The 576,716-nt window shown below is 44.5% G+C and overlaps 1 protein-coding gene across 3 annotated transcripts; it reads left to right on the top strand.

Annotated features, from left to right (window-relative positions):
- The first annotated feature begins 103,781 nt into the window (after positions 1-103,781).
- DTD1 (D-aminoacyl-tRNA deacylase 1) lies at positions 103,782-362,294 on the top strand. 3 transcript variants are annotated; one of them, XM_077282813.1, is made up of 6 exons: positions 103,782-103,975; positions 130,643-130,733; positions 133,157-133,392; positions 170,061-170,158; positions 255,150-255,325; positions 269,285-269,437. In XM_077282813.1, the coding sequence occupies exons 1-5, from the start codon at positions 103,933-103,935 to the stop codon at positions 255,303-255,305; spliced, it is 624 nt and encodes a 207-aa protein (XP_077138928.1). In that variant the 5' UTR covers positions 103,782-103,932; the 3' UTR covers positions 255,306-255,325; positions 269,285-269,437. The 3 variants fall into 3 exon arrangements, with proteins under 3 accessions (XP_077138928.1, XP_077138929.1, XP_077138927.1); XM_077282814.1 differs by lacking the exon at positions 269,285-269,437 and adding an exon at positions 362,241-362,294 and having other exon boundaries at positions 103,819-103,975; XM_077282812.1 differs by lacking the exon at positions 269,285-269,437 and adding an exon at positions 262,761-266,809 and having other exon boundaries at positions 103,819-103,975.
- Positions 362,295-576,716: the final 214,422 nt, after the last annotated feature.

The following is a 576,716-nucleotide window of genomic DNA, read 5'->3' as shown; positions in this document are numbered from 1 at the left end:
ACTATCTGTCCATACTATGCCCTAAATAAGCATCCTATGGTATATGACCTCCGCACTGTCTGCTTTAATGAGCTACACCCACCACACATTTCATGCTGCCCCGCCAATATACATTTTGTGCGCCATCTTCACACTATGCGCTCATACTGCCTACCACATTGTCCTCTCCAAACTGTACCCCTCTCCTCATACTGTCCCCCTACAAGGTATGATGCACACCACAGCCGCCCATACAGTATATCCATAATAGGCCCCAATAAACATTATGATGTCCACCCCCGGGGTGCAACGTTAGTCCGCCTCCACGTGGTGCACCCTGGGTAATGCTAAAGGACTAACAATTTTGACAACCAAACAATCAAATTACATCTAGATCTCTTGGTCAATATATTTTACATCATTTCGACTCTGATTTCTGTTCCTTTGTCCCCTTTCAATCACTGTTTATTGTTTGTTATTTATTCTTATATGATGATAAAATATATGTTCATACGATTAAATAAATAAATAAATGTCCACCCCCTATTCAGTTTATTATATAGTATGGTCACCACTACAGCCCCTCATATATAATCGGATGTCCCCCTCAGCACCTTTTGTAATGTCCCCACTGTCAGCCGCTTTTATAATGTTCCCCACAGCCAGCCCCTCTCAGAATCAAAGAATCATAGAATGTTAAAGTTGGAAGGGACCTCCCGGGTCATCACGTCCATCCCCCTGCTCAATGCAGGATTTAATAAACCATCTCAGACAGATGTTTGAACGAGAACTCACAACCTCTCGTGGCATCCTGTTCCAGTCATTGACCACCCTCACTGTCAAAAAGTTTTTTCTAATATCTAATCTGTATCTTGTCCCTTTCGATTCCATTCTATTGCTTCTCGTGTTTCTATGTGCAAATAAAAATAAGGATGATTCCTCTACACTGTGAGAGTCCTTCAGATATTTGTAGAAAGCTATTAAGTCTGCTCTTAGCCTTTTTTTTTTGCAAGCTAAACATTTCCAGATCCTTTAAACATTTCTTGTAGGACCTAGTTTGCAGTCCATTCATCATCCCAGCTTTTCTCTGAACTTAGAGGGATATAGTTACTTTGTGTAATCTAAATTCTAATATATCCCAGGACTGTGTTTGCCTTTTCTGCTGCTGCATCACACTCTTGACTCATGTGCAGTCTGTGATCTATTAATGTACCCAAGTCTTTTTCACATGTGCTGTTGCTCAGTTATATTCCTCCCAAGTAGATGTCATTTTTGTTTTGTTCAGATGTAGAATCACTGAGCCAGTTATGAATCCACCGAACCATAGCCTTGTCAAAACCATACTTGCTCAATTTTTCAATAAGGATAGTAAGAGATACTTTATAAAATGGTTTGCTGAAGTCAACATATACTATATGTACTGCATTTCGCTGATCCACTTATTCATTGATTCTATCATAGAAGGAAATTACATTAGTCTGGCATGACTTGTTTGCTGCAAACCCATTCTGGTTCTGGTTAATTATTGTATTCTTATCTAAGTACTTACATACATGTTGTTTAATAATTTGTTCAACGGTCTTTCCTGGTATAGAAGTAAGGCTCACTAGACTGTAATTTCCAGGCTCCATTGTCTTTTTTTGAAGATAGAGACAACATTTACACTTCTCCAATCTTCTGGGACTTCTCCTGTGTTCCAGGAATTTTCAAAGATTCTGGCTAGTGGCTCTGTAATTTCCTCTGTTATCTCTTTCAGTATCCTAGGATATAATTCATCTGGACTAGCAGATTTAAATTAATTCAGATTAGCTAAGTGTTCCCTTACCATATCTCTGCTCAGGCACCTCCATGCAAGAGAAGATGCCATAAATAGTAAGTGTCCCCCAGCCATTGGCTAGGGACACTTTAGGATGGTGCATGTCCCCTTTAAGAGGGAGATGGCCCATGCACCAGCAGAACAGAGTACAAGTCTGACAGGTTGTGAACGAAAAGCTCAATATCAATGCCATCAGGGGGGTTTGGACCCTTCTGCATTTTGATCTTCAAAAATGAAAGAGTGGCCTCAGCTTGTGTTTAACGCCTTGAAGGTTTTTTCATGCCCGACAGCCAGCCTTCTCTCAGAACGTGTCTTCAGCGCTGCTAGTGGTGTCCTGATGGATAAGCACATCCAGCTGTCGCCTAAAAGTGTAGACTGCCTAACTTTCATCAATATGAACAAGTCATGGATCTCCAATAACTTTTGCACCCCAGTCGTTTTTTAGTGTCATGCATTGATCTCACATTATTGCAGTCTGTGACACATTTGTCATGGCTTCTGTGCCTGCTGTGGCTACTGCTGCTTATGTAACAAACAATTTTTTGAAATGTGGAGACGGCAGGTTGGGTCTCTATCTGGTGGGTTGCCTGTAGTGAAAGGTGTGTATTAGGCCTTTTATAATATTTCTACTCTGTGGAAATTGATGCCACTTTAGTGGTGTGTTACAAGATTTTTTTGAAATGTGGAGACTCCAGGTTGCGTCTCCATCTGATGGGATGCCTGTAGTGTAAGGTTTGTCAGAGGCCTAGTACACTATTTCTACTCTGTGGAAATTGATGCCACTTTAGTGGTGTGTGACAATAATTTTTCGAAATGCGGAGATTCCAAGTTGGGTCTTCATCTGGTTCTTGACTGTGTAAGTAGGGCTTCCTGACAGGCAGACCTGCACTTACTTTCAGTCAACTACCTGTGTCACTTTCCTTACAATTTTGTACCAATAGTACTGTTTGAAACTAATGTTTGAGTGTGGCTGTAAGCAAAAAAAAAAATTGGAGATGTTGCATGAGGTATCAGGGCTCCGTGGTAAGAAGGCTTACACCGCTCCCTTAACCACCACTCCTCACTTGAAACTTCAATTCAAAGCTGTAAATGCTGGCCCAGATCCTGACACCTCATGTATGGTCCATGGCTGACTGCTTCTGCGCCATTAAAATAGGTTCTACTGTAGGTCAATTGATCAGTCAATTACCTGTGTTACTTCACTTACATTTTTCTACCAATGGTACTGTATGAAACTGATGTTTGTGCCATATCTGTGTGGCTCTAAAATAAATAAAAAAATTGGAGGTGTGTCATAAGGTATCAGGGTTCCCAGCTAAGAAGGCTTACACCGCTCTCTTTACCACCAAGTCCTCATTGAAACTTCAATTCAAAGCTGTAAATGCTGGGCCACACCCTGATACCTCATGCATGGCCCATGGCTGATTGCTGCAGTGCCATTTGCAAATTTCTACTGTGGATCAATTGATGTGACTTTTCATGGTGTCTGTCCCTAATTTTAGCTGTTTGGGAAGCTTTTTGTCACTCCTTAAGCTTGGTTTGGCTTCCCATTGAATTTAATGGGGTTCGGGTACTTTCGTCGAACTGTTCGTTGAACGTCTAAACGTTCGGTGAATAGAACCAAACCGAACATTGAAAGGTTTGCTCATCCCTAATCCTAACTAGAAATGAGCATGGCGCACAGATGACATCTCGCCAGCCCTGGCTAATCAAAAGCTGTGTCGGACACACCAGAAGGTAAGAGAGTCGCAATCTCCTGCTCATCTCTAGCCCCAAACGTCTTAGATACAACAAGACAGTTCAGGATTTGGGTCTACACCCTGTAGTCTCAGGCATCTGCTGAATGTCCCTCACCTCCACCAGTGGTAAATGAGTGTGGCTTGAGGTGTGGCTAGGGACCCTATCAAAGTTATCAGCAGCGCAATACCAGCTCCTCGTGATTTATCCCTCTTTCTGTACTTTAAAAGTTTAGAGATATGAGTCAGATGCATATGCAAAAGTAATAGGAAACATAAAAGGGGCAACAGTAAAGGTGTAAATGAATGGAAATCTCTGCTTTTGATGCCAAACTCCACTTTTTCAGTTATGTTGGTACAACATCATTTCATTCACTTTTTTTTTACTGCGGTGAGATTCATGCTATTTTATATCAATTTATTTTTATATTACACAATTATTAAAGTTCTTGTCTTTTACATTATTGATTCCATGTGCACATTTTTCTGTTATGTTACTACAGTTGATTGACAGATCTCTCCCTTGTGTGTTCATTGGGTCAGACACAGACCTGTCAATCACCTGCAGCAGGGTTGGGAAGAGATGGAAAAGGGTAGAACTGGACTAGACTGATTCCCTAACAGATCTTCACAGCTTATTTTCATCAGTGTTTCAGAAAAAAAAAATACTTGGCATGTAACCAGGATCTGATTTGTGCTGCCCGTCGCTTGAACCACATCAATCAGATCACTGGTTCCCTTTAATATTAGTTTAAAAACTGTTTGAAATGTTGTAAAGTAATTAAAGTAGTCATTTTGCTCATCCACAATTGTCACTATATTGATGCATCATAGGTTCCTCACTGGTTACTTCACTTCCTACATTGTTTAGAGAAAAGGAAAACCACAAAATAATCCCTGATCCCTATAAAGGTGAGGGGTGACTTCCTGTTAATTGTACTTGTATCACGAGTCTGTCATGTCCTCCTGAAACATCTGGGGCTAGGCGATCACTTTGTATTGTGAATTGCAGATCCAGTGGCGTATCTAGGGGGGGTAGCCGGGGCATGTGCCCCGGGCGTAGCCGGCAGGGGGGCGCAGTCGGGCCACCTAATGTGGCGGTCCGCAGTGTCTCCCCCGGCAGCTGCATTCTGCCGCCCCCGGTCTGGGAGTCAGCTGTTCTCTGTGCCGACTGTCAAGCTGACAGCCGGCACAGAGAAGCTGCAGCGCGCCGGCTCCCAACATGTGCGGACATAACGCTCCGGGGCCCGGCGGTGGAGGGGGCCCCTGCAGGGTGGCTGCGGTGGGCAGGGAGGAATCCCTGCAGCTCCGCTGCCTACAAGGGAAAATAGCAGCAGAGCTGCAGCGATCTGTCATCCTGCCCGCGCTTCCTCTCACACAGACGCGCCGCTGGATGACATCATCATTCAGCGGCCGGCTATGTCAGAGGAAGGCGATGGAGATGCTGCAGCAGAGCGTGCGGAGAGGTGAGAGGGGTGTGTGTGTGTGTGTGTATATATAGAGGTTCTATGTGTGTGTGGCGCGCTGCAGGGGAATGTGCAGAGAGGTAAATGGTATGTGTGTGTGTAGGGGGAGGAGAGGACAATGATGGGGTTGATGGGGAGAGGGCAATGATGGGGCTGACGGGGAGACAGCAATGATGGGGATGGTGGGGGAGGAGAGGGCAATGATGGGGATGGTGGGGGAGGAGAGGGCTATGATGGGGCTGACGGGGAGAAGGCAATGATGGGGATGGAGGAGAGGGCAATGATGGGGCTGACAGGGAGAGAGCAACGATGGGGATGGTTGGGGAGGAGGAAATGATGGAAGTGGTGGAATGGGCAAGGATGGGGATGGTGGGGGAGGAGGAAATGATGGAAGTGGTGGAATGGGCAATGATGGGCGTGATGGAGAAGGCAATGATGGAGGTGGTGAAGAGAGCAATGATCAGGTGGGGTAGAGGACAATAATATGTGTGTGGACAATTTGAGTGGGGATAGGGAGATTTATTATGTGTGGGGAGAATTTGGGGATGGGGGAATTTATTATGTGTGGGGTGTGATTTGGAGTGGGGATTGGGGATTTAATGTGTGGGGGAGATTTGAGGACACAGTACAGGGGAATGGGGGGCATGTATGAGGAAACAATATGGGGGAATTGGGGCATGTATGAGGAAACTGTAGTGGGCACGGAATAGAAACTGAATAGTGGGGGTGTAGCATGGACAGTGTAAGGGCACAGCCAGGAGGGGACAGTATATCAAGGAGCAAGGAGTGGGAGTGTGATGATACAGTACAGTATAAATACTGAGCCCTATAGGGGGGACACAGTATGAGAGGACAGTGTGAAGAGGGGGCCGGTATGGAAAGGAGAGGTCAGTGTGAAGAGCAAGTACCATAAGAGGGACAGTGTGGGGGTCATATTTTGTGCAGACAATATAGTGAGGGGCAATTTTTTATTCAGGAGCATTTTAATGACACTTGTATCTTTAAGGGCATCATGTGGAAATTTTCTGCAAAAGAGCGGAGAATATGGAAGTCTGCAGAGACGGCTGTGGATGAGAAAACTCATCATGGGGTCTGGACAAGGTGAAGAAAAGAAGGAGAATGACTCCAGAGACTACGTCATCTATAAGGTACCTGGATGTAAATGTTATGTGTGAGACTAACTAACTCTCATGTTTTTACTTAGGAGCTTTAAAGGGAATGTCCAGGTTTGTAATGAGTCTGCAGTCATTCTTTGTGACTGCAGACTTCTGAGTTCTCACAGTGCGCACTGCACGCTGTCAGGATTCTCTCTTGCTGGCGATTTAGATACATGCGGTCACATGCTGACTAGACATGTGTGGCCTCACTCAATGAAAATGAACTGAGCGAGGCCAGGCATGTCTAGTCGGAACGTGGCCAGAGGTATACAAATCACATGCTTGTGCTGACATGACTGTCCACCGGCAAGGGAGAATCCTAAAAGTGTGCAGAACATTAGTTGTGAGAATTCAGAAGACTGCGATGTCAGAATTCAGCTCTGCAGGTTCCAGTAGTCATCACATGGACACTTCACTCATATGCGACTTCCATACTTATGGTCCTGTGACAACGAGCTTCTCTTCTGCTTCTCTCGGTTTTTCATTGATCATTGAGAGCATTAGGGAGAGCAGCTCGTCGGTACATGACTAAGTGTGAAATTCCCATATCTCCTTGGTGGGGGGCGCCAAAATGAATTCTTGCCCCAGGTGTCAGAAACCCTAGTTACACCTCTGTGCAGATCTTCCATTTAGCCTGTGTGTTTGTATTCCATGTTAAATGAATTTAGTTTCCTTTGGTGCTGCAGAGGTGAACAACCCTTTCTATGCTGGTCAGAGACTTGCAGCTCCATTTTCATCTGCTTCTGTCTGATCTGGTCAATACTTCTCCCTATAAAATCTGGCCACACCTTCTCTGTCTTGCCAATGAATCCTTTGCTTCCTAGGTCCTTGGAGATGCTGTGCTGAATAGGAGTTAGTTGTTGCTACTGAAGATTGTTTGTGCTGTTTTTGGGAATATGCTTTCCTCATTGTCCTATTCCCATTTGGTTGGTACATTCCTATCCTTCCCTGTATACCTCTTTACCTTTGGTGAGTGTTTGTATGTTTGTTGCTTTTTATTGCCTTTGTGACTTGTTTATCTTATATTTCTGTCCCAGGCCTCATGGTGTGGGGGAGGGGACAGTTCAGGGGTTAACAGGATCACAGTAAGGCCGGAGACTTGGGCCTCTCTACCTTCAAGAGTATCTCAGGGACAGGGATAGTTAGGGTCCCAGTTCCAGAGACAGTTTGAGGCTTCCCTTCCTTACCAAAGATGGTCACAGTGTGACATTTTCACTGGCCCCACATTTTGTAACTTGGTATGGATCCCGTTGCAGTCCTTGCCAAATAATTGCAGAGTCTGTGGTTTGAAATTTTAGACGTGCAATCTAGGGTATCACATAAACAGACTGTTGGTCCGGTGGGCAGTCAGGCTGAACAAGAACCTAAGGTGGCTCTAACAGATTTCGGAGGGATGGGATAAATTTATTGTGTTCCACGAAGCCTGTAAGCTTTATTTTAGGCTTTGTCGTGTATCTGGGAGTGAGAAGCCATGGGTTGGGATTGCTATTTTTCTCCTTTGAGGATATCGTCAATCCTGGGCCTTTTCATTTCCGTCAGACTCACTGTCTCTCCGTCAAGTGATGTTTTTTTTGAGGCTCTAGACCTCGTGTATGATGATCCGGACCATGCCTCCGTTGCTGAGACTAAGCTATATAAGCTCCAGCAGGTAGAGCGGCTGGCAGAAGAATTTTGCTCAGAGTTCCATAGGTGGACTGCTGACACCCAGAGGAACGATCCGGCTCTTAGGAGTCAGTTTTGTCAGGCCTTGATGCAGTTAGCAGGGGCTCCCCTCGGTCTGAGTCTCTTACGGTTCACCGCAAAATGGGGTTGTGTGTTTTCTGTGATCAAAGGGGACATTTCATTGGGGTCTGTCCTTCTTTACCAAAAGCGCAAAAAGCCCTTAAAAGACTTCTGACCCCAGTGTCACGCTGCTGCAATGCAGATAGGTGCAGGCTCCACTAGATGGCAGTAGAGTGGAAGCAGGACTGCACCTAAACAGAGCTGACCTGCAGTGCAGCCGTGAGGCCACCACAGGTGGCAGCAGGATAGACAAACAAGCCGGGTAAAATCCTCAACTGTAGCGCTGTACCAAAGGAATAAGCAAACTCACGGTCAGAGACTAGCCAGGGAGTCAGTAATGGTCAGGAGCAGACAAGCCAAAAGACAGAAGCAGGTCAGGATACAAGCCAAGTCAAAACCAGGGTGTCAGCACACTGAAGGGAAACACAGGAATAGGGGAAAACAGAGACACAGGTTCAGACAGCAAACGCAGCAGGACAAATCAGAGCAATCAGAGTCAGCTACATCAGCACTAGGCAAAAACTATAACTGGCATCGTCTGCAGGAAGCAGCGGTGATAAATAGCCAACCTGAACCCAGACAGAGGTTGAGAAAGGTTAACTCTTGATATGACTAGAATGGGAAAAAAGGAAAACAGGACTCAAAACTCGGTCTGAATCATGAGAGTACCCTCCTCTCAAGGGGGCCACCGGACCCCACCCCCAGGTTTCCAAGGATACCACGCATGAAACGCCGGAATCAATCAATCGGCATGAACCAATCGCACCGGGACCCAGGATCGATCCTCAGGACCATAACCCCTCCAATGGACCAAATACTGCAGCGAACTGCAGACCATGCGTGAATCCACAATCCGTTCCAACTCACTCCATCAGCCCATCCACAGAAACCGGAGGCGGAGGGGATGGAGTCCCATCAGAGGAAGGTACAAATGGCTTCAGGAGAGACTTATGGAATGCATTGGGGATCCGAAGCGATGGAGGTAGACATAAGCGAAATACAACTGGATTGACAACCTTATTTACCTCATAAGGACCTATAAACATGACATGAGACCTAGCTTAGCGGAAGGAACTTTCAGCCGAATGTTCTTGGTAGATGTTCTTGGTAGACAACCATACTTTATCTGCCACCAGGAATATGGGTCCTGTAGATCATCGCTTATTCGCAAACTGTTTATGTTTGCCTTTAGATTCCCCAATGTTCCTCTGGATCTCGTTCCATACCTACATCAGCCACTGAATGGCCAAATCAGCCCCTGGACACCCCAAGTTCATCCTGGAAAACTCACCAAAATGGGGGTGAAAGCCATAATTACAAAAGAATGGAGAGGTGCCCGTGGACTGATTAATATGACTATTAAAGGCAAACTCAGCCACTGGCAACAAAGAACACCAATCATCCTGCTGGGACATGGCAAGACACTGCAAAATTCGTCGACGAGACTGATTGATCCTCTTCATCTGACCATTGGTTTCAGGATGATAGGCCGAGGAGAAGGCCAAAGTAAAACCTAACCTTTTACAAAAAGCCCTCCAAAATTTGGACACAAATTGTACCCCCTTATCTGAAACCACATTCAAAGGCACACCATGAAATCGCACCACGTGCTCAGCAAACAACCTAAAAAGTGTTTCAGCATTAGGCAGTCCCGCCAAAGGTACAAAATGTGCCTGTTTACTGAATCTATCCACTCTTACCCAGACCACAGTTTTGCCATTGGAAGGAGGGAGATCAGTGATAAAGTCCATGGACAAATGAGTCCAAGGTCTATCCGGAATTGGCAATGGCACCAATTCCTCGGCCGGCCGATCATGAGAGCTTTTAGCATGGGCACAAGTATCACAGGAAGACATGAACACGGTGACATCAGAAGCCATAGAGGGCCACCAAAACAGCCTAGCAATAGCTCTTCGAATGGCTGAGATTCCAGGATGCCCACTAAGAGCAGAATTGTGGGACTGCTGGAGCCCCCTCAACCGGTACTGACCCGAGACAAAGAGCTTGTTGACAGGCAAAGACAGAGGAGCAAGAGACTGAGCCTCACGAATCTCCCGCTCCATTTCTGAGGACACTGCTGCCACAACCACCCCGTGCTGAAGAATGGAGGAAGGAGGTTCGGGAGGTGATATCGGATCCAAGCTGCGAGATAAGGCATTCGCCGTGACATTCTTGGAACCAGGTCGAAAAGTGATAGAAAAATTAAAGCGTTAAAAAAAAGTGACCACCTCGCCTGTCTGGGAGTGAAACATTTGGCTGACTGAATATAAGAAAGATTCTTGTGGTCCGTAATCACCGTGATCCGATGAACAGCCCCCTCCAAAACGTGCCTCCATTCTTCAAAAGGCCAACTTGATAGCTAAAAGCTCCAGATTCCCAACATCGTAATTTCAGCAGGAGAATGCACAGGGCCTCATGTTAGTCAAAGTGGCGGGTCCTTGGGATAACACTGCCCCCACCCCGACCTCCAACGCGTCCACCATAACAATGAACGATTCAGCCGGATCAGGCTGGACCAAAACAGGGGCAGACATAAAGCATTTATTTAATAAAGCAAACGCCTCCACAGCCAGAGCTGACCAGTTTTTGAGATCAGCCCCCTTATGAGTCAGATCAATGAGGGGCTTGACCACCTGTGAATACCCCTTAATGAATTTCCTATAATAGTTTGCAAACCCCAGAAAATGTTGAAGACCCTTTAAGTCTCTGGTTTGCTGTTGTGAATTAGACTTTTTGGCTCCCTCTTGTGGTCACTAGTGATATGACACTTTGATATTCCTTCCCTTGCTTGGTACCCACCTGGCCTCGTTAGTCCAGGGGTGTCGCTATTTGAACTTCCTGGATTTTCAGTCTGGTGCCTGGCATCGTTGTAATCAGATCCTTCTGTTTGCTCCTCTCTGCTGGTCCTGGTTCTTTGCAAAATTAAGCTAAGTCTTGCTTTCTTGTTTTTGGTTATTTTCTGTGCTCTTATTTTTGTCCAGCTTGTACTAAATGTGATTCCTTATATTGCTGGAAGCTCTAGGGGGCAGATGTTCTCCCCTCGTGCCGTTAGACGGTTCGGGGGTTCTTGAATATTTCGCGTGGAGTTTTTGTGAGGGTTTTTGCTGACCATATAAGTCATCTTCCTATATTCTGCTATTAGTTAGCGGGCCTCTCTTTGCTAAAACCTAGTTCATTTCTTGCGTTTGTCTTTTCTTCTTACCTCACCATTATTATTTGTTGGGGGCTTGTATCCAACTTTTTGGGGTATTTCCTCTGGAGGCAAGAAAGGTCTTTCTTTTCCCTGCTAGGGTTAGTTAGTTCTCCGGCTGGCGCGAGACGTCTAGAATCAACGTAGGTACGTTCCCCGGCTGCTGTTATTTGTGTGCTAGGTTCAGGTATATGGTCAGTCCAGTTACCACTGCCCTATGAGCTGGGTTTTATGTTTGCAGACTTCGCTATTGTCTCTGAGACCCCCTGCCATTGGGGTCATAACAGTATGCCAGGCCATAAGTGAATATTTAATGCATTGCAGAAGTGGGATTATAAGAAAGGAAATTCTGAGTTGTTTTTTTTTTTTTTTTTCTTTCTTTCCTCCCCTTTATCTCAGAGTGGCTGGAGCCTTGCTGCAGACATGAATGTCCAGACCTTGATTACTAGTGTGGATCAGCTTGCTGCTCGTGTGCAGAGTATTCAAGATTTTGTTACTAGCAGTCCTATGTCAGAACCTAAAATACCTATTCCGGAACTGTTTTCTGGAGACCGATTTAAATTTAGAAATTTCAGGAATAATTGTAAATTGTTTCTATCTCTGAGACCTCGTTCGTCTGGAGACTCAGCTCAGCAAGTAAAAATTGTTATCTCTTTCTTATGGGGCGACCCTCAGGATTGGGCCTTCTCGTTAGCGTCAGGCGATCCGGCTTTGGCAGATGTTGATGCGTTTTTTCTGGCGCTTGGGTTGCTATACGAGGAGCCCAATCTTGAAATTCAGGCAGAAAAAGCTTTGCTGGCTATCTCTCAGGGCCAGGATGAAGCTGAAGTTTATTGCCAAAAATTTTGGAAATGGTCCGTGCTTACTCAGTGGAATGAGTGTGCTCTGGCCGCAAATTTCAGAAATGGCCTTTCTGAAGCCATTAAGAATGTGATGGTGGGTTTCTCCGTTCCTACAAGTCTGAATGATTCCATGGCGTTGGCTATTCAAATTGACCGGCGTTTACGGGAGCGCAAAGTCGCTAATCCTCTGGTGGTGTTGTCTGAACAGACACCTGAGTTAATGCAATGTGATAGAGTTCAGACTAGAATTGAACGGAAAAATCATAGACGTCAGAATGGGTTGTGTTTCTACTGTGGTGATTCTACACATGTTATATCAGCATGCTCTAAACGCTTAACAAAGGTGGTTAGTCCGGTCGCCATTGGTAATTTGCAACCTAAATTTATTTTGTCTGTGACTTTAATTTGCTCATTGTCTTCCTATCCTGTTATGGCGTTTGTGGATTCAGGTGCTGCCCTGAGTCTTATGGATCTGTTGTTTGCCAAGCGCTGTGGTTTTGTTCTGGAGCCTTTGGTTAATCCTATTCCTCTGAGAGGTATTGATGCTACGCCATTGGCGGAGAATAAGCCGCAGTTTTGGACACAGGTGATTCGTTTTCTTGTTTTGCATAAAATGCATGATTTGGTTGTTTTGGGTCTGCCATGGTTACAAACTCACAATCCAGTTTTGGATTGGAAGGCTATGTCTGTGTCAAGTTGGGGCTGTCAGGGAATTCATTGCGATTCCCCGCCGGTGTCTATTGCTTCCTCTACTCCTTCGGATGTTCCTGAGTATTTGTCTGATTATCAGGATGTATTCAGCGAGTCCAGGTCCAGTGCTCTTCCTCCTCATAGGGACTGTGACTGCGCTATAGATTTGATTCCAGGTAGTAAGTTTCCTAAGGGAAGATTATTTAATCTGTCTGTACCTGAGCATACCGCAATGCGTTCGTATATTAAGGAGTCTCTGGAGAAGGGACATATTCGTCCATCCTCTTCCCCTCTTGGTGCGGGATTTTTCTTTGTGGCCAAGAAGGACGGATCTTTGAGACCTTGTATAGACTATCGACTTCTGAATAAAATCACTGTTAAATTTCAGTATCCTTTGCCTCTGTTGTCGGACTTGTTTGCCCGGATTAAGGGTGCCAAGTGGTTCACCAAGATAGACCTTCGTGGTGCGTACAACCTTGTGCGCATTAAGCAGGGAGATGAATGGAAAACTGCATTTAATACGCCCGAAGGTCATTTTGAGTACTTGGTGATGCCTTTTGGGCTCTCTAATGCTCCTTCAGTGTTTCAGTCCTTTATGCATGACATCTTCCGGAAGTATCTGGATAAATTTATGATTGTTTATCTGGATGATATTCTGTTTTTTTCTGATGATTGGGACTCCCATGTAAGGCAGGTCAGGATGGTGTTTCAGGTTTTGCGTGAGAATGCTTTGTTTATTAAGGGCTCAAAGTGTCTCTTTGGTGTGCAGAAGGTTCCCTTTTTGGGTTTTATCTTCTCCCCTTCTGCTGTGGAGATGGACCCAGTCAAGGTCCAAGCTATTCATGATTGGACTCAGCCCACGTCGGTTAAGAGTCTTCAGAAGTTCTTGGGTTTTGCTAACTTCTACCGTCGTTTTATCGCTAATTTTTCTAGCGTTGTTAAACCTTTGACGGATATGACCAAGAAAGGTTCTGATGTTGCTAACTGGGCTCCTGCAGCCGTGGAGGCTTTTCAGGAGCTGAAGCGCCGGTTTACTTCGGCGCCTGTTTTGTGTCAGCCTGATGTCTCGCTTCCCTTTCAGGTTGAAGTGGATGCTTCTGAGATCGGTGCAGGGGCCGTTTTGTCGCAGAGAAGCCCTGGTTCCTCAGTAATAAGACCATGTGCTTTTTTTTCTAGGAAATTTTCGCCTGCTGAGCGGAATTATGATGTTGGCAATCGGGAGTTGTTGGCCATGAAGTGGGCATTTGAGGAGTGGCGTCATTGGCTCGAGGGTGCTAAGCATCGTGTGCTGGTTTTGACTGATCACAAAAATCTGATGTATCTCGAGTCTGCTAAACGCCTGAATCCTAGACAGGCCCGTTGGTCATTATTTTTCTCCCGTTTTGACTTCGTGGTCTCGTACCTGCCTGGTTCAAAGAATGTTAAGGCTGATGCTCTTTCTAGGAGCTTTGTGCCTGACTCTCCTGGAGCCTCAGAGCCAGTTGGTATTCTTAAAGAGGGTGTAATCTTGTCGGCCATTTCTCCGGATTTGCGACGTGTGTTACAGAGATTTCAGGCTGATAGACCTGACTTTTGTCCACCTGACAGACTGTTTGTTCCTGATAAATGGACCAGTAGAGTCATTTCCGAGGTTCACTCCTCGGTGTTGTCAGGGCATCCGGGTATTTTTGGCACCAGAGATTTGGTGGCTAGGTCCTTTTGGTGGCCTTCCTTGTCACGGGATGTGCGGTCATTTGTGCAGTCCTGTGGGACTTGTGCTCGGGCTAAGCCTTGCTGTTCTCGTGCCAGCGGGTTGCTTTTGCCCTTGCCTGTCCCGAAGAGGCCTTGGACACACATTTCCATGGATTTCATTTCGGATCTTCCAGTGTCTCGGGGCATGTCTGTCATCTGGGTGGTATGTGATCGCTTTTCCAAGATGGTCCATTTGGTGCCCTTGCCTAAGCTGCCTTCCTCTTCTGATCTGGTTCCGTTATTCTTTCAGAATGTGGTTCGTTTGCACGGCATTCCTGAGAATATCGTGTCTGACAGAGGATCCCAGTTTGTTTCCAGGTTCTGGCGATCCTTTTATGCTAAGATGGGCATTGATTTGTCGTTTTCATCTGCCTTTCATCCTCAGACTAATGGCCAAACTGAGCGAACAAATCAGACTCTAGAGGCTTATTTGAGATGTTTTGTTTCTGCAGATCAGGATGATTGGGTGACCTTCTTGCCGTTGGCTGAGTTTGCCCTTAATAATCGGGCTAGTTCCGCTACCTTGGTTTCGCCATTTTTCTGCAACTCTGGTTTCCATCCTCGTTTTTCCTCGGGACATGTGGAGCCGTCTGACTGTCCTGGGGTGGATTCTGTGGTGGATAGGTTGCAGCGGATTTGGGATCATGTGGTGGACAACTTGAAGTTGTCACAGGAGAAGGCTCAGCGTTTTGCCAACCGCCGCCGCGGTGTGGGTCCCCGACTTCGCGTTGGGGATTTGGTGTGGCTGTCTTCTCGCTTTGTTCCTATGAAGGTCTCCTCTCCTAAATTTAAGCCTCGCTTCATTGGTCCTTATAAGATTTTGGAAATTCTTAATCCAGTGTCCTTTCGCTTGGAACTTCCTGTGTCATTTGCCATTCACAACGTGTTCCATAGGTCTTTGTTGCGGCGGTACGTTGTGCCTGTGGTTCCTTCTGTTGAGCCTCCTGCTCCGGTGTTGGTTGGGGTCGAGTTGGAGTACGTGGTGGAAAAGATCTTGGATTCTCGTCTCTCCAGGCGGAGGCTTCAGTATCTGGTCAAGTGGAAGGGCTATGGTCAGGAGGATAATTCCTGGGTGGTCGCCTCTGATGTGCATGCGGCCGATTTGGTTCGTGCCTTTCACGCTGCTCATCCTGATCGCCCTGGTGGTCTTGGTGAGGGTTCGGTGACCCCTCCTAAAGGGGGGGTACTGTTGTGAATTAGACTTTTTGGCTCCCTCTTGTGGTCACTAGTGATATGACACTTTGATATTCCTTCCCTTGCTTGGTACCCACCTGGCCTCGTTAGTCCAGGGGTGTCGCTATTTGAACTTCCTGGATTTTCAGTCTGGTGCCTGGCATCGTTGTAATCAGATCCTTCTGTTTGCTCCTCTCTGCTGGTCCTGGTTCTTTGCAAAATTAAGCTAAGTTTTGCTTTCTTGTTTTTGGTTATTTTCTGTGCTCTTATTTTTGTCCAGCTTGTACTAAATGTGATTCCTTATATTGCTGGAAGCTCTAGGGGGCGGATGTTCTCCCCCCATGCCGTTAGACGGTTCGGGGGTTCTTGAATATTTCGCGTGGAGTTTTTGTGAGGGTTTTTGCTGACCATATAAGTCATCTTCCTATATTCTGCTATTAGTTAGCGGGCCTCTCTTTGCTAAAACGTAGTTCATTTCTTGTGTTTGTCTTTTCTTCTTACCTCACCGTTATTATTTGTTGGGGGCTTGTATCCAACTTTTTGGGGTATTTCCTCTGGAGGCAAGAAAGGTCTTTCTTTTCCCTGCTAGGGTTAGTTAGTTCTCCGGCTGGCGCGAGACGTCTAGAATCAACGTAGGTACGTTTCCCGGCTGCTGTTATTTGTGTGCTAGGTTCAGGTATATGGTCAGTCCAGTTACCACTGCCCTATGAGCTGGGTTTTATGTTTGCAGACTTCGCTATTGTCTCTGAGACCCCCTGCCATTGGGGTCATAACAGTTTGCACCCAATCCACAATGGCCCGTACCTTCCCAGGGTCCATACAAAACCCCTTGTCAGACAGAATGAACCCCAAAAAGGACAATTCTAGGACAAAAAAATGTGCATTTTTCAAGTTTCGCAAAGAGTGAGTTCTCCCATAACCTCTGGATAACCGCACAAAGATGATCCATGAGAACTTGTTTGTTAGATGAAAACACAAGAATGTCATCTAAATATATCACCATAAAGTGCCCAATAAAATCAGAAAATACATAGATAAAATTCTGAAAAACAGCTGGCGCATTAGTGACACCAAAGGACATGACCAAATTCTCAAATAACCCTTCAGAAGTGAGAAATGCCATTTTCCACTCATCCCCCTCAAGAATACGGATTAGATTATATGCTCCCCTGAAGTCCAATTTAGAAAATCATTTGGCCCCTGACAACTGATTGTACAAATCAGGGATAAGCCGGAGGGGATAGGTATTTCTGTGACCTTATTTAATTCCCAAAAATCGAGGCACAGGCGCAAACCACCATCTTTCTTTTTTACAAAAAAGAATCCAGCCACCAAAGGAGAGACAGAGGGACGGATGTGGCCTTTACGTAGGCTTTCAGAAATATACTCCTTCCAGAAAGGTTGTGCAAACGGGCCTTGGGCAATTTAGCACCCAGAACCAGACTAACAGTACAGTCAAAAGGGCGGTGTGGTGGTAAGACCTCAGCCTCCTTTTTGGAAAAACATCCTCAAAATTCTTCCGGTACTCTAGAATACCTTCCAGATTAACCCCTTTCTGACATTGGACGTACTATCCCGTCGAGGTGTGGTGGGCCCGTATGACCACCGACGGGATAGTACGTCCAGCGTGATCGCCGGCGCTCACGGGGGAAGCGCAGCCGATCGCGGCCGGGTGTCAGCTATCGCAGCTGACATCCGGCACTATGTGCCAGGTGCGGTCACGGACCGCCCCCGGCACATTAACCCCCGGCACACCGCGATCAAACATGATTGCGGTGTGCCGGTGGTACAGGGAAGCATCGCGCAGGGAGGGGTGTTGTGGATTCTGTTTGCGGGCTCCCTCTGGTGGTTACTGCTGGTACTGGGTGACTTTGGTGGGTTGCGGCCTTTGGTTTCCACCTGTCCATCAGAGGCTGGGTGTTTCCTATTTTACCTGGCCTTTCTGTCATTTCCCTTGCCGGCTATCAATGTGTTCAGATGTGCTCTGTTTGGTTCCTGCCTACCTGCTCCCAGATCTTTCAGGATAAGCTAAGTGCTGATTTTCAGTTGTTTGGTTTTTGGTCCAGCTTGCTTAGAATGTCTCTATGCTAGCTGGTTGCTCTAGTGGACTGAGGTTCTCCCCATGTGCCATGAGTTGGCACATGGGTTCTTGTAATCTCAGGATGGTTTTTTTGATTAGGGTTTTTTGCTGACCACTGTCCCCTTTTGTATCATTCTGCTTTCTAGTTTTCAGCGGGCCTCTATTTGCTAAAGCTATATACATCATCTCTATGTGTGTGCCTTCCTCTCATTTCACCGTCAATACATGTGGGGGGCAACTATACCTTTGGGGTTAATTCCTCTGGAGGCAAGTGAGGTCTTGTTTTCTCTGCAGTACTAGTTAGCTCTTAGGCTGGTGCGTGGCGTCTAGAATCAATGTAGGCACGCTCCCTGGCTATCTCTAGTTGCGTTTGTCAGGCGTAGGGCAGCGGTCAGCCCAGTTTCCATCACCCTAGAGCTCGTCCGATATTTTGTTATACTTTGCTTGTCCTGTGCTATCCCTAGCCATTGGGGATTCATGACAGTATAGCCGGCCCACAAAGTGTTAATTGTTTGGGCTGAAGCAGGAGGATAAGAAGTGTTCAAGGAAAATTTTTTTTTTTTTTCTTCAGAGTTTTGCTGCCTAGCCCTTAATTGCTGTCTAGCTGCTTCTTACCTCCTCTTAACCCTTGAATGGCTCTGATCTTAGCCGTTTATCATGGATGTCCAGAGTTTGGCTTCCAGCCTGAGTAATCTCGCGGCAAAGGTTCAAAACGTACAGGATTTCGTTGTTCACACTCCCATGTCTGAACCTAGAATTCCTATTCCAGAGTTTTTTTCTGGAGATAGATCTACCTTCCTGAATTTCAGGAACAATTGTAAATTGTTTCTCTCTTTGAAATCTCGCTCCTCTGGAGACCCTGCTCAACAGGTCAAGATTGTTATATCGTTCCTACGGGGCGACCCTCAGAATTGGGCATTTGCATTGGCACCAGGGGATCCTGCGTTGCTCAGTGTGGATGCGTTTTTTCTGGCATTGGGATTGCTCTATGAGGAACCTAACCTAGAGATTCAGGCTGAAAAGGCTTTATTAGCCCTCTCTCAGGGGCATGATGAAGCGGAAATATATTGTCAGAAATTTCGGAAATGGTCGGTGCTTACTCAGTGGAATGAGTGCGCCCTGGCTGTAAACTTCAGAAATGGTCTTTCTGAGGCCATTAAGGATATTATGGTGGGGTTCCCTGCGCCTACAGGTCTGAATGAGTCTATGGCTATGGCCATTCAGATTGATCGGCGTTTACGGGAGCGCAAACCCGTGCACCAGTTGGCGGTGTCTTCTGAACAGGCACCTGAGACTATGCAATGTGATAGAATTCAGTCCAGAAGTGAACGGCAAAATTATAGGCGGAAAAATGGTTTGTGTTTTTATTGTGGTGATTCAGCTCATGTTATATCAGCATGCTCTAAACGCACAAAAAGGGTTGATAAATCTTTTGCCATTGATACTCTGCAGTCTAAGTTCATTTTGTCTGTGACTCTGATTTTTTCACTGTCTTCCATTTCCGTCGATGCCTATGTGGATTCAGGCGCTGCCCTGAGTCTTATGGATTGGTCATTTGCTAAACGCTGCGGTTTTAGTCTAGAGCCTCTGGAAGTTCCTATTCCTCTGAAGGGAATTGATTCTACACCATTGGCTATGAATAAACCGCAGTATTGGACACAAGTGACCATGCGCATGACTCCCGTTCATCAGGAGGTGATTCGCTTCCTTGTACTGTATAATTTACATGATGTACTAGTGCTTGGTCTGCCATGGTTACAAACTCATAATCCTGTCCTGGACTGGAAAACAATGTCTGTGCTAAGCTGGGGATGTCAGGGGGTTCATGATGATGCACCTCCGATTTCAATCGCTTCATCGACTCCTTCGGAGATCCCTGCGTTTTTGTCAGATTATAAGGATGTTTTTGAGGAGCCTAAGCTCAATTCGCTCCCTCCTCATAGAGAGTGTGACTGTGCTATAGAATTGATTCCTGGCAGTAAGTTCCCTAAGGGTCGTTTATTTAATCTGTCACTGCCAGAGCATACTGCTATGCGGAATTATATTAAGGAGTCCTTGGAAAAGGGACATATTCGTCCATCTTCGTCCCCTCTGGGAGCAGGTTTTTTTTTCATGGCAAAAAAGGATGGTTCCCTGAGGCCTTGTATAGATTATCGCCTTCTGAATAAGATTACAGTCAAATACCAGTATCCATTGCCATTATTTACTGATTTGTTTGCTCGCATTAAGGGGGCTAGGTGGTTCACTAAAATAGATCTTCGTGGTGCGTATAATCTGGTGCGGATAAAACAGGGTGATGAGTGGAAAACCGCATTTAATACGCCTGAGGGCCATTTTGAGTATTTGGTAATGCCTTTTGGACTCTCCAATGCTCCGTCAGTCTTTCAGTCCTTTATGCACAATATTTTCCGTGAATATCTGGATAAGTTTATGATTGTGTATTTGGATGATATTTTGGTGTTTTCTGATGACTGGGAGTCTCATGTTCTACAGGTCAGGAAGGTGTTTCAGGTTCTGCGGGCCAATTCTCTGTTTGTGAAGGGCTCAAAGTGTCTCTTCGGAGTCCAGAAGATTTCTTTTTTGGGGTACATTTTTTCTCCTTCTACTATTGAGATGGATCCCGTTAAGGTTCAGGCTATTTGTGACTGGACACAACCTACATCTGTTAAGAGCCTTCAGAAGTTCTTGGGGTTTGCTAATTTTTATCGTCGGTTCATTGCTAATTTTTCCAGTATTGTTAAACCTTTGACTGATTTGACTAAAAAGGGTGCTGATGTTGCTGATTGGTCTCCTGCGGCCGTGGAGGCCTTTCGGGAACTTAAGCGCCAGTTTTCTTCTGCTCCTGTGTTGTGTCAACCAGATGTTTCACTTCCTTTCCAGGTGGAGGTTGATGCTTCCGAGATTGGAGCGGGGGCGGTTTTGTCACAGAGAAGTTCTAATGGCTCGGTGACGAAGCCATGTGTTTTCTTCTCTAGAAAATTCTCGCCCGCCGAGCGCAATTATGATGTGGGTAATCGGGAGCTTTTGGCCTTGAAGTGGGCATTTGAGGAGTGGCGTCATTGGCTTGAGGGTGCTAAACATCGCGTGGTGGTCTTGACTAGGGTTGAGCGACTTTCATTTTTTTAAGATCGAGTAGGGTTTTGGGAAACCCGATTTTGTCCAGAGTCGAGTCGAGTGCAGTCGGCCGATTATCGCTAAAAGTCGGGGATCGACCGAAACACGAAACCCAATGCAAGTCAATGGGGAAGCATAGTCGGCAGTGAGTGGAGGCCAGGAAAACACCTACAGTGCCCATTTTAATGCCAAAAACATCCATTCTTGTTTCTGAAGCTTGCCAATCTTAATTAACTGTATAATAATAGTTGGGCATAGGGAATTGGGGGAAAGTTGTGGGGGGAGTAGGGCTGGCTCAAGTTTTTCGTGGGCCCAGGAAATGCGGACTACGTCACGGCGGTGTTGCAGGGAAAGGTAAGTATTTAAAAGTTGCAAGTGCTGTGATCCTGAGCAAGCAGGGGGGGGGCCCACTCGTTCGCATTGCCACTGGCACAGGGCCCCTCAAAGTACGGCGGTGTGTTTGCATGGCGGGGGCGCCTCCCACCAGCAGCGACACTTTTGCGTACTCTGAGGGGCCCTGTGCCAGTGACGTCGCCAACGAGTATGCCCCCCCACCTGATGAAGGAACCTGCACTTTCATCTGCACCTTCCTCTTTGTCCCTGTGTAAGGTGGTATAACATGCGGGAAGGGGAACCTTACTTTCAGCAGGGACAGATTCTGGCTGTGTAGAGTACAAGGGGAATGTAGTGGTCTAGGTCAATGTACCAGCAGACTCATTTAGCAGTGGCTGGGCAATGGGCAGGATGAGGAGGAAACAGATATAGGGCCAAAGAATAAAGTAGGCTACATGCAGTTCAAAATTGGTAACAGGACTAAACAGGCGGCATTGCTTTGTTCAGTGGAGTAGCAAACCCAAGAGCAGCAGACACTGTTTCAAGGGCCTAACCACACTAGTAGGCCAAATGCAGTTTAATATCTGATAGTATAGGACGAAAGCCAGAATGTGGAAGCTCAGCTTTGTTCAGTTGAGGACAACACCAGGGAGGGGCAGACACCTTTAGTAGGCCGGAAAAGCCTATTGCATTTTTTAAAATGGTAATTTGGAGCAGAAGGTTGAAGCTCAGCTTTATTTAGTTGAGGGCAACACCAGGCAGGGGCACACAGACAGACACCTTTAGTAGGCCGGAAAAGCCTATTGCATTTTTCAAAATGGTAATTTGGAGCAGAAGGTTGAAGCTCAGCTTTATTTAGTTGAGGGCAACACCAGGGAGGGGCAGAAGCCGTTAGTAGGCCCTAACCACCATTTTTTTTTTAAAACCACTTAATGAGAGCCGGAAGGTTGAAGCTCAGCTTTATTTAGTTGAGGACAACACCAGGGAGGGGCAGAAGCCGTTAGTAGGCCCTAACCACCATTTTTTTTTTTAAAACCACATAATGAGAGCCGGAAGGTTGAAGCTCAGCTTTATTTAGTTGAGGACAACACCAGGGAGGGGCAGAAGCCGTTAGTAGGCCCTAACCACCATTTTTTTTTTAAAACCACTTAATGAGAGCCGGAAGGTTGAAGCTCAGCTTTATTTAGTTGAGGACAACACCAGGGAGGGGCAGAAGCCGTTAGTAGGCCCTAACCACCATTTTTTTTTTTTAAAACCACTTAATGAGAGCCGGAAGGTTGAAGCTCAGCTTTATTTAGTTGAGGACAACACCAGGGAGGGGCACACAGACAGACACCTTTTGTAGGCCTGAAAAGCCTATTGCATTTTTCAAAATGGTAATTTGGAGCAGAAGGTTGAAGCTCAGCTTTATTTAGTTGAGGGCAACACCAGGGAGGGGCAGAAGCCGTTAGTAGGCCCTAACCACCATTTTTTTTTTTAAAACCACATAATGAGAGCCGGAAGGTTGAAGCTCAGCTTTATTTAGTTGAGGACAACACCAGGGAGGGGCAGAAGCCGTTAGTAGGCCCTAACCACCATTTTTTTTTTTAAAACCACATAATGAGAGCCGGAAGGTTGAAGCTCAGCTTTATTTAGTTGAGGACAACACCAGGGAGGGGCAGAAGCCGTTAGTAGGCCCTAACCACCATTTTTTTTTTAAAACCACTTAATGAGAGCCGGAAGGTTGAAGCTCAGCTTTATTTAGTTGAGGACAACACCAGGGAGGGGCAGAAGCCGTTAGTAGGCCCTAACCACCATTTTTTTTTTTTTAAAACCACTTAATGAGAGCCGGAAGGTTGAAGCTCAGCTTTATTTAGTTGAGGACAACACCAGGGAGGGGCAGAAGCCGTTAGTAGGCCCTAACCACCATTTTTTTTTTTAAAACCACATAATGAGAGCCGGAAGGTTGAAGCTCAGCTTTATTTAGTTGAGGACAACACCAGGGAGGGGCAGAAGCCGTTAGTAGGCCCTAACCACCATTTTTTTTTTAAAACCACTTAATGAGAGCCGGAAGGTTGAAGCTCAGCTTTATTTAGTTGAGGACAACACCAGGGAGGGGCAGAAGCCGTTAGTAGGCCCTAACCACCATTTTTTTTTTTTTAAAACCACTTAATGAGAGCCGGAAGGTTGAAGCTCAGCTTTATTTAGTTGAGGACAACACCAGGGAGGGGCAGAAGCCGTTAGTAGGCCCTAACCACCATTTTTTTTTTTAAAACCACATAATGAGAGCCGGAAGGTTGAAGCTCAGCTTTATTTAGTTGAGGACAACACCAGGGAGGGGCAGAAGCCGTTAGTAGGCCCTAACCACCATTTTTTTTTTTAAAACCACATAATGAGAGCCGGAAGGTTGAAGCTCAGCTTTATTTAGTTGAGGACAACACCAGGGAGGGGCACACAGACAGACACCTTTTGTAGGCCTGAAAAGCCTATTGCATTTTTCAAAATGGTAATTTGGAGCAGAAGGTTGAAGCTCAGCTTTATTTAGTTGAGGGCAACACCAGGGAGGGGCAGAAGCCGTTAGTAGGCCCTAACCACCATTTTTTTTTTAAAAACCACATAATGAGAGCCGGAAGGTTGAAGCTCAGCTTTATTTAGTTGAGGACAACACCAGGGAGGGGCAGAAGCCGTTAGTAGGCCCTAACCACCATTTTTTTTTTTAAAACCACATAATGAGAGCCGGAAGGTTGAAGCTCAGCTTTATTTAGTTGAGGACAACACCAGGGAGGGGCAGAAGCCGTTAGTAGGCCCTAACCACCATTTTTTTTTTTTTAAAACCACTTAATGAGAGCCGGAAGGTTGAAGCTCAGCTTTATTTAGTTGAGGACAACACCAGGGAGGGGCAGAAGCCGTTAGTAGGCCCTAACCACCATTTTTTTTTTTAAAACCACATAATGAGAGCCGGAAGGTTGAAGCTCAGCTTTATTTAGTTGAGGACAACACCAGGGAGGGGCAGAAGCCGTTAGTAGGCCCTAACCACCATTTTTTTTTTTAAAACCACATAATGAGAGCCGGAAGGTTGAAGCTCAGCTTTATTTAGTTGAGGACAACACCAGGGAGGGGCACACAGACAGACACCTTTTGTAGGCCTGAAAAGCCTATTGCATTTTTCAAAATGGTAATTTGGAGCAGAAGGTTGAAGCTCAGCTTTATTTAGTTGAGGGCAACACCAGGGAGGGGCAGAAGCCGTTAGTAGGCCCTAACCAAAGTTGAAGGCCAAATGCAGTTTAATTTCTGATACTATAGGCCGAAAGCCAGAAGGTGGAAGTTCCGATTTAGACAGTGGAGGACAATTTGAATTAGGGACTGCAGACAGACTTAGTAGGCTGTCCCCTGTGGACCATGCATCCACCACATTAACCCATTGCGCCGTAATGGACACGTAATCTTCCGTTGCCATGCCTACAGGTCCATGCGTCTGTTGTCAGGTGCACCTTTGTACTCACAGATTGCCAGAGTGCATGGACAATGCGGTCTTCTACATGCTGGTGGAGGGTTGGGATGGCTTTTCTCGCAAAAGAAGTGTCGACTGGTTAGCTTGTAGCGTGGTACAGCGTAGTCCATCATGGCCTTATTAATAGTAAATAAAATATATAACTAGGCTCTATGAACTTTTAAATAGGTTCCAGGGGTACACGGGCAGCATTGGTGTGGTCAGTGGAGGAGTATTGCAAGTAGGGGCTGCAGACAGGCTATCAAAGGCCTAAAATAACAAACAGTAGGCAGTCATGGCAGTTTTACATCGGTTACATGGATACACAGGCAGGCACTCCAGGCAGCATTGTGGTCAGTGGAGGAGTATTGCAAGTAGGGGCCGCAGACAGGCTATCAAAGGCCTAAAATAACAAACAATAGGCTCATGGCAGTTTCACAGCGGTTACATGGATACACGGGCAGGCAGCTTGGTGGTGGTGAGTGGAGGAGTATTTAAAGTAGGGACCGCAGACAGGCTTCAAAGGCCTAACATAAGAAAATGGGCTGGCTGTAGGCACTTTATAATTGGTTCCAGGGGTACACGGGCAGCAGTGGTCTGGTCAGTGGAGGAGTATTTAAAGTAGGGACCGCAGACAGGCTATCAAAGGCCTAACATAACAAACAATAGGCTCATGGCAGTTTCACAGCGGTTACATGGATACACGGGCAGGCAGCTTGGTGGTGGTGAGTGGAGGAGTATTTAAAGTAGGGACCGCAGACAGGCTTCAAAGGCCTAACATAAGAAAATGGGCTGGCTGTAGGCACTTTATAATTGGTTCCAGGGGTACACGGGCAGCAGTGGTCTGGTCAGTGGAGGAGTATTTAAAGTAGGGACCGCAGACAGGCTTCAAAGGCCTAACATAAGAAAATGGGCTGGCTGTAGGCACTTTATAATTGGTTCCAGGGGTACACGGGCAGCAGTGGTCTGGTCAGTGGAGGAGTATTTAAAGTAGGGACCGCAGACAGGCTATCAAAGGCCTAACATAACAAACAATAGGCTCATGGCAGTTTCACAGCGGTTACATGGATACACGGGCAGGCAGCTTGGTGGTCAGTGGAGGAGTATTTAAAGTAGGGACCGCAGACAGGCTATCAAAGGCCTAAAATAACAAACAATAGGCTCATGGCAGTTTCACAGCGGTTACATGGATACACGGGCAGGCAGCTTGGTGGTGGTGAGTGGAGGAGTATTTAAAGTAGGGACCGCAGACAGGCTTCAAAGGCCTAACATAAGAAAATGGGCTGGCTGTAGGCACTTTATAATTGGTTCCAGGGGTACACGGGCAGCAGTGGTCTGGTCAGTGGAGGAGTATTTAAAGTAGGGACCGCAGACAGGCTTCAAAGGCCTAACATAAGAAAATGGGCTGGCTGTAGGCACTTTATAATTGGTTCCAGGGGTACACGGGCAGCAGTGGTCTGGTCAGTGGAGGAGTATTTAAAGTAGGGACCGCAGACAGGCTATCAAAGGCCTAACATAACAAACAATAGGCTCATGGCAGTTTCACAGCGGTTACATGGATACACGGGCAGGCAGCTTGGTGGTCAGTGGAGGAGTATTTAAAGTAGGGACCGCAGACAGGCTATCAAAGGCCTAAAATAACAAACAATAGGCTCATGGCAGTTTTACAGCGGTTACATGGATACACAGGCAGCTTGGTGGTGAGTGGAGGAGTAGTGCAAGGAGTGTCTGTCCCAGTACTCCCAAAATATAAATAGATGTTAATGTCTCGCAAAACAACCAAAACAAAAAAAAAAGGTGGCATACTTAGTTACAGGGGTGGGCTCATCTACTGAGTTTCTGACATAGTAATTTGGCAGTAACTATTTAATGGTGCCAATATAGGACACAGACACAGACTACTTTAAGTTGCATCATAGATGTCTACAAATTTGTATTGTCAGTGCCAGACATTGAATGATGTCAGCGAATAGACTAAAGATTGGTGGAGCTGTGCGACATAATTTTGCACGTGGTAGAGCACATTTTGAGCTGGGGTAGGGGGGAACTCTCTTGAGGCCGGCGGGACCGCCCCAGGGCCCCTCATGTTACAACGGTGTGTCTGACGTTGGGTGCGCACCACCACCGCCAGAGACACTACATTGTACTATGAGGGACCCAGTAGCAATGCCGTCAACCAAAAGCGAGCACACCCACCTCTTCAGACAAACAGCAGTCTCACGGGTGCTTGCGCCAAGTCGCGATACCACGGCCCCGTGTGGGGAGTTTTGCCATTTAGGGAGGTGTAAACATGTCGTATGCTGTACAATCAGCTGCAGCAAATTAGACATTAGAAAAGTAATTCACAGGCAAGAGCTTTTCATAGGAAAGCTAGGTGTCGGCCGGGCAAGGTGGGGCAAAAGATTTCGAAATCCAGTTGTGGTTCATTTTAATGAATGTTAGATCGTCAACATTTTGGGTAGCCAGACGAGTCCTTTTTTCGGTTAATATTGAACCTGCAGCACTGAATACTCTTTCTGATAGGACACTTGCTGCCGGGCAAGCAAGCTCCTGCAATGCATATTCTGCCAATTCTGGCCAGGTGTCTAATTTGGAGGCCCAGTAATCAAATGGGAATGACGGTTGAGGGAGAACATCGATAAGGGATGAAAAATAGTTAGTAACCATACTGGACAAATGTTGTCTCCTGTCACTTTCAATTGATGCAGCAGTACCTGTCCTGTCTGCGGTCATAGCAAAATCACTCCACAACCTGGTCAGAAAACCCCTCTGTCCAACGCCACTTCTGATGTGTGCACCCCTAACACTCCTAGTCTGCTGCCCCCTGGAGCTCGTGTGAGAACGATCACGTGCGCTGTGTGCTGGGAATGCCTGAAGCAAACGGTCAACAAGAGTTGATTGTTTGGTTGCTAATATTAGTTCCAAGTTCTCATGTGGCATAATATTTTGCAATTTGCCTTTATAGCGTGGATCAAGGAGGCAGGCCAACCAGTAATCGTCATCGTTCATCATTTTCGTAATGCGTGTGTCCCTTTGTAGGATACGTAAGGCATAATCCGCCATGTGGGCCAAAGTTCCACTTGTCAAATCTCCGGTTGTGATTGGTTGAGGGGCAGTTGCAGGCAAATCTACGTCACTTGTGTCCCTCAAAAAACCAGAACCCGGCCGTGACACGCAACCAATTTCCTGTGCCCCCGTGAAAGTTTCCGCATTAAAAATATACTCATCCCCATCATCCTCCTCATCCTCCACCTCCTCTTCGCCCGCTACCTCGTCCTGTACACTGCCCTGACCAGACAATGGCTGACTGTCATCAAGGCTTCCCTCTTCCTCTGGTGCAGACGCCTGCTCCTTTATGTGCGTCAAACTTTGCATCAGCAGACGCATTAGGGGGATGCTCATGCTTATTACGGCGTTGTCTGCACTAACCAGCCGTGTGCATTCCTCAAAACACTGAAGGACTTGACACATGTCTTGTATCTTCGACCACTGCACACCTGACAACTCCATGTCTGCCATCCTACTGCCTGCCCGTGTATCCTCCCACAAATAAATAACAGCACGCCTCTGTTCGCACAGTCTCTGAAGCATGTGCAGTGTTGAGTTCCACCTTGTTGCAACGTCTATGATTAGGCGATGCTGGGGAAGGTTCAAAGACCGCTGATAGGTCTGCATACGGCTGGCGTGTACAGGCGAACGTCGGATATGTGAGCAAAGTGCACGCACTTTGAGGAGCAGGTCGGAGAACCCAGGATAAGTTTTCAATAAGCACTGCACCACCAGGTTTAAGGTGTGAGCCAGGCAAGGAATGTGTTTCAGTTGGGAAAGGGAGATGGCAGCCATGAAATTCCTTCCGTTATCACTCACTACCTTGCCTGCCTCAAGATCTACTGTGCCCAGCCACGACTGCGTTTCTTGTTGCAAGAACTCGGACAGAACTTCCGCGGTGTGTCTGTTGTCGCCCAAACACTTCATAGCCAATACAGCCTGCTGACGCTTGGCAGTAGCTGGCCCATAATGGGACAACTGGTGTGCAACAGTGTCATCTGCCGATGGAGTGGTTGGCCGACTGCGTTCTGTGGAAGAGCTGTAGCTTCTGCAGGAGGACGAGGAGGAGGAGGAGGGGGTGCGAACGCCTACAGCCAACTGTTTCCTAGACCGTGGGCTAGGCACAACTGTCCCTAAATTGATGTCGCCTGTGGACCCTGCATCCACCACATTCACCCAGTGTGCCGTGATGGACACATAACGTCCCTGGCCATGCCTACTGGTCCATGCATCTGTAGTCAGGTGCACCTTTGTACTCACAGATTGCCTGAGTGCATGGACGATGCGCTGTTTAACATGCTGGTGCAGGGCTGGGATGGCTTTTCTGGAAAAAAAGTGTCGACTGGGTAGCTCGTATCGTGGTTCAGCGTACTCCATCAGGGCTTTGAAAGCTTCGCTTTCAACTAACCGGTAGGGCATCATCTCTAACGAGATTAGTCTAGCTATGTGGGCGTTAAAACCCTGTGTACGCGGATGCGAGGATAAGTACTTCCTTTTTCTAACCAGAGTCTCATGTAGGGTGAGCTGGACTGGAGAGCTGTAGATCGTGGAACTTTCGGGTGTGCCGGTGTACATGGCAGACTGAGAGACGGTTGGAGACGGTATTGTTTCCGCCGGTGCCCTAGATGCAATATTTCCTCCTACAAAACTGGTGATTCCCTGACCCTGACTGCTTTTGGCTGGCAAAGAAACCTGCACAGATACTGCCGGTGGTGCGGAAAATGGTGGCCTTACAGTGACGGAAGGGATGTTGCGTTGCTGACTAGCTTCATTGGCCGAGGGTGCTACAACCTTGAGGGACGTTTGGTAGTTAGTCCAGGCTTGAAAATGCATGGTGGTTAAGTGTCTATGCATGCAACTAGTATTTAGACTTTTCAGATTCTGACCTCTGCTTAAGCTAGTTGAACATTTTTGACAGATGACTTTGCGCTGATCAGTTGGATGTTGTTTAAAAAAATGCCAGACTGCACTCTTCCTAGACTCGGATCCCTTTTCAGGGATTGCAGACTGAGCTTTAACCGGATGGCAACGCTGTGCTCCAACAGGTTTTGGCTTTGACACGCGTTTTGGTCCAGATACGGGCCCGGCAGATGGAACCTGTTGCGATGTTGATGCCTGCTGCGGCCCCTCCTCCACCTCCGCTTCTGAACTACTGCCGCCTGCACCCTGTTCCCCCAATGGCTGCCAATCGGGGTCAATAACTGGGTCATCTATTACCTCCTCTTCGAGCTCGTGTGCAACTTCGTCTGTGTCACTGTGTCGGTCGGTGGTATAGCGTTCGTGGCGGGGCAACATAGTCTCATCAGGGTCTGATTGTGGATCTGTACCCTGAGAGGGCAATGTGGTGGTCTGAGTCAAAGGAGCAGCATAGTACTCTGGCTGTGGCTGTGCATCAGTGCACTCCATGTCAGAATATACTTGTAATGGGCATGGCCTGTTAAATGTTTCACTTTCTAAGCCAGGGACGGTATGTGTAAAGAGCTCCATGGAGTGACCCGTTGTGTCGCCTGCTGCATCCTTCTCTCTTGTTGTAGTTTTTGCTGAGGAGGACAAGGAAGCGACTTGTCCCTGACCGTGAACATCCACAAGCGACGCGCTGCTTTTACATTTACCAGTTTCGGAAGAGGAGGCAAAAGAGCTAGAGGCTGAGTCTGCAATGTAAGCCAAAACTTGCTGTTGCTGCTCCGCCTTTAAAAGCGGTTTTCCTACTCCCAGAAAAGAGAGCGTTCGAGGCCTTGTGTAGCCTGACGACGAAACTGGCTCCACAGCTCCAGACTTAGGTGGAATATTTTTATCCCCACGACCACCTGATGCTCCACTACCACTACCATCATTACCAGCTGACAATGAACGCCCACGACGACCTCTTGCACCAGACTTCCTCATTGTTTTAAAATCTTAACCAAAGTAACTTTATTTGTTGCTGTCAAACAACTTACACGGTGAGCTATAACTTCAGTATGATTTCAATATCCCTTAACAGGTTGGTGAGACCACAAGGAAAATCAGGCACAATGTTACACACTCTGTTTTCTGTGGCACAAAATCACAGAGATGACACACACGCAGGACTGTCACTCAAGCACTAATGTCAATATTAATCTCCCACCTAATTTATTTATTTTTTTTTCTCAGGGAGACTTTAGAAACCAAATAATATTTAAAAAAAAAAAAAAAAAAGGCTTTCTATGGCCCACAATTAGAGAGAGAGAGGTGGCACAACCAGGAGTCAAGACTGGCGCACAAGCTGAAAGGGCAATATTACTCTCCCACTGTTTTTTATGTTTTTTTTGTTTTTTTCAGGGAGACTTTAGAAACCAAATAATATTAAAAAAACCAAAAAAAAAAAAGGCTTTCTATGGCCCACTGAATGAGAGGGAGAGAGGTGGCACACCCAGGAGTCAAGACTGGCACACAAGCTGAAAGGGCAATATTACTCTCCCACTGTTTTTTTAGGTTTTTTTTTTTTTTCAGGGAGACTTTAGAAACCAAATAATATTAAAAAAAAAAAAAAAAATAGGCTTGCTATAGCCCACTGAATGAGAGATAGCACACACAGCAGTGGCACACAAGCCCTGACTGAGGCCAATATTTTTCTCCCACTGATTGATGTAGTGTTTTTGTGTTGAGGTAGAATTTAGAACACAAATCACGGAAAAAATAAATAGGCTTTCTATGGCCCACTGAATGAAAGGGAGAGAGGTGGCACACCCAGGAGTCAAGACTGGCACACAAGCTGAAAGGGCAATATTACTCTCCCACTGTTTTTTTAGGTTTTTTTTTTTTTTTCAGGGAGACTTTAGAAACCAAATAATATTAAAAAAAAAATAAAAAAAAAAAAATAGGCTTGCTATAGCCCACTGAATGAGAGATAGGACACACAGCAGTGGCACACAAGCCCTGACTGAGGCCAATATTTTTCTCCCACTGATTGATGTAGTGTTTTTGTGTTGAGGTAGAATTTAGAACACAAATCACGGAAAAAATAAATAGGCTTTCTATGGCCCACTGAATGAAAGGGAGAGAGGTGGCACACCCAGGAGTCAAGACTGGCACACAAGCTGAAAGGGCAATATTACTCTCCCACTGTTTTTTTATGTATTTTTTGTTTTTTCAGGGAGACTTTAGAAACCCAATAATATTAAAAAAAAAAAATTAATAGGCTTTCTATGGCCCACTGAATGAGAGGGAGAGAGGTGGCACACCCAGGAGTCAAGACTGGCACACAAGCTGAAAGGGCAATATTATTCTCCCACTGTTTTTTTAGGTTTTTTTTTTTTTTTCAGGGAGAATTAGAAACCAAATAATATTAAAAAAAATAAATAAATAGGCTTTCTATGGCCCACTGAATGAGAGGGAGAGAGGTGGCACACCCAGGAGTCAAGACTGGCACACAAGCTGAAAGGGCAATATTACTCTCCCACTGTTTTTTTAGGTTTTTTTTTTTTTTCAGGGAGACTTTAGAAACCAAATAATATTAAAAAAAAAAAAAAAATAGGCTTGCTATAGCCCACTGAATGAGAGATAGCACACACAGCAGTGGCACACAAGCCCTGACTGAGGCCAATATTTTTCTCCCACTGATTGATGTAGTGTTTTTGTGTTGAGGTAGAATTTAGAACACAAATCACGGAAAAAATAAATAGGCTTTCTATGGCCCACTGAATGAAAGGGAGAGAGGTGGCACACCCAGGAGTCAAGACTGGCACACAAGCTGAAAGGGCAATATTACTCTCCCACTGTTTTTTTATGTATTTTTTGTTTTTTCAGGGAGACTTTAGAAACCCAATAATATTTAAAAAAAAAAATAAATAGGCTTTCTATGGCCCACTGAATGAGAGGGAGAGAGGTGGCACACCCAGGAGTCAAGACTGGCACACAAGCTGAAAGGGCAATATTATTCTCCCACTGTTTTTTTAGGTTTTTTTTTTTTTTTTCAGGGAGAATTAGAAACCAAATAATATTAAAAAAAAAAATAAATAGGCTTTCTATGGCCCACTGAATGAGAGGGAGAGAGGTGGCACACCCAGGAGTCAAGACTGGCACACAAGCTGAAAGGGCAATATTACTCTCCCACTGTTTTTTTAGGTTTTTTTTTTTTTTCAGGGAGACTTTAGAAACCAAATAATATTAAAAAAAAAATAAAAAAAAAATAGGCTTGCTATAGCCCACTGAATGAAAGGGAGAGAGGTGGCACACCCAGGAGTCAAGACTGGCACACAAGCTGAAAGGGCAATATTACTCTCCCACTGTTTTTTTATGTATTTTTTGTTTTTTCAGGGAGACTTTAGAAACCCAATAATATTAAAAAAAAAAAATTAATAGGCTTTCTATGGCCCACTGAATGAGAGGGAGAGAGGTGGCACACCCAGGAGTCAAGACTGGCACACAAGCTGAAAGGGCAATATTATTCTCCCACTGTTTTTTTAGGTTTTTTTTTTTTTTTCAGGGAGAATTAGAAACCAAATAATATTAAAAAAAATAAATAAATAGGCTTTCTATGGCCCACTGAATGAAAGGGAGAGAGGTGGCACACCCAGGAGTCAAGACTGGCACACAAGCTGAAAGGGCAATATTACTCTCCCACTGTTTTTTTATGTATTTTTTGTTTTTTCAGGGAGACTTTAGAAACCCAATAATATTTAAAAAAAAAAATAAATAGGCTTTCTATGGCCCACTGAATGAGAGGGAGAGAGGTGGCACACCCAGGAGTCAAGACTGGCACACAAGCTGAAAGGGCAATATTATTCTCCCACTGTTTTTTTAGGTTTTTTTTTTTTTTTTCAGGGAGAATTAGAAACCAAATAATATTAAAAAAAAAAATAAATAGGCTTTCTATGGCCCACTGAATGAGAGGGAGAGAGGTGGCACACCCAGGAGTCAAGACTGGCACACAAGCTGAAAGGGCAATATTACTCTCCCACTGTTTTTTTAGGTTTTTTTTTTTTTTCAGGGAGACTTTAGAAACCAAATAATATTAAAAAAAAAAATAAAAAAAAAATAGGCTTGCTATAGCCCACTGAATGAAAGGGAGAGAGGTGGCACACCCAGGAGTCAAGACTGGCACACAAGCTGAAAGGGCAATATTACTCTCCCACTGTTTTTTTATGTATTTTTTGTTTTTTCAGGGAGACTTTAGAAACCCAATAATATTAAAAAAAAAAAATTAATAGGCTTTCTATGGCCCACTGAATGAGAGGGAGAGAGGTGGCACACCCAGGAGTCAAGACTGGCACACAAGCTGAAAGGGCAATATTATTCTCCCACTGTTTTTTTAGGTTTTTTTTTTTTTTTCAGGGAGAATTAGAAACCAAATAATATTAAAAAAAAAAAATAAATAGGCTTTCTATGGCCCACTGAATGAAAGGGAGAGAGGTGGCACACCCAGGAGTCAAGACTGGCACACAAGCTGAAAGGGCAATATTACTCTCCCACTGTTTTTTTATGTATTTTTTGTTTTTTCAGGGAGACTTTAGAAACCCAATAATATTTAAAAAAAAAAATAAATAGGCTTTCTATGGCCCACTGAATGAGAGGGAGAGAGGTGGCACACCCAGGAGTCAAGACTGGCACACAAGCTGAAAGGGCAATATTATTCTCCCACTGTTTTTTTAGGTTTTTTTTTTTTTTTTTCAGGGAGAATTAGAAACCAAATAATATTAAAAAAATAAAATAAATAGGCTTTCTATGGCCCACTGAATGAGAGGGAGAGAGGTGGCACACCCAGGAGTCAAGACTGGCACACAAGCTGAAAGGGCAATATTACTCTCCCACTGTTTTTTTAGGTTTTTTTTTTTTTTCAGGGAGACTTTAGAAACCAAATAATATTAAAAAAAAAAAAAAAAAAAAAAAATAGGCTTGCTATAGCCCACTGAATGAGAGATAGCACACACAGCAGTGGCACACAAGCCCTGACTGAGGCCAATATTTTTCTCCCACTGATTGATGTAGTGTTTTTGTGTTGAGGTAGATTTTAGAACACAAATCACGGAAAAAATAAATAGGCTTTCTATGGCCCACTCAGTGAGAGATGGCACACACAGGGATGGCACTGTAGCAGAAATGCCAATCTTAATCTCCCACAAAAAAAAAACAAAAAAAAAAAAAAAACTGTCCTACAATTACTATCTCCCTGCAGTAATGTAAGCCAGGTATGGCAGGCAGCAATAGGAGTGGACTGATGCACAAATTAAATAAAAAGTGTGGACAAACAAAAAAGATAGCTGTGCAGAAAGGAAGGAACAAGAGGATATGTGCTTTGAAAAAAGCAGTTGGTTTCCACAGTGGCGTACACACAGCAATACAGCTATCACGGAGCCTTCTAGGGCAGCCCAATGAGCTACAGCGCTGAGGGGAAAAAAAAAAAAAAATAGCTTCCACAGTCCCTGCACACCGAAGGTGGTGTTGGACAGTGGAAATCGCTGCAGCACAAGCGGTTTGGTGGTTAGTGGACCCTGCCTAACGCTCTCCCTGCTTCTGACGAAGCGGCAGCAACCTGTCCCTAAGCTCAGATCAGCAGCAGTAAGATGGCGGTCGGCGGGAACGCCCCTTTATAGCCCCTGTGACGCCGCAGACAGCAAGCCAATCACTGCAATGCCCTTCTCTAAGATGGTGGGGACCAGGATCTATGTCATCACGCTGCCCACACTCTGCGTTCACCTTCATTGGCTGAGAAATGGCGCTTTTCGCGTCATTGAAACGCGACTTTGGCGCGAAAGTCGCGTACCGCATGGCCGACAAGCACAGGGGTCGGATCGGGTTTCATGAGACGCCGACTTAGCCAAAAGTCGGCGACTTTTGAAAATGATCGACCCGTTTCGCTCAACCCTAGTCTTGACTGATCACAAGAATCTCATTTACCTTGAGTCTGCCAGGCGTTTGAATCCTAGACAGGCTCGTTGGTCATTATTTTTTTCTCGTTTCAATTTCGTGGTTTCATACCTGCCAGGTTCAAAGAATGTGAAGGCAGATGCTCTTTCCAGGAGTTTTGTGCCTGATTCTCCTGGAGACACTGGGCCTGCTGGTATCCTTAGGGATGGGGTAATATTGTCCGCCGTATCCCCAGACTTGCGACGCGCATTACAGGAGTTTCAGGTGGATAAACCGGATCGATGTCCACCAGAAAGACTGTTTGTTCCGGATGATTGGACCAGTAGAGTCATCTCCGAGGTCCATTCTTCTGTGTTGGCTGGTCATCCTGGAATATTTGGTACAAGAGATTTGGTGGCCAAGTCTTTTTGGTGGCCTTCTTTGTCTAGGGATGTGCGTACCTTTGTGCAGTCTTGTGAAGTGTGTGCTCGAGCTAAGCCTTGTTGTTCACGGGCTAGTGGGTTGTTGTTATCTTTGCCCATCCCGAAGAGGCCTTGGACGCACATTTCCATGGATTTTATTTCTGATCTCCCGGTTTCACAGAAAATGTCCGTTATCTGGGTTGTGTGTGACCGCTTTTCTAAGATGGTTCATTTGGTGCACTTGCCTAAGTTACCCTCCTCCTCTGAGTTGGTTCCTTTGTTTTTTCAGAACGTGGTTCGTTTGCATGGGATTCCGGAGAATATCGTTTCTGACAGGGGATCCCAGTTTGTGTCTAGATTTTGGCGGACGTTTTGTGCCAAGATGGGCATTGATTTGTCTTTCTCGTCTGCATTCCATCCTCAGACGAATGGCCAGACTGAGCGAACTAATCAGACCTTGGAAACTTATTTGAGGTGTTTTGTTTCTGCTGATCAGGATGACTGGGTTGCTTTTTTGCCACTGGCCGAATTTGCTCTTAATAATCGGGCTAGTTCTGCCACGTTGGTCTCTCCTTTTTTTTGTAATTCGGGGTTTCATCCTCGTTTTTCCTCTGGTCAGGGGGAATCTTCGGATTGTCCTGGAGTAGACGTGGTGGTGGACAGGCTACATCAGATTTGGAATCAGGTGGTGGACAATTTGAAGTTATCTCAGGAGAAGACTCAGCAGTTTGCTAATCGCCGTCGCCGCGTGGGTCCCCGACTTCTTGTTGGGGACTTGGTGTGGTTGTCTTCTCGTTTTGTCCCTATGAAGGTCTCTTCTCCTAAGTTCAAGCCTCGGTTCATCGGTCCTTATAGGATCTCGGAGATTCTTAACCCTGTATCTTTTCGTTTGGATCTCCCAGCATCGTTTGCTATTCATAATGTGTTCCATCGGTCGTTGTTGCGGAGGTATGAGGTGCCCGTTGTTCCTTCGGTCGAGCCTCCTGCTCCGGTGCTGGTGGAGGGAGAATTGGAGTATGTTGTTGAAAAGATCTTGGATTCTCGTGTTTCCAGACGCAAACTCCAGTATTTGGTTAAGTGGAAGGGTTATGGTCAGGAGGATAATTCCTGGGTGGTCGCCTCCGATGTTCACGCGACTGATTTGGTCCGCGCCTTCCATAGAGTTCACCCTGATCGCCCTGGGGGTTCTCGTGAGGGTTCGGTGACCCCTCCTCAAGGGGGGGGTACTGTTGTGGATTCTGTTGGTGGGCTCCCTCTGGTGGTTGCTGCTGGTACTGGGTGACTTTGGTGGGTTGCGGCCTTTGGTTTCCACCTGTCCATCAGAGGCTGGGTGTTTCCTATTTTACCTGGCCTTTCTGTCATTTCCCTTGCCGGCTATCAATGTGTTCAGATGTGCTCTGTTTGGTTCCTGCCTACCTGCTCCCAGATCTTTCAGGATAAGCTAAGTGCTGATTTTCAGTTGTTTGGTTTTTGGTCCAGCTTGCTTAGAATGTCTCTATGCTAGCTGGTTGCTCTAGTGGACTGAGGTTCTCCCCATGTGCCATGAGTTGGCACATGGGTTCTTGTAATCTCAGGATGGTTTTTTTGATTAGGGTTTTTTGCTGACCGCTCAGTCCCCTTTTGTATCATTCTGCTTTCTAGTTTTCAGCGGGCCTCTATTTGCTAAAGCTATATACATCATCTCTATGTGTGTGCCTTCCTCTCATTTCACCGTCAATACATGTGGGGGGCAACTATACCTTTGGGGTTAATTCCTCTGGAGGCAAGTGAGGTCTTGTTTTCTCTGCAGTACTAGTTAGCTCTTAGGCTGGTGCGTGGCGTCTAGAATCAACGTAGGCACGCTCCCTGGCTATCTCTAGTTGCGTTTGTCAGGCGTAGGGCAGCGGTCAGCCCAGTTTCCATCACCCTAGAGCTCGTCCGATATTTTCTTATACTTTGCTTGTCCTGTGCTATCCCTAGCCATTGGGGATTCATGACAGTACCCGGTACCGGGCCTCTGAGTCTCTGTTCTGGGGTTGTCACGGTGGCTAGACCCGGTCCGTGACCCTGCTGAGGGGCGTACAATAAAGGTGGAGGTATGGGATGATGTTATGGTGCGGTGAAGGTCGCGGTAAATAACAAGGACACCAGTTTGCAGTCTCTTTACCTCTTTACTGAAGGCTTCAAGGTGCTCAATCTGGAGCACTGTTAACAGGGCTGTCTGAGACCGGCCGGTCCAAAGGCACATCAGGTGTTCCCTTTCCAGGTGGGGATCAGTGTCTACCTTCCAGCGCCTGTATGTTGTAGTCCTTCCCTGCTGAGCACCCCGGGATAGTCCTCACAACTGCTGTGTCTGTCTCTGATGTTCGTTCTCTCCGTCCCCCAGATAATATGGCTAGGACGCACCCGTATGACGGGGTAGGCCTGGAGTTCTTCCGGGACCCTAGAGTCGCCCCTCTCCCACAGCTGCCTCCGTTGTCTGCTTAGGTGTTTTAGTGAGACAGCCAACCTATAACTGGCTGTCCGGCCGTGGTTTGAAGTAATGCTTGTAGTTTCTTACTTGCTCGGCATTCCGGCCACCGACTGTTTGCGCCTCAGAAGGATGTTCCCTCGATCTTACAGCACGACTCCTTCTGGTCCTATTGCCTCTTTGCTGTATCCCCGTTGCTCACTGGTTTGTGCTATTCTTAGGAGTCTACAGGTCCTCTCTCTAGCTCTTCCCAGTTACTTCTCCCTGTCTTCCTGTCCAACCCCCAGTTTTACCAGAGTGTGAGGAGTGGCCTATTAGATAGAACCACCCCCCTGGTGGCCGGAGTGTGAAGTGTAGTGTGAGTGTTACCTGGTCAGGTGAACTCCTTTAGCGCAGTCAGACGTACCATAGCCCCCCTTAGTGGCGGAGCAACAGTACTGCAACGACCAGGACTCTGGGGCGCTGCACTCCCCCCCGGTTAAATCCAGTACTCCCGGACTGGGAAAACAAGAACAACAATACATGTTAACAAGAAACACACAACAATTTGGAAATATCATAAACAGTTAAATATAACAGTGCTTCCCTTTATGGGAGGTGAGGACTTCTTGAACGTTGCGAAAGTTAGGTCATGCACAGTTTATGACTCTCTGTTCAGTGGTTGAAACAGCGGGGACCCCGGGTAAACAAAGGGGTCCCCTTTTAGAAGTTTTTGGAGCAATTCACTGTCCATTACTCCGTTGTCCATTTTTAAAATCTGTAACAGAAGATATGCACACAAACATTTTCAACTAAATAACAGCCCTCATTAATACCTCTAAGTTTTGTAGCGGAGGGGAGTTTGATTCGGAGTGCTGCGTGTGGACCTTCGCAGCGCAGGGGTGGCTTCCGGCCTAACAGGGCCCACTATACTTGCTACCCCTGGTGTAGTGTACTGCGTTCTAGCTACACTTCCAGTCAGTCTGGGTAGCCCTGGCAGGCTGAAGCTTTCAGGGCTGCTGCTAGCAACAGTAGGTACGGCAGGCTCGCCGATAGCAGAGGGAGGATTTGTCAGATCAACAGTCGGCGCGGCATCCTCAGGTAGGGCTTGTTGAGGTGGCGGGGCCGGATGATCTGGTATCACCATTGTTTCTGGTGGACTCGGCTGATGTAACGTTAGAACAGGTACCACGATGGCCTGATTTATCTGAGTCCAAGACTGGGGAAAGTCACCAAGGACGTTGTGGATCATCTTCTCCTTTTCCACCGGCGGGGAGATTGTTGTGAATTAGACTTTTTTGGCTCCCTCTTGTGGTCACTAGTGATATGACTCTGGGATTGTCTTTCCTCAGTTTGGCACCCACCTGGGTCGTTAGTCCAGGGGTGTTGCTATATAAACTTCCTGGATTCTCAGTCCAGTGCCTGGCATCGTTGTAATTAGTTCCTTTCTGTTTGCTCCTGTCTGCTGGTCCTGGTTCTTGAAAAATTAAGCTAAGTCCTGCTTCTTTGTTTTTTGGTTATTTGCATTGCTCTTATTTTTGTCCAGCTTGTACTAAATGTGATTCCTGATTTTGCTGGAAGCTCTAGGGGGCTGGTGTTCTCCCCCCGGGCCGTTAGACGGTTCGGGGGTTCTTGAATATCCAGCGTGGAAATTTTGATAGGGTTTTTGCTGACCGTATAAGTCATCTTACTATATTCTGCTATTAGTCAGTGGGCCTCTCTTTGCTAAATATCTAGTTCATTCTTACGTTTGTCTTTTCTCCTTACCTCACCGTTATTATTTGTTGGGGGCTTGTATCCAACTTTTGGGGTCTTTTCTCTGGAGGCAAGAAAGGTCTATCTTTTCCCTTCTAGGGTTAGTTAGTTCTCCGGCTGGCGCGAGACGTCTAGAACCAACGTAGGCACGTTCCCCGGCTGCTGCTATTTGTGGTGCTAGGATTAGATATATGGTCAGCCCAGTTACCACTGCCCTATGAGCTGTTTTTTTGTGTTTGCAGACTTGGTATGTACTTTTGAGACCCTCTGCCATTGGGGTCATAACAGGAGATTCCTGGGGCAGTGTCCCTTCCTCTCAACTTATCGGGGCAGACCTTAAGGTGATCCCTGGATACCGCTGTCGAGGTCTCCCCTCTGTCCTTGCTGATAAGACAGACCTTCGTGTTGTCGAAATCGGATGGCAGGATGGTATACGGTTCCGCTTCCCACTGGTCATCGAGCTTGTGTAGTCTCCTCTTTCGTTTGAGTACTTGCTCACCAGGTGACAGGGGAATCGCAGGAGCGTGCTGGTTGTAGTCCCTTTCTTGTTTTTGCCTAGCCTGGGCGAGACTTCTTTCCACGCACTCCTGTACTTCGCGGTACCTTCGCTGCCTTTCTGCATCCCAATCTGCATCCGGCGAGGTATCTTCGGGGACTAGGACCCCCATGTCCAGATCAACGGGTAACTGACTAGACCTTCCTCGCATCAGGTACGCTGGAGTACAGTTGGTGGAATTTACTGGGATGTGATTGTATATATCCACCAAGTCAGGCAACTTTGTCGGCCACAGGTTCCGTTCCTCTACGGGCAAGGTCTTCAATGTCGATTACCACTGGGTTCATCTTTTCGCACATCCCGTTGGTTTGAGGATGGTACGGTGTGGTTCTGATCTTCTTACACCCGTACAGTTGGCAGAACTCTTGGAACACTTCTGCTTCGAATGCTGGCCCCTGATTGGTCAGTACCTTCTCCGGGTAGCCATGGGGCCTACAAAAGTACTGCTGGAAGGCCTTGGCGGCAGTCCTGGCCGTTAGATCCTTGACAGGTACAACCACCAAAAATCTGGAGTAGTGGTCCACGATGGTAAGAGCGTAGATATAGCCTGACCGGCTAGGTGTCAGCTTCACATGATCCAGCGCGACCAATTCGAGCGGCCGTTTGGTGATGATAGGCCGCAGGGGAGCCCGTTGGCTGCCACGGTCCTTCCTGCGTAGGCTACATGGACCGCACTCCCGACACCACTTCTCAATGGCTCTCTTCATGCCAATCCAATAGAACCTCCCTCGGAGTAGCCTCTCTAGCTTCCTCCATCCGAAGTGTCCGGCTCCATCGTGGTAGGCTCCCAGAACCATGTGCACATCTCGCCTTGGCACCACTATCTGCCACACCAATTCATGAGTACGTGGGTCGATGCTTCTCCTGCACAGCTTGCCTTCATGGATAAACAGTTTGTTCTCCCCTTCCACAGCTGTTGGGTTTCCTGTGGATCATCTGGGCCGGGATGCAACCCTGCCTGCGTCAAGAGCTCTTTCACCCGACGGACCGCGGGGTCATCATCCTGGGTTTCCGCCCACCCGTGATGGGGCAGGGGGTTCAACGTGGCATCCGGTTGGTTCTTATGCCTGTTCCTCACATGATGGGAGTTCTGAGTGGCTTTAGGGCGATGGAATGCAGGCAGCTCCACCTCTTCAAGTGCCTCCGGGTCTTCCCCTGCTTCTGGCAAATTGGGCATTCGAGACAAGGCATCGGCATTTGCATTCTTGTGTCCTGCCCGGTACTTGATGGTGAAGTTGTAGTTGGACAGCCGAGCCATCCACCGCTGTTCCAGGGCCCCGAGCTTGGCGGTATCCAGATGCGTTAGCGGATTGTTATCCGTGAAGACGGTGAATTTCGCTGAGGCCAGGTAGTGTTTGAACCTCTCTGTCACTGCCCAGACGATGGCAAGGAACTCCAGTTTAAAGGAACTATAGTTGTCAGTGTTCCTTTCCGTGGGACGAAGCTTCCTGCTGGCGTAAGCGATCACCCTCTCTTTGCCTTTCTGGACCTAGGACACCACGGCTCCCAATCCCACATTGCTGGCATCCGTGTACAGCACAAACGGTTGGTCGTATTCGGGGTAGGCCAGTACCTCTTCTCCCATCAGTGCCGACTTCAAACAAGTGAAGGATCCTTCCAGCCCCTCATTCCAGTCAAATGGGGCGTTCTTCCCCTTGGCCTTCTTTGATTGGCCCACCAACAGGTCTTGCAAGGGTGCGGCCTTCTTGGTGAAGTCCTTGATGAACCTTCGGTAATAGCCTACCAGTCCGAGGAACTGCCGGACTTTGTGGAGGTTGCTGGGCTTCGGCCAGTCTTGGATCACCGTGACCTTGTCGGGGTCTGGGGCCACTCCTTCAGCGCTCACCACATGGCCCAGGTACTGCACTTTGGGTTTCAGCAGATGACATTTGGACGGTTTCACCTTTAAGCCAAAGATGGACAGGGCTTCAAACACCTCAGCCAGGTGCTTCAGATGGTCTTCGTAGGTCTTAGAGAAGACAATGACATCATCCAAATACAGCAGTACGGTCTCAAAGTTCTTGTGCCCCAGACAGCACTCCATCATCCTCTGGAACGTCCCCGGGGCTTTGCACAATCCGAAAGGCATGTAGTTGAATTCGCAGAGCCCCATCGGCGTCGTGAAGGCCGTCTTTTCTTTGACCGCCTCCGCCACGGGAACCTGCCAGTACCCACTGGTGAGATCTAAGGTAGAGAAGTAGTTAGCGGATTTTAAAGCAGCCAGAGACTCCTCTATCCTGGGCAGTGGGTATGCATCCTTAAGTGTAAGGCGATTCAACTGCCTGTAATCAACGCACATCCTCATGGTGACATCTTTCTTTTTAACAAGGACTAATGGAGCTGCCCAGGGGCTACAACTGTCTCTCACCACCCCGGCCTCCTTCATTTCTCGCAACATGTCCTTGGCACACTGGTAATGAGCTGGGGGTACAGGGCGGTATCTCTCTTTTATGGGCCGGTGATCTCCCGTGGGGATGTGATGTTGGATCCCTTTCACTTGTCCAAAATCTAAGGGGTGTTTGCTAAATACCCGCTCGTACTCGTGAACCACTCTGTAGGCCCCCTGTTTCTGATGGGTTGGGGTGGAGTCAGTGCCCACATGCAATTCTCGACACCAATCTTTCGAGTGCCCTGCAGAACCGTTGTCCTCCACCACGTCTGACGGGACCAAGGGTTCAGGTGTCTGTATCACACTATTATTGACAGTGAACAGTTTGGCGAGCGTGGCATACTTGGTGAGATGAACCTCTTCCTCCCCGCAATTGAGGACACGTACGGGCACCCTCCCCTAATGGACGTCGACCACCCCCCGGGCTGTCAGAATAGTAGGCCTACTGTCTGAATATACGGGTTCTACCAAGGCCTGGTAGTCCTTTCCCCTGAGGCCTATGGCTGCCCGACACCATATTAACATTTCACTCCTGGGGGGGTATCGCGATGGGGTTTGAATCACTCACAGTGACACGGCCAATCTCACCACCAGTCAGCTCTACCTGCTGTCTCTGCATCAGAGCTCTAATTTCTTTTTGCAGGGCACGTTGTTCACTGTGGCCAGCGGTTTCTGCTACCTGTTGCAACAAAACAATAACTTCTGCAAGACAATTTTCTATAACGTTGGTACCGATAGTCATCATGGGATTACATTCTCGGCGATCAATATCAACAATCACAATCCCCTGGGCTTTCAATTCCACCCGCCCCACCTTGAGGGTGACTTCTTTATACCCCACTTGTGGCAACGGCTGACCATTACTGGCTATTATGGTGAAATCATCATCGGGGCCACGAGTAATGTCGGTGTCCTCCCAATACAGTTTATAAAGCACATAAGGCATAGTCGTCACCTGAGAACCGGTGTCCAGCAGAGCGTTCAGGGGGATACCATCGATCACAACAGGACGAACTGGTGGCCCTCCAATGTATTTGGCTCTCCAATGCTGTGGGCCTGATCGTCCTACTCCCGGGGGTTGGCCCTTTGCCCCAGGGGTTGCCATTTAAAGAACAGTACCTTGCAAGGTGGCCCACCTGATGGCAGCGGTGGCAGATGGGTCGTCCGTCCTGATGGAAGCGATCGCTGTCCCGGCCTCTGGTCGGCAGAGTCCTCCTCTGTCGCATCCAGGGGACATCTTCTGGCCTGGAGGCAAGCTGGATCTTTTCCTTGGGGGCCTCCTGTAGGGACTGCACCGTTCGGGCTAGGGAAGCATCGCTCTTGGTCAGCTCCTGCATCTGGAGGCAGAGTCCTGCAGGGGAGTCGTCCTCTAGGCTCTGGGCATCGGCCTCGGCGTCGACTGGAGCATCCGACGCCACCTCCTGGTGGTATGTGAGAGCGGGACGCCTGGGAGGCGCTGCACGGCTGGGCTGTCGCTCCTGCAATGCCTGGATAGCTTTATCCTTGAATTGCGCAAAAGTCAAGTCTGGATTCTGCATGGCCAGGAAGTGTAATTGACCCCTTTGGTGACTGCACAGGAGCCCCTCAATGAACCGCTCTTTCAGTTTATCTTCATCTTACATGCTGTCGGGGTCACTCTGCTTAATGGCCCGCAGCGCCTCCTGGAGATTAAGGGCATAGTCCCGTAAGCTGTCCTGCGGTCTCTGTTTGCATCCATAGAAAGTCAATTTAATCTCTGTAGCAGTATGGGTATCGAAGGTGGCTTTAAGCTTTGTAAAAACCTGCTGTGCCGTTCCCTTATCCGCGGCGGGCCAGGACTTCACTTCTCTCAGAGCCGCCCCAAAGAGTTGGACGATTATCATATGAACCTTCTGAGGCTCTGTCAGGGGATAGAACTCAAGCAGGCTGCAGATTCCTTCTTTAAAGTCAGTGAATGTATGCGATTCCCCGGAGTATCGTGGGAGCCAGGCCGCTCCGGGCAGGTATGGCATAGAGAAGGGCATTATGGCCTTTGTGGTAGCGGCAGCGTCCGATTGGCTGAGGGGGGCAGCGGGTTCTGCGGCAACCGGTGGTGGTATTCGGACCGCGGCTTCGCCCGCTGTGGGGACCGGAGGTGCCCCTCCGTCCACGTCTGCGACCGCCACCTCCTCTCCTCCCGACTCGGACATGGCTGTCCCTTCCTCCCACTAACCTGCTGAAGGTCGGAGTTCTTCTTCCGGGATTGGCACTTGTAGAATGGCTAAAGGGTGTGTAGTCGATGGGAGGTATGTGCCACATAAGTGCCTTGTTGCTGTAATGTAGCCCGGAGTATTTCTTGATTGTATATTACCATGTATATATGTGTGTTCAGGACCTGTGGTGATGTCAGACCACATGGCTAATCATGTGATGGGTTACTGGGTGTGGTTAGCTTTATAAAACAGGCTAATCCTTAACACAGGGGGATATGTGTGGAGCTGCTAGCCTCCAGTGTGTTAAGGCTTCAGTGCTGAGCCTGAAGGAATGGACAGTTGTTTTTTCCCTTTTGCCTGAGTTAAAGGCTATTTGTTTTCCTGTTTATGCTAAACTGGTTTATGAAGCAATAAACCTTTGAACTTTTGTTGGAACCAGCCTCCTGAGTGTCAGCCGTCGCACCTGAGTGAGTGAAATCCCTACAATTGGTGGAGAATGCGGGCAGCGTTCCCAGCGGTGTCGAAGAGTCTGTTATTGGATGTCCTGGGTCAAGTCTGTTGTAAGCCAGCAAGCATTGCCGGGGAAAATGGAGGATCTGCTGAAACACGTGCTCCAGTCGCAGCATGAGACCAACAGGCTGTTGAAGCAGCAGATACAACAGAGCCAGCAGGAGCAACGGCAGAGCCAGCAGGAGCAACGGCAGCAGATTCAACAGAACCAGCAGGAGCAACGGCAGCAGATGCAGCTTCTGGCAACCGCCATTCAGGGCAAGACGGGCGCCCCAACCCCAGGTTTGGCTGATGACACCCACGTCCGGAAGACGGTAAGACGCGCATTACAGAAAATGACTCCCGGGGATGATGTTGAGGCCTTCCTGACGGTGTTTCAGAGGGTCGCTGAGAGGGAAAAACTCCCGCCAGAGCAGTGGGCAGAGGTACTGGCGCCATACCTGACGGGAGAACCCCAGAAGGCGTACTATGATTTGACCTTGCAGGATGCCAAAGAGTATCACAAGTTGAAAGTCGAGATTCTCGCACGTTTGGGGGTGACACTGACTGTCAGGGCACAGTGAGTTCACAGCTGGGCCTATCACCGGGACAAACCGCCTCGCTCTCAAATGTTTGATCTGTTGCACCTGGTCCAGAAATGGCTGCAGCCAGAGTCATGTACACCTGCACAGATGGTGGAACGGGTAATGATGGATCGGTTTGTGCATTCCCTCCCGAGGTCCATACAGACTTGGGTTGCCCAGGGTGATCCCCAGAATGCCGACGAACTGATCGGACTGGTCGAGAGATACCAAGGGTTGGAAGGCTCCTTTGGGAGGCAGCCCATGCCGTACTGGGGGTCCCAGAAAGCTGCTGAGTCCCAAAAAGGGGTGGCGCGTCCAAGGTCACAAAGGGCGGGGGAGGTGGTGCCCAAGGTCCCTACGGGTGATATTATTTGTTGGAGGTGCCACGGGCCAGGACATATAACTGCCCGTTGTTCCCAGACCACTGAGCAGATGGACTGCAGCATGGGACGCCGTTGTTCATACTATGCGTATCCTGCCTGCAGTGTGAACTCTCCGCCCAACGAGGGACCTCAAGCGTGTCCCGTAAAGGTGAACGGTCGAGCAGCAACGGCGCTGTTAGACTCAGGGAGCTTAGTGACCCTGGTAAGGGCCACTTTCCCTCTCCACCTGCTCCCGGGAAAGAAGGTTGGCGTGCGGTGCATACATGGTGATGCCAAGGACTACCCTTTGGCCAGGGTGGACATTGAAACGGCATGTGGCACTGAGTCCCACATAGTCGGCGTCGTGCAGGACTTGTTGCACCCTATAATTATTGGCCGGGATTTCTGTCTGTTTTGGGATTTGTGGGGAAAAGGTTCTGAGCTCCCTAGCAAGAGTAGGGAACCAGTGAACCCTGGAAGGGTGTCACCTCACCCAGAGACAGACAGGTTTCCTTTTTGTGTGCTGGTTGGGGATGAGGAAGAAGTGTCCCCTGCATCTGACACTATGGAGTTAGAGGTAACCGGTGAAAATTTTGGGACTGCCCAACATAGGGACCCCACTCTGAGGGAAGCCTTTAATAATGTCACAGTTATTGACGGGGTGGTACAGGAGCCGGGGGCAGACACAAGGTTTCCCCATTTTCTGATGAGTGGGGAGTTGTTGTACCGGGTCACGAAAATAAGGGAGGAGTTGGTAGAGCAGTTGGTAGTGCCGGGTCCATATAGACGGAAGGTGTTGGACATGGCCCATTCACACATCTTGGGTGGACACCTAGGGGTGAAAAAAAACGCAGGAACGGGTTGTGCAGAGATTCTATTGGCCTGGGTGTCACCGAGAAATAGTGAACTATTGCAGGTCCTGCCCTACATGTCAGCTAACTGCTCCCACTCCTCATTTCCGGAACCCCCTTGTGCCACTGCCCATTATTGAGGTACCATTCGAGAGAATTGCCATGGACTTGGTTGGTCCCTTAGTTAAATCAGCCCGGGGCCATCAGTATATATTAGTCATCCTGGACTATGCCACACGCTATCCTGAGGCAATTCCCTTGAGAAATTCTTCCTCGAAGAGTATAGCCCGCGAGTTGGTCCATGTCTTTTCCCGGACTGGTCTGCCGAAGGAGATCCTGACTGACCAGGGGACACCTTACATGAGCAAGGTGATGAGGGAGTTATGCAAAGCCCTGAAAATCTCCCAGTTGAGGACCTCGGTGTACCATCCCCAGTCAGATGGTCTTGTTGAGAGATTTAACAAGACACTGAAGAGCATGCTGAGAAAAGCTATAGAGAAAGACGGTAGAGACTGGGATTGTCTCTTACCCTATCTGATGTTTTCCATTCGTGAAGTTCCACAGGCCTCCACAGGATTCTCACCGTTTGAGCTTCTATATGGCCGACATCCGCGAGGACTCCTGGATGTAGCCAAGGAAGCCGAAGCCACGCCCCACAGAAACATCATTGAGCATGTGGCCCTGATGCAGCAGAGGATTGCAAAGGTGATGCCTATCGTGAAAGAACACCTCCTCCAGGCACAAGAAGCTCAGGCCAGAATCTACAACCGGTCTGCAAGAGTGAGGCAGTTCAATCCGGGAGACCGAGTTCTTGTGTTAGTTCCGTCGGTGGAAAGCAAGTTCTTGGCCAAATGGCAAGGGCCATATGAGGTTGTCGAGAAACTTGGTGAAGTAAATTATAAAATTCACCAACCAGGAAGACGGAAACCATTCCAAGTGTACCATGTCAACCTCATCAAGCCGTGGCAAGATAGAGAGCCGACAGTAACTCCATCGTTGTTAAGCAACCCAGAAGGTGAGGTTGGAGCGGTTACTATAGCGGAGACGCTATCGAAGACCCAGAAACAACAGTGCCGGGAGTTACTCCAGAAAAACAGGGACCTGTTTTCAGAGTTGCCAGGACAGACGAAGGTCATAGCGCACGAGGTCCTAACAGAGCCACATGTGCGGGTGAACGTGAAGCCCTATCGTATTCCTGAGGCTCGTCGAGAGGTTATCTCCAAGGAAGTGGGGCGTATGTTGAAGCTCGGAGTCATTGAGGAATCCAAGAGCGGTTGGTCGAGCCCAATTGTCCTGGTCCCAAAACCTGATGGAGAGTGGAGGTTTTGCAACGACTATCGGAAGTTGAATGAGGTCTCCAAGTTTGACGCTTATCCCATGCCCCGCGTTGATGAGCTCATCGAAAGGCTTGGGCCCGCCAGGTACATAACCACCTTGGATTTGACGAAGGGGTATTGGCAGATCCCCATGGCACAGGAAGCCAAGGAAAAGACGGCGTTTTCTACACCAGATGGATGTTTCCAGTATTTCCGGATGCCGTTTGGCCTACAGGGAGCTCCGGCGACCTTCCAGAGGGCTAGGGATAGAATCCTTGCCCCCCATAAGGCATACGCTGCTGCGTACCTGGATGATATCGTCATCTTTAGCCCGGACTGGGAGAGTCATCTGGAAAAGGTCCAAGCGGTGTTTGATGCTATAAGAGAGGCCGGATTTACAATAAACCCGAGGAAGTGTGCCTTCGGTAAAGAAGAAGCTAAGTACCTTGGATACATAGTGGGTCCTGGAGAAATAAAACCCCAAATCAGTAAAGTGGAGGCAATTCAAACATGGCCAAAACCAGTTTCCAAGAAGCAAGTTAAAGCCTTCCTGGGAATCGTGGGATATTACAGGAGGTTCATCCCAAACTTCGCCACGATGGCTGCGCCTCTGACTGACCTGCTAAAAGGGACAAAATCAGTAATGGTTAAGTGGTCCGAAGAAACAGTCAGCCTTCCAAGAAATGAAAGAGGCTTTGTGTAAGCAACCCGTTCTGATGGCCCCAAACTTCAAAAAAGAGTTTATTCTTCAGACAGATGCCTCAGAGGTCGGGGTGGTAGCAGTCCTTTCCCAAGAGCTACATGGGGAGGAGCATCCTGTCCTCTATCTGAGTAGGAAGTTGTTCTCGTCTGAAAATAACTACTCGGTCGTTGAGAAAGAGTGTTTGGCCATAAAGTGGGCGGTGGACACGTTACGGTACTATCTGCTGGGTTGTAAATTCAGACTGATATCTGACCATGCCTCACTAAAATGGATGAGGGAAACAAGGGGTAGAAATGCTAGGGTCACCCGTTGGTTCTTAGCCCTGCAGGACTTCAGTTTCCATGTGGAAAATAGGGCAGGAAAGCTGCATGGTAATGCGGATGCCCTATCAAGAATCCCTTGTTTAGTGGGAAAAAGTGCCAAGCCCCACGGCTTTAGGCAGAGGGGGGAGGTATGTAGCATGGCTAAAGGGTATGTAGTCGATGGGAGGTATGTGCCACATAAGTGCCTTGTTGCTGTAATGTAGCCCGGAGTATTTCTTGATTGTATATTACCATGTATATATGTGTGTTCAGGACCTGTGGTGATGTCAGACCACATGGCTAATCATGTGATGGGTTACTGGGTGTGGTTAGCTTTATAAGACAGGCTAATCCTTAACACAGGGGGATATGTGTGGAGCTGCTAGCCTCCAGTGTGTTAAGGCTTCAGCACTGAGCCTGAAGGAATGGATAGTTGTTTTTTCCCTTTTGCCTGAGTTAAAGGCTATTTGTTTTCCTGTTTATGCTAAACTGGTTTATGAAGCAAAAAACCTTTGAACTTTTGTTGGAACCTGCCTCCTGAGTGTCAGCCGTCGCACCTGAGTGAGTGAAATCCCTACACACTTTACCGCGCTTTCTCGTTCCGCGCTTCTTTGGGCCGGTTCCGCCCACGAAGCTAAGGCTCCTCCCTCCGTGCGCGGCGATGGCGAGCCATGGCGGGAACTCTTGGCGGCAATTGGCAACACACAGTCTTTGCGAGAAGTCACAGTCCAATCACAATAAATCACAGTTCCAAGGCACACATGACCTGATTCCTCAGGCTTAAGTAGATCCTGTTCGTGACGCCAAGTTTGTAGCGCCCCCACCACCGCAGGGCCGAGGGGTACCCGGTACCGGGCCTTTGAGTCTCTGTTCTGGGGTTGTCACGGTGGCTAGACCCGGTCCGTGACCCTGCTGAGGGGCGTACAATAAAGGTGGAGGTATGGGATGATGTTATGGTGCGGTGAAGGTCGCGGTAAATAACAAGGACACCAGTTTGCAGTCTCTTTACCTCTTTACTGAAGGCTTCAAGGTGCTCAATCCGGAGCACTGTTAACAGGGCTGTCTGAGACCGGCCGGTCCAAAGGCACATCAGGAGTTCCCTTTCCAGGTGGGGATCAGTGTCTACATTCCAGCGCCTGTATGTTGTAGTCCTTCCCTGCTGAGCACCCCGGGATAGTCCTCACAACTGCTGTGTCTGTCTCTGATGTTCGTTCTCTCCGTCCCCCAGATAATATGGCTAGGACGCACCCGTATGACGGGGTAGGCCTGGAGTTCTTCCGGGACCCTAGAGTCGCCCCTCTCCCACAGCTGCCTCCGTTGTCTGCTTAGGTGTTTTAGTGAGACAGCCAACCTATAACTGGCTGTCCGGCCGTGGTTTGAAGTAATGCTTGTAGTTTCTTACTTGCTCGGCGTTCCGGCCACCGACTGTTTGCGCCTCAGAAGGATGTTGCCTCGATCTTACAGCACGACTCCTTCTGGTCCTATTGCCTCTTTGCTGTATCCCCGTTGCTCACTGGTTTGTGCTATTCTTAGGAGTCTGCCAGGATCCCATCCCTGACAGGTCCTCTCTCTAGCTCTTCCCAGTTACTTCTCCCCATCTTCCTGTCCAACCCCCAGTTTTACCAGAGTGTGAGGAGTGGCCTATTAGATAGAACCACCCCCCCTGGTGGCCGGAGTGTGAAGTGTAGTGTGAGTGTTACCTGGTCAGGTGAACTCCTTTAGTGCAGTCAGACATACCATAGCCCCCCTTAGTGGCGGAGCAACAGTACTGCAACGACCAGGACTCTGGGGCGCTGCACATACAGTAAATACACATAGAATAGATATATAGATGTCAGTGACATATACAGTTAGTGCAATGTGTGTGCAGCTTACTGTTCATGTATTTACAGTGGGGAAAAAAAGTATTTAGTCAGCCACTAACTGTGCAATTTCTCCCACTTAAAAAGATGAGAGAGGCCTGTAATTGACATCACAGGTAGACCACAACTATGAGAGTCAAAGTTGAGAAAACAAATCCAGAAAATCATCTTGTCTGATTTGGCAAGATTTATTTTGCAAATTATGGAGGAAAATAAGTATTTGGTCACCTAAAAACATGCAAGATTTCGGGCGCAGGCGCCGGGAAAGGTCAGAGAGGCCCGGCGCCTGCACACTGCAGTATTTTGCTCTGCCCTCAACAGGGCAGATAAAGTACGCCTGCGCAGGAGCTGCGACAGGAAGTAAAGAAGAGGACGACATAGTATGAAGATGGGAGGCGCCGGACCCGGACCTGCAACGCCCATCGGACCGGACAGCAGCGGGACCGCCCCTGGGTGAGTATAATCTAACTTGTTTTTCTTATCTTTCAGGTTACATCGGGGGCTTATCTACAGCATTACAGAATGCTGTAGAAAAGCCCCTGATGGCGGTGGCTGCAGTTTATAGGCCCAAAATTAGGTGACAGATTCCTTTTAAAAGTATTTTTTGAACACATATGGGGCATTGCTGTACTCTGGAGACATTGTGTAACAAATGTGGTCCATTTTCTCCTAATATCTCTTTTGAAAATTTAAAACTTGGGGATAAAACTACATTTTAGTGGAAAAAATGTAACTTTATATTTTTACAAACCAATGTTATGTTATACAATATCTGTGAAATACCTGTGGGTTTCAAATGCTCACTACACCCCTAGCGGAATTCTTTAAAAGGTGTAGTTTCCAAAATGGGGTAACTGCTGTTCTGGAACCTTGGCGGCTCTCCAAATGCAACATGACTGGCGTCCACAATTTATTCCAGACAATTTTGCACTCCAAAAATCTAATTGTGCTCTTTCCCTTCCAAGCCCTGTCATTTGCCCAAACAAGAGCTTCTGAGCAAATGTGGTGTATACTCTACCCTATACTCAGAAGAAATTGCACAACAAACTACATGGTCCATTTTATCCTGCTATCTGTGTGAAAATTAAAAATTTTAGGACATTCCTGGGGAAGAAGTGCTACGCCTGCCAGGGCTGTGCAGTACTCGGAACCGGGTCGGACAGTTCTTAAAGGGGTGGTCACAGCAGCAGTGACGCGGTACGTGGCCCTGGGCACGCAATAGTAGTGATGATGAAAAGGGAAAAGGGGAATAAAGTTTATGGGGAATATGTTCGTGACGCTACCTGTAGTATTGGGCTAGGGATAGCCAACGCTGCTTAAAGAGACCGCTGGGGCTGATGGTGATGCAGCATAGTTGGTACAGCTCTCCACAGGTAGAGCTAAGTCCCAGGGCACTTAATGATGTTAAAGATGGTGATGATGGATGTAGTGCAGGGCGAATGGCGCAGTAAAGAGAGAGGACACAGTCTTCACGTTTTACTCACAGTTCAAATCCAGTACCCAGCTGGATGCTGTGTCCTCCAGGTCAGTGGTTCAGCCAACTCTCCAGTAGCTTGGGGCACTTGTCCAGAACCCTCTTCTTATGTGCCTTTTCCTGGCTGACTCACTGCGCTGGCTTCCACCTCTCCTGCCCTGCACTCCACACACAGTCTCCTAAGCCAGTAGCCGTGGGTCCTGTCAGGCGACGTCCTCACTGTCCCTTTGACCCTCTTTGGCCCCTTTCACACATCAGTTTTTTGCAATCAGTCGCAATCCGTCGAATTTTGAAAAAAAACAGATCCAGAGACTGATGCCGCCGGATCCGTTTTTATTCATAGACTTGAATTAGCAATGGATTGTGACAGATGGCCTCTCGTTTCATCCGTCGTTCTCCGGATCCATCGAAAATCGTCCGGCGGCCAGAGACAAGGGACAAAGTAACGTTTTTTGTGTATGTCAAAAAAACGGACAGTGATGGATCCGACGCCATCCGTCATTTGCTAGAATGGGAGCCTATGGCGCCGGATCAGTCAAATGACAGAATCCGGCGACGGATTCCGTTTTTTTTAAATGAGCCTGCTCCGATCCAATTAGCCAGATCCGCTAGTCAGATCCGTCCAAAAAACAGATCAGTCGCATCAGTTTTTCAGAATCTGCGACGGATCCGTCGATCTGTTTAGCCAACAGATTGTGACTGACGGCAAAAAACTGATGTGTGAAAGGAGCCTTTGGCTTCCTTTTTAGTGAAATATGTGGGAATGTGGCTGTCGCACTTGCAGATACGACTGCCTCTGGGTTTTTAGCTGGGACTTGTAGCTCCTCCACTATTTCGGGGCCAGTCCCCTACTGCGACCTGGTCCCTCCACCTGACTACAGTCAGTGTGGATGCGGGCCCCACGGGTGGTTTCCACACTTCCCATACCCGTAGGACCTCTTTGTTCCTTCTGGGAGCTTCTCTCCCCTCTCTTTCTTGTTCTCTCTCTCTCATACTGGGACGAGCGCCTCACAGCTCCAGTCTCCAGCTCCAACTCTGTCTGCTTTTTCTCACTGACTCACTAACTCCTCCTGCTCCACCCACACCTTGTACCTAATTCCTCCCTAGCCTTGAGAGGTCTAGTGATGGGTGCTAGTGTCAGGGTTCTGTATAGTGTCCCCTCCTTACCAAAGAGTTGGGGCACCACACCTCTTCCTGAGGTGCAGTACCTCTGTGGCGACTGGACCCTCAGGGGCGCCACAGAAGTGTTATTTTTATTGATAAAGATAATAAAACCCTCTATCTTTCTTTCTTTCTTTCTTTCATTAAAAGACTTTATTCTTAATGTGTGTGTGTATTTTAAACCCTTTACTACCATTGGATTAATAATGGATAGGTGTCTTGACACCTCTCCATTATTAACCAGGCTTAATGTCACCTTACAATAGCAAGGTGACATTAACCCCTTATTACCCCATATCCCACGGCTACTCAGGAGTGGGAAGAGAGAGGTTAAGTGCCAGAATAGGTGCATCTTACATATGTGCCTTTTCTGGGGTGGCTGGGGGCAAATGTTTTTAGCTGGGGGGCAATAACCATAGTCCCTCTCTAGGCTATTAATATCTGCCCTCAGTCACTGGCTTTCCCTCTCTGGCGGAGAAAATTGCACGGGAGCCCATGCCAGTTTTTTCCTTGATTTAACCCTTTATTTTAACACCTAGAGCTCCCAAATTTTGCACACACAAACCACTAACATTATTAGTGAGGGATATGTAAAAATCTAAAGGATATGGAATGGTTTACTGTATGTAAGCCATGTCTCATATACTCTCGGGTTTGGTAAGGACTTAGCAAAAGCCGGCAATTGAATTACCCGCTTTTCTGCTATCTAGCTCTGTATGAAATATGAATATATATATATGTGTCTTACTGATATATATATGTATATATATAAATATATAGACTGTATATATGTGTTCGCGAATATTTGAGCCCATGGATCCATTATATGTCCATTTTGCAAGTCGGTGAGAAATCTGGCCGTACGGATGCCATTCGGATGACACACGGATGCTTTTTGGAGAAAAAAAATCACATCCTCGTATTGAATATAGATCACTGTTCAAGAACTTTTCTGCGTATCTCGGCCATAAAAAACGGACCTTATTTTTATATGTTAGGTGTGACCCCGGCAGGACTATATATATTATATATATATATATATATATATATATATATATAATGATCAGAAGTACAGTCATAGCTCCCAACTATCCCAGATTCAGCGGAACTGCCCCAATTTGAGGGTGCAGTCCCACTGTCCAGCACGTCTGCGCTTTGTCCGACTTTCACTCACTCTCTTTCCTATTTCTTCCCTACCCACTTCATCATTCAGTAGCTCCTCCCACCTCGGGGGAGGGACCTGCTCCTCTCTATACACACACACACATAAATTAAATAAACAATTCTCTTCTTTTCTTGTGAGTTGGTCTCCCTGGAATCGCTATGCAATGAGCCACAGCCTGCACTGATCAGCATGGGAGAATTTGCACTGATCAGCATGGGAGAATTCAGCTCTGACCAGTTTCCCTGTCACTGCTGAAGAAAAGCTTCCCCACAGCATCATGCTGCTACCACGTTTGACAGTAGGGATGGTTTTTCAGGATAATGTGCAGTGTTAGTTTTCCTCCACATATAGTCGTTTGCTTTTAGCCCTAAAAGTTCTACCTTGGTCTCATCTGACTAGAGCACCTCCTTCCACATGCCTTGTCATCTATATGGCTTTTGCAAACTGCAAGCGGGACTTATTATGGCTTACTTTAAAATAAATGGCTTTCTTTCTGCCACTTTTCATAATGGCCAGATTTGTGGAATATACGACTAATAGTTGTCCTGTGGACAGATTCTCCCACCTTAGCTGTGTCTCTCTGCAGCTCCTATAGTCCTTTGGGCTGTTTCTCTAAGTAGTGCTCTCCTTGCTTGGGATGTCAGTTTAGGTCAGTGATGGCGAACCTATGACACGCGTGTCAGTGCTGACACGCGTAGTCATTTTCAGTGACACGCCGGCCGCCGGCCGCGGCCCCATAAAAATTGCTTCTTTCCCAGGGTCTGAAGGAGAGGAAACTCTCCTTCAGGCCCTGGGAACCATATTAATATGTAAAATAAAGAATTAAAATAAAAAATATTGCTATACTCACCTCTCCGACGCAGCCTGGACGTCCGCGAGGGAACCGGCAGCGTTGTTTGCTTAAAAATCGCGGTTTTCCTTCCTTACTTGAAGTCCCGGCTTGTGATTGGTTGCGTGCCGCCCATGTGACCGAGACGCGACCAATCACAGCAAGCCGTGACGTAATTTTAGGTCCTTCAGGATTTTAAAATTACGTTCCGGCGTTGTGATTGGTTGCGTCGCCCATGTGACCGCACGCAACCAATCACAACGCCGGAACGTAATTTTAAAATCCTGAAGGACCTAAAATTACATCACGGCTTGCTGTGATTGGTCGCGTCTCGGTCACATGGGCGGCACGCAACCAATCACAAGCCGGGACTTCAAGTAAGGAAGGAAAACCGCGATTTTTAAGCAAACAACGCTGCCGGTTCCCTCGCGGACGTCCAGGCTGCGTCGGAGAGGTGAGTATAGCAATATTTTTTATTTTAATTCTTTATTTTACACACATTAATGTTGTTTCGATACCGATACCCGATACCACAAAAGTATCGGATCTCGGTATCGGAATTCCGATACAGCAAATATCGGCCGATACCCGATACTTGCGGTATCGGAATGCTAAACAATGGCATCCGATCCGATTTTTTATCGGATCGGATGCCATGCAGGAGGTCTGTGGGTCCAAACAACAGAGCTCCGGTGCAGAGCGTCTAGGCCTGGGACTTCCGGTAGGCCAGGCGCAGCTCCCGGAAGTCCCAGGCCTCTGCGTCGGATCTGTGTTGTTTGGGCGACATTGCGCTGCTCCCTGCTGCGCCGACCAGAAGTCCCAGGCTGCACCGACCAGAAGTCCCAGGCTGCACTTCTGAGGCCTGAGGAGATAGCTGTCTGGAGGCCCTGTGATAGCTGTCTGGAGGCCCTGTGATAGCTGTCTGGACTCAGGCCCTGTGATAGCTGTCTGGACTCAGGCCCTGTGATTGCTGTCTGGACTCAGGCCCTGTGATTGCTGTCTGGACTCAGGCCCTGTGATTGCTGTCTGGACTCAGGCCCTGTGATAGCTGTCTGGACTCAGGCCCTGTGATAGCTGTCTGGACTCAGGCCCTGTGATAGCTGTCTGGACTCAGGCCCTGTGATAGCTGTCTGGACTCAGGCCCTGTGATTGCTGTCTGGACTCAGGCCCTGTGATTGCTGTCTGGACTCAGGCCCTGTGATTGCTGTCTGGACTCAGGCCCTGTGATTGCTGTCTGGACTCAGGCCCTGTGATTGCTGTCTGGACTCAGGCCCTGTGATTGCTGTCTGGACTCAGGCCCTGTGATTGCTGTCTGGACTCAGGCCCTGTGATTGCTGTCTGGACTCAGGCCCTGTGATTGCTGTCTGGACTCAGGCCCTGTGATTGCTGTCTGGACTCAGGCCCTGTGATTGCTGTCTGGACTCAGGCCCTGTGATTGCTGTCTGGACTCAGGCCCTGTGATTGCTGTCTGGACTCAGGCCCTGTGATTGCTGTCTGGACTCAGGCCCTGTGATTGCTGTCTGGACTCAGGCCCTGTGATTGCTGTCTGGACTCAGGCCCTGTGATTGCTGTCTGGACTCAGGCCCTGTGATTGCTGTCTGGACTCAGGCCCTGTGATTGCTGTCTGGACTCAGGCCCTGTGATTGCTGTCTGGAGGCCCTGTGACTACTACAGCAACCATCATCCAGTGAACTGTGGGGTGTCATTGGCCATTACTGAGATAAGTGAGAGGGAGGCATCAGTGATGGCGAACCTGTGGCAGTCCAGCTGTTGCAAAACTACAATTCCCATCATGGCTGGCCATTCAAAGCAAAGGCTTTGGCTGTGAAGACATGATGGGAATTGTGGTTTTGCAACAGCTGGAGTGCCACAGGTTCGCCATCACTGGAAGAATCCCCCCTCCCCCTCACTTATCTTAGTTCACGGCACCCCACACAAGTTAAATAATAGCAAGACCAACAAAAGAAACCAACTGACAGATGAACAAAGAAGTCACTAAGCAGGTAAGTTAATTCTAATTATACATATTTGTTATTTAAACTATACATGTCGCAAAATTATGTTTTTTTTATCAAGGTGACACACCACCCAAGTTATGCTCGGTTTTTTGGCGAATTTTGACACACCGAGCTCAAAAGGTTGCCCATCACTGGTTTAGGTGGATGGCCATGTCTTGGTAGGTTTGCAGTTGTACTATTTGCTTTAATAATGCCCCTCGATCAGTATTATGGCCCCCACCAGGCCCCCCTTATTATTATGCTTTACACAAACCCCCATTCAGTATGATGGCCCAGACAAGCTCTTCATTCAGTATAAATGCTGCCACCAGCCCTCTATTCAGTATGAATGGCTGCTATCAGCCCACCATTCAGTATGATTAGCCCCCACCAATCCCCTAATCAGGTTCAGGGCTCACATCAGCCCCCTACTCAGTATGAAGGCCCCAACAGTCCCATAGTCAGTGTGGGGGTCCCCTGCAGCCTCCTAATCAATATGAGGCACTCAAATTCTCTCACACAGTTTGAGGACCTCCACAGCACCCCACACAGTTTGAGTGCCTCCATAGCACCCCACACAGAATTACGGTCCCTGCTGTCCCCAACTTAATATTGAGGCTCTTACAGTCCCCCACATCCCTTCACTCAGCCCCAAGAGCCCCTCACTCAGTATAATGCCCCCAGCAGCTTCCCACTCAGTATTATGACCCCAACCAGCAATCCACTTAGTATAATGCCCCTCACAGCCCTCACTCAGCATAATAGCCACAACAGCCCCCAATCAGTATTATGACCTCCACCAGCCACCCACTCAGTATTATGGTCCCCACAAGTCCCACACACAGTATTATGGCCCCCACAATAACCCCCATTCAGTATGATGGCCCCACCATTTTTTCCACCATGCCCATATTCAGTATGATGGCCCCCATTTAGTATGATTGGCCACCACAAGCCCCCCATTTATTATGATGGCCCCCACAATTGCTGACAATAAAAACAAATAACATTACTCACATCACCCCATTCCCCCAAAGCGCTGCTCTGATCTGTGCAATGTGTGTACTGAGGCTTCAGCACAGTAAATATGATGTAGTGACATCACCGGCACAGGTATCCATCTCCTGAGGATGCGGATGCCGCTGAAATTGTGATGACTAGGTAGGAGAGGGGGCCCCTGCCAATGGCATGCCTCTGCCTGGCTATTTATGTTATTTATCTGCAGATTACCCCTTTATCTGCAGGAAAATGATGTTTTTCAAGGTGAAAGGTTCCCTTAAACAGTAACTCTTTACAACAGCTACTGCGGCCCATGGGATAGAAGACCTTTGGCAATGACATAAAAACACATAACATTGTTTCGGATGAAATCTTGACCTTTTGGACAAGGCAAGATATAATGACACATTTCTGTTTGAGGCCTTTTGACATTTAAGCTTATGAATAATCAGTATTGTACACAAAGGATAAGACGGTGTATTGTTTAACCTGAATAGCTGACTTCTCAGAGAACGTGTAGTTAACATATAAAGTTTTATTTTTTTTTGCCATTATAATATTGTTTTTTGGAAGATTCTCAGAATAAGGTGATGCAATCAAAAAAAGAAAGGTTGTGTTCCGTGATATTTACTCCATATAAAAGGAAGGCGATTCATACGTCCCAGCCGTACCTTCTGCCAGACAATATGATGTTCTTTAGCTGTTTCTTACTGCTGAACTTCATAGCAGCACATGGGACTGCAGAATCTGTTCCAGTCAATGAGAACCTCGGAAAGAACCAGCACACTCCTCTGAACTTTCAATCTCAATATACACAAGATGGGATGGAATGTCCCAAATATCGTGTGCTGAAAAAGTATCCCGTAAGCCATAGTTCACTTTATTAATATTCGGGGGGCTTGTATTATTTTATCATGTGTTGTAGAAGAATCCTTACTCAAAAAGTATTCACAGCATTGTAGCTTGTCCTACATGTGATAATATTGATATTTGTTTAAAATCAAACTCAATAATATGCTAAACAAATATGTCATTTTGTACTGATCAGTGTTTTGGTGGTACCTTATGTTGTAGAGATGACCTCTTCACTGAATGTCAGACCCAATTCACATGTCAGGTTTTTTTTCCTCATACTCAAAAAATGTAATCAGTTTGCTGAATGTAATCTTCATCTGCTTTTGGTTCATTTCCGTATCTACTCTCTGTCTGTCATCTTTTTTTTTTTTTATTGTATGCCAGGCATTAAAAAAAGGAGCCAATCAGCGAAAATCAATAACTTAGTGAAGCAATTCCAATGATATCCACATGCTGTTTTTTTTTTTTTTTTATTTAAATATGGTCAGAACAGCAGGAGAAAGACTTGGGTATTCTGGTTACATGTAAGCTGAACAGCAGTACTCTATGTCAAGCAGCAGCCGCAAAAGCAAACAATATTTTAGGGTGTATAACAGAAGAGATACAATCACATGATCCCAATGTATTAATACCCCTCTATAAATCACTTAGTTGTAAGGCCACATCTAGGATATGGGATCTAGTTTTGGGCACCATAGTTTAAAAAAGAAACTGGAAACTTAGAGTTAGTTCAAAAGTGGGCAACTAGATTATTACATGGAAAGGAAGGTTTCTCTTACAATGAGAGGTTAGAATTGTTGGAAGTTTGGTTTTAAAAAAATGTATGAGTACATGTGTTGTCAATATAAAATACTGGAAGATGATTTATTCCTTGCAAGAATCTTGCAATGGATATTCATTAGGTGTAGCAAAAAAAAAGCGATTTCGGCAGCTAAAGGGGGAAGAGTAAGGGTATGTTTCCATGGTCAGTAAACGCTGCGTGTTTGACGCTGCGCAGAACTGCAGCGTCAAACACGCAGCGTCGAGATGTTCCAGCATAGTGGAGGGGATTTTATGAAATCCCGTCTCCACTATGCGTGGAAACACGCATCCGACTTCCCTGCGACTCCGGACATGCTGCGCGTCTTTTCAGATCGCAGCATGTCCGTGCACCTCCGTGCGTCCCCGCAAGGCATATCACAGGGCCCTATGGGAGAGAGCGATGATCCCGGATGTGAAGAGTTAACACATCCGGCATCATCGCGTCCCAGAAAGGGGGCGGGGCTTAGCGCCGAGCGGCTTCGCCGCTCCGGCGATACCGCCGGCCATCCTGACCGTGGACACGCACCCTAAGCCTTCAGTATAAATGGCACTAAGGCCAAGTGATCCCACATTCTGCACTCCTGCAGAGAAGCATTCCTGCCAATCCCAACACAAGATTCATCATTACCTTTTTCTTGTTCCACAGGGCTTTGAATACAGAGAATATGAAGAATCCAAATGGATAACATCTCCAGTGGAACTAACTGATGAGGGTTTAAAGACCAGTTACAATAATTTATGTCAATATTATAAAGGATTCAATTCTGCAGGTACGTGTGATTTGCACAACCTTCTTTAATATTTCTAGTAAATACAGATTAGAATTCAGATAAGTACATTCTGTAATATGGCAGACAGAGATTTTTTAAAATTTTACATGTAGCATGTATAGGACCACGAGATAATATGTATTGTGTCAGTCACAAGGATTATAATGCGGTGACACCAATGTACATGGGCCTATCACGTGGTCACTGTAAATTAATTGATCCTGTATGTATTATGCATCATATTCACATAATCTGCTACATTCATCACCAATATCAAGATCCTCTGTGGGACTGCCAGACATAGTCAGATACAGCACACGGATATATCTAAAAGTCCCATTGAGAATGAATGGAAAAATGGCACACATGATTCTTAATGTTTACTGGACATTTCTGAGTCAGTTCTGTTCAGTTCAATGTTGGCCCCAGCACTCGGACTCTGAATGATCCACAAGTTATCATTTATCTCGTTGACAGCTGATAACTTTAACTTTTGGGAATGTTGTGGGAGAATAAACTGTTATACTTGGGACATACAGCAACCATTTCCTTCTTTATCATAATATGGAGTATTAGAAGAGAGAACTGATGCAAATAAACCAAAAAAGTCGCACTGTATAATATTATAAAACTCTAAAATTCAACACAGAGACATCTACTGTTTGCTCAATATAGTCCTTCAGGGATAAGCCTGCAGGTGTTTTATATTGTAACAGGGGCAACTGTTCAAAGGAGAAGTTTATCTGAAATGGGTTGTTCACTACTCCGACAACCCCTTCTCAATCAATATGTTTCCTCAATATATAATATCATAACAGCTTTGCTCACCTCCGGTGAGGGCGAAATGCCAGCACTGGCTCTCTCGGGATTGCGTGATATCGTTATGTCACACAAGCCCTGCAGTCAATCAGCAGCCATTTCACTCTCTCCCTTAAGGCCGGTTTCACACGTCCTGATATTTCCGGTACTGGAAAAAACGGTACCGGAGATATCCGTGTCCGTATGTCCGTGTGCTCAAGTGGCACATACGTGCGGTATCCGTGTGCCGCCCGTGTGCCACCTGAGGACCACACGGACCGTGCAGGAGAGACAGCGCTACACTAAGCGCTGTCCCTCCCGCATGTGGTGCTAAAGGCAGAATTCATCTCTTCTCCCCCAGCGTTCGTTGGAGAGAAGAGATGGGGGGGGTGAAAAATAAAGTTTGCATGTGCCCCCGCCTCCCCCCCCCAGTGCGCCGCCTGGCCCCTTGCCGCAGAAATACTTACCTAGCTCCCGCGATGTCTCCTCAGTCCTCTCCGCGCCGGCAGCTTCTCCTGTGTGAGCGGTCACGTGGGAGCGCTCATTACAGTCAGTGAATATTCCCTGACTGTAATGAGCGGTACCAGGTGACCGCTCACACAGGAGAAGCTGCCAGCGCGGAGAGGACAGAGGAGACATCGCGGGAGCTAGGTAAGTATTTCTGCGGCAAGGGGCCAGGCAGCGCACTGAGAGGGGAGGTGGGGGCACATGCAAACTTTATTTTTCACCCCCCCCCAAAAAAAAAAAAGATCTTTCATCTCTGCTCTCCAACGATTGCTGGGGGAGAAGAGATGAATTCTGCCTTCAGCACCACACACGGGGGGGACAGCGCTTACTGTAGCGCTGTCTCTCCTGCGGGCGGTACGTGCACACGGAGGAGAGTGCACACTGTTCTCCGTGTGCACGTGTGCTGTCCGTATTGTGGACCGTGCTGCCGGTAGAAAACAGACATACGGTCCGTGTGAAAACATGCACATGTGCATAGACCCATTCATTTAAATAGGTCTACGTGTGTCAGTGTCTCCGGTACGTGAGAAAACTGTCACTACACGTACCGGAGACACTGACGTGTGAAAGAGGCCTAAGACAAATCAGACATCCGGAAAAAGTGAAAAAGCAGCAACAGCTCACTTCTTCCAGATGTCTGATTTGTCTGGAAGAGGGTAGACTGAGGGTATGTGTACACGTTGTGGATTTGGCTGCGGATCCGCAGCTGTTTTCCATGCAGCATGTCAATTCTTCCACAGTGTTTTACACCTATTCCTTAATAGGAATCCGCAGGTGTAAAAACGCAGGTGAAATCCGCAGAAAAACCGTGGTAAATCCGCGGTAAATCCAAAGGTAATTTGGAAATTACATTTCCAAAAATTACTGGCAGACCCCACAGTAGTGGCATCAATTTCACCTCAGTAGAAATAGTATAATAGGGACCGACAGGTCTTCCACTACGCCAAGTCCAGCAGATGGACACCCAACCTGGAGTTTTCACATTTTAAAAAATGAGGGCCTGACATCAATGAAGTGGAATAACCGTCACAAGAATAGAAATAATATAATTAGGACCGACACGTCTTCCAATTCAGCTAACCCAGCAGATGTAGACCAACCATAACTGTTTACATTTCCACAAATTTGTGTTAACATCATCAGCAGCAGCCACAGCAGGCACAGAAGCCACACTAAAGATATCATAGAGTGCAGTTACTTGACATTAATGCATCACACTAAAAAATACAATATCACATAGTCTGTACAGTCTGCGATTGGGGTGCAAAAGTGCTTGAAGATCAATGACTTATTCATCTTGATGAAAGTTATGCGGTCTACACTTTCAGGGGACAGCCGGCTGTGCTTATCCATCAGGACACCACCAGCAGCGCTGAAGAAACATTCTGAGAGAACGCTGGCTGCTGGGCTTAATAAAACCTCCAAGGCATGTGACATGAGCTCAGGCTACTCATCTATTTTGGAAGACCAAAATGTGAAAGGGTCCAAACCCTCCATGATGGTATTGATATTAAGTTCAAGATACCCCTGCACCATTCTCTACATTCATTCACCAGATGTAAGACTTGGACTCTGTCGTGCTGGTGCACGAGCTGGTCTAAAAAAAGTGTCAAAGGACTCACAGAAATTGCTTCTTCCACTTACACCACTGCTACTGCTTCTAATGTTTTGGCGTTGACGTGATGGAGGTTGGAAGTCTAGAACTGTGATGCGAACTGTGTGCTTCGATCCCGACTTAGGGAAAAGCTCTCTTAAGGTTGCGTAAAAGAGTGTTTTGATACGCCAGAAATATGGCGTGCTTTATAGTGTTAGTCACAGAAAAAAGAATTGTTTGAGTGTGGATGAGGCCTGTATGACAAAAAAGATATGCTACAAACAATTTAAAAGTGAGATGTCCACTACTCTATGACGTTAGGAACAGAAGAATGTTTGTGGCCTCTGGGTCAGGCCTTTATAATACACTAGATGCTACACCTATTTTAAAGTCAGGTCCCATACTGTATGACACTAGGAACAGAAGAATTATTTTTGTGGCCTTTGGATCAGGCCTCTATAACACACTAGATGCTACAAACTATTTTAAAGTGAGGTCCCCTACTGTATGACATTAGGAACACAATAATTTTTGGGTGGCCTCTTGATCAGGCCTCCACAGCTTAATTTCAACTCAACAAAATGACAAAGTGTGATACAGTGGGCAGTCTAACTTTTTGCAACTGAAAAATTATAATTTTTTTTAAAGGTGCCTTAGGTCTGCGGACAGTTTCATATCACCACAGCACTAAATGACAAGGTGGGATACAGCAGGCTGTTTCACATTTAGCTAGTGAAAAAATATTAATTAGAATGCTATACTCGTGCATGGAGCACAATAGAAGCAGTGAACAACACAACACACTTGTAAGACATGTGCCCTGCTGGCTTTGTCTGTGGACCTCAGTAATGGCAAAAAAAAAAAATGCTGCAAGGTAAATGTAACAACCACACTGGACACTAGCTAACTACACTATCTGACTGATTTACAACCGCCTAGCTAGCTAGCTAAAATCTTGCTGCTAACATTGCCAGTGTCAGGAGCAGCCTCTCTGCACTGTTACAGTGTCAAAATGGCGCTTGAACAAGATGTCTGCTCTTTATATGGAGAGGGACATGTGATTTTAGCAGCCGATGACACAAGCCATTGTGTCAGGACATTGTGGGTGTTTCCCTGTGCCCTGATTGGCCAGCTGCAATGTGCACACAAAGTTCGGGAAAAAAATTACTGTTTGCAAGAATGCTGTGACTCTGAGCTCTGCAAACCCCTTCCCCTCATCAAACACATACCAAATGCTCCTCATACACTACCATTATCGTTGCTAAAGTGCTGAAAATACTTTTGTGGCAAAGCAAACATTTTCCCGCACGTTTTACCGAATGTTACTGATTCTTTCCAATTTTATAAAATTTTGCTTGTGTTTCCAATCACAAATTCGAATGTGCCCATATTCGTGCCGAATTTATGTTTGGTAATTTTTTTCCGAACAAATTTGCTCATCACTATTAGTAAGCACTTTTTCATATGGTTTCGGACAGGACCAACCTGAAAAAAAATGATGTAAATCAAAATTTTATAATAGGGTACATGTTTTATTGTCATGTGAACATCCCCATTGAGAAAAGATGTAGTATAGTTGGGTTCTACTTATCAATCTTCTTATCAATCCTTTTCACAAAGAAAATCCATTCTGTCACAAAAAAGGAATCTATATATTCTTGCATGGAATTAATAAAAGAAAATTAAGGCTTTACTTGATTGATAAACATATTTTAATTGAAGATTCATTATACATTTCTTGTCTTTAAGGTGTGCACATGAGTTTTACTGCTCCTGTACAACTATTATTTTCATTTGGCAATGGAGACTCTATATCAGCTACTATGGGTATGTTCCTGTCGGCAAAACTGAAAAGTCTACCAGCTCCTTTAAAGTCTGACAAATACCCTTTAAAACTTAAGAAGTTTATTAAAATTGTAACTTACGTAAGGTAAGTATGTACTGTAACAAAGCTACTCACTTGGGAGAGAGACGAGGTATCACAGGAACCGTTTCTATTTAAAAGTCTGGCTAGTTTTATTCAGTCTTCATAAACTACATCACAGGAAACTCAAATACAGCCCTTGTCCAGCACAAAGTGGAACATAAAGTACAGTCCATACAATAGTGCAGGCTCACCCTCTTCATCTAGAGTTCAGCTTCCTAGTCCTTTAGCAAAGGCACACAATCATGGTGATTTGCACACCTCAATATACAGACATGTGTGAGAGAAACAGTCCTCATTTTACAATATGATAGGAATAAAGGGCAATAGGTTGGCACTCCATGCTGTAGCGTGGTGCTCGAGAAGGGAAAATGTGAGTAGTGAAAAACGGTCCAGGCACTCACGTGTTGAATAATTGCTATTTAATTCAGTGCAAATCCAATTAAATGTTTTAGCCAATCCCAGGCTTTTTTTTATTAATAATAATAATAATAATAATAATAATAATAATTTTACAGTGTAAACCACAGCTAGGGGTGAATATATATTGGGCAGCTGTCCTGCTCAATTCTGCAGCTGCTCATATTAAAACCCAGCCCTGGGCAAAGTGTGCATGTATTTCTATGCAGCCGCACACGCCGGTCCGAGTACTGACGGCAATGCTGGGTGTTGATGTGAGAGACTCGCGCAAGTTTCTCACATCACACTCGCAAGTGTGACACTGGCCTCTCACGTACTTCCGGATGTGACACAATATTCAACATATGTAAATTAGTACACATCCGTAGTAAGCTGCGTTCCCATAGTTATTACGCATGTGACTAATAATTACATGCGGTTTTACCTAATGATAGTCTATGGGAAATTTACACTGCGGGGACAGAGCGTCATAAATAGACATGCTGCGGTCTGAAAAGACACGCCACATGTCCACTTATGTAGGGAGCCGCGGGTGTCTTTGAACACGTAGGGGAGATGGGATTTCATGAAATGCCATCCACTATGCTGTAACATCTGACTGCTGCGGGTTGGACGCTGCAGATGTACGCAGCGTCCAACCTGCAGCGTTTACTGACTGTGTGCACATACCCTAATATATCTGCAAACAGGCAGACCTGTGTATCCGGACATGTGGCGTGTCTTTATAGACCGCAGCATGTCTATTTACGATGTGGGGACGCTCCGTCCCAGCAGTGTAAATTTCCCATAGACTAACATTAGATGCGGTAAAACCGCATTTAATTATTAGTCACATGCGTAATAACTGTGTAAACGCAGCTTACTACGCATGCAAACTAATTTAAATAATCTCTTACCTTGTGACCACCGGAAATCTGCGTCCACTGGAGTTCTCGTGATGACTGAGCTCACCGTGGGAACTGCCGTGCACGTGACCACCGTGGTTACCTCCGGTCACTAGGCTGGTTCTCACGATCAGCTGATCGTGAGAACACTGCAGTGCAGGTGACCGCCGGAGAGTTATCTCCGGTGGTCATCTACAAGCTCTGCTACATCTGGTGGTCAGGCATCCAGATGTAGCAGAGCTGAACTCGTCGTGGGACACTCGTTATTAAAGACTATGTTGGAATAGGGAGTATTTGTGTTGGTTTATTATTTTTTTTTTTTTTGCAGGAGAATGAGGGATATGGGGAATTAGCAGAACAATAAAGATGGGAAACTGTGTGGTGTTTTATTTCATTAAAATACTTTATTCTGGCTGTGTTTTTATTTAACCTGTACCAACTAAAAGATTAGTAATGGATAGGTGTCTTATTGATGCCTCTCCATTACTAATAGACTTGATGTCACCTTACAGTATAGGTGACATTAACCCCCAAACTATTACCCCACTTGCCATCGCTACAGGGCAAGTGGAAAAAGCGAGGCTAAGTGCTGGAATTGGCGCATCTTATAGATGCTCCATTTCTGGGGCGGCTGAGTGCTGGTGTTTGTAGCTGGGGGGGGGGGGGGGGGCAATATCCATGGTCCCTTCCTGGGCTACTAATTTCAGTCCACAGCTGTTTGCATAGCATTTGCCGGTTATTAATTATAGGGGGACCCCATGTCATTTTTTTTGGGTCCCCCTATTTTAATAGCTAGTAAAGGCTAAGTATACAGCTGTGAGCTGATATTAATAGCCTGTGAAGTTCCATGGGTATTATCGTATTTTTCAGACTATAAGTAGCACTTTATTCCTCCCAAAATGTGGAGGAAAATGGGAGATGCATCTTATAGTCCTGATGCATGGGCTCTGGCTGTGGTGGGAAGGTTGGGGAGCGGTTTCGGTGAAGCATCGGGTCACAGGAGGCTGGAGCCAGTGGCTCCGGCTAACTCCTGTGCCCGCTGCTAAAGAGAAATGAATATGGACTGCACTCCACACCCATGGGCATGGAGGGCAATGCATATTCATTTTTCTGGCATCCTGGTATAAATGGCCCCATCCTGTTCTTGGTACGTATTCTTGATCCCATCGTTTTTCTTTTATACTTGGCCCCATCCCGTTACTTGTATGCATGGCCCCATCAGGAAAGATTAAAAAAAAACCCAAACCATTACACTCACAAGCAGAGCACAACTCCCAGAATACTCACCAGGACCGTTCATCGCAGAGAGCAGTGAGTATTCATTCCTCTTTAGTAGTGCGCAGTGTCAGCCAGCGGCTTCCTGCTGCGGCCGGTGGTCACGTGTGCCGATACTTAAAGGGAAGGTACCGCGTTTGTAGATAATTAATAAATCAATGTAATGTGGCATAACATACTGTTATAACCAAGTTTTAATTGCATTTGAAACATATTTCGTGTGTTATAGGAGTTTAAAGAAGGCACTGGGGGCTGACATCTTGTTTTCACAGCAGCAGCACAAAACTATCTGTGTCATAATACGGCACCCCATGGTCATAGGATATAACAGACTGCCGCTTACCCTATTTATGGTAATGGAGAACTCACTGCTGTGAACTGGGCACGCCTCTGTGGGCTGCACAATTCACAGTAGTGGGAGTGTTCTGCTGCCATATTCATGGAGCCCTCCGATCTGCTTCTAACATAAGCAGTACTGCTTCCAGCATAACAGATCCTATATTGAGGACTGAGGGGAGTAACATGCAGGAGAAAAGTAGCAGCAGAATAGCAGAGTCACCAAGGATTAAGGGTATGTGCACACGTTGCGGATTTCTTGCAGAAATTTCCTGAAGAAAACCAGAAATTTTCTGCAAGAAATCCGCTTTTTTTTTTTTGCGTTTTTTTTCCGTTTTTTCGCGTTTTTTTAGCATTCTGCAAGCGTAATTAGCTTGCAGAATGCTAAAGTTTTCCAAGCGATCTGTAGCATCGCTTGGAAAACTGACTGACAGGTTGGTCACACTTGTCAAACATAGCGTTTGACAGGTGTGACCAACTTTTTACTATAGATGCAGCCTATGCAGCATCTATAGTAAAAGATAGAATGTTTAAAAATAATAAAAAAAATAAAAAAATGCTTATACTCACCCAGACATCTCCTCAGCGGCGTCCGTTCCTCTTCCTACAGCTGGTCTGTGCGCACAGGACCTTCCGTGACGTCACGGTCACGTGAGCGGTCACATGACCGCTCACGACCAATCACAGGACAGTGACGTCATCGGCAGGTCTTTCACCGCACACCAGCTACAGGAACCGAAGCGACAGCATGCAGTGGAGGCGGGAAGACATCGAAGGTGCGTATAGGACTATTTTTTATTTTAATTCTTTTTTTTTTACCACTTATATGGTGCCCAGTCCGTGGAGGAGAGTCTCCTCTCCTCCACCCTGGGTACCAACCGCACATAATCTGCTTACTTCCCGCATGGTGTGCACAGCCCCGTGCGGGAAGTAAGCAGATCAATGGACTCCTAGGTGTGCGGAATCCCCTGCAATTCCGCATTTTAATGAACATGTTGCTTTTTTTTCCACGATGCGATTTTTTCGCGGAAAAAAAGGCTACATTTGCACAAAAAATGCGGAATACACTTAAAATAATAGGAGGCATATGTAAGCGTTTTTTTCGCGTTTTTATCACGTTTTTATAGCGAAAAACCGCGAAAAAAACGCGAAAAATACTTAACGTGTGCACATGGCCTAACAGTGTACCATTACCATTATCAGAGCAGGAGATGTGACTAAGGGCCCCTTCACACTGTGCAATCAAAGTCTGAACGAGCGTTCGATTTGTGACGTTTATCCGTCCTCGTTCCGAGGTTGCAAAGTGTGACATGGCGTTACGATTTGCGACGCAGCCCAGCATCGTACGATGTGAAAGAAAGAGCAGAACTTTCTTTCGTCGTAAATGTCCCGCTGTGGCGGTCGAAATCGTAGTATGTGACGGCGGTCATACGAGCTCGTAATGCGACTACGTGGGTTGGGCTTCCGCATACCTGTCTCCTGATTGGGCGTGACGTTTTAGCACGCCCATGCTGGTAATACGTCACGCTCGGAGTCGTAGGACTATGGCGGTGTGAAGGGTAGCGTACGATTGCGACGCGTGACGTTCACATCGCAACTACGTCAGAAAAAGCGTTAACATCGTAGAGTGTGACCGCTGGCTACGAGCTCGTACTGCGATGTCGAATATGACGCAAATGCGTCGTAATCGTAGCAGAATCGACCAGTGTGAAGGGGCCTTAATCCCTTCCTAAGATAAGATAACTAGCTGCAGGTCTGCAGTGAATAGCCAGACATTGTGGAGGGGGGTGAGAGGATCATGTAATCTGGGTGAAAGAGACTGATGGGAGAGAGACAGTAACTGCTGGTGATAGCAGATCACAGGGCAGTCACCCACAAAATGGCGCTGACCTGTGATGCTACTCTTCATTCTGCCCCAGGAATACTAGACCAACCAAAAGGGGAGGGAAATGGTGATGTCAGCAGTTACTGCCCCAATTTTGCTGCTAACAGTAAAGCTGGTAAGTCTTACTATAGCTGCTTGAGGTCTAAAACGGAAAATGCTCCCCCTAGTGGTAAATATATATATATTTGTAAGAAAATATATAATATTTTTCATATAGAAATGTTTGCAAACAGTGCAAACATTGCATTAATACATTTTAATTACTATTTTAAGCTTAATTTCACAAAAAAACAAACTATAAGAAAACTGGTGGCACCTTCCCTTTAAGAGAAATGAATATTAAGAATATTAATTTCTCTTAAGTATCAGCACACATGACCTCAGGCCTCAGCAGGAAGTCTCCGGCTGACACCGCGCAACTGAAGAGGAATGGATACTCACTGCTCTCTGCGATGAATGGTCCTGGTGAGTATTCTCACAGCTGTGCTCTGCTTGTGAGCAGCGCATGACGTCCCTGCCATGCACTGATTACAAGCATTAAGCAGCTGCTGGCACCGGAGCAGGACGCTGCGAGGGAGCTCCCTGTAGGTGTAATGTTTTGTTTTTTTTAAATTTTTCCTGATGGGGCCATGCATACCAGTAACGGGATGGGGCCAATTATAAAAGAAAAAGGATGGGACCAATCGTACCAGGAACGGGATGGGGCCATTTATACCAGAAAAAGGATGGGGCCAATCATACCAGGAATGGCATGGGAACTATTATACCAGAATAAGGACGGAGCCAATCAAACCAGAACCATGATGGGGCCAATCATACCAGGAACAGGATGGGGCCATTTATACCACAAAAAGGATGGGACCAATCATACCAGGAACGGGATGGGGCCAATTATAAAAATGTATGGGACCAATCATACCAGGAACGGGATGGGGCCATTTATACCAAAAAAAGAATGGGGCCAATCATACCAGGAATGGGATGGGGACCATTATACCAAAATAAGGATGGGACCAATCAAACCAGGACTTTGATGGGGCCATGCACACCAGGATAGGGATGAGGGAACCATGCATACTAGGATAGGAATGAGGGGCCATGTGTATCAGAATGGGGATGAGGGACCATATATACCAGGAAAGGGGATATTACAGTACTGAATTGACCATTTTTTTGCTTCAATTTTTTATCACTAATTTCCTCCTCTAAAACCTAGGTGCGTCTTATGGTCCGGTGCGTCTTAAAATCTGAAAATCCCAGGCTATAAACAACGGCCACCAGTCGCTGGCTTTCCCTTTGCTTGTTTGGAAAATTGCGTGGGAACCAACGCCATTTTAAAAAAATATATATTTATTTAGTAAAAAAAAAAAAAAGGAAAGGACATTACATATTCCTGTGTGGCCGGTGTCACACTTGCGAGTGTGATGTGAGAAACTCGAGCTAGTCTCTCGCATCAACACCCGACATTTGGGACCGGAGTGTGCGGCTGCATGTATTTCTATTTAGCCACACACGTTGTTCCAAGTGCCGGCGGCAGTGCCAGGTGTTGATGCGAGAGACTCACGTGCCTGTCACGTACTTCTGGATGTGACACAAGATTCAAAATATGTAAATTAGTACACATGCATAGTAAATGTTTCAGCAGTTATTACGCATGTGACTAATAATTAAATGTGGTTTTACCGCATGTAATGATAGTCTATGGGAAATTTACGCTGTGGGGACTGAGCGTCTCCGTATCGTAAATAGACATGCTGCAGTCCGTTTACGCAGAGCGAGGTCACACACGCTGCATCTTGCTGTATGCATCGGAAACTCTGCAAAATGTGATGCCCCATGGCTGTACGATATTGATACCAAATCATGTGGCTATTAGGCAATAGTCAGGTTCTTGAACACATGCAGCAAGACAAATAGTAGGGCATTTTGAGTTAATAAAGGTCCTGTACAGGACCCTCATCTCTCGGACAGAGTGGAGATTGATTACAATGAGTATAGTATATCTTTCTCTGAAGAACCTGTTCTGTCCTGCATGACACAGACCGCTGAGATAAATGGGCACTGTGTAATGCTTTATTTCACTTGTGGTGGCTCTGCAGAGATATTGATCACTTATTGCCAGATTTTCTAACAGATTGCAGCTAATTGCTGGGGGTCTCAGGAGGTGGACAATTTGTGATTAGCTTATTGTCAAAAGATCCCTTATTAAAGTCGGGATTGTCCAAAACAAAGAAACCCTTGGAAGCGATTGCCCCTTCTTTCTTCTTTAAAGGTTAATAATTATGTTTTAAGTTGATAGTATAATTTTCACATTCAGAGCTTGTTCAGATGAGCATATTATGTAAGTATAGATCGTGGAGAGAATGAGAGAAAAATATTTGGGATAGAAGTTAAGAATTTAGAAAAAAAAATATTTCTATGGATTTGGCATATACTTTACTTAAATAGAACCTGTCAAGTCCAAAAACACTCTTTACCTGCAGATATAGTGTCAATCTCTAGGCAAATAGCATTAACATCCTTCTTGGCGGCCTTACTAGAAAAGTGGCCACAGGGAGAAAATGAACTTATTTTCTCCCAGTAGCCACTTGCTTCCAGTCATCAGGAATGTGTGTTGGTGCTTACAGTCACCAATCACTACAGAGTGTGTGTGCACCGTGTGTGCTGTCAATCAAAGTGTCGGGGAGCAATTACAGCGAGCTCACTGTAACTTCTCCCTGCACCTCTCTGGTTACTGGAAACTAGTGACTAAAGGGAGGATTTAAATAATTATTTCCATCTCCAAGATCCTCTCCCAAAATGTAGTAAGTGTAATAATATTAGCAAATGCCTCCAATTAGAAATGTAGTATAGTTCTTCTTATTTACTATGTCGCTTACCCCATGTGCAGAGCATTGCAGTAGCTTAGGGATCTGTGCAGTGGCGTAACTACAAAGTTATGGGCCCCGGTGCGAACTTCCAAATGGGGCCCCCCCCTGCAGCCCTGCCATGCAACTCAATGTAACCCCCATAGAATACAACGCAGCCCCCTCATAGTATAATGTAGCCCCTCCATACAGGGGCAGTGAGAAAGACACAAGCAAATGGTGACGAGGGGGCAGGGGAGAGGGCACAAGGGGGCTAGGGGAGACAGGCACAAGGGTAACATAGGGGGGCTAGGGAGCAAGGAAGACAGGCACAAGGGGACACATGGGGGCTAGGAGGCAGGGGAGAAGGTTACAAGGGGACTAGTGGGCAAGGGAGACTGACACAAGGGGACAAGGGAGACTGACACAAGGGGACTAGTGGGCAAGGGAGCCTGACACAAGGGGCACACGGGGACAAGTGGGCAAGGGAGACTGACACAAGGGGCACACGGGGACTAGTGGACAAGGGATACAAGCACAAGGGGACACGGACAAGTGGGAAAGGGAGACTGACACAAGCACAAGGGGACAAAGGAGACAGGCACATGGGGACACACAGGGACTAATGGGCAAGGGAGACTGGCATACGGGGACAAGGGACACAAGCATAAGGGGACAAGGGAGACAGGCTCAAGGGGACACACGGGCCCCTGACCTGCCAGAGCCGCTTGCAGCAGCGACCGCTGCGACTGTGGTAATTACGCCCCTGCCTCACACACACTACAGATATCACACACACACACTACAGATATCACACACACACTACAGATATCACACACACACACACACACACACTACAGATATCACACACACACACACACACACACACACACTACAGATATCACACACACACACACACACTACAGATATCACACACACACACTACAGATATCACACACACTACAGATATAACACACACACACACTACAGATATCACACACACACTACAGATATCACACACACACACACACACACACTACAGATATCACACACACACACACTACAGATATCACACACACACACTAGATATCACACACACACTACAGATATCACACACAACAGATATAACACACACACACTACAGATATCACACACACACACACACACACACATCACACACACTACAGATATCACACACACACACATCACACACACTACAGATATCACACATACACACACTACAGATATCACACAAACACTACAGATATCACACACACACACTACAGATATCACACCCACACTACAGATATCACACACACACACACTACAGATATCACACACACTACAGATATCACACACACACTACAGATATCACGCACGCACGCACGCACACACACACACACACACACACACACACACACACACACACACACACACACACACACACACACCGGATACCAGCTCACATACACAACTCACAATCTCCTCTCTGTTACAGGGGTGGCTGATGTAAATCGGCTGCAGCTTCTACTGACTGCGGCTCTGTCCCGCACCTCCCCCCTGCTCTCACCTTCTGTCCCGGGGCTGCAGAGCAGAAGCTGACAGTCTCACCATGACTGGAGCTGCTTCCTGTCTCTCACGTGCCCCGGCTGCCCCCTCCCCCTAGATACTGTTGCCGTGGTGTTGGGTGCCTCTGACCTGCCGGGTCCGGTCGCACTGGCGACCCCTGCGACCGCGGTAGTTACGCCCCTGGATCTGTGGTTATGACCACTAGCAACTAGCTGTCACTATATTAGTGGTCGATACCTAAGTTACTGCAATACCCTGCACGTGGGATAAGATCCATAGTGAATCTGAAGAACTATACTAGATTTCTAATTGGTGGTATTCTCTGATATTAGTATTATTACACCTACTACATATCGGGACAGGATCTAGGAGATGGGAATAGCCTTTTATGTTAGTTTTCTACCACTGCTCCAGGAAGGCCGCCAGGCAGGATTTTAAAGCTATCTACATGCAGAGCAACCCAACATCTGCAGGTGAATAACATTTTTAGACATGACGGGTTCCTATTAAGACATTGTCTTTTCCTATAACAAACCTGTGGCTGCCATTGTTTTGCAGATTTTTCACTGGGGATATTTCAGGAGACAACATTCAAGAAAACATGGATGCTTTGACAACAGATCTAAAGGGGCAGGGTCTTGATTTTGATACGTCATTCATTGTCTGTAACGTCTTTGATTTCAATTCTGGATTTAGTAAAACTAATAATAAAATCTGGGTCCTTGCAATATAGGATTAACAAACTTTGGTCACCTCAGAATGGTTCATCACATGGTTGAAAATGGTCATTATTTGAAAAATGCGACATGAACGCGTGTGAATAAGGCCCAATGCTAAGTGCATATGCTGTGAATAATTGATGAAGTTCTGGATCAGATATGACTCTTTTACATATAACAGCAACAACCAAGAAAATTAAAAAAAATGTGTAGGGACCAAAGTAATTGCAAAAAGGGCAAAAATTAGCTTTTATTAAAATGTAGGTTACAAAAATTTAAATATATCAAACACAACAAACACAAAGACATATTGATGGGTGAACCAACGTGGAAACCCCCATAATAAAATGGCACCAGTCACCACAAAAAAAGACATTAAATGAAAGATGTACATATTCTCTCAAAAGTGTCATAGTGGTTAGTGAAAATGGTCAATATCGAGAATATATAGTACATAGACTAGTTTAGATTTTAGTGCCAAATATTGATTCCCAGAGTACAAGTAATAGTACAGAGGAGTGCTCATAGGCTCACCCATCAAACACCGATACTCGTTTCACAAATGCTTCATCAGGCATCCCCACTTTGGTCCATGCGTATTTTTTCATTTTGTTGGTTCCTGTTTCATGGTCGTGGGACTTTCTACTTTGCCTAGAGTTACACTTTCTATTTTCATATAATAATAATCATAATCATATAATAATAAAATTTTGTTTGCATTGTACCATTATTTATATGTGTGTATTGCTACCTTGTTGCCTGTGAACATTTTTATATCAAGCTCATTTTCCTATTTCACCCTGTTCGTCTTATCCACCATACTATAGTACTGTAATAAGTAACTTCCTCCAAAAAAAGTAATGCAGAGTATTAGCAGATTATGATATTAATATCACATTAACATACTGCTTCAATTACTTGCACACAGGCTCCTTATTAGTGGCAGTGATGGGTATTTCAGCGTCGTTCCGTTAAAGGGGTGGTCTGAAGTCTAAAGTAATTTTCCTCAGAAATCCCTATCTGTTTAGTGCCATAATCTAAACTATTTCCTAATATACCTGAATTGAAAATTACCTATCCTTCCCTAACTACACTGTCTAACTGCTTTTTTTTCACTTCCTTTTTGATGACAGTCCATTTGAGAATCCCAGTGCATGCTGGGATACTCAAATAAAGTGTCATCAGGGGGCAATGGCTGCGATCACTGCTGCAACCTCTGCCCCCTACCAGAAACGAAATATCATCAGTTATGCTCATTTCAGGGACTGGGCTAGTTCCTGTGCACTGAGCGATGTGCACAGTGATCGCGTGCTCTCTGTTGTCAGCTCAGATCAAGAGTAACGAGCCGGCAACAGAGCGCATTGTAAGAGTAATTAGCATGCAGAGACCAGTGACGCCACTTGTAAGGTTCAATATATGACAGCTTTTGGCACCTGAGCCTGCTCCATTGGTCATTAAGGCCTTAAGAAGCCTAGTCATTAAGAGGTTCAAGCAAGGAATACCCCTTTAATTGCCAACAATTAGGAGCTAAAGTTGAGATGTAATTGACATTGATCTTTGCAGCTTCCTGCACTTAAACAAAAACAAGTGGCATTTTGCAGTGGGTCCACAAATAATTGCTGAAAATGGCGCAACAATTTGACTACAATATAAGAATATATTCTTAGCTTTAATTTTCCACTGGAGCATTTAGAAATTGTTCCCCACACACTGATAAATATGGCTGTGGATAGTGCTGTGTACAATGCATTACATTGCAATAGGTGAATAGAAAGTAACATCTGCAGTGCCGATCATTTAGCTTACTCTGCAAGTATATTCTCTGCAGGGTGTGCATGAGATTTCTAAAAGTCTCATGCGCAATGGCAGTAGTTAGTGATGAGCAAATACATTGGGAACTATTCGTTACTCGAACGAATAGTACGCTATTCGGGTTATTCGTTACTCAGCGAGTAATTTGGTATTTGCCTCGGTATATTTGGGTGATCCGCCCAGCATGTTTGGTGTTTTATTTGCTTGCTAATCAGAGTAATGCTGGCGTTATCCTTGGTGTGGCATTACTGTGATTGGCCACCCAAACACCGGGTGTTTGTTGCACTGTCTTGTGCAAGGCAGCGCGGCAAATATTGCTTCTGAACAGCGGTGAAATCATTCCCGCCGGTCAGAGAGCCATGGTTCCCTCACTGCCAAAAGACAGAGTGAGCGCGCAGCTGTGATCGGAGGTATAAAGTTTACCTCCGGTCCCTGGTGTCAGCTGATGGGACTACAGCTCCCATCAAACGATGCCTACTGCTGCTAATAACAGTGAGAGCAGGAGCAGCTGATGGGTGTATTCATCAGCCGGCTCCTGTGCTGTAAATAAATAATTAAAAAGAAAAAACGGTGTTTGCTCCCCTGTATTTTTGATAACCAGCCAGGCAAAATGCACAGCTGTGGGTTAAAACCCTATGTTGTCAACTTCAGCAAGGGCGGTTATCAAGAAAAGAGGAGTCCCCATGCCATATTTATTAATTATTTTAATAATTTAAAAAAAAAAACGCTGTGGGGTCCCCCCCATTTTTGACAACCAGCCTTGCTAAAGCAGACAACTGGGGGCTGGTATTCTCAGGCTGGTAAGGGGCCATGGATATGGCCCCCCAGCCTAAAAATAGCAGGTGTGCCAAATCTGGTGCTTTGCCTGGCTCTTCCCATGTGCCCTGTAGTGCCAAGTGGGGCTGATGTCACCTTTGTATTGTCAGGTGACATCAAGCCCATGGCTTAGTAATGGAGAGGTGTCTATAAGACACCCATCCATTACTAATCCTATAGTTATATGGTAAATACAAACACTGCAAGAATAAAGTCCTTTATTAGAAATAAAACAAAACACACTTTTTGATTTTATTTAAAATAACAAACACATTTATTTTCTTACAGGAGACGAGGGATTCAGTGAATTTAGGCATTAGGTGAGTATAACTGTGTTTGTTATTTTTAAATAAAAATGGAAAAGTATGTTTTGTTTTATCTCTTAAAAAGGATTTTATTCTGGCTGTGTCTTTATTTACCATGTAACTATACGATTAGTAATGGAGAGGTATCTTATAGACACTTCTCTATTACTAAGCCGTGAGTTTGATGTCACCCGACAATACAAATACAAAGGTGACATCAACCCCACAAATATGAACCCCACTTGCCACCACTATAGGGCAAATGGGAAGAGCCAGGCAAAAATCCAGAATTGGCCCATCTATTAGATGTGCATTTATTGTGCTGCAGCGGGCTGCTATTTTTAAGCTGGGGGGTCAATATCCATGGCCCCTTACCAACCTGAGAATACCAGCCCCCAGCTGTCTGCTTTAGCAAGGCTGGTTGTCAAAAAAAAAGGGAACGCATGCCGTTTTTAAAAATTATTTATTTAAATAATTAAAAAATACGGCATGGGGACCCCTCTTTTCTTGATAATCATCCTTGCTAAGGCTGACATCTGAGGGTTGCAGCCCCCAGTTGTCAGTTTTTCCTGGCTGGTTTTTGAAAATACAGGGGAACCCACGCCATTTTTTTCATTTTATTTATAGCGCAGGAGCCGGCTGATGAATACTCCCATCAGCCGCTCCTGCTGTCACAGTTATTAGCGGCAGCAGGTGTAGGCTGATGGGAGTAATAGTCCCAGCAGCCAAAGCCTGCTGTCATTGTTCTCACTTGAATATAACTCTCATCATTCTCCCCTGCTCGTGCTGATCACTGGCAGAGCAGGTGAGAATGATGAGAATCGTCTTCAGCACCCGGAGCCGGGGAACAGCGCTTACTCTACCACTGCTTCCCTGGCACTCGCCATGTGGTACTGATGCGGCACACGGTTGCCACACATATTACACACATGGACACTGACATCTCCGGTACCAATTTGATGTTAGCGCGAGTGCCGTGGGAAAAATTGTAATTGTAAATTGAGTTAATTGGCTGTAAACTCCCAGGACCTTTCTGATGGCATCAGGAACATGCGAACATGAGAACTTTCTCATGCTCTTGGTGACGTCAGATAGGTCCTACCAGATCACTGTGAAACACTGGGCAGCGGTAGTAGATGCTGCTCGGTGTCGCTGTTGGGTGGCAGGCTGTATGGTCGCATCATGCAACCATGCAGCATGCCATCTAGATGTAGCAGAGCCAGACCCGTCATGGGACAAATGGATAATCTACTCTGCGGAAAGCTGAGGAATATTGCTGTTTTTTATTTTAACATTTTTGCAGAAGACAATGGTGTTGGTGGAATGGGCGATGTTGTAAGTATGGTTTAATTAAGATTTACTAAAGGAGTCTGTGTCATTCTTTCAATTAAAGGACTTCTTTCTTGGTGTATGCGTTTTTATACAATATGACTATGGGGTTAGTAATGTGGGTGTTTTATTAATGCCTCTCCATTAATAACCTCTGGGCTTGATGTCACCTGACAATACAAAGGTGACATCAACCCCCCAACTATCACCACACTTGCCACCGCTACAGGGCAAGTGGGAAGAGTGAGGCTCGGTACCAGAATTGGCACATCTTAGAAATGCGCCTTTTCTGGGGTGGCTGAGAGCTGATGTTTTTAGCCTGGGGGGCCAGTATCCCAGGCCCCTTCTTAGGCTATTAATATCAGCCCACAGCTGTCTGCATAGCCTTTGCTGGTTATTAATTATAGGGGGACCCTACGTCGTTTTAATAGCCAGCAAAGGCTATGTATACAGCTGTGAGCTGATCTTAATTGCCTGGGAAGCTCCATGGGTTACCCACTTCCCAGGCTATAAACATCTGCCCCTAGCCATCGGCTTTCCCTCTGCTGGTTAAGAAAATTACTAGGAAGCCCAGGCCATTTTTTTCTGAAAAATAATCTTTTAATAATTAAATACATGTACAGTAAGTTGCACACGCATTGCACTAACTGTATATTTCACAGACATCTGAGTATATATATATATCTATGTGCATATACTGTGTAATCCATCTATTCTACTATCCTGTCGGTTCCCGCTGTGATTTTACAGTACATGGCTGTATTGCTGGCTTTTCTTAGATGTAATATATATATATATATATATATATATATATATATATATATATATATATATATATATATATATATAGAACCAAAAAAAAAAAAAAGGAAAACAGCACAAAAAATAACTGAGGAAAAAGTGGACTTTAATGCCTGAATGGCATGGCGACGTTTCGGATATGCAATCCTTTCTCAAGCCAAGGCTTGAGAAAGGATTGTATATCCGAAACGTCGCCACGCCGTTCAGGCATTAAAGTCCACTTTTTCTTCAGTTATTTTTTGTGCTGTTTTCCTTTTTTTTTGGTTCTATGTTTGGAGGTCACTGGATCGGTGGTTAGGAAAGCTTTGCATATTATTGGAGGTAACACTGGATGCTGTTCCAATTTTTTCTGTGTGTGTGTGTGTGTATCACTGACATCTATATATCTATCTATTCTATGTGTATATATCTATTCTATTCTATTCGGTCATGCTATGATTTTACAGTATGCGGCAGATTAATTGCCGGCTTTTCATCTATAGCTATCTATCTATGTGTTACGCTCCTGCTTGCCTCGCCACATGTGCCTCATACTCACCTCGCTGCAGCGTCCCGGCGCGTCCCTGCTTGCTTCCGGTCTTCTCTCCCTGTGCGCTCGGCTCCCGCTCCTCCTCGGGTGCGCGCGCTCTGGGTTCCTCGGCACACGCGCACACGTCTTTCATTGAAGCCTGGCCGTGTCTTCTGCGCCGCCCTGTGCACTCCGACCCAGAAGGTATGCTCCCACTCTCTTTATCAGGCCGCCTCTTCCTATCGTGGTGCCTGATTGTCATTTGTCTCCGTCAAGTGAATCTGGCTCCACGTGCTCCCGGCGTTCTTTCCTGTCTGGTTGTTCTCCGCTCACTTCCGTTGTAACTAATCTTGGTCTTCTCCTTGCTCCCTCCTAGTGCCTGTCCTCCAGTGTCTCCCTTCCAGTCTGTTTTCCAATGTCCCTGCCTGCCTTCCTGCCTGTCCTCCGGTGTCTTCCTTCCTATCCGTGTTCCAGTGTCCCAGCCTGCCTGCCTGCCTCCGTCTTCCTCCTAGTCCATGTTCCAGTCTCCAGCTTGTCTTCCGTGTCCTTCCTCCGGTCCCTGCTCTCGTGGTTAGTCCTTCTGTTTGTCTTCTCCTTCCAGTCCGCACTCCCACGCTCTCCCTGTTTCTGTCTCCTCATTAGTCTTTATTTTACCCTATTAGTTGCCATCTTGCCCGTCCTTCTTTACCAGCTGCCGTGGCGATAGTCTCCCTCGGGCCTGCCCCTAACGCTCCCTTTCTATCCCATCCATTTCAGCTTTTTTCCCCATGCCCCCAGACCTGTTTGTTGGGTCCAGCATAAAAATATTTAAAAAAAAAACCAGGCTTGGAAATGCTTCATCTCACAAAAAGAATCAGCTGCAACCCCCTGCTGTCCTGTCTGTATACTCTCTCTTGCTTCCTCCCTCCCCAGGAGCTGCGGTATGATCAGACCATGTTCCTGTACGGTCAGACACAGACCTTACACCGTATACAGCAGGACATTTATAAGATTATCTCAGCACAGGGATTTTTTTGCAAAACGTTGCCAAAACAGCTAAAATTAGGGCAGACACCAGGAAAAGTGACCCATCAATTGTGCTATAAATAATTTAAAAAACATTGACGTGGGTTCCCCTGTATTTTTGATAACCCGCCTATGCAATAAATAATTATTTTTTAAAAATGATGTGAGGTTCGCCTGTATTTTTGATAGCATGCCAGGCAAAATTGATAGCTGCGGGCTGCAACCCTCAGCTGTCAAGTTAATGAGGCTGGTTATCAAGAATAGAGGGGTCCCCATGTTGTTTTTTTTTTAAATTAATTAAATTAATAATTTTAAAAAATGGTATGAGCTTCCCCCCATTTTTGACAACCAGCCAAACTAAAGCTGACATCTGGGGGCTGGTATTCTCAGGCTGGTAAGGGGCCATGGATATTTATTTAAATAATTAAAAAATATGGCGTGGGGATCCCTCTATTCTTGATAACTAGCCTTGCTGAAGCTGACAGCTGAGGGTTGCAGCACGCAGCTTTCAATTTTGCCTGGCATGCTATCAAAAATACAGGCGAACCTCACATCATTTTTTAAAAAATAATTATCTATTGCATAGGCGGCGGATGATGAATACTCATATCAGCCGCCACCTGCTCTCGCTGTTAAGAGTTGAATACAACTATCAACATTGTCCCCTGCTATCGTTGATCACAGCCCGAGCAGAGGACAGTGATATAAGCGGTCTTCATTTCAGCCCCTGGCACCGGGGAACAGTACCGCTGATTACCAAGCGCCAGTACCTGTTTCACTGATGGCACAGGGATGTCATTTGTGTGTCATCAGTGTGCACGCGTGCGGGATGTTTTGCGGCCCGTGCTGCTACCAGAAACACTGACGTCTGAAAGAGCCCTTAGTGAACTCGATCATTTGCTGGACTTTGGCTGACATTTGCTGATTTTTAGGAAAAAAGCTCAGGAAACCAAACATAAATTCGAATATGCAACATTTGTGCCAAATTTGAGATTGGCGAACGTTTTCCAAACAAGTTCACTCATCTCTATTTGGGACATTTGGAAGAATGATTCTTCAGAGAAGAAAATGTCCTGTGTTATGGCAACAGTAAGGCTATCTGCACACGTAGAAAGGTCCTCTGCGGATTTTTCCACAGCAGATTTGATAAATCTGCAGGGCAAAAACGCTGCCTTTTTGCTGCAGATTTATCGCGGATTTTCTGCGGATTCCACTGCGGTTTTACACCTGCGGTTTTCTATTGGAGCAGGTGTGAAACCGCTGCGGAATCCGCAGAGAGAATTGACATGCTGCGGAATGTACACCTCTGCGTTTCCACGCGTTTTTTTCCGCAGCATAGGCACAGCGTTTTCTGTTTCCCATAGGTTTACATTGTAATGTAAACTCATGGGAAACTGCTGCGGAAACACTGCGGATCCACAGCATAATCCGCAGCCTGTGAACATACCCTAAAGCGTCCTGATTCGATTCATGTTTGGGGTTGCTGTTCATCCAAGCATGGGCTCACTCACAATTTTGCCTAAGAACACTGCCATGAATAAAGATCGTTCTCCCAATGATTCTTGTATGATACTATATTTTGCGGATTCTAAGACACACCGGATTATAAAACGCACCCCAAATTATCAATAGAAAAATAGGAATAAAACCTTTTTTTTAATAAAATGGTGGTGCTTCTTATAATCCATGCGTCTTATTGCTTACCAGGGGTTGTGGCTGCGGTGAAGCGGGGTCCCAGGGTCGATGCTGGAGGAGGCAAGAGTGGAGAGTTGCGGGCCGCAGACTGGGATGAAAGGGTGTTCGGATGTGTGCTGCTGCGGGTGTTCAGTGGCGCGGGGGCTCTGCCGACATTTTGTTAAAGCCCAGAGCCCACGCACTTACATGGTTTACTATGCGGTGGACTCTGGGAAAATGGCTGTCGAGGGGGGGCGTATGCGCAGATGGTGACCTCGGCACCGAGATCTCTGGTCCAATGGGTGTCGCAGGTCCGGGTCCGGCACCTCCCATCTTCATCTTCTTGCGATGCCGCCCTCCTGTTGCTTCATGGCTCCCCGGCATCGCGCTCTTGTGCAGGCATACTTATCTGTCCTGTTGAGGGGAGAGTAAAGTACTGCAGTGCGCACGTGCTGGGCCTCTCTGACCTTTCCCAGCACCTGCGCTCTGCAGTACTTTTGCATTATAGAGTGCTGTAGATAAGCCCTGAAAGGCAGTGGTCGTATCTTATATTGGCCAAAACTGCTGACAGGTTCCCTTTAAATCATAATGAAAACCCAAAACATCCAAATGACCCTGAGCCATTCAAACCCATTTGTGTCAACTTCTGTGCATGTTATCAGGCCAAAATCATCAGGGTATGTAAACTGTTGATCAGGGTAATTTGTTTTTGGTTGTCATTACGATTTTAAAAGAGAAAACACAGTAGTTTGACAATAAATGGCTTCACCCAACTACTAACCATGAGTGGAGAGAAAGGTTTGGTGTTATCATTCATATTCTCTGAAAAAAAAGCCAAGAAAGCAAAAACTCTGCCGGGGTATTTAAACTTTTGAGCACAACTGTACTTTTTCAAGGCACGGTGATATAAGTATTGAACACATCAACAGATAAACACATCAGTAGTTTCGCAATTCTTCTGTAACCAATGCCATCAATATGTTTATACACACATCATACACACAAATACAGTGGGGAAAATAAGTATTTGATACACTGTCAATTTTGCAGTTTTCCCACCTACAAATAATGTAGGTACACTTCAACTGTGAGAGACAGAATCTTAAAAAAAAAATCCAGAAAATCACATTGTATGATTTTTACATAATTACTTTGCATTTTATTGCATTAAATAAGTATTTGATCACCAACCAGCAATAATTCTGGCTCTCACAGACCTGCTGCTTTTTCTTTAAGAAGCCCTCCCACTCTGTGCTCACTACCTGTATTAATCACACCTGTTTGAACTCATAACCTGTATAAAAGATACCTTTCCACACATTCAATGAATCACACTCCAACCTCTCCACCATGGTCAAGCCCAAAAAGCTGTCTAAGGACACCAGGGACAAAAATGGAGACCTGCACAAGGCTGGGATGGATTACAGGACAATACGCCAGCAGCTTGGTGAGAAGGCAACAACTGTTGGCACAATTATTCGAAAATTGAAAAAACACATGACTGTCAATCTTCCTCAATCTTGGACCCAATGGAAGATCTCACCTCATGGGGTAAGTAGGATTCTGAGAAAGGTCAGAATGATTCTAAGAAAGGTCAGAAATCAGCCCAGGATTACACAGGGGGGGGGGGCACACCTGGTCAATGACCTGAAGAGAGCTGGGACCAAAGTGTCAAACATTACCACTTACCATTACCATTAGCACGCAAGGAAGCAAGGAAACATGGGATTTCAAGGTCCTGGAGTGGTCTAGCCAGACTCCAGACCTGAACCCAATAGAAAATCTTTGGAGGAAGCTGAAATTCAACCCAGCGACAGCCCCGAAACCTGAAAGATCTGGAGAAGATCTGTATCGAAGAGTGGGCCAAAATCCTTGACCTCTGTAATTGTAAACAAAGGTTTCTGCACCAAAAATTAAGTTCTGTTTTTCTATTGTATCAAATACTTATTTCATGCAATAGAATGAAAATGAATTATGTAAAAATCACACAAACTGATTTTCTGGATTTTTTTGAAAGATTTTGTCTCTGACAGTTGAAGTGAACTTGCGACAAGAATTACAGACCTCTCCATTTTTTGTAGGTGGGAAAACTTGACAGTGCATCAAATACCTATTTTCCCCACTGTGTGTAATATATACATATATATTTGCAAAGCAGCAAGGGGGATCATATGCGAGGATCGATATGTATACCGAAGGAAGCCCATAAAAGAGTATTAAACCCGCTGGAGTTCATTGGAGTCACAGGCATAGCTGTGGCTGCAGTGCAAATTAAACTTAAGTGTGGACCTGGTCGAGTTGCTTGACCAAGGCAATGTTCAGGAAAACCCGTTGAGGGCTTTTATTTTTGGAGTGAAACACAGGATTGTAGTGGGGCAGTTCACTCCCTCTGGACCGGGTCTTACAAGTGGCCCATGGCCACAGATTCCATTTCAAAACCCTGCAGCAAAGGGTTGGGTATGTCAGTCTTGGTTTGCAAACTGCAGAGCAGGCGGGTCTACAAGATTCATGAAAACCTACAAAATTGTCCTCATGGCCAAAAGAGGACAACATGCCCCTAAGTCAAACGCATAAAAGCCGACTTACAAATAGGATAACTGAATTAATTATGTCAAAATGATTAGTCACTCACAACATAGCTGTTAACACAGAATCCATACAAATATACGGGTTTAGTACCAATCAATTCAAAATTTTACTAAACAATAATAAACAAAGACAAGGTATTAAGGTGAGCAAATAACAGCTAAAAAAGCCAGTTCGAGAAGCCTGTGTGAAGTAACATGGAGCTGAGCGAAACCAACCTGGCACCTCTCAGCGTGACACAGTGGTGCAGTCGCCCACGGTAACCGGTCTTGGATAAGGACTGTCTTGACGCCCCGGCTGAGATCTGGAGGATACCGTTTGCTTTCCAGTTGTAAGCTACTTTGGACATTAACAGACATTTGCTTTGAACTTTTCTGTGGTCCCTGCCTATCTGTTGCACTGCACCAACCCCGCTGCACTACAATATATATATGTATATATATATATATACACACATATACACATATATACACACACACAGCGCATACAGACACATATATACAAACTATACCACACAAACACAAATACAGGTGCTTCTCACAGAATTAGAATATCATCAAAAAGTTACTTTATTTCAGTTCTTCAATACAAAAAGTGAAACTCATTGTATAAAGTCATTACAAACAGAGTGATCTATTTCAAGTATTTATTTCTGTTAATGTTGGTGATTATGGCTTACAGCCAATGAAAACCCAAACGTCATTACCTCCTCAGGAAGCAAACTTGTGTGTTTGTGAAATGTACATCGTACCTTTTAGTAGAGGACTGTCTCTCCTCCTTTTTTTTCTCATCTCAGTAAATTAGAATACTTTATAACACCACTTGAAAAATGATTTTAAAATCAGAAATGTTGGCCTACTGAAATGTATGTTCAGTTAATGCACTCAATACTTGGTCGGGGCTCCTTTTGCGTCAATTACTGCATCAATGTGGCGTGGCATGGAGGCAATCAGCCTGTGGCACCGCTGAGATGTTATGGAAGCTCAGGTTGCTTTGATAGCAGCCTTCAGCTCATCTACATTGTTGGGTCTGGTGTCCCTCATCTTCCTCTTGACAATACCACATACATTCTCTATGGGGTTAATGTCAGACGTGTTTGCTGACCAATCAAGCACAGTGATACTGTTGTTTTTAAACCAGATATTGGTACTTTTGGCAGTGTGGACAGGTGCCAAGTCCTGCTGGAGAATGAAATTTCCATCTTCATAAAGCTTGTCGGCAGAGGGAAGCATGAAGTGCTCTAAAATGTCCTGGTAGATGTCTGCGCTGACTTTGGTCTTGGTAGAACACAGTGGGCCTACACCAGCAGATGACATGGCTCCTCAAACCATCACTGATTGTGGAAACTTCACACTAGACCTCAAGCAGCTTGGATTGTGTCCCTCTCCACTCTTCCTCCAGACTCTGGGATCTTGATTTCCAAATGAAATCCAAAATTTACGTTATTCTGAAATCAACACATTGGACCACTGAGCAACAGTCCAGTTCTTTTTCTCCTTGGCACAGGTAAGATGCTTCTGGTGTTGTCTATTGGTAATGAGTGGCTTGACACAAGGAATGTGACACTTGTAGCCCATGTCCTGGATACGTCTGTGTGTGGTGGCTCTTGAAGCAATGACTCCAGCAGCAGTCCACTCCTTGTGAATCTCCCTCAAATTTTTGAATGGACTTTTCTTAACAATCCTTTCAAAGATGCTGTTATTTCGGTTGCTTGTGCATCTTTTTCTACCACACTTTTTCCTTCCACTCAACTTTCCATTAATATGCTTGAATGCAGCACTTTGAACAGCCAGCTTCTTTAGCAGTGAAGTTTTGTGGCTTAACCTCCTTGTGGAGTGTGTCAATGACTGCCTTCTGGACATCTGTCAAGTCTGCAGTCTTCCCCATGATTGTGGAGCCTTCTGAAACAGACTATGGGACCTTTTTAAATGCTAAGAAGCCTTTACAGGTGTTTTTTGTTAATTACTTGTTTGTTAATGACTTTTGAGTTGTCATTGGCTGTAAGCCATAATCATTGACATTAAACAGATATATACACTTGAAAAGGATGGGAAAACTTACAAAATCAGCAAGGGACCAAATACTTATTTCCCCCACTGTACATATAGCACACAGATACAGTTGTGAGAAAAAGTGTTTGCACCCTTCCTGATTTCCTATTCTTTTGCATGTTTATTACACTTAAATGTTTCACATCACCAAACAAATGTAATATAACACAATGTAATGTAATATAATAATAATAATAATAATAATAATAATAATAAGATAATAATATAATAAGATAATACAAGTAAACACAATGCAGTTTTTAAATGAAGGTCTTTATTATTAAAGGAAAAAGTAACTCACACCTACAAGATCCCGTGTGAAAAAGTGATTGTGGTTTATCACAGCTTCGGGAACCTAAGTTTAAATTCTCAAGCCATACCCAGGCCTGATTACTGCGACACTTGTTTTCAATCAAGAAATCACTTAAATAGGATCTGCCTGACACAGTGAAGTAGACCAAAAGATCCACAAAAGCTAGGCATCATGCCGCAATCCAGATAAATTCTGGAACGAATGAGAAACCAAGTATAGAAGAGCTATCAGTCTGGAAAATGTTATAAAGCCATTTCTAAAGCTTTGGGACTACAGCAAACCACAGTGAGAGCCATTATCCACAAATGATGAAAACATGGAACAATGGTGAACCTTCCCAGGAGTGGTCAGCCAACCAAAATTACCCCAAGACCGCAGCGACGACTCATACAAGAGGTCACAAAAGACCCCAAACCAACATCCAAAGAACTGTAGGCCTCACTTGCCTCAGTTAAAGTCAGCATTTAGGACTCCACCATAAGAAAGAGACTGGGCAAAAATGGCCTGCATGGCAGAGTTCCAAGACAAAAATCACTGCTGAGCAATAAGAACATAAAGGCTCATCTCCATTTTGCCAAAAACCATTGTGATAGTCCCACAGACTTTTGGGAGAATACTCTGTGAAGTGGTGAGACAAAAGTTGAACTTTTTGGAAGGTGTATGTCCCATTACATCTGGCGTAGAAGTAACACAGCATTTTAGAAAAGGAACATCATACAAACAGTAAAATATGGCGGTGGTAGTATGATTGTCTGGGTCTGTTTTGCTGCTTCATGACCTGGAAGACTTGATGTGGTAAATAAAACCATGGAACCATGAATTGTGCTGTCTAACAAGAAATCCTGAAGAAGAATGTGTGACCATCTGTTTGTGACCTCTGGCTGAAGCGGACTTCGGTTATGCAGGACAATTATTCAAAACACACCAAGTCCACCTCTGAATGGCTTAAGAATAACAAAATTAAGACTTTGGAAAAATATTTAGAATTGAGAGTCCTCAGTGGTTGATACCTTTTACTGGCTAACACGGTACCAAGATATATATCTTCCCTGTATCAAAATTAAGACTTTGGAGTGACCTAGTCAAAGTCCTGACTTTCATCCTATTGACATGTTGTGGCATGACCTTAAAAAGGCAGTTCATGCTGAGAAACCCTCCAATGTGGCTGAATCACAACAATTCTGCAATGATGAGTGGGCCAAAATTCCTCTAGAGCATTGTAAAAGACTCACTGACAGTTATCGCAAATGCTGGATTGCAGCTGTTGCTGCTAAGGGTGGCCCAACCAGTTATTAGGTTTAAAGGGCAATCACTTTTCACACAGGGCCCTGTAGGTTTCGATTTATTTTTGCCATAATAATAAAGACCATCATTTAAAAACTGCATTTTTAAATCTGAGCATGCGCTGCCCCCGACGGCCATTTTCCCGGAGGACACCGCATCACAGTAGATTGAGATCTCGGCAACGAGAGCTTATCCTGAGATCTCGGGACGAGATTTTGTTGCCAACATCTCAATTTTAGCATGCGTCGCCCCCTGCGGCCATTTTCCCGGATGCCACCGCATAGCAGCAATGGATCTGCGGGGGCCTTCGGGCTTTCACAAAATGCTGGTGGAGCCCCGTAGCACCACAGAGCATCATCGCCGCACCTATCGCAAAATGCAGGAGGAGCCCCGCAGCCGAACCTGTCGCAAAATACCGGTGGAACCACCGGGAACCCCAGAGCACCACCGCCGCCAGCCTGAGATGGGATTTACCGAAGGCCACCGCAACAGCCTGGACCACCGAAAAATCCCTGTGACCACGCTCCCCTGTGAGATAATATTCATTACGTAAACTAGGGGGCAGGTCAGTGAGAGATCAGTGATCTGTCAGCAGTCTTCATTATGAATACCTAATCAGAGCACCACATGAAGACCCCCCACAGGCCGCCCCGGAGCACGGACATTAACTCAAAACTGAAAATAAAGATTAACCCCTTAAGCTCCAAGGGTGGTTTGCACGTTAATGACCGGGCCAATTTTTACAATTCTGACCACTGTCCCTTTATGAGGTTATAACTCGAACGCTTCAACGGATCTTGGCGATTCTGACATTGTTTTTTCGTGACATATTGTACTTCAAGATAGTGGTAAAATTTCTTCAATATAACTTGGGTTTATTTGTGAAAAAACGGAAATTTGGCGAAAATTTTGCAATTTTCCAACTTTGAATTTTTATGCCCTTAAATCACAGAGATATGTCACACAAAATAATTAATAAGTAACATTTCCCACATGTCTACTTTACATCAGCACAATTTTGGAACCAAAATTTTTGTTTTGTTAGGGAGTTATAAGGGTTACAAGTTGACCAGCAATTTCTCATTTTTACAACACCAATATTTTGTAGGGACCACATCACATTTGAAGTCATTTTGGAGGAGTCTATATGATAGAAAATAACCAAGTGTGACACCATTCTAAAAACTGCACCCCTCAAAGTGCTCAAAACCACATTCAAGAAGTTTATTAACCCTTCAGGTGTTTTACAGGAATTTTTGGAATGTTTAAAAAAAAATGAACATTTCACTTTTTTTCACAAAAAATTTCCTTCAGCTCCATTTTGTTTTATTTTACCAAGGGTAATGGGAAAATGGACCACAAAAGTTGTTGTACAATTTATCCTGAGCCATGTTGCGTTTGGAGAGCGCCTGATGTGCCTAAACATTGAAACCCCCCACAAGTGACACCATTTTGGAAAGTAGACCCCCTAAGGAACTTATCTAGATGTGTGGTGCGTACTTTAACGCACCAAGTGCTTCACAGAAGTTTATAATGCAGCCCGTAAAAATAAAAATCATATTTTTTCACAAATATGATCTTTTCGCCCCCAATTTTTTATTTTCCCAAGGGTAAGAAAAGAAATTGGATGCCAAAAGTTGTTGTGCCATTTGTTCTGAGTACGCTGATACCCCATATGTGGGGGTAAACCACTGTTTGGGCGCATGGCAGAGCTCGGAATGGAAGGAGCGCCGTTTGACTTTTCAATGCAAAATTGACTGGAATTGAGATGGGATGCCATGTTGCGTTTGGAGAGCCCCTGATGTGCCTAAATGTTATGATCCGGTGACCTTGGAGCCGCATGAAAACTTTCTCTGGAGTCGGTGGAACCTGTACTGACCGCAAATCCTGAACTAACACCGCAACTAGAAGTAGCCGTGGGGTGTGCCTAACAAACCCTAGACACCTCGACACAGCCGGAGGACTAAATACCCCTATAGATGGAAATAGGAATGCTATCTTGCCTCAGAGCAGACCCCCAAAGGATAGGCAGCCCCCCATGAATAATGACTGTGAGTAGGAGAAGAATAGACACACGCAGGTAGAAAACAGGATTTAGCAAAAGAGGCAACTCTAGCTAAATAGGAAAGCATAGGACAGATTACTAGGCGGTCAGTATTAAAACCCTTCCAAAAATATCCACAACAGCTAATACAAAAAGTTCCACAATCTAACTAAAGACATGGAATGTATATCTGCCACTCCAGAGAATCCAGCAAGACTGAGAAAATACTGACACAATCTAAGCTGGACAAGAAAACACAAAGAATAGCACTGAATTGTGAAGCACACAGCATGTGTGCCACAGGAAAAAAAACCCAGACACTTATCTTTGCTGATTTGGCAGAATGACAGGAGGAACCAGGCAGAGGTCCAACACCTCCCAACAACAATTGACAACTGGCAAGGACTAATGAATCCTGCACACCTAAATACCCCAGTCAGAACTGCAATCAGCAGACACACCTGCCCAGGACTGCAACCCAGGGACAACTGCATTACCACCTACTACCACCGGAGGGAACCCAAAAGCAGAATTCACAACACCTAAACATTGAAACCCCCCACAAGTTACACCATTTTGGAAAGTAGACCCCCTAAGGAACTTATCTAGATGTGTGCTGAGCACTTTAACCCACCAAGTGCTTCACAGAAGTTTATAATGCAAAGCAGTCAAAATAAAAAATCATATTTTTTCACAAATATGATTTTTTCGCCCCCAATTTTTTATTTTCCCAATGGTAAGAGAAGAAATTGGACCCCAAAAGTTGTTGTGCCATTTGTTCTGAGTACACCGATACCCCATATGTGGGGGTAAACCACTGTTTGGGCGCACAGCAGAGCTCGGAAGGGAAGGAGCGCCATTTGACTTTTCAATGCAAAATTGACTGGAATTGAGATGGGACACCATGTCACGTTTGGAGTGCCCCTGATGTGCCTAAACATTGAAACCCCGACAAGTGACACCATTTTGGAAAGTAGACCCCCTAAGGAACTTATCTAGATGTGTTTTGACAGCTTTGAACCCCCAAGTGTTTCACTACAGTTTATAACGCAGAGCCGTGAAAATAAAAATTCTTTTTTTTTTTTCACAAAAATTATTTTTTAGCCCCCAGTTTTGTATTTTCCCAAGGGTAACAGGAGAAATTCGACACCAAAAGTTGTTATCCAATTTGTCCTGAGTACGCTGATACCCCATATGTGGGGGGGGAACCACCGTTTGGGCGCATGGCAGAGCTCGGAAGGGAAGGAGCGCCATTTGGAATGGAGGCTTAGATAGATTGGTCTGCAAAAGTCACGTTGCATTTGCAGAGCCCCTGATGCACCTAAAGAGTAGAAATCCCCCACAAGTGACCCCATATTGGAAACTGGACCCCCCAAGGAACTTATCTAGATGTGTTGTGAGTAGTCTTGAGCATTCTGATACCGCAAGTATCGGGTATCGGCCGATACTTGCGGGTATCGGAATTCCGATACCGAGATCCGATACTTTTGTGGTATCGGGATCGAAACAACATTAATGTGTAAAATAAAGAATTAAAATAAAAAATATTGCTATACTCACCTCTCCGACGCAGCCTGGACCTCACCGAAGGAACCGGCAGCGTTCTTTGCTTAAAATGCGCGCGTTTACTTCCTTCCGTGACGTCACGGCTTGTGATTGGTCGCGTGCCGCCCATGTGGCCGCGACGCGACCAATCACAGCAAGCCGTGACGTAATTTTCAGGTCCTGAATGCCTAATTCTAGGCATTCAGGATTTTAAAATTACGTTCCGGCTTGTGATTGGTCGCGTCGCGGTCACATGGGCGACGCGACCAATCACAAGCCGTGACGTCACGGGAGGAAGGAAACGCGCGCATTTTAAAATTACGTCATGGCTTGTGATTGGTTGCGTGCCGCCCATGTGACCGCGACGCGACCAATCACAGCAAGCCGTGACGTAATTTCAGGTCCTGAATGCAGAATTAGGCATACAGGACCTGAAATTACGTCACGGCTTGCTGTGATTGGTCGCGTCGCGGTCACATGGGCGGCACGCAACCAATCACAAGCCGTGACGTAATTTTAAAATGCGTGCGTTTCCTGCCTCCCGTGACGTCACGGCTTGTGATTGGTCGCGTCGCCCATGTGACCGCGACGTGACCAATCACAAGCCGGAACGTAATTTTAAAATCCTGAATGCCTAGAATTAGGCATTCAGGACCTGAAAATTACGTCACGGCTTGCTGTGATTGGTCGCGTCGCGGCCACATGGGCGGCACGCGACCAATCACAAGCCGTGACGTCACGGAAGGAAGTAAACGCGCGCATTTTAAGCAAAGAACGCTGCCGGTTCCCTCGGTAAGGTGCAGGCTGCGTCGGAGAGGTGAGTATAGCAATATTTTTTATTTTAATTCTTTCTTTTACACATTAATATGGATCCCAGGGCCTGAAGGAGAGTTTCCTCTCCTTCAGACCCTGGGAACCATCAGGGATACCGTCTGATACTTGAGTCCCATTGACTTGTATTGGTATCGGGTATCGGTATCGGATTAGATCCGATACTTTGCCGGTATCGGCCGATACTTTCCGATACCGATACTTTCAAGTATCGGACGGTATCGCTCAACACTAGTTGTGAGAACTTTGAACCCCCAAGTGTTTCACTACAGTTTATAACGCAGAGTCGTGAAAATAAAATTATTTTTTTTTCCCTCAAAAATGTTTTTTTAGCCCCCCAAATTTTTATTTTCCCAAGGGTAACAAGAGAAATTGGACCCCAATAGTTGTTGTCCAATTTGTCCTGAGTATGCTGATACCCCATATGTTGGGATAAACCCCTGTTTTGGCACACAGGAGAGCTCGAAAGGGAAGGAGCACTGTTTTACTATTTCAATGCAGAATTGGCTGGAATTGAGATAGGACGCCATGTCGCGTTTGGAGTCCTGATGTGCCTAAATAGTGGAAACCCCCAATTCTAACTGAAACCCTATCCCAAACACACCCCTAACCCTAATCCCAACCATAACCCTAACCACACACCTAACCCTGACACACCCCTAACCCTAATCCCAACCGTAAATGTAATCCAAATTTTAACCCTAACTTTAGCCCCAACCCTAACTTTAGCCCGAACCCTAACCCTAACTTTATGTCACGGGAGACCTAGGTAGGAAAGAGCTAATAATCCGGGCCCCTGCGATTTCCCTCAGACTAGGGAAACCCTGACTGACCCTCTCCCAGAGTTTACACTGATGGTGTGCATGTCTGGGCCTCCACCCTCGCCCTATCTCCTGTTTCAACCATAGGCTGAAGCCACCACCCCCCCCACCAGTGAAGAGACCACACTCCAATACCCACAGTTAGCACAGACAAGGATAACGGAAAAATAAGCACCACACCGCAGTCACTCAGGAATACACTATAAATGCAAAGGGCAAAACAAATACAAATATGGGAAGGAGAAAATAAGACAAAGGGAAATACACCACCAGCAACGATACTCCAACTACTTAGCTCACCACTCCAGACCGAGATAACCACGCACAAGACAGAAGCTATAATCGGCGACGCCCAATGTTCAGGAGAACTATTTAAAGGCAGTGGGCATGGCCCAGCTTCCAATCCGAGCACCAGGTAAATTAACCCCGGACCAGCTAGATAAAATCTAGCCGACGCCAATGAGCGCATAGTGGACAAAAGCGGAATTACCGCTGTCTGTCGGACGACCTGGTCTGAACAGCGTCCGACATGACAGTACCCCGCCTTCTACGAGGGACCCCAGGGCCCTCACGACTTATAGGACCCGGCTTGTCCGGATGGCGGCGGTGAAACAACCTGACCAGCCGATCCGCATGATCGTCCGAGGCTGGTACCCAGGACCTCTCCTCAGGCCCATAACCACGCCAGTGTACCAAGTACTGTAAAGTGCGGCGCACTACACGAGAGTCAACCACCTTGGAGATTTCAAATTCCACATTACCATCCACCAAGACTGGAGAAGGCATTGGTGTCGCGTCCACAAGACCCACAACCTTCTTTAACAATGATCTGTGGAACACGTTGTGTATTTTATACACCGTAGGAAGTTCCAACCGGTATGCTACTGGGTTAATGACAGCGGAGACCCTAAATGGACCAATAAACCGTGGACCCAATTTAAGGGATGGTATTTTGAGTCTTATGTTTTTTGTGGACAACCACACCCAGTCATCCACACTCAGGTCCGGACCTGGCACACACCTACTGTCAGCCACACGTTTGTACCTAGCACCCACACTCAACAGGCGCTGTTTAACTCTCCTCCAGACTGATGATAATTGTGCTCCTAACTGGTCTTCCTCCGGGATGCCGGAAGAGCCCCCCTGACTCAAAGTACAAAATTGAGGATGAAGCCCGTAAACACAAAAAAACGGAGACTCCCCGGACGACTCGTGGTGATTATTGATGGCAAACTCAGCCAAAGGAAGGAACTTTGACCACTCCTCCTGGTTATCCAAAACAAAGCAGTGTAAGTATTGTTCCAAATTTTGGTTCATACGCTCGGTCTGACCATTTGACTGAGGATGAAACGCCGAAGAATGAGACAACTTGATCCCCAGCCGTGAACAAAATGCTTTCCAAAATTTTGCCACAAACTGAGACCCCCTATCAGAAACGATGTCAGACGGAACCCCATGAAGTCTGACCACCTCCTGCACAAATACCTGAGCCAGAGTCTTAGCGTTAGGCAACGAAGGCAAAGACACAAAGTGCGACATTTTTGAGAACCGATCAACAATCACCAAGATGACCGTGTTCCCAGCTGAGGAGGGCAAGTCAGTGATAAAATCCATGGAGATTTCCGTCCATGGCTTACTAGGTACCTCGAGAGGAAGTAGAGTGCCAACAGGACGGGAGCAGGGCGTCTTAGTCCTAGCGCACGTGGTGCAAGCTGACACGTATGAGACCATGTCCACTCGCAACACTTGGGCCACCAAAACCAACGTGACACCAACTCCAAGGTACCCCTAACCCCTGGATGGCCAGCCAGGACAGCATCATGATGCTCCGCCAAAACCTTTAAGCGGAGATGAAGCGGTACAAACGTTTTGTTGATGGGAAGCTCAGATGGTACCTCCTTCTGGGCCTCGGCAATCTCAGCCTCAACCTCGGTAGTGAGAGCCGAAACCACAACACCCTTTTGGAGGATGGGTACTGGATCTTCCCGAGGCTCTCCCCCCGGAAAACACCTGGACAAATCATCCGCCTTAGTGTTTTTAGAACCAGGTCTGTAAGTGACAACAAAGTTGAACCGCGTGAAAAACAATGCCCAGCGAGCCTGCCTGGGAGACAGACGCTTGGCAGACTCCAAATAAAGCAAATTCTTATGGTCGGTAATAACAGTAACCTGATGAACCGACCCCTCCAAGAAGTGTCGCCATTCCTCAAAGGCCAATTTGATTGCCAACAACTCTCTGTTGCCGATATCGTAGTTACGTTCGGCGGGCGACAGTTTCTTGGAAAAATAGGCGCATGGACGCAAACCGCTCAAGGATGAGCCTTGTGACAGCACCGCCCCCACACCAACCTCAGACACATCGACTTCTACAACAAAAGGTTTTGATACATCTGGCTGCACAAGAATGGGAGCTGAAACAAACCTGTTCTTAAGAGATTCAAATGCGCACACAGCGGCCTCAGGACAAACGGAGAAATTGGTACCCTTTTTAGTCATGTCAGTTAGCGGTTTAGCAATGATAGAAAAATCCTTGATAAACTTCCTATAGTAGTTAGAAAACCCAAGGAACCGCTGAAGTGCTTTTAGATTATCAAAACGTTCCCAACGCAGCACAGCCTGCACCTTAGCGGCGTCCGTTTTAAAACCAGAAGCAGACACAATATAACCCAAGAAAGGCAACTCCTGTACCGAAAATACACATTTCTCCAGTTTTGCATATAGCTCATTCTCTCTGAGAAGCTGTAACACCTGCCTGACATGATCTAAATGAGTAACACGGTCGCAAGAATATATGAGGATGTCATCTAGGTACACAATAACGAATTTCCCCAAAACATGCGTGAACACATCATTTATGAAATTTTGAAACATTGCAGGTGCGTTTGTCAACCCAAATGGCATCACCAAATTTTCAAAATGACCCTCAGGGGTATTAAAAGCCGTCTTCCACTCATCACCTTGACGGACTCTTATGAGGTTGTACGCCCCCCTGTGGTCAAGCTTGGTAAACCACTTAGCACCTGCCACCTGGTTGAACAAATCCGGTATCAATGGCATAGGGTATGGATCACGAACCGTAATCTGGTTTAACTCCCTGAAATCCAGACACGGCCGTAGTCCTCCATCTTTCTTCTTAATGAAGAAGAACCCTGCTGCCACTGGTGAGGATGAAGGCCTGATGTGCCCTTTGCTCAAACTTTCAGCAATGTAATCCTTTAGCGCTTGTCTCTCCGGACCGGAGATGTTAAACATCCTTGCTTTACGCAATTTGGCCCCTGGTTTAAACCTGATAGTACAGTCATAGGAGCGATGTGGTGGCAACTCTGAACAACCCTTCTCAGAGAACACATCCACAAAATCCAGAAGTGACTCAGGAACGTTTGAAGTCACAGCAGAAACACATGTGGCCAAGCAATTCTCCTGACAGAAATCACTCCACTGAATTATGTCCTGAGTTTTCCAGTCAATAACCGGGTTGTGTGTAGACAACCATGGAAAACCCAGAACCAATTGTGGCGGAAGACTCTTGAGCACCTTACATGTAACCTGCTCGAAATGAAGAACCCCAATGTGGAGTTTAACCTCAGCCACAAACTCAGTAATCTCCCCCTGTGGGAGAGGAGCAGAATTGATGGTGACCACGCGGATAGGATGAGGCAGTTTTTCGATCCTAAAACCAGCAGTGCGCGCAAACTCCTCATCAATGAGACAGTGTGGCAGAACCACTATCCACAAAAACAGTGATTGGCAGCTCTCTGCCAGCGACAACAACTTTGGCAGGGATCATTCACTGAGAAACCATCATGGAGGATATACATAAGCTCAGATTGGACTCCTCCACACCCTCTGAGCTTAGAAGTTTTCCGCCGTTGCGTTTTTCTTTGACAGCAGAAGACAGATATTAATAAAATGACCAGTTTTACCGCAGTAAAAACAGGCTCCCTGCTTCCTGAGTACAGGGGCTCAATGCTTAACATGTGATACCCCTGCGATTTGCATAGGTTCCGTGGGCTCCCCTGCAGCAACCTCACGTGAACCTAAACCTTCTCCCACAGGTGGCGTCTCATGATCCCCCTGACGCAAACGGCGATCAATGCGGACAACAAGACTAATAGCGGAATCTAGTGAAGCAGGAGTCTCGTACATCAGGAGGGCTTTTTTAACCCTATCCGAAACTCCATGAATAAAGTGACTCCGCAGCGCGGGATCATTCCACTGTGTGTCGACCGCCCAGCGGCGAAATTCAGAACAGTAATCCTCTGCAACACGCTCCCCCTGGCGACTTGTGCGTATCTTAGATTCTGCTAGAGCCATTCTGTCCGGATCGTCGTAAATGTGTCCTAGAGCAGAAAAAAAACTCTCCACTGAGTTAAATGTAGCAGAATCAGACGGCAAAGAAAACGCCCATGCTTGGGGATCCCCGCTTAATAATGACAACACCAGGCCCACACGCTGAGCCTCATTACCGGAGGAGATCGGGCGCATACGGAAATACAGTTTGCAAGCTTCACGAAAAGAAACAAATTTACTGTGTTCCCCAGCAAACTTTTCAGGCAAAGGAAACTTAGGCTCAGCAATTTTACCTGTAACTCCGGCTTGCACATTAGATACTGCTAGTCCCTGTTGCTGCACTGCCCCCCTCAACTCAGTGACCTGTAGGGACAGCGCCTCCAACTGGTGGGTTATGAAAATCATGGGATCCATGGAAATAATGTTGGCCGATTATAATGTCACGGGAGACCTAGGTAGGAAAGAGCTAATAACCCGGGCCCCTGCGATTTCCCTCAGACTAGGGAAACCCTGACTGACCCTCTCCCAGAGTTTACACTGATGGTGTGCATGTCTGGGCCTCCACCCTCGCCCTATCTCCTGTTTCAACCCTAGGCTGAAGCCACCACCACCCCCACCAGTGAAGAGACCACACTCCAATACCCACAGTTAGCACAGACAAGGATAACGGAAAAATAAGCACCACACCGCAGTCACTCAGGAATACACTATAAATGCAAAGGGCAAAACAAATACAAATATGGGAAGGAGAAAATAAGACAAAGGGAAATACACCACCAGCAACGATACTCCAACTACTTAGCTCACCACTCCAGACCGAGATAACCACGCACAAGACAGAAGTTATAATCGGCGACGCCTAATGTTCAGGAGAACTATTTAAAGGCAGTGGGCATGGCCCAGCTTCCAATCCGAGCACCAGGTAAATTAACCCCGGACCAGCTAGATAAAATCTAGCCGACGCCAATGAGCGCATAGTGGACAAAAGCGGAATTACCGCTGTCTGTCGGACGACCTGGTCTGAACAGCGTCCGACATGACACTTTAGCCCCAACCCTAACTCTAACTTTAGCCCCAACCCTAACTTTAGCCCCAACTCTAACTGTAGCCCTAACCTTAACTTTAGCCCCAACCCTAACTTTAGCCCCAGCCTTAACCCTAAATTTAGCCCCAGCCCTAACTGTAGCCCTAACCCTAACTGTAGCCCTAACCCCAACCCTAGCCCCACCCCTAACCCCAACCCTAGTCACAACCCTAGCCCTAATCCTAGCCCTAACCCTAGCCTTAACGCTAACTTTAGCCCTAACCCTAGCCCTAACTCTAACCCTAAGCCTAGCCCTAACCCTAGCCCTAACCCTAATGGGAAAATGGAAATAAATCCATTTTTTTTATTTTTTTATTTTTCCCTAATTAAGGGGGTGATGAAGGGGGGTTTGATTACTTTTTATAGCGGGTTTTTTAGCGGATTCTTATGATTGACCGCTGTCACACACTAAAAGACGCTTTTTATTGCAAAAAATATTTTTTGCGTTACCACATTTTGAGACCTATAATTTTTCCATATTTTGGTCCACAAAGTCATGTGAGTTCTTGTTTTTTGTTTTATTGGTACAATTTTTGGGCAGGTGACATTATTTGATCGCTTTTTATTCCGATTTTTGTGAGGCAGGATGACCAAAAACCAGCTATTCATGAATTTCTTTTGGGGGGGCATTTATACTGTTCCATGTTTGGTAAAACAGATAAAGCAGTTTTATTCTTCGGGTCAGTACGATTACAGTGATACCTCATTTATATCATTTTTTTAATATTTTGTCGCTTTTATACGATAAAAACTATTTTATAGAAAAAATAATTATTTTTGCATCTCTTTATTCTGAGGACTATAACTTTTTTATTTTTTTGCTGATGATGCTGTATGGTGGCCCTGCTCCTGGCTTACCAGCGTCTGCTCTGAGCAGGCACTTGGTAAGCCACCTCCCTGCAGGACCTGAAAGTAGCCCCGCGGCCATTTTGGATCCGGGGCCTGCAGGGACCAGACACTCGGTACAAGGTGAGCACATCGCCTTGTACTGATCGTCTCCGGGAAGCAAGCAGGGAGCCCTCTCCCTGCGCGATGCTTCCCTGTACCGCCGGAACACTGCGATCATGTTTGATCGCAGTGTGCCGGGGGTTAATGTGCCGGCAGCGGTCCGTGACCGCTCCTGGCACATAGTGCTGGATGTCAGCTGTGATAGTCAGCTGGCACCCGGCCGTGGTCCCCCCGTGAGTGCGGCCGATCGCATATGACGTACTATCCCGTCACTGGGAATTAAGTCCCAGATCACCTTGACGGGATAGTACATCATATGGGATTAAGGGGTTAAACAACCACAAGATGGATTTCAACAGCCAAGGTGTCATTGTAATTAGTATAACGGCGCCGACCTTACACTGTCTGTAGGTTACTGTGCACAATCCTACTGACAGATTCCCTTTAAAAATAAATTATAATAAATATACATATTTGGTATCTCTGTGTCCATAAAAGTCCGGTCTATCAGAATCTAAAATTAATTAACAAGATTGATAAACAACATGAATAGATAATTGAAAAGCCAGAATAAGTCATTTTCAGGAGGCATGCCTCCTTGGAAGAACACAATAAAAAGCTATTAAATCGTTGTATGTACGCCAAATCGATAACAATGAAACCATCCGCTCGGCCCACCAAAAACAAGCTCTCATTTAGTTTGTCTCGGGAAATGGCGGCACAAACTGGATTTTTTTTTTTTTTTAAATACAAACTTACTTTGTTTTCACTATTTAAATAGTAAAAAAGCAAGAACTATACAAGTTTGGTATTCCCATGAATGTACTGGCCTGGAGAATCATGCTCCCAGCCTATTATTACCATACAATGAATGCCATATGAACAAAATCCCCAAAAAATGGCAGAACTGAGGTTATTTTTTCACCATTTGATTGCACGATTGTAATTTCTTTAGTACATTTTGTGGTGAAATGAATGGTGTCATTCAAAACTACAACTAATCCTGTAAAAAAAAGATAATTAAGAAGTCCTTGTATGCCTTCAAGACCGGAAAAATTAAAAATCTATGGCTCTTGAAAAAAGGGAAGAAAAAACTAACGAGGAAAAAAACAAACAAAAATCACCCGAATTGAAGTTGGTAAAAACTGGTATTATTGAAGCAAAATTTATCTTTAGGGTGCGATATTTGTTAAATAAGGAGAGGCGGAGATGACGTTGGCACAATAAAGATTTTGAGTAAATTACGGTATTTTCCATATGTCACTCACAGTAATGTCCCATTTTTAGTATAATTTCTCCCATGATGCGTTTTACTCCCTGACTGCTTCTCCCTGTACAAACTATGCATGCAGCCTGTAATTATCAGTTGTACACACAAGAGGGCGTCAGAACACCAAGCTACTTGTAGGAAACGGAGGTGCTGCGAGGTGATAGCTCTACCGACTGCTCCTTTCTACTCCCCAGCAAAGCACAATGAGAGCGGTAATCCAAAGGGTGACTAAGGCCAGTGTAACTGGTAAGTGCTGGCCACTAGCCTGCTGCTCAGGCACGCGGATGTGCTGTGCACGGGGATGAGTCCTGTCACTCGTGTCTGATCATAGAGTCTCCTCCCAATGCAGTGCGGCAGGGAACTTCCTTCCTGTGAGCCGGCACAGACATGGAGGCAGTGTCATGTGTCAGCTGGGGCAGATCTGTACATGGAGGCAGTGTCATGTGTCAGCTGGGGCAGATCTGTACATGGAGGCAGTGTCATGTGTCAGCTGGGGCAGATCTGTACAGACATGGAGGCAGTGTCATGTGTCAGCTGGGGCAGATCTGTACATGGAGGCAGTGTCATGTGTCAGCTGGGGCAGATCTGTACATGGAGGCAGTGTCATGTGTCAGCTGGGGCAGATCTGTACAGACATGGAGGCAGTGTCATGTGTCAGCTGGGGCAGATCTGTACAGACATGGAGGCAGTGTCATGTGTCAGCTGGGGCAGATCTGTACAGACATGGAGGCAGTGTCATGTGTCAGCTGGGGCAGATCTGTACATGGAGGCAGTGTCATGTGTTAGCTGGGGCAGATCTGTACTGACATGGAGGCAGTGTCATGTGTCAGCTGGGGCATATCTGTACATGGAGGCAGTGTCATGTGTCAGCTGGGGCAGATCTGTACATGGAGGCAGTGTCATGTGTCAGCTGGGGCAGATCTGTACATGGAGGCAGTGTCATGTGTCAGCTGGGGCAGATCTGTACATGGAGGCAGTGTCATGTGTCAGCTGGGGCAGATCTGTACATGGAGGCAGTGTCATGTGTCAGCTGGGGCAGATCTGTACATGGAGGCAGTGTCATGTGTCAGCTGGGGCAGATCTGTACATGGAGGCAGTGTCATGTGTCAGCTGGGGCAGATCTGTACATGGAGGCAGTGTCATGTGTCAGCTGGGGCAGATCTGTACAGACATGGAGCCAGTGTCATGTGTCAGCTGGGGCAGATCTGCACAGACATGGAGGCAGTGTCATGTGTCAGCTGGGGCAGATCTGTACTGACATGGAGGCAGTGTCATGTGTCGGCTGGGGCAGATCTGTACATGGAGGCAGTGTCATGTGTCAGCTGGGGCAGATCTGTATGGACATGGAGGCAGTGTCATGTGTCAGCTGGGGCAGATCTGTACTGATATGGAGGCAGTGTCATGTGTCAGCTGGGGCAGATCTGTACATGGAGGCAGTTGTTGTGAATTCCGTTCTTGAACTCCCTCCTGTGGTCATGAATGATACTTCGGCGAGTTCTGTCTGTGGACTCCCTCTGGTGGCTGTGAGTGGAACTGCTGGTTCTGAGGTTGCTTCCTCAGCTGCCCTCGTTTGCGGCTGGGTTGGCTTCTCTATTTAACTCCACTCAGATCGTTACTCCATGCCAGCTGTCAATGTATTAGCACTGGTTCAGATCTCTCTCGGATCTTTCTGATGACCTGTCTACTCCAGCAGAAGCTAAGTCCCTGCTAGTTCATTTGTTGTTCATTGTGTACTGAATATATTTCTTAGTACTTGCTAAGTTCTTGTCCAGCTTGCTAACATGATATTGCCTTGCTAGTTGGAAGCTCTGGGTTGCAGAGTGGCACCTCCGCACCGTGAGTCGGTGCAGGGGTCTTTTTGCACACTCTGCGTGGCTTTTTGTAGTTTTTTGTGCTGACCACATAGATCCCTTTCCTATCCTCAGTCTATCTAGTAAGTCTGGCATCCTTTGCTGAAACCTGTTTCATCCCTGTGTTTGTGACTTTCCTCTTAACTCACAGCTAATATATGTGGGGGGCTGCCTTTACCTTTGGGGAATTTTCTCTGAGGCAAGGTAAGGCTTATTTTCCTATCTTTAGGGGTAGTTAGCTCTTAGGCTGTGAAGAGGCGTCTAGGGAGAGTTAGGTACGCTCCACAGCTATTTCTAGTGTGTGTGTTATAGGATTAGGATTTGCGGTCAGCAGAGTTCCCTCTTCCCAGAGCTCGTCCTGTCTTCTAGTTTAACTATCAGGTCATTCCAGGTGCACCTAACCACCAGGTCCATAACAGTACAGCTGGCCCACAAAGTGTTAATGCATCTCAATAGAGGGATAAGAGAAGTTCTGAGACCATTTTTTTTTCTCTGCAGTGTGTTTTGTCTTTCTTTTCCCCTTAACCTCTGGGTGGTTCAGGACTCAGGTGTAGATATGGACATTCAAGGTCTGTCCTCTTGTGTTGATCACCTCACTGCGAGGGTACAAAGCATTCAAGATTATGTAGTTCAGAATCCTATGTTACAGCCTAGAATTCCAATTCCTGATTTGTTTTTTGGAGATAGATCTAAATTTCTGAATTTCAAAAATAATTGTAAACTGTTTCTTGCTTTGAAACCCCGCTCCTCTGGTGACCCCATTCAGCAAGTAAAAATCATTATTTCTTTGTTACGTGGCGACCCATAAGACTGGGCATTCTCCCTTGCGCCAGGAGATCCTGCATTGCTTAATGTAGATGCGTTTTTTCTGGCGCTTGGATTGCTTTATGACGAACCTAACTCTGTGGATCAGGCAGAGAAAATCTTGCTAGCTTTGTGTCAAGGTCAGGATGAAGCGGAGGTATATTGCCAGAAGTTTAGAAAGTGGTCTGTGCTTACTCAATGGAATGAGTGTGCCCTTGCAGCAATTTTCAGAAAAGGTCTTTCTGAAGCCCTTAAGGATGTTATGGTGGGGTTTCCCACGCCTGCTGGTCTGAATGAATCAATGTCCTTGGCCGTTCAGATCGATCGGCGCTTGCGTGAACGCAAGGTTGTGCGCCATTTGGCGGTGTCCTCTGAGCAGAGGCCTGAGCCTATGCAATGTGATAGGACTTTGACCAGAGCTGAACGGCAAGAACACAGACATCAGAATGGGATGTGTTTTTACTGTGGTGACCCCACTCATGCTATCTCTGATTGTCCTAAGCGCACTAAGCGGTTCGCTAGGTCCGTCACCATTGGTACTGTACAGCCTAAATTTCTTTTGTCCGTTACTTTGATTTGCTCTTTGTCGTCCTACTCTGTTATGGCATTTGTGGACTCAGGCGCTGCCCTGAATTTGATGGACTTAGAGTTTGCCAGGCGCTGTGGTTTTTTCTTGGAGCCCTTGCAGTATCCTATTCCATTAAGGGGAATTGATGCTACGCCTTTGGCCAAGAATAAGCCTCAGTACTGGACTCAGTTGACCATGTGCATGGCTCCTGCACATCAGGAAGATGTTCGCTTTTTGGTGTTGCATAAATTGCATGATGTGGTCGTGTTGGGTTTGCCATGGCTACAGGTCCATAATCCAGTATTGGATTGGAAATCAATGTCTGTGTCCAGTTGGGGTTGTCAAGGGGTACATGGTGACGTTCCATTGTTGTCAATTTCTCCTTCTACTCCTTCTGAAGTCCCTGAGTTTTTGTCGGATTACCGAGATGTATTTGATGAGCCCAAATCCAGTGCCCTACCTCCTCATAGGGATTGTGATTGTGCTATTAATTTGATTCCTGGTAGTAAATTTCCTAAGGGACGACTTTTCAATTTATCTGTGCCGGAACACCCCGCTATGCGGAGTTATATAAAGGAGTCCTTGGAGAAAGGGCATATTCGCCCGTTGTCGTCACCGTTGGGAGCAGGGTTCTTTTTTGTTGCCAAGAAGGATGCTTCTCTGAGACCTTGTATAGATTACCGCCTTCTCAATAAAATCACGGTCAAATTTCAGTACCCTTTGCCTCTACTGTCTGATTTGTTTGCTCGGATTAAGGGGGCTAGTTGGTTCACCAAGATAGATCTTCGAGGGGCGTATAATCTGGTGCGTATTAAACAGGGCGATGAATGGAAAACAGCATTTAATACGCCCGAGGGCCATTTTGAGTACCTGGTGATGCCATTCGGGCTTTCTAATGCTCCATCTGTGTTTCAGTCCTTTATGCATGACATCTTCCGAAAGTATTTGGATAGATTCATTATTGTATATTTGGATGATATTTTGGTCTTTTCGGATGATTGGGAGTCTCATGTGAAGCAGGTCAGAATGGTGTTCCAGGTTCTTCGTGCTAATTCTTTGTTTGTGAAGGGGTCTAAATGTCTCTTCGGAGTTCAGAAGGTTTCCTTTTTGGGTTTCATTTTTTCCCCTTCTACTATCGAGATGGATCCTGTTAAAGTTCAGGCCATTTATGATTGGACTCAGCCTACATCTGTGAAGAGCCTTCAGAAATTCTTGGGCTTTGCTAATTTTTACCGTCGCTTCATCGCTAATTTTTCTAGTGTTGTTAAACCGGTGACTGATTTGACCAAGAAAGGTGCTGATGTGGTGAATTGGTCCTCTGCGGCCGTTGAGGCTTTTCGGGAGTTGAAACGTCGTTTCTCTTCGGCCCCTGTGTTGTGTCAGCCAGATGTTTCGCTCCCTTTTCAGGTCGAGGTTGATGCTTCTGAGATTGGAGCAGGGGCTGTTTTGTCTCAAAGATCTTCTGATGGCTCTGTGATGAAGCCATGTGCTTTCTTTTCTAGAAAGTTTTCGCCTGCTGAGCGTAATTATGATGTTGGCAATCGGGAGTTGTTGACTATGAAGTGGGCGTTCGAGGAGTGGCGACATTGGCTTGAGGGAGCCAAGCATCGCATAGTGGTCTTAACGGATCACAAAAATCTGACTTATCTCGTGTCTGCTAAGCGGTTGAATCCTAGACAGGCTCGATGGTCGCTGTTTTTCTCCCGTTTCAATTTTGTGGTTTCATACCTTCCGGGTTCTAAGAATGTGAAGGCCGATGCCCTTTCAAGGAGTTTTGTGCCTGATTCCCAGGGAGTTCCTGAGCTGGCTGGTATTCTCCAAGAGGGGGTAATTCTGTCTGCCATCTCACCTGATTTGCGGCGGGCGCTGCAGGAGTTTCAGGCTGATAGACCTGACCGTTGTCCAGCAGAAAAACTGTTTGTCCCTGATAGATGGACTAGTAGAGTTATCTCTGAGGTTCATTGTTCGGTGTTGGCTGGTCATCCTGGGATTTTTGGTACCAGAGATTTGGTGGCTAGGTCCTTTTGGTGGCCTTCCTTGTCACGGGATGTGCGTTCTTTTGTGCAGTCTTGTGGGATTTGTGCTCGGGCCAAGCCCTGCTGTTCTCCTGCCAGTGGGTTACTTTTGCCCTTGCCAGTCCCGAAAAGGCCTTGGACGCATGTTTCCATGGATTTTATTTCAGATCTCCCTGTCTCTCAAAGGATGTCGGTCATCTGGGTGGTTTGTGATCGCTTCTCTAAGATGGTCCACTTGGTACCCTTGCCTAAATTACCTTCCTCCTCTGATTTGGTTCCACTATTTTTCCAGCATGTGGTTCGTTTGCATGGCATTCCGGAGAACATCATGTCGGACAGAGGTTCCCAGTTTGTTTCAAGGTTTTGGCGGTCCTTTTGTGCTAAAATGGGCATTGATTTGTCTTTCTCTTCGGCTTTCCATCCTCAGACAAATGGCCAAACCGAACGAACTAATCAGACTTTGGAGACCTTTCTGAGATGCTTTGTTTCTGCTGATCAGGATGATTGAGTGACCTTCTTGCCATTGGCTGAGTTCGCCCTTAATAATCAGGCCAGTTCAGCTACCTTGGTTTCGCCTTTTTTTTGGAATTCTGGTTTTCATCCTCGTTTTTCTTCAGGGCAGGTTGAGCCTTCGGACTGTCCTGGTGTGGATTCTGTGGTGGACAGGTTGCAGCAAATTTGGACTCATGTAGTGGACAATTTGACATTGTCCCAGGAGAAGGCTCAACGTTTCGCCAACCGCCGTCGCTGTGTTGGTCCCCGACTTCGTGTTGGGGATTAGGTTTGGTTGTCGTCTCGTCATGTCCCTATGAAGGTTTCTTCTCCTAAGTTTAAGCCTCGTTTCATTGGTCCTTATAAGATTTCTGAAATTCTCAATCCTGTGTCATTTCGTTTGGCCCTTCCAGCTTCTTTTGCCATCCATAATGTGTTCCATAGGTCGTTGCGGAGATATGTGGCGCCTATGGTTCCCTCCGTTGACCCTCCTGCTCCGGTGTTGGTCGAGGGGGAGTTGGAGTATGTGGTGGAGAAGATTTTGGATTCTCGTATTTCGAGACGGAAACTTCAGTACCTGGTCAAATGGAAGGGCTATGGTCAGGAGGATAATTCCTGGGTTTTTGCCTCCGATGTCCATGCGGCCGAGTTGGTTCGTGCCTTTCATTTGGCTCGTCCTGATCGGCCTGGTGGCTCTGGTGAGGGTTCGGTGACCCCTCCTCAAGGGGGGGGTACTGTTGTGAATTCCGTTCTTGAACTCCCTCCTGTGGTCATGAATGATACTTCGGCGAGTTCTGTCCGTGGACTCCCTCTGGTGGCTGTGAGTGGAACTGCTGGTTCTGAGGTTGCTTCCTCAGCTGCCCTCGTTTGCGGCAGGGTTGGCTTCTCTATTTAACTCCACTCAGATCATTACTCTATGCCAGCTGTCAATGTATTAGCACTGGTTCAGATCTCTCTCGGATCTTTCTGATGACCTGTCTACTCCAGCAGAAGCTAAGTCCCTGCTAGTTCATTTGTTGTTCATTGTGTACTGAATATATTTCTTAGTACTTGCTAAGTTCTTGTCCAGCTTGCTAACATGATATTGCCTTGCTAGCTGGAAGCTCTGGGTTGCAGAGTGGCACCTCCGCACCGTGAGTCGGTGCGGGGGTCTTTTTGCACACTCTGTGTGGCTTTTTGTAGTTTTTTGTGCTGACCTCATAGATCCCTTTCCTATCCTCAGTCTATCTAGTAAGTCTGGCATCCTTTGCTGAAACCTGTTTCATCCCTGTGTTTGTGACTTTCCTCTTAACTCACAGTTAATATATGTGGGGGGCTGCCTTTACCTTTGGGGAATTTTCTCTGAGGCAAGGTAAGGCTTATTTTCCTATCTTTAGGGGTAGTTAGCTCTTAGGCTGTGAAGAGGCGTCTAGGGAGAGTTAGGTACGCTCCACAGCTATTTCTAGTGTGTGTGTTATAGGATTAGGATTTGCGGTCAGCAGAGTTCCCACTTCCCAGAGCTCGTCCTGTTTTCTAGTTTAACTATCAGGTCATTCCAGGTGCACCTAACCACCAGGTCCATAACAGGCAGTGTCATGTGTCAGCTGGGGCAGATCTGTACATGGAGGCAGTGTCATGTGTCAGCTGGGGCAGATCTGTACATGGAGGCAGTGTCGTGTCAGCTGGGGCAGATGTGTACAGACATGGAGGCAGTGTCATGTGTCAGCTGGGGCAGATCTGTACAGACATGGAGGCAGTGTCATGTGTCAGCTGGGGCAGATCTGTACAGACATGGAGGCAGTGTCATGTGTCAGCTGGGGCAGATCTGTACAGACATGGAGGCAGTGTCATGTGTCAGCTGGGGAAGATCTGTGCATGGAGGCAGTGTCATGTGTCAGCTGGGGCAGATCTGTACAGACATGGAGGCAGTGTCATGTGTCAGCTGGGGCAGATCTGTACAGACATGGAGGCAGTGTCATGTGTCAGCTGGGGCAGATCTGTACAGACATGGAGGCAGTGTCATGTGTCAGCTGGGGCAGATCTGTACAGACATGGAGGCAGTGTCATGTGTCAGCTGGGGCAGATCTGTACATGGAGGCAGTGTCATGTGTCAGCTGGGGCAGATCTGTACATGGAGGCAGTGTCATGTGTCAGCTGGGGCAGATCTGTACATGGAGGCAGTGTCATGTGTCAGCTGGGGCAGATCTGCACAGACATGGAGGAGGTTTGTCCTGTGATTATAGTCATTAGGAGCTGACAGTTTCTTATAGGAAATCACTTTCTCTGTTCATCTTACTGGGCAAGCTGGGTGATAACCAGCATAGAGACCATTACAGGACCCCCTGAAGGTGACACCCAGCTTTTCTTTTAACATACCTAATTGTGGAGTGGCACTTGGACTCATGAGGCTTAATCTAGACTGGGAGCTGAGTGACAACTCTTGAGGCAGCTGTAATAGCAATATCTTGGTTGTCACCAGCTTAGGTGCAGTTTTTAGCCAAATTAACACAAGCATATGATGATTGTCCCAGTCACATTTGAATGAAGCAGACGTGACTGCAGTCCATGTGGAGACCCATTTGTCTTTCCACATTGCAGATAGACACGTAGTCTGGGTGTCATATGGTACAAATTCAGCTTGTCCATAATCTGTCTGCAGGATGCAGTCCAGTGCTGTGATTTATTTTTTTTACATGTGGAAGTTCTCGCTTGTGAATTGTACTAATTGCTATTATGGGGAGTGTGCTGTCCATTGCTAACTAGGCAACCACTGGGAGCCCAAACTTGTCAGATTTTGTAAATTGTCTTTAGGAAGATTTTGAGAAAATTACAATTTTCTTTAGGAGGGATGAACCACTTCAAGTGGAGCAAAAATACACCGGAAGCAGTTAGGGAAAGATGACACTGGCAGTTGTGGTACAAAGGGGTGGTACTGTTAGTAGAGGCAGTAAATGGAGGGACTGTGTGACACTTCAAGCTGTAGAAAAAGGAAACCTGGTGTCCTTGTAAAGGAAGATATACACCAAAATGCCACACTAGGAAAAAAGATTGGTACCTGGCTAATTGAGCAGTGAACCAAGAAACCTTTAAAACACCCCCCGAAAGTCCTTATGTAATACACTCCCTATTGTCCTCCATATGGCATAATACACTCCCCATAGTCTTCCATATGGTATACACTCTCCATAGTCCTCCAAATGGTATAATACACTTCCCATAGTTCTCTGTATGGCATAATAGGCTCCCCACAGTCCCCATATGGTATAATAGACTCCCCACAGTCCTACGTATGGTATAATAGATTCCGCATGGTATAATAGACTCCCCACAGTCCTCCGTATGGTATAATAGACTCCCCACAGTCCTCTGTATGGTATAATAGTCTCCCCATAGTCCTCCGTATGGTACAATACACCCCCCCCCCCCCACAGTCCTCCATATCGTACAATACACTCCCCACAGTCCCCCGTATGGTATACAACCCCTGGCAAAAATTATGGAATCACCAGCCTTGGTGGATGTTCATTCAGTTGTTTAATTTTGTAGAATAAAAGCAGATCACAGACATGGCACAAAAGTGAAGTCATTTCAAATGGCAACTTTCTGGCTTTAAGAAACACTAAAAGAAATCAAGAACAAAAAATGTGGTAGTCAGTAATGGTTACTTTTTTTTAACCAAGGATAGGGGAAAAATTACGGAATCACTTAATTCTGAGGAAAAATTATGGAATCTTGAAAAACAAACAAACAAACAAAAAAAACACTCCAAAACATCACTAGTATTTTGTTGCACCACTTCTGGCTTTTATAACAACTTGCAGTCTCTGAGGCATGGACTTAATGAGTGTCAAACAGTACTCTTCATCAATCTGGCTCCAACTTTCTCTGATTGCTGTTGCCAGATCCGCTTTGCAGGTTGGAGCCTTGTCATGGACCATTTTCTTCAACTTCAACGAAAGTTTTTTAATTGGATTGAGATCCAGACTATTTGCAGCCATGACATTGACCTTATGTGTCTTTTTTCAAGGAATGTTTTCAGTTTTTACTCTATGGCAGGATGCATTTTCATCTTGAAAAATTATTTCATCACCCCCAAACATCCTTTCAATTGATGGGATAAGAAAAGTGTCCAAAATAACATAAACTTGTGCATTTATTGAAGATGTAATGACAGCCATCTCCCCAGTGCCTTTACCTGACATGCAGCCCCATATCATCAATGACTGTGGAAATTTGCATGTTCTCTTCAGGCAGTCATCTTTATAAATCTCATTGGAACGGCACCAAACAAAAGTTCCAGCATCATCACCTTGACAATGCAGATTCGTGATTCATCACTGAATATGACTTTCTTCCAGTCATCCACAGTCCACAATTGCTTTTCCTTAGCCCATTGTAACCTTGTTTTTTTCTGTTTAGGTGTTAATGATCACTTTCGTTTAGCTTTTCTGTATGTAAATCCCATTTCCTTTAGGTGGTGTTATGGTTCTCAATGGCAAGAGAACATAGCCCAGCAAACATACGAACTAGCTCTTGGAAGGATGGAAACTAAACTGACCATGAACTAAACCTGCCGCACAACTAACAGTAGCCGGGTAGCGTAGCCTGCGTTTTATCCCTAGACGCCCAGCGCCGGCCGGAGGACTAACTAATCCTGGCAGAGGAAAATATAGTCCTGGCTCACCTCTAGAGAAATTTCCCCGAAAGGCAGACAGAGGCCCCCACAAATATTGGCGGTGATTTAAGATGAAATGACAAACGTAGTATGAAAATAGGTTTAGCAAAATTGAGGTCCGCTTACTAGATAGCAGGAAGACAGAAAGGGCACTTTCATGGTCAGCTGAAAACCCTATCAAAATACCATCCTGAAATTACTTTAAGACTCTAGTATTAACTCATAACATCAGAGTGGCAATTTCAGATCACAAGAGCTTTCCAGACACAGAAACGAAACTACAGCTGTGAACTGGAACAAAATGCAAAAACAAACAAGGACTAAAGTCCAACTTAGCTGGGAGTTGTCTAGCAGCAGGAACATGCACAGAAAGGCTTCTGATTACAATGTTGACCGGCATGGAAGTGACAGAGGAGCAAGGTTAAATAGCGACTCCCACATCCTGATGGAAACAGGTGAACAGAGAGGATGATGCACACCAGTTCAATTCCACCAGTGGCCACCGGGGGAGCCCAAAATCCAATTTCACAACAGTACCCCCCCCTCAAGGAGGGGGCACCGAACCCTCACCAGAACCACCAGGGCGATCAGGATGAGCCCTATGAAAGGCACGGACCAAATCGGAGGCATGAACATCAGAGGCAGTCACCCAAGAATTATCCTCCTGACCGTATCCCTTCCATTTGACCAGATACTGGAGTTTCCGTCTGGAAACACGGGAGTCCAAGATTTTTTCCACAACGTACTCCAACTCGCCCTCAACCAACACCGGAGCAGGAGGCTCAACGGAAGGCACAACCGGTACCTCATACCTGCGCAATAATGACCGATGAAAAACATTATGAATAGAAAAAGATGCAGGGAGGTCCAAACGGAAGGACACAGGGTTAAGAATCTCCAATATCTTGTACGGGCCGATGAACCGAGGCTTAAACTTGGGAGAAGAAACCCTCATAGGGACAAAACGAGAAGACAACCACACCAAGTCCCCAACACAAAGCCGAGGACCAACCCGACGCCGGCGGTTGGCAAAAAGCTGAGTCTTCTCCTGGGACAACTTCAAATTGTCCACTACCTGCCCCCAAATCTGATGCAACCTCTCCACCACAGCATCCACTCCAGGACAATCCGAAGATTCCACCTGACCAGAAGAAAATCGAGGATGAAACCCCGAATTACAGAAAAAAGGAGACACCAAGGTGGCAGAACTGGCCCGATTATTGAGGGCAAACTCCGCTAAAGGCAAAAAAGCAACCCAATCATCCTGATCTGCAGACACAAAACACCTCAAATATGTCTCCAAGGTCTGATTCGTCCGCTCGGTCTGGCCATTAGTCTGAGGATGGAAAGCAGACGAGAAAGACAAATCTATGCCCATCCTAGCACAGAATGCTCGCCAAAATCTAGACACGAATTGGGTACCTCTGTCAGAAACGATATTCTCCGGAATACCATGCAAACGGACCACATTTTGAAAAAACAGAGGAACCAACTCGGAAGAAGAAGGCAACTTAGGCAGGGGAACCAAATGGACCATCTTAGAGAAACGATCACACACCACCCAGATGACAGACATCTTCTGAGAAACAGGAAGATCCGAAATAAAATCCATCGAGATGTGCGTCCAGGGCCTCTTCGGGATAGGCAAGGGCAACAACAATCCACTAGCCCGAGAACAACAAGGCTTGGCCCGAGCACAAACGTCACAAGACTGCACGAAGCCTCGCACATCTCGAGACAGGGAAGGCCACCAGAAGGACCTTGCCACCAAATCCCTGGTACCAAAGATTCCAGGATGACCTGCCAACGCAGAAGAATGAACCTCAGAAATGACTTTACTGGTCCAATCATCAGGAACAAACAGTCTACCAGGTGGGCAACGATCAGGTCTATCCGCCTGAAACTCCTGCAAGGCCCGCCGCAGGTCTGGAGAAACGGCAGACAATATCACTCCATCCTTAAGGATACCTGTAGGTTCAGAATTACCAGGGGAGTCAGGCTCAAAACTCCTAGAAAGGGCATCCGCCTTAACATTCTTAGAACCCGGCAGGTAGGACACCACAAAATTAAACCGAGAGAAAAACAACGACCAGCGCGCCTGTCTAGGATTCAGGCGTCTGGCGGACTCAAGATAAATTAGATTTTTGTGGTCAGTCAATACCACCACCTGATGTCTAGCCCCCTCAAGCCAATGACGCCACTCCTCAAAAGCCCACTTCATGGCCAAAAGCTCCCGATTCCCAACATCATAATTCCGCTCGGCGGGCGAAAATTTACGCGAGAAAAAAGCACAAGGTCTCATCACGGAGCAATCGGAACTTCTCTGCGACAAAACCGCCCCAGCTCCGATTTCAGAAGCGTCGACCTCAACCTGAAAAGGAAGAGCAACATCAGGCTGACGCAACACAGGGGCGGAAGAAAAGCGGCGCTTAAGCTCCCGAAAGGCCTCCACAGCATCAGGGGACCAATCAGCAACATCAGCACCCTTCTTAGTCAAATCAGTCAATGGTTTAACAACATCAGAAAAACCAGCAATAAATCGACGATAAAAGTTAGCAAAGCCCAAAAATTTCTGAAGACTCTTAAGAGAAGAGGGTTGCGTCCAATCACAAATAGCCTGAACCTTGACAGGATCCATCTCGATGGAAGAGGGGGAAAAAATATATCCCAAAAAGGAAATCTTTTGAACCCCAAAAACGCACTTAGAACCCTTCACACACAAGGAATTAGACCGCAAAACCTGAAAAACCCTCCTGACCTGCTGGACATGAGAGTCCCAGTCATCCGAAAAAATAAAAATATCATCCAGATACACAATCATAAATTTATCCAAATAATCACGGAAAATGTCATGCATAAAGGACTGAAAGACTGAAGGGGCATTTGAAAGACCAAAAGGCATCACCAAATACTCAAAGTGGCCCTCGGGCGTATTAAATGCGGTTTTCCACTCATCCCCCTGCTTAATTCTCACCAAATTATACGCCCCACGAAGATCTATCTTAGAGAACCACTTGGCCCCCTTTATGCGAGCAAACAAATCAGTCAGCAGTGGCAACGGATATTGATATTTAACCGTGATTTTATTCAAAAGCCGATAATCAATGCACGGCCTCAAAGAGCCATCTTTCTTAGCCACAAAGAAAAAACCGGCTCCTAAGGGAGATGACGAAGGACGAATATGTCCCTTTTCCAAGGACTCCTTTATATATTCTCGCATAGCAGCATGTTCAGGCACAGACAGATTAAATAAACGACCCTTAGAGTATTTACTACCCGGAATCAAATCTATGGCACAATCGCACTCCCGGTGCGGAGGTAATGAACCAAGCTTAGGTTCTTCAAAAACGTCACGATATTCAGTCAAGAATTCAGGAATCTCAGAGGGAATAGATGATGAAATGGAAACCACAGGTACGTCCCCATGCGTCCCCTTACATCCCCAGCTTAACACAGACATAGCTTTCCAGTCAAGGACTGGGTTATGAGATTGCAGCCATGGCAATCCAAGCACCAACACATCATGTAGGTTATACAGCACAAGAAAGCGAATAATCTCCTGGTGATCCGGATTAATCCGCATAGTTACTTGTGTCCAGTATTGTGGTTTATTGCTAGCCAATGGGGTGGAGTCAATCCCCTTCAGGGGTATAGGAGTTTCAAGAGGCTCCAAATCATACCCACAGCGTTTGGCAAAAGACCAATCCATAAGACTCAAAGCGGCGCCAGAGTCGACATAGGCATCCGCGGTAATAGATGATAAAGAACAAATCACCAAAATTAGTTTTTTATTGGGTATATAACAAAAATGAACAGAAGGGAAAAAAAAATAAACAATGACATAAACAATGTCTAAGTGACTGTAGTGAAAATGTCTACAACAGGTATAATTGTACATCTTGAAAAAGAAGAATCGTCAAATAGCTCCTTGACTGTATCTAAAGAATATATACAACAGTACAAACAATCTGGATAACTGTAAGGGATACATGTCCACAGTAAGTATAAATGATCATTTAGTAAAAGAAAACATCAAGTTTTTCCTTCAGCTGTAGCCATTTACCCCACCTGATCCGAAAGCAATCCTCAGAGAGAAGGTTTGTATAGTAAATTTTTTCGTATACAAAATGTTTGTCAATTAACAATATTAAATGTTTCACATTAGGGGGACGAACACTGTTCCACTCCCTGGCAATCAAATAACTTGCGGACATTAAAATGTGACTGGTTAAAAATTTGTCTGATTTGAGGTGGTTTAGATTAATGAGTAGTAGGGCTATATCAGGACGTGGAGAGATGGTTTTTTTAATCAAAAAAGAAATTATCACAAAAACTTCAGACCAAAAATTTGCAAGAAGGGGACAAGACCAGAAAGTATGTAATAGATTTGCTGACTGTCCACATTTCCTCCAACACATTCCATCATGGCCTTTAACAAAATGTTTCAGTCTATTAGGAGTCAAATAATATCTCTGGGTCAATTTGTAATGAGTTTCAAGAGTATTTGAGCATCTGGAGGCCTTCGTCGCTAATTTAAAGGACTGTGACCATTGAAGTGGCGAAATTTTTACATTTAAACTTTGTTCCCATTTTTCAAAAGGACCCGAGCTACTAAAAGTATGTTTGTCAGTTAAGACATTGTAAAAGGCACTCAAACAGCTCTTAGTTTTTGGAGGTGGATTTGTAAGGAAGTTAATAGCAGTTTGGTTGAAAAAAATTTTCTTGGGTATGCCTATCTGTTTTTTATATTCCTCTTTAAGAAAATAATAATCCATGAATTCACTACTATTAATTTTGAATTTGTCTTTTAGTATATGAAAGGGAATAAAAAGATTATTTTCTACCAAGTCATAAATGGATTTAATCCCCTGTCTCGACCAAAGCTCATAGCGGAATCTAAGTGAGGGCCTAATTGGAAGTAAAAATGAGATGGGAAGTGGTTTAATAGAATAAGGAAGTTTGTTAGATTTTTGGGATTGAAAGTATAGCCAGCTTTCAACCGATGCCCTGATGATGGGATTACGGACATCTTTGATCTTTTGTTGTTTTATGAAAAAATTATATAGATATAAAAGAGGTTCCTGATTGGGCATGGAGGCCAATTCCATTTTTGGCCATTCCAGGCCATCAGTATTTTTGAACCATGACTTAGTTTGGTCAAGTATGATGGAATGGTAATATGCATTTATGTCAGGTAAAGCTATTCCACCACTTTCCCTAGAGCGAATCAAAATTTGTTTTTTTATTCTGGTTTTCCCCCCAGACCATATATATTTATTCATTTGGTTTGTTAATTTTTGTAGAGTAGATTTGGGAAGTGGTAGGGGGACATTTCTAAAGAAATATAGGATTTTAGGAAGGACAAACATTTTATATAAGGTGACTTTCCCGAGCCACGAGGAAGGGGATTTTGAGATGGTTTTAATAACTTTCTCCACCTCACTATGGACATGTTCAGCATTGATCCTATATAGTTTATTTATATTGTCAGTCAACAAAATGCCAAGATATGGGGTCTGAGTGCGGTCCCAGATGAAAGGATAGGAACCGCGCAGAAGTCGCCTCGTCTGAAGTGACAGGTAGAGAGACAACACTATAGTTTTTGAATAATTCAATTTATAAAAGGACACTTTACCAAAATCATTTATGATTTCCCAGACATGTTTGATTGAGTTAACTGGATCCGACAATGTAAGGATAATGTCGTCTGCGTATAGTCCGATTTTGTGATCAGTGTTATCTGAGCGTATACCTCTAACTTCCTCAGAGTTCCTGATGTATTGTGCTAATGGTTCCAGACTAAGGATAAAAATCAGAGGGGAAAGTGGGCACCCCTGTCTGGTTCCATTAGAAATTGGGAACTGGTCTGATAGCGTATTGTTGACCAACACAGCAGCTGACGGAGCAGAATATAGTGTTTGGATGCTTTTAATTAAACCTGGACTAAAATTTAATTTTTTTAGTACCGCAAATGCAAACTCCCAGCTTAGACGATCAAACGCCTTTTCTGCTTCCAAAGTGATGAACACGCTGGGAGTCTGCCTGCGATTACAGAGAGAAAGAAGATTTAGCACCCGTCTAGTACTATCGTAAGTTTGTCTCTGTTTCACAAAACCTACTTGGTCAGGGTGAATGATATCTGGGATAATGTGTTGTAACCTGTTTGCTATAATTTTGGCGTATGCTTTGATATCAGTATTTAACAATGATATTGGTCTAAAATTTTCAACTTTGGTTGCATCCTTATCAGCTTTGGGGATAACTACTATTGTGGCTCTGAGCATCTCCCTGCTACATGTTCCCTTCACTCTAATAAAGTTGAGTGTTTGGGTTAAATGGGGAATAAGCAATTGCTTAAACTGTTTGTAGTATTCACCAGTAAAACCGTCTGGGCCCGGCGCCTTATTAAGTTTAAAAGCATTAATAACGTTTATGACCTCTTTCTCGCTAAAGGGCATGTCTAGTATTTCCCTCTGATCTAACGTGAGGCTTCCAAGTTTCATTTTCTCCAAAAAAGAATCAATTTGGTCTTGGGAGGGAGGTGATACACTTTTACTATCTTTCAAATTGTATAAATTAAAGTAATAATCCCTAAAAGCTCCTGCAATATCCTTTGGTTTTAAGACATCCCTCGTAGCCAAAGAGATTCTATCCACCACTTTTTTCATCTTGATAGGTTTAAATTTATTGGCCATCAATCTGGTTGGCCTATTATTATCTGTATAGTACCCAGCCCCAAAAAAAGTGGCTTTTTTCTCATATTGGGCAATTAATAGGTTCCTAAGCTCTAACCTAGTGGTATGTAACTCTTTATGTCTATCGAAACTTGTATCATTTTGGGCGGCAGCCTCTAGAGCTTTTATTTTGTCTAACAATTCTTTCTGTTTAGATTCTCTAATTTTTTTCTGTTTAGCTCCAAGCTGAATCAAGATTCCCCTAATTACACACTTGTGAGCCTGCCATAATGTTTCCGGATTAATATCTTGTGTAGAATTTTCAACAAAGTAATGGGAGATGGCTTTTTCTATTAATTTGGAATTATCCTGTGTGACAGTTATGAATTTATTGTATTTCCAATTATATGACTTATTTTCTCTATCTGTGTTTTTTAGTTTTAGAAGGATAGGTGCGTGATCTGACCAAGTGATTGAGCCCGTGACAAATTCTTCATATAGATCCAAAACTGAAAGACTTGTAAAAATATGGTCAATCCTAGTGAAAGACCTGTTGTATGGGCAGTATCTCGTGAATTCTTTTGAATTAGTATTCAACACTCTACAGCTGTCTTGTAGTCCAGATTGTCTTAGCCAGTTAGATAAATTTTGTTGTTTATAATAGGTCAGCGGGTGGGAGCAATCCAAATGGGGATCAACAATATGATTAAAATCCCCGCCCCATACAACATGACCCTCACTGAAGTCCTCCAGTTTTTTTTTTAATCTATTAAGAAAGTGAATTTGACTTGAATTGGGGGCATGTATGTTAGCAATGGTGAAATTAACATCTCCCAGTTTCCCCTTAATACTAATTTGTCTACCTTCCTCGTCCTTCATTGTATCTATTATTTTAAAAGGTAAATCCTTGTGTATGGCTATCGCAACCCCCGCTTTTTTCTTCTTACTGTTTGAGAAGAGTATTTGCGGAAAATATTTATTACGAAGTCTATGATTATCGGATTCTAATAAATGAGTTTCTTGAAGCAGTACTATATCAGCTTTAAGGGTCCGCATATCTTTCCAAAGAGTAAATCTTTTGTAGGGGTTGTTTAGGCCATTCACGTTATAGGAGACAATATTCAAAGACATAGTAGTGGAGTTTGTGAGTTATGTAATGACAGTTATAATTACATTTGGAGTTGCCCACAGGGGGGGAGATCAATGAGACCAGCATATCTTGTAAAAACAAAGGAGGCAACCTGCACAGAGCCTGTATCCCCACCATGATGGTGATGCTGAAACCTTCCAGATCAGATGAAAGCGAAGGCAAATGACGATTTCTGTTTAGTAAAAGCGCACACAAACCTGTATATAGACATAAAACAAAAATAACATATTTGTTAACAGCAAGAAAGTGGGTTAGCAACCCAACAGTTAATGCACACCGAGGTGTGTGAGTGAATGAGTAAATATTCATTCAAAGTTCAGGGGGTGAAATTAAGGGCCAAGTGAGTGGGGCCAGCCTAACATAGTTCAAAAGCTTTATCTGTTTTTCTTCGTGATCCACGAGGGCTTGACATGTCCTGGAAGATGATCAGAAACTCCGCTGTCTTTGTGTCCAGAACTTGATCTCTCCATGGGCGGCAGGCCTAGATCATGAATAAATTTGTCAGAGTTATTTAAGTCAGTTAGCGCAAAAATGACATCATCCTTAATCACGATCAATTTGGTTGGAAATCCCCATTTATACAGTATCTTGTTATTCCTAAGATGGTCAGTGACAGGAATGTATTCTCTCCGTTTTTGTAATGTAGCTCTTGAAAAATCTGCGAAAATTTTAATCTTGTTGTAGGGGGTCGGTAAATTTGTCAATTGCCTGCTTTTCCTGAGAATTTCCTCTTTAATTTGAAAATAGTGGAAACAGGCTATGACGTCCCTGGGAGCTGTAGTTGGTGCGTATTTGGATTTAGGTAGTCTGTGAATGCGCTCCAGTGTTAAATCACCCCTAGAAGCTTTAGGAAGAACTGAGTGAAGCATTTTTTGGGTGTATTCTGTAAGATCACGATCTTTGATTGACTCAGGTATCCCTCTAAATTTTAAGTTACTACGCCTGCTTCTATCTTCTTGTTCAATCTGTTTTGATTTTATTTGGGCCACCTCGTCTTCTAGGTTATAATGTGCGTCTATCAATTTATTATGGGACTCCACCAGCTCCCCCATTTTTCGTTCAAGGTGGTCCACACGCTGTCCAAGACCATCTATATCTTTGCGAAGGGATAGATTATGAGATTCTAATTGTGACTGGAAAGATTGAGCCAAAAGAAGAATAATGTTCTTAATGAATAATTCTGATGCATTTTTATTAGAAGCGTCCACATCAGATAATGACTGTATAAGAGTGTCAGCAAGTGTTGGGTTGCCGAGATCCTTGGGAGAATGAATAAAAATTGAATCTTTATTCTGGAGGCTCTCCTGAGCTGCAGCAACCAAGATATTCCCTTTAGAATAGGGAGTACCATGGGTGCCAATCGGCACCTTAATGGGGCTGGCATTAATATTAGATCCGGTACTATGTTCAGCATAAGCAGCCTTTCCAGGGGCTGGTGGGGTAAAGGGAGCATCAGATATAAATGAAACATCCTGGCAAGATGTGGCCCCTTTAACCGGCGTTATAAATTGATCTCCGGCTGTTAAAATATCCGGCGCACACTTATCAGCCTTTCCGGCGCTTTGTTTCTGTGAGCGCTGCTGAGAGCGCTCATTCTCCTTTTCAAGATGGCCGCTCTCGCGGGAAGACGAGCGAGAGCGGGAGCTCCGTGCAGGGCTATTTTCAAGCGGTCCCCTCCGCTTACTCATGGTTACCGCTGACTTCCTCTGTGTGAGCCGCGGGTTCATTCTTGTTTTGAAAGCGGCGTGCTTCTGCCGCTGTGGCGTCGCTCTTAAGTGCTGGCGTCCCCGGCCATAGATACGGGACTTGCCTGCACTTCCTGGATTTTTACATGCAGGATGCGGGGAGCCGCCGCCGCCATCTTGGATCATCTCTTCAGCGCTGCAGCGCTCTGTATCAGCGTCTTTTTCCCTGCGGCTGCTGCGGTCAGCCATGGCAGCTTAGTAGCGAACTGTGCAGGAGATATTCCGGTGCCGGAGGCTGTAGCTTTTAGGTGGAATCTCGAAGAAAAGCTTTATAAAATCGCTTAATTAGGTGGCCCCAGTGTGGAGCTCACAGCTGAGACGTCCTCTCAGAATCAGCGCTGGCCACGCCCCGATAAAGAACAAATCAGGGTCACAGATAGAATAAACTTAGACTGTAAAGTGCCAATTGAAACAGACTTATCAAGCTTCTTAGTACGCTTAGAGCATGCTGATATAACATGAGTTGAATCACCGCAATAGAAGCACAACCCATTTTTTCGTCTTAAATTCTGCCGTTCACTTCTGGACAGAATTCTATCACATTGCATATTCTCTGGCGTCTTCTCAGTAGACACCGCCAAATGGTGCACAGGTTTGCGCTCCCGCAGACGTCTATCGATCTGGATAGCCATTGTCATGGACTCATTCAGACCCGCAGGCACAGGGAACCCCACCATAACATCCTTAATGGCATCAGAGAGACCCTCTCTGAAATTCGCCGCCAGGGCGCACTCATTCCACTGAGTAAGCACAGCCCATTTACGGAATTTCTGGCAGTATATTTCAGCTTCGTCTTGCCCCTGAGATAGGGACATCAAGGCCTTTTCCGCCTGAAGTTCTAACTGAGGTTCCTCATAAAGCAACCCCAAGGCCAGAAAAAACGCATCCACATTGAGCAACGCAGGATCCCCTGGAGCCAATGCAAAAGCCCAATCCTGAGGGTCGCCCCGGAGCAAAGAAATCACAATCCTGACCTGCTGAGCAGGATCTCCAGCAGAGCGAGATTTCAGGGACAAAAACAACTTGCAATTATTTTTGAAATTTTGAAAGCAAGATCTATTCCCCGAGAAAAATTCAGGCAAAGGAATTCTAGGTTCAGAGATAGGAACATGAACAACAAAATCTTGTAAGTTTTGAACTTTCGTGGTGAGATTATTCAAACCTGCAGCTAAACTCTGAATATCCATTTTAAACAGGTGAACACAGAGCCATTCCAGGATTAGAAGGAGAGAGAGAGAGAAAGGCTGCAATATAGGCAGACTTGCAAGAGATTCAATTACAAGCACACTCAGAACTGAGAAAAAAAAAATAAAAAATCTTCAGCAGACTTCTCTTTTCTCTCCTTTCTCTGTCAATTAATTTAACCCTTTAGGGCCGGTCAAACTGTTATGGTTCTCAATGGCAAGAGAACATAGCCCAGCAAACATACGAACTAGCTCTTGGAAGGATGGAAACTAAACTGACCATGAACTAAACCTGCCGCACAACTAACAGTAGCCGGGTAGCGTAGCCTGCGTTTTATCCCTAGACGCCCAGCGCCGGCCGGAGGACTAACTAATCCTGGCAGAGGAAAATATAGTCCTGGCTCACCTCTAGAGAAATTTCCCCGAAAGGCAGACAGAGGCCCCCACAAATATTGGCAGTGATTTAAGATGAAATGACAAACGTAGTATGAAAATAGGTTTAGCAAAATTGAGGTCCGCTTACTAGATAGCAGGAAGACAGAAAGGGCACTTTCATGGTCAGCTGAAAACCCTATCAAAATACCATCCTGAAATTACTTTAAGACTCTAGTATTAACTCATAACATCAGAGTGGCAATTTCAGATCACAAGAGCTTTCCAGACACAGAAACGAAACTACAGCTGTGAACTGGAACAAAATGCAAAAACAAACAAGGACTAAAGTCCAACTTAGCTGGGAGTTGTCTAGCAGCAGGAACATGCACAGAAAGGCTTCTGATTACAATGTTGACCGGCATGGAAGTGACAGAGGAGCAAGGCTAAATAGCGACTCCCACATCCTGATGGAAACAGGTGAACAGAGAGGATGATGCACACCAGTTCAATTCCACCAGTGGCCACCGGGGGAGCCCAAAATCCAATTTCACAACAAGGTGGTTTCTTAAAGTTCGGTCACAGACGTTGACTCCAGTTTCCATACATTCATTCCTCATTTGTTTTGTTGTGCATTTCCTGTTTTGGAGACATATTGCTTTATGTTTCCGGTCTTGACGCTTTGATGTCTTCCATGGTCTACCAGTATGTTTGCCTTTAACAACCTTCCCATGTTGTTTGTATTTGGTCCAGATTTTAGACACAGCTGAATGTGAACAACCAACATCTTTTGCAACATTGCGTGATGATTTACCCTCGTTTAAGAGTTTGATAATCCTCTCCTTTGTTTCAATTGACATCTCTCCTGTTGGAGCCATGATTCATGTCAGTCCACTTGGTGCAACAGCTCTCCAAGGTGTGATCACTCCTTTTTAGATGCAGACTAACGAGCAGATCTAATTTGATGCAGGTGTTATTTTTGGGTATAAAAATTTACAGGGTGATTCCATAATTTTTTCCTCAGAATTGAGTGATTCCATAATTTTTCCCCTATGCTTGGTTAAAAAAAGTAACCATTACTGACTACCACGTTTTTTGTTCTTGATTTCTTTTAGTGTTTCTTAAAGCCAGAAAGTTGCCATTTGAAATTACTTTAGTTTTGTGCCATATTTGTGATCTGCTTTTTTCTACAAAATTAAACAACTGAATGAACATCCTCCAAGGCCGGTGATTCCATAATTTTTTCCAGGGGTTGTAATACACTCCCCATCGTTCTCCATATGGTATAATACACTCTCCATAGTCATCCATATAGTATAATACACCCTCATACCCTCATAGTCCTCCATGTAGTACAATGCACACCCCATAATACTCCATACATTGAAATACACTCCTCCATATAGTATACCGTATATACTCGAGTATAAGCCGACCCGAGTATAAGCCGACCCCCCTAATTTTGCAACAAAAAACTGGGAAAACTTATTGACTCGAGTATAAGCCTAGGGTGGAAAATGCAGCAGCTACCGGTAAATGTCAAAAATAAAAATAGATACCAATAAAAGTAAAATTAATTGAGACATCAGTAGGTTAAGTGTTTTTGAATATCCATATTGAATCAGGAGCCCCATATAATGCTCCATGCAGTTCTTTATGGCCCCATAGATGCCCCATATAATGCTCCATGCAGTTATGGCCCCATAGATGCCCCATATAATGCTCCATGCAGTTATGGCCCCATAGATGCCCAATATAATGCTCCATGCAGTTATGGCCCCATAGATGCCCCATATAATGCTCCATACAGTTATGGCCCCATATAATGCTCCATGCAGTTATGGCCCCATATAATGCTCCATGCAGTTATGGCCTCATAGATGCCCGATATAATGCTCCATGCAGTTATGGCCCCATATAATGCCCCATATAATGCTCCTTGCAGTTATGGCCCCATATAATGCTCCTTGCAGTTATGGCTCCATATAATGCTCCATACAGTTATGGCCCCATAGATGCCCCATATAATGCTCCTTACAGTTATGGCCCCATATAATGCTCCATGCAGATCTTTATGGCCCCATAGACGCTCCATATAAAATTGTGCCACATATAATGCTGCTGCTGCAATTAAAAAAAAAAAATTACATACTCGCCTCTCGTCGCTGCCCGCTGCTCCTCAGCGTCCCATCTCTCCGCACTGACTGTTCAGGCAGAGGGCGGCGCGCACACTAATACATCATCACGCCCTCTGACCTAAACAGTCACTGCAAGAGGACGGGAAGATGGAGCGGCGCCCGGCAAATCCAACGCGGACAGGTGAATATGAAATACTCACCTGGTCCCGGCGTTCCTGACGCTGTCCCTGCCTGTCCCATGGTACCGCAGCTTCTTCCTGTAATGAGCAGTCACCGGTACCGCTTATTACAGTAATGAATATGCGGCTCCGCTCCTATGGGAGTGGAGTCCATATTCATTACTTTAATGAGCGGTACCACGTGACCGCTGAATAGAGGAAGAGCTGCAGCGAGGGAGACCATGGGACAGCGTTAGGAGCGCCGGGACCAGGTGAGTATGCGACACTGCTCTCTCCCCCTCACCCGCCGACCCCACTGCCGACCATGACTCGAGTATAAGCCGAGAGGGGCACTTTCAGCCCAAAAATTTGGGCTGAAAATCTCGGCTTATACTCGAGTATATACGGTAATACACTACTCACAGTCCTCCATGTAGTACAATGCACTACCCATAGTATAATGCACCCCATAGTTCTTCATATAGTATCATGCATTCCCCATAGTCCTCAATACAGTATAATGCAGGTTCCATATATAACTTATAGTACAATGCACTGCCCATAGTCTTTGATGAGAGTATAATGCAAGAGGTGGAATATGATGAGACACAATTGCCAACTACCGATGTTAAATCAGAAAGTCAGGAGGAGGACCAGGGTTCGGTAGTGGAAGACGAGGTGGTGGACGATGGTGTTACTGACCCAACCTGGGAAGGTGACATCCAGAGCGCGGACAGCAGCACAACTGAGGAGGGATTCACAGCACCACAACAGGCAGGAGGAGCCAGTGGGGTGGCCAGAGACACAAGCCGGGCAACTGTTTCCGTGAGCACCAACACGGGTGAAGTTGCCAGGCCAAGGGTTAGGTATTCACGAGTCTGGTGCTTTTTTAGACTATCCAGTTAACCCCAAAAAAGGCCTGAGCTACTTGTGAAACTATGCTACGTGGTTACCCATTTCCACAAGTCAGCCACAGCTGCTGCACGCCCTGGCATTGCTGCAGCAGCATTTGCAACTACCAGCTCACCGACTGTTGTACGATGTCACCACGCTTTGGAACTCAATGTTGCATATGTTGGCAAGGCTTTGTGAGAAGCAGAGGGCAATAGTTGAATACTAGCTATAACGTGCCCATCAGTATCCCGGTCAGCCTCTCATATAAGAGCTGATGAGTGGGCATGAATGTCTGACATTACATATTGTGAATCGCAGGTCTTCCATTTAGCCTGTGTTTTGTTCCTCATATTAAATGGACTTTGTTTCCTTTGCTGCTGAAGAGGTTAACAACTCTTTATATGGTGGTGAGAGACATGCAGGTCCATCTCACAGCTGCTCCTGCTCATTTTCCCTCTCTAAAAAATCCTGGCCAAACCTTCTCATCCCTGCCTGTGAAAGTTTACTTTTTAGCTTCCTTACTGAAGACCATCATGGCATGACAAATCCTTGCTGCTGCAACCTAAAAAGAAAATATATCATGGTAATGTCACGGGTTTATCACAGCAGAGAGGAGCCAGAAGACCGCAGCATTTCTCCTACTCCTGCACTGATTTGAAGCACTTCATCTTCTTATTAAATGGTGTAAATTTCTTTTGGCAGTGCAGGGATTAATCTGCTCAGTTGAGAGCTCCTGGAAGCTTTCCTGCCTTAAGGCTCTCAGCTGTTCACTGTTAGTCATTCCCATCTCCTATATAAACGTGGTCCTTTCTAGCACTCATTGTCAGAGCAGGCTTATGCTGCATGGCCGGAGGTTGTTGTTGGTTATTATTGGAGAAGGTGGTTGGTGGATTTATCTGTGACTGTTGCTAGGTTTTGAGTGTGTGATAATTCTCTTTCGTTTCCTACTTTGGTTTAACCCCATCCTCCACTCCTCGGTGCATTCCAATGTTGTATGTGTGAGTATATTTGTATGTTTGGTATTTTTCGTTACCCCTCTTTGTATTACCTTGTTAGTCTGGTTGGTATATTACGGCACAGTACTACTCTGTTCTTCCTTGGGTGGAGGAAGGGTACAGAATGAGGGCGGATTCAGGAGGTAAAGCAAGTATGTGGCACCGGCGTCTTCATCATCATCATAAGTAATCCGGGGAGCAGGGCAAGCTAGGGCACTCTCTACCTTTAGGGACAGGGAAGGAGACTCTGTTCCCGAACACCCGACAACAGGTAATATCTATTCTATTCCCTATTAAAACCACTGATAGCTGCATTTAGTATAGGGATTGGTGCTAGATATTATCTGCTGTAAAGGAATGTTCATTCTAGTCACATACATCTCTTCCACCGTCCATAACTTGATTGCTTTTTTCCATACACTCACTGACAGATTTGTGTTTTTTTATGATGATCTGTACTGTAAATTTATCAAATCGGCCACAATTAACTGATTTAATGTGTCCATTCACAGTTTCTCTGTAGCATCTGTATGTAAGAGGTAGTGGTGGGACACTTTACATTGCCGGAGCTGGAATTACCACTTCTGAACTCTCCAGTGCTTTGATTCCATCTATTTCTGGGTGCTTCGTGAAGAATGTTTGGGGTCATTGTCTTGCTAGAAGACCCATGACCTAGGATGCAAACTCAGCTTTATGACACATGGCACTACATTGCAACCCAAAATCCTCTGTGAAACTTCACATTTCATGATGCTTTGCACACAGTCAAGAAACCCAGGTCCAGAGGCAGCAAAACATCCCCCAAATATCTTTAAACCTCCACCATACTTGACTGTAACTATTGTGTTCTTTTATTTGTAGGCTTCATTCCATTTACAGTAAACAGTAGAATGATGTGCTTTACCAAAAAGCTCTATCTTTTTTGAATTTACCAAATGGCTGCAATGAAACAAAGAGTGAAGAATTTAACATGGTCTGAATACTTTCCTTACCCACTGTTTATACTCTAGTTTATCATTTTTTCTCTTTCTGTTATGATGATATTTCACACACTTCCATGGTCTGCCAATTCTTTGTAGCAGCTGATGGGGAGGCCCTTCGCAGATGCTAATTCTGCCATTTAACAGATCTGAGTAATATATCAATAGATGGGTGAAATAGTTCACTTTAATTCTTGTAACCCCAGACCATATGTATATATTATATCTTTTTTTATTTAGTTGGAGAAGAACAGATAAGCGTCATTGGACGTGGTATCTGTGTATTGCTGGGAATTTCTGTGGAAGACACACAGAAGGATATTGATTACATGTAAGTATATTTTATTATTGTATCTCTGCTCATTGTTTTTTTCTTATAGATATCAGGAGAGATTTTATGAGAGATTTAGCAGCACAATGGAAAAGTGGAGCCACTGGCCATAGTATCTAATTAAATTCTGGATCTAATTACTCAGAGACCCTTTTTAAAATGAACAAAAGTTTCCCAATTGGTTGCAAGCAGGGACTTCTCTACATTTGCCTTAAATTTTCTACTTTTCCCCTAGTTTGAGTTACTATTAGATAAATGTGCAGAGTACTGATGTTCCCAATGAGTGTACACATTTCATGAGTTTCAAGTGTTATAATGGCTTTTATGTACGATTAAATTATAAATATGGATCATATAATTTTTTTTAAATTTAGTTGGAGAAGATCAGATCAGTTCCATTGGACGTGGTATTTGTTTATTTCTGGGAATTATTTTTTATTTTACACTACGGTTCCAAAGTTTAGGGTCACCCAGACAATTTTGTGTTTTCCATGAAAACTCATACTTTTATTAATCAAGTAAGTTGCCAAATGAATTGAAAATCTAGTCCACACATTGACAAGGTTCAAAAAAAAGATTTTTATTTGAAATAATAATTTTCTCCTTCAAACTTTGCTTTCGTCAAAGAATGCTCTCTTTGCAGCAATTAGAGCATTGCAGTCCTTTGGCATTCCAGCAGTTAGTTTGCTGAGGTAATCTGGAGAAATTTCACCCCATGCTTCCAGAAGTCCCTCCCACAAGTTGGTTTGGCTTGATGGGCACTTTTTGCACCATACGGTCAATCTGCTCCCACAACAGCTCAATGGGGTTGAGATCTGGTGGCTGCGATGGCCACTGCATTACAGATAGAATACCAGCTGCCTGCTTCTTCCCTAAATAGTTCTTGCAGAATTTGGAGGTGTGCTTTAGGTCATTGTCCTGTTGTAGGATGAAATAGGCTCTAATCAAGCGCTGTCCACAGGGTATGGCATGGCGTTGCAAAATGGAGTGATAGCCTTCCTTATTCAAAATCCCTTTTACCTTGTACAAATCTCCCACTTTACCTGCACCAAAGTAACCCCAGACCATCACATTACCTCCACCATGCTTGACAGATGGCGTCAGGCACTCTTCCAGCATCTTTTCATTTGTTCTGCATCTCACAAATGTTCTTCTGTATGATCCTAACACCTCAAACTTGGATTCGTCCGTCCATAACACTTTTTTTTCCAATCTTCCTCTGTCCAATGTCTGTGTTCTTTTGCCCATATTAATATTTTCCTTCTGTTAGCCAGTCTCAGATATGGCTTTTTCTTTGCCACTCTGTCCTGAAGGCCAGCATCCCGGAGTCGACTCTTCACTGTAGACGTTGACACTGGCATTTTGCGTGTAATATTTAATGAAGCTGCCAGTTGAGGACCTGTGAGGCGTCGATTTCTCAAACTACAGACTCTAATGTACTTTATGTCTTGTTGCTCAGTTGTGCAGCGGGGCCTCCCACTTCTCTTTCTACTCTGGCTAGAGCCTGTTTGTGCTCTCCTCTGAAGGGAGTAATACACACCGTTGTAGGAAATCTTCAGTTTCTTGGCAATTTCTTCCATGGAATAGCCTTCATTTCTAAGAACAAGAATAGACTGTCGAGTTTCACATGAAAGTTCTTTTTTTCTGGCCATTTTGAGAGTTTAATGGAACCAACAAACGCAATGCTCCAGATTCTCAACTAGCTCAAAGGAAGGACAGGTTTATAGGTTCTCTAATCAGCCAAACTGTTTTCAGCTGTGCTAACATACTTGCACAAGGGTTTTCTTTAAGGGTATTCTAACCATCCATTAGCCTTCTTACACAGTTAGCAAACACAAAGTACCATAAGAACACTAGAGTAATGGTTGTTGGAAATCGGCCTCTATACACCTATGAAGATGTTGCATTACAAACCAGACGTTTGCAGCTAGAATAGTCATTTACCACATTAGCAATGTATAGAGTGTATTTCTGAATCATTTAATGTTAGCTTCATTGGAAAAAAACCTGTGCTTTTCTTTAAAAAATAAAGAAATTTGTAAGTGACCCTAAACTGTGGAACGGTAGTGTACGTTTTGCTGATAGTTTTTTTTTTTTTTGTATTTTGGACAGTCTATAGATAAGTCTATAGTGAAAGTGTCATTGTTAAACCACCCTACTTTTGTAAATGCACCACTGACCCCTGAAACAGTAAAATACCAAAACACTTTGTTTGTAGTCTTTTCAGTACTTTAGTACAGACTTCAAAGTAACATTTAGCTGTCAAAAAACCATTGTGAGATGCTTCTTCATAAATCGGTGCTCTTTTCAAATGCTGATTAATAATTGCATATTTATACAGGTGCATTGTGATGCAATAAAAATTTAGTTCTGTTAGTAATATAGCTTTTGTTTTTAAATAAAATGTTATTTTTTCCATCCAGGATCAGAAAGATTCTGAACCTCCGAATATTCGAGGATGACAGCGGTAAACAGTGGTCTAAAAGTGTCATGGACAAGCAGTATGAAGTGCTGTGTGTCAGCCAGTTTACCCTACAGTGCATCTTAAAGGGGAACAAGCCTGACTATCACATGGCCATGCCTTCTGAACAAGCCGAACCCTTTTATAACGACTTCTTGCAGCAAATGAGGAAGGCCTACAAACCAGAGCTCATCAAAGGTAAAAATTCATGACTAGTGATTTACATCATTTTGAGCTTAGTTGTGGGGATTTGGAAAACCTGTGCAAGTAAAATTAATGGAGACCTATCCGATTACCTATTATGACTGACTTTTCCCTCTTGGGTCCCTAAGAATATGTGGGCATGGGGGGAGTAAGTACCAAAACTGAATGATAACAGACTTAGTTGAAATAAAAATTATTCTACCCCGTTTTACAAACTATTGTTTGCAATAAAGCAATCAAAGAAGAATAATGTAAATGCCTCAACACAACTAATGTAGCAAGGGGTTTCTCACCACAAAATGCCAATTTGAATTATTCCGAAGTCTCAGAATAATTGAAACCCTTTGTTACAAGCATGTTTAGTATTTATTAGATCACCTTGGATGTTGTGACGTACTCCAAACACGATATATAGTCATACACCAGTGTCTTACAATGTTCCTGGGGAATCTTATCATATTCCTCGTGGGCAATAGCCTCCAGTTAACTAATATTCTTGGATTGTCAAGAGAGCAGTCCAAATAGGCCAGAGAAGGGATCATTCTTTTGCAAAAGGAAAAGGATACAAAATTCAGAGGAATGGTAAGTTGCTAGAGATATATTGGGAATTTGGTTTCATAATTTAAAAGTTATAGAAACAACAGCTATGCTACCGGGATGTGGCAGAAAGAGGAAGCCATCACTGGATGTCACCAGATTCCTGAGTAGACAAGTGGTCAAAAACCATTGCTTACTTGCAAAAGACTTGCAGCAAGATTTGGTGGCAGCATGCTCTGAGGCATTAGTTTGCAAAGTAAACTGCATACTAAACTCTGAAGGTCTCTCTCTATGCTCGATCTCCAAGATGTACTCCTCTACTGACCCAAAAGCACAAGAAATGTCCACTTCAATATACTGAAATCCATATAGTTAAGCCAAATAACTTTTGGGATTTTGTTCAGGTCTATGGATTACCAATATGTCTGACAGAAGAAGAATGAAGCATGTGCTGAAACGAACAACTTGCCCACAGTAATTCATGATGGTGGCTTGGTGATGCCTACAGTCAAGCATCATGGTGGCTCAGACATGCCTACAGTGAAGCATGGTGGGGGCTCGATGGTGCTCTAGGGCTGTTTTGCTTCTTCTAGCACTGGAAACTTCCAGTGTTTGAAGTACAAGATGGATTTGATTAAGGATCAGTAACTCCGAGGCTCAAATGTCATGACTTATGTAAGGAAGCTGAAGCTTGGCCATCATTGGACCTTCCATCAGGACAATGATAACAAGCATGCTTAACAGTCCACTATGGCTTGGTTTCAGAAGACGTTCTGAAAGGTTCTGGTGTGGCCATAGGTTGAATAGTTTGAACCTCAGTAGATACTCTTTGATTTTTTTAATGTGATTTGAAAAAGATTGTTGCAGCACACAAACCAAAGATGGAGTAAGATTCCTGAGGAATGATGCCAGAAGCTGGTGTCTGACTATGCATATTATGTACAGTAGATTATAACAGCCAAAGATGTTTTACTAAATACTAGAAACATTTGTGATGAAAGTGAATAATTCTGAGACTGCTGTAGTCGTTAACTCTCTTCCCAACATGTGATATTTGATGTCACACATCGAGTGCCAACTGCCGGCATCTGCTTCTAGTAGCAGCAAAAGGAACTTGTTCCGATTTCTGCTGTTAATCCTTTAAATGCCTCTGTCAGTCTCTATGACCGGGTTCACATTTCCGTTTGGGGGCTTTGCGGAGGGCTGCGTACGTCCTCAGTTAAGCCCCGCATACTTCTGCATGCATTCTGCATACCTATCTTTAACATTGGGTATCCAGGACATGTGGATGTATGCGGATGCGCCTTTTTGACACGCCCGCCGTCCGCACAAAACGCAACTTGTTGCATTTCCATGCTGTCGGCAGGCACATCAAAACAACTCATCCGCATACATCCACATGTCCTGCATACCCACTGTTAAAGATAGGTACGCAGAATGCATGCAGATGTATGCGGAAGTAGGCGGGGCTTAACTGAGGACGTACGCAGCCCTCCGCAAAGCCCTCAAATGCTAATGTGAACTTAGCATAAAAGCAGCAGTGAAAGGGTGAAACCCAAGTGGTGGGTGGTGTGTCATTGTTGTCATTGTGGGCAAACATCGGCCCATAGAATGCGATAGCAGGGTACAAGTGGGTTGCCCTGGAATCGGAGGGCCTGCTGAAGGTCCCCAATGCTGCGCTCTCTGTACTGCTCTGAAGCTCAGCCACAGACGTACTTCATATAAGGCCTTCATTTTACATTTATACTTCAATACTGTGTAATTGCAGTATATAGAAAAAGCGGTCAAAAGATTACAGCTTCAAGGGGATTTAAAAAAATATTATTGTTTTTAAAAATCTGAATAAAAATATAAAAGCTGAGTCACTCATCCCCTTATATTCCCACTTTAAAAATAGTCATTCAAAACTACAACTCCTGTAATAAAAAAGAAGTCCTCTTATGGCTTTATCAGAGGAAAAATAGAAAGTCACGGCTCTTGAAAGAGAGGGATGAGTAAATGAAAAAGCAATTAAGTGGCATATTTTGTTGTATTTGGATAAAGCACGCACTTGTAAATCTGGTTAATGAACCTAATTTACAGCAATGCTGAGTAATTTTGATTGCAACTATACATTCTCCCAATAACCCAAAGGATACTTTCACAAGCTGAAATCCGAAAAAAATCTGCAACAACTGGGGTTTGTTCGACACTATATTCCAAATTATTATGCAAATGACATTTTTCTCTGATTTTCCTAAATGGTTGGTGCAAATGACAGTCAGTCTAATAAACGTAATCACCTGTTAGATTATACATCGAATTTTATTGAAGAAACCTCCCAATGATAACAGTATAATCTCCAAAATGAATAAAAACTTAAAATGCACTGTTCCAAATTATTAGGCACAGTAGAATTTCTAAACATTTGATATGTTTTAAAGAACTGAAAATGCTCATTTGTGGAATTTCCAGCATTAGGAGGTCACATTCACTGAACAAAAAGCTATTTAACTCAAAAACATCCTAACAGGCCAAGTTACATGTTAACATAGGAACCCTTCTTTGATATCACCTTCACAATTCCTGCATCCATTGAGTTTCTGCTTGTATTTCTTTGCATGAAGTCAGAATCGCCTCCCAGATCTGCTGTTTTGGTGTGAACTGCCTCCCACCCTCATAGATCTTTTGCTTGATGATCCTCGAAAGGTTCTCTATTGGGTTGAGGTCAGGGGAAGATGGTGGCCACACCATGAGTTTATCTCCTTTTATGCCCATAGCAACCAATGACTCGGAGGTATTCTTCGCCGCATGAGATGGGGCATTGTCAGCATGAAGATGATTTTGCTCCTGAATGCACATTTCTGCTTTTTATACCATGGAGGAAAGTTGTCAGTCAGAAACTCTATATACTTTGCAGAGGTCATTTTCACACCTTCAGGAACCTTAAAGGGCCCTACCAGCTGTTTCTCCATGATTCCGGCCCAAAACATGACTCCTCCACCTCCTTGCTGTTGTTGCAGCCTTGTTGGGACATGGTGGCCATACACCAACCATCCACTACTTCTATTTGGACCATCCAGGGTTGCTCAACACTTATCAGTAAACAAGAATGTTTGGAAATTAGTTTTCATGTATGTGTGGACCCAATGCAACCATTTCTGCTTGTGAACACTGTTTAAGGGTGGCCGAATAGTAGGTTTTTGCACCACAGCAAGCCTTTGAAGGATCCTAAACCTTGAGGTTCGAGGGACACCAGAGGCACCAGCAACTTCAAATATCTATTTGCTGCTTTGTAATGGTTTTTTAGCAGCTGCTCTCTTAATCCAATGAACTTGCCTGGCAGAAATCTTCCTCATTATGCCTTTATCAGCACAAACACATCTGTGCTCAGATACAGCCACAAATCTCTTAACAGTACAATGATCACGCTTAAGTTTTCGGGAAATTTCTAATGTTTTCATCCCTTCACCAAGGCATGGCACTATTTGATGCTTTTCAGCAGCAGAGAGATCCTTTTTCTTTCCCATGTTACTTGAAAACTCTGACCTGCTTAATAATGTGGAACATCATTTTTAAGTAGTTTTCCTTTAATTAGAATCACCTGGAAAACTAATTATCCCATGTGTTTAAGATTGATTTCAGTGATCCATTGAGCCCTGAGACACAATACCATCCACAAGTTTATTTGAAAAACAAAACAATTAAATCTTTATCACACTTAAATCCAATTTGCATAATAATTTGGAACACAGTGTAGATATTGACTTTATATCGGAACTCAATTGGAATTTCCTGCAGCATATTTTCCATACCACATCCGTATTTATGCTGCATGGAAAATTAGTTTAAGTAAAGCCATTCTGGTAAGTTTTTGTTTAACCCCCTCATGACATATGTTGTATACATACGTCATATGTCGGGTCCCTGACCTCGATGTAGGCTCTGACCATGAGCCCGTACATGACAGCTAATTAAATCAGCTTATCTTGTACCTTTTTTTTTTTTTTAATTGTAATATTAAAGGGAACCTGTCACACCCAAATACGATGGTGAGGTAAGCTCACCTTCATCAGGGGCTTATTTACAGCATTCTGTAATGCTGTAGATAAGCCCCCAATGTTGCCCTCAACAGGGCAGACAAAGTACGCCTGCGCAGGAGCCGCGGCGTGAAGACCAGAAGAGGACGTCATGGAATGAAGATGGGAGGCGCCGGACCCGGACCTGAGACACCCATTGGACGGGACCGCCCCTGGGTGAGTATAAGCTAATGTCTTTTTCCCATCTTTCAGGTAACATCGGCGGCTTATCTACAGCATTACAGAATGCTGTAGATAAGCCCCTGATGACGGTGAGCTTACTTCACCATCGATTTTGGGGGTGACAGGTTCCCTTTAATTAAAAGATTTTTATGTTTATCAAAATATAGACTTGAAAAGAAAAATAAAAAGACTTCTACACTATCAGATTACAATGAAAACAGAATAAACTGGATACATAATAGATGTGCAGTAATTTATGATAAAGTTCAAATTTCTTATACATTTAACATTCTGAAAGGGAGTGAAGATGTACGAGACTGACAATAGACATGAGGGGAAAGGATAAGTATAGGTATTGGGGAATGAAGTGGAAGGGAAAATGACTGACCTAGTTAACACGTCTTGTGTCTTTAACAGCCGCGGGTGTATCGGCGCTCCACCCACAGACGGTCATTTTTGCTATACATTTCTTCTGCCACCAGGAGAGCTCACTGCCTGTTAATCTGTAGCCAAGTCTTTTAACATGTCTGGCTACATTCCAGATTTATGGAGGCACTTCTGTGACCTTCCGTAATAGCCCTTTGGGGGACAACTTGAACATGCCAAGGGTTGCTGGAGCAAATTTGTATCTGTGGAGTCCTCCATGTCTGACGTTGACATTTATTATACTTTTTTTTTGTCACAAATCCCAAAAGTCTGATAAAACTAGCAAAACTGCTCAATGTACTCCACAGTTTTTGTCCAACATTTCAACAATAGTTTAGATGGCCTCATTTCCCAGTGATGCCCTGGGCCTATTCTAATACCAAAAACCTGCAAGCTTAATAGTTTACCAGAACAGAATATGTCTTCAGCATTGAGGAAATTCTTCCCCGGTTCTTTAGCATGTAAACCTGTGAGGTCAGTAAAATAAGGCCTGACTTCGATCACCAGATGGACAACATAGCCATGTGCCGATGCTGCCGCCGTAATGTGCTATTCATACGCTCATTATTTTCTAGGGTATTTTTATGGTATAGGTTTCCATGTGCTGTTAAAATAGACACCCAATTTATATCTGTGAGTGGTGACCACTGGGATATCCAGGTCTATTATTTGCTCTCTAAATGTAAAATGCCTCAGGAAATGTCCTAAATACCAGTAATGTCTGAGATCGTGATAGTCTAAGTGGCTGAATACAGAAAATATAATAGGATGAAATCTACTTTCTGTCTATAAAAAAGCAGATATTGTATTCATTAGGGCAGTGATTTAATTTATAAATGTGGCCATTTTACAGTATAATTACAGTGAATATGATTTATTTACTGAAGCCAGAGTATCCCATCAAGGGACGGAAGCCAGGGTAGCTAAAAGTAACCAGACTTTATCCTTTAAATTTGTAGAACGCTTCCACTTAGGGCAGAATGCATAAGGGAGTGTCATAAACACAGGCGTGCCGAGCTAGATTTTTCGGCTTCATGCTCCATCAATTAAAAGGGTTTTCTTATCTTAATAAATAAGCGATATGTCAAAGTTCTGGTAAATGCAAAGAATTTTGAAACGTTTACCTGTTAATAAAAATTCTCTCTTTCTCAAAAATGAAGGGATTTTTAATTCTGTAGTGTAGAGTTTATTGCCAAAGGTACTGGCCACCTCAGAGGTGGCCGATGTGCTAGGCAAGGAGCACGGGCTTGTTAGCTGTTTGCTATACAGTGTGCAGGCACTGCTCGGAGGCTGGATTCTCACAGCCTCAATGTCTCTGTGCTGCCCCTGCTAGGAGCCTGGCAGAAAGCACCGTTGGGACCAGCAAACTGTCAGTCTTCAAGAGTGCACCACCCCCTTATCCTGAATATTAGACCACCCCTTTAATAAAGGACATGCCATCAGCACAAGAATTTGAACCACTAATATCTATGTGAATTATTTTAGCAAAATGAATATAGATCACACACTAAACCCCTAGTCAGACAGGACCCCCTAAATATAGACATAAACAGATTATTTGTGCTTTGCTAAGTTGACCAGACCCCTAAAGAATAGCCCCCAGACCAGGCCCCCGAAAAGGTACATTTACCAGACAACTCTACCACCCCCCGCATCACTGTGCACAAACTCCACACCTGATCCCCCACCCCCTTTAAAAGCCTCCAGACCACCCCCCATGTTGTTACAGACTCTAGACCAGATTCCAGAAAATATAGATTTTTAACTAGACACCACATTTCAAATCACCCTAATTTCCACATCTCAGATCAGATTCCCCTCTTTTACAGACCCCTGAATAGATCCCCTGTTTACAGAACCTGGACCACTAGAATCCTTTGTTTACCGAACCTAAATCCGACTTTCCCTCCACCATCTAAAAACCCAGGATAGCTCTAATATATACTCTCCAAAACATACTGTACCTTCGCAGACCTCAGTTCAGACATTCAGAGGTGGGTGGCAGGGGAGGTTTAAAAAACAACTGACAGGGAAACCATCAGTATAAAAGAATAGAAGCTTTGCTAACCATGAAATTCTGCTCCGGTGCTGCCACTTTGACAATCTTCGCTAGTGCGGACGGGATGACATTCTGGGAACCAGTCTCTAGATCCTGCAGCCAATCGGTGGCTCCAGTGGTCAGGTGACTGGTGGTTGGGACATCAAAGATTCCGGGCTTTCGGAGACTGTTGACTTTCTTTGTTAAATTTTAAAAAAACAAAACCTTTAAGCCTTGAAGATGGGACCCAGTCCATCAGTCAGCACCAGTAACTAGGTTAGACCTCTAAGGTCTTTTCGTGGGTGGAAATCTCGGCAGTGAGTGAATATGCCGAAGCTGCAACAGCACAGGAGGGGGCTTAAGGGCTTTCTGATCCATTGTCCACCATTGCATCCTTGACCTGCTCAGTCTGGGCCAGAACTTTCGGCTGATACCAGGCCTTGGAGGTCACTGTGTGTCACCTGTCCATGATATCAGGATGTGCAACGCACAGTAATCTTCAGGGGGTGGTCTGTTGTGAATTCCGCTCTTGGGCTCCCTCCGGTGGTTGTAAGTGGCATTTTTGTGAATTCTGTTCTTGGGCTCCCTCCTGTGGTTTTGAGTGGTATGGCTGCTTCTGGGATTTAGCATCAGCAGCTGTTTTCACTGATTGTCTTTCTGGCTCATCTATATTAGTCTGGCCTGTTCCCTCATTCAATGCCAGTTGTCAATTGTTCCAGCCTGGAGTCACGGCTCTTTGGATTTCCCTGACACTCTGACCAGTTCAGCAAAGCTAAGTCCTTGCTTGTCCTTTTGCAGTTCACTTGTTGTGGACTTTGTTGTTCAGCACTTTCTATGTTTTGCTCATTTGTCCAGCTTATCAGTATGAACCTATTCAGCTAAGCTGGAAGCTCTGGGCAGCAGAGTTTGCCCTCCACACCTTTAGTCAGGTGTGGAGATTTTTGCATTTCTCTGCGGTAGTCTTTTTCTAGTTTTTATTACTGACCGCACAGTGTTCTGTCCTGTACTAATTCTATCTAGCTAGAAGTGGCCTCCTTTGCTAAATCTTGTTTCATACTACGTATGTCATTTCCTTCTCCTCTCACAGTCATTATTTGTGGGGGGCTGTCCTATCCTTTGGGGATTTTCTCTGAGGCAAGATAGCTTTCCTGTTTCTACCTTTAGGGGTAGCACTCCCTGGGTGTCCAGGGAGTGACAGGAACATCCCACGGCTACTGCTAGTGTCTGTGTTAAGATCAGGAACTGCGGTCTGTATAGTTACCACCTGCTCAGAGCTAGTCGCATGTCGCGCCTACATCACCAGACCATAACAGTGGTCGTAGTTGGAAGTCCCAGGCTAGAGTGAATGGGCGGGAAGGAGCAGCGCACGACGGGGGAAAGAAGAAGCAGCTGAACTGTTCTAGAATAATTCAATTCTGCTACTCATTAGGCCGTCATATCTGGCATCAACACCATGAAATATTGCTACATTTTTGTGCAACTCAAAGTTGTGCAAAATTTTTCCCGCTTTTGGCGTGTTTTCTCCAGATCAGGGCTTTGCGAAGTCCACCCATCAAATTACTGAAAATGATCTCACTTTAGTAAATTGCAAGTAAAAAGTTGCATTGGTAAAGCCACAAATGTACTCCAGTCCCAGACTAGAGTATCATTACTGGCCGAGGCGAGCAACAGTTGTAAGATGCACTTAATTAATTTATTAATGAATTAAGCACATCTCAGTCCAGTAGTCCCTTCCTTAAGACTGGTGTGCAAAAATGGCCGCAAAAGTTGAAACATGGCCCCCATGCAAAAACAAGGGTGGAACAAAAGTTGTGTGCCAATGTAGACTACTATGTTGGAATGACAGTACATTGACCTCACAGGTTTCCAGCATTTAAAGTGTGTTAATATATGCAAACCTTCTCCCCGATTTAGTTTTGATTTCCGGAATCAGAACTTGGAGGATGAATTTTAACAGGTTGTAATGTAGTTAGAACATAGAGATCCTTCAGAGTAGACGTGTTTAGTTATATAGATGTATAAAAATACAAAATATACATGTAAAGTTGGATCGGCCCTGTAGGGCGGTGGGGTACTCGGTACCGGGCCGTTCGGTTCTCAAGGGGGATGTCACGGTGGCTGACCCGGTTTGTGGCCCTAGGGACATCCGTGTAAAAGGGATAAAAGGTCTTTAAAGGGATAATGTTTGTGACGCCACCTGTGGTATTCGGTCAGGGTGACCGACGCTGCTTAGGGGTCCGCTGGGGTGGTGTTATGGCAGCTAGAGAGTATACCTTTCCACAGGTGAAGTGTATCCCCAGGGCTTCCCAGTGTGTAGATGGTGGATGGTGAATGGTGTAAGGCGCAGTGAAGAACGAGGACACAAGGTTGCAGTCTCTTTACCTTTACTGAAGGCTTCAGCATCCACAGTCCAGAGCACCAGATCACAGGGTAGGCAGAGTCCGGCCGGTCTGAAGGCAAATCCAGAGTCCCCTTATCCAGGTGGAAATCAGTAGCCTTCCTCTAGCGCCTGTGTGTTGTAGTACCTTACTGCTGAGCTTCTCATAAGGTCCTCACAACTGTTGTAGATGTTTTAGATGTTGTGTCTCTCTCTGTCCCCTGGATGGATAGGACCAACCCATATGACTGGTGGCCTGAGGCTTTTTACAGGGACTCTAGCATGCCCCAGCCTCCACAAGTTGCCACCGTGCCTCCTGGGTATAGGGCGGGCAGGTAACGTGAAATTAGCTGTCTTGCCGGTCTCTGGAGCAAGGCATAAAGGACTGTTGCTCCCTCGGTGTTCCAGCTACCGGGATCCTGTGCCTCAGAAGGAGGCAGCCTATGCAGGGCAGAACTCCTTCTGGTTTCTTCTCCTTTTGCTATGACTTTTCCTCATGCTTTACAATACAGTTCTCCTTCAGTGTCTCTTTCTGGAAGCTGCCGCACGTCGGGCAGGCGCAGCTTCGTGGCCTTCTGTCTAGGCCTCTGACAGGATCCCACGCCTGTTAGGGACCCACTACCTGAGCGTAGCTCAGATAGCAACTGTCCTGAGCCAAGCTCAGTCAGCTTCTGTCTGTCTAACTTTCTATCCACACCACCAGTTTTACCTAATTGTGAAGAGTGCCCTAATAAATAGAAGCATAGTTCCCCCTGGTGGACTGGAGTATGAAATGTGTTGTGTGTTGGTGTTACTGGTTAAGAGATCTCCTTTATTGCCTTCAAACGTAACATCACTCCCCCTGGTGGAAGAATGGCATTACTGCAACGACCAGGACCCTGGGGCGCTGCACTGTAACTTTCCAACATGTGGTGTGCAGATGTAGAGAGCGGGCTCAGGAGTTTAGGTGGTTCCATGTACGGTGGGTGCCGGCTGTGCTATGAGCTGGCACCTGCCTCTTGCTGCTGTATAGTTAAATGCCGCTGGAATTTTCTGATGGCATTTCAGTGAATGAATTGCAAAACATGACCATTCTAGCTCACATCACCGCACCCTACCATGGAGAGCGTGATGCCGATGGATTGTCATTGAAGCCAGGTGCCTATTGGAGGCCCACAACCCCGCCATCTTTATGCTGGCCTTCATAGAGGATTGTTATTTCTCTTATATACTACTATACTGCATTATATAGAAAAATTCACACCGCCAACTCAGACTGGGTATACAGAATACTGAGTACTGAAGAGATCTGAAGTATTAAAACATAAGAAATGAATAAAAAACAATAAAAAAGCAGAATGCCCTACACGGTACGCCAGTATGGCCAAAATATAAATGCTATGTACAATCCAAACAATAGAGGATATGCAAATATATAGAAGGATTTCTATATGGATTTCTATATGGATTTAATATGTGCCATTGAAGGGAAAAAAAAACTAAAGTAACAGCTTGTGCTTAAATTAAAACTATATGTAGGCATGGGGACACATAGGTGCAGGAGGAAATATAGAAATCCACCGTATATACATGTAAAGCCTCCCATGCCAATGCTTATATCAAAAAGTCCCTTAAGCTAATAAGACTACTTGTGTGCAAAGATGGTGATTAATAACCCAGGAATCATGGATGGCTCTGGCATCCTCTCACTCCAACACGCATTTCGCCACCAACTTCTTCCGGTGTCACAGCACTTGAATCATTTCAGTACCTCTTCTATATATTTGCATATCCTCTATTGTTTGGATTGTACATGCCATTTGTATTTTGGCCCTATTGGCGTCCCCTGTAGGATATTCAGCTTTTTTTTTTATTATTCATTTATTGTGTTTCAATAAAAGTAATTTTAATACTATGGATCTCTTCAGTACTAAGCCTTCTGTATACCCAGTCTGAGTTGGCAGTTTGAATTGTATTATATGGAAAGTTCCATTAAATATTATATGTGGATACTTGTGTAAATTATAAAATTTTAAACTTTTACTAAAAATGCTATTTATTTGCTGATATAAGTTTATTCTGCAGGTAAATAACATTTAAACCTTGTATATTTGGCTTACTGGAGCAGCGGCTACAGGAGAAAATGAAGTTTTATTCTCCCTGTAACCGCTTGCTTCCACTTATCGTGCAGTAGTGGAAGTCATTATTTTAATGCAGAAACACATCTCTAAATATTTATTGTGGCATTTTAAAATCGTTAGGGGACCAGAAAGGTTCCTTATAAAGTTCTAACTGTGGTTATAGACGGAAAAGGAATGGGGGCATTGGACTGATGATCCACTGGGGGATCCACTGGATCCTGATTTGTCAGTATCAGGCTGCTAATGCAGGTGACCACATTGTAGCCTAATCTAATGACCGCTTATGACCAATTTCTATCCAATATTTAGCAATGAAGCTCACAGTGTAAGAGATATTTCAGTTGATGTATGTGATAACCTGCTCCATCATTTAGATTTAGGTTGCTAGAGAAACACTGTATTATTTGATATGGGAACATCTTGTCTTTTGGATTTATCTAGTGTCTCACTGATTGCAATTTTCCTCGGGATTACTGTATTTCTGCTCTTGACGCACTTGAGTTTAATTTTTGTAACCGGAGTTTCTATTCCTACAGCCAATTCCTGTTGATTGCTGATGAGAAGGTTTTGTGATGGCTGGATGGCGGCATTTGATTAGTAATGAACATTTTTATGCTGAAAATAAAATACCGCATTAAACTAGGTGCTGCTCAGAAACTTAAAATGAACCAACAATAGGAACATTTAATAATCATTTTTGTTATGTAATTGCAGAATAGAGATGAAAGTAAATGGTCAGTGCACTATCAGACAGTTAGATGTTATTTGATTAAAGAGGTTGTCTGGGACAAAGTAATTTTTAGATTGTCTATCACTTAAAGGGTTTATGTGGTACTTTAACATTATGGCCTATCTTGAAGCTAGGTCATCAATGTCTGATCGGTTTAGGTGAGACACCCACCACCCCCATCCTGTTCCTGGTGTTGATCGGATCTGCTCAGTTACAGAGCACAGCTCCTGTCAACTGTGAAGTGGTCGCTGCTGGATATTGTATATTTGCCCCCTATTCAAAGCAATAGAGGGCAGACGTGCAGCAAGTGTATGGAGCGAGGTTGCGCCCACTAGACAGGTTCTGCCCGAGAGTATGTATAAGGCATACATCACCGCTGTTCTCGATATAGAAACTGGCGAATCCTCGCAGTGCACAGTGTGTTGGGGGAATTCATAAGTCTGCAGTCACACAGTGTGATTGCAGACTTATCAATTTGGACCAAAAAACCTCTTTAAGATGGACCTTGCATGACTTTTTACCTTTTAAACTGGCTGTATCATTAGATAGGGGCTGAATAGCTGATTAAGTTCTTTTTTTCACATCGGAATAGATCTTGATTTTCTCGAGATATGAGCGTTTAAAGGTTTTATCTAAATTTTCCCTTTAGCCACTTTGTGACTGTGGCCATTCATAAAACATTAAGTGTCACAAAGGTGAAACACAGAGCACACCTCCAGATGTCATACCAGGGATTCTCAGTGTGAGTTCTCCTTATTGCCAGTACGATACGTGAGGGCAGGAGGAGAGCAGCAGGAGCTGCCGGGTGTCAAGTGAGCTAGTGATAGGCAATCGGGTTCATTTGGTGAGAAGGATCATTTTGTCTTTGCTCACCAAAAAAGCCTGCTCCTTGGTTCCCAAAGGCATCCTTATTACACATGTGTTGATCACAGGTGAGTCTTCGGTATCCCTTGCCTCGCTCCCCTCTCTTGAGTCTGCTGCCCTTTGTTGTGTTCCATGTCGTTTTTTGCAGTTTTCAAAGCGTGGATCAATGTCATCATCTTCCTAGGACTATTTAAGACCCATTGGGATTCAATCTACTGTGCTTTACTTGCTGCTATCCCTGCTGGGTTCCACCTCCTCCATCCTGCTTCTCTGGAGATACCAGAGGTGCCAAGCCTTTGCCATCCATGTGTCTTCTAACTTGCTGCATCAATTCCCGGGATCCGTGTGCCCACCCGAACCTGGAGCTTAGATGATCCACCTCACCTGGTGAGCCTTGACAAGCACATATTTAACATAAAATCAAGGCTTGCCAAAACCCCACCCATTTACAGCCAGCCAATTACATTGCTAAGCTGGAAGGGTGTTATGATTTTCCCAATGGCAGGGAAATCAAAATAACCACGGACTAGCTCTCGGGTGATGGGAACTAAAGTGACCGTGACCTGAACCTGACACGACACTGGAAGTAGCCGGGGAGTGTTTCCTACGAAGCCCTAGACACCACGCGCCAGCCGGAGATCTAACTACCCCTATCAGAGGAATATACAGGCCTGCCTTACCTCCAGAGATGAACCCCAAAAGGAGATAGCAGCCCCCCACAGATATTGACGGTGAGTCAAGAGGAAAAGACATACGTAGGATGAACAGCAGATTTAGCACAGTGAGGTCCGCTTACTAGATAGCAGAAGTACAGGAAAGAGTCACTTCATGGTCAACTTCAAAACACTACTCAAAAACACCATCCTGAAATTACTTTAAAACTCCAGTGACAACTCATGCCACTGGAGTGGCAATTTCAGTCCTCGAGAGCTTCCAGCTACAGAGAATCACATTGCAAATAGCTGGACAAAAATAGCATAAACTAGAAACAAAATTCAACTTAGCTGAACAGGATCTTGAGGCAGGAGAATGCAACAGAATGCTACTGATACATTGTTGGCCGGCATCAGACCAGCAGCCAAGCAGCCTTAAATAGGAAACTCCCCTAATGGGTGTCAACAGGTGATCAAGGATAGAAGAAGGCAAATAAGTGACACTACCATAAAACACCACCGGGGGAGCCCACAAACAGAATTCACAACAGTACCCCCCCCTTAAGGAGGGGGCACCGAACCCTCACCAGAACCACCAGGGCGATCTGGATGAGCACTATGAAATGCACGAACCAAATCAGGAGCATGAACATCAGATGCTGTCACCCAAGAATTATCCTCCTGACCATAGCCTTTCCACTTAACCAGATACTGAAGTTTCCGTCTGGAAACACGGGAGTCCAAGATCTTTTCCACCACATACTCCAACTCACCCTCAACCAGCACAGGAGCAGGAGGATCAGCAGACGGAACAACCGGCACCTCATACCTCCGCAACAATGACCGATGAAAAACATTATGAATAGCAAAAGATGCTGGGAGGTCCAAACGAAAGGACACAGGATTGAGAACCTCCAGAATCCTATAAGGGCCGATAAACCGAGGCTTAAACTTAGGAGACGAGACCTTCATAGGAACAAATCGAGAAGACAACCAAACCAGGTCCCCAACACAAAGACGAGGACCGACACGCCGATGACGATTAGTGAACTGTTGAGTCTTCTCCTGGGACAACTTCAGATTGTCCACAACCTGTCCCCAAATCTGATGCATTCTATCAACCACAGCATCTACTCCAGGACAATCCGAAGACTCCAATTGACCGGACGAAAAGCGAGGGTGAAACCCTGAATTACAAAAAAATGGAGAAACCAAAGTGGCAGAACTGGCCCGATTGTTAAGGGCAAACTCTGCCAATGGCAAAAAATCAAGCCAATCGTCCTCAGCGGACACAAAACACCTCAAGTAAGTCTCCAAGGTCTGATTAGTACGCTCAGTCTGGCCATTAGTCTGAGGATGGAATGCAGACGAAAAAGACAAGTCGATGCCCATCCTGGCACAGAACGCCCGCCAAAATCTAGACACAAACTGAGTACCCCTGTCAGACACTATATTCTCAGGAATACCATGCAAACGCACAACATTCTGAAAAAATAGAGGGACCAGCTCAGAGGAGGAGGGCAATTTGGGCAAAGGTACCAAGTGAACCATCTTGGAAAAACGGTCACACACCACCCAGATGACGGACATCCTACGAGAAACAGGAAGGTCAGAAATAAAGTCCATAGAGATGTGCGTCCAAGGCCTCTTAGGAATAGGCAAGGGCAACAACAACCCGCTGGCCCGGGAACAGCAGGGCTTAGCCCGAGCACAAACATCACAAGACTGCACAAAAATACGTACATCTCGAGACAAGGAAGGCCACCAGAAGGACCTAGACACCAGATCCCTGGTGCCAAAAATTCCAGGATGACCTGCCAACGCGGAAGAGTGAACCTCCGAAATAACTCTACTGGTCCAGTCATCAGGGACAAACAGTCTACCAGGCGGACAGCGATCAGGCCTATCCACCTGAAACTCCTGCAAAGAGCGCCGCAGGTCTGGGGAGACAGCTGACAATATCACCCCATCCTTCAGGATGCCAGTAGGTTCGGAATCACCAGGCGAGTCAGGCTCAAAACTCCTAGAGAGGGCATCCGCCCTCACATTCTTAGACCCAGGCAGATATGAAACCACAAAGTTAAATCGAGAGAAAAACAACGACCAGCGCGCCTGTCTAGGATTCAGACGCCTGGCTGACTCAAGATAAATTAGATTTTTGTGGTCAGTCAAGACCACCACCTGGTGTCTAGCCCCCTCAAGCCAATGACGCCACTCCTCAAATGCCCACTTCATGGCCAAGAGCTCCCGATTTCCAACATCATAATTTCGCTCAGCGGGCGAAAACTTTCGAGAGAAAAACGCACATGGTCTCATCACTGAGCAGTCAGGACCTTTCTGCGACAAAACTGCACCTGCTCCGATCTCGGAAGCATCTACTTCAACCTGGAACGGGAGCGAAACATCAGGCTGGCGCAACACAGGAGCAGAAGAAAAGCGGCGCTTAAGCTCCCAAAAGGCCTCCACAGCCGCAGAGGACCAATTAGCAACATCAGCACCCTTCTTGGTCAAATCAGTCAAAGGTTTAGCAATGGCAGAAAAACCCGCTATGAATCGGCGATAGAAATTAGCAAATCCCAAGAATTTCTGAAGACTCTTTAGAGAAGTAGGTTGTACCCAATCACAAATAGCCTGAACCTTAACAGGGTCCATCTCCATAGATGAAGGGGAAAAAATATATCCCAAAAAGGAAATTCTCTGAACCCCAAAAATACACTTTGAGCCCTTCACAAATAGAGAATTAGCTCGTAAAACCTGAAAAACTCTCCTGACCTGTTGAACATGAGATTCCCAGTCCTCCGAAAAAATCAAAATATCATCCAAATACACAATCATAAATTTATCCAGATATTCACGGAAAATATCGTGCATAAAGGACTGAAAAACGGAAGGGGCATTCGCGAGACCGAAAGGCATTACCAAATACTCAAAATGGCCTTCAGGCGTATTAAATGCGGTCTTCCACTCATCCCCCTGCTTAATCCGCACCAAATTATACGCACCACGTAGATCGATCTTAGTGAACCACTTCGCCCCCTTTATGCGAGCAAAAAGATCAGTCAGTAAAGGTAACGGGTACTGGTATTTAACTGTAATCTTATTCAGAAGTCGATAGTCGATACAAGGTCTCAATGAACCATCCTTTTTACCCACAAAGAAAAACCCTGCCCCCAGTGGAGACAAAGAGGGGCGAATATGACCCTTTTCCAAAGATTCTCTGATATACTCCCGCATAGCAGTATGTTCAGGTACAGACAAATTAAACAAGCGACCCTTAGGAAATTTACTACCGGGAATCAACTCAATAGCGCAGTCACACTCTCTGTGAGGGGGGAGAGAATCAGTTTTAGGCTCCTGAAAGACATCATAAAAATCTGACAGAAATGCTGGGATCTCAGAGGGAGTAGATGAAGAAATGGGAACCAAAGGTGCATCCCCATGAATCCCCTGACATCCCCAGCTCAGCACAGACATTGATCTCCAGTCCAAGACTGGATTATGAATTTGTAACCATGGTAATCCAAGTACTAATACGTCATGTAGATTATATAACACAAGGAAACGAATAATCTCCTGATGGTCTGGGGAAAGATGCATAGTCACTTGTGTCCAATATTGTGGTTTATTGCTAGCCAAAGGTGTAGAATCAATACCCTTTAAGGGAATAGAAACCTCCAGAGGCTCTAAATCAAACCCACAACGCTTGGCAAAGGACCAATCCATGAGACTCAGAGCGGCGCCAGAATCCACATAAGCATCCACAGTAACAGATGATAAAGTACAAATCAATGTCACGGACAAAAGAAATTTAGACTGCAAGGTACCCATAGAAAAAGATTTATCAACCTTTTTATCAACCTTCTTTATGCGTTTAGAGCATGCTGATATAACATGAGCTGGATCTCCACAATAGAAGCACAACCCATTTTTGCGCCTGTAATTCTGTCGTTCGCCTCTAGACAATACACTATCGCATTGCATATGCTCTGGTGCCTTTTCAGAGGTCACCGCCAAATGATGCACAGGTTTTTGCTCAGAAGATACCGCCATATGGTGCACAGGTTTTTGCTCAAAAGATACCGCCATATGGTGCACAGATTTTTGCTCAGAAGATACCGCCATATGGTGCACAGATTTGCGCTCCCGTAAACGCCGATCAATCTGGATAGCCAATTTCATGGCATCATTCAGACCTGTAGGCACAGGGAACCCCACCATGACATCCTTCACGGCATCAGAGAGACCTTCTCTGAAATTAGCTGCTAGAGCGCACTCATTCCATTTAGTAAGCACCGACCATTTATGAAATTTCTGGCAGTATATCTCAGCTTCATCTTGCCCTTGGGAAAGAGCTATAAAGGCTTTCTCAGCCAAAATCTCTAAATTAGGTTCTTCATAAAGCAACCCCAAAGCCAGAAAAAACGCATCTACATTTAATAACGCAGGATCCCCTGGCGACAATGCAAATGCCCAACTTTGTGGGTCACCCCGCAATAGAGAAATAACAATTTTAACCTGTTGCGCAGGATCACCAGCAGAGTGAGATTTCAGAGACAAAAACAATTTACAATTCTCTCTGAAATTCAAAAAACGGGATCTGTCTCCGGTAAAAAATTCAGGCATAGGGATCTTAGGTTCAGACATTGGGGCACGAATAACAAAATCTTGTAAGTTCTGGACCTTTGTAGCCAGGTTATTCAGACCTGCAACCAAACTCTGTGGATCCATGATTCAAACAGGTGTAACCAAAGCCATTCAGAGATTAAGAGGAGAGGAAAAAAAAAAAAAAGGCTGAAGACTGCAGTTTAAGCAAGGAGTACAAATAAGCACTAAGGTGCACTTTCCAAACACAGAAGGAAAAAAAAACCTTTTCATATCCTTTCCTGCTTTAGTGCATAGTTTTAACACATGTTGGCCGGCCAAACTGTTATGATTTTCCCAATGGCAGGGAAATCAAAATAACCACGGACTAGCTCTCGGGTGATGGGAACTAAAGTGACCGTGACCTGAACCTGACACGACACTGGAAGTAGCCGGGGAGTGTTTCCTACGAAGCCCTAGACACCACGCGCCAGCCGGAGATCTAACTACCCCTATCAGAGGAATATACAGGCCTGCCTTACCTCCAGAGATGAACCCCAAAAGGAGATAGCAGCCCCCCACAGATATTGACGGTGAGTCAAGAGGAAAAGACATACGTAGGATGAACAGCAGATTTAGCACAGTGAGGTCCGCTTACTAGATAGCAGAAGTACAGGAAAGAGTCACTTCACGGTCAACTTCAAAACACTACTCAAAAACACCATCCTGAAATTACTTTAAAACTCCAGTGACAACTCATGCCACTGGAGTGGCAATTTCAGTCCTCGAGAGCTTCCAGCTACAGAGAGTCACATTGCAAATAGCTGGACAAAAATAGCATAAACTAGAAACAAAATTCAACTTAGCTGAACAGGATCTTGAGGCAGGAGAATGCAACAGAATGCTACTGATACATTGTTGGCCGGCATCAGACCAGCAGCCAAGCAGCCTTAAATAGGAAACTCCCCTAATGGGTGTCAACAGGTGATCAAGGATAGAAGAAGGCAAATAAGTGACACTACCATAAAACACCACCGGGGGAGCCCACAAACAGAATTCACAACAGAAGGGATTCAGAGACTACTCACGCTGAGTATCCTTGGTCTGACCTATGGGGTTTGTTCTGTATGTTCCACCTCTATAACACCTCATGATTTGATGGCCAGAGTCACAGAGGTTAAAAGAGTACATGCTACCTAAGAAGAATCTGTTACGAAACAGGGTAGATTGAAGGCCTACTGAAGTGTCAGATTATAGCTTCCTGTTAAAACATTAAGAGGAAAGGAACACCGTGAGAACCAGGGCGTATGTAAGAGCCTCAGGCAGACACACAGACTCATGCTGCATGTTTTTTAATAAGAGTTTATCCCCCCCAGTGCTGAATTCACAGCTACACTGCTAAGTACTGCTGTATAGTGTTTTTCTTGCTGCTACTGCTTCTGAATATGAGGTAATCAGATACAGGAGAGTAAGATTCCCTTATGTGTCGGTGGATTGTATGGTAGACATCATAGCTAGTGTGCACCCTCTAGCTCCAAGACAGCTAAAAGTTGGAGTCTTCAGAGTTTAAGATGAGTGAAAAATCTGCATTTCAAAAGCTAGAAATATTTTTTCCTCATGTATACATACAAAAGTCAATTGAAACATCAGATATGCTTTAATACTACCTGTGGGTTAGATCCTGTTGGATGAGTCTTTTCCTATTAGCACAATTCTTCTTCCTATTTCCTAAATTTTGTGGTTGATAGCAATCTAAGTTCTACAGTGGCTTGCGAAAGTATTCACCCCCTTGGCATTTTTTTGTGTTTTGCTACCTCACGTCGTGGAATTTTTCTGTTTTTTGAGGGTATGCATCAGTTCTTGTAATGGATATGCCTACAACTGTGAACATTTGGTTTTCTTTTTTAAAGGGACTCTGTCACCTGAATTTGGAGGGAACAATTTTCAGTCATATGGGCGGGGTTTTCGGGTGTTTGATTCACCCTTTCCTTACCCACTGGCTGCATGCTGGCTGCAATATTGGATTGAAGTTCATTCTCTGTCCTCCATAGTACACGCCTGCGCAAGGTGACAGAGTCCCTTTAAGTGTGAAGCAAACAACAAATAGGACATAATAACTGAAAACTTCAGTGTGCATAACTATTCATCTCCCTAAAGTCAGTACTTTGTAGAGCCTCCTTTTGCGGCAATTACAGCTGCAAGTCACTTTGGATAAATGTTATGACTGTTACCGGATGTCCTGGGACCAGGGGCTCCTTCCCTGTCCTAACACTAGGGGCACCCTGTTCCCCGGATTACTTCTGATGGTGAAGATGCCGGGGCCTCGTACCTTGCCTTAGGTCCTGAATCCGCACTCAGTCTGTACCCTTTCCCCACCCAGGGAAGGGGGAGAGTAGTAGTATACACCAACCAGACTAGCAAGGTAATATGAACAGGGGTAACGAACATACAAATATACACACACAAATAAAAGAGGAATGCATCAACAGAGCAGATTAACCTCTGCACTGCCAAAAAAAGCCTGCTGTTACATAGTAACATAGTAACATAGTTAGTACAATATTGTTCTGCTCCAGGAAGACATCCAGGCCTCTCTTGAACCCCTCGACTGAGTTCGCCATCACCACCTCCTCAGGCAAGCAATTCCAGATTCTCACTGCCCTAACAGTAAAGAATCCTCTTCTATGTTGGTGGAAAAACCTTCTCTCCTCCAGACGCAAAGAATGCCCCCTTGTGCCCGTCACCTTCCTTGGTATAAACAGATCCTCAGCAAGATATTTGTATTGTCCCCTTATATACTTATACATGGTTATTAGATCGCCCCTCAGCCGTCTTTTTTCTAGACTAAATAATCCTAATTTCGCTAATCTATCTGGGTATTGTAGTTCTCCCATCCCCTTTATTAATTTTGTTGCCCTCCTTTATACTCTCTCTAGTTCCATTATATCCTTCCTGAGCACCGGTGCCCAAAACTGGACACAGTACTCCATGTGCGGTCTAACTAGGGATTTGTACAGAGGCAGTATAATGCTCTCATCATGTGTATCCAGACCTCTTTTAATGCACCCCATGATCCTGTTTGCCTTGGCAGCTGCTGCCTGGCACTGGCTGCTCCAGGTAAGTTTATCATTAACTAAGATCCCCAAGTCCTTCTCCATGTCAGATTTACCCAGTGGTTTCCCATTCAGTGTGTAATGGTGATATTGATTCCTTCTTCCCATGTGCATAACCTTACATTTATCATTGTTAAACCTCATCTGCCACCTTTCAGCCCAAGTTTCCAACTTATCCAGATCCATCTGTAGCAGAATACTATCTTCTCTTGTATTAACTGCTTTACATAGTTTTGTATCATCTGCAAATATCAATATTTTACTGTGTAAACCTTCTACCAGATCATTAATGAATATGTTGAAGAGAACAGGTCCCAATACCGACCCCTGTGGTACCCCACTGGTCACAGCGACCCAGTTAGAGACTATACCATTTATAGCCACCCTCTGCTTTCTATCACTAAGCCAGTTACTAACCCATTTACACACATTTTCTCCCAGACCAAGCATTCTCATTTTGTGTACCAACCTCTTGTGCGGCACGGTATCAAACGCTTTGGAAAAATCGAGATATACCACGTCCAATGACTCACCGTGGTCCAGCCTATAGCTTACCTCTTCATAAAAACTGATTAGATTGGTTTGACATGAGCGATTTCTCATAAACCCATGCTGATATGGAGTTAAACAGTTAAATAAGAATGTGAAGTGCTTCTAATCAGTACAGGAGTAGGAGAAATCAGACATTGCAGTCTTCTGGCTCCCCTCTGTCATGGTAAACCCGTGACAATAAGGGTACTGTCACACAGTGCAATTTTGATCGCTACGACGGTACGATTCGTGACGTTCTAGCGATATCGTTACGATATCGCTGTGTCTGACACGCAGCAGCGATCAGGGACCCTGCTGAGAATCGTACGTCGTAGCAGATCGTTTGGAACTTTCTTTCGTCGCTTGATCACCCGCTGACATCGCTGGATCGTTGTGTGTGACACCGATCCAGCGATGTGTTCGCTTGTAACCAGGGTAAACATCGGGTAACTAAGCGCAGGGCCGCGCTTAGTAACCCGATGTTTACCCTGGTTACCAGCGTAAACGTAAAAAAACCAAACAGTACATACTCACATTCCGGTGTCTGTCCTCCGGCGTCTCAGCTTCTCTGCACTGTGAGCGCCTGCCGGCCGGAAAGCGAGCACAGCGGTGAAGCGATGACGTCACCGCTCTGCTTTCCGGCTATGGTGCTTACACAGTGCAGAGAAGCAGAACGCCGGGGGACAGACACCGGAATGTAAGTATGTACTGTTTGTTTTTTTTACGTTTATGCTGGTAACCAGGGTAAACATTGGGTTACTAAGCGCGGCCCTGCGCTTAGTAACCCGATGTTTACCCTGGTTACCCGGGGACTTCGGCATCGCTCCAGTGCCGTGATTGCAACGTGTGACCGCAGTCTACGACGCTGGAGCGATAATCATACGACGCTGCGACGTCACGGATCGTGCCGTCGTAGCGATCAAAATTGCACTGTGTGACAGTACCCTAAGTCTTTATGAGCTGTCCCACATCTTGCCACTGGAATTTTTGTCAATTCCTCAAGACAAAACTGCTCCAGCTCCTTCAGGTTAGATGGTTTCTTCTACTGAACAACAATCTTCAAGTCTATCCGCAGGTTCTCAGTTGGATTAAGGTCTGGGCTTTGACTGGGCCTCTCCAAAACATTTACACATTTCCACTTAAACCACTCAAGTGTTGCCTTAGCAGTATGCTTTGGGTCATTGTCTTGATGGAAGGTGAACCTCCGTCCCAATCTCAAATCACTAACAGACTGAAACAGATTTTGCGCAAGAATATCCCTGTATTTCGTGCCATCCATCTTCCCCTTGACTCGGACCATTTCCCCTATTTCTGATGCCATAAAATCTCCCCAAAGCATGATGCTGCCACCACCATGTTTCACTGTGGGGATGATGTACTTGGGGTGATCTGCTGTGTTGGTTTGGTCCCAGGCATAGCGTTAAACTTGGTAACCAAAAAGTTCAATTTTGGTCTCATCTGACCACAGCATTTTCCTCCATAAATTTGTGGAGTCTCCCACATGTCTTTTCACAAACTCAAAAAGAGCCTTACAATTTTTGTGTGTAAGTAAAGGCTTTTTTTGCCCAGTCTTACATAAAGGCCACCTCTATGAAGTATGTGGCTTATTGTGGTCTTATGGATCGATACCACAGTCTCTGCTTGGGAACACTGCAGCTCATTTAGGGTTACCTTTGGTCTCTGTGCTGCCTATCTGATTAATGCCCTCCTTGCTTGGACTGACAGTTTTGGTGGATGGCTCTCTCTTGGCAGGTTTATTGTAGTACCATGTTCTTTCCTTTTGACGGTGATTCAGGGGATCATCAGAGATTGGGATCTATATTTTTATAACACCACCCTGACTTGTACTTTTTAACAATTTTCTCCCTGACTTGTTTGGAGATCTCCTTGGTCTTCATGATATTACTTGGTTAGTGTGCCTCTTGCTTAATGGTGTTGTTGCATGTGTGTGCCCAGATAACTTTGACCAAGGTTTCATACCTTAATTAGCAAGTTAGGGTTATGGCTTGTTCACCATCATCGTTAAGAAAAGCCAGGTGATTCAAATTTCCCAGCTTTATAAAAACTCGGCGTCCTCTTATCTTGTGCCAAAAAACAGCAGCCCTGAGTTTATTTAAGCAGCTGCCTAGCACTTTGAAAAATAGAACATCTAAAGAAGCCTGATGCATTTTGGAAACAAGTCCTGTGAACTGATGGGAGTAAAGTAGAACTCTTTGGCCACAATGATCAAAGTTGTGTGGAGAAAAAAGGGCACAGAATTTCAGGAAAAGAACATCTCACCATTCGTTAAGCATGGGGATGGATCAATCATGCTTTCTGGGGTTGTGTTGCAGCCAATGGTACAGGGAACATTTGATAGGTAGAGGGAAGAATGGATTCAACGAACTTTCAACAAATTCTTGATGCAAATGTAACACCAGCTGTAAAAAAGCCGAAGTTGAAAAGAGGAGACTTGAACAAATGGATAATGAACCTAAACACACTTCAAAATGCACAATAGACTACCTCAAAAGGCGCAAGCTAAAGGATTTACAAAAGGCCCTCACAGTCTCCTGATCTGAACATCATTGAAAACCTGTGGCTAGACCTCAAAATAGCAGTGCATGCAAGACGACACAGGAATCTCACAAAACTGGAAATATTTTCTAAGGAAGAATGGATGAGAATCCCTCAAACAAGAATTGAAAGACTCTTGGCTGGCCACAGAAATTTTTTACAAGCTGTGATACTTTCAAAAGGGGGTGCTACTAGGTAATAACCATATAATGTGCCCAAACTTTTGCACTGTCCCATTTTCCTTTCTTTAATTTTTAAAATGTAAAAGATGAATTTATATATATATATATATATATATATATATATATATATATATATATATATATATATATATATATATATATATATATATACACTACCGTTCAAAAGTTTAGGGTCACTTAGAAATTTCCTTATTTTTGAAAGAAATGCACAGTTTTTGTCCAATGAAGCTAACATTAAATGATTCAGAAATACACTCTATACATTGTTAATGTGATAAATGACTATTCTATCTGCAAACGTCTGGTTTGTAATGCAATATCTTCATAGGTGTATAGAGGCCCATTTTCAACAACCATCACTCCAGTGTTCTTATGGTACTTTGTGTTTGCTAACTGTGTAAGAAGGCTAATGGATGGTTAGAATACCCTTGAAAACCCTTGTGCAAATATGTTAGCACAGCTGAAAACAGTTTGGCTGATTAGAGAACCTATAAACCTGACCTTCCTTTGAGCTAGTTGAGAATCTGGAGCACTACATTTGTTGGTTCCATTAAACACTTAAAATGGCCAGAAAAAAAGAACTTTCATGTGAAACTTGACTGTCTATTCTTGTTCTTAGAAATGTAGGCTATTCCATGCGAGAAATTGCCAAGAAACTGAAGATTTCCTACAACGGTGTGTACTACTCCCTTCAGAGGAGAGCACAAACAGGCTGTAACCAGAGTAGAAAGAGAAGTGGAAGGCCCCGCTGCACAACTGAGCAACAAGACAAGTACATTAGAGTCCGCAGTTTCCTCAACTGGCAGATTCATTGAATAGTACACGCAAAACGCCAGTGTCAACATCTACAGTGAAGAGGTGACTCCGGAATGCTGGCCTTCAGGGCAGAGTGGCAAAAAAAATGCCATATCTGAGACTGGCTAATAAAAGGAAAAGATTAATATGAACACAGACATTGGACAGAGGAAGATTGGAAGAAAGTGTTATGGACAGACGAATCCAAGTTTGAGGTGATTGGATCACACAGAAGAACATTTGTGAGACGCAGAACAACTGAAAAGATGCTGGAAGAGTGTCTGACGCCATCTGTCAAGCATGGTGGAGGTAATATGATGGTCTGGGGTTGCTTTGGTGCTGGTAAAGTGGAAGATTTGTACAAGGTAAAAGGGATATTGAATAAAGAAGGCTATCACTCCATGTTGCAACACCATGCCGTACCCTGTGGACAGCGCTTGATTGGAGCCAATTTAATCCTACAACAGGACAATGACCCAAAGCACACCCAAATTATGCAATAACTATTTAGTGAAGAAGCAGGCAGCTGGTATTCTATCTGTAATGGAGTGGTCAGCTTAGTCACCAGATCTCAACCCCATTGAGCGGTTGTGGGAGCAGCTTGACCGTATGGTAATCAAAAAGTGCCCATCAAGCCAAACCAACTTGGAGCATTCCTTGACGAAAGCAAATTTGGCAACTCATTAGATTAATAAAAGTATGAGTCTTCATGGCAAACACAAAATTTGGTGACCCTAAACTTTTGAACGTTAGTGTGTGTATATATCTATACAGTACAGACCAAAAGTTTGGACACACCTTCTCATTTAAAGATTTTTCTGTATTTTCGTGACTATGAAAATTGTAAATTCACACTGAAGGCACCAAAACTATGAATTAACATATGTGGAATTATATACTTAACAAAAAAGTGTGAAACAACTGAAAATATGTCTTATAGGCTAGGTTCTTCAAAGTAGCCACCTTTTGCTTTGATGACTGCTTTGCACACTCTTGGCATTCTCTTGATGAGCTTCAAGAGGTAGTCACCGGAAATGGTTTTCACTTCACAGGTGTGCCCTGTCAGGTTTAATAAGTGGGATTTCTTGCCTTATAAATGAGGTTGGGACCATCAGTTGTGTTGAGCAGAAGTCTGGTGGATAAACAGCTGATAGTCCTACTGAATAGACTGTTAGAATTTGTATTATGTCAAGAAAAAAAGCAGCTAAGTAAAGAAAAACGAGTGACCATCATACTTTAAGAAATGAAGGTCAGTCAGTCCGAAAAATTGGGAAAACTTTGAAAGTGTCCCCAAGTGCAGTTGCAAAAACCATCAAGCTCTACAAAGAAACTGGCTCACATGAGGACCGCCCCAGGAAAGGAAGACCAAGAGTCACCTCTGCTTCTGAGGATAAGTTTATCCGAGTCACCAGCCTCAGAAATCGCAGGTTAACAGCAGCTCAGATTAGAGACCAGGTCAATGCCACACAGAGTTCTAGCAGCAGACACATCTCTACAACAACTGTTAAGAAAAGACTTTGTGCAGCAGGCCTTCATGGTAAAATAGCTGCTAGGACACCACTGCTAAGGACAGGCAGCAAGCAGAAGAGACTTGTTTGGGCTAAAGAACACAAGGAATGGACATTAGACCAGTGGAAATCTGTGCTTTGGTCTGATGAGTCCAAATTTGAGATCTTTGGTTCCAACCACTGTGTCTTTGTGCGACACAGAAAAGGTGAACGGATGGGGATTTATTCAAAACTGAAGGCATACTGAACCAGCATGGCTACCACAGCATCTTGCAGCGGCATGCTATTCCATCCGGTTTGCGTTTAGTTGGACCATGATTTATTTTTCAACAGCACAATGACCCCAAACACACCTCCAGGCTGTGTTAGGCTATTTGACCAAGAAGGAGAGTGATGGGGTGCTACGCCAGATGACCTGGCCTCCACAGTCACCAGACCTGAACCCAATTGAGATGGTTTGGGGTGAGCTGGACCGCAGAGTGAAGGCGAAAGGGCCAACAAGTGCTAAGCATCTCTGGGAACTCCTTCAAGATTGTTGGAAGACCATTTCCGGTGACTACCTCTTGAAGCTCATCAAGAGAATGCCAAGAGTGTGCAAAACAGTCATCAAAGCAAAAGGTGGCTACTTTGAAGAACCTAGAATATAAGACATATTTTCAGATGTTTCACACTTTTTTGTTAAATATATAATTCCACATGTGTTAATTCATAGTTTTGATGCCTTCAATGTGAATTTACAATTTTCATCGTCATGAAAATATAGAAAAATCTTTAAATGAGAAGGTGTGTCCAAACTTTTGGTCTGTACTGTGTGTGTGTGTGTGTGTGTGTGTGTGTGTGTGTGTATATATATATATATATATATATATATATATATATATATATATATATATATATTTGTGAGGCAGTGACCGGTGTCATATGCAAGTGTAGCTGTGTGTCCCCCTGGGTGCGCCTAGAAGCCTCTTGAGGCTGCTGGAGTGCATTGCAGTCACAGCCAATAACTGTGATTGCAGTGCACAATAAAGGTAAGTTTGCACTTGGGCAAGCTATTTGCCCAAGGCGGATTTAAGAAAGCCCGTCATGGGCTTTAATTTTTGGAGTGAACTACAGTATGGTAGTGGGGCAGTTTGGTCCCTCCAGGCTAGGTATTATAAGTGGCCCATGGCCACAGATTTCATTTAAAAATTCAGCATCAAAGGGTTGGGTGTGTCAGTCTTATTTTGCAAACTTGCAGAGCAGGTGGCTCTGCAAGGCTCAGCCTGTGTGAAGTAACACAAACCCAAAAGTCCTGGCACCCCTTAATGGAGCACAGTGGTGCAGTCGCCCATGGCAACCGGTCTTGGATACGGACTATCTTGATTCCCAGCTGCGATCCGGAGGATATCATTTGTTTTCTGTTTGTGAGTATGTCACACTGCACCAACCCCGCTGCACTACAAAATATATATATATATATATATATATATATATATATATATATATATATATACACATATATATTAGATGGTGGCCCGATTCTAACGCATCGGGTACTCTAGAATATGTATGTATATAGCACAGGCCACATAGTATATAGGAGCCGTGTAGTATATAGCAGACAAATACTACGTGGCCTGTGCTATGTACTATGTGGCTGCTATATACATACATACTGAACCAGCAAGGCTACCACAGCATCTTGCAGCGGCATGCTATTCCATCCGGTTTGCGTTTAGTTGGACCATCATTTATTTTTCAACAGGACCCCAAACATACCTCCAGGCTGTGTTAGGGCTTTTTGACCAAGGAGGAGAGTGATGGGGTGCTACGCCAGATGACCTGGCCTCCACAGTCACCAGACCTGATCACAATCGAGATGGTTTATATATATATATATATATATATATATATATATATATATATATATATATATATATATATATATATATAAGATTCACTAGGAGTGGACTCCTGCTGGAGTCATTGCTTCAAGAGCCACCACGCACAGACGTATTCAGGGCTGCATGGGTTGCATTCCTTGTGTCCAGCCACTCATGACCAATAGACAACGCCAGAAGCGTCTTACCAGGGCCAGGGAGATAAAGAACTGGATTGTTGCTCTGTGGTCCAAGGTGTTGTTTTCAGGTGAAAGTAAATTTTGCATTTAATTTGGAAATCAAGGTCCCAAAATCTGGAGGAAGAGTGGAGAGGGACCCAATCCAAGCTGCTTGAGGTCTTGTGTGAAGTTTCCACAATCCGTTACTATCAAAGCAACCTGGGCTTCCATAACAGCAGTGCCACAGGCTGATCGCCTCCATGCCACGCTGCATTGATGCAGTAATTGATGCAAAAGGAGCCTCGATCAAGTATTAAGTGCTTTTCCTGAATATACATTTCCGTAGGCCAACATTTTGGATTTTAAAATATTTTTTCAAGCTGGTATTATAAAGTTTTCTAAATTACTGAGATAATGACTTTTGAGTTTTCATTGGCTGTAAGCCATAATCATCAACATTAACAGAAATAAACACTTGAAATAGATCACTCTGCTTGTAATGTCTCTATATATAATATATGAGTTTCACTTTTTGTATTGAAGAGCTGAAATAAATTAACTATTTGATGATACTCTAATTTTGTGAGTATCACCTGTATATTGCCTAAAATACAAAGGAAATGTGTCATCTTTGCTCTTTTATAGATCATTTCATCTTGAACTTGCTGAACTGTTCAAAATAACAGTTATGTTGACCAGGGGTGCCCAAACTTTTACATACCACTGTATGCACATGCCAATTTTTAGTTATTTCATCCCATAAATTTAATTTATGTGTATATTTTTCTCACCTTGCCAACTTAGACTATTTAGTGCTGATGTATCTCACACACATCGAATTACAAAAATATTTAAACACGGGGGTGGCGAGTACTTTTGTAAGCCACTGTATATAATAAATTACAGGTAATGTTTTCTTAATGATCTCAAGATCTACAACACGTTGTATTGTAACAAAATAGGTAAAAAGCCAAGGGGGGGGGGGGTGTTGAATACTTTTCCAAACCACTTTATATTTATGACAACTTTGTTATCCCTTAGGTAGACATAGATTTAAAATATATCATTGCAAGAGGGAGCGTAATATCTACTGTTATTTTGACCCCTCATTGCTGCCACCTCCTGCTCTGTAGCCTGTGGCTGGGCTTCATAGTAGATCATTTAATTCATTACATACTCCTCTTTCCTAATGCAAAAGTAAAGAAAATAAAAACTCAAAATTAAGTATATTTGGTATTGTCAAGCCAGCAAAAGTGTGATCTATCAAAATGTAAAAATATTCAACGCCGTAAAGTGAAAATTCCCAGTAGTCTGAGGAGGTGTTCTGGAGTGAAAGGCGCTTGATTTATTAAGAGGCTTACATTAGGAGGTATATCAGGCTTGTTTTTAAAGAGCCGTGTGTCTCGCCAAAAATCTTACTACAGTTAATACTGGAGTAAGATTTGCGTCATAAGGTATGTCATGTCTGGTTATGAATTAGACGAGTGTGTCATCATATTGGGTCTTGTCCGTACCCCATTTCGACTCATCTAGTTGAAACTGGCATGAAAATGCCACAAGTCTCAAAATGTTTGTGCTGCCTCTTCAAACTGTTTTATGGCAGTGGTTTTTTTTTATTTAAACACTATGATAAATCACTACCATTGTATTTGTTACATACCTATCTATACCTGTTCCAGTGATGTCTGCTTGTCTCTCTTGGTGGTGCTTTGATGGAAAAGGCATTATGGCCAATAACATTGGATAGCACTGCCATTGTCTAGTCAGGGATACTGGTGTGGCTAGGACTTTTGGTGCCACCCAAGAAGACAGAATGGGTGCAGCAGCCCAGCAGGTATATTCAGCTCCATTCTGTGGTCAGTAGGACCGCACCACACCCTACTTAAACTCCCAGCATACTGCTGTGAATTACCAGTTATTGTACTTAGTCACTCCCTATACTCTACTGCTATTCTTCTGTTGTACTCACCCTTCTCTTGACTGGGCTTGTAACCCTGACTCTGTCTAATTCAATGATTCCCACTGATCTGATTGTTCTGAGTATGTTTTTGATTGACCTCCTTGTATCTGACTTCTTCAAGTCTACTGACTATGGTATTACCTTCTGATTCTGTCCCTAGTTCTGTCCATTCTGTTACTAACCCAGATAGTTTCACTGACATTTCAATGGGACCCATTGTAAATCCAGAGCTTTGACTAGGGGTGGAAGAGTGAAGGTCAGGGGTTTCTCTCAGCTCTGCAAGACCAAGTGGCTAGTGCAAAGTATGTCTGAGGTAGCCCTTTTATTGACAACCTCAGACTTTACAATATGTATCCTCTGAGACGAATGAAAACTACAGTTCTCTCCACAAAATACAAGCCCTGACAAAACAAGCTTAATCAATGGAAAAGCATAAAATATATGGGTATTAGAAAATGGCAAAACAAAATTATGAATTTTATTTTAAACACTAAAATATAAACACAACTATACAAGATTGTCATCACAGTAATTGTACTGACCTGGAGATTCATGCTTCTAGCTCATATGGAAAACAAAGCCCAATTTCCACCATTTGACCTCACTTTCTGTTTTTTTTTCAGTACATTTTATGGTAAAATGAGTGGTGCCATTCAAAACTGCAGCTCATCCTACAAAACAAAAAATCACTCACTCATATGGCTATGTCGATGAAAAAATAAAAAATGTATGACCCTTGGAAGATGGGGCGGTAAAAACTAAAGGTACCTTCACACTAAACGATTTACCAACGATCACGACCAGCGATATGACCTGGCCGTGATCGTTGGTAAGTCGTTGTGTGGTCGCTGGGGAGCTGTCACACAGACAGCTCTCCAGCGACCAACGATGCCGAAGTCCCCTGGTAACCAGGGTAAACATCGGGTTACTAAGCGCAGGGCCGCGCTTAGTAACCCAATGTTTACCCTGGTTACCAGCGTAAACGTAAAAAAAACCAAACAGTACATACTCACATTCCGGTGTCCATCAGGTCCCTCGCCGTCCGCTTCCCGCACTGACTGTCAGTGCCGGCCGTAAGGCACAGCACAGCGGTGACGTCACTGCTGTGCTCTGGTTTTACTTTATGGCCGGCGCTCACAGTCAGTGCGGGAAGCGGACGGCGAGGGACCTGACGGACACCGGAATGTGAGTATGTACGGTTTGTTTGTTTTTACGTTTACGCTGGTAACCAGGGTAAACATCGGGTTACTAAGCGCGGCCCTGCGCTTAGTAACCCGATGTTTACCCTGGTTACCAGTGAAGACATCGCTGGATCGGTGTCACACACACCGATCCAGCGATGTCTACGGGAGATCCAGCGTCGAAATAAAGTTCTGGCCTTTCTTCTCCGACCAACGATATCACAGCAGGATCCTGATCGCTGCTGCCTGTCAAACACAACGATATCGCTAGCCAGGACGCTGCAACGTCACGGATCGCTAGCGATATCGTTTAGTGTGAAGGTACCTTAACATGCAAAAATGAAAATTGGCTTTGGTAGGAAGAAGTTAGGGAGTTGTTAAACTCATTAACATTGTGAGTGCATAAGGTGTCAAACTTCATCCCTTGCACCACCAGCATTGCAGTACAGTAACATCATTTGACACTAGATGGTGATATAGAATGATGCAAAAAGACAACGGAAAAATATCTGTTCAGCGTTTGTCATGACCTTAAATGAAAGAAATCGTGAATTTGTGTTACTATATTGAAAATGAACACTTTAATCATCTGTTGATAAGTAATTGTGCATCACTGTTAAAGGGAATCTGTCACATGAAAACGCAATTAACCTGCGGATACGGTGTTAAGCTGCCAGATAATAGCATTCTGAACCTGCCTGGTGCCAGCACTTAGACCCCCAGTGCTGGGAGGAAATTAGCTTTATTTCTCCGGCAGCGTTCAGCGTTCAGTCATAGCGCTGTTATACTGTGTGTCAGGGCCGGACTGGGACTAAAATTCAGCCCTGGCATTTGAAGTCACACAGGCCCATTTGTCACATGGTGACTGTATAATATCTTTGTACACTTGTAGGTTACAAGAAGTGAGGGGAGTGTAACACGACTATATAACATATAATCACAGCTGTATACAGCATTACAGCTCAGTCCCCATAGAATGTAATACAGCGCAGCCCCCATAGAATGTAATGCAGCACAACCCCCATAGACTATAATACAGCACAGCCCCCATAGATCCAACTGTCATGTGAGGAGTAAGCTACAAGCCATGTATCTTGCAGCACAGCCCCCATAGAATGTAATGCTGCACAGCCCCCATAGAATGTAATGCTGCACAGGCCCCATAGAATGTAATACAGCACAGCCCCCATAGAATGTAATGCAGCCAGCACAGCCCCCATAGAATGTAATGCAGCCAGCACAGCCCCCATAGAATGTAATGCAGCCAGCACAGCCCCCATAGAATGTAATGCAGCCAGCACAGCCCCCATAGAATGTAATGCAGCCAGCACAGCCCCCATAGAATGTAATGCAGCCAGCACAGCCCCCATAGAATGTAATGCAGCCAGCACAGCCCCCATAGAATGTAATGCAGCCAGCACAGCCCCCATAGAATGTAATGCAGCCAGCACAGCCCCCATAGAATGTAATGCAGCCAGCACAGCCCCCATAGAATGTAATGCAGCCAGCACAGCCCCCATAGAATGTAATGCAGCCAGCACAGCCCCCATAGAATGTAATGCAGCCAGCACAGCCTCCATAAAATGTAATGCAGCCAGCACAGCCCCCATAGAATGTAATGCAGCCAGCACAGCCCCCATAGAATGGAATGCAGCCAGCACAGCCCCCATAGAATGGAATGCAGCCAGCACAGCCCCCATAGAATGTAATGAGGCCAGCACAGCCCCCATAGAATGGAATACAGCCAGCACAGCCCCCATAAAATGTAATGCAGCCAGCACAGCCCCCATAGAATGGAATACAGCCAGCACAGCCCCCATAAAATGTAATGCAGCCAGCACAGCCCCCATAGAATGTAATGCAGCCAGCACAGCCCCCATAGAATGGAATGCAGCCAGCACAGCCCCCATAGAATGGAATGCAGCCAGCACAGCCCCCATAGAATGTAATGAGGCCAGCACAGCCCCCATAGAATGGAATGCAGCCAGCACAGCCCCCATAGAATGGAATACAGCCAGCACAGCCCCCATAAAATGGAATACAGACAGCACAGCCCCCATAGAATGGAATACAGCCAGCACAGCCCCCATAGAATGGAATGCAGCCAGCACAGCCCCCATAGAATGGAATACAGCCAGCACAGCCCCCATAGCCCCACAGCCCCCCAATCCAGTCATCACTCATTGATAAAAAAAAAACAAAACACTCTACTCACCTCTCTCCTCGTGCCCCGCGCTGCTCCTGGCTCCGGTCTCAGCAGCCGCAGTCTGCCCGCCCGGTCACACAGCAGGTGCGCGATGATATGACGTCATCGCGCACCCGCAGTGTCAGCGGCAGGCAGAGCGGGGAATGATGGGAGAGGGGGCGTCAGCGGACGCACTCTCCTCCATCATTGCATTCAACTGTACTGGCGTCTATGATGCCGGTATAGTTGAATGCGGGGTCGGGAGTGTGCCGCGAGAGCGGGGGGAGTGTGCCGCGAGAGCGGGGGGAGTGTGCCGCGACAGCGGGGGGAGTGTGCCGCGACAGCGGGGGGAGTGTGCCGACAGCGGCACACTCGAGCGGCCCACTACTGCCATCGGCCCTTCTGGCATTTGCCAGAACTGCCCGATGGCCAGTCCGGCCCTGCTGTGTGTATAGAGAGCAGCAGCTATAAGAGTGCTCCCAGCACTGACTACCAGCCGACCCTCATGCTGAGCCTGCAGTCAGTCAGTGCTGGGGACGTGATTACAGCCACCGCAGTTTTCTATACACAGATAAAATGCTTGTAAATTCCGGTAATTGTGGTATGTCCCGTGGTGCACTTACAATGAATAGCAATCCCGAAAAAGAAATGTGTAAGGACCAAAAATTTTTTATAAAAGTACACATAGAAGTTTTAATAAATACCAAATGCACACAAAAGAATAACAACTTCCAAAAAATTACAGGCACGTGAAAGAAAACGCAGCAGGCTAGACCGTCCAATATAATTGTGGGTACCCTGATAGTTACCAGATTCATAGTTGTTGGGTGACACAAATACAGCTCTGGCAAAAATTAAGAGACCACCACATCAAAACCCTGTCATGGGCCGCCCAATCTTCAGACGTGAACCCCACTGAAAACCTCTGGAATGTAATCAAGAGGATGATGGATAGTCACAAGCCATCAAACAAAGAACTGCTTACATTTTTGCGCCAGAAGCAGTGTGAAAGACTGGTGGAAAGCATGCCAAGACGTATGAAAGCTGTGATTAAAAATCATAGTTATTCCACAAAATATTGATTTCTGAACTCTTCCCGAGTTAAAACATTAGTATTGTTGTTTCTAAATGATTTTGAATTTGTTTTCTTTGCATAATTTGAGGTCTGAAAGCTCTGTTTTTTGTTTTTTTTTAATTTTGACAATTTCTCCTTTTCAGACAAAAAATACAAAATTTATTGCTTGGAAATTCAGAAACGTCAGAAGTTTTATGGAATGAATGAACAATTTACATTTTACTCACAAATATACCTATAAAGAGAAAAATCAGACAAACTGAACATCTTGCAGTGGTCGCTTAATTTTTTGTCAGCGCTGTATATTAATTATAGAGAAAGTCTCCAAAAGAAATAGTTTGTGGGCCACCATCCAAATGGAATAAAAAAAGCATCAAGAAAGAAAAACCCACAATAATACAAATAGTAAGGAGGTCTGTCACATTACGGAGTACATGTAGTAAACCTAAATCATTATTTGAAAGGGTATGAAAATCCCTGTATAAAAAGTAAAAAGGTACATCAGTTATGATATAGACATTATGGAGGTACTCACCCGCCAGGCACCCGACGCGCGTTTCACAGTTGCTTTGTCGGGTGCAACTGATGGGTGATGAAGCAACTGTGAAACGCACGTCGGGGTGCATCAACCCCAAGACTGAACTCCGAACACTACAAGGAGGAATAAACTCAATTTCCTCCTGGCAGCGGGGTCTAGTGCTGGCGCCGGGCTGGTTCACAATGCTATTAATCTGCAGATTAGCCCTATATCTGCTGGTTAATAAAAAATTTTTTGTGATAGGTTCCCTTTAACTTCCTCATGACACCATTGGCCATTACTATATATCTGCCACAACTTATTATATTTTTGGAATCCTGGTTAAAATATGAATAACTTACTAACTTACAGTAGTGGTTGATGACCAGGACAGGACACTTTACATATAACCGACTATTTTGCTTTTTTCTAGATGGCAAATTTGGAGCTTATATGCAAGTACACATACAAAATGATGGCCCGGTTACAATAGAGTTGGAGCCTCCAGCCTCAGCAGCTGACACAAAACATGTGAGTAATCGGCTAGGATTGAAGATAAAGACAATGATGTATGGAAAGCACGGACCCTTGTCTGCTGTATATACAGACGGTATCCTGTCAATCACCACCTTTAATGTTATGGGAAGGAAATACTCTAGAGTTAAACTGTGTTTAGTATATTCTGTGATAGGGCTATACCTTAAAGTGAACCTGACCGGTTTGCCATGCCCTCCAAACCACCATCACTAAATACCCTGCCTAACAGTCCTTTTATTCCGGATGAAACTTTAACAGATGTTTAAATAAATATTTTTATAGTCCGTTTTTAATATACAAATAATTTTTTGACTATTCTTTCCAGACTAGTCATCCCACTCAACATGTAATCATGCCTCTTTAGGCATGGTAACATGATTTGCAAGAGCTGCCATGACTTTCTTTCCTGTACATGATTGTGGCTCTGAAGCTGGGTGTACCTTCTCGGCTTCATAGGTGCACTGCTCATGTCCAGAAGCAAAGAAGAAGCCTGATGTCAGGAGAACAGAGCTTATAGCGAATCGGCAACTGATCTTCTGTGGATGTCAGCTGTCTTCTCTTCTGGACAAAAACCTGGCAATTTAACAGGATGTCCAGATTTTTTTATATCCACTGTATGTATATAGTATGTCACAAGTTTGGATATACCTGTTCATGCAGTGTTTTTTTTCCTATTGGAATGTGCGCATTGTAGATTTATTCAAAACATTATTGACACTCACTTAATCAATTTAATCAGAATACTGTTCCAGAAGTCTCGTGCTTTCTTCAGATGAAAGTTTGCAAAATTTAGCCAAGCAGCTACGGTATGTTCTTTTTAGAAAGAAGCAGCTTCCTCCTGACAACACTTTTAAATAAACCACACCTGTTCAGTCTTTTTCTAAATGTATTTTCATGAACTTGAACATTTAATCTGCTTAGGCCTTTAGAGTCTGAGCTGCAGCTCTTAGGATTTCTGCAATTTCTCTGAGCATCGCACATTTTGACACAGAGGTGAATATGCTTGGACGTCCATTACTTGTCAGAGCTCTTGAATGTTTTTCACTACTAAATAATCTTTCTCACTGTAGATTGATAGACTCCAAATATTTTGGAAATGGCCTTAAAACTTTTCCCAGATTGATGGGCAGCAACAATTGCTTCTCTAAGATCATTGGGATCATTTCTTTTGTAGAGGTGGTCACATTTGATGAACAGATAGTCAAGGGTATTTGATCTGCAGCAGCTGCCTGATACTTACCCTCTTAATTCCTATGGAAGCAGTAAGGGTGTACTTATTTTTTTGGCACAATTACATACTTATATAATTAAATAGGTTTAAAAAAGACCTAGGTCCATCAAGTTCAGCCTTTCTCCACCAATTGTTCATTTTGCCACTAAATTAACTATAACCCACAATGTTATGTGTATTGAGGAAATCATCCAGCCCTTGTATAAAAGCTGTTTACAGTGTCGGCCATTACTACCTCTTGTGGTTGGCATTCCACAGTCTGACGGCTTTAACTGTAAAGAACCCTTTCCTATTTAGCTGTCGGAATCGCCTTTCTTCCCCTCGTAATGAGTGCCCCCTGAACCTTAGTATGGGCCTTGGAAGGAATAAGTCATGCGCCAGTTCTTTGTACTGACCACAGTATACATGGTGTGCAATATTAATGTATCTGCATTTTGTTTTAGTTTTTGTTAAATAATACATTATAATTTACATGTGTATACAATTAACGGGTTATCATTCGGTTATTATTCTCAATAATATAAGGAGTATTAGACATAATGACATAAATGGACTGGAAACTCCAGAGACAGACTAGCAGTTACTCCTATAATTACATTACATGGAATAGTCAATGGCTCAGTTGGCAGGAGCAGACTTGTCCTTATTTTACATTTATGTCTTTCATCTTGATTATCTCATTGAGATTTTAATGCTAATAAATATGACGGTGTTTATGTCCTACCCTCATCTTCTAAATGTATTTATTTTGGTACACAGATGTCTAGGACTCCGAGGTGGTCAGTCTACATTTATTTGGGTCTGTGGGTATATTAAATCTTAACCTGATAATCTCATTTCCGTATTATGGTCTATTTTAGATTCAGTTTTTCCAAATATGTAGTTTCTAAAACAAGACTGCAGTTGGTTTTGCCTCTTAAGCCTTTGTTGGTTTAATTAAGAATTTTTCCATATTTATTTTAGCTGCATGATCTGTGTATTTATATATTGCTTTTGTATAGCTTGAATGTACGGAAAATTGTACTTTTAGAAGTATTCTGTCTTGTGTATGTTTAAACAGTTTATGTTGCTTTCAGGAAGTACTTACTCCTTTTTTTCATGTATTTCATATGATAAATGAATTAAATGATAACGTATTGTCAATACAGTATGGTTAACAGCAGAGGGCAGCAGTGGTGCGCTTTGGTTTTTATTCTGTTATTCTTCAGACTACAGGGAAATCCAACGAACCATTGGTACTCTGACTGTTAGATTCGACTTTTGCAAAAATTGTCAGGTCATGCTACTTAGAAGTTCTGAGCACCTTCAGAGGTTTTTTTTTTTTTTATAAAGAAATATCCACTACTTGGCCAACTCCTTCTTAAATACTATCTTGCCCCTTGTAAAATAAAAACATCCTATATTTACTTTTGGTGCCAGTGACCTGCTAGCGACGTCCACATCTGATCTCCCAGGGCTCACTTGAATGATGACGTTATGTCACGTGGGCCCTGCAGCAAATTAGCTGCCACTAAAGGGTGACTTCAATATCCACTCCCTTCAGATCAAACTGACAACCTGAAGGAGTGAGAACTGCCGCTGGTTGTCAGTTTTGTCCAAAGGAAGTGAGCGTGAAGTGGCCGCTAATTGGCAACAGGACGTGGTATAACGTGCGAGCCATCGGAGACCCAGAGCTGGAACGGCACCAGAAGCCAGTATAGCCTGTTTTTAGTCTACATGGCTGAATATTGTTATTGAGAAGGGGTTGTCTGAGTAGTGGACAACACCTTTAACTCAAGTCCTTATATTATTGACTAAACATTACACTGCAGTTTGAGTTATAGGGGTTGTCCACAGAATATTATCATATATTAAAATGGGCTGATGGAGGTCAAAAAAGATGCTTGCACGCCCGCTGCTTCTTCACACTACTGCTTTTGTTCCCAGCTGGTCGTCTTACTTTTTTTTCTGGTGGAAGACGTCATGTCCTTTTTTTGCAGTTTCGTTTTTTCCTTATTCCAAGAGCCAAAACTTAATTTTTTTTCCATCCCCATAGCCATATCATAAAATCACACAATGTTAGAGTTGAAAGGGACCTCAAGGGTCTTTGTGTCCTACTCCCTGCTAGATCATTTATAAAAATATAAAAATGATGAACAACACTGGGGCCAGGACAAAGCCTTGTGGTACCCCACTTGAAACACTCTTCCAATTGGATGTGCAACCATTTATTACCACTCTTTGAATACGATAACTGAGCCAGTTATGAATCCACCTAACCATAGCCTTGTCAATCCCATACTTGGTCATTTTTTCAATAAGCATAGTGCGAGATACTTTATCAAATGCTTTGCTGAAGTTGAGATATAGTATATCTACCGCATTTCCCTGATCCACCCAGTCAGTGATTACATCATAGCAGAAAATTAGAGTAGTCTGGCATGACTTGTTTACTGCAATCACATGCTAGCTCTGGTTAATTACTGTATTCTTATCCAAGTACTTGCATACAGTGATGGAAATAAGTATTTGATCCCTTGTTGATTTTGTAAGCTTGCCCACTGACAAAGACATGAACAGTCTATAATTTTAAGGGTAGGTTAATTTCAACATATAGAATATAGATAGAATATAAAAAATAAAATCCAGAAAATCACATTCTATAAATTCTATAAATTTATTTGCATTTTGCAGTGCGAAATAAGTATTTGATCCCCTACCAACCATTAAAGGTACCGTCACACTCAGCGACGCTGCAGCGATATAGACAACCAGCCGATCGCTGGAGCGTCGCTGTTTAGGTCGCTGTAGAGATGTAAAACACAGCAGCTCCACAACGATGCAGGAGCGATCCTGTGACGTAAGGGCTACTCACTTATCGTTCTCACAGGTCGTCACAGGTCGTTAGCTCCATGTAAATCATTGCTGACATCGTTGCTTTTGCTGTCAAACACGACGATTCACGCCGATCTAACGACCAAATAAAGTTCTGAAGTTTCAGCTACGACCAACGATATCGCAGCGGGATCCGGATCGCTGCTGCGTGTCAAACACAACGAGATCGCTATCCAGGACGCTGCAACGTCACAGATCGTTGTCGTTCTCGTTGTTAAGTCGCTCAGTGTGAAGGTACCTTAAGACTTCTGGCTCCTACAGACCAGTTAATTGTTCCAGCCACTTGTGCATTCAAAAAGTCACTTCCGAGCTTAGCTGTGCGCCCAAACATTGGTTTTCCCCAACATATGGGGTATCTGTTTGCTCAGGAAAAATTGCACAACAAATTTTAGGATTTATTTTTTCCTGTTACACTTGTGAAAATGAAATAATTTTTTTATTAAAGTAAATTTTTTGTGAAAAAAAAATAAATGTTAATTTTTTCCCTCCACGTTCCAAAAATTCATATAAAGCACCTGAAGGGTTAATAGACTTCTTGAATTTGGTTTTGAGCAGCTTGGGGGGTTCAGTTTTTAGAATGATGTAAATTTTGAGTGTTTTCTGTCATTTAGACCCCTCAAAGTGACTTCAAATATGAGTTGGTCCCTCAAAAAAAAAAAGGTTTTTGTAAAAAAAGGAGAACTCGTCAAATTTTAACCCTTATAACTTCCTAACAAAAATAAATTGTTTCAAGAATTGTACTGATGTAATCTAGATAAGTGGGAAATGTTATTTATTAACTATTTTGTGTGACACCTCTCTCTGATTTAAGGGCATAAGAATTCAAAGTTTGAAAATTGCCACATTTTTAACCCCTTCATGACCTTGTGATTTTCCGTTTTTCCGTGTTCGTTTTTTGCTCCCCTCCTTCCCAGAGCTGTAACTTTTTTATTTTTCCGTCAATTTGGCCATGTGAGGGCTTATTTTTTGCGGGACGAGTTGTACTTTTGAACAACATCATTGGTTTTACCATGTCGTGTACTAGAAAAGGGGAAAAAAATTCCAAGTGCGGTGAAATTGCAAAAAAAGTGCAATCCCACACTTGTTTTTTGCTTGGCTTTTTTGCTAGATATTCACTAAATGCTAAAACTGACCTGCCATTATGATTCTCCAGGTCAGTATGAGTTCATAGACACCTAACATGACTAGGTTATTTTTTTATCTAAGTGGTGAAAAAAAAATCCAAACTTTGCTATAAAAAAAAAAAAAAAAAAAAAAAAAATTGCGCCATTTTACGATACTCGTAGCGTCCCCATTTTTCATGATCTGGGGTCGGTTGATGGCTTATTTTTTGCGTGACGAGCTGGCATTTTTTAATGATAGCATTTTGGTGCAGATATGTTCTTTTGATCGCCCGTTATTGCATTTTAATGCAATGACCAAAAAAACATAATTCTGGCGTTTCAAATTTTTTTTCTCGCTACGCTGTTTAGCGATCAGGTTAATGCTTTTTTTTTCTTGATAGATTGGGCGATTCTGAACGCGGCGATACCAAATATGTGTAGGTTTGATTTTTTTTCTTATTGATTTATTTTGATTGGGGCGAAAGGGGGGTGATTTAAACTTTAATATTTTTTTATTTTTTTTCACATTTTTTTTTTACTTTTTTTTTTTTACTTTTGCCATGCTTCAATAGCCTCCATAGGAGGCTAGAAGCTGGCACAACGCGATCGCTTCTGCTACATAGCAGCGATCTGATGTTCGCTGCTATGTAGCAAAAATGCAGGTGTGCTGTGAGCGCCGACCACAGGGTGGCGCTCACAGCTGCCGGGGATCAGTAACCATAAAGGTCTCAAGGACCTCTATGGTTACCATTCAGAAGCATCGCCGCCCTCCGATCATGTGACGGGGGTCGGTGATGCGATCATTTCCGGCCGCCTGGCCGGAAGAACTGGTTAAATGCCGCTGTCTGCGTTTGACAGCGGCATTTAACTAGTTAATAGGCGCGGGCAGATCGCGATCCTGCCCGCGCCTATTACGGGCACATGTCAGCTGTTCAAAACAGCTGACATGTCCCGGCTTTGATGCGGGCTCACCGCCGGAGCCCGCATCAAAGCGGGGCTTCTGACCTCAGACGTACTATCCCGTCCGAGGTCAGAAAGGGGTTAAAATTTTTACCAAATTTCTGATTTTTTTCACAAATAAGCGCAAGTTATATAGAAGTTTTACCCCCATCATGAAGTACAATATGTCACGAAAAAGCACTCTCAGAGTCAGTGGGATCCATTGAAGGGTTCCAGAGTTATTACCTCGTAAAGTGACAGTGGTCAGAATTGTTAAAATTGGGCTGGTGAGGAACATGCAAACCACGTTGGGGTAGAAGGGTTAAGTCTCCTGTAGGCCTTCTTTATGCAAGCTAAACATTCAGGAATCCTTTAACCATTCCTTGTAGAACATAATTTGCAGTCCGCTCACCATCCTAATATGATGACTGCAATATATTAAGAGGATAAAAACTTTGATGGGAGGAGTACTTCATTAATTATTGACAATTCCAGTCCACAGCGGCTTACTATGTTGCATTCATTCATTTGGACACAACTGGAAACATTGGAAAATCTCTTTAAAAAGTCTGATTAGCTTCAGCCTTAAATGTCCACTTTCTGTATGCCCCATTAGGACTTACAGATGTCATAAAATGGGTGTGAAGAAACAGCAAGCTTGCTTGTGAAAGAAGTAAATGTGTCTCACGTAATTGCGCTATTAAAATATATTCATAAAGCTGGAGGTGCCACATAAGGTTATAGCTAGCGTGTCATTCTAATAAATTGTGGCTGCAATTAGGATTGTGCCCAGACTGCACCATTATAATTGAGGACTGGATGAAAAAGTAATGAAATTGTCCCCGTCCTCCTCACTGTTTTGTTGCTCATTGAGTCTGTTCAGCTTTACATAATCCCCTTATTAATGTGCTTTGGTATATGACCCATCTGCTTCTTTTAAGAGTACCTTGATCAAATGTCAGCTGTTAATGCTCCTCATTACGACCACATGTATTTCAGAATCTTTGACCATTATAAATTAATGACTTTGGATTTTTTGAAACCTTGATCTGTTCCGATGTAACTCATGGACGCTATATGTATATTCTAGACCTAGTTAAAAAAACAACAGCGTGTGTCTATTGTAAAAGTCATGACATTTTTTACAATTTGTTTTTTAATCCTTCGTCTGGAGCACCTCCTGTAACAGCAGTCTAGATGTGTAATCTGGAGCCTTTCTTATAATAGCCATTTGGCTGTGTAGTTTGGAGCACCGCCTATAGCAGTAATCTGGATGTGTAGTCTGGAGCACCGCCTATAACAGTAATCTGGATGTGTAGTCTGGAGCACCGCCTATAACATTAATCTGCATGTGTAGTCTGGAGCATCACCTATAACAGTAATCTGGATGTGTAGTCTGGAGCACCGCCTATAACAGTAATCTGGATGTGTAGTCTGGAGCACCGCCTATAAGAGTAATCTGGATGTGTAGTCTGGAGAACCACGTATAACAGTAATCTGGATGTGTAGTCTGGAGCACCGCCTATAACAGTAATCTGGATGTGTAGTCTGGAGAACCTCCTATAACAGTAATCTGGATGTGTATTCTGGAGCACCGCCTATAAGGGTAATCTGGATGTGTAGTCTGGAGAACCACGTATAACAGTAATCTGGATGTGTAGTCTGGAGAACCACCTATAACAGTAATCTAGATGTGTAGTCTGGAGCACCGCCTATAACAGTAATCTGGATGTGTAGTCTGGAGCACCGCCTATAACAGTAATCTGGATGTGTAGTCTGGAGCACCGCCTATAACAGTAATCTGGATGTGTAGTTTGGAGCACCGCCTATAACAGTAATCTGGATGTGTAGTCTGGAGCACCGCCTATAACAGTAATCTGGATGTGTAGTCTGGAGCACCGCCTATAACAGTAATCTGGATGTGTAGTCTGGAGAACCACGTATAACAGTAATCTGGATGTGTAGTCTGGAGAACCACCTATAACAGTAATCTAGATGTGTAGTCTGGAGCACCGCCTATAACAGTAATCTGGATGTGTAGTCTGGAGCACCGCCTATAACAGTAATCTGGATGTGTAGTCTGGAGCACCGCCTATAACAGTAATCTGGATGTGTAGTTTGGAGCACCGCCTATAACAGTAATCTGGATGTGTAGTCTGGAGCACCGCCTATAACAGTAATCTGGATGTGTAGTCTGGAGCACCGCCTATAACAGTAATCTGGATGTGTAGTCTGGAGAACCACGTATAACAGTAATCTGGATGTGTAGTCTGGAGAACCACGTATAACAGTAATCTGGATGTGTATTCTGGAGCACCACCTATAACAGTAATCTGGATGTGTAGTCTGGAGAACCACCTATAACAGTAATCTGGATGTGAAGTCTGGAGAACCACCTATAACAGTAATCTGGATGTGTAGTCTGGAGCACCGCCTATAACAGTAATCTGGATGTGTAGTCTGGAGCACCGCCTATAACAGTAATCTGGATGTGTAGTCTGGAGAACCACCTATAACAGTAATCTGGATGTGTAGTCTGGAGCACCGCCTATAACAGTAATCTGGATGTGTAGTCTGGAGCATCGCCTATAACAGTAATCTGGATGTGTAGTCTGGAGCACCGCCTATAACAGTAATCTGGATGTGTAGTCTGGAGCACCGCCTATAAGAGTAATCTGGATGTGTAGTCTGGAGAACCACGTATAACAGTAATCTGGATGTGTAGTCTGGAGCACCGCCTATAACAGTAATCTGGATGTGTAGTCTGGAGCACCGCCTATAACAGTAATCTGGATGTGTAGTCTGGAGAACCTCCTATAACAGTAATCTGGATGTGTATTCTGGAGCACCGCCTATAAGAGTAATCTGGATGTGTAGTCTGGAGAACCACGTATAACAGTAATCTGGATGTGTAGTCTGGAGAACCACCTATAACAGTAATCTAGATGTGTAGTCTGGAGCACCGCCTATAACAGTAATCTGGATGTGTAGTCTGGAGCACCGCCTATAACAGTAATCTGGATGTGTAGTCTGGAGAACCACCTATAACAGTAATCTGGATGTGTAGTCTGGAGCACCACCTATAACATTAATCTGGATGTGTAGTCTGGAGATCTTATAACAGCCGTTTGAACATGTAGTTTGGATCCCTCCTTGAATTAGCAATCTGGCCTGTGTGTTGTGGACCACCCCATATTTCTGCCATTTTATAATAATGATAATCTTTATTTTTATATAGCGCTAACATATTCCGCAGCGCTTTACAGTTTGCACACATTATCATTTTGTTGTGTAGTTTGGACCAACCTCTATAATACCAACCTAGCTGTTAGTGTACATTAGTCTGGTTGTGTAGTCTGTACCCCCTATGATAGAAGTCTGGCTGTAAAGTCTTTAGTGTTCATTATCACCGCAGTCTGTCTTCTGTATTGTGGCTCACCCCTCTGAAGTGGCCTTTCAGTGTGCAACATTTTGTATAGCTGCAATCAGGCTGCTTAGTTTAAAGGGGTTGTCTGGTACTTTAATATTGATGGCCTGTTCTTAGGGTAGGTTATCAATGATTGATCCGTGGGGGTACAACACCTGGTCGGAACTGCTCAGATGCAATACTGCTCAGCACAGCTGCAGGTACGGAATAGTGGCTGCAGCCTGGTACTACACATTTGTCTCCTGTTGATTTGAATAGGGGGTGGATATGCTGTACCCAGCTGATCAGCAGGGTTCTCGGTATCGCACTGCCACTATCCTAAGGATAGCCCGTAAGTGTTATTGTCCCGGACAGCCTCTTTAAGCTCCCCAGTTATCAACTTGTGTAGTCATCTCCAATAACATAAGTCTAGCCTAGGTAGTCTCATTTGCCCATTATTATAGCAGTCTGGCCATTTATTCTAAACCATCCCATGTAACTCCCTGTGGTTTACTGTAGCAACAAATATTACTTTATTGTAATTGTCTCTCTTTTTCTGAACCAGTGCTGTGAGCCGTGCAGTCCAGTATAAAATTCACCGATGTCTCATTCCATTGTCTTAAAGACACGCTTCTCTCTCTCTCTCTCTCTCTCTCTCTCTCTCTCTCTATATATATGTAAGTACTAGAGATAGAAATGCAGAACTGCTAAGAGAGATGCACCGTATGGATGTAGGAGGAGAAAAATATTTGTATTTGGGAGGTACGTCCAAATGACAACTCTAGTTGTGTTCAACAAAAGTCATTATCAAGGGAAAATTAATTACCTGTAGAGTAAAATTAAAGGACACCTGCCGAAGATGGCACACACGGAGTGGTAGACTTGGCATATCATGGTGTAAGCTGGACTCAGAATACCTCCTTACTCCAGCTGTTGTTTGGCTTATTTTAGTCCAATATCGGTATATTTATTTGGAAATATTATTTTTTGCTTCTTTAAGATTTTCAGCTATTTCTGAGAGTAACAACCAACTGTGCTGTTACAGATAAAATTTCTATCAAACCCGTACTGGATAAACAGCTAAATATATGAATAAACAAACCTCCAGCCTTCAATAGCCTCCCTTGAATCCACGGATGATATACTGCACGTTCACATGCTGATTATAAATGGCTGAGACTGAAGAAGAAGGTTTCTACATAACGCTGTGATAGTACAAACAAGGTAGTGGAGGTGAAGGTGGCCTCAAATTACTGCGAGAGAAGCACTAGGCCAGCATACTAATAAACCTGATTCAGACTGGGAGAGAATAGAAAGCAAGGGAATGTTTATATGAAACTACACGACCATACATTTATACACTGTCCTTTGTATACCTGCAATGTAATATATACATGCGCATATAACCAAAATGTGTATTTCACATTCTTAAAAATAGCCACTTATTCCCAAAAACACTGACGCACTCTTTGCATTCTTTCTTGCCGTTCCTGACGTAGTCACCTTGGATTGTAAAGCAATATTATTGAAGGAGTTATCATATGTGCTAAACACTTTGCAACCTTGATGATTTCTATCAGGTTTAGGGTTCATTCAGACGTCCGAGAAAGAGCATGGACCGCAATCCGTGAACTGGCTGCGGGTCTGTTGATCCGAACTCAGCAGCCTCTTTAGCGTATATATGCCTAAATGAGCCCTTATTGTGGACGCCAGTTCATCTGATACCTTGCCCCATTCCTTTCCTTTTTTTCATTAAGTTCTTACACAGATTATAGGTGAATGTTGGATCACTGTGTTGTTAAAAACAAAATACCATATATACTCGAGTATAAGGTGAGGGTCCCAGGAGATGGAGGGGGAGCAGCAGCGGCGGAGCAACAGGTCACAGGAGGAAGGAGCCATCTGCTGCGGCTAAAGCCTGTGGCCGCTGCTAAAGAAAAAAGTAATATTCAGTGCGCTGGCAGTGAATATTCATTTCTTTTTAATAGTGGGAGCAGTAGTCGCAACCGTCGGCTTCCTGCAGCTGCTGGGCGTGTGCCCGCCATTTAAGGGAATGAATATTCACTGCCCTCCACGCCCATATGCATGAAATTTCATGCCCTTAGGTAGCGGGCACACGTGATCGCCTGACTGCTGCAGCTGCTGGCATCGGAACAAGACGCTGCGAGGGAGCACAGGAATGGTAATTAGGATTTTTTTTTTATGTTTTTCTCATGGGGGGTCATGCCTACAAGGATAGGGATGAAGAGCCATGCACCATGATAGGGATGAAGAGCCTTGCATACCAGGATAGGGATGAGGAGCCATGCGTACCAGGATAAGGATTAGGAGCCAATCATACCAGGAGAGGGATGAGGAGCCACATGCATACCAGGATAGGGATGAGGAGGCCATGCATACCAGAATAGGGATGAGGAGCCATGCACGCCAGGATAGGGATGAGGGGGCAATGCATACCAGCATGCGGATGAGAGGACAATGTATACCCGGCTCATATTCAAGTCAATAAGTTTTCACAGTTTTTGTGGTAAAATTACGGTAAGTTCCTCGGCTTATACTCGGGTCGGCTTATAAGAAATAATTTATGAATTTCTTTTGGCTAGGGTCAGACAGCTGTTTTCCTCTCATCTAAGAGAAAATTTCTCTGATGAAGAAAATGTTTTTTCTTCTACATTCAGTCTGTCCGTGAAAATAGACATGAATGGCCGAGTGTGATCCAGTCCATTTATGCAACTCCTGCATGCTGCAATTTTTTTTGGGACTGACTTGGTGCAAAGAAAATAATCAGACATATGCAAAGCCTTATCAAATAACAAGTGGACAAATGTTATTTGTCAAAATGACAGATAGCACTCGTCCAATTTTTACGATCATGTGCATGAGTCCTAGGATTGCTTGACTTCTCTTTGTATGGACCTTATGATCATTCCAGATGGAATTGCCTTGGTTTTGAAGAATAACTGGGTTTTGGGTCTCCGAAAATGTCATGACCAACTTAATTATTATTTTTTTTATTTATTTAATGTATTTTTTTATTATTACAAAAATCATCACAACAAGTGATTTTTATCTCTCGATAAATGACATGAAAATGAAACCCAGAAAACAGACGAAATTGCATTTTTTCACAATTTCTCCGAAATTGGATTAATTTGTATCTTGTTTTTCAGTATGGGATAAAATAAATAATGTGATTCAAAACTATAGCTCATCCTGAAAGGCACAAAACCTGTTGACCGAAAAATGAATAGTAGTGACTTTTGGCAGAAGGGTAGAAAAAACACAAAAGTGGAAATATTAAAAATTGCCCACTCATGGAGGGGATGAAATGCTTAGCATTCAGTTGCCTGTGTAAGCCGCTATGTCGGCACATGCCTCTTGCCATACATTTGGAAAAATGAGTGTTTCGTTTGGCATATTGACAGAATATGCCATAATTGTCTGATAGACGAACAGTGAAGTTTATCTCAAGGGGTTATCCAGAGAAGATAGGTTATGTGATAACTTATAGATCGCTGGGGGTGTCACTGCTGGGACCCTCAGCTTTCAGCAAAACAGGTCACTTTTATCCCTGTTAGAATGAAGTGGCAGTGCACATGACGGATTGTCACTTCATTTATTCTCTATGGGTTGCCAAGTGCTGCGCTCGGCTTTTTATAGCAGCTCCATGGAGGGGAAAAAAAGGAGCTGCGGTAGAACCTATGCTCCTCCGCTCAGTGCTCCATTCTACTGATCATTGTGGGTTTAAGCAGTTGGACCCCCACCATTGTATTACTTTGGTGGGGATCCGACCCGGTCATAACAAACCTTCACTGGACAGCTCCTTCTAGCCTTTTCCAGAGTCTGCTGCAGTTTGACACCACGATATATAGTAGGTATCTGAGCTGCAAATTTAATCTAACCCAATTATACCCAGAAACACCCAGATTTCCATGGAGGTTATACCTCTTTTTTTTTTTTACAAGATTACAAGATCATTGATGAACTGATATAATTAGGTTGTAAAAAATTAAGTTGCATTTTGGAAGGTTTGATAAAAAGATTTCTTACACACTTTTTTTATTTTCCTATTTTCATTTTTGCCAAATTTGACGGTGACTGCTCAACTTTATAGATTTAATGCATGACGTGACATGAAGCTGAGCAAATATGCTGATTTTCATTTAATCTATAGAATTACATTTGCAGTTGACTCAAGCAGGCATATAATCAATTATAACACTCAATTACTGAAGGCAAAATCTCAAACCTAAGAAATCCTCGATTAGTAAATCTGAGCATAGACTGCGGAAGATAGACATGTCAGGCATCAAAGCAAGGATCAAGAAACTTAAGGGGAATTGTCGGCAGAAAATGTATTGTTCTATATTGTTGAATCACATTTTTATATTAAATGTCTTTCTAAAACATTTTTATAAGGATTTATTTTTTAATTTTTTTAACATATAATGCTGAAGTCTTGCATTTCTTACTCTGCCCATTAAGGCATAGTTCAAATTAGTTTTCGTCTTTTTTTATTTGTTTTTGGGCCGTGTGCTGTTCTTGTGCAAAATGGATAGCAAACGATGTAAGTGAACAGGCTAGTTTAGATGAGTTTTCTTATAGATTGAGTGTGAAAAGAAACGCAGCAGTATTCTCTTCCGTTTTTTGGTTAACTCACCCATAAAACTCAGTGGAGCCTTAAAAAACTAATTCCTTAGTGACATCATCCATATGACATGGATTTTAATGGATCCATTGTAAATATTGTATTGGAATTTGAACGAAATCTTTGTTTTTCCATCCACAATAAAAAATAGAGAGAGAAAATGGATGACATATGGATGTGAAACATAAACATGCAAAACACCATATGGATGAAAAATCATGTTTTTTCTAGGCAAAAAACTGTCAATTTTTTTTACTCACCTGATCCTGTCTAAGTGTAACGTTAGGCTTATATTTCCTGTTCTGTACAAATCACTTCAGCAGTGATCTTATTATCAGTACAGGCTGTATTACAATGAAAGATAACACCTATATATAGATAACCTTTCTAAGCATCTAAATATAGACGCTTATGATGCTCTCCTATAGGAAAACCTGTCTAATGCTGGTTATGGTTGACATGGCTGCTGTAAAATACATCTCTAAATGCTGTTAACATCAGCTCAGGCAAGATTTCCCCGGCCACCACAGCCTTAATCATCTAAAGAAAAAAAATTGAAATAGAAATCTACAATTATGAGCTAAAAACACATCAGAAAAATAAGTTTAATCATTAAAAATACCATATGCGACACATTATTTTTATGTATTATTATTAATGAGTTACTAATAATGTGTTATCCAAGCATGGTGTGATGTTATTCTAGTATCTAGGGCGTGCTCGGATAATATGTTCTAGTCCCTGCGGCTGCATGTGTTGCAGCTTAGACAGACTGAACACGTGCGGGGATTGTCTAACAAACAGGAAATCCCCACATGTGTTGCTGCTGTCTAACAGCCGCAAAACATGCAGCCGCAGGGACTAGAACATATTATCCGAGCACGCCCTAGATCAGGGGTCCCCAACCTTTCTTACCTTGAGAGCCACATTCCGCTACGAAAGTTAGTCGAGAGCCACAATGCAGATAGTCATAGAAAAACCTAGAGAAGGCACAAATAATAATATGCAGATTTTCGCTTTCACTCTATCCTTATGTATTTTACATTATTGTTATGCAAATTGAACTCTAGTGCCACCGATTGGAAGTAGCAATCTTAAAAGTCAATACCGTTTAACAGTTCCATAAGATGCTTCATATATTATTGGCCTCATATACTGCTCCATATGTAATTGGCCACATATACTGCTCCATATGGAATTGGCCCCATATACTGCGCCATATGGAATTGGCCCCATATACTGCTCCATATGGAATTGGCCCCATATACTGCTCCATATGGAATTGGCCCCATATACTGATCCATATGGAATTGGCCACATATACTGCTCCATATGGAATTGGCCACATATACTGCTCCATATGGAATTGGCCACATATACTGCTCCATATGGAATTGGCCCCATATACTGCTCCATATGGAATTGGCCCCATATACTGCTCCATATGGAATTGGCCCCATATACTGCTCCATATGGAATTGGCCACATATACTGCTCCATATGGAATTGGCCCCATATACTGATCCATATGGAATTGGCCCCATATACTGCTCCATATGGAATTGGCCCCATATACTGATCCATATGGAATTGGCCACATATACTGATCCATATGGAATTGGCCCCATATACTGCTCCATATGGAATTGGCCCCATATACTGATCCATATGGAATTGGCCACATATACTGATCCATATGGAATTGGCCACATATACTGATCCATATGGAATTGGCCCCATAAGATGCTCCCTATTAAATTGGCCCCAAAAGATGCTCCCTATACAATTGGCCCCATAAGATGCTCCCTATACAATTGGCCCCATAAGATGCTCCCTATTAAATTTGCCCCATAAGATGCTCCCTATAGAATTGGCCCCATAAGATGCTCCATATTAAATTGGCCCCATAAGATTCTCGCTATTAAATTGGCCCCATAAGATGTTCCCTATGTCACTGGCCCCATAAGATGCTCCCTATATTACTGACCCCATAGGATCCTCCCTATATTACTGGCCCCATATAATGCTCCATATTTGGGCCCCGACTAATGATTAGGCAACCAGTACAGAGCAGTATGGACATGTGTAAGTGGTCCACAGCGTTCCAGATCCAGCACAGCTCCGTGTACCAGGGTGCTGCAGATCAGCCCCATCCATTTCATTAGGAGCGGAGCTGCAGAGCCAAAGAATGGCCTATACACTGTATTGAGAGCTGGTCCCTGATGTGGAGCCCCCACTAATATCCTATCCTAAGGATATGGCACCACTGAGCAATAAGTAGACCTGTGGCCGTGTAATAACAGTATAATATATAATCGCAGGTAGCTGTGGAAAGACAGAAGCCGGCACCACACACACCATTGGTAGCTCTGTTGTAGCTGACATATGCCGTCACGTTGTGAGAGGTGTGAGACAGCGGCCAGTGCGGATCCTTGTGAGTTACCTCCTTTAAGAACTGTTCAAACTGCTCATCCAACTCCTTCTTAGACAGCCGGTGAGACATGGCTCCTCTATGCAGATATTACACTGCGGTCAGGAACAGCCCCACCATAAGACCAACCGTGAAGAAGTAGAGCGGGAAGCCTCACAGAAGGCCCGCGTCACTTCACGTCAGGAACACCGGGCGAAACAACATAACCGGCGCGGGACAGGTAACCGGGACAACGCATCCCTGCCGCTCGCGTTCCTGCCCACTGTAGTTGAGGAACATCCAATCGCTCGTCTCCGCGCAACCACCAATAGCAACACGGAAGTCACGGGCTTCCTGTAAGCAAGAAGAAGAGTGGGGAGAGGTGATTGGCTGGAAGCTGTAGGCCTTGTGGGTGACAGTTGGGTTAATGTCAAATGGAGCTTCTCCTGAGAGGCGTGACGTCACGGGAAGAGGCGGGGGCTCACAAATAGTCCCTAGGGACTTTTTTTTCTGTGATCGTCGGCGAGCCACATGTCAGGGGCAGGCGAGCCACAAGTGGCTCGCAAGCTACGGGTTGGGGACCCCTGCCCTAGATACTCGAATATCACCAGAGCATGCTTGGATAACACGGTATCCGATTACGTTTGCTCATCACTAGGGTTGAGCGAAACGGGTCGTTCATTTTCATAAGTCGCCGACTTTTGGCAAAGTCGGCGTCTCATGAAACCCGACCCGATCCCTGTGCGGGGTCGGCCATGCGGTACGCGATCTTGGCGCCAAAGTCGCGTTTCGTATGATGCGTTTAGCGCCATTTTTTCAGCCAATGAATGAGCGTGGGCAGAGTGATGACATAGGTCTTAGGGGAGTGAACGCCTTTCGTCATGTTATCGCTTGTGTGCAGTAGGGATTTGGAATGTGCAATCCGAAATTCTCTGTGCAGAGAGAGAGAGAGAGAGAGAGAGAGAGAGAGAGAGAAAAAAAAATTAATTAATTAATTAATAATAATTTTCCTTCATTGGGTTTCGTGTTTTGGCCGACACCCGACTTTTCACGGTGGTCGGCCGATTTCACTCGACTCGACTTTTAAGACAGTCGGGTTTCACAAAACCCGACTCGACCCTAAAAAACTAAAGGTCGCTCAACCCTACTCATCACTAATTGTTATTAAAAAAAAGTTGTTCAAGATTGGAAAAAAACATGGCTTCTGTCTTTCAAAAACAGCGCCAGGTCTGTCCACAGGATCTGTTTGGTCTTTCTCTTCAGTGAAGTTGCAATACAAGACACGGACCATGAACAGCTGCGTTTTTTAAGAGAACTCAACCATGCTTTTCTAACTTTGGGGAACCCCTCGAATTAACTAGCAGATAATTGAATTAACTTGAAGATAACTAGAGATGTACTAAAAAGGTTTGCAGAATCACCGGAATCCATTGAAACGTTCCAGAGTTATTACCTCATAAAGGGACAGTGGTCAGAATTGTAAAAATTGGCCCGGTAGTTAACGTGCAAAGCCCCCTCAGGGGTAATGGGGTTAATGTTTTTGTGTGGTAGGACTATCTGAACTAAAGGAATAATCATTCAAAGTTTGAAAATTGCTAGTTTCTTAACATTTTTGTAAAATTTCTGATGTTTTCATAAATAAACGCAAAACAAATCGACTTAACTATGCCGTTATCATAAAGTACAATGTGTCACGAGAAAGTAATCAAAAAATCACTAGGATACATAAAGTGACACTAGTCAGATATAAAAAATTTGGCTCGGTCACTAAGGGGTTAAAATGTTGCTTTATCAATTCTTTGCGTAAAAATCTTGTGCCATGTATCGCAAAAAAGAAGGAAAAATTATTTGAATATCTCAATGAGAAAATATTTTTAGAGCCATTAAAAGTTCTTATGTGAAAAATCCCTCCAAAATTTCCTGGTCAGGAATGGGGTAAAAAGGTTTGGTCATGAATTGGTTAATGTGAGTTTTGCTATGTGTTGTATTACGTGAATTGATAAAATCCCTAGGAATAGTCATATATCATGTGTAGTTCTCCAGAAAGCATCATTTTAATATTGGCGTTCTTTACTCGTATGAAGATCCTATTGTTTCCAATTTTGGAACATGCACTTACGAGCTGCTCTCTCTTCATATGTCCAAATGATTGTTCTTGTTCAGTCTTGCCTGCCTTTCAGCTTGCCTTTAGTTTTTATGGAAATGCACGAGTGTGAGGTCATAACATGGGATCTATCTAGGCCAGAATCATTCCCTCAGATGGTGCTAGTGCAGGCTGCTAAGCACTGCTGCCATGATATACAGTAGATATAAAAAGTATGCACACCCCTGCTGAAATGCCAGGTTTTTGTCATGCAAAAAAATTAATAATCAAAAAGACGATATGCAGAGTTTTTTCCATTTTTAGGCTGTGTGCCCACGTTGTGTGTTTTATGCGTTTCTGCCGTGTTTTTTACCGCAGCGGAAATCCATAAAAATGCTTAAAAACCGCATTCCCATGCAATCCTATGGGATTCTGCAGTTGCTGTGCCCATGCTGCGGATTTTCCTGCTGCGGAATCGCATAGCGGTGAAATCCACAGCATGTTCATTATTTCTGCGGAATTGCGGCGATTCCGCAGCCATAGGATTGCATTGAAACGCTCACTTTACGCATGTGGCTATGCCCACTATGCGTAAACTGAGCGCTTCATGTGCGGATGGTACCTAGGGTCTGGAAGAGACTCTGCTCAAGGCCCTCGGGAACCATATTTCTGTAAAAAAAAAAAAAGAATTAAAATAAAAAATAGGGATATACTTACCTTCTGATGGCCCCCGGAGTCCTCCCGACTCTCAGCGGTGCACGCGGCGGCTTCCGTTCCCAGGGATGCATTGCGCGAAGGACCTTTGTGACCGTGATGTCACAAAGGTCCTTCGCGCAAAGCATCCCTTAGAACGGAACGTACTGGGAGCACCGCTGAGGAGATCAGGGGCCGTCAGAAGGTGAGAATAACCATATCTTTTATTTTTTTTTATTATTTTTAACATTCTATCTTTTACTATTGATGCTGCACCAGCACATTTCTCAAGGTAAAAAAATCAAGTGTAAACTGCTATTCATATTGTTTTAACCCCCTTGAGAAGTTCTTGTAATCTTATGACCGTCTTGATGTCGCAATATTATCACAACAGCTGTGGAGCCACATACAGCAGGCCTGAGGCCCAGAAGTTTTGTAGCCACTGGTTGGACAGCATTGTCTGTTTTTTATTTTATAGTGATCTTGAATGTAGGACTGTTAAGGCATTGACCTGTACGCATCCTAATCAGTAAGGACCCAACATCCCATGAATTCTAAGCCAATACCTACCATTTGTTAGTTCCCTGCTTTGTCTTCTAGGCTCCTTTTTTGCCAATTGGAGACATCTTTGTTAGAATCACATTACATTCTCCATCACTGGTTCCCCTTCTAGATACAGGAACTTAAGGAACACGTAGGACATTTGGTCTTCTAGTGAATATTTATGGGCAGCCTGAGCGTGAACCATGGCTGGTCTGTGCTGCTATATAGAGACATGATCTTCTATGTCATTTATTTAGAAAAATGCTAATTGTGCATACTTCTGCACTATAATTGTTTTGTTTTCATATAATTATAAGTACACTTTAATATTTTACTAAATGTACAATCTTACAATTATGTGATCAGGTCAGATTAATGTGGTGTGTCATGTTTTTTTCCGTATTTTAGGATTGCTCATCCTTGGAACATTTGTTCTTTGTGTGGATAAACACAGAAGACAATAGAATGTAGATATTTCATTTCTTGTAGCTAATAGTAAATCCCTTGATGGTGGCTCTGCCAAAATTGGATTGTTATAGTAATAATCTCCCTCTGGCCATCAAGAGAGGCTGAATGTGCCAGGAGATCATCTGAGGATTCTTTTTTATTTTTAAATATCATTTATTATTGATTTATAGTATGCTCTACATGCTTCATAGTGAGGGCTGTAGACGTATCTTGGGTTCCCATGATGCTATTAGTCATCCATCTTGAATCAATTATTGAGTAACTATGCAGAAAATCAGTAATAACAGGGAATGTAGAAATGATTCATTTCTCACCAACACACATTTGATCCACAATCTGTATGATATGCATCAACATGATACGGTCTAGAGTCAGAAGAACACTTTTCATGGCACCGATGCTTGATACGTTCACCTCTTCCCATTGCAGACAACAAAAATATTGGTGTAATAGTTAGGTATGCCCTGACGATCAACACCAGGTCCTTTTTTTATTTCTTTCCGTGGACATTTTAAGCCATTTCAGTACTGGGACTGAGACATTTTTCCCTATTCATGAACAGGCGCTTTTTTTTTGTGGTTTTAAGGGCGCTAAAGATTTTTTACCTTTTGGATATGCAAGGAATTTCTGCTTTTTTCATGATACTAATGGTCTATTTTTATGTAATTTTTAAGTTCTTTTTTCTAGCTATGATTTTGCTAATATCAAGGGAAAATAATGAAAAAGACAATGTCTAGTTTTACCTTTTTTCATGACCACAAATGTCCTTTTAAAATACATTTTGAATTTCCTGTTCTGTAACAATTTTTTTTATGTATGTTTTTATGTTTTTTTCTCATAAAGGCTTGGCCAGAAACGGTGATTTGTTTGTTTGTGAATGGCTTTATTGTTTGCTCTTTTTTTTTTTCTTGATTTTTTTTTTATTTATTCAATTTGTAATTTATTTTTCATATTGTGCTGCCCCGCCAAAACTTGGGGGCATTTTACATAACTAAACCGTTATGTTTTTTTTTGTTTTTATTTTCAATATTTGAGTGCCATTATAATTACAGCCAGATCAATGGAGATCTGGGTTTTGAGGCCCCCAGCAACTGCTCAAACACACCCCACCCAAGAGCTGCGTAGCTCAACAGAAGTGTATAGCTCCTGCCTGAAGGCACACACATCGAAGGGTATGGATTTAATGGAAAGCAAAGGCTTTGTAGCTTAAAGGAAAACAACAATAATTGTTATTAGTGCTGTGTTCCCCAGTAACCACAACTGGTATTTGAGTTATTGCTCCCTCCTGGCTGCCAGCAAATCACATGATCGCCGGAAGCGGTAGGAACGCTTCCTATGTTGTATACACAGCACTAGTTCCACCTAGTGTATCAGCAAGTCAGAGATGATGATAAACCATCTCTGCCCTCTCTGTGAGGCTGCCGTCACACTATCAGGATTTGGTCAGGATTTTACCTCAGTATTTGTAAGCCAAAACCAGGAGTGGGTGATAAATGCAGAAGTGGTGACGTGTTTCTATTATACTTTCCTCTAATTGTTCTACTCCTGGTTTTGGCTTACAAATACTGATGTAAGATACTGACCAAATACTGCTAGTGTGATGGCAGCCTGAGGAGTCAACACGTCTTTCACAGCCGGTTACTTCTTTCTGTAGCTGCCGGATCTCCATGTGGTTACTGACTGTGCAGTGACATTGAGGTTGGCGATACCAGGCAAGGGCGCTCCAACAATAGCAGATGTAGTCAAATGCAAAAGTTACCAAAAAAGTACCAGATGAATTAAATTAATGAAAAACGTATGTAAAAACAACGCGTTTTGGCTCTGTCCAGTCTTCTATTTTTTTATTTTATTTTAATAAATCTTTCTTTACTTTTATTTTATCCCTGTGGTTCTTTTTTGGTAAATTTTTTTTATATTTAATTACATCTGCTATCATGGGAGCGCTCTTCAACTGGTATCTCCACCCTTATTTCGCACTGCTGGGACTCCTTGAGGTAATTTCCATCAGTACAGCTGCACCTATTGGGCTTACTTCATGCATTTTTAGGAGTTGTGCCCCCCCAAAATGCACAACTCCTTCCGATGAGCATATTCCCTGATTTTGATTTTGGCCTCTCTTTTTTTTTTTAAACTTGCTATGCTGAGAAAGCGCCATATTCTCTCCTTTTTCCCTTAAAGGGATTGTCCAGTCTAAAATGGAAAGTCTACAGTTACTGTGTGAGACTGTAGATTTATAAATGCCCCCAGTGCACTGTACGCTGTGAGGATTCGCCGGTGTCTGAGCCAGGAACAGCGGTGATGTATGCGATATGCATACTCCTGGGCAGAAGCCATCTAATAGGCGCAGCCTCACTCTATACAAATGTATGGAATGAAGGTGTGGCAGTCTAGTCTCCTTGAGAATCTGCCTCCAGAGCTCGTACAATAAGCTCCCTACACCCTCCCTCATGTGACCGGAGACCAAAATGCACATCACATCTTGTTTAAGGGGTTAAATGGAACCTGTCAGGTCAGATAATGCTATTAATTGGCAGATATAGGGTTAATCTGCAGGTTAATAGTGTTATAAATGTACCCATGTGCTGTACCCAAAAAAATTGTACTGAAAATGTGGCATGATCAGAGCAATTATAGTCATTGCTCCCAAGATTGCTCTCTGCAAGGATGCGCTGCAGAGTCGGCTGTCAGTCAGTGCCGGGACGTACTTGCAGCCTCCAGTCTCAGTGCTGTGAGCGGTGACTGTATTTGCTCGGGCACGCCTGTATGACTGGAAGCAGCTCCCTGGAAAAATAGTCATTTTCTTTCTTACAGGTGTGCTGACGTGGCTTTAGTCATTGCTCAGTCTACTATATACTATGGCCCCGGGGATCTTGACTGACTTCCGGATCTGCACTGATGCACTTCAGAGTCGGCTGTCAATCAGAGCGCTTACTGTGTTCTGAGAGGTGACAGTAGCCACACCAACTTGACTGGAAGCTGGCGGCTCCTGGAAAAAATAAAATAATTTTTTTCTTGGATGCTGAACCTTCAGAATAGTGACCGGGCACCTTCGTAATGCTAGTAACTTGCAGATTAACCCTATCTTAGCAGGTTAATAGCGTTATTCAACCTGACAGGTTCCTTTTACAGCTGATCTGTTACTCGATTTTAGAATACAAATTATATAGATAGCTTCTCAAGATTTCATAAAAGCACTGTATTTTAATTGAAAACTAGATCAGATGGCTAAATATTTGCAATATTTAGATGAACATTTTGGATCCAACTATAGAATTAATTAGCTCTTGTTTACAAGCAGGGCTGTGGAGTCGGAGTCGGTGTCCTATTTGGTGGAGTTAGAGTCGGTAAAAAATGGATTGACTCCTAAAATATATAATAAATTGGGTATATTAGTTCAGTGCAGGATGTGCTGTAAATGTTTCCATAATAATTTGGGAAAGTTATGAAATGTCCTATAAATGTCTGTTCTGTTCCTGATCTAAGGAGCTCGCCTTTTAGTGGAGATGAATCTGTTCTGCACTTTATGTACATGCTCAGTAGTTACTAGTGCAGTGGAGTCGGAGTTGTGTTAGCTGTCTGCATGTCTAGCCTGACTTAAAGCTGCAGCTTGTCCTGATCATTGTGAGATCTCAGCAAGGAGGAGGGACACTGAGGTGCTGTCATTCAGTGTAAGTGGCTGTAGATTGAAGTTAACTTTCATAAAATGATTGTATTGCTATTCTGATACGCATTTTTAAAGTAAATGCAACACCTTTTTCTCATGCCTAAGAGATTTATGTAGTATTGTATGCTGATTGTGTTGGGAAATCTGCTGTCGATTCCGCTTAGATGATATTTTTGATTCCTGGAAAATCTAAACTACATTATTACAACAAACTCTAGTTAAGCAAAAAAGATTTACAGGATCCTGGTCTTGTGGCCCTGTCAGTAGTCTCTTGTGCCATTGTTGTGCATGACGTCTTTTCTCTTTAGTAAGTCCCGCACGACATCAGGGATGCCGGCAAGTAGGAGGAAGTTCTTAGGGTAATGTTCCTGCAGCAGTGGACTACCGACATTAGCCACTTGACCAGGGTCCTGCAAATCTTTTTGATCAACTCTGTTAAAAACCCATGTTATTCCTGTCTCTGCACAAGTAACACAAATCCAGTGTCAGTGCTTCCCAAATCTCTCTTGCTTTACTTTGCTGTCCTTCACCTAATTCCTCTTTCTCAGCATATTATTAATTTGGACGTTGTTGATGTGTTGAGTGCATAGAACAGATTAAGTGTTCCTCCGAGAAGGTAAATAAATAAAAGCGTTGGTTAATCAGGCAGATGGAAAGACAAAGTGTGATTAATGAATTAGTCATCTGTGTTTATGTAAGTCATTAATTGCTACACAGCCTTTTTATGACAGGATAAAACTGATCTGTGTTCTTATTTGTGATTTAAGAAAAAAAAGAATTCCTCTTACATCTACTTCTAAAGAAAAAAAACTTTTTTATTCGCTACATATAGTACAAGTGTGTGTTAAGCACTTGATTACACATATAACTACCTGCTGTCTCTTTCGCTCTTCTGCTATAGATGGAAGCCCTCATGGGTGGAGTCCTGCTTTCTCTCTACCAGTCTGTCACATTTACTCATGATGTTCTTCTGCAAATTTTTAAGGGATTGTCTTAGGATAGATATTGGAGGCGTGTTGCTACATCTACTGATAACTCCATGATAATGCTATAATAATACTTTCTGTCCTGTGGTCTGATGGCTGTGTTATCAACCCTAGGACACTGGCCTCGATTCATTAGGACTGACGTTTTCATGCCAGTCTTGATGAGAGGTATGCTGGCTATCAGATGTAAATCATTCAGCTGTGGCGAGAAAAACTAAATCTCCGAGCACTAAAAAAATACTCAGAGGACACCCGAGCATGCTCGGGAAATCTCGAGTAATGAGTATATTCGCTCATCACTAGCATACACCTCTTGACAACTATGACCGGTTGGAAAAGTGGCATGTCCCTCCGTGTGCACCTCATGACAAATCTTACTCCATTCATGGAGTGCAGTAAGGTTTGTGACTTATGGAATGCCACCACTCATCATGAATTTCATGAGCTGGTGTTGCCATGCCCCATCTTGTTCCAGTTCCTCTCACTTTGTGGCCGCTGGGAGAAAATGGCACAAGACAATCAAAAGTTGCAAAATTTTACCGCAGCCTCGCATTGTGCCGAATCATTGTGGCATTTCAAAGTTTAATCTTTGCTTAAAATCTTTGATTAATTTGGCCCGATGTGTTGATCCAAGTAATTTCCATGAATGTGTACTTATGTACAACTACCACTTACGACGTAGACTGTGATGAGCATGGCGATTTGGATACTCATATGGACCTTGTGACATGGTTCAACAATCAGAAAAAGTGTTCCACAAGCTCAAACATGAAAACACCGATACAAAGAAAGTTGCCAACAAGTTTTCACATTTTTCATTGACACTTATGGATTTATGTACTACTTTTCAGCTTATCATCATATCTTGTGAATTTGCCGTGAGAATATGTAAGAAAACAGATAATGAAGATATTGAAGTGTGTTTTTATCATTATTTACCTGATTTACTGCTTTGAGCAGAGTTTCTGTTCCATTCTGGACTTGTCATGAAGTCTTCAAACACTCAGACATGAAATATTACTCTCATCATATCATTTTTTGTTCAAGCCGAAACCTAAAATAATCTTCAGACTGTTAAAAAAAAAAAAAAAAAAAAAAAAAAAGGGTTGAATTGTGCTGAAATGACCGTACTATCCATTACACAGCCAAAAAGTATTATTATAATTGGGCATAAAGGCTTATGTTCATCATCTTCCTGATAACATAGGTCAACAACCTTAGCAAGAACATGTAATAAAAGACCGGTATCCATTGTATATTACTTTATTTTTAACCCATTTACCCCTTAAGCCTGTTTTCACCTTCATGTCCGATGTTGTTCTTTAAAAGTCGGACGAGTGTCATGCAAGTGTCATGCGATTTTCATGCGAGTACAATCCGATTTTTATAACCTAGCATCCGAATGACATCCGAATGCAATCGATATGCAATGCGATTTTGTGAGCTTTTACATAGAGTAATTCTCTGTCATTTAAACATAGTTTTCTAAGGAAATATTCTTTAATATATATAGATGATTAGATAGATACAGATAGATGGGTAGATACAAATATGTGAGTGAGATATATATGGTAATCAGTGCTTTGCGTGTGTAGCTCACTGTACATGTATTTATTACTAAATAAATTATTTTCTGAAAAAAATGGTGTGGGATCCCCCAAAATGTTATTAGCCAGTAGAGAGAATCAGACAGCTGGGAGCTCATGTTTATAGCCAGGGAAGGAGGTAATACACATGGAACTTCCCATTATTTCATTGCTGTCTGCTAAGCCTTTGCTGGTTATTAAAATGGGGGACCCCCCAAAAAAGATGAAGGGTCCCCCAAAAATTAATAACCAGCAAAGGCTAGACAGACCATTGTGGGCTGATATTAATAGGCTAGGAAGAGGTCGTGGATATTGGCCCCCTCCCAAACTAAAAACACCAACTTTCAGCGACCCCAGAAATGGCACATCCAAAAGATGTGCCAAATCTGGCACTTAGCCTCGCTCTTCTCACTTGCCCTGTGGCGTTGGCAAGTGGGGTGAATGGGTTGAGGTTGATATCAGCTTTGTATTGGCAGATTATATCAAGCCCAGGGTTAACAATGGAGACACGTCTATAAGGTACCCCCATTACTAACCCCATAGTCGTATAGTAAAAAAGACCCTCAATAAGGTCCTTTATTTGAAATAATGACACAGACTTCTTTATTGAATTAAAAATAAAAAAGCACTTAGACTCACCATTACGCCCAATCTATTGAAGCTCATGTCCCCTGTAAAAATAAAATAATAAAGCAACATAATCCTCACCTGTCCCCGATGTGAAGATAATCCTCTGATGCTCATGTCCCCTGAAAAAGGGTTTAAAAAATAAACAACCAGATTCCTCCTCTCCAACGGTAAGATAATTCATTTGTCCATAGCTTACTCTAGCCCTGCTGCATCTTCTTCGTATGCTAAACACCTGCATGATACAAGCGTTCAGCATGTCAGGAAGTAAAGGCACTGAGCTGCGCATGCTTGCGGAACTCAATGACTCGAGGTGATGGGGAAAAAGGTGAGAGGAGTTCATATTCAATTAACTCTGTTGACCTCAGTGACGTTAGCGCGAGCGCCTTTGGAAAGTTCTCATGGCGCTCACGCTGATGTCATTGATGTGAAAGGAGTTAATTGGATATGAACCCCGCTTACCTTTTTGCCATCAACACAAGGCTCAGTGTCTCTTCCTCCTGACATACTGAACACTCACATCATTCCAGCATACTAAGAAGATATAGCAGAGCTAGAGTCGGATATGGACAAATAGATTATTATCTTCATGTCGGGGACAGATGAGGATTATGTTGCTTTATTTTTTTTTTTTTTTTACAGGGAATATGGGCTTCAATGGATTGGGCTAAAGGTGAGTATACGTGTTTGTTTAATTTTAATTCAATAAAGGAGCCTGTGCCATTATTTCAAGTAAAGGACTTTATTCTTTTTTTTTTGTTTCGTTTTTAATAATTTGACTATAGTTTTAGTGATGGGGGTGTCTTATAGATGTCACTCCATTACTAACCCTTGGGCTTCATGCCACCTGACAATACAAAGGTGAAATCAACCCCAACCCTATCACCCCACCTGCCACCGTCACCCCCAAAATCGAAGGTGAGCTAAGACTAGCAGCATCAGGGGCTTATCTACAGCATTCTGTAATGCTGTAGATAAGCCCTCGATGTATCCTGAAAGATGAGAAAATGAGGTTAGATTATACTCACCCAGGGGCGGTCGCGGTCCGGTTCTGGTCCGATGGGTGTCACGATCCGGCCGGGGCCTCCCATCTTCTTACGGTGACGTCCTCTGCTTGTATTCACGCTGCAGCTCTGGCTCAGGCGTACTTTGCCCTGTTGAGGGCAGAGCAAAGTACTGCAGTGCGCAGGCGCCGGGCCTCTCTGACCTTTCCCGGCGCCTGCGCACTGCAGTACTTTGCTCTGCCCTCAACAGGGCAGACAAAGTACGCCAGCTCCGGAGCCACAGTGTGAAGACAAGAAGAGGACGTCATAGTAAGAAGATGGGAGGGACCGGACCACGACGCCCATCGGATCGGACCGCCCGCCCAGGTGAGTATAATCTAACCTCTTTTTCTCATCTTTCAGGATACATTGGGGGCTTATCTACAGAATTCCAGAATGCTGTAGATAAGCCCTGATGGCGGTGGGCTTAGCTCATCTTCCATTTTGGGGGTGACAGGTTCCCTTTAATATGAGGAACAAAGCACACAGACTAAAAGATTGTCTAACCCCAGTTCATCCAGGAGGACATGACACACTCGTGACCATTTCTTAATATATTCTTAGTATCTACTAGATGGAGTTTCTCTTTAAATGTCTCCAAATGCCTCATTTTTGAATACCTATGTATTAGCATTTCCTCTTTGACTTTTCAGATTAATTTTACATGCAAATTCAATATGTAAACAAGCAGATGTCAAAAATTATATATTCAAATTTTATTCTGAATCGGCAGTGTGACTGCCACTCTAACATATTTTTGTCACCTTATTTTAGGCAGGTGAAATAATTTAGAATCAAGATGAATTATTAAGGTTTTAAAATACAATTATGTATGTGAATGTTGTAAAAGTGACTTTAAAGTGATGAACGGCGTGAAGACATTAGACCAGCAACTTACCTAATGGCATAGACATTGGGGTGGTTTTACAAAAAAAAAATTAGAACTTTTCTATGTATTTTTGTTAGAAATATTATTGTCCGTTCCAAATATTATTAATTTGTGTCATGTAAAGTGAAAACGGAACAGTGAATCCTAATTTTCCACCACTGCTCTATACCACAGGCATTGTTCAGCAGCATAGGCCATATTGCCCAACAGGCTGTGATGGATCCCAATTGTTTAGGTGGGACGCAAACTGATGAAAGTCCTGCAGGCAGGTTGCCCAAATGTTTGTTCAGCAGTTGGGTAAGCCAAATCCTGTGGTTTGAGCAACCTAAATCAACTCGCAGGATCATTTTTAAGAGTCCCAAAGGATAAAATTCTTGCAAAACAAATGTTATAGTAGGCTGTAAAGAATACAACCTCACTAAGAAATTGAAGGAAACCCACACCAACACAGACAGGACCCACATAGATCAAGGACCCCATAGCGCAAATTAGCAGAGAGATCAGAGGACACCACTTGATCACACTACCTACCTCAGGAATGAGCAGGCTCCTAAGGTGCTAATCCCTCCATAGACACAATCTGTACATAGAAGCGGATTGCTGATCTCGAATAGGAATAAAAACGGCTTGGAGGACACTTTGGGGCTGTTTTTGACCTAGAAGAAAGCCAAATCAGTTAATGAATTTCTAAGTGAATTAAAACATTTCCTAAAGGGTTGTCTGAAAATATTCCATATATACTTTTCATAGGCAGTGATAGTTTTAAAATAAGAAACAGACGTATACTCGTCTTTCAGCTGTCCCATGGATCCAGAGCAGGCCACTTCCGAGGTCTGGGCCTGCTCTAGAAGGGATGTCATTAGGCCACCTTCGTTAAGTCACAAGGCTGCTTCAGTAGTTGGTTGACTGGAAGGCACGTCATCAGATGTGTATCTGGTGATGCTATCTTCTGTTCATCTGACCTCTGCAGCCCAGCCACAGGCATCACTGGTCATGTAACTTCTGAATGGAGCAGACATCGCTTTCGGAGTCAGTGGCTATTTCCCAAGAAGCCTTCACTGGATCCATGAAGTTGAATGAATTTGAGTCTACCTCTGATTATTGTTTTGAATTCATTATTGCCTTAAAAATATATATAGTTTAGTTACTCTTTAATAAAACATGGCTCTACACTTGGCTAGTGTAGTATTTACTGTAACATTTCTATTTTTTACTTGGTCTAGGATATTTGCCAGTTGACTAGCCTCTGCTACTGAGTATGTTGTGCTATGACAGTGTGCATGCGTACCAATGTAGCATTTGTTAAAGGGAATCTGTCAGCAAATATTTGCTATATATTTTGAGCTCACCATGATGTAGGAACAGAGACCTGATTCCGGGGATGTGTCACTTACTGGGATGTCTTATGTTGTTTCAATGCAATTAGTATTTTATCAGAAGGAGATTAAAACCACAGGACAAGCTGTCTTGTGCCTCCTAGTCCAGCCATACCCCCATCATTGATTAGCAGCTTTGTGTCACTATACAGTGTAAGCAGAGAGCGGCCAATCACTGGTGTAGGCATTATAGAATGTTAGCGTTGGAAGGGACCTCCATGGTCATCGTGTCCATCCCCCTGCTCAATGCAGCATTCACTAAACCATCTCATTATTTTAATGGGGCGAAAGGGGTGTGATTTGAACTTTTTATATATTTTTTTAAAACTTTTTTTTTTTACTTTTTGCATGGTTCATTAGTCACGGGAGACTTGAAGCTGCAGTACATTGATCTCCTCTGCTACACACAGGCGATGATCAGATCGGCTTTGTGTAGTAGAAATGCTCACTTGCTATGAGTGCCGACCACGGGGTGGTGCTCATAGCAATCATAGCAGTCTGGCAATGACAACCATATAGATCTGCTGCAAACCTCTGGTTGTTGTTGTTGACAACAACTTTTAAGTAGTTAACAGCTGTGGGTGGATCGCGATTCCACCCGCGGCTGTTGAAGGCACATGTCAGCTGTATAATCATCTGTCATGTGCCCGGAAAGGTGCTAGCTCAGCGCCGGAGTCTGCAACAAACAGCCGTGGGTGGATCGCGATTCCACCCGCGTCTGTTGCAGGCACACGTCAGCTGTATAATCATCTATCATGTGCCCGGAAAGGTGCTAGCTCAGCGCCGGAGTCCGCAACAAACAGGGGGAGTCCGACATGTGCGTACAATTACGCCACATGTCTTAAAGGGGTTAAATTAGTTCGATATAAACCACTATACATTTCTTTGCCACAATTGTTTTAATTATTGGTATTAGTAACTTTGACATTAGTGGTTAGCCCTTTTACTAGATCTCCATACAAGAATACAGAAAATTTTGTTTGCCTGGAGTAACGTCGGTTTATAGATGATTGTAATCAATGTTTAGTTCTCGATGCCAAAGATTCGGGTCTGTCATTGAAACATAGGACTCTGTTGAGTGACATTGCTATAGAGACATCACTCCACATACAGCAAGCAACATTGATCTGATATAATGAAGTATTGGTAGCGTATAATATCTATGCCAAGGTGTTTGCATAAAAAACTGGCAGGATTATCTTTGTTTTTTTTTTATCCAGACATCCCAGCTGTTGAGCTTTATCCTTCGCGATGATTGCACCAGCAGCTTGAATACTCCCCCCTTTTATTTTCTGTGAAGCCTAGATCTAAATTACAGGCTCGCAACGACCTACTTTTATTTTTAATGTGCTACGTAAGTGCAAGAAAAAAAAACTAACAAAATGAAATGACCTCTTTTACAACTATTGCCTTGGTATTAATTATCTTGTTAGAATAATTACACGCAACACAAGAGAAATTACAAGCTTGGAATAGACCCTTTATCTAACATATGTTGTAATAACTACAGAGCAAAATGTGATAATCTAAAAATGCCTGGTGTTAAAGGTCACAACTTACTGGTGAGATTTATTAATAGAGATGATGCTGCGTCACACGTCTCAGAAGAATGTGCCGTTTAGCCAAAATGCAGTACTTCTTACCCTAAACTGTGGCGTGGATACTTTTATAAATTGTGTTTTAAATGTGCCAAGGTTAGAAGAAGATCATTTGTATTATTGCTACAAATCATTAAATGCATTAGAAACTGCATACAGTATTAAATAGATGTCTTAGACCTGATGAGGCTGGTTTACTTATTTTGAAAATTCATGCAAGATCAGCTGTATTCACATTTCTGTAAGTTTAAAGCCGTCATCCGGTCATAATATATTGATGAGATATCCAAAAGAATATCAGACGGGTGGGGGGCCCACACCCACTGGTCAGTTGTTACAAGCTCCAGCTGTGTACAGATGTAAACACATGAATTGGAACGGCACTGCACAGCTCCATTCAATGTGTAGTGTTTACTGCTGTGCAATTCAGGTCATCAGTACATTATGATCGGACAACCCCTGTAAGCTTCCAGAAACGATTATATAGCCATTCTGTCATGGGATTTAAGGCAAATACACCACCCCCCACCATCCTGTAGAATGTAAGCCCGCAAGGGCAGGGTGCTCGCCCCTCTGTCTCAGTCTGTAATTTTTAGTTTGCATACTGTAAGTGATATCTGTAATTTGTATGTAACCCCTTCTCATGTACAGCACCATGGAATCAATGGTGCTATATAAATAAATAATAATAATAATAATAAATACAGCAGCCCCATCAGGTCTACGAGATTGAGATAAGAATGTGATAACAGATCTTCTTTAATATATCTAGAATTTAGAATCTATCTAGGGGGTCTGTAATCTTCTGAATAGTGATATAAAGTAAATTGTTTATTACTGGAAACTCCACTTCTAGTGCAATAGCACAGGGTGTAACATACCAAATAAAAATGGGGTCCTTGCGGCTTTCATTCTAGGCAATTTCACACTAGTTGCCTTCACTGCTCCCTTAAAATGGAAGTGTACCTTCAGCAAACTTTGCTTAAATCAATAGTACAGGAAAATATAAGAATCTTTGTATTATCAGAGAAATCTACCGTATTTTTCGGACTATAAGAGGCACCGAACTATAAGGCGCACCCAGGTTTTAGAGGTGGAAAATAGGGGAAAAAATATTTGAAGCAAAAAAAATGTGGTAAAATATTTAATAACATAAATAACATACTATTATATGTGGTGTTATTATATATAATAGTATGTTATTATGTTGGAAGCTGCGGGACCAGTGTGGTGTCTGTGAAGTACGATATGAAGACGCTGGAGGGTGAGTATAAGGGCTCATTTCCACTTGCGAGGCACACGTCCGTATCTCGCATGTGGAAACCAAGCTCTGGCGCCAGCACTTTGGAGCGGAGCTGTACAGCTCCATGTGTTCCTATGCGGCCGCACGCTCCGCTCTGGAGTGCCGGCGCCACAGCTTGGTTTCCACATGCGAGATACGGACGTGTGCCTCGCATGTGGAAATGAGCCCTAAGAATGGGTGCACAGGGCTTATAGTGAAAGCACCACTCCAGCACTGCAAAATAACACTGGAGTGCTGCTTTAAAATCCCATGGGAGAACTATAACTCCCAGCATGTCCTGCAGATCCTATGACATGCTGGGAGTTATAGTTCACCAAAGGAGTGGCAGAGTGCTTTATAGTGTTTTGTAAAGACTGACCTCTTAATTGTGGCAGCCAGCCTGTGGTGAGGTAAAAGCTGGAGCATCCCATGGCTGCACACACACAGAGCCCTCCCTGTTGTTGTTGCCTTTCCACAGCGCAGGACATAAGAGGAAGCCAGCAGATTCTAGGTGGGAGTCTGAAGGACCTGTGATGATGTCAGAAGAGGGAGGGCTCTGAGCTGCCATGTGATGCTCCAGCCCGCCCACTTCTGACATCACACAGGTCCTCCCTGTGCACCAGACAGCTCAGAGTCCAGCACAGGCAGGTATGCAGCGATCTCCTGGCCCCAGCTGCTGCTGCCTCCTCCCCCGGACACACAGATTCTCCCGGGAATTAGTGCTGGGGAAACTGTGTGTCGCTGCTTAAGTGCAGTATTCATTTGCTGCTCCGGCTCACCGCTCAGCTGATCGGTGGGCGGGGAGCAGCTAATAAATATTCACTGCACTTAATCAGCGGGGCCATGTGCTTTCCCCAGCAGCTGATTCCGGCAGCGGGGACATCCTGAAGTGGGATATCATTGCGATCCCACTCGCTGCTGCCCCCCTCCCCACATGCTATATCCGTACTATAAGACGCACCCACACTTTCCTCCCAAATTTGGAGGAAAAAAAGTGCGTCTTATAGTCCGAAAAATACAGTACTTCTTTCTCCACTTTTCAGCCACTTCTTCTTCTACCCACTGCCTCCTAAACTTGTCATCCGCTCTCGACAACCAGCTCAAATCCTCCTTGCTCAGACAAGGACTGCAGATGTCATTCGACACAGCCCTTTATCTTCTATAAAGAGGGGAGGGGGGCGATTTGAGAAGGATAGAGTCTCCTTCCCTAATACCCTTTAGATTGTAGGCCTGCGAGGGCAGGATCCTTTCCCCCTCCGTACCTGCCTGACAATCTTTACATATACGGTATATTCATATATACAGTGTCTGTGTGTGTATGTGTGTGTATATATATATAATAAAACTTCTCGTCCTCAATGGAGGTGGTCTTCGTTGTTCTTTCTCATTCTCGGGTCCTCTACCAGAGGTCTGGGAGTTTGAGGGTTCTGCGCAGGATCTTAGTTGTTCCCAGCATTGCGCTTTTTTGGACAGAGAGCTCAGATATTGCTCCTGGGATCTGTTGTAGCCATTCTTCCAACTTAGGGGTCACTGCTCCAAGTGCTCCTAACACCGCTAGAATCACTGTTGCCTTCACCTTCCACATCTTCTCCAGTTCTCCTTTGAGGCTCTGGTATTTCTCTAGCTTCCCATATTCCTTCTTTCTGCCCTGCCAGTTATCACATACCCTGCTGGCGTAGTGTGCAGGCCAAAAGAAGAGATGGAAGCTGCAGATGTGAAGACACAAAAGCTCCTCACAATGCATGGAGGTCTCCACCCTAAGATTAACACCCAAAGATTGTATACCAACAGAAAGGAGAGTGGTTGAGGCTTAGTAAGCATCCAAGCCACCGTCACAGATGAAACAAGAAGTATCCAGGAATACATCAGAAAAATGGCACCAAAAGATGAGATGCAGAGAGAAAGGCTAAGGCATCAACAACAGATCTGGAAGGAAGAACAGGAACATGAAGCGTCGTGGCAAGACAAGCCGCTGCATGGGATGCACCATGGACAGGTAATGGAGGTGGCTGACATGGAGAAATCCTACCAATGGCTGGAGAAAGCATGACTCTGAGACAGCACAGAGGCCCAAATCATTGCGGCACAAGAACAGGCACTAAGTGTCAGATCCATAGAAGCAGGAATCTACCACACAAGACAAGACCCAAGGTGCAGACTATGCAAAGAAACCTCAGAAACCGTCCAACACATAGTGGCAGGATGCAAAATGCAAGCAGGAACAGCGTATACCCAACGCCACAACCAAGTGGCGCAGATTGTATACAGGAACATCTGCACAGCATATGGACTAAATCCCCCTAAGTCCAGGTGGGAGACCCCAGAGAAAGTGGTGGAGAATGAAAGGGCTAAAATCCAGTGGCAGGTGTTGGCTAACCAACCAGACATTGTGATAATAGACAAGGATCAGAAGACAGCAATGATAACAGATGTGGCAGTGCCAAGTGACAGCAACATCAGAAAGAGGGAATACACACAGACACACACACACACACATACACACACACACACACACACAGTAAATGTTATGTATGTAACCCCTTTTTCATATGTATTACACCCTGGAATTAAGGGTGCTATAAAATTTAATAGTAATAATAATAGTAGTAGTAATAGGGAATAAGTGGAGGAAGAAATAGAAACATCATGCAGAGCTCTCCAATAAGTGTTTTACCTCATACCTGAACTTAAGTCAGATCAAGACAGCTCAGCTCTGCTGTACAGTTTCTCCATTCTGCTGCTTCTCTCTGTATGCTAATAAATGAAGAGCATGAATCACTCTGTGTGCTGTGCTGTGATTATTGCAGCTAATCTCCCCTTCCAGTTTCCATTACAGGGGAAAACTAGTGAAAAGTGGGTGGAGCTAGGTCTGGGTGAGGCATTGTGAAGCCCATCCCATAGATGCTTCAAAATTTCTTCCACTTACATGGTTTAAATTATTCCAGAAATGTACTCCTATCCTTAACTGGAGTAAAATTTCTGGTGGAGGCAACCACTAGTTGTAAAGTGCAACAAATTCATTAAGCGGCGTGTGCCTCTAGTGTTCGAAGGTGGCCTTACCGTCACAAAAATTACATAATTGCTTTCATGCCTTTTGCTCCCTTTTTGTTGTAAATCTAATATGCAAATTGCCTCTGAAAGGGAACCTGTCACCCCCAAAATCGAAGGTGAGCTAAGCCCACCAGCATCAGGGGCTTATCTACAGCATTCTGTAATGCTGTAGATAAGCCCCCGATGTATCCTGAAAGATGAGAAAAAGAGGTTAGATTATACTCACCCAGGGGCAGTCCCGGTACGAAGGGCATTGCAGTCCGGTCCAGGGCCTCCCATCTTCTTACGATGACATTCTCTTCTTGTATTCACGCTGCGTCTCCAGCGCAGGCGTACTTTGTCTGCCCTGTTGAGGGCAGAGCAAAGTACTGCAGTGCACAGGCATCGGGCCTCTCTGACCTTTCCCGGCGCCTGCGCACTGCAGTACTTTGCTCTGCCCTCAACAGGGCAGACAAAGTACACCTGCACTGGAGCCGCAGCGTGAAGACCAGAAGAGGACGTCATCGTAAGAAAATGGGAGTCCCCGGACCGCGACGCCCATCGTACCGGGACCGCCCCTGGGTGAGTATAATCTAATCTCTTTTTCTCATCTTTCAGGATACATCAGGGGCTTATCTACAGCATTACAGAATGCTGTAGATAAGCCCCTGATGCTGGTGGGCTTAGCTCAACTTCGATTTTGGGGGTGACAGGTCCCCTTTAAGAAAGGAAGAGCACTTGAACTCTATAGCGCCACCTGTTGGAAGCCACAATCCTACAGGAACAAGTCAAGATAAGATTGCTCCTTCCAACAGGTGGCGCTATAGAGTTCAAGTCCTCTTCCTCTCTGAAGAGGCAATTTACATATTAAGTTTCCCAGAGGTGCATTGCATGGTGAATAAGGCTCCTTACCTTGGCATGCCAGAGTTTGTATGTCACTCTCTGCAAGGAGAAATGTTACCCTTAAGACCTATTGTAAATCTAGAAACATTTTACTTTGGCCATATTTTAGGTACTGTAAAAATTTTTTCGTGTGCCAAAAATGTCTGCATTGGATGTAGTTTTACAAAATCTCTTAAACTCTGCGTTTACAGGGAATATCTTACTAAGTTTTTGCCACTAAATGTCACAACAGCACAATTCAGAGAAACTGATTCTATCTTTGTTTTAGCAGCAAGAAATTCTAACTAGATAACTAGTAAACTTGCTGCAATGTAGTCTAGCTACACATCCGTCACTGATTGGCTGCTTTCTACCTATGCACAGTGTATACAGAGAATACAGTGATTTTATCAAAATTGCAGCAAGCAGCCCAGTAAGTGACACATCGCTGGATCAGGGTCTCTCCCCTTACATTAAATTGCTCTCAGGGTAGCAAAAATCTAGTGCCAGATTCCCTTTAAAAATGCTGATAAACTGTCTATTTTTTTTCCCCTTTCAGATTTTTTTAGGAGCCTGAAAAATGCATGTTAAAAACACAATTACATTTTTACAGGCAGAATCCCAGCATTTTTGCACTAAAGTCACATTTAAAAAAAAAACAAATTTATAACAAAAAATGTAAAAAAAGAGGGAAAATGCATATAAAAAATGCAGCAAATGTGCAGTACTAACAGCTAGGCCACGTCCACACGTTCAGTATCTGGTCAGTATTTTACCTCAGAATTTGTAAGCTAAAACCAGGAGTGGAACAATCAGAGGAAAAGTATAATAGAAACATATGCACCACTTCTGTATTTTTCTCCCACTCGTGGTTTTGGCTTGTAAATACTGAGGTAAAAAACTCACCAAATACTGATCGTGTGAATGTGATCTAATGCACATTTTGGTGTAAATTGTTGAAATCCACCATGTTTAGATGTGGAAACAATTAGCATTATCTCACCAACCTACCTCGGGTAGTTGCACGACTCGCACCGCTGAGCTGCTGCTCTATACGTTGCATCTCTTATCCACTTTGTATATGTGCTGTACAGAACAGATAGCTAGAAATATCTCTCTGGTCTAGAATTTGTGTGATAAATGCTCAGTTTTGTCATTGTATCTCTCATTAGCTAATGTGATAAGGAATGCGGCAGGATTCATTCCAGCTGTGCACAGACTCTTAAGCAATGAAATTAACGTGATTAAATAGTTATACATGAAAAGATTCTGGAAGCATATTAGATGCATGCTAACCCAAGTGTTGTAAAAATTGTAAATAAAAAATTTTCAGTTTGTAGCAAAATATGCATATTTTAGTATGCTGTTTAAAGGGGGTGTTTGGTCTAAATCGGTAAGTCTGCAGTCACTCTGTGTGATTACAGAGTTATGAATACCTCCAGCGCATGCACTGTACGCTGCAGGGATTCGCCATTTTCCGACCCTGGACTGGAGGGTATGTTTGCGTTATACAGACTTCCGGCCAGTGGGCACAGCCTCGCTCCACACACTTGTATTGAGCTGAGGCTGCACCCTGACTAGAGACGCAGCTGGCCAAGAATATGTCTAACTCATATATACCCTCCTGTCCCTTTTGGAAACTGGCGAATCCCTGCAACGCACAGTGTGTGCGGGATTTATAAGTCTGCAGTCACAGAGAGTATTGATTTGGACAGGACAACCCCTTTAATAAAAAACAGTCCCCACCTGTTTCCAACTTCTCAACCGTCCCAGTGAAAGCTTCCAGGCAAATATGAGATCAAGATGAATTCGGACTACCCATACAAAACCCCATGTAGATATTGCCCCTGGTGTGATTTGAACTCAGGTGTCATGCGTCTGGGTGCGAACCCTTGAGCCTGAGCTTTGTGGTCGGCTTCTTATCCACTGGGCAACAGCAGTTACATCTTTTCTCTAGGTGTTTATTGTCTGTTATCCTTGCTTTAGTCTTTTAGGTTAACATGTATCATAGTAACATAGTTAGTAAGGCCGAAAAAAGACATTTTTCCATCCATTTCAGCCTATATTCTGTCAGAATAAATCCCCAGATCTACGTCCTTCTAAAGAACCTAATAACTGTAAGATACAATACTGTTACGCTCCAGAAAGACATCCAGGCCTCTCTTGAACACCTCGACTGAGTTCGCCATCACCACCTCCTCAGGCAAGGAATTCCAGATTCTCACTGCCCTAACAGTAAAGAATCCTCTTCTATGTTGGTGGAAAAACCTTCTCTCCTCCAGACGCAGAGAATGCCCCCTTGTGCCCGTCACCTTCCTTGGTATAAACAGATCCTTGGAGAGATATTTGTATTGTCCCCTTATATACTTATACATGGTTATTAGATCGCCCCTCAGTTGTCTTTTTTTCTAGACTAAATAATCCTAATTTTGCTAATCTCTCTGGGTATTGTAGTTCCCCCGTCCCCTTTATTAATTTTGTTGCCCTTCTTTGTACTCGCTCTACTTATAGTATATCCTTTCTGAGCACCGGTGCTCAAAACTGTACACAGTACTCCATGTGCGGTCTAACCAGGGATTTGTACAGAGGCAGTATAATGCTCTCATCATGTGTATCCAGACCTCTTTTAATGCATCCCATGATCCTGTTTGCCTTGCCAGCTGCTGCCTGACACTGGCTGCCCCAGGTAAGTTTATCATTAACTAGGATCCCCAAGTCCTTCTCCCTGTCAGATTTACTCAGTGGTTTCCCATTCAGTGTGTAATGGTGATATTGATTCCTTCTTCCCATGTGTATAACCTTACATTATCATTGTTAAACTGCATCTGCCACCTCTCGGGCCATGTTTCCAACTTATCCAGATCCATCTGTAGCAGAATACTATCTTCTCTTGTATTGAATGCTTTACATAGTTTTGTATCATCTGCAAATATCGATATTTTACTGTGTAAACCTTCTACCGGATCATTAATAAATATGTTGAAGTCCAACACGGACCCCTGCGGTACCCCACTGGTCACAGCGACCCAGTTAGAGAATATACCGTTTATAACCACCCTCTGCTTTCTATCACTAAGCCAGTTACTTACCCATTTACACACATTTTTCCCCAGACCCAGCATTCTCATTTTGTGCACCAACCTCTTGTGTGGCACGGTATCAAACGCTTTGGAAAAATCAAGATCTACCACGTCCAATGACTCACCTTGGTCCAGCCTATAGCTTACCTCTTCATAAAAACTGATTTAAATTGGTTTAACAGGAGCGATTCCTCATAAACCCATGCTGATATGTAGTTAAACAGTTATTGCCATTGAGATAATCCAGAATAGCATCCCTCAGAAACCCTTCAAATATTTTACCAACAATAGTTAGAATTACTGGCCTATAATTTCCAGGTTCACTTTTAGAGCCTTTTTTGAATATTGGTACCACCTTTGCTATGTGCCAGTACTGTGGAACAGACCCCGTCGCTATAGAGTCCCTAAAAATAAGAAATAATGGTTTGTCTATTACATTACTTAGTTCTCTTAGTACTCGTGGATGTATGCCATCCGGACCCGGAGATTGATCTATTTTAATCTTATTTAGCAGGTTTCGCATATTGGTGACCCTTAGGCTAAGTGCACACGTTGCAGAATTGCCGCGGAAATTTCCGCGGAAATTCTGCAACTCCTGCCGTGGGTATATCGCATGCGGAATTGGCATGCATATTCCCGCTAAAAACTAGCGTTTTGCAAGCATAATTAGCTTGCAGAATGCTAGCGTTTTCCAAGCGATCTGTAGCATCGCTTGGAAAACTGATTGACAGGTTGGTCACACTCGTCAAACATAGTGTTTGACAAGTGTGACCAACTTTTTACTATTGATGCAGCCTATGCTGCATCAATAGTAAAAGATAGAATGTTAAAAAATAATTTAAAAAATGGTTATACTCACCTTCCGCAGACAGCCGATCTCCTCAGCGGCTTCCGTTCCTATAGATGGTGTGTGTGCAGGACCTTCGATGACGTCGCGGTCACGTGCCCGCGACGGCATCGCGGTCATGTGACCACGACGTCATCGCAGGTCCTTTACACACACCATCTATAGGAACGGAAGCGGCCACGTTCACCGCTGAGAGGCGGGAAGACTCCGGGGCCATCAGAGGGTGAGTATATCACGATTTTTTATTTTAATTCTTTTTTTTTTTAGCAATTATATGGTGCCCAGTCCGTGGAGGAGAGTCTCCTCTCCTCCACCCTGGGTACCAACCGCACATGATCTGCTTAAGTAAGCAGATCAATGCTTTCCTAGGTGTGCGGAATCCCAGCGATTCCGCAAATTTAATGAACATGCTTCGCTTTTTTCTGGAATGCTATTCCGCTCAAGAAAACAACGCAGCATGTGCACAAAAAATGCGGATTGCATTCTATTAAATAGGGTGCTTAATGTGAGCATTTTTTTCGCGGTTTTTATAGCGAAAAAACGTGAAAAAAATGCGAAAAATCTGCTACGTGTACACACAGCCTTAATATAGGGTTTTCTTTGTCTGTGTAGGGTGTTTTTATTTATTCATTTGTCTGCCCAATCACCTTTCGAGTGCGGCTATATATTCTTTCCACCTGCTGGTATTTCCTGCTGGTGATATTTTCATTTGGATGTCCAGCCATACTGCCGTTTGTGACAATCAGTGAAAGACCAGCTAGGGTTTATCTCTCTTCTGGTTATGCTTTTCACCCTGCACCAACCTTCTGTTTCTTGATTAGGAAGTAGGCGGCAGACTCTCTAGCAGTACGTACCTTATCTTCTAACTTTGTATCTCTTGGTTTGTTTTAACTCACTCTGAGATCTCCTTCTATCTCAGCACTCCTTCCCTTCTGTAGGTATTTTGCATTTCACTCTGCCGCATGGTTACTTAGGAGGAACGTGAAGGGCTGGATGTCAGCATAGGTCCGAACTGCCATCATTTAGTCTGTTGTTAGGACTTTTCCAGCCCATAGGGGAACCACTAGGAACTGTAGGCTCAGAATCTGTAATCTATACAGGAAACTGCTGAGTCAACTGCAGATAGGAGTGAGGCGTTAGGCAGGGCTCCTCCTTCCTCTTGCCATTGAGTCTACATAGAATGTGACAGTTGGTGCTGATAAGATTCTATCTCAGTAATTTAAAAATCTTTCTTCACTGGTTTTACCCCTGAATTGAAAATTTCAAAATTGAAAGATCTGTCCTGGAGGAGAATGAAGCCGATCTCGCTGATATATTGCAAAGTTACTTCTTTTCACATGTGCTATTGGTTTATGTGAAAAATAAAATCTAATCACGGTTATGCTTTAAGCCATAAGATAAAGCGCGCGAGGGAAGATAAATCGAAAAAACAGATTTGCCTTTTTTCGGCCAACAAATGTACACCAAAATATGTAATGCATTTCGACTTAAAAATGGTATATACTGGAAAATGGTACCAATAAAAATTACAGCCCGTCGTACAGAAAGCAGGCTCTCACACAGCATCATCAGTGGAAAAGTAAAAAAGTTATGACTCTCGGAAAATGGCAACAGAAATCACATTTTTATTTACAAAGTTTAGAATTTTTTAAGCAACAAAAAATAATTAAAAAACCCTATGTATGGGTTTCGCCAAAATGTACTGACTTTTAGAATCATGTTGCCAGGTCACCTTTACTGCAAAAAGAAAGCTGAAATAATGACAGCCAATAAAGAATATCAAAGTTGCGTGTTTTTCACTGTTTCATCGTACTGATGGGAAGTTTTTCCTATTTTTAGCACTATATATGGTGAAAGGAATTGGGTTATTCAAAATTACATCTTATCCCACAAAAAATAAGTCCTCATACGGCTATCAAAATGAAAAAAAAAAGTTACAGCTCTTTGAAGTAGAGAAGAAAAATGCAAAAGAGCCAAAATGAAAACTGGCCGCATCATTGAAGGATTATATATGGACGCACATTGTCCTTTTGAATAAACTAGAAAAGTTCAATCCGTCTACTCGGAAGCGTTTCCTATTCTACCTGACTTAATCTGTACAGTAAAGCCAGGGATGGTAAAAAATAGCAGTGCTTATCTTTCGCGTGTTTATGTTACATATGAAATGAATGCCTACAGGAATAGTCTGAGGATGATGTTTATCCGCTGATTAATTATATTCCTTTCTGACTAAAGCGTATATATTTATGTATTCTCATATTAACTGCATTTTGCTGGCAGCGTTATTCGGCCACTTTACATCTGCGGTATCATTAGCATGATGTCTCATTGTCATTCTTGTACTAGTCATTTGTCAGTGTTGGCGCTTTACATGGAATTCTTCCAGTTGTATTGGAACACTTAGGTAATATACAGAGGTAAATTAATGGACTGCCGGGAAAGCTAAGACACCTAATCAGTACATCTAACACAATGAGGGATAGCTGGTTATATTTATATTAAGGAAAATGTTCTGTATTATAAAGGTACGGAGCTCATAGCGTGGTCTTTTTCTTAGGCATTGCTATATTTGTTCCTTTTACTATTGAATGTCCACTTTTTATATTATAGATTTTTTTTTAGGTTCAGCATCCTATGCTAATTAATTTTAGGGTCGAAAGTGTTTTTCATTTTTTGTTAACACTCCATTCAGCTTAGGTATTTAGCTAAAGGGGTTATCTGAGACTATTATTATTTTTATAAACTTTAAGAACTGACAGCCAGGTAGTTGCTTGGTACCTACTTGGTACGTACCTGATCTGCCCAGCGCCAATCTCTTCTGGCTCAGAGTGATTTCCCCTTCCGCTGACATCAAGTCGCCAGAGCAGCATCTTCTCTTCTACTGTCCTCTATCGTCATGCTGATTGACAGCTGGCTTTGTCAATCATGTGGCCCGCAGGGGGACATCACATGGCTCCTTATCCCTTATGTGGCATATTTATATATGATACATTATATTAAATATGGATATAGTATGATTTTGAACTGGCAGAACGTCATTCCTATTCTTTATTGCCACTTATGGGATTGTATTGTCTTGTTTAGCATTTATCAATGTTTTCCATATTTAGATATTTTTCATTAGGTATAATATATTAACATGTATACCTCTTTCCTCAGTGCCGGATTTCATTACGCAAAGAGCTTCATGTAACTTGGTCCACTTGTTTATTCTGTGGACTCCACATACTCTTGATTCCTCATCCATTCACTCTGGGCACATGCCTGCATACACTTATTTTTCATTCACTCCCTCCCTCCCTCTGGCTGGTACCAGCGCTTGCCATCTTTCCCTCCCCTATGCCTTGTTTTTCCCTTGTTTCTTTCTCCGTCCATATCAGCGCATGCGCAACGCGACTTTGGATTGAATCGCGGTGTGCGCACGCACAGTCTTCATCATGCCCGTCATGGACACCTCCGCTCTAGTATTGAATCATGTGGACGATATACCCTCCTCCCTTCCTGGTGCATTCGATCCCTGACATAGCGGTATGTAATTTAGATTATTTCTTGGGATATTTAATCCTGATGTATCTACCTCCAGGCCACTTCCCCTGATGAAGCTGCTGCGGCAGCGATACGCGTGAGGCCTGTCCTTCACACCCCCCTCTCTTTAGGGCTATCATACCCGGGTTTCCCATTTGGGAACTTTATCCTCTTGAGCCTTGTTTTGGATTATTTTGTTGTGCACACCTATGGGCTGTTTGGCTCATTCAGTAGCCGCAAGCACATGGGTCTCTGGACTAGGACTTTACTATTCAGTAACACCCAGGTTGTATTCCGCTGGACCATATTGTGTGTTTTTATGGCTATCTATTTCACAATATATACTATTAGGGGTATTTAATCCCCATGGGCCACCGATATATAAACCTCTGTTAGAGCTGAATATTTATATTGATGTGTTGATGCACATGGGGTGTGGCATGTAACTGTATATACAATATTGTTCATGTGGTTGTTATAATCGTTCTAGGGCTCAAGGGTTGACTTTAACCCATGAGTGGGGGTGTGATCTTTTGCTTTTTTCATGTATTTTAAATGTTTTTACGGTATTTTGTGAGGTGATAATAAAGGATTTTTTGATATTCATATATTTGTGGTTGTGCCTACCCCAATTAGTCTATCTTTTTTCTCTTGCTCATGAGCTGGCTTTGTCAATCAGCATGATGTCTGCAGTGACGGCCCTCCGACAGAGCAGACTGGAAGAGCTGCTCTTTTGATTATAGGTGAAATGAAGCAGTGGAAGCATCGGCTGAACAGGCAGAGATCGTCCCCGTACAGAACAGGTAGATAGATAGAAATCATGGGTAATCCATTTAAGAGGTTATCCAGCATTAAAAAACATGTTTAAAAACAGCCTCAAATGTTATAAAGTCTTTCTCTAAACTATCCAGCATGCATGATCCACTAGTACGTCCGGCATTGTAGCTGCAGAGATCAGCAGTGATGTCAGTAGTATGTCTCATGATCACTGTGGCCATGTACTGTTATGGTAATACTAGGTTGTCTTATAGTCATCGCTCGATAGCCCCCAAAAGGGCTCACAATCTTAGTTCCCTAATAGTATGACTTTTGAATGTGTGACGTACGTACCAACATGGAAAGAAGACACAAATCCCGGCACTCACCATGATTGAGAGAGTCGGCCCCAAGCAGGAGGTGCATGATCTTGCATGATTTAGTGGTCCTCCTGGTATTGTGGCTGCAGCAGTCATGTTCTGTATTACTGCCATTGTGGCTCCCATTGGTAAGCCGAGATGCTAGTATTACGTCAAGTGATCACTGTGGCCAGTATGGGAACTCCCGGGTTGTCATGTAGTCATCGCTCTCTACCCCCGAAAAGTTTAACAATCTAAATTCCTCATTAGTATGTCTTTTAAATGTGAGGCTCAAACATGGCAAGAATATACAAGCTCCCCTGTAGTGGTTTTAAATTGTCATCTTCTTTCTAACCATGAAGGAGAGAGTCAGACGGATAAAACAGAAAGGTTAATCTTGAAAGATGATGGTTCTTTATTGATGAAAGATAGCAACACAGTAAAAATCAGGGTTGAAAAAAAATGTTTTTGAGAAAATCCCACCCATTTGTAAAAGGCATGTAAGGGCATCGGAGCAGAAATTAATCAGTGTTACTAGAGGAGGACCGCACAAGTTCTAGCTGTGAACTGTGTCGGGTGGGAGATTCTAATGGGGAATAAAAAATTAAAAACCTTTGAAAGCATTAGAGATAATTATGGGAATTTTAAATTGGATCTGCTTATTATTTCTGCAAGGGGATAGAATAGAGAGGCTTTAATGTTTAATGTCCCTTCTGTAATAGAAGACTGAATTGATCTCTTTGGTCCCTTTTTATTTCATTACTGTCCAATCGGAAATAAATTAGATTCTATTTTAAAGTCATCTTTTTGAACAAAACAAAGCTGAGTAAGAGACGCGTGGGGATAGCTTTCCTGAGTTTTTGAACTTTCCATTCTTAATACAGATGTATATATCATTTTTTTTCTGTTCAATTGTAAAATATCAGATAAAAAGCCATTAGAAATACCGTACTGATTCCATTTATTGGGTTTTATTCAAGTCCAAACAATTTCTATATTGATGCACTGTTTTATTTAAACCAACAATCTATCCCCACCCCAATTTTTTTATTATACATGTCTACCCCCAAATAGTGTGTTGTCATAGATTTACAACACAGTCGTACACAGCAGCAGCGGCCAGAGGCTTCTTCCCTTTTGATATAGCCCTCAAACTGCCTTGTTATAGTAATTTACTCGCAGTAAGTGTCACTTGTGGGTGATTTTTGCATTTTTTTTCACCTTTTGGTGCATTGAAATGGCAGAAATTCCTTTTTAATGAAAACAAATGTATTCATTAAATTTCAGCCAAGCATTTTTTTTCTTGTGCGTTCTAAAAGATGAATACATAAACATCTTCGAATAAAATATCAGTCGAATAGGAGATGCAAAGTAATTTCTATATATTCACTAAATTATGTGGAAAGCAAAATAAATTCAAACTTACGAAAGTTGAATTTGTAAAATAAGTCTTTCAATGGGTTTGCACAGGAAGCATAAATTCTACCCCATTTCCCTACTAAAAAACAAGACAAATGCTAACAACTTAAACTGGTTATAGACATTTAAAGGGCTTGTCCACTACTCGGACAACCCCTTCTCAATCCCTATGTTTCCCACTTGTAAAATACCGTAATAACGCCTATACACACCTCCAGTTTCGGTGCTATTCCAGTGGTGACTCCACTGGCTCTCCTAAGGATCGCATGACATTGTTATCCTTACGTGATCCCTGTGGCGAATCAGCTCTGCCTTCACTCTCCCCGCCTTTTGGCGAATCACATACATATAACATCCAATTGTAAAACTTATTAATATTTCAAGATCTATTGATTAAAATGAACTTTTGTTCGTGGGAAAACCCCTTTAAGCAGTAACCAGATATGTACAGTGGGGCAAAAAAGTATTTAGTCATTCAGCAATAGTGCAAGTTCCACCACTTAAAAAGATGAGAGGCGTCTGTAATTTACATCATAGGTAGACCTCAACTATGGGAGACAAACTGAGAAAAAAAAAACTAGAAAATCACATTGTCTGTTTTTTTATCATTTTATTTGCATATTATGGTGGAAAATAAGTATTTGGTCAGAAACAAACAATCAAGATTTCTGGCTCTCACAGACCTGTAACTTCTTCTTTAAGAGTCTCCTCTTTCCTCCACTCATTACCTGTAGTAATGGCACCTGTTTAAACTTGTTATCAGTATAAAAAGACACCTGTGCACACCCTCAAACAGTCTGACTCCAAACTCCACTATGGTGAAGACCAAAGAGCTGTCAAAGGACACCAGAAACAAAATTGTAGCCCTGCACCAGGCTGGGAAGACTGAATCTGCAATAGCCAACCAGCTTGGAGTGAAGAAATCAACAGTGAATGCAATAATTAGAAAATGGAAGACATTCAAGACCACTGATAATCTCCCTCGATCTGGGGCTCCACGCAAAATCCCACCCTGTGGGGTCAGAATGATCACAAGAATGGTGAGCAAAAATCCCAGAACCACTCGGGGGGACCTAGTGAATGAACTGCAGAGAGCTGGGACCAATGTAACAAGGCCTACCATAAGTAACACACTACGCCACCATGGACTCAGATCCTGCAGTGCCAGACGTGTCCCACTGCTTAAGCCAGTACATGTCCGGGCTCGTCTGAAGTTTGCTAGAGAGCATTTGGATGATCCAGAGGAGTTTTGGGAGAATGTCCTATGGTCTGATGAAACCAAACTGGAACTGTTTGGTAGAAACACAACTTGTCGTGTTTGGAGGAAAAAGAATACTGAGTTGCATCCATCAAACACCATACCTACTGTAAAGCATGGTGGTGGAAACATCATGCTTTGGGGCTGTTTCTCTGCAAAGGGGCCAGGACGACTGATCCGGGTACATGAAAGAATGAATGGGGCCATGTATCGTGAGATTTTGAGTGCAAACCTCCTTCCATCAGCAAGGGCATTGAAGATGAAACGTGGCTGGGTCTTTCAACATGACAATGATCCAAAGCACACCGCCAGGGCAACGAAGGAGTGGCTTCGTAAGAAGCATTTCAAGGTCCTGGAGTGGCCTAGCCAGTCTCCAGATCTCAACCCTATAGAAAACCTTTGGAGGGAGTTGAAAGTCCGTGTTGCCAAGCGAAAAGCCAAAAACATCACTGCTCTAGAGGAGATCTGCACGGAGGAATGGGCCAACATACCAACAACAGTGTGTGGCAACCTTGTGAAGACTTACAGAAAACGTATGACCTCTGTCATTGCCAACAAAGGATATATTACAAAGTATTGAGATGAAATTTTGTTTCTGACCAAATACTTATTTTCCACCATAATATGCAAATAAAATGATAAAAAAACAGACAATGTGATTTTCTGGATTTTTTTCTCAGTTTGTCTCCCATAGTTGAGGTCTACCTATGATGTAAATTACAGACGCCTCTCATCTTTTTAAGTGGTGGAACTTGCACTATTGCTGAATGACTAAATACTTTTTTGCCCCACTGTATATGTTTGCTTTTAATCGTTACTAAACCATCAATAGTCTTTATGATGCAAACTGTAATAGGAACTTTAAAATTCATAGGACAACATGTAATAGGAAATACATTTTATATTATTAAATCTCCAATTTTTTTTCAAAGCCTATTCTGTCAGCGTGTATTCTTATAAAAACTAAATTCAGTCTGGAATTGCTCCATTTCTGATTTCTTCCTCTCATTGAATCAAAAAATTGAACGAAGTAGCATAATTATTTTTTTTGTTTGCAGTATGGCTTCCTGCCTGTGATGACTGGGGATTGGATGAAGGCATGCTAGCTGTCTAAAACTTCATTTTTCAGGGTGGTTTGCAAAGCCAAAATGCCTTAAACACAAAGCTATTATGGGGAAATAAATGCTTTGTTTCCATGATTCGTGATGATAGATAGGTTAATCCAAGGAGCACCAGTCCATTCACCATAGGGTGTAAGCCTCCAAGATTCAACCCAGCAACATCCTGTTAAATATATCCTGAAAGGAAGAAGCCCCCAATGAGCAGATTACTTTAGTGGAAAAAAGGCCTTTATGTAAGCAGTTAGACATACAGCTCTGGCAAAAATTATGAGACCACTTCAAAATGTTCAGTTTGTCTGATTTTTCTCTTTAGGGCTCAGACCCATTTGTAAGAAAAAAAAATGGATGAGTGCTATGTGAGTGTAATGCGACTTCTGTGCGATTTTTCCACGGAACATCCGTATGCAATGCGATTTTAACATGAGGTTTTACATACAGCAGTTATCTGTATGTAAAAGCTCATGTTAAATTCGCATTGTAAAATACAACTGTACACATCATTTTACAACCAAATAATCTTCAATATATATAGTCACAAAATTAGAGTTTAATCAAAAAGTTAATTTATTTCAGTTTTTCAATTCAAAAAGTGAAACTCATATATTATATAGAATCATTACAAGCAGAGTGATCTATTTCAAGCGTTTATTTCTGTAAATGTTGATGATTATGGCTTACAGCCAATGAAAACCCAAATGTCATTATCTCAGTAAATTAGAATACTTTATAACATCAGCTTGAAAAAATGATTTTAACATCCGAAATGTTGATCTACTGAAATGCTCCTTTTGCATCAATTACTGCATCAATGTGGCGTGGCATGGAGGCAATCAGTCTGTTGCACTGCTGAGGTGTTATGGAAGCTCAGGTTGCTTTGATAGCAGCTTTCAGCTCGTCTGCATTGTTGGGTCTGGTGTCTCATCTTCCTCTTGACAATACCCCATAGATTCTCATGGGGTTAAGATCAGACAAGTTTGCTTGGCAATCATGCACAGCGATGCTGTTGTTTTTATACCAGGTATTGGTACTTTTGGCAGTGTGGACAGGTGCCAAGTCCTGCTGGAGAATTAGATTTCCATCTCCAAAAAGCTTGTCGGCAGATGGAAGCATGAAGTGCTCTAAAATAGACCTCAAGCAGCTTTGATTGTCTGTCTCTCCATTCTTCCTCCAGACTCTGGGACCTTGATGTCCAAGGTTTAGTGTAAAGTACTCATCCTTCTAGACCTGTCCTCTGCTTTCGACACAGTAGACCAATGCCTCCAACTACAGATCCTCTCCTCTGTTGACATCAAAGACCTCGCCCTATCCTGGTTCTCCTCATACCTTTCCAACCGTACATTCAGTGTTGTCTACTCCCACACTACCTCCTCATCCCACCTTCTCTCTGTTGGAGTCCCCCAAGGCTCTGTTCTAGGACCCCTACTCTTCTAAATCTGTACACTTGGCGTGGGACAAATCATAAAGTCCCATGGATTCCAGTACCACCTTTATGCTGATGACACTCAGATCTACCTTTCTGGCCCAGACGTCACCTCTCTGCTGTCCAGAATCCCGGAGTGTCTGTCAGCCATATCCTCCTTCTCTCGCTTCCTCAAACTCAATGTGGACAAATCTGAACTTATCATCTTTCCTCCATCTGATAGATCTTGCTTACCTGACCTATCTATCGCAATTAATGACATCACGCTTTCCCCCGTACCGGAAGTCCGATGCCTTGGAGTAACCCTTGACTCTGCCCTGTCCTTCAAACCGCACATCCAAGCTTTTTCCACCTCCTGTCGCCTCCAGCTCAAAAAAATCTCCAGAATCCATCCTTTCCTCAACCGTCAATCTACTAAAATGCTTGTGCATGCCCTCATCATCTCCCGCCTTGACTACTGCTTAAAAATCAGACAGCACTCGCATGGTGCGAGTCCTGTGCGATTTTTTTTCTTGCACCCGTTGACTTGCATTGGCGAGTCTCGTCCGATACACGCAGGAAATAGCAGCATTCTGTTCTTTTTTTCTCAGTCCGATTTCGGCTGAGAAAAAAATCGCAAATGAGATGTCACCCATTGAATAACATTGGTCCGAGTGCAATCCAATTTTTTTATCGGATTGCAGTCGTCTGTTGTTCTTGCAAGTGAGTATGAGCCCTTATAGGTATATTTTTGAGTAAAATGTAAATTGTTCATTTATTCTAAAAACTTCTGACAACATGTCTCTGAATTTCCAAGCAATAAATTTTGTATTTTCTGAAAAGGAGAAATGGTCAAAAAAAACAAAAAACCCAGAGCTTTCAGACCTCAAATAATGCAAAGAAAACAAGTTCAAAATAATTTAGAAACAACTATACTAATGTTTTAATTCAGGAAGAGTTCCGGAATCAATATTTTGTGGAATAACCATGATTTTTAATCACCGCTTTCATGCATCTTGGCATGCTTTCCACCAGTCTTTCACACTGCTTCTGGCGCAAAAATTTTTAAGCAGTTATTCTTAGTTTGATGGCTTGTGACTATCCATCGCCCTCTTGATTACATTGCAGAGGTTTTCAATGGGGTTCAGGTCTGGAGATTGGGCGGCCCATGACAGGGTTTTCATGTGGTGGTCTCTTAATTTTTGCCAGAGCTGTATATTGATGATGGATAGGTGACAGATACATTGATAGGTAATAGAAATCTAACTCTGGAGAAGTGGTTGGCCAGCCATTGTTGAGTAATTTCACCAGTATCCACGCAAATCATAAGAAGACATTTGTATGATCATTATGCTATAAAACAGACGTCCAGCTACAGGCGTTACATCGACCTCACACCATCACTCTTGAAGGCTATCAGGTCTATTCTCTTTGAATCCCGCTCTTGTCTTGGACACTAATATTTGAAGGTTGGTCTGATCATGTGGGCAATGCCTTCGTGAGGGAAAGTCGCATCAGTCCTACTTCTGGGATTATGGGGTGGGGTGTCATGTACTCTAGTCAGACCCCTCCAATCTTTATTCCAGGTACACAAACAACTCGGTATTACATTGATTTGGTCAGGCACCTTGTTGTAGTGACCATTTCTCCAAAGTGTTCCAAGCGCCATTTTTTCAACATGACAACACCAGGCCTCACTCATGCTACTGTGAGCAGGCTGTGTGCCCTAAGCATACTAGCATGGTCTGCAGCGTCTCCAGACTTGTCCTCCATTGAGCACATCTGGGATGTCACTGGGCCGCAATTGCAAAGGGAGCTGCCAGCATTGGATCTTGAAGACTTTCTTACCTGAGTGCATTCAGCATGGCAGAAAATTCCTTAGAAAACCACTGTTAGCCTCATTAATAGCAGCCAAGGCGTGTATGTGTGGAGATTTCTGTGCATGGCACGAATACTGGATGATACGTTTTGAGAAGTTGTTTACATTTTTTAATAATTTACATTTCATTAACATGTCTATCAATCCTGTGGTTTTAATGTTTGCATGACCTTTACTTCTTGGTATTGCAATTTTAATGTTAAGGAAGTGTATAACTGTGTATTTGTGTGCATACTTATTTGGTTGCATAATTGTGTTATTTTTATGTAATCCCATTATCCCTATTATTTGCATCATTGGTAAATGTAAGCTGATATTTCAATAAACATAGAATAAACTTTTTCAGCCAAGCATTTTGCACATTTGGGTTTTGGCTTGCTGTATAATATATATTCAATAAAGAGCCTCTAGGGGCAGGAAGGATGCTCATTCAGCTCAATTGCTATTTTTGCAAGGTATCACATTAAAATTCAGATGTGGCAGATTTTCCATAAACAGAATATTTTGAGAATGATGCCACACCGAGAAAGGATAATTTGGGATTCCCTTAGACCAAAATAGTTCTGTTTTATAGGCCTAATATAAACCAAGCTGATGTACTCTTAAATAACATTGTGTACCTGCCCAAAGTTTTTTTGTTTTTTTTGAGTAATTTATTATCAGAATTATATGTTATGTAACAAAATGACTCAAAGCAAGAAATGCATCTAGCCTGGAATATTTAATAAAAATTAAAAGGTATAAATTAATAAATAGTTGATTCAGGTGACAGTTTTGCCCTACAGTAGATTACATACATTAGTTGTTACTTATCACATACAGTATATTAGTATTATATTTGATGTATACAACATTTTTAACCTTTTTTAAAGGTAATCTAGCAGAATTTCAGTCCCAAGGTATTTATATGGCCATGTAGCTCTTTCAAAGACAAGTCCAGCAATACCCTTAAATGGCTGGTTTGTTCCTGCGAAATCAGCGTTTAATTCATATGCAAATGAGCCTTTGTCATTCCAGGTCTGTTCCCCACCCAGCGCAATCTCCTCCTGCTAGTCTGACCCTCCTTTAACTGCAGCTGGACAAAATAGAATGTATCTTTCAAGCAGGAGGAGGAGGCGTTTCTGGGTGGGGGAATAGAGCTGGAGTGACAGAGGCTTCAGATCTACAATCTACTTTACATATCAATTCAAGTCCTGAATTCTCAGTAACCGAGAAACAGCCTGACCATTTAAAAGAAATGCTGGACTTGTCTTTGAAAGAGCTACATGCACATATAACTAGTTTGGGGTGTGAAATCCTGCTGAAATTTTCCCTTTAATATATCCTCTAGTTGGAAGCAGATATTACTTATCTATAAGTCCCTCTGTTTATTGGGTGTGTAAGAATTTAGCAGTCCCTAAACTTTGGTGAAGAGAGGCCATTGATGATCTTTACACCATCCGGTCCATAAGGTTGGATACTAGGTTAACAGAGGAGAGGACTTACAAAGGACCACATCCTAGTGAGCACTTTTTCTTCTTTTCTGTGCCACGCTGCAAATTATTTTGGCACTTGAAGGAAGGAAATGCTCTCATGGTTTCGAATAAAAAATAAATAAATAGAAAGCCATTTTTTTTAGACTTTAAAGCTAGGCCACCAAAGTAAATGCATATATTGTTTTGGCAGATAACTATTTGGTATGTTGATTCTATCCATTCACCATGGTGTTGCTGTTGCATGCTTCAGTGCAATCACACCTTTTTGGGCTTCCCCCACTGAGGTATATAGAGCACGGCACTTTGCATTGTCCGAATCCTAATGTATAACTTTGATGGCCGGTGTCCTGTTGTAGTCTGCGTAATACTGGCTGTCTGAGCACATCTCATCTGTTAATCAAATGATATCAACAGATGACAAATCAGCAATTTATTGGGTCAGACGCTGCATTAAAAGCCCATTCTGTTGCCGGTCTGTGATGGTGAAGGAACACCATCTGTAGCCTACAGGTTACGCAAATATGTAAAATGTCCCCTGTGTTTGAAGAAGCATTGTGAATCCATTGTGTCATAGCAAATAGAGATTAATATGAAGCAGTGGCAGCTGCGTGGAATATATTTATGGATCCTGCTCATAAGAGGAATATATGTTCCAGATGAGTCAAACAAACTGCTGGGCATGGACCGGAATTTAAGTATGTCAGACTCTAATAGCTATAGAGCTGTGCTGATTCTAATCTGTTTTTTAAGTTTATAAACCTAGATGTTTTTTATTAAAAATATCTATGTGGACAGAATATTGGAACATCTAAACATTAAACTAACTGGAGTTTTGATGACATTTCAATTTAAATTCATAGACATTATTATGAAGTTTTTCACTCTTGTGTAGCTCTAACAACTTCCACTCTTCTGGGAAGGTTTTCTACAAAATTTTAGACTTTGCATGTGAATTTTTACTCATTCATCCAAAAGAACGTTTGTGAAGTCAGAAATTATCAGTGAGAAAGCCTGACTTAGTCTTCCTTTTAGCTCATCCCAAAGACGTATGACAGGGTTGAGGTTAGAGCCCTGTGCTGATTGTCTCAACTGTCAGAGGACACAAACTCTAAAAGGCTGCTTTGGACAGACTTGGCGCAAGCCATTCCAACTGCCAGATGAGCCCCAGGAAAGTGAGTTCTGACAAAGCTGGACAGTCGCCGGCACGGGAGAGGAAAAGTCCTATAAACACCTCCATATTTCAGTATTGCAACTCAGTTGATTGAGGAATATTTAGGAGGGAAAACATTTCACAGTCTGCCTGCTTACAATGGTGATGCCCAGTTACAGGATATTGATGACCTGTCCTTTAGAAGAGGTGATCAATATCAGAGGTCCCATTTCAACTAATTGAAGATGACGTGTCACCCATACAAGTGAATTGAATTGAGCTTGGTGTACTATATATGGACACTACACTGTGTTCGATCTGTGCCACTACCGATGTGCCGTGGCGCCTTAATCAGTTGATTGGTGGGTGTATCAGGGTTGGAACTCCAAATGATTTGGTAAGGATAGGTCATCAATATTAAATTCATGTAAAACCTTAAATATTTTTATTAAACAGACATATTTGAAAAGTGGCAACAGTGTTATGCCTTGTGCACACAGCCATATGGCCTGTGTTGTATTAGATTGGGAAAGAGATCTTTACAAATATTGGTTCAACCCGTGTTAGATGATGGATGTAATGACTTGAACCAAAAACGGCAATGAATCTCAGGGGCGGACATATCATTGGTGCTACCTGTGCAGCCGCACAGGGGGACAAGAGGTGAGGAGGCCCATTAATACCTCCAAAGCAGCTGCAATTTAGCATTTTTAGGAGATCTTGGGCTGCAGAGGGCTCTTGTATTGTTCTTACACAGGGGACCTTTTCTATTTGTGTCCTCCAGTGATGAACCTGATGATCCACATAAAAAAATGTGACTCAGACGTAGTATATCCGTTGTCCTGCATTTCTAGCCTTCTGCAGTGCTCAGTTGCCCAAGAGAATTGGTAATGGTGACGCTCCCTGACCTGCTTTCCTCACTCATCTACCTTAGTAAATAATTGCAGGAACAATTCTGGAGCATTTGAAAAAAAAACAAAAAAAAAAAACTTTTGTTTTGTCGTATTTCTGTTAAGGTGCAATGGGTCATCTAGGTCCATTTACCGGTGCTCATTTACCGTTCAAGCCAGCAAATAATGTTGGGAACAAATGGTAATGGAACGATTGTTCTGTCCCCATACAACATCATGATATCGATAGGTCAATGTAAACAGAGAATGTACTATGTGCTGCTGATAGCAATGATTTTTATTCCTAGTTTGTAAAAGTGATTAATCCCTATGAAAAGGAACTGTCGGCAGGTCAGACGTGGCCATTGTTTGTCCTTATTTTATTTCTGATGCTCCCCTTAAGTATATTGCTGTTTTTTTATGTGTGTGTTTTAAATCTGTCATACAGTTCAAGAGATGTGGGCCTACTGGAATAGTGCTAACTTTTATGGTCTTTTCTAAGAAGGAGGTGCTCACTGGATTTTCTGGATCCTTGTCTATAATCTTCTCTGCCTAGTACTCTTTGAGCAGCACCTCTATGGAAAAGACCATAAAATGATCATATTAGGTACCCTAAATAAAAAGAAACACAACTATTGAACTGTATGTTGGATTTGTATAACAAAAATAAAAGGTGGAGCAGCAGGTGTAAAATAAGAGCAAAAAAGAGCAAAACTTAGCCATGTTTGACCTGGTGACGCTTCCTCTTTAGGATTCGTTCACACTTGCATAGAAATCAGAGAGTGCAATGCAAGATGGTAGTTTGTTGTTGTTGTTTGAGAAGGCGTTTGGTGAATTTATCTGTAAATATTGCTAGGTTTTGGGTGTGTGATAAATTCCCCTCCTTCTCCTACTTTAGTTTTACCCTATCCCCCAGTCCCTGGTGTTTACCAGGTTTGTGGGAGTATATTTGAGTGTTATTTTCCTTTATCCCTGTTTGTTTTACCTTGTTAGTCTGGTTGGTGTATTACAGTACACTACTACTCCCCTCTTCCTTGGGTGGGGGAAGGGTACAGACCGAGAGCAGATTCAGGAGTTAAGGCAAGGTAAGTGGCCCTTTTGTCTTCTCCATCAGACGTAATACGGGGAATAGGGTGAGCTAGGGCGCCCCTCGCGTTAGGGACAGGGAGGGAGCCCCTGGTCCCAGTACACACGACAACAGAGTTGTGACAATCAGTATGTCATTCAATTTTTATGGATACATTACAATTCTGTAGCACAGGGAACTGTAAATGGTCCTGTAAAAGATCAATAACTGTAAAAGCAGATTGCATACAGACAGCACACGTAGGACAAGTGAGGAAACAATCGTACCACTTTTCTGAATGGGAGTGGGACTGATTTTTCTATATTCCAGTGTGAGCGAACCTTTAATTGTTATCCAGTCTGCTAACTTGTTGTAAATATGTAATGAAAGAAATAGTACTCCTAGTCTTACAGCAATGTAATAGTCCGTAAGGAATGAAAGCGGCTGCTGAGATCGGTGTGTTATAGTTCATACTTAGGAGCAGTAGGCGACAAATCATTGCTCTTGACAAATAGTTAATAAACTCTATTGATCACTATCCCTGCAAATCAGTCAGATGAAAAGGTGTCTACAGTAACAGCAAGTGTGGCGCTTATTTATAGCAGCCAGCTGTATATACGCTAAGACAGGTCCGCCCCTGAAAATGTGTACGTTATAATTAGTGCCATGAAAGAAAGCTGCTGGGACTTCGAGTACTGAGGTAATGCAGACATCATTTCCATTCATTAATGCTGAGGGAAATCTAATCACTGCGGTGTATATCATAAGGACCTATAAATACAAAACTGCCTGTCAAGATTTTTCCATTAATTTTCCACTGAAAAGCTTGAAAGAAAAAAAAAAAAAAAGAACTCCTACTCACTCAATGCATTTCTTCTTTTACCATTAGTGATGAGTGAACATGCTCCGATCCATTAAAGGGAACCTGTCACCCCCAAAATCAAAGGTGAGTTAAGCCCACCAGCTTCAGGGGCTTATCTACAGCATTCTGGAACGCTGTAGATAAGCCCCCGATGTATCCTGAGAGATGAGAAAAAGAGGTTAGATTATACTCCCCCAGGGGCGGTCCGGGTCCGATAGGTTTGGCGGTCCGGGGCCTCCCATCTTCTTACGATGACGCCCTCTTCTTGTCTTCATGCTGCAGCTCCGGGAAAGGTCAGGCGCCGAGAAAGGTCAGACAGGCCCGGCGCCTGCGCACTGCAGTACTTTGCTCTGCCCTCAACAGGGCAGACAAAGTACGCCTGCGCCGGAGCTGCAGCATGAATACAAGAAGAGGACGTCATCGTAAGAAGATGTGAGGCCCCGGACCGGACCGCGACGGCCATCGTACCGGGACCGCCCCTGGGTGAGTATAATCTAACCTCTTTTTCTCATCTTTCAGGATACATATCCAGAATGCTATAGATAAGCCCCTGATGCTGGTGGGCTTAGCTCACCTTCGATTTTGGGGGTGACAGGTTCCCTTTAAGATCGTTAAGATAATAATACTACATTTATTCCTATCACTGCATGTGTAGCGGCTGTCTAACAGGGACTCTAACATATTATTTGAGCACGCCGAAGACACTCGGTTAGCACCCGAGCATGCTCAGATTACACCTTATCCAAGCTTGTTCACTCATCACTAGTTAACATCATACATACGATTTTTTAAACCAAAATAATTGGAAAATTTTGTGCAAATATTTCTCACTATATTTCCTGAAACAGTTCCAAATCTCCTGCAAAAACTAAAATAACATTTTGCCTATATACAGTAAACTCTACTGCAACCACGAATATGAACATATTGTATACTGTACTATTACTGAGTTCAAAGGTTATAAACACTTTTTGGGAGATTTTTTTTATATTAAATTGATGGGTTTGGGCTTAAAATATATATTTTTAATTGGGTTGCATGTACATGTTTGTCTTCTATAGCCTCTGTGTTGCATTGTCCAATGATGGCTCCCGAATGGGTTAATTGAGAATCCTTCAGTGAGCTCACTCTGACAATAAAGTTTATAAGGCTCTGTTCACATGTGAAGTTTAACTATTCCATTTGTTCCACATAGAAGCCACAAATGAAATTAGGATCCTGTGTACTCCTATTTCAACTGGAAGCAAAGGTGGCACATTTATTATCTGGAGTCAGTTTTTGTAGAACATGAAAAAAAGTCCTCCATGCTGAACTTATTCTTCAGTTCTAAAATTAACAAACGAAAAGCGGACGTACATGATATGGGTCCCCCACTTCATTTGTTTGAAACAGAAATGTATGACACCCTAATTCCATTTGTCTGTTCCTTTCTTCCTGTTCTAAATGGACATCAAACAGAAACATTGAACCTACATGTGAACGTAGCCTAACTCTTACCTTCATCTTATGTGGTCATAAATAAGCTGAGAAGAGCTCAGAAGAAAACTTAATAATTTGCCTTTCAGAATGACCTCACTGCAGGATTCTCAGTTAACTTAATCTGCAGACCACATTATATAAATACCAAAAATAAAAAAAATCTAATATATTGGTTGCTGCACATCTGCTGTATACGAAAAAAAAGTTATCGAAATGTTGTTTATACCCCAAAATGATACCAATAATTCTACAGCTCTGCGCACACAAAAAAACAAGCCTTCATATAGCTCCATCATCCTCAAATTTTTTTTTACAAAGTTATGGGTCTCGGAAAATGGAGATAAACCTATTTTTTTTTTTGCAAAGTTAAGAATTTTTAAGCTACTAAAAAGCGAAAAACCCCAGATAATCTTACTTACGCTGGGGTCACAGTTGTGAGTGTGATGCGAGAAACTCACGTGAGTCTCTCCCATCAATACCCGGCCTGTATTTCTATGCAGCCACACACTCTGGTCCCGAGTGCTGGGTATTGATGCGAGAGACTCGCACGAGTTTCTCGCATCACACTCACAAGTGTGACCCTTTACCCAGAGCAACTACAGTACAGACCAAAAGTTTGGACACACCTTCTCATTTAAAGATTTTTCTGTAGTTTCATGACTATGAAAATTGTAAATTCACACTGAAGGAATCAAAACTATGAATTAACACATGCGGAATTATATACTTAACAAAAAAGTGTGAAACAACTGAAATTATGTCTTATATTCTAGGTTCTTCAAAGTAGCCACCTTTTGCTTTGATGACTGCTTTGCACACTCTTGGCATTTTCTTGATGAGCTTCAAGAGGTGATCACCGGGAATGGTCTTCCATTAATCTTCAAGGAGTTCCCAGAGATGCTTAGCACTTGTTGGCCCTTTCGCCTTCACTCTGCGGTCCAGCTCACCCCAAACCATCTCAATTGGGTTCAGGTCTGGTGACTGTGGAGGCCAGGTCATCTGGCGTAGCACCCCATCACTCTACTTCTTGGGAAAATAGCCCTTACACAGCCTGGAGGTGTGTTTGGGATCATTGTCCTGTTGAAAAATAAATGATGGTCCAAATAAACGCAAACCGGATGGAATAGCATGCCGCTGCAAGATGCTGTGGTAGCCATGCTCGTTCAGTATGCCTTCAATTTGGAATAAATCCCCAACAGTGTCCCCAGCAAAGCACCCCCACACCATCACACCTCCTCCTCCATGCTTCACGGTGGGAACCAGGCATGTAGAGTCCATCCGTTCAGCTTTTCTGCGTCGCACAAAGACACGGTGGTTGGAACCAAAGATCTCAAATTTGGACTCATCAGACCAAAGCATAGATTTCCACTGGTCTAATGTCCATACCTTGTGCTCTTTAGCCCAAACAAGTCTCTTCTGCTTGTTTCCTGTCCTTAGCAGTGGTTTCCTAGAAGCTATTTTACCATGAAGGCCTGCTGCACAAAGTCTTCTCTTAACAGTTGTTGTAGAGATGTGTCTGCTGCTAGAACTCTGTGTGGCATTGACCTGGTCTCTAATCTGAGCTGCTGTTAACCTGAGATTTCTGAGGCTGGTGACTCGGATAAACTTATCCTCAGAAGCAGAGGTGACTCTTGGTCTTCCTTTCCTGGGGCGGTCCTCATGTGAGCCAGTTTCTTTGTAGCGCTTGATGGCTTTTGCCACTGCACTTGGGGACACTTTCAGAGTTTTCCCAATTTTTCAGACTGACTGACCTTCATTTCTTAAAGTAATGATGGCCACTCGTTGTTCTTTACTTAGCTGCTTTTTTCTTGCCATAACACAAATTCTAACAGTCTATTCAGTAGGACTATTAGCTGTGTATCCACCAGACTTCTGCACACCTGTGAAGTGAAAACCATTCTCGGTGACTACCTCTTGACGTTGATCAAGAGAATGCCAAGAGTGTGCAAAGCAGTCATCAAAGCAAAAGGTGGCTACTATGAAGAACCTAGAATGTAAGACATAATTTCAGTTGTTTCACACTTTTTTGTTAAGTATATAATTCCACATGTGTTAATTCATAGTTTTGATGCCTTCAGTGTGAATGTACAATTTTCATAGTCATGAAAATGCAGAAATATCTTTAAATGAGAAGGTGTGTCCAAACTTTTGGTCTGTACTGTATATTTTCCCAGTTCACTCCATTTTGTGGCCAAGTCAATGGTGTGGCCCATGTTGACGATTCCCATTTACACCTTCAATTAAGGTTTTGTTGTGTCAATGTTGGGTTTTGTAAGCAACAGAGCAGGAGGCTCAGTGCAGGTCTGTCCTGTGTGAAACGAAACCGAGACCAGAGATTTGAGCAAGCCATTAGCGCACTCACAGATTACACAGTGGTGCAGGATTTGGACCGACACGGACGTTACGGCTGCAAACTGGGGGATAAAGTTTTGGATTTGTTTGTAAGTTGGAAAATAAAGATGTTTAAGTTGAACTTTCTTTGGTTATTGTCTCATTGCTGAATGGACACTAAAACCACTGTCATACAATATTTTAAAAGTAAAATAATGCGCAAGTGAAAATAAGACAAAGGCTCAAATGCAATAATTAATCGGTCTTTGTTCTACTGTACTAACTTTGGAACTTTGGAAACTTTGAGAAACCTCATCATGATATATGTTTTAATAGTTTCATGTTCAGCAGCAGCAAATATGCAACCTCCTATGGCTTCCAGTGATGCAAATGCTGGCAGGAGTTTTACCTAGTTCTAAGCTAGACAGATAACGTATTTGCAATAGAGTATTTGTAAGTTTTCAAGCCGGCTCAGGGGCAGTTAGGTCTTGTAGAAATGTAATGCATATGTTTGCATTTATGTTGTTTGCAGACTAACTAATAAAGCCTGAATTGGGAAGAATCATTAGATAAAAATATGGTTTTACCTTGTCAGGATTAGGACTCTATTCACATTATTGTTGTGGCTTCCGTCCTGCCACAGTTTCCCTAACTCTCAATAGGAGGTAATTGGATAAACAGAATACCCCTTTAATTGTGTAAAGAATACTGGCTATATGGTGATGCTGCAAGATTAGAAGGGTATTACCAGCTTGACAAATGATTGTAAACTGCTAGATGCAGGTACGACATCTATGACCTCAGTCCACTTTGAAACTCAGGGGTCCTCAACATTGATGCAGCGCTGTAGTCCTTGTTTTTTCTCTGCACAGTCCTGCTCCTAGCCTCTCGACTGTGCAGGGAAATATATCCAGCTGCATTCATCTAAATGGAGCAGTTGGCTGCAGTTTTCGGCAGCGGGTTAATGGGGCGCCATTTATAGAGGAAACTATGAGGGTCGCAGAGACCTGATCCCTGTAGATCAGTGTTTCTCAACTCCAGTCCTCAAGACCCGCCAACAGGTCATGTTTTCAAGATTTCCTTAGTATTGCATGGGTGATGGAATTAAAGGGAACCTGTCACCCCCAAAATCGATGGTGAGGTAAGCTCACCGACATCATGGGCTTATCTACAGCATACTGTAATGCTGTAGATAAGCCCCCGATGTTACCTGAAAGATGAGAAAAAGACGTTCGATTATACTCACCCAGGGGCGTTCCCGCTGTGGTCCGGTCAAATGGGTGTCTCAGGTCCGCTCCGGCGCCTCCTATCTTCATTCCATGACGTCCTCTTCTGGTCTTCACGCCGTGGCTCCGGCGCAGGCATACTTTGTCTACCCTGTTGAGGGCAGGGCAAAGTACTGCAGTGCGCAGGCGCCGGGCCTCTCTGACCTTTCCGGCACCTGCGCACTGCAGTACTTTGCGCTGCCCTCAACAGGGCAGACAGAGTACACCTGCACCGGAGCCACGGCGTAAAGACCAGAAGAAGACGTCATGGAATGAAGATGGGAGGCGCTGTACCGGACTGGAGACGCCCATCGGAGCGGGACCCCCCCTGGGTGAATATAATCTAACGTCTTTTTCTCCTCTTTCAGGATACTTCGGCGGCTTATCTACAGCATTACAGAATGCTGTAGATAAGCCCCTGATGACGGTGAGCTTACCTCACCATTGATTTTGGGGGTGACAGGTTCCCTTTAATGCTTGAGCAGGTGATGAAATTATCACCTGTGCAATACTAAGGATATCTTGAAAACTTGACCTGTTGGTGGGTCTTGAGGACTGGAGTTGAGAAACACTGCTATAGATGATAACTTAAGGACATATTCTAGTGATTCCTCATCACTTTACAAGATGAAAGTATGCCTTCAATTTGTCCTAGTCTTTGTTATCCATGTTGGGAAAAGCTGGCTTAATAAAAAAAAAAATTGATTAATGTAAATCTTGACCCATCATTACTGGCATCATTATCAGTCAATGTAAATATTAATAATTTAGTATAGGTTTCGCTAATGAACTTGCGCATTATTGGTGAGGATGGATCAACTGGAAATGTAGTTGTGATTTTTCAGACCACTAATCATTTTTTTTTAAATTGTGTTCTCTAAAGGGATATTTATTCTCAGCTAATCCCATTCCCCATAATGCCCCCTTCTCCCTTTCATAACCTTGGAATCCTTTGATTACATTTGGATTCATTTGTGTCTGCCCAGGGAGATTACAAAACAATGTGGTATCCTATAACATGTCCCTGAAAAAAAGCAAAGTAATAACCCCCCCCTAAATTACATATCAGCAAGAAACAACAAGTTTCGCGTAGTATTTTCAGTAGCCGGTAGATTTTTCCAGAAATGAAGTACATACCAGCATCACTTTGTTAAACGACCGAGGGATTGAGCTACGAAAATGATTTCATGTCCTTGGATAGAAACAACATAGCTGCCTTGAGGAAACTGTCTGCTTTACATTATATCATTAGCAGTGGAGATATATATGTAAGCAAACATAGTCTTACATATACATTATGGATGAGGTTTACATTAGTAATATGTTTGTCATGTACAAAATGGTCATATTATAAACACTTGTAAAACAGCGACATAAACCAGACCCCAAAAACATTAGTCTGAGCCTTTGAATAGTAGGCCAGCACCATTCCAATTGCCTTGTAAAGTGGCCAGTACTAATTTCACCTAGACAATGTAATAGATACAATGGAAAATTATTTTGAACCAAGAATAAAGGATTTTACTCAAAACTTAATTTCTTGGCAAGAAAGTATAACAGATACATAACAGATTACATAAGCAGACTGATGATTGGATGGTTCACGACCAAGCCTTTCAATCAATCTAAACTCATAAGATCTGGTTTCCTGTGATCAAATTAAATTTTCCATCACCTAGCCCACGGACTTATAAGCTCTTCTTTCTATGGTTACTGAAGTACAATTATAAGCATTTCATAAATTTGTAAACTTTTATTGACAACTATATCAAGTTTATGCAAAGACTCTAAATTTACAGTTCAGTCCCTTATTTTTCAAGAATTCTGCAATTTGCCCTGGCAGCTGTTTTTCAGCTTGTGGGCCAAATCCTCATCGATGGTGACCATGCTTGTCTAATCAGTGCTTGTCTTCTGTTTTTTTGTTGGTTTGACCACAAATTCTCAATGGCATTGAGATATGGGAAGTTTCCTGGCCAGGGACCTAAAATTTCAATGTTTTGTTCACCAAGCTACTTAGTTATCACTGTTGCCTTTTGACATGGTCTTTATCATGCTGGAAAAAAGCATCATTCATCACCAGATTTTTCCTGTATTGTTGGGAGAAGTTTCTCTTGGAGGATATTCAGATATTCTTTGTTCATGATAGCGTTTATAGGCAAAATTGTGTTTGAGTGCTCACTCTTTCTTCTCTGGACAATCATTCTTACAAATGTCTCAAACATCAGAGACAATAACTTTGCAGGAAATATAGGAATTGGACTTCGGAAGACTAGGATAAAGGTGTTTTCTGTGATGAATCCCCCTTAGACTTTTTGGGACATCAAGAAGAATGATTTTAGACTGAAGAAAGAAAGGTGGGCGCTGCCATGAATCCTGTGTCCTGCCAACAGTAAAGCATCCTGAGACCATTCATGCGTGGGAGCCTTTCATCCATGGAAGTGGGCTCACTCACAATTTTGCCTAAGAACACTGCCATGAATAATGACTGATATCTAAACAGCCTTCAAGAGCAGCTTCTAACAACAATCTAGAAGCAATGTGATGAGCCATGATTTTTTCAGCATGAAGGAGCACCATGTCGTGAAGAAAAAGTGATAACGAAGTGGCTCCGTGAACAAAACATTGAAATATTGAGTCCATGGATAGGAAACTCCCAGATCTAAATCCCTTTGAGAACCTATTGTTAATAATCAAAAATCGGGTGAATAAACAAAAACACTGAAATTGTGATATATTCCCGAGTACTGATTTAGACAAAAATCTTGAAAAATAAGAGTCAACACTGTAAAATTTGAGTCTTTACATAAACTTGATGTATTTGTCAATTCAAGATTACCCCTTCACTTCACAACCTTGTGAACTTCTGTTTTTGCTTTTTCGTTTTTTGCTCCCCTTCCCAGAGTCATAACTTTTTCCATCAATATGGCCGTGTGAGAGCTTGTTATTTGTGGGATGAGTTGTACCATTGATTTTACCATGTAGCAAACTGGAAAACGCGGAAAAACATTCCAAGTGCGGTGAAATTGCAAAAAAGTCAATTCCATAATTGTTTTTTGGGGTTTTTATTTACGATGATCACGAAATGCTGAAACTGACCTGCCATTATGATTCTCCAGGTCAGTACGAGTATCAGATGCCAAACATGTCTAGGTTGTTTTTCATTTAAGTGGTGAAAAAAAATGTATGATTTAAGAAAAAAAAATGTCGCCATTTTGCGATACCCTTAATGTCTCCATTTTTTTGATCTGGGGTTGGGTGAGGGCTTATTTTTTGTTCGCCGAGATGACATTTTTGTTGATACCATTTTGTGTTAGATATGATGTTTTGATCTCCTGTTATTGCATTTTATTGCAATGTTGCGGCAACAAAAAACCCCCATAATTCTGGCGTTTTTTTTTTTTTTTTGTCACTCCATTAAAATAAATTTACTTTATATTTTGATTGGATATTTCTGAATGCAGTGATACCAAATAAGTGTATTTTATTTTTTTTAATTGTTTTATCTTGAATATGGCAAAACGTGGGTGATTTGTACTTTTATCATTTTTAAATATTCTTTAAAACTTTCTTTTTTGCTTGGTTCAATAGTCCCCTTAGGAGGCTTGCAACTGTAATCTTCCGATCGCCTGTGCTACACATAGCAGGACTTCAGCCCTGCTATGTTTAGCATAAATCTTATAGGAGGTTCACAATGACAGGCTTCAGGGTCTTCTACAGACCCCCAGCTGTCATGACACCCATCGGCGCCCCACGATCACTAGATGGGCGTGTCTTATGACACACTTTAAGCTCGCTCGAGTTAAATGCCGCTGTCGGAGATGTCGGGTTTACCGCAACAGAGAGGAGCCAGAAGACCTTAGCATCTGATTTCTCTGACTCCTGCACTGATTAGAAGCACTGGTTGGTGTACTACGGTATATTACTACTCCCCTCTTCCCTGGGTGGGGTAGGGTACAAACTGATGGCGGATTCAGGAGCTAAAGCAAGGTATGTGGCTCCAGCATCTTCACCATCAGAAGTAATCCAGGGAACTAGGGTGAGCTATAGCGCCCCTAGCGTTAGGGACAGGGTAGGAGCCCCTTGTCCCAGGACACTTAGCAGAGTCGTGACATGGGCAGCAGCATTTAACATGTTAAAAGCCACTGGTGATCTCTCGCTATGGTCCCCAGCTGGCTCTTTAAAGTAGATGTTCTATGAAACACTGGAGCATTTCAGAGAAAACATTTTTTTTGCAATCATGCAGCCAGACTTAGATTCATGCTGCCTGACTTAGATTCATGCTGCCTGTGGCTTTGAAAGCATGCATCAGATGACTGGTTCCCCTTAAATAAATAAGGATTAGTGATGAGCGAATATACTCGTTACTCGAGATTTCCCGAGCATGCTCGGGTGTCCTCCGAGTATTTTTTAGTGCTCGGAAATTTTGTTTTTATTGCCGCAGCTGAATGATTTAGATCTGTTAGCCAGCATAAGTACATGTGGGGGTTGCCTGGTTGCTAGGGAATGCCCACATGTTCTTATGCTGGCTAACAGATGTAAAACATTCAGCTGTGGCAAGAAAAACTAAATCTCCGAGCACTAAAAAATACTCGGAGGACACCCGAGCTCAGGAAATCTCGAGTAACGAGTATATTCGCTCATCATCACTATTAATGATTCATCTTATCTGTGCTATGTGTACTTGCTATGTGTACTATGCTTTACATATTTGAAAAAAATCTGAAATTAATGTCCATGTGAACCTTAAGATTCTTCCTAAGAACCTTAAGAAGATTTGCAATCACAATTTCAAGTTTGCATACGTTATGACATCTCTTTTGGAGGATACGTAAATGTGCCAAGAACTGCACTGCATTGTAAAGTGTGTAACAAATTACCAGAAAGAATCGGCTTGTGTAATGATACGTTAAGGCAGCCTAACATCTTTTATGCAGTACAACATGTATTTCCGCATATAATTGATTGAGCCATTTTAGTGTTACATTGTTTCCAGGCTGCCTCTGTTATTTTTGTCGTTCAGGCACACAGATTTGTATTGTAGTGCCCTAGTTACAGGGATAAGACAGGCATTTTTTTCTGTTTGGATCGAAGAAAGCAGCACATGTATTGTTCTTTACATTTCCCATTGAGTGTATTTTAGATGTATTATTGATGGAGGATGCTTATTTTTAGTAAGTGCTAAAGTGTTAGAAAGCATTTATTGGATTTATTGCTTTATCTGCAATGAGCTCTTAGGAGTAAAATAATGCCAGATTCATGAAAGACTGAAGGGAAGAATAACTTGGAGTTTTTGAGGGTGATCCACAATCCCTGAAAGGCTCCTTGTCTGCAGTCCCTTGGCATAGGGTTTCTTAGCAGAGACCTATCACTTGCCATAGATATGTATTTTTTTACCTGGTGTAAATACTTCTGTTTCCTAAATGTTTTTCTTTTGTTCCTACGTCTCACTATACCTGAGAAATGGTCCTCTTTTCCCTATAAGTAAATCTAGTCAAGTGGTGCTCAAGTGGTCCTCAACCTTCTTGATGACCACACCGTTGACTTAAAGGTCTAGATTTGTATACAGGGAAAAGGGGGGCCATATCTCAGAAGCAGTGAGAGGCAAGGAAAAACGTAACCTGGGATAAAAACAATGACTAGAAACCCTTGCAGTAACTAAATAATAGTAAGGTATTTAACCCCTTAATGACCGGGGCTTTTTTCGGTTTTGCGTTTTCTTCACTTCACTCCTTCCCATAGCCATAACTTTTTTTTCTTTTTCTGTCAATATGGCCATGTGAGGGCTTATTTTTTGCAGGACAAGTTGTTCTTTTGAACGACACCATTGATTTTACCATGTCGGGTACTAGAAAACGGGAAAAAATTCCAAGTGCAGTGAAATTGCAAAAAAAGTGCAGTCCCAAACTTGTTTTTTGTTTGGCTTTTTAGCTAGGTTCACTAAATGCTAAAACTGACCTGCCCCTATGATTCTCCAGGTCATTACGAGTTCATAGACACCAAACATGTCTAGGTTTTTTTTTATCTAAGTGGTGAAATAAATTCCAAACTTTGCTAAAAAAAAAATAAATAAATTGCGCAATTTTCCATTACCCTTAGCGTCTCCATTTTTCGTGATTTGATGCAGATATGATCTTTTGATCGCCCGTTACTGCATTTTAATGCAATATCGCGGCGACCAAGAAAACGTAATTCTGGCGTTTTGACTTTTTTGTCGCTACGCTGTTTAGCAATCAGGTTAATCCTTTTTTTTTATTGACAAATTGGGCGATTCTGAACTCGGCGATACCAAATATGTGTAGATTTGATTTTATTTTTATTGTTTTATTTTCTATGAGGCAAAAGGGGGTGATTTGAACTTTTATTTTATTTTTTTTTTTCATATTTTTAAACACATTTTTTTTACTTGTGGCATTTTTCGATAGCCTCCATGGGAGGCTAGAAGCTGCCACAACTCAATCGCCTCTGCTACATAGAGGCAATGTTCAGATCGGCCCTATGTAGTAGAATTAGAGCATTGCTATGAGCGTCAAGGAGACCTTTGGTTGTCATGCCGACACACCGCTGACCCCCGATCGTGTGACGGGTGTCAGCGGTTTGCGTATTTCCGGCCCGTTGGACGGAAGCACTTGTTAAATGCTGCTGTCAGAGTTTGACAGCTGCATTTAACTAGTTAATAGGCGCGGGCGGATCACGATTCCACCCACACCTATTGCAGGCACATGTCAGCTGTTTTGAACAGCTGACATGTCCCGGCTTTGATGCGGGCTCACCGCCGGATCCCGCATCAAAGCAGGGGTTCTGTCATCGGACGTACTATTCCGTCCGATGGCAGAAAGGGGTTAAAACCATAGGGTACTTAGTTGACATTTATTTGATTAAAAAAAAACGTAAACGCCATGACACCACAGCAAGGTTTACCCTATCAGAATGGTCCCTACCTTTAGTAAATCATCTCTCTACGTACCAGCAGTCCTCGAAATAGATAAGGGCAGAGAATGACCCAGACCCAAATGTTTTACACCTAAACAAGTGAGCACACTGCTAAATGTATAAAGAACTAAAGTATAACCGAAAACCTGGACCAGCACACCTGTTCATATACATGTAATGTGTGCCTGGCGTTTAACAGACATATATAACCTAGAGTAAAAACACTAAACACCATGCAGTAAGTAAATTAATAGTAGTAGTCCATGTAAAAAAAAAAGCCATCGCACTTCAACAGGATGGTCCCTAGCTATAGTATCTTACCTCGCTATGTGCCAGCATAAACCATCCTGATTGGGTACACCTTGTCATGGTGGGATGGCCTTTATGCTTTTTGGTACCCAATGGGTTTTTTTTTTTTACATGTATTACTACTATTTATTTACTTACTGCAGGGTAGCTATTCTTTTATTCCAGACTATATTTGTCTGTTAAAGGCCACAATGTGAATGTGCACCTACAAAATACACTTATACCAACAGTTGTGCTGGCCCATGTATTCGGTTTTGGAAAAACATTACAGTATGTTAGATTCAGGAGAATGGCATCTACACCAGATTAGAAAAATTACAAATTTACGAAATGTGATTAGTCTTCATTAAGTTGTCCTGGCTTGCATCGTCAAGACTATGGCAACTTCACTGCCTTGATTATCAAGGAATACAGCAACGTAAGGACTGATTTTAAGACAAAATCATTAGGGTCATGATCCAGGGAAGGTGGCCCCCAATGGATCACAAAGATCTGTATGTTGATGAACCCTAGATAATAAGGATGTGGGGTGGGAGGTAACATTTTAGTTTTAAATTTAATCTGCATATTTCTATTGTTGGTGAGTTGCAAAACCATTGACTATAGAGGTACAAAAATACCAATATAAAAGTAACGTGTAGAAAATGTGTACATATAAATGGCCCACACTTGATGATACAAGGTCTACTTCTCATTAGCCAAACCATTTTTAATCTCATACACTAATCCGTTCCCAAGCTGCTCACAAGGCTGCACTCAAAGTTTTTGCTAATTTAACCATCAAAGTGTTAGGACGTTTAATTGAAGAAATATGAATCGAAATATGGAAGACATTTACCCAAGGCCAGTTAAATATTTAGATTGTCCTATTTCTATACTTCTGTAGTGTCTGCTGTATATCACATTGCTTTCTAGGTGACTAGTTAATGGAATATAAATTAAGGCCCTGCTCATTAATTATTTGCTCTCTTCATCTCATGATGAATGCCATGCTCTCATTTTATTTTTGTTCTGTTTGGAAAAGTGTTGACCATTGCTTCACTTTTGTAGCTGACATTTGCTGCTTAGGTTGGCTTACGGTATATAGTGCAAATGAGTTTTATTAACAAAATGAACTATGCAAGATAAATATCCTGTCAGCTGGATATTCGACCCTTAACTAATAATATGAGTGTAAAGTCACTTTAATGCTTTTTACGTTCATACGTAGCTTGTACAATTTTGTTTGGATATTTTTAAGAAATCTGTTTTTGAAGCTTTATGCTCAAGTGCAGTGAGGTGGGCACTTCACTCCTTAGCTTTGCTATAATTTGCCACCTACTGGTCATTGAATAACAGGTCACTTTTCCCTCCCTGATCTGTCTCCTCTGTGCAGGCACCTTTATTGCCCAGGTTTGTTTTATCATAAGGGGTGGCACCTGTACAGTAAGCTCCTGATGACGTTGCGAGATTAGTAATTACGGGCACACTGCACAGGTAATGTCTTTGCAATGAACCCGGGCAATGACTGTGTCTTCACAGTGATGTTGCGGGAGCCAGTACATTTATATTGCAACGTAAGTAGGAGCTCACTGCACTGCCCTTTATGATGAAACAAACCAGGACAATGATGGCACCCACTCTGGGAAGACAGGTCACTTAGCGAAGAATGACTTGTTAGTCAACTACCAGTGGGCCATGAAGTGCCGGTCCTGCCACACTTGAGTGTAAAACTTCAAGAATATATTTCTTAAAAATGCCCCAACCAAATTCTACTAGCAAGGTGTGAATGTAATAAGCATTAAAGGGGCTTTACACTTATACCTTTGGGGGCAAATTGTCTGCTGATAGGTCCTCCTTAAGGATTTAATATATTCATTTCTCTACAATTTTATAAATTCTATTCACTATTTGTTCATAATTGTGAACATTTCTTGGCAAGTAATATACACTGCTCAAAAAACAAAGGGAACACTTAAACAACAGAATATAACTCCAAGTAAATCAAACTTCTGTTAAATCAAACTGCCCACTTAGGAAGCAACACTGTTTGACAATCAATTTCACATGCTGTTGTGCAAATGGAATAGACAACAGATGGAAATTATTGGCAATTATCAAGACACACTCAATTTAGGAGTGGTTCTGCAGGTGGGGATCACAGACCACATCTCAGTACCAATGCTTTCTGGCTGATGTTTTGGTCACTTTTGAATGTTGGTTGTGCTTTCACACTCGTGGTACAATGAGATGGACTCTACAACCCACACAAGTGGCTCAGGTAGTGCAGCTCATCCAGGATGGCACATCAATGCAAACTGTGGCAAGAAGGTTTGCTGTGTCTGTCAGCATAGTGTCCAGAGGCTGGAGGCGCTACCAGGAGACAGGCCAGTACATCAGGAGATGTGGAGGGGGCCATAGGAGGGCAACAGCCCAGCAGCAGGGCCGCTACCTCAGCCTTTGTGCAAGGAGGAACAGAAGGAGCCCTGCCAGAGCCCTGCAAAATGACCTCCAGCAGGCCACAAATATGCATGTGTCTGCACAAATGGTTAGAAACCAACTCCATGAGGATGGTCTGAGTGCCCAACATCCACAGAAGGGGGTTGTGCTCACAGCCCAACACCATGCAGGGCGCTTGGCATTTGCCACAGAACACCAGGATTGGCAAATTTGCCACTGGCGCCCTATGCCCTTCACAGATGAAAGCAGTTTCACGCTGAGCACATGTGACAGACGTGACAGAGTCTGGAGACGCCGTGAAGAGCGATCTGCTGCCTGCAACATCCTTCAGCATGACCGGTTTGACAGTGGGTCAGTAATGGTGTGGGGTGGCATTTCTTTGGAGGGCCGCACAGCCCTCCATGTGCTTGCCAGAGGTAGCCTGACTGCCATTAGGTACTGAGATGAGATCCTTAGACCCCTTGTGAGACCATATGCTGTTGGCCCTGGGTTCCTCCTAATGCAGGACAATGCCAGACCTCATGTGGCTGGAGTGTGTCAGCAGTTCCTGCAAGATGAAGGCATTGAACCTATGGACTGGCCCGCCCATTCCCCAGGCTTGAATCCGATTGAACACATCTGGGACATCATGTCTCGCACCATCCACCAACATCACGTTGCACCACAGACTGTCCAGGATTTGGCGGATGCTTTAGTCCAGGTCTGGGAGGAGATCCCTCAGGAGACCTTCCGCCGCCTCATCAGGAGCATGCCCAGGCATTGTAGGGAGGTCATACAGGCACAGGAAGGCAACACACACACAACTGAACATCATTTCCTTGTCTTGAGGCATTTCCAGTGAAGTTGGATCAGCCTGTAATTTGATTTTCCACTTTGATTTTGAGTATCAGTCCAAATCCAGACCTCCATGGGATATTAATTTTGATTTACATTGATCATTTTTATGTTTCACTCTTCTCAACACATTCCACTATGTAATGAAGAAAGATTTACAACTGGAATATTTCATTCAGTGATATCTAGGATGTGGGATTTTAGTGTTCCCTTTATTTTTTTTGAGCAGTGTGTTTTTGGTGACAAAGTGGCCTTTCAAAAAGCACAAATAGACCATCATGTTGCATTGAGAAAATTATACACTGAGTTGTGTAGCTGTGAATCCAGCACTGAAGAAATTGTATCAATATCTGCCTGGTCTCTAAAGCCCCCGTCTCACTAAGCGAGATCGCTAGCGAGATCGCTGCTGAGTCACAAGTTTTGTGACGCAACAGCGACCTCAGTAGCGATCTCGCTATGTGTGACACGTAGCAGCGACCAGGCCCCTGCTGTGAGATCGCTGGTCGTGTCTGAATGGCCTGGACCTTTTTTTGATCGTTGAGGTCCCGCTGGGTAGCACACATCGCTGTGTTTGACACCTTACCAACGACCTCGTTGACGACTCAGACACTGAATCGTCATAATAGCTCCCATGTGACATCGTTGTACAGGTCGCTACAGGTCGCTGGTGAGATGTCAAACAGTGAAATCGCAGCAGCGATCGTTGGAGATCTCACTGTTTGACATCTCACCAGCGACCACATAGCGACGCAGCAACGATCCCTGACAGGTCGTATCGTTGTCGGGATCGCTTTAGCGTCGCTAAGTGAGACGGGGCCTTAACTGTGCTGACTTCTCCTATTCCCTTGCCCCTCTCTCCATAGAATTTACTATGATTTCTAATCTTGACGTCTCGACACCGCATTTTGCTGCTAGTGCTTCTTGCTTTAATTGGAACAGATTTCAGTAGTTTTTGAGAATGAATGATGAGTTCAGGTGAGATAGGAGGAAAAGAATGAGCTCATAAATGGAAAAGAAGCCGATTTTTCCGATTAAGGTATATTTAAAAGTTTCTTCTACCTACTATTGATATATGGAAAGTTTGTTGAAATTGCAGAAACTGTTTCCCATACTAATAGTTGGGATTCCTTTTTCTATAATAAATTTGCCGTATATATTTCTTTAGGTTCTCACTGTTGGCAGAGTGAAGAGATTAAAGGGAACCTGTCACCAGGTTTGGCTGATACGAGTTACGGCCATCACCTTTCAGGGCTGATATACAGAATTTTATAATGCTGTAGATAAGCCCCAACCCAACCTGTGAGAGAAAAAAAATAACTTTTATTATACTCACCTGTGGGGCGGTCCGGTCCGATGGATGTCACTCTTCTTGGTCCGGCACCTCCCTCCTGCTTGCTTCGTGTGGATGATGCATCTCCTTGGCACCGCCCTCCTGTGCAGGTGTACTTATCTGTCCTGTTGAGGGCAGAGCAAAGTACTGCAGTGCGCAGGTGCCAGGAAAGGTCAGAGAGGCCCAGCGTCTGCCACACTGCAGTACTTTGCTCTTCCCTCAACAGGACAGATAAGTACACCTGCACAGGAGAGCGATGCCGGGGAGACTGTGTGGGTGACGAAGGGATGCGTCATCCACACGAAGCAAGCAGGAGGACGGGAATCAAAAGAAGATGAGAGGCGCTGGACCAAGACCAGCAACGCCCATCGGACCGGACCGCCCCGCAGATGAGTATAATAAAAATTATTTTTCTTCTTTTACAGGTGGTGTTAGGGCACATACACAGCATTATAGAATGCTGTATATTAGCCCTGAACAGTGATGGCCATATCTCTTATGGGCCAAACTTGGTGACAGGTTCACTTTAAAGACTTTTCACATTGAGAAGCACAATTACTGTACTTGCAATAAATTCTCATTTGTATTGGAGTTTCCGATGGCATCTGTACGTTTATTTCCAGCTTGATTATCTAGAAGAGAAGCGGAAATGCTCATTAAAAATTGATTAAAGTACAAGAGTATATGAAAGAAAGAACAGGGGTAGGAGCTAAACTACAAAAGACACATAATGTATACTTGACGCTAGATCCCTGACATTAGTTATTGCATATCATTCTGTCACTTCTAACTTGTACTTTGCGCATTAATATAAAATTGTAATAAATATATGGTACAGTTTGGTATTAGTGTTTTGGGAGACTGACATAATTATATGTAAAGAAAATTAGAACAACTGGGAAAGTAGCCTTGACACCAGATTACATGACACAAGATAAAAGTAAAGTAAAAAAGTAAAAGTTGACTTTTAGCCCTAAGAAATTAAGCCACACATGTAAAAATATGTTTTTGAACATTGCTATTGAAGTTATGTAACTTCATTATATAAACCTGAGACAAAATGTGTTTTTCCATTGTGACCAATAAGAGTCGATTAAGTGTATTACGGTATGTAGCATTTCACCCACTACGGGTCTTGGGGACATTCGCTTGGCAGCAGAATAATCGTAGACAGGCACGGTTCCTCACACAAATCTGTCCACATGGTTTATTTAAACTCCACATAACCACATAGGGTACAGTCCATTTCAATACAGCCACGAAACATTAAAGGACATCAGTCAGTACACGTAGCAGATAGGCTTCTCTGCCATACATTATAATCCCCTTGTCCGGGGTTACCTTTCAGGAGTTCCACTTCTCACGCTGACTTCACGTCAGTCCCAGTTCCTCAACACAGACCGTCCAGGTCTACGGTCTCTAGGTGCTTCCAGGACGACTCCACTCCCAGGAGCCTCCAACACTGACCGTCGAGGTCTACGGTCTCTAGGTGTTTCCAGGACGACTCCACTCCCAGGAGCCTCCAACACAGACCGTCCAGGACCTTGCACAGGAACAAACGGATCCATACACAGGAACCTCCCAGGAACATGTGACCCACACCCTGGTCACGTTATATACCTTTTAACTACTCCCCTGGGTGGGAGTGTGGATGTGTGGCTAGTTTGTCCCACCCCCTCTCACACAATTAGCCTAGTAAGTCTCCCTTGACTATTATACAACATTACACAAACCTCTTGAGGGACTACAGGTCCCAGAACAACCACGTTACATCAGACTTACCACGCAGACTCCCTCTGCGACACATATCGGCCATTCACAACACTGCCAGTCACTTTCATCACAACTATGCCTCCAAGTGCATCTTGAAGTGCACACACAGCGCCGCCTGGCTCTAACATTAGTCACTGCACCACATACCTCCCCCTTTGTTCAACCCTATCGGGGTGGACACATGACATAAACCTGGGGTTCTGATACCGGGAACCCACATCACCTTTGATAGGCCTCCCCCGCCCCCAGCGGTCAGTTTGTCGGCCCTGGGCTTCAACCCTTGAGTCACCATCCGTCTATGTCAGCAGACCCTTTTTGGTCAACCCACTTACAGTCGAGATGACTGTCTGGTCTGAGTCTGACCCTTCCCTACTACGTCTGCTACCAGGTCTCCCACCTCGGTCACTCAGCCCTGAGCTAACAGAGGAGTCACTTCTTTGGACTCTTCTAATCTTTAGGGTATCTTTTCGTATCTCCATACCCTGGGTTGGAAGTGGTCGCCATCTTATATTCTGCAGCTGTTTATTAATCTTCAGACGTTCCAGTCTTAGCTGCTCTATCTCCTTTAGATACGTCACCCGGTATTCAAGAAGCACTCGAATGCTCCTAAGGCTATCTACTGAGCCAATTACAACAAATGGAACCATCTCATCTTCACCAGTTACCTGGACTTCACCATCATCCAGAATCCTCAGTCTTACCACACCGGATCTATTCACCAGGTCCTGCATCACTTTTCCAAATCTTCCAATGACTTTTCCCACCAGACTTCTGGGTACTTGAACAATGTCTTCCACAAAGCCCAGCTGACTTTGAGCTTTCCTGGTATGCTCCAAACGTCGAGCGGCTTCCTTATTTCTTAACAAGATCATCTGTTTCGTACAAAGACATTGTAGGTGCATATCCTTCAGGATAGCCACCCACTTCACTGTGAGTTCCATAGTCGACAGTACCACCAACTGTTTCGGCTCTGGTGCCTAGTGCACACTACATGCTTCTACTGCCTTTTTAAAGGCCTGATGCACACCCTCACTGGTACATGCATCTTGCGCCTCTTCGGGTACATCTATCACGCACTTGAAGAGCGGAGTCTCACTCTCTTCATAGACGGACGGCTCCCTTTTTGCCATGGACCTTTCCAATAAGATATTTGCCACGACCGGGTGACTGTCTTGTTCTGTTTTTAGTGCCAATTCTTCCTCCGCTTTACACTCCTCCAGATCCCTGGCCAGGATGGGCACATGTAGCTTCACCTCGTTACCACTCTGGTACCGCCGCTGTGAGTCTTCGACCAGCATCTTCTTCTCTTGCAGAAGACCACTTAATGCTTCTTTGAGCCCTTCCACATCTTCCCTTAAGGCTTTATTCACACTTTGCCAGGTTGACAGGTGATGTTTGAGCTCAGAGACTTCCTTCTCTAGTTCATCTACCCGGTGCTCAGCTGCTTGTCTCAGATGCCTTAACTCGGCCTGTAAATCTGTTACCTTTTGCTTCTCATGAGACAACTCATTAGCAAGATCCTGGACCTCTTCTTTATCAACCTTCACACCAGGTGCAATTTGTTCAGACCCATTTCCTCTTTTACGTCTCCGGGAGGAAGACTTGCCACTTGTACTTGAGTCAGCTATACTGCACTCTTTCCCGCTGGCGTCCTTGTCTAAATGGGAGTCACCACCACCCGGTTGGTTATCCTGGAACCAGCAGTCGCCACTTACACAGGTCATATTTTCTGGTATGGCTGCCCCTGCCATCCTGACTTTACCTTGTGGAGCATTGTCACACCCCACAGTAAGGTGAACCCTCAAGTTCCTTTCTAACAGGGTGTCAGCTTCACAGGTTTTATTTACCAGATCACTGTCAGTCATTTTGAGGTACACGTCAGGTGACATGTCGGTAAGTTGGGCAGACGAACCCTTCACACTGGTCACCCCGATGTCTGACCCGTCAATTTTGGGATCCATTACTGACTTAACGTATGCCCCTGCAACAACAGAGAGACTTCCATCCTCCTGCTGTAGAGGAACACCCTCCTCCCACAAGTCTGAGAATAACTTACAGTCCCGGCCTACTATCACCGGACAAGGTAGGTTAGGAATTATAGCGGCCTCAAGATTTGTATAGCCCCTGACCATCTCAAGGTACACCCGGGTCACTGAATAGACCTTAGTGTCCCGATGGATGCAGGTGACCTCGATCTTTTCAGACCTTACAAATTGGTCTTCCGCAGACTCTACCAAGGTCACCGAGCTCCCCGAATCGACCAGACCAAATACTTCTTCTACCTCTGCGTTTAACTCCAGAACACACCCACGTAGCCTTCCACCAGGAGGGTAGTTCTTATGGCAGATTGGACATGCATAGTACCATTGTCCCTGGCTACAGTCCAATGATGCATTCACCGCCACCTCTTTTTCCCCGCCACCCCTATTTGGGTTACCGCCCCTTTTTGGGACTCTGCCCCCTTTAGGGTCACTACCCCCTTTTGGGACTCCACCCCCTTTTGGGCAACTACGCTCTTTTGGGATACCACCCCCTTTTGGGCAACTACGCTCTTTTGGGATACCGCCCCCTTTTGGGACTCCGCCCCTTTTTAACAACCATCCCTGTTTGGGTTACCGCCCCTTTTTTTTTTTGAGACACCACCCTATTAGGGACACCACCCCTTCTCTGGGTACACTCAACGGTACTCTCAGACCCCAGTTCGCAGCGTGCACCAGAATGTCTCTGGGCTTGCACTGGCCCTTTAAGAGTCTGCACAACCTGGAGCACAATTTTTTTTTTCCCAATACTTCACCAGCTCTTGCTGGCACTGCTACAGCTCCTGCTGCAGTCCCAAGTCACTGGCACCTCCAGGTGCTGATCACAAGCTGCTGCTACCGCCACTGCAGCTCCTGCTGCTGCAGAACCTCTTGCTGCAAGCGCGCTGCATGGCTCAACCGCAGACTTCGTGGACCCGCCGATCCTCTGCAAGCCGCTTGTCACCTTCGTGGACCTGCCGATCCACAGCAAGCTGCTTGTCACCTTCGTGGACCCGCCGATCCACTGCAAGTTGATTTTAAGAAAAAAAAACAGTCTCTCACTGACCCCGGTCAGCATAGCACAGACTCCAATCTGTTACACACTCGGCTTTAACACAGCCAAAACATAGTTTCTCACTGATCCCGATCAGCATAATACACGGTTTTCAGACCGTTACCCGTTGGCAACCTTCACAGGTTCCTGGACACCCCTTGGCCTCAGAGGTGCTCAGACACAATGTGTCTCTTTTCCTTTCACTTTGACCCCGGTCAGTACACCACGGATCTCCATCCGTTACCTGTCATTGCCGCACAGGTTCCTGGGACCCTCTTCTCCTCGAAGGTATCCCACCAACAACAATTCTCACTGACCCCGGTCAGTTTTACACACGGTTGTCAGACCGTTTACTCCTCTGGCTCAGACCAGCCAGTGCTGCAACATGTGCTCCTTCGATCTTTGCCCACATTCGAAACACCAATTGTAGCATTTCACCCACTACGGGTCTTGGGGACACTCTCTTGGCAGCAGAATAATCGTAGACAGGCACGGTTCCTCACACAAATCTGTCCACATGGTTTATTTTAACTCCACATAAATCACATAGGGTACAGTCCGTTTCAATACAGCCACGAAACATTAAAGGACATCAGTCAGTACACGTAGCAGATAGGCTTCTCTGCCATACATTATAATCCCCTTGTCCGGGGATACCTTTCAGGAGTTCCACTCCTCACGCTGACTTCACGTCAGTCCCAGGTCCTCAACACAGACCGTCCAGGTCTACGGACTCTAGGTGCTTCCAGGACGACTCCACTCCCAGGAGCCTCCAACACCGACCGTCCAGGTCTACGGTCTCTAGGTGTTTCCAGGACGACTCCACTCCCAGGAGCCTCCAACACAGACCGTCCAGGACCTTGCACAGGAACAAACGGATCCATACACAGGAACCTCCCAGGAACATGTGACCCACACCCTGGTCACGTTATATACCTTTTAACCACTCCCTTGGGTGGGAGTGTGGATGTGTGGCTAGTTTGTCCCGCCCCCTCTCACACAACTAGCCTAGTAAGTCTCCCTTGACTATTATACAACATTACACAAACTCTTGAGGGACTACAGGTCCCAGAACAACCACGTTACATCAGACTTGCCACGCAAACTCCCTCTGCGACACATATCGGCCATTCACAACACTGCCAGTCACTGTTTCATCACAACTATGCCTCCAAGTGCATCTTGAAGTGCACACACAGCCCCCCCTGGCTCTAACATTAGTCACTGCACCACAGGTATTACAAATGCATTGCTTTACCTTGTTTTGATCCTGTTCATTCAACTGAGTAAAGGGGAGATGAGGCTCCAATGAGTGCCCCTACCCAAGCACATTAAACCAACTGTCTGTCAAGATAACAAAGGGGAGTGAAATAACACTACCAAATGCAAAAACTACCCCTATAACATGACTCTTTATTGATTAAGTACAGATAATACCAACAATGATAAAAAATTTTTTAAAAACGTCCCAAAACAAAGAGGGATTGTTAGCCCAGGAATCTGGGCAATGGCCCATGACGGGAAAAAGTATGAAAAAGAGAAGAAAATATTATACCTTATTATACTGTCCCAAGCAGTGGGAGCTAGTGCATTTTCACAGCTGACTGAAGCGACTGGCCGTGAAGCTATGAGCTAAGTGTATAAACTTATTAACTATGATTCAGCACTTTATGATATTGGGTATCTGAACTGCACATTATACACATGAGAATATTGTTACCTGTGGTAAATAGGAGCATATGTGAATTTACCTTGCTCATTGACAGTCCGGAATTTTAGGCTTTCCTATAGATATTAAGTACTCCGTGCATATATATAAATATTAAAAATGTTTTTATTTTTCTCTTGTGATATCTATAATGGCAGCCTAGAACCAGCATAGTTCTCTATACCTCTGCTCCAGTGTTTGTCGATACATCATATTTATTCAAGCTCTAATTGATATTAATGCTAGAGATAATCCTATAGCGGAGCAGGGAGCTTTAACTATAAGATAGAGATTTATATCTATTATATCTATTTAGTAGTGCTGTTTATGGTAGCTAATAGTATTTAACATAGATATAGATCAATTTGATCTATAATCAATTGTTTTCTGTGGTCTGTGATTCTGATAGATTAAGGCTTCTTTCACACTTCAGCGTTCTGCTGTGCCTCGTTGTGCAGTAAAATGACGTATCGCTGGACGTTATGAAAATAGTGAAAAACGTGTGTGACGCATCCAGTGTAATGATGGATGCGTCGTTTGTGTTGTTGGCACAATTTCAATGGAGAAATTTCAGGGAATCAAATGTCCGGGGGGGGTTAGAGACTTTTTCCCTGATTTGAAAATCCTTTCGGGCATGCTCAGAGGGGAAAAACGTGATCCGTCGCTGGATTCCTGTGTGTGACGGTCAGCGACGGATCCTGCATCCATAGGCTTCCATTATAGCCAATGACGGGCAGCGCAGGATGCATCGCTGACCGATTTTCCGACGTGCAGAAAAAATGTTTCTCTGAACGTTTTCTCCGCACGACGGACCGCTATTTTCTGATGGATTAAGTGCGTGACGGATGAAACGGATGGCCATCTGTCACAATCCGTCGCTAATACAACTCGGGAAAATGCAGGATCCTGCATTCTCAAAAATCGAAGGATTGTGACAGGAGCTGAAAGACAGAAGTGTGAAAGAGGCCTAAGGGATTGCCTAGGGATTGAAGGGACAGCCGCCGTGGAGCGGGGGCACCACATCGCAAATTAGGGTGCCAACCTCCGCAGATAGGAAGGCCATCAGACCTTAGGGCCTATTAGGGATAGGGAAGGTATATTATTTTCTTTTTCATACTTTATCCCGTCATGGGCTGTTGCTCAGATTCCCAGGCTAACAGTCCCTCTTTGTTTTGGGATGTTTTTAAATAATTTTTATTACTGTTGGTTTTATCCGTACTTAATCAATAAAGAGTAATGTTATAGGGGTAGTTTTTGTGTTTGGTAGTGTTGTCCCTTCCCAAGCACATAAACATTTTGTATTGGGATTTTGCTAATCATTCCTATACAGTTGCCTTATGGTGTTATTCGTATTTATGGAAAGTTTATGCATGATTGTGGCTTACTATTCTATGCTGTGTCATAGTTTCAATTGGTGGTAATATCTTGGTGGTCCTAAAAGTGTTTGGATATAATTACTAGAAATCAAAAGGTGTCCAGGATGCAAACGTTTACTAAAGTGATCTTCTTGACATTATCTTAAGTGAAACATGGATTTCTTCCTTAAAGGGGTGGTCCCACAAACAAGTACATTTTAATCAATAGATCTTGTAATAATTATAATTTACACAATTGGATGGGTTTAAAAAAAAAGTTCCTGTGCTGAGATAATCTTATAAATGTGCCCATGCTGTGTACTGTGTAATGGCAATGTCTGACCATGCAGATCTGCTCCAGTGCATGGTTGGTACACACCACAGCTCCTAGCTAGAAGGGAAGCATAAATTACCATATTTTTCAGATTATAAGACGCACCTTTTTCCCAAAAATGTTTTGGGGAAAATGGTGGTGCGTCTTATAATGCGGATATACCTTACCGATACCGTTGCTGCAGGCCGCAGGCTGGGATGAGGGGGTGCTGCGGGGGCCCGGCTTCCTTTCTCAAAATGTCGGCAGAGCCTCCCACAGCATCGGAGGCACCGGCAGCCGCACTGGACACCCCTGCAGCACCGCCAGACACCCCTGCAGCAGCACCGGACACCCACAGTGGTGCGCCGCACATCAGAACACTCCCTCATCCCATACTGCGGCCTGCAGCATCACCCCACTCCTGCCTCTTCCAGCAGTGACCCTGGGACTCCGTTTCACCACAGCCACCACCCCTGGTAAATCAGTAAGACACATGGATTGTAAGAAGCACCCCCATTTTATTAAAAAAAAAAAATATTCCTATTTTTCTCCTCAAAATTTGGGTGCGTTTTATAATCTGAAAAATACGGTAATTATGATAAGTGAGTATACAGACTAAACAGCTGCGGCTTGCAGCTGCTGCTTTCTGAGGAAGCATGTTTCGCTGACTGAGGTAACACAGGAGTGATCGTTTTCATAAATCAAGTCAGAGGCATAGGAGCTCCTGCCACTACTGAGTTTGTATTTGACTGACTCGGAGCTCAGAGGGCTGGAGAAGCATCTGAAAAACTCACTCCTGTCATACAACTGACAGAGAAACATGGTAATTCTGAAATTAGCATCTGCAAGCCTCTGCTGTTTAGTCTGCATACTCACTTATCATAAATGACTTGTGTCCCACTCCCCACACCCACCTTGCCAGAAGCTGTGGTATGTGACAACAGCGAACTGGAGCAGCTCTGCCCAGCCACAATCATTACACATATAGTAGGGACACATTTATAAGATTATGTCATTGAGTATAATTCATTCCATCAAGTTTCTATTGTGTGACCACAATATTATCAGACGAAAAAGCGCTTCGTGCTACAAGTTTTTGAAAAGTTTTTTTTTTTTCAGCCAGATCTGTGACTGAGGTTCTGAATGCAGACACAAGCATACAGTAGACTTTTCTATTTATGCTATTCAATTTGAAATGGTGGTAAAAGGTTATCAAAGTAGAAATAACATCTGTTTAATGAGGGTTTTCACCCAAAATTGCAAAGTTGGCATATACTAGTAAGGGTAGCCGTTAAACTTTACTAATTGTCATTTCTAGTCACTGGCTCTTTTTGTTGTGCAAACATGTGGCCTCGTTATGTAAAAAGTGTTCATTTAGTGTATTCATCATTTCCAAACAGCTTGCAAAGCTTGAAAAACAGCAACAAAGAAAAGAGAAGTCAAGAGCCAAAGGACCCTCAGATTCCAGCCGAGAAAAGAGTGTCCCCCGAAGTAAGGATGATCCCAGTGCAAGCAGTGGAGCAGAGGGTGATGTGTCCTCCGAACGAGAGCCGTAAGATTCATGGGGAACCATCAGGTAAAACTCCTCAGATTTTTACTAGCTCTTAAGTGTATACTGCATCGTATTTCATAATTAAACCAATGATTTGGTGCATGGTTAGATCATTTGCTTACACAGCCTTTAGGGCCCCATACACCGACTAAAGTTGTCCAAATTCACCAATTTCAGCACGATCGGACAACATTGTAATGTGTTGGGGGCCTCCTGACGTCTCCCCAACCAATAATGTCATGGAAGAGAAGAAGTCAACGTTCTAAATTTGCCATCACATGAGTCTAGTAGTGACTCTCTCACCAAGAACACCGGGACACTCGACTAAGGCTACTTTCACACTAGCGTCATGCACTGCACGTCGCTATGCGTCGTTTTGTAGAAAAAACGCATCCTGCAAAAGTGCTTGCATGATGCGTTTTTTCTCCATTGACTTGCATTAGTGACGCAGTGCGACGCATTGCCACACGTCGCAACCGTCGTGTGACGGTTGCGTCGTGTTGCATCGGACCGTCGCCACCAAAAAACGTTGCTTGTAACGTTTTTTGGTGCATCGTCTGCAGCATTTCCGACCGCGCATGCGCGGCCGGAACTCCGCCCCCGCCTCCCCGCACCTCACAATGGGGCAGCGGATGCGTTGGAAAACAGCATCCGCTGCCCCCATTGTGCGGCGCATTCACAGCTAGCGTCGGTGCGCCGCAACGTCGCATAGCAACGTGCAGTGCACGACGCTAGTGTGAAAGTAGCCTTAGCCGAGCATTGCTGTATATGGGGGAGTTGGGAGTTATAGCTGTCGGCCAAACGATCGTTCATTTGATGTTATATGATATTTAAGGGGTCCATAACAATGCAATAATCCTGAAAAAATAATGAGGGCACACAAAAATATTAGATCAAGAATTGTTTTGTGTCAGACAATGATAAGAAAAGTCAGAAATAGAGGTCACAGGAAGTGAGTAGTAGAAGAAAGACAATCTTCTGTATCATTTCAAATACATTTTACTTATGGGAGGTTGTAACGCTTTTGTTCCAAGGCTTGTTACCCATGGAAATAAATGAGGAGAATGAGGAGGGATAAGGCATTTTTCAGTTAAAAAAACAAACAAAAAAAAACCACGGGCATGATAGATTAGTGCTGTGGCAAGCTTGAGTTAAAGGGGTAGTTCCATCTCCAAGATCCTATTCCAATATGTAGTCTGAGTAATAATAACCATACTAGCAATTACTTCCAATTAGAAATGTAGTATAGTTCTTCTGATTTGCTATGCTGCTTACCCCATGTGCAGTATAGTGAGTTAGCTAATCTGAGCATGCTCGTGTGCTAACAATGTCTTCGGTGTTCTCGAAAAATATGTTTGAGTCCCCACGCCTGCATGTCTCCCAGCTGTTCAACAGCCGCAACACGTGCATTGATTTACTGTTTTTAGGCAATGCCTGCATATGTTGTGGCTGTCGAACAGCAGCGAAACATGCAGGGCCGTGGACTTATATGAGCACGTCAAAGACACTCGGCTAGCACATGAGCATACTCGGATAACACCTTATAAGTGCATGTTTGTTTATCACTATTCTTGTTTTGTTATTGGTCGTAATCATGGATACCTAAGCTACTGCAATGGCCTACATAGAGTAACATAGCGAAGCAGAAGAACTATACTACATTTCTATTTGGAGGTATTTCCTAATATTATTATTACACCTACTACATATTGGGATAGGATCTTGGAGGTAAGAATACCCCTTTTAGGAAATAATGAAAATGGTATTATTATTATTATTATTATTATTATTTATTGTTATAGCGCCATTTATTCCATGGCGCTTTACAAGTGAGGAGGGGTATACATAATAAAAACAAGTACAATAATCTTGAACAATACAAGTCATAACTGGTACAGTAGGAGAGAGGACCCTGCCCGCGAAGGCTCACAATCTACAAGGGATGGGTGAGAATACAGTAGGTGAGGGTAGAGCTGGTCATGCAGCGGTTTGGTCGATCGGTGGTTACTGCAGGTTGTAGGCTTATCGGAAGAGGTGGGTCTTCAGATTCTTTTTGAAGGTTTCGATGGTGGGCGAGAGTCTGATGTGTTGTGGTAGAGGGTTCCAGAGTAGGGGTGATACGCGAGAGAAATCTTGTATACGATTGTGGGAAGAGGAAATAAGAGGAGAGTAGAGAAGGAGATCTTGTGAGGATCGGAGGTTGCGTGTAGGAAAGTACCGGGAGATGAGGTCACAGATGTAAGGAGGAGACAGGTTGTGGATGGCTTTGTACGTCATGGTTAGGGTTTTGTACTGGAGTCTCTGGGCAATGGGGAGCCAGTGAAGGGATTGACAGAGGGGAGAGGCTGGAGAATAGCGGGGGGACAGGTGGATTAGTCGGGCAGCAGAGTTTAGAATAGATTGGAGGGGTGCGAGAGTGTTTGAGGGGAGGCCACAGAGCAGGAGGTTGCAGTAGTCGAGGCGAGAGATGATGAGGGCATGGACTAGGGTTTTTGCAGATTCTTGGTGGAGGAATGAACGGATTCGTGCAATATTTTTGAGTTGAAGTCGGCAGGAAGTGGAAAGGGCTTGGATATGTGGTTTGAAGGAGAGATCAGCGTCAAGGATAACCCCGAGGCAGCGAGCTTGTGGGACTGGGGAGAGTGGGCAGCCATTTACTGTAATGGATAGGTTCGTTGGGGGGGTCACGTGAGATGGGGGAAAGATGATGAATTCTGTTTTGTCCATGTTAAGTTTCAGAAATCTAGCGGAGAAGAAGGATGAAATAGTGGACAGACATTGAGGGATTCTGGTTAGTAGGGAGGTGATATCTGGTCCAGAGATGTAGATCTGTGTGTCATCAGCATAGAGGTGATACTGAAAGCCATGAGATTCTATGAGCTGTCCCAGGCCAAAGGTGTAAATGGAGAAGAGCAGGGGCCCAAGGACTGAACCTTGTGGGACTCCGACAGATAGGGGGCGAGGTGAGGAGGCGGTGTGTGAGTGGGAGACGCTGAATGTCTGGTCTGTTAGGTATGATGAGATCCAGGATAGGGCCAAGTCTGTGATGCCAAGGGATGAGAGGGTCTGTAATAATAGGGAATGGTCCACTGTGTCAAAGGCAGCCGACAGGTCGAGGAGGAGGAGAACAGAGTAGTGTCGCTTGCTCTTGGCGGTTAAGAGGTCATTGGTGACCTTAGTTAGGGCAGTTTCAGTGGAATGGTGTGACCGAAAGCCAGATTGTAAGCGGTCAAAGAGGGAGCAAGAAGAGAGATGGGAGGACAGTTCAAGGTAGATGTGTTGTTCCAGTAGTTTTGAGGCATAGGGGAGAAGTGATATAGGACGATAGCTAGATACAGAGGATGGGTCAAGAGAGGGCTTTTTGAGGATAGGTGTGATGGAGGCATGTTTAAAGCTTGAGGGGAAAACACCAGTTGTTAGTGATAGGTTGAAGAGATGGGTTAGGGTTGGGATGAAGATTGTGGTGAGGTTTGGGATGAGGTGGGATGGGAGCGGGTCAAGTGCACAGGTGGTGAGATGCGATCTTGAGAGTAGAGTGGCGAGTTGATCTTCTGTAATGGTGGAGTAGTTGGTTTTGGAGGTGGAGGGTAGAGAAGTTGGGAGGAAGGGCTCTGGGGCTTGTTGACCAAAACTGTCTCTGATGTTATCAATCTTCTGCTTGAAGAATGAGGCAAAGTCTTCAGCAGAGATAAGTGGGGAGGGAGGAGGTGCTGGGGGACGGAGGAGAGAATTGAAGGTGTTGAATAACTGTTTAGGGTTGTGAGACAGGGAGGATATGAGAGATGAGCAGTAGGTTTGTTTAGCTGTGGCGAGTGCGGTCTTGAAAGTATTGAGGGACTGTTTGAATGCGATTAAGTGGTCGTTGGAGTGGGATCTTTTCCATCTGCGCTCAGCAGCCCTGGAAGCTCGCCTCAGTTCTTTGGTCAGGCTGGTGTGCCAGGGCTGTCTGTTGATTTTGCGAGCTTTGGTATGTGTATGTGGGGCCGCAGATTCCAAAGCTACAGCTATTGTGGTGTTATATAGAGCGGCAGCGTCATCCGCATTGTGTATGGAACTTATGTCTGTGAGAGGGAGGAGGGATTCAGAGAATGAATGTAGGTCAAGATGTTTGAGATTTCTGCGAGGGTGTGAAAGTTTGTGGGGTGGGGACTCTAGACATGGAGTGGAGAGGGATGAGAATGTGAGAAGGTTGTGGTCAGAAAGAGGAAGAGGTGAGTTAGAGAGGTTAGATAGGGAGCAGAGGCGGGTGAAGATGAGGTCCAGTGTGTGACCATCTGTGTGAGTGGCTGCAAAAGACCATTGAGTGAGGCCGAAGGAGGAAGAGAGAGATAGAAGTTTAGTGGCAGCTGAGAGGGAAGTGTCAATGGGGATGTTGAAATCGCCCATGATGATAGTGGGGATGTCTGCAGAAAGGAAATGAAGTAGCCAGGTGGTGAAGTGGTCAAAGAAGATGGTGGCTGGCCCTGGGGGGCGGTAAATGACAGCCAGTTGGAGGTTGGAGGGGGAGTAGATGCGCACAGAGTGCACCTCAAAGGAAGGGAGGGTAACAGAGGGTGGCAGTGGGATTGGGGTGAAGGAGCAGTTATCTGACAGGAGAAAACCAACTCCTCCGCCATGCTTGCTGCTGGGGCGGGGTGTGTGAGAAAGGTGGAAGCCACCGTAAGAGAGTGCAGCAGGGGAGGCTGTGTCAGAAGGGGTGAGCCAGGTTTCGGTGATGGCGAGGAAGGAAAGTTTGGTAGTAACAAAAAGATCATGGATGTAGGGAAGCTTGTTACAGACAGAGCGAGCGTTCCACAGAGCTCCTGTTAGTGGGACTGGGGAAGCGGGGGCTGGGTGAATGGGTATAAGGTTAGAGAGGTTACGGAAGTTTGTGATGGAGCGTGGGTGGGAGGTAGAAATGACTGGGAATATGGTGAGGAGGACCAGGATTTGGAGAGATATCACCAGCAGTGAGAAGGAGCAGAGATAGTGTTAGCAGGTGGGAGCAGGAGAGGGCGTGAGGGGGCTGCCTGTGCTTTGAGACAGAGGATTGTATGTTAAGGAACAGTTCTGAGGAGGAGGTGAGATGGATGGGGAGGATTGAAGAGGAGATGAACAGTTCCTTACTTGGTGTGGGGATTGGGGGAGGTAGCAGAAAGTGAAAGATTATAGGGGTAAAAGTGACAACAAACAGAAACATTGTTTGCAGTGACTGGCCAGTTACCTTCAGTTCCCTTCAGGTTCAATTCAGGTTTTAATTCTAATGTAATCCACACTTTTAGAACACACTTCGACTAATTTAACAAAGTCAACCATGTGGTACATAACCGCTCATGTTGGGCTCTTTTCTTCATTCTTATATCACTTCATTGCTGGTGTATGTTTACAGCAATTAAAAAAATATATATGCAGATCTTAATAAATGTAGATTGTCCTAGCCAAGCCCATTTTTCTTGCTTTATTAATAGAGATGAGTAGATTGATTCGCAGGACTTCGGTCTAACATCCAGGTCAGTGGAACCTGGCGGCTAGACAGGTGGTCTGCAAATCTGTTCTTCCATCATCCCTGGCATGTCTTTTCATTAGCTAGGACTGATATGATATGACAAGCAGGTGATGTCACGCCGGCCCTAACAAATCGAATGTAGCACCGGGGATGCCAGAAGCTAAGATATTTGCCGGACTCCGGTCTAGCTGCCGGGTACCACTGCCCAGAACGCTGGACCAAAGTCACCGGAATCGATCTGTTCATCTCTATTAGCTGTTAATTTTCAGAGAAATCCTAGAGTGAAACATTGTGTAGCAAAAAAAAATAAATCTCCAATTGGCTCTAACTAGTTTAAAGAAGTGATTCCCACCCTTACTAATTGCTCACAGGTCCCGTTGTGATGATTACCCGATTCCCTCTGGTCTTTGCTTCCTTGACCCATCTCAACAAATGGGAATTGGCAGGGAATACCCCTCACTGAAAGAGTCTTTACATACAAAAGAGAAGGGAAATGTGATCCAGATGGGTAGTGGTCTTTTACAGAGGTTATTCTGTAGATATTACCGTATTTTTCGGACTATAAGACGCACCGGACTATAAGGCGCACCCAGGTTTTAGAGGTGGAAAATAGGGAAAAAAATATTTGAAGCAAAAAAATGTGGTAAAATATTTAATAACATACTATTATATGTGGTGTTATTATATATAATAGTATGTTATTATGTTGGAAGCTGCGGGACCAATGTGGTGTCTGTGAAGTACTATATGAAGATGCTGGAGGGTGAGTATAAGAATGGGGGCACAGAGCTTATATTGAAAGCACCACTCCAGCACTGCAAAATAACACTGGAGTGCTGCTTTAAAATCCCATGGGAGAACTATAACTCCCAGCATGTCCTGCAGATCCTATGACATGCTGGGAGTTATAGTTCACTAAAGGAGTGGCAGAGCGCTTTATTGTGTTTTGGAAAGACTAACCTCTTAATTGTGGCAGCCAGCCACTGTGGTGAGGTGAAAGCATCCCATGGCTGCACACACAGAGCCCTCCCTCTTGTTACCTTTCAACAGCACAGGTAATGGAAGCCAGCAGATTCTAGTGTTGGAGTCTGAAGGACCTGTGATGATGTCAAGAAGAGGGAGGGCTCTGTGCTGCCATGTGATGATCCAGCCCGCCCATTTCTGACATCATCACAGGTCCTCCTTGTGCACACTGCACAGCACTCAGCTCCAGCCCAGGCAGGTACACAGCGATCTCCTCTCCCCCGGACCCTGCCGCTGCTGCCTCCTTCTCCCCCAGACACATGGATCTCCCCAGCTGCTGCTGGAATCAGCCCTGGGGAAACCATGTGTGTTGCTGCTTAAGTGCAGTATTCATTTGCTGCTCCCGGCTCACTGCTCAGCTGATAGGTGGGCAGGGAGTAGCTAATGAATATTCACTGCACTTAATCATCAGGACCACATGGTTTCCCCAGCGCTGATTCCCGGCAGTGGGGACATTTTTCTGCCTCCTGAAGTGGGATAACAGTGCGATCCCACTTGCTGCTGCCCCCCTCCCCACATGCTACATCCCTACCATAAGACGCACCCACACTTTCCTCCCAAATGTGGGGGAAAAAAAGTGCGTCTTATGGTCAGAAAAATACGGTAGTCATCTTGCATTCTGTTTCTCACTATGTGCTTTGATAATCTGCTTAGTGTCCTGTCATTTGTACTCACCTTCCTATCTCAATACCGGTATCCATAGAGAAAAATGAATTTTTGTGACAGCCATAAAAAAGTCAAATAAATAAGGTAAACATCCAATGAAGCATACCAAGTCAATATATTCCATATTGGAAAGCATAAAAATAACGCTTTAGTAGACCTGCTTTACTTCCTTTTTATTGACTTTAGATAAATTATCATCAAATCTGAATATGTCTCCTTACTTTTTACAATGTTTTGGCTAATCTTCTTTGTCCTGTCAATATAATATGTGTGTTTCTCTTCCAGGATTCCAAAAACCTGGAGAAAATTTCCTTAGGGACCAAAGCATTGGTGTTCTTATGGAATACAGCACAGTATATGCAATATCTGTTGTTTGTGCTTGCTGTTTTGGTAGAGTTGTACTTCTAGAAATGTGTTATGTCCATTGCTGTGGTTTAGGTTTATCTGCATAATTAGCCATGCTCTAAAATAAGAAGTGGAGTTTCCTTGATCCACTCATAGTTGCTTTTAAAGGGATTGTCCAGGCAAAGTAAAACTTTGCCAAAAGATGTACCAAAAATAACAAAAAAAAACTTAGATAGACTTGCCTACCGGCATCCGTGTTGATCCAATGCAGTTACACCAGCCACTGAACCGCTGCAGCATATGATTGACTACAGCAATCAGGTGACTTTGAGCAGTACATTATTATAAAACATCACATGACTGCTCATGTCACCTTACCGATGCAGCCAATCACTGGCTGCAGTAGTAGTAGTAATCACTGCTTCCTGTGTCTATGCAGAACATGGACCAGCCTGTGCTGGGTCCTAGTGGATGCCAGTATTATAAGTGAGTAATACAGAGTTTTGTTTTTTATATACCCCATCTCTTGAGCAAAGTTTTATTTTGCCCGGACAACCCCTTTAGGCTTTTCAGTCTGATCAGGACAATCCCCTTTCATGAGACAGCTCTAAGGACAGAATGTTCCAACATCGAGAGAATGACTACTGAAAACCTTGGTGATAGCCGACAATCACTGATGTCCCTCCATAGCTGTAACAGTTGATTCCTGGAATTCTTAAGTACTTATAACTAGGGTTGAGCGAAATGGATCGGATATTTTCAAAAATCGATGACTTTCAGCAAAGTCGGGTTTCATGAAACCCGACCCGATCCCACTGTGGGATCGGCCATGCGGTCGGCGATCTTCGCGCCAAAGTCGCGTTTCATATGACGCTTTCCCCGCCATTTTTCAGCCAATGAAGGAGTGTGGGCAGCGTGATGACATAGGTTCCGGCTTGCTTTCTGCGGCGTCACAGGCGGAAAACCGCCATATTACCGTTTGGGATGTAGCAATTTCCACAGCCCAAAACAAACTTTGCTTTGTAGGGACGAGAAAGAGAGAGAGAGAGACTGACTGACTTTGCTCCCCCACTGACTTTCATTGGGTTTCGTGTTTCGGTCGATCCCCGACTTTGCGCGATAATCGGACGATTTGACTCGACTTTTGACAAAGTCGGGTTTCGCAAAACCCGACTCGATCCTAAAAAAGTTAAAGTCGCTCAACCCTGCTTATAACTGTAATCGACCCGGAAATTTACCAGTGTCTTCATATTTTCTACTGAGGAAGTGTAGCACTGCTTCCATTGCAGTCAATAGACTACCATGTATAATAAATGTAGCAAACTTTAAATTTGGCACTTCATTTGTTACATACCTTAATATAGCAAACTTTAAGGGGTTTTATCCAGCCTTAAAAAAATTACAGCAAATGTAATAAGAAAAGGGTAAAATACGCTCACTTCTCTCTTCCACTGACAAAGCGCAGAAGCATCACGAGTGTGTCATATTGCTAAAGAAGATCATATACGGCACTACGGTATTCAGGATGCACAAGTAGGGGTCCACTCCATATCCCAGCATGGATTAAAGAACTCAGCACTCCATTATGTAGAGCAGTTTAGATAATTTATTCATATGCAACCCAAAATACAAATAGGATCTAAGGGGTAAATGCTTCTGAGATTACTCCATGTCTGGAGTTTTTATCGATTTGCAAAGAATGTAATTTGCAAACACAGGAATTGTTTCTATTTAAAGTTTGGCTGGTTTACTGCAGTCCTCAAATACAGCTTTGGTCTGGCATAAGGTAAAACAAAAGGTAACAGATTCATACAATAGTGCTAGTTAGGCAACCTGGATTAGAGTCCAGCTTCTTAGTCCTTTTAGCAAAGGCGTTCTAATCCAGGAGATCTGCATCCTCCACACACAGCTCTGGAGTTCACAGCTCTGGAGTTCACAACTCCAGGCACACCCACCACCGAATTACTCAGAAGGCTGACTATTTACCTTCTAAACCCCACTTTGGGGAGGAGATATGCTGAACAGCCTCCCACCTACTCTTCAGCTGTTCACTTAAAAAGCTAGCCCTTAAAATAACCGATTAACCCCTCTCAGCACTTAGTGTGATGGAGCAATTTCCCTAGATTGATATGATTGAAGCTAACAACCTCAGTGATACATATCTCCCATCCAGTGCTTTACAAATGACTTTGTCACAATATATATTTTCTTATTTTACATTTTAAAAATTACAAAAGGAACATGAGTTGATGCAAAAGTTTGGGTACCCTGCACGGTTAATAACCAATAGCGCCGCATTTTGAAAGTATCACAGCTTGTAAACACTTTTTGTAGCCAGCCAAGAGATTTTCAGTTCTTGTTTGAGGTGTTTTCATCTATTCTTTCTTGGAAAATTCTTCCTGTTCTGTGAGATTCCTGGGTCGTCTTGCATGCACTGCTTTGAAAATCTGTGGCTAGACCTCAAAATAGATGTTAATTTCAGGGGACTGTGAGGGCCATAGTAAAACCTTCAACTTGTACCTTTTTTAAATTGTAATTTTTATTGAAAATTTTTCAAATTTTACAGGAAAATAAAAAGAATTAGGCATTTTAGATTTTTCATTATCATTTTATAGGTTAACAACCAGTCTTATACTATAGTAATAGTTAAACATTTTCAAGTACTGTAGATAAAGAGTAAAATTTTACAAACAAACACACAGACTCAGACAAAAGGAAAGGGGTGAGGGAAATTATATGAAATGTTACGACCTAGTTACCAACTCATAGAGGTCATATATTTAACATGGACCAAAAAGAATCTCAAGGAGACCAAACTAGGTTAAATCTCTCTACAGTATTGTCATTAAGTGTTCCAGGTATTCAAAGTTCCTGATATCTTTGCTGCAAGAATATGGATCTAGTTGGGAAGGTGGAGAGGTTTGCTTCCAATGTTAGGCAATCAAACAGCGTGCTGCTGTTAACATGTGTAAGAGCAATCTAATGGAAAATTTGAAATATAGAACCTCTAGACAGGATGCAATGCCAGCTAAGGGAAGGAATAGATGGATTCATTTTATATAAAAATGTATGCGTATGGTACCAGAGATGAAGGATTTTGTACTGATTTTCTTTGTATGAAATACATGATGCAGTCTTGGCTGCTCTGGTCCAAACATTTCTCCATTCTACTACGGTCAGTGTTTTACCCAGATATTCCTCCCATTTGAGCATATGAGAGTGTCTAGTTAGGGAATCTGTGTCTGGAGCCTGTAGAATATTGTAAATACTAGATAATAAACCTTTTGTTGTTGAACTATTTTTGCACAGTCTCTCGAAGGAGGTAAGAATGGAGGTTTGTAGACCGTGGAATAATGATGAGGCAAAGTGCCTAATTTTAATATATTTAAATAATGTAAGAGAATGGAGAGAGAACTTTGTTTTCAGCTCATCATAGGAATGTAGAATTTGTGTTTTATAGTTAATTATTTCAGCAAAGTTAAACAAGCCAGATTGAGTCCATACTCCGGTAAATGACTGGGTTAAACTTTCAGGGAAATTCGGATGAAAAAGGAAGGAAGTAAGGGCAGAATTCATTGATGTCAGATTGAATCTTTTAGAGCAAACTCTCCATATATTTCTGGTGTGCATCATTGGACCCAATAGGTCTATTGACCCGGGGAAAGTATACCCAATCCAGATCAGGGAGTTGGGGTGAGCTGGGGCAATCCATTTTGTATAGGCAGGTTTAGAAGACCACGATGGGATCATGCCTAGGTGCGGTGTCTAATAATAATGAACAAAATTAGGTTCTGCTAGACCTCCCATTTTTTATCAGCTTGCACTTTTTTTTTTTTTGTATCAATTAGTGTTTATTGAAGATTTCCAAAACAATACAGTGCAGTCAAACAGTAATAACAGTAACAGAGGTCAACTAAAAATGACCAGAAATAAGTAAGTAGAAAACAAAACCAATCAGAAAGAAGTAGGAAGTAGTGGAGAGAAGCGGGGGGAAGGGTAGGTACGGTAGGGGGAGTAGGGGGAATAGGGGGGGAGGGGGAGGAAAGGAGTATAGGCATTCACAAGACATTATCTAGCAGTTCAGTTATAGACAAGGGGTCCTGGCAAACTGTGTCAGAATAAGAATATTACAAACACAAAAACCGACATATCAATTATGCTTACTTATTTATTCCCACTCAAGTAAACGGTCAAACAAGGTGGTGCGGGTCAATAGAGGAATGACCACTATGTAACCAAGGGTGCCAAATATTTTGTCTTTTGGTTTTGGCAGTCATGGAGTGAGCCAAGGCGAGTTCATATTGGCAGTGGACATTAAAGGGACTCTGTCACCCCCTCCAGCCATTAGAAAGTAAAAGAGCCACCTTGTGCAGCAGTAATGCTGCATTCTGACAAGGTGGCTCTTTAAGTTATTGGTGCAGTCAAAGCAGAAATAAAGCGTTTTATAATTTCGCAAAAATACCTGTGTTTAGCCCTGGAGGCAGGTCTTAACCCCCCTGCTGCACACGCCACACTGCCGTCACTCAAGGCTTCTTTGGCGCCGAGCGCCACCCCCTCCGCGCTGTTTTCAAATCAAATCCGGCGCCTGCGCTGTTTTGTTCTGCTTGGGGCAGGCGCAGTGAACGCTGCCCGTCTGACCGCAGATGCAGTCTCGCAAGACCGCCTGTGCGGCCACCCAGCTTGTGAATCCCAGCCCCGCACTGTGCATAATGCATAACACAGTGCGGGGCTGGGATTCACAAGCCCCAGGCAGAACAAAACAGCGCAGGCGCCGGATTTGATTTGAAAACAGCGTGGAGGGGGCGGCGCCCGGCGCCGAAGAAGCCTCGAGTGACGGCAGTGTGGCGCGTGCAGCAGGGGGGTAAAGACCTGCCTCCAGGGCTAAAGACAGGTATTTTTGCGAAATTATAAAATGCTTTATTTCTGCTTTGACTGCACCAATAACTAAAAGAGCCACCTTGTCAGAATGCAGCATTACTGCTGCACAAGTGGCTCTTTTAGTTTCTAATGGCTGGAAGGGGTGACAGAGTCCCTTTAAGTTTATTAATTCACTAATATTGGGAGAATTAGTGTAGCTTGCACTTTTTGAAGTAGTCTGTTGTGTATTTTGATGTGTGCTTAGGATCGTTATCCATTTGTAGAAGCCATCCTCTTTTCAACTTCAGCTTTTTTACAGATGGCGTTATGTTTGCATCAAGAATTTCTTGAAATTTTCATTGAATCCATTCTTCACTCTACCTGTGAAATGTTCCCTGTGCCATTTGCTGCAACACAACCTCAAAACTTGATTGCTCCCCCCTCCATGCTTACTGATTGGTGAGATTCTATTTTAATCTCATAGGTCCACAGGACTTGTTTCCAAAATGCATCAGGCTTGTTTAGATATGCTTTTGCATACTTCTGACTGTGAATTTGACAGTGAGGATGCAGGAGAGGTTTTCTTCTGATGACTCGTTCATTATGGCCATAATTGTGCAGATGTCTCTGAACGCTAGAACAATCCCACTTCTCCAGAGTCTGCTAAATCTTTCTGTCATGCTCTCTCCTGCTTTGTGGGCCTCTACCATTTTCATTTTCAGAGTGCTATGCAGCTGCTTAGAGGAACACATGGCTGCTGTTTTTGGCACAAGATTAGAGGCTAGGTTTTTATAAAGCTGGGAAATTTAATCACCTGGCCTTTCCCAATAATAATTAAGTTTAATTAAGGCCTGAAACCTTGGTCAAAGTTATATGAGCACACAAATCTCCAAGGGTGTCCAAACTTTTGCATTGGTCAATTTTCCTTTTTGTAATTTTTAAAATGTAAAAAATTACAGTGTTTTTTTTGCATACAATACGAAGGAAATCTGCCAACTTTAGCTTTACGCCTTTTAGGGATCATTTCATCTTCAACTTGATTAACTGTTCTCAATAACAGTAATTTTGACCAGGGGGGCCCAAACATTTGCATACCACCATATGCCTCAGTAGGGCATATAGCCAGGTAAGTTCCTAAAGTGGGCAATTCCTTAAAATAGATCTCCATGTAAAAGAGAACATGGATACCCCAAGTGTTCAATGAAGGGTAACAGTTCCAAACCACGAGATACAATTAGTACTAACTGTCAAGTTCCTACTACCCATGCTATCAATTGGAGTAATCAAAAGTTTCTAAAATGTGTAGCCCTTTACAAGTTGAGAATTTAGTTTCTGGATCAGGGTTATATTTCCAAAGATAATACCTGGACTCCTACAATATTGGATGAGGTCCATCTTGCTTTATTTCTACTTCAAACCTTTACTGCCTGCATGTTAGGGTTGTGATTCATCTCAATCTCTTATGGTATCCAGTAGGCCTTCTGACGAATCTAGAAAAATATCAACTAAGGAGTAAATATTATTAATAAACATATGATCATAATGCTGGGTGCTCTAAGTGCTGAAATAAGGTTAACCTACATAGACATTTGATTTTTTTTTTCCAGGGAGGTGTAGACAGCAAGACCACAAGGACAAGAGGGTTTTTGTAATTAATTTCATGATGGATGGAGGTCACTTTCCTTACATTGTGCTTGTCTTGTTGTGAAGCTAAAGCTTGTATGATGCGGGCTGTGTAATAAAATGTGTTATATTTTGAATGACGACTTTACTTTGATTTTGTGGGGTGATGAAAGGCCTATTAGAGTGAGAAGAAAAACGTACGCATTAATGAGTGCACTGAGACAGTTCTCATTTGTCGTTAACTAAAGTAACGGAAAAAATAAAGCAGTTAGATAGAGAGGGAATGGTAGTGAATTTTTAATTAAAGTATATTAGAAAAGAGGTTAGATTATTACATTAAATAAAGCTGATATCAGATGATGTGACATTTAGACTGTGTGCACACGTTGCATTTTTTATGCATTTCTGCCGCGTTTTATTTGCCATAGCAGAAACGCTTAAAAACCGCATTCCCATGCAATCCTATGGATTCCGTAGTTGCTGTGCCCATGCTGTGGATTTTCCTGCTGCGGAATCGCATAGCTGTAAAATCCGCAGCATGTTCATTATTTCTGTGGAATCGCAGCGATTCTGCCGCCATAGGATTACATTGAACGCTCACGTTACGCATGTGGCTATGCCCACCATGCGTAAAGTGAGCGCTTCATGTGCGGATGGTACCACCCAGGGTTTGGAGGAGAGGAGACTCTCCTTCAGGCCCTGGGATCCGTAGTCATGTAAAAAAAAGAATTAAAATAATAAATAGGGATATACTTACCTTCTGATGGCCCGCGGCGGCTTCCGTTCCCAGGGATGCATTGCGTGAATCACGCGACCATGACGTCACAAAGGTCCTTCGCGCAAAGCATCCCTGGGAACGGCACGTACCGGGAGCGCCGCTGAGGAGATCGAAGGCCGTCGGAAGGTGAGAATAACCATATTTTTTATTTTTTAAATTATTTTTAACATTCTATCTTTTACTATTGATGCTGCATAGGCAGCATCAATAGTAAAAAGTTGGTCACATTTGTCAAGAGCTATGCTTGACAAGTGTGACCAACCTGTCAATCACTTTTCCAAGCCTTGGGAAACGCAAGCATTCTGCAAGCTAAAAACGCTTGTGTTTTGTGGGAAAACGCATGTGAATTCCGCATGCGTTTTGCCCACAGCAGGGAGTTGCGGAAATGCTGTGGACATTTTCGCAGCATGTCTGCAACGTGGGCACATAGCCTTAAGATCACACAGGTTATAAATCCTTAAAGCTGACACTGACCCAACAGTTGTGGATGAACCCCATAAATGTTTGCTGTTTTGGTATGCTTAAAGGAATTGTCTTCCTTGATCTCCCTCTAGTCTTGTACTTCCTGATCCTTCCGGACAGACATATGACCACTGCAGCTTTGCAGAAACTACAGAGACCTGTGATTGCTGCAGTAAATTACTGTCCTAGGACCTGCTGTGACCAACGATTGCCTGCAGTGCACTCATACCTGTCCAGTGTAGGACTGGGAAATATCAGAATGGGGCATATGGAGGATCAGTAGTGTGAACTGAATATTATTTATTCAATTATTTTAAATAATTATGATTTACACCACTTCATTTAAAATGTGGCTGAGCAAACCCTTTAACATGGTGTAGAGATTAGACTGAAAGAATCCATTGTATCTTTCTCTTGAGACGTCTGGCTTATCAGCAAGAAACTTGAGCAAGTTGACATTTCCTTTTTATGCACGCATTCCTTCTGTTATTATAGCCTTTTACCTACATACTAGAGGTTGTAAATTTCACAGTATAGATAAGCTTTGTAAGAGAATGTGAAATAATGAGCGCTTGTGCGCATGTCTGCAAATGCATAACTCTTTTTCTTTATAAAGGAGGGGTAAAGCCCAGAGAGTCAGACGCGCTCCTGAGCTTCCCCTGTATATGATCACACAATACTTTGTTTGCGTGTCATTTACCTGGAAGCTTACCTCCAGTAAGCCAGGGACTGAGAAGGACTTAACATTTCTTTGGCGCATCGAACAGGGACCTGAGATAAGAGTATTTGCTCGAGATTTACCTGCGGATACGGACAACGGAGATCTGGGATAATGGACGGCAAATGAACTGAAAAACCTGGCCAGGTAAGAGACATTATTAGTTCTCTTTTATCTGCCCTGTATTATCCGAAAGATCTCTATGAGCCGTGTCACGCTGGGTTAGTCTAGTAGTGAGTAGATACCTATAAAACTCGGGTTACCATATTGTATAGACTTATGAGTCCTGTCCCTGGCAGTGTGTGAACAGTGTGAAGGTTGTGGTATGTTGTGAAAGAAGAGCAAAAGTGCGTAGAAAAATAAGCCGAAATAGTTGGGGTATAAGCCTTATACACGGAGGTCAGCCTAACTGGGTCATGTGGTTGCGTCCTTCTGGGAGACCTCCGCCCATGCTTGACTATTCATTAAGTGCTTAACCTCCTTCATTTCTGGATAAGGTTTGATAGAATGAGCCCAGGACGCGGGTTTTCATGAGCCTGGGACAAGTATGCTAACTGACACAGAAAGTTTTGTGATCTGTATGGTGTTGCTGGGTCTGTCTGTGTGCATAATAGCACTTAAGTACGTCCTGCATATTAGAAGAAACGGAGCAGACGAGCCCTTCAATATTTTAGCTCCCTAGGAGAGAAGGCAACGAGACATCACCATAGAGTAAGTGATTGTCCAAACGTCACCTAGGGTAGTCATAGCTAATATTGAAAAGAAAAATGGGAAATAAACAGACCAAAACTGTCTTAGGACAAGTGGAAGCAGCAGATATCATACAGGAAAGATGTGGAAAGACAGTCAGAAGGCAGATTAGAAGGGTAAGAGGAAAATTGGGAATTTCAGAAGCACTTATGTTCAGTACAGAATGGGAAAGACTGAGTAAAGAACGAGGTGGAATTATCAAAGACAATGGGTGGGAAGAAATCATACATTGTATGATAGAGGTCTCATTAGGACCTAAATGTTTTGCATCCAGATTTTTGTATGCCAGAGGTGCCCCAACATGTCTGTTAGGAACTGATGTACTAAAGAAATTAGAAGCTAACATCAATTTTAGGGAAGATGGCACAGTTATGTTGACTATCCCTGATGATGCAGAATCATTAGAACAATATGTCAGAATTCAGGCTTTTGAGGATTATACTGAAGAAAAAGAGTACAACACAGATCTAGACCTCTCAACGGTCCCAGAAACACTGTGGGCACAGGGTGACACTGATGTGGGATTATTGCATATTTCTCCTGTAAAATTATCTGTGCAACCAGGAGCTGTTCTCCCACAGCTCAGACAATACCCTGTGAGTGCCCAGCAGGAATTAGCGATTACAAAACAGATAGAGGGATATAGAGAGAAAGGAGTTCTGGTAGAGATACAATCACCTGCTAACACTCCTCTGTATCCAGTCAAGAAGAGAACTCTTGATAAGGGTTCCATGCCCAAATATCGTATGGTACATGATCTAAGAGAAATAAACAAAGTTCTAGATCCAATCACCCCAGTTGTACCCAATCCTCATACGTTACTATCACAGATACCAGCCAGTTCTCAAGTGTTTACTGTAATAGATCTTTCAAATGCATTTTTCTCGGTTCCTTTACACCAAGATAGTTGGCATTTGTTTGCATTTACATTTAAGGGCAAACAGTTGGCGTGGACACGCCTTCCACAGGGAATGATACACTCCCCTACTCTTTATTCAAATGCCCTACAAACAGTTCTTCAAAGGTTTGAACCTGAATCACAGGTAGTAATTTTGCAGTATGTGGATGACCTACTACTTTGCTGCCCAGATCTAGAAACTGCAGAAAGGTCCACTGTGAGTTTACTATGTTTTCTAGAAAAAGAAGGGTGTAAAGTGAATAGACAAAAGCTACAAGTTTGTCAGACCAAAGTGGTCTTTCTAGGTCATTGCATTTCTCAAGGTAAAAAGCATCTTACACCTCAAAGAACTGAAGCAATAAGACAGATGAATGAGCCTAGAAATCATAAACAGCTACGAGCATTTTTAGGAATAGTGTCTCATTGTAGACAATGGATTATACATGCCAGTCAACTAATGCAACCACTGTATGACTGTGTAAAAAGTGAACCTTATTTGTTGACAAAAGAAGGTCAGATTTCGTTCCAACAATTAAAAGATGCCCTTGTTTCAGCTCCAGCGTTAGGGCTACCAGACTACACCAAACCATTTCAGCTTATGGCTGCAGAAGTTGATTCCCATGCTACAGGAGTTCTTACCCAGAAGCATGCAGGGAAACAAAGACCAGTTGCATATCTTTCAGCAAGGTTAGATCCAGTAGCCAGGGCAGCGCCAACCTGTGTACGTGTGGTTGTTGCTGTCTCACTATTGTTGGACAAAGCATCAGAAATTGTCCTAGAGCATCCACTCACAGTTCAAACTACACATGATGTTTATGGGATATTAAACCAGGTCCAACCAAAACACATTTCCATGGCCAGACATTTGCGGCTACAGTGTTCTTTGCTGCTCCCCTCTACTATCACATTTGCAAGGCTTCAGACTCTCAATTTAGCAACACTGCTACCTCTCGAGTCTGAAGGGGGGAATAAGGACACTGATCCACACGCAAATTTTTTCCCTACAGACACACATGATTGTACAGAGCTCATTTTACAAGAAACAGCAGGCTTACCCAATGTATCCGAAACACCACTTCAAAATCCAGATTTAGAGCTGTTTATAGATGGTAGTAGGTTTGCAGATGACACAGGTAACTTCCATACAGGGTATGCAGTTGTGTCAGAATCTGAAACTCTCAAAGCAGAACCTCTTCCACTGAAACAGTCTGCACAAGAAGCAGAACTAACAGCATTGATTGAAGCGCTAAAAATAGCTGAGAATCAGACAGCTAATATATACACTGATTCTAGGTATGCACATGGTATTGTGTTTGACTTTGGAGTAATCTGGAGAGCTAGAGGTTACATGACAGCGTCAGGCCAACCTGTAAAACATGCTTCTCTGATCAAACAGATCTTAGAGGCTGCACAAGAAACAAAAGAAGTAGCAGTAATTAAGGTAGCTGCACATGTGAGACTCGACACTAGGGAATCTAGGGGAAATGATAGGGCTGATAAAGCAGCCAAGGCAGCAGCGGTCAAACCCTTACAGCAGGTTCATACTGTAAACCCCACAGAAAATACTGAAGATAGACTGAGACAAGCACAGGAAGATGCAGGAGAAGAGGAGAGGGACAGGTGGAAAAAGGAAGGGGCAGAAGAACAAGCAGGAATTTGGAAGAAAGATGGACTAATATGTCTACCTAGAGCCTGGTACCCGATTGTAGTTGGTGGATTGCACCACCCTACGCATGTGTCTGCAAATGCAATGACACTACTGGCAAAGCAAGTCTGGTTGGCTCCAGGTTTTGGCAATTACGCAAGAGACTATTGTGCTGCATGCGCTATATGCCTGGCACATAATCCCGGACAGACGACAAAGACCCCTATGAAGCACCACGTCCGACCTCTCTATCCGTTTCAGCGATTACAAATAGACTTTATCCAGCTGCCAAAAAGTAATGGGTATGAGTATGTGTTGGTGTGTGTGGACATGTTCTCAGGGTGGCCAGAGGCCTATCCAGTTCGGAAGGCTTCAGCTAAAAACACTGCTGTAAAGCTAGTTGCCGAACTGATACCCCGTTACGGTCTCCCTGAAGTGATCGAGTCAGATAGGGGTACTCATTTCACTGGAGAAATATTTCAAAATGTACTGAAAATGTTGGGTGTTGAAAGTCAGTTACACACTCCATACCATCCTTAAAGTTCCGGTAAGGTGGAACGCATGAATGGAACTTTAAAATTAAAAATACAGAAAGCCATGGCTGAAACAGGAAAGCCTTGGACAGAATGCCTTCCACTGGCCCTTTACTCAATACGCAATACCCCAAGGGGTAAGACTAAACTGTCTCCATATGAAATTTTGTTTGGCAGGACTGCCAATTTAGGATGTTATTTTCCACAACAACTTGTGTTAAATATTGAGTCATTGACTTCTTATGTGCAAAATCTTCAGAAACAATTAACTAAGGTGCATGCACAAGTTTTTGCTTCCCTTCCAGATCCTGACAACATTGAAGGAAGTCACAAGTTGGAACCAGGTGATCAAGTCTATGTAAAAAGACACACCAGAAAGGCTCTTGAACCAAGATTTGACGGACCCTTCCAAGTCCTGTTGACAACACCTACATCAGTCAAGCTTGAAGGAAAGGCATCATGGATACATGCAAGCCACTGCAAAAAAGCAGTACAAAACTCATGATATTGATGTTAATAATGTTAACACAGATGTGGGATAAATTAGTTAGAGCCACGGATTATCTAGATGATCAGATTTGGGATATATTGGATATACTAAACACTAGTATAGCTGTACAGAATCAGCTTATAATAGTCATATACGTACTATTCCAGATTGTGCTCAAGGGTATCTCAGTATGCACAGATAAACTTTGTGTAATAGATGCAAGAGTATAAAGTTTTTTTTTCTTTCTCCTTTATTCTTATGTTATCCTCTAAGTGATTCTGATTAATATTACTGTACTAATTTTTGTTTTTATATTTTAGTATACTGCTAAAGAAGAAAATAATTTGCGATAGAAGAATTAATACTAGATTTGATTCTCTTATTAATAATATAAGTGTGTGCATGTGTAATACCAAAAATAAAGGCTTTGTCTTTGGCCCTATGGTAATAAATAAAAGGAATATGTCAAAGGGGGGAATTGTAGAGATTAGACTGAAAGAATCCATTGTATCTTTCTCTTGAGACGTCTGGCTTATCAGCAAGAAACTTGAGCAAGTTGACATTTCCTTTTTATGCACGCATTCCTTCTGTTATTATAGCCTTTTACCTACATACTAAAGGTTGTAAATTTCACAGTATAGATAAGCTTTGTAAGAGAATGTGAAATAATGAGCGCTTGTGCGCATGTCTGCAAATGCATAACTCTTTTTCTTTATAAAGGAGGGGTAAAGCCCAGAGAGTCAGACGCGCTCCTGAGCTTCCCCTGTATATGATCACACAATACTTTGTTTGCGTGTCATTTACCTGGAAGCTTACCTCCAGTAAGCCAGGGACTGAGAAGGACTTAACAATGGGAGAAAGCTAAAAGCAAATTTCATATGAACTTGGACTTTTAACCCTACTTTCTAGGAGAGACAAGCTAGAGAATAGTAAAAGGATAGAAACTCCAGAATGCTAATAAAGTGTGATTAATAAAAAAAATGTTTTATTCAATCATATTCCCACATTTCACGTTTCAGCCAATCACCTTGGGCCTTTTGCAAAAATTTACAAATAGGCGATAAGACCTTTAAACTAATTAAAGTACACGTGGAGTTGATGGAATTATCATCATAAGTTATAAAATGAATACAAACAGAATACAAAACATATTTGTACATATTGATGGGCAAATAATTATATTCTTAGATATTTGATTAAAGTCACTTTATAGCAACAAATATCTGAATTTGATGTAAAAGTAAATCTATTTTGCAGATGAAACAAGGCTATATTGGGTTTTTAATAGCTCTGGAAAAGCACATTTACTGTGCAGATTTCGTGACCGCTACCCTCCGGATTGGGGCTCCGCATCCCCTTCCATTGACAGCTGTAGGCATTAGTGGAGGTCTCATTGTGTCAGCAGCATGACAGATAGAGGAAAAGCTCTCTCAAGCTGCAAAGCAATTGACCTCTCTTACTAATACATGAAAGTACCAGTGCAATATGGTGCGACAACATTTATCTGCATTTAAAACTATGTAGAAAGCAGTCAAGCAGATTAGTAATATTTCCTGTTGTTATATTTTACACATTTAGATAGTTTATCAACTTCTGTAATTCTGTGCTCCTTTTAAAATTTACATTAATTTAAAAAGCCTCATATCTAATCTCACTTTAACATCCTGAAATGTTCTTTTTTAAATAGTCAAAAGCTAGAGCTGGGACACAAATAGGGAAACCAAATTCCCAGTGGCCCTAATGAGGATTTTATTGCGTACACTTGCTGTATTTTAAAACTTTACATTTGCTCCTCCAAAAATAGAGACATCCTAACAAGGCATTCTTTAATGATACCTTTGTTGTCAACCTTTTTGACAACAAACAGTAGTTTGACAATAAATGGCTTCATCCAACCACTAACCATGCCACACTTCTCCCTGTTCTCTAGTTCCTGGCCCTATCCTTCTTCCCTGCCCCTTTGGGGCTCAGCTGCCACAGCTCTGGGGTCTGTCCTGAAGCACCACCTGGCATCCACCTTGGTTCAAGTCTAAACACATCATCAGGTACTCTAGTGAAGAACCAGGTGGTCTCTTAGTTATGCCCCTCCAGGCTCTCCCCAGACCATGACACAGTGGTTCCACAACCACATGTGTAACACCAAGCTTCAAAGAATACTGTGATTTTTACCATGTGCAGCACTACTGTGGTGTGGCTGTGTATAGTTCAAGCGATCAGACAGTCGCAGGTTCAAGTCCCCTAAGGGGACTAAGAAATACAGTAAAAGGGGAAAAAAGTAAAACAAAATGTGAAAAATATAAATAAAAAAAACAAAATGTATTACCCACATGTTCTTTATTAAAAATAAAAATAAAATACATGTGGTATTGCTGCATCCATAAAAGTTCCATCTATTAGAATATAGAAATAATTAACCTATTTTAAATTTATAATTAAAAAAAATGCCAAACCTTTTTTTTTTTTTTAAGTTGCCTTAACACCGCAAAAATTTTTTTGTAGGAAGTGATCAAAATGTCATTTCTATCACAAACCGTTATTAATAAAATCACCGTCTAACAAATTTCTAATTTTTTTTCACCACTAAAATAATAAAGTTGTACGTTTGTTATCACCATAATCGTTCCTAGGAGGAGAATCATACTACCAGGTCACTTTGTACTACACAATGTGCACCATAAAAACAATTCCCAATAAACAATTACAGAATTACATTTTCACTTGCAATTTCATCACATATGGATTTTTTTCCTATTTTTCAGTAGACTATGTGGTAAAATTAATTCTTTAACCCCTTATTGACCACCAATATGCCTTATTATGCCAGCAGTTAAGTGTATTGCACCCTCCAGCATTGAAAACCATGATTTGGGTCATTTTTACATCCCCAGTCACGTGATCGCCGTGTAACGAATAACGGCGATCACAAAAAAACTCAGAATTTGAATTCATTTCTCTCTCCTCTGATAAGATCTAGCATATCCGAGGAGAGAGATATGGGGTCCCCCAAGCCACCCCGGTACCTCTGCCATCCCCCGGGCCCTCCTGCTCCATCCCCCGGCCCTCCACATTATATTCCTGGAAGAAAATGGCGGGCACAGTGTGCCCGCCAAGATCTGCTGGCCATTACCCAGCAACAATAGATTTTTCCTATTGTTTCATTTTCATCGCTGTGATAGATCATAGTGATCAAAATAAAAAAAAATTGTAAATCAAACCCCCTTTGTCATCCCTTTAGTTAGATAACAATAATAAAATTAAATAATTGTAATTTTTTTCCATTCTTTGCAGTTGGGGTTAGGGTTGTGTTGGGAATAGGGTTGGGTGGGGGTTTGGGTTGTTTTGAGCAATGCTAGAGGGATATAAATAATAAGTGACAACTAGTGTGAACATACAACCCTTAAAATATACGTTTAATAGAAACTGTATTCATAAAATAGCACCTAAAGAAAAACCTAAGTGCACAAAATAAATGAGAGACATAATTAAATAATATACTTCTTAAATAACTATTTCAATAAATCCTTTCTTTATGTTAGTGGAGTATAATTCAGTAAAGAGCCACTACAGGTAGGGGTTAGGGTTGTGTTGGGGTTAGTGTTCTGTTGGGGTTGGGGTTAGAGTTGTGTTGGGATTAGGGTTGCATTGGGATTAAGGTTGGGTTTAGGGTTGTTTTGGTCAATGCTGGAAGGGTATAAATAATAAGGGACAACTAGTGTGAACATACAACCCTTAAAATATACGTTTAACAGAAACTGTATTCAAAAAATAACAGCTAAAGAAGAACCTAAGTGCACAAAATAAATGATGGACAAGCAATAATTTAATAATTAAATAATATATTTAATAAATTACTGTTTCAATAAATCCTTTCTTTATATCAGTCAAGTATAAGCCAGTAAATAACCACTACAGATATGGGATAGGCTTGTGTTGGGGTTAGGGTTGTGTTAGGGCTGTGTTGAGGTTGGGGTTGTGTTGGGGTTAGGGCTGTGTTGGGGTTAGCGTTGTTTTGGGGCTATGGTTGGGTTAGGGGTTGGGGTTAGGGTTGTGTTGAAGTTATGGTTGTGTTAGGCTTGGTGTTAGGGTTGTGTTGGGGTTAGCGTTGTTGAGGTTAGCATTTGAGTTAGGGCTGTGTTAGGATTGGAGTTAGAATTGGGAGGTTTCCACTGTTTAGCCCCATAAGAGGGTCTCCAAATGCGATATAGTGCCTGCCTTCAATTGTAGCCAATTTTGCATTCAAAAAGTCAAACGGTTTATCCTCCCTTCAGAGCCCTGCCATGTGCCCAAACAGTGGATTTCCCCTACATATGGGGTATTGGTGTACTCAGGAGACATTTCACAACATATTTTGGGGTTCATTTTCTCCGGTTATTCTTGTGAAAATGAAAAAGTTTGGGTTTAAATTAAATTTTTTGTGAAAAAATTACTTTATTCCTTCCACATTGCTTTAGTTATCGTGAAGCACCTGAAGGGTTAAACTTTTTAAATGTGGTTTTAAGCACCTTGAAGGATGCAGTTTTTAGAATGATGTCACTTTTGGGTATTTTCTGCCATATTGACCCCTCAAAGTCACTTCAAATGTGATGTGGCCCTAAAAAAATGGTTTTGTAAATTTTGTTGGAAAAATGAGAAATCGCTGGTCAGCATTTAACCCTTATAAATTCCTAACAGAAAAATTTGTTTTTAAATTTGTGCTGATGTAAATTTGACATGTAGGAAATGTTATTTATTAACTATTTTGTGTGACATAACTCACTGATTTAAGGGCACAAAAATTAAAAGTTTGAAAATTGCAAAATGTTCAAACTTTTTGCCAAATTTCCATTTTTTTCATGTCATGTTGAAGAAATTTTACCACTAACCTGAAGATCAAGATACCAGGAAAAACATTCTTAGAATCACTGGGATCCGTTGAAGCGTTCCAGAATTACAACCTCATAAAGTGACAGTGGACAGAGTTGTTAAAATTGGCTTGGTCACTAAGGGGTTAATTTAAAAGTGTAACTTATCCTGCAAAAAACAAGGCCTTTTTCTTTTATGTTGATAGAAAAATAAAAAAAAGTGATGACTCTTGGAAGAAGTAGAGGAAAGAAAGAAACGTAAAAACAGAAATGGGCATGTCCGGGAGTGGTTAAAAGATAGTTGAGGAGAAATAAGATAAGTCTAAAGAAAAAACTCATTTCTAGTTTTGACTATGGGTTATTCCAGACCTGCACCACATGCGGCCCACCAAAGGCTGTTGTGTGGCTCGCGGAACTCTCTGGGAGACACTGCTTCCTTCTTATATCTATAATATAACGCTGGGAGCGTCACTCTGTCCGAAGCCTTTATAGACTGCGCAATCGCAAGCGCCGGCGCAGTCTGGACCCCACAGTGACGCAGCCCAGGAGATCGCGGTATGCGTAAGCACTGAACGCACACCGCGATCTCCAACGAAGAAGCAGGAACGTGCCAGGAGAGTGAGTATGCTATATTCACCTGTCCCGTTCCAGTGATGCGCGCTGCTCCGTCCTCCACATCCTCGGCCTGTGATGTTCAGTTCAGAGGGCGCGATGACGCGCTTAATGCTCGCCGCCCTCTGACTGAACTGTCACAGCCAGAGGACCCGGGAGACGGAGCGGCACGCAGCACTGGATCAGGGCCAGGTGACTATAGCAAGTGTCGGGGGCCTGAGCTAGCGGCGACTCCGGCACCTGACCCTCACAGCGCACCGGTGTCCCCGCCTGCTCAGGCCCCCCAGCACTCGGTGCCCAACGACGATAGGTGAGTATGTTATTTTTTTTATTATTGCAGCAGCATACAGGGCATATAATACTATGGAGCATCTTATGGGGGCCATCAACCTTTATGGATCAGCATACAGGGCATATACTATGGAGCATCTTATGGGGGCCATCAACCATAAATGGAGCAGCATATGAGGCATATACTATGGAGCATCTTATGGGGGCCATCAACCATAATGGAGCAGCATATGAGGCATATACTATGGAGCATCTTATGGGGGCCATCAACCTTTATGGAGCAGCGTATGGGGCATATGGATGGGAGAAGCAAATTACAGAATGGTGGCGCAGGATGGGAGCAGCACATTACAGAACTGTGGCGCAGGATGGGAGCAGCACATGACAGAATAGAGCAGCACATGACAGAATAGGGCAGCACATGACAGAACGGGGGTGCAGGATGGCAGCAGCACATGACAGAACTGGGGCGTAGGATGGGAGCAGTACATGACAGAATGGGGGCTCAAAATGGGAGCAGCGCATGACAGCATGGGGGCACAGGATGGGAGCAGCACATGACAGAACGGGGGGGTAGGATGGGAGCAGCACATGACAGAATGGGGGTGCAGGATGGCAGCAGCACATGACAGAATCAGGGCTCAGGATGGGAGCAGCACATGACAGAACGGGGGCGCTGGATGGGAGCAGCACATGACAGAACGGGGGGAAGGATGCAAGCACTACATGACAGGATGAGGGCGGAGGATGGGAGCAGCACATGACAGCATGGGGGTGCAGGATGGGAGCACAACATGACAGCATGGGGGCGCAGGATGGGAGCACATGACAAGATGAGGGCTCAGGAAGAGAGTAGCACATGACAGGATGGGGGCGCATGATGGTAGCAGCACATGACAGGATTGGGGTGGAGTATGGGAGCACCACATGACAGGATTGGGGTACAGGACGGGACCACCACATGACAGGATTGGGGTAAAGGATGGGAGCACGTGACAGGATGAGTGCTCAGGAAGACAGTAGCACATCACAAGATGGAGGCACACAAAACAGGATGGGGCTGCACATGACAGGATGGGGGCGCAAGATGGTAGCAGCACATGACAAGATTAGGACGCAGGATGGAAGCAACACATACCAGGATGGAGACCATATACCAATATAAATGCTCACCACCCAGGCGTAGAATGGGTTCAATAGCTAGTTTAAGTATATTTGTATCTTTAAAACGAGGATACATTTGAACAATGTGGTGCCGAGACTGGGGTAGAGGGGCTCATCAGTCCCCGGACGCTGCTGACATCATCACACTTCTGCCGGTACCTCAGTCCTGAAGCAGCATAGAGGAGAAGACACGGCTCACCCAATAGTAAGTGTGGATGAGGGTAGGAAGGGGGTTATATTACAGTGAGGGCACATAATGGGGGTGACAATTGTGAAAGTGGAAACAGTTTTGTGAGAGGCAGTGGCGTTGGTGGGGTATCTTATTGTGGCAGTGTGAGTAATTTGCAGAAGAATAAGAAATCCAGCAAACGTTTTTCGTAAGTAGTCCTTATTCATTGCTTATCAAGTGTGGGAATATTTTACAGAGGGGAAGTGTGTGTGTGTGTGTGTGTAGGGATATTTTGCAGAAGGGCAGTGTGGGAGGAGGTATTTTGCAGAGGGGCAATGGGGGATATTTTGCAGAGGTTCAGTGTGGTGAGTATTTTTCAGATGGGCAGTGTGGGGGGGGGGGATATTTTGTAAAGGGGCAGAGTGCAGGGGGGATATTTTGCAAAGGGGCAATGTGCAGGGATATTTTGCAAAGAGGTAGTGTGGGGGGATATTTTTCCGGAAGGCAGAGTGGAGAGTATTTTATGGATGGGCAGTGTGGGGGATATTTTGCAGAGGGGTAATATGCAGGGGACATTTTGCATAAGAGCAGTGTGCAGGGGGGATATTTTGTGCAGAAAGCACAGACAAATATGTATTCAGAGATGCAGCACACAAGATATTTTAAATTATTGGGCAGTGTAATGATAATTTTATTTTTAAATGCAATGTGTCGGGAAGTGCTGCTGAAGATGGAGAAGAGGGAAATCTGCAGACATAAGTGCTGGACATAAAATCTCATCATGGCATCTGTACTATATGGAGACAAAAGGAATTGTAACAACTTTAATCAGAGAAGATGTCAATTATAAGGTATGTGGGTGTAAATGTCTATTTGTGATACTGCCTGCATCTCATCAATAATGTGGTTCCTGTATGGTCAGCAGTCTGATGATGACTTTTAACAACTCCCAGTATCTCCTTACCATTGTTAAAGACATATTGAGAGTTGTAAGTTCATGCAATACAAGTAAAGGGTTTGCCATTTATATGGATATACCTAAATAAAATGGGAATGGTTGGTTATATCAACTTCCTGTTTGTGGCACATTAGTATATAGGAGAGGGAAAACTTTTCAAGATGGGTGGTGACCATGGCGGCCATTTTGAAGTTGGCCATTTTGGATCCAACTTTATTTTTTTCAATAGGAAGAGGGTCATGTGACACATTAAAGTTATTGAGAATTTCACAAGTAAAACAATGATGTGCTTGGTTTTAACTAAACTTTATTCTTTCAGGAGTTATTTACAAGTTTATGACCACTTATAAAATGTGTTCAAAGTGCTGCCCATTGTGTTGGATTGTCAATGCAACCCTCTTCTCCCACTCTTGACACACGGATTTCAATACTGCAGAAGAAATGCTAGCACAGGTTTCCACTATCTGTTGTTTTAGATGCTGCACATCTCGTGTCTTCACAGCATAGACAATTGACCTTGGTGGCCATTCAACTGGCCTACGATGACCAATCCACTTTCCAGGAAACTGTTCATGTAGGAATGCTCGGACCTGACTCCCAAGATGGTGCACCTCTGCTACACACAGGTGATGATCAGATCGCCTGTGTGTAGCAGAAATGCTCACTTGCTATGAGCGCCGACCACCGGACGGTGCTCATTGCAATTGTGAGGCACCGGTAGTAGTGAAGAGGCAGTGACCCACAAAGTTCAAACATAAAAGTCTCTTTAATGCGTTATCTTCACACAGAAAAGGTTCCAAGCATATAGCTTAAATGCACATAACTTCAGTGTTCACTTCACACCAGTTCATAACAGCATCCTTTATATTGCAGTCATTACACATGCTAGTCCTCCTCTGACTAGTTCCATGGGTGTCCTGCAGTGCTTTATCACAGTCTCTACTCACAGCTGTACACAGACCTTGACATCCTCCTGTCTGCAGCTGTGACACACGCCAGTCCTTCTTTCGGGCACAGGACTGTCTACCTCCGGTTCACCTTCGGGCACAAGACCTGTCCACATCCGTGACCGGTCATCACGGACAGCAGCACCACTGTTTATGCTGTGGGTTGTCAGGCATCCCTCTGGCCCTTACACACCTGAGACCACTCAGACTAAATTCTAAAACCCCTCTACTACAGGGCTTTTAACAATTGTAATCACATCCACACCTGCAACTACAACGCCCCCCTCATCACCTCACGATGCCTCCATGCGCATTCTGGAGAGCACAAACAGCACCCCCTACCTGTAACAAGAGTCACTGCCTCACACAATACAGCTATGATAACCATAGAGGTCTGCTGTAGAGCACTGGTTGTCATGCCAACCCATGGGTGACCCGCGATCACGTGACGGGGTCACCAATGAGCGAGATTTCCGGTGCGCTTCCTTTAAGCGCAAGTTAAATGCCTCTGTCAGAGATTGACAAAGGCATTTAACAGGTTAACAACTGCTGGTGTAATTGCTGTATGAGCTGTACAGATCTGCTGTCATGTGCTCAGAAAGGTGCAGCTCTGCGCTGGAGCCTGCACCAAACAGGGGGAGTCCAACATGGGCATACTATTACGCCACATATTGGAAAGGGTTTAAATAACTTTTATTGTAAGCATAAAGTTAATTTGATATGCTAAAACCATATCCCACTCATGGCTGTCAGAGGCACATGTCAGCTGTTAAAAACAGCTGACATATGCCGTGAAAGAAGTGTGTTCAGAGCCGGAGTCCACATCAATGTGAGTCATTCCGACGAGGGCCTACTATTAAGTCAGAAAGGGGTTAAAAAGGATTAAAAAAAATTAAATCAAAAATGATTTTTTAATTAAAAAATTGGAATTGTCATTGTAATTTATGAATGAAGCAAGAAGTGCCAAAAATTAGGGACTCAGATACACCCTGTATTGGACATAAAGGAGGGCCTCATACACATTCTGTTCAAATTGTAATGTAGTGGTACTCCTATACTCATAAAGGCTATGCACTAAGTGCAAAGCCTGGCAAAAATTACAAACAGAGTCATCCATACATCCTTGAAGACACCAACTGTAGTACCACATTCAAATATTGTGAACAAAGTGTAGTTGTGGTACTTCTACACTCATAAAAGCTCTGTACACAGTGTAAAGCCTGCCAAAAATTACAAGTGGGGTCTTCCATGTACCCTTGAAGGCAGCAACTGAAGTAACTCGGTCAAATATTGCGAACAAAGTGTAGTTATGGTACTTCTACACTCATAAAAGCTCTGCACACAGTGCAAAGTTTGACAAAAATTGAAAGCAGGGTCATCCATACACCCTTTAAAGCAACAAATGTAATGCCTCATTCAAATATTAAGAAACTGTAGTTGTCGTACTCCTACTGTCATAAAGGCTCTGCACACAGTGTGAAGTCTGCCAAAAATTACAAGCAGGGTCATCCATACACCCTTCAAAGCACTAAATGTAGTGCCTCATAAAAAAGGAGTGTAGTTGGGGCACCTCTACACTCATAAAGGATTTCCACCCAATGCAAAGCCAAGAAAAATGATAAGGAGGGCAATACATTCATCCACAGACCCTTGAAGGAAACTTGTGGGCCTCATTAAAATATTTTGAAAGTCTAATTGATGTACTCCTACACTCCTAAAAACTTTTATGAAAGTCTAAGGGCAGGAAAAAATTATAAGGATGGTCATCCAGTCATACATAGACCCCTGAAAGGCAGCAACTGGAGCGCTTCATTTAAATATTGAAGAGTAAAAACACTTTATGTGCTGCTGTCATCTGGTGGTGTGGAAAAGTGTGGCTAATCTAGTCTATGTTCTTTTTTATCAAAGTGTGCCTGTCACAATTCTCTGACAGGTGAAAGGGCCTGTCTGTTATGACCCTCCCCCGGTGGCATCAAAAACCCGCTCAGACAAGAAGCTAGTGGCAGGGTAGCCCAATACCTCCAAGGTATAGAGGGACATATTATATCAGATGTCCTGCTTTGAGACCCAGTAGTTGAAGGTAGAAGAGGAATCAGAGCATGGATGCTGGGAGGGTGTCCTGAAATTTACCCAGGGCTTTGAGGGTGTACCCCTGCATCTGCTGTGGGCCTTCTTGCCTCTCCTTGCTTGGACAAGGAAGTAGCTTGCCCCCTCCAGCTAGCGTTGTCTGATGGGAATTTTTCCAACATATTTTCAACGATGGCCTTTTGGTATAGCACCACCTCAGGAAGGAGAGATGCAAAGTTCTCCTTGTAGTGTGGGTCTAGCAAGGTGAACATCCAGTACTCTTTTTTTGGGGCGGCCAAGATAAACATAACGTGATGGTCATGGGAAAGGCAATGGTACATAAAGTCTGCCATATGTGCCAAGGTCCCTACAGTCAACACCTCCCTGTCTCTATCATGATGATGACTCTCAATCTCCTCCTCCTCCTGTTCATCCTCCGCAGCCCATCCATGTAGGAGAGATGGGATAAACGGCACCTTGATAAAGAGGCGAAATGCACGACAGTGTCGGCGTGGACACATGGTCCTGACTTAGCAACACTATGGGTAAGCACATATGCATGTGTATAACCCTGTCCTAATTTTGGTATAGCGTGCAGTTTGCTATAATCACTGTGATACTTGTATCTTTTAGTCCAGTCAAAATACAGTTTGACCCGGAACAAATTCCAAGAAAGCTTTTTATGATTTTTTTTATTACTGTTATATGTGGGGAACAACATATTAAAAGTTTTCCAAAAATTGATCAGCACAAAGGTCCTAACTATGACGTCATAATACGATGACAGCCATTGCACTAAAAATAACGAATATTTCCCTATTTCAAAGCTGTAGCTTTAGGTTACAGAAGAGTTTGCATTTTGTATAATATATTTTCATATAACAATTTTTATACAAAGTTTTATACTAACTACATGGACAGGCGAGGTCATGACGTCATCAATGGCGTCATGACATATACGGTATGTACATTTCTAGAAATTATAGAATTAATACACAGTGCATTTTAAGACCTACTTCATCACTGAATAAGGGTGTCAGGTCAATAGTCACTATTTTCATCATCAGACACTGCTTCCTCATTGTCACAATGCCCTTCTTGACATGGTCCGCATACCCATGTACAGGTATGTCCGTGTCTTTTGCAAGTGCACCGAAGTGTACTACAACCACGAGAACAAATGCAGTGAATTATTTTCAGAAGTGTTTCTGGCACGGGTGAAGTATCCGGGGGGTCTATAGCGGGGTCTATTGTTTTGTCATTAGCAACGTCAATAGCCTCACTGGATGCCAGGGTCTTGGCTTTCATTGACCGCTTGTACTTAACTGAAAACAGTGATTGACCCTCCATTGTTGCCACTATTTCTCTGCCGATGGTGAACAGGTTATGGACATTCACATCCTTAATTGCACTGACACCGGTGATAATGTTGCGAAGAGACACTTCATCAGAGAAAGGTGAAAAGGTCTTGAGTTTATCTGCAATTTTCTCCAGGTCTTCACGATCTCTTCTCGTTCTTGACGTTCTTGCCTCCTTGTGTTGTTCACTGGTGACAAAGCTCTGGCGAGTGAAACCCAGCATTGCATCACTGTCGGAAGAGGACACTGGCACAGACAGAGTCCACAAGGCCCTCCGATGTTCGAACATTCCACTTCCTCTGGTGAGTCCTCCTGCAGTTTTTAGGGAGCGCATCAGAGCTTGCTCGATGACTAGGTCGCAACCCAGGCCTTCCCAGTACTGATCAGTCCGCCTTACAACATGCAAGTCATTCATAAATCTATGGAAGACTGATGGCATATCATCTTCCAGAGTGGTCATAGACTGGAGGTAAAGGTAGGCGGCCTTCACATAGTTCCCATGCCCAGCAGCTGCAAGAATGGGCAAATGTTCGGCTACATCATGAAGGTGCATCAGCCAGGATCTTGTACTATCGGCCTCGATAAGCTCCCTTTCAATTCCAACCATCTGTTGGTAATTCAGCCATAGTTTACTGGTGCGAGAGTGAGCAGATAATCCATTTCTTTTGGTGGACAAGAGGTGGAAAATTTCACTAAGGTAGAAGTGATGACCGAATTCAAGTCACTCTCCCCTGTCAGTGTCCGAGCATACAACTGCTCAAGTTCTTGCAACAGGCCTGCAAAACCGGGATGGTCGCAAAGTACTTTATCTGCAACTTGCTGAGTAAGACACTGATCAAGGAGGAGATGGCCACGAACTGCACGCTGAACTGCCTTTCCAGTCATGATGTGTTGCACAGCATTGTCACCGTAAATTGTTCCCAAGATCTCTTTGATTCCACTCCCATCCATCAACGTTCCTATGGCACCCATAAGATTCATCAATGTGTGGAAGCTCCCGAGCATCAGGACAACATCTTGAAAGGGCTGTCTTCAGGCACCTTGTGTTTGATTTCTGACGCTTTCCAGTAGAGTGGCTGATTGAATGTAACAACTGCAGCGGATCGGTGTTTATCAGCAAGGTTGCACAGATACTCAAGAGTAGAGAAGATGCATGACTTGTCTCAGGAATACATGTCAATGATGAGCAGGAAGATTACCGAAGACGACCCCGGATGATCACAGTCTTTATGCAGCATGTTCATCATTCCATTCTAGCTCAGTGCAGGCTGTTTGAAGCGTAAAGACTTCTCCCACAATACATCAACACGATGGTCAATTGCGTCCAGAAATGGCAAGGGCTTGAATTTTATGTTTTGGCGAGTGTGTTTTGCGAAACGGTATTCCCTTACATCAACTCTGCTTTGTTCATCTCCAAGTCTGCAGTCTTCCGTCTGAGAACAGTGCGACTGACCTTCCTTCCTGGAGTCACAGTAGCTACCATCCCCATGCCGTGGAAAGTCCCCTTCCCATCTAACATGATGATATTATGATCGACGTCCGCAGCGAACAGCAGTGCTGTATCCAGTCTGTCTATGGTACCACCGAGTACATCCTGGCCAACAGAAGCGGCAGCGTTTTCCTCGAATCGCTGAACTTCCGAATATGATGAACAATATCCCATGGCTGAGAGACTGTCTACAAGAAATCGAGACCTGAAATGATGATGATGGAGCTGGACTGCTAACCAAAGCTGCAATGGAGCTACTACAGCCCTGGGATGTACAGCCTGAACAACTGATTGTCCAATGCTTGTGACTTTCCTGTGAATGTCCTTTCCAATGAAGAGGGTTTCAAGCAAGCAAAGCAAACTCAGGGGGAGATAATCTAAGGCAGACTGACATTCAAGCGAAGAAGTCTTCGGATATTCATCGGTTGAAGATGGGATCTTAGACTTGATATCGCTCTTGATTAGTTGGCCGCAGTCTCTGATGTCTCTCTTCTGGGCTTCTTCATCCATTTCCTGACTACAGAAATAGTCCCTCAGGATTGTTCTGGTCTTTTCAAGGAACGTTACAATGTTAGGCAACCCTTCACACTCTGCTATGAATAGCGAATCGCCATACCTCTCCTCCAGCCTATACCTCAGCCATTTATTACTATAGGCAGCACTGTCACCTTCGACAAGATATTCCATCATTTTCTTTGCAAGATCTGTGACAGTCAGTTGCTCTTCATTGTTGTCCTCGAGAAATGCACACATTCTCAAGAATGCTTGCTCTTGGTCCATGTTCATCAGCCTCCCTACCTTCCGCGGTTTCTTTGTAGTAGATCCACAACCATGAGGCATAGGAATTCTGTAATTTGTCTGAAAGTTAATGTCACATGAACGATTAAACAGACAGTCTGCAGCATGTAAGTCCTTCCCAAAGTACGCGATTCTCCCTTGAATGGTGATTGCCCAGTCATCATTATGCTGTTTGCAATGTGACATGATGGACCTTACAAATCCATCCGTTTTAACAAAGCTATAGTCATCGAAATCACTGCTAGATCTTGTCTTCACCACTTCATGTCCACAGAACAAACACTGCGTTGTGCTATCATAGGATCCAGTAGACACCCGTGTACCTCTCTTGGCAGGTGAACGATGAACGGAAGTAGCTTTCTTATGCAAGTCTATTTGCTTCTTGTTTATGTAGTTCATGCGACATCTCTTGTGCACCACTGCTCCAGCAGCTACCACAGTGCTAACGCCCCTCTCAATACTGGCTTTATTGATCCCTTCAGCTCCTTTCGCACCAATCACCACTCTTTCTCCGTCATCTTCTACTTCATGGCTGCATAAGGGGCAAGTTTCTTGACTTTCCATCATTCTCAGCTCTGTAAAAGAAGATAAATAAATCGTTAAATAATAAATATAATAATAGTAGTAATTGTAAAAGAAATATGATAGACACTGAAAGGCGAGTCGCATTTAACATTTTACAGCTTTGGCGGCCATATTCTTTGACGTCACAATTGGACCCTTTGTGGTAACCCTATATTGGTAAACTTTTAGTATGTTTTTCCCTACATGTAATACTACAAAAAAAAACTATAAAACGCTTTCTTGGAATTTGTTCAGGGTTAAGTATTTTTATTTCGTATTGTGACTGGACTATTTATTATACATCATTGTTTGGACTAAAAGGGGTTGTTTCCGCGGCGCTTAAGTACCTTTTTACCCAGAAAAAAAGCAAGATCATTTGTAGTCAGGACACACTGTCCACATCTTTTTACCTGATCCTAGTCTGTGTACTTTTATCTATTTATATGACATATGTAATATTCTAATAAATTTACAATTTCTGATTACATTGGACTATATTCCCATTTTTTCTCATGTTCTACAGAGATGGGATAAAGATTGTGTGAATACTAGCCTTTGTGGTACTAGCCAACAGCTTCTGTTCCTCCTCAGCCTCCACCTCCTCATTGTTACTCAATCCACATAGTATCTCCCTGTCTCATGTTTTCCTCCATCTCCACCTTATATGCATTCATTGCTTCATGTTTATTTATGAGCAGTGACTGTTTAATTAGGCACAGAAGCGGGATAGTTGGCTGACTATGGCGTCATCGCTGCTCAACATCTTTGTGGAGTCTTCAAAGTCTGGACAAATTGCAGGCATCCATGCCAACTCTTCAGTTGTTATGTGCGGAGGCTGACCAGAACACCGACGGTCGTGTTGAAACTTGTACTCAACAACTGTCCCTTGCTGCTCAGAAAGCCTTACCAGCATGTGCAGTGTTGAGTTTCAGCATGTGGGCATGTTAAACACCAGTTGATGAGCTGGCACTTACATAAGCTGCTGCAGCACTGCTAGTGCTTGTCACGCCCTACAGATGGGTCTATCGGGTGGACCCTCTGGACCGCAAATACAGCGGTTGCTGATACCAGGAAGGGAGAGCCAGACCAAGAAAGCAGGTTAAAAAGCTTTATTGTAAAGTAATACAAATACTAGGGGAGACACCCCAAAGGAGGGCCACAGGACCACAACACCAGGGTGCCTCTAAGGAGTCCAAGGCTTGGAGTGACCCCTATACAGGGATTTCCCCTTGACCACCAATAGAGGGTCCGATGAAGCAGACACCTGTGTTAAACCGACCTGGGAGGCTGGGGAGAAATAAACTGAAAAGACAGGGCAGAGCGTGGAACTAGGAAGCAGGCTGAAGACTGCAGGGAACCGTCCAGGATCCAGGACTCAGGATGCCGAGAAGGCCAGACACGATCCTAGGGGAAAAAGGAACACAGAGTAAGGCAGGCAAACTGGATTGGTAAGCATAGCAGGACAAGACCTGGAGCAGCAACTTCAGGATAATAGAAGTTGCCCAGGCGGAGTCCAGGAGTGACTGAGATCCTTTTATCCCTCCAGCCTGCAGGTGATAGGCCGGGAGGAGGGGCAGTGAGTAGGAACGGGCTGGCCCTTTAAGAAGCCAGAGAGCTGGCCTGCCCGCCCCCTATGCACTCCCTAGGAGAGGGAGAGGAACGAGGAAGTGCAGCAGACATGGGAGCAAGGACCCGGGCAGCATGTCTGCAGGGATGGACCCCGGAGCGCCGGCGGATGACCGGAGCGTGACCCTGCTGGCTCAGGACAGAACCGGAGGAGGTAAGAACAGGCGGGGAAGAGAAAGTAGGTGTCCCGGACCGCGAGGTGGTGACAGTACCCCCCCCTCCAGGCCCCCCCGGGCGACGACTGGCAAGGAACCGACGTAGGAGACGAGGAGCATGGATGTTGCCCTCCGGTTCCCAGGACCTCTCTTCAGGACCAAACCCCTTCCAGTCGACTAGGTACCATGTGGCACGCCCTCTCTTCTTCACGTCCAGAATGGCACTGACCTCATACTCGTCATTGGCCGAGATAGGAGGAGGACGCTCTCCCGGATCCTGGGAGAAGCGGTTGAGGATCACAGGCTTGAGGAGGGAACGGTGGAAAGAATTATGTATTCGCAGAGAAGGAGGCAGTCGTAGCCGATAGCACACATCGTTGAGTCTCCGGGACACCTCGAACGGTCCGATGTACCGAGGTCCAAGCTTGAAGGAGGGCACCTTAAGGCGGACGTACTTGGCTGATAACCATACCTTGTCACCCGGTTGAAACATCAGGGCATCAAGTCTTCTTTTGTCGGCATGGTCCTTCATACGCTGGGATGCTTTCTCAAGAGCTACACGAGTCTTGTTCCAGATGTCGGCGAAGTCACGAGCCATGGCCTCTGCTGCAGGATTGGTAGTTGCGATGTCCAAGGGGGTCGGGATCTTCGGGTGCTGCCCATATACAATAAAAAATGGAGTGTTACGTGAAGACTCACCAACATGATTATTGTACTGCCCAAGGCAGTAGGGACGTCCAGTTGTCGTGGTGTGCATTGACAAAGTGCCGTAGATAACCTGCCAACACCTGGTTTACCCGTTCCACCTGTCCGTTAGTCTGTGGATGATAAGCCGAAGAGAAGTCCAAGGTAATATCGAGTTTCCTGCAGAGAGACCGCCAGAATCGGGACACGAATTGAACTCCCCTATCGGAAACAATGTTGGAGGGTAACCCATGCAACCGGAGGATATGTAGAACAAACAACTCGGCCAGCTTGGGTGCCGAAGGAAGACCAGGCAGAGAAACGAAGTGACCCATCTTGGAAAATCTGTCCACCACGACCCAGATGACAGTATTCCCGGAGGATGCAGGAAGATCCGTGATGAAGTCCATCGCAATGTGTTGCCATGGTTTTGATGGTATTGGCAAGGGCAAGAGTTGACCGGCGGGAAGCCGTTTGGGGGTCTTGTTGCAGGCACAGGAAGAACAGGCAGAGACGTAGTCTGTCACCTCTTGACGCATCCCAGGCCACCAGTAGTACCGGCCGATCAACTGTAGGGTCTTAGTCAGACCCGCGTGCCCAGCTAGTAAGGAGGAATGTCCCCAGCGGAGGATGCGTTCTCGATTAGGTTCAGGCACCAGCGTCTTCCCTGGGGGTACCTGCGACAGTCGGAGCGGTGCAACCATGATCACCTTGGATGGATCGATGATGGGACGAGGTTCCTCCTCATGATCGTCGGTAAGAAAAGACCGGGAGAGGGCGTCAGCCTTGACATTCTTATCTGCGGGACGAAAATGAAGACGGTAGTCAAACCGAGCAAAGAATAAAGACCAACGGGCCTGGCGAGGATTGAGCCTCTGGGCAGAGTGGAGATAGGCCAAGTTCTTGTGGTCAGTGTAGATCACCACCGGGTGCACTGCTCCCTCTAGGAGGTAACGCCACTCCTCCAAGGCCATTTTGATGGCAAGCAACTCACGGTCACCAATGGAGTAATTCCGGTCACAGGGGGAAAAGGCCTTCGAAAAGAAGCCGCAAGAGACCTTACGTCCGGAGGCGGCTCTCTGCGTGAGGACGGCCCCGGCACCTGTGGAGGATGCGTCCACCTCCAGAAAGAACTGCTTCTCAGCGACGGGCCTGTGCAGGGCTGGTGCGGAGGAGAAGGCCCGTTTGAGTGCCTGGAAGGAGCACTCAGCCTCTGGAGCCCATCCATTAGCAGGTGTTCCCTTGCGTGTGAGTGCAGTGAGGGGCTTGACCAGATCCGAGAAGTGCGGGATAAACTGCCGGTAGTAGTTGGCGAATCCCAAGAAGCGCTGGATGGCTTTGATCCCGACCGGCCGAGGCCAGTTCATGATGGCCGACACTTTATCAGGATCCATCTCCAGCCCGGAGTCAGAGACAATGTATCCAAGGAACGGCAGAGAAGACCGCTCGAAGAGGCATTTCTCATACTTGGCGTACAAGCGGTTCTCCCGTAATCGAAGGAGAACTCGTCGGACGTCTCTTCTGTGTGTGGGTAGGTCTGGGGAGAAAACCAAGATGTCATCTAGGTATACCACAACACATACGTACAGCAAGTCACGGAAGACGTCGTTCACGAACTCCTGGAAAACGGCTGGTGCATTGCACAGTCCGAAGGGCATCACCCGGTATTCGAAGTGACCATCACGGGTGTTGAAGGCGGTTTTCCACTCGTCACCGGCCCGGATGCGGACAAGGTTGTAAGCCCCTCGCAGGTCCAGCTTGGTGAACATCCGGGCTCCCCGGAGCCGATCGAAGAGTTCTGGAATAAGAGGCAGAGGGTACTTATTCTTTACCGTGATGGCGTTTAATCCACGGTAGTCAATGCAAGGACGCAAAGACCCGTCCTTCTTTTTCACGTAGAAGAACCCGGCTCCGACAGGGGATGTGGACCTCTGGATGAATCCCCGGGCCAAGCTGTCTGTGACGTATTCTGACATCGCCTGAGTCTCAGCAGGGGACAGTGGGTAGATTCGTCCTGTAGGAAAAGAAGCACCTGGAACCAAGTCGATGGGACAATCATAAGGCCTGTGCGGGGGCAAGACCTCTGCTTCTCGTTTATCGAAGACGTCCGCATATGCCCAGTAGGCCTCCGGAAGTCCAGGCAAGGACGTAGGTGAGGGAGGCAAACGGATAGGCCGGACGGACAGCAGGCAATGGCTATGGCAGGCCGAACCCCAACGCTGGATCTCCCCACTTCGCCAGTCTATGACTGGCTCATGCATACGCAGCCATGGCAGACCGAGCAAGAAAGGTGGGGAGAGAGTGGGTAGCACGAGAAAGGCAATCCTCTCAGTATGGAGAGCTCCGATCTGAATCTCCACCTCACTGGTAATGCCCTCAACGGAGTCTTGTAGGGGTCTCCCATCAACGGAGGTGATGGTGCGGGGATGCTGCAGGGGGTGTATAGAGATGCCGAGGCGGAGAGCCATGTCTCGCTGAATAAAGTTACCTGCAGATCCCGAGTCCAAATACGCCAACTCTGAGAACCGCCTGTCACCGATTTTCACCTGTATGGAAACAGTTAATGGTAGAGAGGTATCACTCTCACCTAGGATGGCCTCTCTTACCTGTCCTAGGTGGAGGAGTTTTCCGGCCTTCTGGGACATTGCCGGCGGAAGTGGTTGGAGCCACCACAATAGAGACACAACCTCCGGGCGACTCTCTCCTCACGCTCCCGGGGACTCAGCCGGAGACGATCCACCTCCATGGGTTCGGGTGCCTCGGCAGACGAGGCGTTACCTGGTAACAGGGGCCTCTGAAAAGAGGGTGCCAATCGAGGTGGTCTTCTCTCCTGGGCTCTCTCCTTGGTGCGTTCTTGTAGGCGGCGGTCCATCCGGACGGCAAGGGAGATGTATTCGTCCAGGGTATCGGGGAGGTCTCGTACGGCAAGCTCGTCCTTCAGGCGACTGGATAACCCTCTCCGGAAGACACCGATCAGGGGCTCGTCAGACCAGCGAAGCCCCGAAGCCAACGTGCGAAACTGTATGGCGTATTGGCCAACCGACAGAGTACCTTGCAGTAAGCTGAACAACTCCTCCGTGGCCGAAGCCACTCGACCTGGCTCATCAAAGATCTTCCGGAAGGTGTCCAAGAAGGACCGCAGATCAGATACAATGGGGTCCTCTCTCTCCAGTAGTGGGTTGAACCAGGCCAAGGCCTCGCCCTCCAGGTGTGATGCCAGAAAGGCCACTTTCGCCACATCCGTAGGGTATTGATGAGGGAGAAGCCTGAAATGCAGCTGGCATTGGTTGATGAAACCCCTGCACATTTTTGGATCCCCAGAGTACCTGGTGGGTTTGCAGAGACGAGGGGAAGAGAAGACGCCTCCTACGGCACCGGGATCCAACACGGGTGCAGCAACCGGGGCAGGAGGAGACCGCTGTAGATTCGAGAGCCGCTCGTCCACAGACGTCATGTACTCCAGCATCTGGGTCTGTATCCGTCCTTGTTGATCCAGCTCTTGATGTAGATCTGCAAGATGAGAGGAGTAAGGTGCATCCACCCCCTGAGGGGAACCTAGACGGGCCTCAAGGGTCCGCATGAACACAACAACCTGTTCCTGGCTCTGGCGGAGACTAGCAAGCTCCCTCTGAGCATCGAACCTGGCATCAGCGGGGTCCATGGCCTGGGCAAAATCTGTCACGCCCTACAGATGGGTCTATCGGGTGGACCCTCTGGACCGCAAATACAGCGGTTGCTGATACCAGGAAGGGAGAGCCAGACCAAGAAAGCAGGTTAAAAAGCTTTATTGTAAAGTAATACAAATACTAGGGGAGACACCCCAAAGGAGGGCCACAGGACCACAACACCAGGGTGCCTCTAAGGAGTCCAAGGCTTGGAGTGACCCCTATACAGGGATTTCCCCTTGACCACCAATAGAGGGTCCGATGAAGCAGACACCTGTGTTAAACCGACCTGGGAGGCTGGGGAGAAATAAACTGAAAAGACAGGGCAGAGCGTGGAACTAGGAAGCAGGCTGAAGACTGCAGGGAACCGTCCAGGATCCAGGACTCAGGATGCCGAGAAGGCCAGACACGATCCTAGGGGAAAAAGGAACACAGAGTAAGGCAGGCAAACTGGATTGGTAAGCATAGCAGGACAAGACCTGGAGCAGCAACTTCAGGATAATAGAAGTTGCCCAGGCGGAGTCCAGGAGTGACTGAGATCCTTTTATCCCTCCAGCCTGCAGGTGATAGGCCGGGAGGAGGGGCAGTGAGTAGGAACGGGCTGGCCCTTTAAGAAGCCAGAGAGCTGGCCTGCCCGCCCCCTATGCACTCCCTAGGAGAGGGAGAGGAACGAGGAAGTGCAGCAGACATGGGAGCAAGGACCCGGGCAGCATGTCTGCAGGGATGGACCCCGGAGCGCCGGCGGATGACCGGAGCGTGACCCTGCTGGCTCAGGACAGAACCGGAGGAGGTAAGAACAGGCGGGGAAGAGAAAGTAGGTGTCCCGGACCGCGAGGTGGTGACAGTGCTGTGGCAGCTGAAGCTCACTTGTAGAAATGGGCGCTGATGTGACGTACCTTGACGAGAAGCTCTGGCAAATTTGGTATGTTTTCAGAACCCGCTGAACTGCCAGGTTGAGTACGTATGTGAGCTTGCCAGTCTTCAAAGCTGCCACTTGGTTGTGCCCATTATCACATGTGACCATGCCTGATTGGAGGTTCAACAGCAAAAGCGACAGATATGTCTGGTCTGTTATTCCTTTAAGTAACTCTGCTGTGGTGTGCGGTTTGTCTCCTAGACAAATTAGCTTCAGCAGAGTCTTGTTCCTGCTTGCTTCGCTGAGGCAGTGCTGTAGAGCTTTGAGCTTTTAGCTGATGTGGGCAACGTGTTCTGAGATAACACATTGGAGATGTTCACCCAATGTGCCATCAGTGAAATATAGCGCTCATCATGTCCATGTGTCGGTTGTTAAGTGGACAATCCTAGAAACTGCGTTGATACTGGCACAGGTGATGTTCCTGGACACATGCCTGGGGTAGGGACAGCTGAATGATGTACTGGGACAAGAATTTGGAAGTTCCTGAAGCTAGCGCATCATAATCTGCAAGGACAAGTGCAGGGCAGGAGGCATCTGCGTCATAGATAGGGGATTGGGAAGCAGCTAGCACAGGAGAAGAGGCAGTGGTGTCACCCAGTGGCACCAGTCATGGACCCAGGCATTTGGCTCACCAAGTCAGGTGCTTAGATGACATGTGCCTGATCATGCTGGTGATGGTTAGGCTCTTAGTGGACAGGCCCCTGCTGATGTTGGTGTTGCACAGGTTGAAAATTACCTTTTTTGTCTGAAACGCTCTTTTAAAAAAGTCCCAGATTGGGGAACACCTAACTCTTTGTTGGAGATATTCAGAAGTGTCGGTGCTCTTTGGAACAGTTGCCTGCCTTCTCCTTTTGGTCACCCTACTGCCTCTTCCTGCCTGTTTTGATTCTGCTGATCCCTTCCCCTCAGCGCTGCTGACCTCACTCTGCATGCCAGCTTCCCAGGTTGGGTCAGTGACTTAGTCATTCACCACCTCATCTTCCGCCATCACACTCTGGTCCTCCTGCCTTGTTGACTTAACAATCTGACTTATTGGCAACTGTGTCTCATCATCATCTTCCTCCCTTGACAAGATGTACCGTTCCTCGCCATTATTTTCCTGTGGCTGTGGCTGCTCTAAGTTTTGTGCATCACTAAACAGCATTTCCTCCTGTACCTCTTGGGAACATGCAGGTTGAAAGGCCAAAATCAAGAAGTGATGTTGTAAATAGCTCCTTGGAGTGTCCTAGTGTGGGATCACTAGTCTCCTAGGACTCAAAATGGTGGGAGGAAATAGGATCATGGTGAGGATTAAGAGAACCAGAGTGTGTGTGCTGGTGAGGCTGGACCATGTGGGAGACTGGGTGGTGCTGCCAAGGATGCAGGAAGCATCTGCTATACAACCAACCACCTGTTCATGCTGCTCTGGCTTCAGAAGTGGTGTACCGTGCCTCCCTGCAAAAAGGGTCAGGAAGCTATGTGTCATGGATTGGCATGTTTCTTGTGTTCCAGCAACTGGCGTAGTCACACCTGCCCTATGTCTTCAACGTCTGCGTGTAGGCAATCCCTGCCTATATTGCAGTTGTCGAACAGCCACGAGACTTGCCGCCATGGGAACATATTATTTGAGCACGCCGAAGACACTCTGTTAGCATGACTGCTCAGAATCCGCACCAGTATCAACGCTAGAGGACTCCGATAAGTTCAGCTGTGCACACAGAGCCCTGGACAAACACTCTCTCCCACTAATGCAAACTGTCCTTGAGCTGTGCAATAGCGTCAGTGTGCCGAGCACTGTGGCGCCTGTCCTTTTGCAACCTCTGGTTGTAGTGGTTAATGCCACTACCAAGATGGCTACAGCATTATAGTTACAGGCAGGTAATTCCCGCATGCTTATTGGCTGTGTAACAGGTGCCAAACATGTGGGGTGGTGATTCGAGCATTAAATGCCAAGCACCCAGATACTCAAGTGATATCCGAGCATCACCAGGCACGCTCGCTCATCCCTATTAATATCCTTTCAATCTGTGTCGCTGCTGACAGCATGATTCTAGCCCCGTTCTAATAATCACTGGGCGTCTTGATTTCCTATACAATAAAGTCATCGGGCACATCATGAGACGTTTAAAGGTGCATATAGCAATTCAGATAATAGTATAGTGCTATTTAAACAAGCAGTCCAATGTTTTTTTTCCCCCATTGCTGCATGCTTCGTAATTGTCCATCACATTCTGTACTTTTCTTATACTGTATTTAGTGCACACACTTACCTGCAGTTCTGCCTCCTCTTTGCTTCTCTTCCATCTTGAGTCACATATTTCATCTTCCCAGGAGCTGTGCAGTCATTATTAGTAGAGGAGATACTGATGTGATAGGAATTTCTGTAACAAAACCCCTCAGTCTCCCTCCTACCTTTGCAGAAAGTGCGAGTTACAACTTATACAGTTTTATCACACAGGAACTAATGATGACTGAAATGGTGACCTCCCCATGCTATTCTGCCTTCAGAGAACATAAAGCCTTGTAATTCCCAAGTCTTACAAGAGGATTTCATGTATTTACAGAAAGAAATGAACAACTCAATAAGGTAATACGGAATTAATTATACGGGGTCGGAATTAATGAAAAAAAAAAAATCACCAGATTGCTTCCTTGGTGGTGTCAACAGGCTATATTACTACAGTTTTATCACTTTGGAATTAGATTATCAGAACCCAAACTTGAGACAAATATTATACTGCTGTAGAATATTTTATTCTTGAGCAAATAAATGTAATTCTGTCATTTGAAAATAATGTAGGTATGAAATCTTTATTTCCTGCCATCTTCCTACACATTTATATCTCACTCGTGTCAGTCTCTGAGTGTTCTGCTAGTGCTAAGTGTCCATGCTAATGAAAAACATACTATATAAGCTACTTTAATTGATTTCAGTACATTCAGTACATTCCAAAGCAAATGCCAACCTTTTAATGAACACTCTAATGTATGGTAAATGTGGTTTTCAGCTGAATGAATCAGTGGAATGCTATTAGCAAAATGACTGATGTGATGAGGAAGTACTTCACGTGGTTGAATGTTTGAATCACCTTTAATATAAAAACGCATTTTTATATTGTGTTCCATTGCTTTTAATTACCATTTGATTTTTTTTTAACATTATGTATATGTCTACAGGGTTTTTGAAGGATTGTCCCACTGTAGATCTGATTTTGTTAAATGGATAGTCACAAATGTAAGGCATTGATGGGCTGGGTCCAAGAACTTATATTGTGCCTTTCTTTCTCTGCCTGAAGCAGGGATACCTCTCTTTGACAAACATATTTATTCAGATTAAGGACAGTGGTTACCTTAATGAAACAATCCCTTTAAGCACCTCTTCATCAACCAGTCGCACAAGGGAATCAGCGCATATAGTCGCGTGAACAACATTAGACCTAAAACAGATTCCAATAAAAGGTCTGTGAACGATTTTTGTCTTTACCAAGTGTACACATCAACATAGAAAAGTCCAACAAAATCTTCCAACCAAAAGTGGGTTATTTCCAAGAAGGCCTTCTAAAACCTTCAAAATCAGAGAAAGTCTTATAACTTTCTTATTTCTAAGCGTACAACAATTATTCATTCATCAAACTTATGTTTTTTTTTATTGTCAATTAACTCATTTAAACCAACACATTTTGCCTATGGGATCAAACTGGTGAACCGTAACTAATATAGGTACAATACCTGTTTTTAGGTCTAAATATATATGTAGCATTTCATAGTATTTTATTATCACAACAAATTTTAACTATATTGTAAACAGGACTAAATACTTTTAATACAAAATACCTTTTTTTTTTTTTTTAACAAACTATACATTAAAGTAGGTTATGAAAGTGTGAAGTAATGTTAAAGTATAAAAGTCAAAACTTCACGGTTAGTCAGTCCTCATCATCATCACTGTCCTCTACTGTATCTGACTCCTGGTTCTCATAATGCGTAACTTGGCATAATCCACATACAGAACTGCAGGGAAATATGAACAGTTACATCTAGGACTATAAGGAAGAAAGGGAGATGGGTGATTGCAAGAAAAGATTGACTGCAGTTCTGTTGGCACCACTGGAAAAATGATTTTTCAGAACGCAGTAGAACAGTGACTTTGTAAGGCAGCATTTTTCAGACTATACTTTGTGCACAAATTTTAAGCAGTGAGTATTTTGACCATATTATTTGTATGCAGATTTATGAACTACAAGTTGTATAAATGTGAATGCTTATTGGATGAAGCAGATCAGGTGATGTGCATTTGTGTAGTGAGGGTGGTGAGGCTAAGGATAGAACAACACCCTTTATCAAGGTGTGCAGAATTATTTTGCAGCTTGTTTTGATCAGGCAAAATGGCCCAAAAAAGAGATTTAACAGACTTTCAAAAGTCAAAAATTGTTAAGTCTTAAAGAGGGATGCAGCACTTTCTAAATTGCTAAGATATTGGGGCATATTATCACATCAAATGTTTTGTGCCAAACAGTCAACAGGGTCGTAAAAATGCATTGATAAAAAAGGTACAATAACCAGGAACCCATTATCCTCCAGTGCTCTCTACAAGTGCAGCCTCCCTGGAGTACCCAGAAGTACAAGATGTTCAGTACTCAGAGACATGGCCAAGGTAAGGAAGGCTGAAACTCAACCACCACTGAACAGGACAAAGGTGGTGAAATGTCAAGATGGAGCCAAGAAATATCTGAAGACAGATGTTTCAAAGGTTTTATGGACTGATGAGATGATCATGACTCTTGATGTGCAAGATGGCTGGGCCCATGGCTGGGGCAGTAATGGACACAGACCACTTTAACTCAGGCACCAGCAAGGTAGAAGTGAAGTGCTGCTATCGGCTGGTATTAATAAATATGGGGTACTTGGACCTTTTTGGGTTGACCATGGACTCACAATCAATTCCTAAACCTACTGCCATGAAAAAGTTTTTTATCTTAAAAAAAAAACCCCATGCTTTTTCTGCAGAACAATGAGATATGTAGATCAGGAGAGCAGACTGTCAGTCAGTACATGTATCATGTTGGTAATACCCCCTTTCATTTGAAATAAGCTCTGAAGACAGACTCTCAAGATCTGTTTCCTGGTCACAGCTCTTAATAGCTCATTTACATATTAAGAAAAACGGGAATTTCTCTGGAATAAGACATTGGATCCCAGATATCAAAGTGTCACTTTATTCAGTTTCCCATGACCTACATGCTCATATAGACGGCTTAGAGTAGTTGATCCTACTGACAGATTCCCTTTAAAGAAGCAAATGCTTTTTAATATGTTTAGCACATCATATTCCAGTGCTCCCTTCATTTAGATAAAACTCCAATTAAAAAGTTTTTTTCATTTACATGCAGATATTTCGGGCTAAAATAATTTTTGTGATTGGGTTTCAAAAAAATCATTTGCACTGTTTGACATTTACAGTTCTTTGATTTCCCATACATTGAACTTTAATGTGATCTGTGGTCATAAATCAGTTGAGAGGAGTTCAGTAAAAGTCAGATAAAATAGTTCCAAAAATCTTGCTAGACTGTCATAGCGGGCTGGCTGATGGACTATCAATTGTCTCATTCTGTAGCCAGTAGAGATGAGCGAATGTGCTCTGGTGTTCTCCGAGCATGCTCGGGTGCTATCAGAGTATTTTGGGCATGCTCAGGTAATATGTTCAAGTCCCCGCGGCTTCATGTCTCAAGGCAATCCCCACATGTGTGGCGTTTGTCTAACAGCCACGAGACGTGCAGCCATGGGGACTCAAACATATTACTCCAGCACGCTGAAGATACTCGTATAGCACCCAAGCATGCTCGGATAACACCTAATCCGAGCACTTTCACTCATCACTAGTAGCCAGCAATAAAAAGTACAACATGGAGATACTACCGTAAATGGTGAAAAATTTGAATGCACCCCAATTTCAAAAATGATTTTCAGCCCCAAATACATGCCTTAAAACAGACAAAATTGTTGATAAAGGAGGATTACCTTAATGAACTTTAATTTTTCTAGAGTATTAAAGAATATTTTCAGCATCAAGATCATTCTTTGAGGAGGCAGAAATTATTTGTTATGTACCTGCACAGCACATGCCAGGGAGACTGTACTGAAAGAGATATAAAAAGAAATGTAGACATGCCTCAGGCCCTGGACATTAAGAAGAAATCCTTTCAAGGGATGAATTTTGTTTTTCTGTGTTGCATGTAGCTTTTCCGTGAGCTCTCACTTCTGACTCTGGCTTCATTTTCAATTTGCATATAAATACATTATGAATTTTTCTTTTTTTTATATTAGTAATATATTTTCCTCCTTTGAAAGGAGTGTGCACTGCCTAAATTGCAAAGCCTTTTATTCCTTAGGGTACCGTCACATTAAGCGACGCTGCAGCGATAGCGACAGCAATGCCGATCGCTGCAGCGTCGCTGTGTGGTCGCTGGAGAGCTGTCACACAGACCGCTCTCCAGCGACCAGCGATGCCGAGGTCCCCGGGTAACCAGGGTAAACATCGGGTTGCTAAGCGCAGGGCCGCGCTTAGTAACCCGATGTTTACCCTGGTTACCAGCGTAAAAGTTAAAAAAACAAACAGTACATGCTCACCTGCGCGTCCCCCAGCCTCTGCATCCTGACACTGACTGAGCTCCGGCCCTAACAGCAGAGCGGTGACGTCACCGCTGTGCTTTCACTTTCAGTTTAGGGCCGGCGCTTTAGTGTCAGGAAGCAGAGGCTGGGGGACGCGCAGGTGAGTATGTGCTGTTTGTTTTTTTACATTTACGCTGGTAACCAGGGTAAACATCGGGTTACTAAGCGCGGCCCTGCGCTTAGTAACCCGATGTTTACCCTGGTTACCAGTGTAAAATATCGCTGGTATCGTCGCTTTTGCTGTCAAACACGGCGATACACGGCGACCTAGCGACCAAATAATGTGCAGACCTTCTAGCAGCGACCAGCAATTTCACAGCGGGATCCAGATCGCTGCTGCGTGTCAAATACAGCGATATCGCCATCCAGGTCGCTGCAACGTCACGGATTGCTGGCGATATCGCCTAGTGTGACGGTACCTTTAGCCTATTAGCCTGACCTTATCACAGGTCCCTCTGGCATTGTGACTGCTCTGACATTGTTACTATGCTAGCAGAAGTGTTTGAGTGTTTGTATGGCTTCCTCTATTGTTGTGCCATTCTTTTGTGACCAATGTGCCCTCTACAGTTCTTGTTACTATTTTTACTTTTTTTCTTGCTTTGACTTTCACAGAAATTATCACATTTTCTAAATATTTCCGTAGTTTTGTTTTTCCTGCATTAACTGTTCTCTATATAAACGTATAACCATTCAATAACGGAAAACGTAAATCACACATTGGATCTTGAGGAAATAAAGAATCAAGTTGAAAATATACACTGATATAAATTGTGTAATTCATTGAGAACGAAAGAAAGTTCCAGCCATCAATGGAAACTAAAATCAACCAAATCATTCCCTTGTAAATCATAGTAAAAAAAATTAAGTCCCAGTGGTCTCAATTTACATGAATTTCATCTTGGTAAGTCACAATCAGTGATGAGCGAGCACTGAAATGCTCGGGTACTGTTTACGTGAGGTTAGCAAATCGTAATGCTCAGCTGCTCGACTCGAGTAATGAGTATAATGGAAGTCAATGGGAAACGCAAGCATTTTTCCGGCGCCCCTTGCCCCCGGTAGCGCTGCTGGGAACAATGTTGTCAGAGTATTATGCCACTTTTACAGACTGACAATGAAACATACAAAACCGCAGATAAAATTGATTTGACTGGAAAAAATGTTATGAAACATTCTTTCCAGGAAAATAACTTGTGTATCAGACAAAATAAATAATAATAAAAAAAACACTTGTCCACGTCTTGGGCTATGTTCACACGTAGTGTTTTTGCTGCGTTTTTACACATTTGCATTGCTTTGAATGGTAGAAAAAATATAATGTAATTTTATCATGTTAACACCTTATCTGTCCATGTAGTGTGTGAGACATCGTCAGACGCATTAAGTTTACTTTATGAAGGAGGTACTCTAAAAGTCACAACTTTTTTTTTCAGCACCATTAGGCTGCCATTACTACTTGTAGAATGCCATCAGGCGGCCCTTACTATTGTTAGAGGGCCAGCAGGTGGGCCACACTATTGTCAGAGGACCATCAGGTGGCCCTCACTCTAATTTTAGAACGCCAGCAGCCCGCCCTCACTAAGCATTTTTGGAGGTCCGACAGACAGCTATATAATATAATTTATCCACCTGAGGTGGGCAACTTTTCTTTTTCATATTAATACTGTAAAGTTTGAAACTTGGAGGGCCAACAGGCAGCCCTCACAAATTTTAGAGGGACAGCAGGTGGCCCCCACTATTGTTAGAGGGCCTGCAGGCGTCTTATGGACAGATGAGACCAAGATAGTTTTTTTGGTAAAGTACATCTTTCTACTGTTTACTGTAGATGGAATGAGGCCTACAAATAAAAAGAACACAGTAGTTACAGTGAATTATGGTGGCAGATCAAATATATTTTGGGGATGTTTTGCTGCCTTTGGCCCTGGGTGCCTTGACTGTGATCAAGGCATCTTGATTTGTGAAGATTCCTAAAGGATTTTGGGTCACAATGTGCCACCTGGGGTCCGAAAGCTGGGTTTGCATCCTAGATCATGGGTCTTTCAGCAGGACAATGACCAGAAACATACTTAAAGAAGAACCCAGAAATAGATAAAAACAAAGCACTCGAGAGTTCAGAAGTGGTAATTCCACACCTCTTACACACAGATGTGTGATGCAGCAATCACTACCGGGTTGGGGAATACTCGCTTGGCAGCAATATAATACACAGCAAGACCGTATTTTCTTTAAAAGTTCAATTGGGTTTAATGCTCCTTAAACTCAAGTGGCAATATTCAAACAACCGCAGCCATTTCTCATTTGCAAAAGTCTGTGCCTGGTTTATTATACCTCCATAAACCACGTAAATACAGAATCATAAAATGCAATCCAAAATACCATGGCCGAGTAGAACCAAAGTCTCGCTCCCAAAATAAATGCATTAATGCAAAATTCACATGAACAGATGGAATTATCCCATAGAATTGAGAAACACCAAAGAGGTTGGAGTACATTAACCATAACAAGGTAGAAAATATTCAAAAAGTTTATTAAATTGGTACAAACAATAATAGCCATATGTATTGGCAACAGGAAAAGGAATAGGTGTGGAGACACTGGTACAGCAAAGGAGACAAACACAGGACTTAAAAGTATCCATGGATAGACCAGATCAGAGCCCATATAGAAAATCCATAACATCAACCAAATCAATAAATAGATCACCCAAATCATTTATATATAATTAGATTAATCCTGCTCACACATAGTGACTGGCACAATCCTTGTGTCTTCTTGCTGGCCCCCTGATGCACGTTTCGCATAGATGCTTTCTCAAAAGGGGAGTGTCCTGTGCCATATAGCCTCAGATGGATGATAGCTCCCCCAAACGTAGTGCCACCACTGACTCTGCAAACACGGCCTCTGTGTGCTGTTCAGGATGTCGGTCCCCACTTGGAACCATCCAACACACAGGCCACCAGGTCCAAAGCCTCACCATGTACTCTTCAGGAAGTTAACACCTCCAACACATAGGCCTTCCAGAACCTTACACATGGGCCAATAAGGTCCATACACTCGCCCCCTGTGACCACACCTCAGTCACATTATATACTTGTAACCACTCCCATAGGTGGGAGGTGTGTGTGCAGCACCCCAGGTTACCGGTTGCTGCAGTGATGTTGCTTTTCCTTTGGGGAAGGTAATGTCATGCACAGAGGCAAAGGAGTTCTCTTCACCAGGAAAGGCACACACATGCAACACATTCTGAATCCAGGCCAGGAGGGGGAGCTCAATACCCAGAATCAGGGGAACTTCCCTATGCTTTATGTATCCTTACCTGGAGGAGGAGCTAGACAATTTGTCCTAGGAGACCAAGGGAGTTGTTCAGAGACGCTGAAGGAGAAGGAAGTCTGGAACTGAGTGCAGACAGAGAGGCCTGGCAGCCACAAGGGAGCTGCAGCCTCTGCAAGGAGGAAGACCTGAGGGATTGAATGTGGAGTAGCCAGAAGGGAAGGAGCACAGGAGAGGAACAGAGCTCAGAGGGGAACTGTGGCAGGGCACCCTCAGAGCTGAAGCGCAGTAGCCAGGAACCGGGAGCCCGAGGCTTTTGTGGGACTCTAGGACATAGAGCAGAACCGGAGGGCACGACACTACACGTTACCTGCCCGCACCATGCCTGAGATGCAGCAGCACCTGAGGGGCATGTTAGAGTACCAGGACAGTGGGAAACTGGAGGACCCTGTAGGAAGCTTCAGGCAGCAGGAACCTCACCTTGAAAGGCACTAGTTGGAAAGGCTCATTGACCTCTACTGGTACAGGAGAACTCTCACTTGCCTCTGAGCCGGCCGGACCACCATCCTCCGTGCCTGGTACCCTGGACTGTAGCTAGCAACCTACAGTAAACCAGGTAAAGACTTACAACTTGTCTCCTCCATTTATTCACCGGCTTTACCATCTACACGTCATGTGTAATTAGTCAGACCCGCCCATCTCTACAACTAACCCTGTAAGCCTCCCTTTAAATTAAACCAATACTTGTGGGACTACAGGTCCCAGAACCACATTTTCAGCTTACAGCGCAGAGGATCTCCTCTGCGACACATACTGGCCATTTACAATAATGCTGGACGTTGTCTCACATCATAGTTATGCCTACGCCTGCCATGTATTCCCATGGCCCCTAAATGCTGCTGTGCGCATTCTGAGGAGAACATGCAGTGCCCCCAAGCTGTAACAGGGGTCACTGCATCACAGATGCTACAGAGAAATTGTGAATGGACACATTTAATCAGTTAATTTTGCCTGCTTTGAGGAATTTCTGAGTACAAAACACTGTAAAAAACATGAAACGGTCTATGAGTGTATGGAAAAATGCAGCAGCAAGGCTTAGAATTTACAAGGCAATAATTCCAGACTAGATGCTTCTCATATGCTATACCTACCGTCACACCTCACCCTACACAAATTGGAGATATGAGCGGTATTATTATAGAATATAGAGAGGATTTTAACTGGCTCTGAAAATAAATTTACTTGTACGTGGCAGCAACAAACTCTGGAGGAAATGATGGACATATAAGATTGCAGTATTAATATAGCATTGCTACTTGTAACCAAATAATTTTCTTTTTGTTTTGTGAGGCACATCTCTAGCACAACAGATGACGTATAAAATTTCACTGCTGAAAAAAATTGCAGTATTACAATGCCAGCAACATTTTCTCACTCCAGACAGATTATAAGACTGCAGTATCAATATAGCAATGCTATTTATAACCCAACTATTTTTTGGGTTTATTGAAGGGCAACTCTAGCATGATAAAGTATAAAATTAGTATTGCAGTAAAATTTACACACCTTAGATGGACTGGAAACACTGCAGGAGCAATATAGCAATGCTTTTGAGATCCATCACATCTGGCTGTATGCCGCAGTAAAAATGGTGTATAACATTTCCCGGCTCAGAGCAATTTGCAGGATTAAGAGCAAAAAGAATATTATTAGGCCTGAGAAGGGGTTTTGGTATGAGTTGCAGGCTGCAGCCTAAAGAACATGCAATTCACCTTATCCTGTCCTACATGATCCCTTCAGCACAATCTCTCCCTAAGTATTACTATTGATTATAATTAGCCCTAAGAAGGGCTGGTGTTGTACTTATAAGAAATGTTAATGTGGTTGAATTCCTGGCTAATACGTAGTTACAATTCTGTCCCTCTTTCACCAGCACCTCTCCTACTCTACTTGTTTACATGGTACAGTGTGCCGAATATAGTGTCATGGGTCTTATTTAGACCCAATGACGCTATGCGTCCAGCCAATGGCGGTATTGCCACAACCAAGATGGCTACAGCATTACAGTGACTGGCAGTCAATTCCCACGTGTTTATTGGATGTCTAAAAAGCACTCTAGCTCCCGCTCAAACATTAAAAAAATACTCGCTGGAGTAACGAGCATCCCGAGCACACTGATGCTTGAGCAAGTAATGAGTAGTGAATAGCATGCTCACTCATCACTACTCATAACTGACTCATAAGTGACTGAGTAGTGTGCATGCATAAAGGAAAGCCGCTGACAGCACTTCACTAGGGGCTGCACGTTCTCAGTCCATGGGACCCACTTGAAAAATGCAGCACTGAAGAGGAATGTGAACAGCGTCTAATCTAGGTGAAAAAATGAAAAAACTTTATTCCGCCATGTTACAACGTTTCGACCAGTAAAGGTCTTTATAACTTATACACAGTCTTGGAGATGGCAGCCTTATGTAGTGTGGAGGTACATACACCACCAATCACCCACAAGGTATTACATAATATACAAAAATCACATATATAATATACAATTTGTGTAGATAAATCTTTAGTGCATAATCCTCATACCTAATTAAAGAAATAATCCACATATTAAACAAAGTTGGTATTATACATTACTTGTCCATCAACATTGTTGATCCAATAGGTGCTGATCATCACTGAGGTCATAGAAACCACAGACCAATCCATCCATGCGACCAATAAATATCTTGGAGAGCACTGGCCCAGACCAATAAAATCAATCACTATTCATGGCGCCAAAATAGGGCCAATCCCATGTGTTCACGCAAGTAAACAGAGTAAAATGCAGCGTCAGACACTGACCTCCTTTGAGCTACATGCCACTACACTTACGGAGTATTATAGGGTACGCAGGATCCCACGTGGTTTGCGGCCACATCTGTGACCCACATTACTATCTGATAATGTACAATTTTGCACCAAATTTGAAGCTATAGCTAAGTTTTCATTTGATCTTCTGCTTCTCAACATTGAGTTCCTGCGCATGGAGATGGAGACAATCAGGAAGAATATTGTGGACTTAGAGAACCAACTGACAAACACAGCTGACAGCACAGTAAATTAACTCTTGTAAGACTCAATTAGATGAGAACCTTTTGAAGTTCTGAGGTGATATTGAAACAATGAAAAGGACTAAATGGTTAAGAGATGTCGAAGACTATAAGGCAGGTCGTATTTATTCGTAGCATACTGGCTCTCACTTTTTTCTAATAACAGGAGGTTTTACTGCAGCCAAATCGGATTCCACAGATGAATTCAGTATTGGCGGCACTACAGCCGTGCATTCTTTGACAAAAGGCAAGATAGACAAGACAACACCAAAAGGAGGGTCTGTAGAGGGGGCCGGAAGCATAGGAGGAAAAGGTACAGCACAAGACCAGAGAGTGATACATGGTAGTAGTGTGTATGGTCTCCACGTGCCTGTATATAAACTCCCAACAACTACGCATGTTCCTGATAATATGGCAGATGTCCACAGGCATTTCCTTCCAAACATTTGTTAGTACATCAGTGGGCTACTGAACAGTCTTTGGTGCAATAAAGTCTGATGCACTTAACTATTAATGATACACAATGTAGCCAGGCATTACCCTTCACTAAAAGGAACCCATAGTCCACTGCACCAGTGTAAGTTCTCACATTGACTTGGAGGATTTCATACAGCACTTAACAGTCAGGGCACTGTAGGCCATCAGTGATCACAAGAAGCTTTATGCGACATTCCAATGATATACCCCCCAGCAATCACTGGCCCACCACCAAACAAAATCATGCTAGATAATGTTGCAAACAGCAGTATGTGACATCTTCAGGTTCTTTCATGTCTGTCATATGTGTTCTGTGCGAACCTGCTGTGAAGAGAACATGGTGCCAGTGGTAGAATTGCCAATTTGGTATTCTAGGACTAAGGATTAAGGACCAAGGGGCACTCATTATGGGGGAAGAAAGGCGATTCTGGCAGCTGAGTAGGAAAGGGCTCTTTAGAGCTAGAGCCGTCAGACTGTGGAATGCCCGACCACAAGAGGTAGTAATGGCAGACATTATGCCGCTGTCATGTGCTGGATGATTTCCCCAATACATATAAGATTATGGGTTATAGTTAAATAAATGACAAAATGTACAGTTGGTGAAAGGTTGAACTTGATGGACCTAGGTCTTAATTAACCTACAGTATGTAACTATGTAATGTCTATTGAGATCGTGGTGCTGCTGAGGCTCCATTACAGGACATCGACTCTCATGGCACCTCAGGGAGTCTGGTCCTGACAATTTGGTTAAGAAACATGCACAGCAAGCAGTCCACTGAAGATCTTTTTGCTCTGGAAGTGCCACTCCTGTTCCTACATGTGCAAAAGAGACAAATACACGTCCTGCTGATTGGCAAGTTACCATCTATAGCCCTAATTGGAATTCTTCATCTAATGGCCCATTGTCATGATCTCCATGGCCAGAGAACTAGCATAAGCCTCTATAGGAACAAGCTCTTGGAAGATGTAACTATACTGACCATGAACTAAACCTACCGCATCATCTAGAAGTAGCCAGGTAGCATGTCCTACTTTTTATCCCTATATGCCCAGCGCCGGCCGGAGAACTAAATAATGCTAGCAGAGGGAAATATAAGACCTGACTCACCTCTAGAGAAATGCCCAAAAAAAAAGGAGACAGAAGCCCCCCACAAATATTGGCGGTGATATGAGATGAAACAACAAACGCAGCAGGAAAATAGTTTTAGCAAATTTGAGGTCCGCTTTCTAGATAGCAGAAGACAGAAAGCATACTTTCATGGTCAGTAGAAAACCCTAACAAAACACATCCAGAAATTACTTTAGGACTCTGGCATTAACTCATAATACCAGAGTGGCAATTCCTGATCAACAAGAGCTTTCCAGACACAGTAACGAAACTGCAGCTGTGAACTGGAACCAAAATACAAAAACAAAACATGGACGAATGTCCAACTTATCTAGTAGATGTCTGGGAGCAGGAACAAGCACAGAGAGGCTTCTGATAACATTGTTGACCGGCAAGCATCTAACAGAGAAGCCAGGTTATATAGCGACACCCAGATCTAATCAGAACAGGTGAACAGGGAAGATGATGTCACAAGTTCAATTCCACCAGTAGCCACCGGGGGAGCCCAGAATCCAAATTCACAACAGTACCCCCCCTCAAGGAGGGGGCACCGAACCCTCACCAGAACCACCAGGGCGATCAGGATGGGCCCTATGAAAGGCACGAACCAGATCAGAGGCATGAACATCAGATGCAGTGACCCAAGAATTATCCTCCTGGCCATATCCCTTCCACTTGACCAGATACTGGAGTCTCCGTCTGGAAACACGGGAGTCTAGGATTTTTTCCACAACGTACTCCAACTCACCCTCAACCAACACCGGAGCAGGAGGCTCAACGGAAGGCACAACCGGTGCCTCATACCTGCGCAATAACGACCGATGAAAAACGTTATGAATAGAAAAGGATGCAGGGAGGTCCAAACGGAAGGAAACAGGGTTAAGAATCTCCAATATTTTATACGGACCGATGAACCGAGGCTTAAACTTAGGAGATGAGACCCTCATAGGGACAAAACGAGAAGACAACCACACCAAATCTCCAACACAAAGCCGAGGACCAACACGACGGTGACGGTTGGCAAAAAGCTGAGTCTTCTCCTGGGACAACTTTAAATTGTCCATCACCTGCCCCCAGATATGATGCAATCTCTCCACCACCGCATCCACTCCAGGACAATCCGAGGATTCCATCTGACCGGAGGAAAATCGAGGATGGAACCCCGAATTACAGAAAAACGGGGAAACCAAGGTGGCAGAGCTGGCCCGATTATTGAGGGCGAACTCCGCCAATGGCAAAAAAGCAACCCAATCATCCTGGTCAGCAGACACAAAACACCTCAGATATGTCTCCAGGGTCTGATTAGTCCGCTCGGTCTGGCCATTAGTCTGAGGGTGAAAAGCAGACGAAAAAGACAAATCTATGCCCATCCTAGCACAAAATGCCCGCCAAAATCTAGACACAAATTGGGTTCCTCTGTCAGAAACGATATTCTCAGGAATACCATGCAAACGAACAACATTTTGAAAAAACAGGGGCACCAACTCGGAAGAAGAAGGCAATTTGGGCAGGGGAACCAAATGAACCATCTTAGAAAAACGGTCACACACCACCCAGATGACAGACATCTTCTGAGAAACAGGCAGATCTGAAATAAAATCCATCGAGATGTGTGTCCAAGGCCTCTTAGGAATAGGCAAGGGCAACAATAATCCACTAGCCCGAGAACAACAAGGCTTGGCCCGAGCACAAACGTCACAAGACTGCACAAAGCCTCGCACATCTCGTGACAGGGAAGGCCACCAGAAGGATCTTGCCACCAAATCCCTGGTACCAAAAATTCCAGGATGACCTGCCAACGCAGAAGAATGCACCTCAGAGATGACTTTACTGGTCCAATCATCAGGAACAAACAGCCTATCAGGCGGACAACGATCCGGTCTATCCGCCTGAAACTCCTGCAAGGCCCGCCGCAGGTCTGGAGAAACGGCTGACAAGATAACTCCCTCCTTAAGAATACCTGTGGGGTCAGAGTTGCCAGGTGAATCAGGCTCAAAACTCCTAGAAAGGGCATCCGCCTTAACATTCTTAGAACCTGGTAGGTACGATACCACAAAATTAAACCGAGAAAAAAATAATGACCAGCGCGCCTGTCTAGGATTCAGGCGCCTGGCGGTCTCAAGATAAATCAAATTTTTGTGGTCAGTCAATACCACCACCTGATGTCTGGCCCCCTCGAGCCAATGGCGCCACTCCTCAAACGCCCACTTCATGGCCAAAAGCTCCCGATTCCCAACATCATAATTCCGCTCAGCGGGCGAAAATTTACGGGAAAAGAAGGCACAAGGCCTCATCACGGCGCAGTCAGAACTTTTCTGCGACAACACTGCCCCAGCTCCGATCTCAGAAGCGTCGACCTCAACCTGAAAAGGAAGAGTCACATCAGGCTGACGCAACACAGGGGCAGAAGAAAAACAGCGCTTAAGCTCCTGAAAGGCCTCCACAGCATCAGGGGACCAATTAGCAACATCAGCACCCTGTCTAGTCAAATCGGTCAATGGCTTAACGACATCCGAAAAACCAGAAATAAATCGACGATAAAAGTTGGCAAAGCCCAAAAATTTCTGAAGACTTTTAAGAGAAGAGGGCTGCGTCCAATCACAAATAGCTTGAACCTTGACAGGATCCATCTCAATGGAAGAGGGAGAAAAAATATATCCCAAAAAGGAAATTCTCTGAACCCCAAAAACGCACTTAGAACCCTTGACACACAGAGAATTAGACCGCAAAACCTGAAAAACCCTCTTAACTTGCCGGACATGAGAGTCCCAGTCATCCGAAAAAATCAGAATATCATCCAGATACACTATCATAAATTTATCCAAAAAATCGCGGAAAATATCATGCATAAAGGACTGGAAGACTGAAGGGGCATTAGAAAGACCAAAAGGCATCACCAAATACTCAAAGTGGCCCTCGGGCGTATTAAATGCGGTTTTCCACTCATCCCCCTGCCTGATCCGCACCAAATTATACGCCCCACGGAGATCAATCTTAGAGAACCACTTGGCCCCCTTTACGCGAGCAAACAAATCAGTCAGCAACGGCAATGGGTATTGATATTTAACCGTGATTTTATTCAAAAGCCGATAATCAATACATGGTCTCAAAGAGCCGTCTTTTTTTGACACAAAGAAAAAACCGGCTCCTAAGGGAGATGACGATGGACGAATATGTCCCTTTTCCAAGGACTCCTTTATATATTCTCGCATAGCAGTATGTTCAGGCACAGACAGATTAAATAAACGACCCTTTGGGTATTTACTACCCGGAATTAAATCTATAGCACAATCGCACTCACGGTGCGGAGGTAGTGAACCAAGCTTGGGTTCTTCAAAGACGTCACGATAGTCAGACAGGAACTCAGGGATTTCAGAGGGGATAGATGATGAAATGGACACCAAAGGTACGTCCCCATGAGTCCCCTTACATCCCCAGCTCAACACAGACATAGCTCTCCAGTCAAGGACTGGGTTGTGAGACTGCAGCCATGGCAATCCCAGCACCAAATCCTCATGTAGATTATACAGCACTAGAAAACGAATAGTCTCCTGGTGATCCGGATTAATACACATAGTCACTTGTGTCCAGTATTGTGGTTTATTATTAGCCAATGGGGTGGAGTCAATCCCCTTCAGAGGAATAAGAGTTTCCAAAGGCTCTAAATCATACCCACAACGATTGGCAAAGGACCAATCCATAAGACTCAAAGCGGCGCCAGAGTCGATATAGGCGTCAGTAGTAATAGATGACAAAGAGCAAATCAGGGTCACAGACAAAATAAATTTAGACTGTAAAGTGCCAATGGAAACAGATTTATCAAGCTTTTTAGTACGTTTAGAGCATGCTGATATAACATGAGTAGAATCCCCACAATAGAAACACAACCCATTTTTCCGTCTAAAATTCTGCCGCTCGCTTCTGGACAGAATTCTATCACACTGCATGCTTTCTGGCGTCTTCTCAGTGGACACCGCCAGATGGTGCACTGGTTTGCGCTCCCGCAGACGCCTATCGATCTGAATGGCCATTGTCATGGACTCATTCAGACCCGCAGGCACAGGGAACCCCACCATAACATCCTTAATGGCATCAGAGAGACCCTCTCTGAAAGTAGCCGCCAAGGCACACTCATTCCACTGAGTAAGCACAGACCATTTACGGAATCTTTGGCAGTAAATTTCAGCTTCATCTTGCCCCTGCGATAGGGACATCAAAGTTTTTTCTGCCTGAAGTTCCAAATGAGGTTCCTCATACAGCAAGCCCAAGGCCAAAAAAAACGCATCCACATTGCGCAACGCAGGATCCCCTGGTGCCAATGCAAAAGCCCAGTCTTGAGGGTCGCCGCGGAGCAAGGAAATCACAATCCCAACCTGCTGTGCAGGGTCTCCAGCAGAACGAGATTTCAGGGACAAAAATAGCTTACAATTATTTCTAAAATTCTGAAAGCTAGATCTATTCCCTGAGAAGAATTCCGGCAAAGGAATTCTCGGCTCAGATACCGGAGCATGAATAATAAAATCTTGCAAATTTTGTACTTTCGTGGTGAGATTATTCAAACCTGCAGTTACACTCTGAAGATCCATTATTAACAGGTGAACACAAAGCCATTCAAAGATTATAAGGAGAGAGAAAAAAAAGAAAGACTGCAGCATAGACAGACTGGCAAGTGATCCAATTAAGAGCACAGAAAAAAAAAAAAAAAAAAAAAAAAAAACTCTCAGCAGACTTCTTATTTCTCTCCTTTCTCAGCCAAGGATTTTAACCCTTTAGTGGGCCGGTCAAACTGTCATGATCTCCATGGCCAGAGAACTAGCATAAGCCTCTATAGGAACAAGCTCTTGGAAGATGTAACTATACTGACCATGAACTAAACCTACCGCATCATCTAGAAGTAGCCAGGTAGCATGTCCTACTTTTTATCCCTATATGCCCAGCGCCGGCCGGAGAACTAAATAATGCTAGCAGAGGGAAATATAAGACCTGACTCACCTCTAGAGAAATGCCCAAAAAAAAAGGAGACAGAAGCCCCCCACAAATATTGGCGGTGATATGAGATGAAACAACAAACGCAGCAGGAAAATAGTTTTAGCAAATTTGAGGTCCGCTTTCTAGATAGCAGAAGACAGAAAGCATACTTTCATGGTCAGTAGAAAACCCTAACAAAACACATCCAGAAATTACTTTAGGACTCTGGCATTAACTCATAATACCAGAGTGGCAATTCCTGATCAACAAGAGCTTTCCAGACACAGTAACGAAACTGCAGCTGTGAACTGGAACCAAAATACAAAAACAAAACATGGACGAATGTCCAACTTATCTAGTAGATGTCTGGGAGCAGGAACAAGCACAGAGAGGCTTCTGATAACATTGTTGACCGGCAAGCATCTAACAGAGAAGCCAGGTTATATAGCGACACCCAGATCTAATCAGAACAGGTGAACAGGGAAGATGATGTCACAAGTTCAATTCCACCAGTAGCCACCGGGGGAGCCCAGAATCCAAATTCACAACAGCCCATATTTTGGTATTTTGTCCATGCTTATGAAACCGTCTTGGGAGTCTCGGTATCAGTCTTGCGATAGTACGTATGGATAATCCTGGAGTAGATGGATTACTTGTACAACCTGAATAGGATACAGGTACCATCACATGCTAGTAACAGTGGCAATAACACTAGCAAAACGAGAGTAGAATAATTTAGGAAGTGATAATGAGAAAGTAAATGTTTGTGGCCACTATCTGCAAACAGGGCTGGTTTAGACAAAGTGGGGCCTTGGGCAAAAGTTTAAAGTAGGGCCCCAAATGGTCACATATTGCACCATCACACAGAAACATTTCTGTTGTATATACAAGCGCTAAGTTCAGGCCGGTAAACGAGCATGATCAACAATATTGAAGTCATTTGATGCTTGTTTCCCAGCCTCTTTAGGGTATGTGCACACGAAATTGACAGCAACACATGTCTGCAGCATCCAAAGCACTACCGTCTATTAAAAGCGGGTGAATCCGCATGTAATCATTCAACCGTGCGGATTCACCAAGTCCAACACATTGCATAGGTGAAATTTATTTTGCAAAGACTCGCATTTCTGCAAGTTAAATAGACATGCTGCGGTCTGGAGAGAAGCACCACATGTCAGTCTCTGAGGGTGAGCTGCGGGTGTCTGTGCACACATAGTGGGCATGGGATTTCTTAAAATCCCATCCAGTATGCTGTAACAGCTGGACACTGCACAAGTACGCAGCATCCAACCTGCATCCTTTACTGACTGTGCACATACCCTTATGCCAGCTCAGGAAGAATGATTGGTACAGATAGTCCTCGATATAGTATAATGCAGGTCCCATATAGTACATATAACATTATGCACTCCCCATGGTTCTTAAGAGTATAATGCAGCCCCACTTATAGTATAATGCAGACCCCCTCATAGAGTATCATGCAGCCCCCTCAGAGTATACTGCAGACCCCTCAGAGTTAACTGCAGTCCCCCTCAGAGTATAATGCAGCCCCCTCAGAGTATAATGCAGCCCCCTCAGAGTATAATGCAGTCCCCAGAGTATAATGCAGCCCCACACACCATATAAAGCAGCCCCCAGAGTATAGTGCAGCCCCCTTAGAGAATAATGCAGCCCCACACACAGTATAGTGCAGCCCCCACTGTTATGATCCTTAGTGGCTGAGGATCACGAATAGACCAGCAAGTGAATAAACTAAGGACAAGCTCTAGGGAGATGGTAACTGGACTGATCGCAAATCTGAACCTATCCAACTCAACTAGAGGTAGCCGGTGAACGTGCCTAAAAAATTCTTAGACGTCTCGAGCCAGCCTGAGGAACTAGCTACCCCTAAAGAGAAAGAAAGACCTCGCTTGCCTCCAGAGAAATAATCCCCAAAGATATAGAAGCCCCCAACAAATATTAACGGTGAAGTAAGAAGAAGGCACATACGTAGGGATGAAATCAGATTCAGCAAAAGAGGCCCACTAGTACTAGAAAGCAGAAAATAGAGCAGGGGTCTATGCGATCAATAAAAAACCCTTACAAAATATCCATCCTGAGAATTCAAGAACCCACGCACCAACTAATGGTGTGTGGGGAGAAACTCAGTCCACTAGAGCATCCAGCAAGCGAGGGAATCACATTTTAGCAAGCTGGACAAGAAAACATGATAAACACTGCTGATCAAAAAATGAGCAAAGAAAACTTAGCTTGTCCTGGATGGACTGGGAGCAAGGAGGTCAGAAGGAATCTGAGTAGCACTGATTACATCGACAGCCGGCAACAAGTGGAAGTAAAACAGAGCTATATAGGAACCTCCCAGAGGATAACGAACCAGCTGATAGCCAGAGACCAGCAGGATAACAAACAAAGCCACCAGGGGGAGCCCAAAGCAAAAGTCACACCATACCACCAGTGACCACAAGAGGGAGCCTGAAAACAGAGTTCACAACACCCCACACACACATTATATATAGTTCAGCGCCCCCACAAGCACACACACAGTATAGTGCAGCCCCCCACATATACAGTATAGTGCAGCCCCCACACACACAGTATTGTTCAGCAGACACACATACACACACACACACACACAATACTTACCTCTCCTCCTTGTACCCCTGCTGCTTTGGCTTCTGCAGAGCATCTCAATGTCTCATAAGCTCCACTGCTGACACACGCTGAGTCAGAGGCAGAAGAAGAGTGATGGGAGAGGAAGCGTCACATCACGCTCTTGCCTCCATCACTGCTTTCAACTGTATTTATGATGCCGATAAGTTGAATGCACAATGTGGGGGTGGAGCGCGGCACAAGGGCCCTTTAGCGGCTGTGTGATGTGCCGCTGTTAGCAGTATGCCACTGGCTGTGGGGGCCCCTGTAGGAGGGGGGCCCTGAGCGGCTGCCTGATCTGTCTGCCCCTAACGCCGGCCCTGTCTGCAAAACCATTCAATTTTTGTGGGTTGACTTGTGTTGCCTCTCACTTTCATTTGGATTTGAAATTGATTCATAATTGCCTTTGCTTACTAACTGAAAAGTTTGATATCCCTAAAGTCTAATTGTCTTGGTGTTCTACTGTGCTGTCTAAATGTTCCTTTAATTAATTTGAGCACAAAATAAATTGCATGTAGTTACAGGACGTTAGAGATGGGTAAGAGCTGTTATTTTCTACAAAATGTACTTAAGTTTTTTATATATGTATTATATCTTGCAATTCTACTATTCTATAGTATATCTGGTGCTAATGGGATTATCAGTACTTATTCATCAGTGAAGGAAAAACAGGATACTACATAATATCGGCATGATCAGCATTTGTCAGCAAAATGCATTCAGGCTTTCACTACAGCAGAGACAATTGTCAGACAATATGTAGCTTGTATCAGCAGAACTTATGAATGGGAATGAGATTACTCACTCAATGTATGCTGACCAGGGTATATACATTAGTTAACCTCTTAAGGACACAGTCATTTTTTTGTTTTTTAGGTGTTTTTTTTTTTTTCCATCGACATATTAGTATAGGGTCTAGTTTTTCACATGTTGACTTGTGTTTTTTAATAATACCTTTTAATTTTTAATTTACTGTGTATTAAAAAATGGAAAAATAATTATTTGCTGTGTGAAATAGAACGAAACAGCAATTTGCCCATTGTTATGTTTGGCATCAGACTGTTTAATCACTATTCCATTTTCTTTGAGTGTCAAGGAGACAAGTGCTGAGGCCATTTCTCCACCATGTACTAGCATAGTGTTGTGACTAGCACTGTTGCTTTGCAGTCCTGGGGTCCATGGATCAAATCCCACCAAGGAAAAGGAGTTTGTATGTTCTCCCCGTGTTCTCCTTTCACTGCCCAAAGACATACTGATAGGCAATTTAGATTGTGATCCTCAATGGGGACAATTATGATGATTTCTGTAAAGTGCTGTGGTATTAATGGTGCTGTGTAAGCGAGTAAAATAAAATAAATAGGATCTGTTTTTCAACATGACACCAGGCTATATGTCACTAGTGCTATTGTGAGCAGTCGGAGTAGCCTCAATTACCGTATTTTTGAGACTATAAGATGCATTTTTTAACAAGAAAAACTCTTGTTTAGTGTGTGCGTCTTAGGCTGCTGTCACACTAGCAGTATTTGGTCAGTATTTTACATCAGTATTTGTAAGCCAAAACCAGGAGTGGAATAATTAGTGGAAAAGTATAATAGAAACATATGCACCACTTCTGCATTTATCACCCACTCCTGGTTTTGGCTTACAAATACTGATGTAAAATACTGACCAAATACTAGTGTGACGGCAGCCTTATACACTGCACTACACTGTAGAGAGACACTAACATTGATTACAAGCAAGATTCTTTGTTTTGCGTTGCCAAAAAGTAATTTTCATAATAAATTCTTTCAAGGCCATGTTGCAAAAATGAGTACAACCCAATGAAAGTCTTAGGAGTAAAACTAAAGGATAGACTAAAAAATTATATTTAACAAGAATTCAACCACAAGTAAGTCTGGCTATTCATCAATCAGGTGTCCAGCAGACAATTGACTATAAAAGGTTGTTACTTATAGAAAACCCCTTCCCATTTTATGCTGTCAGCAATGAAACCACTTGGAAGAGAAATAATCACATGCCCTGAGAAAGAAAATAATTTATTTACACAAGAAATGTGAAGGCTGCAAGATCAACTTTTCAGAATACTGTTGCAAAAGGGGTACAAAAATTAACAAAAATGGATCTGCACCCATCTTGCAAAGATATCCAGGATGACCACAGAAGTTAACACTTAAACAATAGCGTCATCTGATGAGAAGGGAATGAAGAACATTGACTTGCAAGTTGACTGCTATTAGATAAAGAAATAGAAAGCCAAATTTGGGTGAGTGTTCCCCATAACACAATATGACATACACTGCAGAGGAATGTAATTCGTGGGGTTGTTGTCAATGAAAAAAGCCTCTCCTAAAGCCCATGTGTGGCGCCCCAGGGTCCTGGTCATCACAGTAGCATTGCTTTCCTCACGGGGAGAGTGATGTTACGTTTGGAAGCGAAGAAGGATATCTTTTATCAGGTAACCACCATACACACAACATGTTCACACTCCAGGCCAGAAGGGGGAGCTTTTGATCCTATTCCTAGGTGACTCCCCTATATATATTGTGGTTTGGAGGGAAAGAGAGGTCAGAGAGCCAGGAGAGAGCAGACCGACATAGTGTCAGAAGGTCTGAAGGGGCCGTGTAGTCTGAAGTACTGCAGCCCCTGGAAAGAGACATACAGAAAGCCGAACATTGTTCAGTGAGCATGCAGGAGGGCAAAGCACAGGAGAGTGACACCAGGGGGAGGACAGAAGCGAGCAGACTGTCTCCCTGGCAAAGCGCAGATAACCAGTAGCCGGACCACCAAGGTTGTAAGGCACTCTAAGACTTACATCAGAGACTGGCAGGACAGCTGAATTGCAAGTTACCTGTCCGCCACACACACCTGAAGACACAGTAACACATAGAGCCCGGGGCATGATAGAGTCCATATAAAAAGGCTCCAGTTACCTGTCATACAGGTATTGTCCTATCCTATATGGGGGACAGAGAGAAGAACTGTGAGGACCTTATCTGAAGCCATAGGCAGTAAGGGACTACAACACCCCTGCGCTAGAGGAAGGCTTTTAACTCCACCTGGTAAAGGGGACTCTGGATTCGCTTCCAAGATGGCCGGACCCTGCCTGCCCTGTGAACTGGTACCCTGGACTGTGGCTGCCTGAAGTCTTCAGTAAACCAGGTAAAGAGACTGCAAACGTGTGTCCTTGTTCTTTACTGCGCCATTCACCATCTTCCATCTACACACCGGGAGCTTTGGGGATATACTTCACCTGTGGAAAATTATACCATCTAGCTGCCATAATATCAACACAGAGGACCCCTTAAAGCAGCGTCGGTCCCCACTGACCGAATTCCACAGGTGGCGTCACGAACATAAACTTTATTCAATTTCCTTTTTTACATGGGCGCCCAGGGCCACGGACTGGGTCGCCACTGTGACATACCCCTGTAAGTACCGGACCCGGTACCGGGTACCCCACGATCCTGGCGGGGGACTCACATGCAAAAAAAAAACCTGCCTTCAATTTGCCAATGATGAAATATATGAAGATTAGTGGGACTCTATACTTTGGAGTGATGAGACCAAAAATGAAATGTAGCATACAGTCTAGATCACGTGAAGTCATTATTGCCCTCTACTCCTCTTTGGTCAGACCTCATCTGGAATACTGTGTCCAGTTTTGGGCACCTCATTTTAAAAAAGACATCAACAAACTGGAGCAAGTTCAGAAAAGTGCGACCAGAATGGTGACTAGTCTGAAAACCATGTCCTATGAGGAACGTTTACAGGATTTAGGAATGTTTAGCTTGCAAACAGAAGGCTGAGAGGAGACCTAGTAGCTGCCTACAAATATCTCAAGGGCTGTCACATTGTAGAAGGATCATCTTTATTCTCATTTGCACAAGGAAAGACTAGAAGCAAAGGGATGAAACTGAATGGGAGGAGATACAGATTAGATATTAGAAAAAACTATTTGACAGTGAGGGAGATCAATGAGTGGAACAGGATGTCAAGAGAGGTGGTGAGTTCTCTTTCAATTGAAGTCTTCAAACAGAGGCTGGACAGACATCTGTCTGGGATGATTTAGTGAAACCCGCTTTGAGCAGGGGGTTGGACCAGATGACCCAGGAGGTCCCTTCCAACTCTAAAGCTGGAGTCACACTAAACGACTTACCAACGATCACGACCAGCGATACGACCTGGCCGTGATCGTTGGTAAGTCGTTGTGTGGTCGCTGGGGAGCTGTCACACAGACAGCTCTCTCCAGCGACCAACGATCAGGGGAACGACTTCGGCATCCTTGAAACTGTCTTCAACGATGCCGAAGTCCCCCTGCAGCACCCGGGTAACCAGGGTAAACATCGGGTTACTAAGTGCAGGGCCGTGCTTAGTAACCCGTTATTTACCCTGGTTACAAGTGAACACATCCCTGGATCGGCGTCACACACGCCGATCCAGCGATGACAGCGGGTGATCAGCGACCAAAAAATGGTCCTGATCATTCCCCAATGACCAACGATCTCCCAGCAGGGGCCTGATCGTTGGTCGCTGTCACACATAATGAGATCGTTAGCGGGATCGTTGCTACGTCGCCAAAAGCGTGACGTTGCAACGATATCGTTAACAATATCGTTATGTGTGACTCCGCCTTTACATTCTATGATTTAAACTTTTGACTTTGCAGTAATAAAAATAAAAGTGCTTCAAAACATTATTTTGCTCTCATTATCTCTCATTATTTTGGCACTTGGCAAATATTAATTAATTATAGTAATCCTAATTGACCTAAAACGGGAAAGGTTTATTCTGATTTCATGTCAGATATTGAGAAAAACGTGCAGATGTGTCAATTTATATAGTGTATGTAAACCTCTGGTTTCAACTGTCTGTATGTGTATATGTATATATATATATATATATATGTATATATATATATATATATATATATTTATATATATATATATATATATATATATATATATTCACACTCACATACAGCTCTGGCAAAAATTAAGAGACCATTGCAAAGTTTTCAGCTTGTCTGTTTTTTCTCTTTATAGGTATATTTTTGAGTAAATTGTTCTTTTAGTGTATAAACTTCTGACAACATGTCTCCGAATTTCCAAGCAATAAATGTTTTTTTTTCTGACAAATAAAAAACCCCAGTGCTTTCAGACCTCAAATAATGCAAAGAAGACAAGTTCATATTCATTTAGAAACAACAATACTAATGTTTTAACTCAGGAAGAGTTCAGAAATCAATATTTTGTGGAATAACCATGATTTTTAATCACCGCTTTCATGCGTCTTGGCATGCTTTCCACCAGTCTTTCACACTGCTTCTGGCGCAAAAATTTAAGCAGTTCTTCTTTGTTTGATGGCTTGTGACTATCCATCATCCTCTTGATTACATTCCAGAGGTTTTCATTGGGGTTCAGGTCTGGAGATTGGGCTGCCCATGACAGGGTTTTGATGTGGTGGTCTCTTAATTTTTGCCAGAGCTGTATATATGTGTGTGTGTATATGGATTTATTTATTCACGTATATTAAATATTAATTGCCAGTTAATTATTGCACCTTTTAATTCTATAATATTAAGACATAAGGTAAGAGGCTTCTACTTTTGATAGTAAGGTGTATTTTGTCTTTCAATCCACCACCTTATTAGGACTATAAAGGAAATTTTGAGTTAAATATTTTGGGAAAGGTCCAGCACTCCCAGACAAGTATACAGATCTTCTAAAGTGATAGGTAACTATTAAACACTTCTAGGTGTTGACACTCTAAGTCAGTGTTTAAAATACCAGACTGTAAACTTTTGCTTCATACACTACAGTGGTAATAAAATGTTCAGGCAGGAGAAGGGCTAATGGGTTTTATGACTAGTAAATTTCATTATAGGAGATTACTATATACGGGTCTTTAAAAACAAAATATTAAAATGTCTTGCAATATACAGTATATACGTATTGGTTTTATATGTTACCATATCAACTTAATTTTCTCTGTAACACAACTCTAAACAAAGCCTAAAAAGTATTTATTACTGTGCTAATCCATTGACTAAAGTGGCTCCATTACAGTGAACCCTACAGCTGATACGTACTGCCTGATCCATAGGCACTGGCTGTATGATCTCAGTCATATATGTTTGACTCTGAAATACTGCGGCATTTCGGAGAAAGACATACTTTAAAAGCCGCCGGAGCCCACACAGCGTAGGAGATTGGTGGGACAGGCAGGTTCCAGCCAACTTCTCCTGACCCGCTCTTCTGGAGTGACAGATTTATTATGCTTTTCTTATATAATGCCATCAATCTACATTCCCTATCAGTATGTCTTTAGAGTGTTGGAGGAAACCCACACAAACATGATTATTATTAAAATTAAAATTAAAACTTGGTACGTGGGCGTTGAGCCCTTCACAAATAAAGCAATCAAAGTCCTATGTTGGTACAGTTAAAGCAGTCCAATCACTTCCACAACAAGAAAATAAAATCTACTTTATGGAGTTTTAGACAAATCAGAATATCCTCCTGGACTCTCCTCCCTCACCATATTTGCGGCATCGGCATATGAATGGAAAGAACAATACCAGTGGGAACTTCTTCCTTTAAATTTTACTTATTTAAAATAACATGTTTTATGTAAAATTTGTCCCTTATCACTTTGCTATTTTGCACAGTTTAAGAAAGCTGTTTGTCATTTGTGCATGGTGCAATTAAACAATAAGAGGTATTAATCTTTAGACACCTTGAAGTGTGTCTAGAGACAGACCCAATTTAAGGGTAGGTGCACTCGTTCAGAATTTTCAGGAGATTTTTCTGTTGAAAATATTAGAGTGATGGCATGTTTTTGATGCATTTTTTTACACATTCATTTTATTGGGTGAAAAACACTGAAATACTTGACATGCTGCAGTTTTTGCACTGAAGGTTCAAATTACAAGGAAAAAAAATTAAGCAGCATGTGTATGAGATTTAAAAAATACAATTCACTTTACTAGTAATAGAAAACACTGCATTCTTTTCAGTGGAAAAAACATGGCAAACACACTGTGTGAAGGATCACTAAATACTGTAAGTTGTCTCTTAAAAGCAATCACATTCCATATGCCCTAGTGGGATATATGGAAATTAATTATAGAGAGGAGTCACCTGTTTCGGAATCCCCTCTTGGAGATGCTTGCCCCCTGGAATGAAAATATCTGATCAGATCAGCTTTACCAGGTGATAACTGATCATTGAGGGTTAAAGAAGGTGGAGCATTGCCAATTATTTTGTTTTTGGGCCAGCTTCTATTAAACTTCCTTGAAATACCATGCCTAACCTCTTGGTGTGCTATAATTTTATGTCTGTATGTGTAAGCTAGCAATGGTGACTGTGCTGTGGATGCATGATGTCATGAAAAAACATCATGCCGATCTAAAAAGCCCAATGATTGTTTATATGTCCTAAAACAAAGCCAGAGTGAAATAATGGTGGCCAAAAAGAATGTAGTGTGCATCAAAAATGTGATATATTTCATTTGCTAGAACTCAGACTATGCCTTATAAGCTAGATGAAAAATAATATGTAAAATACATAATAGTTGTAATATATAACATATGAAAAACTGCTAATAATGTCTCCCAGTCAGATGTCTAAATAGTTTTTAGAAAAAAGGAGTCCCGGAGTAGTGATAAGCCATGCTCCCATTACAGAGTTTTGTATAAAAACTGCTTTTTTTCTGTTGTGAGAGTGGTGGACTGTCATGTTGTGTTCCTGACCCTGAAGACAACAATCGCGTTGTGAATGGTGTCATACATTTTAGACATATACAGCTCTGGCAAAAATTAAGAGACCACCACATCAAGACCCTGTCATGGGCAGCCCAATCTCCAGACCTGAACCCTATTAAAAACCTCTGGAATGTAATCAAGAGGATGATGGATAGTCACAAGCCATCAAACAAAGAAGAACTGCTTACATTTTTGGGCCAGAAGCAGTGTGAAAGACTGGTGTAAAGCATGCCAAGACACATGAAAGCTGTGATTAAAAATCATAGTTATTCCACAAAATATTGATATCTGAACTCTTCCTGAGTAAAAACATTAGTATTGTTGTTTCTAAATGATTATGAACTTGTTTTCTTTGAAGTATTTGAGGTCAGAAAAAAATACAAAATTTATCGCTTGGAAATTTAGAGACATGTTGTCAGAAGTTTATAGAATAAAAGAACAATTTACATTTTACTCAAAAATATACCTATAAGGCCGGGACCACACATGCGAGAAACACGGCCGAGTCTCGCATGGTAATACCCAGCACTGCACCCAGCTCTCATGAGCAGAGCGTGCAGCCGCATAGCAATACATGCAGACGCACGCTCTGCTCCCAAGTGCCGGGTATTAACATGCGACACTCGGCCGTGTTTCTCGCATGTGTGATCCCGGCCTAAAGAAAAATCAGACAAACTGAACATTTTGCAGGGGTCTCTTAATTTTTGCCAGAGCTGTATTGTGTCATGTGAAATGTGAGCTGTGCATTGCGGTTTTATATGTTATTATGATCATGTGTAGTGATTTTTAGTGTGCAGTGTAGGATGAGCATTGGTTAGGACTTAGAACATAAGATTGGTAGTAAGATAGTGACTATGGAGTAGGACAGATTTTAATAAGCATTTATTTAAGTATAGCGTGTTTTGGCAGGAAGTAAATATAGCTCATAGTGTGTAGTTTAAAGAGATCTATCAGCTACAGACGTAGGGACAGATACAGTTAAAAGTTTGGGACTAGACAACAGTGGGAAGGAAGTATCCCAGTAAAAAAGGGACTACTTCCTGATAGGCAGTTAACTAGGGACGTTCGTTAAATAAAGTCAAGTTCAAGTTGCACTGGGAAAGAATCTATCATTCGGAGCAGTTGGAGGCCTTACTGGGAACCCTTGCAGACATTCCTGCAAAGTCTGGAGTTCAAGGACAGTTACAATGAAGAGTGCTTTATCCTCTGGTGTACAGAGTAAGTTTTCCCTGTAACCGCATTAAGGGAAGGGAATGAATCCCAGGTATACTACGTAACTACACAGGAAATCCCTGTAGCTGACAGAGTTAGTGAACGTGGGGATATTAATGTTTAAAATGTACTGTATTAACTAAACCAGTTTTAAGGAAGCTGCGTATAGCAATCTGATGAACTTGAACTGTCCAGTAAACGTTTGTGTGTTGAAACAAACTATGTCCCCTGAGTTATGTATGGCGACATCGGAATATGGAGGCCCTGAGACAACGAGGCCTGTGGTCTACAAGTGAGTGTGCTACACTCCACTCCTGACAACACATTGGAACCGGGACACAATTTTTCTGTAAAGTGCCAGAGCGTTATGGAGAAGCAGCTTATCCACGGCTACTCTTCCCCGTCACTTTACATTGCCATACCTAACAAGGAATTTAATGGAGGGATATGTGGGACACAAACACATAGCATCTATGCAGAACATTGTTTTCATGAGTGCAGTCTTGAATAATCCAGCAATGAAACAAAATATATGCTCTGTTCTACCGCTGGTTAAATCATATGATCTTGTACGTTGGTTGATTGCATCATTCCTGGACATGACATCACTGATCTGTTCATGTTGTGTTCGTGGTGACACTGTTCACCTACGTACATGATGTTAAACACAGCTCTCTGCTCTGACCTTCTCTCGAAATTGCAGACTGTGTACTAAACTGTATCCTAGCAACACACCATCATCTCCTGGATGGTTAGAGCTCTGGAAACAGCGTGAAAATAACCATCTACGTCGTAGACATCTAAGGCTTTTAACAACGTCCATCTTCTTTATGCGCGGCAATGCTCGCATTACTGTGAGCTGCTGGGCTTTCGTTCTCATTTAGTTAGGTTTTCACTATTATTACATGTTATTTATCATGCTTCTTATATAGCGCCAACATATTCCATAGTGTTTTACATATATTTTCATCATTTTTTCCATTAAAGTTCACAATCTACATTCCCTATCCGTATGTCTTTATAATGTGGGAGGAAACCAGGGTACCTGGAGGAAACCTGCTTAAACAAGAGGAGAACATACAGACTCCTTGCAGATGTGGTGGGATTTGATCCCAAGATCCCACCGCTCCAAAGCAACAGTGCTAACAGCTTTGTTAAACACATACATTTCTGCAGGGCAAGTCTGCTACTAGGAGATGCAGATTGGAAACAGGTTAACAAAACTGATTGTGCAAAGATCTTTGAGTAATTCATAGCAAATTTGAACTCAATGAATCACATATGTTGCAAGTGTTGTTGTGCACTCGAAAAAACATAAATGTACAATCTTCATAATAAGATAGAAGAAATTACAGCACTCACCAAGCTGAATAAAAAACTTCCTTTATTTTCAAAATAAGTGCATATCCTATTACACGGTGTTGGACTGGATAATGGACGTTTCGCATTCATTTATGCTTCATCTGGGTCAGATGAATTGTAAGTGAACGCAATTCGGCTGTTACCCAGTCCTACTGTCACAGTTCCTCCCCTCAGGGTGTCTGGGATGCAGTTACGGACAGCTCAGCCATCCAATCTGGTATAGGGGCATGCTGAAGCTGTCAGTACTTTGACTGACAGCTCAGCCATTGCATCTGGTACCGGGGCATGCTGAAGCTGGCAGTACTTTGATTGACATCATGACCATCCAGTCTGGTTCAGGGGCGTGCTTTGCTGTTGGTGTGCTTATTGACAACAGCTCAGCTAGCCAATCTGTGACTGGGAGGCGTTGGCTGTCTCAGGTGTTCACTATCCCGGGTAATTGCATGCCTACTTAACTGAGCAGCTTCTCCCAGACCACTGCCAGACGTACATTCATCTTGTGAGGTTTGTGCATTGTGCTCCCTGTGCCTTGAGTTCTGCTTGCTTGATCTGTTGCCTGACTTTATTCTGACCATCCGCTTGTTTAACCCCTTCAGTTCTGTTCTGTTACCCTCCTGGCTTCTGACCTTGGAACGTTACCTGACTATGCTTTTGTCTCTTCCTTCTGTTTATGGCGTACCCTCCTGACTTCTGACCTTGGACTTCCTGACCACTCTGACTCACAGCTTAGCCGTGAGAAGTCACTAGCGTCACACCTACTCCATGTAACTCTCTCCTGTGATATGAACTTATTTTGGAAATTAAGAAAGGGTTTTTTTCTTCTCTCATATAATTATTATTCTTTGTCAATTTATGGAGCACCACCGCTGCTTTTTCCTCCTAGCCCTGGCAGATCTTATTTTCCCATTGATGTTAATAGTTGGTGTCTAGTGCTTACTTCTATTTTTTTGGACTTACATAATTTCCTGTTCCTACATCAGTGCCTGTTCACAAATATGTTGTCCCTGAAATGGTACTTGGTTCTGAAAGCTTTACATTTATCAAATAATACTTTTTCAAAACCATCAGGTTAGATGTAAAGCATTTAAAAAAAAAAAAAAAAAGACATTTCATTGTATAAATCTCCACACTTAAGACATTTTATTTAGAAAAAATAGAACTATCTATGTTGCATCTTGTAGACAACAATTTCAAATATCATCCTTGTGTAAATGTAGAATAAGATTTCTGTTTATAAAAAAGGACCTTTTATTGTGCAACCAAACGGCATCAGATAATGGCTGCACAGAACGTACTAGGGACTAAGTAGCACAAGCTTTACTTTACAATTTTCCTACTGAATTAACACATATACAGTACCTTCAACTATAAATAATGTGAATTCTTTCCTGTGTCTGAATGATTGGCTCTGATTCCATATTTGAGCAAAGAACCTATTATCTCTTAGCGGAATGCATTACTTTTCTTTTTTTATTTTCTGACATTTTGCAGCATACTGTTTTTTAGCACTTATTATTTTTCTTTCACATAACATCTAATATTCTGTATTCACAGACATTGACAACATTTATTCCTGTAACAAATATTTTCCATGCGCTTCTTATTTTTTGCATTACCACCTCCTATTCTTGTAGAGGTGATATAAAACACAATGGGATGCCGGCCATTTTATATTTGTAATAGCAATGCTGAGGCTCTGGCTTGTCCACGGAAGTTTGTAATATCACACGCATTGAAGTATTACATTTTATATTGTGACTTCGTTTGAATTATAAAAAATTATGTAGTGCATAATGTGAAAAGTTAGAAAGTGGGACTTCTCAAATATAATTCAGTGGGGTAGACCAATTATATTTCAGTTTATAAACTCTTGCCAAATCCAATGTGCATGTATACCAAGTTAGATTATATCTTAATTTACATATAACATGAACCATCCCAGGAATCGGGCCATGTGCACATGTTCAGTATTTTTCGCGTTTTTTTCCGCTATAAAAACGCGAAAAAAACGCAAAAAAACGCTTACATATGCCTCCTATTATTTACAGTGTATTCCGCATTTCTTGTGCAAATGTTGCCTTTTTTTCCGCGAAAAAATCGCATCGCGTAAAAAAAAGCAACATGTTCATTAAATTTGCGGAATTGCGGGGATTCCACACAACTAGGAATGCATTGATTTGCTTACTTTCCGCATGTGGCTGTGCCCACCATGCGGGAAGTAAGCAGATCATGTGCGGTTGGTACCCAGGGTGGAGGAGAGGAGACTCTCCTCCACGGACTGGTGTTGTGAATTTGGATTCTGGGCTCCCCCGGTGGCTACTGGTGGAATTGAACTTGTGTCATCATCTTCCCTGTTCACCTGTTCTCATCAGATCTGGGTGTCGCTATATAACCTGGCTTCTCTGTTAGTTGCTTGCCGGTCAACAATGTTATCAGAAGCCTCTCTGTGCTTGTTCCTGCTCCCAGACATCTACTAGATAAGTTGGACTTTCGTCCTTGTTTGTTTTTGTTTTTTGGTTCCAGTTCACAGCTGCAGTTTCGTTACTGTGTCTGGAAAGCTCTTGTTGATCAGGAATTGCCACTCTGGTATTATGAGTTAATGCCAGAGTCCTAAAGTAATTTCTGGATGGTGTTTTGTTAGGGTTTTCTACTGACCATGAAAGTGTGCTTTCTGTCTTCTGCTATCTAGAAAGCGGACCTCAAATTTGCTAAAAACTATTTTCCTGCTGCGTTTGTTATTTCATCTAAAATCACCGCCAATATATGTGGGGGGCCTCTGTCTCCTTTTTGGGCATTTCTCTAGAGGTGAGTCAGGTCTTATATTTCCCTCTGCTAGCATTATTTAGTTCTCCGGCCGGCGCTGGGCATATAGGGATAAAAAGTAGGACATGCTACCTGGCTACTTCTAGTTGTGCGGTAGGTTTAGTTCATGGTCAGTACAGTTACCATCTTCCAAGAGCTTGTTCCTATATAGGCTTATGCTAGTTCTCTGGCCATGGAGATCATGACAGTTTGACCGGCCCACTAAAGGGTTAAAATCCTTGGCTGAGAAAGGAGAGAAATAAGAAGTCTGCTGAGAGTTTTTTTTTTTTTTTTTTTTTTTGTGCTCTTAATTGGATCACTTGCCAGTCTGTCTATGCTGCAGTCTTTCTTTTTTTTCTCTCTCCTTCTAATCTTTGAATGGCTCTGTGTTCACCTGTCTATAATGGATCTTCAGAGTGTAACTGCAGGTTTGAATAATCTCGCTACGAAAGTACAAAGTTTGCAAGATTTTGTTGTTCATGCTCCGGTATCAGAGCCGAGAATTCCTTTGCCGGAATTCTTCTCAGGGAATAGATCTGGCTTTCAGAATTTTAGAAATAATTGCAAGTTATTTTTGTCCCTGAAATCTCGTTCTGCTGGAGACCCTGCACAGCAGGTTGGGATTGTGATTTCCTTGCTCCGCGGCGACCCTCAAGACTGGGCTTTTTCATTGGCACCAGGGGATCCTGCGTTGCGCAATGTGGATGCGTTTTTTCTGGCCTTGGGGTTGCTCTATGAGGAACCTCATTTGGAACTTCAGGCAGAAAAAACTTTGATGTCCCTATCGCAGGGGCAAGATGAAGCTGAAATTTACTGCCAAAGATTCCGTAAATGGTCTGTGCTTACTCAGTGGAATGAGTGTGCCTTGGCGGCTACTTTCAGAGAGGGTCTCTCTGATGCCATTAAGGATGTTATGGTGGGGTTCCCTGTGCCTGCGGGTCTGAATGAGTCCATGACAATGGCCATTCAGATCGATAGGCGTCTGCGGGAGCGCAAACCAGTGCACCATCTGGCGGTGTCCACTGAGAAGACGCCAGAAAGCATGCAGTGTGATAGAATTCTGTCCAGAAGCGAGCGGCAGAATTTTAGACGGAAAAATGGGTTGTGTTTCTATTGTGGGGATTCTACTCATGTTATATCAGCATGCTCTAAGCGTACTAAAAAGCTTGATAAATCCGTTTCCATTGGCACTTTACAGTCTAAATTTATTTTGTCTGTGACCCTGATTTGCTCTTTGTCATCTATTACCACGGACGCCTATATCGACTCTGGCGCCGCTTTGAGTCTTATGGATTGGTCCTTTGCCAATCGTTGTGGGTATGATTTAGAGCCTTTGGAGACTCTTATTCCTCTGAAGGGGATTGACTCCACCCCATTGGCTAATAATAAACCACAATACTGGACACAAGTAACTATGCGTATTAATCCGGATCACCAGGAGACTATTCGTTTTCTGGTGCTGTATAATCTACATGATGATTTGGTGCTAGGATTGCCATGGCTGCAGTCTCACAACCCAGTCCTTGACTGGAGAGCTATGTCTGTGTTGAGCTGGGGATGTAGGGGGACTCATGGGGACGTACCTTTGGTTTCCATTTCATCATCTATTCCCTCTGAAATCCCTGAGTTCCTGTCTGATTATCGTGACGTCTTTGAAGAACCCAAGCTGGGTTCACTACCTCCGCACCGTGAGTGCGATTGTGCTATAGATTTAATTCCGGGTAGTAAATACCCAAAGGGTCGTTTATTTAATCTGTCTGTGCCTGAACATGCTGCTATGCGAGAATATATAAAGGAGTCCTTGGAAAAGGGACATATTCGTCCATCGTCATCTCCCTTAGGAGCCGGTTTTTTTCTTTGTGTCAAAAAAAGACGGCTCTTTGAGACCATGTATTGATTATCGGCTTTTGAATAAAATCACGGTTAAATATCAATACCCATTGCCGTTGCTGACTGATTTGTTTGCTCGCATAAAGGGGGCCAAGTGGTTCTCTAAGATTGATCTCCGTGGGGCGTATAATTTGGTGCGGATCAGGCAGGGGGATGAGTGGAAAACCGCATTTAATACGCCCGAGGGCCACTTTGAGTATTTGGTGATGCCTTTTGGTCTTTCTAATGCCCCTTCAGTCTTCCAGTCCTTTATGCATGATATTTTCCGCGATTTTTTGGATAAATTTATGATAGTGTATCTGGATGATATTCTGATTTTTTCGGATGACTGGGACTCTCATGTTCAGCAAGTTAAGAGGGTTTTTCAGGTTTTGCGGTCTAATTCTCTGTGTGTCAAGGGTTCTAAGTGCGTATTTGGGGTTCAGAGAATTTCCTTTTTGGGATATATTTTTTCTCCCTCTTCCATTGAGATGGATCCTGTCAAGGTTCAAGCTATTTGTGATTGGACGCAGCCCTCTTCTCTTAAAAGTCTTCAGAAATTTTTGGGCTTTGCCAACTTTTATCGTCGATTTATTTCTGGTTTTTCGGATGTCGTTAAGCCATTGACCGATTTGACTAGACAGGGTGCTGATGTTGCTAATTGGTCCCCTGATGCTGTGGAGGCCTTTCAGGAGCTTAAGCGCCGTTTTTCTTCTGCCCCTGTGTTGCGTCAGCCTGATGTGGCTCTTCCTTTTCAGGTTGAGGTCGACGCTTCTGAGATCGGAGCTGGGGCAGTGTTGTCGCAGAAAAGTTCTGACTGCTCCGTGATGAGGCCTTGTGCCTTCTTTTCCCGTAAATTTTCGCCCGCTGAGCGGAATTATGATGTTGGGAATCGGGAGCTTTTGGCCATGAAGTGGGCGTTTGAGGAGTGGCGCCATTGGCTTGAGGGGGCCAGACATCAGGTGGTGGTATTGACTGACCACAAAAATTTGATTTATCTTGAGACCGCCAGGCGCCTGAATCCTAGACAGGCGCGCTGGTCATTATTTTTTTCTCGGTTTAATTTTGTGGTGTCATACCTACCGGGTTCTAAGAATGTTAAGGCGGATGCCCTTTCTAGGAGTTTTGAGCCTGATTCACCCGGCAACTCTGAGCCCACAGGTATCCTTAAGGATGGAGTTATTTTGTCAGCCGTTTCTCCAGACCTGCGGCGGGCCTTGCAGGAGTTTCAGGCGGATAGACCGGATCGTTGTCCGCCTGATAGGCTGTTTGTTCCTGATGATTGGACCAGTAGAGTCATCTCTGAGGTGCATTCTTCTGCATTGGCAGGTCATCCTGGAATTTTTGGTACCAGGGATTTGGTGGCAAGATCCTTCTGGTGGCCTTCCCTGTCACGAGATGTGCGAGGCTTTGTGCAGTCTTGTGACGTTTGTGCTCGGGCCAAGCCTTGTTGTTCTCGGGCTAGTGGATTATTGTTGCCCTTGCCTATTCCTAAGAGGCCTTGGACGCACATCTCGATGGATTTTATTTCAGATCTGCCTGTTTCCCAGAAGATGTCTGTCATCTGGGTGGTGTGTGACCGTTTTTCTAAGATGGTCCATTTGGTTCCCCTGCCCAAATTGCCTTCTTCTTCCGAGTTGGTTCCCCTGTTTTTTCAAAATGTTGTTCGTTTGCATGGTATTCCTGAGAATATCGTTTCTGACAGAGGAACCCAATTTGTGTCTAGATTTTGGCGGGCATTCTGTGCTAGGATGGGCATAGATTTGTCTTTTTCGTCTGCTTTTCACCCTCAGACTAATGGCCAGACCGAGCGGACTAATCAGACCCTGGAGACATATCTGAGGTGTTTTGTGTCTGCTGACCAGGATGATTGGGTTGCTTTTTTGCCATTGGCGGAGTTCGCCCTCAATAATCGGGCCAGCTCTGCCACCTTGGTGTCCCCGTTTTTCTGTAATTCGGGGTTCCATCCTCGATTTTCCTCCGGTCAGGTGGAATCCTCGGATTGTCCTGGAGTGGATGCGGTGGTGGAGAGATTGCATCATATCTGGGGGCAGGTGATGGACAATTTGAAGTTGTCCCAGGAGAAGACTCAGCTTTTTGCCAACCGTCACCGTCGTGTTGGTCCTCGGCTTTGTGTTGGAGATTTGGTGTGGTTGTCTTCTCGTTTTGTCCCTATGAGGGTCTCATCTCCTAAGTTTAAGCCCCGGTTCATCGGTCCGTATAAAATATTGGAGATTCTTAACCCTGTTTCCTTCCGTTTAGACCTCCCTGCATCCTTTTCTATTCATAACGTTTTTCATCGGTCGTTATTGCGCAGGTATGAGGCACCGGTTGTGCCTTCCGTTGAGCCTCCTGCTCCGGTGTTGGTTGAGGGTGAGTTGGAGTACGTTGTGGAGAAAATCCTAGACTCCCGTGTTTCCAGACGGAGACTCCAGTATCTGGTCAAGTGGAAGGGATACGGCCAGGAGGATAATTCTTGGGTCACTGCATCTGATGTTCATGCCTCCGATCTGGTTCGTGCCTTTCATAGGGCCCATCCTGATCGCCCTGGTGGTTCTGGTGAGGGTTCGGTGCCCCCTCCTTGAGGGGGGGGTACTGTTGTGAATTTGGATTCTGGGCTCCCCCGGTGGCTACTGGTGGAATTGAACTTGTGTCATCATCTTCCCTGTTCACCTGTTCTCATCAGATCTGGGTGTCGCTATATAACCTGGCTTCTCTGTTAGTTGCTTGCCGGTCAACAATGTTATCAGAAGCCTCTCTGTGCTTGTTCCTGCTCCCAGACATCTACTAGATAAGTTGGACTTTCGTCCTTGTTTGTTTTTGTTTTTTGGTTCCAGTTCACAGCTGCAGTTTCGTTACTGTGTCTGGAAAGCTCTTGTTGATCAGGAATTGCCACTCTGGTATTATGAGTTAATGCCAGAGTCCTAAAGTAATTTCTGGATGGTGTTTTGTTAGGGTTTTCTACTGACCATGAAAGTGTGCTTTCTGTCTTCTGCTATCTAGAAAGCGGACCTCAAATTTGCTAAAAACTATTTTCCTGCTGCGTTTGTTATTTCATCTAAAATCACCGCCAATATATGTGGGGGGCCTCTGTCTCCTTTTTGGGCATTTCTCTAGAGGTGAGTCAGGTCTTATATTTCCCTCTGCTAGCATTATTTAGTTCTCCGGCCGGCGCTGGGCATATAGGGATAAAAAGTAGGACATGCTACCTGGCTACTTCTAGTTGTGCGGTAGGTTTAGTTCATGGTCAGTACAGTTACCATCTTCCAAGAGCTTGTTCCTATATAGGCTTATGCTAGTTCTCTGGCCATGGAGATCATGACAGACTGGGCACCATATAATTGGTAAAAAAAAAAAGAATTAAAATAAAAAATAGTCATATACTCACCCTCTGATGGCCCCGGAGTTTTCCCGCCTCTCAGGCTGGTTTCACACTTGCGTTTTGATCTGCTGAGTTTTTAAAAAAAACGCATGTGGTGAAAAAACGCATGTAAACACGTGCAAACACTGCGTTTTTTAGACGCATGCGTTTTTGCGCTAAAAAAAAAAACCGCGGGAAAACGCGGCGTTTTTTCCCGCGTTTGCGTTTTTGAAACGCATGCTGAGAAGTGTGTGACAGCTGCCAATCATCAAAATCAACTAGAAAACACACTATTAATAGAATTAGCTAGGGTTAGGGTTAGAGGTTAGGGTTAGGGATAGGGTTAGGATCCCTAGGGTTAGGGGTAGCTTTTTATTAGAATGTCCTGGTCACCAGGTCACTGATAAGCCACCCCCCACCATCAAGGTGATAAAGGGATCCAAACCCTAACCCTAACCCTACCCCAAACCCTAACCCTAAGGATCCAAACCCTAACCCTACCCCTAACCCTAACCCTAGGGATCCAAACCCTAACCCTAACCCTGTCATGATTCTCAATGGCGAGAGAACATAGCCCAGCATATATGAGAACGAGCTCTTGGAAGATGGAAACTATACTGACCATGAACTAAACCTGCCGCACAACTAGAAGTGGCCGGGTAGCATGCCTACGTTTTTTTATCCCTAGATGCCCAGCGCCAGCCGGAGAACTACCTAATCCTAGCAGAGGAAAAGACAGTCCTGGCTCACCTCTAGAGAAATTTTCCCAAAAGGCAGACAGAGGCCCCCACATATATTGGCGGTGATTTAAGATGAAATGACAAACGTAGTATGAAAATAGGTTTAGCAAAATCGAGGTCCGCTTACTAGATAGCAGGAAGACAGAAAGGGCACTTTCATGGTCAGCAGAAAACCCTATCAAAACACCATCCAGAAATTACTTTAAGACTCTAGCATTAACTCATAACACCAGAGTGGCAATTTCCGCTCACAAGAGCTTTCCAGACACAGTAACGAAACAGCAGCTGTGAACAGGAACAAAATGCAAAAACACACAAGGACAAAAGTCCAACTTAGCTGGGAGTTGTCTAGTAGCAGGAACATGCACAGAAAGGCTTCTGATTACATTGTTGACCGGCATGAAACTGACAGAGGAGCAAGGTTATATAGCGACTCCCACATCCTGATAGGAGCAGGTGAACAGAGGGGATGATGCACACAAGTTCAATTCCACAAGTGGCCACCGGGGGAGCCCAGAATCCAATTTCACAACAGTACCCCCCCCTCAAGGAGGGGGCACCGAACCCTCACCAGAACCACCAGGGCGATCAGGATGAGCCCTATGAAAGGCACGGACAAGATCGGAGGCATGAACATCAGAGGCAGTGACCCAAGAATTATCCTCCTGACCGTATCCCTTCCATTTGACCAGATACTGGAGTTTCCGTCTGGAAACACGAGAGTCTAAGATCTTTTCCACAACGTACTCCAACTCACCCTCAACCAACACCGGAGCAGGAGGCTCAACGGAAGGCACAACCGGTACCTCATACCTGCGCAACAATGACCGATGAAAAACATTATGAATCGAAAAGGATGCAGGGAGGTCCAAACGGAAGGACACAGGGTTAAGAATCTCCAATAGCTTGTACGGGCCGATGAACCGAGGCTTAAACTTAGGAGAAGAAACCCTCATAGGGACAAAACGAGAAGACAACCACACCAAGTCCCCAACACAAAGCCGAGGACCAACACGACGACGGCGGTTGGCAAAAAGCTGAGTCTTCTCCTGGGACAACTTCAAATTGTCCACCACCTGCCCCCAAATCTGATGCAACCTCTCCACCACAGCATCCACTCCAGGACAATCCGAAGATTCCACTTGACCGGAGGAAAATCGAGGATGAAACCCCGAATTACAGAAAAACGGGGACACCAAGGTGGCAGAGCTGGCCCGATTATTGAGGGCGAACTCCGCCAAAGGCAAAAAAGCAACCCAATCATCCTGATCCGCAGACACAAAACACCTCAAATATGTCTCCAAGGTCTGATTAGTCCGCTCGGTCTGGCCATTAGTCTGAGGATGGAAAGCAGACGAAAAAGACAAATCTATGCCCATCCTAGCACAGAATGCCCGCCAAAATCTAGACACGAATTGGGTCCCTCTGTCAGAAACGATATTCTCCGGAATACCATGCAAACGAACAACATTTTGAAAAAACAGAGGAACCAACTCGGAAGAAGAAGGCAACTTAGGCAAGGGAACCAGATGGACCATCTTAGAGAAACGGTCACACACCACCCAGATGACAGACATCTTCTGAGAAACAGGCAGATCCGAAATAAAATCCATCGAGATGTGCGTCCAAGGCCTCTTCGGGATAGGCAAGGGTAACAACAATCCACTAGCCCGAGAACAACAAGGCTTGGCCCGAGCACAAACGTCACAAGACTGCACAAAGCCTCGCACATCTCGTGACAGGGAAGGCCACCAGAAGGACCTTGCCACCAAATCCCTGGTACCAAAGATTCCAGGATGACCTGCCAACGCAGAAGAATGAACCTCAGAGATGACTCTACTGGTCCAATCATCAGGAACAAACAGTCTACCAGGTGGGCAACGATCAGGTCTATCCGCCTGAAACTCCTGCAAGGCCTGCCGCAGGTCTGGAGAAACGGCAGACAATATCACTCCATCTTTAAGGATACCTGTGGGCTCAGAATTACCAGGGGAGTCAGGCTCAAAACTCCTAGAAAGGGCATCCGCCTTAACATTCTTAGAACCCGGTAGGTAAGACACCACAAAATTAAACCGAGAGAAAAACAACAACCAGCGCGCCTGTCTAGGATTCAGGCGCCTGGCAGACTCAAGGTAAATTAAATTTTTGTGGTCAGTCAATACCACCACCTGATGTCTGGCCCCCTCAAGCCAGTGACGCCACTCCTCAAAAGCCCACTTCATGGCCAAAAGCTCCCGATTCCTAATATCATAATTCCGCTCGGCGGGCGAAAATTTACGGGAAAAAAAAGCACAAGGTCTCATCATGGAGCAGTCGGAACTTCTCTGCGACAACACCGCCCCAGCTCCGATTTCAGAAGCGTCGACCTCAACCTGAAAAGGAAGAGCAACATCAGGCTGACGCAACACTGGGGCGGAAGAAAAGCGGCGCTTGAGCTCCCGAAAGGCCTCCACAGCATCAGGGGACCAATCAGCAACATCAGCACCCTTCTTAGTCAAATCAGTCAATGGTTTTACAACATCAGAAAAACCAGCAATAAATCAACGATAAAAGTTAGCAAAGCCCAAAAATTTCTGAAGACTCTTAAGAGAAGAGGGTTGCGTCCAATCACCAATAGCCTGAACCTTGACAGGATCCATCTCGATGGAAGAGGGGGAAAAAATGTATCCCAAGAAGGAAATCTTCTGAACCCCAAAAACACACTTAGAACCCTTCACACACAAGGAATTAGACCGCAAAACCTGAAAAACCCTCCTGACCTGCTGGACATGAGAGTCCCAGTCATCCGAAAAAATCAGAATATCATCCAGATACACAATCATAAATTTATCCAAATAATCGCGGAAAATGTCATGCATAAAGGACTGGAAGACTGAAGGGGCATTTGAAAGACCAAAAGGCATCACCAAATACTCAAAATGGCCCTCGGGCGTATTAAATGCGGTTTTCCACTCATCCCCCTGCTTGATTCGCACCAAATTATACGCCCCACGGAGATCAATCTTAGAGAACCACTTGGCCCCCTTTATACGAGCAAACAAATCAGTAAGCAGTGGTAACGGATATTGATATTTAACCGTGATTTTATTCAAAAGTCGATAATCAATACACGGCCTCAAAGAGCCGTCTTTCTTAGACACAAAGAAAAAACCGGCTCCTAAGGGAGATGACGAAGGACGAATATGTCCCTTTTCCAAGGACTCCTTTATATATTCTCGCATAGCAGCGTGTTCAGGCACAGACAGATTAAATAAACGACCCTTAGGGTATTTACTACCCGGGATCAAGTCTATGGCACAATCGCACTCCCGGTGCGGAGGTAGTGAACCACCCTTGGGTTCTTCAAAAACGTCACGAAAGTCAGACAAGAATTCAGGAATCTCAGAGGGAATAGATGATGAAATGGAAACCAAAGGTACGTCCCCATGAGTTCCTTTACATCCCCAGCTTAACACAGACATAGCTCTCCAGTCGAGGACTGGGTTATGAGATTGCAGCCATGGCAATCCCAGCACCAAAACATCATGTAGATTATACAGCACCAGAAAGCGAATAACCTCCTGGTGATCCGGATTAACACGCATAGTCACTTGTGTCCAGTATTGTGGTTTATTACTAGCCAATGGGGTGGAGTCAATCCCTTTCAGAGGTATCGGAGCCTCCAATGGCTCCAAATCATACCCACAGCGTTTGGCAAAGGACCAATCCATAAGACTCAAAGCAGCGCCAGAGTCGACATAGGCGTCCGCGGTAATAGATGACAAAGAACAAATCAGGGTCACAGATAGAATAAACTTAGACTGTAAAGTGCTAATTGAAACAGACTTGTCAGGCTTCTTAGTACGCTTAAAGCATGCTGATATAACATGAGTTGAATCACCACAATAGAAACACAACCCATTCCTTCCTCTAAAATTCTGCCGCTCGCTTCTGGACAGAATTCTATCACATTGCATATTTTCTGGCGTTTTCTCAGAAGACACCGCCAAATGGTGCACAGGTTTGCGCTCCCGCAGACGCCTATCGATCTGAATAGCCATCGTCATGGACTCATTCAGACTCGCAGGCACAGGGAACCCCACCATAACATCCTTAATGGCATCAGAGAGACCTTCTCTGAAAATCGCCGCCAGGGCGCACTCATTCCACTGAGTAAGCACAGACCATTTGCGGAATTTTTGGCAGTATATTTCAGCTTCATCTTGCCCCTGAGACAAGGACATCAAGGCCTTTTCCGCCTGAAGCTCTAAATGAGGTTCCTCATAAAGCAACCCCAAGGCCAGAAAAAACGCATCCACATTGAGCAACGCAGGATCCCCTGGTGCCAATGCAAAAGCCCAGTCTTGAGGGTCGCCCCGGAGCAAGGAAATTACAATCCTGACCTGCTGTGCAGGGTCTCCGGCAGAGCGAGACTTCAGGGACAAAAACAATTTGCAATTATTTTTAAAATTTTGAAAGTGAGATCTATTCCCCGAGAAGAATTCAGGCAAAGGAATTCTAGGCTCAGACATAGGTGCATGAACAACAAAATCTTGCAAATTTTGTACCTTTGTGGCGAGATTATTCAAACCTGTAGCTACACTCTGAAGATCCATTTGAAACAGGTGAACACAGAGCCATTCAAGGATTAGAAGGAGAGAAAGAGAGGAAGGCTGCAGTATAGGCAGACTAGCAAGTGATTCAATTAAGAGCACACTCAGAACTAGAGAAAAAAAAAAAAAATTGTAGCAGACTTCTTTTTCCTCTCCTTTCTCAGCCAGTAATTTAACCCTTTTTTGGGCCGGTCAAACTGTCATGATTCTCAATGGCGAGAGAACATAGCCCAGCATATATGAGAACGAGCTCTTGGAAGATGGAAACTATACTGACCATGAACTAAACCTGCCGCACAACTAGAAGTGGCCGGGTAGCATGCCTACGTTTTTTTATCCCTAGATGCCCAGCGCCAGCCGGAGAACTACCTAATCCTAGCAGAGGAAAAGACAGTCCTGGCTCACCTCTAGAGAAATTTTCCCAAAAGGCAGACAGAGGCCCCCACATATATTGGCGGTGATTTAAGATGAAATGACAAACGTAGTATGAAAATAGGTTTAGCAAAATCGAGGTCCGCTTACTAGATAGCAGGAAGACAGAAAGGGCACTTTCATGGTCAGCAGAAAACCCTATCAAAACACCATCCAGAAATTACTTTAAGACTCTAGCATTAACTCATAACACCAGAGTGGCAATTTCCGCTCACAAGAGCTTTCCAGACACAGTAACGAAACAGCAGCTGTGAACAGGAACAAAATGCAAAAACACACAAGGACAAAAGTCCAACTTAGCTGGGAGTTGTCTAGTAGCAGGAACATGCACAGAAAGGCTTCTGATTACATTGTTGACCGGCATGAAACTGACAGAGGAGCAAGGTTATATAGCGACTCCCACATCCTGATAGGAGCAGGTGAACAGAGGGGATGATGCACACAAGTTCAATTCCACAAGTGGCCACCGGGGGAGCCCAGAATCCAATTTCACAACATAACCCTTACCCTAACCCTTACCCTACCCCTAACCCTACCCCTAACCCTAACCCTAGGGATCCAAACCCTAACCCTACCCCTAACCCTACCCCTAACCCTACCCCTAACCCTAACCCTAGGGATCCAAACCCTACCCCTAACCCTAACCATAACCCTTGGGATCCTAACCCTAACCCTAACCCTAGGGATCCTAACCTTAACCCTAACCCTAAGGGTTAGGATCCTGTTGTGAATTTGGATTCTGGGCTCCCCCGGTGGCCGCTTGTGGAATTGGACTTGTCATCCTCTTTCCTGTTTCACCTGATTCCATCAGTAGTGGGTGTCGCTATTTAAGCTCATTTCTCTGGTGGTTTCTTGCCGGTCACCAATGTTATCTGATGCCTCTCAGTGCTTGTTCCTGCTTCTAGACAACTACTAGATAAGTTGGACTTTTGTCCATGTTTTGTTTTGCCTATTTGTTCCAGTTCACAGCTGAAGTTTTGTTACTGTGTCTGGAAAGCTCTCGTTGATCAGGGATTGCTACTCTGGCGTTATGAGTTAATGCCAGAGTTTAAGGTAATCTCTGGATGGTGTTTTGTTAGTGTTTTTCTGCTGACCATGAAAGTATACTATCTGTCTTCTGCTATCTAGTAAGCGGACCTCAAATTTGCTAAGACTATTTTCCTGCTGCGTTTGTTGTTTCATCTGAACTCACCGTCATTATATGTGGGGGGCTACTGTCTTCTTTGGAATATTTCTCTAGAGGTGAGCCAGGTCTTATATTTCCCTCTGCTAGCTATTTAGGTCTTAGGCCAGAGCTGGGCATCTAGCGATAAATAGGAAATGCTACCTGGCTATTTCTAGTTGCGCGGCAGGCTTAGTTCATGGTCAGTATAGTTCCATCTTCCGAGAGCTTGTCCCTCTATAGGCTTGCTATGATCTCTGCTTGCAGAGATCATGACAGTTTGACCGGCCAATAAAGTGTTAAAGACCCAGGTTGAGAAAGGAGAGTTATAAGAAGTCTGCTGGAATTTTTTTTTTTTTTTTTTTTTTTTTTCCTCCAGTCTGCCTTGCTGCAGTCTTTTTTCTCTCTCTCCTCCTAATCTCTGTATGCTCTGTGTGCACCTGACAATAATGGATCTCCAGAGTGTAACTGCGGGTTTGAATAATCTCATCACGAAAGTACAAAATTTACAAGATTTTGTGGTACATGCTCCGGTATCTGAGCCGAGAATTCCTTTGCCGGAGTTCTTCACAGGGAATAGAGCTAGCTTCCAGAATTTCCGAAATAATTGTATGCTTTATTTGTCCCTGAAGTCTCGTTCAGCTGGAGACCCTGCTCAGCAGGTTAGGATTGTGATTTCCTTGCTCAGGGGTGACCCTCAAGATTGGGCCTTCTCATTGCCAGCAGGGGATCCTGCGTTACGCGATGTTGATGCGTTTTTTCTGGCCTTGGGCTTGCTTTATGAGGAACCTCATTTGGAACTTCAGGCAGAAAAAACTTTGATGGCACTATCTCAGGGGCAAGACGAAGCTGAAGTTTTCTGCCAAAAATTCCGTAAATGGTCTGTGCTTACTCAGTGGAATGAGTGCGCCTTGGCGGCAACTTTCAGAGAAGGTCTCTCTGATGCCGTTAAGGATGTTATGGTGGGGTTCCCTTTGCCTGCAGGTCTGAATGAGTCCATGACAATGGCTATTCAGATTGATAGGCGTCTGCGGGAGCGCAAACCGGTGCACCATCTGGCGGTGTCTATGGAAAAGACGCCAGAAAGTATGCAGTGTGATAGAATTCTGTCCAGGAGCGAGCGACAGAATTTTAGACGGAAGAATGGATTGTGTTTCTATTGTGGGGATTCTACTCATGTTATATCGGCATGCTCTAGGCGTACAAAGAAGCTTGATAAGTCTGTTTCCATTGGCACCATTCAGTCTAAGTTTATTTTGTCTGTAACCCTGATTTGCTCTTTGTCATCCATTGCCACGGACGCCTATGTTGACTCTGGCGCCGCTCTGAGTCTTATGGATTGGTCCTTTGCCAATCGTTGTGGTTTTGATTTAGAGCCTTTGGAGACTCTTATTCCTCTGAAGGGGATTGACTCCACCCCATTGGCTAATAATAAACCACAATACTGGACACAAGTAACCATGCGTATCAATCCGGATCACCAGGAGATTATTCGTTTCCTGGTGCTGTATAATTTACATGACGATTTGGTACTGGGATTGCCATGGTTGCAGTCTCACAACCCAGTCTTGGACTGGAGAGCAATGTCTGTGTTGAGCTGGGGATGTAAGGGTATTCATGGGGACGTACCTTTGGTTTCTATTTCGTCGTCCATTCCCTCTGAAGTCCCTGAGTTCCTCTTTGATTATCAAGACGTCTTTGACGAACCCAAGCTTGGGTCGTTACCTCCGCACCGTGAGTGCGATTGTGCCATAGATTTGATACCGGGTTGTAAATATCCAAAGGGTCGTTTGTTTAATTTGTCTGTGCCGGAACATGCTGCTATGCGGGAATATATAAAGGAGTCTTTGGAAAAGGGACATATTCGTCCATCTTCTTCTCCCTTGGGAGCTGGGTTTTTCTTTGTCTCAAAAAAAGACGGCTCTTTGAGACCATGTATTGATTATCGGCTTCTGAATAAGATCACTGTTAAGTATCAATACCCATTGCCATTGCTTACTGATTTGTTTGCTCGTATAGAGGATGCTAAGTGGTTCTCTAAAATTGATCTTCGTGGGGCGTATAATTTGGTGCGGATCAGGCAGGGGGATGAGTGGAAGACCGCATTTAATACGCCCGAGGGCCACTTTGAGTATTTGGTCATGCCTTTTGGTCTTTCTAATGCCCCTTCAGTTTTCCAGTCTTTTATGCATGATATTTTCCGCGATTTTCTGGATAAATTTATGATAATATATCTGGATGATATTCTGATTTTTTCTGATGACTGGGACTCTCATGTCCAGCAGGTCAGGAGAGTTTTTCAGGTTCTGCGGTCTAATTCTTTATGTGTGAAGGGGTCTAAGTGCGTTTTTGGGGTCCAGAAAATTTCCTTTTTGGGGTATATTTTTTCTCCCTCTTCCATTGAGATGGATCCCGTCAAGGTGCAAGCTATTTGTGACTGGACTCAGCCCTCCTCTCTTAAGGGTCTTCAGAGATTTTTGGGCTTTGCCAACTTTTACCGCCGATTTATTGCTGGTTTTTCGGATGTCGTTAAACCACTGACTGATTTGACCAGACAAGGCGCTGATGTTGCTAATTGGTCCCCTCATGCTGTAGAGGCCTTTCAGGAGCTTAAGCGCCGTTTTGCCTCTGCCCCTGTGTTGCGTCAGCCTGATGTGAATCTGCCTTTTCAGGTTGAGGTTGACGCTTCGGAGATCGGAGCTGGGGCAGTGTTGTCGCAGAAAGGTTCCGACTGCTCCGTCATTAGGCCTTGTGCCTTCTTTTCTCGCAAATTTTCGCCCGCAGAGCGGAATTATGATGTTGGGAATCGGGAGCTTTTGGCCATGAAGTGGGCGTTTGAGGAGTGGCGCCATTGGCTCGAGGGGGCTAGGCATCAGGTGGTGGTATTGACTGACCACAAAAATTTGATTTATCTTGAGACTGCCAGACGCCTGAATCCTAGACAGGCGCGCTGGTCTTTATTTTTTTCTCGCTTTAATTTTGTGGTGTCATACCTACCGGGTTCTAAGAATGTTAAGGCAGATGCCCTTTCTAGGAGTTTTGACCCGGACTCTCCTGGTAATTCTGAACCCACAGGTATCCTTAGGGAGGGAGTAATTTTGTCGGCCGTTTCTCCTGATCTGCGGCGGTCCTTGCAAGAGTTTCAGGCGGATAGACCGGATCGTTGTCCGCCTGATAGACTGTTTGTTCCGGATGATTGGACCAGCAGAGTCATCTCTGAGGTACATTCTTCTGCATTGGCAGGTCATCCCGGAATTTTTGGTACCAGGGATTTGGTGGCAAGATCCTTCTGGTGGCCTTCTCTGTCACGAGATGTGCGAGTCTTTGTGCAGTCATGTGACGTTTGTGCTCGGGCCAAGTCTTGTAGTTCTCGGGCTAGCGGACTGCTGTTGCCCTTGCCTATTCCTAAGAGGCCTTGGACACACATCTCGATGGATTTTATTTCAGATCTGCCTGTTTCCCAGAGGATGTCTGTCATCTGGGTGGTCTGTGACCGTTTCTCTAAAATGGTCCATTTGGTTCCTCTGCCCAAGTTGCCTTCTTCTTCTGAGTTGGTTCCTCTGTTTTTTCAGAATGTTGTCCGATTGCACGGTATTCCTGAGAATATTGTTTCTGACAGAGGTACCCAATTTGTGTCTAGATTTTGGCGGGCATTCTGTGCTAGGATGGGCATAGATTTGTCTTTTTCATCTGCTTTTCACCCTCAGACTAATGGCCAGACCGAGCGGACTAATCAGACCCTTGAGACATATCTGAGGTGTTTTGTCTCTGCTGACCAGGATGATTGGGTTGCTTTTTTGCCATTGGCAGAGTTCGCCCTCAATAATCGGGCCAGTTCTTCCACCTTGGTGTCCCCGTTTTTCTGTAATTCGGGGTTTCACCCTCGATTTTCCTCCGGTCAGGTGGAATCCTCGGATTGTCCTGGAGTGGATGCGGTGGTGGAGAGATTGCATCACATCTGGGGGCAGGTTATGGACAATTTGAAGTTGTCCCAGGAGAAGACTCAGCGTTTTGCCAACCGTCATCGTCGTGTTGGTTCTCGGCTTTGTGTTGGAGATTTAGTGTGGTTGTCTTCTCGTTTTGTCCCTATGAGGGTCTCTTCTCCTAAGTTTAAACCTCGGTTCATCGGCCCTTATAGAATATTGGAGATTCTTAATCCTGTTTCTTTCCGTTTGGACCTCCCTGCGTCCTTTTCCATTCATAACGTTTTTCATCGGTCGTTATTGCGCAGGTATGAGGTACCTGTTGTGCCTTCAGTTGAGCCTCCTGCTCCGGTGTTGGTTGAGGGTGAGTTGGAGTACGTTGTGGAGAAAATTTTGGACTCTCGTGTTTCCAGACGGAAACTCCAGTATCTGGTCAACTGGAAGGGTTACGGCCAGGAGGATAATTCTTGGGTCAATGCATCTGATGTTCATGCTTCTGATCTTGTTCGTGCCTTCCATAGGGCTCATCCTGGTCGCCCTGGTGGATCTGGTGAGGGTTCGGTGCCCCCTCCTTGAGGGGGGGGTACTGTTGTGAATTTGGATTCTGGGCTCCCCCGGTGGCCGCTTGTGGAATTGGACTTGTCATCCTCTTTCCTGTTTCACCTGATTCCATCAGTAGTGGGTGTCGCTATTTAAGCTCATTTCTCTGGTGGTTTCTTGCCGGTCACCAATGTTATCTGATGCCTCTCAGTGCTTGTTCCTGCTTCTAGACAACTACTAGATAAGTTGGACTTTTGTCCATGTTTTGTTTTGCCTATTTGTTCCAGTTCACAGCTGAAGTTTTGTTACTGTGTCTGGAAAGCTCTCGTTGATCAGGGATTGCTACTCTGGCGTTATGAGTTAATGCCAGAGTTTAAGGTAATCTCTGGATGGTGTTTTGTTAGTGTTTTTCTGCTGACCATGAAAGTATACTATCTGTCTTCTGCTATCTAGTAAGCGGACCTCAAATTTGCTAAGACTATTTTCCTGCTGCGTTTGTTGTTTCATCTGAACTCACCGTCATTATATGTGGGGGGCTACTGTCTTCTTTGGAATATTTCTCTAGAGGTGAGCCAGGTCTTATATTTCCCTCTGCTAGCTATTTAGGTCTTAGGCCAGAGCTGGGCATCTAGCGATAAATAGGAAATGCTACCTGGCTATTTCTAGTTGCGCGGCAGGCTTAGTTCATGGTCAGTATAGTTCCATCTTCCGAGAGCTTGTCCCTCTATAGGCTTGCTATGATCTCTGCTTGCAGAGATCATGACAGGATCCTAACCCTAAGGGTTAGGGTTAGGATCCCTAGGGTTAGGGTTAGGATCCCTAGGGTTACTAGGGATCCTAACCTTAGGGTTAGGGTTAGGTTTAGGGTTAGGATCCCTAGTAACCCTAGGGTTAGGGTTTTCTTGTTTTTTCTTGTGTTTAGGGTTAGGGTTTTCTTGTTTTTTCTTGTGTTTAGGGTTAGGGTTAGGGATAGGGTTTTCTTGATTTTTCTTGTGTTTTCTTGTGTTTTTCGGCAAAAAACGCATGCGTTTTTAACGCAAGCAAACGCATGTGCTTAAAAATGCATGCGTTTAGGCTACGTTCACATTTGCGGTCGGCGCCGCAGCCAGGGCCGGCCTTTGCCCTGTGCGACCTGTGCGGCCGCACAGGGCGCCAAGGCTTACTAGAAGGCATAGGGCGCCGATTTGAGCCTTTGATTTAATTAGCAGTTAATCATCGGCTGGCCCGAGGGCGCTCGCACCTATTGTGGCGCCCGCCGCCGCTGTCCCACTCCCAGCGGGCGCTCGGCTTTGTGCATGTGACGTTATGTCACACGCACAAGCCTTTCTCCCCGCCGGGCAGGGACAGCACGTAGGGAACTTTAGTTCCGCCTACTGCTGTCCCCAGCGGGGAGAGATTGGCTGTGTGCACAGCGTGTGACATGACGTCACACGTCCCTGGGCGCCGCCGCTCTGTTCCCGGAAAGGAAGAAGAGAACAGAGCAGAGGAGGACCGAAGAGCTGAGCTGCGCCTGTGTTCCGTATGGCTGCCCGCCTGCTTTCTGTGCACAGGACCTGTGATGAGGTCACAGGAGGGGAGGAGTCAGGGGTCACATGATCGTGACCTCCGAAGTTGTGCTGGTTGGCAACTTGCCGCTGCAGGATGAGGTAAGTAATGGCTGTGTGTGGGGTCAGGAGGTGTACAGTGTGGATGTAGCAGAGCTGTGTGTGTGCGAGGTGTGGGGAGCGGAGCCGTGTGTGTGCGAGGTGTGCAGAGCGGAGCCGTGTGTGTGCGAGGTGTACGGAGCGGAGCCGTGTGTGTGCGAGGTGTACGGAGCGGAGCCGTGTGTGCGAGGTGTGCGGAGCGGAGCCGTGTGTGTGCGAGGTGTACGGAGCGGAGCCGTGTGTGTGCGAGGTGTACGGAGCGGAGCCGTGTGTGCGAGGTGTGCGGAGCGGAGCCGTGTGTGTGCGAGGTGTACGGAGCGGAGCCGTGTGTGTGCGAGGTGTACGGAGCGGAGCCGTGTGTATGAGGTGTACGGAGCGGAGCTGAATGTGTACGAGGTGTATGGAGCGGAGCGCGTGTGTACGGAGCGGAACCGTGTGTGCAAAGTGTACGGAGCGCAGCCGCGTGTGTAGGAGTAGCTATGTGTGGCCATTATATGGTACGAAGTATCATGTGCGGCCAATATACGGTACGGAGCATCATGTGCGGTCATTATACAATATGGAGCATCATGTGCAGCCAGTATACAGTATGGAGCCTCATGTGCAGTCATTATACAGTATGGAGCATCATGTGCGGTCATTATACAGTATGGAGCATCATGTGGGGTCATTATACAGTATGGAGCATCATGTGGGGTCATTATACAGTATGGAGCATCATGTGCGGTCATTATACAGTATGGAGCGTCATGTGCGGCCATTATACAGTATGGAGCATCATGTGTGGCCATTGTACACTATGGAGCGTCGTGTGTGGCCATTGTACACTATGAAGCGTCGTGTGTGGCCATTGTACAGTATGGAGCGTCGTGTGTGGCCATTGTACACTATGGAGCGTCATGTGTGGCCATTGTACAGCATGGAGCGTCGTGTGTGGCCATTGTACACTATGGAGCGTCGTGTGTGGCCATTGTACAGTATAGAGCGTCGTGTGTGGCCATTGTATAGTATGGAGCGTCGTGTGTGGCCATTGTACAGTATGGAGCGTCGTGTGTGGCCATTGTACACTATGGAGCGTCATGTGTGGCCATTGTACAGCATGGAGCGTCGTGTGTGGCCATTGTACAGTATGGAGCGTCGTGTGTGGCCATTATACAGTATGGAGCATCGTGTGTGGTCATTATACAGTATGGAGCGTCGTGTGTGGCCATTGTATAGTATGGAGCGTCGTGTGTGGCCATTGTACAGTATGGAGCGTCGTGTGTGGCCATTGTACACTATGGAGCGTCATGTGTGGCCATTGTACAGCATGGAGCGTCGTGTGTGGCCATTGTACAGTATGGAGCGTCGTGTGTGGCCATTATACAGTATGGAGCATCGTGTGTGGTCATTATACAGTATGGAGCGTCGTGTGTGGCCATTGTACAGTATGGAGCGTCGTATGTGGCCATTGTACAGTATGGAGCGTCGTGTGTGGCCATTGTACACTATGGAGCGTCGTGTGTGGCCATTGTACACTATGGAGCGTCGTGTGTGGCCATATTTTTTTTGTTCATAATTATTGTTTACGAAACATTGTGATCAGAAGTGCTAAATGGGGTTGGGGCGTGGCTAGTTGTGAAATGGGTGTGGTCAGAGGTGTGGCCTAAAATTTGCAGCGGCGCGCTACGCGCGCCGCTGACTTTGTCCCTCTTTCCCTTCCTCAAAAGTTGGGAGGTATGAATTTACAAAGCTGCCAATTGTCCAGGGGGGGCGGCGGGGGGGAATGGGGGGATTCATTTGTGGAATTTACAAAGTCTTACATGTTTCTAGTTACTTATCACCTGCTCACCTCTGCCACCCTAGGTTTAAATGAGTAGATAGATGGTGATAGATAGTAGCCTGTGGACTGCACTAATAAGACCTTTGGTCCACACCTAACCTTTCCAGGGAGGAATAGCATTTGTCAGGCAAGATGAGCCCTAAGAAAGCGTCTGGTGCACAGAACAGGAAGCGAAAGGCCTTAGCAGAGCAGGCAATTCAAAAGCAAGCAGGGGCTTTAAAAAGACTGTTTGTAAAATCTTCTGAACATGGTGGTGGCACCAATGTACCGAGCACTGCTGAGGAATCGACTTCAGATGTTCCGCAGCAAGAATGTGAAATAAGGAGCGGTATGGACACAATTCCATTGGAGCCAGGAGAACCGTCAACGTCATTGCAAATTGCACACGGCACCTGACCTGCTGCCACCCATCCGGAACGCCTCTCCATTCTGGCCGTCATCTCTGCGCTCCGATTGGCTGTGAGCGTCAGGCAGACAGCCAATCAGAGTGCAGGGGTGACTGCCAGCGAGGAGAGGCGTTGCAGACGGACGGCAGCAGGTGGGGTGCGATGCGGACCGGAAGTAAGTGAGCGGCAGGTATGCCGTTCGGGGGTTTGCGAGGACACCCAGATGGTGGGGAAACCCTTAATGGGATGCCCCTGACTCGATAGGGCTGTAGACCGAGAGTCATTTTTTAAACTTTTGGACCGCTTTAAAGCACTTTATAACTCCCGTTATTGCAGTATTAGTGTATTTGGATATTCTTGAAGTGTTTTGCAGGGAAACACAAGTTTTCTAAGTAAACGTGTTGTCAATACTAAAGCGTTATTGTTTTCTTTCAAAGTTTGGGGGGGGGGGGGGGCGCCGTCTTGCAGTCTCGCACAGGGCGCCTTTTGGGCTAAGTCCGGCCCTGGCCGCAGCGTCGGGCGCCGCAGCGTCGCCGCATGCGTCATGCGCCCCTATATTTAACATGGGGGCGCATGGACATGCGTCGCACTTGCGTTTTGCGCCACATGCGTCCCTGCGGCGCCTGCGTCCGGGCGCAGAGGACGCAGCAAGTTACATTTTTGCTGCGTCCAAAATCAATGAAAAAAAGGACGCATGCGGCGCAAAATGCAGCGTTGTGCATGCGTTTTGCTGCGTTTTTGTTTGCGTTGTGCGTTGCGGCGCCGACGCTGCGGTGCACAACGCAAATGTGAACGTAGCCTTAAATAGACAGCAATGCATTTTTTTGCCGCGAATAAACGCATACTACATGTTGCATTTCTGCAAATGAACACACGCGTCAAAAACGCATGCATTGCCGAAAACGCGTCAAAACGCACGCTAAAAAACGCATGCGTTTTTTAATGTTAAGTATAGAAAAAAAAACTCATGCGTTTTTTAGCGCTAAAACGCTGCAGATCAAAACGCAAGTGTGAAACCAGCCTCATCGGTGCATGCTGCCGCTTCCGTTCCTATAGATGGTGTGTGTGAAGGACCTGTGATGACGTCGCGGTCTTCTGATTGGTCGCGTGACCGCTCGTGACCGCGACATCATGGAAGGTCCTGCACACACACCATCTATAGGAACGGACGCCGCTGAGGAGATCGGCTGTCTGCAGGTGAGTATAACCATTTTTTTTATTTTTTTTAATTATTTTTAAACATTCTATCTTTTACTATTGATGCTGCATAAGCAGGATCTATAGTAAAAAGTTAGTCACACTTGTTAAACACTATGTTTGACAAGTGTGACCAACCTGTCAGTCTGTTTTCCAAGCGATGCTACAGATCGCTTGGAAAACTTTAGCATTCTGCAAGCTAATTTCGCTTGCAAAATGCTAAAAAAACCACGAAAAAAACAGGAAAAAAATGCAAAAAAAAATGCGGATTTCTTGCAGAAAACTTCCGGTTTTCTTCAGGAAATTTCTGCAAGAAATCCTGACTTGTGCACATACCCTCAATGTGCTGATTGAAATGAGTTTCCATGATCAAACAGGTGCACACAAGTCTATATCTCCAATGCCCAAAGTCGAGTGTCAGGTGAAAAAGTGTACAGAGCATCAGCCGCTGCTGGACTCAGGAGCAGTGGAAATCTTGATACTTTAAGTGGTCACGCCCCTACTGGTAAATTAGACTAAGAGTATGCGCAAATGACGTCTTTTTCGGGTGTTCAATGTTAAATAAAACATTGAAAGGAATGCACATATATGTATACTGCAGTGTAAAAACAACTTGCTGTGCATATGTTTAGTATTTTGAGCTTCTTTTCTCAGGTTCCCAAAGACGACAAACTGTTAAAAATGTTAGCACTCTATACTTCAGTTTATTGAATACAATTTCAATTTAAAAAACCTGGCGGCCAAAAGATGTTAGAAAAAAACGACAGACTCGTTGGCTTTGGCACAAGTCTAAAGACATCATGTGCACATACCCTTTACATAGTAGATAAGACACCCATACACATAAGATTAAAATTGGCCAAACCAGTTGAAATCGACAGGGTTCGACTGACAGTCTAATGTGCATGGGTGCCTCTGACTGAGGATTGTTGGGGGTAAAAAGGTTCAGCGTGTCCAATTTGCAACTGGAGATACTTTTTTTTTTTTTCCCTAATAGATAAGCTGCCGCCGGAGATGGCTGGCAGAAACGCTCTCATAGAGAACACAGGAGCACTCAGGAGAGCGAGAGATCCTGTGTATGGGAGAGTTCGTACAGCTGTCTAAAATGTATGGTGAGCATTAGTCAAGCACCTGAATAGTTGACTTATATGGCCTCATTCAGATGGCTGTAGTTTAGTCTAGCACACTGACCCTACGTTGATCTAGCACAAATCTAATAAATTTTCCTCTTAATGACCATCAATATGACTTAAAACTGATCTGCGATACAAGAGATTAGCATCCCCCTATGGGTGACAATCCAGCGACTATCAGCTGTGCATTATAGCTCACAACTTGCTGCATTAGTCACGATCAGTGTTGGCACCGACCATGGCCGTTTAACCCCTCAAATACTGCTGTAAATAATGACTACAGCATCTAGATGGTTAACGGAGTGCAGGGGCTTTTTATTTAACCTCATCGGCACTTTGAGATCTTGATCGTGTGGTTCTGATGTTTGCGATGGCAATTCATGGCCAAATAACAGCCTTAAAGTCTTCCAACTATAGCGGCCTGTTCAGAAGTTGGAAACATTAAGGTGGTAAAAATACATTTTTTCATGAAAGAGATTCAGTGGGACCCTTTAACACATACCACGATTCATGATGCACAGATGAGAAATATAAGTTTAGTACAATGCCAAAGATTTCACTTATTTCTTACATTACATGAGTGATATGCATTGTAAATTCTAAAATAGCTCAGAACTGGTGAATTCTCGAAGTACACAGCACACAGAGTGATTGCAGACTTATAATTTTAGACCAGACAGTGTCGTCCTCCAGACAGTATTATGGGTACCACATAGTCCTCCATGCAATATTATGGACATCACATAGTCCTCCATACAGAATTATGAGCACCATACAGTCCTCCATACAGTATAATGGGTCCCATATATTGCTCAATATAGTATAATGGGCCCCATATATTGTTCCATACAGTATAATGGGCCACTTAAATTACTTCAAACAGCATAATGGCCAAATACACTGCTCAAAAAAATAAAGGGAACACTAAAATCCCACATCCTAGATATCGCTAAATGAAATATTCCAGTTGTAAATCTTTATTCACTACATAGTGGAATGTGTTGAGAACAATAAAACCTAAAAATTATCAACGTAAATCACAACTAATATCCCACGGAGGTCCGGAGTTGGAATAATGCTCAAATTCAAAGTGGAAAATGAAGTTACAGGCTGATCCAACTGGCCTGTTTCCTGGGAGTGCCTCCAGCCTCTGGACACTACGCTGACACACAGCAAACCTTCTTGCCACAGTTTGCATTGATTTGCCATCCTGGATGAGCTGCACTACCTGAGCCCCTTGTGTGGGTTGTAGAGTCTGTCTCATGCTACCACGAGTGTGAAAGCACAACCAACATTCAAAAGTGACCAAAACATCAGCCAGAAAGCATTGGTACTGAGATGTGGTCTGTGGTCCCCACCTGCAGAATCACTCCTTTATTGAGTGTGTCTTGATAATTGCCAATAATTTCCATCTGTTGTCTATTCCATTTGCACAACATCATGTGAAATTGATTGTCAAACAGTGTTGCTTCCTAAGTGGACAGTTTGATTTCACAGAAGTTTGATTTACTTGGAGTTATATTCTGTTGTTTAAGTGTTCCCTTTATTTTTTTGAGCAGTGTATATTGCTCCATACAGTATAAAGGGTGCCATATAATGTTCCATACAGTATAATGGGCCCCATATAATGTTCCATGCAGTATATAATGGTCTTATATATTGCTACATACAGTATAATGGGCCCCATTATAAACAAGTGGATGTGATTATAATCATAAAGTATAGAATAAGGACAGGGTAATAATGTAAAATTGGTGGTAGGCTGTTCCGTTATTCACAAGTCCAAGCCCAAACAACTACGGGAAACTAGCTAAGGCTGAAAATGCAGATTGAGTTCATTATATAATTCAAGAACATTAAATTAAATTAAAGCAGGACCTATGAGTATAAACCTACAAAAATACTGGAATGTTGACTGAAAGCTCATTTGTACTTACCTATATCCTCAGGGTTGTAGTGGCTATTAATACATATGGGCACATCATGATCTTACTGATAGCATCAGCATATAAGACGTGTGGAATTGTAAATGATTCACATACCGTGCTCTTGGGAAAGTTCTTCATTATTATGCGCATGATCATACTTTCAGTTATATAGTTATTCCCTGTGCTGCATTCATTTTTGCACTCTACCGGCCGTGAATGCCAAGTCATTTCATGCAGATCTACACACAGATCTCAGATAATAACTTCTACTTACATTCTGCATTAAAAATATTTTCATTGTCTTCATTAACTTTTTTATAAAATTTCAGCTGTGATGATGCCTTTGCTTTTTTTAGAATTTAAATGTTATGGAACTAGAACATTTCTTTAAACAAGTACCTCTGTAATTTTGGTAAATACATTTTTCATGAGTAAAGCATTGATTTAGGAAAAGCCATCATTGAAGTGTCAGTGTGTCCAACCCCTCCAGACCTCCACTGATCAGTAAAATTAAAGGCACTTGTGAAATTACACTAAGGCTACATTCCCATAATGATTTTTTGGTTAGTTTTTTAAGCTGCATATTTTCGAAAAAAATGCAAGAAACCTTTTTTACTTATTGGGTGTAGAAAAATCTGCAACATCAAAAACTCATCAAAAGCTCATAATGGGAACGTACCTTTATGGGTCATTAACATGACTGATTATCTCACATGACTGCTATCCATGGTTTTCATGGTTAGCACCCCTACATATGATATCCTATAGGGCTGTGCATATGTCAGATTTTTTGCCTAGGACCAAGTGGTCCATGGAAAAAATCTGAGACATACAGTGGGGCAAAAAAGTATTTAGTCAGTCAGCAATAGTGCAAGTTCCACCACTTAAAAAGATGAGAGGCGTCTGTAATTTACATCATAGGTAGACCTCAACTATGGGAGACAAACTGAGAAAAAAAAATCCAGAAAATCACATTGTCTGTTTTTTTATCATTTTATTTGCATTTTATGGTGGAAAATAAGTATTTGGTCAGAAACAAAATTTAATCTCAATACTTTGTAATATAGCCTTTGTTGGCAATGACAGAGGTCAAACGTTTTCTGTAAGTCTTCACAAGGTTGCCACACACTGTTGTTGGTATTTTGGCCCATTCCTCCATGCAGATCTCCTCTAGAGCAGTGATGTTTTTGGCTTTTCGCTTGGCAACACGGACTTTCAACTCCCTCCAAAGGTTTTCGATAGGGTTGAGATCTGGAGACTGGCTAGGCCACTCCAGGACCTTGAAATGCTTCTTACGAAGCCACTCCTTCGTTGCCCTGGCGGTGTGCTTTGGATCATTGTCATGTTGAAAGACCCAGCCACGTTTCAACTTCAATGCCCTTGCTGATGGAAGGAGGTTTGCACTCAAAATCTCACAATACATGGCCCCATTCATTCTTTCATGTACCCGGATCAGTCGTCCTGGCCCCTTTGCAGAGATACAGCCCCAAAGCATGATGTTTCCACCACCATGCTTTACAGTAGGTATGGTGTTTGATGGATGCAACTCAGTATTCTTTTTCCTCCAAACACGACAAGTTGTGTTTCTACCAAACAGTTCCAGTTTGGTTTCATCAGACCATAGGACATTCTCCCAAAACTCCTCTGGATCATCCAAATGCTCTCTAGCAAACTTCAGACGGGCCCGGACATGTACTGGCTTAAGCAGTGGGACACGTCTGGCACTGCAGGATCTGAGTCCATGGTGGCGTAGTGTGTTACTTATGGTAGGCCTTGTTACATTGGTCCCAGCTCTCTGCAGTTCATTCACTAGGTCCCCCCGCGTAGTTCTGGGATTTTTGCTCACCGTTCTTGTGATCATTCTGACCCCACGGGGTGGGATTTTGCGTGGAGCCCCAGATCGAGGGAGATTATCAGTGGTCTTGTATGTCTTCCATTTTCTAATTATTGCTCCCACTGTTGATTTCTTCACCCCAAGATGGTTGGCTATTGCAAATTCAGTCTTCCCAGCCTGGTGCAGGGCTACAATTTTGTTTCTGGTGTCCTTTGACAGCTCTTTGGTCTTCACCATAGTGGAGTTTGGAGTCAGACTGTTTGAGGGTGTGCACAGGTGTCTTTTTATACTGATAACAAGTTTAAACAGGTGCCATTACTACAGGTAATGAGTGGAGGAAAGAGGAGACTCTTAAAGAAGAAGTTACAGGTCTGTGAGAGCCAGAAATCTTGATTGTTTGTTTCTGACTAAATACTTATTTTCCACCATAAAATGCAAATAAAATGATAAAAAAACAGACAATGTGATTTTCTGGATTTTTTTTTCTCAGTTTGTCTCCCATAGTTGAGGTCTACCTATGATGTAAATTACAGACGCCTCTCATCTTTTTAAGTGGTGGAACTTGCACTATTGCTGACTGACTAAATACTTTTTTGCCCCACTGTATCCGATTTTGATCCAATAGTTAGGATCAAAATCAGCAACGCAAGTCTATGGGTTCCTGAAAGAAATTGGATAAGATCCGAGTGTGGTCCCAGTTTCATGGATTAACAGAAAGTACAAGGTGGAAATTTTTTTTTCTCTCTTCACATATGAGAAAAACTGATGACACTCTAATCAAAGTGTGATCAGACTAATTAGTCTGTTTTTCACATATGTGGAGAAACTGATCATGTGAGCATAGCCTAAGAAGCATTTTCGGGTTCAGCATCGGTAATAAAAATCTTCTATTCCTAAGGGACTATGAAATATGGGCCATCAATGTGGTACTCCAATGAAGACTATTTTTTAAAGACTATGTGAACTTTGTTAATCATTTTCTTATTAATGCATCCAAACAATGAAGTAGCTTAGAACGTCATCTTGATTTCAAATATATTGCAGTTTTTTCTACATTGCTCCTATGCAGACTTATGATTACAGACTAAAAATGAATCCTGCATAGTCTGATAGTTTTGTTTGTACAATGTATTATATTAGTTGTTATTGATGTTTGAAAACGCTAACAAAATGCATTTTTAAGTAAATGAATTTGGATTTTTGTGCTGTCATATACAGCTCTGTGGCTTTGTAATTCCTTATTTCAAAGAGAACCCACCATCAGGATTTTGTACCCTAAACTAAACTAATGTCATGCATATAAAGGAGCTATCATGTTGATTACATCCTTTTCTTTCTTATAGAAATCCATTCTTCTGTTTTAGAAAAATCCACAGTTGAAGTTGTATGTTAATGAGCTGCAAGTGCAGTGGATTTGGACATTGCACTTACAGCTCTATTGCTGCTGTCTAACAGCCACAAAACATGCCTCAGGGACTCAAACATATTCAGGTCTGCCACTAGAAATTTCAGGGTCCCTAGCGAGCAACATTTATGAGTCCCCTTTAGACTCCCCCAGGCTCCACCCCTTCACTCTTGGAACTTGGAAAAACTCCACTTCTGCACCACGTCATCACATATCACACATTAAGAGTTCCCATCGAACACCAGATCACATACATAGCCTTCAGATTTTATTTTGGCCAAAAGATTTTACAAGCAACCACCAAGACAAGAAGACTCTTTTGGCCGTGCCTTACTCTATACTCCTTTTAGGTAATTTTTTTTAATTTTTCGTTAAGGGAATGAGTCGCATATATTTTTTAAATGATCAATAATACCACAAACAATGAAAAAATACTGTCACAAAACGAGCGAGCCACATATTTCCACCACATAGTGATTGAATAATACCACATAAAAGGAACAAATACCACCACATGACCATACCACAAATTACAACCACATAGTGACCAAATTCTACAATACTGATCATGAATAAAAAAAAATCGCACAATTAATATTACTTGCGGTGTCATTGTACATAGGAGCTCTGTTTATAGTGTTATTTTACAGGTAATATAGTGATCACCAGTGACACTATACACAGGAGTTCTTCATAAAGTGTCAGTGTAACAGGTTATACAGTGATAACCAGTGACATTATATATAGGAACTCTGTATATAGTGTATAGTGTACAGGTAACACAGTGATCACCAGTGACTTTATACACAGGAGTTCTGTATATAGTGTCAGTGTACAGATAATGCAGTAGTCATCAGTTACATTATATACAGGAGTTCTGCATATAGTGTCATTATACAGGTAATACAGTGATCACCAGTGACATTAAACATAGGAGCTCTGTATATGCTAAATAGTGTATAGTGTAAGTAGACAGGTAACACACTGACTTACCAGTGACGTCTCTAATTAAAGTCCTTCATTTTTGCTTTTCTTCTTCATCCAGTGCAGACCGCCATCACTTCTTCCAGCAAGGACACGTCTCTGCATAAAATAACTGTTCTCTAGAGCATGTGTTGTGGATTCTGTTTGCGGGCTCCCTCTGGTGGTTACTGCTGGTACTGGGTGACTTTGGTGGGTTGCGGCCTTTGGTTTCCATCTGTCCATCAGAGGCTGGGTGTTTCCTATTTTACCTGGCCTTTCTGTCATTTCCCTTGCCGGCTATCAATGTGTTCAGATGTGCTCTGTTTGGTTCCTGCCTACCTGCTCCCAGATCTTTCAGGATAAGCTAAGTGCTGATTTTCAGTTGTTTGGTTTTTTGTCCAGCTTGCTTAGAATGTCTCTTTGTTAGCTGGTTGCTCTAGTGGACTGAGGTTCTCCCCATGTGCCATGAGTTGGCACATGGGTTCTTGTAATCTCAGGATGGTTTTTTTGATTAGGGTTTTTTGCTGACCGCTCAGTCCCCTTTTGTGTCATTCTGCTTTCTAGTTTTCAGCGGGCCTCTATTTGCTAAAGCTATATACATCATCTCTATGTGTGTGCCTTCCTCTCATTTCACCGTCAATACATGTGGGGGGCAACTATATCTTTGGGGTTAATTCCTCTGGAGGCAAGTGAGGTCTTTGTTTTCTCTGCAGTACTAGTTAGCTCTTAGGCTGGTGCGTGGCGTCTAGAACCAACGTAGGCACGCTCCCTGGCTATCTCTAGTTGCGTTTGTCAGGCGTAGGGCAGCGGTCAGCCCAGGTTCCATCACCCTAGAGCTCGTCCGATATTTATTATCTTTGCTTATCCAGTGCTATCCCTAGCCATTGGGGATTCATGACAGTATAGCCGGCCCACAAAGTGTTAATTGTTTGGGCTGAAGCAGGAGAAAAAGAAGTGTTCAAGGGAAATTTTTTTTTTTTTTTTCCTTCAGAGTTTTGCTGCCTAGCCCTTAATTGCTGTCTAGCTGCTTCTTACCTCCTCTTAACCCTTGAATGGCTCTGATCTTAGCTGTTTATCATGGATGTCCAGAGTTTGGCTTCCAGCCTGAGTAATCTCGCGGCAAAGGTTCAAAACATACAGGATTTCGTGGTTCACACTCCCATGTCTGAACCTAGCATTCCTATTCCAGAGTTTTTTTCTGGAGATAGATCTACCTTCCTGAATTTCAGGAACAATTGTAAATTGTTTCTCTCTTTGAAATCTCGCTCCTCTGGAGACCCTGCTCAACAGGTCAAGATTGTTATATCGTTCCTACGGGGCGACCCTCAGAATTGGGCATTTGCATTGGCACCAGGGGATCCTGCATTGCTCAGTGTGGATGCGTTTTTTCTGGCATTGGGATTGCTCTATGAGGAACCTAACCTAGAGATTCAGGCTGAAAAGGCTTTATTAGCCCTCTCTCAGGGGCATGATGAAGCGGAAATATATTGTCAGAAATTTCGGAAATGGTTACGGTCTTTCTGAGGCCATTAAGGATATTATGGTGGGGTTCCCTGCGCCTACAGGTCTGAATGAGTCTATGGCTATGGCCATTCAGATTGATCGGTGTTTACGGGAGCACAAACCCGTGCACCAGTTGGCGGTGTCTTCTGAACAGGCACCTGAGACTATGCAATGTGATAGAATTCAGTCCAGAAGTGAACGGCAAAATTATAGGCGGAAAAATGGTTTGTGTTTTTATTGTGGTGATTCAGCTCATGTTATATCAGCATGCTCTAAACGCACAAAAAGGGTTGATAAATCTTTTGCCATTGATACTCTGCAGTCTAAGTTCATTTTGTCTGTGACTCTGATTTTTTCACTGTCTTCCATTTCCGTCGATGCCTATGTGGATTCAGGCTCTGCCCTGAGTCTTATGGATTGGTCATTTGCTAAACGCTGCGGTTTTAGTCTAGAGCCTCTGGAAGTTCCTATTCCTCTAAAAGGAATTGATTCTACACCATTGGCTATGAATAAACCGCAGTATTGGACACAAGTGACCATGCGCATGACTCCCGTTCATCAGGAGGTGATTCGCTTCCTTGTACTGTATAATTTACATGATGTACTAGTGCTTGGTCTGCCATGGTTACAAACTCATAATCCTGTCCTGGACTGGAAAACAATGTCTGTGCTAAGCTGGGGATGTCAGGGGGTTCATGATGATGCACCTCCGATTTCTATCGCTTCATCTACTCCTTCGGAGATCCCTGCGTTTTTGTCGGATTATAGGGATGTTTTTGAGGAGCCTAAGCTCAATTCGCTCCCTCCCCATAGAGAGTGTGACTGTGCTATAGAATTGATTCCTGGCAGTAAGTTCCCTAAGGGTCGTTTATTTAATCTGTCACTGCCAGAGCATACTGCTATGCGGAATTATATTAAGGAGTCCTTGGAAAAGGGACATATTCGTCCATCTTCGTCCCCTCTGGGAGCAGGTTTTTTTTTTGTGGCAAAAAAAGATGGTTCCCTGAGGCCTTGTATAGATTATCGCCTTCTGAATAAGATTACAGTCAAATACCAGTATCCATTGCCATTATTTACTGATTTGTTTGCTCGCATTAAGGGGGCTAGGTGGTTCACTAAAATAGATCTTCGTGGTGCGTATAATCTGGTGCGGATAAAACAGGGTGATGAGTGGAAAACCGCATTTAATACGCCTGAGGGCCATTTTGAGTATTTGGTAATGCCTTTTGGACTCTCCAATGCTCCGTCAGTCTTTCAGTCCTTTATGCACAATATTTTCCGTGAATATCTGGATAAGTTTATGATTGTGTATTTGGATGATATTTTGGTGTTTTCTGATGACTGGGAGTCTCATGTTCTTCAGGTCAGGAAGGTGTTTCAGGTTTTGCGGGCCAATTCTCTGTTTGTGAAGGGCTCAAAGTGTCTCTTCGGAGTCCAGAAGATTTCTTTTTTGGGGTACATTTTTTCTCCTTCTACTATTGAGATGGATCCCGTTAAGGTTCAGGCTATTTGTGACTGGATACAATCTACATCTGTTAAGAGCCTTCAGAAGTTCTTGGGGTTTGCTAATTTTTATCGTCGGTTCATTGCTAATTTTTCCAGTATTGTTAAACCTTTGACTGATTTGACTAAAAAGGGTGCTGATGTTGCTGATTGGTCTCCTGCGGCCGTGGAGGCTTTTCGGGAACTTAAGCGCCGGTTTTCTTCTGCTCCTGTGTTGTGTCAACCAGATGTTTCACTTCCTTTCCAGGTGGAGGTTGATGCTTCCGAGATTGGAGCGGGGGCGGTTTTGTCACAGAGAAGTTCTAATGGCTCGGTGATGAAGCCATGTGCTTTCTTCTCTAGAAAATTCTCGCCCGCCGAGCGCAATTATGATGTGGGTAATCGGGAGCTTTTGGCCATGAAGTGGGCATTTGAGGAGTGGCGTCATTGGCTTGAGGGTGCTAAACATCGCGTGGTGGTCTTGACTGATCACAAGAATCTCATTTACCTTGAGTCTGCCAGGCGTTTGAATCCTAGACAGGCTCGTTGGTCGTTATTTTTTTCTCGTTTCAATTTTGTGGTTTCATACCTGCCAGGTTCAAAGAATGTGAAGGCAGATGCTCTTTCCAGGAGTTTTGTGCCTGACTCTCCTGGAGACACTGGGCCTGCTGGTATCCTTAGGGATGGGGTAATATTGTCCGCCGTATCCCCAGACTTGCGACGCGCATTGCAGGAGTTTCAGGTGGATAAACCGGATCGATGTCCACCAGAAAGACTGTTTGTTCCGGATGATTGGACCAGTAGAGTCATCTCCGGGGTCCATTCTTCTGTGTTGGCTGGTCATCCTGGAATATTTGGTACAAGAGACTTGGTGGCCAGGTCTTTTTGGTGGCCTTCCTTGTCTAGGGATGTGCGTACTTTTGTGCAGTCTTGTGAAGTGTGTGCTCGAGCTAAGCCTTGCTGTTCACGGGCTAGTGGGTTGTTGTTATCCTTGCCCATCCCGAAGAGGCCTTGGACGCACATTTCCATGGATTTTATTTCTGAACTCCCGGTTTCACAGAAAATGTCCATTATCTGGGTTGTGTGTGACCGCTTTTCTAAGATGGTTCATTTGGTGCCCTTGCCTAAGTTGCCCTCCTCCTCTGAGTTGGTTCCTTTGTTTTTTCAGAACGTGGTTCGTTTGCATGGGATTCCGGAGAATATCGTTTCGGACAGGGGATCCCAGTTTGTGTCTAGATTTTGGCGGACGTTTTGTGCCAAGATGGGCATTGATTTGTCTTTCTCGTCTGCATTCCATCCTCAGACGAATGGCCAGACGGAGCGAACTAATCAGACCTTGGAAACTTATTTGAGGTGTTTTGTTTCTGCTGATCAGGATGACTGGGTTGCTTTTTTGCCACTGGCCGAGTTTGCTCTTAATAATCGGGCTAGTTCGGCCACGTTGGTCTCTCCTTTTTTTTGTAATTCGGGGTTTCATCCTCGTTTTTCCTCTGGTCAGGTGGAGTCTTCGGATTGTCCTGGAGTGGACGTGGTGGTGGACAGGCTACATCACATTTGGAATCAGGTGGTGGACAATTTGAAGTTATCTCAGGAGAAGACTCAGCAGTTTGCTAATCGCCGTCGCCGCGTGGGTCCCCGACTTCTTGTTGGGGACTTGGTGTGGTTGTCTTCTCGTTTTGTCCCTATGAAGGTCTCTTCTCCTAAGTTCAAGCCTCGGTTCATCGGTCCTTATAGGATCTCGGAGATTCTTAACCCTGTATCCTTCCGTTTGGATCTCCCAGCATCGTTCGCTATTCATAATGTGTTCCATCGGTTGTTGTTGCGGAGGTATGAGGTGCCTGTTGTTCCTTCGGTCGAGCCTCCTGCTCCGGTGCTGGTGGAGGGAGAATTGGAGTATGTTGTTGAAAAGATCTTGGATTCTCGTGTTTCCAGACGCAAACTCCAGTATTTGGTTAAGTGGAAGGGTTATGGTCAGGAGGACAATTCCTGGGTGGTCGCCTCCGATGTTCATGCGACTGATTTGGTTCGCGCCTTCCATAGAGCTCACCCTGATCGCCCTGGGGGTTCTCGTGAGGGTTCGGTGACCCCTCCTCAAGGGGGGGGTACTGTTGTGGATTCTGTTTGCGGGCTCCCTCTGGTGGTTACTGCTGGTACTGGGTGACTTTGGTGGGTTGCGGCCTTTGGTTTCCATCTGTCCATCAGAGGCTGGGTGTTTCCTATTTTACCTGGCCTTTCTGTCATTTCCCTTGCCGGCTATCAATGTGTTCAGATGTACTCTGTTTGGTTCCTGCCTACCTGCTCCCAGATCTTTCAGGATAAGCTAAGTGCTGATTTTCAGTTGTTTGGTTTTTTGTCCAGCTTGCTTAGAATGTCTCTTTGTTAGCTGGTTGCTCTAGTGGACTGAGGTTCTCCCCATGTGCCATGAGTTGGCACATGGGTTCTTGTAATCTCAGGATGGTTTTTTTGATTAGGGTTTTTTGCTGACCGCTCAGTCCCCTTTTGTGTCATTCTGCTTTCTAGTTTTCAGCGGGCCTCTATTTGCTAAAGCTATATACATCATCTCTATGTGTGTGCCTTCCTCTCATTTCACCGTCAATACATGTGGGGGGCAACTATATCTTTGGGGTTAATTCCTCTGGAGGCAAGTGAGGTCTTTGTTTTCTCTGCAGTACTAGTTAGCTCTTAGGCTGGTGCGTGGCGTCTAGAACCAACGTAGGCACGCTCCCTGGCTATCTCTAGTTGCGTTTGTCAGGCGTAGGGCAGCGGTCAGCCCAGGTTCCATCACCCTAGAGCTCGTCTGATATTTATTATCTTTGCTTATCCAGTGCTATCCCTAGCCATTGGGGATTCATGACAAGCATGGCTTCCAGAGCAGATTCCCCAACTTCAACTGTTTACCGTGACAGAGAGGAGCCAGAAGACTGCAGCATCTTATTTCTTCTACTCCTGTACTGATTTGAAGCACTTCACCTTCTTATTAAATGATGGAAACTTATTTTGGCAGTGCAGGTGTTAATCTGCTCAGTTGAGAGCTCCTGGAGTGGTGGGGCTCTCAGCTGTGCACTGTTAGTCACTCCCATCTCCTATATAAATTGGTTGTTGTTGGTGCTTATTGGTGAATTTATTTGTGACTGTTGCTGTTTTTTGAGTGTGTGATAATTGCCTTTCTTCTCCCACTTTGGTTTAACTCCATCCTCCACTCCCCGCTGCATTCCTCTGTTGTATGTGTGGGTATATTTGTATGTTTGGTATTTTTCGTTACCCCTGTTCCTATTACCTTGTTAGTCTGGTTGGTGTATTACGGTACACTTCTACTCCCCTCTTCTCTGAGTGGGAGAAGGTTACAGACCAAGGGCAGATTCAGAAGCTAAGGCAAGGTGGCCTGGCATCTTCACCATCAGACGTAATCCAGGGAACAGGGTGACCTAAGGCGCCCCTAGCGTTACGGACAGGGAAGGAGCCCCAGGTCCCAGGACACCTGACAAAACAGTTGTGACATTGTATACCCCTAGCTATAGGGACAGGAAAGAAGCCCGTGTCCTGGGATACTCAACAACAGAGTCGTGACATCAGCGCTATGCAGCTGAGTACCAATGTGCACCCAATATTAATATACAATTAGTTATTATGCAACCCACCATTCCAAATTTAAATTGTAAACCACCACTGCACCCCCACTAACTATAAATAGCCACTTTTCCCACCCAATAAATATATACAATACAGACCAAAAGTTTGGACACACCTTCTCATTTAAAGATTTTTCTGTATTTTCATGACTATGAAAATTGTACATTCACACTGAAGGCATCAAACCTATGAATTAACACACGTGGAATTATATACTTGACAAAAAAGTGTGAAACAACTGAAAATATGTCTTATATTCTAGGTTCTTCAAAGTAGCCACCTTTTGCTTTGATGACTGCTTTGCACACTCTTGGCATTCTCTTGATGAGCTTAAAGAGGTAGTCACCGGGAATGGTCTTCCAACAATCTTGAAGGAGTTCCCAGAGATGCTTAGCACTTGTTGGCCCTTTGGCCTTCACTCTGCAGTCCAGCTCACCCCAAACCATCTCGATTGGGTTCAGGTCTGGTGACTGTGGAGGCCAGCTCATCTGGTTTAGCACCCCATCACTCTCCTTCTTGGTCAAATAGCCCTTACACAGCCTGGAGGTGTGTTGTGAGGTCATTGTCCTGTTGAAAAATAAATGATGGTCCAACTAAACGCAAACCGGATGGCCCTGCAAGATGCTGTGGTAGCCATGCTGGTTCAGTATGCCTTCAATTTTGAATAAATCCCCAACAGTGTCACCAGCAAAGCACCCCCACACCATCACACCTCCTCCTCCATGCTTCACGGTGGGAACCAGGCATGTAGAGTCCATCCGTTCACCTTTTCTGCATTGCACAAAGACACGGTGGTTGGAACCAAAGATCTCAAATTTTGACTCATCAGACCAAGGAATGTCCATTCCTTGTGTTCTTAGCCCAAACAAGTCTCTTCTGCTTGTTGCCTGTCCTTAGCAGTGGTTTCCTAGCAGCTATTTTACCATGAAGGTCTGCTGCACAAAGTCTCCTCTTAATAGTTGTAGAGATGTGTCTGCTGCTAGAACTCTGTGTGGCATTGACCTAGTCTTTAATCTGAGCAGCTGTTAACCTGTGATTTCTGAGGCTGGTGACTCAGATAAACTTATCCTGAGAAGCAAAGGTGACTCTTTGTCTTCCTTTCCTGGGGCAGTCCTCATTTGAGCCAGTTTCTTTCTAGCGCTTGATGGTTTTTGCCAATGCACTTGGGCACACTTTCAAAATTTGCCCAATTTTTCGGACTGACTGACCTTCATTTCTGAAAGTAATGATGGCCACTCGTTTTTCTTTACTTAGCTGCTTTTTTCTTGCCATAATACAAATTCTAACAGTCTATTCAGTAGAACTATCAGCTGTGCATCCACCAGACTTCTGCACAACACAACTGATGGTCCCAACCCCATTTATAAGGCAAGAAATCCCACTTATTAAACCTGACAGGGCACACGTGTGAAGTGAAAACCATTCCCGGTGACTACCTCTTGAAGCTCATCAAGAAAATGCCAAGAGTCTGCAAAGCAGTCATCAAAGCAAAAGGTGGCTACTTTGAAGAGCCTAGAATATAAGACATATTTTCAGTTGTTTCACACTTTTTTGTTAAGTATATAATTCCACATGTGTTAATTCATAGTTTTCATGCTTTCAGTGTGAATGTACAATTTTCATAGTCATGAAAATACAGAAAAATCTTTAAATGAGGTGTGTCCAAACTTTTGGTCTGTACTGTAAGTTATTTAGAACCAGTACTCTTTCCCCCAATTCGTTACCAGTAGGGTTGAGCGAAACGGATCGGACAAATTCAAAAATCGCTGATTTTCGGCAAAGTCTGGTTTCATGAAACCCGACCCGATCCTAGTGTGAGATCGGCCATGCGGTCGGTGATCAGAGCGCCAAAGTCGCGTTTCGTATGACGCGTTCAGCGCCATTTCTCACCCAATGAAGGAGGACGCAGAGTGTGGGCAGCATGATGACATAGGTCTCGGTCCCCACCTTCTTAGAGAAGGGCATGACAGTGATTGGCTTGCTTTCTGCAGCATCACAGTGGCTATAAAGGGGCGTGCACGCCGACCGCCATCTTACTTCTGCCGATCGTAGCATAGGGAGAGATTGCTGCAGCTTCATCAGAAGAAGGGATATAGTTAGGTAGGGAGGATTAACCCCCAAACTGCTTGTGCTGTAGCGATTTCCACTGTCCAACACCACCTTTTTTTAGCAAGGACAGTGGAGGCTATATTTTTGTGCATCAGCTCTGTAGCTTATTAGGCTGCCTTATAAGGCTCCCTGATAGCTGCATCGCTGTTTGCAGGCTGCTGTGCAAACCAACTGCTTTTTTAAAAGCAAAAATCCTGTTGCTCCTTTCTGCACAGTTATCTTTTTTATTTGTCCACACTTTTGTGTGCAGCAGTCCTTTTTATTGCTGCCATACTTGTCCTGAGATCATTGTAGAGAGATTGAAATTGTACTACAGTCCTTGTATTTTATGATATATCAGCCAGCCACTTTCTGCCACTTACATTGTGTTGTTTTATACGCTGGGCCTCAGTTTTGGTTCAGTCTCCCAAAAAAAAAAAGGGAGATTCAAATTCTCACAAAGTGGATGTATTTCAGTCCTGTTAGTTTGTCATATATCAGCCAGCCACTTTCTGCCACTTACATTGCGTTGTTTTATACACTGGGCCTCAGTTTTGGTTCAGTCTCCAAAAAAGGGAGATTCAAATTCTCACAAAGTGGATATATTTCAGTCCTATTAGTTTGTCGTATATCAGCCAGCCACTTTCTGCCACTTACATTGCGTTGGTTTATACACTGGGCCTCAGTTTTGGTTCAGTCTCCAAAAAAAAAGGGAGATTCAAATTCTCACAAAGTGGATGTATTTCAGTCCTGTTAGTTTGTCATATATCAGCCAGCCACTTTCTGCCACTTACATTGCGTTGTTTTATACACTGGGCCTCAGTTTTGGTTCAGTCTCCAAAAAAAAAGGGAGATTCAAATTCTCACAAAGTGGATGTATTTCAGTCCTGTTAGTTTGTCATATATCAGCCAGCCACTTTCTGCCACTTACATTGCGTTGTTTTATACACTGGGCCTCAGTTTTGGTTCAGTCTCCAAAAAAAAAGGGAGATTCAAATTCTCACAAAGTGGATATACTTCTGTCCTGTTAGTTTGTCGTATATCAGCCAGCCACTTTCAGCCACTTACATTGTGTTGTTTTATACACTAGGCCTGAGTTTAGGTTCAGTCTCCCCCCCAAAAAAGGGAGATTCAAATTCTCACAAAGTGGATATACTTCTGTCCTGTTAGTTTGTCGTATATCAGTCAGCCACTTTCAGCCACTTACATTGCGTTGTTTTATACACTGGGCCTGAGTTTTGGTTCTGCCTCCCCCCCAAAAAAAGGGAGATTTAAATTGTCGACAAGTTTATATACACCTTCTACCTTGTTTTACAGTACCATATAATGGTTGTTATTTTGGTTAGATTTTCAAAAAAATGAGGAAGTCTGGTGGTAGAGGCCATGGGCGTAGGTTGCCAGCTGATACTGATGGTGGTGGTGGTGCATCTGGTGGTAGTGGGAAAGGCACAATAGCACCAAAGGCTGGAGGTGTTGAGCCAGCATCATCGTCTGGCTACACAAGGCCTCGAAGGCTCCCTTATCTGGGAGTAGGAAAACAGCTTTTAAAGCCGGAGCAGCAGGAAAAAGTTTTGGCTTTCCTTGCTGACTCAGCCTCTAGCTCTATCGCCTCCTCTTCAGAAAGTTCCAAATATAAAAGCAGCGAGTCGTCAGTGGATGCTCCCGGTCAGGAACAAGACATTTCCTTGTGTCCTTCACCCAAACCAAAAGTGAAGGATGCGTCAGGCGACACTACAGGTTACTCCATGGAGCTCTTTACACATACCGGGCCTGGGTCAGAAAGGGAAATTGTTAACTGCCCATTACAAGATGAATTGGACATGGAGTGCACTGATGCACAGCCACAGCTAGATTATTATGCTGTTCCATTGACTCAGATCACTACATTGCCCTCGCAGTGTACTGAGCCAGAATCTGACCCTGATGAGACTATGGTGCCCCGTCCCGAACGCTATAGCACCTTACACAGTGACACAGAGGAAGGTGCACATGACATTGAAGAGGAGGTGATAGATGACCCAGTTGTTGACCCAGATTGGCAGCCATTGGGGGAAGAGGGTGCCGCTGCCAGTAGTTCAGAAGCGGAGGAGGATGATCCGCAGCAGCCATCTACATCGCAACAGCTGTCATCTGGCAGGCCCATATCAGGCCATAAACGTTTGTCAAAAACAAAAACAGTTTTAGGACAGTGTGGCCATCCGGTGAAAGTAGCACAGCGTGCAATGCCTGAAAAGGTATTCCATAGTAGGAAGAGTGTAGTGTGGCAATTTTTTAACCAACATCTGAATGATCAGTGCAAAGTTATCTGTAAGAAATGCTCAAAGACCTTTAGCAGAGGGAAGAATCTTCAAAATTTAAATACAACGTGCATGCTTAGACATTTAACCAGCATGCACTTGCAAGCCTGGACTAACTACCAAACGCCCCATACCATTGGTGCACCTGCTCAGAATGAAGGTAGTCAGCAACGCTACATTGCTTCCCTCACTGTAAGCCCACCGGTTAGGACACCACCAGCAGCAAATGTGGAGGTATTGTCGTAAGGCCAAAGCAGTCAGGGAATCACAAGGTTCTTGGTAGGAAACACTGTATGTAGTCCAACATCAAGAATACCATCACCAACCCTCTCTCAATCCGCCATGTCCATCACCCCCACCGCTAGTTCCAACATATGCAGCTCTCCAGTCCAGCTCACCCTACAAGAGACTCTCGTTAGGAAAAGAAAGTACTCATCCTCTCATCTGCGTACACAGGGTTTGAACGCCCACATTGCTATACTTATCTCGTTGGAGATGATGCCCTACCAGTTGGTTGAAAACGAAGCTTTCAAAGACCTGATGGCCTATGCAGTACCACGCTATGACCTACCCAGTCGGCACTTCTTTGCGAGAAAAGCCATCCCAGTCCTCCACCAGCATGTCAAAGACCGCATTGTCCATGCACTGAGGCAATCAGTCAGTGGAAAGGTGCACCTCACAACAGATGCATGGACCAGTAGGCATGGCCCGGGACGTTACGTGTCCATCACGGTGCACTGGGTTAATGTGGTGGATGCAGGGTCCACAGGGGACAGCCATAGTGGGACAGTTCTTCCTAGCCCACGGGCTAGGAAACAGTTGGCTGTAGGCATTCGCCACCCCTCCTCCTCTTTAAGCGAAAGCTCGTCCACACAGCGCAGTCGCACGACAACTCCATCCACAGCTGCCAGTGTTGCACCCGAGATGTCCCATTATCGAACAGCTAGTGGTAAGCGTCAGCAGGCTGTGTTACAAATGAAGTGTTTGGGTGACAACAGACACACCACGGAAGTGCTGGCTGAGTACTTGCAGCAACAAACTCAGTCATGGCTGGGCAGTGTACATCTTGAGGCAGGCAAGGTAGTCAGTGATAACGGAAGGAATTTTATGGCTGCCATAGCCCTTTCAGAACAGAAACACATACCTTGCCTGGCTCACACCTTGAACCTGGTGGTGCAGTGCTTCCTCAAAAATTATCCAGAGTTATCAGCCCTGCTCCTGAAGGTGCGAAGACTTTGCTCGCACATCTGCCGGTCGCCTGTACACTCCAGCCGTATGCAACACCATCAGCGATCGCTGAATCTTCCCCAGCACCGCCTAATAATTGACATTGCCACAAGGTGGAACTCCACACTGCACATGGTTCAGAGGCTGTGCGAACGGAGGCGTGCTGTAATTAATTTGTGGGAGTATACACATACACGGGCAGGCACTTGGATGGCAGACATGGAGTTGTCTGGTGTGCAGTGGTCAAAGCTACAAGACCTCTGTCAAGTCCTTCAGTGTTTTGAGGAATGCACATGGCTGGTAAGTGCAGACGATGCCATCATAAGCATGAACATCCCACTAATGCGTCTGCTGATGCAAAGTTTGATGCACATTAAGGAGCAGGCATCTGCAGCCGAGGAGGAGGGAAGCCTTGATGACAGTCAGCCATTGTCTGCTCAGGGAACTCTCCTGGACGAAGAGGAGGAGGATGATGAGGCCAATAGAAACTGGTGGCATTGCAAGGTCAGGTACAGGGTTTTTGTAGGACACAAATGATGTTGATTTGCAAGAAAGTGCTCCTCAACCCAGCACAAGCAGTGAATTGACACCTGGAACATTGGCCCACATGGCAGAGTATGCCTTGCGTATCCTAAAAAGGGACCCCCGCATTATCAAAATGATGACCGATGACGATTACTGGTTGGCCTGCCTCCTGGATCCACGATATAAAGGAAAATTACAAAATATCATGCCACATGAGAACCTTGAGCAAATATTGGCTACCAAACAAGCAACTCTTGTAGACCGGTTGGTTCAGGCATTCCCAGCACACAGCGGCGGTGATGGTTCTCACATGTGCCGTAGGGGGCAACATGGCAGAGGTGTTAGAGGTGCACAAATCCGAAGTGGCATTGGACAGGGGTTTTATGACCAGGTTGTGGAGTGATTTCGCAATGACCGCTGACACGACAGGTACTGCTGCATCGATTCAAAGTGACAGGAGACAGCATTTGTCCAGTATGGTTAGGAACTACTCTTCCTCCGTTATCGATGTTCTCCCTCACAGGTCATTCCCCTTTGGTTACTGGGCATCCAAAATAGACACCTGGCCTGAATTGGCAGAATATGCATTACAGGAGCTCGCTTGCCCTGCTGCTAGTGTGCTATCAGAAAGAGTCTTCAGTGCTGCTGGTTCAATACTGACTGAAAAAAGGACACGTCTGGCTACCCGAAATGTTGATGATCTTACCTTCATTAAAATGAACCAATCATGGATTTCAAATTATTTGGCCCCACCTTCGCCTGCTGACACGTAGCTTGCCTGAAAAATGTCTTGCTTTTGGCCTCCTCTTACTGACTTCTCCAATTCCTCCATTTGCAGCTGCTGAATGTCCACCATAGGCCATTTTTATACCTCCCTAAATGGACTGACTCCCCCCACAGGGCTGTGGTTACCACCTGGCGCAAGCACCCATGCGAGTGCCGTTTGCCTGGACAGGTGGGTGTGCCCACTCTTGGGCGACGGCACTGGCACAAGGTCCCTCATAGTACAATGAATTGTCTCTGACGATGGTGGTGCACAACCAACATCAGACACACCGTCGTAATATGAGGGACCCTGTGCCAGTACCACCGCCCTCGAGAGAGTGTTCCCCCCAGCTCGAACAGTGCTCTACCACTTGCAATACCTACCTCTCCCTGCTCCACTACTCTGTAGTCTGGGCTGTTAAATCCTTCAATGGCACTGCCAATACAAATTTGGTGAAATGATAGATGATAGTTAAAATATACAGGGGCCCTGGCCTCCATTTAGACCAGTTAATACTTTGCGCCTACTACCACTGTCTGCTACTCAGCAGAGGAGCCCACCCCTGTACCTAGCTATGCTACCTGTTTATTTATGAACAATTTTTTGGCAGACATTTTGCCCACTATTATTTGGGCCTACTAACTGTGTCTGCCGCTCATTATAGTTGTCCTCCAATGAACAAAGCAATGCCGCCTGTTTATTCCTGTTACCAATTTTGAACTGCATTTAGCCCACTTTATTATTTGGGCCTACTAACTGTGTCTGCCGCTCATTACAGTTGTCCTCCAATGAACAAAGCAATGCCCCCTGTTTAGTCCTGTTACCAATTTTTAACTGCATTTAACCCACTTTATTATTTGGGCTGCCATGATATGTACTTTTACCCTGTCCTGTATTTGAATAATATGCCATTTGATGTATGTAACTGTTCTCTGGTTTCTATTAGCTGTAATTTATGTATTTTCTTGTGCTGGGAGTTTACCTGTAGCAATGTCTCCTTCCCCCAATACTTGCAGCCCTAAGCTATAATGTAATTAAGCTTTGTCAACTAGTGAAGGAATAGCCATTCTTCCTCACAGCAGGTGGCTAGTCAAATGTACATACTACATAGACTAAGCGGGGCCAACCAGTGCAGAATCTTCTGATGGACCCAACCATTGAATAGAAGGTGTGACCCCTATCCCTCTTCATGGGTGGATCCCAGGAGCTCAGACAATCCATTCTTATTTTGAGATCAGATGTGAGTTGATCCTAAAAGGAGAAGGAGTGGGGATTCTTAGCTGAGGCAAGACCCCACGTCCATCTGTGACTGCGGAAGCGAACGGGGCGAGACTTGAGCTGAGGACATATCTCTTCATTCGTGAGATTGTTTTGGGATCTGTTGGACTCGTGGAAGGACTATTGCTTTGTTAGCTGGCACAAGGATTATCGGGAGGTGCCCCCGAACCTGTTCCATTGGACTAATTGTGGACTCTGTAGATTTACCTGCATGTGTTGTTCCAGTGTTCTTGATAATAAATCTGTGGAATCATCCCTTGGCCTGTTGTCCCTTCCTGCTCTGCCGTACACCCCGTCACAAACTGGTGGCAAGCAGCGGGATCAGAGCAGAAGGAATGGAGGACAATGGCCCAACATCGGGAACCAGCACCGCAGAGTACAAGAACTGGACTTTGGGGAGCCTACAATCAAAGGCCCGTGAAGTAGAAGTCCGTTTTAAAGGACTCTCCAAGGAGCAGCTAATTGAGGCTTTGGAAAGAGTTCGCCTGCAAGATGACGCTGAGGAAGGATCCTTGCAGCAAATGGAGGAAAGACTGCAGCCGGAGGTAAATACCAAAAAAAGTCAGTGGGTTGTGTGGTACGAGGAGGAGATGGCATTGCTGGGAAAGGAGGCCACCATAGACGATAAGAGAGAGGCCATTCACAGAGCTCAGGAGCTCACACATTATTATTTAGGCCTATATCTGTGTTTCCTCCTCATCCTGCCCATTGCCAGCCACTGCTAAATGAGTCTGCTGGTACATTGACCCAGACCACTACATTCCCCTTGCACTCTACACAGCCAGAATCTGACCCTGCTGAAATTCTGGTTCCCCTTCCCGCATACTATACCACCTTACACGGGGACAAAGAGGAAGGTGCAGATGAAAGTGCAGGTTCCTTCATCAGGTGGGGGGCATACTCATTGCCAACGTCACTGGCACAGGGCCCATCATAGTACGCAAAAGTGTCTCTGTCGGTGGGAGGCGCCACCCGCTGTCAAACACACCGCCGTACTATGAGGGGCCCTGTGCCAGTGCCAATGCCAACGAGTGGGCCCCCCCTGCTTGCTCAGGATCTCAACACTTGCAAAGTTGAAATACTTACTTCTCCCTGCTCCACCGCTGTGACGTATTCCGCGTTTCCTGGGCCCACGAAAATCTTGAGCCAGCCCTACCCCCCACAACTTTAGCCATATGACCCCCAGTTTTCAATATCTAACTATTATCATAAAGTAAATTAAGATTGACAAGCTTCAGTAATAAGAATTGATGTTTTTGGCATTAAAATGGGCACTGTAGGTGTTTTCCTGTCCTCCACTCACTGCCGAGTTTGTTTCCCCATTGACTTGCATTGGGTTTTGTGTTTCAGTCGGCCCCCGACTTTTCGCAATAATTGGCCGATTTCACCCGACCCGACTTTTCACAAAGTCGGGTTTCGCGAAACCCGACTCGATCCCAAAAAAGTAAAAGTCGCTGAACTCTAGTTACCAGTCACCCTCCTGCTGCCTCAACCCCCACTCTGAACCTCCCGCTCCCCCAATTCATTATATTTACATGCCCCCCTCCGCTACAATTCATTATGTTATATCATCTCTCTCCCACTCCCATCCTGCATACAGCATCATTTGCTCTTCCCCATACTCAATTCATCTTTTACTCTCCCTCCCCTCCCTTTTATCATTTGTTGACCCCATCCTCAATTCATCATTATTTATTGTCCTCCACCCTCCAGTCTCAATATATCATTTACTCTCCCCACCCTCAATTCATCATCATTGCTCTCCCTCCTCACCCTCAATTTATCATTTGTTGTACCCCACCCTCAGTTCAACATTATTTGCTCTCCCCGCCCCGATGTTCAAGTCATCATTTGTTGTCCCCCATCCCCCACCCTCAATCCATCATTATTTACTGTCACCCTTCCCTCATAAACAATTCATAAGTATTTGCTGTCCCCATTTCTAATCCATCATTATTTGCTGTTCCCCATCCCCCACGCCAATCCATTATTATTTGCAGTCCCCTGTCCCTACCCTCAATCCATCATTTGTTGTTCCTCGTCCCCCACTCTCAATCCTTCATTATTTGCTGTGCCCCGTCCCCCACTCTCAATCTATCATTATTTACTGTCCAAATTCCTCACTCCCAATCCATAATTACTTGTTGTCCCCTGCCTCCCATTCCCAATCCATCATTATTTGCTGTCCCCGTTCCCCACCCTCAATCCATTATTATTTGCTGTAATCATGCCCCTCCCTCAATCCATCATTTACTGTCCCTGACCTCGCCCTCAATCCATCATTATTTGCTGTCCCCCATTCTCCACTCTCAATCCATCATTATTTGCTGTCCCCGTCCCCCGCTTCCAATCCATCATTACTTGTTGTGCCCGTTCCCCACTCCCAATCCATCAGTATTTGTTGTCCCCCACTCCCAATTCATCATTATTTGCTGTCCCTCATCCCAACTCCCAATGCATCATTACTTGCTGTCCCCCGTTCCCCACCCTTAATCCATCATTATTTGCTGTCTCCCGTTCCCCACCCTGAGTCCATCATAATTTGCTGATGCAAAGTATAGTTGTGGTATTCCTACATAAAAGTTCTGCACCGTGCAAAGCCTGTCAAAAATTACAAACAGGGTCATCCATACACACTTGAAGAGTCAGATGAAAAAACTTCAGAATTTATTTAGACATAAAATGCTAGCTGTTCCTCCAGTGGTCTCCAGCCAATGTGTTTTGGCTGTGCCTTACTTATGGTTATGCCAAAATGGAAGGAATATCGACTTAAGCAAAAACAGACATGGAACCACATGGTTATTGCTAACCAATGGTATCACATTAACAATCAAAACACACGTGTACATACATTTGCAGGGAAACCGAGACCAACATTAACCTTAGCATGTCTAGGAAATTCCCAAATAAAAAAACAAAAAAACACATGTCAATCATATAATGTGTATTCTAAGATGAGGTCTTGTCTGGTGTTTAAGCCACATAGTGTTCTGGTATTTAAAAAAAAAATCCAGTTGAATTCTCTATTGAGAATTTTCCTTTTTTAATTTCCCCCATAATTGGCTTAGTTACTTTTTCAATCCGTTTACATTTGAATGCCGACACATCCTCCCCGATGAGTGTGCGCAAAATGGCTGGATACAGCAGAAGTATTAACTACTGTGGAACTTACTGCATCAGACATGTGATGTCTGATGCATTTTTTTTAAAGGTCCTATCATATATTCCACAAATTGAACATGGCATAGCACGCAATCTATCAATTACATAACACCCGCCATATTACAGTTTATAAAGTAAAGGTTTTTATTTGTCGGCATACTCACATGAAATACAGTGGGAGTGTCCACATTTGAAAAAGCCTTTTAAAGTGAGCCATGTGTCTGAGATTTTACAAGTACTGTGTGTAAATAAACTGGGTGATAATATCGATTCCAGTGTTGGTGCTTTCTTAGCAACATATCTGATTTCAATATCCTTTTAACATTTTAATATCCTTTCTGACATTTGTCACAATAATACGTCCCTGTGTCCTGGGCCTATCTGACCAAGGATGTATTATTTTGACATCGCAATCTCCCGTGCACATGGGCTGTGCGTGGGCGATCGCCGCCGGGATTCAGCTGATTCTGACAGCTGACACCTGGCACTAAGTGCCAGGAGTGGTCAAACACCACTCCCTGCATTTTAACCCACTTAATGCTGCGATCAAAAGCGATTGCAGCATTCCAGGAGCTGCCAGAGCTGATAGCCCCTCTGCCTTTGGATCGGAGACCCCACGGGATCCCGATCTTTAACATGGTGACCCAGTGACATCATGAGGACATCCAGGTCACCAGAGCTAGAAAACTTGCTGATCATGGCCAGTGCATGATGAGCAAGTTTCTGTGTTAGTGCAAAGCTAACAGTTTATACAGCATGGGAATGCTGCTGCATCCCCATGCTGTATAAGCGATCAGCCTTAAAAAATGACAGACCCATATTGGTACAAAGTAAAAAAGTTTTAAAAAAATGTTTTAAATAACTGCAAAAATATTAAAAATATCAAAATAATAAAAAAATCAAAACATGTATCTATAAATATTTGAATGAAAAAACAAAAACAAAAGTACAAATATTAGAGAACACCATAAAAAATAAAAAAACAAGGAAAAAACAATACTTTATCATCATACTGCCAAACAAAAAGTAGAATAAAATGCCATAAAAAAGACTTAAGATATAAATAAACATGGTACCGCTGAAAATGTCATCATGTCCCGCAAAAAACAAAATTTTAGTGGTAAAAATTTAGTTATTTTTTCTTCACTTCCCAATGGTATAAAATTCTGTGACACACCTGTGGAGTCAATATGATAACTGCACCCCTAGATGAATACATTGAGAGGTGTAGTTTGTAAAATGGGGTCACTTATGGGGAGCTCTGCTGTTCTGGCACCTCATGGGCTCTCCTAGTGGGTAATGGCACCTACAAACCATAACAGTAAAATCTGGCACTTCTTGCCTTCTGAGCTTTGCACTGTGCCTGAAAAATATTTGTTGATTACATGTAGGGTATTGACGCACTCCGAAAAAAATGGACCTCAGTTTGTTGTAAAAAAAAATCCTATTAGCCCTTAGAACACTTAAAAACTTGGGATTAAAACAACATTTTAGTGGTAAAAATGTAATTTATTCTTTTTTCACCACTAAGTGGTATAAAATTCAGTGAAGCACATGTGGTGTCAATATGATCACTGCACCACTAGATGAATTCTTTGGGGAGTCTAGTTTATGAAAATGCAAAATTTTTGGCCAAAATAACATTTTTTTGTGAGGAAAATGTTATTGTTTTATTTTAATGGCTCAATGTTATAAACTTCTTTGAAGCACCCGGGGGTTCAATGTGCTCACCATGCATCTAAGCACATTCCTTGAGGGGTTTAGTTTCAAATGGGGTCACTTGTGGGAGGTTTCCACTGTTTAGGCTCTCTAAATGGGATATGACTTTTGCTAATGATTCCAGGACATTTTTCATTCAAAAAGTCAAATGGTGTTCCTTCCCTCCCAAGCTCTGCCGTACGCCCAAACAGTGGTTAAACTGTATGGATGACTAACTGAATCCATAAAAATTTTTTGGAAAGTTTAGGAAGTTTTATATACTAGCATAATGTAACAAGAACAGCGTTAAACTGTATGGATGAATAATTAAATCCATAAAAGCTTTTTAAGGGTTTTTGGGAGTTTTACAGCTCTGGGAAAAATTAAGATACCACTGCAAAATGTTCAGTTTGTCTAATTTTTCTCTTTATAGGTATATTTTTGAGTAAAATGTAAATTGTTCTTTTATTCTATAAACTTCTGACAACATGTCTCCCAATTTCCAAGCAATAAATTTTGAATGGTCAAAATAAAAAAAAAACAGTGCTTTCAGACCTGAAAAAATGAAAAGAAAACAAGTTCATAATCATTTAGAAACAACAATACTAATGTGTTAACTCATGAAGAGTTCAGAAATCAATATTTTGTGGAATAACCATGATTTGTAGTCACAGCTTTCATACATCTTGGCACGCTTTCCACCAGTCTTTCACACTGCTTCTGGCACAAAAAATTAAGCAGTTCTTCTTTATTTGATGGCTTGTGACTATCCATCATCCTCTTAATTACATTATAGATTTTTTCAATGGGGTTCAGGTTTGGAAATTGGGCTGGCCATGACAGGGTTTTGATGTGGTGGTCTCTTAATTTTTGCCAGAGCTGAATATACCACTGTAATGTAACAAAAACCATGCTAAACTGTATGGAACATGAATTGAATCCATACAAAATTTTGTGACTTTTTTATATACCACCCACATTTAACACAAAGCACGCAATACTGTATGGATGAGTAATTGAATCCAGAACATTTTTTCAATGCTTTTTTGGAAATGTAACAGGAAACGCCTAATACTCTATTGATGACTAATTGAATCCAGGCAAATTTTTCAATGTTTTCTTTTAGTGTTACATAGCACTGAAATATCACAGAAAATATCTAATACTCTATGGATGACTAATTTAATCCAAATACATTTTTCAATTTTTTTAGGAGTGTTATATACCACTAAAATGTAACATAAAGCACCTAATACTCTATGGATGACTAATTTAATCCAGGCAAATTTTTCAATGCTTTTTGGACTGTTACATGTCACTGAAATGTAACTGAAAGCACTTAATACTCTATAGATGACTAATTGAATCCAAACAAATTTTCAACAGTTTTTTGCAGTGTTTTATACCACCATAATGTACCAAAAAAACACGTAATACTGTATGGATGCGTAATTGAATCCAGAATTTTTTTTAAACACCTTTTTGGAGTGTTACATACCACTGTAATGTAGCAAGAACTGTGTTAAACTGTATGGATGGCTAATTGAATACTAAAAACATTTTTTAACTTAAAGATTTTGAAAGTTTATGTACTCATACACTCCTAAAGGGTTTGCAGAAAGTGCAAAGGCAGGAAAAAATTATAAGGAGGGTCATCCATAGGCCACAAAGGAAACATCTGTTGATCTTCCATATTTTCTTATATACAATAAGTTTGAGGGGCATTTTTTTTTATAATTTATCTTATCAAAATCCTTTACACTGGCTTCCAATGATCTAGAAATTTAGACTAAGGCATTGTGCCAATGACTGCATTACACAACTGTTTTGGATGGATCTGCAATATGGCATGAAAGGATAAGTCTAAACTGCAGTGGTAATGATGTGGCTCTGTAAAAGAGGGCGCATAAGTACAAATATTTGTGGGAAATAGCTTTAAATGGAAGCTGTCATCAGAAAATGACTTACTGATTAACCCCTTAACGAGCAAGTGTTTAATTTTTTGCTATCATTTTTCCTTCCTCTTTTTCCAAGACTTGTAATTTTTTTTATAGTCTCACCGACAGTCATACGAGAGCTTGTTTTTGTGGGAAAATAAGAACAAAAATTCTATGTAAAGGGAAATTGTGATTAAAAAATGCAATTTCATAACAGTTTTTTTTTCAATGTTCATTCTGCAGTAAAAATTACCTGCAAATATGAATCTTGCGTTCAGTATGATTAAAACCATTCAAAACTTGTATTTTTTTTTAAGGCCGTAATAAAAAAATTCAGAAATTTGTAAAAAATATAATAATTCAGTCTCCATTTTCCAAAATTCATAACGTTTTTAGACTTTGGTCAATGAGGCATGGGGATATTCAGCTAGCCCCTGGCTGCCATAGAAACCAGTTGGCTCCCTGCAATTGCATCTCAGGGATGCCAATGGCTCTCCGAATTACCGTATTTTGCGGACTATAAGACGCACCGGACCATAAGGCGCACCCCAAATTTGGGGAGAAAATTGCAGAAAAAAAGATTTTTTTATAAGATGGGGGTCCGTCTTATTGTCCGAATTTACAGTATCTTACCTGAAGGCTGGCGGTGGCAGAGCAGGGTCACAGGAGGCATGGTGTCGGCAGAGGTGGGGTGATGCGGTACGGCGTGCACCTGAGCAGGGTCCCTTCCTGCTTAGGTGGGCGACGCCACGGCCTGGTGTCCATGGGAGGGTTGCAGCACTGGTTACCGGCAGAGGTGCTGGGATGAGGAGGTGCTGGGATGAGGAGGTGCAGGGATCAGGAGGTGCTGCGATCAGGAGGTGCTGCGATCAGGAGGTGCTGCGATCAGGAGGTGCAGGGATCAGGAGGTGCTGGGATCAGGAGGCGCAGTGACAGGTATGGTGTGAGAGGGTCCCTTTCCCCGGTGAGGTGATGCAGCAGCCTGGTAAGGAGCAGAGCCGGGTGAATGCTGTTGTTATCGGTGGTGGCGGCCATCTTCCGGGGGCCGCGCGAGCGCAGATGAAGCGCTCTACTTCCCGGGGCTTCAGGAAAATGGCCGTGGGAGGCCGCGCGTGCGCAGATGGAGATCGCGCGGCCATTTTCCTGAAGCTAAGAACTTCAGAAAAATGGCCGCCGCGATCCCCATCTGCGCACGCGCGGCATCCCGCGGCCATTTTCCTGAAGCCCCGGGAAGCAGAGCGCTTCATCTGCGCATGCGCGGCCCCCGGAAGATGGCCGCCACCACCGATGACAACAGGATTCACCCGGCTCTGCTCCTTACCGGGCTGCTGCATCACCTCACCGGGGAAAGGGACCCCGCTCACTGCGCCTCCTCATCTCCGCACGTCTGCCGCCGCACCTCTGCCGCCGCACCTCTGCCACCGCACCTCTGCCGCCACGGGTAAGCCTGCATTTCGACTATTAGACGCACCCCCCATTTTCCCCCCTTTTTTGGGGGGGAAAAAGTGCGTCTTGTAGTCCGAAAAATACGGTAACAACTAGCACTGAGATGCCTCTCTCAAACTGACAGCAGCAATTAAGATGTAAGCAGCGCTGATTGCTGCTGATAAAGGCAGACATCAGCTAGATAATATAGCTGGAATGGAGCGGGATCTGAGGCCACTCCAAAGTACCTGACACACTATGAATAATATATTTATCATGAGTCATTAACCCCTTCAGGCCCCAAGCCTGATTTCACTAGAAATGAACAAATTTGATTGGGTCCCTGCTTCTTCGGCAAGCTATAGCACTTACCGAAAAAGCTGCAGAGGGAACTCGGATACATGAAGCGTGACAGCTGATCAGCAGTTTGGCTCCAGAGCTGCATGTGTTGCTGCTGTGACACAATCACAACAAATTCATGGAAAGCCCAACACAAAGGCTCTCCATGCATGTGTTGTGACTGTGACACAGCCACGACACATGCAGCTGTGGCGCCGATCAGCTGATCACCAGGAGCACTCCATATATCCAGGTTCCCTCTGCAGCTAATTTGGTAAGTGCTATAGCTTGCCGAATAAGCAGGGATCCTATCCAATTAGCTCATCTCTACTTTTCAACTTCATCACAGGCCAAATTTTACAATTCTGATCAGTGTCATTTTATGTGGTAATAACTCCAGAATGCTTCAATGGATCCCACTGATTCTGAGATTTTTTTGTTTTTCCGTGACATATTGTATTTCATGTTAGTGGTAACATTTCTTCTATGTAGCTTGTGTTTATTTGTGAAAAAAATGGGAATTTTGTGAAAATTTTACAATTTTCACGTTTTTAATTTTTATGCCCTTAAGGCCTCTTTCACACTTCCATTTATTACAATCAGTCACAAACCATCAAAATGTTGAAAAGATGGATCCTGTGCAGATTGTAAAAACTGGTGCACTGGGTCCGTTTTTTTTACGGATCCGTCGAGGCTATGTGCACACATTGTGTATGCATCTTCGCCACGTTTTTCCGCTGCGCATACACAACACAACCCAGGTTAAAAATAATAAAACAAAAATTAAAAATTGTGATATTCTTCCCTTCCTCCCAGTAATGCCTTGCGAGCAATGACCTGTGATGACGTAGTGGTCTCGCAAGACCGCTACGTCATTGGGTCATTTCACAAGGCATTACTGGGAACGAGAGGTGCCGGCAGCATTGCGAGAATCGGGAAGGCCGGGGGGGACGCCGGAAGGTAAGAATATCACGATTTTTCATTTTTTAAAATTATTTTTAATATTATATCTTTTTACTATTGATGCTGCATAGGCTCAATAGTAAAAAGAGAGAGAGCAAGCGAGAGAGAATTTCCCTGACTGGAAATTCTTCCACGCATGCTCAGTTTCAAAAGACAGCATCCATCGCTGGATTCCTGCTTTTGACAGTCAGCGACAGATCCTGCGTCCATAGGCTTCCATTATAGCCAACGACGGGCAGCGCAGGATCCGTCGCTGAGCGATTTTCCGACGTACAGAAAAAATGTTCCTCTGTGCGTTGTCTCCATCCGACGGACAGCAATTTTACAATGGATCCAGTGCACGACGGATGAAACGGAAGGCCATCTGTCACAATCCGTCGCTAATACAAGTCTATGAGAAAAAAAACTGGTCCAGCAGAAACATTTGCTGGACCCGTTTTTTTACAAAACGACGCATTGTGACGGAAAAAGAAAGACGGAAGTGTGAAAGAGGCCTAAATTAGAGAGTTATGTTGCACAAAATAGTTATTAAAAACATTTCCCATGTATCTACTTTTTACCAGCACAATTTTTGAAACATCATTTTTTTTTAGTCAGGGTGTTAAAACAGTTAAAAGTTGACCTGCAATTTCTTATTTTTTCACCAAAATTTACAAAACCATTTTTTTTTTAGGGACCGCATTACATTTGAAGTGACTTTCAGGGGTCTATATGACAGAAAATAGGCAAAAGCGACACCATTCTAAAAACTGCACCCATCAAGGTGCTCAAAACCACATTCAAGAAATGTATTAACCTTTCAGGTGCTTCACAGAAATTTTTGGAATGTGGAAGGAAAAAATAAATATTTACTTTTCTCACAAAAAATTTACTTTAGACCCCAAGATTACACATATGTGGTCTAAAACTACTTTAGGCTACGTTCACATTTGCATTGTGCGCCGCAGCGTCGGCGCCGCAACGCACAACGCAAACAAAAACGCAGCAAAACGCATGCACAACGCTGCGTTTTGCGCCGCATGCGTCCTTTTTTTCATTGATTTTGGACGCAGCAAAAATGCAACTTGCTGCGTCCTCTGCGCCCGGACGCTGCGGCGCCGACCGCAAATGTGAACGTAGCCTTAGAGGCACAGCACACAGCTCAGAAGAGAAGAAGTGCCATATTGGAGTTCAGATTTTGCTGGACTGGTTTGACGGTGCCATGTGACATTGGCAGAGCCCATAAGGTGCTGGAACAGCAGAACACCCCCATAAGTGACCTCATTTTACAAACTACACCTCTAAATGAATTCATCTAAGGGTGCAGTGATCATATTGACACCACAGGTGAGTCACAGAATTTTATACCATAGGGCTGTAAAGAAAAAAATAATTACATTTTTACCTCAAAAATTTTGTTTTAGCCCCAGATTTTACATTTTCACACTGGGAAATGGGTAAAAATGTCATCAAAATTTGTCCCACAATTTCAGCTGAATGTAGAAAAACCCCATATGTGGCTGTACAGTACTGCTTAGCCATACAGTGAGATTCAGAAGGTATGGGGAGCTATTTGCCTCATGAAGCGCAGATTTTCCTAGAATAGTTAGTGGACTCCATATACAGAGCCCTGAGTGCTAGAAGAGCAGAATTCCTTTTTAAGTGACCCCATTTTGGAAATTATACCCCTTTTGGAATTTATCTACAGGTGTAGTGACGATCTTGACTCCATGGCTGTTTTTCACAAACAAGCAGCAGTGGATGTTGCTTTGTGAAAACTGCAAACTGCCATTGTAGTGACCAGTACGTTCTAGTGAAGGGTACATTGTGCCCAGCTCATGCTTCTGGAGACTTGCATCAGTAAATTAGGCGGGCTCTCATCACTACAGAAATGCTAAAGATGTGGACGCTAAAAGTAGTTAAGGCACACTGTGGGGCTCAGAAGAGAGAGGGGCATTTGAATTTGGGAGAACAGAATTTGCTCTATTTCTTTTGGTGGGCAAGGAGATATTTTGCTTTTCCAGAGCCTTTGCACCACCAGTAATGTGGAAGCCCCCTTTTCTTCCATTGACAGATGATGGACCTTAGAGTGGACTTGCTTTTTTGGGGGGATTTGATTTGAAGCTTTTATTAGGGACATTTTACATAATGTTTGGGATAATATTTATCCTGTGCTCTACACTAAGCACTTACATCGGAATTTCCATATAGAGTGGCGTGATTCAGATGAAACCCCTGAGAGATCCGTTCACTATAATGAAGTAGCAGAGTTACTTTGGACTACATGTGGCCTCTGTTCAGCGTTGACCTTGTTTTCAGAGGGACACAATGCTTTGCCTGACGGCACTTTTAGGCTATGTGCACACGTAGGAAGGGTCCTCTGCGGGTTCTCCCGTAGCGGATTTGATAAATCTGCAGGGCAAAACCGCTGCAGTTATCCCTGCAGATTTATCGCGGTTTGTCTTGCGGTTTCCGCTGCGGGTTTACTACTGCACTTGTTTTACTAATGATGCTGCATATGCAGCATCAATAGTAATGTTAAAAATAATAAAAAAATGGTTATACTCACCCTCTGACGTCCCGATCTCCTCGGCGCTGCACGCGGCGGTCCGGTTCCAAAGATGCTATGCGAGAAGGACCTTTGTAACATCACGGTCATGTGACCGCGACGTCATCGCAGGTCCTGCTTGCATAGCAACCCTGTGACTGGACGGCCACGTGCAGCACTGAAAGGTGAGTATATCATTATTTTTTGTTTTAATTCTTTTTTTTTTTTACACAAATATGGTTCCCAGGGCATGGAGGAAAGTCTCCTCTCCTCCACCCCGGGTACCATCCGCACATGATCCGCTTACTTCCCGCATGGTAGGCATAGCCCCATGCGGGAAGTAAGCGGATCAATGCATTCCTATGTGTGCAGAATTGCCGCGATTCCGCACAAAGAAGTGACATGCTGCGGATTGTAAACCGCTGCTTTCCCGTACGTTTTTTTCCGCAGCATGTGCACAGCGTTTTCGGTTTCCCATAGGTTTACATTGAACTGTAAACTCATGGGAAACAGCTGCGGACCCGCAGCTGCTGAAACGCTGCGGATCCGCAGCAAAATCCACAACGTGTGCACATACCCTTATGCATGCCTAAAAAGGACACCACCAGATCATAGGCTAGACTGTCGTCCACAGTGCCTCCATCTACCTCATAATAGGGAATCTTCCACCGGGGGTTCTGTCTGAATCACGTATTTTAGAGACTTACATGGAAACCCTGGTGTAACAGGCCTGTTACACTGGTGTAAGCACTGAGCGCAGGACAAATGAGTGCTGAGTCTTACTGCAGTCTTTTGGAGGCAGAATGAACGAATTAACAGTAGGTAAAGAATTGGTTTTAATTTTTTTTAAATTGTTCCTCATGCGGTATAAGTGATTAGGCGACTTTATTCTTATGGTCGGTGTGTTTACAGCGATACCAGATTTATATCAGGTTTTTATGTTTGGCTGCTGTTGGAGCGCTGTTATGATCTGGTGGCCTAGGAGTAGCATGAGACGTACTCTGGAGAAGGTGGTACCTGTACTGACCGCAGACCCTGAACTTAACACCGCAACTAGAAGTAGCCGTGGAATGTACCTATCACTCCCTAGACATCTCGACACAGCCGGAGGACTAATTACCCCTAGAGATAGAAAAGGGAAAACTATCTTGCCTCAAAGAAAATCCCCAAAGGATAGACAGCCCCCCACAAATATTGACTGTGAGAGGAGAGGGAAAAAACATACACAGACTGAAATCAGAATTTAGCAAAGGAGGCCACTTCTAGTTAAATAGAAAGGATAGGACAGAGTACTATGCGGTCAGTATTAAAACACTAGAAAATATCCACCACAGAAAATACAAAATCTCCACATATAACTAAAGATATGGAGGGTATATCTGCATAAAAGAAAAAAGGAATATAGTCAGCTTACCAGTCTTGGACGAAATCCCCAGACCTGCCAACGCCCAGCACGGTTCAGGGTGAGCGACCACAGCAAATGAAGACAAAAAGAGAAATGATCCAGCTGGATGCAGTTCAAAATTTGTGAGACTTTATTAGACAACTAAAGCGATAAATAGTTCTTCAAAATGAAAAATCTTTACATAGCAAACACCTGGCACACCAGTGAGGGGGATCAACGCGTTTCAACTATGAAGTCTTACTCATGATCTGCATCTCCAGAGGTACCAGCTTGGCTAAACAAATCCTTATACAGACCAAGCTGGACAAGATGACAAAAACATGGAAAAGAACTGAACAATAAGGCCCACAGCATGTGGACTGCAAAAAATCAAGGCCAGAACTTATCTTTGTTGAAATGAACAGCAAAGCAGGAGAGACCAGGCAGGGATGTGAATCCTCCAGGAACAATGGACAACTGGCACTAGCTAAAGGGTCAAGCAAGACTAAATAGCCCAGTAAGAATTGCAATAAGTGGACACACCTGTTATGATTGCTGCGATCCAGAGACAGCAGCACTACCACTTATAACCACCGGAGGGAGCCCAAGAGCAGAATTCACAACAGAGCGCCCCCAGACGCAGGGCGGCGGGGTACTCTGTACCGGGTCTCTCTGTCTCGGTCCTGGGGTTGTCACGTTGGCTAGACCCGGTTCGTGACCCTGCTAAGGGGCGTCCAATGAAAGATGTGATGATGGTGCGTGGTGCAAGGTGCGATGAATAACGAGGACACAGGGTTGCAGTCTCTTTACCTCTTTACTGAAGGATTCAGGGTCCGCAATCCAGAGCACTGCTAACAGGGCTGGCTGAGACCGGCCGGTCCGAAGGCACATCCAGAGTTTCCTTTGCAGGTGGAAATCAGTGCCTACCTTCTAGCGCCTGTGTGTTGTAGTACCTCCCTGCTGAGCACCACGGGATAGTCCTCACAACTGTTGTGTCTGTTTCTGATGTTCTTCCTCACAACTATCGTATCTGTTCTGATGTTCTTCTCCGTCCCCCAGATGATGTGGCTAGGACGCACCCGTATGACGGGTAGGCCTGGAGTTATTCTGGGACCCTAGAGACGCCCCTCTCCCACAATTGCTTTCCTATGTCTGCTTAGGTGATTTAGGTGAGACAGCCAACCTATAATTAACTGTCCTGCCGCTGTTTGAAGTAATGCTTGGAGCCCAATACTTCCTCGGCATTCCGGCCGCTGGCTACGCGCCTCAGTAGGATGTTGCCACGATCTTAAGGCACGACTCCTACTGGTTCTATTCTCCTTTGTGCGGTGATCTCGTTTCTCACTTCTCCACAATAAACCTCGCTTCGTGTCATTTCTTAGGATGCCACCGCAACGGGTGCAGGCGCGGCTCCGTAACGTTCTGTCCTTTTCGCTAGGCCACTGTCAGGATCCCAAACCTGACAGAGACCCCCCTGAATCTTCCTCGCAACACCCTCTGCCACAGGATGTTGCCTGGGCAAAACCCAGTCAGCTTCTCCCTAACTTCCTATCCAACCCCCAGTTTTACCAGATTGTGAGGAGTGGCCTAATACATAGAACCCTTTGCTCCCACTGGTGGCCAGAGTGTGAAGTGTAATGTGTGACTGTGATACCTGGTCAGGTGAACTCCTTTAGTGCCATCAGATGTACCATCACTCCCCTTAGTGGCGGAGCGTCAGTGCTGCAACGACCAGGACTCTGGGGCGCTGCACTCCCCCCCGGTTAAATCCAGTACTCCCGGACTGGGAAGAAGAACAACAATACATGTTAGCAAAAGACATACAAAATTTTGAAATGCAATGAACAAGTAAATTTAACAGTGCTTCCCTTTATGGGAGGTGAGGACACTTGAAAGTTACAAACAGAAACACATTTACAATTTTACTCAAGGTTATAAATAACACTTATGACTAACTCAACTATAAATAACCATCATTACCCAGCCGGTTATTCTATCTACTAAGTGCAAATTTTTTAACAATAATTTAACTTTTCCTTTAAGGGCGTATAAGCTGAACCCACTAAAGGCCTACTATAAAACTCTAAGATATAAATTAACTTTGTCTTTATTTTCTAAATACAACACTGTTACTTAGAACATGCAGGACCGCCTGGCTACTCGTCCGGGCCTACTGCCTCTTTTCTTCTATTAGCTCAATTTTTATTCACAGTACAAGATCAATCAACCATCCCTCTATGGTTTCCAGGAGGACTCACTAACCCCTACGGGCTCACTTTATTGAAATTCGGCTTTCAACTCTTTCCTGTCCTCAATCTCTAGTAACATCATTAAACAATTCCTATTGCTATCTAACTAACTACATACTATCCCTATGTAAACATTATTACAATCCAACTTTTTCTTAAGGCAACATCATACTTAAGTGCAACACATGAACATTCCCTTTAAGAGGGACTTAAGTCTCTTTGAGGTAGCGCAGACTCTCTATCTGCACGTCCGTTTAAAGGCAAGAACTTCTGCACTGTATTCAAGAACAGTCTCTTGAAAAAGCTCTCCTTTTTGTAAAACCAGTAGGGGGCACCTTTAAGAAGGTGCGAACTATTTACAACACAGTTTGTGAACCATTCACCGTCCATGATTCGGCAGTGTTTGTAAATAACGATGAACAAAACAAAAACAAAAAGCAAAAACAATAGGGATCCCGGGTAAACAAAGGGATCCCTTTAAAAATAACCCTGGTCGGGTTTAAAGCAGCAAAAGATCAGAAAAACAAACAAGTAACTATTTACATCCTCATGGCTCCGAGGTCTAGTCTCACAGTATGTTACACTGCAGCAGCTGGTAGCGAACACCTCCTGACCGGTAGGGCTGCCGTTCTTTGTTCTTGGCTGATGCGGGCTCGGGGTCATTGGTTGGTCTCCCAGGTGCGGTCGGGTCACCCGGCGTCTGGATTCGAATGTCAGCTTTGTTTGCAAGTTCAGTAGCGGCGATAATGCACACCGTAGTGATAGTGGTAGAGTTGGTCAAATCAGGGTTAGTCGTAGTCGGGACAGCAGGTGGCGCTACTGCAGGCTCGCATCGCTGGACATCTCGAGCGCACCACCCCTGCGCACTCCGATGGCGAGTGTAGGTCACCTGGTCCCCTTTGCTTAGTAGCTGATTGTCACATCTATTGCGGAACGGGGTCTTCACATTGTAGCTGGTAAAGAAGATTTCAGTTGGCAGTCCCGGTTCTTGTATAGAGCCCCAACCCCGTTTTGGGTGAAAGGCTAGTACAGTCCCCCGTTTTACCAAGTCCTTCTTACCGCGTGCAGTCTTTGGGTGTTGTACTTTCGGTGGGTCACCTTGTTCTGTCTCTTTTCGGTTTTTCCAGTGTAGAATTAAGCATTGTTTATACTGTTCCCAGGTGAGCACAGCAATGCTGAGGCCCTCCTGCCTGGCCCCGTCTGGCCCAATCCTGGGGGTATCCATTGGAATATCACCCCCTCCGAGCTTACATCTAGCGGTTCTCCCATAGTTGTCGGTAACGGAGGCACCAGCTTCTCCATAGTATCGGGGGTTATCACTACCAGCTCGGGGGAGAAGAATCGGTCATTGTTGGGACGGGGAGCAGTCATGGGAGCAGGATCGGTCAGGAGAGCAGGGGCGCTTTCCATACCTGATTTGATGTGGTTCCACCGATGCCGATCTGTTCCACTGACGAGGACACTGGAGTCGGCTGCGGCTCGGACCGTGGCTCTTCCAAGGCGTCCTCCTGGCACAACTCCGACTTCCATTGCTTCGCATCGGCTGACTCCATGTCCGGGACAGGTTGACTCAGCTCCCCCTCCTGCGGCTCCAAGAAGTTCAGGTCCTTCAGCTGCGGTGAGTTCGGACCCGCTTCTGGCCAGTGGGGATAATCCAGGATCACTCCGTCATCGTTCAGGTACTCGCTGGTCACCTTCGCGGTCTCGAGGTCGGTAGCTGCACATGCACCTGGCTCCGCCATTTCTCCGAGGTGGGGCTCCTTCTTGTCTTGGTTCCAGCCGGTGCAATCTGGGGGGCAGTTCTTCTCTGCTTCGGGGCAGGTCATCATCTTGCAGCTGTAGTCGGAGGGGACGGTCGCCACTTTTGGCGCTGCTTTGATAGTCTCCTCCCATGGCACGCCCTTCTTCCTCTGCGCTCCTCGTGGCGCTGCAATGGCGGCGGTTTTGGCGGGAATGCTTGGCGGCAATAGCAACACACAGTCTTTGCAACAGATCACTGTTCAAGCACAATTCAGACACAGTTCCAAGGCACACATGACCTGATTCTTCAGGCTTAAGTAGATCCTGTTCGTGACGCCAAGTTGGAGCGCCCCCAGATGCAGGGCCGTGGGGTACTCAGTACCGGGCCTCTCTGTCTCGGTCCTGGGGTTGTCACGGTGGCTAGACCCGGTCCGTGACCCTGCTAAGGGGCGTCCAATGAAAGATGTGATGATGGTACGTGGTGCAAGGTGCGATGAATAATGAGGACACAGGGTTGCAGTCTCTTTACCTCTTAACTGAAGGCTTCAGGATCCGCAATCCAGAGCACTGCTAACAGGGCTGGCTGAGACTGGCCGGTCCGAAGGCACATCCAGAGTTTCCTTTGCAGGTGGAAATCAGTGCCTACCTTCTAGCACCTGTGTGTTGTAGTACCTCCCTGCTGAGCACCACGTGATAGTCCTCACAACTGTTGTGTCTGTTTCTGATGTTCTTCCTCACAACTATCGTATCTGTTCTGATGTTCTCCGTCCCCCAGATGATTTGGCTAGGACGCACCCGTATGACGGGTAGGCCTGGAGTTATTCTGGGACCCTAGAGACTCCCCTCTCCCACAATTGCCTCCTATGTCTGCTTAGGTGATTTAGGTGAGACAGCCAACCTATAATTAACTGTCCTGCCGCTGTTTGAAGTAATACTTGGAGCACAATACTTCCTCGGCGTTCCGGCCACTGGCTACGTGCCTCAGTAGGATGTTGCCACGATCTTAAGGCACGACTCCTACTGGTTCTATTCTCCTTTGTGCGGTGATCTTGTTTCTCCACAATAAACCTCGCTTAGTGTCCTTTCTTAGGATGCCACCGCAACGGGTGCAGGCGCGGCTCCGTAACGTTCTGTCCTTTTCACTAGGCCACTGTCAGGATCCCACCCCTGACAGAGACCCCCCTGAATCTTCCCCGCAACACCCTCTGCCACAGGATGTTGCCTGGGCAAAACCTCTCCCTAACTTCCTATCCAACCCCCAGTTTTACCAGATTGTGAGGAGTGGCCTATTACATAGAACCCTTTGCTCCCCCTGGTGGCCAGAGTGTGACGTGTAATGTGTGACTGTGATACCTGGTCAGGTGAACTCCTTTAGTGCCATCAGACGTACCATCACTCCCCTTAGTGGCGGAGCGTCAGTACTGCAACGACCAGGACTCTGGGGCGCTGCACTGTCACACACTAAAAGATGCTTTTTATTGCAAAAAATAGTTTTTGCATCACCATGTTTTGAGAGCTATGATTTTTCCATATTTCTGCTAACATTCATGTGATGGCTTGATTGTTGTGGGATAAGTTGATGTTTTTATTGGTACCATTGTTGGGTACATGACATAATTTTGATCGCTTTCTATTCAATTTTTGGAAATAGAATGAACAAACACCAGCAATTCAGGAATTGTTTTTTTTTATGCCGCTCCGAGTGTGGTAAAATTGATAAGGCAGATTTAATCTTCGGGTCAGTGTGTGGAGGGCCTGCTAGGATCTTGGGGTACTGGGTACCAGACCGGTTCTTAAGGGACATGTCACGACAGCAGTGACCAGGTCCATGGCCCTGGGCGTCCAATAAAAGGGGAATAAAGTTTATGGGATTAAATGTTCGTGACGCCATCTGTGGTATTCGGCAAATGTGAGATGTTAGCCGACGCTGCTTGAAGAGACTGCTGGGGCTGATGGTGATGCAGCAGAGTTGGTACAGCTCTCCGCAGGCAGAGCTTGGTCCCCAGGGCAGTTAGTGATGTGGTGGTTTTAGTGCAGGGTGGATGGCGCAGTAAATAAGTGTGAGGACACAGCAAGGTGCAGTTTCCAAAGCTTTACTCACAGTTCTTAGTTGCCCCAGCCGAGGTGCTGTGTCCTCCGAGTAGGTGGCTGGACCTACTCTTAAGCAATTTGGGTGCACTTTCCAGAACCCGCTTTCATATGTCCTTTCCTGGCCATTTCTCTGCCCTGGCTTTGCCTCTCTTGCCCTGCGCCTGCCACACAGCGTCCCAAGCCAGCAGCTGTGGATCTTGTCCGGCAGTGTGTACTGAATTTCCCTAGATCCTATATGGCTTGTTGTGAATTCCGCTCTTGGGCTCCCTCCGGTGGTTGTGAGTAGCATTTTTGTGAGTTCTGCTCTTGGGCTCCCTCCTGTGGTTTTGAGTGGTATAGCTGCTTCTTGGACTTAGCATTAGCAGCTGCTTCCACTGATCGTCTTTCTGGCTCGGCTATTTTAGTCTGGCCTTAGCACTCAATCAATGCCAGTTGTCAATTGTTCCTGCTTGGAGCCACTGCTCTTTTGGATTTCCCTGACATTCTGTCCAGTTCAGCAAAGATAAGTCCTTGCTTGTCCTTTTGCAGTCCATTTGTTGTGGACTTTATTGTTCAGCACATTCTATGTTTTGCTCATTTGTCCAGCTTATCAGTATGGATCTATTTAGCTAAGCTGGAAGCTCTGGGCTGCAGATTTTGCCCTCCACACCTTTAGTCAGGTGTGGAGATTTTTGCATATCTCTGCGGTGGACTTTTTCTAGTTTTTATTACTGACCGCACAGTGTTCTTTCCTTACTATGTATATAGCTAGAAGTGGCCTCCTTTGCTAAATCTTGTTTCGTACTACGTATGTCATTTCCTTCTCCTCTCACAGTCAATATTTGTGGGGGGCTATCCTATCCTTTGGGGATTTTCTCTGAGGCAAGATAGCTTTCCTGTTTCTACCTTTAGGGGTAGCTAGTTCTCCGGCTGTGACGAGGTGTCCAGGGAGTGACAGGAACATCCCACGGCTACTTCTAGTGTTGTGTTAAGATCAGGAACTGCGGTCTGTATAGTTACCACCTGCTCAGAGCTAGTCGCATGTCGCTCCTAAATTACCAGTCTATAACAATGGCTGCCCTTTCAGCAAACGTGTGCAGATGTGGCATATACAGATACCACAGCCTCCGGTTAGCTAGCTGAGTCTTTAGTTTCTCCACTAGAATGGGGTCGGTCCCCTGACTGCGACCTGGTCCCTCCACCGACCACGCTGGCAGATACGGGCCCCATGAATGGATCTCTCACTATCTGTGCCCCTAGGACCCTTTCTGCCCTTCTGGGAGCTTCCTTCTGCTTCTCCCTCTTTAGCTTCACTTTCCTTCAGCTCCCTCTCTCTGGGAACTCCTTTCTGTCTGTTTCAGTCTTCCTATGTGACAGGAGCTGCAAAACCGCACATCTGCTCAGCTCCACTTCTCTCACCAACTGACTTACTTTCTAGATGTTTCCTGACTTTTGCTTACTAAGCTCCTCCTCTACTCTACCTACCCCACCCACTCCTCCAACACCTTTTCCTATCCAGCCTGAGATGAGACCTTCCTCCCTTAGGGTACGTCCAGGTGCCCTGAATTAATTATCTAATGTTGTATGCGGTGTAGAGTTCTGTGCCATGCCACCTCCATACCTGAGAGCGGAATACCACACCTCTGGATGAGGTGCAGTACTCTGTGATGACTGGACCCTCTGGGGTTTTTTGTGTTTTGATGCTTTTAGGCAATAAAAACAATTTTTATAGGAAAAATAATTATTTTTTCATTGCTTTTTCTTATTCTGAGAGCTATAACTTTTTTATTTTTCTGCTGATTGAGCTCTATGGTGGCTTTTTAACATAGAAAGATGATGTTTTCAGTTACACCATTTTTATTTACATTTGTCTTTTGGATCTCGTTTTATTCCACTTTTTGTTCGGTGGTATGATAAAAAAGCATCGTTTTTTTACTCTTTTTTATGGTGTTCACTGAAGGGATTAACTGGTTGGACAGTTTTATAGGTCGGGTTGTTCCATACATGAGATACTAAATATATATGCTTTTTAAAAAAAATAAAAATGTATTTATGGGTGCACTATATTTTTGTGATTTTTTTCAAAATATTTTTGCAAAAAAACTTTTTTTGACTAAGTAGGGTTTTTACTTTCTGCAGTCTGATCGCAGTTCAATATTTGACAACCTGCCAAGCTAAAGCTGACAGCTGGGGGGGCTGGTTTTCTCAGTCTGGTAAGAGGCCATGGATTCCCCCCAGCCTAAAAATAGTGCCCCACAGACTCCCAGAAATGGCACATCTATTAGATGCACCAATTCTGGTGCAGAAGTCTTTATTGTAGGATGAGATCAATGTGTTTCGAAAAAGGACTAATTTCTTCATTGAGTCTAAATATATTATATAAAAGTAGGATGTTTCCTACTCTGTGGTATAAATGCTATGCTTGGTATAGATAATACTGCTGCTCCACAGTCTATTGGTCTTATTATCGCAGTTTCTTTCAGCTCATAAAAATACACTGCAGGCAATGATATTAATAGCTGTACCTCCTAGGACCATCATGAAATCCCTGTTTACTCTGCATTTCAGTATATAACCTTTGTTTCCAGAGAAATTAGGAAAGGATAATTGTCTCTTAACACATATTAATAGCTTCATTGGTCTAAAAAGTAGCTGTGACATATATATATGTCAAAAAAGTTTTGTATATACTTGAGTATATACCGGTACGCGCTGGGTAGTGGCAAAAATAAGAGAAAACACGAGCACAGATGTCTACGAATAGAATAATGGCAATATAGCCCAGGAGAACTGTAACAATTAAGGTGTATTAAAATCCGTTATCCCTACCTTTGCTGGTAAGTTCGCATGAACAAGAGGACTGTAGTGATAAAAGTTCACCAAATGAGGAGGCTGAAGCGATGTGTGCGTTCTTCTCCTATTGGATCCAGGTGATAGTACGTGTGTCCAAGCTTGTGGCTGCCCCGGCCGGTAGCAGCCACCTGGAACTAACCTTCTGTGAAGAGCGGGGGTCCAGCGTTACCGGCGCCGCGTGTGGTGTAAGCGGTGATCCGGATAGTGCGCAGGACCTGTGTGACGTAAGTTGTCACGTGACCGCTTACAGAAGCCGAAGTAAGTACGGGGTGCGAGAAGGATCAAAAACCAACGCGTTTCGGAGGAAACTTCCTCCTTCCTCAGGGTTAATCCGTGCCCCGTACTGGCGATCCTTATATAGCCTGACCCCTTATTCGTTGATTACTGAAAACCGAACAATTCCACTCCAGCGTTAAGACCTCTTGGTATAATGGTATCAAGAGTGAAGATCCATTTAGTTTCCAATCTGGACATAGCTTTAATGTAGTCCCCCCCTCTCCAATGTTGTTGTACCGTAGCTATGCCTTGTATCTTCATCTGCTCTGTTTGTCCACTATGGTGATCTACAAAATGTTGGGAAAGTGGGTGTCCCATAAACTTCTTTTTGATATTGCAGATATGTTCACCAATCCTAACTTTTAATGATCGTTTGGTCCTCCCCACATATAGTTTTCCACAGGGGCACTCAATAGTGTAGATTACCCCTGTGGTTGAACATGTAATGAAATCTTGAATCAATATTGATTTTTCCCCTCTTATGATACATGTGCCCTTTTTAGTGAGCACCTGTTTACATACCTTGCACTTTCCACAAGGAAAAAAACCTTTTAATCTAGTGTGAGAAAGAGTGAGTTGAACTGAGTGGGGTTTGTCTTGAACTGTGGGGGCAATCATATTTCCCAAATTTTGAGATCTTGTATATACAAATCGAGGTTGATTGGTTATTTTCTCACCCAGGATTTTATCATTCTTTAGAATGTGCCAGTGTTTTCTGACAATTTTACGAAAAATGTTTGAATTAGTGTTGAATTTGGTAATAATGGGGATAACATTCATATTTTCTTTTTCTTTTTCTTTGGGTGTTGGATTAATGAGGTCTTTTCTTGGTTTTAATGAGGCTAGCTTTTTTGATGTCTCTAAGGTTGCTTCATCATAACCTTTCTCCAAAAATTTTTTTGTCAATTTTTTAGCTTCAATTTCAAAGTCCTGGGGCTTGGAGCAGTTCCGATGGATCCTAATGAATTGACTTTTTGGAATATTCAGCAACCAGCTGGGGAGGTGACAGCTGTCTAGTGGAATATAGCTATTTATATCGGTGGGTTTCATAAAAGTACTTGTTTGAATTTTAGAGTCCTCAATAAAAATATTTAAATCTAAAAAGTGAATTTGAGTGGAACTGGTGGTAGAAGTAAACTTTAAAAAATATTGATTTTTATTGATATCTATTAAAAACTGATTCAAAGAGTCCATACCACCAGACCAGATAAAAATGACATCATCTATAAAACGCCGCCAGAGGACCAGGCCCGCGCGCAGCCGCCCCCCGGGGTGGTATGGACTCTTTGAATAGCTATATTCCACTAGACAGCTGTCACCTCCCCAGCTGGTTGCTGAATATTCCAAAAAGTCAATTAATTAGGATCCATCGGAACTGCTCCAAGCCCCAGGACTTTGAAATTGAAGCTAAAAAATTGACAAAAAATTTTTTGGAGAAAGGTTATGATGAAGCAACCTTAGAGACATCAAAAAAGCTAGCCTTATTAAAACCAAGAAAAGACCTCATTAATCCAACACCCAAAGAAAAAGAAAAAGAAAATATGAATGTTATCCCCATTATTACCAAATTCAACACTAATTCAAACATTTTTCGTAAAATTGTCAGAAAACACTGGCACATTCTAAAGAATGATAAAATCCTGGGTGAGAAAATAACCAATCAACCTCGATTTGTATATACAAGATCTCAAAATTTGGGAAATATGATTGCCCCCACAGTTCAAGACAAACCCCACTCAGTTCAACTCACTCTTTCTCACACTAGATTAAAAGGTTTTTTTCCTTGTGGAAAGTGCAAGGTATGTAAACAGGTGCTCACTAAAAAGGGCACATGTATCATAAGAGGGGAAAAATCAATATTGATTCAAGATTTCATTACATGTTCAACCACAGGGGTAGTCTATACCATAGAGTGCCCCTGTGGAAAACTATATGTGGGGAGGACCAAACGATCATTAAAAGTTAGGATTGGTGAACATATCTGCAATATCAAAAAGAAGTTTATGGGACACCCACTTTCCCAACATTTTATAGATCACCATAGTGGACAAACAGAGCAGATGAAGATACAAGGCATAGCTACGGTACAACAACATTGGAGAGGGGGGGACTACATTAAAGCTATGTCCAGATTGGAAACTAAATGGATCTTCACTCTTGATACCATTATACCAAGAGGTCTTAACGCTGGAGTGGAATTGTTCGGTTTTCAGTAATCAACGAATAAGGGGTCAGGCTATATAAGGATCGCCAGTACGGGGCACGGATTAACCCTGAGGAAGGAGGAAGTTTCCTCCGAAACGCGTTGGTTTTTGATCCTTCTCGCACCCCGTACTTACTTCGGCTTCTGTAAGCGGTCACGTGACAACTTACGTCACACAGGTCCTGCGCACTATCCGGATCACCGCTTACACCACACGCGGCGCCGGTAACGCTGGACCTCCGCTCTTCACAGAAGGTTAGTTCCAGGTGGCTGCTACCGGCCGGGGCAGCCACAAGCTTGGACACACGTACTATCACCTGGATCCAATAGGAGAAGAACGCACACATCGCTTCAGCCTCCTCATTTGGTGAACTTTTATCACTACAGTCCTCTTGTTCATGCGAACTTACCAGCAAAGGTAGGGATAACGGATTTTAATACACCTTAATTGTTACAGTTCTCCTGGGCTATATTGCCATTATTCTATTCGTAGACATCTGTGCTCGTGTTTTCTCTTATTTTTGCCACTACCCAGCGCGTACCGGTATATACTCAAGTATATACAAAACTTTTTTGACATAGCATTTTCTTACAGGCTGTTTGTGGAAACCTGTTGGTGTCGCTGTGGGTAGCTGGTTTTGTGACACTTTTGCGCCACCATATCCTATATTTTTTGACATATATATATGGAGCGCCCCCCACGTGTAGGGCAATGAGGTACTCGGCACCGGGTCTCTCTGTCTCAGTTCTGGGGATGTCACGGTGGCCCGACCAGGCCTGTGGCCCTTCTGAGGGGCGTCCAATTAAAGGAGTAGTAGTTGTTTGTACGGTGTTCGTGACACCACCTGTGGTATTCAGTCAGGGTGACCGACGCTGCTAGGGGTCCGCTGGGGTGATGGAATGGCAGCTAGATGGTATACCTTCCCACAGGTGAAGTATGTCCCCAGGGCTTCCCAGATATGAAGGTGGTGATGGTGGACGTTGTAAGGCGCAATGAATAACGAGGACACAAAGATTGCAGTCTCTTTACCTTTTTCTGAAGACTTCAGCGTCCACAGTCCAGAGCATTGTTCACAGGGCAGGCTGAGTCCGGCCGGTCCGAAGGCACATCCAGAGTTCCCTTATCCAGGTGGAAATCAGTAGCTTTCCTACTAGCGCCTGTGTGTTGTAGTACCTCCCTGCTGAGCACCACGGGATAGTCCTCACAACCTTTGTAGATGTTTCTGATGTTCTCTCTCTCTCTGTCCCCCAGATGATATGGATAGGACAACCCGTATGACGGGGTAGGCCTGGAGCTATTTTATAGGGACCCTAGAGACGCCCCTCTCCCACAAATTGCCTCCGTTGTCTTCATAGGTATTAAGGTCGGGCAGCCAACTTGGAATCAACTGTCCTGCCGGTCTCTGAAGTAATGCGTAGAGCCTATTACTCCCTCGGTGTTCCGGCCACCGGCTACGCGCCTCAGGAGGCTGCCGATCTTGGGGCAGAACTCCTCCCGGTATTATCTCCTTGTGCTGTGATCTCATTTCTCACTCTCCACAATATACTTCGCTTCGTGTCCTTTCTTAGGATGCTGCCGCAATGAGGTGCAGGCGCAGCTCCGTAATGCTCTATCTCGTGCTTGGCCTCTGTCAGAATCCCACCCCTGACAGGGACCCTCTGTCTGCAGCTCAGATGTTCCTCCTTCTCCCCCTGTCTGCCTGACAGGTCCTCTCTGGGTCGAACCCAGGTAGCTTCTCTCTGACTTCCTATCCAACCCACCAGTTTTACCCGTGTGTGAGGAGTGGCCTAGTACATAGAACCTTTGCTCCCCCTGGTGGACTGCAGTGTGAAGTGTAGTGTGTGACTGTGATACCTGGTCAGGTGAACTCCTTTAGTACCATCAGACGTAACATCACCCCCCTGGTGGAAGAGCGACATTACTGCAACGACCAGGACTCTGGGGCGCTGCATATATATATATATATATATATATATATATATATATATATATACATACATACATACATACATACACTACCTGACTGCCATTAAGTATAGAGATGAGATCCTCAGACCCCTTGTGAGACCATATGTTGGTGCGGTTGGCCCTGGGTTCCTCCTAATGCAGGACAATGCCAGACCTCATGTGGCTGGAGTGTGTCAGCAGTGCCTGCAAGATTCCCCAGACCTGAATCCGATTCAACACATCTGGGACATCATGTCTCACACCATCCACCAATGTCACGTTGCACCAGAGACTGGCCAGGAGTTGGCGGATGCTTTAGTCCAGGTCTGGGAGGAGATCCCTCAGGAGACCATCCGCCGCCTCATCAGGAGCATGACCAGACATTGTAGGGAGGTCATACAGGCACGTGGAGGCCACACACAATACTGAGCATCATTTCCTTGTCTTGAGGCATATCCACTGAAGTTGGATTATCCTGTAAACTCATTTTCCACTTTGATTTTGAGCATCATTCCAAATCCAGACCTCCGTCTGATATTAGTTGTGATTTACGTTGATCATTTTTAGGTTTTATTGTTCTCAACACATTCCACTATGTAATGAATAAAGATTTACAACTGGAATACTTCATTCCGTGATATCTAGGATGTGGGATTTTAGTGTTCCCTTTATTCTTTTGAGCAGTGTAAATATATATATTAGATAGATAGATGCAAAGCCGGCAAATGATCTGCCGCGTACAGTATAGAATACAAGTAGAATAGGTTAGAATAGAATAGATATATACACATAGAACAGGTGTGTGTATATACAGATATACAGTATATATATATATATATATATATATATATATATATATATATATATATATATATATAATGTCAGTGACACACATATATATATATATATATATATATATATATATATATATCTTTATATTTCATAGACAGATGGCAGATATATATTTCTTTATATTTCATAGACCGATGGCAAAATAGCCGATAATTCATTTGTCGGCTTCTGCAAAATCATTGTAGAAGCCGACAGGATAGGAGACTTGGTTTACATACAGTAAACCATTGCAGAACAGTTAGATTTATATATGTCAGTGACTAATACTGTTAGTAGTATGTGTGTGTAAAGTTTGGGACCTGTATGTATTTATTAATAATTAATTAAGAATGCATTCATGGAAAAAACTGGCGTGGGCTAACCGTCAGAGGCGTAGCTCGGGTTTTGGTCCAGGGGGGGGCGAAGCCTCTGAGAGGGCCCCTAACCAGGTAACCTTGATTACAGCTCGGTGAAGCACCCTAATAGTGGAGGAGAACCTCAGCAGATGACCGCCCTGTTACTGAAGATAATCTCTATATAATGACCAATATGGATATTACCGCCATATGGTTAGTGGTAGATACCAGTCCTACAGAACATATAAGAGATTACAGCACAGTTACAGATAATGACTTACCACTGACATCTAGTGTTGAGCATTCCGATACCGCAAGTATCGGGTATCGGCCGATACTTGCGGTATCGAAATTCCGATACCGGGATTCCGATACTTGCCGCGTATCGGATACCGGAATCGGAAGTTCCCAGATTCAAACTGCACGAAATCAGCCAATGAGACTGATTCCAAGTGTGGGCACATCCTGTTCAGCATGGAGGGCATGAAACTACTGGCAAGGCTGTGATTGGCTGCTGAAATGATGTCATGATGCAGTTTAAAAGTCGCTGGCGCCATTTTGCGATCACTCTGCTGTGAATTCAGTTAGTGACAGGACGCTGTTTGCTGACTGAGGGACAGTTTAGAGATAGCTATTTGCTTCTTTGTGCTTTCCAAAGGCTAATTTAGCAACCGCTGTGTTCACCTACTAATCACCTTGCTTTTGCCTTGTAGCGCTGTTTTCACAGCGATCTGCAAGGTCTGTGTGTGTGTGTGTGTGTGTGTGAGTGCAGCCCACTCTCTAGTCTGAGTGCAGCCACATAGGCCATCCATAGCTGGTTGTATTCACTTCAGGGAGGGTGGTTCATTGCCTCATACTGTTCTTTTTTTTTTTTTTTTTTCCAAGTAGTGTAGTCTGCTGCTAATTTTTTCAAAAAGATCCTATTAGTGTCTTTCCACCCGTCTCCAGCTAATTTGTGGAAAAACACTACATAGGATAACGTAGAGGAGGGTTTTTGGGCCTTGCAGCGCCGTTTACGGCTGTCTGCACAGTCTCCGTGTGACTGCAGCTCGCCCTGTAGTCTGTGAGCAGCCATAGCCTGGTTGTCTCCAGCTCAGGGTTCTTCACTGCGTCATACCGTAAAATCAATTTTCCTTTTCTTTTAAGTAGTGCAGGCTGCTGCACATTTTTTCAAAAAAAATCCTATTAGTGTCTTTCCACCCGTCTCCAGCTAATTTGTGGAAAAACACTAGATAGGATAACGTAGAGGAGGGTTTTTGGGCCTTGCAGCGCCGTTTACGGCTGTCTGCACGGTCTCCGTGTGACTGCAGCTCGCCCTGTAGTCTGTGAGCAGCCATAGCCTGGTTGTCTCCAGCTCAGGGTTCTTCACTGCGTCATACCGTAAAATCAATTTTCCTTTTCTTTTAAGTAGTGTAGTCTGCTGCTAATTTTTTCAAAAAAATCCTATTAGTGTCTTTCCACCCGTCTCCAGCTAATTTGTGGAAAAACACTACATAGGATAACGTAGAGGAGGGTTTTTGGGCCTTGCAGCGCCGTTTACGGCTGTCTGCACGGTCTCCGTGTGACTGCAGCTCGCCCTGTAGTCTGTGAGCAGCCATAGCCTGGTTGTCTCCAGCTCAGGGTTCTTCACTGCGTCATACCGCAAAATCAATTTTCCTTTTCTTTTAAGTAGTGCAGGCTGCTGCACATTTTTTCTAAAAAATCCTATTAGTGTCTTTCCACCCGTCTCCAGCTAACTTGTGGAAAAACACTACATAGGATAACGTAGAGGAGGGTTTTTGGGCCTTGCAGCGCCGTTTACGGCTGTCTGCACGGTCTCCGTGTGACTGCAGCTCTCTCTGTTGTCAGTTCAGCCCCCAAAAAATAAATAAATAATAAAGTTCACCAAACACACCAGTGACACCACTTTACATTTGTGTAGGCCACATTAGCTCATATTAAAGTCTAGTCCACACTTTAGAAAATTAGTGTTTCTTATACCTGTTAGGAGTTGTTCAGGAATAAGCACACAAAGCCGTTAGTACTTTTCTGCTTATCTTTATCAGTCAACCAAGATGAAGAAGGCAGTGAGTAAGGCACGTGGGCGTGGGCGCGGAGCAGGGAGGGGACGTGGGGATTCTGTGCCTGCTGCGGGCACCGGTGACTCATCAGCACCCACTTTCACCAGGGAACAGTCATTCATGCGCAGCTTTGTCGCAGAGCGCCGTACACCGCTGCTGCGTGAAGAACAAATTGAAGCCGTTGTTGGATGGATGGCAGCTAATGCATCAACTTCAATTAGTGCCACATCCTCTCAGACACGGAGCACTGGAGAGCAGCCATCTGTCTCTTCACCACCTGCCAAATTGCCCAGGCAGACAGAGAGCCCAGGACAGGAGCCGTCTCTACTTCTGTTCTCTGAATCTCTTGGCTTGGAAACAGGGGGCCAGCCAAGCAGCATTGGAGAAATGGAAGAAGAGGCAGGGTGCAGTGATGCCCAACAGCTTTTTCTCTCTTCCTCTGAAGAGGCGGGTGGGACAGTGGCTCCGGTCACCACATCGCAGGCCGCATCAGCTGATGATGACACTCAGGTGCCACTTACTGGTGCGTGCTCTGCTGCTGAGACTACCCAGGAGGAGCAGTTGGGGGCAGAGGGTAGTGTAGATGATGAGGTCCTTGACCCATCTTGGCGTGAGGGACAGGAAGGTGGTGGGAGCAGCTCGGATGAAGAGATTCCCCGTACTGCCCAAAGAGGGAGAGGGAGGGGGAAGACTGCGGATCCTGCAGCCTCCGCTTTGGCACCCGTTAGGAGCATGTCTCTTCCAAAAGCCAAAAAGGGCGCTCCCAATACTTGCAGTGCCTGGTCCTTTTTTGACACAGTTGCAGATGACATTTGCTATGTCAAATGCAAGGTGTGTCATCACAAAGTCAAAAGAGGGAAAAACGTCAGCAACCTCAATACCTCCAACATGTGGAAACATGTGCGCACCAGGCACGCGGCGGAGTTAGAAAAACACACTGAAGAGCTAGGCCAACCAACAGCGGCAGCTACCACCTCTTCAGCTCGTGTTGCCTCTTCCTCCAGCTCACACGCAGCTGGTTCGGCTTCCTCCCAGGATCGCCGTGGAAGAACCTCTGGCCTTGTTGTCCAGAGACCCGCTGTAATTCCACCCGCAGCACCACTTTCCCAGTCATCCACACACTCCCAGCCCAGTCTACAGCCATCGGTAGTACAGGCATGGGAGAAAAGGCGGCCTTTCTCGTCAAACCACCCACGAGCACAGGCTCTGACTGCAGGCATTGCCAAACTTCTGTCACTGGAAATGCTGTCATTCAGGCTGGTGGAGACTGACAGCTTCCGTGACTTGATGTCATTGGCAGTCCCACAGTATAATGTGCCCAGCCGCTTTTACTTCAGCAGGCAAGCCGTCCCTGCCCTGCACAAGCATGTGGAGGGACACATAAAACACGCGCTACTGAATGCCGTCAGTAGCAAGGTCCACCTCACCACCGATGCGTGGACCAGTCAACATGGACAGGAGCGATACCTTTCCCTCACTGCCCATTGGGTTAATGTCGTTGAGCCGGGTACAGACCGTGAGAGTGGCGCAGGACGTGTCCTGCCCACTCCAAGGATTGCAGGAATCCATTCTGTACATATTGACTCCTCCTCTTACACCAGTTCCTCAGAATCATCGCTGCAGGAGCCGTCATAGTCCACCTCCACATGGACCCGTGAACGTTTACCTGTTACGACCGACATGAGCACAGCCGTGGCCAAACGTCAACAGGCCGTCTTGAAATTAATTTCTTTGGGGAATCGAAGCCACACAGCGCAGGAGCTCTGGAATGCCATCAAGCAGGAGAGCGATGTGTGGTTTGTGCCAGCGAATCTCCAGCCAGGCATGGTAGTGTGTGATAATGGCCGAAATCTGGTGGCAGCTCTGGGCCTCGGCAACCTCACTCACATCCCATGTCTGGCACATGTGCTCAATTTGGTCGTGCAGAGTTTTTTGAGGGACTATCCGGATCTTGATGCACTGCTGCACAAGGTCCGCCTAGAGTGTGCTCACTTGCGGCGTTCCAGCACGGCAAAAGCGCGCATTGCGGCTCTGCAGCGCCGACACCGCCTGCCGGAACATCGCATCATATGTGACCTACCTACCAGGTGGAATTCCACGTTACATATGTTGGAGCGGTTGTGTGAGCAGCAGCAAGCTGTAATGGAGTACCAGCTGCATCAGGCGCAAAGAAGTCGCACTCCGCGCCGTTCAGACTTCACAACCACAGAGTGGGCCACTATGAAGGACGTCTGCCAGGTTTTGCGTCCCTTCGATTATTCCACGCGGATGGCGAGTGCAGATGATGCACTAGTCAGCATGACTGTCCCCCTTATCTGCCTGCTTGAAAAATCACTGCAAGCGCTAAGGGATGATGTTGTGGAAGAGGTGGAGGATGAGGATTCACCATTTCCATCATCTTCTGGACAGTCAGCTCCCACGTGGTTCCTCACAAACGCGTAGGCAGGGGACAGTTTGTGAGGAGGATGAGGAGGAGTCAATGGAGGAGGAAGACATCCGTCCAGAGGAGGGAGTTACACAATTGTCCAGTACTCAGTGTGTACAGCGAGGGTGGGGTGATGACGAGCGGGCAGAGATCACGCCTCCAGCAGGGGACAGCGTTTCTTGGGCAGTTGGCAGTCTGCAGCACATGGTGGATTACATGCTGTGCCTGAGAAACGACCGCCGCATCGCCCACATTCTCAACATGTCTGAATATTGGGTGTTCACCCTCCTCGATCCTCGCTACCGGGACAACGTAGAAAGCCTCATCACACCGCTGAACCGGGAGCGGAAAATGCGGGAGTACCAAGACACACTGGTCAATTCCATCATCTTCTCCATTCCAACTGAGAGAAGTGCTGCTAGTGCATTCCAAAGCAGCTCAGTGCGTCCAGGCAGTGGTGGAGGCTCTGCACAAAGAGGGAGCAGAAGCAGTGCCTCTGCCCAAGGCAAGACCAGTATGGCCCAACTGTGGCACAGTTTTCTGTGCCCGCCACAAAAGTCTACACCATCACAGACGGCTCCAGTCAGCAGGAGGCAACGGTTCCGTCAGATGGTGACAGACTACATGTCTTGCCCTCTTGCTGTACTCCCAGACGGCTCTTCCCCTTTCAAGTTTTGGGTCTCAAAGCTGGATACATGGCCAGAGCTAAGCCAGTATGCATTGGAGGTGCTGGCTTGCCCTGCGGCTAGTGTATTATCGGAACGTGTCTTTAGTGCTGCAGGTGGTGTACTAACTGACCGTCGCATGCGACTATCCTCCGATAACGTTGACCAGCTTACTTTCCTGAAAATGAACAAGGCCTGGATCTCGCAGGAATTTGCTACTCCTCTTCCTGATTAAATAATTAGGTCACTGTCTACGTTATCCAGGTCTCCTGTTGTGTTCATCTTTCTACCACCTGAACTTAAATTCCTGGGCTCCAACACCACCAGTTGAGGCTCAGAAGTGCCGTCTGCACAGTCAAAACATACGACCCAGTGTTATTGGGTTTCAGTAACGTCAGCTGATCCCCAGCTGTGTAGCCGGTAATGTGTCCTGCGACCACCACGCTGACACAACAACTGAAATGTAAGGGAACCTGTCCCCCCCCCCCCAAGGCGTTTGTTACTGAAAGAGCCACCTTGTGCAGCAGTAATGCTGCACAAGGAAAAGGTAGCTATTTTTGTTTAGCTCCTTGCACACACAGAACTTAACACTTATAAAATGTGTCCACTGATACCGTAAAACCGTCCCGGAGGTGGGACTTTCCTTCGTAATATGACGCAGCACAGCCGTCATTCCTACCCCCTTGGCGCCGTGCCCCGGCTCCTCAGCGTTGTTTAATTCCGTCCCGGAGCCTGCGCTGTTATGTTATCCCTTGGCCAGGCACACTTAGCGCTGCCCGTCTTCTGACATCATTTGGTGTCAGGATGGCTGCGCCTGTGCGGCCGCGCTGGCCGAGAGCCCGCCTCCAGAAGTGCTGTCCGCACAGTCCCAACAGTCCCTCCTCTGTTATTGGGGTTCAGTAACGTCAGCTGTTCCCCAGCTGTGTGTGTGGCAATCCCTCCTATCTCCTCCACCTCCTCCTCCTCCTCCTGTCCCTGGGCTCCAACACCGCTAGTTGCCGTCCAGAAGTGCTGTCCGCACAGTCCCAACAGTCCCTCCTCTGTTATTGGGGTTCAGTAACGTCAGCTGTTCCCCTGCTGTGTGTGTGGCAATCCCTCCTATCTCCTCCACCTCCTCCTCCTCCTCCTGTCCCTGGGCTCCAACACCACTAGTTGCCATCCAGAAGTGCTGTCCGCACAGTCCCAACAGTCCCTCCTCTGTTATTGGGGTTCAGTAACGTCAGCTGTTCCCCTGCTGTGTGTGTGGCAATCCCTCCTATCTCCTCCACCTCCTCCTCCTCCTCCTGTCCGTGGGCTCCAACACCGCTAGTTGCCGTCCAGAAGTGCTGTCCGCACAGTCCCAACAGTCCCTCCTCTGTTATTGGGGTTCAGTAACGTCAGCTGTTCCCCAGCTGTGTGTGTGGCAATCCCTCCTATCTCCTCCACGGATCCCAGGCCCGCGGTGGGATTACATTAGACGACACTACGAGGCGGGATCTCGGCCAGCGCAGCCGCACAGGCGCAGCCAGTCTGACACCAAATGATGTCAGAAGACGGGCAGCGCAAAATGTGTGCATGGCCAAGGGCTAACCTAACAGCGCAGGCTCCGGGACTGATTCAAACAACGCTGAGGAGGCGGCGCACGGCGCCAAGGGGGTAAGAATGATGGCTGTGCTGCGTCACATCACAAAGGAAAGTTCCACCAACCGGACGGTATCACGGTAGGAGGGGACACTTTTCATAAGTGTTAGGTTCAGCATGTGCAAGGACCATAATTAAAAGAGCTAAGTTTACCTTTTCCAGCATTAGTGCTGTACACGATGGCTCTTTCAGCTACAAACGCCTGGGGGGGGGGGGGGTTAAAGGTTCCCTTTCAACTTGCTCCAGTGCAGGCTTCGGCCTACACTCTGCTCCCTCTCCTCCTCCTGCTGACCCTGGGCTCTAACACCGCCAGTTGGGGCCCAGATGTGCTGGCTGCACAGAGCCAAACACCTCGCCAATGTGTCAGTGGGGTTCAGCACCACCAGCTGTTCCCCTGCTGTGTAGCCGGCAACGTGTCCTGCAACTGCCACGCAGACACAACAGACCCAAAGCTGCCGCCAGTGCAGGCTTCGGCCTACACTCTGCTCCCTCTCCTCCTCCTGCTGACCCTGGGCTCTAACACCGCCAGTTGGGGCCCGGTACTGCTAGCTGCACAGAGAAAAACACCAGCCAATGTGTCAGTGGGGTTCAGCACCGCCAGCTGTTCCCCTGCTGTGCAGCCGGCAACGTGTCCTGCAACAGCCACGCAGACACAAGAACTGAAATTGAAGGGAACCTGTCCCCCTCCCCCAGGCATTTGTATGTTTTCCAGCCACCTTGTACAGCAGTAATGCTGCATGTGTGCAAGGTGGCTCATAAACTTATTCTCCTTGGACATGTGGAACTGAACACGTCAAAAATGTGTCCTCTGTGACCATTTAACCGTCCTGGAGGTGTGACTTTCCTTTGTAATGACACGCTGCAACCCCCTTGGTAGCGCTGCCCGTCTTCTCACATCATTGTTTGGCTGCCTGCGCCTCTGCGGCAGCCCTGCCCGACACAACGCCCCTCGGTGTCTAATTTATTTTGACTGCGAGGGTGTGATTGACGGGCATGAGCAGTGCATATCTTCGCCAGGCTGTCACTCATCTCCTTCCGCCTTCTTCAGACTGTGCGGCTTCATGGCTGTGGCATGCGATAAGGGATCAGCTGATGCCGCACAGTCTGTAGCAGGTGTAAGGACACGAGCGAGAGGCGAACCTATGTACTGCGCCAGGCCATGAATCCCAGCCCCGCAGTGTGAAACACTGTAAAGACACTGCGGGGCTGGGATTCATGGGCATCGCGAACCGCACTAGCCGACATGAAATGATGTCAGAAGATGGGCAGCGCATGGCCAAGGGATAACGCAACAACGCAGACTCCTGTACATCAAAATGCGATGCTCAGGAGGCCGCGCCAAGCACCAAGGTGGTATTTTTGCCAGCTGTGCTGTGTCTCATTACGAAGGGAACTCCCGCCTCCAAGACAGATTGACTGTATAAGGGCCAAAATGTTGTACGTGTTTCATTCAGCTTGTGCAAGGAACAAAATTAAAAGAGCAACCTTTGACTTGTGCAGCACTACTGCTGCATAAGGCGTGGCTCTTCTACTTTGTAACACCTGAGGGGGGGTTAAAGGTTACCTTTAAAATTGGTTCAATTAGGCTTCGGCCTACACTCTGCTCCCCCTGCAGATCCTGGGCTCTAACACCGCCAGTTGGTGCCCCGAAGTGCTGGCTGCACAGAGCAAAACACCAGCCAATGTGTCAGTGGGGTTCAGCACCGCCAGCTGTTCCCCTGCTGTGTAGCCGGCATCGTGTCCTGCAACAGCCACGCAGACACAAAGCTGCCACCAGTGCAGGCTTCGGCCTACACTCTGCTCCCTCTCCTCCTCCTGCTGACCCTGGGCTCTAACACCGCCAGTTGGTGCCCGGTACTGCTAGCTGCACAGAGAAAAACACCAGCCAATGTGTCAGTGGGGTTCAGCACCGCCAGCTGTTCCCCTGCTGTGCAGCCGGCAACGTGTCCTGCAACAGCCACGCAGACACAAGAACTGAAATTGAAGGGAACCTGTCCCCCCTCCCCCAGGCGTTTGTATGTTTTACAGCCACCTTGTACAGCGGTAATGCTGCATGTGTGCAAGGTGGCTCATAAACGTATTCTCCTCGCACATGTGGAACTGAAAACACGTCTAAAATGTGTCCTCTGTGTGACCATTTAACCGTCCCGGAGGTGTGACTTTCCTTTGTAATGACACGCTGCAACCCCCTTGGTAGCGCTGCCCGTCTTCTGGCATCATTGTTTGGCTGCCTGCGCCTCTGCGGCCGCCCTGACCCACACAACGCCCCTCGGTGTCTTATTTATTTGGACTGCGAGGGTGTGATTGACGGGCATGAGCAGTGCATATCTTCGCCTGTTGTCACTTATCTCCTTCCGCCTTCTTCAGACTGTGCGGCTTCATGGCCGTGGCATGCGATAAGGGATCAGTTGACGCCGCACAGTCTGAAGCGGGTGTAAGGACCCGAGTGTGAGAGGCGAACATATGTACTGCGCCAGGCCATGAATCCCAGCCCCGCAGTGTTTTAACTATGTCAATACACTGCGGGGCTGGGATTCATGGTCATCGCGAACCGCACCGGCTGACATTAAATGATGTCAGAAGATGGGTAGCGCTAACAGCGCTAGGCCAAGGGATAACACGACAGGGCAGACTCCTGTACAGCAAATAACAACGCTCAGGAGGCTGCACCCAGCACCAAGGTGGGATTCTTGACATCTGTGCTGCGTCTCATTACGAAGGGAACTCGCGCCTCCAACACAGTTTGACTGTATAAAGGGCTAAATGTTATACGTGTTTCATTCAGCGTGTGCAAGGAGAAAAATTAAAAGAGCAACCTTTGACTTGTGCAGCACTACTGCTGCATAAGCTGTGGCTCTTCTAGTTTGTAACACCTGAGGGGGGGTTTAAGGTTACCTTTGAAATTGGTTCAATTAGGCTTCGGCCTACACTCCGCTCCCTCTCCTCCTCCTGCTGACCCTGGGCTCTAACACCGCCTGTTGGGGCCCAGATGTGCTGGCTGCACAGAGCCAAACACCTCGCCAATGTGTCAGTGGGGTTCAGCACCGCAAGCTGTTCCCCTGCTGTGTAGCCGGCAACGTGTCCTGCAACTGCCACGCAGACACAACAGACCCAAAGCTGCCGCCAGTGCAGGCTTCGGCCTACACTCTGCTCCCTCTCCTCCTCCTGCTGACCCTTTGCTCCAACACTGCTAGTTGGGGCTCTAGGAAGACAAGCTTGAATAGGTCCCCATCCTGGTTCCAGCACCGTCAGCTGGTTCCGGGCAGAGCCTTTGGCTTAGGTGCCTCCTTCTGGGTATCCGAGTTCCACCAACGTCAGGTGGTCCTTGGTAGTGCTTTCAGGCACGGGTACCTCCTGCTTAGTAACCGGGTTCCAGTAACGTCAGCTGGTCCTCGGTAGTTCCATTGGCTCTTGGACCTTTGGGTAGCCATCCGAGTTCCAGTTCCATCAGCTGTTTCTCGGCATTTTCTCAGCCTTCTTGTACCTTCTGCTACATTTCCAAGTTCAAGACCCTAAAGACGACGACCCGGAAGTCCACCCCTAAGATGACGACAACACCAGAGACGACACCCACTGAGATGACGACGACCCTGGAGACGATGACCCTGAAGACCACCCCGATGATGACGACCCCGGAGACGACGACCCTGGAGACGACGACGACCTGGAAGACCGAGAAGCAGAAGAACAAGAGGCTGCAGAACAAAGAGCAGAAGAACATTAAGCATAAGACTAAATATCAGAGCAAAAGATATTATCTAAATTATAAGCAGAAGAAGACTAAACAGTGTATAGGGGTGAGTCCGTTCCTCCTCGTGGTGCCCCTGGATAAAGCCTGATGCTGCAGGCCAAACTGAACGCGGACAAATGTAACTTTTTTGTGACAGGCAGAACAGAAGGTGTAATCTTCAAACTTTTATAGATAACAACTACGGGAATGCCTGTCACAAATAAGAATATGATGAAGAAGTTGAATATGAAGAAGATAATAGTTAAATAAAAAGAATATGAACAATGTAAGAAAAAAAATAATAGGTAGAAGATGAAGAAGAAGATGAATAAGGTGAAGAAGTTGATGTCAAAGAAGCTGATGATGAGGATAATGAAGAAGAAAGTGTGGGAGAAGTAAAAAAGAAGGTGAAGGGCGTGGAAGTAGTGAAACATCAATATTAGACAAAATAAATAAAAAATTAACATAGTCAAAATCTTTCTAACGCCGAACATCATAAAAAAAAATAAAAATCCTGCTATTCTATTTGATTGGGCTAAACCTCTGTGCCTTTAATGTCTCCGCCACCTCCCCCAATACATCCTACATTATTCTTAGTTGTTTTCCTTCATGTAGAATTAACCTACAAGGAAAGAAAGGGTTTATTTTAATTCCGATATTTTCGTCCCATTGACTTGCATTGGGATCGGGTATCGGTATCGGATTAGATCCGATACTTTGACGGTATCGGCCGATACTTTCCGATACCGATACTTTCCGATATCGGAAGGTATCGCTCAACACTACTGACGTCCTTTCTGACGGAATCGTTCATTTTTCCCGTCTTTTCCATCTTGCCCAGACCGACATGACAACTTCTTCCAGCAACGACTCGTCTGCAGTGAATACAACAAAGACACATTTCACTTCTCATATTCCAGCCCCATCACCCTCTATTCCCAACCTGCACAAACTCCTCATCCTGCTGATATCCCAATACTGAGCTGCTGCTGCGGTATATGTCCCTATTACTACACCTGATACCCCAATACTGAGCCGCTGCTGCCATATGTGACCCTATTACTGCCCCTGATACCCCAATACTGAGCTGCTGCTGCCGTATGTGTCCCTATTACTGCACCTGATACCCCGATACTGAGTAGCTGCTGCCGTATGTGTCCCTATTACTACACCGGATACCCCAATACTGAGCTGCTGCTGCCGTATGTGTCCCTATTACTACACCTGATACCCCAATACTGAGCCGCTGCTGCCATATGTGACCCTATTACTGCCCCTGATACCCCAATACTGAGCTGCTGCTGCCGTATGTGTCCCTATTACTGCCCCTGATACCCCAATACTGAGCCGCTGCTGCCATATGTGACCCTATTACTGCCCCTGATACCCCAATACTGAGCCGCTGCTGCCATATGTGTCCCTATTACTGCACCTGATACCCCGATACTGAGTAGCTGCTGCCGTATGTGTCCCTATTACTACACCGGATACCCCAATACTGAGCTGCTGCTGCCGTATGTGTCCCTATTACTACACCTGATACCCCAATACTGAGCCGCTGCTGCCATATGTGACCCTATTACTGCCCCTGATACCCCAATACTGAGCCGCTGCTGCCATATGTGTCCCTATTACTGCCCCTGATACCCCAATACTGAGCCGCTGCTGCCATATGTGACCCTATTACTGCCCCTGATACCCCAATACTGAGCCGCTGCTGCCATATGTGTCCCTATTACTGCACCTGCTGTGTGCTTCTCCGTGCCATCTAAATTCTAAAGCAACTCTCTACAATATAGTAATGCCAGGTGCAAGTGCTCTAGAAAACAGTGCCCATATTTTGCCCCTAGAAAGTAATAATGCCCTGTGTGCCCCTTGGACAGTCACAGCAACCTGAGTTCCCCATAACAATAAGTGCCCACTTTACTTTTAATAAAGTCCTGAGTGTCCCCCTGTACAGCTCCCCTATACACAGCATGATGCTCTCTTATACACAGTATAATGCATCCACACAGTATACTGACTCCTGAGTAGCCCCCAAACTGTTTGATGGCTCCAACAATGTATAATGACCCCCACACAGTAATCTCCATACTGTATGATGGCCCCCTAGATAGCCTCCACTACACCAAATAGTTCACAATATAGTATAATGCACTCTCCATAGGCAGACTCTACAGGTCCTTCTCAAAAAATTAGCATATAGTGTTAAATTTCATTATTTACCATAATGTAATGATTACAATTAAACTTTCATATATTATAGATTCATTATCCACCAACTGAAATTTGTCAGGTCTTTTATTGTTTTAATACTGATGATTTTGGCATACAACTCCTGATAACCCAAAAAACCTGTCTCAATAAATTAGCATATCAAGAAAAGGTTCTCTAAACGACCTATTACCCTAATCTTCTGAATCAACTAATTAACTCTAAACACATGCAAAAGATACCTGAGGCTTTTAAAAACTCCCTGCCTGGTTCATTACTCAAAACCCCCATCATGGGTAAGACTAGCGACCTGACAGATGTCAAGAAGGCCATCATTGACACCCTGTTATGACCCCAATGGCGAGGGTCTCAGAGGAACGTGGAAGTCTGCAGAATACAAAAATCCAGCTCATAGGGCAGTGGTAACTGGGTTGACCATATATCTACTCCTAACGCCAACACTAGAAGTAGCCGGGGATCATTCCTACGTTGATTCTAGATGACACGCGCCAGCCGGAGAATCTAGCTACCCCTAGTAGAGGAAAACAAAGACCTTTCTTGCCTCCAGAGAAGGGGACCCCAAAGCTGCATAGAAGCCCCCCCACAAATAATGACGGTGAGGTAAGAGGAAATGACAAACACAGAAATGAATCAGGTTTAGCACAGAGAGGCCCGCTTACTGATAGCAGAATAAAGAAAGGTAACTTATATGGTCAACAAAAACCCTATCAAAATCCACACTGGAAATTCAAGAACCCCCGAACCGTCTAACGGTCCGGGGGGAGAACACCAGCCCCCTAGAGCTTCCAGCAAAGGTCAGGATATAGATTTGGAACAAGCTGGACAAAAATACAAAACTAAAACAAATAGCAAAAAGCAAAAGGCAGACTTAGCTGATATAACTGGAACCAGGATCAGTAGACAAGAGCACAGCAGACTAGCTCTGATAACTACGTTGCCAGGCATTGAACTGAAGGTCCAGGGAGCTTATATAGCAACACCCCTAACTAACGACCCAGGTGCGGATAAAAGGAATGACAGAAAAACCAGAGTCAAAAAACTAGTAACCACTAGAGGGAGCAAAAAGCAAATACACAACAGTACCCCCCCCTTAGTGAGGGGTCACCGAACCCTCACCACGACCACCAGGGCGATCAGGATGAGCGGCATGAAAGGCACGAACTAAATCGGCCGCATGAACATCAGAGGCAACCACCCAGGAATTATCCTCCTGACCATAGCCCTTCCACTTGACCAGGTACTGAAGCCTCCGCCTGGAGAGGCGAGAATCCAAGATCTTCTCCACCACGTACTCCAACTCGCCCTCAACCAACACCGGAGCAGGAGGCTCAGCAGAAGGAACTACAGGCACAATGTACCGCCGCAACAAGGACCTATGAAATACATTGTGAATAGCAAACGACACAGGAAGATCCAGACGAAAAGATACAGGATTAAGGATTTCCAATATCTTGTAAGGCCCAATAAAACGAGGTTTAAATTTGGGAGAGGAGACCTTCAAAGGAACAAAGCGGGAAGAAAGCCATACCAAATCCCCAACGCGTAGTCGGGGACCCACACCGCGGCGGCGGTTGGCAAAGCGTTGAGCCTTCTCCTGTGACAACTTCAAGTTGTCCACCACATGATTCCAGATCTGCTGCAACCTATCCACCACAGAATCCACCCCAGGACAGTCAGAAGGCTCCACATGACCCGAAGAAAAGCGAGGATGGAAACCAGAGTTGCAGAAAAAAGGCGAAACCAAGGTGGCGGAACTAGCCCGATTATTAAGGGCAAACTCAGCCAACGGCAAGAATGTCACCCAATCGTCCTGATCAGCAGAGACAAAACACCTCAAATAAGCCTCCAAAGTCTGATTGGTTCGCTCCGTCTGTCCATTGGTCTGAGGATGGAAAGCAGACGAAAACGACAAATCAATGCCCATCCTACTACAAAAGGATCGCCAGAATCTGGAAACGAACTGGGATCCTCTGTCTGACACAATATTCTCAGGGATGCCGTGCAAACGAACCACGTTCTGGAAAAACACAGGAACCAGATCGGAAGAGGAAGGCAGCTTAGGCAAAGGAACCAAATGGACCATCTTGGAGAAGCGATCACATATCACCCAGATAACGGACATGCCCTGAGATAGCGGAAGATCAGAAATGAAATCCATGGAGATATGTGTCCAAGGTCTCTTCGGGACAGGCAAGGGCAAGAGCAAACCGCTGGCACGAGAACAGCAAGGCTTAGCTCGAGCACAAGTCCCACAGGACTGCACAAATGACCGCACATCCCTTGACAAGGAAGGCCACCAAAAGGACCTGGCCACCAGATCTCTGGTGCCAAAAATTCCCGGGTGACCTGCCAACACCGAGGAATGAACCTCGGAAATGACTCTGCTGGTCCACTTATCCGGGACAAACAGTCTGTCAGGTGGACAAGACTCAGGCCTATCAGCCTGAAATCTCTGCAACACACGTCGCAGATCCGGAGAAATAGCTGACAAGATAACTCCATCTTTAAGAATACCAACAGGATCAGCGACTCCAGGAGCATCAGGCACAAAGCTCCTAGAAAGAGCATCGGCCTTCACATTCTTTGAACCTGGTAAATACGAGACAACAAAATCAAAGCGGGAGAAAAACAATGACCAGCGGGCCTGTCTCGGATTAAGGCGTTTAGCAGACTCGAGATACATCAGATTTTTGTGATCAGTCAAGACCACCACACGATGCTTAGCACCCTCGAGCCAATGACGCCACTCCTCAAATGCCCATTTCATGGCCAACAACTCCCGATTGCCCACATCATAATTTCGCTCGGCAGGCGAAAACTTCCTAGAGAAAAAGGCACAAGGTTTCATAGCAGAGCAACCAGGGCCTCTCTGCGACAAAACGGCCCCTGCCCCAATCTCCGAAGCATCCACCTCAACCTGAAAGGGAAGTGAGACGTCAGGCTGGCACAAAACAGGCGCCGAAGTAAACCGGCGTTTCAACTCCTGGAAAGCCTCCACGGCAGCAGGAGCCCAGTTAGCTACATCGGAGCCCTTCTTGGTCATATCCGTCAAAGGTTTCACAATGCTAGAAAAATTAGCAATAAAACGACGGTAGAAGTTAGCGAAGCCCAAGAACTTCTGAAGACTCTTAACTGACGAGGGCTGAGTCCAATCAAGAATAGCTCGGACCTTGACTGGGTCCATCTCCAGCAGAAGGGGAAAAAATGAACCCCAAAAAGGGAACCTTCTGTACACCAAAGAGACACTTTGAGCCCTTGACAAACAAAGAATTTTCACGCAAAATTTTAAAGACCAACCTGACCTGCTCCACATGCGAATCCCAATTATCAGAAAAAACCAAAATATCATCCAGATAAACAATCAAAAATTTATCCAGATACTTCCGGAAAATGTCATGCATAAAGGACTGAAAAACTGAAGGCGCATTGGAGAGCCCAAAAGGCATCACCAAGTACTCAAAATGACCTTCGGGCGTATTGAATGCGGTTTTCCATTCATCACCTTGCTTAATGCGCACAAGGTTGTACGCACCACGAAGGTCTATCTTGGTGAACCACTTGGCACCCTTAATCCGGGCAAACAAGTCAGACAACAGCGGTAAAGGATACTGAAATTTGACAGTGATCTTATTTAAAAGCCGATAATCAATACAAGGTCTCAAAGATCCGTCCTTTTTTGCCACAAAAAAGAATCCCGCACCAAGAGGGGAAGAAGACGGACGAATATGTCCTTTCTCCAGAGACTCCTTGATATATGAACGCATAGCGGTATGTTCAGGTACCGACAGATTAAACAGTCTTCCCTTAGGAAACTTACTGCCTGGGATCAAATCTATAGCACAGTCACAGTCCCTATGAGGAGGCAGTGCACTGGACTCAGACTCACTGAAGACATCCTGATAATCAGACAAATACTCCGGAACTTCCGAAGGCGTAGAAGAAGCAATAGACACAGGCAGGGAATCCCCATGAATACCACGACAGCCCCAACTTGAGACTGACATAGCCTTCCAGTCCAGGACTGGATTATGGGTCTGTAACCATGGCAGCCCTAAAACAACCAAATCATGCATCTTATGTAAAACCAGGAAACGTATCACCTCGCGGTGTTCAGGAGTCATGCACATGGTAACCTGTGTCCAATACTGCGGTTTATTTGCTGCCAATGGTGTAGCATCAATACCCCTAAGAGGAATAGGATTTTCTAATGGTTCAAGAGTAAAACCACAGCGCTTAGCAAATGAGAGATCCATGAGACTCAGGGCAGCACCTGAATCTACAAACGCCATGACAGGATAAGATGACAGTGAGCAAATCAAAGTTACAGACAGAATAAATTTAGGTTGCAAATTACCAACGGTGACAGGACTAACAACCTTAGCTATACGTTTAGAGCATGCTGAGATAACATGTGTAGAATCACCACAGTAGTAGCACAAGCCATTCCGGCGTCTATGAATTTTCCGCTCATTTCTAGTCAGGATTCTATCACATTGCATTAAATCAGGTGTCTGTTCAGACAACACCATGAGGGAATTTGCGGTTTTTCTATCACATTGCACCGAATTAGGTGTCTGTTCAGACAACACCATGAGGGAATTTGCGGTTTTGCGCTCCCGCAACCGCCGGTCAATTTGAATAGCCAGTGCCATAGTATCATTCAGACCTGTGGGAATGGGAAAACCCACCATAACATTCTTAATGGCTTCAGAAAGGCCATTTCTAAAATTAGCGGCCAGTGCACACTCGTTCCAATGTGTCAGCACGGACCATTTCCGAAATTTTTGGCAATACACTTCAGCCTCGTCCTGCCCCTGAGACATAGCCAGCAAGGCCTTTTCTGCCTGAATCTCAAGATTGGGTTCCTCATAAAGTAAACCGAGCGCCAGAAAAAACGCATCAAGATCAGCCAATGCCGGATCTCCTGGCGCCAGCGAAAAAGCCCAATCCTGAGGGTCGCCCCGTAAGAACGAAATAACAATTTTTACTTGCTGAGCAGAATCTCCAGATGAACAGGGTCTCAGGGACAAAAACAATTTACAATTATTCACGAAATTCCTAAACTTAAACCTGTCTCCGGAAAACAGTTCAGGAATCGGTATTTTAGGTTCTGACTTAGGATTTCTGATAACATAGTCTTGTATGCCCTGCACACGAGTAGCCAGCTGGTCCACACTTGTAATCAAGGTCTGGACATTCATGTCTGCAGCAAGCATAGCCACTCTGAGGTAAAGGGGAAGAAGAAAAAAAAACACTCTGAATCTTCTTTCTTATAATCCCTCTTCTGCAATGCATTAAACATTTAATACTGGCCTGGCAAACTGTTATGACCCCAATGGCGAGGGTCTCAGAGGAACGTGGAAATCTGCAGAATACAAAAATCCAGCTCATAGGGCAGTGGTAACTGGGTTGACCATATATCTACTCCTAACGCCAACACTAGAAGTAGCCGGGGATCATTCCTACGTTGATTCTAGATGACACGCGCCAGCCGGAGAATCTAGCTACCCCTAGTAGAGGAAAACAAAGACCTTTCTTGCCTCCAGAGAAGGGGACCCCAAAGCTGGATAGAAGCCCCCCCACAAATAATGACGGTGAGGTAAGAGGAAATGACAAACACAGAAATGAATCAGGTTTAGCACAGAGAGGCCCGCTTACTGATAGCAGAATAAAGAAAGGTAACTTATATGGTCAACAAAAACCCTATCAAAATCCACACTGGAAATTCAAGAACCCCCGAACCGTCTAACGGTCCGGGGGGAGAACACCAGCCCCCTAGAGCTTCCAGCAAAGGTCAGGATATAGATTTGGAACAAGCTGGACAAAAATACAAAACTAAAACAAATAGCAAAAAGCAAAAGGCAGACTTAGCTGATATAACTGGAACCAGGATCAGTAGACAAGAGCACAGCAGACTAGCTCTGATAACTACGTTGCCAGGCATTGAACTGAAGGTCCAGGGAGCTTATATAGCAACACCCCTAACTAACGACCCAGGTGCGGATAAAAGGAATGACAGAAAAACCAGAGTCAAAAAACTAGTAACCACTAGAGGGAGCAAAAAGCAAATACACAACACACCCTCAAGCAAGAGGGTAAGACCCAGAAATAAATTTCTCAACAAATAGGCTGTTCCCAGAGTGCTGTATCAAGGCACCTCAATGGTAAGTTTGTTGGAAGGAAACAATGTGGCAGAAAACGCTGTACAACGAGAAGAGGTGACCGGACCCTGAGGAAGATTGTGGAGAAGGACCGATTCCAGACCTTGGGGAACCTGAGGAAGCAGTGGACTGAGTCTGGTGTGGAAACATCCAGAGCCACCGTGCACAGGCGTGTGCAGGAAATGGGCTACAGGTGCCGCATTCCCCAGGTAAAGCCACTTTTGAACCATAAACAGCGGCAGAAGCGCCTGACCTGGGCTACAGAGAAGCAGCACTGGACTGTTGCTAAGTGGTCCCAAGTACTTTTTTCTGATGAAAGCAAATTTTGCATGTCATTCGGAAATCAAGGTGCCAGAGTCTGGAGGAAGACTGGGGAGAAGGAAATGCCAAAATGCCTGAAGTCCAGTGTCAAGTACCCACAGTCAGTGATGGTGTGGGGTGCCATGTCAGCTGCTGGTGTTGGTCCACTGTGTTTCATCAAGGGCAGGGTCAATGCAGCTAGCTATCAGGAGATTTTGGAGCACTTCATGCTTCCATCGGCTGAAATGCTTTATGGAGATGAAGATTTCATTTTTCAGCACGACCTGGCACCTGCTCACAGTGCCAAAACCACTGGTAAATGGTTTACTGACCATGGTATTACTGTGCTCAATTGGCCTGCCAACTCTCCTGACCTGAACCCCATAGAGAATCTGTGGGATATTGTGAAGAGAAAGTTGAGAGACGCAAGACCCAACACTCTGGATGAGCTTAAGGCCGCTATTGAAGCATCCTGGGCCTCCATAACATCTCAGCAGTGTCACAGGCTGATTTCCTCCATGCCACGCCGCATTGAAGCAGTCATTTCTGCCAAAGGATTCCCGACCAAGTATTGAGTGCATAACTGACCATTATTATTTGATGGTTTTTTTGTTTGTTATTAAAAAACACTTTTATTTGATTGGACGGGTGAAATATGCTAATTTATTGAGACAGGTTTTTTGGGTTATCAGGAGTTGTATGCCAAAATCATCAGTATTAAAACAATAAAAGACCTGACAAATTTCAGTTGGTGGATAATGAATCTATAATATATGAAAGTTTAATTGTAATCATTACATTATGGTAAATAATGAAATTTAACACTATATGCTAATTTTTTGAGAAGGACCTGTATAGCATACGGCAGCCCCCATAAACAGACCCTGTAATAAGGCGGCAGACCCTGTAATAAGGCAGCACCCCCATAGTCAGACCCTGTAATAAGACAGCACCCCCATAGTCTGACTCTGTAATAAGGCAGCTCCCATAGTCAGACAATGTAATAAGGCAGCACCCCCATAGTCAGACCCTGTAATAAGACAGCATCCCCATAGTCTGACTCTGTAATAAGGCAGCTCCCATAGTCAGACCCTGTAATAAGGCAGCACCCCCATAGTCAGACCCTGTAATAAGGCAGCCCCCATAGTCAGACCTTGTAATGAGGCAGCACCCCTATTGTCAGACCCTGTAATAAGGCAGCCCCCTTAGTCAGTCCCTGTAATAAGGCAGCACCCCCATAGGCAGACCCTGTAATAAGGCAGCACCCCCATAGTCAGACCCTGTAATAAGGCAGCACCCCCATAGTCAGACTCTGTAATAAGGCAGCTCCCATAGTCAGACCCTGTAATAAGGCAGCACCCCTATAGGCAGACCCTGTAAATAAGGCAGCCCCCATAGTCAGACCCTATAATGAGGCAGCACCCCCATAGTCAGACCCTGTAATAAGGTAGCCCCCATAGTCAGAACCTGTAATAAGGCAGCACCCCCATAGTCATTCCCTGTAATAAGGCAGCACCCCCATAGTCAGACCCCGTAATGAGGCAGCACCCCTATAGTCAGACCCTGTAATAAGGCAGCACCCCTATAGGTGGACCCTGTAATAAGGCAGCACCCCCATAGTCAGACCCTGTAATAAGGCAGCCCCCATAGTCAGACCCTGTAATAAGGCAGCCCCCCCATAGGCAGACCCTATAGTAAGGCGGCAGACCCTGTAATAAGGCAGCAGCACCCATAGTCATACCCTGTAATAAGGCAGCACCCCCATAGTCAGACCCCGTAATGAGGCAGCACCCCTATAGTCAGACCCTGTAATAAGGCAGCACCCCTATAGGTGGACCCTGTAATAAGACAGCACCCCCATAGTCAGACCCTGTAATAAGGCAGCCCCCATAGTCAGACCCTGTAATAAGGCAGCCCCCCATAGGCAGACCCTATAATAAGGCGGCAGACCCTGTAATAAGGCAGCAGCACCCATTAAAAAATAAAAATAAATACTTACCTCTCTTCTTCCTGGTTCCTGCGCTGCTCCCGCTGATCTCCTGACAGCGGGCGCCGGGCAGTGACATCATCACGCCCCGCTGTCAGTGTCGGCGACGTCAGACGCCGACACTGACAGGGGGATGATGGGAGAAGGAGCGCAGCTCTCCTTCTCCCATCATTGCGATCAGCTGTATCAGCTAAATGCCGGTACAGCTGATCTTCCGATGATGGCGGGAGGCCACTGCTGGCACCGGGCCCCCTCGCCTGCTCAGGGGCCCCATAGTGGCAGAGCAGGGAGAATGATTCTCCCTGCTCTGCCGCAGAATGTAACTTTATCAGCGTGCTGCGCTCGCGCCGATACAGTTACAGTAGCGTAACTCCAGGTGGGCCTCCACAGAGCACCGGGCCCGGGGCGCCCACACCTTCTGCCCCCCCGGTAGCTACGCTACTGGCTCCCGTGCAATTTTCTTCACCAGAGAGGGAAAGCCAGTGACTGAGGACAGATATTAATAGCCTAGAGAGGGACCATGGTTAATGCCCCCCCCGGGCTAAAAACATCTGCTCCCAGCCACCCAAGAAAAGGCACATCTGTAAGATGCGCCAATTCTGGCACTTAGCCTCTCTCTTCCCATTGCCCTGTAGATACACAATGTTTTATGCTTTTTATAAGCCACAATGCCCTTTTATTTGCTGGATGTCCATTGATTTAATTGGTGTGATGCATTATGTTATTATCTGATATTAGGGGTCATAGGCCCCCAATGATCAACTGTACATTATGGAATATGACACATACATTGTACTTGTTTTTCATTATGTATACCCCTTGTCACTTGTAAAGCGCTATAATAAAATAATAATAATAATACATAGGGAATATCCAAAGCCCTACAACAAATACTAATATTCAGTGCAGTAGCATCTGATGAGTAAAATGATCTAGTCTCTAATCCTACAGAATTACTATACATAGCACGCAAGATGTTTTCCCTGTGCTGGAAGTTTTTCTCATATACTAAAGAGTCAAGAAAACTGTCATTTTTCCCAGCAAATACAGTAAATGCATAGTTACATAAATCTTTGTACCCTAGAGATTTGCAGTTAACATCTTTGCTTCACTTTAAGAGGCTTATTGTCTAAGCTTTGAAGCTTCAATAGGTCAGAAACTATTACTGAACTCAGTGAGAGTTTTGGGACTTTAAAGAATAATCCCTTAAATCTGCATTAACATAGAAAAAACACCCTCGGTACAGTTTTCTTGCATATACATGTTGTTGATCAATGGTTTTTGAAAAAAACACGTGCAATCTGTATTCATTTATGGCTATTTTCGACTACAAATTTTTTTCTAAGGTAAAGACAAGATATGCAGGGAGCAAATTGGGGATATATTAAAGCTATGTTCATGATAAGATTTGGGCAAATAGTAGTTTGTAATATGTTGCCTTACTCTGTTTTTACAGTAGGGGAAAATAAATATTTGATACACTGCCTATTTTGCAAGTTTTCCCAACTACATAGAATGGAGAGGTCTGTAATTTTTATTGTAGGTTCACTTCACCTGTGAAAGACAGAATCTAAAAATAAAACCAGAAAATCACATTGTATGATTTTTAAATAATTAAATTCCATTTTATTGTATGAAATAAGTATTTGATCACCTGCCAACCAGCAAGCATTCTGGCTCTCACAGACCTGTAGGCTTTTATTTAAGAAGCTCTCCTATGCTGCACTCTTATCTTTATTAATTGCACTTGTTTTAAAGTGTTAACTGTATAAAAGACACCCGTCCACACACTAAATCACACTCCCACCTCTCCACCATGGCCAAGACCACAGAGCTGTCTAAGGACATCAGGGGCAAATTTGTAGACCTGCACAAAGCTGGGATGGGCTACAGGACAATGGGCAAGCAGCTTGGTGGCACAAATATTAGAAAATGGAAGAAACATAAAATGTCTGTCAATCTTCCTTGGTCTGGGGCTCCATGCAAGATCTCGCCTCGGGGCCAGGATGACTCTGAGAAAGGTCAGGAATCAGCCCAGAACTTCATAGGAGGACCTGGTCAATGACATGAAGAGAGGTGGGACCACAGTCTCAAACATTTTTATTAGTAACACACTACGCCATCATGGATTAAAATCCTGCAAGGCATGCAAGGTCCACCTGCTCATGACAGGACATGTCCAGGCTCATTTGAAGTTCACCAATGACCATCTGGATGATCCAAAGCAGGCATGGGAGAAGGTCATGTTGTCAGATGAGACCAATATAGAACTTTTTGGTATCAACTCCACTCGCTGTGTTTGGAGAGAGAAGAAGAATGAGTATAACTCCAAGAACATCATCCCAACTGTGAAGCACGGTGGGGAAAACATCATACTTTGAAGATTAGCCTAGCCAGTCTCCAGACCTGACCCCAATAGAAAATCTTTGTAGGGAGCTGAAGCTCAATGTGGCCCAGTGACAGACCCCGAAACCTGAAAGATTTTGAGAAGCTCTGTATGGAGATGTTGGCCAAAATCCCTGCTGCAGTGTGTGAAAACTTTGCGAAGAACTACAGGAAACGTCTGACCTCTATAATTGCAAACAAAGGTTACTGTACCAAATATTAACTTCCGTTTTTCTATTGTATCAAATACTTATTTCATCCAATAAAATGCAAATTAATTATGCAATTAATTATACAATGTGATTTTTTTTTTTACGATTTTGTCTCTCACAGTTGGAGTGCGCCTATGATAAAAATTACAGACATCTCCATTCTTTGTTTGTGGAAAAACTTTCAAAATCTGCAGTGTATCAAATATTTATTTTACCCACTGTATAATATCGCAGAATCTTGATGGACCTTATAGGTAAAGATAATCAGGATTAGTTAGGATCTGTCACAAGGACAATATGATGCAGGTGTAAATGTACAAGGTGGTATTGTTACTCAATGTGAGTGTTGGGAACTTGTATGGTTCGTTTAGGGAAATGCATAAACAGGCATTTACTAAAATCTTCAAATGTGTGAAATCACACCTTATACACGCATAACTTTTCTCCATGATTTTGGGAACAAAGTGAAGAGATGGATATTTGCTGTGCTGCTGAGGACACCAATCGATATTACTAGTGTAAAGGTGAAAGTATCCAGGAGGCAGTATTGGTGAATAATTATTTTATTATCAAAGCATTTTGAAGTTCAAATACTTCTTTGTCAGTACAAACCTCAAGTTCTGCAATCTAAAATAATGTCTATGTGCTACCTAAATATATAAACTCTATTCTTCTGGGCCTTCCAAGGTTGCGTTTACACACAACGGTTGTTGACTAGTCCACTGGCCAGGTGCCTCAGTGGAGACCGTTTTGTACAACAAACAGTCTTGCCAAGGTGTTTCCCATGTCGCTGCATTCATTGCCTTTGAAACTTTCTTCTCTGCCCACCTAATATCAAGTCTTTCTTTTGTGAAAAGAAGGCAGTGGTCTCCCATAGACATTACGCTCATCCCATCTATCTTCAGTGTGGCATCTCTCCACTCCGGAGCAGGGTATATCCCCTATCTCTGCCAGAGAGCCATGATGGAGTACATCCAACAAAATTTAGCCAAGGAATTCCTCCATAAGTCATCTTCTCCTGCCGATGCCATATTTTTCGTGACAAAGTGGCATGGTTCCCTATGTCCCTGTATTTACTATCAGGGTTTAGCAAAATCACAATTAAGAACAAGTATCCTCTGTCTTTGATTTCAGAACTATTTGACAAAATCTGTGGGGCAAAGATTTTCACTAAGTGTGATCTAGGAGAGGCTTACAACTTGGTACGGCTTCAGCAAAGGTGACAAATGGATTATGGCTTTTAATACCTGTGATGTCACTTTGAGTATTTTGTCATGCCCTTTTGTCTGTGAAATACGCCTGTTGTGTTTCACAAGATCATTAACAATATCTGCCAGGACCTCCTCTTTATTCCCGTGGTCGTGTATTTGGATGCCATCCTTATATTCTCCACTGATCTACCTATCCATAGAAGACATGTCCATTCTGCAGTGTTTACAGGAGGAGAATTTGTTTGCCAATTTGTCCAAATTCATGTCTTCAAAATATCCTCCTCACCATTCCCCTGCTACATTGTTTCCAGCCAGAGTCTTGAAATTGATCTTAATTAGGTTTCTGCCATTCTGTGCTGGTTTTGTCCTCAAGGCTTGCATGCCATCCAGCAGTTCATGGGTTTTGCCAAGTTCTCCTGTAAATTTATTCCACACTTCTCGTTCCTCATGGCACCTATCTCCGCCTTAACCGGGTGGGGGCTAATGCAAGGTTTTGGTCTGTGTCAGCCTTCCAGTACTTGAAAGAAGCTTTCATAAGAGATCCGGTGCTGCACAAACCAGATCCTAACAGGCAGTTTCTCCTGGAAGTGGATGGCCTCCACTGGGAAGTCTAGCATCTGTGTTTTTTTCAACAGCAGAGTGAATATTCTACTATTTGTGATCGTGATCTACTGTGCTTGAAGGATGACGACATCTACTGAAGGGCTCCAGCTCTCTGGTAATAAAATACATGAACCATAAGAATTTAACTTTCTACAGTCCACCCAATGGTTAAATCCTCGTTAAGCCAGGTGGGCACTCTTCTTCACTCATTTCAACTTTGAGTTGCACTTTAGTCCTGCGGAGAGGAATGTTAAGGCGAATGCCTTGTCTCAATCCTTTGATGTGACTGATTCCAAGGAGTAATCACAGCACATCATTAATCTAACTAGGATTGTTAAAGCACCTCCTGTTATTTTAAAGGACATTCCTCCCTGTAAGAGGAGGAGAATTCTCTCCTGGGGACACAAATCCAAGCTGGGTGGCCATGTGGGCATGTGTAAAGGTACCTTCACACTGAACAACTTAACAACGATAACGATAGCGATCCGTGACGTTGCAGCGTCCTGGATAGCGATATCGTTGTGTTTGACATGCAGCAGCGATCAGGATCCTGCTGTGATATCGTTGGTCGGAGCAAGAAGGCCAGCACCTTATTTCGTCGCTGGATCACCTGCTGACATCGCTGGATCGGTGTGTGTGACACCGATCCAGCGATGTCTTCACTGGTAACCAGTGTAAACATCGGGTTACTAAGCGCAGGGCCGTGCTTAGTAACCCGATATTTACCCTGGTTACCATTGTAAAAGTAAAAAAAAAAACCAGTACATACTCACCTTCTGATGTCTGTCACGTCCCCCGGCGTCCTCGCTGCTGCTCAGAGCTTCCTGCACTGAATGTGTCAGTGCCGGCCGTAAAGCAAAGCACAGCGGTGATGTCACCGCTCTGCTTTAGGGCCGGCACTTACACAGTGCAGGGAAGCGGACGCCGGGGGACCCGACAGACACCGGAATGTAAGTATGTAGTGTTTGTTTTTTTTTACATTTACACTGGTAACCAGGGTAAACATCGGGTTACTAAGCGCGGCCCTGCGCTTAGTCACCCGATGTTTACCCTGGTTACCCGGGGACTTCGGCATCGTTGGTCACTGGAGAGCTGTCTGTGTGACAGCTCTCCAGCGACCACACAAGCACAAAACAGCGACGCTGCAGCGATCGGCATCGTTGTCTATATCGCTGCAGCGTCGCTTAATGTGACGGTACCTTTGGTCTACTGATCTGATTGTTTGCCGCTTCTGGTGGCCTTTGCTGGCCAAGGATGTCCACCATTCTCCAGAAACAAGTCTCCTAGGAACAAAACTCTGGTTTCCTTCAGTCTCTGCCAGTTCCTTCCATTCCCTGACCACATATAGCCATGGATTTTATCATGGACCTACCCCTCTCTGAGGGTTACAACATTATCTGGGTCATGGTTTTCTGAGATGGATCACTTCAATCCACTGGTCGGTCTTCCCTCTGTTCCTAAGCTTGCCACACAGTTGTTTCTGCAGGTGTTTCATCTCCATGGTCTTCCTTTCCACAATATTTCTGATCATGGGTTCCTTTTCGCATCAAAATTCTGGAGAGCTCTTTGCAAGCTGCTGAATATCCATCTGGATTTCTCCTGCTCATATCACCCTCAGACCAAGGGGCAAGAGGGGCAGGTCAATCAGATTTGCAAGCACTACCTAATCCACTTTATCTCTGCCCATCAGGATGATAGAGTGAAATTAATTCCATGAATGGAATTTTCCTACAATAATCTTGGAGATTCTTCCAGAGTATCTACATTTTTCATTGTATACTCCCAGCATCATCGAGTGCCTTCTCCAATGATTGCTTCTTCTAGGATACCAACAGCTGATTCCTAATATGGAAAATTCTTTCAGATCTGGTAGCAGACTCAGACCTTCCTACTTAAGGCTGTGTCCCAGATGACATCTTAGGCAGACAAGATGAGAGGTCTTTCACCTCTTTACTGACCTGGAGATAAAGTCTGGCTATCTTTCCGAAATATTTGCCTAAAGGTTCTCTTCTACAAGTTTGCTCCCCAGTACATTGGGCCATTCAAACTCAATCCGCTGACTTACGGTCTTCAACTTCACAAGCTGGAAGCACTGCAGCGCTACCTCAGCCCAGTGGCAACAGGCTCTGCTGAAGCTAATATGCTTATTTGACAAGCCGCACAATGCTGAAGAGTTGTGGACAGCTCTGAAAGAGCAGGCAGATCTGTGGATGACCCTACAATATACAAAAAAAAGGTTGCACTCTATCGTGCCAAAGCATGTCAAATATGAAATACATGAAATATGAATAGCAAAATGGCTTTTTGAACTTTAGGAAAAATATTTATGAGACGCTTTGCACAGAATTTGGCCAAATAGTGTGAGCCCATCAACCATCGTCAAGGTGGCCTCATTAATCTGATGGGTCCCTGACCTCCCTGTCCAAATGTGAACACTTACCTAAGGCTAATGTCTGTATGCATGGGTAAATGTGAACACCTCTCTCAGTAAAGCCTACATATATGGGTTGGCCGGAACCAAGTGTGATTAGATGTAATTAAAAACCACATGGTGAAGGGAGGAGTGTTCAGTTAGTAAGCTAACATAGAAATGACAGAAAAACGACTGGCACATCCAAACTAGTGTGAATAGGTGCATACTAGGAGCAGCTACCTCCATATACAATATACAAAAAAAGGTTGCACTCTATTGTGCCAAAGCATGTCGAATATGAAATATGAATAGCAAAATGTCACTGCTGAACCTACAGTCAGGTATGGTCATTTGTGACAATGGCCAGAACCTGGTGGTGGCTCTGAGGCAAGGCAAGCTCACACACGTACTATGCCTGGACCATGTGCTTAACCTCGTGGTTCAGTGGTTTCTCAAAACCTACCTGGAGCTGCCGGATCTGCTTGTCGAAGTACGCCACCTGTGTGCCCATTTTAGAAACTCAGCTACAGCTTCCACTGCCCTTGCCATGCTTCAGCACCGTTTGCAGCTTCTGGCTCACCAACTGGTGTGTGATGTCCCCACACGTTGGAACTCTACACTTCAGATGTTGGGAAGGATTTGTGAGCTGAAGAGGGCAATTGTTGACTACCACATCAACAAGGCTGTTGTTATTCAGTTCAGACTCCACACATTAGATTTCAGGAGTAGACAAGGATGTCAGACATATGTACCATCCCCCAAAACTTTGAGGACTCTACCAAGATGGTGAGCGGCGATGACACCATAATTAGCATCACCATCCTGCTTCTCTGTGTGCTGAAATGCTCTCTGCTTACAAACAAAGAGGATGCATTGCAGGTGGAGCACGATGTGGATGAGATGGAGCAAGGAACCATACAGGGTGATTACACGCAGCCCAGCCTCATATCATTGGGTACCCAAGCTGGACATGTGACATAAACTGGCCTATGCCTTGGAGGTCCTGGCCTGCCCTGCCACTAGCGTTTTGTCAGAGCGGGTTTTTAGTGCCGCTGGTGGAATTATAACTGATAAAAGCATCTGCCTGTCAACTGAAAATGCTGACAGGCTGACTTTTATAATAATGAATAAGGGCTGGATTGGGCCAGACTTCTTAACATCACCGAATGATAGCAGCGTAACATAAACTCACATCTTGTATCTTTTTTGGGAGGTCTATTCCCATGCACCTCTTCACACCCACACATGGGTATATGCTTCCTGATTTTCGCTATTTGCTGTCGTTCTCCTCCTTCTCTTCATCCTCATCCTCCACCACCATATCACCAGGGTGACCGTGGTCCATGATGCAACACCCATATAATTTTTTTAAAGGCTGTTTATGATGCCCATAAAAAAAATTGTTATACAGTATGTTCATGTATACCCCAGGGCTAAATGTTTGTCAGCACATACACTTAGTGCATGGGCATTACAAGTATAGGAGACCCGCTCCTTTCTAATGGGAACATTTTTTATGAGGCCCTCCTCCACGTCTTTTCCAAGGGGCATTAGAGTGCCTCCAAATTTTTGGCAGCCCTTGCATTTACTGCATAGAAAAACACTATGGCAGACCCACTTCCTAATATGAGAAAATTTTTTCATGAAGTCTTCCTCTATGTGTCTTCCAATGGGCATTGGAGTAGGTCCAAATTTTTGCAGCCCTTGCATTCACTGCATAAGCAAACAGTATGGGACACCCACTTCCTAATAATGGGAACATTGTTTTCAGGAGGCCCTCCTGTACGTCTCTTCAAAGGGGTAGTGGGGTGCATCCCAAATTTGGGCAGCCCTGCCAGACACTGCATACGCAATAACTGCATTGGAGACCCACTGTTTAATAATGGGAACAACAAAGTATAGCCGGCTGATGGTTCTCTAAGAATAGTGAGGGCTGACTGCTGGCCATTTTTAGAATAGTAAAGGCCGCCTGATGGCCCTATGAAAATAGGCTTTGTGACTTTCAGAGTCCCTCCTTCATAAATGAAACAGGATGTGTCTGATGATGTGTCACACATCACATGGCCAGATAAGGCTACGTTCACATTTGCGGTCAGCGCCGCAGCGTCGGGCGCCGCAGCGGCGCCGCATGCGTCATGCGCCCCTATATTTAACATGGGGGCGCATGGACATGCGTTGTGCTGCGTTTTGCGCCGCATGGCCGCAAGCGTTGGACGCAAGAAACGCATCAAGTTGCATTTTTTTTGCGTCCAACTTTCGGCCAAAAACGACGCATGCGGCGCAAAACGCAGCGTTTTAGCGTGCGTTTTGCCGCGTTTTTGTTTGCGTTGTGCGCTGCGGCGCCGACGCTGCGGCGCACAACGCAAATGTGAACGTAGCCTAAGGTTGTAAAATGTTAAAATTATATTTCCCAATGAATGCATTTGTCTTGGTTGAAAGCAATGCTAAGGTTCAAAAACACATAAAAAACACTACATGTGAACGTAGCCCAAGGTGGGGAGGAGCATGTTTGTTCTTGGCTATTTATTTTGCCTTATATACAAGTCATTACCCTGGAAAGGATGTTCCTTAACATATATCCAAAGATTTGGTTTCATTTTTGAATGTTTTATTGTGAGTCTGTAAAAGTGGCGTGAGACTCGACTCTGACAATATTGTTCACAGCAGTCACCTGGGAGTCGGAAATGCTTCCAGGGATCTTCCCCATGCTGTTCCCATGTCATTTGAGCACTGTTCCCATCGATTTGTGCAATTTCTAGTCCCTCTGTAGACCGCCAGTGGAAGGGGGCGTAGTAAAAATGCTTGAGTTTCTCATAGATTTACATTGGGCTCGTTGCTCGGGTCGAGCACCGGAGCATTCCAATTTGCTCGACCCGAGCATTTTAGTGCTCGCCCATCACTAATACCTACAAGTTAAATAATTTTTGCTTAAGTGCTATGAGAGTTCTGGTAATCACATGGATATTTGCTTGATTCTATGATCAATGGTAAAACCTAATAATTAGAGCGATTTTCCAAACACTTTTGGCCAAGGTGTTTTTTTAAATATTTTGTGTCAAGATACAATTATCCTTTTTTTTTGCAGCAAGCAGTATATATGTATGTGTATTCTGTTTTTGTTGTACAGTTTAGTAAATAAATGTTATCATTCCACAGACTTTTATATGCAGCTTTTTTGTGACAGTTTCTTGGAGCATCTGATTTTCGCATATGAGATCTCAGAAGGATTTCTTGTTGAGATGACATTTGCTATTGTCCCTGGATCTATCTGGATTTTAACAGAGCATGAGTTAATGAATTGTGTGTCAAAACAACATACTTCTTAGGAACTGATCTGCCACCGCCAGAGCTTCTTTTGCCTATATCATCTTCTTAGCATCCTCCTGAGGCTAAATGGGTGCACATTTCACTTCAGCAAATGTTAAACAAAATGCACTTTTCTGTCACGCTGTATTGTCTCAATAACATCTTGTAATATTTTATTCACTGCGCATTGTATTGTTAGTATTTATCTCCTGAAGGAAGCTGTGGTTGACTGATGCAGATTCTTTACATTCTCAGAATTTGTATTGTTAGGGCTGGCGGAACGCACCAAATAATAAAGAAAGAAGAAAGAAATATGGTGCGTTCACAGCCCGGGGTTCACCGCGCACAGATGACACCTGCTGCTCGGTAATGGCGGACTATATGGCGGTATAATGTGAACACACATGGGTTAATTTCACCCGGTATGTAGGAGGCGAACCCTGTTGCGTCACAGGGCCGCAATAACGCAGAGTGAACACTAGAGTTTTGATCACAGGACCCGGCCCCAAGGACACGCGGTTAGAGTCCCTCTAGACCCACTAGTGTTCGGCGCCATAATTGCGGTGCCAGGGAAAAAACTAAATAAAGATTTACCTCACTATGTGCGTACAGTGCCGCTCTGGCGGACACCACTAACCACTCTAACTAGGGCCTGGAAAGCGCACTAGTTGCGCATGGTGCCGCACTGGTGGACGCTGCTGAGATGACTCAGTATTATCGTGCCTTGTGCAGGATGGCAAAGACTGGCGCTAGTCAGCTCCAAACAACCAACCACATACAACAACACTAGGGAAGGAGGGGATCATTAGGAGCTTTCACCAGATTGAATCCACACATCCACAAATACACAATTTTAGATTTATACTAGCGCATGGCCGAGCGGCCTTGTGAACCTTTTATAGCGGCGTCCTTCTGGGACCTTCCCAGTGGTCCAATCAGGGTAGCTTCAGGACCTGGGAATGTGACCCCGTCCCACGGGCATGTTCAGTTGAGAAAAAGCAGGACTTAGTCCCAGGAACATCTGCTCGCCGCTGACCACCATAATAGCAGTACCAGGAATAACAGTGCTAACCACAGCATCAGCCTGGGTAAGACGCTGGGACCGATGTCTCTGCTGAGCAGGCTCCTCTGTGGCTGGGAAGAATGGGAGACCGCAGAGGACATGGTTTAAGATCCCCCCTGTGCAGCGGCGGGAACTTGAGTCTAGTGATTATATTAGTGATTATATTTGTAAAGTACTCTCCATTGGATGGGGGATATGCCACCAATTCAGGGGATTCCACTTTAAACATACAAAAAAAAAGCAATTAGCACTCAATCTTAGCAGGGTAAATAGAATGACGAGTAGAAAAGTCATGCAGGAATTATGTCCCTATGAAAATCTATACAAATATGAGCATGTATAGAAACATAGCCCAATCACAGCAAGGTTGGCTAGTGGCTACCTTTTGTTAATACTTCTCAGAAAGGTGTCAAATAAAAAAAGCCAATTCCCTGAAAATTGGCACTGTTAACTTGGCTAAAAGGGCTCTAAGGCCAGTTACAGGGGCAAAGGTGAAAGACAAGATTTTTGGAGAAAGCAAAATTTGCATCTCCCCATTAAATTTAACTGCCAACAGTCCCACCATGCTTTCTTTCTACAACTTTCTACACATAGAGCATTTTTATATTGGGAAGTTTACAGGTTAGTGACATAAGATTGGTTATCATAACCAAATGTCCTTCTAAGTCTATGATTAGTTAAAGGCTAGTGCCTAATATTCCTGGTATTATAGGATAGTGAAATTGTACTTCTAAACTCTGCATATAATATCAAAAAAGAATTTATTTTATTTAATCTAAAAGGTCAAATACTTTGCCCTTCATAGTATAATTTTATAATGTTTGAGGTCTGATTTTGTTTAACACAGCTCAAAATTATCTGCTTTTCTTCAGACAGCTATAAAACTATTTATACATTTTTGGCTTCCTTCACCCACCGGTAGGGGGAGCTGACTGTAGTTACGGTATATTGTTTTTTCTTAGTAAGAAAGGCCCTCCAGTGTCTACTAATGGAAGGTAGCAGTTTGTAAGTTTGATCTGCAGCTCTTTGGTCGGAAGAAGAAATCTTCTTAGCACACCAACAATAAAATAGAACCCCAATATTTCTAAGTAAATATTGTTGGCTAATTTTAGGTAACAATTCTTGAATTTTTGGAGTATTTTTAGTTCTCTTTTTGTGACTTCGATCTTAGTTTTGGGCACTAGAACCTTCATTTATGCACATTCAGTCCAGTGCTGGACATGGAGACATCAGGAGGAAATCATTGAAGAGCTTGCAAAACCTTTAGACTGACAAACGGCTGTTTTTCTGCTTTGTTTGTAGGATTACCGTTCCTTTGACAGAGTTTACATTTCAAAGTTTGAGCAAATCTTGTTCTAGTTTTGTTTAACCCTTAAATATTTTAAGTGGCCATTAACTTAGATGGGATAATAATATAGAGAGGCTGCAATTAATACTTCTTTAGTCCCAGATTGTCTTCTGGCTATCTTAATTTGTATGTTCCTGTTTATTATCAAGTAAAACATGATTTCTTTGTGAAGACAGGGAAGGAGCGAATGTTGCCTTGTATGGTACTTGGCAGACAATGGACCTAACAGAAATTCTATTACTAAGTAGCGAGCATCTAGTAAGATGATTCATTTAATCCAGTCTCCTGTGATTTACATTATTAGAGACTGCTCTTTGCCGCAGCACTAAACGTAGACCATATAAAGTCATCTCCTGCTTTCGGTAGCCTGGTTTATCTCCGTTACTTGATGGCAGACACTGGCGTGTAAATAAACTTATATCTTTCCCAAGTTATCTGGGTTCCGTTAAGTCGTTCTATGCACATATCAAGTGTAACAGATGCTGTAAACAGTGAAGTGTCCCATATCTGGTGAACGCAGCCAGACCTGCACCAGCACCGAGCCTTTATTATAAACACTCTTAGAATAATATCAGAGGAGCCCGCACGGTGGCATGTTGTTTCATTCTCCAGTTGGCTTCATTTTCTTTCTTTGCAGTCTAGAAGAGTTTACTAATAATGGTTCAGGTTCTGTTAATCAATCATCTCACTCTGAATCAAAACTTCCTATTAAGCCCAGGAAGCTGTTTTGAGGTTAAGTTAACGCAACCATTACAAAAACATTTATTGTGAAGGTACCAACAACCTCAGAAGAAAAGGATATAAAGAAAAGCTGCATGCAGATCCACATTATTTATTTATGAAAGTATTGGGAGCATGGATAAACATTTGGTGCATAGTAAATTAATCAATAGTCTTGTTTTTTGTATAATTTAAAGTTTAGAATAAGCATCAATGGAAACTTTTTTGTGACACGTAAGTAAACAATATTTGTGCGTATGGTGAAGTCAGAGAACCCGATGATACTAAAGAAATAAGTGGCTGTACATAAATGCTGCTTATCCCTACATACAATATGATTATTATCAGGGCTAAGTCCCTTGGAACACTGTATAACTCACTTAAAATGCATATTGGGGGTGACAGGCTCCCTTTCATGTCATTATAAGCTGCAATTTGACAGTTGTTGCCTTTTTCTTTTCTAGATGTTTTATAACAAATGTGATTTGTACTATACGGTGTAAAGTAGTGCTTTTCCTCCATTCCAAGATTATAAGTTACCTTGGGGCCAATAATCACTTATACCTGACCTCAAAACTAATCAGTGACTTTTAGTCTTCTTGTCTATCGCCCGCCATAAATCATACGGCTTGTAGATTTTCCCAATGAGATGAGGTTGACATAGAGTCTGCAGTCACAGTAAATCTTTACACAGGAGAATTATTGGCTAATATTTCAGAATTGGCTGTCACTTTTAACATGCCTAGCCGCTTGTTACAATAAAGTAGGTCATACATCTACATAGACATTAAAATTCGTATCATGAACTGGCAAAAAATAAACTGGTATAGTATTTTTGCCTACATTTCAGCATATGGAGCAGAATGGCACATTCTTATTCTGCATACATTATATTATTCATAGATGGCAAAAAAGAACTGAACCAGGGCTTAAAACAGAATATCTATCTAAAGTGCACACTGAGGGTCATCAGAAATCCAGATGCCCATTTAATAAAGGGAAGAGTAGATGCATTTGCTTGTATAATTGTGAATATTCTTAAAAACTTCCTACATACTGTATATTTGCTCAGACTGCTAAAATGTCCAATGTCAGAATAATGGGCAAAAACTTTCCTAATATTTGTCATATTTGGGGATTTCTACAGCTTTCCTGGTCACCTGTAAGTGAAGTGGAAAAGTCTCAGTGAAAGAATGCGCAAGAATGTAATAGTTGAATCCATTGTATTTATGGAAAAAAACTATAAACTGTAATTTGCAGACTGAAATGAATTTTCCTATAGGATTGCTCTACATTTTATTGTACTAAGTTTACTTTTTGAAAAGAACTCGGATAACCTCTTCTTAATCCCCATAGTACCCCCATCATTATTATTATTATTCATTAATTTATATAGCACCATTGATTCCATGGTGCTGTACATGAGAAAGGGTTACATACAAATTAGGCTACGTTCACATTTGCGTTGTGCGCCGCTGCGTCGGCGACGCAACGCACAACGCAAACAAAAACGCAACAAAACGCACGCTAAAACGCTGCGTTTTGCGACGCATGCGTCCTTTTTCGCCGAAAGTTGGACGCAAAAAAAATGCAACTTGCTGCGTTCTCTGCGCCCAACGCTTGCGGCCAAAAAAACGCATGCGTCGCAAAATGCAGCACAACGCATGTCCATGCGCCCCCATGTTAAATATAGGGGCGCATGACGCATGCGGCGACGCTGCGGCGCCGAACGCTAATGTGAACGTCGACTTACAGATATTGCTTACAGTAAGCAAACTAACAATGACAGACTGATACAGAGGGGTGAGGACCCTGCCCTTGCAGGCTAACACTTATACTAACCCCCCAGTACCGGTGGTGTTCCAGCGGTGTTGGCACTGGCTTTCCCGAGGATCACATGATATTGCTATGTCATGTAATCCCTGCAGCCAGTCATCACTGGCTTCCCTCTTCCCTCCTTCAGACAGATCAACTTATCTGGAGGAAGAGGGTGAGCAGCCGCAGCTCTCACTTCCTCCGGCTGTCAATTACGTCCATAGGAGAGGAGAGTGAAGCCAGCACTGATTATGTCATGTGATCCCCAGGAAAGCCAGTACTAACACCTCTGGAATGGCGCCGGCACCGAAGATGAGTATAAGTGATATTATTTTACTGATCAGAAAGGGTTGCCCGAATAGTAAAAGGGAATCTGTCACCAGGTTTTTGGTACCTCATCTGAGAGCAGCATAATGTAGGTAATGAGACCCTGAATCTGATGATGATTCACTTAGTTTGCTAAGTTTCGTAGTTGTGACACAATCAGAGTTCTTAGATGTAACATGAAGCAGAGCAGAGAAAGCTAGCCCTGCCCACACCCGGCTCTGTATGTACATTGTCTATTGATAAAGTAACCTAGTAATGGCTGCTATGATTATCTTACAACTGCTCAGTAGAAACAGGAAATTGACGATCCAGAGTAGACCGCCATGCTGTATAAAGGAAGCAGTTCCAGAGTGGAATTAGCAATTTTGTAGTTTTTACTGCTGGCATTGATGACACAAGAACGACAATAAGTATTTGCAAATATAGGTAAACTGACTGAACAGCAATCTAGTCTGAACTGCTGCATAACAAAAAAAAGACCTAATAAGTATTTGCAGTTCAATAGTTTGCTCAAGTGACTCTCGTGCCGGTTGGGAGGGCTAATGTGGTGTCTTATCACCAAGCATCGACTCCTGCCATGTTCAAATACCATTTCATTCATTTAATATAATTGTTTAATTTCTTTTTATAAATATTTATTTAATTATTTGTTTTAAATTCACAGTGACAATAATTAACAATAAACAATAATAAAATGAATAGATAGATCCATGGATTGGGAAAGTATTCACTACTTTGGGATTTTTTGTGGGTTTATTTTTTGAGGGTTTGCATTAGTTCATGTGAACATTTGGTTTTCTTAGTTCCTTTATCAATGAAAAGATGATGAACGTTCCAGCTCCATAAATGGTAAAAAAGTATTTTCTTTATTCGTCCATAGTATAAAATTGAAAATGGGACAACGCGTTTCGATCTATACAGATCTTACTCATCTGTATAGATCGAAACGTGTTGCTCTAATTTGCTGCAATCACCTGCTTGCGTACACCCACTGTAAGGATTGTCCCATCTTCAATTTTATACTATGGATGAATAAAAAAAATACTTTTTTACCATTTATGGAGCTGGAACGTTCATCATCTTTTCATTGCTGCTGCTTCACGTTCAAGTCAGGACGAAGTTCCGTGCCCCGTGCTGTTATGGTGTGGTCGGTGAGCTGGCTGCGGCTTTTTTAGCCGTTTTTTCATATTGTGTGCATTAGTTCCTTCATACTGGACACATTCCCCATATGCACTTATTCATTACTTAATTATTACTATGATTATTCCTATACATGGAGTTCTTTTGCAGGGGATCTCATTTTGTCACTTATTTTTAGTGACATTTTCTAACTGCATGTGTAGCGCCCCCCCACTGTCGCAGGGCCGAGGGGTACCCGGTACCAGGCCTCTGAGTCTCTGTTCTGGGGTTGTCACGGTGGCTAGACCCGGTCCGTGACCCTGCTGAGGGGCGTACAATAAAGGTGGAGGGAATGGTGATGATGTTGTGGTGGTGCGGTGCAGGTTGCAGTAAATAACGAGGACACCAGGTTGCAGTCTCTTTACCTCTTTACTGAAGGCTTCAGGATCCTCAGTCCGGAATACGGTTAACCGGGCTGCGCAAGTCCGGCCGGTCCGATGGCACCTCCAGAGTTCCCTTTGCAGGTGGAAATCTGTGCCTACCTTCTAGCGCTTGTGTGTTGTGGTCATCCCCTGCTGTGCTTACGGGATAGTCCCCACAACTGTTGTGTCTGTTTCTCGTGTTCCCTCACAACTCGATTCTGATGTTCTTCTTCGTCCCCCAGATGATATGGCTAGGACGCACCCGTATGACGGGTAGGCTCGGAGTTCTTCCGGGACCCTAGCGTCGCCCCTCTCCTATTGTTGCCCCCTGTGTCTTCGTAGGTGATTTGTGTGAGACAGCCCGCCTATAGCTGACTGTCCTGCCATAGGTTTGAAGTATTGCTTGGAGCCTAGTACTTCCTCGGCGTTCCGGCCACCGGCTACGCGCTTCAGTAGGATGTTGCCTCATCTTACAGCACGACTCCTACTGGTATTTCTCCTTGTTGCGTTGATCTCGTTTCTCACTCAGCACAATATACCTCGCTTCTTGTCCTTTCTTAGGGTACCGCCGCGATCAGGTGCAGGCGCGGTCCCATAACGTTCTCTCTGTTCGCTAGGCCTCTGTCAGGATCCCACCCCTGACAGGGACCCCCCCGAGTCTCTCCCCGCAACACCCTCTGCCACAGGGTGTTGCCTGTTCGATTCCCAGTCAGCTTCTGACTAACTTTCTGCCTAACCCCCAGTTTTACCAGATTGTGAGGAGTGGCCTAATACATAGCACCCTTAGCTCCCCCTGGAGGCCAGACTGTGAAGTGTTTTGGTGACTGTGATACCTGGTCAGAAGAACTCCTTCAGTGCCATCAGACGTACCATAGCCCCCCTTAGCGGCGGAGCATCAGTACTGCAACGACCAGGACTCTGGGGCGCTGCACTCCCCCCCCGGTTAAATCCAGTACTCCTGGACTGGGAAGAAAACAACAATACATGTCAGCAAAAAGACATACTATTTTGAAATGCAATAACATTAAGCAAGTTTGAACAGAGCTTCCCTTTATGGGAGGTGAGAACACTTGAACGTTACAAACATGGTTAAATACTTTAAATAACTTACTATAAATAACTTTTCTTACCCAACCGGGTATTCTACTAAGTGCAAATTTTTGAACAATAATTTAACATTGCCTTTAAAGACGTACACTCTGAATCCACTAAAGACCTTCTTATAAAACATTATAAGGCTAATCAACTTTTTCTTTCATTTTCCATCTTTACATCTGCAGGACCGCCTGTCTATCTGCCCCAGGCCTACTGCCTCTCGTTCTGTTGCAGGACCGCCCCTTTCAGCCCGGGCCTACTGCCTTTCTGCTACTATACACAGTATAGAACTTATCTTCCATCTCTCAGTTCAGGATCACCGAGCCATCTCTGTATGGCTCCTAGGAGGACTCACCGATTAACCCCGTCTGGGTTCACTTCCTGTCCCCATTCTCTGACACATCATTAAACATTTCTTACTATCAACTGTCTGACTACATATAACTTTTCATGTAAGCATTATCACTATTTCTCTTAAGGCATCATTATACTTTAAGTGCTTTGTGTGAACGTTCCCTTTAAGAGGGGACCAAGTCTCTATGAGGTAGTGCAACTTCTCAAGCTGCAAGTCCGTATGCAGCAAGGACTCCGGTACTGCTTCCAGGAACAGTTTCTTCGCAAAGAGTCCTTTCTTTTATAAAACCAGTAGAGGGCACCTTTAAGAAGGTGCAAACTATTTACAAGGAGTTTGTAATCATGCAGTGTTCATGATCCAGCAGTTCTTTCAACAATGATAAGACAGGAACAAAAACAAAAAGCAGAAGAAGGGATCCCGGGTAAACAAAGGGATCCCTTTAAGAGTTACCCTGATCGGGATCACTTAGAGGGATAAACCTCGATACCCCGTTGATGTAAATAGTTAACTGTTTGTCTTCTTGTTGCTACAACCCGGCCTGGGTGTCCCTCGATGAGGTGCGCCTCCACATCCCGCCGGTTCACGAATACCTCCAGGGCGAGACCGGGCTCTTTGATGAAGCCCCAACCTCCCTGCATCCGGAAGGTGCTGATGACTCCATAGCTCTGTGGGCCCCAGTCCTCCTCAGCCACCCGCCTGACCTGGATTTTGGCCTGGAGGTCCTTTTCCCGCTCGGCCCGTCGGCGGAGTTCCTTCTTATGGGCCCACTCTTTCTCCTGTCGGCGTAGCTGCTGGCGATATTCCCGTTGGTGGATAACCTCGATGCTCTCCCCCTCGGGCTGAGCCTCTCCAGGGAACCTGATCAAGTTGGTGGTAGTGCGGGTCCACTTGAAGGTCATCCACTCACCCTGGAGGTTCACGGGCTGTGCAGCGGGCCGTAAGGGGACATCGGCGGTCTTTAGCGTCTCCCACGGCCGCTCGCATTCCAAGCGGCTACACACCCGTCCGGGTGGTCTGGGTGGAGGGGAATCTATGTCCACAAGCAGGAGCTCTTCGGTCACCCGGTCCGGATCAATGGCGCCATCTGCCTCCGCGGTATCCCCGGCGTCAGCCCTCTTCTCCTCAGCTTGCGGTGCTAGCGCTTGGGGGTGGCGTGGCTCCTCACTGGTAGCAGCTTTTCGCTGACACAGACTCCGAAGTTGACGGCATAGCTCCTCCACTTCCGCCCCGAGAATTTCCCGGTCCTCGCAGCCTGGTGAAAGGTTGCTCAGCTTCCATTGGCTGGGACTGGTGCGGGCCTTCTCCCCCTCTTCTGGGTGTCCTTCGCTCATCATCTTGCCAATCTGGCTCTGCCCCGCATCATCCAGGGCTTCCGGCCTTCCCCTATCCGGAGGGCGGTTCCTCTTCCCGCCGCCGTCCCAGACTAGGAGGCGGACCTCCCTCGTTGAAGGGCATTTCTCCCGAACATAGTAGTACTTGTGGGGGGCTGGCTCAACTTTCGTGCCATTCTTCCAAGCTACTCCCACGACGACACGCCCCGCTCTTCCGGCACGCCACATGGTGCCACAATGGCGGCGGTTTTGGCGGGAAGTGGCAATACACAGTCCTTGCAATAAGTCACAGTCCAAGTATAATAAATCACGGTTCCAAGGCACACATGACCTGATTCTTCAGGCTTAAGTAGATCCTGTTCGCGACGCCAAGTTGTAGCGCCCCCCCACTGTCGCAGGGCCGAGGGGTACCCTGTCGTGATCTCAATGGCAAGAGAACATAGCATCAGCATATATAGGAACTAGCTCTTGGAAGATGGGAACTGAGCTGACCATGAACTAAACCTAACGCACAACTAGCAGTGGCCGGGTAGCATGCCTACGTTGATTCTAGATGCCCAGCACCAGCCGGAGGACTAAATAATGCTAGCAGAAGAAAATATTAGTCCTAGCTCACCTCTAGAGAAATACCCCGAAAGGAGACAGAGGCCCCCCACATGTATTGGCGGTGAATTAAGATGAAATAACAAACGTAGTATGAAAATAGGTTTAGCAAATTTGAGGTCCACTTACTACATAGCAGAAGACAGAAAGGACACTTTCATGGTCAGCTGAAAACCCTATCAAAATACCATCCAGAAATTACTTTAAAACTCTGGCATTAACTCATAACACCAGAGTGGCAATTCCTGTTCACAAGAGCTTTCCAGACACAGAAACGAAACTACAGCTGTGAACTGGAACAAAAATGCAAAAACAAACATGGACAAGAGTCCAACTTATCTAGTAGTTGTCTAGGAGCAGGAACAAGCACAGAGAGGCTTCTGATAACATTGTTGACCGGCAAGCAACTAACAGAGCAGCAAGGTTATATAGCGACTCCCACATCTTGATGGGAACAGGTGAACAGAGAAGATGACACACCAGTTCAATTCCACCAGTAGCCACCGGGGGAGCCCAGAATCCAAATTCACAACAGTACCCCCCCCTCAAGGAGGGGGCACCGAACCCTCACCAGAACCACCAGGGCGATCAGGATGGGCCCTATGAAAGGCACGAACCAGATCAGAGGCATGAACATCAGATGCATTCACCCAAGAATTATCCTCCTGGCCGTATCCCTTCCACTTGACCAGATACTGGAGTCTCCGTCTGGAAACACGAGAGTCTAAGATCTTCTCCACAACGTACTCCAACTCACCCTCAACCAACACCGGAGCAGGAGGCTCAACGGAAGGCACAACCGGTACCTCATACCTGCGCAATAATGACCGATGAAAAACGTTATGAATAGAAAAGGATGCAGGGAGGTCCAAACGGAAGGAAACAGGGTTAAGAATCTCCAATATCTTATACGGGCCGATGAACCGAGGCTTAAACTTAGGAGAAGAGACCCTCATAGGGACAAAACGAGAAGACAACCACACCAAATCCCCAACACAAAGCCGAGGACCAACACGACGGTGGCGGTTGGCAAAAAGCTGAGTCTTCTCCTGGGACAACCTCAAATTGTCCACCACCTGCCCCCAGATCTGATGCAATCTCTCCACCACAGCATCCACTCCAGGACAATCCGAAGATTCCACCTGACCAGAGGAAAATCGAGGATGAAACCCCGAATTACAGAAAAACGGGGACACCAAAGTGGCAGAGCTGGCCCGATTATTGAGAGCGAACTCCGCCAATGGCAAAAAAGCAACCCAATCATCCTGGTCAGCAGACACAAAACACCTCAGATATGTCTCCAGGGTCTGATTAATCCGCTCGGTCTGACCATTCGTCTGAGGATGGAAAGCGGACGAAAAAGATAAATCTATGCCCATCCTAGCACAGAATGCCCGCCAAAATCTAGACACGAATTGGGTCCCTCTGTCAGAAACGATATTCTCAGGAATACCATGCAAACGAACAACATTTTGAAAAAACAGAGGAACCAACTCGGAAGAAGAAGGCAACTTGGGCAGAGGAACCAAATGGACCATCTTAGAGAAACGGTCACACACCACCCAGATGACAGACATCTTCTGAGAAACAGGCAGATCTGAAATAAAATCCATCGAGATGTGCGTCCAAGGCCTCTTAGGAATAGGCAAGGGCAACAATAATCCACTAGCCCGAGAACAACAAGGCTTGGCCCGAGCACAAACGTCACAAGACTGCACAAAGCCTCGCACATCTCGTGACGGGGAAGGCCACCAGAAGGACCTTGCCACCAAATCCCTGGTACCAAAAATGCCAGGATGACCTGCCAACGCAGAAGAATGAACCTCAGAGATGACTCTACTGGTCCAATCATCAGGAACAAACAGTTTATCAGGTGGGCAACGATCAGGTCTATCCGCCTGAAACTCCTGCAAGGCCCGCCGCAGGTCTGGAGAAACGGCTGACAATACCACTCCATCCTTAAGGATACCTGTGGGCTCAGAGTTACCAGGCGAGTCAGGCTCAAAACTCCTAGAAAGGGCATCCGCCTTAACATTCTTAGAACCCGGTAGGTATGACACCACAAAATTAAACCGAGAGAAAAATAATGACCAGCGCGCCTGTCTAGGATTCAGGCGCCTGGCGGTCTCAAGATAAATCAAATTTTTGTGGTCAGTCAATACCACCACCTGATGTCTGGCCCCCTCAAGCCAATGGCGCCACTCCTCAAAAGCCCACTTCATGGCCAAAAGCTCCCGATTCCCAACATCATAATTCCGCTCCGCGGGCGAAAATTTACGGGAAAAGAAGGCACAAGGCCTCATCACGGAGCAGTCAGAACTTTTCTGCGACAACACTGCCCCAGCTCCGATCTCAGAAGCGTCGACCTCAACCTGAAAAGGTAGAGCAACATCAGGCTGACGCAACACAGGGGCAGAGGAAAAACGGCGCTTAAGCTCCCGAAAGGCCTCCACAGCATCAGGGGACCAATCAGCAACATCAGCACCCTTCTTAGTCAAATCGGTCAATGGCTTAGCAATATCCGAAAAACCAGCAATAAATCGACGATAAAAGTTAGCAAAGCCCAAAAATTTCTGAAGACTCTTAAGAGAAGAGGGCTGCGTCCAATCACAAATAGCTTGAACCTTGACAGGATCCATTTCAATGGAAGAGGGGGAAAAAATATATCCCAAAAAGGAAATCCTCTGTACCCCAAAAACACACTTAGAACCCTTCACACACAAAGAATTAGACCGCAAAACCTGAAAAACCCTCCTGACTTGCTGGACATGAGAGTCCCAGTCATCCGAAAAAATCAGAATATCATCCAGATACACAATCATAAATTTATCCAAATAATCGCGAAAAATATCATGCATAAAGGACTGGAAAACTGACGGAGCATTTGAAAGACCAAAAGGCATCACTAAATACTCAAAGTGGCCCTCGGGCGTATTAAATGCGGTTTTCCACTCATCCCCCTGCCTGATTCGCACCAAATTATACGCCCCACGAAGGTCAATCTTAGAGAACCACTTGGCCCCCTTTATGCGAGCAAACAAATCAGTCAGCAACGGCAATGGGTATTGATATTTAACAGTGATTTTATTCAAAAGCCGATAATCAATACATGGTCTCAAAGAGCCGTCTTTTTTTGACACAAAGAAAAAACCGGCTCCTAAGGGAGATGACGATGGACGAATATGTCCCTTTTCCAAGGACTCCTTTATATATTCTCGCATAGCAGCATGTTCAGGCACAGACAGATTAAATAAACGACCCTTTGGGTATTTACTACCCGGAATTAAATCTATGGCACAATCGCACTCTCGGTGCGGAGGTAACGAACCAAGCTTAGATTCTTCAAAGACGTCACGATAGTCAGACAGGAACTCAGGAATTTCAGAGGGAATAGATGACGAAATGGAAACCACAGGTACATCCCCATGAGCCCCCTTACATCCCCAGCTCAACACAGACATAGCTCTCCAGTCGAGGACTGGGTTGTGAGATTGCAGCCAAGGCAATCCTAGCACCAAATCATCATGTAGATTATACAGCACCAAAAAGCGAATAATCTCCTGGTGATCCGGATTAATACGCATAGTTACTTGTGTCCAGTATTGTGGTTTATTATTAGCCAATGGGGTGGAGTCAATCCCCTTCAGAGGAATAGGAGTCTCCAAAGGCTCTAAATCATACCCACAGCGTTTGGCAAAGGACCAATCCATAAGACTCAAAGCGGCGCCAGAGTCGACATAGGCGTCCGTGGTAATAGATGACAAAGAGCAAATCAGGGTCACAGATAGAATAAACTTAGACGGTAAGGTGCAAATGGAAACAGATTTACCAAGCTTTTTAGTGCGCTTAGAGCATGCTGATATAACATGAGTAGAATCACCACAATAGAAACACAACCCATTTTTCCGTCTAAAATTCTGCCGCTCGCTTCGGGACAGAATTCTATCACACTGCATACTCTCTGGCGACTTCTCAGTGGACACCGCCAGATGGTGCACTGGTTTGCGCTCCCGCAAACGCCTATCGATCTGAATAGCCATTGTCATGGACTCATTCAGACCCGCAGGCACAGGGAACCCCACCATAACATCCTTAATGGCATCAGAGAGACCCTCTCTGAAAGTTGCCGCCAGGGCGCACTCATTCCACTGAGTAAGCACAGACCATTTACAGAATCTTTGGCAGTAAATTTCCGCTTCATCTTGCCCCTGAGATAGGGACATCAAAGTTTTTTCTGCCTGAAGCTCCAAATGAGGTTCGTCATAAAGCAACCCCAAGGCCAGAAAAAACGCATCCACATTGAGCAACGCAGGATCCCCTGGTGTCAATGAAAAAGCCCAGTCTTGAGGGTCGCCCCGGAGCAAGGAAATCACAATCCTGACCTGCTGTGCAGGGTCTCCGGCAGAGCGAGATTTCAGGGACAAAAATAATTTGCAATTATTTCGAAAATTCTGAAACCCAGATCTATTCCCCGAGAAAAATTCCGGCAAGGGAATTCTCGGCTCAGATACAGGTGCATGACAAACAAAATCTTGCAAATTTTGTACCCTCGTGGCGAGATTATTCAAACCTGCAATTACCCTCTGAAGATCCATTACAAACAGGTGGACACAGAGCCATTCAAAGATTAGAAGGAGAGAAAAAAAAAAAAAAAAAAATTTCAGCAGACTACTTATTTCTCTCCGTTCTCAGCCAAGGATTTTAACCCTTTAGTGGGCCGGTCAAACTGTCGTGATCTCAATGGCAAGAGAACATAGCATCAGCATATATAGGAACTAGCTCTTGGAAGATTGGAACTGAGCTGACCATGAACTAAACCTAACGCACAACTAGCAGTGGCCGGGTAGCATGCCTACGTTGATTCTAGATGCCCAGCACCAGCCGGAGGACTAAATAATGCTAGCAGAAGAAAATATTAGTCCTAGCTCACCTCTAGAGAAATACCCCGAAAGGAGACAGAGGCCCCCCACATGTATTGGCGGTGAATTAAGATGAAATAACAAACGTAGTATGAAAATAGGTTTAGCAAATTTGAGGTCCACTTACTACATAGCAGAAGACAGAAAGGACACTTTCATGGTCAGCTGAAAACCCTATCAAAACACCATCCAGAAATTACTTTAAAACTCTGGCATTAACTCATAACACCAGAGTGGCAATTCCTGTTCACAAGAGCTTTCCAGACACAGAAACGAAACTACAGCTGTGAACTGGAACAAAAATGCAAAAACAAACATGGACAAGAGTCCAACTTATCTAGTAGTTGTCTAGGAGCAGGAACAAGCACAGAGAGGCTTCTGATAACATTGTTGACCGGCAAGCAACTAACAGAGCAGCAAGGTTATATAGCGACTCCCACATCTTGATGGGAACAGGTGAACAGAGAAGATGACACACCAGTTCAATTCCACCAGTAGCCACCGGGGGAGCCCAGAATCCAAATTCACAACAGTACCCGGTACCGGACCTCTGAGTCTCTGTTCTGGGGTTGTCATGGTGGCTAGACCTGGTCCGTGACCCTGCTGAGGGGCGTACAATAAAGGTGGAGGGAATGGTGATGATGTTGTGGTGGTGCGGTGCAGGTTGCAGTAAATCACGAGGACACCAGGTTGCAGTCTCTTTACCTCTTTACTGAAGGTCCCAGGATCCTCAGTCCGGAATACGGTTAACCGGGCTGCGCAAGTCCGGCCGGTCCGATGGCACCTCCAGAGTTCCCTTTGCAGGTGGAAATCTGTGCCTACCTTCTAGCGCTTGTGTGTTGTGGTCCTCCCCTGCTTTGCTTACGGGATAGTCCCCACAACTGTTGTGTCTGTTTCTCGTGTTCCCTCACAACTCGATTCTGATGTTCTTCTTCGTCCCCCAGATGATATGGCTAGGACGCACCCGTATGACGGGTAGGCTCGGAGTTCTTCCGGGACCCTAGCGTCGCCCCTCTCCTATTGTTGCCCCCTGTGTCTTCGTAGGTGATTTGTGTGAGACAGCCCGCCTATAGCTGACTGTCCTGCCGTAGGTTTGAAGTATTGCTTGGAGCCTAGTACTTCCTCGGCGTTCCGGCCACCGGCTACGCGCTTCAGTAGGATGTTGCCTCATCTTACAGCACGACTCCTACTGGTATTTCTCCTTGTTGCGTTGATCTCGTTTCTCACTCAGCACAATATACCTTGCTTCTTGTCCTTTCTTAGGGTACCGCCGCGATCTGGTGCAGGCGCGGTCCCGTAACGTTCTCTCTGTTTGCTAAGCCTCTGTCAGGATCCCACCCCTGACAGGGACCCCCCGAGTCTCTCCCCGCAACACCCTCTGCCACAGGGTGTTGCCTGTTCGATTCCCAGTCAGCTTCTGACTAACTTTCTGCCTAACCCCCAGTTTTACCAGATTGTGAGGAGTGGCCTAATACATAGCACCCTTAGCTCCCTCTGGAGGCCAGACTGTGAAGTGTTTTGGTGACTGTGATACCTGGTCAGAAGAACTCCTTCAGTGCCATCAGACGTACCATAGCCCCCCTTAGCGGCGGAGCATCAGTACTGCAACGACCAGGACTCTGGGGCGCTGCACATGCACTCAGCAAATATTATCTTGATTAACATGTAACTTTATTGTTGCTTGAAACATAATTTTCTCTTTACTTATTTTCTTGAGGTTTATATGTACATATGTTACTTGGTTAGCTCACCCACCATATTTTCTCTGTGGTCTGCATCTGTTACCAGGTTATTTGCTTTGAATTTGTAGTATGTTATTTGTCATTTGCATTTAAAGAGCATTATTTAATAAAATTATATTTTTATTAAAAACTTTTCTATGTACTCCCTTCCTTGGCACATTTTTTATTCGTTATGCAATTTTAATTGTGATGTAAACAACTAACAGGACACACAACTGAAAACTTTGGTGTGCATAACTATTCACCCCTCTAAAAGTCAGTATTTTATAGAGCTTCCTTTTGCTACAATTACAGGTGCAAGTCGCATTGGATAAATCTCTGAGTTTTCCACATCTTGCCACTGGGATTTTTGCCCATTCCTCAAGGCAAAACTGCTCCAGCTCCTTCAAGTTACATGGTTTTCTCTGGTGAGCAATCTTCAAGTCGGACTAGACACTCTGAAATGGATTAAAGTCTGGGCTTTGAGTAGGCGACTCCAAAAACATTTACACATTTCCCCTAAAACCACTAAAGTGCTGCTTTAACAGCATGGTTTGGGTCATTGTCTTGTAGGAAGGTGAACCTCTGTCCCAGTCTCCAATCACTGACAGACAGACACAGGTTTTGCTCAAGAATATCCCCATATTTTGCACCACCCATCTTTCCCTTGACTCAAACAATTTTCCCTGTTCCTGCTGCCGAAAAACATCCCAACAGCATGATAATGCAACCAACATGTTTCACTGTGTGGATGGTGTTCTTGGGGTGATGAGCTGTGTTGGTTTGGTACCAGACATAGCGTTTACCTTGGTGGCTAAAAAGTAAAATTTTGGTCTCATCTGACCACAGCAACTTCCTGCATACATTTGAAAAGTCTCCCATAAGTCTGTTCACAAACTAAAAACCAGCCATTAATTCAATGTGTGTAGGTAAAGGCTTTTTTCTGCTTACTCTTCCATAAAGGCCACCTCTATGTAGTGTACGGCTTATTGTGGTCATATGGACAGATACTCCACTCTCTCCTTGTGAACTCTGCAACTTCTTCAGGGTCTCTGTGCTGCTCCTCTGTCTATTGCCCTCCTTGCCCATGCTGAGAGTTTTGGTGGGCAGCCTTCTCTTGGCAGGTTTGCTGTGCTACCATGTTCTTCACATTTGATGGTAATGGATTTGATGGTGTGTCAGGGGATCATCAGAGATTGACATATTATTTTATTACCCAACCCTGATTTGTACTTCTCAACAATTTTGTTCATGACTTTTTTGAAGATCTCCTTGATCTTCATGGTGTTGTTTGGTTAGTGGTGCCTATTAATGGTGCCTTTCAGAAGAGGTGTGTATATATTGACAGACCATGTGACACTTAGAGTGTAAACAGGCAGACTTCCTTTCACTAAGCATGTGACTCATGAAGAATATTGCTTACACCAGAAATATTTAGGAGCTTCATAGCAATAGGATTGAATACACATGAAAATGCCATTTTTTAATTATTCGATCCCATAAATTTAATTTATGCCTATAGTTTTCTCACTTCACCAATTTAGGCCGGTTTCACATTTGCAGTTGTGTCCGCAGCATTTCTGACGCATACATCTGCATGCGTATTCATTTCATAACTTTTACATTGTGGACGCAGGTTCATGCATTTGCATGTGTTCGCCTGCGTTTGTTTACGATGCGTCTTTTCGCGGTGTGCGGCTAACGCACCATGTAGCAATTTTTGAGGCGGCAAACTGCCATCAAATATGCGCCGGCATGCGCATGTGGATGAGTGCTTTACAAAAACGCATTACCGTCTATGGGAACGCATGCACTTGCATACTTCGGATTGCGCATGTCCAGGAACTCATTTAGACACACCCATTGAGACAAGCCCTCCTGGAAATATCAAACACATGCGTATAAAAAGCGCAAACGCATGCAAAAATGCATGCAAATGTAGTTTTTTTTGCTGTTAAGCTGATGCAGATAAAAACCACTGCATTAGCATGTGTTGGCACACGTTTTTGCATGCGTTTGCAGTTGCGGACAAGACACTGCGGATTCAACCGCAAATGTGAAACTAGCCTTAGAAAACTTAATGCTGATGCATCACAGACAAATTGGATTACAAAAATATTAAAACACAGGTTGTAATATAACAAAATAGGTACAAAGCCAAGAGTCGTGAATACTTTCGCAAGCCAGTGTATGCGATTAGTGCAGTCCATAGTTGATTGATACCACTAAGCCACATGGTACACCAGTACGATATCTACTTATACCTATTGGTTTTTAATAATGAAGTAAACAGTTACTATTTTCTCTATTTTATATATTTTTTTACTGCGATTTTTAAATGTTGACTTTAAATGTTATTGTTTTCCTTCCTGTGAACTCTATCTTTTGATTTTTATACCAATATTAGTCTTTTTATAATGGTAACTATTTGTTCATGCCCAGTTGGGCAGTTCCCCTTTTTTAAGTGTTGGGTGTTTTTTCCTCAGTATTTAAACCCCCTTTCCCTGTTATACTGTGCTATGTAGTTTAATTTTGAAAATGAGCTCGGTGCAACCATGAAATGTGTAAAAATAAAAATTGCTATTCTGGTCTGGAACTACTTCCTTTATACAGCAGCGTGGTTTACTCCAAAACATCAATCGATATGCAAAAGAGGGTTTACCTTCATTTGGTGACGGGACTGCAGCAGATGTGGAGCGCCCACCAGGGCTGTGGGGATACTCGGTAACGGGCCGGTTCTTAAAGGGACGTGTCACGGCAGCAGTGACCTGGTGCATGGCCCGGGGCGTCCAATAAAAGAGTCAACTGAAATTAAAGGGGAAATGGGATAAAGTTTATAAGGGAATTGTTCGTGACACCACCCGTGGTACTCGGTCAATATGGCCGACGCTGCAGTTCAGATCCACTGGGGCAGTTTGTGATGCAGCTAAGATGTTTCAGCTCTCCACGGGCAGGGCTAGTCCCCATGGCAGATATAGGTGTTTATTGTGATGATGGTGGTTGTGGTAGTTGTAGTGCAGGGCAAATGACGCAGGAATAATTTAGAGGACACAGCTGGGTGCAGTTTTCAAAGCTTTACTCCAAGTTCTGCAGATTACTGTCTCTAGCCATATGCTGTGTCCTCCGGGTCGGTGGTCCAGCCAACCCCCAGATGATTTGGGGTGCACTTCTCCAGCAGCCCTGGATCTTGTCGGGCGATGTCTCTCTAGTCCCCTGGGTCCTATGTGGCTGCCTTTTCAGCGAATATGTAAGGATGTGGCTCTGGCAAGTACAGATACCACAGCCTCCGGCTGGCTAGCTGAGCCTTGTAGTTCTCCACTAGTCTTGGGGGCCGGTTCACCACTGCGACCTGGCCCCTCCACCTGGCAATGGTCAGCATGGATGCAGGCCCCCCGGGTGGATTGTGCAGTACCCGTGCCCCTACTACCCCTTCCCTCTCTTCTTTCTGTCAGGAGCTTTTCTCTCTCTTTCTTCTGGTCTCTTGTGCTTGGAGGAGCTCCTCACTGCTCAAGTCCCCAGCTCCAACTGTCTCTCATGTCTGCTCTGCTTCACTTCTCCCCACAGACTCAATAACTGTCTAGACCTTTCCTGGCTCCTTCTACTGTTTCCACGACATCTCTACTCTCTCCACCCACACCCTCTACCTAGTAACTCTCTCCAGACTGGGATGAAGCCATCCTCCCTTGGGGTACGCCCAGATGCCCTGTCTGTAGTGGTGTGGTGCTGGATGCTGGTATTAGAGTCCTGGGTAGTGCTCCCTCCTTACATGAGAGTGGGATACCACACCTCTGGAAGAGGTGCAGTACTTATGTGGCAACTGAACCCTCAGGGGCACCACAGATGTAATTTTCATGGGCTATTATTGGAGTTTTGACAATCAGCGCTTTCGGGTGAGCAACTCCATAACGCCCTTCTCACCTGTACCTTTCAATATCACCCTACATGCACTTCTCTTCCCCCTTTTTGTTATCTTACATCTGCAAATTAAAAGCTTCTAACTCCTCCACATAGATTTTTTGGTGGTCTTTCCTCCTTGATCGCTGCTTAAAAGTTCAGTTTGTTATCTTACATCTGCTGATGTACACCTCCACATCGATTTTTTGGTGGTCTTTCCTACTTGATCACTGCTTAAAGGTTCAGTGTCTTAAAAATGTCCTGCTTTAGTGTATTCACAGTTGAACTGTAGTATTTTTTTAATGATTGACCTAGCTGTCCTATAGATAGTTTTAGACATTTTCTTCCCTCCATTCTCTGACCACAGTTCTGGAGGTGCAATGTCTCCTTATTGGCATCCCAGCATCCTTTTACATTCCTTATCTGTAGACTATTTACATTTTCTCATTCGATATATAGAGAGGCTGTTAGTTATTAACATATGGTTGGACATAATTATGCAATCTGAAAATAATAAAAATGCAGACAAAAGTCTTTATTATGAACATACTGTAGACCAAAAATGTTGGCACAAAGTTTATAAATCGGTCTGAATTCTGCCAAAACCTGTCAGATATCATAGAATCCTTATTAGAGATTTGAAATACTTGCAAATAGAAAATAATACTTCTGCACTTCAAGCCAAGGCCACCCAATAATGTACCATTGTGGTATTATGAATAATTTCTGAAGCAGTCAAATATATATACTGATAAGGATCTCTCCCTGACGCATACTAAGCTATTGTTCTGCTTTTTACCATGTAGACATAAAATCATGACTATATTCTTAAAAATAGAATTATCTAAAGCCAGAACCATACATATTATCTAAAGTCAAAGCCTTAAAGAATCTTTGTTTATTGAAGTTCTGTCTCATGGTTTGCTGGAGAAATAAAAAACCAAACTGAAAACCTTGTCCAAGTGAGTTATAGTTTTAAAATGCTAGAAACCTAAAAACTATTCCCCCCTCCCCCCCGAAATTGACAAAAATAGCACATAACTACTTGTAAAATGTATGTTACCTGATGTCACCCTTATACCAAATCAGCTCTATTTTTATTTTTCAGCATTTTCATGGGGCTGTTATCTGTCCTAGACACAGAATAAAATCAATTCTTCACTTCTGTACATAATTTAATCAATTTCATTAAGTCAATATAAGGACGCATACATATGTCCTGTGCAGGGCCGTATTTAGTTTCTGCTGCCCTAGGCACTTTTAGTGCTGCCTCCCCCTTTGGTGAGTATAACAAAATCGGCAGTGACTTTGGCAAGAATCGCTGATGTGAAAGTAGCCTTTTGCAGCAGATCCGGCAGTTTTTCCGCAACTGCTGCGTAACGGATCACTTACGGCAACACTGCGTTTGGCCTCATTCATTCCCTATGGGATTTGTGGCACTTGCCATGATCTGGCAAATGTGGTACCATACCTCCCAACTTTTGAAGAAGGGAAAGAGGTATAAGGTTTGCGGCGCGCGTAGTGCGCCGCGGCAAATTTTAGGCCATGCCTCTGACCACACCCATTTCAGAACTAGTCACACCCATATCCATGTCCTAACCACAGCCATTTAGCACTGCTGATCACACTGTTTCATATACAATAATTATAAACAAAAAAATATGGCAACACAGTGCTCTATACTGTATAATGGCCACACATGATGCTCAATACTGTATAATGGCTACACATGATGCTCAATACTGTATAACGGCCACACATGATGCTCCATACTGTATTATGGCCCCACATGATGCTCCATACTGTATAATGGTCCCACATGATGCTCCACACTGTATAATGGCCCCACATGATGTTCAATACTGTATAATGGCCCCACATGATGCTCCATACTGTATAATGGCCACACATGATGCTCCATGCTGTATAATGGCCACACATGATGCTCCATACTGTATAATGGCCACACATGATGCTCCATACTGTATAATGGCCACACATGATGCTCCATACTGTATAATGATTCCACATGATGCTCAATACTGTATAATGGCCACACATGATGCTCCATATTGTATAATGGCCACACATGATGTTCCATACTGTATAATGGCCACACATGATGCTCCATACTGTATAATGGCCACACATGGTGCTCTATACTGTATAATGGCCACACATGATGCTCCATACTGTATAATGGCCACACATGGTGCTCTATACTGTATAATGGCCACACACGATGCTCCATACTGTATAATGGCCACACATGATGCTCTATACTGTATAATGACCCCACATGATGCTCAATACTGTATAATGCCCCCTCCCATCTTGTATGCATGGCTCATCTCCCCCCCTCCTGTATGCATGGCTCATATGCCCCCTCCTGTATGCATGGCTCATCTCCCTCCCATCCCATATGCATGGCTCATATTCCCCCCCTCCTGTATGCACAGCTCATATCCCCCCTTCTGTATGCATGGCTCATCTCCCTCCCATCCCATATGCATGGCTCATATCCCCCCTCTTGTATGCATGGCTCATATTCCCCCCCTCCTGTTTGCATGGCTCATATTCCCCCCTGTTTGCATGGCCCATATTCCCCCCCTCCTGTAGGCATGGCCCATATTCCCCCCCCTCCTGTATGCATGGCTCATATTCCCCCCCTCCTGTATGCATGGCTCATATTCCCCCCTCCTGTATGCATGGCTCATATTCCGCCCCTCCTGTTTGCATGGCTCATATTCCTCCCTCCTGTATGCATGGCTCATATTCCCCCCTCCTGTATGCATGGCTCATATTCCCCCCTCCTCTATGCATGGCTCATATCCCCCCTCCTGTATGCATGGCTCATATCCCCCCTGTATGCCTGACTCATATTCCTCCCCTGCTGTATGCATGGCTCATATCCCCCCCATCCTGTTTGCATGGCTCATATTCCCCCCTGTATGCATGGCTCATATTCCCCCCTCCTGTATGCATGGCTCATATTCCCTCCTCCTGTTTGCATGGCTCATATTCCCCCCTCCTGTATGCATGGCTCATATTCCTTCCTCCTGTTTGCATGGCTCATATTCCCCCCTCCTGTATGCATGGCTCATATTCCCCCCTCCTGTTTGCATGGCTCATATTCCCCCTGTATGCATGGCTCATATTCCCCCCCTCCTATATGCATGGCCCATATTCCCCCATCCTGTATGCATGGCTCATATTCCCCCCTCCTGTATGCATGGCTCATATTCCCCCCTCCTGTATGCATGGCTCATATTCCCCCCCTCCTGTTTGCATGGCTCATATTCCCCCCTCCTGTATGCATGGCTCATATTCCCCCCCTCCTGTATGCATGGCTCATATTCCCCCCTCCTGTATGCATGGCTCATATCCCCCCTGTATGCATGGCTCATATTCCCCCCCTCCTGTATACATGGCTCATATTCCCCCCTGTATGCATGGCTCATATTCCCCCCCTCCTGTTTGCATGGCTCATATTCCCCCCTCCTGTATGCATGGCTCATATTCCCCCCCTCCTGTATGCATGGCTCATATTCCCCCTCTCCTGTTTGCATGGCTCATATTCTCCCCCTCCTGTATGCATGGCTCATATTCCCCCCTCCTGTTTGCATGGCTCATATTCCCCCTGTATGCATGGCTCATATTCCCCCCCTCCTGTATGCATGGCTCATATTCCCCCCTCCTGTTTGCATGGCTCATATTCCCCCTGTATGCATGGCTCATATTCCCCCCTCCTGTATGCATGGCTCATATTCTCCCCCTCCTGTATGCATGGCTCATATTCCCCCCTCCTGTTTGCATGGCTCATATTCCCCCTGTATGCATGGCTCATATTCCCCCTTTGTATGCATGACTCAACTCTCAACCACCCGCTCCCGCTCCCATCTTGCATGGCTCGGATCCCCGTCCTCCTTCCACCCCCCGTCCCCCCATTCGTCATACTCCCCTTTCCCACACCGCGCAGCCACGCCGAACATCCCTCTGGCTCTGTCCCGACTCCTGGTGCATCGCCTTCTTCCTGAGTGAGTGGTCATGGGGTACCGCTCATTAAGGTCATGAATATGCCCATATTCATGACCTTAATGAGTGGTGCCACATGACAGCTCACTCAGGACGAGCTGCAGGCGCTGAGACCAGGCATTGCTGGAGCAGGCAGGGTGAGTATGACGTCTTCAAGGAGGGTGGTGGGAGGCAGGCAGGTGGGCAGGCTGGCAGGTGGGCGGTCAGGGGGGGCTCGGGGGGGCTGGGGGGCAGTCGGTCGGGAGGTGACCCAGGACTTAAATGATAAAAAAAACCTTGCTCAGGTGCCGCCCCCCGCATTGTCCCGCCCTAGGCACGTGCCCTCAAGTGCCTAGTGGCAAATACGGCCCTGGTCCTGTGCCTATTTGCTGTATAGTGATGTGTGAAATTGCCACCAGACCCTTTCATGAATTAACAAGATGCAATGTCTTTATTATTATGCTTTACGCATGTGATGAAACTTCGCAACACTTTACAGACATCAGCATTCCTGTCCCCATTGGGGCTCACAATCTAAATTCCCTATCAGTATGTCTTTGGATTGTCTGAGAAAACCCTCACAAACACATGGAGAAGATACAAACTCCATGCAGATGTCGTCCATGGTGGAATTTGAACTCAGGACCCCAACGCTGCAAATCAATAGTACTAACCACTGATAGAACAGAATATCCTTGTCATAATAGAATGTAATATGATATGCCATATTGTTATTATTATACAAATAATATAATATATACATAACACTCTTCCAGCATCTTTTCAGTTGTTCTGTGCCTCACAAATGTCCTTCTGTGTGATCTGTTATGACCCCAATGGCGAGGGTCTCAGAGGAACGTGGAAGTCTGCAGAATACAAAAATCCAGCTCATAGGGCAGTGGTAACTGGGTTGACCATATATCTACTCCTAACGCCAACACTAGAAGTAGCCGGGGATCATTCCTACGTTGATTCTAGATGACACGCGCCAGCCGGAGAATCTAGCTACCCCTAGTAGAGAAAAACAAAGACCTTTCTTGCCTCCAGAGAAGGGGACCCCAAAGCTGGATAGAAGCCCCCCACAAATAATAACGGTGAGGTAAGAGGAAATGACAAACACAGAAATGAATCAGGTTTAGCACAGAGAGGCCCGCTTACTGATAGCAGAATAAAGAAAGGTAACTTATATGGTCAACAAAAACCCTATCAAAATCCACACTGGAAATTCAAGAACCCCCGAACCGTCTAACGGTCCGGGGGGAGAACACCAGCCCCCTAGAGCTTCCAGCAAAGGTCAGGATATAGATTTGGAACAAGCTGGACAAAAATACAAAACCAAAACAAATAGCAAAAAGCAAAAGGCAGACTTAGCTGATATAACTGGAACCAGGATCAGTAGACAAGAGCACAGCAGACTAGCTCTGATAACTACGTTGCCAGGCATTGAACTGAAGGTCCAGGGAGCTTATATAGCAACACCCCTAACTAACGACCCAGGTGCGGATAAAAGGAATGACAGAAAAACCAGAGTCAAAAAACTAGTAACCACTAGAGGGAGCAAAAAGCAAATTCACAACAGTACCCCCCCCTTAGTGAGGGGTCACCGAACCCTCACCACGACCACCAGGGCGATCAGGATGAGCGGCATGAAAGGCACGAACTAAATCGGCCGCATGAACATCAGAGGCGACCACCCAGGAATTATCCTCCTGACCATAGCCCTTCCACTTGACCAGGTACTGAAGCCTCCGCCTGGAGAGGCGAGAATCCAAGATCTTCTCCACCACGTACTCCAACTCGCCCTCAACCAACACCGGAGCAGGAGGCTCAGCAGAAGGAACTACAGGCACAATGTACCGCCGCAACAAGGACCTATGAAATACATTGTGAATAGCAAACGACACAGGAAGATCCAGACGAAAAGATACAGGATTAAGGATTTCCAATATCTTGTAAGGCCCAATAAAACGAGGTTTAAATTTGGGAGAGGAGACCTTCATAGGAACAAAGCGGGAAGAAAGCCATACCAAATCCCCAACGCGTAGTCGGGGACCCACACCGCGGCGGCGGTTGGCAAAGCGCTGAGCCCTCTCCTGTGACAACTTCAAGTTGTCCACCACATGATTCCAGATCCGCTGCAACCTATCCACCACAGAATCCACCCCAGGACAGTCAGAAGGCTCCACATGACCCGAAGAAAAGCGAGGATGGAAACCAGAGTTGCAGAAAAAAGGCGAAACCAAGGTGGCGGAACTAGCCCGATTGTTAAGGGCAAACTCAGCCAATGGCAAGAATGTCACCCAATCGTCCTGATCCCACCACATGATGCTTAGCACCCTCGAGCCAATGACGCCACTCCTCAAATGCCCATTTCATGGCCAACAACTCCCGATTGCCCACATCATAATTTCGCTCGGCAGGCGAAAACTTCCTAGAGAAAAAGGCACAAGGTTTCATAACAAAGCAACCAGGGCCTCTCTGCGACAAAACGGCCCCTGCTCCAATCTCTGAAGCATCCACCTCAACCTGAAAGGGAAGTGAGACATCGGGCTGGCACAAAACAGGCGCCGAAGTAAACCGGCGTTTCAACTCCTGGAAAGCCTCCACGGCAGCAGGAGCCCAGTTAGCTACATCGGAGCCCTTCTTGGTCATATCCGTCAAAGGTTTCACAATGCTAGAAAAATTAGCGATAAAACGACTGTAGAAATTAGCGAAACCCAAGAACTTCTGAAGACTCTTAACTGACGAGGGCTGAGTCCAATCAAGAATAGCTCGGACCTTGACTGGGTCCATCTCCACAGCAGAAGGGGAAAAAATGAACCCCAAAAAGGGAACCTTCTGTACACCAAAGAGACACTTTGAGCCCTTGACAAACAAAGAATTTTCACGCAAAATTTTAAAGACCAACCTGACCTGCTCCACATGCGAATCCCAATTATCAGAAAAAACCAAAATATCATCCAGATAAACAATCAAAAATTTATCCAGATACTTCCGGAAAATGTCATGCATAAAGGACTGAAAAACTGAAGGCGCATTGGAGAGCCCAAAAGGCATCACCAAGTTCTCAAAATGACCTTCGGGCGTATTGAATGCGGTTTTCCATTCATCACCTTGCTTAATGCGCACAAGGTTGTACGCACCACGAAGGTCTATCTTGGTGAACCACTTGGCACCTTTAATCCGGGCAAACAAGTCAGACAACAGCGGTAAAGGATACTGAAATTTGACAGTGATCTTATTTAAAAGCCGATAATCAATACAAGGCCTCAAAGATCCGTCCTTTTTTGCCACAAAAAAGAATCCCGCACCAAGAGGGGAAGAAGACGGACGAATATGTCCTTTCTCCAGAGACTCCTTGATATATGAACGCATAGCGGTATGTTCAGGTACCGACAGATTAAACAGTCTTCCCTTAGGAAATTTACTGCCTGGGATCAAATCTATAGCACAGTCACAGTCCCTATGAGGAGGCAGTGCACTGGACTCAGACTCACTGAAGACATCCTGATAATCAGACAAATACTCAGGAACTTCCGAAGGCGTAGAAGAAGCAATAGACACAGGCAGGGAATCCCCATGAATACCACGACAGCCCCAACTAGAGATTGACATAGCCTTCCAGTCCAGGACTGGATTATGGGTCTGTAACCATGGCAGCCCTAAAACAACCAAATCATGCATTTTATGTAAAACCAGGAAACGTATCACCTCGCGGTGTTCAGGAGTCATGCACATGGTAACCTGTGTCCAATACTGCGGTTTATTTGCTGCCAATGGCGTAGCATCAATACCCCTAAGAGGAATAGGATTTTCTAATGGTTCAAGAGTAAAACCACAGCGCTTAGCAAATGACAGATCCATAAGACTCAGGGCAGCACCTGAATCAACAAACGCCATGACAGGATAAGACGACAGTGAGCAAATCAAAGTTACAGACAGAATAAATTTAGGTTGCAAATTACCAACGGTGACAGGACTAACAACCTTAGCTATACGTTTAGAGCATGCTGAGATAACATGTGTAGAATCACCACAGTAGTAGCACAAGCCATTCCGGCGTCTATGAATTTTCCGCTCATTTCTAGTCAGGATTCTATCACATTGCATTAAATCAGGTGTCTGTTCAGACAACACCATGAGGGAATTTGCGGTTTTTCTATCACATTGCACCGAATTAGGTGTCTGTTCAGACAACACCATGAGGGAATTTGCGGTTTTGCGCTCCCGCAACCGCCGGTCAATTTGAATAGCCAGTGCCATAGTATCATTCAGACATGTGGGAATGGGAAAACCCACCATAACATTCTTAATGGCTTCAGAAAGGCCATTTCTAAAATTAGCGGCCAGTGCACACTCGTTCCAATGTGTCAGCACGGACCATTTCCGAAATTTTTGGCAATACACTTCAGCCTCGTCCTGCCCCTGAGACATAGCCAGCAAGGCCTTTTCTGCCTGAATCTCAAGATTGGGTTCCTCATAAAGTAAACCGAGCGCCAGAAAAAACGCATCAATATCAGCCAATGCCGGATCTCCTGGCGCCAGCGAAAAAGCCCAATCCTGAGGGTCGCCCCGTAAGAACGAAATAACAATTTTTACTTGCTGAGCAGAGTCTCCAGATGAACAGGGTCTCAGGGACAAAAACAATTTACAATTATTCCTGAAATTCCTAAACTTAAACCTGTCTCCGGAAAACAGTTCAGGAATCGGTATTTTAGGTTCTGACCTAGGATTTCTGATAACATAGTCTTGTATGCCCTGCACACGAGTAGCCAGCTGGTCCACACTTGTAATCAAGGTCTGGACATTCATGTCTGCAGCAAGCATAGCCACTCTGAGGTAAAGGGGAAGAAGAAAAAAAAAAAAAAAAACTCAGAATCTTCTTTCTTATAATCCCTCTTCTGCAATGCATTAAACATTTAATACTGGCCTGGCAAACTGTTATGACCCCAATGGCGAGGGTCTCAGAGGAACGTGGAAGTCTGCAGAATACAAAAATCCAGCTCATAGGGCAGTGGTAACTGGGTTGACCATATATCTACTCCTAACGCCAACACTAGAAGTAGCCGGGGATCATTCCTACGTTGATTCTAGATGACACGCGCCAGCCGGAGAATCTAGCTACCCCTAGTAGAGAAAAACAAAGACCTTTCTTGCCTCCAGAGAAGGGGACCCCAAAGCTGGATAGAAGCCCCCCACAAATAATAACGGTGAGGTAAGAGGAAATGACAAACACAGAAATGAATCAGGTTTAGCACAGAGAGGCCCGCTTACTGATAGCAGAATAAAGAAAGGTAACTTATATGGTCAACAAAAACCCTATCAAAATCCACACTGGAAATTCAAGAACCCCCGAACCGTCTAACGGTCCGGGGGGAGAACACCAGCCCCCTAGAGCTTCCAGCAAAGGTCAGGATATAGATTTGGAACAAGCTGGACAAAAATACAAAACCAAAACAAATAGCAAAAAGCAAAAGGCAGACTTAGCTGATATAACTGGAACCAGGATCAGTAGACAAGAGCACAGCAGACTAGCTCTGATAACTACGTTGCCAGGCATTGAACTGAAGGTCCAGGGAGCTTATATAACAACACCCCTAACTAACGACCCAGGTGCGGATAAAAGGAATGACAGAAAAACCAGAGTCAAAAAACTAGTAACCACTAGAGGGAGCAAAAAGCAAATTCACAACAGTGATCCAAACACCACAAACTTGGATTCGTCTGTCCATAACACTTTTTTCCAATCTGCCTCTGTCCAATGTCTGTGTTCTTTTGCTCATATTAATCTATTCCTTTTATTAGCCAGTCTCAGATATTGCTTTTTCTTTACCACTCTGCCCTGAAGGCCAGCATCCCGGAGTCGCCTCTTCACTGTAGATGTTGACAACGTTTTGCGTGTACTATTTAATGAAGCTGCCAGTTGAGGACCTGTGAGGCGTCGATTTCTCAAACTACAGACTCTAATGTACTTGTCTTGTTGCTCAGTTGTGCAGCAGTGCCTCCCACTTCTCTTTCTACTCTGGTTAGACCCTGTTTGTGCTCTCCTCTGAAGGGAGTAGTACACACCATTGTGGGAAATTTTCAGTTTCTTGTAAATTTCTCGCATGGAGTAGCCTTCATTTCTAAGAACAAGAATAGACTGTTGAGTTTCACATGAAAGTTCTTTTTTTCTGGCCATTTTGAGAGTTTAATGGAACCAACAAATGTAATTCTACAGATTCTCAAGTAGCTCAAAGGAAGGTCAGGTTTATAGGTTCTCTAATCAGCCAAACTGTTTTCAGCTGTGCTAACATATTTGCACAAGGGTTTTCAAGGGTATTCTAACCATCCATTAGCCTTCTTACACAGTTAGCAAACACAAAGTACCATAAGAACACTGAAGTGATGGTTGTTAGAAATGGGCCTCTATACACCTATGAAGATATTGCATTACAAACCAAACGTTTTCAGCTAGTATATTCATTTACCACATTAACAATGTATAGAGTGTATTTCTGAATCATTTAATGTTAGCTTCATTGGAAAAAAACTCTGCTTTCCTTTACAAAATAAGGAAATTTCTAAGTGACCCTAAACTTTTACATGGTAGTGTATGTCTGTGTGTTCTCTAAACTAAGCATGGAGTACAGAAAGAGGATAAGATAACTGTACTTGACTCTATTGAGGACTTGACAAACCAAAATTGTTGTAAAATATAACTTCTTTTCATCTCATTCTCATCTTTACTCTAGCAGTGGGGCTTTTCATTCTGTTTATGTAGTAAGATTAAAGACGCACTTCGGTCTCTCTTTGGACATTGTTCCTAAAGCCTTGAATCAAACCAGCAAATCTATGGTTCTACCTGAACTTTCTATTAATCAGTTGGGCCTGAGACAAACAAGAAATATTATGCCTGCTAAGACATACCATGCAACTGAAATGGTAATTGATCTTGTTAATGGAGATATTAGACAACTACTTATGCAACATCATTTGGGTGAATTCCCCACAGCCTCCAATCTTGCAAAGCATTACTACTTAACATTACAAGAACTGAAAAAGAGGAAAGACATTACTACTTATACTAAACTATGTATGGACCCTACCTCATCTATACGAAGGAAAATACAAGATATTCTCACACATTATCTTGATCTGTACATCATTAATAATAAAAGGACTGAATTTAGAATAATTACACCTTTTTTTTCCTCCCTTTTATCCTCCCGAAAATCCATAAATTGCTCAAAAAACCTCCAGGGAGACCAATAGTAGCATCCACAGCTCCCATTTTGGCTCCTCTTGCAATTTTTCTTGAGAAGATCCTGACACCTCTTACTAAAAGAGCTTCCTTTTGGACACAAATTTCTTGAGATCATTCAAACCATCAATAAAGTTCCCCCTGGCAGCATACTAGTAATGTAGTTGATGTAGTAAGTTTATATACATCCATAACTGTTATGATCCGGTGGTAGGATCACCAAACTGACCTGATAGGTAAACCTGAATAGTAGGACAAGCTCCGGGGATGTGGGAACTATACCGACCGCAATCCTGATCCTATCCATACACACTAAAGGCAGCCGTGGAGCGTTACCTAAAAACCTAGACGCCTCTTCACAGACTGAGAAACTGGCTACCCCTAGAGAGAAAGCAGAGCCTCACTTGCCTCAGAGAAATAACCCCAAAGTTTAGACAGCCCCCCACAAATAATAACGGTGAGTTAAGGGGAAAATACAAACATAGGAATGAAAAACAGGTTTAAGCAAATGAGGCCCGCTAACACTAAATAGACAGAAGAGAGCAAAGAATCTGTGCGGTTGGTACAAAAACTATCAAAAACTAACCACGCAGAAAGTACAAGAACCCCCACACCGACTCACGATGTGAGGGGCGCACTCTGCACCCCAGAGCTACCAGCAAGCGAAAAATCACATGTAAGCAAGCTGGACTGAACACATCATATACTGAGAAACATTTTCAAGGAAACAATGAGCAAAAAGAACTAGCAAAACTTAGCTTCTCAGAAAGAAACAGGTGACCAGGGAAATCCAGGAGAGGTCAGAACCAGTATTGAATACAACGACAGCAGGCAACAAGTAAAGGTCCAGGTGGAGTTAAATAGGAACCAGCATAGCAGGAAATGAGGCAGCTGAGCCCAGCTCCAGACCCGCAGTATCGCTAAAGGCCACCAGAGGGAGCCCAGACGGAATTCACAACAGTACCCCCCTCTTGAGGAGGGGTCACCGAACCCTCACCAGAGCCCCCAGGCCGATCAGGACGAGCCGAATGAAAGGCACGAACCAAATCGGCTGCATGGACATCAGAGGCGACAACCCAGGAATTATCCTCCTGACCATAGCCCTTCCATTTAACTAAGTACTGAAGCTTCCGTCTTGAAACACGAGAGTCCAAGATCTTCTCCACCACATACTCCAATTCTCCCTCGACCAAGACCGGAGCAGGAGGATCAACAGAAGGAACCACAGGCACCACATATCTCCGCAACAATGACCTATGGAACACATTGTGAATGGCATATGATGCTGGGAGGTCCAAACGAAATGACACAGGGTTGAGGATTTCCAAAATCTTATAAGGACTGATGAAACGAGGCTTGAACTTAGGAGAGGAAACCTTCATCGGAACATAACGAGAAGACAACCATACCAAATCCCCCACACGAAGTCGGGGACCCACACAGCGACGGCGGTTAGCGAAGCGCTGAGCCTTCTCTTGTGACAACGTCAAATTGTCCACCACGTGGTTCCAAATCTGCTGCAACCTATCCACCACAGAATACACCCCAGGACAGTCAGAAGGCTCAACCTGACCTGAGGAAAAACGAGGATGAAAACCAGAATTGCAAAAAAAAGGCGAAACCAAAGTAGCAGAACTAGCCCGATTATTGAGGGCGAACTCAGCCAATGGCAAAAAAGTCACCCAATCATCCTGATCAGCAGAAACAAAATATCTCAGATAAGTCTCCAAGGTCTGATTAGTTCGTTCAGTTTGGCCATTCGTCTGAGGATGGAAAGCCGATGAAAAAGATAATTCAATGCCCATCTTAGCACAAAAGGACCGCCAAAATCTCGACACAAACTGGGATCCTCTGTCAGACACAATATTCTCAGGAATACCATGCAAACAAACCACATTCTGAAAAAACAGTGGAACCAAATCGGAGGAGGAAGGCAGCTTAGGCAAGGGCACCAAATGGACCATTTTAGAAAAACGATCACAAACCACCCAGATAACAGACATCTTCTGAGAGACTGGAAGATCCGAAATAAAGTCCATGGAAATATGCGTCCAGGGCCTCTTCGGGACAGGCAAAGGCAAAAGCAATCCACTGGCACGAGAACAGCAAGGCTTGGCCCGAGCACAAATCCCACAGGACTGCACAAAGGAACGCACATCCCGCGACAAGGAAGGCCACCAAAGGGACCTAGCCACCAATTCCCTGGTACCAAAAATCCCAGGATGACCCGCCAACACTGAAGAATGAACCTCGGAAATGACTCTACTGGTCCATCTATCCGGGACAAACAGTCTCTCCGGTGGACAACGGTCAGGTCTATTGGCCTGAAATTCCTGCAGTACCCGTCGTAAATCAGGGGAGATGGCAGACAAAATCACCCCCTCTCTGAGGACACCGGCCGGTTCATAACCTCCCGAAGAGTCAGGCACAAAGCTCCTAGGAAGAGCATCAGCCTTCACGTTCTTCGAACCCGGAAGGTATGAAACCACGAAATCGAAACGGGAGAAAAACAGTGACCATCGAGCCTGTCTAGGATTTAGCCGTTTAGCAGACTCGAGATAAGTCAAATTCTTGTGATCAGTCAAGACCACCACATGATGATCAAGCCAATGTCGCCACTCCTCAAATGCCCACTTCATTGCCAACAACTCCCGATTACCAACATCATAATTCCGCTCGGCAGGCGAAAACTTTCTTGAAAAGAAAGCACATGGCCTCATCACAGAGCCATCAGAGCTTCTCTGAGACAAGACAGCCCCTGCTCCAATCTCAGAAGCATCAACCTCGACCTGGAAGGGCAGAGAGACATCCGGCTGACGCAAGACAGGAGCCAAAGAGAACCAACGTTTGAGCTCCTGAAAGGCCTCCACGGCCACAGGAGACCAATTCGTCACATCAGAACCCTTCTTGGTCAAATCCGTCAAAGGCTTAACCACACTTGAAAAATTAGTGATGAAGCGACGGTAAAAATTAGCAAAACCCAAGAACTTCTGAAGACTCTTTACCGATGTAGGTTGAGTCCAGTCATGAATAGCCTGGACCTTGACTGGATCCATCATTCTCAATGGTAGAAGGAGAAAAAATAAAGCCCAAAAAGGAAACCTTCTGGACTCCGAAGAGACATTTAGAGCCCTTCACAAACAAGGCATTGGCTCGCAGGACCTGAAATACCATCCTGACCTGCTTCACATGAGATTCCCAATCATCAGAAAAGACCAAAATATGATCCAGGTACACAATCATAAACCTATCCAGATACTCTCGGAAGATGTCGTGCATGAAGGACTGGAACACAGAAGGGGCATTAGAAAGCCCAAAAGACATCACCAAGTACTCAAAATGGCCTTCGGGCGTATTAAATGCTGTTTTCCATTCATCACCCTGCTTTATACGCACAAGATTATACGCTCCACGAAGATCTATCTTGGTGAACCAACTGGCCCCCCTAATCCGAGCAAACAGATCGGACAACAGTGGCAAAGGATACTGAAATTTGACCGTGATGTTATTTAGAAGGCGATAATCTATACAGGGTCTCAGAGAACCATCCTTCTTGGCCACAAAAAAGAACCCCGCACCCAAAGGGGATGAGGACGGGCGAATATGCCCCTTCTCCAAAGACTCCTTGATATAACTCCGCATAGCGGCATGTTCTGGTACAGACAAATTAAAAAGTCGTCCCTTAGGGAACTTGCTACCAGGAATCAAATTTATGGCGCAATCACAATCCCTATGAGGAGGTAGGGCACTGGACTTAGGCTCATCAAATACATCCTGGTAGTCCGACAAAAATTCAGGGACTTCAGAAGGAGTAGAAGAAGCAATTGACACCAAAGGAGCATCGCCATGAATCCCCTGGCAACCCCAACTTGACACAGACATTGCTTTCCAATCCAGGACTGGATTATGAGCCTGCAGCCATGGCAGACCTAACACGACAACATCATGCAAAATTATGTAACACAAGAAAGCGAATCACCTCCTGATGCGCAGGAGTCATGCACATGGTCACTTGAGCCCAGTACTGAGGTTTATTCTTGGCCAATGGCGTGGCATCAATTCCCTTTAGTGGAATAGGGAATTGCAAAGGCTCCAAGATAAAACCACAGCGCCTGGCAAAAGACAAATCCATCAAATTCAGGGCAGCACCTGAATCCACAAAAGCCATAACTGAGTAGGATGACAGAGAGCAAATCAAAGTAACAGACAAAATGAATTTAGGCTGTACAGTACCAATGGTGACAGACTTAGCGAAGTTTTTTGTGCGCTTAGAACAATCTGAGATAACATGAGCAGAATCACCACAGTAAAAGCACAACCCATTCTGACGTCTGTGATTTTGCCGTTCAATTCTGGTCAGAATCCTGTCACATTGCATAGACTCAGGCTTCTGCTCAGAAAATACCACCAGATGGTGCACTGGTTTGCGCTCCCGCAAACGCCGATCAATCTGAATGGCCAAAGACATTGACTCATTCAGACCCGCAGGCGTGGGGAACCCCACCATAACATCCTTAATGGCCTCAGAAAGACCCTTTCTGAAAATCGCTGCCAGGGCACACTCATTCCATTGAGTGAGCACAGACCATTTCCTAAATTTCTGACAGTAAACCTTTGCTTCATCCTGACCCTGGGAGAGAGCCAGCAAAACCTTTTCTGCTTGGTCTAGCAGATTAGGTTCCTCATAAAGCACTCCAAGCGCCAGAAAAAACGCATCCACATTTTGCAATGCAGGATCTCCTGGCGCCAGAGAGAATGCCCAATCTTGAGGGTCACCACGCAACAAAGAAATAATAATTTTAATTTGCTGAACCGGATCACCAGAGGAACGAGGTCTCAGAGAAAGGAATAATTTGCAATTATTTTTAAAGTTCAAAAACCTAGATCTGTCTCCGGAGAACAGCTCAGGAATAGGTATCTTAGGCTCTGACATAGGACTGTGGACTACATAATCCTGAATGCCTTGTACCCTAGCAGTGAGATGATCCACACTAGAAGACAGACTCTGAAGGTCCATAGCTGCAGCTGAATTCTGAACCACCCAGAGATTAAGGGGAGGAGAGAGGCTAGACACACTGCAGAGGAAAAAAAAAAAAAATGAACTCAGGATTTCTCTTATCCCTCTTTTGCGATGCATTAACTCTTTACTGGCCTGCTGAACTGTTATGATCTGGTGGTAGGATCACCAAACTGACCTGATAGGTAAACCTGAATAGTAGGACAAGCTCCGGGGATGTGGGAACTATACCGACCGCAATCCTGATCCTATCCATACACACTAAAGGCAGCCGTGGAGCGTTACCTAAAAACCTAGACGCCTCTTCACAGCCTGAGAAACTGGCTACCCCTAGAGAGAAAGCAAAGCCTCACTTGCCTCAGAGAAATAACCCCAAAGTTTAGACAACCCCCCACAAATAATAACGGTGAGTTAAGGGGAAAATACAAACGTAGGAATGAAAAACAGGTTTAAGCAAATGAGGCCCGCTAACACTAAATAGACAGAAGAGAGCAAGGAATCTGTGCGGTCAGTACAAAAACTATCAAAAACTAACCACGCAGAAAGTACAAGAACCCCCACAGCGACTCATGATGTGAGGGGCGCACTCTGCACCCCAGAGCTACCAGCAAGCGAAAAATCACATATAAGCAAGCTGGACTGAACACATCATATACTGAGAAACATTTTCAAGGAAACAATGAGCAAAAATAACTAGCAAAACTTAGCTTCTCAGAAAGAAACAGGTCACCAGGGAAATCCAGGAGAGGTCAGAACCAGTACTGAATACAACGACAGCAGGCAACAAGTATAGGTCCAGGTGGAGTTAAATAGGAACCAGCATAGCAGGAAATGAGGCAGCTGAGCCCAGCTCCAGACCCGCAGTATCGCTAAAGGCCACCAGAGGGAGCCCAGACAGAATTCACAACACATAACTCACCAAAAGGGAAAAGAAGTAGTACATCGACTAACTTTCCACCACCATAATGTCTATGATTGCTATCTCATTATGCCTTGACCCCCTACATGGTTATTCATGAGAACTTTTTTATGTTTGGGGATGACTTCTATGGACAGATCTTTGGGACCACCATAGGCTCAAATGTGGCACCTCTATATGGTAATGCCTATATGTCTTGCTTTGAAGATGACTTTGTATACAAGGATGTCCACTTTCAATCATATGCCATTTGTTGGCACAGGTTTATTGATTATGTGTTTTGTATTCTGGACAATTAAGAGTTTAAAGTCCTTTCATACTTACATGAATAGCATTAGACCAGAGCTCCAATTTACCCTGAATAATTATATCCATGATATACAATTTTTAGACACACTAGTCATTAAATACTCTAATGGACTTCAGAGAAAGTTACAATTTGATTGTATGTGTTGTAATGCAGCAATGTTCACACACTGTGACCTGTGACAAAGAGGCAGTGACCGAGGTTAGTCCAACTTAAAAATCTTTATTTCCAAAACTCACAAAGTAAGGCAAATGTTATCCTCTGGATTGCAGGTGGATCATCCAGTACAGTCCACACCAAACCCATTGCAGTGGGCAACTGCACCGCCATATCACTCTTGGATGCGTCAATTATGTTGCCTTCTCTGGCCTGTGTTCAGTCTTCACACAGACCTGTACTGCGCATAGCTCCCTGCTCAGATGATTGTAAACAACACACTGACACACCCAAAGCTAAACTGAAAGTTTAAATGGGAATCATGGATGTGAGCCACTCCCAAAACTCGGAGTGGAGTGAGAGAACCATCCCGCTACCAATCCTATAGGTCTCTCCAAAAGTAAAAGTCAGGTTTTCCTAAATCTGACCTGGTCAAATAGCTTGATGAAATCCACACTTACTTTTATTTTGTATTGCCACCACAGCTGTAGTTGTCATTATAATCTACTCCAGCGGGTTCAATATGCTTCTAAGCACATTCTAGGGGATACGTAACATCCCTTGCAATTAATTACCCTCCCTGTCTCATACTGTACACAGAAGAACATGTACAGTATTAAACTAGAGGCCAGAATGGAAATTAAATGACACAGCTATGTATTCAAGTTACTGGGCTATGAAAAGTTACACAAAGTTTTTATACAAAGTTAGGGTATTGCTGGTGAGTTAGTATTATATGTGCAAATCTAAGGAGACTGACATATTATTCAGTTTCCCCTTGAAGACATCAGTGCTGTGTATAATATAAAGTGTAGTGTGTGTAATGTCATGTGTTATGGTGACATGTAGTGTGGATTGTAATGTGGTGTATTGCAATGTTTTTCACTGTACTTTTAGATGCTAAGTTCTGCCCAGCAACAGACAATGAGTAGGGTAAGACATAAGGCCCCGTCTCACATAGCGATTTACCAACGATCACGACCAGCGATACGACCTGGCCGTGATCGTTGGTAAGTCGCTGTGTGGTCGCTGGGGAGCTGTCACACAGACAGCTCTCTCCAGCGATCAACGATCAGGGGAACGACTTCGGCATCGTTGAAACTGTCTTCAACGATGCCGAAGTCCCCCTGCAGCACCCGGTAACCAGGGTAAACATCGGGTTACTAAGCGCAGGGCCGCGCTTAGTAACCCGATATTTACCCTGGTTACCAAAAAAAACAAACAGTACATACTCGCCTTTCGGTGTCCAGGTCCCTTGCCGTCTGCTTCCTGCTCTGACTGAGCCGCCGTACAGCGAGAGCAGAGCGCAGCGGTGACGTCACTGCTGTGCTCTCACTTCTCACTGTACGGCCGGCAGTCAGTGAGAGCAGGAAGCAGACGGCAAGGGACCTGACGGACATCAGAAGGCGAGTATGTACTGTTTGTTTTTTTTTTACATTTACGCTGGTAACCAGGGTAAACATCGGGTTACTAAGCGCGGCCCTGCGCTTAGTAACCCGATGTTTACCCTGGTTACCAGTGAAGACATCGCTGGATCGGTGTCACACACACCGATTCAGCGATGTCAGCGGGGCCTCAACGACCAAAAAAAGGTCCAGGCCATTCCGACACGACCAGCGATCTCGCAGCAGGGGCCTGATCGCTGGTACGTGTCACACATAGCGAGATCGCTATGGAGGTCGCTGTTGCGTCACAAAACTAGTGACTCAGCAGCGATCTCGCTAGCGATCTCGCTATGTGAGACGGGGGCTTTAGTTAAGTGTTGTGACTATCTCAGAGAGGGAGGGGCTATGTAGCATAAGTCCAGCATAATTTCCTGGTAGTGACTCAGACAGGGCCTATCTCACAGCTAGAACAGACATTTGGTCTGAGTGCTCAGCAGGGTCACATGCAGTGGGTGTTCTGTGGCAAGAGAGAATGGAGATCGGGACAGAGATAGAGTGATCCTGAGGAACAGACAGAGACAGAGAGAGAGAGGTACAGCGATGAAGTGAGAAAGACAGTGCCAGCTCAGAGGACTGATCAGAGAGCAGAGTGAGATGGGTCCAGAAAAGGTATGCCTAGCAGCATGTCCCGGAGTAGTTTACATACAGCTCTTAACAGTACCGGGCCAGGACAGAATAGAGACAAAGTGAGTGCCACAGTCCGGAGTTCGCTAAGCGTCAGAGAGCTTGAAGCTTCGTCCAGCCACATTGACGAACTCTTTCCTCCACAAGGAGAATCAAATGTGGAAGTGCAGGAAGAAGAAATTATTTTCACGGACTATACTGTTGGGTGGTGGTGAAGGAAATGGGGCAAGTGGAGGCAGGAAGGTGTGTGGCCAAGAAAGTAACGAGACTGTATTGAGATGCTATGAACTAATGAAGAAACATGCGAGTACCTTGCCCATGGCTACTGCCCGCCCCGCCATGTTACTCAAAGGAATATTTGCATAAGTGCTACTTAAATTACTGAAGGTTACCCTGGAGGAGACATGAACAGTTCTTGCATTCTGCTAACATCTCCAACAGGCCCACTTTAGCTGATATTTTAAGCAGGTATTAAGGTATTTATTTGAATATTGGTGCCAAATCATGAAACAGTTAGTGCTAGAAATCTGGAGTAAAGTATTTGAAATGTTGAAAAACTTTTGCATAACTCATTGTTGCGAAAAGCATTGTGCAACTTTTATCATTTCCATGCCATCCAAATTAATTATGTAAAAATCATTTGATTTTCTGTTTTTATTTTTAGATTCTGTCTCTCACAGGTGAAGTGTACCTACGATAAAAATTGCAGACCTCCATTCTTTGTAGGTGGGAAAACTTGCAAAATCGGCAGTGTATCAAATACTTATTTTCCTCACTGTATGTACTCTGAATATCAGGACTTCCCAGAACTCAGCATTGCAGAAGGCATTTACAGCTGGTCTCTTGGCAGAAGTAATGTCGCATGATGGTTACAGTATGGTCATGTCTGTGACAACTCCCCCTATTTAATGCCAGGAAGAAGTGAGCTGTTGTCAGTACTATAGTGTACAGCAGAACTGGAGTTATGTCTGGAAGACTATACATGGAATATTATCTGAAAACATTAAAACCTTTGCTGTGTGAGTATCACATGATGTCACCATTATACAAACTAATTTACACAAAGAATTCAATTGATTCATTGCTACTTCTAGGTAATTATTCTATAAGAGATTAAAGATGAAAAAAAATGTTTTAACAGACATTGTAAACTAATTAAACATTATCCTAAATGAACACGATGTCCTCTTTCAGGATAAAGATTCTTAAGACTGCAATACAAGGCTCTTGGACATATTAAACCTTTATACAAATTGAAGAAAAATTAAAACAATTGTCTCTCTATTTACTTTGACCACTGACTGTAGTTCTAAAAATACGTTACACAGAATACAAGTCCCGTATTGTCTTGTTGTCATCACATGTTTGTGTTGTGACTCCATAGTCAGGTCAGACTATGCCCCGTAAGACCGTAGGACTAAGGATAGATTCAGTTTGGATGTAGACACAAATGTTGTATATTCAGTCCTGCTCATACTTTAGTTGTTCCGCTGACAGCATGTGACAGATGGGCTGGGCTGGTAGCGGGCTGTATTGATTGCAACACTTTTAACAGTACCTGTGTCCTCAGGTTGTGGATACTGTTAACACATGTAGCGGAGCAGAGAGACAATAGCTCCCTACTTCACCTGTCTGTATACGGCCTGTGGCTCTTAAGTGGCCAGCATCACACTGGGTATGTTGGGTGCCTCAATGACATGACGGTATTGTGCCTCGCCTGTGCCAGCCTGGAGACTGCAATGAAAGAGCACACCACCGACGAACACGCGAATGTGGTGAGGGGAGTATTCGGGGGGTTTTTTTGCCAGGCACAGGGTGACTATAATATAACTATAAAGAGGCAGAATGGGGGGCATTATGGTAAGGAAGCACAAGCAAAGGGGTCATTAATATAAAGAGGAACAATGGAAGCATTGTTAAAAGGAGGCACAATGGAGGGCAATAATGTAAAGTTCAATATGAGACATTATTTAAATAATGAGGCCCATGGAGTCATTATTATAAGAGAACATAATCATTGACTCAAAATGTATTCTGCAACAGGATAATGACCCCAAAAATGCAGTCAATGTTCTTAAGAACTATCTTTAGTGTAAAGAAGAACAAGGAGCCCTGGAAGTAATGATATGGCCCCCACAGAGCACTGATCTCAACATTACATTATCTATTCATTCTGGGAATACATGATGAGACAGAACAATTTGAGCAAGCGACATCCACAGGAGATCTGTGGTTAGTTCTCTATGATGTTTGGTACAACCTCATTGCCGAGTTACTTCAAAAATTATGTGCAACTATACCTAGAATAACTGATGCTTTGATGCTGTTTGGAAGGCAAAGAGTGGTCATGGTCACATCAAATATTGATTTGATTTAGATTTCTATTTTGTTAATTTACTTTTTATTTTGTTAATTTATTAGAAAAGCTATTAACACTCTTATTTAAAAAAAAACATTTTTTCTTACTACAAAAAAATCATAACTTTGCAAAGGCTGATCAATAATTATGTAAAAAAATACTACTCTTTAAGCATGCTTTATATCAACAATAAAATTGCTGTTAAAATGCAATTATTTCTTTTAAAAAATGGCTATAAAGGATTGACTAAGTGATTATTTTCTGAAAAGAATGTATGTCCTAGTATCAGAAGCTGAGTGTCAGCATGAATTTAGATAAGGGCTTAACCAAAACAGCCCAATAAAAGATATAAGATGGAGCAGATAAGTCTGACAATCACACATAGTAAATGCTACTCGCTTGCAGTTTCCATGTGCTATACCAGACATTTGTGTCTAGAAGTTATGACCTTGACTAGGACCTTGAATGTGAGACCTGCATGTAGTTTTCTAAAGTTATTTTTTTATTATTATTATACAAAATGACAGCAAAATAGTTAGGATAGAGCCTGTTAGGTGTCGAGATCCCGCCTCTGCACAGGGGGAATCTCGAGCCATCTCCGCTGCGGTCTCTCATTCTTCTCCAGCCGCAGTGGAGTCTGCTCAGCGGAGACGTCGGTCTCAGCGTCTAGCTTAGGCTGATACTGGACGACTGGTTACTGCTGCCTTTCCCACTTCTGCCATTGTAGCCAGGACTGGGCAGCGGCGAGCAGACGTGTTTGGGACTAAGTCCTGCTCTTCCCTTTCTAAGCATGCCCAGGGCAAGATCTCTCATTGGAGATCAAGGGTCACATGCTTAGTTACTGCAGCAAATCCCATTGGTCCTTTAGGAAGGTCCTGAAGGTGTTCTTCTTCTGTGGCTGACTCCCATTGGTCCTTCTGGGAAGGTCCTTTTCTTGCTGCAGCTATAAAAGGTTAGCATGGCCGCACGGCCCTGCGCTAGTGTACATTTGGAATCGTGTGTGTGTTGATGAGTGCAAGTCGTTCTTTAAAATCCCCTCCCTTGTGTATGACTGTTCGCAAAAGGTGGTTGCTTGCTGTCTAGCGCCCAACTAAGCTGTCAACATAAAGACACACGATACAGCGTCTATTGCTGTAACCGCCAGTGCGGCGCCGTGCACTTATAGAGCGCTTTTCTATCCCAAGTCTGGGTGGTTAGCGGCATCCGCCAAAGCGGCACAGCACGCACTCTTGTGCTTTAAGTTATATTTTCTATTACTTTGACACCCCAGTTGTGGTGTCGAGCGCAAGTGGTCTGAACGTACTCTAATCCTGTGTCTTGGGATAAAGTCCTGAGACTCCTTGCTTGCACTCTTGGTGCAGTACCGCGGCCCTGTGATGCAACAGGGTTTGCTTCCTTCACACAGGGTGAAGTTAACCCGTGTGTCTATCCACATTGTACCACCATATAGTCCGTCATTACTCAGCAGCAGGTTCCATCTCTGCACGGTGGACCCCGGGCTGCAAACGCACCTTATACCATCTCTCTTATAATTTGGTGCGTTCCGCTAGCCCTAACATTACACTAGTGCCCCGGTCTGGCTAGTAATGACGGACAAACAGCAATCCTTGCTGTACATCCAGCAGCTGAAGGGTAGGTTGGCAGCTCTCGAGCGCACAACCTCAGCTGTGGATGTAATTGCAGTTGCTGTTCAGGCTGCTAGCGTGGCTGCAGCAACCTTGTCCACTGCCACCCCTGTTCTGACTCTATCTCGCCTCCCGCTGCCAGAAAAAAATTTCTGGTGATGGTAAGTCTTGTAGGGGTTTCGTGAGTCAGTGCTCTATACATCTCAAGCTTCTGGCCACGCGTTTCCCCAGAGAGCGGGCTAAGGTGGGATTTATTGTGTCTCTCCTGTTGGACAGGGCATTGGGGTGGGCTACGCCGCTGTGGGAGCAAGGCGATCATGTGGTGCAGAGTGCTTCGTTGTTCCTGAGCACTCTGAAACAGGTCTTTTTAGGACCTTGTGTCACCCATGATATGGCGCTCCAACTGTTGGCATTGACTCAGGGCTCGTCCTTGGTCAACCATTTTGCCGTACACTTTCGCACCCTAGCATCTGAGCTGGAGTGGTCAGATAAAGCCCTTATTCCGATATTTTGGAGGGGGCGGGCTGACCACGTGATGGACGCTCTGGCCACTAGGGAGATTTCCGCCACACTGCAGGAGTTAATAGCAGTGTCCACTCGTATTGACCTCCGTTTTCATGAGCGGAGGTTAGAGCGTGCCCAGTGTAGGCAGAGGTTTCGGCTGGCTCCCACCGTCGCCAAACCTTTGGAATCTCCAGTCCAGGCCTCTGAGTCACATGAAGCCATGGAAGTGTCACGAGGGGGATCTAAGTCCCGGACCGCTCGTGCACTCCAGGTTTGTCATGTTTGCCAGCAGTCAGGACATCTTTCCACCAGATGTCCCCAGTGGTCGAGGAAACGTCAGCGTCTAGTGGTAGCAGGTGGAGGTACACTAGACACGGTGACGTTTGGCTCCAAATTGTCCTTTAAGGGGACAATTACTATAGGCCCATTTTCCCACTCGGTAGAGCTCTGCATGGATTCTGGGGTGGAGGGCAATTTTATGTCATCTGCCTTCGCCCAACGTCATGCAATTCCCCTGGTAATGTTAGCTCAACCAGTGACCGTACGAGTGGTAAATAGGTCGACACTGCCCTCACAGATAACACACCAGACCATCCCTTTCACTCTGTCCATGTCGCCATCTCATCAGGAGATTATATCTCTGCTCATCATTCCTGAGGGAATTGACGAGGTCCTGTTAGGGATGCCTTGGCTACGGTACCATTCTCCTCATATTGAGTGGTCCACAAGCAGAATTTTGGGATTGGGTGAATCTTGTGGGGGTAGATGTCAGAGGGAATGTGTTCAGGTTGCTACTACTGAGGTACCCACAGATCTATCCTCTCTCCCCAAGCAATATTGGCCCTATGAGGACGTGTTCTCCAAAAGAGCTGCGGAGACCCTTCCGCCTCACCACCCCTATGACTGTCCTATTGACCACTTGCCTGGTGCTGAGCCTCCCCGGGGTCGAGTCTATCCATTATCTCTCCCGGAGACGGAGGCAATGTCACAGTACATCCAGGAAAATCTGGCAAGAGGATTCATTAGGAAGTCAGTGTCACCTGCAGGGGCTCGGTTCTTTTTCGTGCATGCATAGATTACAGGGGTCTTAACGCTATCACCGTTAAGAATAAGTATCCTTTCCCCTTGATATCTGAGCTCTTTGATAGGCTTCGGGGAGTAAGGGTATTTACAAAATTAGATCTGCGGGGTGCTTACAACCTGATTCGCATCTGTGAGCGGGACGAATGGAAGACGGCTTTTAACACCAGGGATGGGCACTATGAATATCTTGTGATGCCCTTCGGGCTCTGTAATGCCCCAGCCATTTTCCAAGACTTTGTGAATTAAATCTTCCGGGATATGCTCTCCACCTCGGTCGTAGTCTTTCTGGATGATATTCTCATCTACTCTCCAGATATTGACTCCCACCAGAGAGATGTTTGTAGAGTCTTCGACCTCTTAGTGGCAAATTCCCTCTACGCAAAGTTGGAGAAATGTGTGTTTGAGCAGGAGTCCTTACCTTTCCTGGGCTATATCATCTCCGCCCAGGGATTGGCTATGGATCCTGCCAAACTACAGGCTGTGATGAACTGGCAGGAACCCCATTCTCTTAAAGCGGTGCAGCGCTTTATGGGGTTCATTAATTACTATCGCCAGTTAATTCCACACTTCACTACTTTGGTAGCTCCCTTGGTTGCCCACACCAAGAAGGGAGCAAATCCCAAATTGTGGTCTGAGGAGGTCTCCAAGGCCTTTCTATCCATTAAGTCACACTTCGCTAGCGCTCCCATCCTACATCGCCCCGATGTAGATAAGCCATTTATTATGGAGGTGGATGCCTCATCTGTTGGTGCTGGAGCAGTCCTTTTGCAAAAGGATGCTCAAGGTCGGAAGCATCCTTGCTTCTACTTTTCTAAGACCTTCTCACCAGCAGAGAGGAATTATTCCATCGGGGACAGGGAGTTGCTAGCCATGAAGTTGGCCTTCTTGGAGTGGAGACATCTCTTGGAGGAAGCTCGTTTTCCCTTCCAAGTCTTCACAGATCACAAGAATTTGGTGTACCTGCAGACAGCCCAGCGGTTAAATTCTCGCCAGGCAAGATGGTCCTTGTTCTTCTCCCGGTTCCATTTCACCCTCCATTTTCTTTCCAGGGAGAAGAACATTCATGCCGATGCTCTCTCTCGCTCCGTTGTATCATCATCTGAGGAGGAAGAGGAGCCTCGGCTCATTGTCCCCACCGAGAGCCTGAGAACTGTGGCCCCGGTTTCGCTCGAGTCTGTGCCTCCGGGCAAGACTTTTGGACCATCCATTCTGCGTCCGGAGGTTCTCTCTTGGGCTCACTCGTCCAGGGTGGGTGGACATTTTGGGTCCATAAGGACATCTGAGCTACTGGCGAGGATATATTGGTGGCCGCATATGGTTCGTGACGCCGCAGACTATGTTCGGGTGTGTGTCTCTTGCGCCAAGAAAAAGTCTCCTCGGCAAAGGCCAGCTGGGTTGCTTTACCCTGTGTCCCGGTGGTGGACAGGCCCTGGGAGATGGTTGGGATGGACTTTGTGGTGGGCTTACCCAAGTCACGTAGCTGCACCATTATCTGGGTGATCACCGACCATTTTTTCAAAATGGTGCACTTGGTGCCTCTTCCACGGCTACCTTCTGCATGGGCTCTGGTAGCATTGTTCATCAAGCATATCTTTCACTTACATGGTATGCTGGACAAAATTGTCAGTGACCGGGGTCCCCAGTTTGCATCTCGATTCAGGAGAGAGCTTTGTCGTCTACTCAGTATTGAGTTGAATCTCTCCTCGGCATATCATCCCGAGATGAATGGGTTGGTTGAGAGGGCCAACCAGACCCTGGTCATATATTTATGACATTTTGTTTCTGCCAGGCAGGATAACTGGGCATCCTTGCTACCATGGGCAGAGTTTGCACTTAACAACGCTGTAGCCGACTGCACCAGTCAGACTGCATTCCTCCTAAATTACAGCCAGCATCCGCGTGTCCCTTTGCCCATGCCCGTGTCTTCCACTGACTCCAGGTTTGCAGACTGGGCTGTGGAGGCACGGGACATTTGGGACTGCACTCAGGATGCCATTCAGGCCTCCAATGAGAGAATGAGGACCTCTGCCGATGCTCATCAGTGCCCCGCTCCGACCTTTGCTCCTGGTGACTTGGTGTGGCTCTCCGCCCGTAACATCAGGCTGCGAGTTGAGTCCACTAAGTTTGCACCTCGCTACTTGGGTCCCTTCAAGGTCCTTGAACAGGTTTACCCTGTGGTCTACCATCTGGCCCTTCCTCCACGCCTGGGTATCACCGACACCTTTCATGTGTCCCTCTTGAAGCCCGTATACATGTCCCGGTTTTCCGAGTAATCTGCCAGGAGATCGGATTTGTCTACGAACGATTATGAGGTGAACGCTATTTTGGGGTGCAAGGTGGTACTTGGCAAAAAATTCTATTTGGTGGATTGGAAGGGTTATGGCCCAGAGGACAGGTCCTGGGAGCCTGCTGAGCACATTCGAGCTCCACAGCTCATTGCTGCCTTCGAGCGTAGCAAGGTCCAAGGAGGGGGAGACCCTAGGAGGGGGGTAATGTTAGGAGTCAAGATCCCACCTTTGCACAGGGGGAATCTCAAGCCATCTCCGCTGCTGTCTCTGTGCGCTCTGGACGACTGGTTACTGCTGCCTTTCCAGCTTCTGCCATTGTAGCCAGTACTGGGCAGCGGCGAGCAGACGTGTTTGGGACTAAGTCCTGCTCTTCCCTTTCTGAGCATATCCAGGGCAAGATCTCTCATTGGAGATCAAGGGTCACAGGCTTAGATACTGCAGCAAATCCCATTGGTCCTTTAGGAAGGACCTGAAGGTGTTCTTCTTCTGTGGCTGACTCCCATTGGTCCTTCTGGGAAGGTCCTGTTCTTGCTGCAGCTATAAAAGGTTCGCATGGCCGCACGGCCAAGCGCTAGTGTACATTTGGAATCGTGTGTGTTGATGAGTGCAAGTCGTTCTTTAAAATCCCCTCCCTTGTGTATGACTGTTTGCAAAAGGTGGATGCTTGCTGTCTACATAAAGACACACGATACAGCGTCTATTGCTGTAACCGCCAGTGCGGCGCCGTGCGCTTATAGAGCGCTTTCCTATCCCAAGTCTGGGTGGTTAGTGGCGTCCGCCAAAGCGGCACAGCATGCACTCTTGTGCTTTAAGTTATATTTTCTATTACTTTGACGCCCCAGTTGCGATGTCGAGCGCAATTGGTCTGAACGTACTCTAATCCTGTATCTTGAGATAGAGTCTTGAGACTCCTTGCTTGCGCTCTTGGTGCGGTACCTCAGCCCTGTGATGCAACAGGGTTTGCTTCCTTCACACAGGGGGAAGTTAACCCGTGTGGGTATCCACATTGTACCGCCATATAGTCCGTCATTACTCAGCAGCAGGTTCCATGTCTGCACGGTGGACCCCGGGCTGCGAACGCACTTTATACCATCTCTCTTATAATTTGGTGCATTCCGCTAGCCCTAACAGAGCCATTGAGATTGATCATTATTTTTTTATTTCCTTCAGGAAAAAAATCACTAAAGGCTTTGTCTGCTACTGCAGCTCATCCCCATTCACTTAAAGAGCAACCATTGGTTAAATGTTTTTCTATAAATCAATAACACATGTGAAAATAAGAAGATTTGTAATATAACAAATTTGCTCCTGGACTCATTTTCAAAATTTTCATTTGATGAGTAAAATCTTCAGTGTCTTCAGTGAATACAGATTTTGCCATTAGTGAGATAGGAGATGACGGTTGGTGCTCATAAACTTCTATGCAAACTGTAACTGTCTGTATTTGCCTACAGCTCCTCACTCCATGGGATTTGAAAAGCACCAATTGTCATCTCCTATCTCAGCAATGTAAATAATCTGTCTTTACTGAATGCAGATTTTACCCAGGAACTGAGAGTGAAAGATCAATCCAGGAGGAAAAAATAGAAGATTGTTCTGGTAAGATATACTACAAGTTGCATATTTTCATGTGTACTATTGATTTATGAAATTAAAAATGATGGTTAACATGAAGTCAGTTCCTATACTCCTATACATGGTTTGTCTCCCACCTATATGGGAGATGTGGGATCTATTCATAGATGGGATTGTAGGTAATTGAAATGACTTGTTAATAGTGTTGAGCATTCCGATGCTGCAAGTATCGGGTATCGGCCGATACTTGCTGTATCGGAATTCCGATACCGGGATTCCGATACTCTTGTGGTATCGGGTATCGGGTATCGCAACAACATTAATGTTAAAATGTGTAAAAGAGAGAATTAAAATAAAAAATATCGCTATACTCACCTGTCCGACGCAGCCGGGACTTCAGCGAGGGAACCGGCAGCGTTGTTTGTTTAAAATTCGCGCTATTACTTGGTTACGTGAATTCCCGGCTTGTGATTGGTCAGGTCGGCCATGTTGCCGGGACGCGGACCAATCACAGCAAGCCGTGACGAAATTACGTCACGGCTTGCTGTGATTGGTCCGCGTCCCGGCAATATGGCCGCCCTGACCAATCACAAGCCGTGACGTCACGGGAGGCTGGACACGCGCTCATTTTAAAATGGGCGCGTGTCCAGCCTCCCGTGACGTCACGGCTTGTGATTGGTTGCGCTGCGGTCAACCAATCACAAGCCGGGAGGCTGGACGCGCTCATTTTAAAATGGGCGCGTGTCCAGCCTCCCGTGACGTCACGGCTTGTGATTGGTCAGGGCGGCCATATTGCCGGGACGCGGACCAATCACAGCAAGCCGTGACGTAATTTCGTCACGGCTTGCTGTGATTGGTCCGCGTCCCGGCAACATGGCCGACCTGACCAATCACAAGCCGGGAATTCACGTAACCAAGTAATAGCGCGAATTTTAAACAAACAACGCTGCCGGTTCCCTCGCTGAAGTCCCGGCTGCGTCGGACAGGTGAGTATAGCGATATTTTTTATTTTAATTCTTTCTTTTACACATTTATATGGTTCCCAGGGCCTGAAGGAGAGTTTCCTCTCCTTCAGACCCTGGGAACCATCAGGAATACCGTCCGATACATGAGTCCCATTGACTTGTATTGGTATCGGGTATCGGTATCGGATTGGATCCGATACTTTGCCGGTATCGGCCGATACTTTCCGATACCGATACTTTCAAGTATCGGACGGTATCGCTCAACACTACTTGTTAATCCAAATTGTATTGGTATCAATCCAGTACAAACATAAAAGGGGGAGTTTTCTGGTCAATCTATGTTACTGTAAATGCATGCACCGCATGCTGTCAGCATTCACCAGAGTTGCTACTGAAACACATTCTGACTAGACATCTTCAGCCTCACTCAATTCTTGAGTTCCTCTAGCTGACACATCAAATCCCATACTAGCGATCATTTGACCACCCGGTCTTTTCAGCAACACGGAGCACTGCAAGGATACAGAAGTCTGCAATCACAGAGAGTGACAGCAGACTTTCACCACAAGACCTGACAACGCTGTTAAGCAAACTACCGAGGTGTCAGAGTACTTGTTTGTATTTAAATTAGTGGATCTCTTTGACCTACTAATACATGATGGCAATTACTTTGTCAATGACTTTTAGATGATGGCAATACTTAAACAGGTATTCCCATGTCCAAGATCCTATCCCAATATTTAGTAGAAGTAATTCTAATAATATTAGCAAATGCCTCCAATTAGAAATGTAATGTAGTTCTCCTGATTCACTATGTCACTAACATCATGTAGGGCATTGCAGTAGCTTAGGTGTCCATGGTTACGACCACTAAGTGCTGTATAACTGTCACTACACTGTGTTCCAAATTATTATGCAAATTGGATTTGTGTCATAAAGATTTAAGGCCATGTTCAGACTTTGCGGTTTTTACCGCGGAACCGCCGCGATTTTGATGCTGCGGGTCCGCAGCAGTTTCCATAGCATTTCCATTTACATGGAAACCCTATGGAAACCGCAAACCGCTGTGCACATGCTGCGGGAAAAACCGCGCAGAAACGCAGCGTTTTAAAACCCGCAGCATGTCACTTCTTTGTGCAGATTCGCAGCGATTCTGCACCCATAGGAAAGCATTGAACCGCTTACTTCCCGCATGGGGCTGTGCCCACGTTGCGGGAAGTAAGCGGATAATGTGCGGGTGGTACCCGGGGTGGAGGAGAGGAGACTCTCCTCCAGGCCCTGGGAACAGCGGAAACCGCGGAACAAACCGCGATAGATCTGCAGGGATAACCGCAGCGGTTTTGCCCTGCAGATTTATCAAATCCGCTGCGGGAGAACCCGCAGAGGTCACCCGCAAAGTGTGAACATGGCCTAATTGTTTTGTCGTGGATGGTATTGTGTCTCAGGGCTCAATGGATCACTGAAATCAATCTTAAACACATGTGATAATTAGTTTTCCAGGTGATTCTAATTAAAGGAAAACTACTTAAAAATGATGTTCCACATTATTAAGCAGGCCACAGGTTTCAAGCAATATGGGAAATATTAAAAAGGATCTCTCTGCTGCTGAAAAGCGTTAAATAGTGCAATGCCTTGGATAAGGTATGAAAACATTAGATATTTCACGAAAACTTAAGAGGGATCATCATACTGTGAAGAAATTTGTGACTGAAACAGAGCACAGACAAAGTTCATGCAGATAAAGGCATAATGAGGAAGGTTTCTGCCAGACAAATTCATTGGATTAAGAGAGCAGCTGCCAAAATACCATTACAAAGCAGCAAACAGTTATTTGAAGCTGCTGGTGCCTCTGGAGTCCCTCGAACCTCAAGGTGTAGGATCCTTCAAAGGCTTGCTGTGGTGCATAAACCTACTATTCGGCCACCCCTAAACAGTGTTCACAAGCAGAAACGGTCGCAGTAGGCCCAGACATACATGAAGACTAATTTTCAAACAGTCTTGTTTACTGATGAGTGTCGAGCAACCCTGGATGGTCCAGATGGATGGAGTAGTGGATGGTTGGTGGATGGCTACCATTTCCCAACAAGGCTTAGACATCAGCAAGGAGGTGGAGGAGCCATGTTTTGGGCCGGAATTATGGGGAACAGCTGGTAGGGCCCTTTAAGGTTCCTGAAGGTGTGAAAATGACCTCTGCAAAGTATGTAGAGTTTCTGACTGACAACTTTCTTCCATGGTATAAAAAGCAGAAACGTGCCTTCAGGAGCAAAATCATCTTCATGCATGACAATGCACCATCTCATACTGCAAAGAATACCTCTGAGTCATTGGCTGCTATGGGCATAAAAGGAGATAAACTCATGGTGTGGCCACCATCTTCCCCTGACCTCAACCCTATAGAGAACCTTTGGAGTATCATCAAGCAAAAGATCTATGAGGGTGGGAGGCAGTTCACATCAAAACAGCAGCTCTGGGAGGCTATTCTGACTTCATGCAAAGAAATACAAGCAGAAACTCTGAAGGTGATATCAAAGAAGGGGTCCTATGTTAACATGTAACTTGGCCTGTTGGGATGTTTTGGAGATAAATACCTTTTTTGTTCAGTGAATGTGACCTCCTAATGCTGCAAATTCCACAAATGAGCATTTTCAGTTCTTTAACCCCCTCACCCCGAAGCCTGTTTTCACCTAAGTGACAGGGCCAATTTTTGCAATTCTGACCACTGTCACTTTATGAGGTCATAACTCTGAAACGCTTCAACGGATCCTGGTGATTCTGACAATGTTTTCTCGTGACATATTTTACTTCATGATAGTGGTAAAACTTCTTCGATATGACTTGCATTTATTTGTGAAAAAAACAAAAAATTTTTGAAAATTATGAAAATTTAGCAATTTTCAAACTTTTAGTTTTTATGCCCTTAAATTAGAGAGTTATATCACATAATATAGTTAATAAGCAACATTTCCCACATGTCTGCTTTACATCAGCACAATTTTGGAAACATATTTTTTTTTTGTTAGGGAGTTATAAGGGTTAAAAGTTGACCAGCGATTTCTCATTTTTGCAACAAAATTTGCAAAACCATTTTTTTAACGGACCACCTCACACTTGAAGTGACTTTGAGGGGTCTATATGACAGAAAATGCCCAAAAGTGACACTATTCTAAAAACTGCACCCCTCAAGGTACTCAAAACCACATTAAAAAAGTTTATTAACTCTTCAGGTGCTTCACAGGAATTTTTGGAATGTTTAAAAAAAATTGAACATTTAACTTTTTTTCACAAAATTTTTACTTCAGATCCAATTTGTTTTATTTTACCAAGGGTAACAGGAGAAATTGGACCACAAAAATCGTTGTACAATTTCTCCTGAGTACACCGATACCTCACATGTTGGGGTAAACCAATGTTTGGGCACATGGCAGAGCTCGGAAGGGAAGGAGCGCCATTTGACTTTTCAATGCAAGATTTGCTGGAATTGAGATTTGAACGCATGTCGCAATTGGAGAGCCCCTGACGTGCCTAAACAGTGGAAACCCCCACAAGTGACACCATTTTGGAAAGTAGACCCTCTAAGGAACTAATCTAGATGTGTGGTGAGCACTTTGAACCTCCAAGTGCTTCACAGAAGTTTATAATGTAGAGCCGTAAAAAAAATTTCATATTAATTTTCACAAAAAATGATCTTTTTGCCCCAAATTTTTTATTTTCCCAAGGGTAACAGGATAAATTGGACCCCAAAAGTTGTTGTGCAATTTGTCCTGAGTACGCTGATACTTCATATATGGGGATAAACCACTGTTTGAGCGCATGGCAGAGCTCGGAAGGGAAGGAGCACCGTTTGACTTTTCAATGCAAAATTGGCTGGAATTGAGATCGGAACCCATGTCGCGTTTGGAGAGCCCCTGACGTGCCTAAACAGTGGAAGCCCCCTACAAGTGACCCCCTTTTGGAAAGAAGACCCCCTAAGGAACTTATCTAGATGTGTGGTGAGCACTTTTAACCCCCAATTGTTTCACTAAAGTTTAGAATGTAGCGCTGTGAAAATTAAAAAATCATTTTTTCTTTCCACAAAATGATGTTTTAGCCTGCAATTTTTTTTTCTCCCAAGGGTAACAGGAAAAATTGGACCACAAAAGTTATTGTCCAATTTGTCCTGAGTACGCTGATACCCCATATATGGGGGGGAACCACTGTTTGGGTGCACGGCAGAGCTCGGAAGGGAATGAGTGCCATTTGAAATGCAGACTTAGATGGATTGGTCTGCAGGCGTCATGTTGCATTTGCAGAGCCCCTGATGTACCTAAACAGTAGAAACCCCCCACAAGTGACCCCATATTGGAAACTAGACCCCCCAAGGAACTTATCTAGATGTGTTGTGAGAACTTTGAACCAACAAGTGTTTCACTACAGTTTATAACGCAGAGCCGTGAAAATAAAAAATATTTTTTTTCCACGAAAATGATATTTTAGCCCCACGTTTTTATTTTCCCAAGGGTATCGGGAGAAATTGGACCACAAAAGTTGTTGTCCAATTTGTCCTGAGTACGCAGATACCCCATATATGGGGGGGAACCACTGTTTGGGCACACGGCAGAGCTCGGAAGGGAAGGAGCGCCTTTTGAAATGCAGACTTAAATGGATTGGTCTGCAGGCGTCATGTTGCATTTGCAGAGCCCCTGATGTACCTAAACAGTAGAAACCCCCCACAAGTGACCCCATATTGGAAACTAGACCCCCCAAGGAACTTATCTAGATGTGTTGTGAGAACTTTGAACCAACAAGTGTTTCGCTACAGTTTATAACGCAGAGCCGTGAAAATAAAAAATATTTTTTTTTCCACGAAAATGATATTTTAGCCCCCATGTTATTATTTTCCCAAGGGTAACAGGACAAATTGGACCCCAAAAGTTGTTGTCCAACTTGTCCTGAGAACGCTGATACCCCATATGTTGGGGGGAACCACTGTTTGGGCGCACAGGAGAACTCGGAAGGGAAGGAGCATTGTTTTAGTTTTTCAAAGCAGAATTGGCTGGAATTGAGATCGGACGCCATGCCGCGTTTGGAGAGCCCCTGATGTGCCTAAACAGTGGAAATTCCCCAATTCTAACTGAAATCCTAACCCCAACCTTAACCCCAGCCCTAACCCTAGCCCTAACCCCAACACTAACCCTAACCCTAGCCCTAACTCTAGCCCTAACCCTAGCCCTAACCCTAACCCTAATGGGAAAATGGAAATACATACATTTTTTAAAATTTTATTATTTTTCCCTAACTAAGGGGGTGATGAAGGGGGGTTTGATTTACTTTTATAGCGTTTTTTGGTGGATTTTTATGGTTGGCAGCCATCACACACTAAAAGACACTTTTTATTGCAAAAAATAGTTTTTGCATCACCACATTTTGAGAGCTATAATTTATCCATATTTTGGCCCACAGAGTCATGTGAGATCTTGTTTTTTGCAGTACGAGTTGACATTTTTATTGGTACCATTTTTGGGCACATGACATTTTTTGATCGCTTTTTATTCCGATTTTTGGGAGGCGGAATGAACAAAAACCAGCAATTCCTGAAATTCTTTTAGGGGGGGCGTTTATACCATTCCACGTGTGGTAAAATTGATAAAACAGCTTTATTCTTCAGGTCAGTACGATTACAGCGATACCTCATTTATGTAATTTTTTTATGTTTTGGCGCTTTTACACAATAAAAACTATTTTATATAAAAAAATAATTGTTTTTGCATCGCTTTATTCTGAGAGCTATAACATTTTTATTTTTCTGCTGATGATGCTGTATGGCAGCTTTTTTTTTGCGGGACAAGATGACATTTTCAGCGGTACCATGGTTATTTATATCCGTCTTTTTGATCACGTGTTATTCCACTTTTTTGTTCGCCTGTACGATAATAAAGCGTTGTTTTTTGCCTTGTTTTTTTTTGTTTTGTTTTTTTGCGGTGTTCACTGAAGGGGTTAACTAGTGGGATAGTTTTATAGAGCGGGTCGTTACGGACACGGCGATACCAAATATGTGTACTTTTATAGTTTTTTTTTAATTTACATAAATAAATGGATTTATTGGGAAATGCTTTTTTTTTCTTTATTTGGGGATTTTTTATTTTATTTTTATACATCCTATTTTTTTTAACTTTCTACTATTGTCCCAGGGTGGGACATCACTGATTTAGATCAGATCGTTGATCTGACAGTGTGCATAGCACTCTGTCAGATCAACGATCTGATAGGCATGTTCCAGAGGCTTGCCGGCACCTGCTATTAGGAACTCTCAGCAGGCGCCGGCAAGTCAGGTGATTTCATGACCCGGAAGGAGTCCCACGGCTATCTTGGATCCGGGGACTCCTTCCGGAGCAGCCGGAGCAGCGCGATCTCATTGCGTTGCTCCGGTGGGAGAGCGCAGGGAGCCCCCGTCCCTGCGCAATCCCCCTCTATGCCGCTGTCACTACTGACAGCGGCATCAGAGGGGTTAAATGCCCGCGATCGGCGCTAGCGCCGATCGTGGGCATTGCTGCGGGGTGTCAGCTGTCATATACAGCTGACACCCGCACCCGATCACCGCGGCGCTCAGCGCGAGACCGCGGTGATCGATGCGCCGTACTAGTACTGCGGCTGGCACAAATGCAGTGCCGGCAGCGCAGTACTAGTACGGCGCATGTCGCGAAGGGGTTAAAACACATCAAATGTTTAGAAATTCTACTGTGCCTAATAACAGTGCATTTTGAGGTTTTATTCATTTTGGAGATTATATTGTTATCATTGGGAGGTTTCTTCAATAAAATTTGATGTATACTCTAACGGGTGATGACTTTTATTAGACTGACTGTCATTTGCACCACCATTTAGGAAAAGCTGAGAAAAATGTCATTTGCATAATAATTTAGAACATGGTGTATATGAGTGGTCATAATTATGGATACGGATATGTAATATGCAATAGAAAAAATACTGAAAAAATTACAAAAATTACAAAAATTACAATATATATCTAATGTGAGGTGAAAAACTTCCATCTTAAGATATCAGAAAAACAATCACCTATAATGTGAAACAGATATTTCTTGGACAGCGTGTCGATCAAGCTACTCAAAAAATAGTTGCAGGGAAGTATAGGGATTAGTAAATGGGAACTGCAGTAATGTTGAATAGCAGTGGAACGTAGGTATGAGCCGCACTGGAAGTACGTCATAGGGGCCGAAACTGGAAGTGATATGGTAGATGGCAGTGGAACGCAGCAGAAGTGACAGTGGAAGTAACATCCGGAACTGGAAGTGACATGCGGTGAACCACATGTGTGGAACGCATAGTCTCTGCACTGTGGAGATACAGGATACATTCAACATTTGTATACATTTCACCCATTTGATATAGATTACACCAACAAATTTGCAAGCATTGGCAATTTCTACACAAACATTATCCAGAAATTCTTGAATTTAAGTCACCATTTTTGCCTTGTATCATTAGACAAAGAAATCTTCGTATATGGTTTAACATATTGTTACTATGACTGTTATTTCTTTGACGTTAGATATATATTTTCATTTTATGCATTTTTTTCTATTGTGTATTACAGTTTGATGAAGATCAAAGTAAATGACCGAAATGTTACCATTTTGTTGATTGCTTTACTGAATAAATATTCCTCATTTCTGAATACAAAGAGTGAAGGAATTTGTTGTCTACACTGACTCGTGCAGATTGCAGAGGATACTGGTAATAATGTACCTCATATTTCAAGCAGCTCTTTATTATATATGAAAATCTAAAATAAGATATGTTTCAAATTCGAAACATTTGTTCTTGCTTAATTCATTACGCAGCAGTGCACGGCACAAAGGTTTTGTTTTACGATAAAGAGGCTCGTTTAGGTCAACTGTAGGCAATGGGTTTTGAGTTTGAATCATTCTGAAACAGTAAGAAAGGCAGCACATAGATAAGAAATGAATGTGTTTCTGTAATTTTGTAGGCTGCTGTTCCATACTACATCATACATTTGGCTGTGAATTTTCATTTTAAGTGCAGCTGCCCCACATTCTGTTGCAAAATGACACCATGCTTCTGCGTGAGGAGCTTATTACCCTTTCACCTATTTCCCAGTTTAATGGATCCTTTCTTTAAATTGGATCTCATGAGAGGCTAGTATCCTAAAAATAAATCTCATCATTCATGTCACATCTTCCCTTTACATTCCATCTTTTACAACCTTTACCTTGGGGGCAGCTGTACAGTTGCAGGCTATGCGTCCGCATTTTCTTCTCTATTGTCATTAGTGACATTCGAAGATGTACTAAATGCAGTGTTTTATTCCTGTCTCACTCTTAATGCAATTATTACTAGTAAGCTAATCATGACACATACTCATTGACTTTCTTTAAAAATTCTTCTCAGCAGAATAATATTAACACGGTACTCAAAGGTCAATAACAAACCATTTATTTAGTATGTATTGCAATAAATGGTAGAGGCTAGGCATGGTAGGCATGAGGCCTTTGAGAAAGAACATCTATAAAATTTTAAAGGGAATGTGTCACAACGTTTTTGCTGCCGTATCTGAGAGCAACATAATTTAGGAAAAGAGACCCTGGATCTCATTATGTGTCACGTAGTTTACTGAATGCAGTAGTTGTGACACAATGAGAGTTCTTAGATGAGACATGTAGGAGAGCTTAGACAGCTGCCTCCACCCACACTACAGCTTTCTGTGTAGTGTTCATAAATTGACAGTGATCTGCTTATCGCAGGAGGGGGCGGAGTTGGACTAGCATGTGGAGCGCCCCCAGACGCAGGTCCGCGGGATACTCGGTACCAGGCCTCTCTGTCTCAGTCCTGGGGTTGTCACGGTGGCTAGACCCGGTCCGTGACCCTGCTAAGGGGCGTCCAATGAAAGGTGTGATGGTGGTGCGTGGTGTGGGGCGCGATGAATAACGAGGACACAGGGTTGCAGTCTCTTTACCTCTTTACTGAAGGCTTCAGAATCCTCAATCCAGAGTACTGTTAACAGGGCTGGCTGGGACCGGCCGGTCCGAAGGCACCTCAAGAGTTCCCTTTGCAGGTGGAAATCTGTGCCTACCTTCTATCGCCTGTGTGTTGTAGTCCTTCCCTGCTGAGCACCACGGGATAGTCCTCACAACTGTTGCGTCTGTTTCTGATGTTCTTTCTCACAACTTATATCTGTTCTGATGTTCTCCGTCCCCCAGATGATATGGCTAGGACGCACCCATATGACCGGTAGGCCTGGAGTTCTTCCGGGACCCTAGTGACGCCCCTCTCCCACAGTTGCCCCCTATGTCTGCTTAGGTGATTAAGGTGAGACAGCCAACCTATAATTAACTGTCCTGCCGTTGGTTTGAAGTAATGTTTAGAGCCCAATACTTCCTCGGCGTTCCGGCCACCGGCTACGCGCCTCAGTAGGATGTTGCCTCGATCTTACAGCACGACTCCTACTGGTGTTATCTCCTTTTTGCTGTGATCTCGTTTCTCACTCTCCACAATAAACCTCGCTTCTTGTCCTTTCTTGAGATACCGCCGCAATGTCGTGCAGGCGCGGTTCCTTAACGCTCTGTCTTGTTCGCTAGGCCTCTGTCAGGATCCCACCCCTGACAGGGACCCCCCTGAATCTTTCCCCTGCAACACCCCCTGCCACAGGATGTTGCCTGGTTCCAACCCAGTCAGCTTCTAACTAACTTCCTATCCAACCCCCAGTTTTACCAGATTGTGAGGAGTGGCCTAATACATAGTACCCTTTGCTCCCCCTGGAGGCCAGACTGTGAAGTGTATTGGTGTCTGTGATACCTGGTCAGGTGAACTCTTTAAGTGCCATCAGACATACCATCACTCCCCTTAGCGGCGGAGCGTCAGTACTGCAACGACCAGGACTCTGGGGTGCTGCACATGCATGCGAGCATCTGGTGATAAAACCTTCAGTGCAAGTGAACAAGAGCACACAGCTTAATAAATTACATATTGCTGAATTCAGTGTTTCAGCCCCCTACCTCATGGTGTCTTCAGATTTCATAGGAAAAACCTGCTGACTGATTCCCTTTAAATGTCTTTGTCTGATTACAACAACCCCAGTTTATATGCCATATTTAGGGGTTATGGACATCAAAGAGGTGTGTGCCTTTGCTAACTCAGTACAGTTTGAGATGAGAAATCATTTGAAATTAAAATTTGGAGGCTTCAACAAACTTGCCTCCAAAATTTGAATAAATTTACCTCAAATTCCATGTCTGGATAGCTGGAAAGTTTCTAAATGCTCTTAAAATACATTAAACAGTTTCGATATGATCTGTATATTGCCCCTACTTTGTAATTGTGCAGATTGAATCCAACTCTGGTATAAAAGTTGCCCGTGATGTGACTTCACTTCACTTGGACCCGATGATAACCCCATACTTGTTACCACTGCACAAGGTGTGATAATCCCCTTGATAAACTGGTATAGACCATGTGATGTTATAGCTGTAGGGAACTTATCTTCCCTGAAAAATTCTCTGATGCTTCAACAGTGTGAGAAATGATGCCGGACATTTTTTTTTTTGCAATCCTCAGTAGTCAAATCTCAGTGATCGACTTCGTGTGGAAGGGCAAATTTCAGAAAATTCCACTCGAAGTCAATCCTGTTCAGATTAATCCACTTATCTTTAAGCACAACTATGTATTACATGGTCAAATCATCAGCCATAGAACCTGTCGCAATTGACATAACACCAGTTGGTCCTACTTTAGAGCAGGGTTTACTATCATTGGACAAGCCACTGACAGTGGATTTCTGTGAATTTCAGGAAATGCTTTTATAGGGGTGGATCTCATGAGGATCGCCATAGGACTGAAAGACAAAAAATTACCTTTGCTGCAGAGCATAAGTTCATCTAAGTTACCAGCCTCAGAAACTGCAGATTAAGACCATCCCGGATAATGGCCCTCATAAATAATGCAAAGAAATCAAGCAACAGACATATCAGCTGTCTAGAGGAGATTATGAGACCCAGGCCTTTATGGTACAATTGCTGCAAAGAATCTATTACGCAGAATCGCTAAGAAATAGAGGCAAGTTTTTGCCAGTCAAAGCAAGGAGTGGATTAGAGATCCCTGGAAATCTATACTGTGGTCTGAAGAGTAGAGATCGGTGGACACCTAGATGCTCGGGTTCGGCTGAATAGTTACAAAAGGTTCGGGTTCAGGTAGCAGAACAGTACCCAGATTCCGTTCACTGTGAGAATATCACTGCGGTGAATTTGAACTGTGGTGAACTCTATTCTGCACTACGAGACCTTTTCTCACTGAGGTTACCGCAGTTCAGCCTGGCTGGGAACACAGCCTCAGTGACCAGCAGTAACCTAGATGATGTCACCACTGCTCACTGATTCTTTTACTGGGCAATTTGCAAGGAAAATAAAATCACTTGACAGAAGCAATGATATTACATAGTTACTCATCATTTTTAACAGAAGAACAACTGGTGTGGGAGGCAAGTAAATGAGAAAGAGAAACTCACCTAAATATAGAGAGTACAACAAAGGTTTATCTTTTTTGACAATCCCTCAAATTGCTTTCTTGAAGGTGTCGTTTTTTGGCCACAAATTCTGCAGTCAGATTTTTGATTAAAGTCTATAGTAAAATATGTAGTAATATTCGCTACATACAAACAATTGCTTTGGGTTCTAGAATTTATTTGTGGTCAGTGTCAGCATACTTTGCCTATGACATTCTTCTGTACTTTAATTCTGAAGTTACTCTTTAAAAACACCAGAAAAAAACTTCTGTGTAAATTATTACAAAATAAAAAGTACCTTAAAATGCATATTACAGTTTTACAAAAGGGCTAGCATTCACAAATGTATTTTTATTCTTTTTTAAAATGCCATAAAATTATCAAGTGAGAAAGGAGCTCTAAGGTTGTGTATCCACAATGACAATTTGGTGTGTTTTTGACTCTGCATATTTTCGCTACAGCAAAAACGCAGTGTTTTACAGTACCAGAAAAGTGGATGGGATGGATTTATAGAAATCTCATGTCCCTTGTGCTTCTTTTTTATGCTGAGTAAACTGATTTGAGGCGCATTTTTCCAATCCATAGCATGTCAATATCTCCTGTGGGTATTCTGAGTTTTCTGTACAGAATATTCCCTATAGACTTGCTTTAGAAGCGGAAAATCCACAGGTAAAAAATCTTTTAAATGCGTTTTCACAGCAGAAATGCATAAAAAATGTGTGTAATCCATACCTGAGAATGTCGAATACCAGGAAAACAAAGCAGCTTCATTTAAAGCATGACACAGCAAACACAGACATTAAACGCAGCGTCAAAAACGTGATAAAAATGCATATTATAGAACGCATACAAAAATGCTATGAAAAAACTCAAGTAACCAAAGTTATATAAAAGGTACAGAAATGGTGCGGAAATTCTGCAACGTCAAAAACTTACCAAATTCTGATTGTGGGAACGTAGCCTACGGGATATTCACCCCTATAATGTAAAGAAAAATCTCCACTAAATTAAAGGAGCTACACAAAGTGGACAATTCCTTTTGTAAATGCACACAACATTATAAGATCCACATGATATTCTAAGATCCATACCTTACAATAAGTTACAGAAAATAAAGTAGCATTACAATGCACCCATTCAAATAAATCAGCAGATACTTTATGTGATACATAATTGCATTGTCCTCCAGAGCAGGGTCCGGTCTTTGCAGTTGTTCTCTGCTTTAGCAAATAAAGGGGATTGCAAGTGGAGGAACCCCATCTTTGACGTTTTAATAGGACATATAGAGGCTCAACACCAGATATCATGGAGTACAGAAAACACCAAGAAGGTAAAATAAAAACCAAAATAGTTTATTAAATCAAATGCACATACAAAAAATGGAATGACGAGTAATACAAGTAAAGTAGCTAAGGGTGAAAATAGCAAACCCTAATCAAACGGGTGCGCATGGGGTCATGAAACCCTGATAGGTAAAAAGTAAAGGTGCTATAAATAGATACCATAGACACTGCCTAGTAAGGCAAGTCCCCAAGAACCCCACATATCCCAGAGGTTAGCTACAACTCACTCATAATAGCCAGTAAAGTATAGGTCCTCCCACTGAGACCCCTTGACGCGCGTTTCGCTCCTCCAGAGCAGGGTCCGGTCTTTGCAGTTGTTCTCTGCTTTAGCAAATAAAGGGGATTGCAAGTGGAGGAACCCCGTCTTTGACGTTTTAATAGGACATATAGATGGAGGCTGTCCAGTTGGACAATTGTTAATGTTTTTGGGGGGAATTTAGTGAAGCGTGCCAGGATCTTGGAGATGTGAAGAATTTAGTAAGAGGCGTGCATCTCTTACCAAATTATACGCAATTTACTTGAGTGATTTTTAGATTTAAACTTTCTTATTAAATGTCAATAATAAAATTTCCCCCTTCAGTTGTCAGGAAAACTGTTGAGCATCTTTTTAATGTTAAAGGGAACCTATCACCCCGTTTTTTAAAGATTAGATAAAAATAGTGTGAAATAGGGGCAGAGCTGGGCTTTACATAAGTGCCTTTTTGGTGCCTTTACACCCCCGTTAGGCTGCCGAAATACCTTTGTGAAGTGGCCGTTTTGTCCTGTCACTCAAGTTGGTCAGGTCGGATGGGCGTGGTCACAGCGCTGTTTCTCCCCCAGATCAGGCTCATCATTACGTTGGTGGCGTAGTGGTGTGCGCATGTCCAAAGAGAAGATCCACTGCCCAGGAGATTCAAAACAGCGCGGTCTACGCTATTCGCCGTTTACCGGTGGGCACGGCCATCTTTCCTGTGGCCGCGCGTGCGCAGATGGAGCGCTCTGCTGCCCGGGGCTTCAGGAAAATGGCCGCGGGATTCCGCGCGTGCGCAGATGGAGATCGCGGCGGCCATTTTCCTGAAGCCCCGGGCAGCAGAGCGCTCCATCTGCGCACGCGTGGCCACAGGAAAGATGGCCGCGCCCACCGGTAAACGGCGAATAGCGTAGACCGCGCTGTTTTGAATCTCCTGGGCAGTGGATCTTCTCTTTGGACATGCGCACACCACTACGCCACCAACGTAATGATGAGCCTGATCTGGGGGAGAAACAGCGCTGTGACCACGCCCATCCGACCTGACCAACTTGAGTGACAGGACAAAACGGCCACTTCACAAAGGTATTTCGGCAGCCTAACGGGGGTGTAAAGGCACCAAAAAGGCACTTATGTAAAGCCCAGCTCTGCCCCTATTTCACACTATTTTTATCTAATTTTTAAAAAACGGGGTGATAGGTTCCCTTTAAGTACGGTAGATGTTTTCTTCCTCTTTTTTTTTCCAATAGTGTTATAAAGTACTGGCTGATATTACAGATACCTTTGAAGATTTTGCCAAGCGTCCCCAGACTCTTGAATAGAGACACTTTTTTTTTTTTTATCAATTAGTGTTTATTGAAGATTTCCAAAACAATGCAGTACAGTCAAACAGTAATAACAGTAACAGAGGTCAACTAAAAATGACCAGAAATAAGTGAGGAGAAAAACAAAACCAATCAGAAAGGATGAAGTAGGAAGTAGGGGAGAGAATCGGAGGGGGGAGAGGTAGGTAAGGTAAGGGGAATAAGGGGGGAGGAAAGGAGTGTAGGCATTCACAAGACATTATCTAGCAGTTCAGTTATAGACAAGGGGTCCTGGCAAACTATGGCAGAATAAGAATATTACAAACACAAAAACAGATATGTCAATTATGCTTACTTATTCCCACTCAAGTAAACAGTCAAACAAGGTGGTGCGGGTCAATAGAGGAATGACCGCTATGTAACCAAGGGTGCCAAATATTTTGTCTTTTGGTTTTGGCAGTCATGGAGTGAGCCAAAGCGAGTTCATATTGGCAGTGGACATTAAGTTTATTAATCAATTCACTAATATTGGGAGAATTAGTGTCTTTCCATCTTGAGGCGACTAATAACCTGGCAGCTATTAGAATATGTGATAGTGTACCTCGAAGTATGTGTGGAATATCCTCCAGGCCGATGTGAAGAATGGCCTGCCTAGGTGACAGAGTCAGCTGGATCCCCAAGACCTGTGCAATTAAAAGGTCCATATCTCTCCACCAGGGTTGAAGAATTGGGCACGACCACCAGGTGTGTTCCAGAGTTCCCCTGTGACCGCACCCCCTCCAGCATTTATCCGACCCGGCAGGGTCATAGTGAGCCACCTGAACCGGATATTGATACCATCTAAGGTGTACTTTTTTCAATTGTTCGAGATGATTGACGCAGGCAGATACCCGTAATACCTCACCCAGTCCCTCCTCCCAATCCATCGGGTCAGATAGGAAGTCCAGATCCTGTTCCCACTTGATCATATATAGCAGTTTAACATCTTCTGCTGGGTCGTTTAAGGCTTTATATAATATTGAAATTCCCTTCGGGCCAGAGTCAGGCAACAAGAAATAACCATTAACCCGGTTATTTAAATGGGAGTTGAAGAAAGGCGAGTCTGGGGAATTATGAAGTAGATGACGTATCTGCAAATATTGATAGAAATATCTCCGGACATTCGGGAAGCTGGAGGCCAAGCGGTCAAAGGGGATAAGGCCAGTGGTATCAAATATCTGCCGAAATGTTATGATTCCAGCATCAACCCAAGGCTGGAGATTAATAAATGGGATGTGTGTCTCAAGGGCTTTTAGGGATAGGGAGTCATGAGATAATTTAATCAAGGAAGGGACCAGTGTCCTCCAATAGTGGAGCGCAATTTTCATTGTTGGTAAGGCAGGGGAATAATCAGTGATTGCAATAGATTCAGCCTCAAGAATCGTGCGGGTAGATCTAGTTTTGGCATAGTAGTTTTCTATTTGGAGCCATCTATGGTCTTTATCCGCCTGCCACCAGTCTCTAAGTCCAGTTAGTATGGCCGCTCTATGGTACAGCATGAGGTTCGGCATTCCCAGCCCTCCCCGTTTGTACGGATAGTACATCAAGGTCCTAGAGATTCTAGATTTTTTGTGTGACCAAATATAATTGTATGTCATAGTTTGTAATTTCAAAATCAAACGTTTGGGGATTTTTAATGGGATACACCTAAGGAGATAAAGTATTTTAGGCAGGATCATCATTTTGAAAACATTAATCCTGGCAATCCAGGTTGTCATAACTATGTGAAAATGGTCAAGTTGTGCCCTAACCTGTGTAATCAATTTAGAGAAATTCTTCTCGACAATCTGTTCAGAGCCCGTCAATATAACTCCCAAGTATGGGATACCCTCTGTCATCCATTTAAATGGAAACTCAGCCTCCATTTTCGACTTGGCCGTGCATGGAACAGCCACCGGAAACAACAAGGACTTCGTGGGATTCAACCTGTAGTATGACACATTACTGAATTCCCCGAGTTCCAAGGTAATAGCTGTCAAGGATGTCTCCAAGTTGACACAGGATAGAATAACATCATCAGCATACAAGCCAATTCTGTGCTCCATCTGTCCAACCCTGATGCCGGTGATATTAGTAGAGGTTCTTATGCGTTCAGCAAGCGGCTCCATGCACAGTGCGAAAATAATAGGAGAAAGTGGGCAACCCTGACGAGTGCCATTCGTGATCTGAAACGGACCTGATAAAAAACCGGACGTCAAGACCCTGGCACAAGGAGTCGAGTACATTGCACAGATTGCTGAGAATATTGGGCCCGACAGTCCAAACCTTTCCAGTACTGCCCGAAGATACCCCCAGTGCACCCTGTCAAAAGCCTTCTCAGCATCAAGCGACAGGAATGCACTGGGTAGGCCAGACAGCTCGGCTATTTTAATCAGATTCAGCATGCGCCGCACCCCATCTTTCGTCTCACGTCTGGCCACAAAACCCACTTGGTCCGGTGAAATTATAGTTGGGATAATAAGCTTTAGTCTGGACGCTATAATTTTAGTGAATATTTTGACATCCGAATTGAGCAAAGCAATGGGTCTAAAGTCACCAGGGTGTGTGAGGGGTTTCCCAGGCTTGGGTATGGTAGATATGGTAGCTTCCAAACCAGGAGCTGCCACAGTACCCGAGTCTCTCCATACCAAGAATAATCTCTGCAAATATGGAGTCAGCAACAGATAAAAGGATTTATAATAGTCATTCGTCAGCCCGTCTGGGCCTGGGGCCTTATGAGATTTAGTTTGTTTAATCGTCGAGTTAATTTCTACATCTGTGAAGGGAGAATTAAGGTAGTTTAGCTGCTCAGATGTAATATGGGGTAATTTTATAGAGTCTAGATATTTATAAATAGATTGGTGATCCGGTTGGGGAGTAGAAGGGTCATCTTTTAAGTTATACAATCCGGTATAATATTCTGCAAAAGCTTGGACTATGTCCTGAGGGTTCCTGAGGGCCTTCCCATTTTTATCTAAGATATGGTCCACTCTTGATTTAGCTTCCCTCTTACGTACTCTGCGCGCCAGGAGTGCACCTGCCCTATCACCCATGGCATATAGATTAGTCTTGAATTTCTTCATGTTATGTGCATATCTGGCCAGGAGATTTTCTCTCAATTTAAACCTAATCTGATAGATCTCCTCGGAGATAGAAGGCGTGGGAGCAGACTTGTTGATATTGTCTAAATATTGCAGGTGGGAAAGTAATACCTCTCTGCCACTCTCCCTCTTCCTTTTCAGGTAGGAAGCTTGTTGGAGAAGCACACCTCTAATCACTACTTTATGTGCCAACCATAAGGACTCATCAGAAACCTCTCCATTATCATTTATCTGAAAGTAATGTTCCAACTCCGAAGAGACTCTATCTAACACCTCCCCATTCAGCAGCAATGCGTCATTTAATCGCCACCTAAAGGCTGGGTTAGCTTGGTGTGCTAAAGTAAGAGTTAGAGTGATTGGAGCGTGATCAGACCACGTTATTAAGCCTATAGTTGCGGATCTACATCTGGACAAGGTTGCACTATCTGTTAGAAAATAATCAATACGGGAGTATGTGGAATGCCTGGAAGAGTAAAAGGTATAATCCCTCTCAGAAGCATGTGAATATCTCCAATAATCATGCAGGTGGAATTCGCCTGTGAGGAGAGTCAAGTCCCCTCTAGGTCGTCTGCTACCAGAAGAGCAATCAAGGTCCACATGCATGGGGAGATTAAAGTCACCACATATTATATTGCTGCCCTTCACATTCACAGAGACTTCATGAAGGGTTGTTCTCAGGAATTTATGTTGTCCCTCATTGGGAGCATAAAGATTTGTCAACGTGTGTAACTCACCATTCAATAGGCACGTGATAGTTAAGCACCTACCTGTGGGGTCATTATTTTGCGCTATCAATTTAAAAGCGATTGTATTTTTCACTATGATGCACACACCAGCCTTTTTGGTTGGGCCATTAGCAAATAGAATGTGTGGGAAGAGGGGATGACGGAGCCTAAAATTATCCTCGGCCAACAAATGGGTCTCCTGCAAGCAGATAATATCTGCCCTCGACCGCTTCACCTCCCTCCACATCATAGATCTCTTCTCAGGGGAGTTTAAACCCCTGACATTCAAAGAAAGAATTTGTAAACTCATGGTACCATTATACTAAAATCTATACTGCTGGTATTACCCAGTGACCCCACTGGTGGTGTACCGAAACTTATATACAAATAACTGCCAGTTCCATAACAACAATCAAAAATCAGTATAGACAGAGAATGCCCGGGGATTTGGAGAGAAAAAACCTGGAGGAAAGAAAGGGGAAGGGCAAGTATGTAGTCGCATCGGAAGGAGACTCTAAATGTATGCCAGACAGAGTAAAAAGAACCAAAAAATAAAAAATAAGTAAAAACAAAAGAAAAAAACAAACAAAACATAGGTCAATATACGAGGAATCCTCGTAGGAACGTCCGGAACAGTCCAGACAGTCCGCAGAACAGAATCTGCGTGGAGGGGTGGAAGTGAGAGGTTCACAATCCAAAGGCCCACTGAGGGGTGCAGTAGGAGAGCTCAGCAATCCAGACACCGTCCGTGTGGCACTGTCAATCCGTAGACCAGTCTGAGGCTATTTTCCTTCCTGTATCCGCAGGTCTGGGAGCAAAGGGTACTTTCCAGGCCGTAAGCCTGTCCTCTGCCTGTTTAGGCGAGGAGCAGGGGACCGTGCGTCCTTCATAAGTGATAATTAAACGCACAGGATTAAACCCCCATCGGTAACGTATGTTGATGTGCCTCAATGCTTTACAGACATGGACGTATTCTCTCCTTTTGGCCAGGGTAGCAGCTGACAAATCCGGGAAGACCTGGAGATCCCGGAATTCAGGGGGTAGGTCAGGGGGGCTCCTTATCCGCCGCAGGAATGTCTCTTTAGTAGTGTACAAATGAATCCGTGCAAGGATGTCTCTAGGAAGAGATGGATCTAGATGCTTGGGCTTGGGTGTTCTATGTACCCTGTCCGCCAGTAGATCTCTCGAGGAAAGTGAGGGCAGGACAGCCTGCATAAAATTCTGGAGGAAAGCAGCTAAATCTTTATCTGCAACATTCTCAGGGATTCCTCTCACTCGAATATTGTTCCTCCTGGATCTGTCCTCTAAGTCGTGCAATTTATCAAACGCCCCTGCTAACTTGCCTTTTATAGCTTGGTTTTCATCCACCAGAGCGTTAATTACAGAGACATATTCGGACATTTTGTTTTCCAAATGATCCGTGCGGGCCCCTAAGGAGTTAATGTCTCCTCTTATCTCCTTCAACATGTCCTGCATATCCTCTTTTAGTGAGGAGCGTATAGATGTGAGGAATTCTTTCATATCCCCCTTGGTCATAGGTGCAGAGCTGCTATATTGTGCTCCTGCTGAGGTCTCACCTCTTTCAGAATCCCGGGAGCCGTGAGAGGAGTGTGATGATCTGGAGGGAGAAGCCGCCACCATTTTCCCTGCAGCATGTGCGGTTTGAGACCGCAGAAAGAAGTCTGGCAGGCGAGGAGGAGAGGTCTTCTTATGAGATCTGCCTCGGGTCATCATGTGCCCAGTCGTGCTGCGGTGCTAGCGGTAAGCGCCTCAGCGGTCAGGAGAGTCAGTGAAAGCTGGTATGAGCCGCGTTATGTCTGGTGGTGCCAAAGCTCGTCACCTCATTTTAGGTCCAGCATGACAAGGTTAGGTGTGGGACCAGCCCAGGACAGTGTACTTGAGGGTGCAACTCAGTGATGATGTTGTAGAAGCAGAGGAAAAACGTACAGGAAGCAAACTGTCTCTGATATATGTCTTATTGTTCTCCTGGGTGCTGCTGCTGGAAAAGGGGTGGGATTCCAAAGAAGTATCTTATGGAGGAGAGTGACAGTGGTAGACGATCAGCTTCTGTTGACTAGAAGGGATATTGTCAGCCTCCCTTATCTCTCACACTGGAGTCGTGTTTGCTCAGCAAAGGAGGATCTGTCCTGGCCCCCCCACTGTGAGAACTTGGCTATTGCAAGTGTGTGCAGGCTGCAATCACCTCTCTGCTCAGGGGGAATCTCCTAATAGATCTGGCTGTGAGCAAAGAAGGATTAAGGAAACCTCTGGAAGATGATAAAAGTGCTGGTGTTTCTGCTGTTAGATGTTTGGGCAGCGAGAGGAGCAGAGAGAAAATTACAGGCCCTCCCCCACAGGGGAAGCAAAGACCTGTTACACTCACCAGTAGTGTTGAGCGATACCGTCCGATACTTGAAAGTATCGGTATCGGAAAGTATCGGCCGATACCGGCAAAGTATCGGATCCAATCCGATACCGATACCCGATACCAATACAAGTCAATGGGACTCAAGTATCGGACGGTATTCCTGATGGTTCTCAGGGTCTGAAGGAGAGGAAACTCTCCTTCAGGCCCTGGGATCCATATTAATGTGTAAAAGAGAGAATTAAAATAAAAAATATTGCTATACTCACCTCTCCGACGCAGCCTGCACCTTACCGAGGGAAGCGGCAGCGTTCTTTGTTTAAAATTCGCGCTTTTCTTTCCTTACGTGAAGTCCCGGCTTTGTGATTGGTTGCGTCGCAGTCACATGGGCGACGCAACCAATCACAGCAAGCCGTGACGTAATTTCAGGTCCTTAAGGATTTTAAAATTACGTCCCGGCTTTGTGATTGTTTGCTTCGCAGTCACATGGGCGACGCAACCAATCACAAGCCGTGACGTCACGGGAGGCTGGACACGCGCGCATTTTAAAATGCGCACTTGTCCAGCCTCCCGTGACGTCCCGGCTTGTGATTGGTTGCGTCGCGATCAACCAATCACAAGCCGGGAGGCTGGACACGCGCGCATTTTAAAATGCGCGCGTGTCCAGCCTCCCGGCTTGTGATTGGTTGACCGCGAAGCAACCAATCACAAGCCGGGACGTCACGGGAGGTTGGACAAGCGCGCATTTTAAAATGCGCGCGTGTCCAGCCTCCCGGCTTGTGATTGGTTGATCGCGACGCAACCAATCACAAGCCGGGACGTCACGGGAGGCTGGACAAGCGCGCATTTTAAAATGCGCGCGTGTCCAGCCTCCCGTGACGTCACGGCTTGTGATTGGTTGCGTCGCCCATGTGACTGCGACGCAACCAATCACAAAGCCGGGACGTAATTTTAAAATCCTTAAGGACCTGAAATTACGTCACGGCTTGCTGTGATTGGTTGCGTCGCCCATGTGACTGCGACGCAACCAATCACAAAGCCGGGACTTCACGTAAGGAAAGAAAAGCGCGAATTTTAAACAAAGAACGCTGCCGCTTCCCTCGGTAAGGTGCAGGCTGCGTCGGAGAGGTGAGTATAGCAATATTTTTTATTTTAATTCTCTCTTTTACACATTTTTACATTAATGTTGTTTCGATACCGATACCCGATACCACAAAAGTATCGGATCTCGGTATCGGAATTCCGATACAGCAAATATCGGCCGATACCCGATACTTGCGGTATCGGAATGCTCAACACTACTCACCAGGCCTCAAGGCTCAGGCTGCAGAGATCCCTTCACAGTCTGTAAAAGCTATTTTCTTGTGGTCCACCAAGTGCAGCACACTCTCATGGAGGCATAGATGGTAGGACAAGATGATTTACAGCAGCAGTGTGGCCGATGGATGTTGATTTCCAGGCTTGGGATCAGGAGCTCCTGGAAGAAGCTTCCTCTCTTGATGGTGCCTAAGCCACACCCCCGAATAGAGACACTTTGAGGTTTCACTTAGTGGATGCATTTATATCCAGAATTTTACCCGCTTAATGACCATCAATATTCCTTTTTAGTGACCTGGGATATAAGAGAATAGCATCCTCTAACAGCAAAAAAGTAGCAGCTATCAGCTGTACACTATACCTGACACTCTGATGCATCAGCCACAATGTTGGCACCAACCATGACCATTTAAAGCCCTTACATACTGCAGTGAATAGTGACAGTGGCATGTAGACGGTTAACAGATCATGGGGGCTCTCTCATTAACCCCATCAGCACCTGGAGATCATGATTGTGTGGTCCTGATGGTTTTATTGGCAATCCATGGCCAAGTAATGATCTTAGAGTCTGCCAGCTATAGTGGCTTTTGCAGATGATAGCAACATTTTAGTGGCAAAAAATATAATTTTCCTTAGGGCAGGAGAGAGAGGTATGGAAGCTGTTGAGGTAATCCAGGAATGAAACCAAATGAGTCTGAGTCCAATCACAAAAACAGGTGGGTGCTCGTCCCGCTGGTGAGCACAGCAAAAACAAAAAGGAAGGGAAAAAGATCCGACACTCCAACCCGTCTGGTAAAATTGCAAAACTTTATTCAGGCATGTCAAGCCATGATAAAAAACATAGGAAACACCTGACGCATTTCTGGTGGGTTAAGCACACCCTTACTCATAGGATATAAAAGACAAATAAGGGAAGGTTTAAATAGAAACAAAGAGCCAATCAGAGCATCCACATGATTACATCGTAAATGCACAAGGTCTGACAAAATGGATCACTGAAAAAACACAAGAAATGTTAATAAATATAAAAGAAATTGTTTCTCGAATTCATGCCTTTAGGATATTTTGTTCAAACTGAGTAGGTCCTGTGAGGGGTTGACACGCTTAGCTGCTCCTTGAAGTAGAAACCGGACCACGTTTGGTTAAAGACTCTGGGTGGTTTATTGCATCATAAACCCGGACCCAAAACTGGTAACAGAAAACAGCATGTCTGGCTCAAAAAAAAAAAGAAAGTAAAAAGTTCATGTACAGTCCTGTCCAGTACTCCTGGAACAACACCTATGGCAGCACTCACATGAGCTTCAGTGTGGGGAATTCCTTTCTCCACACAACACAGAGAAAAAAAACTGGCTGGACATTTAACTCCCTCCAGCCACACCTTGGAGGTGGAGATATGGTGGGTAGGCATGCCGCCCATCTCTGACCATGAAAGCTAGGCCCACATAACAACTGGATTGCTCTCAGCACATATCATGCTGGAGAAAACAGTTATGGCTTTCACATCACGCAGGAAAGCAATCTTTGTGACACATATCACCCCTCACGTACGACACCAGTGACCCTGTCACAGTCCCTAAAAAAAACAGGTTTTGTAAATTTCCTTGAAAAAAATTAAAGATTGATACTACATTTTTAAACTTTCTAACAGCCTAACAAAATAAAATAACATTTTACAAATGGTGTTGATGTAAGCTAGCCATTAGGTAACTGTTATTTATTAACTATTTTGTGTGGTATGACTATCTGGATTAAATGAATAAACATTTCTAGCTTGAAAATTGCAAAAAAAATGTTTTTTAATTGGGAAATTTATGATATTTCATAAATAAATTAAAAACATATCAACCAAAATTTATTACTATTGTGAAGTATATGTCACAAAAAAAATCTGTTTTAAAATCAGGGGGATAAGTTGAAATATTCTACAGTTATTGCCACCTAAAGTGGCACTGATCATATTTGAAAAATTTGTGCTTGACCACTAAGCTGTTAATTAACAGATATCGCTGCATTCAGAGAATTTTCCTAATCAAAGGTAAGTTCGAATGTTTTATTTTTATTTGAAATGGAGAGACACAGATTTTTCTACATAAATCTGCCAGAAAACAAATCAAGTTGTGTTTCAGTGTATGCCGGCAATTGTGTCATCAGTCTATTGAGTGCAGCTTACAAAGTTTTAAAGTTGACCCGTGGAAGCGCCGCCTAGTGCGAAACGGTCGTCATTAGCACATGCTTGCACACTCCTAGATCCACTCTCCTGGCCATGATGTTTTTAATGTTTTGAATAAAGCACGGAGTTTTATAAGGATCAGAGAGTGCTGTCCATCTTCTTCTACCAATGACACTTATCATGACGTTTTTTCAGGAGGAGCACCCGGAATCCTAAGGTACAGCCTGTATTTGTTCATAACACGTGTGACTGCTGATCCTGCCGCAGAGCGGTGCCATTAACTGTTTCTATTGTACTATAAAGTTATATAGGTTGGAAAAAAACACAGTTCCATGAAGTTCAATCTTTCTCCACTGGCTATATATTCTCCATTGCTAGATTACTTATAACTAGAGTTTAGCGAATTTATTTGGGTTCCCTCTTATTCGGCAAGCTATAGCGCTTACTGAATTTGCTGCAGAGGGAACCCGGCTTCCTGGATCACGCTGGCTGCATACATGCATGGAGAGCCTGTTTGTTGGGCTCTCCATGCATGTGCTGTGACTGTCACACAGCAGCGACACATGCAGCTGCGGCGCTGATCAACCGGCGCGATCAAGGAAGCCGGGTTCCCTCTGCAGCTTATTCGACAAGCGCTATAGCTTGCCAAAAGAAGGGAACCCAAACAAATTCACTTAACTCTACTTATAACCACAATGTCATTTTTTGCGAGAAAAGCATTGAGGCCACTTTTAAATGCTGCTATAGCATCTGCCATTACTACCTCTTGCGGTCGGGTATTCCACTGTCTGACTGCTCTAACTGTAAAGAACCCTTTCCTATTTTGTTTTTGAAATTGCTTTTCCTCCACATGTAATGAATGCTCGCTGATCCTTTGTAAGATATTTGGAAGGAATAAATCATTTGTCAGTCCTTTTTATTGAACGCATGTATTTATACATATAAATGAGATTACCTATGAGACATCATTTTTGTAAGCTAAACAAGCCACAAATTTTCCAACTTTTCATCGTATGAGAGGACTTCCATCCCATATAATTATTTAGTTGGCTGCTTCTGAGCCGATTCTAACTTCCAAATGTCCTTGTTATTATGTGGAGCCCAAAACTGTTTTCCACATTCAAAATGTGGCCTGACATTCAGTACTGCTGCTTGGCAGGTTGATATTGCAACAAAAGTAATTCGGCAGAATGATGTGAGGTTTTATTCTTGTAGATCACATTGCTACAATTGTAGCATTTTTTCTTTATCTGTAAATAAAAATACACATTGAGATGGGACAGATACATAGTAATTAGACATAATCTTCAGCAATTATTGGAAGATAAGAGTAAAAGTAACATTCCTCAAAGCTGAAAATTGTTGGCTATTTTAATTTACTGACTGAAAACTGCAAACACAGTATTCAGCTTTTTTAGTAAAATGTGTTAGTGTTTAGTTTTCTCTCTCATTCTATATATAAAGCTACTTTTCTGAACATTGACTTCAGTTTAGTTTTTTTACTTAATGTCAGCATCTCAACGTGATGCATTTTCAGGCACGCTCACCTGCTGCTTGCAATATCAGCAAACTTCAGTAAAGAGTATTTGTACAGAACACGATCAGTATCATACAATATATTTAAATGTCACTTTTTGAAAAAGTCATGATTTTCTGTGTAAAAAAATGTAGATTCTTAAGAATAAAATAGATTTCACTTGCCACAATAACAATAACCTTTTGCACAAAGGTAGCAAAAATAAGCTAAATACTTATATATACACAGTGAAGGAAATAATTATTTCATTCCTTGCCGATTTTGTAAGTTTGCCCACTGACAAAGACATGAGCAGTCTATAATTTTAAGGGTAGGTTAATTTGAACATTTAGAGATAGAATATCAAAAATAAAATCAAGAAAATCACATTGTATAAATTATAGAAAGTTGTTTGCATTTTGCAGTGAGAAATAAGTATTTGATCCCTCTGGCAAACAAGACTTAATACTTGGTGGCAAAACCCTTGTTGGCAAGCACAGCAGTCAGACTTTTTTGTAGTTGAAGATGAGGTTTGCGCACATGTCAGGAGGAATTTTGGTCCACTCCTCTTTGCAGATCATCTCTAAATTATTAAGATTTTGAGGCTGTTGCTTGGCAACTCGGAGCTTCAACACCCTCCATAATTTTTTTATGGGATTAAGGTCTGAAGACTGGCTAGGCCTCTTCCTGACCTTAATGTGTTTCTTTTTGAGCCACTCCTTTGTTTCCTTGGCTGTATGCTTTGGGTCATTGTCTTGCTGGAAGACCCAGCCACGACCCATTTTTGATGTCCTGGCGGAGGGAAGGAGGTTGTCACTCAGGATTTTACGGTACATGGCTCCATCCACTCTCCTATTGATGCGGTTAAGTAGTCCTGTGCCCTTAGCAGAGAAGCACTCCCAAAACATAATCTTTTCACCTCCATGCTTGATAGTGGGGACGATGTTCTTTGGGTCATAGGCAGCATCTCTCTTCCTCCAAACACGGCAAGTTGAGTTAATGCCAAAGACCTCAATCTTTGTCTCATCTGACCACAGCACTTTCTCCCAATCACTCACAGAATCATCCAGGTGTTCTTTGGGAAACTTCAGACGGGCCTGCACATGTGACTTCTTGAGCAGGGGGACCTTGTGTACACTGCAGAATTTTAAACCTTTACGGTGTAATGTGTTACCAATGGTTTTCTTGGTGACTGTGGTCCCAGCTGCCTTGAGATCATTAACAAGTTCTCCTGTGTAGTTTTAGGCTGATCTCTCACCTTCCTCATGATCAAGGATACACCATGAGGTGAGATTTTGCATGGTGCCCCAGATCGATGTTGATTGACAGTTATTTTGTATTTCTTCGATTTTCTTACTATTGCACCAACAGTTGTCTCCTTGTCACCCAGCCCCTTACATATGGTTTTGTAGCCCATTCCAGCTTTGTGCAGGTCTATGATCTTGTCCTTGACATCCTTATAAAGCTCTTTGATCTTGCCTGTGTTGTAGAGGTTAGAGTCTGACTGATTAATTTAGTCTGTGGACAGTAGTCTTTTAAGGTGACAATGTAAGACGAGTTGATTAGGTGTGTCTAACTGGTCTGTAGGAGCCAGAACTCTTAATGGTTGGTAGGAGATCAAATACTTATTTCTCACTGCGAAATGCAATTAATTTATGTAATTTATACAATGTGATTTTTCTGGATTTTATTTTTGATATTCTATCTCTCAAAGTTAAAATTAACCTACCCTTAAAATTATGGACTGTTCATGTCTTTGTCGGTGGGCAAACTTACAAAATGAGAAAGGGATCAAATAATTATTTCCTTCACTATATATATACTGTATATATATACCGTATTTTTCGGACTATAAGATGCACCGGACCATAAGGCGCACCCCAAATTTGGGGTGAAAATTGCAGAAAAAAAGATTTTTTATAAGATGGGGGTCCATCTTATTGTCCGAATTTACAGTATCTTACCTGAAGGCTGGCGGTGGCAGAGCAGGGTCACAGGAGGCATGGTGTCGGCAGAGGTGGGGTGATGCGGTACGGCGTGCACCTGAGCAGGGTCCCTTCCTGCTTAGGTGGGCGACGCCACGGGCTGGAGTCCATGGGAGGGTTGCAGCACTGGTTACCGGCAGAGGTGCTGGGATGAGGAAGTGCTGGGATGAGGAGGTGCTGGGATGAGGAGGTGCTGGGATGAGGAGGTGCTGGGATCAGGAGGTGCTGGGATCAGGAGGTGCTGGGATCAGGAGGTGCAGGGATCAGGAGGTGCTGCGATCAGGAGGTGCTGCGATCAGGAGGTGCTCGGATCAGGAGGTGCAGGGATCAGGAGGTGCAGGGATCAGGAGGTGCAGGGATCAGGAGGTGCAGGGATCAGGAGGTGCTGGGATCAGGAGGTGCTGGGATCAGGAGGCGCAGTGACAGGTATGGTGTGAGAGGGTCCCTTTCCCCGGTGAGGTGATGCAGCAGCCCGGTAAGCAGCAGAGCCGGGTGAATGCTGTTGTTATCGGTGGTGGCGGCCATCTTCCGGGCAGATGGAGATCGCGGCGGCCATTTTCCTGAAGCTAAGAACTTCAGAAAAATGGCCGCCGCGATCCCCATCTGCGCACGCGCGGCATCCCGCGGCCATTTTCCTGAAGCCCCGAGAAGCAGAGCGCTTCATTTGCGCACGCGCGGCCCCCGGAAGATGGCCGCCACCACCGATGACAACAGGATTCACCCGGCTCTGCTGGTTACCGGGCTGCTGCATCACCTCACCGGGGAAAGGGACCCCGCTCACTGCGCCTCCTCATCTCCGCACGTCTGCCGCCGCACCTCTGCCGCCGCACCTCTGCCGCCACGGGTAAGCCTGCATTTCGACTATTAGACGCACCCCCCATTTTCCTCCCTTTTTTTGGGGGGAAAAAGTGCGTCTTGTAGTCCGAAAAATACGGTATATATATATATATAAATACACACACACACACACACACACACACACAGTACCAGTCAAGTTTAGATACAGCTGTTCATGCAGTGGTTTTCCTTGTCCTGATTTTGATGTGCACATTATAGATTGTGACCGAAGGCAGAAAAGCCTAGAAGGAAGATGTATTGAAGCAAGGAGTAAATAAGCACACGTGAAACAAACTAGGTGTTACATATGTGCAACGCCCCAGAGTCCTGGTCGTTGCAGTACAGATGCTCCGCCGCTAAGGGGGGCTATGGTACGTCTGATGGCACTGAAGGAGTTCACCTGACCAGGTATCACAGATACCAATACACTTCACAGTCTGGCCTCCAGGGGGAGCTAAGGGTGCTATGTATTAGGACACTCCTCACAGTCTGGTAAAACTGGGGGTTAGATAGGAAGTTAGACAGAAGCTGACTGGGTTGGAACCAGGCAACATCCTGTGGCAGAGGGTATTGCAGGGGAAGATTCAGGGGGGTCCCTGTCAGGGGTGGGATCCTGACAGAGGCCTAGCGAACAGAAAGAACGCGGGACCGTTCATTGCGGCGGTACCCCAAGAAAGGACAAGAAGCGAGGTTTATTGTGCTGAGTGAGAAACAAGATCAACGCAACAAGGAGAAACACCAACTTATAAGACTAAACACCATGGTAACTCATAATATGACAAAAATCTGTACCATAGGTGAAAAAGGACCAACAAGACCTATCATCAAGATAAGCACATGACACAAGAGGGAAACGATGAAAAATGGTCACACACAATAAATAGAAATGCTATAACCTTTATTAATACCAAACCACAATATTAAAACCAGGTGAGCGGAGGGAAGGTAGTAAAGCACAGAAAACACTGTTATGAAGTTAACAGGAAGGGCGCCACCAGAGATAACAGTCCTACAGGCTTATACATTATCAGAGTAAACAAATAAGCAAAAATAGGAAACAAATAGTAAAAAACTAAATAAACCAAAATAATAACTTGATCCTACTGCAGTCAGGGATACCAAGCCAAGTACCAACTGTTTCACATATAAGATAGGTGAGTGCAAGAACCGCTATAATGCTATCCTAATTGAAATCCCATACCTATCAAACCGACACAGTAGATATTAGTAAAGCAAGGTACCCACCGCACAGAGGACTGTAGTACTGGAGGCGCGCCTCCAGTACTACAGTCCTCTGTGCGGTGGGTACCTTGCTTTACTAATATCTACTGTGTCGGTTTGATAGGTATGGGATTTCAATTAGGATAGCATTATAGCGGTTCTTGCACTCACCTATCTTATATGTGAAACAGTTGGTACTTGGCTTGGTATCCCTGACTGCAGTAGGATCAAGTTATTATTTTGGTTTATTTAGTTTTTTACTATTTGTTTCCTATTTTTGCTTATTTGTTTACTCTGATAATGTATAAGCCTGTAGGACTGTTATCTCTGGTGGCGCCCTTCCTGTTAACTTCATAACAGTGTTTTCTGTGCTTTACTACCTTCCCTCCGCTCACCTGGTTTTAATATTGTGGTTTGGTATTAATAAAGGTTATAGCATTTCTATTTATTGTGTGTGACCATTTTTCATCGTTTCCCTCTTGTGTCAAAGGAGAAACACCAGTAGGAGTCGTGCTGTAAGACGAGGCAACATCCAACTGAGGCGCACAGCCGGTGGCCGGAAACGCCGAAGAAGTATTGAGCTCCAGGCCTTACTTCAAACCTACGGCAGGACAGTCAGTTATAGGCAGGCTGTCTCACCCAACATCACCTAAGCAGACACAGGGGGCAACATTTGGAGAGGGGCGACTCTAGGGTCCCGGAAGACCTCCGAGCCTACCCGTCATATGGGTGCGTCCCAGCCATAGCATCTGGGGGACGAAGAAGAACATCATAATCGAGTTGTGAGGGAACTTGAGAAACAGACACAACAGTTGTGAGGACTATCCCGTAAGCACAGCAGGAAAGGACTGCAACACACAAGCGCTAGAAGGTAGGCACAGATTTCCACCTGCAAAGGGAACTCTGGAGGTGCCATTGGACCGGCCGGACTCAGGTAGCCCGGTTGACCGTATTCCGGACTGAGGATCCTGAAGCCTTCAGTAAAGAGGTAAAGAGACTGCAACCTGGTGTCCTCGTTATTCACCGCGACCTACACTACACCACATCTGCACATTGGCAACTTTCACTGGATGCCCCTCAGCAGGGTCACGGACCGGGCCTAGCCACCGTGACAACCCCAGAACCGAGACACAGAGGCCCGGTACCGGGTACCCCTCGGCCCTGCGGCAGTGGGGGCGCTCCATATGCACTATTGCTGCACAGTTCCATTCAGTTATTACTGTTTTAAGCTGGAATATAGCAAAAATTACTCCACTAAGTAAAGAGAACTGACAGCCCATCATTACTTTAAGATGTGAAGGTCTGGAAAGTTGACAGAAAATTGAAGATACCCTCAAATGCAGTCATCATGAAAACCATAAATTGCTGTGCACATTATAGATTCAGACTGAAGGTAGCAAAACCACAAAGTAAGATGTATGGAAACAAGCAATAAATAAAGATAATGGAAACAAACTAGAACATGTATCAAACCTCAGATTCTTCAAAGTATTCCCTTAAACATTTATTACAGATTTACACCAGGTAGGTAGTCACCTGGAATGACTTCTAATGAACAGATATGCCTCAGCAAGAATTTATTTGTGGAATTACTGGCCTTCAGAAAGTGTTTACAACCATCAGGTATGTTTTGCATAGGCAGTATTTATGCACAGTTCCATACGTTCATGAAGCCTATTCCCTTAACTGTACTGAGCTAGAATATTGCAAAAACCACTCCACTAAGTAAAGAGAAATTACAGCCCATCAATACTTTAAGACTTGATAATCTGGAAAATTGACATAAAACCATCAATTGCTATGACAAAACTGTATCTTATGAGGATCGCCATAGGACAGGAAGACAAAAAATTACCTTTGCTGCAGAGGATAAGTTCATCTAAGTTACTAGCCTCAGAAACTGCAGATTATCAGCATTCCAGATAAAGGCCCTCATAAAAAATGCATAGAAATCAAGGAGCAGATATATCAACTGTCTAGAGGAGATTATGAGACGCAGGTGCAGCGCCCCAGAGTCCTGGTCGTTGCAGTACTGATGCTCCGCCGCTAAGGGGAGTGATGGTATGTCTGATGGCACTTAAGGAGTTCACCTGACCAGGTATCACACACACACACTACACTTCACACTCCGGCCACCAGGGGGAGTGGTTCTATCTAGTAGGCCACTCCTCACGCTCTGGTAAAACTGGGGGTTGGATAGAAAGTTAGACAGAAGCTGACTGGGTTGGAACCAGGCAACATCCTGTGGCAGAGGGTGTTGCAGGGGTGGGATCCTGACAGAGGCCTAGCGAACAAGACAGAACGTTAAGGAACCGCGCCTGCACTACATCGCAGCGGTATCTCAAGAAAGGACAAGAAGCGAGGTTTATTGTGAAGAGTGAGAAACGAGATCATAGCAAAAAGGAGATAACACCAGCAGGAGTCGTGCCGTAAGATCGAGGCAACATCCTACTGAGGCGCGTAGCCAGTGGCCGGAACGCCGAGGAAGTATTGGGCTCCAAGCATTACTTCAAACCAATGGCAGGACAGTTAATTATAGGTTGGCTGTCTCACCTAAATCATCTAAGCAGACATAGGGGGCAACTGTGGGAGAGGGGCGTCACTAGGGTCCCGGAAGAACTCCAGGCCTACCCATCATATGGTAATAAACAGATAAACGCACACAATGGGAGGAATGCCACATGGTATCATAAAATAGCTACCAGTGTAGTAAATGAAAGGCGTTCACACCCAAATCATGGGACAAATCCGGACCCACCAAAAAACTCTAATAGAACCACAAACAAATTGGTGGAAAAAGTCCATAAATAACACAAACTAATGAAAATATCTTTATTAATTAAAACTATATATACCAAGGTACAAAACAGGGGCATGACAGGAGTAGGCGGTGAAACAACACATAGCAAATGAGGAACCACATATGCTGCGAACACATCACAAGCGCAAGTGCGCCATATAGCTAAAGTATGGTAATCATATACGCTTAAACCATATCACAAGCGCAAATGCGCAATATAGCTAGAATGTAGTGACCGCATGTCAGCGTTACCCATCATATGGGTGCGTCCTAGCCATATCATCTGGGGGATGGAGAAGAACATCAGAACAGACATAAGTTGTGGGAAAGAACATCAGAAACAGACACAACAGTTGTGAGGACTATCCCGTGGTGCTCAGCAGGGAAGTACTACAACACACAGGCGCTAGAAGGAAGGCACAGATTTCCACCTGCAAAGGGAACTCTGGAGGTGCCATCGGACCGGCCGGTCTCAGCCAGCCCTGTTAACCGTACTCTGGATTGAGGATCTTGAAGCCTTCAGTAAAGAGGTAAAGAGACGGCAACCCTGTGTCCTCGTTATTCACCGCGACCTGCACCACGCACCACCACCTACACCTTTCATTGGGCGCCCCTTAGCCGGGTCACGGACCGGGTCTAGCCACCGTGACAACCCCAGAACTGAGACAGAGAGGCCCGGTACCGAGTACCCCGCGGCCCTGCATCTGGGGGCGCTCCACAGGCCTTTATGGTTGAATTGCTTCAAATAATCTTTTATGTAGACTCGCAAAGAAATAGAGACAAGTTTTGGCCAGTCAAAACAAGGAGTGGACTAGAGATCTCTGGAAATCTGTATTGTGGTCTGATGAGTCAAAATATGAGATTTTTGGCAGCTACTGCCATACCTTTATGAGATCCAGAAAAGGTGAGTGGATGGTCTCTACATGAGTGGTGTCTACCCTGTAGTATGGATGGAGATGTGTAAGGGTATGGAGGACTTTGCTGCTGATATTGTTGGCGCTTATTCCAAATTCAAGGCACCCTTACCCAGCATGACTACCACAGCATTCTGCAATGACATGCCATCCCATCTGGTTTGCACTTAATTGGACCATCATTTGTGTTCCTACAGGACAATGACCCAAAAGACATGTCTAGGTTATGTAAGGTTAAAAGGAGAGGGATCGAGTGGAGTGTCAAATGACATTGCCTTCACAATCACCTGACCTCAACCCAGTTGCAATGTCTGGAAGGCACTGGATCACAGAGTGAAGACAAAACAGCCCTTAAGTGCTCAGCACCTCTGGAAGCTCCTGTCCCCTATTGGAAAGCTATTCCAAGTATTTTCCTGATGAAGCTGATTGGCAGAGGCTGTCATAATAGTAAAAGGGGGCACTTTAAGGACTCTAAAGGTTAACACATAGGGCCCATTACATCAAAACCTTCATGCAAAGTATTCTGGCTTGAAAAGCTTTGAAAAGTAGCATAATTTTGGTACTAAATATATATATATGTGTATAAATATATATATATATATATATATATATATATATATATATACCATATTTTTCAGACTATAAGACGCACCGGACCATAAGATGCACCTCGGTTTTAGAGGAGGAAATCAGGAAGAAAAAAACTGAATCAAAAAATGTGGTCAATTCTGTACTTGTACAATTCTGCATGGCCCCATCCTTATTCTGGCATGATTGGCCTCATCCCAGTCCTGGAATGCATGGTCCCATTCTTATTCTGATATGATTGATTGGCCCCATCCCATTCCTGGTATGATTGATTGGCCCCATCCCATTCCTGGTATGATTGATTAGCCCCATTTTGTTCCTGGTATGATTGATTGGCCCCATCCCATTCCTGGTATGATTGATTGGCCCCTGTCATGGTTCTCAACATACAGAGAACATAGTTGAGCATACAAAAAGGACTAGCTCTTGGAAGATGGGAACTCGAGCTGACCGTGAGCTAAACCTATCACAACAACTGAAAGTGACCGGGTAGCGTGCCTACGTTTTATCCCTAGACGCCCAGCGCCAGCCGGAGAACTGACTGACCCTAGCAGAGGAAAATACAGACCTGGCTCACCTCTAGAGAAATTTTCCCCAAAAGGCGGACAGTAGCCCCCACAAATATTGTCGGTGATATTAGAGGAAATTGACATACGAAGTATGAAAATAGGTTTAGCAAAATTGAGGTCCGCTTACTAGATAGAAGGAAGACAGAAAAGGGGACTTCACGGCCAGCTGAAAACCCTATTCAAAATTCCATCCTGAAATTACTTTAGAACTCTAATATCAACTCATGACACCAGAGTGGCAATTTCAGTTCACAAGAGCTTCCAGTCTCAGAAATATTCAAACACAGAGAACTGGAACAAAAATGCAAACAAACTTAGGACAAAAATCCAACTTAGCTGAAAGTAGTCTAGGAGCAGGAACATGCAACAGAAATGCTTCTGGTAACATTGATGGCCGGCATAGAAATGACTGAGGAGCAAGGCTAAATAGAAACTCCCACATCCTGATGGAAACAGGTGAACAGAGGAGATGACAAACCCACGTTCAGTACCACCAGTGACCACCGGGGGAGCCCAGAAACCAAATTCACAACAGTACCCCCCCCTCAAGGAGGGGGCACCGAACCCTCACCAGAACCACCAGGGCGATCAGGATGAGCCCTATGAAAGGCACGGACCAAATCGGAGGCATGAACATCAGAGGCTGTCACCCAAGAATTATCCTCCTGACCGTAGCCCTTCCACTTGACCAAATACTGAAGTCTCCGTCTGGAAACACGGGAGTCCAAGATCTTCTCCACAACGTACTCCAACTCACCCTCAACCAACACCGGAGCAGGAGGCTCAACGGAAGGCACAACAGGTACCTCATACCTGCGCAACAATGACCGATGGAAGACATTATGAATAGAAAAAGATGCAGGGAGGTCCAAACGAAAGGACACAGGGTTAAGAATCTCCAATATCTTGTACGGGCCGATGAACCGAGGCTTAAACTTAGGAGAAGAAACCTTCATAGGGACAAACCGAGAAGATAACCACACCAAATCCCCAACACAAAGACGAGGACCAACACGACGACGGCGGTTGGCAAAATGCTGAGTCTTCTCCTGGGACAACTTCAAATTGTCCACCACCTGCCCCCAAATCTGATGCAACCTCTCCACCACAGCATCCACTCCAGGACAATCCGAAGGCTCCACCTGACCGGAAGAGAAACGAGGATGAAACCCCGAATTACAGAAGAAAGGAGAAACCAAAGTGGCAGAACTAGCCCGATTATTGAGGGCAAACTCCGCCAAGGGCAAGAAGGCAACCCAATCATCCTGATCCGCAGAGACAAAACACCTCAAATAAGTCTCCAAGGTCTGATTAGTTCGCTCGGTCTGGCCATTAGTCTGAGGATGGAAAGCAGACGAAAAAGACAAATCAATGCCCATCCTAGCACAGAACACTCGCCAAAATCTAGACACGAATTGGGTCCCCCTGTCAGAAACGATATTCTCCGGAATACCATGCAAGCGAACCACATTTTGAAAAAACAGAGGAACCAACTCGGATGAGGAAGGCAACTTAGGCAAGGGAACCAAATGGACCATCTTAGAGAAATGGTCACACACCACCCAGATGACAGACATCTTCTGAGAAACAGGGAGATCAGAAATAAAATCCATCGAGATGTGAGTCCAAGGCCTCTTCGGAATAGGCAAGGGCAACAACAATCCACTAGCCCGAGAACAACAAGGCTTGGCCCGAGCACAAACATCACAAGACTGCACAAAACCTCGCACATCTCGTGACAGGGAAGGCCACCAGAAGGACCTGGCCACCAACTCCCTGGTACCAAAGATTCCAGGATGCCCTGCCAACGCAGAAGAATGGACCTCCGAGATGACTCTACTGGTCCAATCATCAGGAACAAACATTCTACCAGGCGGGCAACGATCAGGTCTATCCGCCTGAAACTCCTGCAAGGCCCGTCGCAGGTCTGGGGAAACAGCAGATAAAATCACTCCCTCCTTAAGGATACCCGTAGGTTCAGAATTACCAGGAGAATCAGGCTCAAAACTCCTAGAAAGGGCATCCGCCTTCACATTTTTAGAACCTGGTAGGTATGAAACCACAAAATTAAACCGAGAGAAAAATAACGACCAGCGCGCCTGTCTAGGATTCAGGCGCCTGGCAGACTCAAGATAAATCAAATTCTTGTGGTCGGTCAATACCACCACCTGATGTCTAGCCCCCTCAAGCCAATGACGCCATTCCTCAAAAGCCCACTTCATAGCCAAGAGTTCATGATTACCAATATCATAATTTCGCTCCGCGGGCGAAAATTTACGAGAAAAGAACGCGCAAGGTCTCATCACGGAGCAGTCGGAACTTTTCTGCGACAAAACCGCCCCAGCTCCAATTTCTGAAGCGTCGACCTCAACCTGAAAAGGAAGAGTAACATCAGGCTGACGCAATACAGGGGCGGAAGAAAAGCGTCGCTTAAGCTCCCGAAAGGCCTCCACAGCAGCAGGGGACCAATCAGCAACATCAGCACCCTTCTTAGTCAAATCAGTCAGTGGTTTAGCAACATCAGAAAACCCAGTTATAAATCGACGGTAGAAATTAGCAAAGCCCAAGAATTTCTGAAGGCTCTTAAGAGAAGAGGGTTGCGTCCAATCGCAAATAGCCTGAACCTTGACAGGATCCATCTCAATGGAAGAGGGGGAAAAAATATACCCCAAAAAATAAATCTTTTGAACCCCAAAAATGCACTTAGAACCCTTTACACACAAGGAATTAGAGCGCAAAACCTGAAAAACCCTCCTGACCTGCTGGACATGAGAGTCCCAGTCATCCGAAAAAATCAAAATATCATCCAAATACACAATCATAAATTTATCCAAATATTCACGGAAAATGTCATGCATAAAGGACTGAAAGACTGAAGGGGCATTTGAAAGACCAAAAGGCATTACTAAATACTCAAAATGACCCTCAGGCGTATTAAATGCGGTTTTCCACTCGTCCCCCTGCTTAATTCGCACTAAATTATACGCCCCACGAAGATCAATCTTAGAGAACCACTTGGCCCCCTTTATGCGAGCAAACAAATCAGTAAGCAATGGCAAAGGGTACTGATATTTAATCGTGATTTTATTCAAAAGCCGATAATCAATACACGGCCTCAAAGAGCCATCCTTTTTAGATACAAAGAAAAAGCCGGCTCCTAAAGGAGATGACGAAGGACGAATATGTCCCTTTTCCAAGGACTCCTTAATATATTCACGCATAGCAGCATGTTCAGGCACAGACAGATTAAATAAACGACCTTTTGGAAACTTACTGCCCGGAATCAGATCTACTGTACAATCGCAATCTCTGTGCGGAGGCAGTGAACCAAGTTTAGGTTCCTCAAAAACGTCACGATAATCAGATAAGAATTCCGGAATCTCAGAGGGAACAGATGACGAAATGGCAACCAAAGGTACGTCCCCATGAGTCCCCTGACATCCCCAGCTTAACACAGACATTGCTTTCCAGTCGAGGACTGGGTTATGAGATTGCAGCCATGGCAATCCAAGCACCAAAACATCATGTAGATTATACAATACAAGAAAGCGAATAATCTCCTGGTGATCCGGATTAATACGCATAGTCACTTGTGTCCAGTATTGTGGTTCATTACTAGCCAATGGCGTGGAGTCAATACCCTTCAGAGGTATAGGAACTTCCAAAGGCTCTAAATCATAACCACAGCATTTGGCAAAGGACCAATCCATAAGACTCAAAGCGGCGCCAGAGTCGACATAAGCGTCCGCGGTAATTGACGATAAAGAGCAAATCAGGGTCACAGATAGAATAAACTTAGACTGCAAAGTGCTGATTGAAACAGATTTATCAACCTTCTTTGTACGTTTAGAGCATGCTGATATAACATGAGTTGCATCACCACAATAGAAGCATAACCCATTTTTTCGCCTAAAGTTCTGCCGTTCGCTTCTAGACAGAATTCTATCACATTGCATATTCTCTGGCGCCTTCTCAGTAGACACCGCCAAATGGTGCACAGGTTTGCGCTCCCGCAAACGCCGATCAATCTGAATAGCCATTGTCATGGACTCATTCAGACCTGCAGGCACAGGGAACCCCACCATAACATCCTTAATGGCATCAGAGAGACCCTCTCTGAAAATCGCCGCCAGGGCGCACTCATTCCACTGAGTAAGCACAGACCACTTACGAAATTTTTGGCAGTATATTTCCGCCTCATCTGTACCCTGGGACAGGGCCATCAAGGCTTTTTCAGCCTGAATCTCTAAATGAGGTTCCTCATAAAGCAACCCCAAAGCTAGAAAAAACGCATCCACATTGAGCAACGCAGGATCCCCTGGTGCCAAAGCAAATGCCCAATCCTGAGGGTCGCCCCGGAGTAAGGAAATTACAATCCTGACCTGCTGTGCAGGATCTCCAGCGGAGCGAGATCTCAGAGACAAAAACAATTTACAATTATGTTTGAAATTCTGAAAGCGAGATCTATCCCCGGAGAAAAATTCAGGTAAAGGGATTCTAGGTTCAGATATTGGAGCATGAATAACAAAATCCTGTAAACTTTGAACCTTATTAGCGAGATTACTCAAACCAGTAGCTAAACTCTGAGGATCCATTTTAATCAGGTGAGATCAGAGCCATTCAAGGATTAGAAGGAGAGAGAGACGAAGGCTGCAGTATAAGCAGAGAAGCAAACTCAGGGGAAAAAAAAAAAAAAATTCTCTGCAGACTTCTAATTCTCTCCTTTCTTCAGCCAATTATTTTAACCCTTGGCCGGCCAAACTGTCATGGTTCTCAACATACAGAGAACATAGTTGAGCATACAAAAAGGACTAGCTCTTGGAAGATGGGAACTCGAGCTGACCGTGAGCTAAACCTATCACAACAACTGAAAGTGGCCGGGTAGCGTGCCTACGTTTTATCCCTAGACGCCCAGCGCCAGCCGGAGAACTGACTGACCCTAGCAGAGGAAAATACAGACCTGGCTCACCTCTAGAGAAATTTTCCCCAAAAGGCGGACAGTAGCCCCCACAAATATTGTCGGTGATATTAGAGGAAATTGACATACGAAGTATGAAAATAGGTTTAGCAAAATGGAGGTCCGCTTACTAGATAGAAGGAAGACAGAAAAGGGGACTTCACGGCCAGCTGAAAACCCTATTCAAAATTCCATCCTGAAATTACTTTAGAACTCTAATATCAACTCATGACACCAGAGTGGCAATTTCAGTTCACAAGAGCTTCCAGTCTCAGAAATATTCAAACACAGAGAACTGGAACAAAAATGCAAACAAACTTAGGACAAAAATCCAACTTAGCTGAAAGTAGTCTAGGAGCAGGAACATGCAACAGAAATGCTTCTGGTAACATTGATGGCCGGCATAGAAATGACTGAGGAGCAAGGCTAAATAGAAACTCCCACATCCTGATGGAAACAGGTGAACAGAGGAGATGACAAACCCACGTTCAGTACCACCAGTGACCACCGGGGGAGCCCAGAAACCAAATTCACAACAGGCCCCATCCCGTTCCTGGTATGATTGATTAGCCCCATCCTGTTCCTGGTATGATTGATTGGCCCCATTCCATTCCTGGTATGATTGATTGGCCCCATCCCGTTCCTGGTATGATTGATTGGCCCCATCCTGTTCCTGGTATGATTGCTTGGCCCCATCCCGTTCCTGGTATGATTGATTGGCCCCATCCTGTTCCTGGTATGATTGCTTGGCCCCATCCTGTTCATTGTATGATTGATTGGTCCCATCCCATTCCTGGTATGATTGATTGGCCCCATCCCGTTCCTGGTATGATTGGCTGGCCCCATCCCCTTGCTGGTATGATTGGCCCCATCAGAAAAGATTAAAAAAGCAAAACTTTTACTCTTACCTTCCTCCGCTCCCTCACAGTTGCAGCGTCCTGCTCCGGTGCCAGCAGCTTCTTAATGCTTGTAAGCAGTGCAAGGCAGGGATGTCATGCGCTGCTCACAAGCAGAGCACAGCTGCCAGAATATTCACTGGGTGTTCATCAGAGATCGCAGTGAGTATCCATTCCCCCTCAGTAGCGCGCACTGCTTCCTGCTGTCACGTGTGCCGATACTTTAGAGAAATGAATATTCTGAATATTCATTTCCCTTAAGTATCTTCACACGTGACCACCTGCCGCAGCAGCAAGCAGGTGGCTGACAGTGCACGCTACTGTAGAGGCCATGGATACCAGGACTGGGATAGGGCCATTCATACCAGCAAGGGGATGGGGCCAGTCAATCATACCAGGACGTCAGGACAAAATGAATATTCATTGCCCTCCACGCCCATGGGCGTGGAATGCAGTGCATATTCATTTCTCTTTAGCAGCGGGCACAGGAGTTAGCCGGAGCTGCCGTCTCCTGTCTCTGTGACCCGCTGCTCCTCCGATATTGCTCCCCCACCTCAGCCAGAGCCAATATATCCAGACTATGAGACGCACCCCCATTTTCCTCCACATTTTGGGAGGAAAAAAGTGCGTCTTATAGTCCAAAAAATACGATACACATATATATATATATATATATATATATATATATATATATATATACACAGTACAGACCAAAAGTTTGGACACACCTTCTCATTTAAAGATTTTTCTGTATTTTCATGACTATGACTGCTTGAATTTGTATTATGCCAAGAAAAAAGCAGCTAAGTAAAGAAAAACGAGTGGCCATCATTACTTTAAGAAATGAAGGTCAGTCAGTCCGAAAAATTGGGAAAACTTTGAAAGCGTCCCCAAGTGCAGTGGCAAAAACCATCAAGAACTACAAAGAAGCTGGCTCACATGAGGACCGCCCCAGGAAAGGAAGACCAAGAGTCACCTCTGCTTCTTAGGATAAGGTTATCCGAGTTACCAGCCTCAGAAATCGCAGGTTAACAGCAGCTCAGATTAGAGACCAGGTCAATGCCACACAGTGTTCTAGCAGCAGACACATCTCTACAACAACTGTTAAGAGGAGACTTTGTGCAGCAGGCCTTCATGGTAAAATAGCTGCTAGGAAACTACTGCTAAGGACAGGCAACAAGCAGAAGAGACTTGTTTGGGCTAAAGAACACAAGGAATGGACATTAGACCATTGGAAATCTGTGGTTTGGTCTGGTGAGTCAAAATTTGAGATCTTTGGTTCCAACCACCGTGTCTTTATGCGACGCATAAAAGGTGAACGCATGGACTCTACATGCCTGGTTTCCACCGTGAAGCATGGAGGAGGAGGTGTGATGGTGTGGAGCTGCTTTGCTGGAGACACTGTTGGGGATTTATTCAAAATTGAAGGCATACTGAACCAGCATGGCTACCACAGCATCTTGCAGCGGCATGCTATTCCATCCGGTTTGCGTTTAGTTGGACCATCATTTAGTTTTCAACAGGACAATGACTCCAAACACACCTCCAGGCTATGTAAGGGCTATTTGACCAAGAAGGAGAGTGATGGGGTGCTACGCCAGATGACCTGGCCTCCACAGTCACCAGACCTGAACCCATTCGAGATGGTTTGGGGTGAGCTGGACCGCAGAGTGAAGGCAAAAGGGCCAACAAGTGCTAAGCATCTCTGGGAACTCCTTCAAGATTGTTGGAAGACCATTCCCGGTGACTACCTCTTGAAGCTCATCAAGAGAATGCCAAGAGTGTGCAAAGCAGTCATCAAAGCAAAAGGTGCCTACTTTGAAGAACCTGGAATATAAGACATATTTTCAGTTGTTTCACACTTTTTTGTTAAGTGTATAATTCCACATGTGTTAATTCATAGTTTTGATACTTTCAGTGTGAATGTACAATTTTCAGTCATGAAAATACAGAAAAATCTTTAAATGAGAAGGTGTGTCCAAACTTTTGGTCTGTACTGTATGTAGAATCATTAATTGTTTGAGAGCCATTTACACATTACCAGTGACAAATAGTGATATTCATCACTGGCATTCTATATTTTATATGTCAGATACAAGGACAGTTATGGAAACTAATGTAACTTAAATATAATGGGGGACAATTACTTTCAATTAAGGTGTCCAGCATTTGGTGGATAACCTAATGGAAGCTAAAAAGACCATATTATAGATAAAAGAAAAAAAAATTGTCAGCTCACCTGTCCTGCAGTGTTTCCCTATATTCACAGTTCGCATGGGAAAGGTTGAACAGCCAGTCTTGAAGCAAACGAAGGGTAAATTGAATCCAGCGAGCAGTAGTATCCACTCAAAATATAGAGTTTAATGAGCCATTTAAAAAAACAGAAACATTTAAATACAATGGTGTTCCACAAAATTTTTTTAAAAAATAGCACATTACAGCAGGATACACATTATGCAGCATTATAACCACCACAGCTAGACCCACAGCCAGCCCTACATACTGTATGTCCCCCCACAACCAACACCTTGGGTGTTCCCTACAACTAGCCCCTCGAATGTCCCCACAGCCGACCTCTCATATTTCCACACAGCCAACCCTACTTATGTCCCCTGCAGCCTGCCCCTCTTGTAATATCCCCACAGCCAGCCCTCCGAATGTCCCCATAGCAAGCCATACATATATACCCACAGCCAGCCCGATACAGTATATGTCCCTGAATCCAGTCCCTCATATGTCCCCTACAGCCAACCCCTCTTGTAATGTCCCCGCAGCCATCCCCGCAGCCATCCCTACTTATATCCCCACAGCCAGCCACATGTTTATGGTCCCACGGCAAGCTGAAAGTGTTGGCACCCTTGAAATTGTTCCAGAAAATGAAGTATTTCTCCCAGAAAATTTGTGCAATTACCACTAGCGGACAAAGACAGAAAAAGGCCCCAGTAGAAGAACAATATATGAACCTTTTGCAGCCGAATAACTCCTAAACATGCAAAATTTGACCTGCTTTGGAGGCAGAAATGGACCCCCTTACCTTTTGGACCTCTGTGCTGCTGCACAGGTAGCACCAATGATATGTCTACCCCTGGCAATTACACAGAGCAGGACAAAATTACTGGCACCCTCAACTTAATATTTGGTTGCACACCCTTTGGTATAAATAACTGCAATCAAACAATTCCTATAATCATCTGGAGCGCCCGCTAGGGCCGTGGGGTACTCAGGCCGGGTTCGACGGTTCTTAAGGGGGTTGTCACGGCAGCAGTGACCTGGTCCATGGCCCTGGGTGTCCAATAAAAGTCAATTAAAGGGGAATAAAGTTTATAGGGGATTTGTGCGTGACGCCACCTGTGGTGTTCATCAATGGATGGGCAACGCTGCTTAAGTGGACTGCTGGGGCCAATGGTGACGCAGCTGGGATGGTTCTGCTCCCCACAGGTGGAGCAGGGCCCCAGGATGACCGTTATAGTTGGTAAGGTATCGTAAACGATGAGGTACAGGACTGAAGGTGCGGGAAATGACTGGAGGACACAAGGATTGCAGTTTCCTTTAACTTTACTTGTTAAGTGCAGGTTCAGGTGATTCAGTAATAATTCAGAGGACACAGCAGGGTGCAGTTTCCACACTTTACTCACAGTTCTTGTATGTAAACCCCAGCCGGGTGCTGTGTCCTCCGGATCTGTGGTCCAGTCAGCTCTCAGGTAAATTGGGGTACACTTTGCCAGAATCCCTTCTTATGTTCCTTCTCTAGCCATCTCACTGCACTGGCTCCTGCCTCTCCTGCCCTGCGCCTTCACACACAGTGTCCTGAGCCAGCAGCCTCGGATCCTGTCAGGTGATGTCCACTTGGTCCTCTTGATCTTATATGGCTGCCATTTCAGCGAATGTGTGTGGATGTGGCATCTAGAGTTACCACAGCCTCCGGTTTGCTAGCTGAGTCCTCAGTTTCTGCACTAGTCTAGGGCCAGTCCCCTACTGCTACCTGGTCCCTCCACCCAACTATGGTCGGCATGGATTCGGGCCCCATGGGTGGATTCCTCACTACCCGTGCCCCTAGGACCCCTTCTTCCTCTCTATCTTCCTTGTTCTCTCTCTCTCTGTAGTCTGGTACTGGGACGAGCTCCTCACTTCTCAAGTCCCCAGCTCCAACTCTCTCTTGTCACTGACTCTTCCCCTCTCTTCTTCCTCCACCCACACCCTCTACCTAGTTCCCTCCAGGCCTATAGAGGTCTAGTGTTGGGTACTAGTGTGTGGGTACTGGGTAGTGTCCCCTCCTTACCCGAGAGCGGAGTACCACACCTCTGGCTGAGGTGCAGTACCTCTGTGGCGACTGAACCCTCAGGGGCACCACACATCAACAAGCTTGTAACACCTCTGAAGTGGAATTTTGGACCACTTTTATTTAGCAAACTACTCCAGGTCTCTCATATTTGAAGAATGCCTTCTTCCAACAACACAGCAATTTTAAGATTTATCCACAAGTGTTCAATGGGATTTAGATCTGGACTAATTGCTGGCCACTTTAGAACTCTTCAGCACTTTGTTTACATCCATTCATGAGTGGTTCTTTAAGTATGTTTGGGGTTATGACCAACTATGCAAACTCAGCTTTGTGACACTGGGTACTATATTGCGACCCAAAATCCTTTGGTAATCTTCAGGTTTCATGATGCCTTGCACACAATCAAGGCACCCAGAGCCAGAGGCAGCAAAACAGCCCCAAAACATCTTTGAACCTCCACCATATTTGACTGTAGGTACAGTGTTCTTTTCTTTGTACGGCCTCAATCCATTTTCGGTAAACAGTAGAATGATGTGCTATACCAAAAAAACACATTTTGTCTTATTCACATATATTTTGGAAAACTGCAGATTAGCTTTTTTATGTATCTGTGTCAGCAGGGGGTCCTCCTGTGTCTCCTGCCATATAGTTTCATTTCATTCAAATGTTGATGGATAGTTAACACTGACATTGATGCACTCTGAGACTGCAGCTTGAATTTTTTTTGGAACTTGATTGGGCCTGCTTATCCACCATCTGGACTATCCTGCATTGCAACCTTTCATCAATCACATCCAGGTAGATTAGCTACTATGGGTAGTAAACATCTTGATTATGTTGTGCACTATGGACAAAAGAACATAAAGATCTCTGCTGATGGACTTGCAACCTTGACATTTTTTATATTTTTCAACAATTTTGGTTCTCAAGTCTTCAGACACTTCTCTTCTTCTCTTTCTGTCCTCAATGCTTAGTGTGTGACACACAGGAATACAATGTAAAGATTGAGTCAACTTCTCCCCCTTTTTAGCTGGTTTCAGGTGTGATTTCCATATTGTCCACGCCTGTTACTTGCCACAGGTGAGTTCGAACAAGTATCACATGCTCAAAACAAAGTTGTTTACCCACAATTTTGGAAAGGTGCCAACAATTTTGTCTGGCCCATTTTTGGGGTTTTTGTGTGAAATAATGTCCAATTTGATTTTTTTCTGTTTTTTGAGTTGTTCCAATACACACAAAGGAAATAAAGATGTGTATAACAAAACATGAGTAATTACAATAATTTTATTTTCCATTTTATGGAACAATTCCAAGGGTGCCGACACTGTATATGCCTCCACAGCCAGCTCCACGTATATGGCTCCACCGCCATCTCATTGTACAGTATATCACAAAAGTGAGAACACCCTTCACATTTTTGCAAATATTTTATTATATCTTTTCATGGGACAACACTGAAGATATGACAGTTTGACACAATATAAAGCATTCAGTTTACAGCTTGTATAACAATATAAATTTGGTGTGCCCTCTAAATTACTTAACACGCAACCATTAATGTCTAAACTGCTGGCAACAAAAGTGAGTACACCACTAAGTGAAAATGGCCAAATTGTGCCCAGTTAGCCATTTTTCCTCCCTGCTGTCATGTGACTCATTAGTGTTACAAGGTGTTAGATGGGGAGCAGGTGTGTTAATTTTGGTGTTATCACTGTCACACTCTCCCATATTGGTCACTGGAAGTTCAACATGCCACCTCCTGGCAAAGAACTCTCTGAGGATCTGAACAAAAAGAATTGTTGTTATACATAGAGATGGCCTAAGTTACAAGAAGATTGCCAGCACCCTGAAACTGAGCTGCAGCATGGTGGCCAAGACCATACAGCGGTTTAACAAGACAGGTTTGACTCATAACAGGCCTCGCCATGATCAACTGAGGAAGTTGTGTGCACGTGTTCAGCATGATATCTAGAGGCTGTATGTTCAAAATAGTCGTACGAGTGCTGCCAGCATTACTGCAGAGGTTAAAGTGGTGGGGGGGTCAGCCTGTCAGTGCGTAGACCATACGCCGCACACTACATTAAATTGGACTGCATTTTTGTTGTTCCAGAAGAAAGCCTCCTTTAAAGATGAAGCATGAAATAGTCCACAAATAGTTTGATGAAGGCAAGCAGACTAAGGACATGGATTACTGGAACCATGTCCTGTGGTCTAATGAGACTAAGATAAACTTATTTGGTTCAGATGGTGTAAGCTATGTGTGGCGACTACCAGGTGAGGAGTGCAAAGACAAGAATATCCTGCCTAGCTGCATGAGTGCTGCCAGCTGTGATGAACTGCAGTTCATTGAGGGAATCATGAATGCCAACATGTACTGTGACATATTGAAGTAGAGCATGATCCCCTCCCTTCGGAATCTGGGCTGCAGGGCAGTATGCCAAAAGGATAACGACCCCAAACACACTTCCAAGAAGACCACTTCCTTGCTAAAGAAGCAACGGCAAGCAGAGGGCAAAGGTGCTGGACTGGCAAGCATGTTTCCAGACCTAAAGCTTATTGAGCATCTATGGGCCATCCTCAAAGTGAAGGTGGAGGAGTGCATGGCCTCTAATATTAACCAGCTCCACGATGTCACCATGTAGGAGTGGAAGAGCATTCCAGATGCATCCTGTGAAGCTCTAGTGAACTCCATACCCAAGAGAGTTAAGTTAGTGCTTGAAAATAATGGTGGACACACAAAATATTGACACTTTTGGCACAATTTGTCATTTTTCACTTAGGGGTGCACTCACTTTTGTTGCCAGCAGTTTAGACATTAATGGCTGTGTGTTGAGTTATTTAGACGGCACACTAAAATTACACTTTTGTACAAGCTGTACACTGACTAGTTTACCACAATGTAAAGTGTCATATATTCAGTGTGGTACCATGAAAAGATATAATAAAATATTTCCAAAAATAAGAAGGGTGTATTCACTTTTGTGATACACTGTATACGGCCCAATAGCTAGCTCCTCTTGTTATGCCCCCAAACATTGGCAAACTAAAATAAGACAAATAAAAAAGAGCTTATATTCACCTAATCCAGGCTCCCCCATCCAGCACAGCTCCTTCTACTGTTCTATTCGGTACAGCAGTGGGCGCTGGATGGCGTGATGATATCAGTGCATCCTGCCATGCAACGTCCCCTGCATGTGCCATCTCCTATAGTGCGCAGGCCTGCATGCTGACGAAGTTCCCGGTGGAGCAGGCAGCTAATTACAGCTCCTCTGTTCCTGTCCCAGGCAGTGCTCACATCAAGTGTATTCGCATCTAAAAGAATAGGTCTGCAGAAGAGTAAACAGATTTTACATTTTTTACACCATCTATATTTAGAAGTTATATATATATATATATATATATATATATATATATATATATATATTGATATAGAAGTTTCTGCCATAACCAATTGCCAGACGAAGTTTAAAGATCCCTGACTGACTTGTTTGAGGAAAAAAGCAGCAAAAGTACAAGCCAAAGTTTCTATAGACAGTGTTCTACGTGAGTAAGACAGCTTTGGTGTCAAGGAGAATGTAAAATGAACTTGTGCTCTTCCAGGCTTGTACTAAACTAATTTAAATGTAATGATTTGTAATATTTCCACATTGAAGCATTGAAAGAAGGTTACAGGTTTTTTTTCCACTTAAGGATGACTGCTGAAGGACAATTAAATACAAGCCTAGGGACATCAGTCATTATGAACAGACAATACAAATTGACTTTCAATGACTACTACTGTGTAGACCCCTTTATTGTATAAAAAAATAATATTGATGTTGATTAATAGAGCTTACCTAATTGTGAGATTGGGGACCTATCAAAGTATACAAAATAGACTTTTTTTGTTAGCCTCATGGGGATGTCAAATTGGTTGTTTAATAGAGCGTAAATGACAATTAGTGAAACCTCTTAGTTGAGTTTGTGCTCATTGGGTTTGTACAAAATTGAAAATGAAGGCAGAAAATATCAGAAGGATATAACATTAGGGAAGTTTATTAATGAATAGGATGGAAAGGTATTTTCCAAATTAGAGAAAAGATATAAGAATAATTCCATTACAGGACCATGTTTGGCACACCGATACCTAACAAGAATATTGAATTATGAATTCAGCTACAGATAAGAATGGATTGTGACATGCTAGTGCAGTGCCCCAGAGTCCTGGTCGTTGCAGTACTGACACTCCGCCGCTAAGGGGAGTGATGGTACGTCTGATGGCACTTAAGGAGTTCACCTGACCAGGTATCACAGTCACACACTACATTTCACACTCTGGCCACCAGGGGGAGCAAAGGGTTCTATGTATTAGGCCACTCTTCACAATCTGGTAAAACTGGGGGCTGGATAGGAAGTTAGTCAGAAGCTGACTGGGTTGGATCCAGGCAACATCCTGTGGCAGAGGGTGTTGCAGGGGAAGATTCAGGGGGGTCTCTGTCAGGGGTGGGATCCTGACAGTAACCTAGCGAACAGAACGTTACGGAATCGCGCCTGCACCCGTTGCGGCGGCATCCTAAGAAAGGAAACGAAGAGAAGTTTATTGTGGAGAAGTGAGAAATGAGATCGCAGCAAAAAGGAGATAAAGCCAGTAGGAGTCGTGCCGTAAGATCGAGGCAACATCCTACTGAGGCGCGTAGCCGGTGGCCGGAACGCCGAGGAAGTATTTGGCTCCAAGCAATACTTCAAACAGCGGCAGGACAGTTAATTTTAGGTTGGCTGTCTCACCTAAATCACCTAAGCAGACATAGGGGGCAATTGTGGGAGAGGGGTGACGCTAGGGTCCCGGAAGAACTCCAGGCCTACCCGTCATATGGGTGCGTCCTATCCATATCATCTGGGGGACGGCGAAAGAACATCAGAATAGATACGAGTTGTGAGAGAAGAACATCAGAAGCAGACACAACAGTTGTGAGGACTATCCCGTGGTGCTCAGCAGGGAGGTACTACAACACACAGGCGCTAAAAGGTAGGCACTGATTTCCACCTGCAAAGGAAACTCTGGATGTGTCATCGGACCGGCCGGTCTCAGCCAGCCCTGTTAGCAGTACTCTGGATTGAGGATCCTGAAGCCTTCAGTAAAGAGGTAAAGAGACTGCAACCCTGTGTCCTTGTTATTCATCACGATGTGCACCACGCACCATCATCATGTCTTTCATTGGACACCCCTTAGCAGGGTCACGGACCAGGTCTAGCCACCGTGACAACCCCAGGACCGAGACAGAGAGGCCCGGTACCGAGTACCCCACGGCCCTGCATCTGGGGGCGCTCCAACTTGGCATCACGAACAGGATCTACTCAAGCCTGAAGAATCAGGTCATGTGTGCCTTGGAATTGTGTCTGAATTGTGCTTGAACTGTGACTTATTGCAAAGACTGTGCATTGCTGATTCCCGCCAAAACCGTCGCCAAGTTCCCGGCTGGTCCACTCTGCAGAGATTCGCCTGTCCCCTGCGTTCCCTTCTTCACCAGACCTGACCGCAGAGGACTCACGGACCCCGTCACCGGGCCGTGAACCGCAGGAGCAGGATCTGAAGCTGATGCCATGGATGGAGCACCGGCGGCGCCTGGTGGCCGCGTGGCGGAAGGAGAAGGAGAGAGAAGCCCAACCTGTGGCCGTGATCGACTTGAGAGCCGAAGTGCAGGATCCTCCGCCGAAGTGGGGTGTAGTGATCACCTTCAACTCCCAGGAAGGACGAGGAGTTATTCAGGAGATCGGGAAGGTACATGTCGCCCAGGGCGAGGTGGAACCCTGTCATGGAGCGATTGATGCGGACCGCGACCTGCAGCCTGGAGATGCTGTAGTGTATACCCGGTGGCAGCGAGGGACTGGTTGGAGGGCTCATGATGTCCAGCGGTGCGCAGCTCTTCCGGCCGCCCCTGAGGCCCAGGAGACCGGACCCCTTGTTGAGGGGCCGAATACCGCCTGCGCCATGGATCATCCAGCGGTCTCGACCCAACGTGAGACCGTGAGGTCCACCCGTCCTCGGCTGAGGGGGTTGGATTTGGGGCCAAGCCTCTGTAAGCCCCAGAGGGCTACCTGTGAGGTAAAGCCCTGGTGGAAACCACCTCCTGATTTATGAGCCTAAGCTGCTGAGATTGTATTTAGTTCGTTACGTGTTCGTCTTCTGCGTCTTCTGCTGCTAATACCTGACCAGGACCTGAAATTACGTCACGGCTTGCTGTGATTGGTCGCGTCGCGGTCACATGGGCAGCACGCAACCAATCACAAGCCGTGACGTAATTTTAAAATGCGCGCGTTTCCTGCCTCCCGTGACGTCACGGCTTGTGATTGGTCGCGTCGCCCATGTGACCGCGACGCGACCAATCACAAGCCGGAACGTAATTTTAAAATCCTGAAAATTACGTCACGGCTTGCTGTGATTGGTCACGTCGCGGCCACATGGGCGACGCGACCAATCACAAGCCGTGACATAATTTTAAAAATGCGCGCGTCTCCTGCCTCCCGTGACATCACGGCTTGTGATTGGTCGCGTCGCCCATGTGACCGCGACGCGACCAATCACAAGCCGGAACGTAATTTTAAATTCCTGAATGCCTAGAATTAGGCATTGAGGACCTGAAAATTACGTCACGGCTTGCTGTGATTGGTCGCGGCCACATGGGCGGCACGCGACCAATCACAAGCCGTGACGTCACGGAAGGAAGTAAACGCGCGCATTTTAAGCAAAGAACGCTGCCGGTTCCCTCGGTGAGGTCCAGGCTGCGTCGGAGAGGTGAGTATAGCAATATTTTTTATTTTAATTCTTTATTTTACACATTAATGTTGTTTCGATACCGATACCCGATACCACAAAAGTATCGGATCTCGGTATCGGAATTCCGATACCCGCAAGTATCGGCCGATACCCGATACTTGCGGTATCGGAATGCTCAACACTAGTCCTAACATTAGCTTCCACGCTGTATGATTGCCCCATAATGTATACAGTAAAGGACCCCACAATAGTTCCTACAATATATGATAGAAGAGAAGCAGGAAGAAGGCACAGCTGTATGACCTTGGGTTGATGAAGCTGCACACACACCAGGGATTACGAGTGCCACTTCCAAAGAAAAAGAATCTGTATGTCCATAGAAAAGAAAGCAGATTGGCACATACCATCCCGTGCAACAATATCCTTTATTGTAGCATCATCAATCATACCAACAGCAGGGGTAAAACAGTGGGGTAAATACAGACGACGATTGTTTCAAGCTTACATTGCGCTTCAACAGGTCATATGCGGGACAAAGCTCACAGAATATTTATCAGTAGCCTTTGCCTTTGTCCCACCCACCATCAGGTGAAAGCATATCATTAATTGTGAACAAGTGAAAACCAGATATGGTACATGCAGTGCAAAAAGTATTGTTAAAAACAGATAAATAAAAACAGAGCCATGTAGGGTTTGTCATTAAAGCCTAATGGACCTTGAGCACAAGTCCGAATAATCTATCTAGCCTCCTTTCTTAATAATAATTTATTGAGGTCACTTCCTTGCGCAGGCATTTTAACGGTTTCAATCCCTGCAAACCGCAAGACTTCAGGCTTGCCTGCATGTTTTTTCCTTATATGTTCAATTAATCTAGGGACCCCTTTACCTGAGGTGATGGAATTAAAGTGCTCACGGAAACGTACGAATAAGGGACGAATAGTCTTTCCAATATAATGAAAACCGCATGGGCAAAAAACAACGCATACAACGTAATTTGTGCGGCATGTTATAAAATCTTGGATCTTATGTGAAATACCTCTCATCTCTAAATATTTGGTGGTAAGATGGAAGGAACAGAAAGAACAATTTCCGCATTTATGATTGCCTATAGGCATATTTTTTTGCAGCCAATTATTGGATTCGATTTTAATACGATTCGGAAGTAGAATATCTTTTATATTTTTTGTCCTCCGGTATGTAACCAGCGGACCCCTGGACACTATATCCGCAATTTCTTTTTCTCCGTGTAGCAAATGCCAGTTCCTGTTGATCGCAGATCTAATCTGACTGTACATATGACCAAATCTAAAATCAAAAATGAATCTTTTTCTTTTTTATTCTGTTGTACCCAGCGTTTCTTTTCATATGAAACAGGAGGACTTTCATCAACCCTTTTTGAACTCGGTGTCAAAAACAGATTTGGGGTAACCCCTATCGAAAAAACATTTATAAAGGTCCAAAGATTGTTCTTTAAACCTGATGGGATCATAATTAATCCTTTTCAGTCACAGAAGCTAGTATTCTGTGGCAAATACCAAGCATCCTGCATGGTGTTGGGCTGTGAGCACAACCCCCATCTGTGGACGTCGGGCACTAAGACCATCCTCATGGAGTTGGTTTCTAACCGTTTGTGTAGACACATGCACACTTGTGGCCTGCTGGAGGTCATTTTGCAGGGCTCTGGCAGTGCTCCTCCTGTTCCTCCTTGCACAAAGGCTGAGGTAGCAGTCCTGGTGCTGGGTTGTTGCCCTCCTATGGCCCCTTCCACATCTCCTGGTGTACTGGCCCATCTCCTGGTAGCACCTACAGCCTCTGGACAATACGCTGACAGACACAGCAAACCTTCTTGCCACAGCTCGCATTGATGTGCCATCCTGGATGAGCTACACTGCCTGAGCCACTTGTGTGGGTTGTAGAGTCTGTCTCCTGCTACCTCGAGTCTGAAAGCACAACCAACATTTAAAAGTGACCAAAACATCAGCCAGAAAGCATTGGTACTGAGATGTGGTCTGTGGTCCCCACCTGCAGAACCACTCCTTTATTGAGTGTGTCTTCATAATTGCCAATAATTTCCATCTGTTGTCTATTCCATTTGCACATCAGCATGTGAAATTGATTGTCAAACAGTGTTGCTTCCTAAGTGGACAGTTTGATTTCACAGAAGTTTGATTTACTTGAAGTTATATTCTGTTGTTTAAGTGTTCCCTTTACTTTTTTGAGCAGTGTATATTTAGGGCACTCCCAATCAAATGAAGCAAAAAAATTGAAGCAAAAGGTGAAGATATAAAAATGACAACCTTTATGTAAGACACACTAGCTGTGTCTCCGGAGGGAAGGTCTAGGGGTACTGCACGAGGAACTTAGTCAAGCCAGGAGGAGCACAGACACCGCGACGTGCACTTGGAGCAGGACCTGGTGGGACACGTGACTGCAGAGCAAGCAGCCGGGGGGCATAGCCAACCTGTTGTGAACTCTATTTTTGGGCTCCTTCTAGTGGTCACGAGCGGTACTGTGTAGTGTTGTCTTTCTGCAGGTTGGCAGCATCAGCTGGTTCGTTATCCTTGGCTGGTTTCCTATTTAGCTCACCTGGATACTCAGTTCCTTGCCTGCTATCAATGTATTCAGTGCTCTTCAGATTCCTTGTGACTACCTTGCTCCCAGTCTCTCCAAGACAAGCTAAGTTTTTGTTTGTTCATTTTTTGATTATCAGCATTCATCATGTTTCTTGTCCAGCTTGCTAAAATGTGATTTCCTCGCTTGCTGGTTGCTCTAGGGGACTGAGTTTCTCCCCCCACACCGTTAGTTGGTGCAGGGGTTCTGGAAATCTCAGTGTGGATATTTTGTAAGGGTTTTTTACTGACCGCACAGACCCCTTTTCTATTTTCTGCTATCTAGTATTAGTGGGCCTCATTTGCTGAATCTGCTTTCACCCCTGTGTATGTGCCTTCCTCTTACCTCACCGTTATTATTTGTTGGGGGCTTCTATATCTTTGGGGATTATTTCTCTGGAGGCAAGTGAGGTCTTTCTCTCTCTCTAGGGGTAGTTAGTTCCTCAGGCTGGCTCGAGATGTCTAGGATTTTAGACACGTTCACCGGCTACTTCTAGTGTGTTTGGATAGGTTCAGATTTGCGGTCAGTCCAGTTTGCCACCTCCCTAGGGCTTGTCCTATGTTTGTTACTTAGCTGGAGTAATTTGTGATCCTCAACCACTAAGGATCATAACAGTATAGCAGGCCAAAAAGTGTTTAATCATCGCAGAAGTGGGATAAAGAGAAGACCTGAGTACATTTTTTTTTTTTCCTCCCGCTTTTCCTTTGCTGCAGTCTGTTTAGCTTCTTTCATCCCCTTGAACTCTGGGTGGTTTTGAGCTCAGCTGCAGACATGAATGTTCAGACTCTGACTTCTAGTGTGGATCATCTTACTGCACAGGTGCAAAGTATTCAGGATTTTGTTATTCATAGCCCTATGTCAGAACCAAAGATACCCATTCCTGAGTTCTTTTCTGGAGATAGATCTAGGTTTCTAAATTTTAAGAATAATTGTAAGTTATTTCTATCTCTGAGACCTCGTTCCTCTGGTGATTCCGCTCAGCAAGTTAAAATTGTTATCTCCTTGTTGCGTGGCGACCCTCAAGATTGGGCTTTCTCTCTGGCGCCAGGAGATCCTGCATTGCTTAATGTAGATGCATTTTTTCTGGCTCTTGGACTGCTTTATGAGGAGCCGAATCTTGAGAATCAGGCAGAAAAAGCGTTGCTGGCTATCTCTCAAGGTCAGGATGAAGCAGAGGTGTATTGTCAAAAATTTCGGAAATGGTCGGTGCTTACTCAATGGAATGAGTGTGCCCTGGCTGCAAATTTCAGAGAAGGTCTTTCTGAGGCCATTAAGAATGTTATGGTGAGTGATTCTATGGCTTTAGCCATTCAGGTTGATCGGCGTTTGCGGGAGCGCAAATCTGCTCATCCTTTGGCGGTATTTTCTGAACAGAGACCTGAGTCTATGCAATGTGACCGAACTCTGACCAGAATTGAGCGACAAAGTCATAGATGTCAAAATGGGTTGTGCTTTTACTGTGGTGATTCTACTCATGTTATCTCAGCATGCTCTAAACGCTTAAAAAAATTCGCTAAACCTGTCACCATTGGTACTATACAGCCTAAATTTATTTTGTCTGTTACTTTGATTTGTTCTTTGTCGTCCTACCCGGTTATGGCTTTTGTGGATTCGGGTGCTGCCCTGAATCTGATGGATTTGTCGTTTGCCAGGCACTGTGGTTTTGTCCTGGAGCCTTTGGAATTCCCTATTCCTCTGAGGGGAATTGATGCTACACCATTGGCTGAGAATAAGCCTCAGTATTGGACGCAAATGACCATGTGCATGACTCCCGTACATCAGGAGGTGATTCGCTTTCTTGTTTTGTATAATTTGCATGATGTTGTCGTTTTGGGTCTGCCATAGCTGCAGGCTCATAATCCAGTTTTAGATTGGAAAGCTATGTCTGTGTCAAGTTGGGGTTGTCAGGGAATTCATGGCGATACTCCGTTGGTGTCTATTGCTTCTTCCACTCCTTCTGAGGTCCCTGAGTTTTTGTCTGACTACCAGGATGTATTTGATGAGCCCAGGTCCAGTGCCCTGCCCCCTCATAGGGATTGTGACTGTGCTATAAATTTAATTCCTGGTAGTAAATTTCCTAAGGGACGACTTTTTAATTTGTCTATACCAGAGCATGCCGCGATGCGGAGTTATATAAAGGAGTCTTTAGAGAAGGGACATATTCGCCCATCCTCTTCCCCTCTTGGTGCAGGATTTTTTTTTGTGGCCAAGAAGGACGGTTCTTTGAGACCTTGTATAGATTATCGTCTTCTGAATAAAATCACAGTCAAATTTCAGTATCCTTTGCCACTATTGTCTGATTTGTTTGCTCGGATTAAGGGTGCCAGTTGGTTCACCAAGATAGATCTCCGTGGTGCGTATAACCTTGTGCGCAATAAGCAGGGAGATGAATGGAAAACAGCATTTAATACGCCCGAAGGCCATTTTGAGTACTTGGTGATGCCTTTTGGACTTTCTAATGCTCCTTCTGTGTTTCAGTCCTTCATGCATGACATCTTCCGAGAATATCTGGATAAATTTATGATTGTTTATCTGGATGACATTTTGGTCTTTTCTGATGATTGGGAGTCCCATGTGAAGCAGGTCAGGATGGTGTTTCAGGTCTTGCGTGCTAATGCTTTATTTGTGAAGGGCTCAAAATGTCTCTTCGGAGTACAGAAGGTCTCCTTTTTGGGTTTTATTTTTTCTCCTTCTACTGTGGAGATGGACCCAGTCAAGGTCCAGGCTATTCATGACTGGACTCAGCCCACGTCTGTTAAGAGTCTTCAGAAGTTCTTGGGTTTTGCTAATTTTTACCGTCGTTTCATCGCTAATTTTTCTAGCGTGGTTAAACCTTTGACAGATTTGACCAAGAAGGGTTCTGATGTGACTAATTGGTCTCCTGCGGCCGTGGAGGCCTTTTGGGAGCTGAAGCACCAGTTTTCTTCAGCTCCAGTCTTATGTCAGCCAGATGTCTCTCTCCCCTTCCAGGTCGAGGTTGATGCTTCTGAGATTGGAGCAGGGGCTGTTTTGTCGCAGAGAAGCTCTGATGGCTCTGTGATGAAGCCATGTGCTTTCTTTTCAAGAAAGTTTTCGCCTGCCGAGCGGAATTATGATGTTGGTAATCGGGAGTTGTTGGCTATGAAGTGGGCATTTGAGGAGTGGCGACATTGGCTCGAAGGAGCTAAACATCGTGTGGTGGTCTTGACTGATCACAAAAATCTGATTTACCTTGAATCTGCCAAGCGCCTGAATCCTAGACAGGCTCGTTGGTCGTTGTTTTTCTCCCGTTTCAACTTCGTGGTCTCATACCTGCCTGGTTCGAAGAACGTGAAAGCTGATGCACTTTCTAGGAGTTTTGTGCCTGACTCTCTGGGAGTTTCTGAGCCGGCTGGTATTCTCAGAGAGGGAGTGATTTTGTCTGCCATTTCCCCAGATTTGCGACAAGTACTGCAGAAATTTCAGGCGGATAGACCTGACCGTTGTCCACCAGAGAGACTGTTTGTCCCGGATAGATGGACCAGCAGAGTTATTTCCGAGGTCCATTCTTCGGTGTTGGCGGGTCATCCTGGGATTTTTGGTACCAGAGATTTGGTGGCTAGGTCCTTCTGGTGGCCTTCCTTGTCGCGGGATGTGCGTTCCTTTGTGCAGTCTTGTGGGATTTGTGCTCGGGCTAAGCCTTGCTGTTCTCGTGGCAGCGGTTTGCTTTTGCCTTTGCCTGTTCCGAAAAGGCCTTGGACGCACATTTCCATGGATTTTATTTCGGATCTTCCAGTATCTCAGAAAATGTCTGTCATCTGGGTGGTGTGTGATCCTTTTTCTAAGATGGTCCATTTGGTGCCCTTGCCTAAGTTGCCTTCTTCCTCCGATTTGGTTCCTCTATTTTTTCAGAATGTGGTTCGCTTGTACGGCATTCCTGAAAATATTGTGTCTGATAGAGGATCCCAGTTTGTGTCCAGGTTTTGGCGGACTTTTTGTGCTAAGATGGGCATTGATTTGTCTTTTTCGTCGGCCTTCCATCCTCAGACTAATGGCCAAACCGAGCGAACTAATCAGACGTTGGAAACTTATTTGAGATGTTTTGTTTCTGCTGATCAGGATGATTGGGTGACTTTTTTGCCATTGGCCGAGTTTGCCCTTAATAATCGGGCTAGTTCTGCTACTTTGGTTTCGCCTTTTTTCTGCAATTCTGGTTTCCATCCTCGTTTTTCCTCGGGTCAGGTTGAGTCTTCTGACTGTCCTGGGGTGGATTCTGTGGTGGATAGGTTGCAGCAGATTTGAAACCATGTGGTGGACAATTTGAGGTTGTCACAGGAGAAGGCTCAGCGCTTTGCCAACCGCCGCCGCGGTGTGGGTCCCCGACTTCGTGTTGGGGATTTGGTGTGGCTGTCTTCTCGGTATGTTCCTATGAAGGTCTCCTCTCCTAAATTCAAGCCTCGCTTCATCGGTCCTTATAAGATCTTGGAAATCCTTAACCCGGTGTCTTTTCGTTTGGATCTCCCAGCATCGTTTGCCATTCATAATGTGTTCCATAGGTCTTTGTTGCGGAGGTATGTGGTACCTGTGGTTCCTTCTGTTGAGCCTCCTGCTCCAGTGCTGGTCGAGGGCGAATTGGAGTACGTGGTGGAGAAGATTTAGGATTCTCGTATCTCTAGACGGAGGCTTCAGTATTTGGTTAAGTGGAAGGGCTAAGGTCAGGAAGATAATTCCTGGGTTGTCGCCTCTGATGTTCATGCGGCCGATTTGGTTCGTGCCTTCCACGCGGCTCATCCTGATCGCCCTGGGGGTCTTGATGAGGGTTCGGTGACCCCTCCTCAAGGGGGGGGGGTACTGTTGTGAACTCTATTTTTGGGTTCCCTCTAGTGGTCACGAGCGGTACTGTGTAGTGTTGTCTTTCTGCAGGTTGGCAGCATCAGCTGGTTCGTTATCCTTGGCTGGTTTCCTATTTAGCTCACCTGGATACTCAGTTCCTTGCCTGCTATCAATGTATTCAGTGCTCTTCAGATTCCTTGTGACTACCTTGCTCCCAGTCTCTCCAAGACAAGCTAAGTTTTTGTTTGTTCATTTTTTGATTATCAGCATTCATCATGTTTCTTGTCCAGCTTGCTAAAATGTGATTTCCTCGCTTGCTGGTTGCTCTAGGGGACTGAGTTTCTCCCCCCACACCGTTAGTTGGTGCGGGGGTTCTAGAAATCTCAGTGTGGATATTTTGTAAGGGTTTTTTACTGACCGCACAGACCCCTTTTCTATTTTCTGCTATCTAGTATTAGTGGGCCTCATTTGCTGAATCTGCTTTCACCCCTGTGTATGTGCCTTCCTCTTACCTCACCGTTATTATTTGGTGGGGGCTTCTATATCTTTGGGGATTATTTCTCTGGAGGCAAGTGAGGTCTTTCTCTCTCTCTAGGGGTAGTTAGTTCCTCAGGCTGGCTCGAGACGTCTAGGATTTTGGACACATTCACCGGCTACTTCTAGTGTGTTTGGATAGGTTCAGATTTGCGGTCAGTCCAGTTTGCCACCTCCCTAGAGCTTGTCCTATGTTTGTTACTTAGCTGGAGTAATTTGTGATCCTCAACCACTAAGGATCATAACACCAACCCACGCGAGCGGACGGGAGACGGCTTTTAAGCCGAGGTCAGAGGCCGGAGAGACGTTTAAGAGCCGGAGGACGAGACAGGAGAATGGTGGGGGGTCAGCAGCCAGACGGAAATGCGGGATCCAGAGGGTAAGACAGGGGAAGGTCAGAGACAAAGCCGAGGATCAGGACCAGAGAGTTCAGAATAGTACCAAATCAGAAGGCAGAAGCAGAACCAGGGATTAGCCGAGTAAATCACGGGTAAACACACACACAGAGGAACAATGATACAGTATCCTACAGAGAAACCTGGGTCAGCTGCTCAAGCTGAGTAATGGTAGTATCACTGACTTAGAGCCTCGCAAGCAGCAGGTCTAAATAGCCCTCCTCGAACCAAAGAGAGTCCATACAAAGTTAACCCTAACCAAACCAGGATGGGAGAAAAAGCCCCGTCCTGAATCATGACAATACCCCCTCTCAATAGGAGGCCACCAGACCCCCAGGGTCCCAGGATACCTGGCATGAAATAACCAGACCAGATGATCAGCATGTACAGAATGAGCCGGAACCCACGACCGATCCTCCAGACTATACCCTTTCCAATGCACAAGATACTGTAAGGTGCAACAAACCCACCGAGAATCCACTATGCGCCTCACCTTTCCAGCTCTTAATCTTAATCTTTTTAGATTGAAACGCGTCGCTTTAAGCTGTTATTTCCACCTGTTCGTATCCATTGTATGCAAGGATTTTTGCTCTATTTTATACTTTAAATGGATTAATAAACACTTTTTTTGAATTTTAAGGAGTTGGAACATATACATTATTTCTTCTCATCTTCTGTTGCTGCACGTCTGGGTCAGGATGAAGTTCCGTGCTCCTGTGGTTGTCGGTGAGCTGGCTGTGGCTCTTGTAACCCGTTATTTTCCTTTATAGTATTTATTTAACCGCAAAAAGCTCATAATTTTTCTCAGCCGGGGAGAACTTCTTGGGAAAGAAGGCACAGGGCCTCAAATTGGTCAATGTGGCGGGCCCCTGTGACAACACTGCCCCCACCCCCACCTCTGAAGCATCAACCTCCACAATGAAAGGCTTGGACGGATCTGGTTGGACCAGAACTAGAGCGGACATGAAGCTCTTTTTTAATGACAGAAATGATGCTACGGCTGAAGTTGACCAATTTTTGACATCAGCCCCCTTTTGTGTCAGATCAGCAAGGGGTTTGATCACCTGTGAAAACCCATTGATAAACCTTTGATAATAATTAGTGAATCCCAAGACGTGCTGCAAACCCTTCAAATCTCAGGGCTGAACCCAATCAATGATGGCCTGAACCTTCTTGGGATCTATACGAAACCCTTCCCCTGACACAATGAACCCCAAGAATGACAGTTCCTGAACAAAAAATTAACCCTTCTCCAACTTAGCGAAGAATTGATTCTCCCTGAGCCTCTGGAGAACCATACACAAATGACCAAGAATAATTTGTTTATCAGCTGAATAAATCAGAATATCATCTAGATATATAACCACAAAGCTTGCAATAAGATCAGAAAACACAAAATTAATGAAATTCTGAAAAACTGCTGGGGCATTTGTCAAAACAAAAGGCATAACTAGATTTTCGAACAATCCCTCAGATGTGAGAAATGCAGTCTTCCACTTGTTCCCCTCTCATACCCGAAACAGGTTATAGGTCCCCCACAAATCCATTTTCGAAAACCATTTGGCCCCAGAAAATTGATTACAAAAATCAGGAATAAGAGGAAGCGAGTATGTGTTTCTAACAGTGATCTTATTAAGTTCCCGAAAGTCGAGGCAAGGGTGAAGACCGCCATCTTTTCTTTTTTTTTTACAAAATAGAACCCGGCTGCCACAGGTGAAATGGAAGGGCAAATATGCCCCTTACGGAGACTCTCAGAAATATACTCCTTTATGGCATCCTGCTCAGGACCCGAAAGATTGAATAGATGGGCCTTGGGAAATTTGGCACCCGGAATCACTGGATGTTTCACCTTAGAAGCCTGAAGTTTGTCAGTCGCGGTGTGTGAGCAGGTTGCGGGATGCAGTAACGAACAGGAGAGAGAGCAAGAGTTAACTTGGCTTACTGAAACAGGTATACTCCATGCAGGGAGGAAGTAGAATAAAACTGGGGCTTAAGAGTTTGGTATACGAGATGGTGTAAATTATATGATGAAGATAGCAACAGTTCTCAAGAGTTAACTTATCAGTCTGACGGCTTCCTAACTGAAGAGTCAACAATAGGTACGGTGGCACCAACACGGTCAGCTCGGGGTGGATCCGGTGTCATCCTGTAGGTGTCCTTCAGACTCCAGTTCTTCTTTCCAGTTGGATCCAGGTCTGTCATGTGTTACTCAGGACAAGGCATCTGCATGAGTATTCTCAGCCCCCCTCTTGTAGGCTATTCTATATCGAAACTTCATCATCCGAGCCACCCAGCGTTGCTCCATCAAAGCTGGCTCTATCTGAATCTCGACTCCTTCTAGGGGGGTGCAAGCTCGGATGGGCAGGGTGAGCACAGCTTGGCTCCGTGGCAGAACAAGGTTGGCTGTGACTGGAACGATCACTTTTCCCAGCGTCTTCCCATCACTAGAGGTTTCTTGGGCTAGGGCCACACTGATCAACTGCTGGAACATTTTCCTCTAAGGAGTATGAGGGCTCCACTGTTTCAGGAACACATCTGGTGATTCATTGATAAGAAGACTCCCCAGTTCCTTCAAGATGTTCATCCACAGAGTAACAGCATGACCGTTGCTTGCATCTCCAGCGGTCAACACCACTCCCTTCCGGCCCAGATCTTTGCCACAAATATTAACTTGCATCCAGACCACCCCTGCGACCGGGATGGGTAAATGATTGGCAGCCATCAACTTTGTCACTGGGCCCCATTCAGGCTGCATCGTTTCAGGAAAATGCCATCCGAAATATGTCTCAGGCATTGTGGTCACTTGAGAGCCGGTGTCAACCAAACAATGTATGGTCCGGCCATCAATTTCAGCCCAAATGAGAGGACACATGGAAACAAGACTTGTGGGACTTTTAATTCTCCTTCTTGATTGTTCAGGCTTCGGGCGGCGTCCCCAAGCCTTGGAGCCTCCTAGTATAACGGACCGCGTTGAAGGGGTCACCCCCATCATACACAACCTGAGCCAAATGTCCAGTCTCACCGCAGTTATAGCATGTAGGTGAGAAGTTCTTCTTGACGGGATGTCCTCACTTCCCTACAGGGCTCAGGACCAGTTCTACCCCTGGACAAGTTTGATGATGCTGTGAGTTTTTTCTTTGATTCAGACAATTCTTCTTGTATATTCTGGATCTTTTTCTGCATCTCTTCCACCCCTCCTGGTTTGGTTGCCATGGTCACAGATACCCCCCTACTCCGGACCTTCCCCATCGGGACTGTCAACCCCTGCTCCTTGTTCCCAACTTCTAGAAAGGTCATGCGCGGATTCACACGCAAGCGCTCCTGCAAGGCCTGTTTCAGTAGCTCATCTCTAAAGCTGGTCACTAACTGATCCCGCAATACTACATCAGTAGACCCTACTCCTACACTGTCTTTCTTGATAATTGCAGTATGGACCTCCTGTAACACATTCATGTACTGGGTCACAGTCTCCCCTTCCCTTTGAACACGGCTAAATAAACGCATGTATAATTCCCCTATGTGTTTGGGGTCTTCGTGTGTTTCTTCTTGTATTTGAAGCATTTTGTCAAAAGTGTCTCACTCTCAGGGGGTCTGAGCCTGACAGAATTCTTTGCCTCCCCCTCCAGAGCCAACATGGCAAACTCTGCCTCTAATGCGGGAGTCATGGGGTGCATCTTCATCATTCCACTGACCCGCTCAGTCCAGTCCCAAAGCAGAGTGTTGCTTCCAGAAAATTTTGGGAGGTTATTTAACATAGCCCCCAGGGATATGCTGGACCTTGGGGTTCCCCCAGCTGCTCCCCCAACTGCTTGCTCTGCCACCTCCGTGCTGTTGGACTGTTATTGAAACTGAAACAGGGGTATATTCCACGCAGGGAGGAGGTAGAATAAAACAGTTTGGTATACGGAATGGGGTAAAGTATATGATGAAGATAACAACAGTTCTCAAGAGTTAACTTATTAGTCTGATGGCTTACTGACTGAAGAGTCCACAATAGGTATGGTGGCGCCAACATGGTCAGCACGGGATGTATCCCGTGTCGTCCTGTAGGTGTCCTTGAGTCGAATCCCGATGGCAGTGGCTTGTCCTTGGCGTCTTTAATGAGTTCCTTGGTCCGGAGTTTGCTGCGCAGGGTGCAGAACAGTCCACAACACTAAAGGAACCTAACATGGCTCAACAGATGTATACCGGGGGATGAGAGCACAGTTGTCGGTGAGTCAATTGGTCTTTACCAAGCTGTGTGCACGCATTACTCATGGGCCCAGAGCGTCTGACACCTCGCGTCGCAGGAGCCAGTGAGCACATGGCAAGATACTGGTCACAGTGTTTGTGAGTTACTGCAGGGAAGCACGAACGTGGTCCTGCGCTATTTAGGTGCTCAGTAGTCGGAGCACTCTCTTGTCCCTGCTGCGTGCTGTCTCTTCCCCTCAAGTCTATCTGCTTACGCATGCTCTCAGGCTTTTTCTTAGTCGCCATGCCCCTTGCTTTGTCATGCAGAGGTCGATCTGTGTTGTGATTTTGCTTTTTGCTCCCTCTAGTGGTCATTAGTGATTTGACTCTGGAGCGTCTGTCTTTTTCTATATCCTCACCTGGGCCGTTAGTTCAGGGGCGTTGCTATATAAGCTCCCTGGACCTTCAGTTCAATGCCTGGCATCGTTGAAATCAGAGCTAATCTGTTGTGCTCTTGTCCTCTGATCCTGGTTCCTGTTTTTCAAGCTAAGTCTGCTTCTTTGCTTTTTGCTTTTGTTTTGTTTGGTATTTTTGTCCAGCTTGTTCCTATCTGTATCCTGACCTTTGCTGGAAGCTCTAGGGGGCTGGTGTTCTCCCCCCGGACCGTTAGACGGTTCGGGGGTTCTTGAATCTCCAGCGTGGATTTTTATAGGGTTTTTGTTGACCAGATAAGTTATCTTGCTATATTCTGCTATTAGTAAGCTGGCCTCTCTTTGCTGAACCTGGTTCATTTCTGTGTTTGTCATTTCCTCTTACCTCACCGTTATTATTTGTGGGGGGCTTGTATCTTGCTTTGGGGTCCCTTTCTCTGGAGGCAAGAGAGGTCTTTGTTTTCTTCTCCTAGGGGTAGTTAGATTCTCCGGCTGGCGCGAGTCATCTAGCGATCACCGTAGGCATGATCCCCGGCTACTTCTAGTGTTGGCGTTAGGAGTAGCTATTTGGTCAACCCAGTTACCACAGCCCTATGAGCTGGATTTTTGTATCTTGCAGACTTACACGTTCCTCTGAGACCCTGTCCACTGGGGTCATAACAGTATGCCAGGCCAGTATTAAATGTTTAATGCATTGCAGAAGTGGGATTATAAGAAAGAAAATTTTGAGTTTTTTTTTTTTTCCTCTCTCATTTTTTTTTTTTTTTTTTTTCCTTTTCCCCTTTACCTCAGAGTCGCTTAAGCTTGCTGCAGACATGAATGTCCAGACCTTGATTACAAGTGTGGACCAGCTTGCCGCTCGTGTGCAGGGTATACAAGATTATGTTACCAGAAATCCTAGGTCTGAACCCAAGATTCCGATTCCTGAACTGTTTTCAGGAGACCGATTTAAGTTTAGGAATTTCAGGAATAATTGTAAATTATTTTTGTCCCTGAAACCTTGTTCGTCTGGAGACTCTGCTCAACAAGTAAAAATTGTTATTTCATTCTTACGGGGTGACCCTCAGGATTGGGCTTTTTCGTTGGCGCCAGGAGATCCGGCATTGGCTGATATTGATGCGTTTTTTCTGGCGCTCGGTTTACTTTATGAGGAACCCAATCTTGAGATTCAGGCAGAGAAAGCCTTGCTGGCTATGTCTCAGGGCCAGGACGAGGCTGAGGTGTATTGCCAAAAATTTCGGAAATGGTCCGTGCTGACACATTGGAACGAGTGTGCACTGGCCGCTAATTTTAGAAATGGCCTTTCTGAGGCCATTAAGAATGTTATGGTGGGTTTTCCCATTCCCACAGGTCTGAATGATACCATGTCCCTGGCTATTCAAATTGACCGGCGGTTGCGGGAGCGCAAAACCGCAAATTCCCTCATGTTGTTGTCTGAACAGACACCTGATGTGATGCAATGTGATAGAAAAACCGCAAATTCCCTCATGGTGTTGTCTGAACGGACACCTGATTTGATGCAATGTGATAGAATCCTGACTAGAAATGAGAGGAAAATTCATAGACGCCAGAATGGCTTGTGCTACTACTGTGGTGATTCTACACATGTTATCTCAGCATGCTCTAAACGTATATCTAAGGTTGTTAGTCCTGTCACCGTTGGTAATTTGCATCCTAAGTTTATTCTGTCTGTAACTTTGATTTGCTCACTGTCATCTTATCCTGTCATGGCGTTTGTAGATTCAGGTGCTGCCCTGAGTCTTATGGATCTCTCATTTGCTAAGCGCTGTGGTTTTATTCTTGAACCATTAGAAAATCCTATCCCTCTTAGGGGTATTGATGCTACGCCATTGGCAGAAAATAAGCCGCAGTATTGGACACAGGTTACCATGTGCATGACTCCTGAACACCGCGAGGTGATACGTTTTCTCGTTCTACATAAAATGCATGATTTGGTTGTTTTGGGGCTGCCATGGTTACAGACCCATAATCCAGTCCTTGACTGGAAGGCTATGTCAGTGTCTAGTTGGGGCTGTTGTGGTATTCATGAGGATTCCCTGCCTGTGTCTATTGCTTCTTCTACGCCTTCGGAAGTTCCGGAGTACTTGTCTGATTATCAGGATGTCTTTAGCGAGTCCAGGTCCAGTGCATTGCCTCCTCATAGGGAATGTGACTGTGCAATAGATTTGATTCCAGGCAGTAAATTTCCTAAGGGAAGACTGTTTAATCTGTCGATACCTGAACATACCGCTATGCGTTCATATATCAAGGAGTCTCTGGAGAAAGGACACATCCGTCCGTCTTCTTCCCCTCTTGGTGCGGGATTCTTTTTTGTGGCTAAAAAGGACGGATCTTTGAGGCCTTGTATTGACTATTGGCTTTTAAATAAGATCACTGTCAAATTTCAGTATCCTTTGCCGCTGTTGTCTGACTTGTTTGCCCGGATTAAAGGTGCCAAGTGGTTTACCAAGATAGACCTTCGTGGTGCGTACAACCTTGTGCGCATTAAGCAAGGGGATGAATGGAAAACCGCATTCAATACGCCCGAAGGTCATTTTGAGTACTTGGTGATGCCTTTTGGGCTCTCTAATGCCCCTTCAGTTTCTCAGTCCTTTATGCATGACATTTTCCGGAACTATCTGGATAAATTTCTGATCGTTTATCTGGATGATATTCTGTTTTTTTCTGATAATTGGGACTCGCATGTGGAGCAGGTCAGGATGGTCTTTAAAATTTTGCGTGAAAATTCTTTGTTTGTCAAGGGCTCAAAGTGTCTTTTTGGTGTACAGAAGGTTCCCTTTTTGGGGTTCATTTTTTCCCCTTCTGCTGTGGAGATGGACCCAGTCAAGGTCCGAGCTATTCTTGATTGGACTCAGCCCTCGTCAGTTAAGAGTCTTCAGAAGTTCTTGGGTTTCGCTAACTTCTACCGTCGTTTTATCGCTAACTTTTCTAGCATTGTGAAACCTTTGACGGATATGACCAAGAAGGGCTCCGATGTGGTTAATTGGGCTCCTGCTGCCGTGGAGGCTTTCCAGGAGTTGAAACGTCGGTTTACTTCGGCGCCTGTTTTGTGTCAGCCTGATGTCTCGCTTCCCTTTCAAGTTGAGGTGGATGCTTCAGAGATTGGAGCAGGGGCCGTTTTGTCGCAGAGAGGCCCTGGTTGCTCTGTTATGAGACCTTGCGCCTTTTTCTCTAGGAAGTTTTCGCCTGCGGAGCGAAATTATGATGTGGGCAATCGGGAGTTGTTGGCCATGAAATGGGCATTTGAGGAGTGGCGTCATTGGCTCGAGGGTGCTAAGCATCGTGTGGTGGTCTTGACTGATCACAAAAATCTGATGTATCTCGAGTCTGCTAAACGCCTGAATCCTAGACAGGCCCGCTGGTCATTGTTTTTCTCCCGTTTTGACTTTGTTGTCTCGTATTTACCAGGTTCAAAGAATGTGAAGGCCGATGCTCTTTCCAGGAGCTTTGTGCCTGATGCTCCTGGAGTCGCTGAACCTGTTGGTATTCTTAAGGATGGTATTATCTTGTCAGCTATTTCTCCAGATCTGCGACGTGTGTTGCAGAGATTTCAGGCTGATAGGCCTGATTCTTGTCCACCTGACAGACTGTTTGTGCCTGATAAGTGGACCAGCAGAGTCATTTCCGAGGTTCATTCCTCGGTGTTGGCAGGTCACCCAGGAATTTTTGGCACCAGAGATCTGGTGGCCAGATCCTTTTGGTGGCCTTCCTTGTCTAGGGATGTGCGGTCATTTGTACAGTCCTGTGGGACTTGTGCTCGAGCTAAGCCTTGCTGTTCTCGTGCCAGCGGGTTGCTCTTGCCCTTGCCTGTCCCTAAGAGACCTTGGACACATATCTCCATGGATTTCATTTCTGATCTTCCGGTGTCTCAGGGCATGTCTGTTATCTGGGTGATATGTGATCGCTTCTCCAAGATGATCCATTTGGTTCCTTTGCCTAAGCTGCCTTCCTCTTCCGATCTGGTTCCTGTGTTTTTCCAGAACGTGGTTCGTTTGCACGGCATCCCTGAGAATATTGTGTCAGACAGAGGATCCCAGTTCGTTTCCAGATTCTGGCGATCCTTTTGTAGTAGGATGGGCATTGACTTGTCGTTTTCGTCTGCTTTCCATCCTCAGACTAATGGACAGACGGAGCAAACTAATCAGACTTTGGAGGCTTATTTGAGGTGTTTTGTCTCTGCTGATCAGGACGATTGGGTGACCTTCTTGCCGTTAGCTGAGTTTGCCCTTAATAATCGGGCTAGTTCCGCCACCTTGGTTTCGCCGTTTTTCTGCAACTCTGGTTTCCACCCTCGTTTTTCTTCGGGTCATGTGGAACCTTCTGACTGCCCTGGGGTGGATTCTGTGGTGGATAGGTTGCAGCGGATCTGGAATCTTGTGGTGGACAACTTGAAGTTGTCACAGGAGAGGGCTCAGCGCTTTGCCAACCGCCGCCGCGGTGTGGGTCCCCGACTACGTGTTGGGGATTTGGTGTGGCTTTCTTCCCGCTTTGTTCCTATGAAGGTTTCCTCTCCCAAATTTAAACCTCGTTTTATTGGTCCTTACAAGATATTGGAAATTCTTAATCCTGTATCCTTTCGCCTGGATCTTCCTGTGTCATTTGCTATCCACAACGTGTTTCATAGGTCCTTGTTGCGGCGGTACGTTGTGCCTGTGGTTCCTTCTGCTGAGCCTCCTGCTCCGGTGTTGGTTGAAGGCGAGTTGGAGTACGTGGTGGAGAAGATCTTGGATTCTCGTCTCTCCAGGCGGAGGCTTCAGTACCTGGTCAAGTGGAAGGGCTATGGTCAGGAAGATAATTCCTGGGTGGTCGCCTCTGATGTTCATGCGGCCGATTTAGTTCGTGCCTTTCACGCCGCTCATCCTGATCACCCTGGTGGTCGTGGTGAGGGTTCGGTGACCCCTCACTAAGGGGGGGGTACTGTTGTGATTTTGATTTTTGCTCCCTCTAGTGGTCATTAGTGATTTGACTCTGGAGCGTCTGTCTTTTTCTATATCCTCACCTGGGCCGTTAGTTCAGGGGCGTTGCTATATAAGCTCCCTGGACCTTTAGTTCAATGCCTGGCATCGTTGAAATCAGAGCTAATCTGTTGTGCTCTTGTCCTCTGATCCTGGTTCCTGTTTTTCAAGCTAAGTCTGCTTCTTTGCTTTTTGCTTTTGTTTTGTTTGGTATTTTTGTCCAGCTTGTTCCTATCTGTATCCTGACCTTTGCTGGAAGCTCTAGGGGGCTGGTGTTCTCCCCCCGGACCGTTAGACGGTTCGGGGGTTCTTGAATCTCCAGCGTGGATTTTTATAGGGTTTTTGTTGACCAGATAAGTTATCTTGCTATATTCTGCTATTAGTAAGCTGGCCTCTCTTTGCTGAACCTGGTTCATTTCTGTGTTTGTCATTTCCTCTTACCTCACCGTTATTATTTGTGGGGGGCTTGTATCTTGCTTTGGGGTCCCTTTCTCTGGAGGCAAGAGAGGTCTTTGTTTTCTTCTCCTAGGGGTAGTTAGATTCTCCGGCTGGCGCGAGTCATCTAGCGATCACCGTAGGCATGATCCCCGGCTACTTCTAGTGTTGGCGTTAGGAGTAGCTATTTGGTCAACCCAGTTACCACAGCCCTATGAGCTGGATTTTTGTATCTTGCAGACTTACATGTTCCTCTGAGACCCTGTCCACTGGGGTCATAACAGATCTGGGTCTCTAAGCTTTCCCTCGGACAACAGAGGTGACAGCCCCGACAGTTCTGGACCCAGCACAAGACATGTACCCCCGGTCCGGTCCTTCTTCTTACAGGTGAGCACAACGCAATGACAGGACATTAAGTGGAAGAACTTTGTACAACATCAGATGATTAGATCAGTAAGATGGATCAAAGATGTGTGAAAACATTTGAGCAAGACAGTGGAAATGATGTGCTATGATGGAAAATTAATACATTTGATTCAGACAATTCTTCTTGTATCTTTTGGATCTCTTTCCGCAGCTCTTCCACCGATCCTGGTTTGGTGGCCATTGTCACGTTTGTGAAAAGTGCATTATATAGTGCAGAGTGCAAATGAATACGTGTTAAAGTGAATCAATGTGTTAACAATAAACTACTAAATATAAGAAGGTGCTATGAAAAGGAAAAAAAGAGAAAAGAGGGAAGGATGAAAGAAGTAAGTGAAAAGGTGCAAATGCGTACAAGTGTACCTCTATATAATTGAATAACGTATAGTAAAAATAAATGAGAGAAAAAAGATATACATATGTGCACATAGAAGAAAAAATATATACAGGCATATAAATAAAATAAAAGCATGCAAAGGCATGAAATTTTTCTTCATATGGTACAATAAACAAGGAAAAGGGAAATGGTGAGTAAACATATAAAAATACAGTTTTCCCACCCTGAACTTATACCCATTGGAAGAAGCTAATGTGAAACACCAGTTGGGGTCTTGGTCTTTTCCACTCATATCTCTTTCCTATCTATTATTTTACATCAATACTTGCACTGATGCTGCCGTCACTTTTGGTCTCTATTATGTCTGACTCAGTCACTTCGCTCATTCTCATATCCATATAAATATATAGATTTGGTGCATTATGTATTGTACGTGAGTAATCCCGATGTTATCCTGATCTGTTTCCTAGGAGGTATCCATTTCTGTGTTCCACATTCTTTTATTGCATTTCTATTTTATGTTTTTTGATAACTTCTAGATAAAGGTTGTCATTTTTAGCTGAGTCTTTTGGTTCAATCTCACCCATTAGTAAGTTTTTAGCCATCCATGCAAAATTCAATCTATGGTAGGTATGGCCAATCTGGACAAACACTTCAGATACAGTCACCTTAATTTTTTTACCAACAGTCACAATTTTTGCAGGATTTTCTCCAATTTTGTATTTTTCATATTATACAAATTTAACAAATATAAAATTTTATAATCATATGTTAATAATGAGATTTGGGTTTTGATGGTGGTGGTTTGGACTGGGGGAGTAAAGGCGAGTGTGGGGTAGGCAACTGAACTGTATTGATTAAAGTCAGTAAGTATCCAGCACAGTCACAACATTGTTGTGAGGAGTCGAATGTATACAACAGGGCAAGTATTGAAGAATATGAGCTCTTAGTAAAAAAAAAAAGGAAAGTATTATGTCTCTCCCATTTAAATTTGTTTTACATTGATGTTTTGTATTATTGGGCAACATTATACTACCATATAGAAGTGTGATAACATTGCCAGACACAGCATATATAATACCACCATATATTTCAAAGTAATAGGCAGTATCTAATGTTGCCTTAAATGGATCACCTAATACTGGAATCTAAGCTTACCAAGTGACGGGTTAACAATACACGGCTTATCAGAAAAAATCCTGTTAAAATATACCATTTATTGAAATCAAATACTAACAAAGTCAAAAAGAGACCAGAAAAATAGAAATACTCATGGCTACAGATGGGTGAATCTGAACAGTAAAGTTCGGCGTTCGTAACGAACACCTACTGTTCGGGCATGGACACCGAACACGGACTTCATCAGGAAGTCCGTAGTGTTCAGGTTTGGCTGCCCAAACACTAGATGTTTGCCACGCTGTCATGTGCATGACAGTGCGGCAAACACCACTTCTGATCGGCAGTGAAATAATCCCTGCTGGTCAGACAGCTGCAGTTCCCACGCTGTCAAAAGACCGTGCAAGCGCTCAGCTGTGATTGCAAGTATAAAGTTTACCTCCAGTCATAGGTGTCAGCAGATGGGACTACATCTCCCATCATCTGACACCTGCTGCCACTAATAACAGCAAGAGCTTGGGTGGAATTAGGTGTTGAGTAGAACTGTGTTTGTTATTTTTAAATAAAAATGAAAAAGTGTGTTTTGTTTTATTTCTAATAAAGGACTTTACTCTTTCTGTGTCTTTATTTACCAGGTAACGACAGGATTAGTAATGGATGGGTGTCTTACATTCGCCTCTCCATTACTAAGCCATTGGATTGATGCCACCTGACAATACAAAGGTGACATCAACCCCACAAATATGAAACTTGCCATCGCTACAGGGCAAGTGGGAAGAGCCGGGCAAAGCGCCAGAATTGGCACATCTAGTAGATGTGACTTTCCTGGGCAGCTGCAGGCTGCTATTTTTAGGCGGGGGGGGGGAGCAATATCCATTGTCCCTTACTAACCTGAGAATACCAGCCCCCAGCTGTCTGCTTTAACAAGGCTGGTTGTCAAAAATGGGGAGGACCCCACGCCATTTTTTAAATTATTTATTTAAATAATTTAAAAATACAGCATGGGGACCCCTCTATTCTTGATAGCTAGACTTGTTGAAGCTGACAGCTGAGGGTTGCAGCCCCTAGCTGTGAGTTTTGCCTGGCTGGTTATCAAAAATACAAGGAAACACATCCCGGGTTTTCTGTTAATTATTTATTTACTGTGCAGGAGTTCGCTAATGAATACACCCATCAGCCGCTCCTCCTCTCGTTGTTATTAGTGGCAGCAAGTGTCAGATGATGGGAGCTGTAGTCCCATCCACTGACACCAGTGACCGGAGGTAAACTTTATATCTCCGATCATAGCTGAGCACTCATGCTGTCTTTTGACAGCATGGGAACCGAAGCTCTGACTTGCGGGGATGATTTCACCGCCGATCAGAAGCGGTGTTTTCGGCGCTGTCTTGCACATGACATTGTGGCAAATATTGGATGTTCGGGCCCCTCATTCAAGTGAATGGGGTCCAGGTTAAGGTTCAGGTTCAAGTACTGTCCTGGTACCCAAACCCAAACATTTTGTAACTGTTCAGCCGAACCCGCTGGACCCGAACATCCAGGTGTCTGCCCATCTCTACTCATGGCATCATTTACTGTTATTTATCGGTGTTGTGTTGGAATATTCTACCTAACGTACCTGATTTAGATTATATATCTGTGATTTATTGGAATTTTTGAATTTTCTATTAACAAAGATCTGACATCATGGTCACAAGGACCCTGGCCTTATTTACAGTATAGGACATATACCAAGTTGAAGCAGGGATAGCCGTCTGTGAATGGGGGTGCCACATTGCGACCAACCTAGGGTGCCAACCTCCGCAGCAAGGCATTGACATTCATGAGGGACATGTAAAGGATAGTTAGGATTTATATCTTATTTATCTGGCTAGGCAATTATCTTGTCTATCTATATATTAGTGTCTATTGTTGTGGCATCGTATGTCAAGATTATATTCACTTGAGTAAGGTGTGTGAAAAATGTGTGGCCTGCTTCAGTATTTGGTACTTTATACCTGATATATGGCATTTTTCATGATATTTAATCACTTAAGGTATAGTTCAATATGCTAAATCTTCTTAAGTATCTTGTGGCTATTTGGACTATCTGTGATTTATCTCTTTGTAATATTTAGTCTTGTTTCTGAACACCCAAATAATGTTTTCTTTTTGATGGATAGTGGCTTGTTGAGGTTATTGTCTGTTAGTCTTAAAAATAATTTTTATTAATTTAATAAGGAAGGGTTACAATACACACATAAGGAAATCTACATAGAAATAGTATCTGTAACAAGAAAAATGGGAGGAAAAGGGAAGGGAGAAACAGAATGCAGATAGGAGGGACATAGAAAAATAAATACATATGTACATAAAAGCAGGGGCGGACCTACCGCCGGTTCAACTGGTGCAGCCGCACCGGGGCCGGAGGTGGAGGGGGGCCCTTGCAGGCAGGGACATACAGGGGCCCGGCTTTGTGCTGCTGCAGTAGATCGGTGCACGGGTGCAGGCCCCGCACTGTATTAGCAGTGTACAAGTGCCGGCCGGCATCCTCCTATTGCAGACACAGCAGGAGCCTGTGTGTCTGCTGATCTGACGTCACCTGCGCGCCGGAGAGGAGAGATGAAGTTAGTAGAAAGCCATGGGGTCCCGGCAGGAGGTATGTGACGGGCTTCATCTCACTCCTGCTTTCTTATCTGCTTTCTGTAGAGGATCTCTCTGTACTGTGAGATTTATTGCACCACCTTAAGTTTACATACAGATAAGGTCTCGGCTCCAGCGTCACCCGATCTGCATGTAAGCTGAAGCTGCAGCAATAAGTCACAGTGATCCTCACCCTGCACTGTGTGACCCTGAGCCCGGCTCCAGGACATCCCACATTATATATCAGATATATATTTGTACTATGTGCACATATATAGTGTTATGTGCACTGAGCACTGACCAGGCTGCAGGAACTCACATTATAATATAGTATATTATAATGTGAGTTCCTGCAGCCTGGTCAGTGCTCAGTGTATATAACACTATATATGTGCACATAGTACAGTGCACAGTATATACAGTATGGAGCATCATGTGCAGTCATTATACAGTATGGAGCATCATGTGCGGTCATTATACAGTATGGAGCATCATGCGCGGCCATTATACAGTATGGAGCATCATGTGCGGTCATTATACAGTATGGAGCATCATGTGCAGTCATTATACAGTATGGAGCATCATGTGCGGTCAATATACAGTATGGAGCATCATGTGCGGTCATTATACAGTATGGAGCCTCATGTGCGGTCAATATACAGTATGGAGCATCATGTGTGGCCATTATACAGAATGGAGCATCATGTGCGGCCATTATACAGTATGGAGCATCATGTGCGGTCATTATACAGTATGGAGCATTATGTGCGGTCATTATACAGTATGGAGCATCATGTGCGGTCATTATACAGTATGGAGCATCATGTGCGGTCATTATACAGTATGGAGCATCATGTGCGGTCATTATACAGTATGGAGCCTCATGTGCGGTCAATATACAGTATGGAGCATCATGTGTGGCCATTATACAGAATGGAGCATCATGTGCGGCCATTATACAGTATGGAGCATCATGTGCGGTCATTATACAGTATGGAGCATTATGTGCGGTCATTATACAGTATGGAGCATCATGTGCGGTCATTATACAGTATGGAGCATCATGTGCGGTCATTATACAGTATGGAGCATCATGTGCGGTCATTATACAATATGGAGCATCATGAGGGGTCATTATACAGTATGGAGCATCATGTGCGGTCAGTATACAGCATGGAGCATCATGTGCGGTCATTATACAGTATGGAGCATCATGTGCGGTCATTATACAGTATGGAGCATCATGTGCGGTCAGTATACAGCATGGAGCATCATGTGCGGTCAGTATACAGCATGGAGCATCATGTGCGGTCATTATACAGTATGGAGCATCATGTGCGGTCATTATACAGTATGGAGCATCATGTGCGGTCAATATACAATATGGAGCATCATGTGCGGCCATTATACAGTATGGAGCATCATGTGCGGTCATTATACAGTATGGAGCATCATGTGCGGTCATTATACAGTATGGAGCATCATGTGTGGCCATTATACAATATGGAGCATCATGTGCAGTTATTATACAGTATGGAGCATCATGTGCGGTCATTATACAGTATGGAGCATCATGTGCGGTCATTATACAGTATGGAGCATTATCTGCGGTCATTATACAGTATTGACCATCATGTGTGGCCATTATACAGTATGGAGCACTGTGTGGCCATATTTTTTTATTTATAATTATTCTTTATGAAAGTGTGATCAGCAGTGCTAAATGGGTGTGGTTGGGACGTGGATATGGGTGTGACTAGTTATGAATGGGTGTGGCCAGAGGCGTGGCCTAAAATTTGCCGCGCCGCGCAACGCGCCGCAAGCTTTGTCCCTCTTTCCCATTTTCAAAAGTTGGGAGGTATGATGCTGGGCAGGGAGGGGGGCCCAAACACATTTCTTGCACAGGGGCCCAAAGCTGTCAGTGTCCGCCACTGCATAAAAGGTCAACTGAGCCTATTGCACCTTATATAATATTTGCAGAAAAAAACCAACTTAAAGTCTATTAAATAAAAAATAAATGGTATAGATTCCCACTATACATATTTTTCATGTTTTATTTTTATGGACTCCTATTTATGAGGCTATGTCGAGTTACATATGGACCATTTCAAGTTGTAACTTGAAAATGAGTTGTTTCTGATTGCATATGTATATTCAAACATATTATTGTTAATAATTCTGTCTATAACTTCTATATTGAAGGAATACACTTTTTTCCAAGCTAGAGTGCCACCCTCCACAACTATTAAGGGACGAATCTCAGGGCATAATTAGGGTGAGAGAGTTTTCCACATTTAATTTGATCTTTTCCTGGTCTCGTTTTGACTATTTTAATATTTTATTTCAATAAATGTTATGTTTTTTTCTGATATCACCTAATACTGCCATGAATACTTCTTATATAGCCTACAGTATACAGTTCTAATTAATGCTGTGTGATATTCATATCCTCGCAGGGACTTTTAGGCTGTTGCCAATTTTATGCCTCCACAAACTCAGAGGTGTATCTAGGGTTTCTGGCACCCGGGGCAAGAATTCATTTTGGCGCCCCCCCCAAGGACATATGCCCCCCGTCAGCCCCATCATTTCCCTCTCCTCCCCCACCATCCCCATCATTCCCCTCTCCTCGTCAGCCCCATCATTGCCCTCTCCTCCTCCACCATCCCCATCATTGCTCTCTCCCCGTCAGCCCCATCATTGCCCTCTCCTCCGCCACGATTCCCATCATTGCTCTCTCCCCGTCAGCCCCATCATTGCCCTCTCCTCCGCCACCATCCCCATCATTGCGCTCTCCCCGTCAGCCCCATCTTTGCCTTCTCCTCCCCCCACACACACCATTCACTTCTCTGCACATTCCCCTGCAGCGCGACACACACACACACACACACACACACACACCCAATACTGAGCCACACACATACACACATTCACATACACACACACAAACACATACACACATTCACATACACACACACATACACACATTCACATACACACACATTCACATATACACAAACACACATACACACATACCCACACACATTATCACACACACATTCACATACACACATTCACATACACACACACACACATTCACACGCATTCATATACACACATTCACATACACACACATTCACATACACACACACACATTCTCACACACACACACACACATTCTCACACACACACACATTCACATACACACATTCACACACACCTCTCACCTCTCCTCGCGCTCTGCCACAGCATCTCATCACCTTCCTCTGACACAGCCGGCCGCTGAATGATGACGTCATCCAGCGGCGCATCTGTGTGAGAGGAAGCAGGAAGACAGATCGCTGGGCAGCGGAGCTGCAGGGATTTCTCCCTGCCCGCCGCAGCCACTCTGCAGGGGCCCCCCTCCACCTCTGCGTTGGGAGCCGGCGCTCTGCAGCTTCTCTGTGCCGGCTGTCAGCTTGACAGTCGGCACAGAGAACAGCTGACTCCCTCACCGGGGGCGGCAGAATGCAGCCGCCGGGGGAGACACTGCGGACTGCCGAATTAGGCGGCCCGACTGCGCCCCCCTGCCAGCTGCGCCCGGGGCAAATGCCCCGGCTGCCCCTTCTAGATACGCCACTGCACAAACTAGCCCTACCATAGAGATCCTTTTTGGCTAAAACGCCTGATAACAGTGCCTCTTGGTCTTCCCTGCTTAGCAATGGAAAATTTAGCCTGTATGATCAAGCTTTATGGGTATCAAATGCAAGATTAAAATTCAACAGTATGCAAACAGAATACCCATTTCTTATTATTTAGTAAATGTATTGTGTTGTTGAGTCGTCCGCACGGGCAGTGTGTTAATCGGTACGGGTTCGTTACTTAAAGGGACGTGTTATGGCGGCGGTGACCCAGTCCGTGGCCCTGGGCGCCCATGTTAAAGGGATGGTCTTTAGAGGGGTTGTGGAAATAAGGAAAGTTTGTGACACCACCTGTGGTTCTCATTCAGAGGTGACCGACGCTGCTTAAAGGGGTCCTGTGGGGGCGATGGTGCTGCAGCAAAGATGGTGTCGCTTCCCACAGGTGAAGCGGTGTCCCCAGGGCTCCCGGTATATTTGGCAGGGATAGTGAATGTCACAAATAATTGGAGGACACAGGGGTGCAGTCTTTTCCTGGTTAACTGAGATGGTATTCAGCCTCAGTCCAGGATACCTTAACAGCTGTAGCTGGAGTCCAGGCAGCCTGAAGACAGGTGGAAATGCCCTTGACAGGTCAGTTTGGGAGCCTTCCACTATGTGCTGGTCTGTGGTCACTTGCTGCCTGTAGCTCTCTAACAAGGCCCTCTTTCTTCCCTGTCCAGGGACAGTATGTAACAACCCTGCTGGCATCACTGCATGGCCTCCCATCCCCCAACTGCATTACACTCAAACTCACTTCTCTGGGCCATCTTGTGACTTCCCTCTGCTGCCAGCTCCATGCTGTGTGCCTCATGTCGGCTGCTTGCTCTGTGCATACTCTGTCTGTGTGCATAGAGGGGCGGCACTGGCAACTCATGTGTCTTATTGAGACTGTGTGCACCTTGCTAAGGTGTCCCCGGCCAATTGCCATGAGGCTTCCTGTATTTAAGACATCCCCACCCTTTGGTGGGGGCCTGTGCAACTTACTCCCTCAGTTAGTTCTTAGCTGCTGAGGTGCCAGGCCCTGTCTCTGTTACTCTTGTGTCCGTCACCCAGGGGGGCGTGGTACCCTGGTTTGTGTCCTGTGTTAGCCACCCAGTGGGGCATAGTACCCTGGCCTGTGTCCTTGTGTAGCCACCCAGCAGGGCGTAGTACCCTGGCCTTTGTCCTTGTGTAGCCACCCAGTGGTGTGCAACGCCCCAGGGTCCTGGTCATCGCAGTGGTATTGCTTTCCTCTTGGGGAGAGTGAAGAAGGATAACTGCATCCAAGTATCACAAACTTGCAACACATTTCACACTCCAGACCACCAAGGGGAGCTTCTGCTCCTATTTATTAGGTCACTCCCATATATATATAACTGGTAGTCTGTAGGGAAAGTTAGAACATTCCAGACAGTGGTCTGAGGAGGATGGAAGGTTAAAGGAGCTGTGCATGCCCTCAGAGCTGCAGCTCCCAGAAAGAGACATTCAGAAGGCAGAACTGTATTGCAGCGAGCATACAAGGAAGTGGTAGCAAAGAAGAGGATACCAGAAGGAGACCATCCCTGCACAGGCTGCGTCCTTCTGAGGCGCAGAAGCCCGGTAGCCGGAACACCGAGGGAGTAAGGACCTTTATGCTTTGCTCCAGAGACCGGCAGGACAGCTAATTGCAAGTTACCTGTCCGCCTTACTCCCAGGAGGCACGGTGACACCTACAGAGCTGGGTTATCTAAGAGACCCTATAAACAGGCTCAAGTCACCAGTCAGACGGGTATTGTCCTATCCTATATGGGGGACAGAGAGAGAGAAACACCACATCTGTGAGACTCTTATGTGAAGCCATAGGCAGTAAGGGACTACACCACTGCAGCGCAAGGGAAGGCTACTGATTTCCACCTGGACAAGTGGACTCTGGACTTGCCTCCAAACTGGCCGGACTCTGCCTGCCCTGTGATCTGGTGCCCTGGACTGTGGATGCTGAAGTCTTCAGTAAAGGTAGAGAGACTGCAACCTTGTGTCTTTGTTCTTCCCTGCGCCTCTCACCATCCACCATTTACACACCGGGAAGCCCTGGGGATACACTTCACCTGTGGGAAGATATACCAACTAGCTGCCATAACATCACCCCAGCGGACCCCTTAAAGCAGCATCGGTCACCCTGACCGAATACCACAGGTGGCATCATGAACACAAACTTTATCCCTTTAAAGACCTTTCCCTTTTACACGGATGTCCCAGGGCCACAGACCGCGTCAGTCACCGTGACATCCCCCTGTGAACCGAAGGACCCAGTACCGAGTACCCCTCAACCACATGGGGGCAATCCAGAGGCGTCGTACCCTGGCTTGTGTCTGTGTCTCTATGCCTTGTCTCGTTCCTGACTCTGTCTTAGTCTAGTCCTGCTCCTGTGTTATATCCCGTTTATATCCCTGTCTTTGTTTGCTTTCTCTGCTGTGCGTACTCTGTGTCTTGCTTTGCTCTGCTCTGCACTCTGTATCTGGCTTTGCTCTGCTTTCAGCTCTGCACTCTGTCTTGCTTTGCTCTGCTTTCGGCTTTGCTCTCTGCGACCTTGCTTTGCTCCTTGCTCTGCATTCTGTGACCTGTTGTGAATTCCGTTCTCGAACTCCCTCCTGTGGTCATGAATGGTACTTCGGTGAGTTCTGTCCGTGGACTCCCTCTGGTGGCTGTGAGTGGAGCTGCTGGTTCTGAGATTCCTTCCCCACCTGCCCTCGTTTAGGGCTAGGCTGGATTCTCTATTTAACTCCACTCAGATCATTACTCCATGCCAGCTGTCAATGTTCTAGTACTGTTCATTTGTTACTTATGGTTTTTCTTGCTAAGTTCTAGTCCAGCTTGCTATCATGAAACTGCCTGGCTAGCTGGAAGCTCTGGGGGTGCAGAGTGGCACCACCGCACCGTGAGTCGGTGCGGTGGTTTTTGTAGTTTGTTGTGTTGACCGCAAAGATCCCTTTTCTATCCTCAATCTGTTTAGTTAGACTGGCCTCTCTTTGCTAAAGCCTATGTCATCCTGTGTTTGTGATTTCCTCCTAACTCACAGTCAATACTTGTGGGGGGCTGCTTTTACCTTTGGGGAAATTTCTCTGAGGCAAGTGAGGCTTTGTTTCCCTTCTTTAGGGGTAGTTAGCTCTTAGGCTGTGAAGAGGCGTCTAGGCAGAGTCAGGCACGCTCCACGGCTATTTCTAGTTGTGTTGATAGGAGTAGGGTTTGCGGTCAGCAGAGTTCCCATTTCCCCAGAGCTCGTCCCGATTCCGTGTTTAACTATCAGGTCATTCCTGGTGCACCTAACCACCAGGTCCATAACAGTGACCTTGCTCTGCACTCTGTGGTTTTGCACTCAGCTCTGCATTCTGACTTTGCTCTGTGGCTCCGCTCCTTGCGGTTCTTCCCTGCTCCACCTCCTGTGTCTCTGCTCTTGGCTCCGCCTTCTGCTCTTGGCTCCGCCTCATGCATGTCTGCACTTGGCTCCGCCTCCTGCTCTGGGCTCTGCCTCCTGCGTGTCCACACTTGGCTCCGCCCCTGCTCTTGGCCCCACCTCCTGCGTGTCCGTACTTGGCTCCAACTCCTGCTCCTGGTTTCCGCACTTGGCTCGCCTCCTGCACTTCCGTGCTTGGCTCCGCCTCCTGCTATTGGCTCCGCCTCCTGCATATCAGTTCTTGGCTCTAGCTCCTGTGCTTCCGCTTTGCATCCGCTCTTGCGGTCTTTCTCTACCTATTCATAAGTCCTCCTCTCTGAACAGGTCCTTACCTGTTTTACATACCTGCCTACAGACCGGTCCCTACCGGTTCTTCCAGTGTACCAGCCTTGTCCGCCAGTCCTGCTAGAGCCAGCCGTACCTGCCTGCCAACCAGAGAGCCAGCCGTGCCAGCCTGCCTGCCAATGTCTCTGTTGTACCCATCCGCCTGCCTGTGTCCCAGCTGTATATAGAAGTAACCTCAAGCACTCATTCATGAAAAAAACTCTTTATTAGTAGAATCCACAGCCGATAATGGTAACAGAAAAAAACTTTCCCAACGTTTCGGCCTACTCCTGGCCTTTTTCAAGGGTATTTTCTACATAAATACATAAATACACAGAGTGTATAAGTACATCAGACAATCATATATCCACTTTATGTCAAACAAAAGTCTACAAAAAGAGGCATAGCATACTTACTTGTGAATTCCCTAAAACCAAAGTAAATTTATCCTGATAACAAGCCAATATATTAATAGAGAATCTCTCAAAAGACAAAAGGGAAAGGGAAGAGGGAAAACGGGAAAAAAGGAAAATTTATATCAAGGTAACCCATCAAATGAAAAAGGAGAAAGCCCAACACCACCTGTCGGAGACAGGTACCAGAGGGTAGTGATAAAACATATTGTTCGCTTATATATTATGACCCTACTGATTCTAAAGGCTATGAAAACTAACAACAAAACCGCCAACCACTGTACCTGTAGGTAGGGGAATCGGCAATTACGATGTGCACCAGTTCCGGTGTGATGAGAAGTGCACGTTATGCTGGAGGAAGCCCTTCTTAAGCGCCGTTGTCGCTTATCCACTGCTCACTTCCGGGTGCGTCATGTGATCCGAAGCAGCCGAGTACTGAAAAAGACGAATGTAAGAGAGGAAAAAAGAAAAGAAGTGCGCAAACGAGAAGATGAAGGAAGTGCGCATGCGCTAACGAGTAAATCTGGAAAAAGCCGAGGAGCTCCAACGCAATTTCATTACTGTCGGCAGCGCACAGACGCCAGGACGGGAATCTCACCGCCATGTGTAATCAAGGGATGTATTACTGATAGCTCTGTGCGTGTGCCAGGGAGGGGATTCCACCGCTATACGTGACAACCTAAGTAGTGATTAAATAAGAGTACAGAATATGTATAAGACAAAGATAAAGGGTTAATGTAAAAAAATAAAGGAAAAAGTGTCATATACACAATACAAGAGAAGAATTCAAAGGAAGGGGGGAAGAAAATGAAGAAAAAGAAGAGAAAAGGGGGAATGGGGACAATAAAGGGGAAGGCATTGCCAGGCTCACTAGCTGACCTAAAATAAGAAAAAAGGAATAATAATATACTTATACATCAACACTAAAGTCATATATAAATGGAAATACATCATAATTAGTGTTGAGCATTCCGATACCGCAAGTATCTGGTATCGGCCGATACTTGCGGTATCGGAATTCCGATACCGAGATCCGATACTTTTGTGGTATCGGGAATCGGTATCGGATCCATATTACTGTGTAAAATAAAGAATTAAAATAAAAAATATTGATATACTCACCTCTCCGGAGGCCCCTGGACATCACCGCTGGTAACCGGCAGCCTTCTTTGCTTAAAATGAGCGCGTTTAGGGCCTTCCATGACGTCACGACTTCTGATTGGTCGCGTGCCGCTCATGTGACTGCCACGCGACCAATCACAAGCCGTGATGTCATTTTCAGGCCCTAAACTCCTCATTCTAGGAATTTAGGACCTGAGAATGACGTCGCGGCTTGTGATTGGTCGCGTGGCGGTCACATGAGCGGCATGCGACCAATCAGAAGCCGTCACTGGGGGCTAGATCTGGCCACCAGTTTAAAGCCCGCTTCTTGAATGGTAGCTATGGCAACTGCAGCTTTGTGAGCTGGCGCTTTATCTTGGTGAAGCAGCACTCCAGCCTGCAGTTTGCCACGCCTTTTCTCCTTTTTTTGGCACCCAACGCGCGGAGACCTTTCTCATATGCAATTCTTTTGCAAGGATTCTTTGAATACTGCCATATGAGATCCCTGGGACTTCACCTACATGCCTGATAGTCACTCTTCGATCTGCCAATACAACTTCTTCAACTTTTTTCACGTTTTCTTCATTCAGGGACGTGGATGGGCGTCCTTCACGATGTTCATCTTCCGTCGACGTTCTTGCCAGCTTAAATTCCTTGGCCCAGCGTGCAACTGTGGAATATGGAGGAGAAGAGTCCCCCAATGTTTCCACCAAGTCGCTGTGTATTTCTTTGGTAATTATTTTTTTCAAGCAGAGGTATTTGATGACAGCTCTGAGCTCGTTTTTTTCCATTTTGATGTTCACTCCTCGGCATTTCATATTCAAATGAATGCAGCTCCCGGGAATCGTGGTCTATTTAAGTGATTTTTTTTTCCTGGACTAGTGGGTACCTAAGAGAGAAGAAAACATTTTATTTTAATTTCTGTGTGCAATAGAAATAACCGATCATCATTACTTTTGGATCGCCCCTATTATGATCCATCTTAATAAAATGGGCCGGAATAGGTAACATCAGTCTTTTGCATCTGATAGTCGACTTATGCTGAGATATGCGGTCTCGGATATGTTGGGTAGTTTCACCCACATACCTGAGACCGCACGGACATTTAATGAAATATACGACATAGAACGAGTCGCAAGTAAAATAGCCATCAACCGGGAATATTTTGCCTGACCGTGGATGAGAAAACGTATTACCCTTAGAAATGTTGGAACATTGTAAGCAATGTAGACATGGAAAAGTTCCACGTTTCTGTGTCATAAAGGTCCTCTGGGTTATTGCTTTACTGGAGCCAATATCCACTCGGACTAGAATATTTCTAATATTAGAGGGTCTTTTATAACACATCATAGGTAATGCACTAAATTCCGGAGTATCTGGATATGATTGACTTAGGACATGCCAATGTTTGAAAACACAGTAAATATAGAAAAACTGACTGAACAGCCATCTAGTCTGAACTGGTGCATAACCAAAAAGTCTTACATAGCAAATAGATAATGGCTGCACTCAAGTTTATTGTGCTAAAGCAAGGAAATGTGCAATACATGAAATGTGAACAGCATAATGGCTTGTGAAATTTATGAAAAAACACATGAGATTTTTAGCACAAAATTTGGCCAAATGTTGTGAGCCCATTCACCAAACGTCAAGGTAATCTCAGATCGAATGGGTAACTAACCTGTCTGCCTAGTGTGAACACTTACCTATGGCTAATAAAATGGTAAAGCCTGTATTTATAGAGGAGGTTAGAACCAACTGTGTTTGGATGTAATTAAAATCACAGCATGGTGAAGGGCGGGGCGTTCAAGTCAGAAAAAGCAATACATAGTAAATATAAAAAAACTGACTGAACAGCCATCTAGTCTGAACTGGTGCATAACCAAAAAGTCTTACATAGCAAATAGATAATGGCTGCACTCAAGTTTATTGTGCTAAAGCAAGGAAATGTGCAATACATGAAATGTGAACAGCATAATGGCTTGTGAAATTTATGAAAAAACACATGAGATTTTTAGCACAAAATTTGGCCAAATGTTGTGAGCCCATTCACCATTGACGTGAATGGTGAAAATCAGAAGTATCCTCCAAATAAGATGTAATATTATTTAGCAGAGGAGTTAAAATGCGGTCTAAAATAATTGCAAGAGGTGACAAAATTGAATTTGTTGACGCCACTATGGGCCGTCCCGGTGGATTCCAAAGGTCCTTATGGACTTTGGGCAAAATGTAAAATACAGGAACAGTAGGATGTAAATTAATGAGAAATTCACTCAGTTTTTGGTCAATAGTTCCCTTTGTTACGAAACAGTTGACAATCTCCCGTATTTTCCTTGCAATTTCAAATGTAGGGTCTCTATCAATTTTCTCATATGTAGTTCCATCAGCCAAAAGAGACTGAACTATGGAAACATAATGTAACTTATCCAAGACCACAATTGAACCCCCTTTGTCAGCTGGTTTTATCACAATTTGTTAATTCATTTTCAATGTTCTAATAGCTTTCTGCTGATCCCTCGATAGATTACGTTGTACCCATAAAGAACCCCTGTGAATGTGTTGAAGATTACTTGCTATATCTTTTTTAACCAACGCAATATACGTTTTAACGGGGTGATAGGACCGTGGGGGACTAAAATTACTAGGTATGTGAAGATTTAGATTTTTAAGTACAAATTGAGTTCCTTGTTTTGAGGAACTAGATTCTAAAGATGAAATCAAATTACCATTATTATTACCTCCTTCTCGTTGGAAATGTGCCTTTAACCTTAAAGTCCTAAAGAATTCCTGATCTAAAGTGAAGGCATCAAATGAGGGAGTCGGACAGAAGGAAAGACCCTTCTGTAGGACCTGTAATTCTGTGGAGGAGAGGTTGTAGGAGGATATATTATAGACGATCTGATTGTCCCCACCTGTGATTGTGTGCGTATTCGTGTATTGTCGAACGGAACGTTTTCTGCGGCTCCTCCTCATTGGCCTCTTGTAGATTTGCCCTGTCTTTGTTCTAAAAAAGATTGGGAGGTATGTGGACCATTGTCGCTCTCTGAACCAGATGAAAGTATCGGTTCGCCAGTAACCGCGTCGACCTTTGTAATAAGAGGAATCCCGCCATTTATAAACTTGATTGCGGTGATAGTCTTCAGTATCCCGGAAAAATTTAGACCGTTTCCTCTCCCGTAGTTTTACTCTAAAATCTTCAATAGTCTTATTAATCTTCTGTAAAGTTTGATCCAATTTATCTGACGATAAAGTGCTCGTCAGTTGTTGTTTAATGGAGGTAATCTGATCATCTATTACTACAAGATCTTTCTGTAGGTACTCGATAGTTAATACAATAATGTCCATAGAGCATTTATTTAAAATGCCCTCAAATTTCTGACAAAAATCCGGTTTGTCCTGGAACAATGTACGTCTCAATGAAACACGAAGTCCTCTGGGTATTCTCTTTGCTTTATGGTATTCGGCCAAAGTGACATAATGGAGCTCCAAAGCGACCTTCCCCCTTAATTCCCGCTCCAAATCTCTAGACCGAATCTCCTCGGATGGTGTGTGGAGAAATTCTCCAGGTATCTTAACCTGAGATATTATCTCTTCAGCCTCAGCTGCGCCATACGATAATGTATTAAAAGACATCAAAACTGGCAAATGGGTGCAAGGCAACTCAAAAACAGTATAATGTATAGATCAAAATTGCAGTTACACTCTCATATATAAAAGATGAAAAAATGGTGCTTAAGAGGAAAAATAGTCCAATATATATAGAAGTAACCTCAAACACTCATTCATGAAAAAAACTCTTTATTAGTAGAATCCACAGCCGATAATGGTAACAGAAAAAAACTTTCCCAACGTTTCGGCCTACTCCTGGCCTTTTTCAAGGGTATTTTCTACATAAATACATAAATACACAGAGTGTATAAGTACATCAGACAATCACATCCACTTTGTTATACATACAACAAAAGTCTACAAAAAGAGGCATAGCATACTTGCTTGTGAATTCCCTAAAACCAAAGTAAATTTATCCTGATAACAAGCCAATATATTAATAGAAAATCTCTCAAAAGACAAAAGGGAAAGGGAAGAGGGAAAACGGGAAAAAAGGAAAATTTATATCAAGGTAACCCATCAAATGAAAAAGGAGAAAGCCCAACACCACCTGTCGGAGACAGGTACCAGAGAGTAGTGATAAAACATATTGTTCGCTAATATATTATGACCCTACTGATTGTAAAGGCTATGAAAACTAACAACAAAACTGCCAACCACTGTACCTGTAGGTAGGGGAATCGGCAATTACGATGTGCACCAGTTCCGGTGTGATGAGAAGTGCACGTTATGCTGGAGGAAGCCCTTTTTAAGCGCCGTTGTCGCTTATCCGCTGCTCACTTCCGGGTGCTCCGCCTCCTGCGTTTCAGTTCTTGGCTCTATCTCCTGTGCTTCCGCTTTGCATCCGCTCTTGCGGTCTTTCTCTACCTATTCATAAGTCCTCCTGTCTGAACAGGTCATTACCTGTTTTACATACCTGCCTGCAGACCGGTCCCTACCGGTTCTTCCAGTGTACCAGCCTTGTCCGCCAGTCCTGCTAGAGCCAGCCGTACCTGCCTGCCAACCAGAGAGCCAGCCATGCCCGCCTGCCTGCCAGTGTCTCAGTTGTACCCGTCTTCCTGCCTGTGTCCCAGCTGTGCCTGCCTGTCTGCCAGAGTGACAGCCGTGCCCGCTTGCCTGTCTATGTTCCGTTCCCTGGTGGGATCAGCAGTCACAGCCAGACACCACCCTGGAGTGGTACCTGGTAGCTTCCTGCCGCACAAGTCTGACCTCACCATCAGAGGCTCCAGCGAATACCAAGAAGCTTCTTAGTTACGCCCCTTCTAGGGCAGTCTGGTCTGTGGCACAGTGGGGCCCCATGCCTGCGCCAACCAGTCTGGGCACGAGCGTGACAGTTTGCACAGGCCATGGTCCCCGCTGAGTCCCATGTGCCTTCACTCTCGGAGCAAAATGAACTCTCTTCTTGCCAGTATTGGCCTCCGAGGAAAATGTTTACCCAGTCTAAAATCCAGTCCTTCACTGCTCCATCCCCAATTGTCATCTCTAATGAGCTATTTGTTCGACTTCAAGCCTGTGCTCCTAATGACAAATCCATCCCGGCAGATCCTCCATGCTACTATGGGGCTCCAAAGCAATGTCGTGTGTTCTTGGAGCGGTGCTTGCGTTATTTCAAGTGGCATGCTCCCCAATTCTCCACAGACTGGTTGAAAGTAGGTTTCTTAGGCTGGGTTCACATTGCGTTTACAGCAGCCCATTCAACACATACGGTAACTGGCTGCTGTAAACGCAAGTGCCGGTATGGCAGCACGCTAGCACAGATAGAGCATCTGCTAACTCTATCTGCGCTAGCAGTGACGGACCCAGAAACGTTGCAGCCCGCGTCTCAGGGTCCGTCACTCAATGATGGCATATGGCTAGCGCACGCCCATTGTGGCCGTGCGCTAGCGATGCGTCCGACATTGAAGTCAATGGCGGCGCTAGCGGACTACGTTACACCGCGTTATGCCGCGGTGTAACGTAGTCCGTTTAACCCAGCTTTAATTACCTACCTAAGAGGAGATGCTTTGATGTGGCTCAACCCCCTCTGGGAAGCAGGGGACCCCATCATCTCTAATCTGCCGGCCTTCCTGGTGGCCTTCTGTAAAGCCTTCGATAAGCCTGGTACTGCATCTCCTGAAAAGTCTTCCCCTCCAAGCTCACAGAGACAGTCCAGATGAAAGAAACCTGTAGGTAAACTGTCGCTTCTGTCCATGACCATCCAAGGCTCTCCTGTTCCACAACCTGCCAAAGCAGCCAACCAAGCAAGATCCAATAGGTCTAATAAAAGGGGGCTGGCAAATCTGCAGCCTGAATCTGGTGCTGAGATTAAAATACGATATCCCTGTGGTTGTAAAGAAGATTCAGATGGTCTCTGCCCTGTGAAGCCTGTACTCCAAAACCCTGGGCCAGTAGGAGAGGCTGCCCCTGGCGAGAGTATTTTCTCTCCATCAATTTAATGACTGTTTTTCTGCCTTCTGGGAGCTTTGGTGTGTTTAAGCTGCCTGTCATACGGAGTCGGTGTATGGTCTCCATTCTACAGCTCCAGAACCTGGTGTGGGCGTTGTATGATAATGGCCGAGCCCTGCTAAAGAACGGTCTAGTCCTGCAAGGACAACTACAGATCCAAGTTGGAGCCTTATACATGAAGAAGTTTGTTTTCCGCATGCTGTCTGTTATGCCCATGGGTCATTCTGAACCAAGGACTCTACCACCCGCTCTGGTCCCGAGTTCCAGTAAAGTGCTTAGTTTGAACTTACCCTGTCTTGAGAAGTGTCTGGTTCCCATGCGTCAAAGACACTCAGCAGTGTCTTCTTTTTCAGCTGGTCTGCTAGTTGTCGAGTCAAGGTGTGCTGACGTCACCGAAGATGGGGAAGCGGTGACGATGTCTCCACACATCCGCAGCGA

The sequence above is a fragment of the Ranitomeya variabilis genome, chromosome 2 (assembly GCF_051348905.1).
Source record: "Ranitomeya variabilis isolate aRanVar5 chromosome 2, aRanVar5.hap1, whole genome shotgun sequence".
Classification (NCBI taxonomy): domain Eukaryota; kingdom Metazoa; phylum Chordata; class Amphibia; order Anura; family Dendrobatidae; genus Ranitomeya; species Ranitomeya variabilis.
Note: the sequence above shows the minus strand (reverse complement) of the source record. Positions and strands in the feature narration are given on the sequence as shown.

What these genes read in the sequence shown, in the direction of transcription:
- DTD1 (XM_077282814.1), top strand. Translation starts at nt 103,933, where the DNA reads ATGAGAGCGGTAATCCAAAGGGTGACTAAGGCCAGTGTAACTG. An exon ending in GACTAAGGCCAGTGTAACTG is followed by an intron (nt 103,976 to 130,642) that starts GTAAGTGCTGGC and finishes TTTTTTATTTAG; the next exon opens with TTGGAGAAGAACAGATAAGC. An exon ending in CAAACCAGAGCTCATCAAAG is followed by an intron (nt 133,393 to 170,060) that starts GTAAAAATTCAT and finishes GCTTTTTTCTAG; the next exon opens with ATGGCAAATTTGGAGCTTAT.